At 39.2% G+C, this 429,101-nt stretch overlaps 23 protein-coding genes and 4 long non-coding RNA genes across 39 annotated transcripts; 11 read left to right on the forward strand and 16 right to left on the reverse strand.

The window, feature by feature from the left end:
- Window positions 1-67,792: 67,792 nt before the first annotated feature.
- LOC130429008 (uncharacterized) lies at window positions 67,793-75,305 on the reverse strand. Of its 2 annotated transcripts, none has more exons than XR_008907523.1 (5): window positions 74,853-75,305; window positions 72,559-72,901; window positions 71,070-71,270; window positions 69,621-69,771; window positions 67,793-68,608 (listed from the first exon to the last, which is right to left on the reverse strand). It is a non-coding gene; the product is annotated as an uncharacterized LOC130429008 (long non-coding RNA). The 2 variants fall into 2 exon arrangements; XR_008907522.1 differs by having other exon boundaries at window positions 72,555-72,901.
- A 40,484-nt stretch (window positions 75,306-115,789) lies between these two features.
- On the reverse strand, window positions 115,790-118,764 carry dhrs13a.3 (dehydrogenase/reductase (SDR family) member 13a, duplicate 3). Its single transcript, XM_056756721.1, has 5 exons — window positions 118,576-118,764; window positions 117,298-117,416; window positions 117,084-117,207; window positions 116,667-116,993; window positions 115,790-116,380 (listed from the first exon to the last, which is right to left on the reverse strand). The coding sequence occupies exons 1-5, from the start codon at window positions 118,700-118,702 to the stop codon at window positions 116,121-116,123; spliced, it is 957 nt and encodes a 318-aa protein (XP_056612699.1). The 5' UTR covers window positions 118,703-118,764; the 3' UTR covers window positions 115,790-116,120.
- A 748-nt stretch (window positions 118,765-119,512) lies between these two features.
- cryba1a (crystallin, beta A1a) lies at window positions 119,513-121,000 on the reverse strand. Its single transcript, XM_056756856.1, has 4 exons — window positions 120,886-121,000; window positions 120,559-120,700; window positions 120,215-120,357; window positions 119,513-119,889 (listed from the first exon to the last, which is right to left on the reverse strand). Exons 1-4 carry the CDS (start codon window positions 120,921-120,923, stop codon window positions 119,742-119,744), a joined length of 471 nt encoding a protein of 156 aa, XP_056612834.1. The 5' UTR covers window positions 120,924-121,000; the 3' UTR covers window positions 119,513-119,741.
- A 2,719-nt stretch (window positions 121,001-123,719) lies between these two features.
- Window positions 123,720-125,105, forward strand: crybb1l3 (crystallin, beta B1, like 3). Its single transcript, XM_056756853.1, has 5 exons — window positions 123,720-123,785; window positions 123,922-124,037; window positions 124,285-124,417; window positions 124,517-124,659; window positions 124,788-125,105. Exons 1-5 carry the CDS (start codon window positions 123,720-123,722, stop codon window positions 124,954-124,956), a joined length of 627 nt encoding a protein of 208 aa, XP_056612831.1. The 3' UTR covers window positions 124,957-125,105.
- A 3,216-nt stretch (window positions 125,106-128,321) lies between these two features.
- On the forward strand, window positions 128,322-134,663 carry unc119a (unc-119 homolog a (C. elegans)). The gene is made up of 5 exons (XM_056756854.1): window positions 128,322-128,572; window positions 132,858-132,971; window positions 133,160-133,259; window positions 133,620-133,792; window positions 133,916-134,663. Exons 1-5 carry the CDS (start codon window positions 128,530-128,532, stop codon window positions 134,026-134,028), a joined length of 543 nt encoding a protein of 180 aa, XP_056612832.1. The 5' UTR covers window positions 128,322-128,529; the 3' UTR covers window positions 134,029-134,663.
- A 139-nt stretch (window positions 134,664-134,802) lies between these two features.
- Window positions 134,803-145,903, reverse strand: foxn1 (forkhead box N1). Its single transcript, XM_056756848.1, has 10 exons — window positions 145,693-145,903; window positions 144,160-144,310; window positions 140,140-140,286; window positions 139,235-139,525; window positions 138,899-139,006; window positions 138,357-138,484; window positions 138,128-138,224; window positions 137,307-137,514; window positions 136,310-136,771; window positions 134,803-136,082 (listed from the first exon to the last, which is right to left on the reverse strand). Exons 3-10 carry the CDS (start codon window positions 140,266-140,268, stop codon window positions 135,796-135,798), a joined length of 1,710 nt encoding a protein of 569 aa, XP_056612826.1. The 5' UTR covers window positions 140,269-140,286; window positions 144,160-144,310; window positions 145,693-145,903; the 3' UTR covers window positions 134,803-135,795.
- A 3,391-nt stretch (window positions 145,904-149,294) lies between these two features.
- On the forward strand, window positions 149,295-151,831 carry slc46a1 (solute carrier family 46 member 1). The gene is given in 8 exon segments (XM_056756851.1): window positions 149,295-149,407; window positions 149,410-149,664; window positions 150,021-150,412; window positions 150,537-150,589; window positions 150,592-150,996; window positions 151,274-151,357; window positions 151,446-151,602; window positions 151,736-151,831. Coding segments are annotated over 8 exon segments (1,434 nt in total). The 5' UTR covers window positions 149,295-149,374; the 3' UTR covers window positions 151,791-151,831.
- Window positions 151,832-152,410: 579 nt separating this feature from the next.
- Window positions 152,411-158,448, reverse strand: sarm1 (sterile alpha and TIR motif containing 1). Its single transcript, XM_056756846.1, has 8 exons — window positions 157,304-158,448; window positions 155,319-155,937; window positions 154,978-155,190; window positions 154,771-154,862; window positions 154,370-154,696; window positions 154,019-154,208; window positions 153,739-153,860; window positions 152,411-153,506 (listed from the first exon to the last, which is right to left on the reverse strand). Exons 1-8 carry the CDS (start codon window positions 157,756-157,758, stop codon window positions 153,386-153,388), a joined length of 2,139 nt encoding a protein of 712 aa, XP_056612824.1. The 5' UTR covers window positions 157,759-158,448; the 3' UTR covers window positions 152,411-153,385.
- On the forward strand, window positions 157,572-162,885 carry vtna (vitronectin a). 2 transcript variants are annotated; one of them, XM_056756850.1, is made up of 9 exons: window positions 157,572-157,678; window positions 159,451-159,512; window positions 159,610-159,729; window positions 159,847-160,215; window positions 160,452-160,591; window positions 160,692-160,848; window positions 161,193-161,345; window positions 161,424-161,891; window positions 161,976-162,885. In XM_056756850.1, exons 2-9 carry the CDS (start codon window positions 159,461-159,463, stop codon window positions 162,095-162,097), a joined length of 1,581 nt encoding a protein of 526 aa, XP_056612828.1. In that variant the 5' UTR covers window positions 157,572-157,678; window positions 159,451-159,460; the 3' UTR covers window positions 162,098-162,885. The 2 variants fall into 2 exon arrangements, with proteins under 2 accessions (XP_056612828.1, XP_056612827.1); XM_056756849.1 differs by lacking the exon at window positions 157,572-157,678 and adding an exon at window positions 159,343-159,365.
- On the reverse strand, window positions 162,863-170,951 carry scarf1 (scavenger receptor class F, member 1). The gene is given in 12 exon segments (XM_056756845.1): window positions 162,863-163,353; window positions 163,356-163,934; window positions 165,391-165,519; window positions 165,628-165,752; window positions 165,831-165,939; window positions 166,214-166,317; window positions 166,428-166,556; window positions 166,838-167,056; window positions 167,910-168,441; window positions 169,032-169,133; window positions 169,303-169,361; window positions 169,754-170,951. Coding segments are annotated over 12 exon segments (2,673 nt in total). The 5' UTR covers window positions 169,852-170,951; the 3' UTR covers window positions 162,863-162,865.
- Window positions 170,952-171,080: 129 nt separating this feature from the next.
- Window positions 171,081-177,802, reverse strand: rilp (Rab interacting lysosomal protein). Its single transcript, XM_056756852.1, has 8 exons — window positions 177,080-177,802; window positions 176,516-176,639; window positions 175,740-175,861; window positions 175,177-175,371; window positions 174,479-174,639; window positions 174,272-174,394; window positions 174,093-174,197; window positions 171,081-172,269 (listed from the first exon to the last, which is right to left on the reverse strand). The coding sequence occupies exons 1-8, from the start codon at window positions 177,428-177,430 to the stop codon at window positions 172,125-172,127; spliced, it is 1,326 nt and encodes a 441-aa protein (XP_056612830.1). The 5' UTR covers window positions 177,431-177,802; the 3' UTR covers window positions 171,081-172,124.
- Window positions 177,803-177,954: 152 nt separating this feature from the next.
- Window positions 177,955-190,795, reverse strand: prpf8 (pre-mRNA processing factor 8). Of its 2 annotated transcripts, none has more exons than XM_056756898.1 (42): window positions 190,651-190,795; window positions 189,932-190,063; window positions 189,685-189,853; window positions 189,431-189,595; window positions 189,124-189,342; window positions 188,835-189,047; window positions 188,629-188,754; window positions 188,441-188,546; window positions 188,177-188,367; window positions 187,941-188,060; window positions 187,547-187,856; window positions 187,310-187,444; window positions 187,065-187,194; window positions 186,786-186,982; window positions 186,470-186,676; window positions 186,196-186,359; window positions 185,972-186,098; window positions 185,676-185,868; window positions 185,320-185,507; window positions 184,969-185,207; window positions 184,737-184,883; window positions 184,445-184,655; window positions 184,246-184,362; window positions 183,848-184,095; window positions 183,568-183,747; window positions 183,345-183,480; window positions 183,066-183,235; window positions 182,797-182,926; window positions 182,566-182,712; window positions 182,234-182,394; window positions 181,907-182,098; window positions 181,547-181,784; window positions 181,329-181,457; window positions 180,669-180,782; window positions 180,396-180,569; window positions 180,092-180,285; window positions 179,515-179,754; window positions 179,286-179,427; window positions 179,058-179,198; window positions 178,812-178,951; window positions 178,536-178,738; window positions 177,955-178,455 (listed from the first exon to the last, which is right to left on the reverse strand). In XM_056756898.1, exons 2-42 carry the CDS (start codon window positions 190,050-190,052, stop codon window positions 178,301-178,303), a joined length of 7,029 nt encoding a protein of 2,342 aa, XP_056612876.1. In that variant the 5' UTR covers window positions 190,053-190,063; window positions 190,651-190,795; the 3' UTR covers window positions 177,955-178,300. The 2 variants fall into 2 exon arrangements, with proteins under 2 accessions (XP_056612876.1, XP_056612877.1); XM_056756899.1 differs by having other exon boundaries at window positions 189,932-190,060; window positions 190,651-190,752.
- Window positions 190,796-192,528: 1,733 nt separating this feature from the next.
- Window positions 192,529-231,113, forward strand: myo1cb (myosin Ic, paralog b). 3 transcript variants are annotated; one of them, XM_056756583.1, is made up of 33 exons: window positions 192,529-192,644; window positions 192,748-192,943; window positions 216,034-216,189; window positions 216,278-216,393; window positions 218,027-218,225; window positions 218,674-218,754; window positions 219,016-219,195; window positions 219,752-219,850; window positions 220,131-220,244; window positions 220,404-220,475; window positions 220,688-220,807; window positions 221,305-221,384; window positions 222,099-222,204; window positions 222,541-222,621; window positions 222,702-222,793; window positions 222,931-223,025; window positions 223,168-223,214; window positions 223,339-223,419; window positions 224,833-224,938; window positions 225,519-225,636; window positions 226,328-226,441; window positions 226,700-226,776; window positions 226,885-226,953; window positions 227,036-227,120; window positions 227,229-227,388; window positions 227,467-227,550; window positions 227,644-227,737; window positions 227,819-227,874; window positions 228,030-228,165; window positions 228,242-228,312; window positions 228,998-229,095; window positions 229,247-229,346; window positions 229,438-231,113. In XM_056756583.1, the coding sequence occupies exons 2-33, from the start codon at window positions 192,851-192,853 to the stop codon at window positions 229,462-229,464; spliced, it is 3,207 nt and encodes a 1,068-aa protein (XP_056612561.1). In that variant the 5' UTR covers window positions 192,529-192,644; window positions 192,748-192,850; the 3' UTR covers window positions 229,465-231,113. The 3 variants fall into 3 exon arrangements, with proteins under 3 accessions (XP_056612561.1, XP_056612563.1, XP_056612562.1); XM_056756585.1 differs by lacking the exons at window positions 192,529-192,644; window positions 192,748-192,943 and adding an exon at window positions 194,958-195,280; XM_056756584.1 differs by lacking the exons at window positions 192,529-192,644; window positions 192,748-192,943 and adding an exon at window positions 208,976-209,155.
- Window positions 231,114-232,888: 1,775 nt separating this feature from the next.
- On the forward strand, window positions 232,889-238,511 carry si:dkey-118k5.3 (NLR family CARD domain-containing protein 3). Its single transcript, XM_056757732.1, has 7 exons — window positions 232,889-235,112; window positions 236,005-236,427; window positions 236,500-236,586; window positions 236,666-236,749; window positions 236,844-236,927; window positions 237,029-237,112; window positions 237,196-238,511. Exons 1-7 carry the CDS (start codon window positions 233,314-233,316, stop codon window positions 237,287-237,289), a joined length of 2,655 nt encoding a protein of 884 aa, XP_056613710.1. The 5' UTR covers window positions 232,889-233,313; the 3' UTR covers window positions 237,290-238,511.
- Window positions 238,512-240,471: 1,960 nt separating this feature from the next.
- On the forward strand, window positions 240,472-259,436 carry slc43a2a (solute carrier family 43 member 2a). Of its 3 annotated transcripts, none has more exons than XM_056756514.1 (15): window positions 240,472-240,673; window positions 242,258-242,470; window positions 245,780-245,996; window positions 246,096-246,151; window positions 246,242-246,318; window positions 250,702-250,794; window positions 250,868-251,001; window positions 251,199-251,401; window positions 254,072-254,215; window positions 254,751-254,768; window positions 254,993-255,119; window positions 255,251-255,383; window positions 255,635-255,708; window positions 255,798-255,921; window positions 256,734-259,436. In XM_056756514.1, the coding sequence occupies exons 2-15, from the start codon at window positions 242,311-242,313 to the stop codon at window positions 256,893-256,895; spliced, it is 1,722 nt and encodes a 573-aa protein (XP_056612492.1). In that variant the 5' UTR covers window positions 240,472-240,673; window positions 242,258-242,310; the 3' UTR covers window positions 256,896-259,436. The 3 variants fall into 3 exon arrangements, with proteins under 3 accessions (XP_056612492.1, XP_056612493.1, XP_056612494.1); XM_056756516.1 differs by lacking the exon at window positions 240,472-240,673 and adding an exon at window positions 243,579-243,736 and having other exon boundaries at window positions 242,356-242,470; XM_056756515.1 differs by lacking the exon at window positions 254,751-254,768 and having other exon boundaries at window positions 240,475-240,673.
- A 652-nt stretch (window positions 259,437-260,088) lies between these two features.
- On the forward strand, window positions 260,089-262,807 carry LOC130429256 (phosphatidylinositol transfer protein alpha isoform-like). Its single transcript, XM_056757717.1, has 4 exons — window positions 260,089-260,248; window positions 261,357-261,387; window positions 262,366-262,511; window positions 262,630-262,807. The coding sequence occupies exons 1-4, from the start codon at window positions 260,232-260,234 to the stop codon at window positions 262,790-262,792; spliced, it is 357 nt and encodes a 118-aa protein (XP_056613695.1). The 5' UTR covers window positions 260,089-260,231; the 3' UTR covers window positions 262,793-262,807.
- A 30-nt stretch (window positions 262,808-262,837) lies between these two features.
- On the forward strand, window positions 262,838-265,130 carry LOC130428162 (phosphatidylinositol transfer protein alpha isoform-like; the record flags this gene model as incomplete). Its single annotated transcript, XM_056756024.1, has 8 exons — window positions 262,838-262,885; window positions 262,979-263,053; window positions 263,222-263,305; window positions 263,422-263,499; window positions 263,580-263,690; window positions 263,841-263,963; window positions 264,162-264,226; window positions 264,399-265,130. Coding segments are annotated over 7 exons (567 nt in total), but the record flags the coding sequence as incomplete, so codon positions are not given.
- Window positions 265,131-266,108: 978 nt separating this feature from the next.
- Window positions 266,109-284,316, reverse strand: git1 (G protein-coupled receptor kinase interacting ArfGAP 1). 2 transcript variants are annotated; one of them, XM_056756603.1, is made up of 21 exons: window positions 283,877-284,316; window positions 278,453-278,586; window positions 278,261-278,373; window positions 277,921-278,026; window positions 277,571-277,657; window positions 277,307-277,437; window positions 276,964-277,058; window positions 276,831-276,873; window positions 276,349-276,375; window positions 275,793-275,841; window positions 274,997-275,069; window positions 274,383-274,480; window positions 273,443-273,554; window positions 273,160-273,287; window positions 271,709-271,861; window positions 271,082-271,366; window positions 269,449-269,520; window positions 269,280-269,359; window positions 268,973-269,137; window positions 268,773-268,836; window positions 266,109-268,695 (listed from the first exon to the last, which is right to left on the reverse strand). In XM_056756603.1, the coding sequence occupies exons 1-21, from the start codon at window positions 283,926-283,928 to the stop codon at window positions 268,480-268,482; spliced, it is 2,283 nt and encodes a 760-aa protein (XP_056612581.1). In that variant the 5' UTR covers window positions 283,929-284,316; the 3' UTR covers window positions 266,109-268,479. The 2 variants fall into 2 exon arrangements, with proteins under 2 accessions (XP_056612581.1, XP_056612582.1); XM_056756604.1 differs by lacking the exon at window positions 276,349-276,375.
- A 1,062-nt stretch (window positions 284,317-285,378) lies between these two features.
- Window positions 285,379-304,308, forward strand: ankrd13b (ankyrin repeat domain 13B). Its single transcript, XM_056757728.1, is given in 16 exon segments — window positions 285,379-285,638; window positions 294,035-294,170; window positions 294,248-294,372; window positions 294,817-294,862; window positions 294,994-295,137; window positions 295,921-296,152; window positions 296,386-296,452; window positions 297,303-297,384; window positions 297,678-297,742; window positions 297,862-297,998; window positions 298,223-298,380; window positions 299,036-299,212; window positions 299,495-299,569; window positions 299,572-299,657; window positions 301,511-301,587; window positions 302,061-304,308. Coding segments are annotated over 16 exon segments (1,911 nt in total). The 5' UTR covers window positions 285,379-285,530; the 3' UTR covers window positions 302,257-304,308.
- Window positions 293,064-298,037, reverse strand: LOC130429266 (uncharacterized). Of its 2 annotated transcripts, none has more exons than XR_008907565.1 (4): window positions 297,901-298,037; window positions 297,561-297,752; window positions 296,330-296,379; window positions 293,064-294,141 (listed from the first exon to the last, which is right to left on the reverse strand). It is a non-coding gene; the product is annotated as an uncharacterized LOC130429266 (long non-coding RNA). The 2 variants fall into 2 exon arrangements; XR_008907564.1 differs by lacking the exon at window positions 293,064-294,141 and adding an exon at window positions 296,008-296,143.
- Window positions 299,666-306,234, reverse strand: LOC130429267 (uncharacterized). Its single transcript, XR_008907566.1, has 3 exons — window positions 306,182-306,234; window positions 301,767-301,810; window positions 299,666-301,631 (listed from the first exon to the last, which is right to left on the reverse strand). It is a non-coding gene; the product is annotated as an uncharacterized LOC130429267 (long non-coding RNA).
- Window positions 306,235-309,281: 3,047 nt separating this feature from the next.
- Window positions 309,282-330,441, reverse strand: ssh2a (slingshot protein phosphatase 2a). 2 transcript variants are annotated; one of them, XM_056756732.1, is made up of 15 exons: window positions 330,280-330,441; window positions 327,401-327,444; window positions 317,157-317,269; window positions 316,541-316,605; window positions 316,338-316,459; window positions 316,188-316,253; window positions 316,037-316,102; window positions 315,749-315,943; window positions 314,046-314,139; window positions 313,702-313,830; window positions 313,573-313,619; window positions 313,323-313,469; window positions 312,871-313,071; window positions 311,558-312,416; window positions 309,282-310,988 (listed from the first exon to the last, which is right to left on the reverse strand). In XM_056756732.1, exons 1-15 carry the CDS (start codon window positions 330,340-330,342, stop codon window positions 309,714-309,716), a joined length of 3,486 nt encoding a protein of 1,161 aa, XP_056612710.1. In that variant the 5' UTR covers window positions 330,343-330,441; the 3' UTR covers window positions 309,282-309,713. The 2 variants fall into 2 exon arrangements, with proteins under 2 accessions (XP_056612710.1, XP_056612709.1); XM_056756731.1 differs by lacking the exons at window positions 327,401-327,444; window positions 330,280-330,441 and adding an exon at window positions 321,565-322,205.
- A 2,200-nt stretch (window positions 330,442-332,641) lies between these two features.
- Window positions 332,642-334,524, reverse strand: LOC130428825 (uncharacterized). Its single transcript, XR_008907498.1, has 2 exons — window positions 334,372-334,524; window positions 332,642-334,167 (listed from the first exon to the last, which is right to left on the reverse strand). It is a non-coding gene; the product is annotated as an uncharacterized LOC130428825 (long non-coding RNA).
- Window positions 334,525-337,705: 3,181 nt separating this feature from the next.
- slc6a4a (solute carrier family 6 member 4a) lies at window positions 337,706-348,305 on the reverse strand. Its single transcript, XM_056757109.1, has 14 exons — window positions 348,267-348,305; window positions 345,739-346,316; window positions 344,988-345,122; window positions 344,451-344,673; window positions 343,712-343,850; window positions 343,370-343,504; window positions 343,085-343,188; window positions 342,632-342,759; window positions 342,291-342,403; window positions 341,609-341,740; window positions 341,289-341,388; window positions 340,302-340,402; window positions 339,755-339,922; window positions 337,706-339,359 (listed from the first exon to the last, which is right to left on the reverse strand). The coding sequence occupies exons 2-14, from the start codon at window positions 346,112-346,114 to the stop codon at window positions 339,276-339,278; spliced, it is 1,938 nt and encodes a 645-aa protein (XP_056613087.1). The 5' UTR covers window positions 346,115-346,316; window positions 348,267-348,305; the 3' UTR covers window positions 337,706-339,275.
- Window positions 348,306-353,240: 4,935 nt separating this feature from the next.
- blmh (bleomycin hydrolase) lies at window positions 353,241-369,513 on the reverse strand. Of its 2 annotated transcripts, none has more exons than XM_056757532.1 (13): window positions 369,454-369,513; window positions 368,849-369,022; window positions 367,820-368,017; window positions 367,591-367,700; window positions 367,201-367,342; window positions 367,007-367,095; window positions 364,310-364,402; window positions 359,040-359,195; window positions 358,783-358,941; window positions 357,964-358,031; window positions 357,759-357,876; window positions 357,229-357,298; window positions 353,241-353,527 (listed from the first exon to the last, which is right to left on the reverse strand). In XM_056757532.1, exons 2-13 carry the CDS (start codon window positions 368,856-368,858, stop codon window positions 353,379-353,381), a joined length of 1,362 nt encoding a protein of 453 aa, XP_056613510.1. In that variant the 5' UTR covers window positions 368,859-369,022; window positions 369,454-369,513; the 3' UTR covers window positions 353,241-353,378. The 2 variants fall into 2 exon arrangements, with proteins under 2 accessions (XP_056613510.1, XP_056613511.1); XM_056757533.1 differs by lacking the exon at window positions 369,454-369,513 and adding an exon at window positions 369,273-369,403.
- Window positions 369,514-373,785: 4,272 nt separating this feature from the next.
- On the forward strand, window positions 373,786-421,536 carry nova2 (NOVA alternative splicing regulator 2). 2 transcript variants are annotated; one of them, XM_056756343.1, is made up of 5 exons: window positions 373,786-374,526; window positions 378,585-378,647; window positions 381,863-382,006; window positions 399,985-400,151; window positions 408,829-421,536. In XM_056756343.1, exons 1-5 carry the CDS (start codon window positions 374,370-374,372, stop codon window positions 409,840-409,842), a joined length of 1,545 nt encoding a protein of 514 aa, XP_056612321.1. In that variant the 5' UTR covers window positions 373,786-374,369; the 3' UTR covers window positions 409,843-421,536. The 2 variants fall into 2 exon arrangements, with proteins under 2 accessions (XP_056612321.1, XP_056612322.1); XM_056756344.1 differs by lacking the exon at window positions 378,585-378,647.
- A 5,431-nt stretch (window positions 421,537-426,967) lies between these two features.
- On the reverse strand, window positions 426,968-428,900 carry polr1g (RNA polymerase I subunit G). The gene is given in 3 exon segments (XM_056756113.1): window positions 426,968-427,790; window positions 428,169-428,292; window positions 428,378-428,900. Coding segments are annotated over 3 exon segments (834 nt in total). The 5' UTR covers window positions 428,409-428,900; the 3' UTR covers window positions 426,968-427,111.
- Window positions 428,901-429,101: the final 201 nt, after the last annotated feature.

Consider the following 429,101-nt stretch of genomic DNA (forward strand, 5'->3'; position numbering starts at 1 on the left):
CAAGGTCGAGGATTATGCCACGTCCTGTGACCAAACAGATGCTTCTGACAAAACACATCGCACCAATAGAGACTCCTCCCCTCCTGCTGTGGGGCCGCATTCAGAGCCAAGATGGAGGACAGCAGCCACTCTTTGCAGCTTCTCCCACCTACATCTACACGCACACACATGCACACTCCAATCAATACGGCACATTGATAAAGGCGGGAGAGTAGTCGCCTCAGGCAAGCAACATGAGCCTTAGGGCTGCCATGGGCTATTCCTCAAATACACACACTGATTTAACACACGCATCTAGCTAACTATGTGTACTGAAGTGACAAAAGTGACTTTAGATTAAAAGGAATAGTTCACCAAAAAATGTAAACCTGTTTGGCTTCAGCAATGTACTCGATTTTCAAGAAACATTTTCAAGCTGCTCTTTTTGATACATTGAAAGTGAATTGTGAGCACGGCTGTCAAGCAATATTTATAAAAAATAATGAATTGATTTCCAAATTCGTCCTTACACAAACCTTTATAATAAACACTTCAGAAATTACTTTGAATGAAGTATCTGTATTTATAGTACTTGTATTTTTGGGGGCCTACATGTTGTAAATGTTCTCCAAAATTCTTTGTTTGTTTTACAATAATGTAATTTTGGAAGGGTTTGAATCGACATAAAGATAAATGATGCAAACATAATGTATTCTTTTTGTGTGAACTGGCCGTTAAAGGTGACATGACTTAAAAGAGGAAGACTTAAAGACTTAAAATGGCATAAGAAACACAAGTTAAATCCTTACATAATAACAGATAAAATGTATTTCATATTTAATTACAGGATTAATTTATATAATGTCATATTTTGAGGAAATAGGCTACACTGTTTCCGCAGGGATCTCTGAGGAGATGCAGGCTACAGTGGAGCACGGACAGACCCAGGGGAGGTGTGTAGAGATGGGGTAGGGTGAGAGCAGATGTATAGATGTGGTATACCCAAATGACAAGCCCGCTGGACCCATGGCAAGCCGCAATTAATGACCCATGCACACATTACAGGATGAAAAATGCCCACTGTCCAAGCGGTGCGGCTCTGCTTGGCAGCTGGAATTCTTCATTACTCCAGCTCTACCATGTGCAGGAAGGGCTGGCAGACAAACTGCACCAAACACACAATATGAACTCAATGTAACACATCTAAAGCATAAAACCTCTAAACTATAAACCACTAACAGATCTCCATCTTCAAAGTCAAAGTTGATTCATTGCCATTGATGGGACCCAAAAAACAATGTCTCCGGGTGCCACATGCAGAATGTGTAATTTTCTCTAGCTTCAAAGTGGTCATATATAGTCAGTGAGTCATTTGAGTAATGTGCACTTTATGTTTGGCATCATCCAGGCCATGTTCATGTGGATGGACTACCCTCTCACTATTGCCAATACAAACACTTCTGACCAAGAGAGTAATTATCCAATCGATTAAATTACTGTGAGACCAAATCTTTGACAAATTTCTCTTCTTAATACTCACATTGCATCATACAAAATGCATAGTTTGCAGTGTATTCCACAAAACATGTGACACTTATGTGACTTCAATTTCAAACTAACCTATTTAAAATAAATAAATAGACCCATAATCTTAAAATCTAAATTGAATACAGTGTGAAACTGGATGAAAATTACACTAAAAGAATTTGCCTTATCTTATCAGTCGCATCTCCTATATCAGGAGATTTCACATTATAAAAAGGCACATGCTGAGCTCCAATGTTCCCTGTGAATTTTAAGCCTCTTCAGGAAAACACAGATCACAATCACGTCATCAACAATAAACTTTTAAAAGCCCAGCTGCTCCTGGTGTTAATTGGCATTTATAAAGCTAACAGATCCTATTTTATTAAGTGACCAATTATCTGATTTGATGATAACTTCATCACCAAATTGATAATTTTTTTGCAATTTAAAAAAAAATACTGACCGGGTCCCTTACAACATGATTTAACAGAAATAGATAATTACAAGCAAATTATCTTTAAGGACATGTTTTATTAAAAGTTAAGTAGGGCTCGGTGACAATTATTAAGACCTTAATTAAATATAGATGATTGTTTGGCAACTGAATATATCTCAGGCTTTTACAGTTTTAGTTTCAGCTTTAGCTCCAATGCTTGAGCATTGGACTATCAACATCAAGGTCATGGGATTGGTTCTCAGGAAACCCATGTACTAATTTAACCCTTTCACACAGGCCAATACAGTGCACAGCTATTAAAAAAGACATTTCTTGCATTTACATGGGTTTCAGTGGCATGGTTGCACATCAACCACATGACACGTCTATCACCTCTTTAGATGTCCACTCAAAAAAGTGAAAATAATATTGAGTAAAATTTTTGTTTTTCATGCCCTAAAAGCAATAAAACAAAGTAACTAACCTTGAGTGATGTTATCATAATTAATTTTTTGTATACCTAGAATTCATACAGTGGTGGCCAAAATTATAAGAACACTTGGCATATTTAAGAGGTTTCAGTTGTTTTGCCTGAACAACCTGCCATGGAAAGAATATGCTGGAACTTGGAAAATGATGGATTGGCCCCCTCAAAGTCCGGACCTCAACCCCATCGAGCAAATTTGGGGCAAGTTGGAAAATAAACTGAGCAGATCTATTATACCTTCAAAGCAAAGCCTTTGGCTTGAGATGCAGAAGGCATGAGATAACATCAGTGTTGGATTTCTCATGATATATATGGACAAGATGCCAGAGAGACATGCTATATCTAATTGCTAAAATAGTAAAGTTAAAAGTGGATAAAAACAGTAAGATTCAGTCTATCTGATATTTGCATGTTTCATGAACATTATGATATAAAATAATGTTTTGTATTTTCAGGTGTCATTTTGATCACCACTGTAGAATGCACTGCATATCACATCCTATGCAAGGCTATGTGACCCTTAAACGCTAAAAGCCAACACAACTAAAGTCTACCTCATGCAATCTTGAACAGTCCTTATGCACTAAACTGTTTTCTGAAACTTGTGTGAGTGTGTGATGTCAACGGGTTCACATATAGGGACACAGGTGGCTCAATCTCCCCAGGTCTGAGGAGACAATTTGTCAGGACCCCTTGCCATGATTAACCTCCCTCCACATCAGAGCAGAGGAAAGTGGAAGAAGAGGAGGAAAGGGAGATAGAGGTGACATGGAGAAAGATGAGAAATAGGTGAAAGAAAAAGAAACAAGCAAGAAGAAGAAGATTGAGGAGGGGGCATGGGGGAGGACACCTGAGCGGGAGGACACAGTGTTGCTGCCCCAGCGACTCCGAGCGGGTCGTCTCACGTTCACATTTATCCCATGCGCAAGCACAGAGCTCCTCATCCGGATCCTTTCCCAGGACACGTCCCACAGCTTGCCGCCCGGGAGAATTTCACGAGCACGGCTGAGGAAACCTCCCAACTATGAAGTTCCCAGACGTGTCTCTCTTTATCAGGAGAAAACACATTCATCAAAGCCCTCGTCGAGCATCTGAACGAGCGCTTACCCGAGCGTCCCCTCGCTCAGCCACCAAAGTCGCTCATTCGTTTGTTTACTTCTCAGAGATAGGGGTCCTCCATTGATCAGTAGGGTGCCTCCCTATCTACCCGAGCAATAACCATCAGAAGCTATAAAACCTCAAAATGTAAATGCATATGAGGCACAAAGACAAATATTGGGGGGAGGGAAAGTGGATCTCGAAGTGTTCCAATTCAGTGAGCTTTAAAAAAAACATGTTTAAAATTTGTCAAAAAATATCTTTGCCACTGCACACTTGTTTGCCCTCCTCCCCGTGTTCCCAGTGTCTACCCAGGATATATATGGAGAGTGAGCAGCGTGGATTAGTGCGTCGGTGCACTAGAGCGGAGATGTGTGTTGGGGGAGTGGAAATAGAAAAGACACTGGCCCGGGCCCGTCAGTCCATTAAGCAGGGTGTCTAACATCCCATTTCCCTTGCACTTCCTCCCTCCTAATCCCTTTATGCGAAACTCACTCAAGAGTAAGCATGTGTGAAATTGAGGACTTTCTAATACACATTGCGTGGCCCGGCTCGGCCCCTGCGGCTAGGAGGGCATTGCTGGGGTGCCTTTATAAAACTGTGGCAAGCAGAATTATATCATAATCAACAGTGACTCTTCCCGCCATGACTTTCAGTGGCATTGACATCAACACCCCGGCATATCGGCCAATGCGCATTAAGGCAGGGAGAGCTAAGCGAAGCAAAGACGGGTCAGGCTTGCTGGAGCTTGTCCCTGAAAGTTTCAAACTTCCAGTTTCATCAGTGATGTTCACTAATCAAGCCAATCGAATTAAGTCAGCGTTCTTAAATCAGCATATTAGCCTTGCTTGGTGTTGGATCTTACAGTTTGGCTTCCCGGAACTGCTCCATGGCTCATTCACAACTTATATAGCGATACTCATTACTTCACTATTATTTTCCCTGCAACGGAACTATTGTGGCACAATCCTCATTTACGATTATGTGCGTTTACTTGACCACAGTTCCACTCCCTCGTCGGAGCTTTAATGGTTCTTCGCTCAGCCACTCGACAGCAGCGGAAACCTCCTTTGATATTTGTTCTTCAATCTGTTTCATGAGTGCATGTTATTACTGGATCTCTGCTTTTCACATCTCCAAGTGTTCATAATGCAGGTGCCTCTCCACATGAGGACCATTGCGAGTGCTCTCCATTGTTTGCGGAATACAACATGACTCCCCCTACTGTGTGGTAATATGGCTATTTGCTCAGTCAATTTGCTGTTCCCAGCATCCAAGCACATGCAAATACATCGACCGATGTGCCGGATGACAGCGGCTAGCATTACGACAGCTTGCAAACTATTCCGAACAGTGCTGTTTTTAAAGGGCTACAATAAAAAGCAGATTTCAGAGAGTTCGTCTGCAGTGTGACCTAATGACTGTAAAAGCATGAGGTATAAATGAGGCACTATGCCACCTGGAGGTGTTTTGAAATTGTTTGTCATTTTCCATGCAATTACAATGTGACATGCAGAGCATCACAATCGCAAGCGTTCAATCAACACAAATGGGCGCTAACATGTAAGAATGTACTTACTTGGGTATCACTGAATATGTAGCATGCCAAGCTATACGCTACTCATAATTGAAAGTAGTTAAACCAACAGTCAAGAAACTTTATAAAAAAGCAGTTTGCTATTGTACACTAAATTCCACTTATGTTTGAAATTAGTTTTGTAAGCCGGAATATAAATGTAAAAACATACTTTCAAAAGACCAATTTCAGTCCAGTGTGTCTGTTGAACTTCAACAAAATGACAATTTTACATAAACAAATACCTATAAATAGTAAATTCAGAAAAACTGAACATAATGTTTAAATGGTCTATTATGTATTCTCCCACGGCTGTATTTCTGGAACGAAATCAATGAAGGTAATATGAATATACTGTAATATATGAACATGAATAATATAAAACCACATACTAATAACTAATATAAAATGCCAATATAATTTATAATAGAATAACAACATGATTAATATAAAATTATGAATAACTAAATTCATTTTATTCAAGTATGGTGACAGAATATAAACATAATTAGTGCTGTCACACGATTATTTGTTATTAATCCCATCCAAAATAATAGTTTGTGTTTACATAATATGTCTGTGTTCTCTGCATATAAATTTTAACATGTGTAAACACATAAACATACAAGTATACTTTATGTATTTCTTTATTTACATTTACCAATCATTTAAATTATATACAAATTTTTATGCATTTTTATATTTCTCTTATATATACATGTTTTTAATAATACAAAATTAATATGCACAGTCCACAGACATACATGATGTAAAAACACAAAAAAACACTTTTATTCTGGATGCGATTAATCGCAAATAATCGTTTGACAGCCCTAAACAGAATCAGCTAATACATTTGTGTTAATTAAAACAAAAGAAACACTCCAATAAACTCTATAGTTCAACCCATTGACAACCAAAAATAATCTTTCCTCATCATTTACTCACCCTCATGCCATTCCAAACCTGTATGACTTTCTTTCTTCTTCAGAACATAAAAGGAGATATTTAGAAGAATGCTGATAACTGAACAGCCTCCATTGATGAAGACACTGAGGCATGTTTCTAAATATCTTCTTTTGACATGACATGAGGGTGAATAAATTGATCACGCTGCACTGATTATACTGTTACAGTTACACTTGATTTACCATGAAGCTGAAAAATGTAGTAAAGCCAGCAGTGTCTGTGGTTTCAGTTAGTTACCCCTCAGCACTGCCAGGTGCACATTCCCATAATCTAAATGATACAAGTGACTTTTACAAGATCCATGGCCCATCTTAGTTTTCAATGTCTCTTTCTCTTCCTCTTGCTCTATATCTAGGTGTCGCTCCTGGGCCATAACGGAAATGTGTGCAGGTAGTGGAGCAGAGCGGAAAGACATGAAGGAAATGAAGGCCAGTGGCCTGGAGTCAAACTTCCTGTCAGGACAGCGCGATGTTAAGAGCGAAGCACTCATCTCCTGTGCCAATTACAGTTGTCCTAGACAACGCCACAGGACAACAGTATAAACAACAACTACACCACACTCATGACATATCATCAAAGATATGATAGCAGAAAGACACAGTCCCCACATTAACAGCGGCACGTTCACACATAAACATAACAGCTAGGTAAGACTGGAATCCTAATAGCTGATACGTGAGAAAAATTCTGCAAAACATAAAAGTTATTTTTTTATTTTTGCCTTTTATTACTTATACAATAAATTAACAGGGACAGTAAGAAGCAGGAAATAAAATGGGATGGGGCCAGAAAATAAACTCAAACTCAGCTCCACACACAACATAAAACAGCACATACACACACCATAATTTAAGTCAGATTTATCATGTCCATCAGATACAAAGCCCCCTGCCAATGGAGGTCACTGTCTTCAAATCATCCTTCTCTGCAGAGACCAAGAGGGTTTGATCAGCTCCGGACCAGGCAGTCCCTCAGGACTCAACACAGAGTCAAGACCAGCGATAGCATCAGTACCCCCTGTCCCTCTCCCTGCACATTGCACGTTCTCACTTATACAGCTCCCAGGAGATCAGGGGGATAACAGTGTCGGCCTGTGTCAGCTAACGCACCGGGGCTATACTCCCCTTTGGCCCTGACCCGAGCCGCCTCAACGAGGGGTGGGGTTCCAGCGGCGGGCTCTGTCTGTTTGATACTACTCAACCATGCCTGTTTCAGATAAGCCTCTCCCCCCCCACGCACCCTAAGTCCGACTCCTATATCTCGGCTTCTCAGATGCATCCAAGAAGGAGGCTTTAACCCGTCCCCCACTTCTTCGCCACGCTGCCCCCTGCTGCACAGGTGCCGCTCTACGACAGTTGCTAAGCAACGTGCTTTGCGGACTCCCACCTGCCTTCAGGCTTCAGTGGTCTGAATTTTGTCTTAATTGCAAATTGAGTGGGAGACGAGCGCACGCCCCCTGAATGTGAAATAGACGCATTCTGTCTGCGGATGTCGACGGGCTAATCAAGAGATAGTGACGGCAGGCTGCCACTGTGATGGGCTAACACACACTGTGATGTCATAACCATTACAGAGTCATATCATTTACGCCATCATTCAGGGGGCAATCTTGACTAAAGCAGAACTGAACAAAAAAAACAAGGCTATTAAGGCTAAATATGATGAGGGGAAAGAATAAATCCTCTTTGTCGAGGAAAGGCAATAGATGGGCAACTATACCCATTTCCCATCTCAGCCCAAAAACTCTTCCAGCAAATGCAAGAATCTATTTGCTGAATTCAATTACCAGCTCCTGTACCAAATCCGCAAGAGACTATGTTCCAAAGGATGCTCATTTTAGCTCCTCTCTTGCCAAATCCCACAAGAAATCTCTTTCATTTGAACAATGCACTTTTTCCTATTTAAAAAAAGAAAGAAAATCAATAACTGGTTTCAATATGAGGGGACGGGAATCAATATTGCCAGCCTTTGGGTTTCTTCTCCTCTTGCTTTCCTCTCCTGGCCAGTAAACAGAAACAATGGAATATGGTTATGACAGGGTCAGGGATGGCTCAGCTGATAGAGCCCATGATTAGGTTCTTGTGTTACAATCACCCCAGCACTTTTCTCTACTGATGCCTTTAACCTTTTCATGCCATGCGCAGCTCAAAAAAACTCAATAGTATTGCTCGTTTTTCAATCCCCCCACCCCGTGACCCCCCTGCTTTAGTGTGTATGTCCAATGTGGTGGAAGCCAGGATCATCAGCCAGAGAATGAAGCTTGGATTTGTTACTTTCTTCTCTCTGTAATCCTTTATGAGCAAGAGGCACAATAGGGCCGCTCATTGTCCTGCGCTTCTCAAGCCTCATTGGAAAGGGTTGTTTACCACAGACATGAAATTGGAAGAGTCACCGCGCAGATAAAAATAGTGACTTAGGTTCTTGAAATGCCGTCTCCTTATTTTCTGTGGTGAACCAGTGATGACTTTGAAGGGAAAAATGTGCGGAGTTTAAAAATGCTATTTAGACTAAATGTAATGTAATTTTCGCATTTCCATGCTTTTTAGATTGGCTAAACTAAAACAAACTTTTTTCTTTCCCATGTTGCGACAGGATTATCTTCACTATCTCACGACCCTGTTACTCGTCTCCAAGAACTCAAAAAACATGAAGGCGTTTGTATTAAAGATGCATCTATAGCCGTCAAAAGTACTTTAGCGGGACACGAAGGCAAGGTGGGCACCTGAAGAGGTATTGGAACCAACGGTGTCAATGTCTTCAAAAGAAAGGAATTACTAACAAATTGCTGTGGGCCTGCACATAATTTAGAGGCTGGTGGCAATTTTATGACTTGGTAATGTTCCTAATTACATGCCCGTGAAAGGCTTAATTAATTGAGGGAAGCAGAAAGAGACGAGAAGAACCCGGATCGAGAGCGAAGAAAAAAAACAAGAGCAGCGAGAGGGTGAAAGTGGATGGTGTGTTTGTTATCGTGGTTCCACTGCATTGGGTTTTACTGCCTAAGGAGAATTTAGTGGCTCTTTATTTGCTCAAAGAAAATGCGACTCTCCTGAAAAAAACGACCATCACGATCAACCCCTTGCTGATACCTAATATTCCTTCTCGCACCCTCTATGACTGTTTCCAAAGTGGCTGTAATCATATTATTGTAAATGTTGCCGTAGTTAATTGCATTGAGAGGAAAATAGGTTCCGCTTGGTGGGTTATGGAGAATTTTATAAAGTTTGTTTCCCCATAGGAACATTGAGTCGGTAATAGCGTTTTGGGGGTGGTGGGTGGGGGTTACAGAGGGCGTGAAAACATCCAAATACAAATGTAGGATTCCACCTTCGACTAGATAGAAGAGCTGTGAGATTAAGATTTATTAACACAAATACAATGCAACATTTTGATATCAGTGGACACAATATAAATGAAAAAATATAAATGTGATTTGAACTTACAATTGTACACAATGAGGCTTGTTTTTCAGATCATCTGAATTACGGAGAAGATCACGATGAGCTGCGGTAACATTTATCGGTTGCTTCTTGCTTATCTTCAATGCCATTTCTCTAGATGTCATTTGGAGATGCAACTACTAAACGTTTACCAACAATGAAGGCCTGAGCAACACACACATAGTTTCATAAGCATATTTAATAATGGCTCATTTCACAATTAAACATTTTGTTTAAAATTAAGATGATGTCTATGGGAGGTATAATAGCCTATACATTTCTAACCTAAGCAGTTTCTTTGTTTTCCAAATGTGTACACTCTTCCTCACAATCCAAAAAAGCAAAAGGACTGGATAAGGGGACAACATTCATCCCGTCTGTCAAAGCAGCTATCACACTCACTTCTAATAGTGTCTAGAGCGATATGGTTCCAGCCCGTTATCTTGAAAATTCAACACATGTTCCACATAATTCACACTAAGTGTGACAATCAAGGAAACAGGCAAGTGTGGGCTCCTCACTGTGAGATCAATGGGTCTCATTCTGCATGGTTCTTATTTTTAATTCATTCTTATTTATGGCAGGTGTTTAAAGACAATGAGAGAAAACAGGGACGGGCGTGATATTGTTCGAAGTTGTTCTTCATGGTCTGGTTTAAAGGGGATGATTTGGTCTATTTCTGTCACTATTATATTTTTGTGAAGGTTAATTAAACCCGACTTGGCAATAAATTGTTGCAGAAAAAAATAATATTTTAGAAATTGAATGTCTTCTGTGATGGAAATGAAAAGACGGCTTTAATAAAAATGACACTGATTTAAACATGTTTTTTTTCTATACAGAAACATTGGCAAGATCCTTTATTGTAGTAAGCTATATTATATATACACTGTCAGTAAAATTGTAAGAAAATGTTAATCACTTTGATGGTTCCCTTTAAAAAGCCCCTAATAATAAAAAAACCCCCTAATGCAGATGTGTGGTACCATATATGGGCTCCTCTAAGACACTTAAATGCACTATATGTGGTATATAATGTATAGTTTATATTAATAGTAGTTTATAATTGATTTATCTTATATGAATTGTGTTAAATTACATTAAAACTACTCAACAGTTATTGATTCTTTGCTGAGGTCTACTAGAAGTTTAGTTTGGGCCACGTAATGTTTGTTTATGTTGTTGCTGCTGAAACATCTGTGCAAATGTGCACTTATTTAGGTACTTAAAAAAAATCTGACAGTTTAGTGGGATATTTTAAATATAACTCTATTTATAGGTGAGAATTTTTTAAATAAAGAAAACAAATAAAACCTGTATTCTTTTAAGAAGTGATGGTTTGTCATCTCTGCTGACAGCAGAATCATTACACGCTGCCGTATTAGCTCTCTCTGTTCAGGGAGAATAATGTTGTGTTTCCCGTGTTTGGTCAAGGGGGAGAATGAGAGGTCTGTTTCACAGCAGGAGTGTCAGAGAGAGATCACTGTACCCACCCTGTGGAGAGGGGCACCTTCCATTACTGCAACAAAACGCTGACAGAAGAACTGACTCTCCATATGCCTATCAACCATAACCCCATAACCTCATCTCTCCTCCTATCTCTTTTACCCTCTTCCAAACCTTCCTATCCAGAAGACACTTCATAGCATTTTAAAGGAATAATTCAAATAAAAAATATAAAATTCTCACCCTTCCAAGAAGTAGGTCTTTCTTCTGTGGAACAGAAAGATATGCTAGACTGTTGAAGCCTGACAGATTTCTCAGGCTTAAATGTTGTATGTTAAAAGAAAAGTCACCATTTTTTAATCAAAGAAAAGAAGTTTGGCACAAAATAAGGGTGAATAAATATTTAAAGATTTTTTGGTTTCCCTTCTTGAAAAGTAAATACACATCTACAGTGTAAATAAACATTTTACCTATACGTAAAATACATCATAAAAATGTAAATAAAGTGCACCTACACAATTTAAATGTACCTTCACACATGAAAGACTAAATCAATGTAGACCTAAATCTACATAAAAATCTGTAATGCACATCATGTTAATGAATGTTATCAAATGCTTAATATAAAAAATGTGCCTATGCATAAATACATGTAGAAACCATGAATATGAATATCTCCGCTCGTCCTGGATGGAAGTGATATTAATATGCTTTAGCTGCATGTCTAAGTAAATATCCAGTGTTTATCATGCTGTGCGTGGCTTGGGTGAGAGGATTGGGAAATGAATTGGAAAATGTTGGTGATTAAAGGTATGGAGGTTAAATGAGTGTGCTATATACTTCACACACTATTACCACAGCAGTTTGGAGTAGATGCATTTTCAAAAGCTATCCTCTGGAATATATCTGATTTTGTATTTGTCTACTTAGATTTAAGAAACATGTATATAAATTTGTAGGTCTGGGTTTTTCTCTTAATTTAGTTTATAGTTTAATTTAGTTAAGAGGACAAAAATAAATGTGAAACTATTGGATGGCATAATGGGCTAACTGGACATCATAATGGCAAGTTGATGATGAACCAGAATAAACATCTCATAACATGTGAACTCTCAAATAACAAATTGACAACAAATATACTGACAGAACATTTTATGATTTTATCAGACAAGGGCAAAACAAAGTTAAAGATATACATATAAAAAAACTTGTAAGGGTAAATGATGAGCGAAATGTTAGATAAATTGTTCCATTAAAGTTGCATTACCGGTAGTGAAGGTGGTCCCTGACATTGTATATTGTGTATTTATAGAAAACCTCTTTAAAAATCTTATTTCAGAAAAACCATTACTGAAAATATTTTCAGAAATGCATCAGTTTAATTTACTCACATCTTCAAGATGTTTAAGCTATTTTGGAAGAGATTTGTTTGGATGTTTGTTTATGCTTCAGAGAAGCGCACAACAGATGGGGGAATGTTTTTTCCTGGAGCATTCTAGATTATCAATAACCTCAAAAACTGGGCCATCTATTGTGACCTGGGCAATTCTGTCACACACATACATACACACACAAATTTCAATGGCCAGAACAAGTGGCAGCAATTTTCCATTTTCAATTTGCTGACCACTTGACCATGTGCTCCTGGTAGAGCGCACAAGCTCTCCTCCACTGAGCAGACGCACACCTGCAGCCCCACGTTGATGAGGAAGCCACACTCAAACGCACGCCCCTCTCTGTGTACACACCTTGCATGCTCCTCATTCATGCAGCGGGCTGTGTGTCTAAAATTAAGGGACGAATTTGAGGCTGTAAGTAAAAGTCGCTTACAAATACAGGGAGAAATAACAATGCATTCATCTAGGACAACGAGACCTCGACATAATAATCTGAACATGTGTGTATATGTGTCGGTGTGTGTGCCTCTCCACACAAGTGTGACTGCGTTGCATGCCATTGCCGCTGTTGTTGTCGATGCCAGAGGCAGCTGTTCCACACTATGGTTTTACATCATTGTTCTCATCCTCCTATTCTCTCCTTCTCTTTCTGTTTCAGCGACTTGGCTGTCGTTTTTGGACCACTTGTCTTCTCTCTTTGTCTCTTATTTTCTCCCATTCATCCTGCATTTCCTCTTCTCCATTGCCACAACAACGCCAGCCTCCCAGAGCGTTCCACAGGGCCCTCTCCAGCCGATAAAGTCTTTTCATGTCGAAACCCTCAGGCTTCGAGGTAAATCCTACAACTTGGCAGACCAAGGTGCCAAGTAAGCGTGCCAGGATCTGCCCACATTGCAACACACTCTTTGTGTATTTGTTGCTTTGCCTCAGCGAAATTGTTTTCCAATTTCAAATCTTCATTTTCTGTTTTTCTAATGGGCACATGTGACAGCCAATCTCATTTAGTAACCAGGGTGGTCTATAGTTTCCTGGTAACCAGATTTTGATGATACGGGTGGAATCTTTGATCACGTCTCAGATGAAGAGCACAGCATTCTTTGTAAGTGTTTAATATTCAAGGTGACATCATGTAAAAACCTCCATTAACACATATTCAAAACCGCAGGAGCACGTTCACACATTCACATATCTCATATACCTGTAACTGCATGAGTGTGAGGGTCACCCTATTTTGTCAGTCTGTCCAGGGTGTGGAAGGGAGCTACCCTCACCTTCAGCAGAGGTGACCCTCCACATGTGCCCTCTCCTGGTTCTTATCAACGTGGATGGTATATAAAAGGCCCTGGCACAAAGAGTGATAGCCAAGACACTGCACGCTATGTGGGCTCTTCTCACTGCGGCCCCGTCCTCTAAAGAACGATTTGCATATTGCATAGGCACTGCTGTTTTTTTATTGAGGTCATTTTTTTATCAGTCTGCTATTGCTCAGACTGCAAACAATAAATCCAGCTTACTTCAGGACATGACTGTCCTTTATTTCTTTCTTTATCAAGTTGCCCCTGTGCTTCACCTCTAAGCTGCTCTGATCCCCCCAAAGTCGTACTCTTTTTGTCTACTTGTTTCTTGAAACCTCATAGTCTCCATAATTTTATTATGTTGAAACATTGCGATTTAGTAATGTACAGGAGTAGTTCATGAAAATGAAATTCAGTCATTATTTACTTACACTTATATTTTTTCAAACTCATGTTGTCAGTGTTTTCTTAGCAATCTTCACATTACTCTTACATACAATGATAACGCAGAGTGACCACACAGTTGTCAAGCTCCAAAAGGGGGTGAAATCAATATACATTTTTCCATCAATACAGGAACATACTTAAATGGAAGGTTTGGGTATACAGAAAACAGAAAAAAATTAAGAAAACTGAGGGAAGAATTTAACATAAAAATTATATAAATTGTTATTTTTCAGATCATGCATGAGTTGGTTTTCGGAGCTTAACAGATGTGCTCAACATGAATTTCTATTGTGTGAAAGAACTAAATTTATTTGAATAAATATGAACATATGACGATAAAGTTCTAGTTGTTTAACCTAAGTTAACGTAAACAAACATTGAACAAAACATTAGTAATTAATCATAACAAACAATTATTTTTGTCAAAACTAATATTAAAAACGAAAAGATGCCAAATGCATTAACTAATATAAAATGTAGATGTGTTAGCAAACTATAACCACATTTTCTGGCTGATCTATTATCCTTAACTCACATGTAGATACTGCATTATTTTCTTTATTTCTGATCGATAAAAATGAAGCTTCACTTTTGAACGCTGGATTCTTGGCTCATCTCAGTTTTGCTTACAAGAAATCTACACATCCTCAGCTTTAATTCACTGCTGCTTTCTCATGTGAATTTGGTTATGCACAGATGCACACGAATATTTGCAGAGGCCACATGCAACCCAGACATGCACCTGCAGCTGTCTGTGATCTCTTGCACCACTGATCTGAGTCCTGATCTGGGACAGCTGTTCTGGGGGATTTAGCCTTTTAAAACAAACTATTCCCCAATCTGCTCCACAAGGCCCAGGGCTGGGGTCCAACCCTAAGCCCTGGCAGTATCTCCCTTCTCCCAGAGGAGAGAATCCCCCGAGACCACCCAAAAGACAAAACTAAAATGCTTAGCTAAAATGTGTCGTTGTCAATATAAATCAGCCTCCGGGTGGCTGAAGTGCACCAACATGCAGAGTTAGAGAGTGTGATCGTGGCTTATAATGCAGTGTTCATTTTATTTACGGGTTAATGATGGTTAAAGAAAGGTGAGCATTTGTATTCATTCTGAAAGGGAAAAAGAGATTCTCCTATTCACTTCCTTCCGCTACTCCCAATCACAGCCGACAGGGTCATCGCTGCAGATTAACTTTGAATACTCGATTCCAACCAAGTTGCCATCGACGCATCTATCACGACGAGACACCGGCATGCTAAACGTGTCTATTTGCATCCCCCTTTTAAACAGGAAACAGAAATCCATCTCTCTGGTGTTTGACAGTCCACATTAAAAAAGACTTGTGCGAGGAGAGCACGTTGGAGAGGGAAAACTTGTTTCTCACACTGTTGTGACAGCCAATGCAAATAGCCTTGGTTTCCCCAGAGAGAGATGGAGAAACAAGAGAGATTGAAAGAAACAGAATGGAAAAGGGTCCCAAATAGAAAGAAGTGTGATATAACCAGTGAATGAGAAAGCTGTCGCTACCTCCGCGCCTTTAAAGCAAAAAAAAAACTCTTCTGCTATACCCTCGCAATCTTATATCAATAATTGCTGGAAAAAATTAAACAAGTAAAACAATGAGCTTGCCTGAGGCCTCCATCTCTTCAAATCAGTCTGTGCATTTTAAAAGAAGGTCACTTTTTTTCTCCCCCTTTGGATCGGTGACACGCACACGAAACGAGCAGCTGACCTGGGTTTGAATTTAGAGTGTTCATTAATAGGATATTATGCCATATGCTTCCCTGCACTGTCTTATTTTAATGCTTGGCACTGACTTGAGAATTTGTAATCAGTGGGGGTATAATGAGGGTATCGGAGTGGCTAATACAGGGTGTGGGGAAGGAATAGATGTGTTCACAGCTTTCGTATGAAGCTGCATTTATTTCGGCCAGCCGGAAGTGTCAGAGATTACCATGAATTCAGAAATGGCTACATACAAACTGAGCAAATCAGAGCAAAACAGCACTCCCTTTCCCGCCCCAACATCACACCCACTGTGTCCGCAGAAAACCTAAAACTAACCCGTCATCCCCAACGATCTCCTTAGAGGGTTCTGAAGCACAAACTCAGTTTGCAGATTTCTTCAGGGGCATAAAAATCAGTGTGGAGCCCAGCTTCAAGCACGGCAATCTAAACTAACAAACACATTTTTCAGGACACAGCTGTAAATAACAACACACAACGTACCAACACAGACGCATTATCCTCAAAGAGAGCGTCAGTCAGGAACGCCGCGCAAGGCAGACAATGAAAATGGAATTATGGAGAAGGCGACAAATATAATGGACTACAACCGTTCCAAACAACCCACGCAAGACCGTGAATCATCGCAACCCAATCATAGGGTAGCAGACACTGTAATTCATTGACCGGAATTGTCAAACCACAAAAGACACGTGAATACATCTGAGAGCAGATTTCCACGCTGAGAGGAAAGTCACTCCGCTCCCGACAGCACAGTCTCTGTATACCATTATCATTATGCATCTTTCCCTTCCTTAAAAAAGTCATATTAGTTAGAAAAGTTCTCAAGCAGAGAGGCGAGCGAGCGAAATAAATTCCACTCGCACCCCACACATGACATTGCACATAAATATTCAATAAATTAGCCGCAGCCATTTTATAGATTGATCAGTCATCTCTGGCACTCAGTGACAGGCAATGGTGCGGCTGAAATATTAATGCTGACAAATTAGGGATTTCTGAGTAAATGATGTCACATCGCACGGCTTCACTCAGATTTACTCCTTGGCACGGGGCAAATTCAGTGGCAAAGTAATGCGCTAAAACCCGGGACCCCCCCAACGCTCCGCCCACTCGAGCGACAGCCTCCTTAAAATGACATTCATTATTTTATCGTTAAACAGGAGTCAATCCTTCCCTGTGAAAGAAGAGAAAAAATAAATTAACCTTGTGAAGGCCGCATTTAACATTATTTACAATGCAATGCAGACAACGAGATGTTTGCATCTCTATTTGTGTGTATGGGGTAGGTTGTGTTAAACCCTTAATCCAGGAAACTGGTTATTTCACCACCTTGAAATTATAAGGTCCTAGGAGCAGTTTTGAGACATTGAGCTTCAAAGTTTTTGGAGTCAATTTGACTATATAGAAGCTTTTTCTCTGAAAAGAACTCCCAAATGTACACAACGTAAAAGAAAAACATCAAATTTTGTAATGTAAATAAATTGTCACAGTCTTTTTGAAAATCCCTGTAATTGTATAGAATTTTACTGTTATGTCAAACAGATTTTAAAGCATTTATATATAAATTTAAAGGATTTCTACTATATTTTTAACAGAATTTTAACTATTTTTTCTAAATACGATCAAAAAACGGTCAAATCACAGAAAAAGTCTGCAAATTTACAAGAAAACATGTGATTAGGCAGGAAAACTGTTATTTTTATTTTTACACTCTTGAAAATAAAGTTGCTTTAAAGGTACAGCGATGCCATGTTTAGTTCCACAAAAAAACATTCAGTCAAAGGTTCTTTAAAGAATCATCTCTTTCTTATTATTTTAGAATCTGGAGAACCTTTTTTTGCCACAAAGAACCTTTTATGAAAGAGAAAGGTTCTTCAGATCTTAAAGGTTCTTTATGGAACCAAAAGGTTCTTCTATGGCATCTATTTCAAAGGTGATGGATTATTGTCGCATAAACATGCCATATTCTATGGCCTTTTGTTCGTATCCTTTCTCCTCAATTTCATTTCATAGCAAACATTAAAAAATTGCAGTATTAATTTAGTCTCATCTATTCTTGACCAGTTTACATTTTAAGCATTAGCCCAACTTTCCACACTCTACCTTTATAAGCCTCTGCCCAAATATATTTAGACGCTTGTATCAGAATTAATAAAGTTTTGACTTTAATTTTATTATTATTAAAAATTAGCATTTGTTTTTACATCTTCATTTTTTATGGTAACTCTTGTTATAAAGCTTTAGCAATTTTGGTTTATGCTTTTGTCATTTTATAATTTATTTGTTTATCTTTTGTGTTGCTATAAACTACTAATTAATTTCTCTTTTTCTATTTCCTTTAGTTAAGTTTTTCCAATATTTTTTGGGTCAGTATTTTGTTTGATTTCAATGACCAGAGATGTTTTCAAAGTTTTAATTTTTGTAAACTAAAATAACCTTGGCTTGTATCACATGATGTGGAAAATTGTAGCATGTACACCATGGAGTCTGATAGCATCCCAGGGGAAATACAGACGTGTGTTATAGCTGGAATGGCCCATCAGAGGAAAGGGCGTGAAGGGGGTCCAGGGTCTACAGTCAAGGAAAGGAAAGGAGGTCAATGCACCTGCACCATGAGAAATACAAGAAGTCCTAACAGCACACATTATGTATCACTCATGCGTGGCACAGTGATGATGACCTGAAAACCAGACAAAACATAGAAACATTTCCTCATTTAAAATGATCAATTTCAAGAGACAAAACATTTGTCTGCACTTTAACTGAGCTATACACAAATATGCGGAGATAAAATGTGACTGAGTGTCATATAAATGGTTGAATTAAGCTGGTTAGAATACTAGTCTGTGACACCAGCACACCAGTTTCCCACAACATAACATGCGCTGGTGCTAGTCTGTGAAACATTTATGGATCTGCGGTCCCCGCGCTCATCAATACAGAGTCAATCAGGCCTTTCCAAACCAGCCAAACATTCATTTAAAGCCACACAAGAAATCTGTATTACATAATGATGATGAGGCAGACACAGAGTGCCTTTTAAATATGCAGAGGGCCTGAAATTGACCTGGAGTGGCACTACAAGTAAAGAATGCCTCTGCTCAGCAATAAAGCCAAGTTGATCTGACCATAGTCAGCCTGTAATAGATGAGCCATCTGCAGGAATCAATATTATCGGTGAGGGATCACCCCGTCGGAGGACAGCGAAAGATGAGGCCGCACTCTTCCATCAATACCTGATTTTGAATACTTCGGTCTTTTCCAGATTCTGGACCGGATCAGCATTCAGCTCTCTCTCAGCCCAAAGGGGCTCCAACGAAAATCATCACAAGCTCTGCATCCCGCAGCCAAGATGCACGCCTGATGTCAGTACAGCACTTTTAGAAGAACCTGGTTGGAAGCGATAATGCATGAGATTCGTGTCAACCAGAGCATCATCACATGTTTCTTGAACAGTTATGAGAGGCTGGATGAAAGTGTTTGGAGCTATCTGCACAGGAACATCTGTATGAATTTCTTACCTGGATGATGGAGTAAAGGGGTGCCATCACCTTCTCCTTTGCTGTTTACTGCAGTGAGAATGGAGTGGCATCTTCCGTAAGATCCAAGATCTGACCAAATGCTCGACAGCAGAGGTGCTTCCACCCCGGCTACCTGCTAAAAACCGGTAAAATATACACAATGTCAGAAGGCTCTGACTGTCAGTGGCCCTGATGAGTGGAAATAGACCACTCAGCCCCGCTCTTAATGCAATCACTTCCCCACGACCCCGCTGCCATCTTTGATGCCAGGCGTTTTGTAAATTCGAAACAAATTACTCCGTCAGAACCCGGCGGCGCCTGTCTGTCAACTCTGAAGGGGAGGGTGATGTCCCCAAGACAGGTGACTGACAGGAGGCACCAGGGAAAAACAAGACAGGGAGGAAGCGTGGAAGAGTTGGAGAGAAAAAGAGTAGAAAGTGGAAGGGGGGAAGAGGCAGGAGCTTTTTTACCCAGCGTCCCCTGGGCGTTGCAGTATCAGTCAATCTGAGGGCTAATTCGTGTCAGAGCTTGTATCGTATCTCCTTGAGAGACGAGCAGAAGGTTGCTAAAAATTGAAGTGGAAATGAAGTTGGATGCACAAGAGGATAGGCACAACAATAGTGTGGAGAAATAGGCTTGTATCCCTGATGCTCTTCTCCTCTTCAAGAGGAAACCCCTGACCTTGCGTCTGTCCTTGCCACTCACAACTTATGTGCCTCACCAGATCCAACTGATCTTTTTGTTCTGACCCGGCCCTATATTGTTCCCTATAGTCAGCAAATTTCACTTCATTCGTTTTCTATCTTACTTTGTATCTCTCGCAGAGTGAATTTTGGGGCAAATGCACCAAACAGTATCGCCACTTTTGTATGTGGTACTACAGAACAATCTATCTTAAGCTGTCGCTATCCATTTGGGATAATGCTGAAAAATGCATATTGTCGTTCTTCAAAGTTGTATAACATAACTTCATAAAGATATTTAGAAAAGCAACATCACCAGGCCTAAATATAGACGCATGGTATTTGGTCACAGCATTTAAAGCATTTCAAGATGCATTTTTATTGGCAGTTGTGGAGCGATGCTCTGCAGTCCCAACATGTGCCAGATTCATCAACAATGCAGATGCTAAAACACGGTCAAAATGGATCAAGAATCCTAAAATTTTTTAAAACAACATTTCAAAAATTCTACTTATGTAAGTGGATTTTAAAGATTTGGCAGGTTGGATTTGCTGATTTGCCGTCACTCTACACATAAATTAGACTTAACTAAACATATATGTATGACTATAAATGAAAAAACTAAAATGTAAAAAAAACTGCATTATGTGTATAACTTTAAAAAATATGCATAAATTAAAGAAATTTTGAGAACAACAGCTCGTGGAGGAAAATAACTGTAAAAAGTCAGAGGGTGCGTGGGGGTGCGTTTGAGTAAATGAAATGACTTAGCAGCAAATCCCAAACACGAGTGGAATTAGACCTGCCTCTCCCTGCTAATGACATCAATTAAGCAACAGATTTGTCCTCATTTCGTGTTCGGCTCTTCTCCGTCTTGTTTTCATTCCAGCTTTTGTGGCTTTCTTTGTGAACTGCAGGAAAGCAGGCGATATTTCCTGAGCTCCTCCCTTGCCTTTTCCCGCGTGTGCTCGGAGTTAATGAGATGCTAGTGTATGTGTTATCACGAAGACACCAGCAGCTGCCAACAGGTACGTTTTCGGGCTTTACACAAAACTGGCAGGTGGCGGTTCAGCGGCTGCTTGCAGAAGGCTTAATATCTCTTTCTCTGTCCCGAGCGGCATTACCACGGAATGCTACCGCCGAACTGTGGAGGGAACGACAGAAAATTAAACACTTGAATTTGGATTCGGCCACATGGCCGACAAAACAAGCTTCGAGAAGAAAGAGAGAGCGATAGAGAGGGGGTGTTTCTGAAGAATATTCCAGGGGCTTTGAGGGAACTGCTAGTTTCCTCGGTGATAATAACATTTTGAGGAGAACAACAGAGGAACTATCGAGACATCTGATGACTACACACAACGTGTAGAGGTGTGAGAAAAAGCTTAGGAGGCAAGTGAACAAGCGGGTGATTGATCAAGGACGGTTCATTTAGAATGAACCGTGACCTTTTGTTTGGTCCACCACGGATAACTCCAATTAATCTGTCAATTCAGATCCTCAAATAGACTTTTTAAAATAAACCTTTGCCCCAGACATAGTTCACAATTAACGCTGTCTGTCTTCCTCTCTAAATACAGCTACAAGCTTGACTCTAACACTTAACATGGTCCTGGCTGTCAGTTGTGGAGATTGAAGTAATTTATACAAATGTGTCTATCTATTTCAGTTTTTGCTGTTTGATCTTCTGACCAAAGATATTCATTTATTGCATTAAACACACTTTATACAGACTGTATATTTGTGCATTTATGGTGATTTACAATAAAACATATTGCTGCTGTCCAAAACCTCGTGTCTCCATATATTGTGATTTTTATTTTGTGCCATAAATCATTATTATTAATCCCCTTTATGATTGTCACTGGGTGTGGCAAACATGCTTGTAAACTTTGATCATTTAAAAAGTACGGTGAACCAAAAGGACAGCGACGATATGTTGTTTTTAAAGACACAAAAAGACGAGCTATATAAAAACCCTTAAAGCATAACACACATTTATGGTTAATCACCTTGATATAATTAATTACGAGTTACCTTAAATAGGGTCTATGATTAATTTATAGGTGCTTCAGAGCAGACATGTTGTTTTTCTATTAATAATGAGGGATTAAGAGACTTAACTTTCCCCCTGACTCCCACAACTGGTAAAACAGGGTTGAGGTTGAGCATTCCCTCCTTCCCCCAAACCCCCACTCTCCGGTCTGTAGATGAGGAGCCAGCCCCCTCAAATCATGAATAAGGAGTTGTGGCAAAGCATATTTTAGACCTCCACACTGCTTTTAGTGTCAAGAGACCAAACAAGCATAGAATACATTAGGGAGATGAGGATCGTTGTATTGTTAAGCCTTCAAATATGTTTTATGTGGGGTGTCTGTAAAATGTCTTCGAAATACTTGTATTTTACAAAAAGCTCCGGTTCTCAAATAGAACATTTGAATATTTTTACATAACCGCACCAATGTGGCACAATAATGTCAGTAATTACATAAAAATACAAAGATATGATTTGACATCCTGAACATGGGAGGAGCGTGTCCTATAATTTCAATGAAAATTTTCTGGCCTATTTATTGTCATGGTTCAACTGTTGGAGAAGAGAAGAAAATTATTTTGCAAAGACAGCGATGCCAGATCAAAGGCATATCAGAAAACATCTGCATGCTCGTCTATCTCATGGGAAACTACAGCTGTCCTCTTTCTAAAGGCAGGGATAAACCAAGGACAACCTGCTTGTCCTCTGGTGATCTTTGACCTTGAACACTGTGCTAACACCCTCAGCTGCTAATGTCATGGCCGGTTGGCAGAGGGGCTTTTGTTTCCGTGGCTCTCACCTCTTGCAAAGGCAGATAAATGATTTCTATTTGTCCTCCTCAGCAAAGGAAGAAGTTATCGATACAATCCACAAATGATGTCAGGGATTTGTCAGTGAAGCTTATGAATGACAAAAACATCCCCCACTCCCTCCAAAACACACCTTCTCTTCTGGCCAGAAAGATTGAGAGCCCAAACGCATTATTGATTTCTGTCCCCGTACCTTCTTCTAAATAGAGGCTCAGGCTACAAAAGCGGGAGCAGGGGCTTTGTGTGCTAAAATGTGGCTAAAAGATTTCTCTAAAAAAAAGAAGATAAGGATTATAAAGACCCACGCTATAACATCAAACTGTGGAACCACCAGATGGAGGCTGGGTGGAGGACGCAGGGTTGGCACACTCAGGTTTGGCCCAGTTGTTTGCGGAAAGATTAACGGGACAGCTGACAGATAAATAAACTTTGTGGCGTTAACCAAAAGGGTGTTGGAGGAGATCGAAGATTTCCAGTGAGAATCACCTTGATGTTTGGTACAATGGCACACAGATGCTCCCTCACTGCCAGAGGAGAAGGTACTGCATCCATTAATCTGAGCGACGGTCACCAGAAAACAGAGAACAAACAACCAAGAGGAGATGGAGGTATGAGATCAGTGAGGAAAGTATATTAACTTATGGATAATGTCCGAAGGCCAGAACATAGCCAGCACTTTATTTTAAAAATACAGAGCTCAAGAGAACACTTATATAGCCATAGGCACTTACCTGTGTCTCCCATGCATGCCAGGATCCACCAGTGGAGCTTAAATGGGTTGGCCTGAGGATAGAAAAAAACTTTTTGCTTCTTTAAAATCTTTGTATATTTAAATTGGTTCTGACATTCGACCGGCCCACCGGGGAAAACTCGGGGACTATTCCTGCTGTCGTGCCCCACCTGCACCACAAAGAAAAACACAAGCACTGCCATCTCCAGGAGAGAAAAAGCAGCAGCTCTTTGGCAAACAGACTGCTGATTAAAATAAACAGCGGCGAGCTGCCGGCGGCAGAGACAGAGAGGACAAACAGGCCATCCCCATAGGAAGCACACAGACGGCAGCTACTCTCACTGTGATCGGACTCACACGCTGAGACATGAATCTGCTGAGTCAGAGATAATAAAAAAACCAACACTGCAACCTCTAAAACAGCAATGCAACAAATAATCAACAACTTAATGATGAAAGACTTTTGAACAGCAGAATGAGACCTCTGGATAACAATTGTTTGTAAATAATCAATCCTCTATTTTTATGCTAATAATTAGATGTATTTTCATTTGAATTATAAAATCTAGTTCCAGTTTTTCATATATTTCTCCTCACTCAAGATCCAAAATACTGGAAGTTATGATGTGTTTTAATTATAAATGGCAATAATTTGCTATCTTCTCCTCAGAAATCACATAAACGTAACTATTTAACATTTTGTTAGATCACAATTAGGCTTGAATAATGAAAAAGGAAAACAGAACCAGATATTTGAGGCCATGCAATGAATGACCGTGAGTGATCCTGCACTTTGACCATAATGACACAAGGTTAATCCATATCTCACACATTTCTCCTCTCAGAGACTCAACACCACAGTGTCAATCAAAGCTCATATGTCATAGTTCTGTGAGAACTCGTCCCACAGGACTTTGTGTTGTGGGTCATGGAATGTTGGTTGTTTGAGACAGCTAAATTTCAGTGAAGAATGTCTTAGTCTCCAATTGAAATTAGGCATTATATGCGGCGATGCAGCCTTATAAATATAATTTTGAATTTTGAAATAGGATTAAAGAAATGACAAGTTATGTTATGAAAATTCTTAAATTGTTGAAAGGTAAAAGAACATATGATGATAAGCACCTCCAGGATGCCTATGAACATCACCTCTATCAAGTCTGTCCACATAGTGCACAACAGAGGTACAGAGCTGTATGAACAGAGGACCTAGGACACAAACTCCCCCAGCCGGCTGATGGCTGTCATATGTCTGGACACAGAATGGTTTTAATATCTTGGCTTAAAACTGCAGAGGATCCTGCCAAGATTAAGTATTAGATCTCAAGGCATTCGCGGAGCATGTGAAATCATTCTCGATGGCTTCATCCTCCCCTAATTGAATTAGGAGCTTTCCCACCAAAAGCTGAGCCCAATGACATTTTTTCCTGGAGTAGTACGGCTACGTGCCCGAGGTGTCAGGGCCAAATCCTTCTCCTAAAACCCCATCGTCTCTGCACGCAAGCATCCTGATAAACATCTGATGAGAGGAGGGTCAGCCAGGGTCCTATGACATCACCAGTAATAACAGAGCTGCTCTCAGCCAATCACAGACAGCTGCTGGGGTCTGCTGCATCATTTTCATGATGTCATGTCTGTGGCTTTCCGGACAGACAGGACCAAGTGGCCGGGTGATGCTGGTGTTGATAATTGCTTGAAGTCAAGGTCTGCTTCAAGGTTTCAACCTATACAAAGACAGGAAAATGTAATGAGAAACCAGAACTGATCTAAAAAAAGATATTTATCTGAAAAAAATCGATGCTGCTTAAAGCACGTGCTGAAGAAATTCTACCTTCATTTATAAAAACCTATCAAACTTCTGATTGGATGAGCCCTACAGATAATGAACTGTAAAATGAACTGCATAAATTGAAGATTTTTGATAGTAATTATAACAAATGTAAAAAAATATATGTTTTTTGTGTACTGTTGAAATGATTTCTTGCTTTATTTTAAAACTCTTTTTGTAGAAAGTCACACGTCATAGAAATTTTCATATTCAGCAGTCTCAACCTGAGCTTGAGCTAAATTTCTGTTTCATAGGGTTTGGCCCATGAAGCGCTGTAATTCCAGTCATAGCTCCAGGAATGAGACCTGTGACACCTTCCTTCGCCTTTAATCCTAAAACTGGAAAAAAAATTACACAACTTCTTCCCTTGAGATAGCGAGAGAGAGTTGCCTGACACAAACGCACAGCTGCTTTCTCTATTAACTGTCTGCCCATATTTACATGGGGCTTATAAACAGGTCTCAGTGTTTGGCTGGTGCTTCCAGGAAATACAATCTGTCTAGCACTTATCTGAGAGGATTACTGCGCCGGGGCCAACTACCGCAGATTAAAGACAAAGAAGAAATTAAAGAGGGAGCTATCAACAAACAGAGCGACAACATGGTAGGGAAGTGATCCAATTTCAGTGATAGCCCGGTGACCCTCCGAGGTGAAAAAGATACTGGAGATTTAGACCAATGAGGAACAAACACCCTAGGTTAGGTTAAGGTCATCTGCATAATGATACAAATGAGAAAATAATTTTAGAGAAATATATTTCTCTAACAATAGAAGATAAAATGTGGAACAATGCAGAAGAAAATTATTAGTGTTTTTATTGTATGTACTTACCAATATCTTTATCTGTTGTAGTTTTATGTAGTGCTCTAAAAATGTACCATAATGTTACGTTTCTTACCCGCCATAATCTATCAGTGATAAAAAAGTCTCTCAAACTGCCACACTGTATAGAATTATTTTGTCGAAGTGAATTAGATAATAAAGCTAAATTGTCCCGGAAATGAAAATTCTGTCATCATTTACTTGTCATCATTTCTGCAGAACCCACAAGAAGATATTTTGAAGAGTATTGTTAACCGAATAACAAAACCAATGCACTTCAAGAAGACTCTTCAAAATATCTTATTTTGTGTTCTGCATGAATGTAATTCAGTAGATGATGACAGAATTTTCATTTTTGGGACAATTTAGGTTTTATTATCTAATTTACTTTCACAAAATAATTTTAAATACAGTGTTGCAGTTTGAGAGAAAAAATATTTATCGCTGGTAGATAATAGATGTAAAGAACATTTTGGTACAATTTTAGTGTACTACATAAAAAAACAGATAAACATATTTGTAATTACATAAAATACTAATAATCTCTTATGCATTGTTCCACATTTTATCTGATATTTTTAGAGAAATATATTTCTCTAAAATTCTTATTATTTTGTATCAATATGCAGATGACCTTAATCTAACCTAGGGTGTTTGTTCCTCATTGGTTTTAAATCTCCAGTATCTTTTTCAACTCTGAGGGTTCAATCTCGGTGAACTATCCCTTTAAGACATTTAAAATTGAATCCTTAAAATAATTTCACTGTTTAAATACTCAGAAAACAGGTTGACATTATATTTTTTTAGATTTGTAGTATTATCATCAAAAGGTCAGCTGAGAATCACAGAGTAAAAAATCCATACCGAGAAAAAAGCATTGAAGTAAGTAATTCAAATGTTTAACAGCCTGAATTTAAGTCAGCCACAAAGCCACGACGACAAGGAATGTAAAAAATCAGCATGCACCTAAAAATGCCCTTAACGCTTGCAGGCAGACGGCCACGAACCTCAACTTTACTTTGTCAAATCCTCCCAGAGCTCATTACTGCCCTGTCCCCATTGTGTTAATTGAAGCCACAGAAACGATGCTCCTCGCTCGCTCTATAAAAGAGGAAGTCTTGTCATTTCATCTAACTGGCTCTCCCTCCAGCAACACAGGTAATTGAATTGTGGCAGGGATCTCTGTAAAATGCCTTGTTTTAATAACTTCACTAGATTATGTTTAATAAGTGTGCCTTAAATGGTCTTTAGTGTGGTCAGAGAGGATGAGGAAGGGCAAATGCGATAATAAAAATAAGAAATACTTTCTGCCCGCTTTTGGGCAGATACAATCACAGGCATGTTGGCTGCTTGTCTCGAAGCACAGTTCAACTATAGGACACGGCAGAGACTTAGGCTCTGCACAGCAACTACATAATTCAAATATTAATGTCTATCCCGTTTTAGTGTTTTTTAAAGTTAATCTGGCACATATTTTTACTATTTGGAACTGTGACTTTACACCTGTTCATCTAGCTCTCTCTGATATTTGTTTTAGAAAGGCAGGCCCTCAGCGCAGCAACAGAAAGGGCAACTGTGTTATGTTAGCTTTAGCTGGTTTGGGTGTGTTTACAATCAGCTGTCCTCACAGAGTCAAAGGTGAGAATCAGGGTGTTTCTTTGAAATCAGCACCTTTGAGAGACCACTGAGCAAGTGTCATAATTCCTCATCTGTCCTGTCTTACACTCACACAAACAAAGCAAACGTTAGAAACGTAAGAAAAACATGACAGAATCGATGTTTTTGAGGCGAATCCCAAGAGAAAAGAAAAAATGCATTTAAGATCACTTCTTCAGCAAAGAGATTAAAAAACTGAAAATGGAGACGTATTTCTCTAATAGGAAAAATCCAGTAATCAGACATATCTTTAAGAGTTTGGATAAAATCAAAAGAATGTCTTAAATAATACTCATATTTGCCAAGATATCAAAACTGGCAAAAGAAATTCAGGGATTTTAATAGGAATGCAAGCATTTCTCATCAAATCAGTTCAAATGACAGCAGACTATCCACATTCATTTAATATAGTACATATGTACTATGGTAGCTATTTCATTGATTGTTTTTTTTCTTCTAAAGAATTTCGAAGGAATTTGAAATAAAGCTCACATAAATTCTGTGTAAAAACAATGAACTTCACTGTGACACCATAGAAGAACCATTGGTTCACTAAAACATGTTTTACTTGGTTTAAAAGACTAGCCTGAATTTTAATGATGTTCTATGCTGGTTAGAGTGAAAATTCACAGATGAAAATCCTGTCGTCATTTGCACAGCCTATTGTCATTTTAAACCTGCATTACTTTCTTTCTTCTGCAGAACTCCAAAGAAGATATTTTGAAGAATGTTGGTAACCACCTGCATTGGTTTTGTGTTCATACAATAGTCAATAGAAGTGAATGGGGTCCAGTGCTGTTTGGTTACAAACTTTTTCAAAACATAGTCATGTTCTACAGAAGAAAGAAAATCATAAAGGTTGAAATGACAAGAGAGTGAGTAAATGATGACAGAATTTCATTTTTGGGGGAACACTTAAAAGCTGGTTACTATTCGATCTTGCCGTGTCAACCAATCAGAAAAACAAAAAAAGGTACCAATGCTGGGTTGTTTTACCCATTGTTGGGTCAAACTTTAATATTTTCTGGGTTTATTATACCTCACAGTTGAGTTTGTCCATTTTGACCCAGCGCTGAGTTAAAAGTAACCCAGCATTTTTTTATGTGCATGCTGATCTGTTTTTAACAGGATGTGAAAAGCAGAAAAAAAAATAAAAAAAGTTAAAAGAAGACAGAATGCACAAGACAGAACACATTGATCAGTAAGCAGCTGGGATATTGTATGATGACACTGTGGTACAGACTTCCATCACACAGACACATATTTGCATAATATTGTGTGTTGTCATTTGAGTGACGGCTGGCTCAGGCGGTTATCTGAGGACCACTCGTTTCCCTCACGTCCGGCTCGCCTCTGCTCATCACACCGCCGGACAGGTGGCGTCCCCCAGCCCTCTGATTACTGTGTCAACGTCTTTACATGTCACCCCGAGCATGCCGTACACATCTACATATACATATAAATGTAAATTTGACCCCCGCTAACACACACCTGGGTCGAAATCGCTGAGAGCTGGGATTGATTTGAGGGCCGTCCCCCTTGAGACATCTGAGAAATTAAAGTAACTCGGGGTCTGACTTTCTGAACTGGCCATCAGAGAAATACCTGGAGGACGGAAAGTAAACTTTTGATAATCTCATGTTTTGATATTTCCTTCCACAGAATTATTGACTCGTTGCTTTTTACTTGTTTGTTTGTCTTTTCAGACAAGTGGTCATTAAAATGCCCAATTCAGTCCAGGTCTTTGACGATTTAAATAATAGCAGCGTCCAGGTAAAAACAGTCTCCAGCCAATACTTCAAGCCCCTCCAAATGATTGATTTAGGAATGAAGTGACAGCCATTCTGAGAACATGCTCTACATTGACAAATCAGTAATTGATGTTTTGTTTGTGAGGAACAGCAAGGCACTCTGAGGTCTGAAAGAAAAGACTGTTTACAGCTCTCCTAATCCCCTCACTATGCTCTTTTTTAAGTTTGGGCCCTCACTATGCCAGGGTGCCCCATAGTTTAGCAACTCTCTCTGTGGTTGGGCGTATGTCGCACTTGCCATGTTGTGATTGGCCTGGAAACCAGTGAGGAAGTGATGCTGGCGCCTGCTCCGCTGCGCTGCCGGTAATGACGACCTTCAACCTGCACCTTGTGTGTGATCTCAAACAGTTCCTTCTTCTGAACCTGCAACACCTCCACCTACTGAGCCAACCACCCGTCGAGAGTTCTGCCAGAAGGCGTCACTTTTCACTTCTAAGCCATGAATCAGGCAACAAGGGATCAATATCTGTTCCTGAGAGCAGACGTAATTTGGCAACTGCCCACTTCTATTAGTTTCTGTTCTTGTTATGGTCTAAATATCTATTTAAAAGTTTCAAGAGTCGTGTAAATCCCAAAGCAGGACCTGTCAATATTCGGCTGGAGTCTCATTGCATTAAAAGTGTGTCTCCATTCAAAATAATAAATACAGGTGAAATTACAGACATATACTAAAAAACTACTGGTAAGTATGTTACTTATTAAAAAAAGAACGAAAATTCAATCATTATTTACTCACCCTCTTGTCATTTCAAACCTGTATGACATTATTTTATCTGCAGAAACACAATAGAAGATATTCTGAAGAATGTTGTTAACTGGCACCCATTGACTGTCCATACAATAAAAGTGAATGGGAGTGTAAACAATGGCATCATTTTCATTCAATGACTTGATGCCACTAACCTTGAAACATTTGGCAAATCCAGCGATGTTGTCCCCCTAAAAACTGGTCATTGTGTCAACCAGGTACTTTGTGATCACAGCGTCATTTCCAGAATCACTATGTCACCCCAAGTCTGAACTATTTCCATCAGTATCGTCAGCTACAGTACGTGGGAATGAAAAGAGAAAGATTCCATACTTAAAGCTAGCTAGAACAATGAATGATTATCCCGACCTCAACCTCTACAGGTCAGTGTATGCCATCGATAATGTGAGACAGATGTGGATTTGGTTCGCCCCCTGTCTGCCACCAGCAGAGACCCTCATGTTAGTTCATACGTAATTGCTTTAGAATTGCAGGCTCTTATGAAGTGACACAACAACAGCCATAAAAAGTGTCCCTGGGCTGAACGGCTGAGAGAGCAATGTGAAGCTCACTGGACCCTGGCCTGATTCATGCCATAAGCAAGACAGCCAGGGGCCAAGTCCAACATCAGCCTCAATGACATTGATGTCAAGTCATCGATGGCCATCCACCAGTCAGCCCATGTTGAGAATATTTGCTGCATGATCCTCTAATAAAGCTCTGTGGGGGGCTGATGTTTCAAGAGGGTTGTTGGGGTTGTGTTCCCCCACTTTTTTAGTCTTGGGTCACAACTGTGAACATTCACATTGATGTTTACACCAAAAAAATGAGATTTTACACGATATGGTTTGCATGATCTTTAGGCCTGTATCTAGTTCTGTTCATTTGTGATCGAACTGCCCGAAACAGATCTTAAAATTTGAAGTAAATGTTAACTTTTTTCTCTCTTTCTTTTGCTGTTCTGTTGCTTCTCTAGTAAAGCCCTAGAAGCACTTAATCCTTAGGGCATGTGTAAGTGGCTGCTTTTATGTCAAGAATATGTTTTTGGTAAAGTGTTTTGTGAAACTGCATTTGGAGATCTGAGTGTGAAAAGTTGCTGACAGATATGTCAGTGCTCCTACTCCCCCCAACAGCCCTTCACAGCAAGCGGACCCTGCCTCTTCAGTTTAACGTCACTTCTCCACATGAAAGGATTCACCTTCGAATGAAATGTCAATAATAAAATTACACCTCACAGTGAAATAGCCACTACACTTTTGAATAATGCTATCATGCAGATTTGTTATCCAACGCACAGTACATGACCTCAAAAGGCATGTGGTTTGAAAGCCAAATAAATCCTCCGTAAAATTCAGTCATCATTTACACTCATGGAGTTCGAAACCTGTGAATGACTTTTTCTTATGTCAATCAGATATTTTGAGAAATGTCTGTGGCTTTGTGTCCATACAATGGGGACCAATGTTGTTAGAAAAAATGGGGAGTAAACTAATTTAAAAAAATGTTTTGAGAAAAACTTCACTCTTCCAAAAAAGATGTGTTGAAAATTTTAATAATGGAGGAAAGTTAACAAATAAATAAATAAAGCTCTAATAAAATTATATTTTGATTCTGTTGGGTATATTGCCAAAACAAAAATTGTAACCACATACATTTTTTAACACAAATGCAGTCAGGGACAGAAATATCTGAACCTTTGTAGAATGCCTAGTATTATTTTAAATAGACTAAATGAATAGCACAGACAGAAAGAGGGAATTTGTGATTTGGCCCAATACACTAACAAAAAGCGATGACCCAGCAATGATTGTCCTGCGTATTGACAGCAGATGGGAAATGTCGGTTACGTCACTCTCAGACGCACTCACAAGTGATATTTCATTGGTCCAGGGCCTGCATAGAAAAGTCTAAATTCATACTCCGTCCCATCTTTGATATTCAAAAGGATTACACCTTGTTTTCAAATAGAGGCAGGGGAGAATGAAAAAGAGAAAGGCGACATAAAATGGAATTAGATCCTGCTTAAAGGGATTCTTCATTTATTGTTAACTTCATCCAGTTCATTAAGCCTAATCCTTATTAGGGTGTAAGTAACGCTGGTCTGAATGGACTGGCCCTGGCCAAGGGGACATGTGCATCTATTGTGGCTCTGCAGGGTTAATCCGGCCCCTGAAGCAGGAGGCCGTGCTGGGCAAGGGGAGGGTCCAGTGCTTCACCAAAGGCTTTTGATCCCTCAGGGTCCCGGAAGGTTGGGGTCCCAAAGTCTGCCTGCCCAAATGCACGGTAAAAGCGTGAAGCCGCGTCCTTTGTTAATCAATCTGCCAGTTCAGACTCAGCCGTACACATGCGGGGTCATGTGTGGCGCTGTTAATACAGATGTAAATGCCAATAAGGCTTCGTAATCAGGACACAAGAGGGAAGGATTGACTTTTAGTTGCGAGACATATGGGACCGTTGCCCCCAAAGACCAAATCCCAAAAGAGTTCTATAGAACAGCTTGTCTATATCAAACACGGATCCAAGCTTGATGTATCTCCACAAATCTCTGGAAAAACAACAAAACTCCAACATGTCAACAATCCAAAAATGAGGACTAAAATGTGAACGTTCTTAGTTTAAAAAGAACGTATCCATTTCTAACCATAATTATTTTTGTTAAATATTTAAAATGTATATATTATTTATTGTTCATTTGTCTGTTTTAAAATATGCAGATATGTAGCTAAATCACATCATGCTAAACAGCAGACAGGTTTGAGTAATGAGCTCCTGTAAATTGAGAAGTATCAACAAGGCAACAAGAACAATGGCCTTAGATTAGCAGCCATTAGTCTATTGCATTACTGCCTTGTGCATATTAAGACCATCATTTAGCACCATTTAACAAGACAGAAATCCCAAGTTCTAAATTGGAAATTCATTCCCCCAGGTAATTTTAATATGAGAAACTTGAAATGCATTTGATCTGCCCTAATTTCAATTAATTAGACGGGACGACTGTTTGGGGAGAGCCAGAGGGTCCTTAATGTGGGCTGAGGGGCCAAAAGGAACACATTGGAAAAGTATGAAAGTGCCATCAATAAACTGTTAGGGACTAATTATTCCCCAAATCGGTTTCTCAAAGTCTTGACTCTTTAACACAAGCCTGTATCCTAATTACTGGTCACAGCATCCATTACTGGCTGCCCAACCCACAGTGCTCTTGCCACTCAGAGTATTAATGACTGTTCAGCTCACCGTTATTAGAACCCTGAAATGTGAGTGTGTGCTTCTACAGGATGTGTGTGAACATATCCAGGAGATCTATAATACCTGAAGAAAGCTATCCGTAAGCATCCCCATTTATCACAATGGCTCGTCTGGTATTGCATATTGTTTTGCACTATCTGCCTGGCCGGGTAATTTATTTCATGGAAGTATACAATTTTTAAAAATTCAATTTTAGCTTTTTTAGAACCAGTTGATGTAGTTTTACCATCCTCCAGCAGGGGCTAACTTGTTTTTAATATTCAGGGGCAGTGATAAGTAGTAAAAAGATCACAAAAAACAAAATCACAAAAATCAAAGAAATCTGTGACGACAGAAATTTCATACACATTTTGTCCATCAATATTACCTTAAATTTCCAGTGTGTACTGTTTTGAAGGATCTATTTTCACAAATGCAATATATTATACATAACTATATCTTGGTGTACAAAGACCTGTTATGATGGGTTACGTTTCTCATTACCTTAGACTGACCTATTTTTATTTACATACACTGCAGGTCCCCTTGCATGAAATTCGCCATGTTGTTTCTACAGTAGCCCTAAATGGACAAAAATACTCTACAGAGCGCGTTTCATTAATACGTTATCTCGTTTGCAAAAGCAAAAGAGACAATATCTTAGTTCTGTTTTGTGTCAGGCACCATAGTGCTTCGTAGTGCTTTGTGTGTGGGGTGAATGGTGGATTGAGCCATCGGTTGCAATTTGCAACCTCAGCGCTAGAAGCAGGTACATTTCATACACTGGACCTTTAACAAATAATTTCAACTTTTATGAATTGTAAAAAAAGCCTTAAACAAACTACACCAAGAGTGCTTAACATCAACATCAAGCTCCCAACAACACTTCCAAACTATATTGAACATGTTCCCTGATAAGGATACAGTATACTGCCAAGTGTTACCATGTTACATTACTTTTAAGATATTTTTGTCTGATGACGATTAATCTCTCCGACAACCACTATGCTCCCATTTAGCAACTTTCTAGCATCCACCTTGCTTAAGACATGTATAAACTTTACAAAAAATCGCAAATGAGGTAATACTAATGTGGAAATATCTTAAAATTGACTTAAGCAGAGACCTTATTTCAGGCTTTTAGCTAAAACCTTACGTAAGTGCTACTGCAGCACTCTCTCCATGACCTCTGTGACCCTAAACAAACCCTTGCACATACAAGGCATGCTCAAGTCATGAAGATCAAAAATGTCACGCTAGAAAGAGTAAAGCTTCCCCGACACGCATGGACACAGCTCAGCAAACTCCCACTTGGTCGTTTTCACACCAGCGGCAGGTAAGGACAAAAAAAAACAAGAGTGTGAAAGTAAAAAAGAAAGAGAAGAATAAAGAAATAATGAAAGGATATGAGATGAGAGAATGTGACATGATCAAGCCTCTGATTACCTCCGGCTGGGTGTCTCTCCAGCACCCTGCTGAATGTGCTTAATTGGCAGGCTTGTGTGAATAGACAACTGCCCTGGCCGCTGAGCTCTGAGAGGTTGGCAGAACGCTGGGCGCTATTCTTCTGCACTGAATGACACTCTCCGATCGCCTCTCTGGGACCAGGCCTCAACCGGCACATAAAAACCTATCTAATCACTGCAGATTATCTTCCTCTAATGGTAACCCACGAGTAGGCTTCTTTTGCTCGTTGAACCAAGAGGGAGGGAGAGAAATACAGATCAACAAATAAAGCTGATGGCTTAGCGTAGCAGGGGGTCAGACTGTGGCGACTCCTGAAAGCCAGTTTGGAAATGAATCTGTGCGTCTGACTACGGGATTTCACCGAGAACTGTAAAAGAGCTACAGGCGTATGAAGACTGATTATGCATCTGCTAGACTGAAATATGATTTTTTTTAAGCATAGATATTGCGTTCTGTTTATATGTTGACAGACAAGAGTAGATTTTTGGTGTCATGGTTAATTAAATGAGAAAAATGAGGAGCACGGGGTGATAGGGAAACATTAATCATTGATTGTGAATAAAAAAAGAACAGTTGAAGAGATTTTAGACTGCAGGCTTTTATTCAGATCATTAAACTTGCAGAATCTGTGCAATATTTATCTTCTGTTGTTTGACATAAAAAACAATTATATACATTTTTTAATGTCAAATCGTTTAGTCATGATTAATCGATTCCAAAATAAATGTTTGCGTATATATAATTATATAAAATAAGATGCGGCATGTATATGTATATGACTATATAAATACACAAACATACATGAAAAGTATATTTTATTTTTTATACTAATGTACATTATATTTAAATATTTATACTTTTTATATAATAAAAAATGGTTATATACACACATGTGTATGTGGAAAAATATACATTGTCAACACATACAGTATATTACATAAACAAACGTTTATTTTGAAATCGATTAATCGTGATTCATTGATTCGACAGCTATATAATTTTGTGCACTGCCCTAGAGAAACTGTATACTGTACATATCTGACAAATGACAAAAGTTCCTTTTCAGAAGTGAACATACAGTACCATTGGTTTTTGATACTGTCTGTTAACTGCTTCAGCATCAATGACTGGCTGAACCCTGTTGTAAAACTTTTGTATAATTACATAATTGTTCTGAAGTTAAACCTAAACCTCATATACCATGTGGTCAAAGTTGAAACATGCAGAGAACTTGGAGCATCTTTGTTGAATGACATTCAGTTATTGTTTGTGCAATATATGCAACTGTCTGTTGTTTGAAAGGAATTAGGGCAGATTTTATTAAGGGCAGTAAAATACATCAATAATATGTAATCTAACTAAAAATAACATAGATAAACAAAAAGACCTACCCAATTCTTCAAGAGAAACAGTATGTATTGTAAACATAAGAGCAGAACTGTACATCCATACATACATAAACAAGCAGAACAGCGGCTGGGGTCTCGGAATTGTCATTCATCCTCTCTAATGCCTGGCCCAGGGTCTCGTGGCAGGGCAGGGGAGAAGGCAGCACTCTTTACCTCCCGGGGTTTCCATTATCCCTGCACCATTCTCTAAAATGGAGGTCATATCAGGTGCCATTTTCACAACCTGCTTCTCCAGATGCACCATTTTCCCCTAAAATGACACACACATTATGCTTTAATAGTGAAGCACATCTGAAACCACAGCCCGCGCCTCCACTGGGACTTGAAAGACAGAAAACAAACAATAAAACATGAAAACCATCACAATCTACGAGAATTGTTTCCCTTCTGCACATCATAACCCATAAAGTGAGGGAATTTTCGAAAATGGCGACTCCCCATTGACAGAATCCTGGGCCTGGAGGTGATTTCCTGACAAAGGAACATCAGATGATCTGCATTTGGCCCTCGAAGGCACGTGAAGGTGAAAGACAACATTGAAAAAAACTTTTTTGCTTTGACTATGGTGTTTATAAATGTTTTTTCAGTTCATTCTTTCACAAAAAAATCTGAACATTTTTGAAATGTTGACATGTTGATGAGCTTTCTTTGATGTAAATGACTATATGCCGCCTTACCAGCAAGGTGGTCTTTTCAACAGGGTTGTAAGTAGATCTGATTCTCGCTTCATAAGCACGTGTAACCACTAAAAATAAAATTCTGCAATTGAACATAAAGGTAGTAGGGATTTTTCACCCGTGGCCATATTCGCACCGGCCGTACCGCCTGTTTGGAACAACATTCCAACATCATGATCATAAAAAAATGTCCTGATGAGACAGCATGATGGAAACGCATCAAGCGCATCACAGTTCTTCATATACCCGTGCTCTTCTTTATTGCCAAGTTAACAAGTTAACAGCAACCTACCACCAGTGCGTCCCTCCTGCTCAAACACTACAGCAGATGCCAGTCTCAGCTGCTCAGTAGCTGGTCAGGGAACTGTGCTGCGGTGGAATACCTGCCTTTCAAAGAAAAACAAAGCCAACATCTGTTTATTGCCATGTGCAGACAAAGCACAGCTATGGTTGCACTATAGAAAAAAGAAACGATGAAAAGCAGTTGTCGGCGAGGCTCCCTCTTCCAGCCATCTGGATAATTGATTGTTTGCTATCGTAAAAAGATGGCAAATGTCTCGTAATGGCCCGCTTCTTAAAAACATGTTCATTGGCTCACTACGTCCCTGGCTTGCTTGTTATTTGCGTGCATTCTTGGGACCTGTCATGATGATTATGAAAGACACATTACGAGAGGGATTATGCATCATTTGCAGCACGAGTTGATCAATGGCCTCCTTTATCTGCCATCATAATTTTGTTCAGCAAGCAGGTGTCTACGTCATGGCCATACCCTTGGTATGTCCGTGACAAACACACTCACGCTTGTCAATCAAAAGATGTGGAGTCACCGAACCAGGTCACCTGAGTCGTACATATCCTGAATCATTTACTGTCGCCTCAAAGACATTTGCAGTCATACGACGGCCGTCATTGTCTACAGGAAAGGTCTGATTGCCCCACACTATCTCTCTGATAGCTTTCTCACCCTCTCCCCCTGCATTATGTAGATAACCTGTGACGAAATATATTGCATAGGGGTCACCCAGAGGTTGCAATCACACACTGTGACAGAGATAACCAATCCCGGCATGTCAGCAGCACGGGGGGTGGAGAAGGCCCCCCCAGTAGGGTGTCCTCGTCGTGCCTGCTAGACAATCGTGTCGACCAGGGGGTCGTCGGGATGCGCTTGAGGGAGGACCGGGAAGAGGCCTTTGATCACTGGCAAAGGAAATGAAGGAGGAAGGGAAGAATCAGACACACATACAGGTAGAAAGATAATAATGCACATAAAGAAAAAGGTACAAGATATTTGCTGCATACACAAATTCTCACATGGTTTACATTTAATTAGTTTTAATTTATTGTTTTTGTTGCATGCCCAAAAAATATACATATTTTGCAAATTTGGTATAGTCATTAAAAATAAAAAATATATAGAATATTAATAAATAATTGAATATTAATAATTAATAAAAATGAAATAACTTGAATGTAACTCTACACCCTTGCTTCGTTTACTAAACGTGGAGAGATATTGATCTGCCAAACAGCACGCTGTTGAAATATCGTGTAATACATATACCAAAGTTCAATTGTGCGTGCATATGATATGCCAGTGTTTGCATGCACCTGGGTGGAGTGCAGCCATTTTAAAGCATACATAGGTTTAGAGTTTGGTTAGGGTAGAGCTTATAATATGCACGTACCAACATTGGGTTTATGTTTTGTGTTGAGCTGCAGGATAATAGGATAAATTGGCTTTTAACATGCACGCACACTAAAATTGCTGTATCATATGCACGCAAAAATAGGCGAGTTGTATCGAAGATATTAATGTTGACAAGAGGAATGGCGAGGAATTTAATGCTGAATATGGCCGCTCTAGTAAAGGACTCCTGGGCGGGGCTCTCGTGAGGAGCTTGCCAGCCTACTTGCAGGCGTAGTAGGAGAGGCGGCCTCGAAAAAAGGTGATTTTAGCGCACTTTAAGCTTTGCAAACCGGAAATATGCTGTTTAATTGTGATGTTTTTTAAATATCAATTGCGAACGGGGGAAGGCACATAAGAAATTGTCATTTTACGGCATTATGAATTCATCATCACAGTAAAAAAACTTTTACATTTCCAAGATTTGATTGATAAAATTATTGAATGCAATGTCACTTTCAATGATTAAATAATGTTTGGTCAAAGTTGACAAGCACTTCAATACATTTTATTGGTGTGATATTTGTTAAAAACCATTGACAATCATAAATGGTGACTAATAATAATGATTTATGACAAAAACTATCATGACATATGGAGATTAAATATGGAGTGAAAACAAAAACGAATTGTTCTTTTGAGACCAGAGCAAGAGACACCTGGACACAGAGTACATGAGGTCTGTTGAGCCACAGGAAGCAATATCTGATCCACTGGTCCCAATAAACACCCCACATTCACAGAGAACATCAGGAGACCCAATTACCTTTAGGTGCACACTGCTGGACTAAATGACTGCATGTGCTACTGGAACATGTGAGGGAGCAGAACGTGTGAGATTAAGGAAAGACACAGAGAACTGTATCAGCGACTTCCTCTCAATTCTGTCCAGAGACAAACAGGAACAATGGAGCAGCTAACAACAGGTGGTGTTTCATAAAGGACTGAGACTGAGTGTATACAGAAGAAATGTACCTGTTGAAACACCAGGAAGCAGTAAAGACTTAATGAGAGATCTGTCTAGCTTCACTTAAATATACTACTACAGCTTCAGTAGATGGTGAATACAGGGCTGAATCAAAGAGCCCAAGCCGGCCCCAAGCATTCAAATGACTCTTTTCTCTGGTGATTGTTAGACGTCTTAATTATCAGAGCTGTGGCTGGACAGAAGGGCAGAAGACATCTGCATGCCATGTTCTTTGCTGCCCCTTGTGGCTACAAATGGCATATCAGTCTTGTTGACAACCTGCTCAGACTTCTTGTCAAGGTTTTTTCTTTTAGGGGAACATTTAGACTTTCTCCCTCAGTTTCAACAGAGTAGGGTCCTCTTATTACTTTCCCGATAATTACGTTCATTTGCAAAACAGCGAGACATGGCATGGAAAGGACACAGTGCTGCGGCGAGAAGGAGGGGGTGAAAATTGACAGCAGTAAAGGGCATGCTCAAGTGCAGTAGGGAGGAAGTGAAAAAAAAGTTTAAAGATAGGAAAGTTTACAGGAGAAAATAGTTTTTAAGTCTGTTGGTGGTCGATTTACTTTGATAGATCGTAGCAGGTTTTTTTTGGTAAAATTTCACGATAAGGTTTTGTTTGCTAACTTTATTTAATGCATGAACTAACAAAGAACAACACATTTTCTTTTACAACAATACATTTTATTAATATTTGTTACACAACTGGATTTAACATTTGAAATAAATCTAATAGTGTTTCTTAATAAAGAAAAAAACTCGCATGACTTGCTTTTTCTTCTGTAGATCCCACAAAGAAATATTTTGAAGAACATTAACCATTAACCAAAAAACATTGGCATCACTGACTTTCATTTTATGGACAAAAAGCTACTGAGACGTTTCTCAAAATATCTTCTTTTGTGTTCCATATAATGATATTGATAATGGGAATAAATGTTGACAGAATTCTTATTTTTGGGTTTACTACACTGATCTACATATATGACTGGATTGCTCATGACATCGTTACACTAAAGCCAACGTACCGCTGTGTTGGTATGCCCAAACATCTATTAATTAATATGGAGTGATCCTGTGTTAACAGTGAAACAGTACCTTTCCCTGAACATTTCCGGTGGCTTCACCTCCTGTCGTTGGTTTAACATTATATGCAAAATCACTTAAATGTATGTTTACTAATGTAGCCATCAAATGTATACTAATTGTAACTAATTATAACTTCCCTAAAAACTAATGAACATGGCATATGCAAAAAAATCTAAACATGTTTGAATAAAAGAGGGTGCAAATAATGCACATTTTAAAGAAATTTTTGTTTGGAAGTTTGGAAATAAAATGTGGCATGACACTTTGGATATATACAGTGCCAAATTCAAATAAAGGTCCGACTAAGCATCTCCCTCTTTGATGTCAGATAAACTCTTCCTAACACCGGTTTCCCCCATGTTGAATACATTCAACCTGAGCTGAAGCTATAATGAGGAGGAAATGCGAAGGCCTAATCCAGAATTGGAGAGGAGCGAGCGTGGGGTGGATTTACAGTACTGAGAGCACACAGAATGTCTTGTAATTAGGAAGAGAATTTGTCATGCTCTTCGGCACGGCACGCGGATGAGAGCCGCTGAATAGCAATCTTCCCACTGTTTACCCAGAGAGGGACGGCCGGCACCGTCGCACGGCGCTGTAGCCACACCGAGATTAATATTTGATGCAGAGCGAGGGAATGTGTGCTTGGCTCCTGTTTATTTAGGATATTGTGAGAATATGGGGAAATTTGCAATTTTATTGGCTTTTCCGTACGACACTGCGGGCGCGGGGAAGACAGAGGGGGTATAGAGTGGGGTGTTGACCTGTGACCTCAGATGCTCTGTGGGGCATAAAATGTGAAGATGCACCAGTGTTCGGTTAAACTCAGCTACAATCACATTTCCACTGCCCAAAGTCTTCTAACAGTAGGATTGAACATAAATTCTAATTCATAAATTTAAGAGTCCATCTGACACAGAATAACAGGCTTATATCTACACCTCATATGTGCATTCAGCTGAAGTAGGGAAATGGTTTGAGTTAGAAAATCAAGTGACATAAGCAATAGGGGATGAGAGGTTATTACACCTGTGAATTTGAATTGTCATATTTTTGCACTTCTGAGACTCTACAGAATTTCACACAGTTAAAAGCATTTAAACATGCGAAAATGTAAATAGAAATAAAACAATGTAAAAGGTGTAATACAATCAGGTATAGATCACTCTAATAAGCAGATTTATGATTTATATAAGATTATTTTTAGATAATGGTCTGAACAGACTACTCCAATTTTGTAAAATTGCAGTTTGAACGGAAAAATACATATAAAAGCATTTCTAGATTCTGAAAACAGACTACTCCCATGTTTTAAAGCAGCACTATGGACAGAAAAGTGCATGTAAAAGCTTTTTTAGATCTGAGCTAGACATCAGTCAGCAGGGTTCATTATTCTGTTTATACATTCATTACACCAGCTACGGTTGGCACCGAAACGCAAAAAAGAATTATCCCAAAAAGCCTATGTGTGGTTTCGTTAAAGAGACCAAAATCTGACACTGGTAATTCTGGTGACATCATTGCTTGAAAGATCATGTGAATCAGATAGCCATGGCCATCCTAAGTAAAATAAAGATGGGACAATCAGTTCTAATCTTATTTCTCAGTTGGGTTAAATAAAAGTCAGCCGACGGTGGATGTCTGATGCTTTCCCAAAATGAAACCCCTTAACCAATACGACACTCCGTGTTTCAGCCAAGCATTCTGCTAAAAGACAAATCTCACATGAAAAAAGGATTCATCCAACTGTCTTGACCTGATGTCACCTCTGACTGTTGGTCGCAATGCATGTCTATCATTACTAGTAAACAAAGTCATCTCAACAGAATAAATGTGGTTAAAATCATCTAGATCCTGAAATAATGTGGCTTCAGTCATAGACTGACATCTTTGCTTTTTTCAAACATATTTTCAGTTTTGAGAAGGATTTAAGAAGGGTTGGCTAAAATAACACACATGTAAATGTAGATATATAATAACCTTTATGCCAAATAATTTTAATCATGTCATATGTTTATGGTTTAATTTATCCTGAGGGGGGTTAAAAGCAAATATTGTACAAATATGACTGCCGGATATCACTTCTGTCAATGGTATTTTCAACCACCCCACTACAGTCAGAACATCACTCACTTCAAATATATAGAAGTTGTACACAGGGAGATGGGAAGATGCGGAACGAAGCGCTAAAAACCCCAAATCACAGTGTGATAGAAAAACACAGAGGAAGCATATGCATCTCACCCAGGTGTTATTAGTATTCCGGATACACGGGGGAGGACCGACAGCAGTCATGTGTTTTTTGCAAATATGCATATAATTTATTGTGGGGAACACAATTTACATGGGTAGTCAATGCCTGTTTTATAGCCTCACAAATAGATGTATGAACTGAAGCATATAATGGCTGAAACCAGCAGGCGCAAATACATTCTAAATCTTCCAAATGTGCACCAGGAAAAATGTAACCAAGGTATATAAAACAGATTAATTCGTGCATATTATGTATTGGTTTTTGATTTACAAATCTAATCGGAGAAATTTGCCGGGGAACGTGGCTGGGGTTTGTGAAATGCCACGGAGCCTCGGGGCTGGTGGGTGGACGGCTCATCTCCAGGGCGGACGTCTTGTGGCAATCGCGTGTACATTAAAGATGGTAATTTAGATGCAATATTAGAGAGGGGGTACAAGGATAGTTAAACATGCTATGAAAATGTCTAAAATGATGCTTTTTGTCCTGTGCAGCAGGATGATGAAACTGTTTTTTGCCAACTGTTTTTTCAAACCACAATCCAACACTTGAGGGCAAATTCACGGAGTAGCCTACCTCGTCTTTACAGCCTGGAGAGGGGATGACTGTAGCCTTTACGCTTTATCTTCAACCACAATAGAACCGGCACAAAAGGGTTACGGCCACCTGATGATGACCTCAGCCCCATTCCCTCCAGATAAATTTGAGATAAAATACCTCCTAAACCTCTAGTGTTAACTACTGCAATTGGACGTACAGCTTTTCCCAAGTGTATAGTGATTTCCAGCGAGACTCAATTAATCTGATAACGTTGTGTGTTGGAGTTTTGCCATGGATTTAAAGGGGATGTTGCTAATGCATTAGCTGTTAAAAGTTTACAGCACACATATAAAAACACACCAAACTGAGATTGTGAAATAAATCAGCGCATTCATGATCTGGTACAATGAAGAAAGAACCTGGCTATGTAAGAAAGCCCAATGTGTTAATTGACAGCTTAATGGTCAATAACTTGTGATAGGGTACAACCTCTGTAAGAACTAGTATGCTAATTGTACAATTGAGAATGGCTTCTAAAATGAATCACTGACAACAACAACAAAAAAGAGGTCGAGTGGGCTGCTATGAGGAGAATTGAGGTCATTACATGCGTACATAACCCATAAAACAATGCTTCTCACAATGGCTCAAAGGTGTCAATATGGGTCACGGCCAGAATGCTAAATTCCCTTGGGAAGCGTCATAAAACCAAGAGAAATATGTTTGGAGGGACAAACAGAGAATCCAGTCCTTACAGTAACGGCAGTCTTGACAGAGTAGTTAGCCCATATCTCTATCAAGTGTCAAAGCCAAATCGTGATTAGCATGAAGGGTTTAAAGCGAACACACATGCTCACTTACGCCGAGGTCCAACATCTGCACATTTGAGGACGGTTATGCTGACATGGTCAAAATACATGTTGGTGTCACAGACCAGACCGAGGTCAGCCAAATCAACCGCGGCGCCTTTCCACTAGCTCGTGCTGGATGACTGAGCAAGTGCTCTTTGGGCAGACACATTCATAAAATCAATATCCAGACAGCAAGCGAGCTCATACGGACCTGCATAAACACACACGGCATAAGCAGACGGAATCAGTGCCGGCTCTAACCTTAAAACAATCACAAGCCAGCGGTCTTATTAATCTTTAACAAGGCAATCTCTGCCAACGCCACATCAGCTGAGGCAAAACAAGCGGCGAAAAAAATCATCAAAGTACGTGCATTAAATAATACATTCGGTTGTGATATGAAAGTGAAAATAGAAGCAAAGTTATTTGTTTGCTAAGTGACATGTGCGGTTTCCCTCGAGTGGGTTTGAGGAATCCATTTGCTGGAAGTTTTAAATCGTTCCACTTATTCCAGCTCTTTTTGCGCTTTCCAGCTTTTTAATTAAATTTCTTTAAGTCTTTCATTTGTATCCCAAATTTTAGATCAGCATTTTGCTAAAACATTGTAAAATCACAGCTTTTCATGAAGCTCGCCTTCACAGTAAAAAAACAAGTCCTGAAGTTTCCTTGAAAGCTCATGTCTGCACATGATGGTCCTTCTCCTCTCGAAGCCCTGTGAAACAAACAATTTACCGCATTTTTTTTATTTTTTATTTTATTGATTTGGTGCTCTCTTTTACTTTTCATAATTCACACATAACTCCTAGGAAACAAGTCAAGCATCGGATTAAAGTCTGGTGAACTGGAGCTGGCTCTCAACACACCACAATAGGAAAGTAACAGATGATTTGTGCCCCTGACTACGGCAGGAAGTGTGAGAATAAATAGATAAATCACATGTGAATTCTCTGTCTGGTCTTTAGTAGGTCACTGTTTCTGTCCTCGATCCATTAGGGAATAATATGGGGTGCATTATTAGAAAGTGGGGGGTAAGAGGACGAGAAAGCAGCCCTGCAGGGAGGGAAAACCACGTAATCTGGCATGGACAACCATCTCCAAAATGAAAACAAATGGGGTGTCATCCCAGGAGGAAATATATCCCTTTCTATTTTTAGTTCATTCAGTCACACACAAACACAGTCACACACAAACACATACAGATGCATACATATACACATCTCAAACCCTTTTTGCTAAAAACTTTATCCACCATTCTGTGATATATAAATATTCTTATGGAAAAGTTATAATGTACTTATTAAATGGTTTTTAAGGGGCGCAAATGCGTGTTTTTCTGTGTCTTTGGTGTGTTATAAGTTGTCCATGCATGTATTAGATACGTAAAATTGCAAAAATGAAAGTGTCGGAAAAAAATCTGCATTCTATCTAAAAGCGAATGCTCACCCAGATCTGCCTAAAACGCCTCGTGTAACCACAACCCCAAAAATCTACGTCAGTTCGTGGTATGATTTGACTAAGTAGCTGTCAGTACAATTGCTTTGGAACCTGATGTTCCAAATATAGTACGAGGCATAACAATTCTGTCACCCGCTTGCAGTATTCGACCAATCACTACGCACTGGTTAACTGGCCAATCATAGGACACCTTGCTTTTCAAAGCGATGAGAATAGACACATTGCATTACATCTAAAACAAACAATATTTTCCTAACATATTCCTTTAAATTAACTTTTATGCAACACCAAAGACATTAGGTTCTACTTTAGTACTGGACTCCACACCATTGAGTCAAAGGTTCTTTAAAGACGATTTTTTTACCTTATAATCTGAAGAACCTTTTTTCGCCACAAAGAATCTTTGTGAAACAGAATGAAACCATTTAGACAAAAGAGGTTCTTCTATGGCCTCGTGAAGCACCTTTATTTTGTAGAGTGTGCCTTCTCATTGCAAACTGGGAAGATGGGTCACAAGCAGAAAATGATTTAAATTGTCAGTCTTTTTACTCAAACTTTACCTAGCTAATATTCTAAATGAAATATTATCACTAGGCATAACTGTTTGATTTTTATGAAGTACATTTGATTGCGGAGCTCCAACACCACATTCTCATAGATTATCATTGAAAAACATAAAAAAAAACTCACACCATGGGAAAGAATATGTGAAAATAACCCAAAACATAACTCTTATTTCCATATATTTGTTTTTTATAATATACAAAGTATTTTATTGCTGCCAATTTTCAAGACTCCATATGAAAAGTATCCTTATGATATTTCAGTGGCTTTGCAATATTTATTTTGCATTACAAACAAAGCAGAGTTAATCATATCAAGTAATGTGACTTTTCTAACGTGAATGTGAATAAATCACAACATTATGAGACCTGCAGTTCATGTCAATGTCTTTTAGAGACAGACAGACACAGGCGTGGAGAATGAAGCAGAATGTCTAGTGGTCTTAAAGCACAACACATCCTTGTATTCTCATGCAGAAAACTATAGCGCACCATGATACAATGTAAAACATCTCCATCATTATGGACAGATATGGGGGTAGGTTTCCGTACACATACAACAGAAAATGCTCATCATGCAGCTTCTAATTAATGAACAGCTTAAATGTCATGATACTGGCGGTTGAGGGGATCTTGACAGGGAAGCGGAGCTAAATACAGAATAGCTGAAATAGGGCTGTGTTTCTCTCTGCAGAACCCAGACACCCCAGGGTTCAAACTTAATTCACTATGTAAGGTACTCAATCCTGCCTCTTAACAACCTCTCTGCCAGCCTGGCCCATCTGGAGGCCACGGTGGGAGGCTCCACCCAGACAAACGGCCTCCTCCTATTCTGCCCCCTCTCTTTAGCAGCCCAAATATTACATTAAAAATTAGGGCCTTTTGTCGCCTTGTTAGGGGTCTGCTGAAGGATGGTAATTGAGCCTTTACCTGCTGGGTGGACCAGGCGATTGCTGAACGGAGGGGCAGGTCTTTTGGAGACCACCCTTACCAACCCTGATGTTCTCACACTGAGCTATTTGTTATCTGCTAAAATCTCAACGATGATGTAAATACCTAAACAGATACCATGTTTTTATGTAATATAATATTTAAGGTGAGACATATGTCAGACTATTGAACCATGTAGGTGTGGTTTAATATAACAAAATCTTAGATAAAGATACATCCAAATAGAAAAAGTGTACATGACATATACCTGCAACATAGCACACTGTGAATGTAGTCTACAACAGATCCGTGTGCGAATATGTAAATGCCTTACAATGAATAAATTATCATTCTTAATGCTTGTGCGAACACGGCGGGCCGAGCGAGGGGGACAAGCGGTCGCCCGTATTCAAAGCAGGCTGATTTTCCTCGTCTCCCAGATAAGAGGTTTGAAAAACAGGAACCCAATTCCCATTATCTGCTTCCCTTATTGTCTGCATTAACCTTCCCCATGGTAACTTGTTCTTCGTAATGCTACACTTGTCTAGCCGCAACACATCAGCACAGCAAGCCAATTGTGTCATGCAAATGAATCCAGGCCCTTTTGTAAAGCCTGCGAGAGAGCAACGGTTTATCAGGAACACGTCTGCCTGAGCAGTATAGGATTGTCTGCTTTAACTGGCAGGCTGGGGGGGCTTCTGCTTTATTTACAGCCCATTGGTCATCCTCAGAGCTCAAGAAATACGCACATACACACAGGCTCCAAGATAATGCATACTTCTGCTGTCCAATTTGGTCACTTTCTCTCTTAATTGTAACTGCGGCTTCTATGGGAGAGGGGGAGCGTCCTCATTGTTTTGGACCTTTCAAGATTTTACCCTTTTTTAAACTGTTTTTTGTAAGTGTTGAAAGGATTTTCAAAAAAAGACAGCGCCACCCATTTCAGAAATGGCTCTAATCCACCAGCGCTGTCGAGAGAGATTGTGTGTGTGTGTGTGTGTGTTGTTAGAGAGGAGCTCCACATGACTTTACTTGCTCCCCCTCTGCTTTCAATGGAAATGGCCTGTTGTGGGTGCAATGGTGATTTACAGAAAATACTACATTGGTTAATGTGTGAATGCAAAAATATTTACCTGAAACAAAACATTTGAATATTTATGCCGTTGTTAACTTAACTGTCAGAAAAAATACAAAATTGGACATTTTATTGTGGTTGGGCTGATATCCTTAAGATGCTAGTTCTCCCAAAAATGAAAATTCTTTCATCATTTACTCTCCATCCTGTCATCTTGTCATTCACAAACGTGTATAACTTTCATTTTTCCGCAGGACACAAAAGAAGATATTTTGAAGACCGTTGTTATCCGAACAACACCAGCACCCAACTTGCAAGGGATTTTGTGTCTATACAACTGGAGTGAATGGGTGCCAGTGCAAAATATCTTCTTTTGTGGTCTGCGGAAGACATAAAGTCATAGAGGTTAGAAATGACCCGAGGGTGATGACAGAATTGTCATTTTTGGGTAAACTATCCCTTTAAGGGTTTTAAGTTTTGTACCTCGACAGGTAGACGGAACATAATTTGTTGTAGATTTGTGTTTAATATAACCTCATTGAAAACTGCTCTACTACATACTTACATGAAGAATTACTACATACATAAAAAGATCTATAATTTACAGGTACTGAATGGGCCACAAGTGTCCTAAATAATAACATATGACATCCAAAAAAGAAGGCCTGCGTGATGATATAACGTATGATGATTTTCTTCCAGACGCTTCCTGGGGGATATGCAGATATTAGATGGCACAACCAAACAAGATTCTGCATAATAAGCCTCATAAACTTCTCAGACTGGAGTCTGTCCGGGACCTAACAGAAAAAAACACCCATAACACCATCTCCTAAGAAAGCCTTCAGAACTCACAGCATGCTGTTTTGTGTGTTTGCATCTGTCTACTTTTCATATTCGACGCATCTCATCTTATATGCTGAAAGTGGCCACGGCTGCCGTCCCTCCCGCTTTTTCTTCTACAACAACCTCATTCGTTTCGGTTCTCCAACCTTTTTTTATTCATGGTCTTCTTTTTTTTAATTTATGCTCAGCATACTAAGCACTCAATACCGGCAGTGTCTGCAGTGGCTGAGATAGCTGTTAATGAGAAGAGGTCCCCCCTTTATCTTCTTTATTCTGCCACTATTATCTGTATGCAGTCTATAAGCGCGCAGTTACCTTACTGGTTGATAACACCCAAGAGGCAAACGCAGCTGATGAGCTTTCTATACAGTGGAGCCCGCACAATACCTCTATCGGAGAAGCAGACCTCAGGAATAAAGAGAAGGGGAGAGGGTAGAGCAAAGAGAGAGCGAGGTAAAAAAAAAACCTGAGACCCATGTGATAGACAACCAGGGCCGGCTTGCTCTGAATATCCAGTGAATTTACAACCCGGGTCCCCTTGAAACACGGCTTCTGCGCACCTGATTCTCTCCCGGCCGCTGCAGTTTCTTATCTCCCATTTTCCTCTTCTGCTTAGCCGATAACAGTAATTCTTCTCCACGCTGTATTTTCTACAATCCCCCCTGCAACACACACACACAAGACCCCCAACCCTAACCGCCCTCCACTATTTCTCCAAAACACCCCCAACACCAAAATCAACTCACACCAATCACACCGCCTCACTCCTCGACCAAACCCTGTCAAACAGACAACACACACATAAAACATCATCCACGGGCACTCACACACCAGCGGTGAAACCGTCTTTCTGCTCAGTCAAGATAAAGGGTTAAAGACTACAGTCGGTCTGTCTCTTTGTGAGATGAGGGGAAAGTAAAAAGAAAGAACAGAAGCAAGAGAAAATCAAGTATTCAAGTAGAGATTTTTTTATCAGTTGTATGCCGTATAAAACAGTCATTTTTGCCTCTTTCACTTAGGTTTTTTTCATGAATGTGGCTGGAGCCTGGAGTGTTGAAGCTAGATAAAAGAATTAGTGGTTGCACAGAGGGGCCGGGGCGCTAAGTACAGCCACGAATTAGAATGTCTATCTCTGTCGCTCTTGGCTCATCCTCTCTAGCCAGCCTGGCTCCGAGCTCGTAAACAATTTAATCTTTTCGCTACAGTTTGGGGGAAAACGAAGAATGGCAGAGGAAAAAAAAGCCGTGGACATTACTTTCTCCCCTACCTCTTTCTCTCAGTGGCTTCTCCTTTAAACAAGAAAACTGACGCAAACATTTGTAAGACGCTTGAAGATTGAATCTGATTTCTTTTTTTTTCTTCAAGGCTCCCCCTCCCTCGTTCTCTCTATTTTCATCCCGCTCTTTCTCACCCAGCGTCCTGAAATTCAAGATGTAGTGCTACTTCAGCTCTGGGGCCCATTTTAGAGATGTAATGTAATTCATAGCCTATCATATACCAGGAGCCACTCACAGACGGGCAGTTGTACTGGTCCCTCTGTGCAAGTTTTGCTGCAAAGAGAGCACAATCTTCTATATATCTCAAGCCATAATAACCATCTGAAAAACATCAAACTTCTGTAGTCCAATCGGGTCATCCGGTGCAGCCATTTCCCTCACTTTAATACTGTAATGTAATAAGAGTTGGCAATGCATCCTGGTGTTGACGTGCATACCAATAGGTGGGGATAACATAAATATGTGGGGGACATTCACTTCCTAACCGCATGAAAAATCAAGCTGTAACACTTCCACAAAGCAAAATCCCCCAAAACACCATGACAAAATTGAAGAAATTTTGTTGATTATAAATATATAATCTTTTATATGTGAACCTGGAACACAAAACCAGTCACAAGGTACACGGGTATATTTGTAGTAGAATGGTTAAAAATTATCCATTTTTCTTTGACGCCAAAAATGAACTTCTTAGGATTATGTTCCATGAAGATATGTTGTAAATTTCCTACCGTAAATATATTAAAAAGAAAATTTGGTGGATGCATCAAAATCGCGAACAAAAATATGTCCTGAAACACACCTACAAACTTTGCTCGCTGTTGCCCGCTCTTTGGGAATTAGCTACGCAAGTTTGGCATCTGTGCAAAGGTAGAATTCCTGCTTTCGGGTTCATCTACTCTCCACAACATCATTAGTCCTACCACTCTATAAAGCAATGCAAGTCGCTTTGGATAAAATAGTCTGCCAAATGCATAAATGTAAATGTAAATCATAGCAGCTGTTTCCATCAAAGAGCTGTTTCTCTTCTCTAACCCACATCTAGGGAGAACACCTACTGTAGTAACTGTTACTGTTAATGGTCACCTGACATCAATCATTACAAGGTTAAATTAATCCAGAAGCTGCAGACCACGGACCAGGTCGCTTGCTTCACATCTGATCCCTAACATGACTCATTCGCAGGGAAGATAGCAGTCTACATCACCTCCTGCCAGTTCCATAACTATGAAAATTTGTTTAATTTAGTCATGAAAATAAACAGTGGCCATATATGTTTCACACAGCAGGCTACAGGAGAAAATGCACAGGCCAGAACTACAGGAAGCTATGAAAGGTCTAATAGAGGCGAGTCAGGGGAGGTCAGACTCAGCCAGCAGGCTCTGGACCAGACATGGACACAGGGGCATTATGAGGGGACAGTGGCAGACCGAGGGGCCGAACATCACTGAAACTGGCAGAGAATTTATGATGATGTCCAACTACACTCGCACCCCACAACAACACTGCCTCATGTACACTAAGCAAACTGTGTTATTTTCCTTACCTTGTGTACAGTATTAACGGTTTTGTTTCTTATTTTGTCCCGTCACATATTTATTCCTCCTACTCTTGTTACCGGGAAGAGCAGACGTATTTAGGTCAGCATTGGAAACCACAGAGAATGCGATTTCACCTCCTGCTGGCTGGACATGGAGTGGATGACAAATATGGGGGGGCAAGAGGTTGATCTGGAAATAAGAAGAGCAAAATAACGACATGGTAAGCCGATCATAAAATGCATGTTGGTGCACAGTGTACAGAATGGAGATTTAATTCAGAGTTCATTCAAAAAAATCTACTAGCATAAACAGAGTTCCAAACATAACCTGTGTGGGACTTGACATGTGGGAGCTTATTAAATGGGTAAACAAAACAAAAATATATGAAATATAAATATGTGTATATGTATATTCAACGACATTAACATTCAGCAATAAATCATCTTCATTTCATCCCAAAATGTCTCAAGACAGGTGAATGTGTCTGTCTGAGGTCAAATGATGTCCAGCGAGGGCTCAGAGTGGCCTGCAAATCCAAATGAAGCCAAATCACAGGACCGCTTCACTGTGTGCCGCCCCGGTGCTCAGAGGCGCCGCTGGAGGTGAGAGGTTAACCATGGTAACGGTCTGTGGGCTCTTCACTGGGATAATGAAGCCGGCCAACCGGACTGACTGGCTATAGGAAGGGTGCCGTTAAACCTGCTAAGATTCCATCTCCAAGGTCAGCCCTTTCCACCCAATCCCACTGGTTGCTGATGAAAGCATGATTTAAGGAAAAGTGAGGCCGAGGGGGTGGCGGGTGTGGTGGGGGCACCTCGTCGCCAGACTGGATAAGACTCAATTTGAGAAGCCTGTAGAGGGAAATGACTGTTTTTGGCCCCCATCATGTTATACAGCGAGGGCAGTTTACTGCGCTGTTTTCGGGGGGGTTGCAATTTTACAGGCCTTTCTGCAGCGGGATTTACTGGATGTGAAGTTAATAGTTTATATAGTTGACTCGGAGCAGCAGGGATTAAAGATAGAGGGTTGTTGGTGCAGTGGCACGAGGAAGACATTTATCCACAGAAAGCTCAAGCCTCTAACTGTTCTATCTGCCCCACTGACCTTGGGTCGGGAAACTACTGGTATTCAACAGCCCAGTGGGGACCTTTAAGTCTCAGATTGTCGATGTTTCAGATCGTAAGACTGTGTTGATTATAAAGATCTCTTTGTCTATCATACCCTTCAGTCTTTGTTCTTTTTTTTGTGTCTGATTTCTAACCTATTTTACTGTCCTGCTTTCAGCCCAACCTTCTCAAACAATCACATCACTCGGAAAGCCTCCAGGCTAAACATGAGCATTCTGATTTTGTCTGCAATGATACCTCTGTGTTACTGACCCCTGGCAATGCTGTTTAACTTCACGGCTTGGCTGAAAATTAAACAGAGCCTCCCTGCCCATCTGAAGCCGAGCCCGTTTGCGGGCTTTAGCGGCAGATCTCTGTGTGCCTTTGTGTGCGAACGGCCTACTCACACCCAATCGTCATACCTTTAACATCGCCCCACCAGCTGGACCAAACACAAGCCAGCACTCCTGTCCTCACACACCTGCTCGGAGGCCCTCGCGTCCAGACACGACCTTCACAGAGCTTCTGCACCGCCAACACGCCAACTACAGGCACTTCTCTGTTGGCCAATGAAAATCTCATCAACGTGACAGATATCCGCTTGTTCATGGCAAGTAGCTGATGGGGTAAACAGACTACGGGAGGGGCATCTGTGAGGGTGACTTGAGTGCTGCTCGTCAAAGCTTGAAGACACACTTCACACCATTGCACCGACCCGTTATGGAGTAGAACCTCGCAAAATCAAAGGAAGAGGAATGTGAAGAACATCTGTGCCATAATAAATAGAAGAAAATTCTGTTTATCCTAAAGAGCAGGTGTTTGTTTTTGGAGCTTCTGGGGGTGATATACTGTAAGAGTTAAATGGTCAGTTCAAAGCAGTTGTTCACAACTGAGCAATGACTGATCTGTAACAAAACAGAGGTAGAAACAAGTACAGATAAGATCATATTTTCAAAACTGGAAGTCAAGAAATGAACTTTCAGCAAGGTATGGTTCATAAACCTCTACCGCTTTTATATAAATACATTTTGTATATATTACTATTTATATATAAATAGGTATTCAATGATGCCCAAGACCTGAAAATCGCTAACATTCTTCTGTTTCTTTGTTCAACAGAACAAAGTATTTATATATGTTTGTAACAACTTGAGGGTGAGTAAATAAAGACAGAATTTTCATTTTTGGGTGAACTAACCCTTTACGTGCTTCACAAGCTTCACTCACACTGATGTTTTGATCTGTCAACATCTCACATAAGGTTAAAAAAAGAAAAGCTACTAAAATCAGTTAAGAAAAAGGCAGAAAAATTCATTAAAATCTGCTTATTTGCTTTATGCTTATGACAAAAGTGTGTATGCCAGAAACAGTAGGGGGGGGATTTTTAAGGTGTCATAAGCAGGTTAGATTTAAAGGGTTAAAACTACTCCACTCCTGCAATCGTACAGCTCAGACTGGAGCGCAATTATAACCAACCAACACTCTGAAAGGAATGAGCGGGAGACTACAAAAATTGACCCACTTAAATACAGTCAACAAAAACAAGCTTTTCTACCTTTGTGTTGTTTTGCTTTCTCTCACGCAGCCTGTCTCGCTTTTGTGCAAGAAAGAAAAGGTTAGAGAAAAACGATTGTTGTGTGATGTTTACTGTGGCCAAATGGCAGCCAAAATTATGCTGTCAGGGACACATCCAGCTCGAATGAGGAGGACACAATTTAAAATTTTCACTGCTGAACACCTTTAATGACTCGTAATGCAAAAGGTGTGGCTGTTCCTATTAAATGTGTAGCTGAATCAATAAGAGGCATAATTGGAGTTGTTAGAGCAAATTATAACACAGCTATTATGTATCAGTGCTGTGTTTCTCTGTAAACTGTTATTACGAGAGAAGACGTTTTTTAACGCTAGGATTCAGACGGGGGAGTGTTATTTGCAACAGTTACCACTATCTGCTATAATCATGACTGGCTTTATTGACAAGCGACTTCTCTGTCGTCTCCGTCTTTTGTGTACTCTGTAATTTCCTACACCTTAGCACATCTTGGGATCGCCAGTTCTGTTGTTACTTATGGATATAAATAGGTGGTGGTACTTAACCTAACCTCTACGGCACTTTATTTTTCAATGTTATGTTTTTGAGCCATATTGACTGATATCGTACAAAGTCGACAGAGAGGATCCTTTCCCACTATATTTATTTGGAAGCTCTGCTCTGCGACAGACAAATTGTTCAACCAGCCTGACAGACCCTAATGTACCGAACCCTTGTCGGCTGCTTTAGACGGATAAATATGTGCTTTGGACTTCATATATGACAATGGTAGTGTCAAAGCTACAAACACATAATAAAAACAAATAATAACTCACAAGCGATGACGGGAAGACAATCACCTTGTGGTTCCATCTCTCACAAAGACAAATATGATTCAGATGCACAAAGACTGTTTAAGACAAAAGACAAATAGTGTTTAAACACGCAGTGGTGGATGTATTGTATAAATCATGTTTAAAAGCAGTCTCTCTACCGTATCTCAACACTAGGATCCTTAAGACAAATCTGAGCATAAAAAGCAGAAGTGAGAAATTATAATGCATTTGGTGAAAAAAACGATCGTCTTCTCTGAAAAGTAATAGTTCAAAATGATCCACCGCTATAACTTTTAAAGCAAAAATTTTCCTGCATAAAAAAACAAGTTATTATTTCTGGCAGAATACCCAAGCTGCTTTTTTCAATGAGATTAAGAACATTTCTAAGTAGGACTTTTAATGTTCAATTTGAGTGTGATTTTCATTTGATATATTTTTATATATAATTAAAACATACACATTTAAAAAAAATGTTGTTCTATAACTGTTCAGTGTTTAAAAAGAAATGCTCTTAAATGGCGTCTGATTGAACCAGGAATCATTTGTCGTGTGAGTATCAAAATTCGTACTTTTAATTACATGAATCCGTAGCTGCGCACTGTTGAAAATTTCTTAAGAGTAAAAGAAATTATTAAAAGCACTCTCAGCAGAAAAGCACAAAGCCATGACCATGGACAATCGTGTGAGCGTGTCTTAGAAATGACAGGCTCTGCAGTCTTCGGGCAGAAATGGGAGCCTCTAGGGGAGACTGTGATTGGGGAAATATGTGATGACAGGAATATCAAATATTGTCAAACTAATTAACTTCATAAGATCAGGTAAAATCTCAATTCTTCGCTGTGGAAAAGGGGTGGCGCACAGAATGGGATTACTGCCTTGTACGCTGATGAGATGAAATTGAATGGTCCTGGGGCAGCATGACATGTTCCGTAAGATGTATTTTCACATTAAACAGATAACAGTGACTGTGTTCTAGATTACCTACAATACGCCTTCAACAGGGAGGGGAGTAATGTACATCTGTAATACAGGCTAATTGTGTTGTGTGGCACCCTGTCTCTGTTCATTTAAAAATGCTTTGATAAGAGAAGACAATGACCCCAGGAGCCTTTCAGACAAAAAAAGAAGAGTGAACTTTTCATTTCTGCTTGTTTTTGACAATCAAACTTCACCGTACAAAGCGAAATCCTACCCTGGGGTTATAGAACAGTTAGCAGAGCTGTCACAGACACTTAAGTGTGGAGTTGAGTTTGAGCAATTCTTTCAGTTTGATGGAAAAGTGAAGAAAGTGTTCGTAAGGCATAACTGCTATCAAGATATATTAGCAAAATCTGATGTAGTAAAATGTTTGCAATAGGTCTACGGTGATCACAATGAAATCATACTGAAGGTAGATTTGAACTAACTGTTTCTCACAGCAAGAATAGCCTATATTTCATACATGTCAAAAATCTTGCTGTCATCTTTGTATTGGGGCAAGTTGTCACACACTTTGTTATAGTTTTAAATAATAATTCATTTAAAATATTGCTGAAAATCTTAAATACTCAAGAATGTAATATATTGTAATTTAATATATTTCATTGTGACGCCTTACATATAGTGTGGCAACATAAATCTGCATGCATGAACCTTTTTTCAGGCAATAACAGTGCAACTGTTTATTTGCTCTTTTAGCTAAAATAGAATTAGATATTTAAAAAATCAGCATAGACGTTATTAATTTGAATTAATTAGCACCATCCCTGCATCCTACAGTAAATAGCCTACTATGTGAAAATGGATGTGAAATTATGTGACAATGAGTAGTAGAGTTTTTGAAATAAAATTCTTGTCTACAACTGAGAACGTTTTTTTAACTTCAAAATATAGGTCACATGACAATGAATACATAACAGATTTAGTGTGTCCAAAATCTATATTTCATCCACACATATAAAACACAGAACGTGCAAATTACGGCCAGGTACTTAATTTAAATAAAGTAATACTGTATGTAAATTCTATTTTTGACATGTCTTTCTTATTTGTCCTTCATTGGTAAATGTCCTGTTTTTTACAAAATATTAAATCATAAGACCTCTTAGTGGAAGAGGAGGGTATAGACTGCCGGTCAGAGCAACAGTCAGAACAGATGCAGGGGCTCTAAAGCAAGAGAGAGAGAGAGATAGAGAGAGAGAGAGGTCATGGAGAAGCATGCAGGGTAAAGGGAGGGCGTGTTAGAAAGGAGAGAAAAGGGGGGGAAGGAGAGAAAAAATGGGGTAGGTGGATATGGGAAGAAAAAAGATTGAGAAACAGAAATAGAGGTGCTGAAGAAAAAGGGAAAAGAGAGAGAGTGTGAGAGAGAGAGGTTAATAGCACACAGAAGGCTCAGGGCTGATAGAAATGCAGACCGCGTTCTGTGGCATGGCGCTCGGTGATGGGTTGGAGCCGAGATCTGGCGCATGCTATAAAGGAGCTCATTGAAAATAATTCAGAGTGACGGCTGTGCAGGCCCAGAAACACAAAGAGAGAGAGGGAGAGAGAGAGGGAGAGAGAGAGAGAGAGAGAGAGAGAGAGAGAGTGTGTGTGTATGGAGCAAAATGAACGGTGAAAAGGTGTTTTGAGGAGAAGATAAGATATGAAAGTTTAGAAGCTGTGGGAAAGCTTCATAGGCCTACAGATTAATAAAAAATATATACTATTCCATGTAGTCGTTCAATTATAATATCATCAATATTAGGATATCATACTTGAAAGAATTTGTCAAGTATTTCCTGCAAGCTACTCATTTACATTTTAAAATAAAAGTAACAACATTGCGACAACTGAATTTAAAATCCACACGAACTGCATATGCAAAATTCCTAGAAAACATATATTTTTAAACCAGAGCTTTATGCTTGGTTCCGTCTTATCCTGTTAAACAGAAGAATGTTATGCAGCTTAGCAGAAGAGTCATAGTGTCAAAGCTTCAATCTGCTAGAATTCAGCTCTGACTTGAATGTGTCACCAGTACAGAGATGTGACAGAAGCCCATCACAGGGAATGGCCCCTTTGCCCTCTTCAGCCCCACTGTATTAATGTGGACCTGCAGACCTCTATTAAACTGTGCAAAGCTCATTCGAGGCATGAGGACATCGTTTACGCTAACGTCGACGCTTAAGCACACACTGGCCCCAGTGAGAGGCATCCGGGGGTTAATGGGCCCTGTCTGCGCTCGGGTGCCAGGGAGGGGGCAGGAGGAGGGAGGGCACACGGTTTAAAACAGGACAGAGTCATAAAGCACTGTACAACCCAGCTGAGACCCCGTACCCCCCCATCACCCCCCGCACGCTCGTGCAGGCTCTCAATACCACTACAAACATAAATATGCTACTACAGCCAAAATAACATTAACGCATTCTCCATCAGTCAAGGGGGTGAAATTCGTACCTTACTGCAGGCTGATGTAAATAGGATGGACGTCTGTTTCGCTCAGAGATGCTGTATTTACTTTCCTAGAGCCAGGAGTTGCCTCAATGCATGAAACCCGGGGTTCAGAGCGCAGCGATGAGATATTGAACCGTGCAGTCCGTCACACTGTGATTTATAAGACACTCTCTGTATGACCACCAGATCTATGCGCTTACTGTATTTCATTCACTGAAGAGGAAAAATTCATCAAAATACTTCACCAGGCTTACTTGTGATAGCCAAATTACATCAATTCAAAATAACCGTAACAAATCAAACCCACAGGACTTATTACGAAAATAATAACAATGAAAAATGCAACTCCGTTTACGCTATTTCAGACCGGAATCAAATCCCGGGCGTCTGCCTTTCTATAGCCGATCAATTTAGCGTAGCATAACAGTAAACATCGACAAAGTCATTTTCTGCCATATTAATGTTTACATCCAATCAGGAGAATGTAGGGCAGCCTAATTAACTCAAACAGATGCCGGAATGTGCAGAAAATGAGAAGTTCACCTAGAGACCACAGACACTTGATCACTTCAGACCCCTTCACTCAATTGTTTGTTGACAGCACTTCAGAGGAGCTGAATTAGCAGAGCTACATATGGTGATTAAAAAGCTGTTTCTCCCATCAAAAAGCACAGCATCCTAATTGTCAGAAAATGGAAGAGGTCTACACTAATGGTTACATTATATGCTGCATCACTTGGGGTGGATTACTGGATTTTCTTTCAGAGTGGTCTTAAACAAAAACAAAAGTCTGAGCTTTTAACAGTTGTTAGGTTATAGCCAGTTTATAAAAACGGATGGGTGAGAATTCTCAGGAAATCACATTTCATCCAAAAATCTAACGGACAAAATCAAAAGAAACAAATTACATAAACTACCAAGCATATATTTAAGGATCATTTTTTCAACCATTTTTCTGAGAATTTCAAATGTTTTTTTTATTGTTCTTCGAAATTTTCACTAGATCACTATAATACACAGTATTGTACTGTTTTAAATGATAAAAGATCAAATAAAGCAGTGTCTTCATTTAAATCAACTTAACTAAATACAGGGAAATACTTATAAATCCGCGGAAACCATTCCAAATTTTCACTTGATCAGCATTTCTAGATGTTTGTGATCATTTCAGTCCAGTGTCTGTTGAATTTCAACAATATCAAACCTCAGGAGTGACAAAGCCATCCAACAGCGAAGTTAAAGACTGACAGCAAGACAAAAGATAAAAACTGTGAAAAAATGAAGTTGTCACATAAAAAAAGTTTTCAAACTTTTCCTTCATACAAATACTACCTGTGTATAGCTTCAAAGTGAATATGAACTTGTTTTCAATGCAGTATTTAAGTTGTGAAAAATTCACAGCATTTTTCTCTGTTATTTTGATCTGTTTCTACAGTTTTCATTTTCTGCAAATAAATGCATGTAGAAACAATATTTTTAATTAAGATTTGGGAAAACAATTGTTAGTATTTCACAGAATAAAAATAAAATGATAATTTTCCCTAAACACATATACCTATAAATAGTACATTTTAAAATCATAAAAAATTGTGCAATATTATTGGCAATTGGAGGGTGTCATAAACCTCACTATTTTCTCTATAAAAATATAATATCTGTTTACTTTCTTTTGAATTTGGGGTGAAAAATGAACCAGACATTTTCTTGACAGATTTCCCATTCATATTTTGCTGTTGCTAGGCTGGACTCCTTTTAACTTCAACACAACAACAACAGTATACAAAAGGAGAACAGCCCTCCTAGCTGATATCTCTGGCCACAGTCTTCCTCCCGGAGCATTTCTCTCACCTCTCATTCCCTCTCTTTTTTTCCAAACTAGCCTTGCTCCTCACTTCCCTCCCAGCCTATGAAAAATCAGCAAATAAAAAGTTACATTAACCCCGAGCCAACCTTTCCCACGTAATACACTGCTGCATGATGGGCTGGTGGGGGAGCTTCATCGAAAAGCTGTCACTCTCCAGTATCCCAAGCACTGCCTAGGGAACATTTACCGGATAATTAATATATTAAATGCATGAAAAATAGTTACACAGGGGCCTCTAGTCAGCTCTTCCCCAGCACAAGGGAAAGAGGGATACAGCCTGTGAACCATCAATATACAAGCATTCCCCTTTCAATGGCCCATCATAAAAACTGCTCATAATTTAATGGCTTCATTCACAGCCCTTGCTGTAAAGGAAGGCCATATTTCCTCGTAATTCACTGGATCTCTTCTGGCTTTTATGATTTGGCAGTTTTAAGCTGCCGCCCTCTGCAATTATAAGGTGCTCTTCACTTTTGTGTGAAGGACACGCAGAGGTCAGCGGGCGCTACCGTGACTAAACAAGATGCTACGACTCAAGCCGGGCTAAAAATATAATGCCAGCCCCAGTTCTCACATTCTATATTTTCACGCTTGTCTAGACAGCGGATAGTGTTTCCAATTCTTGTGATCACCAAATGAGAATATTTTGCCGTATGGCACGGATGCCCTGATGTTGTTCATCGCCATCACCACTTACAATCAGATGTTATCAAAATCAATTGCCGAGCAGAAAATTAGAATGAAGAAAATGATCTCTACCCTATAGAGAGGGAGAGAGGGACATCTACATGCAACAGTGAATAGATATTATTTACTGAGATTTGTACCTGCTCACCTTGAAATTTGCTTAGCGCCCGGCGCCTGCGTGACACAAAGTCAAAGCATCTGTATTTCTTCGTCTCAACAAAATATCCTATTTGATTTCAGGAGAGAGAAATTCTGTATGATATATAGTTTAGGGTGAAAAAACAACTTTGCTGGCTTCATTTCTCCTGTAGTCTATAATTAAACTGCTCTTTGCTATTTTCATGGGACATTAAGTTAAAGTCACGTGATCATTATTATCGTCATCCAGACACAGATGAACAAACACATGGAAATGCATGCAGGCAGATATGTGCTCATGGACATAATAAAAGACTAGTGTGTACAATACATAGACTGGCATAATTTCTCTCTCTCCCTCCTTCTCAAACACATAAACACATATAAGACAAATGGCTCTGGACTACGATGAAAGATGGTATTACATTGTGCAGAGCCCCTGCCATAACACAGTGATTTAAAAACACTGAAAGCAACAATACAGAAGCAGACGTATTTGTTATGAGAAAATATAAATACACAGAGCTGGAAGACTGCAGCGTATAACCCGCTCAAAATACAGCACATCCTCCCTCGTAGGACGCATTAAACAATCCGAAACTTAACAATTCCCCCTTCCATACGTAATCTTGTCCGCGCCTAGCCGTTACTGAGAAATATCCCCTCGAGACCCCGCCGTTATTAATAGTCTTATTCATTAAATATTACTCTTTGTCAAAAGGGTAGCATAATACTGGCCTGAAGACAAGAGCCCAGATCCGGGGGTAAGTCGAATTAATTTTCAGGAGCAAACCCTGATTTTGTAAATGGCATTTTGTACCGTTAACATTTTAAATGTGACACAAATGGTACTCGACACAATTTAACCCATATACGCTGAGAGAAAAACAAAGGTTAGTCCTGTTCTATATCCGGCCCGGGTACCTTCCCAGGGCTGTCAATTTCCATAAGAGTGACATACCTGCAATAACATTTACCTCCAGCATACAGAGTACAGCAAAGAGAACTAGTAGTTATTAACATATTTTTGCTCTAAGTATTTTACTAAGATCTTGTCACTGAGTAAATATGAACTACATTAAAAAAGATTTGTGACAAATTGAACCTGGGGGGACACAGTTTTATGACATTTTATCATAAAATGTGTGTAATCAAACGTCTGAGAAATAAGGCTACCAACCATCAGAATTCATTAATAAATTATATAAAGCATTGTATGATTTAATATGATTTTGTGTGATTCAAATTCTAAGATTGAGAGTTTTGTGTAATGAATTGTTTATGAGGGGGGGAAACACTGATAAAAGGGGGCTCGGGATAAAAAGTTTGAGAACCACCAACCTAAATACTAAAGAATAGCATTTTACTTTGACTATTTAAAAAAAAAATCACCCTATAAAAACCTTAATAAAATAAAAATGTAATTGGATAGTTCACCCAAAAATGCCAATTCTGTCATTGTTTTCTCACCCTCATATTGTTCCAAACCTGTATCAATTTCTTTGTTCTGCCAAACACAAAGGAAGATTTTTGGAAGAATGTCAATAACCAAACAGATCTCATTCCTCCTTTAATGCCATAGTATTAGGGACAATATATACTATGGAAGTCAATGGGGGATGAGATCTGTTTGGTTACTGACATTCTTCCAAATGTGTTTGGCAGAACAAAGAAATGTATACAGGTTTGGAACAAACTGAGGTAATGATGACAGAATTTGCATACTTTCACTTTAAGTTTTGTGGCTTTTGGCCAATGTGTGTTTAAGGCAACATTAATGAACTCTTGAAAGTGGACAAATACACTTTTAGCTTGTGGGAATAAGTCTTTTTCTAAAAAAAAAACTGTTGATGATACATTCTGCACTACACAGATATTAGTCTATTTAAATGAACCCCCCAACACCACCTACAATCAACTAACAAATAGAAAATCATACTTATGAGAAAACTAACTATGACATAAAAAAAAAAATTAATGCACAAGCCCTTTTATATACCCTTCCAAATGTCAACAAAAAAATGTGCTTGCGATATAATGCCGATTTCAAAAATACTCATTAAAACTTGAAGTTAAAACTATAAAAGTAATAAAAAAACCTAAAAAAGCTAAATTAATCTATGTGTTTGGCTAGCAGCACATAATACCCCTCAAATTAAAATGGCCTTTTAATCAGGGCTAAATGGAAATATTTATTTGTTTCCGTTTACGCTTTAAATGGCATGTCTAATATACTCAAGCCTAATGTCATTTCAGTCTGGGACGGATTCGCTCCATCACCATTCCAGCCTCATCAGCATCCTGATTCAGCAGAGGAAAAAACGAAAATAACATTCGTGTCGTGGGCCAAACTGGTGAGCTAACATTGTGCGTGTACAATGCGGAGTATAGGTGATCCCGGAGAGCCAGCAATAAGCAGCCCTAATCCTGTTGACTAAGAATGAGCGCAGGGAGCCATGCCAGCATGCAAAAAGCTCAGTCTGTTGAATACACAGGGGAATTGCTCACCATGCCAGGGTGATACTCATTGAGCATATTCTGCTGCCAATGGGCACCGGTGTCAGGCTGGCACGCCCAACGTCGACAACCACTCTTTGCTCCCCCCGAGGCACCCCGTGCCCACCAAGGCCAAATTCCCAGCTAGGATTTGGAATTCAGTCTTTTTTTCAAATGAATACATTAGAATGGAGTTGACAATTGACATCGTGTCTTTTTTTGTTGGTTTTATCTCTGTTTTGGCCTTACAAAATTCCCCATCGTCTAATTACAAGGCCAGAGAGGTCATTACCCAAGCAAACGGGCATTTTCAGCCTGGCTAGGTTTTGGCAGCCCTCAGCAGTCAGTCGACAGCGTACGCCATTCCTTTTGTCATCTCCTGTCAGGTAGCGGCGAAGCACAATAATGAAAAGGCCGGAGAAGCTGTTGAACCTCAGTCACAGAATTAGCACAACATTATGAGGAAGCTGTAGATGATATGACATCTCCACTTTGAGAGACAGCACCTCATTGTTCCTCGGAGTGTACGTGTCATTCTAATACCCTTAACTCTAGACCAGACTAGCAGCTCAGTGTCATACACAGACCCTTTCAATACAGTGCAGCGCTGCACTGACTTAATGTCAAGCCTCCGTGAGCTCTGTAAAGATTTTCTTAAGTCATTACAAGAGTGTCACCAGTTAATGAGATGACGGAGATTATGGCGATCGAAAGAAGGAGCACAAAAGATATCATTATGAAACCCCTCCCCACTTTTCCTCAAACTTTCCATTTTTCTCCACTGCAGGCTCCTCTCGGGCGATTGAATATTAGCTGTTTAATCAGCTCAGCCGCAGGTTACAGGGAACTAAGAGGTGGAACAGCCTCCCGTGTGCTCGCTCGGCCACTGTTATGCTATTAGGACGCAGGGACACGGGCAGGGCGAGGGAGGGTCCTCGGGGGGTCATAAGGAGAGCCGTCCGTCCCCTGTAGCCCCATTAAATCATTACGTCCTCTCCTGCCCGGTCTTTATGAGGTGTGTCTTAATGGCCTAACAGACAGGGTGAGGTGGGCGAGCCATGACACTGATGAAGGATCAAAACGCTAGAAGCAGAGTGTCATGAATACTCATGGTTAGAACCCAATTGCAGGCAGAGGCAGGAACAAACAAGGAGGTGAAGGGGTTAACAGATTTATTTAACAAATAACAAGACTAACCAAACAGGTAAAACAAAACCCACGTGGGGGAAAAAACAGGACAGGTATATATATAACTTTATACAACGAACAAGGACACTAACTAACTAAACTGATAAAACAAACACTTGATACAAAACACTAACACTGACTAAACTACACTTACTTTGACACGGAACAGGAACAGGAAACAGGAACAGCAAATAGCAAATAGCATACGTACAAGCACAAGCAAACGCAATGAACCGCACAAGACAATGAAACAAGAGGACTCTTAAAGGGAGACAATGACAGGATAATTAATAGGGGACAGGTGACACAGATGAAACACTAAGGGGAAGCTAATGACACGAAATGGCGGGAAACACAGACGAGACTCGGGGAGAGTATGGAAGCCCAAAAGGTCCAAAATCTCTCTCCCCACATGAAACAGGGAATTCTGTTTTGGTTCTGCCTCAAGACCAAGAATAAGCCAAACAAGATAGGCAGAACCGTGACACAGAGAAGAGGTTCATTTAAACTTGCTGGGCGAACACGCTTCTTTAAAGGTCCATTGGATGAAATTTGGCGCAACCAACAGTTCACTCCACACCTCCATTTCGAAGGTCTACAGTGGCTGACACAAATCTAAGTCACGTTTTCGTTTCTTTCCAGGAGATAACGTATTTAAGACACGCGCACTGTAGAGCAGTTTGTCAGTTTAAGGCTACTGTAGAAACAACATGGTGAATTCCATGTAAGGGGACCCGTGGTGTATGTAGATAGAAAAAGCTCATTGTAAATGAATAAAAAACATAACACTTCGTTATAGGTCTTTATACACCTTTGAAGACATAGTTATGTATATTATTACACATTTCTGTCAATCAATCCTCCAAAAACTTACACTGGACCTTAAGGTTTGACCAAAAATTTAAATGTGCACTTTATTTGTACTAAGGTGTTTGTTGGTGATATTTCTCTAGTTCATCATGACTGTCCTTGAAAATCTTTTTAAAAAAAACTTGATAATTAACTTGACATTATTTAAATTCACATGTCACCTTCATTGAACTCATTAAAACAACACTACATATCACATTATTCCTTCTGAAACCTTGTATCTCCATATTTCATCTTTTTTATATTTTGCCATAAATCATTATTATTAGTCACCCTTTATGTTTGCCATTGGGTTTTGCAAATATCTAATCCATGAAAAGTTTTCAAAAGTGCTTGTAACCTTTAAGAACACAGTATCAAAATATTTTTTTTTCCCGTTTCCTTCAAATCAGGGAATTTGGACATCCAAGGTTTCGGAAGGACAGCAACAATATGCTGAATGAGCATGTTTGCCTAGGTTCCCAAAGAAGAGAAGTTTGAGGACTTTTATTGTATAAACTAGGGAAAATTACACTGTACCTTTGTCACAAATAAAAAGTGTGTTTTGCTGGATGTCTTGTGCTGGGTTCACCAGAATAGGGAATTCTACCATGTGTGGGGGAGTACGTTTCTCTCTCACTGTTCCAATCCACAGCCTTCACACTAGAGCTCAAATGTCATGGCACACGTTCTAAGAGGATCTGGCAACCTGCGAAGGCAAGCCAGACTGACAAACCTTTTAGCAACTTGTGCGTGTTGATTCTCATTATTCTTAGTCAGTTAAACAAATTCTATAACGCAGTACAGACTTACAACAAACACTGTTAGCAAAACACTTGCCATGATAGGAGCAAATACTAGTGCCACGCTAAAGAGAAGCTACAGTACACAGCAACCATGTTAAAGATGCATGTCAACGAACGGTCTTGTGAATTAAGATCATGTGTGCATGCCAGACAGAATACAGGACCATTCATCAGTCTGAAAATAAAACTTATAGCTGCTCAGACAACACCCAAAAGTCAGATAAAAAGATACACCTGTACTATGCTTTGACCATACTGGTAATGAAGTACACTATAAAAAGGCAGAAAGTACATACTTACTCACTGGGACAGGTTATGAGACAGCTCCATGGTGAACAACTAGTATCATCATGATAACGGCAGTAAGGAAGCCAAGTCCCTCTTAGGCCATATATACAATGAGGCTAAATACGGATGTCAATTTTGAGTGCTTGATCCTACACACAAAATTTGGTTACAATTGATTAATATATTATACATTTTATTGGGTAGAGATTGTGGGGTGGAGGTTTCAAATATTGTTGAAGAGGGCCTTGAAGTCAAAAAGTTGTGACATTATGTACATGTCCAGTCTAAGCAAATAACATGTTCCATACAACATTTGTAAATGCAACTATTTAGACTGATACAAGAATGAGTCCGATTTTAATTTGTGTGTGTGTGTTGGGGAAGCCCGGGGCCCAGCAGATGTGAGCAGATGTCAGAGTAAGTGAGCGGGGACTTGGGAGAGAGAGCGCAATGTGCCGGGCCAACGCTCTAATTTACGCATGAGTGGAGCTGCGCCACCGATATTTACATTTAAATTGATGTTTCAGATACTTAATTAAAGACGAGGACTGGGCTCTTCTGGTCGACGGCAGGTTCTTCCTCATCTTCCTCCTCCTCACCGAAGCCAACAGACCACTCACTGGAACCTAGAGCACTTCCCAAAACCCATATAAATATTTCACTGGAGTCACATTAGCCACAGTGGTCCCAGTCCTCGCTACGGTAATTTGCGAGAACATTACTGAAGACACAATGCCCCCTGGTGGATTCTAATTCAACCCATGCTTCAGCAGCGGCTACATTGTTAATGTAGCTGAAATGCTGGCCTCGGTTTGAATCAGCCATTGTTTTGTAGACTGCCCCGATGAAGACCCGGTACTGAAAAGTCGGGGAGGGGGTGATATTAATGCACCGGGCCTCCAGTCTGATGATGAGGAGGCCCCTGTGGGGCCCGCGCTATAATGCAGTGGCACTCCAACACTGATGAACTGAAGTCCCAGCATGCCTCTCCTGGTCTCCTGCTTCCGCCCACCGAGGGACCCGTGGCTCGGCGCAGGACATCCTCCTCAACCACTTACTCCCCAACAGCCTTTTAATAGAGTTTAAAAGAGGGTTATTAACATTACCTGCTAATTATGTTAAGGACCTAATTAGAGAAAAAGAAAAAAGGGCCTTTTTTGGTCTAATTAGGTTTTCTTTTTAAGTACACTGATAACCAGGGGAATGCCAAGATCTCCGTAGAAATGAGAGTGCAATGAGCCAGTGAGAGGCTCCTTCGGAAGAGAAGTTAACCCTCTCATCAGCCGAGTTGACTCTATTAACGGGGCCCTGGCAGAGTGCAATTACCACCCAAATCGTTTATTTAGGATGTGTTTATCTGGAGTGGACCGCATCATTTAGCGCGTTATAAACTCACTGCCGGCTTCATTAGTGATTACAGTCGGTGGGTGGTAATACCTGCCTGATACAGCCAACTGAAGCCTGATGCTATCAGTGCGCTGCTGAATTACACCGACGGGACTTAATTTTTCACCAGCCGTGAACATTTCCTGCTGCTTCCTCCGCTTGCCGCGAACACGCTCAGCGCTATGCTGCAGGCTCTCCGGCGAGCTTAAGCCAGCGCTCAGCCATTGATTATAGGATCTGGCCTTGAAATCACACAAAAACGATACCACGGCCAAGTAGGTTCTGCAATACCAGATACCTGTAAGCACACGCCAAAACATTTGATATTGTCCTCGTGCACCACGCAAGTAGAGCGCCTTTATCCAGTTCTTCACCGAGAAATGAAACGTCATACTTCAGGAGTGTTTCAAACGCAATTCAAAGCCATTACTGGGGTTCAAGTGCAGCACTCCGTCCGCTTCTGCGTCTGACACCGGTTCCTGAAAACAGTCTGAAGGGAATGAAGACAGAAAACGAGCTACGAGTTGACACGGATTGCCCTGATGGCTGCGCGGAGCCAGAACTTCACAAAGCGCCTCCTTTTGTGATTACATGTTTAATTTACTTCTCATCTCAAAATTGTCCACTATGACAGAGCCAATTTGTCGTGATCCCGCGCAAGTGTCAGCCAAACCGGGGGGGCAGCACACTCTCACCGTCCTAATGGAATCTCAATGAAGCTGGAACAGAGGGTCCACGGGAGCAGACAGCCCTCGCCCATTACGTGAAGGGACCCTCCTTCACCCGGACACCCCTCACTCACTGCTGTTATTATCGCTTCATGCCGCAGGCTAAAGAGCCAGGTGTCTAGGAAAAAAGGCAGAGAAGAAAAGAGGTTACTATTACTTATCGCTGTGTACCTTGACATTTTCTAGATCTGGTTTGGAGGGAAATAGGCAGTCTTCTAAATTGACAGCAGTGGACACTGTGTTTAAAGTGATCTCCGATCGTAGCCTTGCAGTCAGGTCCTATTTTATTTTCAAAGCCGAATCATGAATAGACAGGCAAACTATAGACATTAGGACTACGGGCGTCTCCCGGACTTTCATTTTTGTCTTTTTTAGAGAAACAACCGTAGTTCAGTTTCGAAACAATTTTCCCCGTTTTATATTACTCAAGTTTTACAAATGCCCAATATCATGCAAATTTGCTAAAGTGGGGTTCTACCATGTACTTTGCTGGTGTAAAAGACTGTTGTGTCATCACTTTATGTAAAAAAAATCGAATAAGCTACAAGTGTACATCTGACATTACCTTAGAATGAAACCTGACCAACAAGTCCCATATTTTCTAATACTGATTTAACAACAATTCATTTATCAACACTATTGGATAGATACTGTGCATTGAACAAAATCTTTTAAAAACACAAAATGAAAATAATTTAACAATTATGTTTTTGTATTTAACAAACACACAAATAAATTATATTTATATTTACATTCATTCATTTAGCAGATGCTTTTATCAAACCAACTCCAAATGAGGGAGCATTTAACATTTTGTCAACATTAATAAATGAATGAACAAAGCTCACGATACAATGATACAAAATACAATTAATATGCGATTGTGCAAAAAATGAATAGCATAACCCTGGAGAAATCCTGTGAAAACAGAAGGTTCATGCTATACACACAAAACAATGCTTTAGAATGCTGCAATACCGACAAGAGAATTACTTCACATTTCATTATCATTCAAGAAGTAGTATATATGTGCTTTTGTGTTTCAAACACAAGCACAATAGTGCTCTAAGCAACATTTGTTCAATATCAAACACAAGAATAAGTACTTTTTGTACTTTTTTGGCCCTTGAAGGGCCATTGAGGGACCCCCGGGAGCAGTCTTTGAGAGCAGCATGTTTAATGGGCCAGCGCAGGGAGCATTGCCATGCAAGCTAAAAATGTTTACTGTTTGCTCAGCCAGACCGAAGTCAAGAAAGACAAGACGAATTTGATTGCTAATGCAAAAATAACAGACAATCATAAATCATGGAAGTGGGAGTCGATGACGAGAGTTAATCAATACGAGCCCTGACTTTACCATTGTGCGGAGTGGCACTCCATTTATAACAGAGGAGTTTGAGGAGAAACATTACTCACATTAGGGTATGCATGGAGGAGGGCGAGGGCAAGAGGAGAGGGTGCTTAGTCACCGAAGCTGCAGAACGCTGGGAGAGTGTCTGAACGGCAGCCATCGCCATGGCTCTGCAGGTGCGCAAACATCAATTCCACAGACCCAAGTTTTTGCTTTCCTCCACGCGTTAAGGTGTGGGACACGTTGCAACTCAATTGGCTTGTTTTCTAAAAAAAAAGAAGAAGAGAAGAAAAACAATGTGCATCTCCTGCGACAAATAAACAGAAAAGTTCACTAAATTCCATTATATTCAGCTGAGAGGAATGCTGTCCACAACTGTTGAGTCTCCTTGATTTCCTTTCTGAAAGTCGGGCAGCCTACTCGATTTGAGTGGGTCTAGGATGGAGCTCTCTGGGGAAATTGGGCCCGGGGAGCGCAGGCTGATTTACTCTGGGCTTGACCCGTCTGCACAATGAGCTGAAGGCACAGAGGCGACACAGGGATCTCATCCCCGCAATATTTTCTTACGCACACTAAAGGACAGGCCTAATGCACCACAGCCCGGGCAATGCTTTCTCTCCTTCATCTCCTGGCCTTTCTCATTCCCGGCTATTTTCTCACCCTGCTGTATTTTTTTCTCACCAGTCACCCATCCGGTGATTCCGGGTGGGATGTATGACTTAATTTGAGTTTCATTGGATTCATATTGCTTTGAAACAGGAGAGGACATATCAGATTGATCAAGAGCCAATTTAATTCAGGATTCGTGGAGTCTGCATCATTCAACATGCCAAGTAAAGTGCGTTCAGCGTGGGTTCTATTTGTGAAGCAACAATGTCTTCACAATCCGGAGACAAAGAACAGCCTTCCATGATTAGAAAATACTATAATGGCTTCTCTTGAAATATCTTCCTCACCTATCAATACAGATAAAAGGTAGGGTAAGAAAGAAAGTGCTTAAGGTCCGCACCATTTAGAGTAAACTTATTGATTTTCTAGGATGCTCTTGTCGAGGTGGAGCCAATGATTATTACCGGATGAATAGTAGAATGAATGGTAGACAAATAAAAAATGTTTTAAAGTTTAAAAATATTAGGTGGTGTTATGGGTTACAGCACCCATTGACTAGGCATTGGTTTTGAGTTCATACTATAGAAGTGAATGGGTACCGCTGTTGTTCGGTTACCAACATTCTTCAAAATATCTTCTTTTGTGATCTGCAGAAGAAAGAATTTTCATTTTGGGGTGAACTATCACTTTAAGAGCAACAGTAACATCACTACGTATGAATTTTCATTATAAAAAAGGGTTGTAGTTTAAAACAGTTTTACTCTAGTATTACTCGACCCAACAAGTAAAACCTTCAAAAGACAAAAACAGTCACAGTTGGACAAAACAGTTCAAATTGTATTTGTTTTCCTTTCTGTCACAAAGTTCTATCCCCAACACCCATAACAGGTCACATCAACAAGCTGCTACCCGAGATAACATGCGGGCACACACACACATACCCACTTTTCTCAGCCTCTGCTTCAGTCCACTCGTCCTGACCTCTGGAAACGGTTAGAAATTTCACACAATATCCCAGCACAGCAGTGTCTGTGGCAACACTGGGAGCCAATATGTTTCCATAATTGGGCCTGTAGTGGGGGCAGAGTCCAAGGCAATTAATCCTTTCCTCCTCTGTTGTTTTGCGGCCGGATGGCGGCGACTAGGTACAGAGTAATTGGACGGGAGCGCCCTTGTCCCCTCCGCTTCACATTAATATCCCTCCACCCAAGCTTTAATCCCGGCCAGGCCTCAGCCCGCGTCGCCTGAATTGCTTCCATGTCAAGTGCTTGCAACATCCACGTGGATCCTGCCAGCAGAGAAACGAGGGCAATGATAAATAGGAAAACAGCAATCAAGGAATGCGTTAAGAATGGGCTGATGTTCTAAAAAGTGAACCGGAATCATCCACAGGTGTCACACCTGTCTGCAAATACTTATTTAATTCTTAAGGCCAGGTTTCACAGACAAGGGTTCCCTTAAGCCAGGTCTCCCGCATTCCTTCCAAACTCTGACGGACAATAAAACGGTTACACTTTCCTTGAAGCATGTATGTACCATGCATTATAAAGAGTTATTAAAGGGTAAAATGCATTGTAATTCTTCATATTGTGTGTTGTAATGCATTATCTGTAGTTGTACAGAATTATAACCAAGTTAAAATGTTTAGTGTAACAATGAATTGCTAAGTGTTACAATAGATTAACTGTAATAACAATTATTTATAAGACATTACAATGCATTAAAAGGTGCATTAGTGTTACCAATAAAACATTTAAAACCACTGCGTATTCTTTAATAAAATGAATTTATCTGATATCATTAACATAACTGTAAGGCATAATAAATTGTATCTAACTAGTCACTTCACAAACAATAAATGAAGGAGAAAGGGAGAGAAAACGTATTCTTCAATGTTCATAATTATTTTGGATGATAAGAGATGAGAACTTCTGGCCAGCCATGTGAAAGTCAGGCTAGAGACACAGCCAGCAATCTATAAGTGCAACTGGTTCAAACTGCACTAATGTTTATTGTTTATTATCATAGTTAAAGGCAGGGTGTCCGATTTCAGAACAATGCTTGTTTAGACTAAGTCGGGCCGAGTACCGAAACAACCTTGTAGCCAATCAGCAGTATGGTGCACAGTGCACAGGATGGACATTAGTCGAGCCGAGCGCTGACGAAAGCGAAAGATGGGGGTAGGGGTGTGTCTGTTTTCTATTTGAACATTAACAACGGCTATGAGAAATCGGACATCCCGCCTTTAACTATCAATGTCAATAATAGGCGTTACTTGCAGTCATAAGTGTGACCCAGTGTGTGAAAACTAGGCAAAAAATCTAGTTATCATTAGTGACGAGCATCAGAGTTTGATTTTAACCATTTATTTCAATATGATTTACTGTAAGTCTTAGGCGTGGCCTCAGTCCGTCAAAATCAAACTAAATCAAAATCTAAAGATTAAACTTTCACAGGACATTCTTTACATTTAGTCGGTTGCCAAGCTGAAAAAAATAATAGAACCCTGCTCAAAACACACTAGATGCAGATGGGAATCAATAGAACACCCTTTAATTACGTTTTTTTTTTATTTTGCAATAGAAAAATGTGAGATTCATAATGGTATTTTAAATGGAGCCCACTAGAATTTATGTACCTCAATGTCTAAAAAAAATGAGTAGAGTGGGTTTATGAAGTACATAAAAAATAAATGCCTTTATAACTGGGTTTTCGCCTAGATCACAAATGTGCATTGAAAATTGCCAGCTGATAAAACCTGTGCTTGTATAGCCTATATATACCATCTAAAGCTAGATGTGACTCTTAACTGGCTGAGAGACAGTGATGAACAAAACCAGCAAGTCCCTGCAGCTGTCATTGGCTATTAAAATCTTGCCAGCAATAAATCTTACAGAATGCTCTTGATTACATATAGATGCATACACTATGCATTCGTGAATGTGATGATGCTCATGGGTTGTAGATCTGGGACGGGTGAGTTGGCTGGAGGGGGTGCTCACAACAAAAAAACTGGACTACACCACTGCACTTAATGTGCTTTAGGATCAAAATGTTTTTTATACATGTCTCAATATAATTGCAAAACAAAGGCAGATATTTGTAAAAATGAATCAGAATTATGCAATGGATTGTGAGGTTAAACAGAGGGGTCACTTTGTGGTGAAGGTTCATGAGTCGTTTTCTGAGTCAAAACACCACAGGCACTTCTGGACCCAGCAACAAAAACTGACACTTACTGTAATTCTGGCGCAGATCTGTGAACAAAGCATATTCTTTTCTTTTATTCTGTCTCAGTCTCTGTTCTTCCTTTGTAGGTTCTCTCTCTCTCTCTCTAATCTCCTCCAGCAACTTTTATAAGCCTAGGTGCACCTCAAAAACAAATCAATAGAGGTGTAATAGCACAGAGCGTGCTTTGTAATTTTTATATCATTAGTTTTGTTTTTTCACACATGCTTCTCATGCATCAAAAGGTTGGGTGGGGGTGAGGGGAGGTGGAACATGCAACGGCGTCTCCTCGTAAAGTTTATTTAGTATTCTATGAATATCATATCAGTTATGTTTCCTAATGACTTGGCAGAGGTGACAGTGGACATGGGGAGGGGGTGCAGGTGCTGATAGGGAAGGCAGGGGGGAAAAAAGGGAAAATCAATAGGAGTAGCAGACTTTTCCGCAGCATGCTGGAGAGGGGATCTATTGTGGAGGAATTATGATTTATGTCAGGGGTGGAAGAGCCGTCAGGGTGCGGCATAGACGGAGGTGTGCGCCAATAATGATTAATGCCCCCCCTCTGTCCCCGACACGAGGCAGGCGCGGCCCCTCTCTCGCCCACCCCGCACACCCACCTCAGTAGCTTTTGCATACTCCTCAAAACTGGGTTTCATTCTCCAGCTCTACCAAAGATGCAGCCATTCCTTTCATATCAAACCTGTTTTACACAACAAGCAGAAACAAATGATAAAAATGAATTTTGGAACACTACATTGAGTTAACACAGTATATTGAAATTGGTCAATGTAAAATTAATTGGAGTATGCATCAAATGCACGCAGTGCATTCTCTGTGCTGTTTATACAAAAAGTGTAAAATGGGCCTAACACTATTCAACAGCCTTCTAACTCAATGTGTTGTGCTGCATGTGTGTTTGGCTGGCAGGCTGCAGTTGGCCATGATAGATTCGCAGCTCCCCAGCTGCGCGGCTGCAGGACAGGGCGGTCACTTTTTTAGCTGGACGTTTGCACTCTGTCTTTGCCAGCCGTGTCAGCGCTCCCAGACCGGAGACAGAGTGCAGGGGGAATGGACAGAGAGAGAGATGGACAGAGCAAGAGAGCCACTGATGGAAGCAAATGAAAAGATGGAAGAGGGGCTGATGACAGCAGACAGAAAGAGAAATGAAGGTACTCGGAGAACAGAAGCAGCCAACAGTGTCATAAGTTAAAAAAAAAGGTTTCAAGCATTTCATGGGTGTTGAGACTTTCCAGAAATGTTGCATAACTCTGATTTCACAATCTGGGATTCACAAACTAATTTTAACCTGAAAATAAAGTTTGGGGATTTTTAAATTTCTTTCAAGACACATTATGATATTCAACATTTAGATATGTGTACTGGGTCACCAAAAAGAACATTTGTGCATTTTTCTCTTCCACGGAAACACACAACATTCTCTTTGAATCATTCTTAAATCATGCTGGGATAAAATGAAGTCCATTCCAGCTTGAGGACACGTCATCAATAAAGCAAAAAAGGGACATACCCAATAAAAAAGGCTGGAATTCACACATTTTTTCTAAATAATATTAAAAAGATAATATTTGTTAAAAATGCTACATAAAACATTAGCGTTTTAGACAGCTGGACCCTGCTATAAATACTGTATTTAGCATGCCAACTATCAGTCCAGAGCGTGAGGCCATTTGTTAGCCCATTCAAAAAATAATTGACTTTCCCAGCATAAATGAAATTCATCACTTGTATGTTTTTTCTCTCATTAGATCCCATTCTTATGATGGAATATTCAAAAAGCACAAAAACAGTGACACTTCCAGAACAGTGAGACACAAAAGCATTGATAGTTTCCTGGTAGACCCTCGGTCCACTTAAAGAAATATACCGGGGAAATTGAATTTCAACAAGAAGCACTGCTCACACTGAGGTATATTCATACCCCGATGTGTGCTACTTTGCGAGGAGCAGTGAAGAGGAACCGTCGTGTTGAAAGCATTCTTTGGAACGCCTTTCATTATCACCTGGAAAGCAGGGGCACCCTGTGAACTATTCTAATATGTGGGGAGCTGAATGAGGCTTCCAAGGAGGGAGTCGGAGGCAGCCCATTGTGACCTCGCTCCTGGAGCCGACGCCTCGGCACACTCTGGATGAGGGCGTCTGCGCCGCTGCAGTGATTCGCCTGAGCCCCTAGAGGGCAAACCTAGGTCACTGGAGAAAGGGGAGCTGTATGCAGAAAGAAAACTTTTTAGTAAAACAGAGATGAACGAGATGAAAGCCAGGCAAGCAAATGATCAAGCGCCGATTTGCTTTACGTCAGGTGACGGTACGCGCTCCGATTTCACAGTCACAGACAGCGCCCCGAATGCATGCGGAGGGAGAGAGGGAGCAAAACAAAGGGAGGTGAGAGAGTTGAAAGAATGGAGGTGGAAGGCAAAGAGGGCGCCGGGTACAAAAGCGAGTCTGAGGGGGGAATACGGGAGGGAGTGAGACTGAAAAGCTCATTTCCACCCTCCACTGCTTTCTTCTGCCTAGTGTAAAAGATTACCCTACAGCAGCAAAGTACAGAGGAGCTCTGCACACACACAGGGGCATAGATTCAGACGAAAACACACACATGCACACATAGCACTCTGTTATGTGTTATGTGAACATTCACACCTGCACATCTGAGCAACACTTTTGGCAAGATATCAAAGCAAGATTGGAGCTCCTGAATAGCACAATACTAGAAAATCTAGATAATTATTGTTGTTCTCAAATTCTCATTATAGTTATAACATTTTTAAATATTTTATTTTAACAATAAAGTATTTGGGTAGCTTTAATTCATGCTGAATGTAAAATGCAGAAAGAATTTGTAATTATCACAGAAAATAACAGAACAATATCTTTTTTATTGTCTTACTACAAATACAAATGACATCAATCCTAATTGTAAATATCATTTTCTTCATGCAAAACCACTCTGAAATACAGTCCTTTAGTAAATTACATAATATTTGACCACTGCACGCAAGACGACGAAATTCTAAACAAGGAACCTTCAGGAGCCGCAGGGAATACGAATATGTCAAAATTCTGATTTTGTTTTTCCTTCAAGTCATCTTAGTTTATATCCCCTATGCATTAATCATTTCCCTATTCAGCAAAGTGTGGAGCCAAATAGCCCTGCCAGGGCTCTCTCTCTCCTATCACAGCCGAAAACAATACGGAGGCTGAATTGGGCGTCCGCCCCCTCGCTCTCCGGCCTTCAAATACTGTGCAACAAGGTAATTAAGAGCCAGAGAGTGAAATCACATATGGACAAAATGCTAGTGCCAGCCTTGGACGCTTGGCCTTTGAAATGCCACGTTGTGACTGGCTGAACCCAACCAATCGATACTGAATCAGGTAGACACAAGGTACAGGAGAAGAAAGAAGATAAAGCCAGACAAAAAGAGAATGCTGTTGGATTGCCGTACCACGCTTCTCCTGGCTTTCCCTTCACCCATCCACAGTGAAGACCCTCCGCATAGACACTCTCCTCGCCTTGTGATATCGCTGCTATGGAACACTGGTTGTAGAACCTTTTAACATTGAACTTGGGTTTGATCTGACTGTGCTGTGCTGTGCTTCCACGGTTCTTACGTCTGCTGTTTCGAGGATTGTGTTGAGATTCATAGCACACAGAACATCTCAAGGGATTGTAGCTAAATTCACAAATTTTGACTTGACAGAATTGTATGGTTCCTCAAAGACCTTTTGTCTAAGGTTTATGCACAAATTTAAGCTCTGGCTATGAAATTCTTAAAAAAAAACTGCTATTTACCTAAATTTATTGAATGGGTGATCTTGAAACAGCCTGCATGCTAAATGCTTGAATAATGTATGCAAGATGTGCATTCTTTAAAGAATCTAAAATATCAGACCATTTTAAATGAGCAACTTAGTTACAATGCAGACATGTGTAGTCTCATTGCTGTCAAATGGAAGCAAATGGCTTCGTGTTTGCATGGCTCTGGTGTGGCAGAGCACGATTTGACAATTTGACCCAATTTTTTAGGCCTCCATCAGCGATGGTTGTGCTGCCCCTGTGGGTTGATATGTGGATGGGTTTCATGGCTTCACGCAAAGGTGCAGAGCCACTGAAAATAGAGCACAGGCTCCCAGCGGTACCATTGCAGCTTCAGCATTACAAGGCTATTAACCAGAATTGTAACTTCCAATTAAAAGATGATTCAACGTTGAATTCTGATGGATGAATTTTGATTAAATAGAGACCCCATTTGGAGCGGAGGGAGACGGACTTCGGTGGGCTCGGGGTCTGGTTAAGTGGCAACGGTCTAATAAAGATTTCTGTCTTTTTGGCAAATTAAGGTTAATTACTTTAAATAACGTAGCTGGGAGCGGATAAAAAGAGATGTGCTTTATTCTCAGGACAGTTGTAATGGATACACCAGGTATCCATCCCACTGTTGGATTTCACGGACGGGCACCCACCAGATGTGCATTAAATCTCTCTTACTTATGCCAAGGACACATACATGCACACACACACTGTAAATGAATATGGAGCTATGAGCTCCACGGCAAACAATCCAACAGCACGTTTTATTAGCCGAGGTGTGTGATCATTGACCTCCTGTTCTGTAATCCCAGAACACAGCGTTGAATGACAGCACCATTGAGTAGAACAAGATAAAAGAGTCCACAATATCCTTATTAATTGAAGATCTGACTGCAATATATCTAAGGCAGTATTGTAATGTCTTATTATACTGTATGTGTGTGTGTTAAGCTCAAGGGCTGGTTGGTTATAAAACACTCTTTTTTTTAAACCCTTACTAAATATAATATTTAGGGGGTTAGGGGGTTAGGGGGTTACCTTTGGTTGTCTTACAATGTAAGTAGTCCTTCATAAGTCATACATTTGAACCCCACGGGCAAAAAATGCTGAAAGTTTTCTATGATCTTTAGGTTTAGGGGTAGGGGATAAAATATACAGTTTGTATATTATAAAAATCATTACACCTATGGACTGTCCCCATGGAGATAAAAGTGTGTGTGTGCGTGCGTGTGTGTATCCTGGCAAGTATTGTCACTGAGCTACACTGCTGTGATTACTGATGATGTCTGCCATTGATTAGCCAAACACAGTGGGAAAGGTTGGCACACAGCTGGGACCAACACGGGTCTCCAGGAGTTTATATATTTACACATAAGAGTCCACTATAAACCCTACATCACTCAAGTACAAATGGCTAATGTACACACATCACAGAAAGCCTCAGCTCGTATTCACTAGTGCCTCAAAACACTACAATACATCCCAGCTGCCCAAATCTGCAAGAATCAGTAAAGTTTGTGAAAACATGATCTAGAAAAAAACAGCTTTGAATCCAATGGCCTGGCCTGAGTGTAAAATTGATAAATGTGAGGACAGCCACACAGTACTGAACAAAAGACAGGCCGGCAAAAGGGGTTTGTATACGACCTCATCCTTTCCACACATTACTTTTCAATTTGTAGCTATAGTATAAGTCTCCGTTAGCCTCTCTCTGGCGAAGGCTGCTGTGTAATTGACAATGACAGAGAGCAGTCAGACTTGATTAGTTCAGGCTTGGTAAGCAGTTCATTACTCCCGAGCTGGGGGCGGTGGGGTGGGCCCGAGGTTTTTGAACCCTTAGAAGTCATAAGCGGGAATACAGACTGCGGCCAATTTTTGTTTGTTATATAATTTAGAAAATAACTTTAAACTTACAAATATGGAAGCCATTTTTTCTCTAAATATAATCATATGCGAATATTATGTGGACCGACACCTACAGTACATGTTTTAACTAAACAATGCCCAAATTGGCACAGGTGTCACCAAGCGAAACTTGCTTCAATTATACCATAAACACAAACATGGCAGTATATAAATAACTTTAAATCTCATTGGTTCTTTCGTGTCCCTTGGCGAAACAAGAATAACAAAAAGTTACAAAACATGCGAAAACTAATGAGATACAAAGTTACCACGTTTGAATTGAATGTGTTGATCTGTTTGTTTACATTGATGGCACTGTTCACTACACAAACTCAAAATATGAATTGTTTTCTCTTCTTTGTTTCAGAAGACATTCTTCGAAGTCAGGATTGGTTGGATGTGCTATTTAGATCTTTGACATTTTTAATACCACATAAGATAACATTATAATACAAAGTTAATTGTTTGTGTACAACTGAAGAAAGTGGACTCACCTACTGTAAGATGGCATGATGGTGAGAGAATTTTCTCCTTCAGAGAATATTTTGTTAAACTGTTACTTTAACTACAGCTTGAACCACCTGTATAAAATGCAACATTAAAAGGTATTTGTTATTATAATCAAGTGAGGCATAACTTTGAGGATTGTTTTGTTTATATAAATACATAAAAAACATGGAACAATGTCATTACATTACAAGCACTTTTTTCATTCAATTGAGGATAAAATATGTGAAAGTCTCTGTAAGACATTGTACATGAAATTCCCATCTATAGGCATGCGACCTCTGACCTATAGGATCAGGGCCCAGAATGATTTTGTTCTATCTCATTACATTTATAATATTATATTGTAAAATTATATTCACACATCATTGCTTGCTGAATAGACACATCAGACTAAATGTTTAATGTCTACCTTTCAGTGCCTTGTTTTAGTCTTTAGATTTTAACTATTTCATCAAGTTTTTCGTTGCAATACTATAGGAACACTGTGCATCACTACTACCATTGCTTATACAAGGGTTTCTATGATTCTAAAACATGTTTTTGTGCACATTTTGTTTTGAATATCACTGTGTGCCTTTCAGAGTGACCTTAGATATTCATCATTTCATGCATAGCATCAGGGATGAATATCATGTGGTAATGATCCATCAGTGTTTGAACGCTTTGTTAAGCCTTCTTACATAAAGAACACACAAATGCTTGATTTTGCAGTCAGTAGATATTGAAAGTCCTGACTTCTCCAAAGATATGTAAAAGCTGTGCGGTAGGTTTAATAACAAATCTGTTTTTGACTAGTTAACAAATAAACTGTACCATGTTTTAACGTACCAAATTAGAAAACATGTTTATTTTATATTATTAGTAATTATATTTATAATATAAAGTAGCAAAAGAGAGATTTATCTTCATCGTTAGTTTTTCAAAATTTCCGTTGTCACACCATGAGAAACGTCTATTTGTCAACTACCAATATTCAGTCACTATACGAGTCACAATGTGTGCCAATAAATCAAATCTAAGGACAGAGTATCCTAACCAGTTCATTTTACAGTAAATAAATAAACATAGAATAAAAATGACAAAAAACAGCAGTAAGTGCAATTTTACAAGACCACAAAGCAAAATAACATTGCTGGTACAAAATGTCCAAATAAATTCTGCTTTGAAATACTCAACAACGTTTGACTATGGCGGACGTACGGCAGAAGATTTCACTGTATCACTACAATGTGTTAAACAGGTAAGATAATGAGAAACAGAGATGCATAATAGATGGAAGAAGAGGAAAAGATACAGATGGAAAGAGCTGGAGAGCATTTGTGCCACGGCAGAACACGCTCTGTGAAGAATTGCAAAAGCCTGGGCTTTACAGCAGCTGACAAAAGGCCTGTCCCGAACGATTACATGATCTAAATTCTAATCAAACATCATTTACAGCTTGTTTTATTTGGGCCTCTTGAGAGACTGTCCCTCCTGCCTCTTTGCCATGGCAACCAGTGTCTCATTTCAGAAGTGTCATGCCACATTATCATCTGGCTAGCTCACACACTCCGCTCGACAACTTCGCCCACCCTCTCTTTCTATTTTCTCTTTCTGGCTAACATTTTCTGCATTTTTATATGAGCCTATGTTTAAGGATAATACTGTAATTTATCGCAATACAATATGCCTCTTTGTTTTAGCCTGTGTTGTTGGAACTGAGAAAATGCCAAAGATATGCATAATGTCTTCACGAAACATTTATACTTATTTTACTTATCGTACTTTACAAAAAATACTTTGATAAAAAACAGTCAGCAGGAGTGTAACTACCACTTTGTGCCTCTACATAAACACTAAATGTACCAAAGGGGCTAATTATGATCCATAACATTAGCATAAAGACAACAACTGCGGGACTCTTTATGTTTTACTGGTAATACAGTATGCTATTAATAATCTGCCTAGAATGAAATGGTTGGTGAGGGACACTGATGGTAAAGCAATATATCATGCAGTCATGTGTATAAAGAGGGACGAACTTGTTTCTCCGATGTATTCTGTATTTGATTGGTATGATGCCAACAGCTGGTGGCTTTTCCACGCTGCCGCGATCTGAATCACTCTGCTAATTGTCTAGATGGATTGCCTACACACCGCACAGCGACTATACACTCAAACAGACATCATTTTCCAAAGATAGTTGCCTGTTTAAAGCAAATCAGCCGCCTCTTCTCTCGGTCCCGTGTGTACGCACACCCACCATAAATGGAAGACGATGGCACACTCAAAACCCCAATAAACGCGGCAATTTACCGCAAAATGCAAAGATTCTTAGCCAATTCTAAGTCAAATTTCATCAGAAATAAACTGAGGGTGGCTTTGATTGCACACCGCATCTGTCCTTAAATCAACTAAATTTAAACGTGACAAAATACAGGCGGCCTAGGTGCGGCGGGTCCCGTAAGGGGCCGGAGCCCCGTTCACCGCATGCAATTCAAATTAGAGACCTTTTTAGAGCAAAACCAAAATCACATCCTTGGCTTTTCTAAATAACAAGCCTCATTGCAGGCTCGGGCCTGAAGAGAGAAAGTAATTTGGGAGGATATTTGCTTACATGTGTATAAGCAATTTGGTGCATTAAGACGCCCCCTCCTCCCCGCACGCTCGCGAGCGTGAGGAGTGTGTGCATGAGTGGCACCACGCAGGCACACGCGCCGCCATGCAACGGGGCGGCCGCTGCCTCGGTAACGGTTCCCGCGCCGCTCCGGTCGCCTCCCCCTCCTCCCCTCCGCATACCCGCTCGGTGGGAATTACATTCCCATCATCAGAAGCAGCAATTTGCTCAAAACAATGTGAAATCATACGCCGGCGTGTCTGGACAGCCCCGGCTCCCGAGGCGCACAGCACATATGCAGATTTCTGGATTAATGTCCCCCGCGAGCAGGACGGAGGACAGGGGAAATGAGGGGGGAGGGAGGAACGGGTAAAGAGAGGAAAGTGGGAACAAATAGGCTAACAAGACCAGGGGTCTTTTCCCTATATTGTCTTTTCTGTGCTTGCCTGGGTGAAGCTGAACAGATGCTTTAAATAACTTAACCAACTGCTGCTTAACTCATTGGTAATTCAGATGTAATATAAATATTAAAACAATATTTGGATTAAAGACAAAAAAAACTGTTTATTCAAAATGTCTCATTATTTGCTCAACCTTAACCCAAAATGTAAAATTTTTGTTTGAAAATAGCAGCTTTTTCCAGAGAACACCATGAAATCATCCCATTTCTATTATTTACTAAAATATCATTTTAATATATTTTGTTCAGTATGGAACACCAGTATTAAGTTAACATATCATTTTTGTTTGACGTGGTCTAGAATGAGCTCTGCAAAGATTCTTCCACAATTTGACTTTTATGTTACACCATAACATAACTAGAAAACGCGAGTGAGTAAATAATTTTATTTTAAAGAAAGAACATATCACAAAATACCAGATTTTACTACCTAGGAGCCTCACAAGAACGAGAGCTCTCAGCATCGCAGATGTTTGAGTGTGTAGATTCACTGCATGGTGTGGGAGACTGCCGTTGTTTGTTTGTATACCATGAGGCATGAAGCTGTGGGTATCACACATTTATGCCGTGGTGCAGTATGTGTGTGTGAGCGTGTACGTGCAGGTTCACCCCGGCTGCATAGGTAGATCTGCCTCGCACACTACGGCCTGTGGGGAGTCCAGGCTGTTCCAGGTCCCTGCTGTAATTTTCTGTCAGCCTGGCAGGATTTACCTCGCCTGGGGCAACAGCGGCTGGCTGTGGAGCGTGCCACCAATCAAGGAATGAACCTCTCACCTCACTGGCCGTGTGTGTGTGCACAACACCACCTTCCATCTTTAAATGCGAACGTGTGTGTGCGTGACTGAGTGTGATGGCAAGAATAGAGAAACACTATATGTGTTGTGTCACAATGATGCACTAAAAACCTCTATGACATCAAACACAAAGACAAGGGTATGAAATGTATAAATGAATTGTATCTAAACATTTTTACAGACATTTCCAGATCATATTTCAGCAGATTTCAGCATTGAAGTATTTTAGTATTTAAAACAGCATTACCAGATTTCAAACCAAACCTAATATTAATGGGCATCATTACTAGACTAAAACAATTGAATTGTAACACGCCTGTCTGGAAGAAGGTCAGTTTTGTACCTAAAACACTCATTCTTAATTCCCTTCATCCAGCCCTGGTCACCTTACCCAAGGGTCTGGGTTTTCACAGGCAGATCTGCAGGTCAGCAGCTGAGAAGAAAAGCAGGTACTTGGGAGCAAAGCCTCCACCAAGCCCCCTTTCTTCGTGTTGAGATTGATGAAGTCTTGGCCTCAACACTGCTGTACATACAGTTTACCAACAGCCATGTCAAAACAGAGGTCCAACACTCGCCGACTGACAGCTGTGCTCTCCAAAGCCCCAGTCACACCACCACAGACTTATATATACACACTGACTTACTTTTACAATATCGCACATAACATCAACTGAAGTACTGTATAAGACCACATGCAGCGTAGGGAAATAATACTCTAAACATAAATAAGAGACGCAATCTTGACAAATGAGCAGCTAATGAGAGTTGTATAGCAGCAGCTGTCTTCCCTTTAATCATAGAATCAAACAGAAGCATCTCAAATGATGACACATTTCATGGAAGTAATGATCAAATAAATGAAAGGTCCATATGCAACAGATCCAGATGGAGAAATAAAACCTGCCGTTACATTTAAACAGTATTTCAATTTGCAGTATACTCTAGGAACTGAACATTCTAGGGAAATTCATTTTTTTCTTTTTATGAGTTTTGCTTGGCTCAAGACAAAGTAAAAAAGCAACCATAAAACAGGAACATTTTTAGTACAAAGAGAAGCCATGTTGTGCACCAATTGGCTATGCTACCTTCATTGCCATGCTTTTTAGCAAATCAGGTATGATAACTGGGTGTACTTTGAATTACTTGAAGCCAAAAAATTATTTTTTATACAAGTATAAGGTCAAAAAGGTGAAAAACGTTGGCTTACACATTTACAAATTTAAAACCTAAATTCCTTACAAAATAATAGACATTTTTTAATAACAAGTGGAGGATAGACAATATTGGCAAAACAATACCTTTCCCTCCACTAACCGTGATAAGTATTTAAAATATTTTATACCAAAAGCAATCTATTAACATGGCTTTACCGTGGGCAATAACAAATAGCTTGTGTGCCAAGGAGATAAAGGACTCTTTCAGTACACATCTTTCTGACTTCAGTTTACCTCTAATCCTCCCCAACAAAAAGGGGAAAAAAATGTTGTAAATAAATATCAGTTTCAAAGTAAAGGCACCAAAGCCCTATAGGCAGGTGTACTTATTTCAATCAGGTGACATTTGTTAGCTACACACACCAAGAAGAAGGCAGCCACTGGCTAACCTTTCAGCTGTGAATTATGAGAATTTACCTTCATGCTTCAATGCTTTTGCTGTTCTGCTGCCTTTAGTGTCTAAATCAAAGGCGGGATCTGCCACCTCGGCACTTTTTCTGGCAAGGGCAGCCATTGCACGAACGCTTGACAATCAGTGACATTTACCGTGTCGCCCGGCCCACTACAGCAGACAGCACAGAGCCCTGGAGGCAAACACAAGTCAATTCATGCTAGCAGCCATTTTCCTCCGATTCTGCAACATGGTGGAGTAAGAAAAGCTAACAGTATATTTAGACTGGTGTCTCGGGAATAAATGAACATTTGGACGATATAAATATAATGGTTAATACTTAGGGTAGCTAACAATTTCAGGAAGTTGACTTTTCTACAATGGATCTTAACAATCGAACATCTGAAAGTGACACAGGTAATCCACCGAAAAATGAAAATTCTGCTGTCATTTACTCGCCCTTTTGTAATTTCAAACCTGCATAACTTTCTTTCTTCTGCAGAAGACGAAAGAAGATATTTTGAAGAATGCTGGTAACCAAACAATTTCAGTACCCATTGACTTCAATGGGTACTAAACATTTAAATGTGAGGCAACATGACAATTCTGTCCCTTCAAAAATGCATGTCACAGCATTAAAAATGCTTTAAATGAATTAAAAAAGACATACAATTTCTTCTATAATTTCCATAAAACCCTAACCGCATGTGTCGCTTTTCCCATATGCAGAAGAAGCGCAACAGATGTTCTTAACATTAGCAAGCGACTAAGCTGCAGTTTTGAAAAAGTACAAAAAACTTCAGCTCGAGGCCGTAATGACAAAACTTCAGATTAGATCCAGAGAGCGCAATAGATATTTGCGAACAGTGTATCGCCTCCGGGAGATGAGAGTGGCTCCCAATGTCTAGCTTAGTGAAACTGGGGCCCATCACTCCCCAGACATATCTAATTTATTTAACAGCTCAACAGGTAATTTTCCAGCAAAATGCTGATTTTCCTCACCGGCTTCCTCTTCAGCATGTATTCTAATTACCAGTGGCTCTCTTTGATCTCGGGCACCGCACTTCACACTGCTCAGGCTTCCCGGGATCTCGTTTCATTAGAGGTTCATTTCGTCTTGGCTCACTCCTTATTCCGCTGATACACATTCAGTTAGGGGGGCGAGATACGGCCTGACATATTAACTGAGCGCACTGACAAATACTGTCAAAATACACAGCGACGCTTCTGCCCGCTCCCCGGAGACGGGGCTCAAAAACAAAGTCCGCCGCATTTAAAGAGACGGATAGCGGGATTAGATATGAGTCCAGGTTCTGATTACCTGATTAAAATTTGGAAGCTGGGTTAAAGACAGCAGTATTAAATTAATTTCATCAGCTCCATATCAATCACGGCACTCGGGCTCACGGGGGCAGCGCGTGCTGTGAGTGGTTTTAATCTGAACTTGGCAGTGAAAAGATCAGGAGCCTCTTGATAATGTGTCAGGGTTTCATTGTTACAATATAATGTGACATGACAATACAAAGCTCACTACGTTGCATGGCTTCTGATAGATTTCGAACTAACGCAACTAGTTTCGGTGCAGGTAAACCTTCAATTTGTGATCTACCTTCCACTCGCATAACCACCTGCAGTATAACCACGCAGTTGTAAAAGCCATTCCACACTTCTTGCTCAAAGTGGGTCATTAGACACTGCTGAACAAAGAGAAAAAGATGCCGCATCTCAGAGCAGTGGTGACAGGACACGGAGTACTAAAAGGGGTCTTCAGAATGAGAAGAGCCCAGAAGGTGGCAGTTTTCCGGGAAGGGCCCCCTCATCTCCACCATCTGTCCGTCTGTCTGTCTCCGCAGAGGGTCACTGCGGGGGGTGGGTGGCACACCCCCTCCGATGCCCGGAACGGTGCCACGCCTGCACGGAGCGGCAGCGTAACGCGGACGATGCCCCGTGCCGCCATCGGATGGGCGAGTCTGTCTTACCTGCTGTGATTCCATTACCAGACTGCCTGTTCCTGCGCTCAAGTGTTTCTGTAGCATATTAAACAGATTAATAGAACAATGCTCCAGGGAGCAAGCGGCCTGTCAATCTCGGCTAAAAACACAAAAGCAGAAAATTAAAAAAGCCCATGGCTGAACTCCAGAGCCGATAAAACACGCTGGAATCTGCAGAGGGGGGGGGAGCAACACAGATGGTAAATATTTATTCTCCATCTCGTTGCTTTAGAGACCACACAAACACGCTGGTGCACAAAGACGGGCATTCTTACACATGAACACGCACACACATCGATGCTGTCCTGGCCCTGTGCTTGGCCTATCTGCCCGTCACATGCACAAACAACATAAACATACATTCACAAGCGCTCAAAGGGTCTGTGGCATTTTTGTTTGCCATGCATGGAATTCAAGGTCAGAATGAAAAATCAGTCCCGCTTCATGAAATATACAGTGACAGCAATTAAACCTCTACTATTCACTGCTTTTTTTGGTCGCTTAGTCCAGTACAAAGTGCATAGCAAATATATCGTGGGGATGTTGCTCATCTTATATTGCCCGTGAAAGCAATTTAATGTTTTTGATTTAAAGATCTGAAAGACAAGTCTGACTTGGTCCTAAGAGATTCGGAGTAAATTCACTCTGAGCTGCGTTTTATTTCTCAGAGAGATTCCAGGAGATTCGCTCTGGTCTACAGAGACCACAGAGGCATGCTGGTCTATCTGCTATCTTGATCACAATGCAGCTACCAAGACTGAACCGCTAAAGGTTTGCGGGAACTGATTGCGGGCCGAGTGAGTTTGTCCACACCAAACAGCCATCGCGCTTTTATAAAATATTTCAGTTTCTCTTCAAGACAGCAAAAGCTATTTAAGTCATTTTCGGGGAAACAAACATGTGAATACAAATCCACTTACTTTATTCATCAGACAACGTGTTGGTTTATTACGTGGAATTGGATCTTTGTTCAAATCCAGTGGCTTTTCCTGGTACCTGTGCCGGCTGTGGAAACACTGCGGTGTATAACCAGGTTAATTGCCACAGTTGCAATGGTTAGATCACAGGAGGGGGGAAAGTTTAATTGTGCACTGTCCTGATGGTTAACCTCATAGACAGCTGGCCTGCAATATACAGGAAGTGATGAAGAGCTCATGAACACTTGCTACCCCCAAAAGACATCATGGGATTTCACATTTATGTATATACATTTTAACTATTTCCCTGGCTTTGACAGAAGTTTCTGTCATATATGAATCTGTATGAAAGCCTACCTGCTTGAATGGTTGGAAACTTCTGGCAATCCATCTTTTCATTGTTATGATATAGTGCCAGCTGTTACTCAGAGTATACCATCTACAGATCCTAAATAAGAATATACTCTGATTTCAGTTCAGTCTTTTCAGCCTTTTGTTTAATTGTTTGACTTTCGAAGACACCTACCCACATTAAAGTGTTGATAAAATGAAAAATGAAGATAAAATACGATGTCGTTTTTGCTTTCTGCTTTCATATATATATATATATACATTGTTGTATACATATATTGTCGCTGTCCTTTCGAAACCTTTCCAAATTAACTGTTTTTCAGTAAATGTAAAAAACACGGTACTTTTAAATTGATTAAAAACTGTGTTGTCAATGTTTACAAGCACTTTGTAATACTTAATGTTGGTTAGATATTTGAAAAACCCAGTGACAAACATGAAGGGTGACTAATATAAATGATCTATGGCCAAAAATAAAAATCACAAAATATGTAGATAGAGACAAGGTTTCAGGAGGACAGCAGTGATATGTTTGTATAAAGTAGATATTAAATATTCATTCAATATTCTGCATCAACATTTTGTAAAAACTCTTCAAAAGGCTGATACTGGATCGCAACTTAAAAAAACTGGGGGAAATACTTTCCTGTAGCTCGGTGGTAAGAGCATGGCGCTATCAATGCCAAGGTCGTGGGTTCGATCTCAGGGGATGGCACATACTTAGAAACAAATGTATAGGGTAATGCAATGTAAGTCGCTCCGGATAAAAGCGTCCGCCAAACGCATAAATGTAAATCTTTAAGTGCTTATCTTTATGATAGTTGAAGTCAAATGGCACCAAACATCTTTTTCACAAAATCATTTCAGTTCATTAACAATACACGTGTCAATACAATATTCAAACAACAGAACATTTACAAATGGATCTAAATCTTTAAATATTGATTATATATACTAAAAATATGAAATAGCAACCGCTACTGGTCAAGTATTGTTTAAATCTTGCAAAAATACTTTATTGGCTTACTATTTAAATGCAGGAAAAGGTAAAAACATAGTTTAAATAACTTCTTTTTTTGTTTATTTGCGCAATAAAATGATTTTTGGCACTTCACATTTTTGTGCATTATAAATTTTAGCATTGGGTATAATTGACATTGTTCTAAAAAGTCAACAGGAGCATGGGCTTATGAGCTGCTGTCCAAGGTGCTGAAACCGGTGCCAATAACCATAAAGCTCTACAAACAGTAGTTATATCAAGAAGAAGTTATGACAGATTCACTTCACTCTCTAGTCACACAACCATCCACATCTCAGCGCAGCCTGACCTTCACAGGTGCCCTTTCCTGCTCCGTCGCAGTGCAGCCACCCACCTCTCTCTCTCTCTCTCTCTCTCTCTTTCTCCCCCAGTTTTATTCACTCACCCTCTCTCTCTCTCCCTGCCTATCATCCCATTTCTCTCTTTTCCTCGGCTTGCACCTCTCCCCCTTCACTCGTTTGCATTCCTCTCGGCCCACTCCTGGATCATCTCCACTTGGCAGCCAAGCCGGCCCTGTCTGTTTTCATTCCCCTCCAAGAGGACAAGTAATTTGGGAGAGAGGAGAGCAGATGACCACTGGCTTCTGACCTTTTCTGCCTCAATTTAACTCCTCCGTGTAGCACCGCGAAAGTGGCAATCAGACTAGGCAGAAGTGACACCCTCATCTCAGCGCGCCGGAGCCCCGCACACAATCACAGTGTCACTTTCCATCACAGCACCGCGAGGAGAGGAGGGGTCGGTCTGGACGCCACCGCGGACGTTTCCCTCCGCATGGCTCTTATTAATGTGATGGTGGATTGGCCAATGAGAAAAGCACCATTAACAGGAGCTGGACTGTGGCTTGTTATCAAAATGTGATGACATAGTTGGAATCATCCTTACAGTTTATGTGTCAAGTACTAATAGACTTCGGTAGTGAGTGAGGCAAAACCTAAAGGTGAATGACAAGCACTGTGTGAACATGTTGTTACTTGTAGAAACAGATCTAACAAAACTTGTGAACAGACTTTCATTTTTACACTTTTTTTTGGTTTGTTTTTGTTTTTGTTGGATGGGGTGCAAATTATCTAAAAAAAAAAAGAACAAACTAACATATACATTACATTTTATGCAGCAATGGCTATTTGACTAACAATGTCTGTATTGTCGGTCAAATAAACATTTGGTTAGTGTAATGTAGGCTAGTTTTAAGTTAGTCAGCAAGATGCAATATATCTATTTTCACCTAAATCGTATATTTTGTACTTGACTTATGATCTATTTAGAAAAATGAAATTTAAAAACAATAAACATTTCAGGATGCTGGGGTTAGTTGTTACACTTGATTGAATATTTCTCAGGGTAGATATGTTTCAGAACACATTCGGAACATACCTTAAACTCTTAAAATCTGTGAAACATACTTCTGTTATATTTATAACATGCTATAAACAGATATACAGAGACGTAAAACCCTTGTGATAACTTCCCAAATGGCATCCTGGTGTCCCATAACATTTGTATATATACAGTACTATGCAAAGACATACTGTATGCTACAAGGAATACATACAGTAATGAGCAACAGTTATAAATAAACACCTAAAAATGGTAAGACGTTGTGGTAGGACTTCTGGCACATTACTGTACTTTGTTTAAAATAAACCATATAATTGTAAATGTTACACTACTGTTCAACGATTCAGGCCTGATTCTCGAAATGTCCAGTGGCAGCCAAAAGCTCAGAGACTTCATCAATGCATTCTGAAATGCTGAGGCTGTCGATTTTGTTTGTCTGAGAAGAGCAGGAGGGGGCGGGGAACCGTGTGCGGATGTATGTAAGCCAGTGTGAAATACAATGAGTGCCGTGCTCACAGGCTACACATGTTATGGCAAGAGCAGCCGTGAAATAGAGTCGCTTAAAGGGGATCTGTTACAAAGTGGCATATGCAAAAAACCATCACACGAGCCACAACACACACAGGATAAACGGATTACAGAGTGTTCATGGACTACTTTAGGACCAGAAGACTTAAGGAGCCATGGAGCATTGTAACATGATCAGAAATGCAACCAAACAGATACGATATGTCGCGTTGTTAACTACGGCAGCCAATGCAGTTCAAAAAAAGACTAACTAACATCTTTCTTTTTAACCAGAGGGAGTTTACCTGACTAGAATACAATCATAAATGATGATATGCCTCTAAGGGGGGTAGTATCATTTGAAAAGATCCAGTCATTGTACTCGCTCCTCCCCTCTGTGCTGAAAATGAAATTGTCTGATGTGCAAGATTTACCTTTGCCGCATATGGCCCCGTTCAGCCAAGAGGGTCGCGGCTCCACGTGTCATCTTGTGGCACCATCGCGGTGGCTCCAATTTACACACGGAGCCGTTCTGCATTTCAAAGGGGCACAGCGCGAGCCCTTCTGTTAGCGATCACTATCTGAGCCCCGCGAAGCGAGATTAGGCCAGCTGGAGAAACCGCTCGCTGCTTCCCTCGCATTTACATTTTCATTTTCATATTAGCTTTTTCCTCCATTCCCCCTCCTGGGCTTTAACTAGCCTGTCCGTGTACCTTTCCCTTCCCAGATCTCCTCAGAATAGGGCCGTGGTACAAGCTAAAGCCTGCTGCTCTTTCTCCGACGTCTCTCTCGCTTCTTATGCATCTACGATTAATGGAATAACTAATGAAACTTTTTGATGTAAAAACAAATAATAGAGTTCGTCAGCGAAGAGCCTTTCAAGTATTTCATCTCGAGAAAAAGAGACAACTGTTTTAAAAGGACAGAAATAGATCAAAGAGTTAATAATAAATCCATGCGAGAAACGCAAAAAGCGTTCAAACAATATCAGCTAAAAATTAAACGACTGCGAGATAAAAGGAGGTTCACACGAGGTCCTCGAACATTCTTGTTCTTCTGTGGTTTTGGGCTGTGAATCAGAGATACTGTTCAGAGTGGCCTAGACGTGATTAGATGTTTTTTACCCTTGAAAATCAAACTTCAAAATGCTGACGCTAGAAAGAACAAGACAAGTGAAGTGGGGCCGTATAGTTCTTTAAGAGCTTCGACATGTGTGCATCAGGAGAACATTGAAGCATCAGACCAACAGATATAAACAGTAAGTGAGTTTCTTTCTTCTGCAAGAAGAAAATAAGATATTTCGAAGAACGTTGGGAACCAAACAATTGCCAAACAAAAAGGCCCACTGACCACTGAAAAGCAACCACTGAGACTTCTCTAAGTATCTTCTTTTGTGATTCACAGAAGCAATCAGACATACATCTTTGAATAACATGAGGTGACTATATGATAACAGAATTTGTATTTTTGGGTGAACTGTGCTTTTAATAAATGTCTTATAAAGTTAAACCTATGTGAAAACAACATTATTTAGCACGTTATACTGTAACTTACTTAGCCAAATTACCCTAAAATAAGCACATTTAAAGTGATCGTTCACCCAAAAATAAGATTCTGTCCCTAATTTACTCACCCTCAAGCTGTTAGGAACCTTTATACATTTCTTTGTTCTGATTAACACAAAGAAAGATGTTTGGAAGAATGTTAGTAATTTACAGTTCACTACCATAGTTTTTTATCTGTTGAACACAAAATAAGATTGATATTTTAGGAAACTAAACAGTTCTTGGGCACCTTTGACTTTTATGAAGAATTGAAGTCATAGAACTGAAAATTGCTAACATTCTTCCAAATAGCTTTCTCTGTGTAATTTATACAGGTTTGGAACAACTTGAACGTGAGTAAATGATGACAGAATTTTCATTTTTGGGTGAAGTATTCCTTAAAATTCTACAAACAAATATGTTAACACATCAACAAAATTGCATTTCGTTGTTTCTGGTGTGACAACATGAAACGATCAAGCTTTTTGGAAATTTGGGACCTACATTTGTTTTATTTATTTAAAAAAAACTTTTTGTCCAGCTAAGGAAAGAAAGTTATACATCTGGGATGGTATGACTAACAAGCTATTTGAGAATCTTTGATTTTGGGTCAACTGTCCCTTTAAGTGCTGATATAGTTGTTTCTTTTGGTTAGCACCTCATAGTGTGGCTAAGTTGCTCAACACTTAATTTAAAGTAGTTCATCTACATACAGTAGTAGTTTCTTCATCAATCTACTATTACACCATTGTAAGCATGTGTCCCTTTACTGAGATTTAATACAGAAGGGTTAGTTACATTCTGTCATCGCAGTTTTCAGCACTTTAAATACTTCTGTCTCACAGGCAGATCTCGCTCACTGTGTGAGAGCAGGGGTCTCATTCAAAGTGGCACTCAATGAACTTAAAGGGCCACAGTGGTACAGTGATGCATTGCACACATAAGCACCAATGACTCACCCTGCATATTAAAGGCAGCCAGCCACACACCTATGTATTCTCATCACTTTCCTGAGACCTCAACAAGCAGACAGAAAAACTAAACCAATCTACCAACAGAATGGAGTCACCGCTGAGCTACAGGCTGACAGTGGCCAAACTGGTCAGCCATCAATGTAACTAATGCACATGATGGACAAACCTTTAAGAGGCTAATAAAAGCATGTGGAGTAAAAATCAATAATTGTCTTAGACACCCATATTTTATAAGTGTTTCTTGTTTTTAGAGTAAAAAGAATAAAAAGAGTAAATATAATTGGTTTACAAAAAAAAATGGAAATCTTTAAATTCTTAATTTTCTTACCATGAAGTTTTTCCAAATCTGTATAAATTCTGTTTAAACACAAAGAAAGATATTTGGAAGAATGGTTGTAACAGTTCTTAGCCCCCATTAACTACCATAGCACGAAACAATTCCTTTGTAAATTTCTTGGTTCAGTTGAACACAAATGTATTTTGAGGAATGTAGGAAAGCAAAAAGTTCTGGGGCATTTTTGACAAACATTGTAATTTTTCCTACTATGGAAGTCAATGGTGCCCAGTAACTGTATTCTTCCAAATATTTTTATCAGTGTAAATCAAAACAGAAATGTATACATATTTGGAACAACTTGTGGATGAGTAAAGGGTAACTGGGTTTTTGCCCTTTAAATCCCTTTAAATCACCCGTCCTCATGTTACTCCAAACTTACTTTTCACTGTGGTAGACAAAATAAATTCTTCTGAAAATCTTCTGAAAAAGTGTTTTGAGTGTGTGGAAATATGCTACACAAACATTCTTTACAATAACAATTGTGTACGACACAAAAAAGACAAGACGGGTTTAAAATTGAGTTGAGTGCTACATTGAAGTCCAATTATCTGTAAATATTATATAGTTTTAAAATAACCATCAGGTATTCAATATCCCGTTGTCAGATAAATAAAATCGCTACTACTATGTCAGATAAATTGTCAGATAAATAAAATCAGAATTTGGATTTGTGAATTCTTCCAAAATAATTAAACCAATGTAGATTTTCCATGGCTAGAGAAAGTAAAAATATCCAGTGCAATGTTTACTTAAACGTCTTAAAATGTTTACTCATGCGAGTGACTCAATCTTATCTCCACAGGACAAGGGGGGACTCATTTTACATTTTCTGCATGTTCCTGTTGGCAGACAGCTGACCTTCACTGCAGACATACTTGGGAGGGTTACGGCGTTCAAATTACGTCCGTTCCAAAGGACTACATGAAACGGCCATGGCCCTTTAAAGTTGTTCAATTAGATTATCTTTTTCATTTCTTTCTTCTTGTGCACATTCAAGACGCATGCACGCACGCCTCCAAAATAAAATTATACACACCCTCATACACACATGTGAAGGGACGCACAAACGCAAGCGCACACTCGGAGACGATTGGGAAGCGGGGAGAAAGAGTCAAAGAGGAAGGAGACGTGTGTGAGAAAGAAACAAGAATGACAAGCAAAGCAAACGTGATCTGCAGGCAGATTCTGTGACTGCTGTAACAACAACTCATCCCTGGGATGTAACAGTAAACCGCTGGTTTTAAAAATTTACTTTAACAGCAACGACCACTAAATATTTTTATTCGATTTTAGACCCATAATCGTGACAATCCTTCATTTATAATCATGATTTCATACCTTAAAAATGTCTTTCTAATCTTATTTACTCCATGTATATTATTATATTTACTCTATATAATATATTTATTAGTAAATGTTTTATTAGTGATATTTTTTATTTAATTTACTTTTTTATTTAAATATAATAACTTATTTGGCCTAAAATAAAAAAAAAAATGAAAAGAAGAAGAAGAAATCAAACAAAATAGGGTAGAAATCAAACGAAATTGGAAACTTCTTTTAGAGTTTCATACAGATGAATCTAATGAAGCCCCTGCTTTTCCCCACTTGCTCTCTGATTCACCCCCACCCACACAGCCCATCTTTCTTACTCTCCCACTTTCTCTCCCTTCACTTATTTTCTGCCCCTGCTGTGGTTTTGAATCCCTCGAGCTTGTCAAGAGGACTGGCAGCGCGGACGGCACCGCATCACGCATTACAATTCACCAAAGCCTTGTGTGTGTGTGTGTGAGGCTGTTGGGGGGGTGTATTTTCAGGGGAGTTACCATAATTATATGACAAAATGCAGCAAATCTCACAGGGTGCAGAACACAGGAGCAGGGGTCAGGGGACAGAGCACTTTCAGCGGGGTAATTTGTAAATGTCATTCAGGTGGGCTTCTCTGTCAAAGCCGGCATCCGCGGCAGGCTTTCTCATGCAGATTTCTAGAAGCAAAGCTGTCAATGCTGCTTAATTCTGCTGACCCCCTTGGCACAGCTACCTAGTATTGCTTGTACTATCAGCGTAAATATGTTATGAAAACACACTTAGTGCATTTATGATCAAGATTTTGTTAACCATTACAAAATGTATCGTTTTGGATTGACATGACATTTAACAAGTATGGAGCATTTAAAGATAAATTTAGATATTTGTTTCAATTTAAAGAATAATAGTTGATTAAACTATATGAACTATTTCTCATATTATTGCTATGAATTCATCAATTTATATTACTAATGTAAGCAATACAAAACTACAAATAATACAAAATATTATAAATACAAATAAAATTATAGCATAATTAACCAAATGTATATATCATAAAAATATATCAATAGAAAAATATATGAATGTAAAGAATTTATTTAAATAATTATGAATATAAATAAAAAAGGTATATAAATAAAAGTAGAAAATTGGTATTTTACCTGTATATTATGCATAGACGTTCCATACTACAGAACTGATCTTTGGAGAGCCAAATCATATCCAGAACAGGTAGGGACTGAGACAAAAAAGAATGCATTGCTATGATAAAAGTATTCTGCGTAACCTTTTTTTGAGTGCTTGGCCTCTAAGAGTCAGTCAAGATAGAAACGACATGAGGTGAGACACTGCCTATATGATTAGGTGCTGTTGAAATGACCAAAACGCTGCTTCAGAATGTGTTACGCCAATCTGAATAATCACAAGAGACCATTCCAGACCCAATCGATGCGCTATCACTATTTTCCCTTAAAAGAGCCGCCTCATTTTCCCTCAAGTGGGCTATCAGTGTTGCCTCTAACACATACATTTCAAGGCCTGGCCGAAAGTTTCCATCTCACCCTTTGTGAATTCATTTCAAGGCGGTTTCTCACTGAAGCCTTGCTCACGAGAGCTTGGAGGTTCCTGCAGGACGCTACCGAACATACTTGAGCACCTTCAATACAGGAGATCTGAAGAGACAAACCGAGCCTCAAGAACTGATATATAGTGCAGAATGGACAGTTACACAATAGATGAGCAATTGCGGGCAATGCGAGCCTTTCAGAAGCAGTGCTTTCAAAGATTTTATTTAGGAACAAGATATGTTTGGTGATGTTATTCATTACCTTCATGAGAATCCTTGTGGTTCATTCTTTCTGTCTTTAGTATCATCCTGTAACCTCGGAAGCAAATGTGATTCATGGCCTTGCGTGTGCCGAACTTCATTGCCGAAGCTGAATCGCTGTTTACTAAACATACATTAAACAAAAGCATATGGTTCAAGGTGAATCATTAAGCCTGTGAATGTCACCTCTATATATGAATAGGAGAATTCAAGTAAACTCAGTTGCTTGTAAGAAAAAAGGACTTCACAAAACATCCGAAACATCTCATGGGATCAAGGAAAAAACTCAGTTGAATGAGCCATGTATACTGAAAATGAATGTAAAAAAAACATGTCCTGCTTTGTATACAGTAGCCTGTTTAGAAGGACTATTCTGTCCAACACATGAGAAATGTCTTTCTTTGCACCTGTTATTCATTGGTGACTTTCATATCTTTGAAATGGGATGACAGCCATCATTAGACTATTTCCTTCAGCACATTGACTATAATAGGACTGTGGGTTTTGTACTCAAGAGGCCTTTATACTTATTCTGTCCGAGCGCAGCACATTGCAGCTTCCCATCCGAGCGGCAGTTATTATATCTAAAGCAGATGTAATATTCATTATGAGGAGAAGCCTTGCCTTGACCATTCTGCTCTCACCCAAAGGGACAAAAGACTCCCCTCAATGCCACGCCAACACTCTCACCCTGCGACGGCAATGCAACAAGTCTGTATATATTCTAACCTGTTTAATTACATTAACTGACTGTTAATATCTCTTTTCAACCTTTAACTGCACCACCTTCTCACTTCTTTCAAATACATTTTCAGCACTAAATGAGTACAAAGGTGCTCATTCTGTAACTGAAAACCGTAAGCTAATGAATCCGCTTTTAAATAAATCTTGATGAATTCAAGTTAATGAGATTATTCACACTATAAAAACAGTTTTACATAACACACTTTGAAGAAATATCCAGAACCGTTCGCTCGAAATTGAATCGAGACGTGCAAACAAGGGGCCATTTTTGAGACGTGTCAGATGACAGATTCAGGGTGAGGTTGTTCTTTACTCTGCACACGCCGCAGGTCTGTCCGTAGCCCAGTAGCATAAGAACTTAATGCCATCAGGGACCTGGCTATTTGAATGCTGGGGCTTTTTTATCAGGAGCACAAGTGGTGCAGAAAAAATTGCCTGGGATTAATTTGGGTGGCGGTGAACACGCAGCTGGGATCAGAGCGTGCAGCTTTCTCCGCCCGTGCCGGCGATACGCTGGTGTTGCATGGTCTGTTTATTAACGGTGACTTTCCTCCCTTTCAGGGGCTGTGACTGGGGGGCCGGAGTCAGTGGTGCTGCTTCAAAAGGCATTTAGCCAATGATGACATACACGTACAATACGATAAGAAAATTAAACCTTTTGCTCCTCTCATCTTTGCAGCCACACCAAAAACAGCATTTTTTATCCATATCCAATACACAGCTTGGGTGTATCATCTGGAAACATGCAGGATTCATGTGTTCAAGTGTGTAAATAAGAGAAAGCATAGTACGCCTGTGTTTGAGGATTGAATGGATCCAACCCTATCGGGGAGCTCCGTGAATGTAAATGTCCGCTGTGTTTTATTTCTCAGTCATACCCAACTGTTTCTGCGGGGTGCAGATGGGTATTGTAGTTAATGGACCAGCACTCTGAGGCATGGCTGCGTTTGAATCAGACTGACTGTACTGCTTATCCAGCAGGAGTGGACAGTAGGCTTTGAGCAATGTTTGTGGCGGTGCGTTCGTCCATTTAACAGTTTCTCAGTTCTTATGATAGAGTGCAAACTGAAGAAGAAGCAGATTTGTGGGTACACCCACACAGACTCTTATAATAATCTCCCTCATGTAGCTCAGCCTAGCATTACAGCTAAGTGGGATGATACCCAGTGCTGGTCACAAAGGTAAAAAAACTTGTCTTAAACTTGTAAGAACTACAATAACTAGAGTAAAGCAAGCTAAAAATGATCTAGATTTGTTTTAAATCTATATTTTACTACACTCGAGAGTGTAAAGGTGCTACAATAGGTTTGATAAAAAATGGTAGTGATTCAAAATGGTTCTTTGGATGTTAATGTTTTTTTACAGAGCCATTAATGCAAAGTAGGTTATCCTATATCTTGTGGCACGTTTTTTAATAGTGTAAATGAATAAGATATTAAAATGATTATAGTATCACTGTCCTTCTGAAACCTTCGATGTCCAAATTCACTGTTTTTCAGGAAATGGAAAAAGTTGACAAACACTTTTAAATACTTTTTATTAGTTCGATATTTGCAAACCCCAGTGACAAACATAAAGGGTGACTAATAATAATGATTTATGCCCAAAAATAAAAGTCACAAAATATGGAGATACAAGGTTTTTGAAGGGCAGCTGTGATGTGCACCCAATAATATACTAAACCAAAAACAGCAACACCTATATACCTTGACCTATTTACTAACATTTTTACTGAATCAATTCATTCAAATGGACAATTTGACTAAATTAAATAAAATCATTTCTAAATCACTTCCCAAATCAAGCAAACAAAGTTTCAGAGGCACGTCTCTTTCCTAATGACTTCTCCCGATGATGTCTTGAGAAAACTTAGTGGCCAAATAAAAGCATATTAAAATCATTATGAAATGCAGGGTATTGTCTAATTTTCTGTCGCCGGCAAAGTCATCATGCTTTTTCAATATCACCGAGCGCTAATGAAATACGAAAGTCCAAAAAAAACAAAAAAAAACAACGAAGGCTCACAATCCACACATTTCAAAACATTTTTACCTTAATCTATCTAGCACAGTTTCCAACCAGAACTCCCTGTATGCAGGACACTTAAGCAGGCAGCGACTACTTTCCCCTGAGGCAATGAGAAAGTGAAGGTTTCATTGCAACTATCACTGCAATAACGTGAAAGCGCACTGCGTTAAACCCATTTAGAGAGGTCACGTTCAAATGAGCTTTGCATCAGAAGCTTTGCATCAGCCGAGACACATATGCACACATGCTGTAGATGAGAACCTACAGCAAACAGACAGCGGCTGGTCATCGCCAGTGTGTTATTTCGCAGCATATAACTAACTGACTGATTGCTCAGGTCTAGAAAGACGTGAGAGAAAGATGTAAGGCTACAGAAAGAGTTGGTGAATCTCTTTTATTACACTGCTTGCAGTTTGGTCACCATCTGTCATTTCTTGTAGCAAGAACAGTTCAAAGCATATATACAGTCATACAATTTAAACCCTCAGACTCTGAGCATGCCTCCCGTGCAGCATACAGCAGAAAATAAATCAAACGCACAATAGACCCACAAATGCAAGTGATTTGGAAGAGAAGATCTCTTTTCTGCTATCAGGGCAAGGTGAAAGTTTAACATTCAAAGCGTCTCACGAGAACAGCGACGCATGTAGAAACAGGAAACGTTGCGCGCGTCGAATTTAACAAACGTGTCTGAAAGCAATCAAACAATGTCCGGACCAATACCGGCCTCATCATGATAAGAGGCAGTCGTGAGGCTGAGGGCCTAGCAGGCAGCGCTCTAATCAGAGGCCTGACCGCCGTAATTGCCTGCTACAATCTATCTCTCCCACTGCCGGCTCCATACTTTCCGTCGCATTAGAAGGCTGCCCAGTTCATTTCAATACGCAGCGCGCCGTCAAGTGAAATTGGCAGGGTAAATAGGAACTGCTGTTTATTTCCTGCTTCCTTCTGTCGTACCAGGGCCGAACACAGAGTAAAAGAGAGTGCTATTAGCTCAAGCAGAATCCACACAAACCGCAGAAATTACTGTCAGCAGGCAGCCCTCCGCAAGCCACAAACAATAGACGCCATCCAAATTAAAGCACAATAAATCACAATGCGTTTAGCTGCGCCGAGCCCGCCGGAGTCTCGTCTTTATCATGTGTGTGCGCGCCTTCGTTTTGAGTTTCGAGAAGCAGAGGGCCTGGAGCTCTGCGTGAAGCTGCGGAAAAGCGGTCCGGAGAAATCTTAGGTCATTATCAGGAAGCACATTCTGAAATTCACCTCACACTGCTTTTAAACTCTCTTGAAAATAACATGTGCCAAACCTATGTAATGGCAAACGGAGAAAATAAGAAAATAATAGCGAATGGTTTCAGTTAAACAATGATGTTTTGTTACTCGCGGTCAATTCGGCTCATTTTGTGCTAAAGAACACACTCTCCGTCTGGATATTTGCTTTGTACAAAAATGTTAACTAATAAACTAAAAACAAGCATCACAATTTACTTTAAATATGTCTCATGGTCACTCCATCCAGGGTGTATCCTGCCTTGATGCCCGATGACTCCTGAGATAGGCACAGGCTCCCCGTGACCCGAGGTAGTTCGGATAAGCGGTAGAAAATGGAATGGAATGGAATGTCTCATGGTAGTTTGAGACCCAATCTATAGTACATTAAACAAATGAACCAGTCCACAGAACTGGGTCCAAAAGGTTCAAATCATTTTAATGCGTACACCAAGACTCTGATGTTGAAAACATCTGTAATGAAACAGAATAATAATGTACCGAAACTAAGTGTTGCAGACACCTTCTAGGGTCCAACACAATGACCTATCATGGCCACCACATAGTAGGCAGGAAAGACTAAATCAATAACCCATTGTAAACGACCTCATGAACATGGCCCAATATAAACCGAGAATATTATGAGGCCTGGAAACATCCACAGAGCCCCATAAGAACTCAAGGCAAGTCAGGTATGTATACAGTAAAAAAACAGTTAGGTCATTAAATCATATTCCTGCACCAATAAAATACAAATCTTTTCTGTTTCCTGTAAAGTTACCGTGATGCTCCCGACAGCAAACGTCTGACAGTCTTTTGACAAGACAGACAGGGAATATTTTATATCTGGGTTTTTTCTAGGGTACTTTACTGCTTTTATGAGGTGCTTGTGCTTTTTCAATCAGCCATAACAACAGTATTTGCCGCCTTCCATTCAGCGAGAGCAGCAAACAATAATGTTTGAACCCTGGGTTCAAAAGGCCTGAAAAAATTGTTCAGCCTCACTTTTTCAGTTTTGGATGTTCAGCCTTCAACAATCGAGTCTAAATGGTGGCTTGTTCAAACAGGCTACAGTGCTATTCCTTAAAATGACCTCCAATTACCTAAAAGATATTTTGAGGCTTTTCAAAATTATGACGGGTTCGACGTTGGCCCGCACTCGAGACGTTTTTGCGAGAAAATGGGCAAACGTTTATTGTTCACTTCAGTCTGCCTGAAAGTGTTTTTTACAGGTCGGTTTAGAGGGTTTGAGAATAAACAGTGCTGAGCAGCATCTCTAATTGTAATGTCGGTTGCTAAAGTCTATCTCAAACAGTGTATTCCTCTTTTGTTTTACTTCATGCACAAAATATTTGCACATTTTAAGAGCAGTGGTTAAAAAAAGAACAAGCTTTGTATTATCAACGCATCAAAGTGTCCAAACACATAATAACTGCTGTGTCTTTTCTACTTTGTATTTCTCATTTATCAAACAAATACCCTGAAGTGGTCATTTGTGTTGCATTCAGATTGCTACATTAAGAAGTAAGACCACCACAATCTCCCGTTATCTAGATCTTCTCGGATTAATTATCACAAATGCCTAAGAAAAGGCTCCAGCTTCTAAAGCCTGAAGAACATTACTGACAAGAACCTTGACTAAATCAGATTCTAACTGCTAAATCAATGCCAATTATTCTGAGACAATTGACAGCAATGCATCTCAAATGCGCTTCTACGATATTCGTGCCAGTCTTTAACAGGGACTTGGGAAAAATATAAGACATTGAAATGTTGGTTTTGGTGAACTCTATTGGCGTCCATGACAGAACAACAGTGATTTACAGGAACAGGCTGGTTTTTGTATCTAGTATTCATTCACACTTATTTTCACTGGAGCGCACACAAAACACTGTTATCCAATCAAACAGCTAATCTGTAAACACAATCACTCACTTCAACAAGTGAGGTGATGGAGTCATATTGTGTCATGTGATCAAATACATCATCAAATCATGAACACAATGCAATAGGGCCAATACAACATGCAAATAAACAAATCAACTTCTACAATTTAAGACACTGTCGAAATACAGTGCAGTAGTATTAGACAAATATTAACCACATTTTCAGTCCGTTTCAGACACCTTGTGTCAGATTAAATACTAAATGCATTTCTAATAAAACGAGTTGGTTCGCAAATACTTTAAATTCATTGGCATGTTTTTTACTTTCCGTTTTAACATAGAGGGGGGTTGAATGAGGCTTTTGCAAGGGGGTCTCCAATGCATTGCAGTGACTCTTGGTTTGGACACACCACAAATCACAGCCATACATTAATACTACAAGAGTAATCGATTAATTCTGAATGTTGGGTCTTTCACAGTACGCTCTATTATTTCTAATTACCCAATGGGTCACGGAAGTATGCCTCCGCAATTGCACACTGCCTACCAGGTATATAAAAAAAGAAGAAAAAATAAAAAGAAGTCAATCGAACCCTCCTGTCCACTCTCTCATACACACACGTAAAAACACACACAGCTGCCCTTTACCAAAAGATCACAGCTCCACCTAGTGGAGCAACAAATGCTAACCTGGTAATACTACTTGGACTGGAACATGCTTTGCATTATTTGACAGACAAATGTCTGAGAATTGATTATAATTTTAACAAAGTGATTGTTTTGTTTATTTAATTTAGCTAAATGCATGTTCTTTTTGTGTTTTATCTAATGATTTAAATTAAAAATACATGCAATATAATACACACAGTATAGGTAGTATTGCAGGCACACAGGGCAACTGAACCTGGGTCAGTGAAAACATATTTCTTTGTGCTGTCTTTAGTTCAAAGGCAAATTCAAATGAAACTCATGACACTGGCAAATGAAACATGTTCATGTGTCTCATAGCATACCTACTTACAACACGAGTTGAATTTGACAATTACATGAAATAATAACAATACACCTATTTTTTCAATATGATAGGATAAAAGCAATAACCATCTATTCATAATATTTTGTATTCTTTTTTCAAATAAATGTAGTGAAGGTTAAACGTAAATAAAAACGAAATCTTTAGATATTCAATGCAGTAACCATTACAATATTTTTCTACATATCTTCTGCAAGTTATAGCCTACAGGCGCCGGGTTTGTCTCTTGCCATCTTTTTATCATTTCTCACATTTAGCTGTACTATGCACGGTAGTTAATTTTCATTTGGTTTTAATGGAAAGCCATATGAATAGTATTTATGCATTCATCAACAGATAACGAACACATCTATTTTTGTACTGTCACATCCTGCCTATCCATTGAGCAGACCAAGCTGGAAAATAAGCTCGCCACACACACACACACACGCACGTACACGCACGCACACACACACACACACACACCCTCTTCACCCGCTGAGTTCCACAGTCTGGGCCTGCTGCACCGAGAGGGAATTTACATTTTAATAGGCAGAGCTTCTCGCGCCGACTTCGAATGAGGGTATATGCTCAGCTGAACAGCGGGAAATGCACCCCACAGCAGAAGTTTAGAATGAACCTCAAGACAATTCCTGGTGCACAAAGACAGAAAATGATATATTTTAGCCCATCTCTGTCGTGTATATGGTGAAATATGCATACATATAGAAATAATTTTCTGCCAAACCTCATCCACAAGTCTGCGGGTTTGTGCAACAATTCTACATTTAAGCTTTCAACGCGTCTCGACGCGAGCAGAACCGAGACCTAATGTGTTGTGTGCAGAAAGGCAGAAACAAACAGAGTCCCAGTACCACAGCGCTACTGTCAATATCCTCATTAGACATCAAACATGGCTCAGAGTAGATGACGCATTTTCGTTTGCAAACGCCGGAAGCAAGTTATTATTTGAAGACTTCCGGTTCCATCGCTCCGAAGTCTATGGTGTTTTTTAATTGTTTTTTAGTAAATCGCCTAATATAAGGAATGTAGCTTACAAAACCTCGAACTATTTTCACGTTTTAATCTACGACATAAAACACACCATTTTTAAGCCTCTTGTGATTTTTTACCTATATAGGGTCTTTAAAACGGCGCTTGCTAACAAGTTGCTAAAAGCGACTACTTCATTGGCGGGGACGTTAGACGTCATCGCGCATATAAATCTTACAAATAATGCAATAATCTTTATAGGGGATTCATTCACGAACTTATTGCTGTACCTACCAGGGAACACGTTTTTAGTAAAGTAAAGGCTTGGTGGTGGTGACGTTGATATACAGCGACCATAGTGTCTGTTTATAGCATTGTGTTAGCTTTTTACTTCTTATGATTGTATTGAGGCTTCAAACATATTCAAAATGAGTATCTTGATAGACAAAACGTGTAAACATCATGAACATTTGTTAATCACAAATCTTATTTTTGTGATCTTCCAAAAGTCTATGGGGAAAAAAGGCTTTCAGTCAAGGGAACCAACACAGCGCTTACTTCTAGGTTAGCCTACAAAAATACATCAGGCTGTACTTAGGCTGTATTAATGCTTATCTTAACAATTAGAGTAACTTGTGTAAAAAACTGCTTTGATCTTAAAACTGCTATGGCCATAAGGACAAGTCTGTAGGTACACGTACATGAATTGTTTGTGCTTTTTGAAAAAGCATGAAGAACATTGCTTAAACCTTTTCAATACAGAATCTGGGTAATACTTTACATTAAGGTACCCTTCATGAAGCATTTATAAATTTGTTCATTAATGGTTATGAAAATTTACAAATGCATTATAAAACAGTTATAACTGCATGAATAAAAAGGGAGATTCTATAGAAATACGGCCAAATAATGAGCAGATATAAGAAAAACAACAAAACATCAAGATAATAATGAATCTGCTTTCGAGTCAAATAAATAATGAATAAATACATTTATTAAGCATTTATAACGAGTTAAAAATGGATCACTATTTGGAAGGTATTTCACTAGAATCCCCCTTTTTATTCATGCAGTCATAACTGCTTTATAATCCATTGGTAAATGACTTATTAATCATTAATGAACATATAAATCCTTTATAAAGGGTACCATAATTTAAAGTTTTACCAGAAACTGTAATCTTCTTTAAATTTCTTTGAAATACAGTATCGTTAAAAAGGAATGTTTCCTTTTTGCTGAGTTTATGAAGTAAAGTTTATTATGTTTATGTCTTTATATAGCTTTCAATCTGTTTGTTGGCAAACGTTCTTACTGTCATATGCATCAACATTTATATCTATTGATTTCCTCATTCTTGGAAACAACCATTTTGTTCTCTCATCCTAAACATCTTTTCCTCTTTTTCCATTTCTACGCCATGTCACGACCGAGTGTGAAACACATAAGATGTCACAGCTCCGGGCATGTGACGGCCCCTCCCAGCTCTAATTAATAACTATTGAACACGCTAACAACAATCAACACTAATTAAATACGAGCTTGTTGACAAGAGTGCAAACCTTATCAAAAACACCCCCTTTAAAAAAAAAAGTACTGTGAAGAGGGCGAGGAAGGAGGGTGCTCCTGTTTTCCGTAATTAGCTAAAGAAGAGCCCCGAGCCACTCTTTTGATTCAGGGCCCTGCAAGCCAGTAACAAGTTTTGTCTGACACCCCAAAAGAGGAGGCAGTCGCCCTTAACAGCGGGTCACATGACTAAGCTGAATCTCTGCTCTGGTTATGGGGTCAAGTGAGCGGAGAACAGACGTGCTTTCCATTTTTTGAGGTTTCACAGATGACTAAGAAAGAAATGTTTATATTACTTCTAGATAATCTTCAATATTTTAAGTTGAAAACTTATTAAATTCATCATATTTGTTACATTTTATAGCAAACGTAACGCCTCTTACCATATTTGGAACATCAGGTTCGAAAGCAATTGTACTGACAGGTACGCCCACCTTACTTAGGTATACATTTGGGCGGTCTTAGTCAAATAGTGTTACGAACTGACGTAGATTCGCTGGGGTGTGGTTACATGAGTCGTTTCAGGCAGTTCTGGGTAAGCATTCGCTCTTAATTAAAATACATCCTTTGTTCCGACACTTACATTTTTGCAATTTTACGTGTCTAATACATGCATGGATAACTTATAACACACCAAAGACAAAGAAAAACACGTATTTCCAGCGAATCACCCCTTTAAATAAGAAATGAATATTAAAAGAAGTTTTTTACCATGTTGTTTTATGGCCTGTAAAATATTGTAGCATGGAAATTATATCAATTCACAGTGGCAACAAGTTTCAAGGATTCAAAGCAAAAAGAGCAAAAAAATCTGCACTGCCAAGAAACTCCAATTTAAGATAAAAAAACCCTGCAAAGCCAAAGTGTCTGACACTATAGCAATCTACGAATGACATTAGCTGTCATTAGGGGCAGTCAACTTGAACAAACGAAGCAAATGTCACAAAAGGGCAGATTTGTGTTTTTTTAAAACAAAACAGCTTTCATTTATTCAATGAACAACTGTGGTAGTGCAGAAATTTTCAGAGCTGCTGGCCACACAGGGCGGAGTGGGCAGTCTGGGCAATAGTTTGCCCTCCTGTGCCCCACTAACCTAACTGACAAATGTATGTGCGCATACAACCCCTCGCGCTCTCCAAAACCAGGAGTAATGCTGAGTGACAGCTACCACAGGGTCCGGCCTTTGCATCGACAGCGGCCGTTTGTTTCCATGATCGCTCCCTGATAGGCAATTGAATTTGTCAGTGACCCTAAACAATTGCTCCGATAAGATCCAGCGGGCCTTTCCTTCCCCTGGCCCCAATGCCCATCCTGATCAATACAGCCGATCAATGGCCAGCGGCGACTATTGATAACTCTGTCCCGTCTGCTGACTGCACCACAGAAGCTTGTCCTGAGGAGAGCAGGACCACCGCCCCCCCACCCTCACTTGTTGATCACTGTCTTGCATTGCCTGAACTGATGTCTACATAAGCGTCTACGTTTGTACCGCAACTGTGCACGCAGTCATTCGAGCAGAGATCAATAAGACCCCTGAATCCAATCAGAACATCCCACCTGATCATCATTGAGCCGGAGACACTGTAGCACAACAACAATGTAGCGCTTGTGTGCGGAAGAGCGCTTCTCAGGTTCAATTGCATCCGGTAGGGGGTTTGGAGATCGGGAGAGCCCCAGCTGCGGGGAGCCCGCCGGTTTGTGAGCCCTGTGCAACTGAAGAGCCTAGGGAAGTAGGGAACCGTAATTAAAACCCTACCTGAGCTCCACTCTTGATTCAGAACAGGGAGCGCGCTCCCCATGCGGTTCGTCTATGCCACAAGGCTCCCAAACACGCGGTCACATGTGGTTAAGGATTTTCCACCTTATTAGATAAATTGCCTGAGATTAAAAGCAGTCCCCCCGATTCACATTCGGCCCCTAAAAAAGGCTCTCATGGCCACGCGGGCCCCGCCAAGACACGCTGACCCAAAGACTGAGAGCACAGCAGCTGCAGCAATTAGAAGCCATTATCAGAAAATTAAAACGAAGATGCAGAGAGGCACGAGAAGCACGACTCGCGGTGCGTCTCTCAGAGAAGAGTACGTGGATCTCGCTTTCCGTCCCATTGCCTTGCACATCTGTTTTTGTTTGTTGCTTTGGCATGTTTCTGCCATCGCCTGAGCCAAGAGGAGTTAGTTCACCGTGCTCATTAATTAACAGATTAAGCCCCCCTGAGAAAATGGCTCGAAGGCACCGCTGTCAAAACCCCAATCCCAACGCGTACGAGTCGGCATGATATTTGTCCATTTAATCCTGTTGTCAAAACATTGCATTAACAGACCCTTTTGGAGTCAAAGAGTGTCCAGCTTAAAATGCGATGAAAATATAAAATAGATTAAAATTGTAAACACTGCTTATGTTTTATGCGATGAATGGGATTGAAATAGCACAGCTGATGGCCTTGTTTGATCCAGTCTGGCCATCAAGAGGAGCTTGTTTTTCTTCAGCACAATTAGTATCCAATCAATAATCATGCTTCCTGTAAATTTCTCTATCAATTTTCACACAAAAGGAGCCCTTGAACTGTCAATAAAAGCCGCTTGTTTACCCACAAACCAACATTAAGGTTTGCACCAAGCACTTCAAGCGAAGTCGTTTGCGCATAATTGGAATTCTTTCATCGCCTTCGCGAATCTGGGCAATCCACACCTGACTGGCCGTTTGAAAAGAGAATGTAATGAGCGATTGTGTGACGCATCAAAAACAAAAACGGCTTTTTAAAACTATTCAAAGCGTCACCACTGCATTCTTAAACACATCCAAAAACGTGACTGTGGCACAGGCGATGATTTATACGATCCTAAAGATGCATATTAATTAATGACTGTCATGATTTGACTAAAACCAACTACAATGGATGTACGGTATTTCTTTCTGACTAATTATTAAATGGCCTGCTGTTTGACAACACATTATGTATTCTCAGGAGTATGACAGAATACAACGAGAGTAAATACCACTCATAAATGCTTCAGCCGCGTGTGATTGTGATTAACAGTGACTCTTTACACGCATCTCTTTTTGCACAAACATAAACGCAGGCAAACGGAGAAATATCGATATCATATGTAGCTTCCTTCCCTATGTTGAAAACACCCCATATGACATCAAATTCCACCTGTGGGACAGTGTTAATGTTTTTTGCAAATATCCTGTACTCATTTGAAAATGATTGATCACATGGTAAATCTATGTAATAATGCAAAAAAAGGTGCTTTATTTCAAGGTAGCTAATTGGCAATTAGTATAACAATTGTGGAGCATTGTGGCATCAGTCTAATTGATAGCGTTTAGAAGGCTGGCTTACACAGCAGCATGCTTTCAGAGCTGTGCACAGCAAGCTACATTTCTTCATTAGATTACAGCAAATTGCTAAAACAAGGAAATGGGCTCATTTACCTAAACGGTGTAAATGAATGTATGTTTATGAAGCTTTTATGAAACTAGAAATAACTTGCTTGTCTTTGTTTTAATGCACTCGTGTCTCAAGGCGCAGTCAAAGATCAACGGGGTAATTAAAATGGGCGCTTGACTGGCAAAGTTTTCAACAATATATGACAGATGTTGACTTCATATCCCTACGTTTATTCAGTAGCCTCAACAGAACATAAACCCAAAGGTCAAACTCATACTAAAGCGTTATAATAATTTCAACACCAGCTAGGAGGTTTTAGACACTTAATTTCACGTTATGAAATCACTGTAACGCATCAACTCTTGTGAAAAGCTTACCGCTTTTATAAAAGCAGCAAAAGCAGTATGACACTGGCGACCACAAACAGCCTACAGTTAGTTTGAACTTCAAACAACTTGGTACAGTAATAAAAAAACATACATGGTCAGGCGTCTGCATTTATAGTCATTTAACAACAGCTTGACAAGGTGCTTGACAAGGTGGTTTTAGAAAAAAGGCCATTTAAAAAGGTCCTAATGTGTGCGGTTTAGGTACTTATGTGTATAAATTTGGTACCAATATGTACCTTTTGGTTCTAATGTGCACTTGAGGTGTACTTTTTTTAAGGGGGTACCGACCCAGTTTCAACCTTTATTCTGAGAGTGCGAGTATAAATTAAAAACTAAATTCACATTCAAGATCGAAATTCGCTTGCAAAATACCAAAAAGTTCAAGTTACATATGTGTACATTTGGTACCAATATGAACCTCAATCTGCACTCTTTGGGTGCAAAGGTGTTCATTTTGAAAGGGTACCACCAGCCCAGTGACACCTTTTTCTGACAGTGAGTATAAATTGAAAACTAGTTTCAAATTTCTAAATGGAAATCTAAGTCTCTTTTTAAGGTTTTATATTTTTTGAAAAGTTTGAAGCAAAAAACACCTTTGACAAGGTAAAAGTAATACGAAAAGTTAAAAATCATAAAATAATTTATCAAATCTACTCAATATGCAAACATCATAACGTGATCCCCTCATATAGATTTTAAATCATTACCTTTAAAAGGAAACCATCATATATTTAACGTTTCATTTTTAATGCCAAGTCAGCTTCTATGGCTATGTTCAAGCTGAGAGACATGTTTAATAACAAAAAAAAGCTACAAAGTTGTTTAATACTACTTTTTTCAACAACAAAAAATAAGACTACATTTGGATTAATTTGATTAGAAGAAACCTTTACATTAAAATTTTAAATAAAAATGATCTAAATGTAAACTAAACATTTAGTGGTTTAATTTGAATAAAAATTAAGACTACCAATAACAACAATTTGATTGATATCTGGTAAACTGTACTTTGAAACATTAAAATAAACAGAAATTACATGTCTCAGATTTGAGAGCCATATGCTCATCCACATGTCTACTCCGTTTTTAAGGTTCTGGATCCCTTATGCCACCTCCCACCACAAAATCCATATTACATATCAAAAAGCACAAAAACAGGGTGGAAGACTGACGAGAGCGGAAAAATATGCCAGGAAGGTGTGAGCTGCTATTCTGACACTCTCCGGCATGTGCAGCATATTTGTAAACATCGTTAATCACAGATTAGCAGATGGGAGTGTTAATTGCACCTGTGGAAATAACATGACCCAAAGGATGCTTCTATTTACCGCCTTCAGATGGCATTTCCGTACAGGGAGGGTGAGAAGGAAAAACAGGAAGGCTTTATCCGTGACACAAAGAGGCTGTTTTTGAATGACTCTCCAGAAAGTTGTCTTCCGCCCCTTCTCTAATCTCACACCTCACGTGCTACTCTAAAGTGAGATCCAGCATCACTTTGCCTTTCACTCTCTCTTCAGACACAGATCATAGAGCCATGCTCCCCTGACCACCTGCTACCCACCGCACTGAAAAACCAAACAAAACTCTACACACAAAGAGCAAATTAAATAACCTTTCAGTCATTAAGAAAAGAGACACTACCATTTAGTTTAAAGATACAGTCTGTAACTTTTGACTCTACATCCCCATTTTTGTTTCTTTAAATTTTTGTTTCTTTTTGTTCATACTTTATAGCAGCGTTTCTCAACAGTGGCGGTACCGCCCCCCAGTGGGCGTTCAGAGAACGTCGGGTGGGCCATGGAAGCAAGTTTTTGGAAGGGGGGTGTACAAGCGTTACTTGGGGGCATTCGCAAGTTTGCACCAAATATCCAGGCAAGACAAGATTAAACATTTCCCTGCGTAAGATTACAATCTACATAAGGAGCAGCAAGGGCACAAACTGTTGTTTTAGTATAGTCGTGAATGTTTTTGACCACACAGCACGTGATCACCGCCGCACTATGAGCGCACAGTGCTCGTGACTTGCATAACAACAAAATGAATACAGTGTGGATCAACTTGAGGATGAGTAAATGACCGAACCTTCATTTTGGGGTGAACTTTTCCTGTAATTGATATAAAACTTTTAACTTCCCTATGAAAACGGACTCAGCAGCTTTATTTCACCATTATTATACGCCTACAGTTGGGAATCGTGGTAAAAAGAAGAATTTTAAACACGGATTTTTGATCCTTTTGAATCGAAAAAGTTTCCAGAATTTGTCATTGGTTTATAGATGTTTTAGTAAATCAAGTGATCCGTAAATATCATGTGACAAATCATAATAGACCTGCATGAAAAGGGCAATATTTATTGACTGAGCTGTTATATGTAAAAAAGCCGTGGAAAATAGTACCACCCCAAACTCAAGCTATTGAAGTCTTCAGATGATGTGGCGCTGGCCCAAATTAACTTCCTTTTTCAGTTCTTTAACGCGTCATAAACGTTTGAACAAAATGCAACCAAAAGAATAAATCCAACCACTTTGTAATAATAAGCAAATATCTACAAAATTGAATTATTTATGCAAGATAAAAAAAAAAAATTGGGCTAAATGCTTAATCTCCATTCTATACTTCTAATAAGCATTCTTAGTGTTTAGTATGCGCAAACATGAATAAAATGACACCCATCATCTTTAATGCTCAGTGGGTGACACAGAACCCGTGTCAAGCACTTGGGTATGCATATGTCAGCCTTGCAAGGTCAACAAGGGACGTATGTTTTTATTCTGCTATCATGCAGTGAAATCCGCCCTTTGAACTAATTCAGAAGCAGCTGGCCTTTGCACACTAACACACACACAGCTGCTCACACTCACGTGCCCCAGCATGCCCCGCGCCCAGCCTAGCAGAAGCAGTCTCGATCAATCAGGCTCCTCCCATGCAGTGATCGCTAATTGATGCACTAATCCAGTCGTTAAGTACTGTGCCAAAGAGCTCGGGAGTGCGTCCAAAGTAAACACCTGCCGTCACTCATCAATGTTATTCGCTTCTACAAAACAAATCGAAGGAGACCTTGTACTTACAGACTTACCGTGCATGAGAACCAAGACACAGAGCAGGCAGAGCTATATCCAGTCCTTTTGCCCGGTGTAACAAAGATATCCATTACTCCACATACTCTCTTAATGTGGCATCTGTAATCCTGTGGATACCTGGGGGCTACAAGAGAGAATGGCAGAAACAAAGCGATGTGGGAAGAACTGCATTGGATGAAACCAGCGGTTTCAATTATTACTTTGTAAGCAAGGTTCAGAATGTATTTGAAATCAAAAGACAGTAAATATAACTATACACATTGTCAAACTAGAACTAATGTCTATCAGCAATGTGGGGCTTTCGAAGAAGCGTGGATATGGGTGAAGGTCCATAACATAACAACCACTTGTTTTGGTTGTGCTATCACAATGAATGGCTGGAAATCTGGATGCCCACTTTCATTGAGAGGAAAAGCAAACTCTAATATTACATGAAATTACTTCTCTGTGTAACCCAACCAACTTAATTCTAATGATTGTCATCTTGACAGAGGTCTCTGTAGACACTTCAGGTTGTGACACAACCTGCCAAGTGAACTGCCAAGTGTGGCACGCTACTGCCACCCAGTGAAACGAAAACATACATCAGTCTACCCGAGAAAGCAAAGGCTTCGTTACCATGCATAACAGAAATAAACGTTTTTACATTTTCTTTAGCCAACATTTTTCTTGTACGGATATATTTGACTTAAAATTGTTAAGCACACTGCACAAGTGCATGCATGTTCGTAATGAAATATTTCAGACACAGTTCTTCGGGTGTGCCAATGCATGGCATGTTTTATATGCTCAGGTAGAAAACAGGAAAGTAATGAAAAGCATGACATAACATATAAACCTTTATACAAACATTATAATTCAAAGATTTAGAAAGTGAATGCAAATAGTGTTTTCAATAAATGCAAATGTGTTCGAGTTAGGTACTGCTGTATGAAATAATATGAGTTTTATAGAGATACTAAATGAGTAAATGATTTTTTTGTTGTGAAACAAACAACAATAGTAGTGTGCTTTGTTTAATTTCTGCGAAACAGCTTAGTGTTTGTGTTTCATCTTCAGTTGTTCAGTACCACAAACCTGGATGATCTTGCTCATGACAGGCCACACAACCTCTCACTGACTTCCCACAGCTTCCTTGCCAGGGCATCGTCCCGCCCCAGAGCACTTACATTCTGTAGTCCGCAGGAGGAGAAGTAACGTCCGCTTAAAGGCTCAAGGCCCTCTTGCAAAGCACAGTAAAGTGTGGTCTGTGCTCCAGCCTCAGTGTCCAAGAAAAACAGCTTTGACATGGGAAACGCAAGCAGCCTTTGCCACAGTCCCATGTACCGACCGATCTCAGTGGCTATCACACCTGATGAAACAATAAAGAAAATCTGGTGACACAGTGAACAGGGAATTGGTCACTGAAAGGAATATGTATTTAGCAAAATATTGCTTCAATGAATAGTTCACTAAACGCATAAAGTGTCATAAAATTTTTACAGACTTAACTTTACAACTTGAATTTCAACAAATGTAAACTTATATTAATATACAAGTTTGAAGTGATAGAATCTTCCTTTCTGGGTGAAGTTAAGTCTTCAAAGACCTTTACGACCTCAGTTTATGAGCCAAACAATAACGGAGTCGTCACTGACCCGGATGCAAGCAGTAGCAGGTGACATTGGTCCCCTCCAAGCAGTTTGCGAGCTCTCGCGTAAAGAGCACATTACACAGTTTGCTGTGACAGTAAGCTCTGATTGCGTGCCAGTACGACTGGCCGGTGACCAAATCTTTCTGTGCGTTGAGAAGGTTGAAATCCACGGACCCCAGGCGATGAAGCAGTGCAGACACGTTGACTATACGGCTGTGCTCTGCCTCCTTTAGACGATCCAACAACAATAGGGTGAGCAGAAAATGACCCAAGTGATTGACCCCAAACGCCATGCCAAACCCGTCTTCTGTTTTGCCACATGCGATGAGTCCTAAGAATAACAGTAGATATCAGTTTACAGTACATGAAATACCATCTTTACAAATGCTTGTTTTTTGATGCATGTTAAATAAATAGATACCTGCATTATTGATAAGCAAGTCGAGTCGAGGTTCACTCTTAAGAAAGGTTTCGGCAAAGTTGCGTACAGACTTCAGACTGGCCAAGTCCAAATGCATATACAGCACTTCAGTGTTCCCACTTTCCTGGGGGAGTTAAGATTTTGCACATCTCACTTTTACACTCTTGCAAATAAAAAAATACTGGAATAAAGTGGGCTTCATGGACAAGTTTACCCTTCTAATGTCATACACAGCAGCTTCTGCTTTTTCTTTGGTGCGACAGGCCAAAATAACCCTGGCTCCTCTTCTGGCCAGATCCAACGCAGTGGCTTTGCCAATACCTGTGTTACTCCCTACAAAAGACAGTGCACTGAACTGAAGCCGCTTATTTAATGTTTAAGACTATATTGACTAGTTCAAAAGTTTACTCATTCTTTCTTATACTGAAAAATAAAATAAAGGCCTATATGTAAATTTAATATAGATTCCTACATCTCGGCCTGGGATGTTTATACAACATCAATATTTTGGCATCCTTCATATTATTTGGTCCACGTCACCCATTTCCAAAACATTTTCAACCAAATTTATGACGAAAAAGTTGTCAAAATTATATTTTTCTCTGCATTAACTAAATAAGCCTTATGCTTCAGATCAAAAGTGTTTTTAAGATCATGTAAAGATCGTCCAATGTTTTATTCAAATGACCCTACACTTTTGAACAGTGATGCATGCATTTATGTATATGTGCAATAAGGCATGGGCCTGTATGAGGTTCTGACGGTGCGATAACCTTGAGCAAACCTACCACGGTTTCACGGTATTACTATTATATATCTACAATGTGTTATTTTTTAATAAAAACAAATTTGTTCCACTGAACACAATAAACAGTAAACTTTTCAGATAAATCATTAAAACAAATGTTTGACTTCTTCTTAATTTCAATGAAAAAAATACAGTCTGTTGAGGTTGAAAAAACGAGACCTGTCGTTTCCATAACAACATGCGAGGAACGTGATTGGTCGAGAAAGCCCAAGCTCGAAAAAAATAAATGTAGAAACACAGCACAGTTTTCTATACACAATAAGTTTAATTTTCACTTTCAACAACTTTTGAATGCATTGCTAGCGAGAAGTTAGTATTGTAGGATTTTAAATATGTGATTAATTATTGCAAAGACGCTCTCTCTTTATAATTCAAATAGACGTCCGTTATCTTCGATGCGCACAACCTGAGGGATTCCTTCACTTTCTGTCTTTAAGGACGAATAAAAACGGTATAACGGGAAATTATAGTAGTTTTGAGACCGCGTATATTTTCTAAACCTCGGTAAGCCTTGAAAACGGTAATCGGCCCATGTGCAATGTATAAAAGTAAGATAAAAAAAAATGTGTTTGCGTTTTATTTTGTATTATATGCAACACATAAAAATAAGATGGAAGTGTGTTTGCGTTTCATTTTGTATTATGTTGATATCATATTCAACAAAAGATAATACAAATATCAAACCTGTCACAATTGCCGTCTTCCCTTTTAACGTTGCGCTGCTCTTAAATCTGGATCCTCTGAACAGACTGTAATAAATGAGTATATATGCAAATATTGCAGCTGCCAGCACCGACAACACGACAGACATTTCGGCAAAGTGTGTTCGCTGCAATACAGCAGTTCAGTGTACCAGAGTTTGTTTTCATAACTTTATGCAACTACTTCCGGGTTCTTTTAATTCAAAAACAACGCTAGGTGGCACACTTTCTCTTATATGCCATTTTGAAACATTAAACTTATCGCAATATTAATTCAATACCTGTGTTTGTTCCCTTCCGCCGGATAACATCCTGAGAATCCAACACAAGACCCACAGCGACCATTAAAACCACTTCAATGCCTATACAATCCAATAGAATTTCATAATGTTTTTGTTCCAGCAGGAAAGAAAGGTTTTATTCAGAAAGGATCTCACAATTTTGTCAAGGGGACACCCTTAATCATTATACATTCACAGTAGTAACAATAATATCTATTCTACTATATACTACTACTATATAATATATATTCTTCTATGTACTACCCTATACACTGTCTCTTATATGTTATTATCCCCCATTGTCTTTACAAAAGTCTTTTATTTTAAATATGCATATTTAAGAATCTTTTAGACTCTAAATCTTATTATTTTGTATTGTTATTGTGTTGAATGTCTGTACTTGAAGCTTCCATCACCAAAGAAGATTCCTTGTGTGTGCAAGCACTTGCCAATAAAGCTCTTTTGATAATGGTGTTAAAGATATATAGCCTAGTTAACAACTTGTGTTATTATTTTGGCAGATTTTAAAAGCTACACATATCAAGCACACTCACACAAGTTGTTGTTATCATGCTTGCACCCTTTATTGATGTACTTTGCACAGACTGCATCATGACAGCGATGAGGAGCAAAGCTTGAGTCACATCACTGCGCCGTGCAACCACAGAATCAGTCTGCTTGATTTCTTCCTGACATACTTTTCAGTCGATAAAGGAAGCGCTGTAAATGTCAGCCGAATTCACCAGACGTTCAGCCTGCGCTCGGTCAGGTCTAGCTGGGCATGACGGGATCAGAACGAAGGGGTGGGGGTGAGGAAGAGGTGGAGGAGGATGTGCCGGAGGGAGCAAGGGAGGTGGGCGGGTCGCCCTCACTGCTGAACTCGGCGGAGAGACTGAACTTGGAAGGTCTGAGCGTGGGAGCCCCATTCCCTGTAGTGTTTGTACTCGCCCCCATGGTGGTCACACTCCATGATGTACTGGTAACCACGGTAGCCGGGGTACTGGTAACAAACCCATCTACAGGCAGTGAGAAAAAGGCATACTGAGATTTTCAATTTAAAATTCCCACACCCGAAAATGAACATTCTTTCATTATTCATTCACGTCACTGGAAACGCGTATGACTTCCTTTCTTCTGCAGAACACAAAAGATAGTTTGAAGAACGTTGGTAATCAAACAACACTGCCCCCATTGACTTCCATTGTCTTGAAAACCACTTTCTCAAAAATCTTTGAAGAGTCATTGAATAAATGATGACAGAATGTTTATTTCTGGGTGAACTATGACTTTAAAGCATCTAAAACTAAATGTGTGGAGAAGAGAGACAAGTATGGTACTCACGCCCCACTTTGAACCTGCATTGATCCAATCTCATTGGAGGGCCAGCCCATGGCCTGAAGAGAGGGGTAGTCATCACTCATCTCCCACTGGTGTCCAATAAAGTTCTCCCGCTCAAAAACAGTTATCTTTGACTCCTTGTGGTTCTTCAAATCATAACATTTGGAATTTTGATCATTTGATGGGACAGTCATTGTAATTACAGTGTTTTGGTGGTCAGAAATTACACCTCTGAAAACGTGTATAGAATTTCATATTTTGCTTCAAAATATATATTTTTTCCGGTGATATCAAAACATGAAAAACACAAAATGCCCATGGATCAGCTGATGGCATCTCATACTCACGGCAGAGCAGATTGGTCTGAAGGACATTAGCCTCTCAATGTGATAGGCATTGCTGCCACTCCAAGACTCCCAGCGAGGGTAGTCTCCTCTTTCCAAAATGAATTGCTGCCCACAGAAGCTGGAGTGTTCATAGCCCACCCAGCTGTTCAAAATATACACACAGATAGAAATCATGACAAACAATTTCATCACAACACACTAGCCTCATTTATGTATGTATTGGCTACATGTTCTTATCCTCTGTAATTTATAATCCAATAATGTGAACAGGTTTGTTTGAGGGATGGTGAAATAAAAACAATGGAGGTCAGTGTGTCCGTGACTTACGCTCCACACTCCACTTTCAGAGAGCGAACATTGTCCATGCCACATTCTGTGATATTCTGACAGGCTGAGGTGAACTCCGTGCGCTTCCCTTGGAAATTCTCTTGATCGTAAACTGTGAGCTACAGGAGTTTACAGAAACGACAGTCGACATTGACATGCTCAGTTGAGATCATGTGTCAAGATGTTTTTATTAGTGTTGTTATCAAGCATTTACTTGCCTTCCATGGCCCCATTGGCATGGGATTAATCAGAACCATCCTTGAAGATTTCTCAATATTGATAGACCTGAAGAACATGGGTTTCATCATTCAATTTAATACAATTGTACAAAAAGCTTTAGGCAGTTGTTAGTGCTGCCAAATGTCATTGTTGCTGTAATAAGTTTACTAAAGAAAATAAATCATTAACTCTGTCAACTGATTTACAGGATATCCTTCTAACATAACAATGATACATTGAGTTAATAAAAGAGAAAAGTCAGATGTGTGATAAAAAGGATTAATTTGATAGAAAGCATTGCATGGTCGAAACATGCAAATCTACAAGGTGCACAGATAATATTTATCCCAGAAACTGTTGGACATTAAAATAAGTAATGTTAAAAGCGGTTAGATTTTAAGCATTTTAATCTACTTTATTTTGTTTAACATTTATTTTATAACATTTATTTATCATTTAATTATTCTGTTAATTTCACAAAATAGTCTATTATTGCAGTGTTCAAGATCATATTTTTTAACCAAGATGCTTCCTGTTTGTTATGATCTTTAATGGCTTTCATGTGTTCCTCCTCCATATGTGCGCATCAGTGAGTTGAACATGACTGACTTAAATAAAAGGACTAACACAAAGGGCTTACCTGACCTACCCAAAAAATAGCTGTAACCGCTCAGGGCCTCCACACAACAGTCTCCAGACCTCCAACTAAGGGCTCTATTTATACGTTTCATGACAGAATGGGAAGACTGGCCACAGGGCAGGCAGGAGTCAGCACTTTACCCCAGGCCTCATTGTTTTGGACTGAGCCTTTTGCTTTACCCTGCTCACAATACCATCTGGCGTAGCCAGGGAGGCATGGTGCCTACTGGCATCTGCCGCTGGGGTCCATGCCAGGCACAATGATTTCATGCATAGTTTTACATACTGTATGACATAAGCGAACCACAAAAAAGATGGGATCTTTTTAGCAAAGATGTTGTCAGAGTCAAACAACTATAAAAAAATTGTTTAAATTGTGCAAGGCCCTCAAAAGCTTGAATGTAAACGTTAAATATTCAAGAATGAATGCCATTGGCATAAATATCTGTTACAAAAAAAGTGTACTGCAATGGAAATCTTCTTCTTTCTCTCCTCTCGACATGGTGACAGACGCAGAGTGTTTCAGCTACCCGCTTTCGCCTGCCTTACATTCCCAGCACACAGATGCTGTCCCTCACATATGCATACACATGCAATACACCTTTACAACCACGTCCATTCAACATGCATGTCCTGCCCACTCCTTTGACTTTATGCAAAGCAGGCTGCCGGCAAATGCCTGTTGTGAAGTATAGCTTGAATAAATTTCATTAAGGTTAATAATTAAATAATCATCTTCAATTTGGGGGAATAAGGTTTTGACTACTGGTTTAAAATTGGACTTGGAAACAGACTTTTATACCCACATGGCACTGTGTGAATTAGATGTACAAAGCGGCAGTGTTAAAAAAGGTCAAATGAACACTCATATTTTATTTATAATCCACACTTTGAGAGTGTGGAATATGTATACACTGTGAGTGTTAATAACATACAGTAAATAGTGATACACAGCAAAATCGCCAGTGTTAAAAAATAGAATTAACTCTCACAGTGTATATATAATCAACATTTTTTGAGAGTGTGGATTATAAATACACAGTGTGTTAAAAAATGTCAAATTAACACTCACAATGTTTTGTGGACCAAGACTCACACAAATGTTTAATCAGAAACTTTTCTCCAAGCTAAGACTACGAATTTTGTGAAACCATCGGATGAGCAAAAGTACACCTGTATTCACCCATAAAACTGCTGAAGCGTCATGTAGTGCAACACAACAACAACGAGAATCCCTCTTTCTCCCAATGGAGAGTTCTATGGCAGAACTACTGAAGTCAGCACATTATTGGCCACGCTACAGAAAGTGAATGAGAGAGAATGAAAGACCGGAGAATAGCTGAAGAGACTGAGACCACAGAGTTCTACTCTTTCTGCTGATGGAGGTAGACATCAGACATCCAGCCATGGCCTGGAACAAAGCAATGAGCAAAGTCAGCTGGGTCACACAGATAAGCCTGCACTCCAACCGCCCATCGTTTTTATCCAATCGACTGCCCTCGTTCTGCCCTAGAAGTACAGCTATATATACATGTATATATAAGCCATCCGAAAGTTCATTCGGATCTTGGCATCACTTACTCTGCTAACACACCTCAAAGTTTTGGTAAGATCCGGTATTGGGAAATGGATATTGCAGAGGGTGGTCAAAGGATCAATTTATAGTTAATAAGCATAAAGAAGGTGTCTCTGTTTTAATAATATGAGATCTCCCACCATTTTAACAAGCTGGGGTGAATCCTAATTGTGGGAATGTTAAGAAATTATAGAAACTTTTAAAAACATATATAGGGCAATATAAACATTTACTGTAGTAGAATAAATATAGCTGATTTCTGAATTATATGCTTTGCCTTGTGCCTGATTGATGATTCATGCCTGACTTCAACAATACGACATTCTTGTATCTTAATTCTTTTGTGTGTAGCAAATATTGAATTCTCTCTCATTCTCTCTCTTGGCAAACAGCTTCAGTCATGTCTCACACTGCTCTACAGGGAAGCATGGGGAGTCGCCATACCACAGGAATGAGCTCCTATAGGGTAAATGAATCCCATAATGTTCTTACCTGAACATTGTGCTCATCTAAACATATTCACTATTAAACTTCCATAACAGATTGGTGATATGTAGGATGCACTTAAGTACTTATTATTCATATTTTTACTGTCCGATCAGATATATCTGTTTGAGTTCGAGAATTTCCAAGGGCGCATGATGGAGCTGAGTGGAGAGTGTCGGAATATCTGTGAGCGTCTGAACCGAGTGGGTTCCATCAGAGTGGAGTGTGGGCCGTAAGTAAAGAATGAACATTCGAATCACATACATGTTACACATTAAAGAAAATTAACGATAAACATAAATCAATAAAAATATTTAAAATTGAAATCCTTCGTTTTCAGCGAAATCAAGAACTTTTAAACTGATGCTGTTAATAAAAAACGTAGCATGTAAACAATGTCAAATTATGATGTATGGTATAACATATAGTAGACATGTTTGTAAACAGACCATATACGTATATCCTTCACAATACTGCAGATGGGTGGGTTATGAGCAGCAGAACATGTGTGGTGAGATGTTCATCCTGGAGAAGGGAGAATACCCTCGCTGGGACACTTGGTCCAACAGTTACCGCTGTGACCATTTCATGTCTGTCCGACCAGTTCGAATGGTGGGTAAACATAGCATCACGAGACATAAACATCATGAGACAACTTTTAAAGAGATTCGGAAGACAGCAACAACATGCACAACTCTTTTTTGTCCCTAGGATCCACAAGACCATAAGATCTGTCTATACGACTGCATTAATTTTGATGGTCGTAAGATGGAAGTTTGCGATGAGGATGTCCCAAGTATATGGGGTTTTGGCTTCCAGGACAAAGTAGCAAGCATCCATGTTAATGGTGGAACGTAAGTGATTTCTATACTGAGCAATTGTGTGATTTTGTGTGTTTAATCTTTAAATTTTATTTGGGAAATGAACCCATGACCTGCCGTCATGTTTCTCAAAAGTTTTTCATCATGACTCTAATGCCTAGGTGGGTTGGGTACCAGTACCCTGGTTACCGTGGATACCAGTACCTGTTTGAGTTTGGATCCTATAAGCACTGGAACGAATGGGGTGCCAGTTTTCCCCAGATCCAGTCTGTGCGTAGAATAAGAGACATGCAGATGCAACACAGAGGCTGTTTTGAGATGACACCATAATCACAGACAAACATGTACAGGTGGATGCGGCAAGGTCCTGCAGGAGGAAACTTTTGGAATGTAATCTGTCATATTCAAAGAGCTGCTCATAACAGACATTACCCAGAGGAATGATAAAATCCAATTGCATGTGTTGTGGCCTGCATGGTTGCATGGAAAGTAATTCAATTTCCAATACCATAGATAAAATTGTCAATATCTTATGTGACGTTAATGCGAATTAAGCTTCAATTCATAAATTTTTGAGTTTATTTCTTTTTTAATTATGTTTCTCTTTCATTGACCCCATACTATATTTAAACATTGCTAGTAATTTTCCTTTATTAGACTATATTAATTTCTAATTCTGCCACAAAGGAACTTTATAATACTCACTCATCCACAGCCATCAATCTTTCCATCCTTTTCATCCTCTGAATGCTTGACTGGTATGTTTAGCATTATAAATGGAGTTATGCAAAGTAATCTTAACATGTCAGGCTTGATTGATTGAGAAGAATTGCATTTAGGCATTTAGGCTCTCTCTCCTGGCCATTTCAGACCCTCATTATTTCTAACAATGAGGTTATCCTGTTACACTTTTCTCAGGGATTCTCGCATCTAAGAACACATTTACTACAACCAGAAATAAACTATTTTAAAAGCACAGTTACTGTGAGATATAATTTGCTTTGCTCTACATGTTGTCACATTTTTAACGTGATTTGAACTGATGGTAATTCATTTGAGTGTATTTCGTTTAATGTTTGTGTTAATATTAGGGTTGCCAACTGGTCTGTATTAGATATTAGATATTGACACATGTCATTTAATCACAGACCCTCTGACGCGCATCAGTTTACATAAAGTAGGCCAAAATGCGGCATTGTTTCAGACTCTGCATCAGTCCCTCACACGCTCCCTCAGACCTCCTACACATCACACACACTCTCACCCACAGAGGCGATGACAGAAAAGTTTGTCTGTAGGACATATGGACATAATTTGTTACCCAGACGGACGTAGTCTACTACTTTATACATTTTTGTCTGAAAACAGAAATGGGAAATGTATAAATGAGAACAGCTCTATTGTGCTTTGAGTTGTGCTATAATGTTCAAATACTGTACGGCACTGTATTTCACCATTTAGAGAGTAAACGCAAATATGAAGGAATGACGTCTTGCCCAAGCTAATAAGCACTGCTGCACAGATACAATTTTGTCCCGTATTTGATAGCAACAAAGTTGGCAACCCTAGCTAATATTGTTTTCTAGTGGCGATCTATAACCAGTCATCTACTTTCAAACAGCATCGACTTAGGCTGCGTCCAAATACTCCCACTTGCGGTCTTTGAACTTGACCACTTGACTGACGTATTTCCTGTTTTTGGCCCTAGTGTTCTAGTGGGGCGTCAAGATCCCAACTGAGCATGAAGTATTTTAAACCCCATGAGCGCACTTAGCATTTGCAAACATCTAACGTTAACTAAGGTGGTGTTTCTAATTATGAGATAAAAAGCAGTTTTACAAACTCTGGAGTATTCATCAATAAAATATGTAACACTACTTTTTACTACGAAATTATATGTAATATCTAATTATATGTAAAGTCAACTCAGATTTATTTGTATTGTATCAAAGCAGCTGTACCCAAGAAAACAAAACACATGTTAGCCAAATATAGAATAAATAAAGATATAACCTTAAAAAGTATTATAACATACACTGGAAAGCTTTCCGCCACATTTCGAGAAAGCCGAACAAAAAGTCTCATGATTCGTATCCAGAACATGATCAGTGTTGGGTGTAACTAGTTACTAAGTAATTAGTTACTGTAATTTAATTACTTTTCCCTTGAAAAAGTAAAGTAAGGGATTACTCATATGTTTTCTGTAATTTAATTACAGTTACTTTTGATGTACTTAAACTAAATACTTTGTTAAATATATGCGTGTGCAATAGCGTAATTGACTTCAAAATTCAAAGTCTTACTATAAAATCTGTGCTTTAATGTATAATTCTCACATTTGTAATACTTTGGTCAGTTAATAATATTATTTGAATGAATTCAATAAGCCGTTTCATGTATATTCTTGAATCACTTAACTAATCAAGGTCGATGTAGGATATAGAAAGTAATTAGTAATGAGTAACTAAATACTTTTTGGACAGAGCAATTTGGACAGTAATCTAATTACACTATTGAATATGTAATGAGTAACTAGTAATTAATTACTTTTTCAGAGTAACTTACCCAACACTGAAAATGATGCAGGATGGGATAGGCTTAGCCTTAATACCGCTCCGAAGCTGTATTCAAGCTAGTGTGGGTTTAGTGTGCATTAAGCACACCACCCTTTGGCATTTTTAAGACATTGATTGGACACCCTTGCACTCTTCCTTCATGTCGTGTGGACGCTCTTTCAAGTGGGGGTATTTATGACGGAGCCATACCGTTCCGAAGCGGTATTAAGCTAGTGTGGGTTTAGTATGCTTTAAGCATTCTTCCCTTTGGCATTTTTAGACATTGGACACACTTGCGTTTTTCCTTCCTGTCGCGTGCACGCGCTCTCAATTGGCGAAGACCGCAAGGGGGGGTTATTTGGGCTCTGTCCCAAATGGCGCACACCGGTCTTGTGGACCTCCTCTGAGTCCACACTTGGTGACGTCAGGAAGTGCAGACCTATAGGGCACTAGGCACGACTCCACAAGGCTACAAGGGAGTACATTTTGGGACAGACTTGAGGTCATCACAACGGAAAGAGCAAGCGGTGCTTTCTAATAACTCTCGCAGTACTTTGTTGACATACACTGATCAGTCTGCACAGCACTGCGTGAAGTCGATCACACTTGTGATTTAAGTCCACGAGACCGCAAGTCCGCATGAAGTGCGCCATTTGGGACAGGGCCTTGAACGCAGCCTTAAACTCAAAAAGGAAGTTGGGTAAAAATGTAGGGCGGGGCTTTATTTTGCCCTTTCTTTTTCGATTGGTTTATTGTAAATTGGCCTGCAGGGGAGGGCTTAAAATGGCTTGCCATTGGGCAGTCAATGTAGTCTTATCCTACCTCTTTTTTGTTTGAGATGGAGAGATGGAGAGTAGTTTAAAGTTTATTTAAAGATTACAAGTCCAAATTAATAAAAAATATATAATGGTGTGCACGGATAAATCATTCATAATAATCTCTGCAACACTTTGTAAAACAATTAGAATTTTCCTGTTTGATTGCATAGTGAAACAAAATCATCTGTCCACTTCCTTCGTTCATGCGGATCACCTCTCACAGGTTCTTCACGATTGTTTGTGTTAACATACGCAGGAGGCACTAGAAAGAGTGAGTGAAATTAAGCCTTTATCTTAAGAAGACTGGTTGGGGGAGGCGATTGATCTATTCTTGTAACTGTAGGCTACAGCCTGCGTTAAATACCCAGCAGAAGGGCAACAAACAAACGTCCTACGCCAGAGCTTGGGTGCGAAAACTGACACTCGCGCACAAACGCTTTAAGTCGATCTGAATGCGCGTTTATAGATGAAAGTGAAGCGGCGCAGGTCTCCAGTGTACAACCGAAGAGGATTTATTAAAACATTCAGTAATGACTCCGGAGGATGTGATTGGGCTGCAGAAGATCACAGACAGTAAGTTGAGCTTTATCCGAAAAAGAAATGCAAAACAAATAGTTGCAAACTTAAATAGGCTCACTTACTTGCACATCGTCATATTTTGCCTAAGACAAATGCAGCTCCACCTTTCATGTTTTGTCTCACGCTGTGACGTAACAATAGAAGTTTATATAAAAAAGCTTAAATAGACCTATGCTACGTCATTTGAAATGTATTGTTTATAATATGACGTCTTTATTTATTGTTTTCCTTCTTGGAGAATGACCATTGCTTCGCAAAGTGTTAACCCCTGACTGACGATTATTACGTAATAAATCGACAGATGAATCCTTCAATAATCGATTAAACGATTGCTAGTGACTGATGAGCGAGTTAAATTTGCATTTCGTTTTTTATTGAATATCTCATTTCTTAGTTAAATATATAAATGCTATTATAAAAGACTGCATTTATTGTTCCTCATATCATATAACGTTACTCTATCAACAGGTGTTTATTCATAAAAGCTATAATAAAAGCCATGGTGGTTAAGTAGCCTTGGTCCTTATAGCTTACCACTGTAATATTCATGAAATGTCTGTTTATGTAGTTGTCAATAACTGGCACTAGAACAAAGAGACTCAAAGATCTGTGAAATGCAAATGCCAGATTCAGAGTTCAATTCATTAATATGAGAACTATTTTTCAAAGCTGAAACCGCCACAACTGCTGAAAGAAATTTGCATTACTATTACACTTATCACATGTTTTCTCACATTTTTATGCACAAGTTTATAAAACAATTGATGATACCGTTAGTTTTGAGCAATGTTTCTTCTTAAAGGTGAACTGTGTAAGTAACAGAGACCACTATTGGCGTAGTTTGAAATTGCAACCTAAAGCTCCACCACCATCCTCTCCCTTCTATTAGAGTAGCTACGGTTGCCGTCACAGGACAAAAGGGTTCAATAAATGATAGCGGCCACTATCGGTGGTGTTGATAATTGCAATCTACATCTCACAGGCGAACAACACACTGAAGTTACGGACACAGGACAGAGATGTCGTCGTCTGAGACAGCAGAGAGTAACCTTTGCAAATCAAGTGACGAGGTTTATTTACAAAGAAAAACAAATTAATTAAATTGACTTAATTCATTATTTACTCTAATCGTTATAGTGAAAATTATTGTTACTTGTATAACATTGTGTCAGTGATGTATTCGCTTATTTTGCATAGCATTTTTTGGCACGGTAACTTGGTTCGTAACATACAGCCTATTTAAACCGCTTGCTAATGCTAAAGTAAGGCATCACCCCAATTGATCAATTGTATCTTCTCAAATCTTCGTTGACACTGTATTACTGATAAACTATGCAACGTGGAAGTTTGGATTTTATCCTATCAATTATTAAATTACACATTTGTATGCACAGAAGCTAAGCAGTATTATAATATAGTTTACACCCGATGTATGCAAATTATGATTGTAAAAATGATTTCTAACTTGATTTGCACACGGCCATGCAAAAAGGAATTATAGTACAATAACAAAGTGCTAAAACCAAGAAAAACTCACTTGATGCTCATGCTCATCTATTAGCTAAAGCTATCAAACAAACACTTCACTTATATAGCGGAAATTAGACAAACTTACCGGTCCAGCAGAAAGCTTGCAACTTCGGCGTCGCTTAGCAAACCCTTTTCCTGCTTCAGTGCCCTCCATTTGGGAAATGCCATTCCGATGTTTATTCGGGTTTTCTGCCGTTTTTTGTCTCGACTTCGCCTTGCTGCATCGTATTTTCTCTTTTTTGAACGAACAGATTGACGCTCTAACGGCTCTTGTGCGGAGTATGTGTGGTCCGCCATTAGCGCACATTTTGCTTCTTACTGCAACAAAGAACCGTTTATATTTCTACAAAAAAACACGACAAGTAAATGCTGTTATTGTTCTTCCTCTGCTAATCCTTCTATGTAGTCGCTTTGAAGCTGCCCCAAAAAACAGCCGAAGAAGAAGAACATATTCTCGCGCATCCTTCGTTTTACGAAACGCGCTCAGTTTGTCCGTGTAGTGCTACTATAGAAACATGGCTGTGCACATTAATAAATTACATGTAAGGGTGTGCCCGCGGTGTATATACATAAAATGGCTCATTGTAAGGTAATATAAACATTTCGTTTCATTTTGTAAGGTATTTCTTCACCACTCACAACATAGTTTTGTATTATATATTACATTTAGGTGAATAAATCCTTCAAAATCCTACACATTGTACCTTTAAAGGATGAATTGCAGTTTTGTTTAAATCTTCTCATTAAAGAGATATTTCACCCAAAAATTTAAATGATGTCATCATTCACTCGGGTCATCCCAAATTGAATAGTATTTATTTTCCCTACTATGGCAGTAAATATGGGTATGGGATCTGTTTTGATACTGACATTGTTCCAAATATTTTCTTTCGATTTCAGTAGAACAAAGAAATGTAATAAATCTGGTAAATTAATATTTGATCCTTCATTCAATTGTTATACAAAGCAGTCTCATTTGTTTACCTACAGTAAATCTTACAGGTGATACAGGCTTGAATCTATGTGACCTGATGTTGCTTGTGACAACATTAGATGAACTGTATAAAAGTATACAGTGTACATGTTACTGTATCAAAAGCTACTATGTGATACATGGGCACGTAACATTAACAAACCAGGGTCTGTGTCAGTCAATTTTGGAAAAGAAACATCTCTTCTTGACCTTTCCTTAAATTTTTTTGACCACTTTATTGTCAACATTTTATAAAACTTTTCATTAAATAAACAAAACGTCTGCTATAAAACTTTAGCAGATGTGTGCACTTTGCCTTCTTTTTTTCTGTGCCTAGCACACTATGGATGCTAAAAATAACTGAAGTTATTTGCTAAGCCCAGTTTTGCCCATCTGTTAAAAGGTAGCTTGGGTAGTGAAAAGATGGGATGACTGGCTTGGGTCGATAATGTTAATTTGCTGTGAAACTTATGATTTAGAAGTAAAATGGAAAAATTATTTTAATCTATACTGATAAACTCGCCTCAATGTTATTTTAGCAGAAATCGACATCTCAAAGGTTAAAGCTGTCCTAAATCTCTGTGGCATCTCCCAATCTGTGACATGTAATGGCAAACATTCTAAGCTTCTTAGGATAAATCCAGCACAGGGAGAGGACGGCTGACACAGCTGCTGCCAGCACCTCATTTGTCTCTTCTAGTAGGTTGGCACAAGGAAACAGGAAGACGAACAGGCCAAACTTTTCACCAACTCCTAAAACATTTATATATATATATTAACATTTATGCATTTGGCAGACGCTTTATCCAAAGCGACTTACATTGCATTATCCTAACTTTTGTTTTTTGAGTATGCAGTCCCCTGGGATCGAATCCACGACCTTGGCATATATGCGCCATGCTCTTAGCACTGAGCTATAGGAAAGCTTTTTAAAGTATACATTTCTGTAAGTGATGTCATGTACATATTGTGCCCTGCAATGGGTTGGCACTCCATCCAGGGTGTATCCTGCCTTGATGCCCGATGACTCCTGAGATAGGCGCAGGCTCCCCATGACCCGAGGTAGTTCGGATAAGCGGTAGAAAATGGATGGATGGATGTCATGTACATACAACATCACAAAGGAAGGAAACAATCTCTTTTTGTCCCTTCAGCCTATCACACGAGTCTCTCATCACACAGACCCTGAGGCATGTTTTTGATTGCTCTCCTGGTCCATGTCACATACAGACACATGTTGTAAAAATAAGCTTAGTCAGAGAATCTCACCACTGTTATTGTTCATGCATATTTATTACTTATAAATGCCTCTCAGTGGCTTGTAGGGTCACATGCTAGATTGTATGTATCAATACAAACACAGCTTGCAGAGTAAATGTTTTCATTCATTATTATAGGAGCAATCCATCTGAAGCACACACTGTCTATAAAATGTTATAATTTTTATATCAAGTATTTCTAAAACACTCATAAGTCATAAGTAAACGTCTTTACCTGCAGTATGCCATCAAAGCTACAATACATGAACTTGATGAAGACCTTCTTTTTCAAACTGAATCACAAACTGATTCAGAGCGATTCATTCATGAATCAGTTTTATTGGTTCTTCAGATACTAAACAGTATAATTGTTTTAAGGAAATTGTGTCTCAGTAAAGTCACTCATGGTATGGACAGCATTTGTCATTTTGGAGCTTGACAGACCCAGTTCCTAAACTGGGGTGAACATGTGTCTGGGCACATGCTTACTTGATTTGATTTGGTTTTATTCCCATAGATTACCTTTGTGGTCCAGAGCAGAACACACACAGCATTGACTTCACCAGATTCAGAATCCGAAACATGGAGACCGGCACAGTTCTGTTTGAAATCGCCAAACAATCTGCCATGGGTAATACATGGCCCTGGACTCTCAAAATCGTTCATATTTCGATCATCACTCCTCCTAAATAGACTGTTTATTTAAATGCAAACCTTGTCTTGATTTTTTCCTCTCAAAGCCCTGATTTAGATGCAGTCTGTTTCACGAGAGCTCTTCAAAGACTCTTTCAGTAATCCCAACCTCCTTCTGATTCACAGGGAGTGTGGAGGACACGAAAGACTTTGAACCTAACGCTGGGCGCTTTGTGCGTTACCAGTTCGCCCCCACCTTTCTCCAACTACGCCAGGTTGGTGCCACGTAAGTAAGAAATTCTTTCCAATCAGTAGCATAAGTACACTTGATCCTAAAATAGCCTTAAAATACACATTTGAAGCAGTTTGACTGCTTCAAATTGTGGCAGCATCCTGGCTGAAATCGTCCTGTGTACATGCCATTATCTGTAATATACTATATATTTAATCAAATAAAAATGGGCTCATCCCTTTCTAGGGCCCTGATTTTGATTGGTTCATACACTGTGGAGACTGCTACCGATTGGTCCCTATCTGTTAAGTCCACCCCCACACCCAATTCTATGCAAACTGTAGTAGGGAGTAACAGTGTCATAGTCTCACAGAGAGCCCGATTTTGATGAGACCCTTTTTCCTACATCCACAGGGTGGAGTTCACTATAGGAGATGCTCCCATTAACAATTTCCGTATGATCGAGAGGCATCATTTCCGTGGACAACTGCTGAAAAGCTTTGACTTTGAGTTTGGCTTCTGCATCCCCAGCAGTAAAAACACGTGCGAACATATATACGATTTTCCACCTCTTTCTGAAGAAACAAGTAGGGCGTGTTTACATTTATAATGTTGTATATGTTCATTTATGACTTTCTCAGAAGTCTTGTGGGAATATGCAGGTGTTTGATTGACATATCCGTTGTTGTGTTTCTTGTATCCTTCCACAGTGCATGACATGATCCTTCACCCTTATGAGACGCAATCTGACAGCTTTTGCTTTGTGGACAACAAGCTCGTAATGCACAATAAAGCAGATTATTCCTTTAATGGAGGACCCTAAGAACTCTTTCATCACATGCAAAGTTTGAATGGACTGCTACAGCACTGGAAACAAAATCAAGGCCGTGTTTGTGATGGATTTGGTTAAAGAAATCAAACCAATCTCAGGATGTGTGTGTTTGTGTCCATGTGTGTGCAAGAGAAAATGTCAGAATGGGCCTGTACTCGCGTGCATATTTCGTACACTGATTTTGTAGAACTGTTTGATATTTGGCTTCTTAAGTACTGTGTTTCTCTTTGAGTGTGTAAGCTTGTAGGTAATGTAATAGAATGCCGTTATGAACAAAGATCTGTGTTTTTTTATCCATCAAGTATTACTTATTGGACCTTTATTGTCACAAATAATTCTAAAAAATGAACCTTTATTTACACATTAGCATTGGCAGTCGGACATATACAGTAGTCCTGCATAAAACTCACTTTGTCACAGTTATATACATGATAATACTGGGTCCCAAATGCATATACCATCGCTGGCATAAAGATACAGTACTCCATTTACAGGAATGTGTTCGAAATGTAAGGAAAAACCCTATCGCTTCTGACACGCTGACATTGCACTTTCTCTAGGAAGGATGGGTTCAAAAGTAAATGTTTTTTTTTTACTTTTGAATTTCAATAGTTTGGGCCAGTTATAGCATAATGTAAAATGTTATCATCATCTATTATTTTCATTTTAATATCATCTTTTGTCAAAAACTGGTTACATAGGTTACATGTCAAAAAGAGAAAATGTTCGAAAAATAATGTTTTTTATTTTCTTAAACAATTTTAATGTTTCCTTTATTAATAATGCTACTGCGTAGTGCTGAAATTCAGACAAAATAATACTTACACGTAAACATTTATAGGAATAATATATAACACAACCGGGGAGGAAATAACTTACAATTATATACATTTGCCATATGTTCATATTAGTTCTATTAAAAAAAAATATTGTAATTGACATGTCCACCAGATGGACATACTATATGAATATAATATAAGCCTTAACATTTTTGAATGTTTCCCTAATTAAACATTCTGGTACATAGGATTGTTAACAAGAATAGAAGTATCTTCGATAATACCGTCACATATGCTTGCAAGGAGATAGTAAATATCTGTCAATCAAGAAGTGGCTTTTTATGTGGGAAGACCATTCACATTAAAAATGCTAGGTTGTTGTGACTCCAGCATAGGTTCATTTATATAACCCAATGATAGGTTTTGTCCATATTATACCCAACCATGGGTTGAAAACAACCCAGCATTTTTACTGTAATGAAGACAACCACGCACCCCTGTAGTTGCCATGGCAAATGCAAACACAGAAATCAATACCGACTGTAAAAACAAAACTACTCATTCATCACAGCAAGCCTGAAACGCCTCATTGAAATTTACCAACTGAAACATTGAAAGTGTCAGAAGTATCATAATTGCACAAAAGCAACATTCACAAGCCCACATTGAAGTTACTCATTTAAAAGTGATTTTGAAACATACCAAATCAAAAATTTGTGTCAATTTGACAATTTGTTGTGTGTATTAAACGTTAGAAAATCGAAATAAAGTGGTTTATCACTCCGTTTTCATTTTCACCATTGGAATCACAGTGTGATAAAGTATTTCTGTGTTTTGGACTTACACCTCATTTTACAAGATCTGACTAACTTATTTGCTAACAGCTGAAATTGTTAGATGGTCCCCTTCTTAAAGATCTCTGAGGAGTGGCTCATTTATTGTCTGCATCAGGACTGGATTAATGAAGAGGATTTTATCCTCATAAGAGAGGAATAGGAGTGTTTTCGGGTGTGGAGAGGAGACATGGCATGCTGTCTGCACTGGAAAAAGCAGCCGTGTAAAGCCTATTCAGGTACAGCTCCGAAATGTTGCCTTGCACAATGTTTTCAGTCCCAACCGACCCTAACTCTCCAACAGGGAAGCTGTATAGCTCCACATCAGCTCTTGCTTGAGTGGGACTGAGCCGAGACGGATAGGACAATGTGTCCATGACTGCCAACGAATCTGGAGCGAGGCTTTCATTCCTTAGCTCCTCCCAAAGATTTCCTTCAGAAAACACAGGAAACACTACATCAACTTGTCCTGAATATGGGTGCAAAAATATTTTGAAGAAAGTTGGTAACCGAACAGCACCGGCTCCCAAGTGAATGGGCGCCGGTTAACAACTTTCTTTAAAATATCTTCTTTTGTGTTCTGCTGAAGAAAGAACGTCGTACTGGTTTAAAATGACTAGGGTGAGCAAATGAGAAAACTAAACTCTTTGAGCTTCTTACCATGTAACTGTAGGTCTGTAAGGCTGGGATTTAATGCGTCAACATCATTATTGATTTCCGCCTCCAGCAGAAGGTCCTGCATACCCCCCGCTGTACCATGACCGGCCTGCAGTGTGGTGCTGTAGCTTGGTGGAGTGTGGGCTGGTAATGGAGAATCCAGATTGCCAGTCCTGGGGCTGGGGGGATTCCCAGCGCAGGACAACTGGGAGACAGGCGAGTAGAAGGAGAAAGATGAAGAGTCCGGGGATAAGTATGGGGGAGGTGGGTGGACAGTTTGAGATGGGAGAGGGCTATAAGGAGATTTCTGATGCTCGACACGGGTCTCATGGACAAGTGGCTGTCCATAGGATGGATGCATGCTAACTCTTAAGGGATGGGAATGTGTATGGCTATGTAAACTGAAGTAAGCACCAAGATTCTTTAACTTCTCAGGTCTTTCCCCAAGCAGACGTTCCAACTCCTCTGAACAAATGAGAATAATAAAAATGACATAAAAATGACATTTATAAGAAATATATTTTAAAAAATCTAAAACAATTTTAATCTAATTTTGTTATGATAATAATTGACTGGCTATTCACACTAACAATACATCATATTTATAAAATTATATATATATGATCATATTTATTAAACATAACAATATAGCAATAATAATACATAAATTACAATAATTATATAATTATAATGTATATACATTTAGGCAGATATTTTGCTATCATTGCTTTGACGTTCTACTCACACATAAATTTGAATATTTTAATGTAAAAAATGCACATCTAAAGCGTTTTGATGTTTCAATGTTAATCAAACGTTTTTTCAATCATAATAAATGGGAAATTTATTGCAGACCAACAAGACTGTAATCGTAAGACAACCCAAGCAACATGTTAACATAACACAAACATCAATGTCTTCCCAATTGCCTAGTTTTCTAAACTACCCTCATTTAGCCAAAAATATTAAAAATATTCTCATGAACAGCCCCTTTACACACCTGGTCGGGCCATGCTGCGGCGCACAGTGAGAGGATCTTTACGTCTCCACTTGTGTAGCTCCTCCTGCATTTTTTCCACTTTGGCTGGATTCAGGGCCCACAGGCAGCCCTTACGAGAGGAGTTCCCGTTCTTGTTCTCCACCTTCTCAAAGCATTTGTTCAATGACAGGTTGTGTCGGACAGAGTTCTTCCAACCATCGGGGGCAGTCTAACGAAGTACCAATAAAATACGAGTTTTAGATAGTAATAATAGAGAACAATAGATCTGGATGTTATAAGATATGATTACATGTAGTACAGTATTGTCTTCATAGGACATTTGAATATTTACTGCTTGAAACAGTTTTTACTCTGTTTAACTCATAATGATGTCACATATCAGGCATCAGTGTGGCATGTAACGAACTTGGCTATTTTCCATCACTGTAACAAAAGCTCCATTCATCTTATCATTCTGTTCTTCAACAAAATTGCTTCCTTACATCCCTTCACTCAACTCAATCGAAGGTATGTCGATCTTTACAGTTCAACGTTACCCAATGATGTTCCAACATAGTGTCATAGTGGAAATCAATCTATCAGCCAAGCCCCAGGAGGAGGGTGAATCAAACCATCAGGCATATAGAGATCTTGCCATGACAGGTATATTCCATGATGCCTGAGGATGTGCTGCTTTGGTGCATAACCCTGTTTGCATTTTTCTATTTCTTCAATTAGTCATCCATAAGACATGCTCTCCAGGATATCAATAGTTAATATATAAATGTATATTAAACTGAAATCTGATCATATACATAATAATATATAAAAATAATATATACCTTAAAGTAGGGGAAATGTTCTGTCATGAAGCTGTAGATCTCGCTAACTGGCAGACTGCCTGTTTTGCTGTTCCTTAAAGCCAGGAAGATGAGAATACTACAAAGAAATATTTAATATCCAATAAAAAAGTTGTTGTAGTGTGGTTTTGACGATTAGTTTTGATGGTTTGATTATATTTCTTGACATTAATGATGATATGTTTAATAGGAAAACAATGCATACAGGTACCTATAAGAATAGACAGGTTTAGGGTACAGTGGCGGGGCAGAACTGTCCGGAGATGTTTGTGAAGACAGACTTTGGTTACAGTAATAAGGTACAACGTCTATTCCTCTTGAGGAGTACACACCAGAAAACTGGAGATGGCACATAAAAGTCACGATAAAGATATTAGGACTATTTGCCTTTGATTTACAGCATACAGTGCTTTATTATGCGTATACATTTTTTGAAGGGTTACACTTTATCTACTTCATTGGACATTAGATAACTAACTGTCATTAGTGTTACAGAGACTTATTTTCTTCTGCAGAACACAAAAGAAGATATTTTGAAGAATGTTGTTAACCGAACAACGGCGGTACCCATTCACTACTATTGTATAGACACAAAACCAATGCAAGTCAATGGGTACCGCCCTGGTTCGGATACCGACATTTTAGAAAATATCTTCTTTTGTGTTCTTCAGAGAAAAGAAAAGTCATGGCGGTTTCAAATGACAAAACGGTGATTACATGATGCAGCGAACTATCCCTTTAAATCGGGTTTACCTGCTGTTTTACAGGGCTGAGTGTGCCGTACATCTGATGTGTAACTGATGTGTAGCTGGGAGGTTCCTCAGATCTCGTCTCTGGTTCACTGTAGAGCTGCTGAGTTCCCTGCCACAAGAGCAGACCATGATCTAGTTAGAGCTGACATATCATATGTTAATTCTTCTTTAGAAAGTACAATTAGGCCATCTAGCACATCTGCCTGGCAGATCTCTATGCTTTTATGTCTTTGCCACTGGCAAGTTCGTTTCTTTGTGGCATAAAGGCTAGCTTGGTTTTACATTATTTCTCTTTTTTTCTGTTTATATTTTTTTTAAAGTTTCCCCTTGGTTTTACCATGAAACTGGTGGTGTCCACATCAGAGCTCAATGGAGTCCAAGAGGATTCTTCGTCCACTCCAGCAGCTGCCACCCCGAGACCCCTTAAAGCCTCAGGAACGGCCCCTTCACTGCATTGCCGACTGTATGGATGGAAGTGCCTGTTCTCTGCCATACCGCGTTCCTGGACAGGACCCCCATCTATGCTGTGTCTGCGAAAGCGCTCGGCAATAGCGCTCTTCTGCCAATTGGGAGCGCTTTCTCTTTGAGAGTACGGTGCAAAAACCTCACCAACACTGCCCTCGTGACACTATAGAGTATTAAAAAACAACATATTATAGAAGCAGATTTAATACCTCTGTATAAAACATGGATATTAGCTCACTAATATAAATGAATTAAAAACATATTCCATGTTCCTGTTTTATTCCTACTTAAACACTGTGAAAAGTAAATCATACTTTCCATGAAAATGCAGTGGCATGCACAGATCTTTGATCTACTTGAGTTTATTAAAGCATGTACTGTGACATGCAGCCCTTCCCTGCGGGGCATAATGAATTATTATTTAATCAAATGGATTTTATACATCTATTTCTGCGTCAGGGTCTGTGTCCTTGAATAGTGCCTTGTGCAGGGGTTCATGTACTCATCGAATGGTTATAATTTTGACATGCTGTCATAATGAGAGCAGCTGGCATGCAACAGTTTCTAAGCTGCGGCAACTATAAAATGGTCTAGACTGAAGGTAAAGAAGCAACGCGTCATCAGATTCTTTCATTTAAGATCAGATACAAAAGATTTATTACCTTAAGCATTGTTGAAATTTATTTATCTATCTATCTATCTATCTTTCTCTCTCTCCCTCTCTCTCTCTCTCTCTCTCTCTCTCTCTCTATCTATCTATCCATATTTGTTAAATACCTGTGATTCTGGCATCTGAAAGCCGGGTATCTCTAGGTGGTCAAAGGAGTGTAGATAGCCTGGAGATGGTATTGGTGAGCTTCTGCTGCTTGTGGATGGGAAAGACAGGCCGTGTGGCTCAGAGGACATCGTCCCTGCAGCCTGCCTCTTTAAAAAGAACAAAATTATTTTTTTTCTAATTTATTTTGACCCTAATACAACGACGTAATCAAAACTCAGAAGTTGAAAATGATGCAATGCAATGACTGGTTGATACAATACAAGTGCTGTCAATCACAGGGACGTTATATCCATGAAATCACTTCCTGCTCGAACACACCTGCAAAGACGAATACATCGGGTTCCTATGACTGCCACTAAAGGGTTCAGGACCAACTGTCCATCAACCCACACACAGAGTTTAAAATGCAAATGAGATCCTTATGATACTGTAAAGAAAGCAAATCATTTTCACATGCATGTAAAAACATAGACTTAGACCATCTGAATGCCTCAGGTTTGTTCACCCAATATTGAACCCATTTCTTCTTCCATTCAATGAAAATGAATGGGGCCTGAGGCTGTCAGTCTATTACATTACGCCTAAAATCTCCTTTTGCAGTTTAGGGAAAAAAGTGTATAAATAATGACTAATAATATGAATGAATTCGTATTCCTTTAAAATTAAAAAGTATCCTCATTCATTCACCCATGTCATTCAAAACCTCTACCTGTATTATTTTTATATTTTGAGAAATGTGGTTTTGTGTCCATACAATGGAAGTCAATGAGGGCCAATGTGGTTACCAACATTCTTTAAAATATCTTATTTTGTGTTGTGCGAAGTAAGAAACTCATACAGGTTTGGAGTAATGAACGAATAATCATTTTCAAGTAACCTTTCCCTTTGAATAAATAAATGTAATAAAGTGTAATAAATTTACTTTGAAGTCAATTGCTCTCTTTTGTTATTCAGTCTTGGCCAAACCTACACTTATACTGCATAATTATGCATCAAATTGTAACTAAAATCTTTGTCTATAAACATTTTCAATAAGTGATGTTCCCATCACCCAACTGCAGAAAAAAATTCTGTTATACTTCACTGTCTAATCTGATCTAAACACGTTAAATATAAGGCCACAAGACTATCCAGTACGATCCAGTGTTCATGGAAACTTAAGTAGCTCTCAGCAACTGTCAACAGAATATCTCAGAGCCAAAAACTCATTAAAATCACCAACAAACCATGAAGGAGAAGCATGAAAGTGTTAGTGAAAATGAAATGGAGAAGAGGGAGTTTTGTGCCATCTGAAACATAGAGTGTAATTCAGTATCGGAAGGGAAGTTGATCTGTGACTTAACTGATCCCTCAACCTGTTATGGTCGACATACAAACCATTTCCACTCTTGGGAGAAGAGAAAACTGCTGAGCACAGAAAAGTTAATTTATGGGATTTATGTTTAGAAGTTAATTGGCCGTAATAACCAAGATTGATGTTACATATTAAAGTCTATGACCTGTAGGACACATCACATTTAAATCTTAATATATATTTTTATGTTTAAAATGTTAATTGTCCTTCCTTATGTACCAATTTATTTTGCTTGCATTGAAGATTTATCTGTGAGCAATATGTCAGTAATGAGCAGAATGTCCGTAATGTTTTAGAACATTTTCATCTACAATTCTCATCTAGAAATTGAGGGTGACAGTGTCTGTATATTTTCACTTCAATATATAATATGACATAAATACAAGATTTTTTTTTTAATGAAGTGCCATCTTAAAACAAAAAGCAAATGTAAATGACATTTTACAATAAATTTTATCTGATGCTGAGGATATTGTATTAGATGTCTAAAGTAAAGCCTTGTCTTGACTAAAAAGTGAGCTGGTGTTAAATAAATGATTTATTTTGTCATTGCATTATATTTAGTGACTTAATGCCATTAGACATTTATTTATTTGTAAGTATTCTATGACTGTGTAAATGGCATTTTAGGTAGCCCAGATTTAATTGGTTTCTGTGTTGTCAATTTAATGCACAAATTGTTTTGCTGAATCAAGTAGAACAGACTATGCTGCACTATCCTTTAATACAGATTCAAGAAGTTTTTTTAATATCATATGCAGTCATTTAAAACGAGCTAAACAAAACAAGTATTCAATATATTTAAAAGTAGACCTTACTTTCTTTCTCATCAAAATTTAGCATACCTCTCTCAAGACGCATCTTAAAGCTGATTAACATTCATGACTTTGATCTTGTTTCTTACATGTCTATACATCCACACCCACCCACTGGAACCGTTCTCATCGCACTTGAGTGGCATTTCAAATGAACTGTGCATCTTCCCTATGCATCATCTATCTAGCAATTGGTAGGATTTTTTACCATTTAGAATTGTCATGACTGGGAACAAACTGGCGCTTTAAAAAAAATATATATTTCCTCAAGTGTGATCAGGTTACAAAGTCCTCTTAAAAAAACTGGGACAGAGCCTAAACATTTGCATATTTCAGACACTTCTGAGAACCATGTGTTTTTTTGGAAGGTAGGAAAGCTGTTTGCACATCATTCACTGTTCTTTTGCATGGGGCCACTGTGCACTTGTATTCATAATGGTTTAGTTGTTCATCTGTGTAGATAAAACCAACACTGGTTTAATTGTGTTTCATTTATAAGTCACTATGGATAAAACTGTCTGATAAATGAATAATTGTAAATGTAAAACTAGAATGTAAATGTCAATGTAATGCAATTGAAAGATATGTTATTTATCATAAGTGGAAGGGTAGCCTTTATATAAATAAATAGCATACTGTAACAGCTGTGATTGCCAAACCCAATAACTTTTACACCATGTCAACACCGGACGCGGGATGACGTGATGCAACACAATGGACAATATATGCATTAGAACCCATTATAAATTAAAATTTGTCCACGTTGTATGCGGCGCGAGACGTCAAACCCATTAAAAAGCAAGCCGTTGTTGTGTCGCCTCGGTCGCGTCTAGTGTAGAAACGGTGTACGCCTTGCAGTAGGATATTAACACCTCTGAAAATCGACCTGCCATGTTTGGCTGCATTATCTTTTTAATACAATTATTTGAAGCATTTTCTTTACAATTGATAAAAAAATTAAATTGCTTGATTCAATTTTTCATAAAACAAAGCTGTCATATCTGGTTGTTTTATGCCACATAAAAACCAAATCCATTATTTTGCTGTCATCTCTAAATACAATATATTTTAACTGTACACAGCAACTCTTAACCTCAATTATATTAGTGCTAGTGAACAGACAATATATAAAAAACCTATATCTATAATAAAACATTTATAACAGAACTCTTTCAATAATAAATCATATTTATCATTCCATGACTCATAAACATACATTCAATCTCAGCTCCAAGATCGTGAATTTTTTTAAAGCCTTGGCACCTTTGGCTGTGAGCCAACATGTGGGAGGCAAGACTTGCTAGAACAGGTTTCTGATACACACACACGTGCACAAACACACACTTCTTGCTGAGGTCACTGGCAGCTAAGTGTCTCTCCAAAGTAATGAGAACATTTATCAAATGTTAAATCAAACACAACCCTAACCAGAGGGAATGGGCATCCGGCCTAACTTCGGCACCCAGAGGAAGACGACCCTGCACCTGCCTTGCCCTGCCTTACTCTTCTCTTTTTTTCTTACATTTCAGAGGAGATTTCATCCAGGTGGAGACAAGCCTTACATGAAGCCTGAGGGATATTTCTCCACGACTTATTTATTGATGCCAATTGTAATACAGTAGTACAATAGTTTCTATGAGTGAGAAAGCCGTTTTACAAGTGAGCTCATAGATGTTTATGTGTGTAAGCTTCAATGAATGATGTTCAATGTATGTGTCTTCAAGAATTTAATTTTGCTGTTAGTTTGAAACTCCAGCTAGACGCATATAATATAGCATGGATGTTAAGAGAAATATTTTACACTTGAATGTGTAGTGGACACAATTGCATAGAGTTACATGAAGACTTACCAATGAGTGTGGTGCTTCCAGGCCTGAACAAATGTAAATGTAAGGCAGACGGTTAAAGTCCACAGGTATCTGCAAACTGGCTGCAGATCTCCTCAAAAAGCACTCTCTTCATGAATTGCCACTCTGCTTTATAGTGACTGACTACTGACAACTAAAACAAATGAGACAGGTATTTATAGAGTGAGAGAGAGAGAGAGAGAGAGAGAGAGAGAGAGAGGGAGGGGAAAATGAATGTCAACATAGGTGAATTCTTCCCCTAACACTCTAGTGAACTTGGGAGGTACCAACATGGCTCTCATGAGCTGCTGTTTAAAATCATATTCTAATGAGAAGGGGGATGAACTGGGCGGAGGGAAACGCAAACAGTGATAGTGGAAGAGAATTGAGAAAAGTGCTGATGTTACACTGCTCGGTGGGGCAGCTCAGGGCTTTATCGTGTCAGGTAATCAAAAGAACAAGTGAATGATGAAAGATGTATGTCAGGTCTTTTCACAATCTTCAATCAAAAGGTTCATCACAGTTGTGACGTAAATCACGTGATCCACACGCCCGAAGCATGTGGATTTGTTGTGTCTTCTGTACATTTATGTACTGTATAAATAAAGTCAAGGAGGCAACCACACAACATTTATTTGAAGTTGTACAGTAAAAGGGATATTCAAGAAATGTGGATGTTTTTGATCATTATCTTTTATTTGCATTATCTACAATCAGGTTTGGAACATCAAGGTCTGAGTAAGTAATTACAGCGTATAAACTCCATTGACCATAGAAGTTATGTGCCTCAATAATAACTCAACATTACGCAGAAATGCTTCGACATGCCGTTTTTAATCCATTGCATGTTTCAGCAATACTGTTTCAAAACATTAGATTGCCATATTGTATTTCAAGGTATCCTTCTTTGATTATTCTTGTTTCAATGTTCTTCGCAAAGACACCCCTGGAATAACACGCCTTAAGCTTCGCGATGGCGTAACTGATCATATGGAATAGTTTGGCACCAGAACCTGGCACCTCAAAGCACAATTGACAGAGACTTGGCTGCCTGTCCTCTCCTGATCCCTGGTTTGGCATTTTAACTCAGATTAGCCTTTCCTTCAAAGATTCCTTCAACTGCGGTCTGACTAAACGGGGAAGATTACACGTCTTTGTGCAATATGTGTCAAGATTTAAAAAAACATAAAAAAAATGTATCTGTTGTCACCCATTTGTAGGAATGTCTTATTGGAAAGTGTTCTGACTGTTTCTCGAGAGTGACAACTATAGATGATTTATGTCTCCAAAAATACAATAAAGAAAACATTTACACCACCTGCACTGTTGAGGGTATGTGTTCACTTTGGGCTATACTTAATGGCCATAAAATTTGCATGTATCATGATGACACTTCAACAGCTGCAGTTTCGCCCTTCAGATATGAAGTAAGGGCATTTTCCTAAAAAGCTAAATTTTTAACATTGCATCGCTCTACAAAATACATTCCCAGGTGTGGTTCTACCATCTTTAGAAGAAATCATCATGACGTGTTACCTGTGCACTGTATCTGGATTAGTACCGAAGAGACAGGGTCACGAGGGTTGACACTGATCATAGTTCACCTCCACCCATGTTCTTCATCTACTGATCCTCCAGCTCATCTCCTTGAATGAAAGGATTTGATTTTTGTTTCCATCCACTTGCTCCAAACCAATCAAGGCTTCTGTGCTGTAATCCTGTGGGATGGCATTGGAAAGGACCTTCTGAAGACCTGAATGTACAAAAAGCAAAGTACAGAAAATCAATCAAAATCAATATCTGTCATTTCCTGTTGCTTGTTTATATCATGTGTCTTGCTTTTGCATGCATTTGCAAGCATTTTTGTATAACAAAAACATCTTTTGCTTTTTGTATACCTTTTTTCTTACTGTCAAAGTAATTTATCACTAAAGTAATTTGTGCTCAATAATGTGAGCTGTCAGTGTGACTCATCTGCTCCTTTAATGAAAAATTATCTCATAATTTTCAAAGTTAGTGATTAGATTTTTTCCGCGTGTGAAACTGTAAAATCAACATTATACCGAGTAGTTAGTAGCTGATGTCATAAGAATGGCTTTTTCTGTACCAACAAACCATAATTCATATGTAAGATGATCTTGGCACAGTTCACCCAAAATTCTGTCATCATTTCTGTCATCATTTCACCCTCAAGTCGTTCCAAATCTGTAAACATGTCTTTGTTATGATAAACACAGAGAAAGATATGTTTAAGAATGCTTGTAACCAAACAGTTCTTGGCCACCATTGATTATACCAAAGTATAAAAAATAACAATGGCAGTCAAAAGCTTTTCTGCATTCTTCAAAATATCTTCTTTTGTGTTCAACAGAACAAAAAAATGAATAAAGCTGTTGTTATTGTTGTCAATGGTGGACAAGAACTTGGTTACAGGCATTCTTCCAAATACCTTTCTCTGTGTTTATCGGAAAAAGAAATGTATACAGATTTCGAACAACTTGGGGGTGAGTTAATGAAGACTTGAAGAATTTTGTCTTTTTGGGTGACCTGTTCCTTTAGGTCATGATATTAATCCATGTTGATCGGGAGGTATGTGAATGACACATTATTGAACATCACAAGCCGTTTCCCTTCACCCTGAAGCCAGGACAATAAACAGAGCTTTATCATTACACATAATGGCACATTGTAGTGTTGTCTTTGAGTAATTACAGCATGTTACAACACAATATCATATAAACATTTCTTTACGAACCGAGATGTGAGGATACATTTGATTCCTAATGTGGATATCAGTCATCAATCGGCCCCCGGGGTGTACAGTATGTGCTGGTTAGGGCAGAGCTGGCAGTATAATGCGTGTTCAGGCTCATCCCTCTAGAAAGCCACAGGTTCATCTGCTCTGTCAGAAGTTATTTATTCATTTCCCACCGCATGTGTATTGTACGTTCACCAGAAAGTAAGGTGTCTAACAGGACTGACCACTGTTGCGCAGAACCCTCAGGGTAACATTGAAGGATGATTCTTGTCAAATGCCACAGATAGAAGTGACAGACAAACAGGCACTCTGCACTGGAGGCTGTGATACAATTTGATGATTCCACATTGTAGTTAAAACATGGGGCCTAAAGGTTGACGTTGCTGAAAAGACTTCAATTTCAATTACTTCTTTTTGCACCGTTTCGGGCTTTGACATCTTTAAAATGCAAATATTGCTGATGACATGGGGGGCCTGAGGCTAGCTGTCATTTATTTCTCAGGGAAGGTTTGTGTCTGTTTATGTCTGTCTATGCACAGGTTTAAAGATTAGAGAGGCGTGTCGTCACAATAGGAATGTGCTATTAAATAAACTCAGTTTAAAAAAAATCAATAATCATGTTTTTTACTGTGCATTTCAAGTTATATCAATCAAAATTGGGTTGTTTTGATTAAGTTATAATAACTCAAAAAGAATTACAGCTAACTAAAAAAATAAACACATTAAAAACATGATAATATAATAAAAACATAATTTAGGAAAATGACTTCATACCTGTTATTTGTTTTTTCATAAAACTCTTAAATTGAAGCCAATTAAATACATTTAAGTCTAAATATAAAAGTAAATACAGTTATGAACTTGCAAACAAAAATAAAATTGAAGATTAATAAATATATTTGTAACATATAAAAAGTATCTTCTGTGAAAACATCATAATCACACATAATTTCACACCTAGATAATGTGAGAGTATTTGTTAAAACAGTGCTTTTTCAGGGTAACAGATGAAAGACAGCAAGAAAAATGAGAATGCCTCAGGCATACTTACATTGCCCTTTTCCCACTGTTACAAACTGACAGCATGGGTGGAGCAAAGAGGTGGTGGTGGGGTAGAAGTGAGAGTATTGGTTAAACCTCTTCAAAAAGACAGAATTGGTTGGGAATACACTTTGTGCTGTTTAAATTATGCAAACAATTCCTTTCTATTATCGTAAAAAAATCATAGGACTTGGTGAGTTTTGTGTATTTATGCAGCATATTTACAGTAATGGTGGATCAGGACTTAATGTGATCAAGTCATTTGTTCATTTTAAACTTCAGTGCATTTAAATGTGATATGTTTCATCAGAGTTAAACAGTACAGGTGCAACAGGTGTGGTGAGGTCGACATGGCACATGGTTGTAATTTTTTGTTTCCCCTGAAACATTATGCGGTCGTTTTGTGTATCACTGTCATTATTCAGCAAGATCAATAACGCTGCATGATACAATGTACCACAATGGGTTTTTTCCACAAAAAAATCGTTTCCTAATTATTATAGTTCACATTAAACTGCTTTGAAATTGGATTGCATGAAAAACTATTTATCTTCCTAAATTTTGTGAGCAAGTGAAATTAATGTAAAGCCTTAAATCCCATTAAGATTTTAAACCAAGTACATTCTCTTCAAAATTATTTCCTTTTCAAATCCTATTATTACTTAGTTCATGATGTGGAGTGAATATAAAATGGGCCAAAATCACCACAAATCTCCTGAAATATAGAATTCAGGCTGATTGATTTAAGATTTAGGATCGCAAATACTGTATTTTGCATTTCTGCATACAAACCTACAAACATGTGAAATCCCATTAAAGTGTAACCTAGTTCTGGGGGGAATATGTTAAAGTTGATGTTCACTGCTGGAGTGGAGAAACTCTTTATTACATTTGATATATTACGATTATATGAAGTGGCAAAGCTAAATATTTGCCCTAGTTGTTCTCATTGAATTGAGCACAATGGGTGTTCAGAATATATACATCGCTATGTGCAGGACATGTTTGCCACATTAAAAAGAACAAAATATAATGTAGAATACTTAATATAATATACAGTAGTCGCCAAAAGAATGTTTACATTTGGAAAATTGGCATCTTTGCCCTTTAAGAAATTGTCAAATAAAGTTCAGAGTTTTCTCAGTTTTGCCATACACCTCATATTCTTATGGTTTAAACAATCCTGATGTTAAAAGCAAAGTTTATGCATTTTTGCAGATTTCATACAGATTTTTGGTCATTCCTCAGATCACATGTCAACTTCGTGAGCGTTTCAACAGGGGGCGCTAATGAAACGCGACCATCTTTTCCCCCCTGCCGGCTTCCGTAAATAGCTTTCGGTCAGCTGTTTGTGAAGAGTACTATTCTGTTATGTATCTCTATGATTTGAGTGTTAGGATACGTTGAACGACTCACATTATGGATAGTTCCGACACCAGCGCTATTCTTTCGAGGACCCTTCAGAAACGGATGAATCCAGTAAACTCTGTTGTTGTTTTGAGGTGTCAGCGGGCGCCAGACCTCCGCCGTGCTCGTGCCCGTTTTCTGTGACCGTGGAGCCCGTGATGTTTCTGTCTATGTTCTCCATCGGTCTCCAGATGCCTCTGTACACGCAATACCTGTGGGATCGGATCAGTGAAGATGTAGGTTATAATGGCACAAAGGCAGGAGGCTGTAATGCATCGACTGTTCATGACCCTTTAGAGAAGGTAACTTACCGTTAACTTTCACTTGTTTATGTTTCAGAATCCAATGCACTAAATCCATTTCAAAATTCTCTCAAATCGTGCGTTTTGGAGATTATTCTAGTGGGGTTTAAGGTGATCCCATCGGCCATATAAATCCCACACATAACCAACAGTAGTGGTAAAATCTTTCTGTGGCAGGGGTCCCCAGACCCCTCACTCCTGCCCCGGGACCTGTCACTGTTATTCACCTGCCACTGGTAGATAACTCCCTGTCCAAAAACTCATTAAAACCAATAAATCCAACAGAATTTTGGGGGATGCTTTGTTTTTTTATCAGGGATGCTATTTACATGTTTTACAACTTTATTTCTATCTAGAAAGTCCAGACACTGACTGCCCACTGGAACCTGTACATCAGTTTGGGTGGATTTCTTATTGGCCTGCTTGTGGTTACCTGTCTGGGCCCATGGAGTGACCGCGCAGGTCGGCGTATGATTCTTATCATTCCGTCCTTAGGTTTGGCTGTTCAGGCAGGCGTTTATCTGATTGTGATGTATTTGAAGCTCCCTGTGTTCTGGTTCCTCATTGGACGGATTATTAGTGGCCTCTCTGGTGACTTCAATGCCATTTTGGCGGGTTGCTTTTCTTATGTGGCCGACACGAGTGGCAGGAGCTCACGCACCTTCCGCGTGGCTATACTAGAAGCTTGTCTGGGATTGGCTGGCATGGTTGCGAGTATCATCGGAGGACAGTGGCGTCGGGCGCAGGGGTATGAATAAATATATAACTTAACTTACATTTGTGCATTTGGGAGATACTTTTATCCAAAATAACATTCACTTACATCATTTTATCAGTTATATTGTTTTTTCTGCTTTACTATTTCTCTCCAGGTATATCAACCCTTTCTGGCTGGTATTGGCCACAAATCTAGCAGCGGCCCTCTACGCTACCTCTTTGTGCCTGAATCTGTTACTCGCGATCCAGAGGCAAGACTCTTCTCCACCAGGCACCATCGGGCCGTTTACCGCCTCTACACATCCGATGAACCGCAGGGACGCAGGACTAATCTGTGGCTCTACATATTCTCATTCTTTTTGGTGGTGTCTGTACATTTCGGGTGTAGAGACCTTTATGTGCTCTACGAGTTGAGTGCTCCGCTTTGCTGGGGTCCTGAGCTGATAGGATATGGCTCCGCGGTCCTGCAACTGACGTACCTCACCAGCCTGATAGGTCTCCGGTCCATGCAGTGCTGTCTGGAGGACTCTTGGGTAGCTTTGGTGGCTCTGACCTCGAACATCATTGGCTTGATAGTGATTTCAGTCTCTGACACCACTGCTCTAATGTTCACAGGTGAAGTATCTTCTTATTTCCTAATGACATGTATTAATACTGTCACAATGACTGTTAATACAGTCACAAGTTATTTAGCTGACACAAATATCCAGAGTGTGAATTCATGTTCTACCTTTAGAGTAGATCTACATTACAGGATAAAGGTCAGGACACCTGATATAGTTAAAAAAAAAATGCTGATGAAGCACCACTGTCCTCGAGCAGCTGCACGTGGTAAATACGGAATATGCAGTGCAGAACATTCAGAAACTGCTTCCTTTTTTGTGTTTGTCAGGATATGGACTTTGTTTTCTTTTTATGGCCTGTACTCCAGTGCTGAGATCTAAACTGTCCAAGATGGTGGACCCTTCAGAACAAGGTACTACTGATTTTTAATGGCCAAAACATTAATGTCTGTACACTTTTTAAGGTTTGTATTTGAATTTGTATTTCTTTGCTTTGCTCAGGGACTCTGTTTGCATCAGTGGCTTGTGTTGAAGGTCTGTGCTCACTTGTATCTAGTGGGGTTTTTAACTCCATGTATCCGGCTACCTTACACATTATGAAAGGTTTCCCCTTCGTCTTTGGGGCTTTGATTCTCTTCATTCCAGCTGGAGTTATTGGGTAAGAACCTCTGCATGATCAAATGGAGAAATTAAGTTGATATCAGATTTGTACATAAAGCTAAACAATAAACAATAAAGCTAAAGTCTTTTAAGGGCGGATTATTAAACTATTTTTATTGTGATGTGTAAAGGTGCTTGGGTTACCAGGAGAAGAGGAGAAACAGCGAAAGCTCTGGGATATCCTGATGAAGATTTTACTGTAGGCAGCACAAGACTGTGACCACAGCTGGGATTCTAACAGAATAAAGCTGACGGCCATTAAGGAACACATAAAGCAAACTTCCACATGATATCAATTGAAATTCAACTGTATTTGTGTCTAAATTCATATATTTTTCACATTTTATCCTGTAAAAAACATACATTTATATCTTTTGTATCATAGATTTTTAAATCAAATGCGATGTTGACAGATGTTTCAGAATTAATGCTGTAAATATGTCAAATGGTGTAAAAACGTTTACATTTCCTTCTTTTGAAGGGTAGTTTAATGCTTTTAAATTAAAATGGTGATTATCAAAAATATATTAAACAACATGCAATACTGGACATCAGGTGACCACTTACAGCATCAGCCTGTGATCTTGATTTGCATAGTTCTCTGTGAAGACATTCTGTGTGATTATTAAAAAGCCATGTGTCAAGCTCAGGACGTCACAGGTCATGATTTACATAAGAATTTTGTGAATGTGAATTTTTTTATGCTTCCTGTTTATCTGAAGGTGCCATGAGAAACCTTTTCTGTAAACAAGAATACTAACAACCACTGTAACCTGCACGTTTGAGAGAAATGGAAAATAAAGGGATGTTTTCCAAAAACAAATTTATTGCTGTTTATTTATGAAAAAAGTCATTTTGATTGTTCAATTTGTATTTCACATAAAAAGCCAGAAGAACATCATAAGGCAACAGTAGGGAGCTTTTGAGAATATCTTGAGGTGTTAGTACTGTTAATGTTCAATAGCATCGCTCATTGTTTCATACGTTGCTTCTTCACAGTGAACATGAAAATGAATTAAATTTGCTGCATATTCTGGCAAATCCTAAAAACTAAAAATCCATATGGAGTAATGTTACTATTGTTTTAGAGTATTTTTTAATACTGTATGAGGTGCGTCATGAACATAATATTTCCATGAACTGATGTGGTACATACAGAATCTCTGCAGTTGAAAAAATGAGTTCTTTGACTAGTGGGTGACGCAAATCAGCTACATAATAAAATAACTAACATGTAACAACCGGTGCACCAAACATATGTTCAACTGCTCTACAATTTCCAGACCTCTGCTGCAAATTAATTTCTAAAGAAGCAAAAGCACTACGTATGTCTGAAGTCTTTTAAGGCTTTTCATTTGTGTCCATGTTAAACCAATAATGAAACTGAAGCGAGGATTATCTCATCATTAATATCTAAACATAGGAGATTGACTATGCCCATTACGTTTTTGCATTGACAATTCGGAAATCAAATTCAGCTTCCTGAGTTAAAGAATGTCTCACATAGATTTTGGGGAATGGTCAATAAATAGTATGTGAGGGACACCATCGGTTAATATAGCAAGAAACTTTCCAAGTTATTTACAATTTGTTGTCTATAAACAGCTACAAATGATGCTTACAGACATTAAGAAGTAAATAACACAGAATATTCTTTGGAAAGAACTCCCAAGAAAATTCAGCTACATGCATACGGGGCAGGCTATAGTGTTCTGGTTACACGGCGACCATTACTAAGAACCCCTGTATATTCGGTATTAAGATATATTCATATTAATTTGTCATTTCTTTTGTGGCTCTATTTGATCTGTTTTTGCTGTATCTGGCTGCTCCTGGCTTGGGCCTCCCTTCAGAAAACGCAGAATCTTCTCTATAGTGGCTTCCTGATACTCGTGAGACCACCTGTAACATTGAACCATTTACATAAACTTATTAGATTGCTCCACCTGTTATAAACAAGACTCTTCAAATTAAAATCTCCTGTTGAATATAGTACTAGTATATAAACAACTCCAAGGTACAGAGCAAAAATAAACCTGCATATTGTATGTCAAAAGGCACGTGTCTATAGCAAAGTGCTACAAGACTTTATCAGTCAACAACAGCACATTCATCAAGTTTAGTGTTGACTTACTTAATGCCATTAAATTTGAGAATGGTGCTCATATCCTCTGGCAGACAGGCTGGATCAGGCCACAGAAAGTTATCAGTGACAGGAACAATGTTTTTCTTTCCATTTAGAGCTGAGACGATTTCCTGTGGATAACATTACTCAAGATTTATGTTTCAATACAATAGTTTAGATATATTTAGATCTAAATGTAGGCCATATTTGTACGCATCATTTTGTAAGATGTTATCAGTCGTTGGATTAATCTCTAAGAATAACAATTCTTTTAAAATAGGCATCAAACCTTATGGACCCAATCCTTCATTGCAGAATCCCCCATGCATTTGTCCAATGCATTGGCTGACAGGACCAAGATGAAGTTGCGTGCTCGCTGCACGCTCGTGATCAGCTTCTCCTCGAACCTGCCGGCCTCCAGCTTCTCCACATCAATGAAGACGCTGAATCCACGTAATTGTAGATGCACCTTTAGAAGGCTATATAGAGACAGAACAGCATGGGGTTAGTTACTTTCATTTTCTGCTACGGTTAACTGAAGCATTCAACCTTAAAGACATCTTTTTTTTAAAGCCAGAGTGAAAATACAATCATACTGTCATTAAATGGCCCACTGGCAACCCTGGTTCTGTGGTCTGACCTGGCAAGCTGTGAACCCGTGGTGCGACGGTAACTGATGAACACATCAGGGCCAGCAGGCTGGGAATCAGTTAAGCAGGGTTTGGTGGGACGGCGGGCAGGCGATAGAATCTTGGCGCGATGGATCCCGTTGTCTATGTGACAGTCAGACTGCAGCTGTTGATCTGTGATGTGAGCGATGCTGTTCCGATCGACCCCAGACTGCACTAGTCCGTAGGTGTACTGTCGGAATCGTGGGTCTATGTCGGCCAGCCAGTCAGCGAGGTTATTGGGGTCACACGTGGAGTAGTTGGCATAGGTCTTCAGCACTCGCAGCTCTCTTAAAAACCTGAACAGTGGTAGCCAGAGGTTATGACAAAACATAATGTTAAACACAAATACTCTAAGGTTAAAAGTACCAACCTCTTCCGAGTTAGCCCAGATTTCATGCCTAGGTCATGAATCAGATCCTGTTCTGTGATGTTCAGCAGGAGATCTCCATCAACCTGCAACTCCTGAGACACAGTGAATCTTTCAATTACTGCAAAAAAAGTTTAATTCTGGCATCTAGATATGTTATTAAGTATATTCACTGTGTTGCTGACCAAGAAATGGGAGTTGGGAACAAACCTGAAACTGATCACTGAATGCATTGAAGCCAATCTGATGCAGCCATGTCTGCACCTCTCCCATCTTCCAGTTGGGCACAGATGACAAGACACGTCTCGGTATGCTCTCACCCATCATCCTCAGTGCCCGCTTAGCCAGAGAGCACACAGTGGCATTACTGGAGTACATGACGATTCTTTTAAGACTCTGAACGGCACCGATCTCCTGAAATATCTGAGTACAAATGTGCAGGAAACATCAATATTTATTTCCTTTTATTCAAAGAAACTCACTGTGTTTTCCTTTTTATGAATAAGTTCTGTACAACTGCCATCAGTACTAGAAAGCATTACGTGTTTAACCTTGGTATTACGCTGCCGGCATTTAATACTGGTCTCAACGCAAAGGTAGAACGCTGCAATGCATTTCCCCTCCAGCCGTGTACCGTCCAGCAGGGGTAGCAAGTGTTGCAGGTCTGCAGCTGTGCGGCCCTGCATGTTGTCCGAGCTGTCCAGCAGGTTGCGTGCAAACTCATCAGGGTCTAATGAGGCGATGAAGGGCTCCACCAGCTCCAGAGTGCCCGACTTCACCACCTCGTTCTCAATTTCCCTATTAGCCGCCAAAACAGCCGCGGCAAGACAGGCGTGGAAACGGATCAGCTCGTCCTCTTTAGAGAATGCCAGAGGGAACAGCCATTCAGCTGCCTGTTTCTCTATCATCAGACGCTGACAGCGGTTCCCGCCGTACATGGCACAGTTAGCCAGGGCAACGGAGCAGTGCCGCAGCACGGTTGGGTCCGTTCCACGGCACCAGAACAGAAGCGTGTCCAGGGCGCCGTTACTGATGAGCTGGGCAGATGTATCCTCCGTGTGTTTAAACATGTGCTCAAGAATGCCCGATACGCTGCGTGCCAACTGGGCGTCCTCCTGCTCACGGGTCAGGTTAAGTATGACACCCAGGCCCATACGTGCCACGTAATCCCTGAAGAGGAAAGAAAAGCAATTTCGTAAAAATTCACTGTAGTAGACAAACATAATAAGCAGTTGAGGATATTGACACTTAATGCACAACTTGCATTTTACTTAGATCAAACCAAGAGGCATCAATAGATGATGGTGGACCTTTTATAGTACAAATTCAACTGGAATTATTTTTAGCAAACGGACCCCATGGTTTTATTATAGTAAAAGCGTATTATCACAGTTTCACTACAAATATTATGTTTAAACTATGATGAGAAAAATAATACATTTGTGGTTGCTGTTTTCTTTATTTAAAGGTCAACTGGCATGTGTTATTCATTCTGAAATAACTATAAATATTTACCAATGACTTTGACAATCAAAATATGAACAAATGTTTGCTTTTTTATCGTTTTAAATCAAACAAACTTAAAGTGATAGTTCTACCAAAAAGTTTAATTCTGTCATTTTTAACCTGTATGACATTTTTTGCAGAACACAACATAAGATATTCTGAAGTATGCTTACAATGGTCCCCGTTGACTTCCATTATATGGACACAAAACCACTAAGACATTTTATCAAAATATCTTCTTTTATGTTCCACAGAAAAAAAATTGTAGATGTTTTGAAGGACATGTAGGGGATAATGTACAGGCGATAACAACTGGCTGCTTGTACATTATCTGACTTATTACATGGCTACATGCCGACATGAGAAAAACGAACATGAAATGTGAAGTTAAAGTATTTTATTAGCTTACTTTTACCGAATGCAGACCTTTCGCAGGAAAAAGCTGTTTGAACAACGTTTAAATGTCATGAACAGTCAATTTGGTTCACTCATTTATAAATAAAGCGGCATATATGTTTCTAAAATAAAAATATATATTTAATTTGTAAGAAAAAACCTGTCCAAAGATTTGCTGCATCCGGGTTACCGTGTGTTATTACTTTTGAGCGGTTGTTATCTGGTAATAACGCCATTGCGAAAGAGTCACGTCAACTCCTTTGACTCCAATGAACAGTTTTTTAACAGCAATGGAGCTTCAACAGTTCAAGTAAGTTACTATACACTAGTGTGACGAATAGGTAATTTAATGAATAACAAAGAAATAAATAACGCATTTAAAGAGGAAACATAACTTCCTGGAACTATCTGAAGGCTCCATGAATAACGTGAACCGCGAAAAGTTTGAACTTCCGTCGTCGCGACTGTTTCCAACGGCTACGTGGAAGATCTGAGCCGTTGGGAATAACGAACATGCAAATGTAGCGACTGGCCAATCAGAATCAAGCATTCCAACGAGCGCGTTATAAGACGGTGATCAATGATGATTTTTATTTTTAATTATGAACAACATACTTAAATATAAATGTTTTACCTGTTTTCCGAGACCAGTATCTGTTCCAGGAGCTTTGCAGACTCGTAGGTGATTTCCACAGCAGGCGTCTGTAGCAACAGCAAAAGCAACTCCAATCCTCCATCTAACCTGATTCTGTTGCAGATCTCCTCAGCCACCTGTCGACCCACGGTGGGCAAGATCCAGGCCTCCTCAACCAGCTGGAAACATTCAGCGATGGCGCGACGGGTGTCGTCCACATCGCAGGTGTCTCTGGAAGACTTCAGCGTTTTGATGGCGGAGCGCAGCGCGGGGAGAGAGACGTCCAGCGCGGCCTGTACGTCGGTGCTGTGCCCGGGAGAAACGGCTTTGGGGTCAGAGCTCGTCCTCCGGCTATGCAGTCGACTGACATATTCGGTAACCGTGAGTCTGTCAGAGCTAAACATTGAGAAATACCGGCAAAGCTTACTGATGTAAACGACGGCGGACAAAAACATCTACCGGCTGTTTTTTAAAGATCAGCGGGCCTGTGGTGACAATTCTCTGAATGCAATCGGCTGTCGTGTCCTTGTGTGAATTGTGTTTCTTTGTTTCCTTCAGCCGTCACGAAGACACTGGCCTGCATGCATGCAAACGTGTAGGCCTGTGTTATTTTCCCCAAACAAAGCGTTATTGGCAGATGTATTAACAGCACTCGTTTACTTCCATATCAAAACCAAAAGTAAACATTAGAGCCCTCCCAAAAAAACAGTATTAGTTTATTTAAATACCATATAAATAAAAGCCTTTATGTCTCAGACAAGGCCCGCATCGATTTTGTTTACAAAAACCGTCGTGAAACTAACAAAGAGAGAAGTCGCTGAAACGAGGGATCGTGTAAAAATATAGACAGATAGATTGAATGACATCAACCGGTTTGTATAGCTGCCGCGACGTCTTTGAATTCAGTTTTGCTGAACAAAGTCGATTTCCAGTTTCCTTTTGCTGCCTTCGGTTAAATTTAAGTCACAGTCCTCGAAAGCGTCCCTTAAGGTTATTGTAAAGCGAAGCAATATGATTATATTTCAAATACAACCAATGCTCTCGAGTAAAACAGCATCTTCAAGCATCTTCGTCTAGACCCGCCCAGTTCAGTCACACACACTTGCTGTGGAGCATCACCCTCAGCATCAGTAGCTCTGCGATTCAATGTTCGGCTCCATCTAGTGGAGAAAGATGGTAACGACGTCAAAATACAACATTAATTCATCGAACGTTAGATATCTTTTAGTTTGTTATCTGGGATTATAAATAATAGAAATTCAATTCTCAGGAATAGCTCGTTGGGATCTTTTTGAAGGATTTTACATGTTAGTGTTCTCTGGGATGTTAATAAGGAAAATTAGGCTATAATAATTCAGGTATTTATTCTCTACTCTTTATAATAAAAAAATAAAAATAATAATAATAACTTAGCTCTGTTAGGTTAAATGAGACCAGTGCACTTATGCTTTTTGTTGTCCCAATTGCTTCCATTGCTTACCCCACCTGTAAGTCGGTTGGAAGCATCTGCTAAATGACTAGATGTAAAATGTATTTGATCATAAATATTTGCTTATTGGTTTCATATTAGCTACTATTACAGTAGACTTTGTTTTTAGGGAAAAATATGCTACTATGGTATTTTTTAAATAAAATGTCATATGAAACATTGAAAAGCGACAAAAACTTGAAGGAACTTATTAGTGTAAGTGAAGGGACCAAAGAGTTTGTGGCAGATTGATAACCAGTTGTATTACCATAGTGTTGGTTTAAAAACCATGGTTAAACTATGGTAAGTTATGTTCATTACAATGTTTAGGTAGACTGTTGTGTTAATCATCAACTTTTCACTAAGGTCAACAGTGTTTACTAGAAGCTTAAGCAATGCACTTGCAAAAGACCATTATGGTGGACTACAGATATACAGACTATGTTTTGTTGGAAATTGTAAACGTGCATTAACGGTTGTTAAAACATTTGCATTGATAACATAGATACAGAATAAAGGATAATACATTGAAAAATATAATAGTGTGAATATATAGGCCTACATGTTGCAAACAATTAAAGTAAACATGAGAGGGTAAGCAACCCCCCAGTATTGATTCACAGATCTCTTTGTGTGCTGTTTTCAGTACGTGGTCTCATTTCTCTTGTGTCTTCATCAGAAACATCAGGATGAAGTTAATCTTCCTGCTAGGACTGCTGAGCTTCACATATGCACTTGAAGGTATAGTTTCCTATATTATACATTTCTTTTGATATGTTTTATGCCACCACAAATTATTTCAGTAAGAAATGTGTTTCTTGACAATTCTTTGTGTCAGAGTCGTGTATCGAAAGGTGTGAAAATGGTTTTGACGCCACCAAAACTTGCCAGTGTGACTCAATGTGCTCATACTACCAGACCTGCTGCAAGGATTATGAGTCCATTTGTCGTATTAGAAGTAAGATACTTACTTATTTACTCACTTAAGCACATTAATTGTGTATTTCGAGACCTTCTACTTTCAAAGAATCCCATAAAAACTGAGGAGAAAACTGTTGTTAACGTAAATTCACAGCTCGGGGAGACACCTTCCCTTCATATCCTGAGGATTATGATGAGGACACAAACAGCACCGAGGTTCCTGTCGTGTCCAGTTTAAAGCAAACACTCCTGATCCCTTCTTCAGAAACCTTTGCCGAAATTTCCAGCCTGTTGACACCAACTTTACAAAGCTTAGACAAAACTGATGCAAATCCCACAATCGAAGCTGCTGCAACTACACCATTACCCGATAGACTCAAAGACCCCATCACCACTGCAAGGACACCCACACCTGTAGACCCCAAACCAACAAAAGCCCAAGACCCCGATGCTGAGGTGTGCAGCGGAAGACCTTTTGACTCCTTCATGCAGCTCAAAAATGGCTCTATCTTCGCCTTCAGGGGTGAGTGGTTTTATTAAGGACAAACAGTTAATGTAAAAGTAAACACAGTTGGACTTTTGTGTTTATGTAAATTAATAAAGAATGAAAACTAAAAACCAAAGACATTAAAAAATATTTGTTGTGTGGTATTTGTTGACCATATCAAAGATATATTTTTTAAATTCACAACGTAACCTCTTTCACCCCGATTTGTTTAGAATTATAATTGTGCTTGAATATTGACATGTATTCGGCAGGAAAATACTTTTTTGAGCTGGATGAGAGATCCGTTTTGCCGGGGTACCCAAAGCTCATCCAAGACGTCTGGGGAATTGAAGGTCCGATAGATGCTGCCTTCACTCGCATAAACTGCCAAGGAAAGACTTACATATTCAAAGTATGAATAGACTAAATGAAAAGTGCACATTTGTAATTAAATGTTTCACAGATAATTGTAAGCAGCAATATTGAATTATATTTTATTACATTATTGTCAGGGTAATAAATACTGGAGGTTTGATGATGGTGTTCTAGATGAGGACTTCCCACGAGATATATCTGTGGGATTCGAAAAGATACCAGACCACCTGGATGCTGCCTTTGCCATTCCTGCTCACAGCCATCATGGCAAAGAGAAGGTTTATTTTTTTAAAGGTCAGGCCTAATCTAAAATCAATACAATTATTTAAATGTACTTTCATGTTTGGAAAGTTCACCCCAAAACAAAACTGCATTCACCTGCTTGTCAAGCAAGACATACAAGACTCTTTCTTCTATGGAACACAAAATAAGATATTTTGAGAAATATGTCATTGGTTTTGCATCCACACAATGAAGGTCATTGGCGTCCAGTGTTCTTTGGTTACCAACATTCTTCAAAATATCTTCTTTTGTGTTCTGCAACAGGTATGGAATGACATGAGGATGAGAAAAAGGATAAATCATTTTCCTTTTTGGGTGAACTTTCCCTTTAACTTTACCAACTGAACTGTTTTTAGGAGACGAGTATTACCAGTATGAATTCAAGCACCAGCCAACCCATGAGGAGTGCTTTACAATGTCTTTAAGATCTCCTTCAGCTCTCTTCAGCAGATACACTGATATTTACAACGACCGATGGGTTGAACACTTCAACCAGCTTTTCGGAGGAGGTAAGCAAATTCTGAAGACTGTGAAAGTGGGATTGCTTCTGTTGCACAATCTAAAGCTTTTGGACCACTTTTGTCCAGCTCAAAGTCACCGTGGTGGCCATCGTTTCATAAGCAAAGACTGGAAAGGCATCAAATCTCCTGTTGATGCTGTGCTAGCTGGCAGACTCTACGTTACTCCAAGATGGCCCAGCAGGAGGCAACAGGATAGAAATTACCAGAGGGGATGGACCCAGCAGTGGGACCAGCAATGGAACCAACAAAGGGGGCAGCAGTGGGACCAACAACGAAACCAGCAATGGGGATCCAGGCGAAGGCAGAATAGATCTCCATACTGGGAGACCTTTGCTGAAAGGGGCATCAACATTGGACAGGAGATGGCTCAGAGGTTTGGGCAGGACAGATGGCGAGACCAGGACAGACGCAGGGACTATTATAACAGGCGGAATGACAATGATTATGAATCTAGATACAACCCTTCTGAAGATATAGTCTATGACATACTGCGCAGGAGACAGCCCTTACAAAGCGTCTACTTCTTCACAGGAGGTAATGCATTTGAAATGGTTTTTACAGCTCTAGAATATTTGCTTGCACTATTATATATATAGATGACAACCTTCTTCTTTACAGATAAGTACTACAGAGTGAATCTACAGACCAAGAGAGTTGACACGGCAAACCCTCCATACCCAAGACCTATTGGCAAATACTGGCTCGGCTGTAAAGACACACCTGGAGCAGAAAAGAGATAATTTATACTGTTAATACTGATAATTTCATACAAGAAAAATAAGATGTCTTCGCAAAGGACAATCATTTCATCTCTAATGCCGTATTTCTTTTTATTGTTCAGATTATTTGGAGTACTTTTGTCATGAAATGTAATATACAAGGTGTACACAAAGAATCACTTGGTGTTCTCAGCAGTTCAATATAAAATCTGGGTTCTGAAGTAGAAACAGTTAAAAACTACTGATCTAAATCATCCGATTTCAAATCAATAACTGTTTGGTCTTATCTTGGGAACAGGGCAATGTCTCCGATAGTCAGCAAAATCTGTAGGGACAAAGTTCAACCCCTGATGAACATTCCTGATTGGTGATTTGTAATCTTTCTTTTTTTTGCAGAACACACCAGAAGAAATTTTGAGGAACGCTGGTGACCTAACAATATTAGCTCTTTGACTTCTGTATGAACACAAAACTGCTGACACATTTCTCAAAATATCTCCTTTTGTGTTCACCTTTAGAAAGAGTCAATTGAATGAGATTAAGGTGAATAAATGATGAGAAATGACCGCGTTTGGCAATAGGTATTAAAACCTCTAAATCAAACGCAGTATTTTTTAAAAAGAGGCAAAAGTTACAACAATGGAAATAATGAGAATATATAAACAAAACAATTCCCACGTTTGTCCATTAATGTGTAGTTATGTTTATTAAATTGCAAACCTTACTTGCATACTGTAATCCACCTCCCTTTAATTAGTAAAGAGTCTTTTCAATGCTTTTAAATAAACATTATGAATCTTTTACATAAACATTCTCATAACTAGGTTCAATTTCTGCTTGACCCACAACTGTCTCATTGATAAGAACCTCAGAAGAGGTGGAGACTCCATCCGATGGAGCCACAGTCTCATATTCATGTTCTTCTGGAGCATCTGTTTGACTGTCTTGTTCCAACAAAGACCTACGCACATCACTCTCTGGAACACTTTTTAAAATAGAGGACAGGGGCCTCTTGGGGGCGCTGTTGTCCTGAGGAAAATCTGTAGTCTGGACTATACAGGGAGAGCTGAGGTGCTTCTTGCGACTAGGTTTCCTCATGACCACCTCCGCATTGCCTGACCCGGTGGTTTGCTCCCACGCACTGGCCCGTGCTCCCAGCTTCCTCCTCGGAGGCTTGGCAATGGCTTGTCCCCTGCCTTTGGGCTGGGCGGCCATCTCTTTCTGTCTCTGGAGACTGCCCAGTCTGCGCAGCATAGCCTGCACGGGCCCCTCTGAGCTGGACTCTGTTTTGCCATATTTGGGGTCTTGCCTACAGTCACATACACAGTTGTCAGTCTCTCTGCATCTGAATCTGTTTCTCGTCCCCCGTCAGAGGAGCTTTGAGGGTGGCCGTTTTTTTTTGTGGTGGAAAGGGTTCGCCGCCTCCCACTGGGAACATTAACAGGAGTTCTTAAAGGACCAGAGCTGTATCTTTCCGAGCCTGCTTCTGGTGTCTCAGTGGTAGCTGCTTGCTCCTCAGAGGAGATGTTCTCTTCATTTTTCTCTTCTGCCTTTTTTGCGTCGTCCTCACTGTGGTTTCCTTGACCTCCCTGGAGGGCCGAGAGCATCAGGACCCCCCAAGTTTTGGGTTTTCGGACAGAACCAGGCAGATCCTGGGTGGAGCTGCGGCGCTCCTTAGGGCTGAACTTTGTGCCTTCGGCAAAGGAGACTGAAGGACGTTTGGATTTGGCAATGCTGGAGGTACGTGGGATACCGAAGGCTTGTGACATGTCCTCAGTGCTGAAGTTTGACGGGTCAAGGAAGAAGTTACACTTGGAATTCAGCTCCTGGAGCTCCCCACCGGCCACAGTTAGAATATCTGAGAGGGGAGCAAAGGAAAACATGTATAGTTTATAGGTTATGGTTATTGCTCAGATTTTGTCTGGATTATAAATTCTATGAATGAAGTCACTTATTTTATCAAATCTTGTAACAAAAATATGTTTTTAGATCACAGTGTGACCCACATTTAATTTGACTTTTTATTCTTTTGCAAATCACCTTGATAGTGTGCAATAATAGTTTTTCTTTTAAAAGAAGTATACCGTAATTTAATTTATTTAAGTAAATTCTTTTTTAAGTGTATGTCATGTAGCATGTACTACTACTTATGTTCTATACTATACTAAGCTAATACTAATACCATTTCAATACTTAAAACTAAGAGTCCCACTTTACAGGTATTTTTTTAAAGAATTTTTGATTGTACAGCTAATTTACAACAAGGGGTATAACGATACGGTAAGCTCACGATTCAATATGATACACTGGGTTTACGATTACATCACAATATGTTTTTGGGGAAAAAAAAATGACAGATTTTTCCTCCAAAACATAATTTTGTTTTATTTACTTTTGTTATTTTGTCAATGAATCGACAATATTCAAGGTTTAATTCAACCATTTCTATCTAAACTAAGAAACTGAATAGATCAGTCACTGAGAAATAATAAAATGACATAAAAAATATTATTTAATTTAAAAATATGTTGCCACAGTCTACCACACATATCTTAATAGCTCAACGATACATATTGTAATGTTTTTGTATTACAATATACGATACTTTAATATATTGTTTCACCCCTATCTTTTTCTGAAAATACATAGAAAGTAGATTTAAAGTATATTACATTTTTAAATGTACAATTAGCATACAATAGGGAAAAGCTTTCAATTTTAAGACAAATGTAAAAAAAATTGTATCTTTCAATCTCTGTCTAAAGATGTCTAGAAAATACTTTTCATGTATTAAAGGGATAGTTCAACCAACACTGTATTTTCTGTCATCATTTACTCACCTATCTTGTTGTTACAAACCTGTATGAATTTCTTTGTTCGGTTGAACAAAAATAAAGATATTTGGAAGAATGTTATCGGCAGGTTCTGGGGCATTATTGACCACCATAGGTAGTCAAAGGTGCCCCAGAACTGTTTGCTTTCCTAAATTACTCAAAATATCTTCTTTTGTATTAAACACATCAAAAAATACAATAATTTTCCCAACGATGTTAGTCAATAATGCCCCAGAACTAACATTCTTCCAAATATCTTTCTTTATGTTCAACCGAACAAAGACATTTATAAAGGTTTGGAACAACTTAAGGGTAACTCATGACAGAATTTTTATTTTGGGGTGAACTGATCCCTTTAAAGAGGTATCTTGTGACTTTGGAGAACGACTGACACACAACAGCCGAAACTAAAACTACAACTTGTATGACCACATAAGATCACACCTTAACATAAGCAGAGTTACTAAAAGTTTTGTCTACCTTCTCTAGGGGGTTCACAGTAGATAGCCTCTCCATCATCATCGGTTTCAAACGAATCAATCACCCAACCAGATGATGGCTGTTCAATGAAGCTGTGGTTAAAGGTGAGCTCAGGATCATGATGAGACACTAAAGTAAAAACAGAACAGCACATTTCACTTTCCCATGACTCTGATGCTCGATCACAGTTATGAGTAAGCAACATACACCACCAGAATAAATGACAGCAGACAATACCTGTAACTCTAGGTAGACCAGACGACCACATGGAAATACAAGGCATTGCTGAAGTCATGTTGGCCAGCACGGTGTAAACATGATGCTTCATGCGGACTGCAGGACTCCCATCCCCAACGGCCACACTGGAGGACGGGTTTAGCACAAATTGGTTCATGACATACAGACTTTGTTTCTACATATTTTAAATGACAAATTCATACCCTTCCTTTCCGTCGACTGGCCCTCCACAACAACAGCAGCAGAACAACAAGGCAAGTACTAATATAAGCAGGGGGATCAAAAGCCCGGCTAAGAGGCCTTCTCTGCCACCTAGACCAAAACAAAGACATAGAATTGGATGGGGGGGCAGATATCTGTGTTACTGTTACCTCAGAGTTCAGTTTGTGACATTGCTTCATAGATACATCTGTGTGATTTCTGGGTGTTTTTCTTAGGATAAATATTTGAGACACATGAGATTTAAGTAAAAGTTCCAAGTTCCTATTTAATCTTATTGATATCTAGAAAAAATAAGTGAAAAATAAATCTCATTTGCAATTTTCTCACTTATGTGAACCTTATATAGTGTCTGTATTGTACATACTGTGTGGGCAAGCCCCTGTGCTTGGATGGCAGGCGAGATTCCCACAGTCACACACAGAAGTGCAGTTGACACCGTACTGGTGAACAGGGCACGTATTGTTACAACTACAAACGGGAACAAACAGTGAGCGATGAGCTTTCAAATCAAAGGTAACATTTGAAGGAAATTCATTTCACCAAGAAGAAACAACCTATTAATATCAATGTACCCTCACCTCTCACCATGGAAGCCCGGAAGACACACGCAACTTCCTGTCACATGATCACAGTGGCCGTGATAGCATGTTTTACACAGGAATCGACAACTATCTCCGTAGGTGCCATCTGTGCAGGGTTTGTTACATCTGCAGAGAGGGAAGTCCAGCATGAAATATTTTGTATTTACGAAGTAAAGGTAGTTATTCAGCAGATTCCTTCATCTAATGCATGTTGTTTTATATTTATTTACAGGTATGATCCTGTTGGGGCAACCTAGGGTATTGTCAAAGTGATAAATCATAGTCAAACCATACTCAAGCTTGTTAAAAGACTGCTATGTATTTTGCAACAAAATCCAAGGAAGTGTGCTTTCAAGGAATATGACCAGACAATGACAGGCACCAGCTAGATATTAACAGATCTGTACCTTAGTCCAGTCCAGCCAGGGTCACAGCGTAAGCACACTCCAGTTTCCGGGTTACATGGCTCTTTGTTTCTGCATTGTGGGCAAACCTCCTGACAGTCGTGACCATAATAACCTTCTGGACAGCGTTGGTCACAGCGAGTGCCATTCCATCCTGGTTCACACGCATCACACAGGCCATCCTGTTTAGAACAAGGCCTGCCACCCGCACAGTGTCCACAGCTATACATGTGCATATGAAAACAACATACAAGAGGCAATATGTTTGGTTATACTGAATACTTAAATCCGCAAATAAAAATTATGAAATGTAAATGCTTACACTTTTATACACAAATTGTATCTAATCGCAGTTTTACTGATGTTTAAATCTGCTGTATCAGATAATAAATAAATCACAATTTAATAATACACAAAAATAATAAACGGCATACCCCTTTTTTCAAAAAAAAATATTTTATTTCATTTTTAATTCCTTTTAAGTTGTATTACATTGGATAATTTTGTGTGCATACTATGGCTGAATTACAACCTTGTAAGTCCAAATTCACAGTTTTTCAGGATTTTTGAAAATTTTACTTTTCAAATCATTACATACTGTGTTGTCAAAGTTGACAAGCACTTTTTAACTGTTAGATATTTGCAAAATTCAGTGACAAACATAAAGGGTGACTTATAATAATGATTTATCTTTAATTTTATCTTGAAATATGGAGATATGAGGTTTCAGAAGGACACCATCAAAGTATATATACAATATAGCTATTGTGAATTAAACTAAACAACTAAATAAATAATGTATTTTTTTCTTTTGTGTTCAAGTAAACAGGAAGATGAAAGAAGTTTAATTTTGGGTGAATCTTTAATCAGATTTTTTTTATTGTAATCCTTTATTAAAATTGTTCATATGATTAAAATCCAAAAGTAAATATCTGTTCAAGGGTGACTCATAAAAAAGTGGCAGACCACTTTAATAACAGTTATTTCTATATCATTGCCTTTGAATTCTTTATTGAGTATGTGAACACAATATCTACATTTTAGTATTTTACAGAGAGATTACTCAAACCTTTACCTCTTCTCACATCCTCGTCCATATTTTCCTTCACTACAGGGTTCGTTGCAAAAAGGGCTCTTGTAACCCGGGTGACACCAACAGGTGCCATTCGACGGGAGACAGTCGGCATGGCTTAGATCACAGATGCAGCGGCGGTCGCAGGACGGACCCCACCAACCATTGATGCACTGACATTCCCCAGTGCGCTGCTGGCAAGGAGACACGTAGCAATTGCACCTCAAACTGCACTTTTGGCCCCAGTAGAGCTCATTGCACTGACAGCGGCCTGTGGCTTGGTCACAGGTGGATGTGCCAGCGTGGCACTGACAGGCTTTGGAACATGTTGATGTCCACCATCCCTCGTCACAGGTGCAGTTGCCGTAGACGGGGTCACATTTCCCATGAGGCCAACATTTGCAGATGTTTTTGCACTGGTTGCCCCAGCGGCTAGGAAAGCATGAGCACTTGCCTGTTACTGGGTCGCACAGCCCATGAGGGTGGCAAGGACAGCGTTCCCGACAGTCTGGCCCCCAAAACTCAGAAGGGCATGCTATACAGAAGAAAAATGTATCATAATATAGGAACTTGTAATATACATTCATTGTAATCTACATTAATATATAGCCGCTGTTCGTCCGAAACCTTCCGAAATTCACCAGTTTTCAGAAAACGGAAAAACATCATAATTTTTTAATTACTAAATACTGTGTTGTCAAAAAATGACGAGCACTTTTTAAACACTTTTTATAGGTTAGATATTTGCAAAACCCAGTGACTTACAATAACGATTTAGTGCAAAAATAAAAATTACGAAATATGGAGATAGGTTTCAGAAGGACGGATATATTATATCTATATATGTTTTGGGGATACAGTTACATCCTAAAGAACTGAAGATATTGAAATCATTGGAAGGATCAGACCCCTCAAAATATAATGTTTTTTTCATCATTTATCTCATTACAAACCTGTATTTCATTCTTTAACAGGACACAAAAGAAGATATTTTGAAGAACGCTGATTACCAACATTAACCCCCATTGACTTCCATTGTACATTGACATTTCTCAAAATATCTTAAATAAATGATCACATTTATAATTGTGGGGTGAACTACCCCTTTAAATCAATTTTACTCACTCGTCTTGCACTGGTACCCATAAAATCCAGGTTTGCATCGGCAGAGTCCAGGGTAAACACACACTTCATCCTGTAGACAAGCTCTCTCTCCCTCACAGAGTGCTGAGAAAACAAGACAGAGACCCAGATGACTGAAACCACGGATATTAACATAACAAAACCATTCAAACCTGCTGACCTCAACAGGCCTTCAGAAAAAAAACTGTTTTTTAGCCATCAAAAACAAACAGAAGGCATTTGTATTAACTATCTGTGATGCTTCGACACTCACGGACTGTACATTCATCACCCTGCTGGCTCCATCCAGAACAACATATAGGAGAAGAGTCTCTGTTGAGGAAATATATCATTTAATATATTATGGGATTCAAATGACACTAGGGAAAATGAAATATTCTTATTTAATATATTATTGTATACATTTTGAGTGAAAATTGAATTCAAACATAAATATTAATTGTTTTGGGTATGTTTCCCTTTTACATTAGCTTTAGGGACGGCACTCATTCAAACAACTGACAACGACCACACTACTTAAAATAACTAATAAAAAAACATGTTAAATCTACTCAAACATATCAGTATCATAAAAACATAACATTATCTATTCTCATTATTTCAAGAAACCCGACACTTTCAATGACACACCCAAAAAACTAATTTATGTAATAGCATGTATAAATAAATATCAAACGTACGAAAATGACACGAGATATCAGTACCTGGGATTCAAGCAGACATTCTTCCTCGTTGGTGAGAGTTTCTGAGCTGAGCATTGAACACACAAAAGCATCAGTCCTAATGAGAGAAAGATGTCCATCCCCTGTCACTGTATCAAGGGAGGAACCGAACCAACCAAAACCCCCTTTGACACCACCGCAATAGTACAGTGGTCAGTTCTGTACTTATTTAACAGAACAGACCCGGTTTCTCTTTCTCCAGTGATCTAAGTGGCCTGTAGTAAAATGGGCTCTCCGAAATCCTTTTGTTTCCTCTGCAAGTTTCCTGAGGAAGAAAAGGCAGCTTCCTCTAATTCAACAAGCCACTGGTTGTTTAAAGGCAAAAAAAAATCAAGGCCCAAACTTCAGGGAGGGAGGGGTCGGGTGTTTTTAATGCCAACATGATCTCATCTTTTTTTAATCTCTACACTAGTTATTTTGTTCCCTCATCCCCACATAAATCACAAATATAACCGACAACATTTATTGTGTTGACTGAAAATTGACTTATTTCAGAATGCAGACTAAAAAGAGAACCCTGAGGCCGCCATCACACTGAAACTGAAAGAAACGCTTTGCTTTTTCATCACTTTTTAGTAGCCAACATTCATTTTTCATTCTTAAGGTCCAAAAAATTACTTTATGCACAGACATAACTTCAGAAATACATTACGCCAAAGGACTTTAAAACACACAGGCACCCATTATCTCTGATTTCCTCTGGAGGAAACCCATTCTTCCTCTTTCTCAGGAAACACCTTAAGACTAACACATCTATTACAACTCGACTTAAACCATGTTGCAGGCACGTGCCAACACAGACAGTTAACAGCGCTAATAAAGAAACCTGGGCCAGCATATTTAAAATAGATTTAGAATAGATCACAAGTTTTAACCCTTTTTAAAAGTTAAAGTTCCAGTGTAAACAATTTAGCAGAATCTAGTGGTGAGGTTGTGAATTGCAACCAACTGCTCACTCTTCCCTTTCAAAGCACTACGGAGGCTAACACAGGACTAGGATGTCGTCGCGTATTCGCTTCTTTATCGAAGGAGATAACGTATTTACGGCTACTGTAGAAACAAGATGTAGGAGTATATAGATAGAAATAGCTAATTCTAAGGTAATAAAACATAACACACCATTATCTAATGTCTTCATACACCTCTGGTTATATACCTGTGGTTATATATATTATATTGCATTTCTGTCAATAGATTCACCAAAAAATTATACACGGCACGTTTAAGTGCATTAGACATATACAATCACACTTCAGGCATTTTATTTTTTTCTTACACAGTATATTGGTTTTTACCAACAGGTTGACATTATTTTGGATCAACAAATGGACACAGAGTTCCACAGCAATGATACTGAATTACATTACATGTTGGATACAAATACAGTTGGCCTGTCCAACTATTATTCATTTAAAAAATATATTTTAAACTTTTCTTATTTTTTTTTTAATACGATTATAACACACGTAGGCATGCTTAAAATATATACTCAAACTGGTATAGAATCTTCTTAGGAACAAACAAGGAATAATGTTTTATGTTAGACTAACATGAACGCACAATACTCTAATGCCCCCTTGTGACATAAAAGGTGAATGTGATTATATTTGATAGTCATGTCAGCATCTTTGGTAACAAATCTATGTTAAATAGTTCTCTCTATAAAAATAACTTGCAAAATGTTCTGCTGTTTAAGAGCAAACTAGAAAGTCTACCCAGACATTTGTGGCGTAAAATGGGTGCCTGGGGGAGTATTAGCATCGAAATACTGTAAATCACTCTCATTGCTTATACACACTACCAGTCTGCAGTGTTTTAAGGTAAAGCAATTTGTGTGTCACTGGTTGCAACACCAAGATGTGCAAAATTAGAAAATATTACACCGTGATGCCCATCATCTCCCATCGTTTAGACTAACTAGTTAATTTCCTGCTACCCAGCTTACTACAGTCAGTACCGACTCAAATACACATAATAGGCTTAGACAGATGTTGACATACTGTGCTAATAAAACAAAGCTAACCCCATTATTTACACTATTGGGAAGTCAACTTAAAAATTGCGTACTTATATTTGTCATTCAAGAATATAATGGGAAGTGTGTGATCACGGTCTGACCTGTTTCAGCTTTACGTTGCCTTTCGAGTGACCATCAGTCCAAACTCCTGCCATCAGGGAAGTTAACATAAGCCAAGTGCTTAAATTATTTAACAGTTAAAGTACACCGCACTAACATGTTCTTATAACCAAATACACAAAGAAATGATTTTCTCCGAATACAATCTTCTGATCATTTCTATCATCTCTGCATCTCCACTTTCAAATACAAGGTGAGCAACTTGTGAGGGCTTGTTCAAGATGAATAGACGATCTCGGTCTCCTCTCCATTTTCATGCTCATCTGGATCAAGAATTTCCCATGTGGAGCTGGATGTCGGGTGACTGACAGGCTGAGAACCAGAAGTTTTGGTAATACTGGACCGCGTTAGGAAGCCAAATCTAAAGGGTTGAGACAAAATAATCCACATATATTTAAAAAAAATCACTGCTACAGAGGAAACAAAGTTAAGAGCTTGTTGGTGTTCCTACTAAGGCTGAAAGATATGGATAAGAAATTTTGAACAAAATCTTATAACCGGAGAAAACATTACAAGTATTCGCATTTCTCACTGGTGGATCGTAATTGTTACCAAGTTGCAAGTGCTGCTTCAAAATGCCAAAACAAGAAACAGGAGAAAGAGACGAAAAACTCTCGAGTAGGCAGTTTATTGAACATTTAATTTAAACTCAAACAGGCTGTTCATCAGCTGATCAAAATTTTAAGACCATAGCCCAAAAAATCCCCCAGCAACAGAACTAAAAGTGTCAAAAATGGACTCAGTACTGAGTAGCCCCACCGTTCTTGTTGATCACTTCAAAACACGGCATGCTTGATACGATTGCTCCAGGCCTAATTGTTAAGAGAGTCGGACTCATGACCAGAAGGTTGCCGGTTCGATCCAGGGCCGGCAGGTAACGACTGAGGTGCCCTTGAGCAAGGCACCTTACCCCTACTTGCTGCAGTGATAGCTGCCCACTGCTCCGGGTGTACGTGTGTTCACCACTTACTGTGCGTGTGTTCACTACTCACTGGATGAGTTAAAAGCAGAGGTATGGGTCACCATACCTGGCAAATATGTCACTTTCACTTTCAGCAGGCTGGTGGCAACATTGCTCCATGTTATTTAGTGAGGATGGCTTGCTACATGTCCACATAGCCAGTTGGATGGCCCTGCACAACATGAAGCTCCATTTTCCCATTGAAGGAAAAAGCATACCTGAGCATGACTGAGCCTCCACCTCTGTGCCGAGTATAAAACATCTGCAGTGGGATCTCCTTGTCATGCCAGTAACATTTTAAGCCATCACGAGCGTCCAGGTTAATTTTTTTCTCACCAGGGAATAAAACGTTTTCTACCTGTCGATGTATCATGTTTGGTACTCCCTTGCAAATTCCAGACCGGCAAGTTTGTGGGATGGAAGGACACATGGCTTTTGAAGACGTTTTTTGTTCTTGAAGCCCTTCTCTCTCAGATGCCGTCTTATGGTTATTGGGCTGCAGGCAGCATGGGTAAGGGCCTTAATTTGGGTTGAGTTTCGCCCTGCGTCTTCACAGACAGCATGTCGGATGCTCCGGCTCGGCAGGGATGGCACGGCAATGATGTTTTCAATAAATTGCCTTCACTCAGTTTTTTTGTCTCTTGCTCCTGTTTCCTGTTTTGCAATTTTGAAGCAGAACTTATAACCTGGTTACGATCCAGCGAGAAATGCAAATAATTGTAATGGTTCCAGGTCTCTCGATTTTGTTCAGGAGTGTATATATTTACCGTAAAATGGTCATGATAAACAGTTCTCTGAAACTTTTTATGAAAATGAAAGTCTTATTTAAAGGGAAGTTTAATAAAAAAACATCTCTGCAGAGCAGTTTGTCAGTTTAGGGCTACTGTAAAAACAATGAATACCATGCAAGGGGACCCCCAGTGTATGTAGATAGAAATAGAAAGGTCTTAATACACCTCTGAAGACATAGTTATGTAAATTATATTGCATTTCTCTCAAAAGATCCTCCAAAAAATGACACATTGGACCTTTAACACTTTCATACTATAAAATCCAGTGTTTCAGGATGCACCAACTGTTTAAACTGCATTGAAATCATCAAGCTCTATTAATAATGTTGCTTCATTTTTAATAACCGGTAAATGAATCACAAACATACAGTATGTTAGTATATAGTGCAGCTCTCTGTACTGTTGCATCACAGATATTGGAACTGAACTCACAGGTTTCTGATGCGTGATTCTTGGGGCCTGTTGTCTGTGCTGTCATTGTCACTATCTTTATGTTCCTCTCCGCTCCTCTCAAACAGAGGACCATCCATTTCATCACTGTAAAACACCAAAAGGTAATCTAAACAATGATCACATCTACAGTAACGTAACACTGCAGAATGCTAACTTACGTGCTGCATTCGCTAACAGGTATGCCAAGCATTTTCGCCTTGATGACCGTTCTCTGTTTCTTAATGGCAGAGCGCAAAGCATCAAGTAAAAAGCCTGAACATCTCTCATCATTCAGGATTTCCCTGGGGAACACAAGAGACGTTTTCAAACGGAGTTGTCGTGACAGACCGAACCTATGCCATTAATTGAGTCATTTCCCATCTTACCTTTGGTAATACGCAAGCTCCTCTTTCACTAGAAAGAGATTGGCCTTCAACTCATTCCTCTCAAAAATAATCTCCCGTACTTCCTGCTTGGTAAAACACGGCCGATTTGGATCCTTCAAGTCAACGATCATCTTATCTGTGAGGTCAATGGGTGAACTATTCTGAAAGAGGCAAAGGTGGAATTATATGAGGGTGAGTCAAGCACCATAAATGTCTAAAACGGATATTTTTCAGACGTGATCTAAAATATCACATATGAAATACATATGAACTATTCCACAAATATTACTATGCAGCATAAACGCTGTCATTATGAGTGCCTCCAAAGGCAAATAAAATAACTTATTTAAATACCATCTAGGTTTTTTAAGGTAAATGGAACTAGACAGTCGTGTAAAATCAAATATGTTCTGACAAGATTAAATGTCAAAATTGAATTACACATTAAACATGTTTCTAGGCTAAAAGCGGACGGTGTACAAACATCCATCTCTATACTCTGCAGGCAAACATGACTTTGCTATTTGCATCACTCAACAATGTGGAAATTAGGTATCACCCTACATACAAATACCATCAAGCTTCAAGGAAGTAGAAACACACAAAAAAACAAAATACCAAAAACAAACCCGATTCCAGACTTCAAGCTTGTTAGACTAACAAATAAGCAATCCACACAGATGAAGCAAATGGCTAACCGTGTTAGCTGCAGTGTGCACGGTGGCTTTCTCGAGCTGTGATGTCAGCCGTTCTATCTCCTTTTGCTTCTCGCACAGGTCAGTCTCCACGTCAGCTCTCCTCTCCACTGCAGTCTTGACCTGAGCCTGTAGGATGTTTTGCTTGTGCCTGAGCTCTGCGTTTATCTTCATCAACCTGTCCTGCTGTTCCTGGAGCTGGAGAATAGAACAAGTTCAATGCCAAGCTAAACTGAAAAAAAAAACATTAAGACCGGTGTTCAGGTCTGACTAGTTTCATAACAGTTTCTAAACCACACTACCTTAGGCGCAATTCATGAGTAACACATTGTTGGCTGCGACCGCATAGTTGGGACGTGTCCTTTCAGTTTTGCTTGTTTATTTTGTGTCACAGGTGCAGCGAAAGTGACAAGACAAATTCGACAAGACAACCTTGACGTTGCACAAAGCTAAATAGACAAACAGGCTACTAGAGAGAGACATTTTATGTAAAGGGGTCTGCTTTTTCTAAATAAATTGGAGGGTAAGACTCTCAACACATTTCCAATGTGAAGACAGATTCATACCGCTTCAATCTCATTGGACATGCTGGAAATCTCCTGGACTTTCGCTCGCAGCTCATCGCGCTGCTTATCCACCACTTCCTTCAGCTTCAGCATCACCTCTCGTTCCTGCCGCTGCGTGCGGTCTGGAAAAGAGATGGAGGAAAAAGGCATAGACACAAGTTTAAATAATCACACAAGGAAAGCTTGACACTGTAAGTTACCTTGAAATTAAATTTGGGTGTAATAACTTGCATACCAAGCAAACACAGAACGTTTCCTCAACGTTTTTGGCTGCCTTTAGGTTATTTCTTGTCAACGATAAAATAACGTTATGAATATTCTTTTCAGGTTTTATTTTTTAGCAACCAGAAAAAATGTTCCCAGAACAGGATGTTTTTAAATAACCAAAAAATAACACAGAACATTCTCTGATGGTTTTTCTTTGTTAGTTTGGCAACCAAAAAATAACATTTCAACAACCTTCCATGGTAAACCTAAAAATGATGAAGACATTTTTGCAAGCAAGTTTTGTGAAACAGTGAAAATACAAAAAAAAAACTCATGTTCTGGGAACCCAAAATTGTTACCTGGGTACCAACTGTACGTATAAAACAATATTACAAAGTAGCAATCGTATCTCAGATGTGATGATCCAGTTGCCCACAAAACTATTATGAACAAAAAAGCTGCTTGTTTTGCTCTTACACAATTTGACTAATTTTTACGAGAACTCAATAGTAATGACAATGTTGTTGACGCAATATCTAAATTGTACAAAAGTTATATTTGCTTTTTACCTTCTTTTGAGTGTGTGCATTGTAAGCGGCTCAAAACCTCCTGGTTCTCTTCCTTTAGAAGTTGCATCTGTGCCTGCAACCCATCTACAGTCTCTTTGAGTTTCTCCTCTTTCTGATGCCAGTCCTGACACCACAACAGATCACACAAATTTAGATGGACTACTTGTAAATGAATCACATAATAACACCACAGTCCCACGCAATACTATAAATAGCCAACGTGCTTGTTTATTCGGGCCTTTGTACAGATGGGAAACGATGTTCACTTAATGACATTGATCAATGAGGGGCAGACCGGAAGTGACCCCCTGTTTTCCTCTTATCGAATCAACAGTGCAACTGGTTAAGCGACAATTTAAAGTTGTCTCACAGAAAACAATACGCAATCGCATATTTGAACGATTATTGTACTATTTGAACTACAATCGTTATAGTGTATATGCGTGTTACAATGTATGTATTTATTTTCATACCCTTGATTGAAGCGTCGCGCTTAAGTGCGTCACTACGCGCTTCGCTTGTATGAAGAAACGTTACGCACCGACCATGTTTTCGTGCTCTTACCCGACTGTCACATGTGATGTTCGTCTCGGCGCAATCCTTCACATGTCGTTTCTTCTGCTGTAACTGTAGCGACTCAAATGCTTTCAACAGTTCCTCTTCTTTGCATTTTTGAGCTTGATTTCTCGCCGCGAAACTTTCCAGGAGCTCCAACACTTTCACTATTCGAGACACCAGACCCTCCACGCTAGCTTTGCCATAGCTATCTATAAGCTTCTCCAAATCAAATCCCAAAACTTTAGCGATCTCGTATACATCGTCCACCGTCAGAGACGAAAACGATTTCTCGAAAGATAGATTCGTATGTAAAGTGTCATTTTGGTTTTGATCGACGGCGGTCTCGCAAGTCTCCATGTTGCACGTGAACTCACGGTACAAAACGACAATCGAAAGTCAGTCTGATGCAAGTTATAAATTCAGTGCGTTTCGCTTCGGATTTAAGTGTGTATTTACGACAAAAGGTTGCTTTGTATGGACGCCCAGAACATACATAACTGACATAGATAGCTTCAGCCTTTGTTGAGACGCTTCGGTAAACAGCCGCGAATTATAAAACAGTGATCATCATCCAACGTTAAGCTTTGCGTGTCCTGACTTGATCTGCAGTCTACACCCACGGCATCAAAACGCGAAAAAATCTTCCCAGGGTGTTCGCGTAATGTTCCTTTTAAATTAATGTAAACAGAGGTGTAACTATAACACAATGCTTGTCTCCTCCTATTTTTGACCCACGCAACCCGAGAGCGCGCTCATGTCATCGCGCTCAGTCAAGAGGAACACATGCAGATTGACATTTGTGTTAGCGATTGTCCTTACTTCTCATATTTTTTACATTTATGTTTCATGCAACCAACCTAAATGACGACATCAACCTTAAATTCTTATAAAAGTTGTAACCTTTATTTAAACCCGAACTACAGATGCAGAACATAGCTACAGGGTACAGACAAATGACTCCGGATTTATAAAACACAAGTACAAATCATTATGAAAAAGATTTCAGATATTTTTAGGTGAGAATCAATAGTTCAGGCTCACATTATACAGACAGAAAGCCACGCAAATGTGCGTTTAGCTTTGTGAATGATCAACCCAATTCCAGGCAAGTATTTCAAAGCAAAAAACAGAAGGCTGACATTACTGTAAAACGTATGGAGACTTAATGAAAATACAGCACAAAAGCATTGCTTTAGCCTGTGGGGCGCTGGTATATAGTCTGTGGAATTATCCATACATGTCTTCACGGTCAGCATTGTAGATTTCACCCTCCTGCAGCGAAGCAAAGTTGAGGAAGTGAGACGGTCGGTGGACCTCATGGTAGAACTCTTTCGGGTTTGCCAACTGTAGATCATACTTCATATTGGGATCGTGGCGAACACCTGGAATAATGGTGGAAGGGGTCAGAAAAACACACTTGGCAAACATTCTTCTTAAGAATTTAAAGGAAGGCTTTGTTTACCCATGAAGTTGTAGTTCCATGAACACTGGCCAGGCACCATGAAGAATCCCAGGAAGCGATCGGACAAGAGCATCTGGACTCTCTCGTAATGAGACGGTAGGTAACCCTTGGGGTTATTACCCTTATCTGTATTTTGTCTGCCCCACTCATATCCACTGGGAGTCAACTTGTAGGCCGTCAGAGTACAGGAACCTGGTGTAAAACTAGACAAGCAATCAAGTTTTAATGTGTGTATCAACAAATAACAAAGAAATTTGTTAAGGTGTGCTTTAGTACCTGCAAGTAATAATTATGGTCTTCTCGCCGTCCCAGGATGGGTTGTCAGCCATGACCTTTGCATGTGTGGTGACGTCCTGAGGGGAAAGCTGGGGCGATTCATTGGGTTGGGTATGGACCCATCCAAGGGGCTCCATTTCCTAAGAAAGCAACAAAAGTGATTGGTTGGGACAATGGAAATCCCTAAAGCACAGACCCTGGGATTGTATATTAATGGATGTGTATAAATTTGTTGTATATACTGACCTTTAAGTACTCGTGTTGTGGCAGCTGGTTAGGGAGGTGGACGGTCTGATGTGTACCCCATTGTGGCACCATCACTATGCAGCGAATCTCCTTCACTTGAGGGTTATCTGGAGGGCTGGTTCCGTACAGATACCCTGCAATCTAAAGTGTCAACAAAAGAGGTTAAATTGTGGCAACAATGATACAACAAAATGCATAATTCCGTTTTTTTTTTTAAGGAAGTCTGACCTGAGCACGCAGATCTGAGATACAAATGAACTTCTTCAGAACGTTCTTGGGCAGGATGTAAGTGTAGCCCGTCTCTTTGATGTCATCCGATGACACGTAGATATGGTTGGTACGTAAGTGCAAGTTGGCAGCAGAGATGGCCCTGTGAGATCAAAAAACAAGTTAACCAAAGCCAACTACAGATACGCGCTAGATCTTCTACGTGGTAATCCCGAAAAGCCATCCGTACCTAACTCTCCATTCAGTTTTGGAGGAGAAGGTCTGCGTCTCATAGTTGCTGGTGGTGGAAGTGATGATCTCATCTCCGTGTTTGTTGACTGTGCGAGTCTGTGTGGCCGTTAGCTGAGACTGCTCCTTGGTCTGCTTCTCAATCTCGGCTATCTGCTGCCTTTGCTGGGATGGAGCGGAAATCTCCATACCCAGGATGATATCTCGGATCTCGGACTGAGTCAAGGACGCCACATTTACACTGTGCAGAAAATGTAATTAATTATTTAAAAACAGGAAACCTTCATACATGTATGCAGACTTAATAGCACCATATTCGTGACTAAACATCTGCCCGGTTAACCGAAAATATATATCAAGTGATTTAAGCACAATTTGTGAGTGAAATGCTGCTGCATCTGAAAGCCAGAGGGCGCTCTCGTGCAGAAACTCCAAGTACGCACTGCAGAAGAAGACCATAACATGTAGTTCTAGGCAATGCCTAAGGACATGTTTTTATCACTGTTCCTCAAGCTTCCTCAGGTATTTTCATGATAATAAAGTATGTCTATTCGTGTCTACTCAAAGTCAGAACCTACTTGTTCTTCTTGCCATAGTCGGCCAGGATGAGATCTTTGAGCTGCACTTCAACTTTGATCCATTCTTCATCAGTCAGAGTGGGCCAGATGTGATGAGGCTCTGTGATGGTGGTCTTGTCAGGCTTCAGGATAACTTTGGCTCGGTCGTTGTTCACATGAAGTGCTCTCAGAATCAAGATCAGACGAGAGAAAGCCTAGAAAGTTGAAGATGCTAGTTTAAAACTTTATAGTAATGGCCCTTAGAAGCATCTAAATGTTTAAATGTGATTATGGGGTAAAATAATAGCAAAAGAGCTGCATTTACAGTGTAAGAGGAGATGGTCTTGAGCCAGTCATCATACAAATTGAACAGGACCATCTGAGGCTCTGTGGCTTTCAGAATTAGGTCCCCAAACTTCTCCACCTTCAGACAGGCCTGGAAAGGCAGCTGAAGCTCAGAGCCCTTGATAACAATGTTGGGGAAATCCAGCAAGTGCACCTGAAGAAAAGAACAACAGAAAACATACAAATGTATTACATAACCATACAAAAAGTATAGCACGGTTTGCTTAAGTAACAGTATTCGGGCATTTCTAACCTCAAGTGGATCCAACATTCCCTTCCTTGTTACAATGATCTGCTTGGGCTGCTCTTCAACAGGCAGCGATCTGATAAGCGCAGCCACTTCTTCAGCAGTCTTCCATTTAGCCAGCTATTAAAAATACAAACAAGTCAAGTTAATTTACATAGTGCTTTTTTACAATGTTGCATTGTTTCAAAGCAGCTTTACATGAAAAAGAAAACGCAAGAGAGGAACATCAGTGTAAAGAGTACAAATAGAGAGCACCGTCCTAATAAAAGCAATGTTAATGCAATTTGCACGAGTTAATCTGTTATCTGCAGTCTCCCAGTGAGCAAGCCAACGGTGGCAAGAAACCAAAACTAGTTAGTAAATGGAGAAAAAAAACTAGGCAGAAACCAGTCTCCTCTGACGCATTAGAGCTCCAGTCAGTGACTTTTTTAAGTATATAGTTCCAAAGTAAATAGTTTATGATTAACAGGGAGTAAATAAGTATATGCTTACGGATTATATATTTTAACATGTAGAGCCTATCAGTATTGTTTTTAATGAATTAGATTCGTTTAAAATTTACATTTTTACCAGAGAAAACGTTCAATTTAGGGAACCAAAAAACATGTATATGACGTGTATATACAAATAACTGCACGATGGGGGAAAATACAAGTTCAGACCAACCTGTCCAAGACGCTTTTGTCCTGCCCATACAGATGTGTGGATAATCTTTAAGAAAAGCTGTCCAGTTCTGGGGTTGAAGATGAAAATGGCTCCATTGATCGGTTTCGTGGTCAAGTTGCCTTCAAAGGTCTAAAAACAAGAAATAAACCTTTGTAAATATCAATCTAGAATAGGCACACAACAATATCAACGGACATCTTGATGATGCATTCACTTGCCTTGTGGATGGTGACTCTGTACACATTGGTGTCATCCACGAACCAAATGATCTGGTTGGAGAAGAGCTCTCCATAGTTCTGCGAGGACAAGTAAGGCTCAGTGGGCTCTGAAGAGTAGAGTTGGAGACCCTTGCGGATACGCTCTCTCAGCACATACAGAGCCGGATTGGCCTTCATTATCTTCGCCATGGCCTGTTGGATCAGAGGTTTGCCTCCAGGGAACCAATTTCCATAGGCACTGCCATGAGAGTGAAACAAGTCATCAAATACAGTAATGTAAAAAAAGTTGTACTCTCATCCAAGATTATGTGATCTTCAATCTACGCAAGAACAGTAGTCACAACCTGATAAAACACTAACCTGTGCAGGTTGTATGCCAGATCTAAGGCAATCAGGACACCGGTGGGTGATGGGTAAATACTCATGTTGTCCGTGGTGTAATCCAGAAACTTGGCCCTGGCATATCTCTCGATGTCATGAGAGTCATAATCACCCCATCTGAGCTGAATGTCAATCCAGTACTTCTGTGTGGTGGTGCTGTCCATAACATCCCTATGGTAAAGAACAAGAACTCAATCATATCGTATGACGCGATTTAGATATCTTCAATAAGATAAGTCATAAAATTCTTTCAAGTGTATAAACTCTAAGATTCCAAGTGACTTTCATGTATTCTTTTTGACATACTTTGAGTCTGCCAGAAGTGAAGGACGAGAGACATTCCACTTGTAGGAAGCGAACAACAGAATGTCAGCACAGGAGGAATTCATTTTGTACGACTTCCTGGGATGGATGGTCTCTTTCTGGACAGTCTCTATTTCCAGGGCATCCAGCTCTTGGTCAAACACCTGCATACAGCAAACAGAAGCTTATTGACGGCACAACAGTTTATCCTTACATGTGAAACAATAGGAACACATCAGCTTGGAACTGATTTTTGGTTAAACAAAAACAGCTTTTTTGGTTGATTTTTGGTTAAACAGCTTGTAATTCTTCATTAAATATGGACATATGCATACCTGACAGAGATCCATGACAACACTCTCGTGAATCTTCTGCCACAAGTGAGCTCTGAAGATCTGGATCAGAGAGATCTTGAGGGTTGGAATTTTACCATGCATGAAGATTCCAGTAAGGTCCAGCTGCACTTGGAAACCCACATATACCTTAAGAGAGACAAAAAAATTGTGAGTAATAGGAAACACTGGATTTATTCATTGACTAAACCCAAGTGCATCAGGCACACATACATTAGCTCTGTTGATCGTAGGAGACCACCACAGAGTAAATCGTCGGTTAGGAATTTGGTTCAGACCAGATCTCTGAGCGTTGGTGAGTTTCTTCCATTTCATGGACTCCTCAAAACCACTGGCCTTCTCCCTAAAGAAGATTAAAACATGGTTTGGGGAAATAAAAAAACAAGCTCATTCAGACTGGATATGTTATTGATAAAGGTTTAGTTGATAAGACTTCCAGAGATTGTACCTTACATAGTACACAAGAGATTAAAAATGTTTACCAGAAGAGACCCTCCCAAGTGGGAAAATAGGTTCCCTTGAACAGAGTGTGCTCCAGAATGCCCTCCACTCCTCCAAGTGCTTGAATCATATCTGTGCGGTAGTTGTTCAGATTCCACAGTTTTCCGTCATGCCGTTGGTGAGTCCACCAGAAAGGATTTTGCTTCAGCACCTAAACAAAACACATTAAAAACTTTGAACACAACATACAGATATATTGAAAAGTCTCTAGTATTGCTTTGACATGCGAAGATGGATTTCTATGCAAGAAAGACAATTACCTGGTACTGCTTGAAATCTGTTCGGACTCTCCAGCCCTTGTCATAGGCCAAAGTGTGTCTGTCCTTCTGGAAGAGGGTGTTAATACGAGGAATACCTCTGTCCCAAGAGTCCTCCAGATCCTCTAGTGTCAAACGTCTGGGTAATAAAAAAATACACATTTATAAGGCTATGTGTACTTTGCACAAACATAATCTTGTTTGTGTTTGGTTGTGAGGACAGTACCTGTTTTGAGCAATGGCTTCTTGACGCTTGAGTGCGTATTCGGCCCAAACTCTTTGGGAGTCGATGAACTCGCTTTCCCATGGCTGGATGTATCGGTACAGATTAGGAATCAACTGATCTTCTTCATGACTCATACCAGAGCGGAAATGAGTGATGCCCACATCAGTCTGTTTGGACCATCTAAGTGAACACAGAAGAACTTTAATGCGCATTCCAAATTCAGGTAATTAAATTATTAACTTTTGATAAATCTAAATTAAAAGTAAAACCAGTTACGCACCTCAGGTCAGACTGTGGAATCAGTACATGTCCCATTGAAAGCATTCCCAGTCCTCCCAACTCTTTAGGGGTGTAAAACACCACAGGAGGGAAACGACTAGGCATTTTGGAGTTCAGCCCGATCTTGATACGAGTTTGGATTTTGTTCTCACACTTCACCAAAAGGTCCAGAAGCTCCTGTGTGTTGACCACTGCTTCACGGAAGTAGGTCATCAGACCAATCAGAGCGGTGTTCCACTTGTTCACAATCTGAGAAGAGAGATTTTATTAAAAGCCATGCACAAAATAGGGTACACAGGTATGTGATATGACAATCTCATACAACGCTTTATCGAAACATATTTAACAAAACAACAGTTCTTGAATGTTTGACATGTTGTTTAGAAGTTAAGGTTTTACCTTAGTGAAAGTTGTGGACCCAGAGGCCATAAGAATTTGCCGAACTCTGTTGTGGAACCTCTGCATCGACTCATCATCCACACGCAGGAAACACTGCGCTGTCCTCTCTTTTGTTACCTAAAAACCAACACATAAACAGTTATCCATAACTCATTTAGAAAAAGTGTGGGCACCGTTTCAAGGTTGTAATCTTATTTACCTCATTCTGCAAATTCCAGACACCATCTTTGTGCGTGAACTCCTCATAGCTGGTGCGGCACTTGGGCAAAATGCGACACTCAAAGCCACACATGTTGAAAAGCAGGTTAGGGTTGTCCTTACTGTAAACTGACACAAAGCTGTTCTCCCACTGAACTGTGGTTACAGAACGGGGAAGGCGATTCTTGATGTCCCAGAACACAGCACGGCCCCTTTGAGATGTAAATTAGGTGTTAGTCCATCACTTTCTAAAATGAAGGTTTTAAATCAGAACAAATATCTAAAGTGCTTACAAATTCACATCATGTTTCATCAGCCTCATTCTAGCATCTCGCGGCCAGCATTTCTTATTGTTATAGCCCACAATGTTTTCATTGTTGGGGTCGGGATGCTCAGTCAGGTACCTCTGGATTAAATCTCTTGCCTCATCAGCAGAGAACCTGAGTTTAAGGAAACCAAAAGGTCAAAAAACATGAAAACAAATGTTTCAACAAAAACACAACAGAGCACCTTTGCAGTTGTGACCTGAAAAAGATGTGAATACGATCTATGTATCTGCAGTAAAGTCGAATGGGATGGGCACTCTCGGTTACAGTGTCCTGGAAGCTGAGGAAATCATTGGGCATCTGCGGAGGTCCAGCCATCTCACTGGCTCTGTGCAGACCCAGCACCAGTAGGTCCATGACAAGCCCGTAGTACTGCACGATGAAAGAGGCGAATTGCAGCCCGCGGATGATACCGTAAGAGTTGGTGTGATTCATGTCCTGTAAACACAAAGAGTATCACGCTAAATCCAACAGTGCAGTGTATAGTTTTAAATGAACAAGAATAACCATAAAATAAATGTTTATTGTTTTAAGTGTGTAGGAAGCGGACCTTATAATTGATGACAACATTGTTTTTGGCTGTCATGTAATCAGCAATGTTGTGATCCACAATGAGACGCAGAAGCCTGTTCAGCAGTGTCAAGTCAATCTTCTCATACATCTTCTCATAGCGAGATTCCAACATGACGTTACACTCTCCTTCTGTCGTCTCCCACACATCCTGCAAGTTGTTGATACCTGGAATAAACAATCAAAATCCTGTTATAGTAAATTCTAAGCCTGTTTAAACAAACCAGCCACAGCAATACCCCTACCAATCTGTGCTGAATCTACATTTAGAGCAAATTTCATTATTTGACCTTTATAATGTAAAACAATAGAAAGCAGTGTAGAGTGTTCACTCACCTTGGCACCATTTGTATACTAGTAGTGGAGGAGGCTCAGTGTCAGCTGGTTTGATCCAGGGTGGGAAAAGTCTGCGCTTGTCTGCTTCATACCACAGGTACTGATCCAAGTATGCATCAGTGATCTTCTCCAGTGGTTCAACGTCATAAACCGGTACCAAGTGACTGTATAGGTCCATGAACTCAATACCCACCTACCAAAAAGGCATAATTTTAGATGCAAGCTAGTACCAGCAACAGACAAAGAGGGCGCTTATATGTAAATAAAGTGCACTGCAAAGATGCATGTGTGCTAACCTCTTTGAAGGCTCTCTGAGTGAGGAGGTGACGTTTGATTCTGGACAAGGCCTCGTGAGGGTTGTCGTAGGCCTGCTCGATCAGACCCAACTCCTCACGCTGTGACTGGTTCAGCCTCGACTTCACACTAAAACAAGAAACAAAGCAAGGTGAGCAATGCAAAGTCAAACTCTTGTACCTCCACTGAACTCGACATGGTCACACTGATACACAGATGGCCTGACCTGTAAGCTTCTTTCAGTCTCTCCAGAGCCAGGATAAGCAGTTTAGTATCGTGTTTATATGAGAGAGGAGGAAAGGGGATTGGAGAGAACCGCCGACTCTCCAGCCAGTGCACTGTGGTGGTGTAGATGGCCACGGCCTCCTCAGCAGTGATGTAGGGACCATCCTACAAGACAAAGAGGATGACAACTTTTCAATGTCTTTTTGCATAAACATTAACCTAAATAACACAACTTGAAGCATTAGGAACTTATGTTCCTTAAAAAAAAAAAGTACCTTCAGGTAGTTATGTTGCCTCTCTTGCTCTGCTTTGAGGTAGAGTCGAGTGAGACGTCCCAAGTTCTTCTTGCACACTGTCTTATCCACAGTGGCTCCTCGCCTGATTCTCTCACGGTTGTAGTGAGCCGTGTTGGTCCACCAGTCAGCTTTAGCCTTCACGTAGCGGAGGATCATGTTCTCGATAGGGGTTGGAAGTCCCGGAACCTGAAATGAGAAATAATTTATCCTTTTTGTCCGTAAAGATTTCTGTTAATGTTGTTTGTTTTCTTTCTCTAGTTAATATCGTGTGTCACATGTGAATAAGTTCACATACCTTCCAAGGGATGTTGGCCTTCCAGCACCTCCATGACTCACTGAGATGCTGCAGGATGGTCCTGGCTTTGTTCTGTTTGATGCCTTCAGGCATCATGTCCAGGATGTCGTGCATCACAGCAGCTCTCAATTCTAAGTCAAAGTGAGACTCAACACGCTGTTTGGTCACAGTCTTGGCAACACCCTTGGAATGTCGACCTGAGTGATGTGTTACAAGTTATTTCTTGACATCTTTCACCTGCAACTAAATCTTTGTTAACATTTTTTGCATAATATTTACCCTCAAATTGCCTGGCCAGAAGGTTGCCAAGCCACCTCTCCAGAAGAGGGGTGATGCCTCTCATGAAGAACAGCCAGACTCTCCATCCTGGAGCCCAGAAGCCACATCCTGGACCTTTCCCAACTGGTCCCTATAAACACAAAAAGCAACCTTGAATACAAGATATAGCACCCATTCTAACACAGTAACACACTATGGAGATTCACTGTTCAGTCTGACATGTGAAAAGATGGGAGGTTACTCACTGTGTTGAAGCGGTAGTAGATGAGATGCTTCAAGTCTTTGCACATTCTGATCTGCCTCATCAGCTTGTACTTGTAGCGGTACATGCCGGTCAGCTGACCCACATGGGCGAAAATGTACTGCAGCCCATCAGACAACTGCAGAAAATTTTAATAACATAGGGTTTTACGAACGGAACCTTTAGACTTCCTCATAGGTTAAACAGAATTCGTTCTCTACTCTTTACACAAATATTATACCTGAAAAGCATCGACGTTGCCAAGTCTGTACTGCACATGGCTGTCCACCACAAGCTTGCTCAACCGAAGAACTTCACGGCACAAATGGAACGCATTTCCGAATCTGGACTTTTTACGTTCCTTTGTTGTGAGGGTCTTGACAGGCTTCAAGTTGAAGTTGTAGTCCAAGTGGAGGTAGTTCAGGTTCTTTCTGTGAATCAGCAGGTTCAGCATGTTGTAGCCCTGCCGGCACACCTGGAGGCCAACCTCTACCCAGTCCAGCTTTGTAGACTGGAAGAATTTGGTGGCCTTGAAAGAACGGAACAGGTATCTACAAAAAATAAACAAACATCCATTGTTAGAGTCATTGTATACAGCTACTAACCTAAAACAGGTCATATATGCCATTTTTCACCTCTTCTTCTGTGCCTTAGGGGGTCTGTGTTTCAAAGCGTTAAGCACGTAGTACTTCAGAAGCTTCTGGTAGGACACACGCACCTTCACAGGCTGGCCTGCAGGGCAGTGCTCACGATACCTGAAAACATAAAAAAACTCCTCTAGACACTACAGAGACTTATTGTTCAGTCAGCTAAACTAAAATAACTCTTACACCGGTTACATAGCAAAATGTGATGCATCTATAACACCAACCAGTTTTTGATGAGAGGAACATCAATGGCTCGTCTGGTTCTTCCTGATCTAAGATTAAATGGACGAGGCGCCCACAGCAATGCAATGCCATTAGCTGTGTTGTCAGTGTAGAGTGGCGTCTCCTTCAAGAATGGCTCAAGATACTCCGGTAGCTCGAACTCCTCATCGTCATCTGGCAATGGCTCTTGGCTCTGCACACAAGCAACTCAATTGGTATGGTTGGAAAGATGGACATTATAAATAGTAACTTTGTCTTATACTAACTTTGACAGAGTGTCTGTGAGAGATGGGGTTGATCAGAGGGTCAAAGTAGAATGCGGGCAGATCAGGATCCTCAGTTTTGATGAATACCACGTTGGGTGTGTGGTACCTATGAAGGAGAAATCAATAGATAAGCACAACCAGCAACTCAACTGAATGAAACTTAAACTGATGATGAAAATGTAACATACCATGTGAGGTGCACATGATGTGGCAGGTTGTTGTACAGGTAAGGGAATGCAATTTTGTACTCTGTCCTGACTGGCTGCCTGATGATGATTTTGTTGATGTCATTGAATTCATTCCAGTCTTCATCCCTGTAACCAGATGACATGTTAAACCTCTGGAGCACAGAAAACAACATAGTTCGGTAACGGAATGAATAGACAATACATACTGGAGGTTAATGTCTCTGACAAGCGGCTCAAACTTGGGACCACCAGGAATGGCCATGTTTAAAGCTTTCGAGGTGAAAAAAGCCTTCAAGTCAAACAAGTAGAAGTAGTTGTCATCCACCAAATCTGTCATCAGCTGATTGGCCAAGCGGTACAGAGTGGACATCATTGGCAAAGTGAACTGCCAACGTCTGTATGTGGTCCCGTTCACGTATCTGTGAAAGAAAAATGTAAACGATGAGCAAAGGGAGGAATAGGGGACGTACTTCTATACTTGTCACCAAAACTTACTTGTTAGAATCTTTCAGGGGTTTATGCTCATACAACCACTCTGCAACAGAAGAGTCCTCCTCGTTGTCCAGTTCCATCTGGATTGCTTCTAGAGGCTCCACATCCAGAATGTTGTCTGCGTAGTCCAACGGAGGTTCTTCATCATCGAATGGAGGGAAACGCATGCGTTTGAAGTGTCGCCTGTCTCTTTTCTCTCGACGCATCATGATCCACATTGAGCTGGTGAAAAAAAAATTCAGCCTCCGGTATAAAAATCAATAAGAGATATTACAGATTACATTATAAAAAGGATTTAGCAATCACCTACCCCCACTGAGCAATGTACACTGGCTCTATAATCCATGGGATTTCATTTACAAAGGAAATGGCGCCTGTAATGTGGTAAAGGACAGGAACGTCTCTGATTTGCTCCCATGGCATGGGCATGTTCTCCAGCAGTTTGAGCACAGCATGTGGCATATATTTCAGTGCACTGCAAAAGATACATACAAATGTTAATGGAACCTAAAATAAATTCAAATCATGCATTTATAGTGCGATCGTAAAAGTGTGGTTGCTTACCCGAGGTAGACCCTCTTGTCATGACGGAATTTCCTGTTCGTCATGTCACCATGATCCCTGATGATCTTGCGAACATGCTCAGGTGGCATGTCCTCTTTCTGGGTGTCTACAAAGCCAAATTTCCTCTTCTCCGAGTAGCGCTTTGCCTGCAGCTGCTGCCATTTGCGGGCTACACAAGAAAGGCATCATCAAACAACCAAAACACAACTGTGATGAAACAAAATGCAACGAAGGCATACACACTCACCTTTCTCTTGCAGTTTCTCCTCCGTCATATAATCTGGTATTGGAGCAGCAGCAGGAGGTGGTGGAGGAACACCTGGAGGCATTGTTCCAGGAACACCTCTGTATGGGAATGCAGCTGCCATGGCAGCGTCTACTGAAAAAGCAAAATAAGAAATGTACAAAATATAAGAGGTCAAGGGGCAAATCGTTAACATACACAAGAGTATGTTGAATTATAAACGGCCTTTAAGTGCAAATAAAGGCTTGGGGACAACAAGCCTGTTTGTTATTTTCAGACAAAAATAAAACGTAAATTAAAACAAGCACCCACAACTGAATTAATAGCTACGAAATACACTCGTTTTCAACAAGTGGCATCTGTACCAAGTTAAGACATAAACTACAACAAATCCCTGACTTGACCATGGCGCCTGAAATGTTTCCCTTGTGCAGTCGTGCAAGTCTCACATTTTTTCACAAGTGACCGTAAAGTTGGCAACTTTCACCACCGTTAAACAAACTTTTAGATATTTCACAGACCAACTGAATAAATAATTGAGCACATTGTACGATTTAACCATGTACCGTTAAAGGATGAAACAAAGCATGAATTAGCTTAGCTTAGCCTAGCATACGTTACACAACAAGTTAACTTGTCTTGCAAACAAACATTTGCGGAAATAAAACGTTGGCTTGTAAATCTGGCAAATGAGAACACCAATCTCTTGTAAAGTAAAATACCTTAGTTTGTTTAAAAACAGTATCAATCCAGTGAATGGGCTTCTCTGCTGAGTAGGATCTGCGGAATGGCGCACAAGTAAACGACAGTGCACGTTGTGCGTAAACTCTTTCGATTCACAGATGCGTTTTACGTTTCTTTACGATTCAGCCTTAGCGGAAGTGACTGTCGTTACGACACAGAACGTACGCAAAAGCGCAGCGGGAAGTTCCCGGATATAACACCGGAATTGAAAAGCGTTCATATTTTTCTATTCTTTTAAAAGTCTGAATGTTATGTAAACATTTTAGCAAAGTAAATTATCATTATTAATAAATAATCATTTATTAGCAAACGTACATAGAGCTATGTTAAAATGAATGATGTAAGAAAACAAAACAATTCTTATAAATTTGCGATTTATTTTTTCATGATCCCTAACAAAGATATAAATAATTTGATTAAACAATTATTTATTGGCAAACATATTAAGAGCTGATGTAAAAGTTGCTTATGGTCGAAGAAATCAAAACAGTCCTGTTTTAATTTGAAACTGAGATTTTAAAAGGAAAATTATAATACATAACATTTTTTGTTTTTATTGTTATTAATAATATTGAGTACTTGTACAAATTACACACTAAACAAAATATCCCGGCCAGCAGGTGGTGCTGTGGACAAGAGAACAAGTTATCAATGTTAAAGGGATAATTCAACCAAAAATTCTGCCATTATCTTTTACTCACACTCAGGTTGTTCCAAATCTGTACACATTTCTTTGTTCTTTTGAACACAAAGGGCGATATTTGGAAGAATGTCAGTAACCTAACAGATCTCATCCCCCATTTACTGCCATAGTAGGGAAAAAATACTCAATAGGGAGTCAATAGGGGTTGAGATCTGTTTGGTAGGATAGTATCATAATTAAAGCAACAATAGAAGTTGTTAAGGACACAGTTATACGGAATACAGACACAGAGGAAGGATGTCTCTGAATATCTGATGCTTCCTCTTTTTCAGTCGCTTCCATTTGAGATATGTGTAAGACAGCTATTCTAAAGGGCCTCTTGCTATTTTGGTAGTTTACTGGGTCTAAAAAGCCAATGATTTATCATATCACGTTTGTTCTGTTTTTCACCCAGTATCCTACCACACACCCATGCCTCCACATTCCATGAATTGCCTCTCTTACAAACAGGATACTGTTACTCCATTCATCACAGTTTTACAGTCTGTCATCAGATAAAATCTTCATGGATCAATTTTGAGGTTCTCAGTAAAGGATGCGATATGCTGCTTAAGCCAAATTTAGACCATGTTGTGCAATGGGATGCCAAGGCCACTTTATCCTGTTGATGCCCAGAAATCATGAATGTCTCAGCTAATGCCACAGGTCAGAGGATATGTGTCTGTGTCATTTCCTCTTCAGCAAGCTTTATTTTACAGGCACATTTAGCATTGACAATCATATTTCTGGCAATCGTATATTCAAATGAATAGCACGGGTAAAGTAAATGTGCATAAAACGTAAAACAATCCCCAAATGTCTTGAGCTTATCCTCTATATAGAGTTTAATATTTATATCAATATTTTATTAATGTTAATATTTTCCCATTTATTCACTCTTAAGAAGGAGTCTATCTGTACTTAACCTTACTAATGGTGTGCCTATTGTACGTGGCCTTAAGGATGTGTTAAGGTCAAAGGGTTCACACACATTGGCATCATCAAAATTCAAAGAAACTTCACAGTTTTTTTAATAGTATTACAACATATATCAAAAACATGTGTCGGCATCTAGTGTGCGCAGGATAAATGAAGTGGGCTCCTCCGGCTTTTATCCTGGGAATGTCGAAGACAGGATGCTGAACCATAGAGGAAACCCTGACGGCAAACTCTCAGTGCTTAGAGCAGCCAAGCGACAGGGAACATCAATTATAACACAAGTCTGGCTGTGGAAAGAAACCTCTACGTCCCTTACATAACAACTTGAATTTGCTCTTGCTCCTGCAACAGGTAATTCCACAACAATCTTCCTTTTGATATCACAATTTAAATTTTGTTGTTAATTAATCCTGTTTCATGGATGCTCATGAATTCTTTCTCATGCATCCCACAGAGCAGAAGCACCAGTGAGGGTTGAGACTTCCCTCAACAACAGTCACTGCGAGTAAGAAAAGACACTCGCAGAACTCAAAGAGACACTGGGACACACAGGCAACATGATGGAGCTGAAGATCCAGCTGATACCTACTGGGGAAATCATATTTCCTCCCGGGAAAAATGGAGAGGTTTACTGTCAAAGCTGCACCAAAGTAAGAACATACTCTGTTTTTAGTCTATTTTTTGTAAACTAACTGTAGTGTTAGGGTGTTGATAAAATGTTTTTATGCTCTCCAATTTGTAAGTCTCTTTGGATAAAAGCGTCAATAAATGTTAATGTAAATGTACTTCATTTTCGATTGCTAATTGGGATAGCTGTTAACTTATTTTGTGCTTAAACATGCAGAAGGTTTGCATGTCCTTTAAGGTTCATTAGAATGTATCGTGTTGTAAGCGACATATTGACTGTCAACACATCCTTGTTTATAATAAAAACGACAGTTGCAAAGCAGAGTATATTGAGAATCCAGGGTGTTTACAGTAAAATAACCTGTTGGAGGAATATCAAACTACCATTATGTGCTGGGGAATAATGAAAACCAGAAAACAATCAGAGGGAATGATATCCATATACCAAATTCTAAATGTTATATTTACATATATAACAATAACAATTTATTATTGATTTATTCTTCATAATAAGAATAATAAGACTTTAGAACGTTATATGTAAAAAAGTAGTATTCATTTTTACATCATAATTAAATGCGACAATTTATGTTAACTTGAAGAACTTTATTGTAAATTATAACCCATCCATGTCTGGTTGGAATAAAGGTAAAGGTTGGCTGTCTTCCAGTGTCACACCCCTTTAAGTCAACTATGCTTTGTGCTGTGTTCTTATTTAATTCAAAAGCAGTTCTCCATGATTTGTTTGCTGTTTAAACTTTACATTTCACGGGTCATGTCAATTAAACCAACAGTTTAACTGTCTGCTTGAGAACTACTTGAGTTTACTCTCCATTTCATGTTGGATTGAATGGAATGTTACTTGGATGAGGAAATGACACCAACATTCCGGAACGGCATAGTTTTCCTGACTTTCTGCCAAGGTCACATCACCCTTAGCGAGTGTTTGTGGGTTTTAGGGAATAGCCTAGATGAGGGAATAAAAGAGAAAAGCGCCGTACTATTCCTAAATCACTGATAAAGACAGGAACAATAGCTGTAATGCCAATTTCCACCCAACCAGTGACAGGAGACATAGACACACCCTTAATGCAGTCTGTCCTACTTTGCCCTGTCAACAGGATACAACCTTTCCTCCCTGTTCAGCTGGTCGGCAAAAATGTGATTGTGCTTTACGCTTGTCCAGAGTTTCTAATCACGAGAGAAGAATCGATCACCCACCAACCACCAGCCCCCCCCCCCCCCCCCCCCGTCCGGCTACCACACACACCAGGCCACCTTCACATAGATTTAGTTTAGACAAGGCTACCCTCACATGATATATTTTACATAATATTTGTGTATTGTGAAAACTGAGTCGTTAAGAATAATTTGCAGTAACCCCATGCTTTACTTCACAATCAATTGACAGCCTGTGACATAATATACATTTCCTATCTCTCCAGTGGGAAACGAATGGTTGAAAAATGGCAGAAGGTTCAAGTTAAAATCAGTAGTAGACCTAAAATAGATTTAGAAATGACTCAAGCATTTCCATGTCAATGCACTAATGTACATTCATTTACGCTGCTGCTATTATCGGATAAGGCAGAAGTGCAGTACCCGACTACTGTCTGTAGAGGGCGAGGTAACCCCTGCGTACCTATGTTACGCATACAATACCATGCATTTGGATTTTAATATAGGGTAACTATTTCAAAATCCAATGGCATGGCTTTGTACCTTAGTTAAAGATGACACAAAGTTATATAAACATACATACTCGCAACAGCAATATCGTTTTTTCTAAGCCCTTGTAAAATAGGACAGCCACGCAAATAATTATTTTACAAAATACACTAGTAAATATTTTTACCTTTTTAAATGACTACTTCATTTCCCCAAAATGTTCACACATCGTCACATTTTCAATGCGTAAAGAGAAACTTCAAGACACACATTTTATTTTATTAGTCGTGGGATCGGTCGGGAACTTCCTGGTACAATCTCTCTCGAGTGAGTGAGTGAGTGAGTGAGTGAGCGAGAGAGACGGAGGGAGGGAGGGAATATTTCTAACATTTGCCTCAACCTATTACTCAGTGTATCATGGCATATATGACCATACACTAGAGCAATACCGGCATAGATGATCATTTAAGGTCGATTCTTTCCGCGTAGAATTAGATGAGTGAGCGATTGGACGCCGAGACTTCAGCGTTGTGTTCTGGCCGATGAGTTTCAGAAACGAGAGAAAGGTCCAGATTACAGCTCAACGACGGAAAGTTTCTTTAAATTGCTTTTCCCTGCAATGAATTCAATATTACAGTAAGAATCTGCGTGTGGACGTATTGCGGGATTTCCAGTCGCTTTTTTAAATCAAGGTAAGTGTTTGACGCCGCGTCATTCATTCCGTTTTAGAATAAAAGCACATGTCAGTTTACCCTTTATGACGTATGACCTCAGAATTCACACGTGTGTTGTTAACTGTCAGCGTGCTGACTCTCTGTACGTGTTACAAAATAGTTTTGAGGGTTGTGTGGATTTAGTCTCAAAGCCCTGTGAGATCCCTATCCAAACACAATTTCTAGGGTAAAATGCACAATTTAATGTTACGTTACATTCGCTAGCGTTAGAACCAAACCTAAAGTTCTTAACACGAGAACCTCAATCCTTTTCATTCAATGGTATAACTAACGTGACAGCTTCAGCTCTTAATTCAAATGAATGGTGGCTATATAAACAAACCCTCATATTAACGAGCTCCATTTGTTTGGAAGTCATCTGAGTGACTTCAGACCACATTTTTTCCAGTTCACCCAAAGAGAGTGGCAGGGGGAGTTGAAGGAGACCAGCTGTCATTCCATACTAACCTCCCTCGATTCTATCAGTTTTGAGATTCCACTGGGTGTATGCTGTCTTGTGCAATTCAGAAAATGCGTTGGGTGCATGTTAAAGCACACGGTGTGTGGTTGAGCTGAACTGGTGACATCTTAAGGTCTTTGACTTGTGTCCTTAAAGATCCTTGTGAGACATGTTATGTCTCATGTGTTCCAAAACAATGAAGATATGATTGTGAAATTATATGGAATGCCGCCAAGAGGAGTCTGCTCATTTATTTAAGTGTAATGCTGGGTTGTGGTGTAAGAACAGTAATTGACAACACTTTGGCTTCCAGTTGAGTAGGCTTCTATTGAAGGCGGATCTCCTGGTGGAGTTATTACTATAAACAGTCAAGCTTTGAGTGGCTTGTGTTTTACACTTTCAAGAACTATAGGAAAACAATGTGCTTAATATAAACGTATGGGTTTGCGGTCAGGAGTTCACGAAGACTAGTGAGTGTTTTTAAAGTTGTATTGTTTGTATCATTTACTCACCCTTGTGTCGATTCAAACCTGTATGACTTTCTTCTGCAGAACACAAAAATAGTGAAACTGAACAACAGCGGCACCCATTCACTTCTATTGGATGGATACAAAACCAGTACAAGTCAATGGGTACTACCATTATTCGGATACCAATTCTTCAAAACACCTTCCGTCTTTTGTGTCGACAGGAGAAAGAAAGTCATACAGGTTTGAAATGACAAGAAAGTTAGGAAATGATGACCGAATTCATTTTTGGGTGAACTGTCCCTTTAAGTACATAGAATAATGCAGCGGTCACACTTGACTTTTCACTCCATTGACTTCCATTCACACGCAGGCGAATGGGACAGACCGGAAACGCATGCCCGTATGAAGATATTTTGCATTTCGCAGTGTTGCAAAGTTCAAATTTGGTGAACGTTCAGCGTGACCTCTCGGTACAGAAATGTAAAAGATGGAGGAATTATTCCGGCCATTTTCGCAGCTCCGTCCAAACAAATTTTGCATGCTCAAACTGTAGTCTGAACGCGGCATAAGGCTAGGAACTGATACAGGGTTAAAGGGAAATACTTTGGGGTACAGCTTCATAAACAGTATATTTCAAGAGGGACCACTCCATATATCAGTTTCAAACAATCTCCAAATCCAGCGTTATATCCACAGTTTATATAACTTTCAACACCTAAATTCAGTGAACAAACAAACACCTGAACATCGCGAACATATGCTCTCTCTCCTGCACATAAGTGAAAGTGACGTCTGCGCATGCTCTTTCTCCTGCTCTCCATGCTGCTGTGTGGGCGTGCCGCATGCTTTTCTGGGAGAATTGTCCAATAAGGGACTAAGAAAAATTGTTACAAAACAGTTATATGTTCGAAAAAAACTTTCCGAAAACTGTACGATCGCTGAGGGGGTTTATGGAGCACATAAATACTACGTAATAAGCCCAACTTGTTTTTTGACAAGTTGACTACGTAGGTTAAGCATGAGAAGACAGCACGTTTAACATTGTAAAGAAGTCAGAATGCATGACACATCGTTGCAGCTCCCCTTTAATTCATTTTCCAGCCGTCCCAACTTTCTGCTCAGTTTTATGTGTCAGCCATGTACAGTAAGCGTGCATGGGTAGATTTCCATCCAGCAAGGAGACGTACTTGGCGTCGTACCGACTGCAGCCACTTCTTGTTTAGTCGGTTTCATTATCGTCCAATCAATCCGTGTTCTTCATGTGTTTATGGTTGCGAGGATGAGAAATGAGATTACCGCCGAACATTTGGTTCAGGGTGGGAGGGCTGGTGACATTTGTGGCTGTAACATTTGTGCGTTTGTGTGCACCAGCCCTTCCCTTAGTGCTGGTCTGTCAACCAGACAGCTGTCATCGTGTCCCGTAGAGATCTCAAAAGGGGATACACCTGTGTTTGTGAGACTCGGAACAGGAAGTTCTCAGGGCTAACCAACCGCGATCTCTTTACACTCACTTAGACTTGACTGATAGAATTGTGCATTTGTTGTAGATAAGATTGGTTGCTTCAAATTTGTTTTTTTTTTATTCACCTGGCATACAGAGTGAAGTTTTTTTACATTGTCAATTAAATTTTTTTATCAATTTTTGTATGTTCTGCAATGTTTTTTATGTTAAATATGGCAAAAACATTGCCTTACTTGTAAATTGAGTGACACAATTTGATGTTGAGATTAAACATTAAGTCTCAACAAATATATTAAAGCACCACGTAATTCTGTGGTGTTGAATGTTTGCATACAGAGGAACAAAGTAGATCCATGCAGTTTATGAGTGCTGTTAACCATGATATTTGCTTACAGTATGAACAGCAAAGCACATCTTTGCTCTTGTTTTACTTTGTGAACGGGAGGATGGGGGGACACAAAGAAACCCTGAGAATGTGGACTTGTGTATGTAAATGTCTTTCTACCCTGTGGTGAGTCATGAGCTCATTGTAGGAACTGCACTTTTCTTAATTTAGCTGTGGCTTTTCCACTTAAATTTTCCCATCGAGGGCCCTGCCCTAGACTCCTTTCTGCTCCATATCAGGAAAAAACTGCAAGAGTGAGGACTTATATCTGCAGCTCTACAGTTTCCCTTACTAATAATATGACGCTAATAGCATATGATAAAACATTGATGTACCTTGGAATTTTGATATTTACATAGTACTTCAGGTTATTCAAAGTGCTGCCACGATGCTTATTCATTGTAGCCATTAGTACATTGATACAAGTGTTATCACGAAGGAAACAGACATTTTTGCTTTCATCGTAAATTCAGTAAAATAAGTGAACAAACTTTTGTTTAGAGGAAGAGACTCTGTCAAACACGTTATTAGATTTTCAAAGTTACCATCATTTGAGATTTTTCCTGCTCTCTTGTTTTTTGCTGACAAGTTGTAATAGGAGCTTTGCCCTGCTCAGAGACACACACACACAAATACTTCCATAACTACTGATTAACCTGATGGTGTTAGATGTTCTGTAAGCCATCTGAGATCCTTTGACACAGGCTTAAACTGTGCCCTTATTGACACGGGTCGACGCTGGGGCTGCAGTCGTGGGATTAAAACTGGCGGCTGAGGTTACATTCCTTTTTCCAGAGGTTTTCCGTGGAAAAAAGCACACCGATGAAATTACATCTTTTTGCTCGTAGCACCGTGGAATTTCACGTCAGTTTATTCATTCTTGTTCGCCTGATTAAACTTAATGTTTGCGCTTTGTGTTTGGGCTTCCTGGCGTGACTGGCACATCTGATAGTGGCTTCACTTTAACTAGATGTACATGTAACGACTTGAATATGTCAGCTTGTACAGTAAGACAAACATGTGTTCTTGATGTAACCCTGTACCTATGCTGCACATCTGTACTTGGATGCTCATGGTACCATCCTTCACAGGTACACGTGATGTGTTTAGATAAATCAAGACTGAGTTCAGCAGTGGTCTATATCAAAGACCTTTGAAGTGAAACCTTTATGAGCTGATACTGGTTCTTCTCACAATCGGAATATTGGGATCTGGAGGGTGTGGGTTAATCTTTAACAAGACTCTCCGGCATGTAGATAAGTCCTGCAATCCAAGCCAGGTGTGTCCTTGCACCCACGCCACAGATATGAAACAGGGAGGGTATAAGATAATATTCATATGGAGCCAGGCCTGTTGACTAGTGTTTATTGCCTCAATGTTAAGGGATGAGGCATAAAGTTGATGCATTGTTTGCATTGGTATGGGAAGAAAGTCCTGATGATGGTACCATTCCTGTTGAGGCCTGTTACTTGGTGGCCGATTTGTTTTTAGATAGGGATGCATCAAAATGAAAATTCTAGGGCGAAGCCGAATGAAAATGAAACACTTGGCCGAAGACCGAACGTTTTTTATTTAGCCAATCTTTCACTATTGCGTAAACTGAATGGTCAAAATTTGCTTTTTAAATTTTGTCTTGCTATTCAATATATTACAATATAACAAAATAAAATTGGTCAAAACAAGTAGGCTAAATAAAAAAAACGGAGCCCTCTCCCTTCTTGAATAGCCTATATGAGGCCTATAACGGACTGCTGAAAGAATGTACTGTAATGTACAAACACAAACACTTAATTAAAAAGTGTCATTCAACATTATAAGCTAATAATATGAATAAACGAAAACTGTTGAGTTAATATAGGATGCACTGCAAAGTGATTTAAAGAAAAAAACATCCATGCAAGCAATTGTGACTGACAACCATTTCAGTTCACGTCACCAAACTCTGCCCACAAAAGGTGTTTTCTCTCAGAAGATCTACTAGTGGCCGGGATGCACAAATTAAAAATACTTTGACAAGTTGTTGAGTACAGGAAACTGTGCACACTGTATGATGTCAAAGGACTCGCGAGCATCGTGGCTACTGTCTGACTGCCTTCTCCAGTCTGAAGTACACAAGTTACTGACCGATAAAGACGCTTTCAATCAGAAATTTTCTACAGCGTTGCAAGTTCCATGCTGTGTCTTTCTCAGACACGTAAAAAGGCTCAACATACTGCCGACATGTTTGCTGCATTATTAAAGCGTGCATCGCTCTCTCTCTCTTTCTAGTTTATCTCTTGACCTCGGCCTTATTGAGACAGACAAGTGTAATGCATGACTCTGTGTGATTATGTAATATTGTGACCACAGTCTCCAATACTAAAAGCTTAGATCTACTTCAGAGATCATTTCACTTCTATCAGGAACCTTTAGGAAAAGATCCAAAAAAGATATCAGTATGCACATTTCCTTGATTCAGCTGCATATTTTATTCTTAAACAGATATGACGGCGGATATTGTTAGTGTTGTAAACATAGGCTGTCCATGACACATGTCTGTCTCTGTACTTCAAAGGGGGACCATAGTATGTCTTGGTCGTCCCTCGTGAAAAAGCGAAAGCGTGTTTAGGAATGCGATCATGATATCATTGTTGAGATAAGCCCTCCTGGCATGTTTCATCAGGTTTGACATACCTACTGCTGGACCTCATTTCCCAGAAGTGCATCAAGTTGTGAAGTGACTCCTTGAGAAAAACAAGTGATTTACTATGTGAGACATAATCTCCATTAATTTTTTATAATGCAACTACACTTGATTTTCTGCAATAGTTTCTAGTCAAAGAGATGAGCTCATATATTCTACCGCAATTCACCATGGCTAATTGAGTCATCCGTATGAGTGTGACTATGAATCCTCCTGCATCAGCTTTATTGCTGTTTTAAGGGTGGTTGTCTTGTTGCCCTTCCCTAATGGAACTACTGGTATCTTATTATTATGGCTGTTACGTGTGGAATGAATGGGTGTGGTAACTCTCTAGACCCAGTGCTTGACATTGTCATGGTTGCCGCCGGTTGCACCAACTGAGCGTCTGTTCACCAGCTGTGTGTCATGCCACATGGTCTGCCATTGAATGATCTGTGTGTGGTATTGGCGTCCACAGTGATACATTATGTCAACCTCACCCCATGACTTATATTTGAGCCGCCCCGATGGTGTCATCTCGGGGCCAGTCATAGCTGAGATGTTGGAATGGGATGTTGAAATAAATACTTCAGTGTTTTCCCCATAGGGAAAGATTTTCACAATGGGATTCCTAAATGTTTGCTTCATCCCGTGGCTCGTGTTCTGATGAAAGGTCAGGTTTCAAGTTGGGATGGAGGAAAAAAGCAGTTTGTGATATTTTACATGGTGTTACTATATCAGTATTTTTATACTAGGAATGTATTCGAGTGTGTGAGAACGTATGCACTGCACCTTATAGCCAACAAACAGATATTGCTGTTTGAATTAAATACCTAGAATGAGCTAAGAATATATAACCAAAGAACAGAAATTCAGTGCAGGTAAAAGAGACGTAAGTGAGTAAAATGTCAACACATCACAGTTACGAATAAGTATAAACATACACAAATATTGTGTATATCACTAGTTCCCTGTTTAAGATTTTGAAGATTAATACTTAACGTTCAGATGATCCCAGCTACAGGACAAGCCTGCTTTGTAAATTGATGTACGTCATACTTGCTTTAATGCCAGGTGACCTAGTTTCCTCTATCAGCAGCCATGATGACCTGCCTCTGTATCTTTGTGATTCATCCAGCAGTGGATTTTAGCTCTCTCAACCATATTCAGTGGTTGTTGAAAACATTGGACTGTTCAATTTAATGTGAACGTCTTGGGTAAGAAGGACAAATGTGGGCCGTTGGCCATTGAAATCTGTATTTTTTGCGTTTTGAGAAAGCACAAATTGTTGGTGATCACAGGCTCCCGAATCGAAAAAACAACAAATGGGAAGGTCTATCGTGCCATATTCTGGCAGCAACTCCAAGGATTGTTATGCATCCTATTTCCAGTGGATGTGGCGTTGAAAATGAAATTTCATCATGTCAAAATGACCACTGATAGCTCGACAGCCTTGGCTTTTCAGTGGAGGAAGAGATCTTAGCTACAGTTTCTGTCACTGCTCTGAGGCAATTGGGTTTCATAAACAAATACTCAAGGCTAGTTTATGCTGCTCTTTGGATCAGTTGATTTTAATAGGGAGGATACGCCAAGGATGCAAAATATGTATGTTTTAAATTGATGTCCAAATGTGCAACCTTAAGGGAAACTCCTTCCAAAAATGAAAATGTTTTATTTCTGTCATAAATTACTCCCTCCAAGTTGTTCCAACTTTTATTCTGTTGAATACAAAGAAAGATATTTGGAAAAAATGCCACTGATATTTCAGGTACATCATTGACGACTAGCATAGTAGGAAAAAGGCCAGTCAAAGGTGCCCTAGAACTGTTTGCTTTCCTAAATTCTTAAAAATATCTCATTTTGTGTTCAACAGACTAAAGACATTTTCACAGGTTTGGAACAACTTGAGGTGAGAGTAGGTAAATGATGAAAGAATTTTCATTTTTGGTTTGAGTTTTCCTTTAAGAATTGAAACGTTTGCTGCAATGCACTCTGTGTTAGATATCCGTTAATCAATACACTTTAGGAGAGTCTGGTATAGTTTTTTATGACTTATGCTGTGTTTCAAGTGATCCAGCTCTGTCCACGCCCTCAGACACAGCCTATGCAATACTATCCATTAAATGCCCCACTGCAGCTTTTGTTAGCTTGTGGGTGCCCAACGTTATAAACACAGCTTGTTAGAGGCCAGAGATAGAATGAGGGAAGGAGGAAGTGGCTGTGTCATCTGTGTTCCAGCCTCCATCTGCTCAGCATTGGATAGACACGGGAACTCTTGTGGGAACCCCTTGTCCCAGCTGAGAAGCATAACCTGCCCTTATAAGGCATTGTGGGTATTCTAAGCTCTGGGAGGAGGAGACATGGCCACAACATTGCCTACCCATCTGCGAGTATATGAAAGCAATGGGAGTTCCAGCTGGCTTTAGGCAGTGGCGTTGTGCTGTATACCCAGACCGGCCCTGGAAAAAGGAGCACCGGTTGGGGGGTGGGTACAGGACCGCTGGATGAGTAGGATGGTTGGAGTTCCTGTACAAGTACAGTCTTGTCCCCTGAACATTACACGTTTAACTTTGTTTTTGTCAGGGATGAGAAAAATGGGTGCTTTGATGAGGTAATATTTGTCTTTTTTTACCCCTCCCAATTGACTTGTTTGTTGGTGCAGAAGTGGGCGTGGCTCCATGTGTGTGCATACACCAATGTGACCCTGGACGACAAACCAGTTTTATGGGTAAATTTTTCGAAATTGAGATTTGTACATCATCTGAAAGCTGACAAAATTAGGTTTCTATTGATATATGGTTTGTTAGGGTAGGACACTATCTGGCGGAACATCAACTGTTTTATCAAGCTGGAATCTGAGGATGCAATAAAAGCTAATATTGAGAAAATCGTCTTAGAAGTTGTTAATCTGAGGGACCGTAGAGGCCATACACTCCCAAAAGTTTTTTATACATTTACAGTAAGAAATGTATAGAATATCCTCATGGAACATGATCTTTACTTAATATCCTAATGATCTTTTGCATAAAAGAAAAATCTGTAATTTTTACCCATACCTTGAATTTTTGGGGATTATTAAAAATATGTTTTTTATGTGCAACTTAAGACTGGTTTTGTTGTCCAGGGTCACAAATGTGTTGCTCCACCCAGAGACATGTGTGGCGTGAAAAGTGAAACATCATTGATGTTCTTAAAATAAAGATTTCTACCCTCGAACAGCATTGCGGCTTTGTTACGGGGCATTAGCCCTTAAGGAAATGCCAGCGTCTGCCTGTGTGGAAAAATAGTGAAATTGAGTATGTGGAAAACATGCTTGTGTGCATCGTCGACAAACACCAAATCCATAAATTCTGGATACAAACTCACCCTCGTGACACTGCGAACCTATATAACTTTCTTTTGCAGAACACAAAATATAATTTGACTTCCATTGTATTGACAAAACCACTTAGACATTTCTCAAAATATCTTATTTATCTTATGGAGTCATAAGTGTCTTTTTTTATCCACATTTAATAGATATCAGAGCCTAGCACAACAAGTCCTGCTCAGTGGAAGCAAGCCAGGCAGGCACTAACACAATCTTGACAAGTTGCTGTATGACTCAGAAAGCCCCGAGATGAAGAGTCAACGTAAGAGCTCAAACTCTCTTTTTTTGTCAGTCAACATACAACTTCCTGAACTGCACGTTACCACAGTGACCATGTATAGTTATGTCACAACATTTGAGTAAGATGCTCTGATAACTACATAGTGTTGAAAATGCAGTGGGTTTCCCCTCTCTGTCGCTGTACCTAGTACTGTGTCGGCTGTTAAACACCCACAAGTATTTCATTTTTCTGTTCTAACGTCACAAAACCCTCTCCCCCCCCAAGAAAAAATCATATTCATCACGTCTTACATCCAGCCCCTTGTTATCTTCTTCATACCTCTCAAATTCCCTCTGCAAGTCTTAGCCTATACATTTTTAGTTCTTTCTCTCACCTTAGCAGTTCACCTATGTCCCCCTCCTTTCCCATGATGCTTTGAGCTGTTCTTCCCATATCATGCATTTCTCACCACTCCCATTGCTCAAGGCCGCGACACATTAGTACACAATGAAGGATTTATTATCATTGTGTTGTGTTTGCTCTGTAACCACATTCTCAGGGACCGTCTTAAAAAGTCATGAACAAAGAGAGTAAGGGAAAGAAAAACGGGATTAAAGGGTAGTGACCTTTTTGTATGTTTAAAGTGTTTATTCATTTTCTGCTGTATGTAGTGCTGAGTTAGGGGTCAGCCTAAACGGAGAGGAAGTTTGTCATGAGCTCAGAACCAAACTTAGTGGGGTTACGAAGTTCAAACATCAGTTTCATAATTAATTTCTTCTTAAAGCAAAATTATTTACTTATCATTATTTCATACCAAACCGGTATGACTTACTTTCTTTCATGAAACACAAAAGGAGGATTTTATTAAAATGGGATGGGAAACCAACCACCATAAAAGCGTTAAAAACTAGGCCATAAACTATATTGCTGTTGATATAGTGCTGTATTCAAGCTGTCTAAAGGCGTACGATAGCTTTCTCTTTGGCATGTTAATGATAGAGAGAAGTAACATTGAACAATTCATAAACATTGTTCTTTTAATAATCTTTTAAATAAATATATGTTTTAATAAATTGATGCAGTTGACAAACTTTTCTGAATTATTAGTTCAACTTGCAGACTCAAGTACATTTTTCACTAAGTCTTGTAGGCAACAGTCCACTTTGTTTTTATTTCATAGAAAATGTTATTTTACAAAGTTTTGCAGCAAAAAGAAAGTGAAACAAGTTTGGAATGATTGTCGGGTACGTTAAAAACAGCTTTCCTTTTTAGGTGAAGTATACTTTCAACAATGCGGTGGATCTGACGGCCCGTGGTTGTAACAGTGGTTTTAGTTTCACGTTTGGGAGTTTACTGAAATTGATCTTGCATCTCTCAGTGTGAATGTGTTCACGGCACGACAGTTTCTACAAATAGACCTGTTCTGGTTTGAGAGTATAAATAGGCTCGTGGCAAAGTGGGCGGAGAGAAGATGGGAGGGGCAGCGATAGAAGAAAGGAGGAGGACTGGGGTATTGAGAAATACAACCAAACATTTTCATGTGTCACCACACAATATTTGAATTAAAATGCCTCTCACACACACACTATCATTGCATATTATTGATGACAGTCCATTTTCAAATACACTCATGTGGACAGATGAAATGATTGTGGTCGGGGACAAAGAAATTGATGCCTATAGAGAGTCAGAGGTAAAATTCAACATAAAATGAACATAAATTCAACCATTGAGCTTGAGCCGAGAAGCGTGCGCATAAATTACATACCGAATTTGAATATTTTTTAATTATCTAAAATAAAGTTCATCAAGAACTTGGCTTCACAAATTCATTGCTGTATTCAATATTTTCGAGGTTTAAAGTATAGTTTGAGTACTTTTGTTCAAAGTTTGAAGAGAGATTTTAATGACCCCGCTGCGATTGCTGGCATGTTAGAGATACTAAGCTATTGTGAATGTTTTTTTTAGCATTTATGCTTATATGTTTAAAAAGCTTGCTTATGGCTTCTACGTGCAATCCTAAGATTTTATTGATTGCTAACTTGCTAGACAGTCTAGTTGCTAGTGAATGTCCCATTTTTTTCTGTTTTTAGTACTGATTTTATATGCTACCCATAATAGATGCTTTTCAACTAATGTCAAGCCTTCAAGCACAAACCTTTAGTAGTTTTGTGGCTTACCTGGTAAAGCATTTTGTTTGCAGCTCAAAGGTCATGGGTTCAAAACATCAAACCCCAGGGACACATAAACTGACGAGAAATTGTAGCTTGAATTCATTGTATAAATCTTAAAGTATCTACCAAACGAATACATGTAAATGTAATATACAAATTCGAATGAAAGAAAGAAAAACCATGAGATGCGACCCAAGAGTGGCCAATGTGGTTTGTATTACTGGGGTGAGAACACAACAAGCGTGGAGGGAAAAGAGCCAGAGTTTCCATTAGTGCTTTCCCACGGATATCATTTGACTATTCTAAGGAATGGAGCCCTTCACATAACAAACAAAACTTCAGAGTGTTTGTTTCTCTGCCAGAAGACCATGTGAGGATGTGTCCCAGCAGTCTCGGATTGACCCGCGGGTGTCTTTCAGTCCAGAGAGTCTGGCACACGCGAGCTGATTGCTGGAAAACTTTACTTAACAACAGGTTCAAGGGGTGATTCACTGGATGTGATGTTGATGACACCATCTCTTAAAGAAACGATCACCCAAAAATAACCATTCTGCAATCACTCGCTTTTCCAAAATTCCATGCCTTTCAACAAAACAAAAGCATATAGTGATCGGGGACTGCAAGGTTCGAAAAACTACCAAAAAAGCATAATAAACTACCATAAAGCAAGCTTCGGTTGTTTTGAGATTATTTGCGATTATTTAGAGATTTAAAAAAAAAATTGAGTTTCAGTAAAATTCTCTTTTTCTCTATCAGGAGTTATTTTTTAACTACAGCAAAGTGGAACATTAACACGTTTTATTATAACAGATCAAAGGCTATGGTTGAATGACATAATCAAAGCTACACGGGAGATCAAACAATAGGATTATATGATAACCTTTGTTTGTTTATCCTGTTTCAAGGATGACCATTGTAATCCACTGACGGCAGCCGCTCATCATATATTCATAAAGCAAATATCACTGTAAATTTGTAAAGCAAATGGGTAATTGCGACGTAGCTGTTCCTCATCCTGTTCCCCTGCGCTCTGGTTCTATAATGTTAATGTTCCCAGAAGCAGAGGGCAGCTCACGCCGTCTGGAAAATATTACTCGGATTCCAGCAGGCGGGGTCTCCATTATGTTGGCATATGTGTGAGAGGGTGAGGGAGAGAGAGAGAGAGAGAGGGAGAGAGAGAGTGAAAGATTGATAGGACGGACCAAAGGAGGGAGAACTTGTTAGCATTCAGAACTGGAAGAACTTGTATCTTGTCTTAATGATCAGGGATGTGAAATGCACTTAATGTTGAGTCATTTGGAGTCCAGTAGGGGGTGCAGCTCAGTGTACGGAGTAGTAATGACCATAGATTTATCTGGAAACATGTCTTGTGTTACTTGGTGAAGAAGAGAATATGGGGTGCGTCTCGTCTAACTTCATTTAAAGGAATTGTTCACCCCAAAATGAAAATTGTATTAAGTACTTTCTTTCATGTCATTTCAAACCTGTATGATTTTCTGTCTTCCACAGGACACAGAAGAAGATATTTTGAAGAATGTCTTTAACCGAACAGCGACTGCACCCATTCCCTTGCACTGGTTTTGTGACCATACAATAGAAGCAAATGCATCCCGCTGTTGTTCGGTTATCAACATTCTTCAAAATATCTTCTTCTGTGTCTTGCTGAAGAAAGAAAGCCATACAGATTTGAAATGAAATGACAAAAGGGCTTTTACCAAACAACTCACTGACTTGCAAAACCATGAAGACATTTCTCAAAATATCATCTTTTGTGTTCCACAGAAGAAAGAGTCATTTTTATTGTTTTTGAATGATATCGATACTTAAATCGGAAGACTTCATTTTAATAGTGCAGAAGACAAATTATTGTTCTGTGGATGGTTTGCAAAGATCTTTTGTAAGGCCCACCACACTTATCTTAGCAGTTTCGATCTTTATCTTATCTGTTTCTTATCATTCTATTCAATCTGTTTATCATATAGATGCCTAGATATAAATCACTGTTGCCTAGGCTGCGCTTTTTAAATGATGTTGCTATGAAATCAAGCTGTAAACTTAAAGCCGCCATTACATATAACCTGCAGGTACGCTTGGCCTGTTTTTTGACTCGAGTCTGTGCACATCAGTCTTGCTTTCCTTACTGTTCCCTATCTGAAATCTGCCTCAAATCCGCTTCAGCATGCACTAGGGAGGGAGGGGGCAAGACTGGGTGGGCTAAGAAAATAAGAGCAAAAAATGCATCATCAATGGTCGAATTTCTTTCAACACCAAACGCTAGTTGTGCACATTTCTACAGGGCTTTCGATCCTGTTTATATTGCTGGTACAGGGGGGATTTTACCTTAAACCCTATTGCAGAAAAACTGAACGAATGAGCTTAAGGGAGGTAGAGAGGGGGAGTGTGTCATTTTTCAGAAGGACTGACTCGTGCCTCTGTAGGCAGTGAGGGGGTAGTGTGGGGGAAAGGAGGGAGAGAAGCAGGGAAGAGAAAAGTTAAAGTTGAAGAAATGGCAGCTGAGGAGCTCCCGCACATGGAATCAAAGAAGTTAAAATAACAAACTCCGAACACTTTCTCTAACAAGGGCTGTTGCGTTGGAAGTACAAATAATTCATATCACTGAAGCAACAAGGACGATGAAGTATCGAGGCCTGGTAAGAACACAGCATGCTTTCTGCTAAACAAAAACAGCTGGAACATTCTGCTGTGTCAGTGTGGGGCTTATTGACACTAAAATATGTGCTTCTAGGCAAAGTTTAGAAAAGTCTTATTGTTTGATTTATTTTGTGTTTAGAGTTTTCATTTCAGATAAACAGCATGTGGAATGTAAAGTTAGCAGTAGACCGAAATGGATTTTAAAAATTGTCAGACATTGCTGAATGACTAGGCTGTTGGTAGAGTCGGGCACTATTATATAATTTAAAGCAAACATATAAATTCTGTCATTGTTTACTCTGCCTTATGTCATTCCACACCTGCGTGACTTTCGTTCTTCGATGTAACACAAAAGAAAATATTTTGAAGAATGTTGTACCCCACTGACTTCCATTGTATGGACACTATTTGAGACATTTTTTTAAATCTCTTCTTTAATGTTGTGCAGAAGAATGAGTCATAGTTTTTCAATGGCACGAGAGTAAAAAAATCATGACAGAAATTGTATATTTGTTTCCATTCTGTTGTCATCACCCAAGTATCCAATTATAAATTTACATCTACAGTGTTGATCATCATGATCAAAACTTATCTGGAGATTCTCTTTTATGTTGGACATATTGACTATCAGTGTCTGTGTTTACTCCATAGTCTCTGACGATCACAGTAATGAAATCTCTGGCCTAGAACCAGCAGATTCTGTTGAATTCCTAGCTTGAAGGAGAGCAGGATAGATAATGAAAATGCTGCCTGTCATCGGGCCATTCCACCCCGCTACATTTCTTCCTGTCTGTGTCATCATCGACCTTCTGCTGATAGCCACAGTGACTCAAAACAAGCAAACAAGACTGAGACCTCAGCTAGCATACATGCATTGAATTCTGGGGTTTTCTCAGGCCTGTCACCCACTCTGTGATGTCCTGTTGTGATACTCCACGAGTCAGCATTCTATTGCATTAGTACGGATACACCCTACGGTCAGCAACACGTTAGTCGTGTCTGAGTTTCACATCAGCTTTGAAAAACATTTGAATGTGTGCGAATAACATTAGAGGTTTGATGAATGTCTTGCATCAGAGTTCTGGTATCTGTTGAAGAGAGATTGCCGCATGTCTTTGTGTTCTTCGGACAGTTTCACCCGAGATTCAGTGGATTGCTTTAGGGCCACATTCCTTACAGGAAGATCTCAGGCACAGAAAATGAAGCTAACATTGTGACATGTTGCTCTTGACTGCTGAGGAGAGATGTGATGTGTTTCGAGCACTGAGATAAGGAAGACTGAGAATGCTGAGTGTGCTGAGAAGAAATATAGGCAAATATTAGCTATTTTGAAGAAGGTTGAAGATAGTTTTGGTTTGTTTAGTATTTCATTCGTCAGCAAATAATTCCATTTTGTATTACTATTTTAAATTGTGCAAAACCGTAAAAAAGTGTGAACATTTTTAAGGTTGAGTAAGCAGTTTGTAAGTCGCCATTTCTCGTGCCCTTCAAACATCCTCTGGACATGAATGCCATGCATTGTCTGGCAGGCCCGACTGAAGGACAGTCTGTCACTTTCCAAGTCAAAAGGCAGTGGTGTGAGGTGTGTTTTGAGAGTTTATCTTGTGGATGGATTAGAACATGTTTTGTAACACTTTTCGCCTGTTTAGAGTTTATCTTTAAAGCCAGTCACACCTGTCTGTCAACTGTCCACCGCTGTCTGACACCCACCAGCTGACTTTCCAAACTTACACGGCCCCTTTAACAAAAGGGCAGCCAGCGAGTCAGCAGTTTCATGTAAATTGCAACGCCGCCCATGGCATTTCTAACCGCCCGAGTTGCAATTAAAGGAGCACTACGGATATCTTATTTGAAGATTTATTGACGACGGTGGTTTAATAAAGGATGTTATGATATGGGAGGTGTTTAGTAAAGGCGGTGCCAGTGTCTTTGCTTTGTAGTGTATATTGAGGAAGTCTGTAAGTTTACATTTCTGTTCTTCTTAAATTTGCATGACCCCTTGGAAATATGCAATACGAAATGTACTTTCTTTGCTCATGGTGGCATCATGAACTTTGCACCCAGACGTATTGAGCTAAAATTAATTGACTTGTTATCACTGTTGCTGGTAACATTTTGCAAACAAACTGGACCGTGGTAAAACATCTGTCATAATATTTGGAATTGGCTATCCTGTGACTCAGTGGTTAAAGCATGGCGCTAGCCACGCCAAGGTCATGGGTTCGATCCCATGGATTTCACATACTTGGAAACAAATAATAATATAATGTGATGTAAGTCACTTTGGATAAAAGCGTCTGCCAAGTGCGTAAATGTAACTATGTAAATATATGACTGCAGAATACACGACAAGCAAAACAGGGGAAATGATGATTTCTTAAAATAAAAAAAACTTTGGTGACACTTTGGTATTTGTTTGCTTTCCTGACCATCTGCAGAAATCTCAACAGCAGGCGTCTGACCTTTTTACACTTCGTGTGAAAAAAGGAGTAAACAGAACTGAGAAACCCTGAGGCCTGCTTTACACTCGTCATCGGTGTATAATGTTGTTTAATGCATTATTGCAGTATTATGTTGATTATTTCTTCATTATGTATTCTAAAACAACTTTGACCTTGGAAAAATTGCTATATTAAAAGATGTATAAATCTAGCTGTGGCTCTCCACAGCGGCGTGTGTCTCCACCCCTTGTTCTTTCCTGCTGAGGTATCGAGCGAGCCAAATGATTGAATCAGGATGGAAATTGTTGGTAACCTTAATAGCTTAAAATCATAAGCAAACAAGATTTGTTTTTCTTTTCCACCATTCTCCCCATTCTTGCCGTGAACGGGGGTGCTCATAACTTTGCTCTAGATATCTAGGAATGTGGCCTTTATCTTCATTAAATATGGAAAAATCCATGATACATTTTCTTCTCGCGAGTCATTCATCCTTCAGCTCTGTTCAGGGTCTAAAACATGAGTGAATGTGTTTATTTGATCATTGAATCATTTGTGTTTATGAACCACACAAACGAAGCGATTCACCAAAATGATTCAGATTTCTCAGTGCTATAACAGTGTTTTAGTTCACATTATTGTTGTTAAAAAAACAACTATTTACAAAAAGGACTGAATTACTTGAACAAGTTTACAGCGTGACTTCTTTAGGTTAATAAATATCTAGCAATGACCTCCATTTAAATCGGGACCTGTTAGCTGTCCTTGATACAGAAAGACTTCGAGAAATCAAACGCTTGAGACTTCATTCTGTGTTTCATTCTCCTTTTTGTAGAAAGTAGAAATCTTTGTAATTGTAGCTTAGCTTTGGTGTCTGTTCATCCGTTTCCGACGACCGCTAATGTCTTTTTGCAATCTGAGAAGTGCTGACTGAGGGGCTTGACTCTGCAGATCCTCCTGACACAGATTTTTCGTTACAATTAATAGGTGGGATGTTGGAAGGGCAAGCAGAAAGCAATTATGGTTAAATTCCTCTCGGTTCTTTCGGCCTGTACAAGCAAAGACCTCCTTCGTTCTAATGGGTTTCACAAAAACAACCTGCCTGCGGACCTCTCTCAGAGCCTTTCTGTGCTTTTTTCCCAAAGCTGGATTTGGAAAATGTGAGCACATGGCAAAGGCGTGTAGTTTTGCCTCATAGACCAGCATGTATGGGGAAGAGGACCAGGGTGGGTGCAGGAAGGAAAAATCCATAAAGCCCCCAGAAGAACAATGCTGTAACCGAGGCTGAAAGTTAAGAAGGGGAAGGGACTCCTTTTCGGTCACAACATATTTATTATTTTAAATGTCTACGTTTTAATGGCTTTTGGGCCAATATATGAGTTGTACATCTATGTAATGTCCAGATAATGTTTGTAAACAACCACACAGATATGAGTCATAGTACACACATCATGTTTAATTTGTCAAGGACAAAATCTGGGCTCTGTGAGATATTAGTCATTTCAGTGTTGTTTACCTAGATGACGGTCATCCACCTGACAAAACATTGCATGTATTTGCGCCCATGTTCGTGAGTTTTAGTTTTGATTACGTCTCCTGTCACAGTTTACACATAATGTCTGTTTATTAGCAAACCTCAGATTATGTAAGCCGGCAGTCATTGTGGTTGCAAAAAACATCACATGTAATTGACGGACATGACAGAACATCCTTATTTATGTGTAAATGGGCAGGTAGGCAAACAAATGAAAAACAAATATGTATTATGTAAGTCTTGTCTCATATTTTGTGGTCCCAATGAAAATGATCTTTCAAATCGTTGGACAAACTCTATGGTTGAGTTAGGCAGCAAATGATGTCACGGTCTATCTGAACTGTCGGTTTAGTTTTGAATATGTCTCCATCATCAGTGTTTACTGTGGGTTCTGTGTTATTGCTGTTGATTATGAAATATGACAAGTGTATTGTAAGTGAGTCAGTGCACTGCACGCTAGTTTTATTTGCTTTTAATTCATTTCAATTCAATTTTATTTATAATTTATTTAGTGCTTTTTACAGTAAATGGCATTTTAGAATAAGTAAGAGCATTCAATGTTAATGGAATTCAGAGAACCCTTAGCTAACCTAATAACAGCAGTCTTCCGGTGAGCAAGCCAGCAGCGAACCAAAACTTCAATGATGAATAAATGGAGAAAACCCTTGGAAGAACCCAGACTCAGCCAGGAGGGCCAGTTCTCCTATGACGGATTACAGCGCCACTCAGTAATTTTAATCAAAAACATTTACTCAGTCACTTTTAATCAATGAGGAGAACTTTTTAGTATCGATTTATTAAGTTTGTTTGAAGCTGTTTAAGTCAAGTTTTGTTGAAGAGGAATGTTTAGGCATGGATAGACATGATGTAGCTGAGTGCAGCTATAACTTTAAACTGCTGTCATACAGAAAGAGAAACTAAATAGAGGTCGACCGATAGGTCTTTTTTCAGGGCCGATATCGATTATTTCAGGTCAAGTAGACCGATTGCCGATATTTTGAACAGATATATTAGTTAGGTGTAAAAAAACAAATATGTTCAAAATTAACAATAACAAAAACCTCATCAACAATGGTTACTACACGTTTACTATAGTAACACTATGGTGAACATTACTCTAGGCAAAAGACTCACTAAATCCTTGGCTGCATCAGAGCCAAATGGCGCATTTCAAAATTAAATTAATTTATCGTCAAATTGGCTTTTAAAATGACAGATGTCGATAATCAGAAAAATGCTTGATATCGGCGTTGATTATCAGCCAGTTCGATAATCGCTTGACCCCTAAAATGAAATATTGTAAACACTGTTTAGCAATAAAGTAACAGAGTATACTTTTGTTAATAAAGTCTGTTTTTAGTCAGTTTTTTTACTTGTAAATGAAGTCAAATATGTGACATCAAATGACACAAAAACATTTGAATAGTGGTTTCATTTTGGTTGAAAACATACATATATAATGCATTTAAATCTAGTTAAGATCCGATTTGTAAAAAACGGATTTTATGTGTTTTTCTTTTGAGTTGTCATTGAAGCTCTGTTGTACTGGTCAGCAGGCTGATGGTCCTGTAGTGAAGTCACATCCTGGCACTACACTTGGTCCCTCTCACCAGTTGTATTTTATCTGCTTGCTCCTGTCTCCCGCCATAGTCCCCTCTCTCGGTTCTGTCGTACGGTATCAGCCGCTGGCCTTTTTAGGTTTGCCGTACATCACTTTAATTAAAGTAGTTGCTCAGGTGTGCTGTATCTATCCCTCTCTTTCCCTCCAGGGGACGGGCGCTGCTGTGTCAATAGCAAAACAACAGCCGTGGCAGCTGGTGCATTCACACAATGTGTCTGTGTGTATTTCAATGCATAATCACGCATTTGTTCATCCAAGTTTGTTTGTGTGGCAATGAGTGTGTGTGTGCGTATCTAGATATTTCTGCCGAAGCAAGGAAGCGGTACCCATAGTCCTCTATGATCGGGATTACAGATACACCTTTGATGTTTTTGTGCCCTGCTTGTTTATGCCCAAGCATCTGTGGATAGGTACCAGTGGCTGAGGTAGTTTTGGAAACATGGATTTTTCTAACCTCGGGGATCTAATGAGAAAAACCCAGGCCTCCATTTTGGAGCGGGGGATAATTTTTAAGGACAATGAGCCGGTGAAGGATGTGAGTATGAATGGGTTTAACTTGCGCACACCACTTTAGCTGGTGACAGTGGTAATGTACAACACATGGTCAAGTTATACAGTTTACCTTGCATTGCCAAGTTCTTGGGTTCGATCCCAGGGGATTGCACGTAGTCAGAAACAAATGTTTAGGATAATGCAATGTAAGTCGCTTTTGGATAAAAGCGTCTCCCAAATGCGTAAATGATATGTGCAAAAAATGGTTTTACCTTTGCAATGAGCAAAAACATGGTAATACCATTCATGATTCTACAAAAATGGCACCATACATCTGTTCTTTTTTGTACTTTGTGTAGTGTTTTGGACTTTTTTAGTTGACGCATAAATAGTTAATGTTGTTGTGTTTTATGCATTCAGCACTGTTAGGGTTGGTTTGAAAGCCGGGGGTAAGATGTGAAATATCAAAAATGTTCTGCAGCTTTAAGATGTTATCCTTTCCCTAACATGTGTGACTTAATATGTGAGAAATATTTTATCAGTGTGCTTCAAAATTCAACTGAGCAAACCATCCAGAACAAACATTAACAGGGTTTAGAATGAGCTGAACTCTTGTGTGTGATATGAAATGGGAGGGGCAGTGTTTTTGAGAGGTTTTTTTTCCCTCGGGGTCCTCTGAGGGCCCTTATATTCTGTGTGTGTTTACATCACTTTACATTGCTCTGCCTCTAGAGGGTATAGGTGTGATTTTTTTTTTTAAATGTCAAATTTCTCTCTTTCTTGCTCTGTTAGGCTGTGGGCAGTGACGGAATTCGGGTGACAATGGAGAGCGCCCTGACTGCCAGGGACCGGGTGGGCGTGCAGGACTTTGTCCTGCTGGAGAACCACACCAGCGAGGTGGCGTTCATCGAGAATCTTCGCAAGCGCTTCAAGGAGAACCTCATTTATGTGAGAATTGTTGATTCACTGAGATCAGGGTGTGTTATTGTTCATTTGTCATCTGGGTGTTGATGTTCTCATGTGTTTTCACACACAGACGTACATTGGTTCAGTGCTGGTGTCCGTGAACCCCTACAAGGACCTGGAGATCTACACTAAGCAGCACATGGAACGATACAGGGGCGTCAATTTCTATGAAGTCTCACCTCACATGTAAGTTATCATTGCCCACAATTCTGCACCACAATGTCTGAAACGTTGATTTATGTTATTAAATACTTTGGCCTCAAACACATAAAACCCTTAAAATGCAACAAATTACTCTTTATGTACAACATATACGTTCTTTTTTTAACCAGGAGAGCGAACTTTACTACTAGTTTGTGTGAGGAAGTTAAATGTAAAGTGTATACTTCTCAGTTGTCAGTTAAGATATTAAGAAGGGTCGAGGTGATGGCTCCTCTCACACTGACAGAAGACTGGATGTGATGGGGGGTTATTTCAGCTGTCATATCGGCTGAAATAACACAGACCCTCTCTGGTGTCGTCCTGCTTTACTCTAATGAAAGACATTTTCGCGCTGGTCTTTTCCACCAATTATGCAACAGTGTTGTTTCTTAAAAGCCATTTAAGCTCTGCAGAAGCAATGGGTTATTTTCAATTTGCCAGGAATATTTTTATAAGAAACAATTTTTGTATCTTTTCAAAATAAAACAAAGATGATATTAATAGGAGAGAAGCAATACACTCACGATTCGATACACTACATAATACTGTGGTTATGATACAATAGTGCAAAATATTATCACAGTATTTTGGGCAAAATTTTTAATGAATCTGAATTTCAAATAACTATTTTGAAAAGATTCACAAGGACATTTTTGTTATGGAATTGCCAACATTCACTGTTTATTTGAATCTTTTGTGTGTAGCCCAATTAATAATGAATAATAATAATAATAAACTGAATTTAGCATTAAATCAAAACAAAGAAAGGAATTAAAGGGATACTTCACCAAAAAATGACAATTCTGTCATCATTTACTCGCCTTCAAGTTGTTACACATCTATATACATTTCTTTGTTGTGATGAACACAGAGAAAGATATTTGGAAGAATGATTATAACCAGCCAGATTTTCCTCCCATTGAAATTATACAATGAAAAATACAATGGTAGTCAAATGTTCCCCAGAACGGTTTGCTTTTCTACATTCTTAGAAATATCTTCTTTCGTGTTCAACAGCGCAATAAAAATGATAAAGTAATTTTTCCTACTATGGGAGTCCAAATCTTTCCGGTTATAAGCATTCTTCCACATATCTTGTGTGTTTATCAGAACAAAGAAATGAATACCCTTAATTATAAGTAATATTTAGATTTACAATTTCTTAATGAATTTTTTATGAATAGTTTTTTGAATAATATTAAAGAATATGTTCATTTGGTTCCTGTATTTCTAATATTCATTATTAATTTGACTTAAAGTCAAGATAGCGTTGCGGACAGCTGCCGCGGTTTGTAGCTCCTTGGTACTGTTATTGTTTGTTTGTCCTTTCTTAAACATTTTTTTTCCGATCAGTTTTACTAGAAACGAACAAGACATCAGAAAAAACACTCGAAATAACTTTTTGCCAACATTAGAGCATTCAGACGTTTTACTGCACATGTTTATTAGTTAATTATTTATCATTTGAAATATTCTAATTACTCAATATTTACCTTATTAACAATGAATTCATTGAAATGTTAAATGACAATATGCTATTAATATTTCAGCTGTGAAAATATTGGGTTACTCTTAGTCATGTAGTTATTTGGTAAACATTGACTTATTCTCCATACAGTTACGCTGTGGGCGATAATGCCTACCGCTCCATGCGGACGGAGAGACGAGACCAGTGCATCCTGATCTCAGGTGAGAGCGGAGCCGGCAAGACAGAAGCCTCCAAAAAGGTCCTGCAGTACTATGCCGTCACCTGTCCCGCCAACGAGCACGTGCAAACCGTTAAAGACCGCCTGCTACAGTCCAACCCTGTGCTGGAGGTAAACATTACACATGAACCGCAAATCTAATATAGCAGGAAGATAAGTATGGCCTGTAGCTGTTGTCCTGGGCTGCTGTCACAGCAGAAACACGCTACTAATTACTCTCAGCAATGCCAAGAAAAGAGCCGTGTTTATTCTGAGCTCTGAGTAATCCTGCTTGAAGTATAAACCTCAGCCGTAATTATATGACACTGTTATGATCCGACCGATAAGATTGGGACGTGCATGAAGGGCATCTCAAAATGGGAAGGCCAACGGAAGCTGCGCATAAGACTGTACTGCCAGATGTTTTGCAGATGTGGTTATTTCCTGTGTTCCTGTAATCTTACAGTGTGCGTGCAGCTGGTTGAGGTTTATTTTGTGCAAAGCAAACAACTTGTTTTTGGGCATGCCAGTTTGAATTAGATTTTGCTTTCTGATTATTTATCTTTCTTTCTTTTCTCAGGCCTTTGGAAATGCAAAAACTCTACGAAACGACAACTCCAGTCGCTTTGGGAAGTATATGGACATTCAGTTTGACTTCAAGGTGAGTCTTTTGGGATCCATTTTCGGTTTGGTATACACTTCCAAAAGTCTTGTTGTCACATTATCATCCAACAATCGTTATCACCGTGATTCATCAACATTGTGCTTTTGTTGATATACCTTCACCTCCACAATGCTCTCCTTGGGTTGGGTATATGGCTGCATCCACCTGCATGTTTGTCCTCGCGTGTTATGCATGTTTGCTTGTCAGAAACTCGTTATTGTCCCCTCTGCTTCTCGCTCCGGGTGTCCCCGTTGGCAGGGTGCTCCTGTAGGAGGTCACATCCTGAACTACCTGCTGGAAAAGTCTCGCGTCGTGCATCAGAGCAACGGCGAGAGGAACTTCCACATCTTTTATCAACTCATCGAGGGAGGAGAAGAGGACCTGCTGAGGAGACTGGGGCTGGAGAAGAACGCCCAACAGTACCAGTATCTGGTGAAAGTGAGAGATCGTACACTAAAAACTATAAAAACATGCATTTTAACTAAGATTATTATAAAAAGTATTTATTAAAACATTTCTTTTAGTTGAAATCAAATAAGATCTTGCCCTAAATATTATTTAAAAAATTAAATGAAATTTCTTTTTGCCATAGGAATAAACTGAAAAATAATAAGAACTCAAAATAATTTTTAAATATGAATAATACAAAAATAAAACTGAAAGCAAAGCTGTAATAACTGTAATAATGTGTAGTGGGGCATTATACACAACAAGAACAGAAACTACTTGCATTAGAAACGTTAATAGGGTCAGTCTTGGTTTCATAATGACTAAAATAAAGTTTATAGTTTCCTTCAGCACATTGCATTGATGTTAGGCTTGTGGGAAAACCACTTTTGATGTGCACTTGTAAACAAATATGCAGGAATCTCTTGAATCTTGTGTTCCCTAGCTCTCTTCCCTGGTGTTTAATAGAGGAAGTCAGGAGGAGCCCCCCTCCCTGTTTCCTCTGTTTTGCTGAGTGAGCGTATGTCTCTGTCTGTGCACTTCTTAGGGTAACTGTCCCAAAGTGAGCTCCATCAACGACCGCAATGAATGGAAGCTGGTGAGGAAAGCTCTGAGTGTCATCGGTTTCTCAGATGATGAAGTGGAGGTATGACCAATCGGCCGACCTATCACTACACACACACACACACACACACACAGAAAATGAGTGAATGATGTCAAGTAAACAGAAAGAGAAAGTTTTTCCTCTATATCTGGGTGCAGTGCCTGAACAAATTCTCACATCCCGTTGTGTATGCTTGTGTGCTTCTTTATGAAAGATGCATATTTTTTAAATACTCAAAAGATGCAGATTTTTCCTGTCATGACTTAATTTTAAAATGCTTCCTATACATATTAAAATATATATATTCTCTTTGTCTCTGCAGGAGCTTTTGAACATTATTGCCAGTGTTCTGCACTTGGGGAATGTTCAGTATGGGGGAGAGGACGGTGGAAATGCTTATATCACTACAGAAACACAGATTAAATACTTAGCCAGGGTATGAAGCCAGTTATTTTATGTAATGAGCATGTGGCCGCATTTGCATGTTTAAACTTGTAATGATGTGATGTATTTCTTTTTCTTGAAATGACATATGTGGCAGGGAAACTAAAGACATATTTTGATGGTGTTTGTGTGTGTATTTCTGATACTGCAGTTGTTAGGTGTGGATGGCACTGTTCTTAAAGAGGCCCTAACAAATAAAAAGATCATTGCCAAAGGAGAAGAGGTATGACTCCAACTATTTAAACAAAGATATTGATATTGTGCTTACTGTAGTTTTATCACTTTTACTATGTGGTATCCTAGCAACCCTATAGAAATGTCCAGGCAACTGCTGCAAAAAGTAAATCAGTTTAACACACTGGGTCTAATGTTTACAGTATGTAATAATTGTTTTGACTGTTTCCCATGATTCCACTGTCTGTGTTTGTGTTGCAGCTGATCAGCCCCTTAAATCAAGAGCAGGCAGCCTCAGCACGAGACGCTTTATCTAAAGCTATATACGGACGCACTTTTACCTGGCTTGTGAACAAAATTAATGACTCTCTGGAGTACAAGGTATGATAGTCTGATGTTAAGTGAAGTAATATCGCCGCTAAAAAAAACGAAAAAGAAATTTGAATGGTGGCTATTACAAACACAATAATATCCCATCAGCCATTTACCTCTAAAGCAAAATTCCATTATGACGTGTGTTTTGGGCCTTATTCCGGTAGGATTTATTGGTACTCTATTGGTTCCCATCCACCAGATAACAAAACATTACCCAAAGAGTCCTACAGAGACCATTAAAGTCCATTGTGACCAATACAATTCCTGTTGTAATCATTAAATCCATCAGAATGTCTGTGATGGTTTTTCAGCCGGGTAACATGTAAATATCTGGCGCCCCCTCGTGGTGTGTATGTAGAGGTGACACACAGTCTGACTGCTTTAGTTTCTGAAAGCTGTTATTGGAACACATTCTGGCTGTATGATGTTACAGTCTGTGTATGTTTAGTCTAGTCTGCCTGCCACAGCTGTTGTTGAACATTTTTGTGGTTTTTATATCACAGGAGGAGACGTTTAACAGTAAAAATGCCTCTGTCATTGGTCTGTTGGATATATACGGATTTGAAGTCTTTCAGAACAACAGGTAGAGTTGATATTATTTAATATTTTTAGGATAAAATGAGGAAGATTATATAAGAAAAGTTGAGAAACTGAGAAAACTCAGTTTTTAAACATTTTTTTTTTATGTTAACATGTTTTTATTGTGTTTAATTGAGTTAGCTAGCTGTATTTGTTTTATTTATTATGGCTTAAATCATAACAATCAAACTGCAGTTTGATTGACATTAATTGGAATGCACAATAAATATTATTTTGGAACCAAACTCTTCATATTTAATTGATTAGCAAAATATAATTACTGACTTTATCTTGTTTAAAGGGATAGTTCACCCGAAAATGAAAATGCAGTCATCATTCATTTACACAAAAGAAGATATTTAGTAGAATGTTGTTAACTGGCACCAATTCTGGTCCTTACAAGTGAAGTGAATAGGGGCCAGTTCTGCTCTGTTACCATCATTCTTCAAAATATCTTCTTTATTGTTCTACAAAAGAACGAAAGTCATACAGGTTTGAAATGACAATAGGTTAATTAAATAATAGGAGAGTTTTCATTTTGGGGTGAATTATCCCTTTAACTTTGAATGGAATATTACATTTAAAGACGGGAAGTTTTACTGACAATGTAGTTGTCTCTCTCTTTTTATGTCTCTCTGTCTGTCTTATCCGTTTGATTGACTGTCTTGTCTGTTTATCTCTTTTCTTGTGGCTGATTTCTGTCTGCCTGCCTGTATAGTTTCGAGCAGTTTTGTATCAACTATTGTAATGAGAAGCTACAGCAGCTCTTCATCGAACTGACTCTGAAGTCAGAGCAAGATGAATATGAGGCTGAGGGAATCACGGTAAGACCCCTCCCACACTCATACACACACATACGCAGTTGGGTTTATGTGACTCATGAGCGAGATGATGAAATAGAGTCTTACCCAAAGCTGAAAGGAGACATTATTGGCCAACGTGGGATTTTTGTGCTGTTAATATGATAATGCTGCCCTCTGAAATGTGTCATTAAAATATTATGATGCACACACAGTTAAAGAAAGCCCGTTTGTGACCATGACTCATGGGTGGGCTTGGAATGCTCTTTATTTTGAATTCCTTGAATATTATAGGAAAAATAACACCACAAATCTTGAATATTTTCCACTTGTTTGAGACAAATGTTTTTTCTTTTTCAGTGGGAGCCTGTGCAATATTTTAACAACAAGATCATTTGTGATCTTGTGGAGGAGAAGTTCAAAGGAATCATTTCAATCTTGGTGAGAATCTCTGATATCTCTTCTCCGCAACACCACAGTCCAGTTTAACCTGCTTAAACGTCACATCTGTCTTTCTGCAGGATGAAGAGTGTCTCAGGCCTGGAGATGCGAGTGACATCACGTTCCTGGAAAAGCTCGAGAACACTGTCGGCGGCCATCCCCATTTCCTCACGTCAGTGACACTAACTTACCTTTTGCGCTTATGAAAATCATTTGTGACAGGGTTGAACTATTACTTTTAGATCATATTCTGAGATTCCGTTTGGTGTGATATTAATGCACCTTCGTTCATGTATGCATTATATACAGTCATAAGCTGGCTGATGGAAAAACAAGGAAGGTGATGGGTCGGGAGGAGTTCAGACTGAATCATTACGCAGGAGAAGTCAACTACAATGTGAACGGTGAGTTATTCGATAAAGGGCAGGGAAAAACAAAGAATCTGAGAAAGCTGGTCTTCGAACAAGAGCGAGTTCTTATATTTTCCCACATATTTTCCCCATGCTGAGCCTTGACTGACGTCATTGTGTATTTTCAAATTTTTAGGTTTCTTGGACAAGAACAATGATCTCCTTTTCAGAAACATGAAGGAGGTGAGAGAGGAGGCCCAAAAAATACCTCGCATAAAAACAACACCAACACTTTATTATGATTGTAAACATTTATGTTAATCACTCAAGTCTGTATCTGTCTGATTATATGGATATGTTTGTCTAGGTTATGTGTATGTCTGAAAACAAAATACTCACTCAGTGTTTCGACCGAGAAGAGCTTACAGACAGGAAACGACCAGAAACGGTAATCCATTGCATATCTATATTGGCTTTAGTAAACAGTCTATCCTTCATCTTTTCTTCTTTTTTTATGCAGTTTTGTATTAGATTATGAGAATCTCTAGTGCAAGCCTCAGGAATTTAGATTCAGTTTCAATACTCCAAATCCGTGTTTCATAGACTTTCTGATTGGCTAAATGTGACCCTGGACGACAAAACCAGTCTTAAGGGTCAAATTGAGATTTTTACATCATCTGAAAGCTGAAGAAATAGCTTTCTATTGATATATGGTTTGTTAGGATAGGACAATATCTGGCGGAACAACAACTGTTTACAAAACTGGAATCTGAGGGTGCAAAAAAAGCTAAATATTGCTAAACCTTTGAAGTTGTTAATCTGAGGCACTGTGGCAGGCCATCCACTCCAAAAAGAAAGTTTTTATACATTTACAGTAGGAAATTTATGAAATATCTTCATGGAACATGATCTTTACTTAATATCCTAATGATTTTTGGCATAAAAGAATAATCTGTAATTTTTACCCATACCCTGTATTTTTGGCCATTACTAAAAATGTTCCCGTGCTTCTTAAGACTGCTTTTGTTGTCCAGGGTCACGTATAGAATACATAATGGATCAAAATTTAGGGTAACTTGCTAATAATTTTTTAATATTCGCTTTATATTTCATGTATAATTTTAAAATGATGTTCATTATTTTTATTTATTTATTTTACTACGGCATTTTATATACCATTTTTTTAAATAGTATTGTCTATTTTTCCCATCTATTTTGGGCTCTTATTTGCTTCTTTATTTAATAAACATTAATAAATAGTATTTATAAGAGTTTTGTAATAAAAGAGTTTTATCATTAAAGCAATGTATTTATATGTTGGCACAATTATATTAGTTGTCTATAAATTAATTATAAAAAAGTAATGCATATGTCTTCAGATCGAAATTTTTTTGATAGATTTCAGTTAGGTTGCCCTAAACTTTTGAACATTACTGTAGGTTCGGTCAAGTTATTGAAATGGTTTTGAATCAATTCAAAATATTGTTTTTGTAAATCAACCATCTCTATTCTGTATTTCTACTAGTACTGTATTTAAATACAAACCTCAGAAACTTGGCCTCTATCCATGAGACTGAGAATCTCTGCTTGTCACCCACACTGTAAGGAATGCCCTGATACTGTGGTACCCGATTATGATTGCGTAAATCCAGCATCCCCCCGATGCCCACTCTTCGGCTCCTCATTGGCTGAGTGTGGGTGGGCTGCTGTTGTTGAGTTGTTTGCTTGCATTGTTGACCACTGGTCTCTTCCACATTGTCACTGCCTGGCTGGAGTTGCACACTGGGACTTGTGTTCTCACTCATTTCTCACCCCTCGTCTCTTCTCTCGTTCCCTCACTCCGCTGGCTCGCTGCAACCAGGCGGCAACACAGTTCAAAACCAGTCTGGCGAAGTTGATGGAAATCCTGATGTCTAAGGATCCGTCATATGTGCGCTGCATCAAACCTAATGATGCCAAGCAAGCAGGTTTGTGAACAAGTTTCTGTATTTTGGTGTTTTGTTCTGAATGTTTGTTATATAAGAACTATCCGCATTACAGTGATGCTATGAGGAGGTGATACCATTTTACAACAGGGTGCTACATGATTATTACATGAATTTACTGTATTGTTTATTTGGTAGTCCAAGGTACTTTTATAAAGATGGTTTTACTTTTTTTTTACATTTTTTTCATCATCAGCAGAAGTATAAAGAATAAAAAAAAGAAAAAAAGAGTAAAAAGTAAAGTGAAGTATAGTATGACGTGTTTAATTCTTAAAAGTATTATAAATGTAATATTTTTATATTGTAAAAAATATATAATATATTAATCTTGATAATCTTGAGTCCAGTGATTTATCCCTCACACTGACTCTCTATTCTGTCATCAGCTTATGTCATTTGTTTCCCTCTTTGTGTTGATGTTTGTTTCTTTACTTTGTTAATAAATTTTCTATGAAATACATTGTGCGTTCACAATTTTGATTCTACAAATCTTCATTACAGAAACATAAGTTTTATGGAAAGATATCTTTGCACACTCACTGTACCTCTCGCTTTCTCTCAGGGCGTTTTGATGAAGTCCTCATCAGGCATCAAGTGAAATATCTTGGTCTGATGGAGAACCTTCGAGTCAGAAGAGCAGGCTTTGCATACCGCCGTCGCTACGAGACATTCCTGCAGAGGTAACGCCACTATTTGGAATAGCTCAAATGTACTTTTATCTATTTGTTTGACATGCCCAGTACTGAATGGTCTAGAACTGGCACAATCTGGTTACACTGGTTGCTATTATAGTGGAGCAGCTTGGCTAGTGTGGTCATGCTGGTTGACCGGTCAAAAGCATTACAGGGACTTGCTGGTAACCAGCATTACATTTCCACTGTTTTTAGGGAGCAATCACCCAAAAGTTCATTGTTTACTCACCCTCATGTCACTCTTAACCTGTATGACCTGAATAACACAAAAGAAGATATCACAACATTGGCCCCCATTGATTTTCAGTGTATGGACAGAAAACCACTGAGACATTTCTCAAAATATATTGTTTTGTGTTCCATAGAGAAAAGTGTCATATACAGGTTTTGAGTGACATGAGGGTAAATAAAAGATGACATTTTTGGGGTCAGTTGTCACTTGTACTAATCATTTTAAATAGGCTCAAGGTGAATTCGCTTTTTTCCATCTGGGTTCTCACTAATATTTTGCTAACGTTTGGCCCATTTCATACTTTCTCTTCTTCTTTTGTAAGTCCGGCACTTCCTGTGAGTTTTAATTTTTTTAAAAGGGGTCAAAGTGAACAAGCAGTCACTGTTGCATCAGCTTTTTATCATTTTACAGTATGGTTAAGTGTTGTGTGTTTGCTGGTATTTTCAGGTATAAATCTCTGTGTCCTGACACCTGGCCAAACTGGGACGGCCGTCTGGTGGACGGAGTATCTGCTCTTGTTAAGCACCTTGGCTACAAGCCTGAGGAGTACAAACTCGGCAGGTGGGTGATTCAAATTGGGGTTGGCACTGTCATGGAAAACCTGGAAATAATTGAGAATTAAAAAAAGTAATTTCTGTGCCTGTACTTATTATAGTAAATATTATAACTGGGTAATAACTATGTACTCAACCTGAACCTATCCTTAAACCTTACCTTATCCTATGTAGTTACTTTAAATGACCCAGTTCTTTCTTAAGTACACTATAGATACACACACTGTAAATTAAAAAGCAACCCAATAGTATTTTTCTTTTATAGGACCAAAATCTTCATCCGTTTCCCCAAAACCTTGTTTGCAACCGAAGATGCTCTAGAAGTCAGAAAACACAGCCTTGGTATGAGCCATGTGTTAAAAAAAATTGTAATTTTTTTATGAAGTAATCCAAGATATTGTGAAAGAAATACCTGTGTTAATATTCAATGAATGGTTTCCCTTAATCCAGCAACCAAACTTCAAGCATCCTGGAAGGCCTACACTCAAAAAAACAAATACCAAAAAATGCGAAAATCTGGTAAGTCAAAATTGTATATAGGTTTTATTTGAATAAAAAATAGCTTCATTAAATACTTAACTGTTTTCGACTTTGTCCACAGCTATCAAGATCCAAGCCTGGTGGAAGGGCATTCTTGCCCGCAGGGAAGCTAAGCGCAGAAGAGATGCTGCCAACACCATCCGCAGGTCTGTTGCGCATGATGTGACGAAAAAACCAAGCAAACTTTCTTTTGAATGATTCTGCAAGAGATGATAGCTTTCGTTGTTTGCTTCCGTCTGTCGACATCATTTTAGGTTCATCAAAGGCTTCATCTATCGCCACCAACCACGCTGCCCAGAGAACGAGTTCTTCCTGGACTATGTTCGTTACTCATTCCTAATGAATCTGCACAGAAACCTACCTAAAACCGTTCAGGATAAGAGCTGGCCTACACCTCCTCCTGCCCTAATCGAGGTAGAACTTGATTCACGAGTCAGCCGAATGAACATGCGTTTCTTAAGACCTGAACTGAGATATGCCTTTCATTCATAGGCTTCAGAGCAACTTCGCAAACTGTCCATGCAGAACATGGTGTGGAAGTACTGTAAGAACATCAACCCAGAATGGAAACACCAGGTATCACATTTTACTTCAAACTTAAATGCAAGTGCATTTTACTGATTCACATTTGGGTTGCTGGAAGTTAAGTGTTGTTATCCGCTATTGCAGTTAGAGCAGAAGATGGTTGCAAGTGAAATCTTTAAGGACAAGAAGGACAACTACCCGCAAAGTGTCTCCAAACTTTTTGTTGGCACAAGGCTCAGTGAGTTTCCAGCTACATTTTTAGCCATAATACTCATTGAGTTCTATTGTTGTTATTCTGATGTTTTCTGTGTGTGTGCAGATGGAGAAGACCTTAACCCTAAAGTTCTTCAGGCTCTGGGGAATGAGAAGATGAAGGTGGGTTTTTCTTCTTTTGGTTTTGAAAAATCTTATTTTTTTTACAGTTTGTACCATAAAATGCTGAAACAAAAGAGATATTCTTAATCCGAGTGAATGTAGTGGACTCATGGCACCGATGTTGTGATCTAGAGCTTGTGTGTTCTTCACCACAGTACGCGGTTCCAGTGACTAAATATGACAGGAACGGATATAAAGCTCGCAACCGACAGCTCCTTCTAATGTGTGACAGCGCCATCATTGCGGAGGATGCCAAGCTGAAACAGCGAATCGATTACAGCGCACTGAAAGGTGGGGAAGGAGAAAGAGCTTATAATTATTAAGAGCTTATAAAAAATATAATTGACTTTCTCTGTTTTATTTGTAGGGATTTCTGTAAGCTCTATGAGTGATGGATTATTTGTTCTCCATGTTGCCTCTGAAGGCAGTAAGCAGAAAGTAAGTGTGGAGATCAATTTACTTCATTATTGATCATGGTTGTACAGTCTTTTATTTGTTTTGTTTGTTTTTGTTATATATGGTATTATTTGTTCACTTTGTTTATTTTGTTAGACATCAATTTATTTGTTTTTTGTTAGATTTTTTTATTTTGTTTTTTGAAAAAATAATTTGTTCTGTTTTTATTTTGTTAAAGTTTATTTTATTAGCATTGTTTGTTTGTTTTATTATATATATTTTTTGTTGTTGTTCTGTTTGTTTATTTTTTTAAACATTATTTTATTTATTTTTATTTTTATTAATTTTTTTACTTATTTTGTTTTTTTGAAAATAAAAATTGTTGTTAAAATTTATTTTATTAGCTTTGTTTTTTTAAATATATTTTTATTTGTTCTGTTTGTTTATTTTGTTAAACATTTTATTTGTTTTGTTCGTTTGTGTTGTTCGAAATTGTTTTATTTTGTTATTATAATTTTTTTAAACCTCATTATATTAGTTTTTGTTGGATATTATTATAATTTTTCTGTTTATTTATTTTGTAAAACATAATTGTATTTTATTTGTTTGTTTGTAAAACACAGTGTTTCTTTTCACCGAACTAAATGCTTTAAAGTATGAGAATCTTTGTAAACTGATGTGAATTTTCTTTGAGAGTGACTCAAATTATATTTCTTTTGTGTCGCAGGGTGATGTTGTGCTTCAGACCGATCATGTCATTGAGACGTTGACCAAAGTGGCTATCTGTGCTGAGAAGATCAACACCGTTAACATTAACCAGGGAAGGTAAGTTGCAAAGAGCTTTTTCATTTGATAAATTATGACTAAGATTTTATGGATGTTACCAGTTTATCTATAATAATTATTTTTTTTATATATTTTTTTAACTAAGACACCTTCACTAATAATTGACTCATGCCCTTTGTCTACTGAACAGTATAAAATTCGATTTGGCACAAGGAAAAGAAGGGATCATAGATTTTACATCTGGATCAGAGCTGCTGGTTGCCAAGGCTAAGAATGGACACCTTTCAGTGGTGAATATCTTTCTGTCCGTCTGTCTGTCTCTGTCTATCAGACCGACATATATGTTGAGAATACTAAGATACGCTGTATATTATTTTTCAGACTGCACCTCGGCTCAACTCAAGATGATAGACCGGTCACGACCAAGCACTTCCTGTTCCTCCTCCTTAATTCATCAATCACATGACTTCAGGCAGAGCTTCTCTCTGCCAATCAGATGCCAGCCAGCTGCACCAAAGGGCCTCTGCTTATGGTTGTGAAAATCCAGCAAATTTATTTATGTGTCGGGGGATTAATACAGTTTTTATGATTTTATATTTTGAAGCCAAGAAATAACAATATATGTGCATTTTTCCTGCACTCTTGTCTAGGTTTCTAGCTAGTTTGTATGGGGAATATTGATTTGTTGGTGGAGAAGATGACCTCAGAGATGTTAATGAGGAAAATCAGGGTTTATAATGACTAGTTATTAGCTTCTAGGTTCTATTTCCGTTCACCTGTGATTTATGTCTATGGCTCATGACTTAGCGTCTGTGTAACACAAGCAATACTTACTTCTATAAAGCTCAGTTTTATATATGTTCATAGGAAAGGTGTTATTTACTTCTTGTTGCTTAGAAAGAAACCCTATCAATCAAAAAGGAAAGCTGAACTTGTTCCACTCATTAGCTGTGCTTCATCATTTCGGCCACAAGTCTAATAGTTATTGTTGTTGATGGATTGTATTGTTCTGGAGCTTGTAAAACGAAGCGTGAGTTTTAGAGAGCGTGCGGCGAGTGCATTGAGGGTGCGTGTCATTTACAAAAAGATTGTAATGTTGATGGAAAGAGTGAGCATTTTGCATTCAGTGATAGGAGGTTAATGAACCAGCCCATCCACATAATCTTAGCCATTCGTCATTTATTTAGCTGTATATGGTTGAACCAATGCAGACTTGAATAAATGTAGCAAGTGAGACTAGAGATCTACAAACATCTCATTGCTGAATCCCAAATATGTGCCTCAAAATGTTAATGTTTTTTGTAGATTACATTTGACATTCGGTTTAAAAGGAAGAAGAGGGAAGGGGGAACGTCGACAGAAGTTTGAACTTTATGGTCTCACACAGTGATGAATATATGCATTGTCCTCCAAATAGAATGGGCATAGTAATGTCTTTATTAAAGCCTTTTTCCCACATTAGCACTGCTTGAACCTTATGGCAAAGCAGTAGGACATACAAATAGCAAATTCAATATTGTAAGAGATTAGCCTTTATATTTTTGGAAATTGTGTGTTATCTTCAAAAACAATATGTAACTTGGCAGGTTTGTGTATATGTAGATAAAAATGTATCGGGACGCTACTGTTCACAAACCAAAGGTAAATGTTAGTTCAGGTAAGATTTGTCATACTCTTTTCTTGCACTATAGGATTTCATGCACCTCAACATCTCACAGTACAATTATTACATGTTTCCTTGATGCCAATATTAAAAAAAAAGATGACTTGAGCATGTGCCTTCCCTAGTCTCATAACAGAAGGTTTATGCTTTAAACTGAAACACTGTAAGATTCCATCTGTTAAATGCTGTAGCATTTAATTTACTTAGAACAAATGTATATTTGTGCGTTTTCCACACAAACTCTTGACCCATCTCTTTCTATCACATTTAGATGTAATTCAAACGTTGCGATTTTGTTTTATACAGTTTGTTTAATGTAAGTACTTGGACAAAATCTGTTATTTGGAAGCAAACTGACAATGTATCTGAGCATATTAAAGCTGATTAAAAGTTCTGTCTTTTGCAAGTTATTCGCAAGCATCAGTGCATAAGCTTCTTGTTATTATCTGTGTTTTGCTGACTAGGTCTTTCTAGTGCATGGATTTCATAAATTCAGTAACATGCTTGGGAAGCAGTTGAAGTGTTTAGTGAAAATATGTTGTTTGTGAAATGATACTGAGAAGGGGAAGCACGAGTCCCTGAAAGAGGTCAAGTATTATTATGACATGAAGGAAAGTTAAGATATCTAAAAAAAAAATGTACCAAAGAAAATATATAGGCCTGTGAAATATACAGTGCTGTGAAAAAGTATTTGACCCTTCCTGATTTTTTGTTTTTTTGCATATTTGCTTAAATGATTCAGATCATCAGACTATTTTTTGTATTACTCAAAGAAAACCAGAGTACATACAAAATGCAGTTAAATTATCTTTTATTTATTAAGGGGAAAAAATCCAAACATTTCTGATCCTGTCTGAGAAAGTAATTGCCCCCCTTGGTAAATCATGAATAAAGTTAAATTTCACTAGCCACACTCAAGCCTCATTACTGCCAGACCTGTTGAATCAAGAATCATTTAAGTAGAACCTGTCTGACAAACTGAAGTAGTCCAAAAAATCTCAAATAGCAACACATCATGTCCCGAAAACAAAGTAATTGAAATGTATCAGTCTAGAAAGAGTTATAAAGCCATTTCTAAGTCTTTGGGACTCTAGCGAACCACAGTTAGAGCCATTATCCACAAATGGAGAAAGCATGGAACAGTGGTAAACCGTCCCAGAAGTGGCCGGCCTACCAAAATTACTCCAAGAACACAACGACGACTCGTCCAGGAGGACGTAAAAATCCTAGAAGAGAATATCCGGCCATCGGTTTGTGACCTCAAGCTTAAAAGCACTCGGGTCATGCAGCCGGTGAATAATCCAAAATACACCAGCACTCCACCTCTCAATGGCTAAAAAAAAAGAAATAAAGGTTTTGGAGTGGCCTAGTCAAAGTCCGGACTTAAATCCAATTGAAATGCTGTGGCATGACCTTAAAAAGGCTATTCATGCTCGAAGACCCTCCAATGTGACTGAATTAAAACAATTCTGCAAATAAGAGTCGGCCAAAATACATCCACAGCGATGTATTGTCTATTCCCCTGATAAGTAAAACCATTTAAAAACTGCATTTTCTATTAACTCTTTTCTGTAATATAAAAAATTTGATGATCTGCATCATTTAAGCATGACAAATATGCAAAAAAAATTAAAATCCGGAATGGGGTAAATACTTTTTCACACCACTATATATATATATATATATATAAAACATAACTGGTGAATACAATGGTATTTGTAATGGTTTCCATTACAACTACAATTTTGAACCATGAAATTGTTAGAAAATTTCCTTATGTTGTGTCTTGGGGTTTATCCTGTTGAACAAAGCAGCATATGTTGGTTTGGTGTGTTTTGATGCTGGTTTAAGCTGGTCCATAGTCTTATTTAAACTGGTAAACCAGCATCAAAACCTACCTAACACAGCACATGCTGCTTTTTCATATTCTAGACAGATGTATTGATCCGTCGGATAACACCCCACCAACACAACCCAAAGCATCACAAGTAGAGTCCCAAAGAGATCACACTAGTGTCCATTATTATGACATTAAATACCATTGTAATTTGTTACGGTTACTGTATCTGATATGTCACCTAAACGTTTGAACTTGTAGGGAGAAGTGTGTGTATTTATGAGGGGGTTGATCCCGACCTCGCAGTTGTAAACAGAAACCAGTTACAATAAAGAAGAATATTCAGAGAACTGGGCGGGGATACTTATTTTTGTTTCTTCTATTGCCCAACAAAGTCAAGTGACTCGAGAAGATCGCACAGCCGCCGATCTCTTCGACCATTTGTTACACAGCAGGTATGCTTCAATAGGTTAACTGTTACATACACGCGTACTTCAAATACATTCGTTGCTACTTTATGAATGTTGAATGTCAAAATGATGTTTGTATTCTGCTTTTGAGTAAAAGTTTAGTTTAGTTTGTGATAGTTTCACTTTCGCTGGCATTGAATCAATGGAACTCTACGGAAGTGTGGGAATGGAGCATGTGACTCTCTATGGGAATAAGTAGTTTATCTACGCAATTTCGGTCCTTGTCCGGAACAATCGATACACACATCAAGTAAAAGCGAAAGATTTGAAGGATCGTGTGTTCAGTGATGGCTGATGGGCCATGTAGCTCTGAGATTCAACGGCGACGCGTGGAGCTGGTGGAGAACTGCAGCAAACACCTGACGCGTCTGCTGGACGTGCTTTTTAACGTCGGGGCGATCACTGAGGAAGACGTCAGTCTGGTCGAAGGGTCAGCTCACGGGGGAGAGAGAGAGTGTATGAGAGCCCTTCTTGACGTCCTAAATGGCAGAGGAGAAGAATCATGCCGCGCGTTTCTATACGTGCTTCCATACGTACTGGAAGAAACTCGATTTTTGGGAAAGCCGGGTCAGGCCGAACATATCAAGAAGCATAAGGAAATCCTGGCCAGGCAGAACTGCCTGGTGGATTATCTGACCATCAGAGGTCAAGATTCGGACGAGGAAGAGTGCGGGTGCTTGACCGACATCACATTCTCGAGACAGGCCGGTTATGCCATGCCCTTTCAATACAGGCATGAGGCAGCCGGCGTCGGCGACGGTTTCAGGTCACGTGGGGAAGATGTGGGTAGACAGGATCAGATTTGTGTATTCAGGGATGTGTACAACAATCTGCTGTCAAGCTCGGTGAGTGGTGTGAACATGCTGTCGGGGGTCGCCGGTAGCGGGAAAACCACGGTCGTGAGGCGTCTGGTTCGTGAATGGGCCGCCGAACCCGACTCGACCAAGGTTGTCTTTTCTTTGTCCTTTCGGGAGCTGAACCTCATTAGCCAAGAGCAAAGTTTGGAGGAGATGCTGTCAGACCACTACAGTCACCTAAAACCCATTCTCCACGGGTTGCTGACCTCCGACCCGGCTCAGGTTTTGCTCATCTTAGATGGGCTGGATGAATTCTGTCACCCTCTTAATTTTGAAAACACCCCCAAGTGCTCAGACCCGGAGCGGGTGCAGCCTATACAAGCCATTGTGGTGAATTTAATCAAGGGCAATCTGCTACCGGGCGTATCCATTTTCCTCACCTCCAGGCCTCATGCCGTGTCCAAAGTACCTCCTGTGCTGGTCAGCCAGTTCTACAGTCTGCTGGGTTTCTCGGTAGCTCAACAAAAGCAATACTTTGAGCAGAATTGCAGTTCTCCGGAAGCCGCTGCGGCGGTGTGGGCGTCCGTGTCATCGCATAAGCCCCTTCTCCTTATGTGCCACATTCCTGCGTTCTGTTGGATCGTGTCCACCGCGTTACACGATGGCATCTCGTGTCTTTATAGTGACACCGTGATGCCTGATGTCAGGTCACCAGACAGCTCTCAGAGAATCTCGAAACCGGTCACAGTCACTGAAATATACTGCTGTTTTGTCAAATCCATCTTGCTCTTCCATGTGCAAGGCCGCACTGAGTCCTCCCATCTCACCAGGCTCCAGCACGCCCCTCACGTCCTGTGCGAAACGCAGCCTGTGCTTAAAAGCTTGGGAGCTATGGCCTTCACAAGCCTGCTGGAAAGACGGTTTATCTTTAACAGCTCCGATTTGAGCTCTTTTGATCTGGATAGCACCAAGCTCTCACAGGCATTCCTCATAGAGACATTTAAAGAAGACAGAGCCTCCCTCACTTTTGAAAAGGGCTTCCATTTTGTCCACACCAGTGTGCAAGAGTTCCTCGCTGCCCTCTATTATGTTTTCCAGTCACTCTCAGGTTCAGACCCATTCGCATGCCTCAAAACAAGCACCGGACCCTATTTAACATCAGCGTGTAAGCAAATGGCATCAGCAGCTAGTAAGCTCAGCAGACCACAGCATCTTTTCCGCAGACGTATTAAGAAGGCGCTTCACTGTGGCGAACGGCATCAGTCTGGACACATGGATCTCTTCAGCAGGTACTTAGTACAACTGCACTTTGACTTTTGCATTACAAGTTATGGGTTTTTTTCTGATGCTGAAATACTTTTTTATGCCAGCCTATTGTGCTAGGACAAATGAAAGTAGTCTGATTCCCCAAAAAGTGAACAGTTGGGGTATTATTAAAAAATGAAATGTGCTTTTGTGCATGCCAGTATTCACAAAACCAATGATATGAGGAAGAGACCGTTTTGATATGTAATGGCACAGAGTTACACATTTCGCCTGTACCTACATTCTCACATAGAGTGTCACTATATACTGATACTGACGATAACCATGATATAAAAAATCATGATTAATCATGTTTAAACTACATGTATGATTATATCATAAATAATTCAGTACACATTTCAAATTTAACATTAAGAGTCACAATGTATACAAACTGTCTCTCTGCAACTTTCTCAAACACTTTTGAGTGTGATTCTTCGGTCAAAAAGAGAAAACACAAAATAAAAAATGAATTTGACTGATAGCAGTATTTTTTTAACTTATAGACAAATTTGGTAATTATAAACAACATTGATCCAACGTTGGTCAGGACTGTCCTGTTTCAGTTTTTTAACGCTAGACAAACGTTACCAAAATACAACCAACACTGCATTTACAACTGAATCAAAATGTCAAACGAATATCTCAAAGATTTAATTATATGTAATTTTAAAAATGTTATAACCAAAAGTGCTTTTGGGCCAGTGTTTACATCTTGTAAAATGGTCTATAGATATTGCAATATCATTATCATGAATTCTGTTCATTATAGCCATGTAGTGAAAATCTGATATTCTTATAAACAGGCTTCAATTTTAATAAAATATTCTTTTTATTTCACATTTCATAAATTACATTTTATTTCCGCTCGTGCAGGTTTGTATGTGGCCTATTGGTTCCCACAACACGCTCAATCCTAAACGGATTCTTCCCTGACGAGCCCCGAACGCAACTGCTCCGCTGTCAACCCTCTCTAGACCAGACTCCTGTTTTTCTTCTCCATCTGTTACAAACCCAGCTCCGGAGCACAACCCTCACACCGGAGAGGCAGGTGAATACTTGCCACTGTCTTTATGAGGCCCAAGACCCCGGTTTATCACAACGGCTACAGGGCTGGATGAAAGTCCTTTCACAGCAGACCTCAGATCAGTCGGAGGTGGTAAACAAAGACTGGAGCGAGTTGGCTTTCCTGTTACAGCTGAGCCCAGACCTGCAGGTTCTGAATTTGGACGCTCAGGGTCTCAATGCAGATGGACTATGCAGGCTCCTACCGGTTCTTCCTCTTTTCTCAACAGTCAGGTATGTGCTGTAAATCTGAAGTTAGAATTAACTGTGATTTTGGGATGTTTACTTTGTCTTTTGTATGTATAGCGTGGGACAGAATCCTCTGGGCCCAGAAGGGGCGGCTGTCTTATCCCACGCTCTGAGAAGCCCAGACTGTTGCATTCAGAACTTGTGGTAAGTTTTAATAAAAAAGGAAAAAGTGAGATAGTAAAGATACTACATGCAAAAACTTTTCTTTATTTTTTTATCACAGGGTGGTTAAAACGGCTCTCGGTTGTGAGGGCCTGAAGATCCTTGTAGAAGCGCTGAAAGAAAATCATACTGTGATCGATCTAAGGTGACCTGTAAAAAATAACATCCGATTAATTGAACACAGTACTATTTCTATATCATGCTCCGTGTTTACTCATTTTTTGAACATCTTCTCTTAGAATTGCCATCAATAACATTGGAGATGTTGGAGCTGGACATCTTGCAGAGCTGCTGAGGACAAACCAAACACTGAGAGATATCAGGTGATAAAGACTTGTATTCAACTTAATTGTCTCTGTCATAAGAGCCTATGTAAGGATGATGTAAATTAAGCCTATCAAATCCTTTATTCTCTGTTTTATAGACTGCGTGATAACCTGGTGACTGACAAAGGGGCAGAACTTCTTATGGCAGCCCTTAATGAAAACACTACATTACAGTATCTGTGGTATGAAGCATTATGAATGTATTCAGGTTTCTTCACACAATTATGTACAGTGGGTGCCTTAATGTGTTCTTTTTTTATCACAGGATGTTCGACAACAAGTTTTCCAGAGATGGTGTAAAGAAGCTTCAAGAATTTACAAGAAAGAGACCCAATCTTGAAATTAAAGCTTGTATCTGACAACGGACCAGTAATATTGCGGGATACACTGTCCTTGAAATGTGCTCATTTTAAAATGATTGCGTTGATGAACTTATACCTTCAACATTTTAATGTATACATCATTTTATTGAATCATTGAAAGAGCCATGATACTGCCTTCTAATGGACTACTTATTTGGAAGATTTGTTTACTTTTTACTCTATATGTTTTCAGTAAATATAGGCTTACTGAGAACTGTCTGTGATAGACAGTGGTATTTCCAGCACTTTATACAAATTTTGTTTTTTAATTTTATATAAAAGAGACTGGATAGCATTTATTTTGTAGAAGATGAATGCCAGTGGTTTAGCAAATATGTTACTTCATAACTTCATTACTTCACACATTAGTTTCAAGGTCCCTAAAATGGCTTCCTTATTTCTACAATTCTTGTCTTCTTTCCCTTTTCTGCCATAGTGCCAATATGGCACACTCAAGCTCTGTCATAGTTTATTGCCCATTTTTGAGGGTTATTGCTTCTTTGAAGTAAAAATGTATGTGTAAAATACACAAAAGCAGAGTTTTACATTTTGTTGTAAAACTTTTTCAAACAGTGTGTAAGTGATTCACATGATCAAATCACAGTATGTTTTATTAAATTTAAAGTCCAGTGTGTAATTTTTTGGAGGATCTATTGGCAAAAATGGAATATTATATACATAACTATGTCTTCAGATGTGTAAAAAGACCTTACATAATGAAGCGTTACGTTTTTATTAACTAAGAATCAGCTATTTCTATCTACATACACCACGGATCCCCGTACTTGAAAGTCACCATGTTGTTTCTACAGTAGCCGTAAATGGACAAACTGCTCTACAAAGCGCGTTCCATAAATATGTCGCCTATTTCGACAAAGAAACGAAAACTTGACAACATCTTATTCCTGTGTCAGCCACTGCAGTGCTTCGAAAGGAAGGGGAGGAGAGAGCCGTTGGTTGCAATTCGCAACCTCGCCACTAGATGTCGCTAAATTTCACACACTGGACCTTTAACGGATAAATGTTGTATGTTAATCCTATGTATTTTTTCTCTTTTCTTTTTGTAATTTTACAATAAGCCAAAAAACTGTCTTAAACTGTTACTTTTATAAGTTGAAAAAAAACAATCATCTGTGATATTTGCTAAGTTCAATAAATTTGTAACATAATTTAAACACATTAAATAGCCAATTGTTGTTTAACATTTTTGCAATACATAATGCAAGTCTTCCATTTTGCTTTGGTAATGGAATCTGTTGAATGTCATCCCTGTGCATATGCCTTTTGTCCATTACAGACACCCACTGCCTTAAGGGGAAATACTTCCACTACATATTTGTTCTTATTACGTCTATTATTACGCTTCCAATGTAGAAATCTTGAAAATGTAAGATATTATTGTGAAAGCGTGATTTGTATTATTGCACAATATAGCAAACTGAAAAGAATCATTCTACACTGTGTGAAAAGAGGATAGAAAGTACAACAACGACGGTTTACTGTATAGAGAAGGACCTTCATTGATATCTGCCTCTGCCATCATTCCCTGTTATGCATTTCCCAGTGTGACAGATTTGCAGTTACCCAGTCAGACCAGCAGATGTCGACGTGATGTTTTATGACTCATCAAGAATCCAATGTTGAGTAGACTACAAGGTTTGCAAACTGAAGTCGTATATGCTGGTACACATTATTTATCAGTAAATGAATTATTCTTTATTCCTTTAGTTTTATCTTTTTGAGAAGATCTTCAAAGTTTAAAAAATGATAACTCATAGTTATGTGCTCAAAATTGAAAGAGAAATCGCCATTAAAATTGTTTATGTTACATAACATTTTATCTTTGCCTTAATGTTGTTGTAGTTGCAATGGACACAATAACAAATTATTTTTATTAGCTAATAAATTATATAAAAATGTTTTTATTCCGTATTTTATTTCACAGTTTCGTGTTACCATTCAATGGTCCCACACAAACGGATTACCTGTTCCACATTTGATTTATTGGATGGTGGTCACACTAGTTGTAGATGAAGATACAGATCCGAGACAATAAAATGTGCAATTCCAGCGTTATGGACGTGACATAAAAATGTTCAGAGAATGAATTTGTTACGATTATATTGTAACATCTGTTTATATTTTACTGAACCCTTGTTGAGAGGCTCTAAACATAAAAATGTCAGTCTATGAAAAAATCTATTAAATAAAAGGGAAATAAACAAGAGTTATGGATGTGAAAAAAAAACTTTGTAGGATTTCTGTCAAATAAAATGCACAATCCTGAAGCAATAATACCTTTTGAATAAAGGAGTGATGCCTCTTAATAGAAGATAAAAGAGTAACTTTATATTCATTTTCATGTGTCCATTTATGAGGAATATGTAGCGTTATGGATGTGACAATCCTAAAAATGGTACTTACCTGACTATTATGAAAAATCATTCACAAAAAATAAAACAAATGCTTGACAAATTTGAAGAGAGATCTCACATGGGTATTTGAACCACCACATGTTAAAATCTGTGCTGTTACCATAGCAAAAAACTACTTAAAACCCAACTCTTCTGTGAATACCTGACAGACAAATAATAATAATAAAAACACTAACCCTTTCTCTCAACATGTAGTGGTCTAGCTTTAGTTAAAACCAGTAACTTTGTATTTACACCTATGTATTATGGCTCCTGTATGACATATCGACTGTTGCTCCCTAACTCTTTGTAAGTCGCTTTGGATAAAAGCGTCTGCTAAATGACTAAATGTAAATGTAAAAACCGCTGGTAAAAACTTACTTTTTTCATGGTAAGGTTGACATTTTCACGGATTGCCCAAATGATCTTTTACTCATGTTAACATCACATGGCACGAGAAATTGCATTTGTGATTTATATTCCTCACATGTTAAAGTATGTTTTGGTTAATGTGTCTGGCCCACATCATCAGAGATGTTGAAATCAAGTATGTGTAAGATTCTTTGAATAAGCAAGAATAGGAGATCAGATACTGTAACTTCTAGCCATATTGCACAGCCAACGCACAACGCAGCTCAGATGTTTTGAACATTTGCGACTTATCTTTGCAATGCACTGAGGAAATTTATGAAAACACAATGAGAAATCTTTATATATACTGTATTCGCCTAGCGGTTCTCTGATTGGTGCTCTCATCTCTAGCTCAGGAAGCAGCCAATGGGGAAGTTGGCTTGTTTTTGTGAAGCAAGCGGTGCAAATATAAAATCAGGAATAAGCGATGTTGGAAAATAAATTGATGTATGAACATAAACCAACGAGTGAAATCGGCATCAGGTTGTTCATACCTTACCTGACGTTACTCTGAACGAGCCGAAGCGACGATCTAGAGAAGGATTCTGATAAACAGGTACGTCTTAATAAAAAGGATGCTCTTTTGTAAGTTTACGTGGAAGGCTGTTGATCGTGTATCACCTCAAATGAACAAATGATAAGGAAGCAATCATTTAGTTTGTTGTCAATTTTACACCAACAAATATTATGTTGTTGGTGTAATTGCTGATTAAATTCTTCCCTAATAGACAATATTTTCATCGTTCTTAAATAACTGCATTTTATCATTTCAATACATGTTTTGTTCATTTGAAACCCGAGGCTCAGGGATTCTATATATTGGAGCGAAAGAGCTTTATGCCGCAACTTTGTTTGGTGTCTGTGCGGTGACGTTAAACAGAGCTATAGCAAAATGACAAGATGCAAACAGTACTGTGTTTTTAAATATAAAATATATATCTCGAATAATGACTTTCGTATAAAACATTACGTCTAATCGGATGCTTGCCATTGTTTAACCGGCTCGTATATAACCGTGTTTGGCAGGTTTATATAATGAACAGGGAACAACGTGTACCTTTAATGTAAGGGCTGAATTCATATTGTACTATGGCTAAGTATAGGACAACAGTGTGGATTAGCCTATAACCAGGAAGTGCAGTGATCGCGTCTGTTATTCAGCTCGCAGATCCCTTGCGAACATGTTGTGTACATACAGAACAGCTGAGGAAGGTGGAGGAAGAAGAGGGGCTGCACACACTCCGATCATGCCTGCCTGTCCAGTTCAGACCAGTTTAAGGGCTGCTCGTTTTCCGCAGGATACGGCTTATAATTGACACTTTGGACGGGATGCAAAACCGGGAAATAAAACCCAACGTGCAACAATGCGGCGCGTCTACGTCCAACGCAAACTGTTATATGAAGCCACTGTGAGCTACGGTGTCTTGATTATAAGCAATACATGCAAGATTTTATATTTCATAAAGCAGCAGATTAAATATGATCGTCAATCATGAAAATGATGTCAAATGTCCCCGTTGAATGTCAACCCTGTCTATACGCCCGCTTTCTTAAGGGGAAATACTTGCGTTTATTAGTCTATAACACTTCCAAAGTGGAAATCTTGAAAATGTAAGATATTGCGTAAGCGTTCTTTGTATTGTTGTGTGATTTATTACATCACCGTTGTCAAAAGATTTTTCAATAAGATAATGTAACACAAAACGACTCGCGCCGCGCTGGTTCGAACCGGCTGGATCTTGGTCTCACGTGGAGCGGCGCGCAAAAAACTGTGTAGCGCGGAGCCAATGGAGGAGAAAGCGAGCGTTCGGCAGCCAATGGGAATATAGTGGGCGGGACTAGATTCTGTGAACAACATCCTCTGGGTTTTGTTTATGAGAGGTTATGTTGCAAAGTGAGACAAAGGAAGAAGGTTTGAATGATGTAGGGAGGATTAAAACAATTCGCCTTATGATGTGAAAAAAGTTTGGGTCATGATGTATACAAATATGTTAAATATATTATCCCATGTTTATGTTATACGTGCACATATGTATTGAGTAAATGATATGGACTCATAACCAAATAGTGTTATTAAGTATTCTGCATGAAATGATAATGATCCCTATTACTAATCTCTTCTGTATGATCACTTTTACAGGGTTTACCAAAGTTTAGGGGGATTTCCTCTATTTTAGCAGATCTCCTGCAGTTATGGCTCCCTCGCTGGCCACTGCCTTCTCCAGGCGCTGGTGGATGGCAATTACTGCGGTTATTGAAAGCCTGCTGTTTTCTGCTGTGCTTCTCGGATGGGGCTCGCTGCTCATTATGCTGAAATCAGAGGGCTTCTACTCCTTCCTCTGCATAGAGCCAGGTAAACACAGAGAACCAAAGAAAGATTTATAGAAAATCGCGGAGAAAATAAATACACTACCGGAATCAGATGGTGTGAATAATTGCTTGAGAAAATCAAAGTCGCAGTTTACATGGTCTGGATAATAAAAGTTTGGAATGAGCACGCACATGTCATGTTTCCTCTCAGCTTTTAATAGCCAATGTTTGGCAGCTTGAATCGAATTAAACCCTGACAAAACATGCCCTAAATGTATCATGGAATCCTGATTTGACAAGTCGCCAAATTCGACCTGGAAAATCTCCCTTTCGCAATAGAGGGTGCACTTGGTAACCTCAAAAAGTCCAAAGCAACATGGTTGTTAAATGTTATTGTCTAGCAACTGCGTGATATAATCCACAGCATTTATAAGATTCTGGAACCCCTCACGGACGTGGTGCAGGAATACAGAATCTCATATTAATCATTGAGAGTCACAGCACCTTATTTGGAAACCCTCCTGCCTTGTGTTGCCATTTGCAATTACAAACAGCATCTACAGGATGCTTGGCATCGTAACCGGGGCTTGGGAACTTTGGCAAAAGCGGTCTAGATAATTTAAGGCCTCACCACACATTTGATCTAGAGATAAACAGACCAGATCCGTTTGCAAAGCTTACATAATACGTTAAGGTAACTGCAGCTGTATGTGCTCAACCAGATGTCTTTGTTTTAGCATTGTTTCAATTGAATCGAATAATTGGAAACATTTAAAAGGCAGTGGTACCATATTCATTGTTTAGAAATATATAGCTTCCTGTACATACCTACGAATGCACATTCAATGATACATGCTACTGAGGTTTTTAAAATGTAAAATGATGTTTTTCACCAGCATGTTTTTCAAGTAGGCCTATGTAAATTTCAATGCCAAAGCAGCTTAAAAAAAGACAGGACATCTTCAGGATATATTGTTCACTGAGAAAAGATTGAGATCATGTGTGGCTGTGGGCCATGTATAACATCAGGTTTATGCAAAATACATTTATGTTCAGTATTTGTCTAAATTCAAAATTCAGAGCCTACAATTATGTTGCGTCCTGTCAAGGGGCTGCTGGGAATCTAATGTAGTTGCTAATTTTTATAACAGATACTTGTTGACACTATTTTGAAGTGCCTTTTTCTGGAACGATTCCGCACGTCTTTGGGAAAACACATTTTCTGAAACTGCCAGGCTCCTGACATCTTATGACCCCACCGACATTGGCACAGTGGATACAAGTAAACATCATCGCAGTGATTTAAAGGGTACGTCTGTATGTCCTTCATCAACAGTGTTTGGGACTTTGTGGTCTACACAACAATGTGTGAAGTCTACAATCCAAACACATTGAAATATGTGTTCTCCCCTCACCAAACTTAGTGATAAATTCAGTGGCAACTAGTACAGTATTTTTGGCTTTTTTTCCAATTTTTGTTGATAGGATAGTATGAAGATAGAGTAGAGAGTACACTGCTCCAGCAGTCTTTTACTTCTGCACTTGTCCCCATTTCAGCTGTTGTCAGCATTTAATCAGAGATTCTAGACAAAAGGCTATACATGTCTCATGACAAGAGGATGTAAATGTGGCTCAAGTGTTTGCCCAATGCAGATATGAGAATACTGCACCCTTTCCTCACCTCTTGCTCTATTTTTTTCCCCTGGTCTCAGCTTTCCACATCACATTATCAAGCGGCTGGTTCTCTTTATTCTGCAGGCATGAGGAAACAACGATCAGGAAAATGCTTGTGGGGCAAAATGCTTGGCCTCAAAACATCTGACAAAATTATGACAACTTTGTTCTTCAGTCACGTATTCACTTGTCTTTCCATCCCTCTCTCACTTCTCCATATCTCGAGGAAATGTGAAATCTGGCCTGTGTTATCGACGTTTTTTGTTGTTGAAGACATTTCCGTGTGAGCTTCACCCAGCCTGATCTCAAAGAAATTTGAAATTAGAATTTGGATGATTTGCATGAAATGGAGAAAATGTAGGGCGAGACTTGATTTCCCACATTGAGAACTTATTGGATCTTTTGAAGATGGGCGGTTTTTAACAAAATGGAGCGTGCCATGAAGAAAGCGCCAACCTCGCACCATTCCTAGTGAACGGAAGTAATGAAAAGTCGTTTCGAGTGGGGGAGGAGCTTAACAATTTTGATTAAAATGTATGTGGGCACATGAATTTTTCAAAATAATGAAGTGCACAGATAAGTCACTTATAGAAAAACGCTGCAATATACGATAAAAAATAAGATATATAAATAAATTTTGATTTTATGACGTCTTTAAAATGTATGAATTAGATCAAATGCACATTGGTAATGCATACAAATTTGCCATGAGATTGTGTTGGATTTTCCTTTAAAACTGGGAAAATCCTGAATTTACATGACAAACTATAACTACTACATTAGCTTCGTGAAGATTAGTAAAAGCTGAGGTATGTTTGTATCGGTGTGTAACCTGTAACTTGAGCAAGCCATGAAACCTGTCTGTATTGTCTCAGAATAGCTCCTCCTCAGTTACTCAGCAAAAACATGTGCATCCCTGCAGATGTCTTCTATCTAATAATCAATAAATTTCCTGTATCCCATTCCTTTCAATCTGCTCAGGCCAGCTATGCTTCTCAAACATACTCTTTTGTTTGTTTACTTACATTTGAAAAGAAACAAACAAACAAACCCTTATCCAAAGGCACCACCCTGTCACGGTCAAAACAGCTTCCTCCATATGTCGTAATCTGTACCCACCCCCTATGTTCCCAGCTCAGAACAAGCTATTCAAGAACATGTTCAAGGCTGTTGACTGATATCTTTGAAGTCTCTAAAGAACTGTAGATAAACAACTTTCTTGTATCTTCGAGAAGTGTGACTGGGCTAGTCAAAATAACCATGTCACCTTGGGTAAAACAACAGGGTTAGATGTTAATAGAGCTGCTCGTGCCTCCGTTGTCGGTTCCTTTTTTGGTGCTCCACACTCTTTTGCTATTTTTGCTCGTTGTTTACAAGCCAGTCTGTTTATTTGACCTTTAGCCCAGCTTCCTTACTGATCAGACTGGCTGGAGGTGGTGCTGGCCAATCTGTCTCTCAAAACTCTATCCTGTTTCACTTCCTGGGGTGTCATAATTTGTTTCCTTATTCAGAGCCCTGATCAGTTCATGGGGTTTGTCACAGATAACAATCCGTATCAGGAATATGTGAATTCAGATATTGGCCCTTTTTTTGGTCAGTCATTTGCCTACACATATCTATGGCCCTGATATTTTCATAGACCTAACAGTTGACGTTTCCTTTCTTTCCCAACCTCCAGGTAACAGTACAGGGCAGAATGCATCTGACAATGAAAATAGTACAACAAGCCCGTCAGAGGAGTTTCTTCGGATGAAAGGCTGGCCCATCTGCAAAGAACAAGACGAGATGCTGAACCTGGCGTTCACCATCGGCTCCTTCCTCCTCAGCGCCATAACGCTGCCTCTTGGCATAATCATGGACAAATACGGCCCACGCAAATTGCGTCTGCTCGGCAGGTTAGAGGAACATTGATTTCCTAATACGCTTAATAAAAACGTACTGTAAAGTTTATAGGCACTGCCTCGTAAAAATAACATAAAATCATCTCTTCGTAGTGCCTCCTTTGCTCTCTCCTGCATCCTGATTGCATACGGAGCCAGCAATCCAGGAAGTATGTGAGCACATCTTCTCTAGACCACTATTACAGTTAGGACCAGCCTGACTATGCTCACTAAGACCCCCTTGTAATTCAATTCTTCAGGTCTCTCCATCCTGATCTTTTTCGCCCTGGCGCTGAATGGGTTCGGAGGCATGTGCATGACCTTCACCTCGCTCACGGTAAGCGCTCATGTCCGTCACGGGTGTGATGTCAGAGGTTGAACGGGCCGGTGGGTGTCCCCTGTTATATTTTGAGCAAAAGCCATCTCATGTCGCTGAGCTCAATGCGGTTGAATAATGCAGCTGTGTTCTGCTCTAAAAGACACCACATCATCATTAATTCATCTTCAGAGAGTCTTTATTCATAGTGGCCATTTATAGTATGATGGGTGTGATTTGAATGTCCATTTACCAATATTAAAAAACATATAATAAACCCATTCATACATAAGTGGTATGAATCGACAGAATGATATTGCAATGATATTTGTTTAATTTGCGTTTGATAAAGTCTCACATTGTCAAAACCACCAAACCTTGTTCCAGTTCATTGGGTTCATATTGTGAGTCATCTTCATTGGTGGTTGTGAAAGAGCAGACAGGCAAGACTGAAGTAAACAGGAAGTTGTGCTCATTGGTAGTTCTTCTGTTCTCCTGCTCTGATGTCACAAAAACACCTTGCCAGCATCTAGAGTTCATATATTGAAGAACAGCCATAATCACAACCAGTTCCTTCACTTGTTGATGTTTTCTATGTCAGGTTTTACCTTTACCACATGTTTCGGCCTGTCTGTCCACCCTATGTGTTCTTGCTCCATCCGTTACAAACACTCAAATAAAGAGATAGAGAGAGATAGAGTAGGACAGAAAGAGTGAGAGGACACTGACTTGTGTGCACTGCGGAACAGTACAGACTGTTATCTCAGCTGTTGTGCTCTTATAACCTTTTTCTCAGCTGTTCTGTGTAACTGTGTGTTTTACTCTACTGTTTGACACAGCGAGAGGTTGAACTTATGGTTCTTTCTGTTTGTCATCAATCATGTAGCTTTCCTGCAATAATCTGCGTGCAATTTTTTGTTATAGACATGAAAGACAACTTAAATCATGTGTCTTGTTTAGAAAATGTGCGCTGCAAATTTCGAAAAAGAAGTGGATTTATGATTTTCACCTGGTGGACATAGTGTTCTTACTTCTCTCTCTCTCTCTCTCTCTCTCTCTCTCTCTCTCTCTCTCTTCTCTCTTTCTCTCCCCCATTCTATCTGCATAGTCAGCAGTTCACAGACCAACTGCTAAAAGCGAGTGCTTGAGAGCTTGTGTTTCCCACAACACGCCTTTAATATTTGTCCGGTTAACTGACTCAGCTCTTGCTTTAATGGCTGTGCTGTCCCCAACATCCCCCTCCCATACAACACAAGCAGCATCTCTGCCTCTGATTCACTGACCTCAATCCCTCATCTGTCCATTTCTGCTGTTTTCCTACTCTACCATTTTATCTTGGTCTCACGCTGCGCTCAGATTTGTAAATCTGCAATAAGAGGTCAACAGGTTCAATATGAACTCAAATATGACTCGTCAAACACTGCAACGAAAAAATAAATGAGATTTTTTTAATAGATGCTATGTTGAATAGTACGTATTTCGTTTTTATTTTATTTTTTGAGGTGCAAAATTGCGTGAGATAATATGACTTGTTTACAGAGAATACATTGAAAATTTACCCCATTGGCTCTTTTTTTGTTTGAACCATAAACTAATTACATTTAACGAAACAAAAATATTTTGACGTTAGGGAAATACTGAATAAAACGATTTATGCAGTGAGTTCTTCCAAGACTTGGCCATGCTATGCAATCCACTTTTTTTACAAAATGCCAACACTTCAAGAGAAATGTCAAAGACAAAGTTAGCAATAATATGAAACATAATTGAAAACATAGTTAGATCTCTTGAGCCATTAAAGCTGTAAATATCATGTTCCTCCATTATGCCTGGATCCTCTTTCCCTGTCTCTCTCTCTCTCTCTCTCTCTCTGATACACTAATGCTTTCCTTCCATTTGTTCTTTCAATCCATTTATATCTTTAGGATGCTGAGTCACATGAAGAACGCTATAAAGCAGATGATGATGGTAGAGACAGAGTTTAGACAGTAGTCAGGCATGTTATCTTTATCTGAGAGATGCTTTCGCTTGTCATTCACAATGCTGTGTGTTTTGAAGGTCATTTTAATGCAATCCATACTCCAGTCATTTTATGACCGAACATTTATGTGCGTCAGGGTACGTACGCACCAGCAGTTAATGATCCTGTGGTAACCATGTTTGGAGTTTGCAGTGTCAGGATCCGTCCAGTCTTTGCTAGCTTTGAGCGACTTTCACTTCTGTTTCCTCATGTTCATTTCCTCTTCTCATTGTCGTGCAATCTCCACAGACACACATCAGTGATTCAGTGTGTTTCCTCCCTGGAAAAATGATTTGACAGCTTTCTTTGGTCATATGTTCCTCGAGAAGGCATGAGATAGCAAGACATTTATAATAATAATGGGGTGATTCTTCAGTTATGTCTTTATTTATTTGTTTTCCCAAAACTCCTTATTGACCCAGATCCAGACAGTATCACGTCTGTCAGTCTATCACTATTTGTCGCCAACCTTTAATATTTTTAGCACAAACAGATGAAGGTATATGTGTCATGTGTTATAGGGGAAACTATCTGGTTTAGAGGTTTCTCTATCATAGCTCACAAGATTTCATGAAGTTCTCAGTTGTGTTTTATTTTAAAAGTCCAATGTGTAATTTTTGGGAGGATCTATTGACAGAAATGCAATATAATACACATAAGTATGTCTTCAGAGGTGTGTAAAGACCTATGAAGCGTTGTGTTTTTATGACCTTAGAATGAGCTATTTCTATCTACATACACCGCGGGTCCCCTTACCTGGAATTCAACATTCTACAGTAGCTCTAAACGGACAAACTGCTCTACAGAGCGTGTTTCGAAAATACATTATCTCCTGCGGCTAAGAAGCGAAAGCGTGACTACATCTTAGGGCTGTGTCAATTCACAATCTTACAGGTAGATGTCTCTAATTTTTGACACCGGACCTTTCAGTTTGGGGTTGTAAAACGAATGTAGTTTGACTTCAAATTGAAATCCTCAATAGTATTGATTTAAGATTACAGATTTGGAAAACTTGTTCAGTTTGTGGGGTTTTTGAGATTTCTTAAAAAACTTGAATGGAGAGATTTAGGGATTCTTGGAAACTTGATTTGAAGTCTTTTTCTTTGGCATTTCTTTGCAGAAGAATTTGCTCTCAATGACATCTAAAATAAATAATAAAATATCCTTTTCAAGGATAAACTAAATATATTGATTTTGTATATCTGTGAAAATGCTTGTGTTACACCTTGTCACGTGACCTCGGCCATTCTGCCGAGTGAAGAACACAATGTTGTTGAAACACAGTCTGTACGTCCTGTTACTCAGTTCTGGGAAAGAGCCATTACTCTCCAGTCTGCCCCTCTGACAGCCCATCACATATGTGTAGCTGTGTTCTACCACTGGATCTCTTCTACACTCCATTAGCCAACGTTCTTCCCGAGGCTCTTCAGCCACATGCTTCTGAATGTGGGAGTTATTGTGTGGGTCTTCAGGGATGTTTTGTTTCTGGAATGAACTTTGCTCCAATTAGAAGCAGTGAATGACGTCTGGGTTGCCTTGCCTAAGGAAGGGGCTTCTTTCATTTCTGTCTGTAACAGGCTTTAGTTCTGTTTCCGCGAGACGTTCAGAGGATTCTTGGAAAAATGATGTTCACGGTTTGGGTTTGATTTGTTGAGGAAATGCAATACGGAGGCACTCTAAACTGTCGCAACATACAAGTGGGATTTGTAGAAAATGGAAAATAAGTCCTTTTTAGGTTCAATGAGCTCCAGTGTTAGATAAAAACATTTATTGAAATTAAAACTTATACATTCACTACTCCAAAAATATTTAAATAAATGCATGCATTTTTACATAAAATGATAAAATTTAAGATCAAAGAATGCATAAATGAACATTCAAAACACCCCATTGTACTCTGTGAAACTATAGATACTTTTTTATCCCCTTAGATTGTCTTGTGTTTTCTATCTTTTGGGTTGCCTTCCTGCTGTTGAGTCTCTCTGTGTCTTCTGACAGTTGTTTACTCTGTAAGTATAGTTGAGAACAGCCCGTGCTGTTCCTCCGCCCCTCTGAAGGAAAACGGCATTATGCAAGCGCATCCAGTCTCCCTCACACTTTCTCTTATTGCTAAAAATATTCACAGCATGCAGATGCATTTACAAATGAGCCCCCCTCACCTCCTACATGTTGCTCCCACCGGAGAATATCACTGTTCCCTGATGTAATGTTTACTTTCATACCCTCATCTACATCCGACAGGTCATGTTCATCCGACAGGTCATGTTATTTGTGTTTGTTTATGAGACATTCTGTTCAAAGTTTAAAGAACTGGGTTGTGATATGTACTGCTGAAAGGAATACATTCAATGTACTTGAAATATTGTTTTTATTCTCTTCCTTAGCTTCCCAACATGTTTGGGGATCTCCGATCGACTTTTATTGCACTCATGATTGGCTCGTACGCCTCATCAGCAGTCACCTTCCCTGGAATAAAGGTAAAGATCTGCCCTGTGTTCAACTTTAGGCTGAATTTAAAAATGGGATATTGATAACTGATTGTTTTGACAGGTGATCTATGATCTTGGTATTGACTTTATCACGATCCTGCTGGTGTGGGCTAGCTGTGCCGGTCTGGTCTTCATCAATTGCTTCTTCAACTGGCCGCTCGAACCCTTTCCTGGACCAGAGGACATGGATTACACGTATGTACAGTAATTCTGTGTTTCTGCATACAGGTTCAAATGACACCTGAGATCTTTTGGCCAGCTATGTAATGTCTTTGTGTTGCTTTGTTAACTAAAAATAATCAGAATATGTCTATGTAATTTAAGAATGAGGTTTTGTTATGTTGCACCTTAATTCACCTTATTGTCCATCTTTCACATCGCCCCTCCAACAGCGTGAAGATCAAGTTCAGCTGGCTGGGCTTTGACCATAAGATCACAGGGAAACAGTTCTACAGGCAGGTGACCACGGTGGGTCGGAGGTTGAGTGTGGGCAATTCCATGAAAAACCAACCTAAACAGCTGGCCACGCAGGAGGGCAATAAACTCTGCCTATCCACCCTTGATCTAGAGGTCCAGTGCAAACCAGAAGAGGAATGTGAGTGTCATACTTTCCCTTTTTACATTAAACATGCACATTTTACGAACCATCTGAACAGTGGAGGGTCACAGATTAATATTCAGGACTAAACCAATGCAATCAAGGGAAAGATCATGCAATAAATATTGTTTAACATTCTGAAGTTTATAATTCTGAAAACCAGTGATAATGGAGGGTTGCACGGTCATGAGTTCCCAGGAAATGCATAGGTTGAAAACCTTGAATGCAAATGAAAACAGGTGTACCGTACAGCATCACATTAAATCATACTTGAAGACAATGACCTGTAGTTTCTTTCAAAGGAATGGCAATAGGTTAGAGAGGATTTCAGACAGTGAAATTTTCCTATTGTAGATGGAATTCACTGAAGGCAGCATGATTCTGCTCTTTAATATCCGTTCCAGGTTCATATCATAGTCTGAGATACAGAACCAGACAGTTATGAATGTTCTAAAGATAATCTGATTATCGGTTTGGAATGGATTAGACTACTGAATGTCATCAGTAGTTTATTGAGGTGATTATAGACAGTATACTGTTTTCTGAAAATCTCAGACCGCATCAAAAAAATATAATTAAACAAAGACATTAACCTAAAGGATCAAATATGAGTATTTGTATAAACCTGTGGCACTTTAAATGCACGCTGTTATTAAAGAAATCACAAATATTACGATTAATAATTATACGTTTTTTCAATGACCATTCACTCTTGACTTTCGTACCGATGACTTTTAGCTTCTGTTTAAATGAGAGAATTATGCCACCTAATGTTTTGAAGGCACTGAGAAGGTCCAGTGTGTATTTTTGTGGCGGATGTATAGACAGAAATGCAATATAATATACATAACTATGTCTTCATAGGTGTATAAAGACCTTACAAAATGAAGCGTTATGATTTTATTACCTTACAATGAGCAATATTTCTATATACATACACAAATACTTGCATGGCAGTAGCCCTAAACAGACAAACTGCTCTACAGAGCGTGTTTCGTAAATACGTTATCTCCTTAGGCAAAGGAATGATAGCGTAACGAGATCTTAGTCTTATGTCAGCCACCGTTCTGTTTCGAAAGGGAGAGGTGGAGTGAGCCCCTGGTTGCAATTCGCAACCTCACCCCTAGATGCCGCTAAATGTCATACACTGGACCTTTAAATTCGAGAGACTTAAATAATCATGCATATTTTGGAAAGAGCAGAACACAGAGATACTTTGCTCTTGCCAATGTACAAAATCATCCCCCTCGCTGCGCACCCCAGGCATCCAGACATGCAGGGAATATACAGTCTGACACAAGAGTGTCTTAATGAACTATTCTAATGAAAAAATCCTTTAATGTGCTTGGGGATTCCTTCATTAGCTTTAGTCAGCAGGGATCCCCCGGTTCTGAGTTTGGGAATGTATGGCCTCTGTACACTCACACATGCTGTTTGCACTTTGCCTCTACTAACCCAAATCTGTGCCGAGCAATTATTCCAAATTCGTCTCAAACATGTCAGAATAATGATGGGGGCCCACTGGCCCTTTTTAGGGTTCCGTCACTCTCAGTGGGGTATCCCCATCATCCGCTTTTATAGCCACCGAAGCGTGCAATCGGATCAGACCGTGTTCCTAAAAGACCCACGGCACCGGGGTACATCCGTAGCTAAAAACAGTCGGGGCAAAAGAGGTGGCCGTGGAGGGGGCGGATAGCACTGTGGGGCAGCTTAAGAGACGCAGCTGGAGTTGAAGCGGTGTGTTGTGGGAGGTTTGTGAAAGAAAGTTTGATGCTCATCTCTTCTAACTGTCTTACAGGGTGCTAATGCCTTTACCACTACATGCTTCCATTACCATAGTAATGTCAAGCGGTGAGTGGTTTGAATTGGAATAATTAGGTCTGTTTGTGCCCGTGCATGTTCTTATAAGGATGTCAGATGTATTGAGGTCAGATTCTTGAAGTACCAGGTAATAAACACTGAGTACAGCTGGAATGGTCACCATAAAGAACTTTCCGGTGCTGGTTGGTGGACGACCGTGTGTATTTACTGCATCAGGATTAGTGGATCATTAACAAATCCGGACCCGGAGTTACTTTGCCTAGCATTGACTCGTTGCCTGGCCATTCAAGCATGTGTCGAATATTTTCCATTTGAACAGGTACCGGTTCTTAAGTGCTATCGCTCATGCAGGTGTTTTAAGGATGTGGGTTTGCTGTGATTTTCCATGAAAGATTTGTTAGGAATTGCCACTTTAAAGCACTTTTTAGTTGGAAGCAGTCCTTTTAAGGATAGTTCACTCATCATTATGTACTCAACCCTTATTTCAGTCCAAACCTGTACGACTTTCTTCTGCAGAACACAAGAGAAATATTTGAAGAATGTTGGTAACCGAACAACACTAGCCGCCATTAGTTTTCATGGTATTGGAACAAGACCAAGTAGACATTTCTTAAAATATCTTCATTTGTGTTCCACTAAAGAAAGAGTCATATATACAGGTTTTGAAGAGAGTGAGTAAATTATGACAGAAATGTTATATTTGGGTGACCAGCTGTTAATACAGCTATTTGCATTCACGCCCACTCAATGACAAAATCAATTGAGAAATTTAATTTCTGAGCAAATAAGCCCCACCCATATGACAAATACTGTTTAAAATAATGTGCTTTTGTTGTCTCTCTTCAGCCCAGTCCTTCATGAAGAGCATCTTCAGCCCCATATTCATGCTCAGCCTCATCACAATGTGCGTGACTCAGCTCAGACTCATCTTCTACATGGGGGCCATGAACAATATCCTAGAATCTCTTGCTGGTGGAGACCTAAACAAAGGTGTGTACCTCACTCAACATTTCTGTATGTACTCTATATGTGGGCTATAGGTTGTACAAATGTATAGAAAGGATTCTCGAAATGCCACCAAACAGGAAGTCTAATGCTATGGGCCTCGAGCTTGAAAATACACTGCAATTGTCTTTTGCTGTGTTGCTTATTGTCACCAATATGGAATTCCTCTTATGAGATTTTATAGACAGTTTCAGTGGCAACAACAGAAACGTTATGTGGCACAAAATTAATTTCCGGTAGACCTCCGCAAAGAATCAATAACTGTTTAGTATTCTTAATTGAATTGAATACAGTTAATATACAATAAAATATTAACATCAATCAATATTAATGTACATTTTATAAAAAATAAAAAGTAACATTATAAGCAAACCCAGACCGGAAGTTAACATCGTGCCAGACGCGTGCGTCAGATGAAACTGTCTATAATGACTCTATAAGATGTCAAACGCTGTGATTGGCTGCCTAACTTAATCATTTGCCTCCTGTCTGTTTTTCCTGCTGCTTGGTGTCTTTTCAGTGGAGAGAATGGAAATGGGTAAGACCGTTGGCAAAATACGATGCATTCTTGTATCCTCTTTCACCTTCACTTGACATTGATTCTTGTTGTCTCGTAAAAGCATGAGCCGAGCACTGGGTGCCCTGAGATCGCGTGATGCATCAAAGTCAGCGCGCAGCATCGTATCCATCTAATAATTCACCCGTCCACCTCTGCTTGGATACTTGTCGAAACGATGTTTAAACTCGACATTTTTCTTCCAGTGAGCACGTACACATCTATCTTCGGGGTGCTGCAGTTACTCTGCCTCATGACGGCCCCTGTGATTGGTTGCATTATGGACTGGAGGCTCAAAGAGTGCGAGGACGGTAATGAGAAACACGTGGCGAAGTGAGTCTAATCATAAGCTTGATACATCATGTTGGCACTTAGCGCAAAACAATCCACCCTGTAATTATAATCTGATGATCAGCCTGATGTGGCGTTACATCATCGTGATGCGTTCATGACTCATTCTTTAGGGAACCTGCTCAACCAAAGACACGTGACAAACAGATCCAGAAGATCACCAATGCCACCCGTGCGTTCATCTTCACTAACCTGCTGATGGTCGGCTTTGGGGTGACCTGCCTGGTGCCCAACCTTCCTCTACAGGTAACTTAGAGCTATCCGCAGAACGACATTCTGCCTAATGGAGAAAGTGGTGCATAGCCGCTCACATGTTACTGCAGATGGGATTTTGAGCTGTAGCGCAGCAGTGCCCCACTGTGGTACGATCACGACATTATTTCAAAGCCAGTTATTCATTATTTATTCTTTACAAAGAGCATGTAGTCTAGACTCTAGAGGAACATGTTTTGCTTCAGTAAAACTGTATTATAGTGCATTTCTTGTTTTCCTTCTAGATTTTGTCATTTGTGCTGCACACCATCGTGAGAGGGTTTATTCACTCTGCAGTAGGAGGGTTGTACGCTGCAGTGTAAGTGTAATTTATTATTTATCATGGAGTTTTAATATTTGGTGTTGTTATGAGTCAGGATTAAAGAAATTTGTTCTTTATGGGCGCAGATACCCCTCCTCTCAGTTTGGCAGTCTGACGGGAATGCAGTCTCTTATTAGTGCACTTTTCGCATTACTGCAGCAGCCTCTGTTCATGGCCATGATGGGGCCGCTGGATGGAGATCCACTTTGGGTGAGGACACACACAAACACGCACACACACACACACACACACACACACAAACACGCACACACACACTGGTTCAATTGAAATGTGTTTGTAATTTATAGTAGTTCAACCAGAAATGATAAAGGTTGTTTACGTGTTCTACAACAGCATGGCTTTCATTCTTCCATGAACACAAAGTCAATATTTTTATTGCATTCATCCATGCAGCAAAAGCCTATAGTGACCAGGAGCTGTCAAGCTTCAATAAGGACAAGACGTCCCGTAATGCTGTGTGCTTTTCTGTAGGCATATGATAACTTTGCATGATCAAAAGATAAACAAACTTAAGTTACATGGGTGTGGACCAACATCAAAGTAGCCAAAATTGATGTCCTACTTTGGACAATTGACATCTACGCTCTTTATTGAAATATATTATTTAAGATGTTGTGTTAATGTTTCATTCGTGTGTTTGCAGTATAAAATAAAACTTAGGAAAAAAATACACACAACACAAAGTTTATATTGACATTACCCGATTTGTTTAAATATTTAAGATTTTTTTTATTGAATTTAGATTTTCAAACAATAGAACATATAAAATAATTATATAACTGAATGCATTTTTATTTAATTATTATTTATAATTGTATTTTAATTTATATTTTCAAACAATAGAACTCAGTAGTGTTTTTGTCTATGCGTCCATGCATCTCATATGTTAATGGTTTAATCTACCCTAAATTAACCATTAAAAGCAAATATTGTGCAATGTGCCCCTCCGGATATCACTCTTGGTCACTGTATTTATACATTCAATGTGTCTTTTTGTGTAGGTGAACGTGGGCTTACTGGTCCTGAGCATGTTGGGATTCTGCCTGCCCAGCTATCTTCTGTGCTTTGGCAGGCAGCTGCGCAGACAGAAGAAGGAACGCGAAGAAGACCCCAAGATCTACGTCCAGATCAACAACAGCGCCAACGCAGAGGCCTTCGTCTGAATCTGATGCGCAGACGACAGCAGTCCGCTACAGAGAGCAGGAGGAAGGGGGGAAGAAGGGAGAGAGGACTTAAAGTCACTAGAGGAGTGAGAATATCTCCCTGTTTCCTCTATCCGACTCCAAGCACGACACTTGCATTGACACACACACATCTTCAACAGGCACAGTAACAGCCAAAGCGACCCAGAGTTTCACACCGTGCCACAAAAACACACGTTTACTTCCTAGAAATGGATTGAAGGAACACTGTGAAGGCTAGCAAGACACGCCCTCTTTTATCTCATGCAGACGGCACACCAATGAAAACAATGCCCTTGTGTTGAAAACAGACAAAGATAACATCTAGACTTGATGTACTGCCTGACAAGAAAAGAAAAGGGGGACATTACCCTTATCCTTTTCATGGTGATATTTTCTTACTTTTTTGTTGTTGTAGAAAGGTGATACAAAAGACAAAGCATTCAAATCATCAGGTGTGAGGTCATCCTGACTGTTCTTCAGCACGGTATTACATATGTATCACTAGTGTTAGCTTTATGGCCAGTATTCAAGCTTATTTCTAACAAAGAATTATGCACCCAAATTTAAATGAACTCATATATTTAGTCAGTATGAGGACTCACAATGCATCTGAAATGGAAGATGAAAGCATCTCGTTTTCTTTTCTTTCATCAGATGAGCTCAACACTAATAAGTGCAAACCCCAGCAGACAGTGACAAGCGTCTGTAAGAATTAACTCAACCTTCAAACAGAAAACTCTGCACATTTTCTTAAGTGTAGAGGGCTGTGTTAAAATTTCTGGGAAGGTCATGGAGGGACCTTAGTAGACCCCCTACATCACGGATCTCCAAACAGATTTCCTGGTTGTCTCATTGCATGTGTGCAGTCTGCAATGAGAGACTGCCCCGTAGACACAGATTCATTGATGTGAATGCCCGAACGCCAGATTTCACATCTTAATCTCATATGCCAGCATGGGCATGAACATGCAGCTTTTTCTAAAGTGGGCTGACTTTCAAAACATGGCTATTAATAAACACAATTGTTCTTTGAGATTTTGATATCTTTTGCTTGGCATGTGACGCTTGATTCAGTAGAAAGATATTGAACATTTCAGTCCATTCAGAATGTTACAGAAGTCTTGTGGGTCTAGATAAAGACTGGATTTGGGATACGCATCTCATTTAGTTCGCAAGTGACGGATCTTCACCAGCAATTGATCATACCATTTACCCGAAAGTGTTTCCTATTCTAGTTACCTATACTGTACAACTGGCTGGGCTTCACTCAAACACAAAACAGTGTGTCCGTATAACGTTGAATGACTTTCTTTGTTTCAATTCAAACAATCAGGGTGTTCCTTAAAAGTATTGATTCGTTTAAGATTCCTTCAACAAGTAGAGAAAGAGATTAGGGTAAATCATAAATGCCATTTTCTTATTTATCTTGCACTATAGTAAATATGGATTTACAGTTATAGGTGCTTACGTTTGCCATTACAGTGTTTTCTGTTTCAACCTCATGCACACACAAAACAGTATTTTAGCCATACCATGTACGCGATTGTTGTGTATGATCTCAATAGTTCTGGTGTGATTACAGTTTATTTAAGGTGCTTAAGCATCAGGAAAACAACAGTTTTCTGTATTGCTCAAGGCAAGCAGTGGCCGTTTAGTTGCCCCATAACTGTACTGTAGATGATGAAAAGAGCTTGAATTTAATTGATAAAGGGAGATTTTTGAGACATGCTCTCTTTGGGTAATCCATGTTCTTGTAGCTAATGATGGATATTTGCAGTCAGCGTTGTGTACATCACAAAATATATTTTTAGCAAATTCATTTCATGGAAACAAAAAAGCATTCCGGAAAGTTTGTATTCGGAGGCATACCAAGTCTTCTTTTTTATATATACAAGCACCAACAAACGCACAGTTGCTATTGTCGCCATCAAGAGGAACACCTGCCCTCTTTGTTTCAGTTTGTGTGAATATTTTGTCAGAGCTGAAGCTTGAGGTGTCCTGGATGGACTGCATTGGCTTTAACATGAAATTGCAAGTGAATACCACTCAGATGCAGTACTGTATTACGCATAATGAATGTTTGCCCTCCGAATGAGAGAAGTAGCACTTTTTTTCTCACTGCCATACCTTAAATTTTCATTTATTTCAATACTACCATGTTTTTTTGTTTTTATTCCCCATTGTATGTTTATTATTGAGGATACTGTCTATACAGAGATGAGTGCAGGAGTCTGGTGCAAAGATCAGATGCAACGCAAATGCTTTCTCACTGAATTTTATTGTATCACTTATTGTTGACTATTTTGTTGATTTTTCTTTTTGAACACATGTTTTCTTGTTATATGTATTACTTTTTCACTTTCGTGAGTGTTTAAATATTGTATTTCACTTTTGGGTTACTTTTATCGCTCTATAGCAACTGATGACTTTTTTTTTATTTGAACAATTGTACCAATAATTACAGGTAGGGGCCTATCAGATATGTGAAAATGAAATAAAATCAGATTCATTTGTATGAAATGTTAGTTTGTGCATTTTTAGTCCACGATAAAACAATATAGTTAATGGTAGTACACAAATCAAGATGACAGTTCACCTGATGGCGTATAATGAATTTCGGTTACGTTTTTTTGTTGGCTAAACACTACTAGATTGGAATTTGAAATTTTAAGATGCATTATTTAACTGTACGGCAGTGTGACTTTATTTTCAGAACAAGGTCTAAGACTTAAAAGCCAGAAGATAATGTGATTTTTTTATGGAAAATATAATCATCAAAATAACGCAGAACAGAACATTCCAAGGACACAAAGAATGATATTACAGCACACGTACAGAAAACTATTTAGACAGAAACGAGAAATAGATATCTGTAAATTTGTCCTGATAGACTGACTGGAAAGTCAGGTTTGGGTTAGACAGGTTAGGATTCAAACTGAAAAACAACCCCACCCTTTACTTCCAAATGGCCCTAAACAAGATCAACCTTTAAATACTGACACACAGGCTAACCAAGTTCTTTAACTCCCTCTCTACAATATAAAGCATTTGTGAGAGGCAAATATCAAGGCAGGGTGTGGCATCAAAAGCCAAGAGCGCTATGTGCCACTTTTGACCAATAGGAATCGCTCCAGCGCCGGTGGGTGTGGTTGCCGTGACGACGCGGCGCTCCCGTGGACATTTTTCAGGAAATGAATTTTAAGAAATGAGAAATCGAGGAAGTTGAAGTGAAACGAGTCGGTGTGGGGAGCGTTAGAGAATTAAGTTTATTTTAACTGGTTTGAATGATTGACACGAGGTGACGCGGGAGACAACATGTTAATAAAGGAGTTGTAAGTAATGTTGGGTTATTGTATGAACTTTTTGACTTTGTTTGCTCGTTTTTTGCCGTGTTCTGTCGGCTCTCGTGAAGTGAACTTCTGTCATTTTTCATTCAATACTTATGACTTGTGGACATATTAATAATCGTTATTTTTGATTGGCATGTGGGAGTTTGTATACCGTTACTCCACTTTAAAGTCTTACATGATAGTTGTAGTCAGCTCTATGTTGCTTTGAGCTTATATTCATTGATAACGATTGTCATTATTTGCTTGGCAAATCAATACAAATTCTTATCTTTCCCTGTCGGGTTTATTTTAAATATGGTATAAATGTGATTGTCACATGTTGTCTTACGCCAGTCACGCGTCGTAACGCACAGGTTTAACTTACACGTCACTGCACCTTGAGACTAAGAGACCATATATACACCGTTAAAGCAACTGTACCGCGTGTATATGACAAACATCTATCTGACTGTATTATATCCATAACGTACTGATCATAACAAAGGTGTATAAAACGGGTCGAGTTATAGCATTTAGGGTTACGTCATTCTGATGAAGTCATGACTTGACTGACGCTTGATGAAGACGTCGAATTGCATATGTTTGTAACCGTGAAGGTTCCTTTTATTTATCTCATAAATCATATACACTATTCTTAATCAAAAGTTTAGGGTCACTTGGCTAAAATGTTTAGCATGTTTTTTTAGTCTTTTCATATTAATTTGTTTGTGTGCCAACACAAAAACCACAATAAATAATAGTTAGAGCCCAGCATAAATGTAAACTTGAGAATGGATATAGTCACAACATAACATCATTTTAATTGGTTAACTAATGTTCTAAAATGTAGAAAAATATAAAGAATGAGTAAGAGATACTAAACTTTGAAAAGTAGTTTATATATAACGTATTCAAATGTGAAAGCACCCAGTGTTTTATATGCTGGAGTGCTTATTTACATATTTTATACATGCATGTACATACAGTATCAACATTTGTTGTGCAGATGTGAGAGCAAAAAGGTGTCTGGTGACTGAATGAAAAGAGGTCAAAGGTTACTAGATATGTTACTCATGAAAAAAGGCTAAACGGCGTTCTTCTTTTCTTTCAGCCGAATCGTTCTGCCCATTTCTGTCGAGGAGGTATGTACTGTTCTTTACCCTTTCTGAAATCTCACACATATCTTTGTTACTCCAGTTTTTTAGGCATCACCCTTTATTGATGGTCAGGACAGTGGCACATACAAAAAAGCATTTTAAATGCCTTGTTTGAATATAAGACCTCTGGTTCATGGGAATGCGTGCCTGTGTAATAGCATTCAAGGGCAACGCGACAAATTACAACCCAGGACTGGGCTTATCAGACTTTATCAAGTGTAAATCACCGCTCCAGCTTACTAAGAAAAGGGTGCACTTGTAGTATTTGTTTATGCAGGCGAGTGTGTGCTCACAATGGATACCTCAACGCCAAAGACCATTTTGCAGCGTTTGTGTTGTTTAAGCTTACGCACATTAAATAAATGTCGTCTAAGCGGCAGGTTTAACATGTGTAGTTGCATTCCATTCCCTTCGCCTATACAGAAGGACACAATAATACCGAATATGCAAGAATGATGTCGAATTAATCAACCTGACCAGTTAAAACAGGAACCGCACAGAGGATGTTACATTGTGGAAGTGGGCTTTGTAGTCATTGGCAGTTTAGGTGCAGCAGACTCATTTCTATACGGCACTGGTTTTTATGAACGTTACGGTTTTGATGAACAGAAGCAGTAAAATAAACCAGCCGTTCAGTGGCTTGATATTTGATGTGTTTGTCCTATTTAGATCCTCTTGAGATCTGGCATGCCATGGTAATCTAACAGTCTTTTAGTTTCTTTATCTTTTCCATCACCTGATTTTAAGGGTTGAGAACCACACAGCAGTTTCTCTGTAAATATGACCGTTTGTTTATGACAAGCCAGTCCATATATGGCCATTTATCTTGGTTGTGATTTAATCTTTAATCCACATCTCATATCGCACGGCAATGCATTGACCGAATACATATACTGTCAATATGTTTTGTGGTGTAGATCTGCATATAGCTAAGTAAACATTACTGTGTTTCTTTGACTCCAGTACCAGGTGGGTCAGCTGTACTCGGTGGCAGAGGCCAGTAAGAAGGAAACGGGGGGAGGAGAAGGAGTGGAGGTTTTGAAAAATGAACCCTACGAGAAGGAAGGAGAGAAAGGACAGTACACGCACAAGATCTACCACCTGCAGAGGTTCGATTTGATAAAATCTAATTTTGTAGTATTTTTGTGTACCACCATGTACCATCTGATCCCATTACTGTCTTTTAAACATGTATATAAACAAGGTCACAATCTAATTGTTTTGTAGTAAAGTGCCATCATTTGTACGGTTGCTGGCACCATCATCTGCCCTCAGTATCCACGAGGAGGCCTGGAATGCTTACCCATACTGCCGCACAGGTACCATCCACAGCATGAATATACAACTATATCAAGCTATGAGCTGCATGGATATTTTAACTGGTGTTTGATGAATTCAGTGTTCATATAATGCAGAAATTTATAACAATGGTTTTCTTCTCCTTGTGTCCCCCACATCCTCAAACATCATTCCAGTTCTCACGGTGAGTCACGTGTGTTGCATAACCACAGATTAAAGGCACATCCATGTTTAGAAATGAACATCAGTTGTGTGTGTTTCTCCGTCTCGCCTGTAGAACGAGTACATGAAGGACAATTTTCTAATCATGATCGAGACCTGGCACAAACCTGACCTCGGCGAACTGGACAATGTGAGTATCCAGACACAATAACGATGTTAAACGCCGATTAACTGTGATAATGTGTTAAAATGAATTTGATTTGCTACGCCAAACTACATAATCGGGATATCGATGGGCAGTTTGGACACCTGAAAAAAACGTCTCTATGCTTTCTGTTTTTCATTTGTTTTTCCGAAGGTCCATAAGCTTGGCCCAGAACAGTGGAAGAAGGTCGAGGTAGTTCACATTGACATTGCCAACAGATCTCAGGTGGACACCAAAGTAAGAACGATTGAGTTTTTACTTCAGATGCGATCATGTGGAGATGTATACGAATCAGATTTGTGTTTTGATCAAATTGCGACGTAAACCTAACTTCTCGTGAACTTCCCTAACAGGACTACAAACCAGATGAGGATCCGGCCACATTTAAATCGGAGAAGACAGGAAGAGGGCCATTAGGAGCTAACTGGAAGGTGTGACTCGACTTGAAGCAACAGTGATTTTGTGTTGTCCTGGAGTTGAATGTTAAAGATTTGTTCCTGTGTCTTTGCAGAAAGAACTTCCTCAGAAGACAGACTGCCCTCACATGTGCGCTTATAAACTAGTCACAGTCAAATTCAAATGGTTTGGATTGCAGAACAAAGTAGAGAGTTTCATCCACAAGGTATTGAACTATTAGAAAAAGTTTGGGTTTCGATGCAGGTGTGGTGTGGAAAGATGTAGTTTGTATATTTGCTAGAAGGGTGTGGCTTTGTCCAGCTTTTCACTCAATATCTAGATACAAACATTTTATGAGTCATAACTTGTATTACAGCAAGAGAAGCGTCTATTCACCAACTTCCACAGGGAGCTCTTCTGCTGGATAGACAAATGGATCAACCTGACGATGGACGACATTCGTCGGATGGAGGAGGAGACACAGAAGGAACTTGACGATGTGAGTTTACTCTTTTTCTGTAGTTACGTGACACGATCGAACAGATCAGTTAATAACAATGTAACTAGGTTTTAAGTTATGATGCTGAGTAGATTATGTATATGATTTAATGTATGCAAACAACTGAAATAATATAGAAAAAGACAAAATTTTGAATGAAACTAATTTAATGCTTTGTATTTTTTTTATTGCCTATAGATGCGAGAGAAGGATCCAGTTAAAGGGATGTCTGCTGCCGATGAATAGATGCTGCAGCCGGGACAGTGAGTACAGCTTTGTGTGCAAATTAATATTCTGCCGCAAACACCCTGTAAACATTATTCAGATGTCTTTGTAATATTTTGCTCATTACAGGGAGTTCCTGTACATGTAGTAGATTGCCTTTCTGTGGTATCTTCACATTCTTTCTCTTGTTTTTTGTCACTGTATGTTTAGAGGACATCCAAACGACAGGAATTTGGTCATGTCCTTGTTTGGGAAAGAGACTCCGCAGTATGATCGGCGACTCTCGCTCACTCTCCTCAAGCTCCACGCCAGTATATATTCTCTTTTCTCCACACCTGCAAACAGCGGGAACTCATCCAGAGATGTTTCTTACACTAAAAATGATAAATGTATTCTGTTAAGTTTATTGGTTTGTCTCCAAATATTCCTGTTTACTTTTATCTTTTGTGTTGATCATGTTGACCAACAGCACTTATGTGCCTAAACAGTCCTCACTACTTGTATTACCAGCTTGTTTACATGTTTTTCTAGCAGATATTAACAGATTTGAACGTGACCAAGATGCCTCGGTTACATGCTAGTAACCATGAGATTATTATACAGCTTGGTCTGACCTGACCCATTGTTATCCATAGACCCCAATTCTCAGGTAATTTTGTACATTGAAAAGAATCTTTATATTGTTAGGATGTTTATGATATTAAAACAAGTTTACACTTGTAATATTGTCAACCTGGTTTTGTTTGAATTAGTTAACACACAAGGTAAATATGTTGGGTAATCATTATCGGTTTGGCCATCGTGAACTGTATTCGTGCACTCATTTATTCGAGGCTTGTTGCACCTTCCCATCGGAATAATAAAACATTTTGTGGTTGCTGGATTTGGATCAAATGTAATACTTGATGAAACAAATGATATTAAAAAGAGGTTGTATTATGATTTGCAGATCTGTTATTGTGCCAGTTTTATTAATAAGTGAAGTTTTCACATGTATGGTTGTTTAATGACTAATTTAACTTTAAATTACTGTAAATAATTTATATTGAGATATGCCAAATACAGCAAGGACATGCTGTGGTATTGACAGCCTGGATTTCTTTATTTTGGGGAGGTAGCAAGATCATGCTACAGTTCTTGTATGCAGTTGTTGTTCTTTATATAAGCAGTTGTATATTCATGCAGGTCTGTTTCGCGACATCAGAAACAGTTTTTTGTACATTGATGCGCTCTTCTATTAAGCAATGAAATGAGCGATCAAAATCATTCAGTCCTGTATTGCAACTAAACTTAAAATGTCGATGTGCATTAGTGGTTACTAAATAGCTCATGTTGCTTTAGAAAGGCTAAATAATATACATATTTCCCACCAGACAAAGTATTTTATATTAGTTATTCTGTTTAAAAGACTCTTGAGACGCATAAACATTTTGCTGTTTCTGCAGGCGTGTGCAAACTTCTGCGCTCAGCGTTACTCTACATAATGTCTACATATCATTTGTAATGCAAGTTAGGGTTTCTATTTATTGTGTTACACTTTGAAAATGAAACTACATCTACAACTATTCAGTTGCATATGAAACTAAAGAAGGGTTGGTGTTGACATTAGACCAATATAAATACTTTGTGTATTAGTCAAATATTTGTCAGTTTGGTCCAGATCCGCACCTCCCCAGATAAGTACTTGAAGGCTTATACAGAGATGTTATCAAAACCATTCTTTCATTTGTTATTCAATCCATTAAGTAAAACCCAGTAAAATGCCATGGAGATAATACACAACTCCATATAAGCTTATGTGAGTTGCTCTAGACTCTAGAGTCTGACGCCTATTAATTCCATCAAACGTATAAAACTGAACACACTGCAAGTCACTTTAAAAAAAAGCATCAACCAGATGCATGAAACAACAACACAAAACAATGAAAATTTTCATTTATTTATTTATTACAAATAGACAGCTTATGAGTCTTTATGATGATTTAAATGGTTTGGCTTAGTCTTTTATTTAATTTCTATTTCACTTTTACAAGTAGCATCTGCTGAACAAATTTCTCCCATCATCAATCACTCATGTAAGAGTTGTGTGATACAGAACAGTCATAACAAGTACAGTGCAACTAGCATGACTGAATCACAGAAAGGCATTCCTGTATGTGTGCATAAAATAAATGAATTTGCCGGTGCATTGTGTGGTTAATGTCTGCATTTGCAGCAGAACCAACATTTATAATTCACTCCAAAACAAGATTTAGAGTTGGACAAGTAGTGTATGCGTGCAATGAGCCCCTGTCTCAGCTACAGTATCTTTCTGAATGTAGTGCTTATTAAAAATGGCCAAAGGTCTTTCTCCCAATATCAAATCGTTAAGTAAACTATCACCTAGTGACCACATTTAGTGGAAAACAATATCTGGAAAAATATAGCAACACTTAATGCATACAATATGCTTCTACTCACCATGTGCTTCTAGTGTGGAAGAGAGAGAAGTCATTCACATAATTACTGTGTTATAAAGAAACAGCAAATATTCTAGAGTCAGTCTAGCAGATGTGCAAAGGCAATAAAAACAGATTTTCAGACAATCTTTTTGACACGTTTCCGGGGACGATAATATCCCATTCCCCATATAGAAAAATGTTAAAGATACAGAAAAAGCAAGAGCAAAACAAATGGCTTAAATAAAAAGGCTGGGGAGGTGGGAGGATTTAAGGCTCATAGCATGAAATCTAAAATGCAACGTAACTGCACAACAAATACTTGATTTGATGAGACTTGAAATCACATCGAGCCTCACGTTGAAGAAATGTGTGCGTACGTTCTGGAAGCTCCAGTTACAACTCCCCTCGTATCGACATCAAAGGGGGTGATGCTCATTCTGTCAATGAATTCTACATCACTGGTCCTGAAACACCAGTCGGACATCTTCGCTAAAGCGACTCACTGTATCTGAAATGTTAGTGATGAGAACGCTGACACTGGTCATCTTCAACATTCACATGCTTGTAGCTTATAGAACAAAACGGTCTTCTTACATTAATAAACATTAATAATATGCTTACCGATAAAAATCACAAACAACAAAATAATAATATAAAGAAATAGGCATGAATAGTCTGGATATCAAATATTCTCCCAAAAATAAAAACAGGGGGATATGGTCCTGGAAGTCCTACAAAAATCTGCTAAGCTGATGAAGAAGGCCATTAGAATAATAATCAATTAAGTATACGTGCAGAAAATGTAGATTTCTTAGAAATGCTGTCTTTTTTCCCCAAACAAATAAGCTGGAGAGGAAAAAGAATGTGGCGATTGTGCTATCACATTTGCATTGTACTGATAACAAACCCACAAATGTAGGGACTGAGATGAGATGAGGAACCGGGGCTGTTTGTCTCTCTCGCTGACCAGGCGAGCGTTTCCAGTACATCAACCCCGACCGCTGTCTTTGTGCTCGACGAAAAGAGGGATCCGTAACTGTAGCATTATCACTCGCCTCTGCTCCTTTGGCTAGTATTTCGACAAAAAACATTAGTATACAACAAACACTGAGTGAACACTTTTGCGAACAGGAGTGTTCATTTTCACAGGTTGTTCTTCCCCCATTTCTATTCTTGAAGCTCCGTGTGACTTTCAATTAAACAGAATAGATTACCAAACAAATTCAATCAAAATCAAATGAAACATTGCTAATTGTAACAACAATACAAAACATAATCATTAAAATAACTCCAGTGTTGTTTGCTTTGTTTCGTCAGTACATTTGTCCCAAGAGAAACAGGCCAATGGAGCGACACTTAAAAAACAAAAGGGTTCAAAAGAAAAGAAAACGAAACGGGAGGAAAGTTTCGGGTTCTCTGAATGAGGTTAGGAGTGCATGTGTATTGACAACAACAAAAAACAGACGAATAACTCAAACAGCACTGAATTGTTGGACTGTAAGAGTGTGTCGAGTCAGTATTGTCATATGTAGAAGAGAGAAATCCTCCTGAAACAGAAGAAAGATAAACAGGAGTGTAACAAAAAGAAGATCGCTCCATTTGGCTTCTCCCAAAAACCTCTGCGTCTTGGTGGCCACAGCTGCATGGATTTCCCTCGCTGTCTGTTCCCATAACTCCTTTTCATTCTCAATCACTAAACCAACCGTTCTTTAAACCATTCGGACCTTTATTTGTCACATCCTTTTCTCCCTCATTCCACGGTTTTGACCCCCAATCGCAGCTGTCTGTTTCTCCACTCTCTCATTTAGTCTATTATCCCCTGCACCGAGGACCCCGATGCGCTGGGACGGTCACTGTTTTTTCTCCCGGGTGGTGATGGTCACCAGCTGCTTGGCAGCTTTGGCGATGTCATAAGCGCACTGGATGACCTGCTGGGTCAGTAGCTGGTAGTCCACCGTGCTGGTCGAAGAGTCCGAGGGTGCTGCTTTACGACACTCGACCTGTAGACGTGAGGCGCTGGCAGCCAGGAGCTTCAAAGAGGAGCGAACGGCATCCAGTGCAGGCCTCTGAAGAACAGAGACAGCAAAGTGAGATGTAGCGCTCTGGATAGGGATCTTTGAAAGTTTTAAATGCAGAGTTTTACCTTTGGAAAGAGAGAGGCCATTTCTGTCACAGCTAAGTGGATCTTCTCCGAGCATGGAACAAAACTGTAAACAAAGACACAGTATACTTTTACAGCTGTGTAAGTTTCAGATGTAATTCCTCTGATTGGCCGGCATAAGGACGGTTTTGCTATCACGTTTTGTTATACTGCATTATAGACAGCTGGTTGGCTTGCCATACCTGTCGTGTTTAAACTCCTGTGCAGCTCTCAGAAGCTCTTGAATGTTCTTCGTGACCTGCTCGGTCTTCATGATGACGTCTTCTGTGCACGGCAGCGTGGGGTCAGGATCACCATCAGCCTCTTCCACATCCCCCCTGCTGTCCTCCTCACTGCTGCGGCCCATCCTACCCACAAATACAAGCATTGTTAAACACATTCAGCGACAAGCGAAACACTTAACAGAGTACAGCGATTGAGTTCAAACCTTTTAAGGAGCATTTAAACATTGTAAACATTGTGAAGAATGGAACATTGACCGGCACTCACCCAAGAGAGGCGTCGTACGTTTGAGAGTTGTCATAGTCACTGTCTGTCCCACTCCCGTACTTCTCGAATGATTTTGAAGGCTGGATAAGACAAACACACGTCTGTTAGACATCAGGGCTCGTGCTTACTCACGAAATGAGTGCAGATATAGATGAATACTGCCACTCACATGGTATCGTCCTTCGGTGGAGGCGGACAGGTGCGGTCCTCCGTAAGGGGTGGGTCCTGCCCCCTTTCGCACCTGAACATGAGCAGAATTAGGATGAAGCAAATCCGAACGGACAGTCGAGCAGAAAATTAAAGAAAAGAGATAAGCCTTGATAGACATTCAAGCACTGTTAGATGAAAGGAAATCAACAGCAAAATCGTATTATTCTGCTGAACAGAAGTAACTTAGTGGAGAAGTTTCAGATATTGCAGCAGCCGAACGGGAAGCTTACAGCTAAACTCATGAAAACTAATGAAAACTCTTCTCTCTAAACTAATGAAGATCTAAAAATAGACACAGATAAATTGGGAAAAGAAGAGCGTGGTTGAAAAGCAAGCACCAAGGTACATCCCACATACATTCCCCCGAGCTAATAAAATACAGAATACACCACACTGTCAGCAAAGACCCAAAAATAGGATTGCATAACCAAAACATTACATATTTGCATAATTGCAAAAGCAATTAAAGCAAATACAAAAATTCAACATCCCCGTAATTGTCCACAGAGGACAACTTCTTTTCACATTTTACTTCCTATAAGAAAATGATTTCATGCATTTCCACTGAGTGAAGTTACATTAACCAAGTAAACAGTCTCCCCCCAAAAATCTAATCTCTGAACGTTCCAGTCTCATCAAAGACAAACTTTCTTGGCACATCACCATTTCCAAAAGAATAAAATGCAATTCATGCCACTTCAATCAACCTACAGTGGAAAAGACATACAATAATGGTGTATTATTGTATCAATACACAATCAAGTGAGCTGCCTACCTAGGCTGCATTTTTTGGGCACTTGGAGCACTAATATTTGCTCTTATATAAGCTTTGGAGGATGAGCTTTGTGTCAAGGCAGATAGCCGTTTACACCGTGTTTAGGTTTGTCACAAATGCACCTTTTGATTTTAACATCACAAAAAGTTTTATACCTCATTTAGACCACAACCTAAAGTGATAGTTTACCTAAAATAAATTCTGTCATCATTTATTCACTGTCATGTTGTTCTAAACCCGTGTAAAAACAAAAAATTCTCTGCTGAACAAAATATATTTGGAAGACTGTTTGTAAGCAAACAGTTCTGTGGAATTGTTGACTTTCATAGTAGGAAAGAAAAGTACTATAGTACTCAATGGTGCCCCAGAACGGTTTAGTTTCCCACATTCTTCAAAATATCTTCCGTGGTGTTTAACATAACAAAGAATTTGATACAGTGTTGGAACAACTCGAGGGTGAATAAATAACAGAATTTTAATTTTGGATGAACTGTTCCATTAACACACTACATATATTCAAGCTATTAATATCAAACAAAACCTTCATATTGTTAAAAATGAAATCTTGTAGGCAGTTCACTTGCTTTTGTCACAACAATTACATAGAAAATGTTTTCAGAGCAAGTCGTGTTCTGACTGGCCATAAGGTGGCGATAAAGAGCAGTGAGTGTGAGTGAGTGACAAATAGACTTCAAAGCAGAGTGCTACAGGCAGAAGCATCACACCAATCTGGATTCAGGTTAGCACAGGAAGAAGAGCCCGACAGGAAAAGGGAGTTCAATAAAAGGTCAAGCCGGACGCCAATGCTCACACTTACGGTGGGGCTGAGAGGCTGCAGGCGGCCGGTAAGGGGGTCCAGGGCTGGGGTGAGAGCTCTGGGGGTGTTGCCCACAGGCTCATACATAGAATAAGCTTGTCTGTCCCGGCGGAGGGGGGCGGAGGATAGGATGGTCAGGCCAGAGTCTCCGCCTGCTCCTCTGCCACTTCCCGTACCCCTCACCCCGCCGGGCCATAGTCCTGGGGCGCCACCCCCGGTCAGGGAGCCCCCGGTCCCAGCCTGGGCCCCCCGCAGCACGCTGTTGTCCGTCTGCATCCGCGTGATCTACAGGGATGGAGGGGAGTCACACACACGTCCACAAACACATAACCAAAACACAATAGCTGCAAAGGGGAACGTTTCATCATGCTGGGGGCTAAAACGGGGCATTCTGATGGACTGAAAGTTTAAGGTTGGATATTCAAGGAGGGGCATCATTCCCAGTGGATGGCATATGGAATATGACAGTTAAATAATACAGCTCTGTGCGTGCTCTGATTGGTCAGTTTGTAATAGTGGGCTGTGTCACACTTCATCACATTAGTCTTCTATCTATGCATGTGAAATTTTCACATTTCAAAACAAGCACATAGTTCAACACTAAAGAAGAAACGGGGGGAAGTGTACCTCCTTCTGAAGCCTCTGTAACTCCTCACTCAGGTTGTTGTTGACCTTCATGAGCTGTTGAACTTTGGCTTCTGAGGAAGCCAGGGCTTTCTTCACCTCCAGATACTCCTGTAGTGTGATGGGTCCATCTGACAGGTCGGACGAATCCATGCTCTAATGCACACAACACAAAACACATCAAATCACACTATACCATTAAAGGCAAAATTATTCATTTTTAACAAATGTGTAGCCTTGGTTAAAGGTCCAGTGTATTAAATTTAGCGGTCTCTAGGGGTGAGGTTGTGAATTGCAACCTGCGGCCACCTCTACCACTCCCCCCTCCCTTTCTAAGCAATCTGGTGGCTGACACAGAACTAAGATGTTGTCACGTTTTATCCTCTTTGCTGAAGGAGATAATGTATTAAAAAAAATGCTCTGTAAAGTAGTTTGTCTGTTAAGGGCTACTGTAGAAACAACATGGCAAATTCCATTTCCAAGGGGACCCGCGGTGTATGTAAAAAGAAATAGCGATTCTCAGCTAATAAAAACAACGCTTCATTATGTAAGATCTCAATGTAAGTCGTGTTGGATAAAAGCGTCTGTCAAATGCACAAATATAATACACCTCTGAAGACATAGTTATGTATATTAAATTGTATTCCTGTCAATAGATCCTCCAAAAAAATACACACTGGAGCTTTAAAATACTAATTTTAGACATTTATGAAAAGTAGTACACAAATGAACAAAAATATATAAATATATAATAATATGGATTTTTGACGCAAAATAATGCAACTTTAATGTATATTTAAAAAGACACAAAATGTAAAAACACATTTAAATATTTAATTTTTGAAATATATTTGCTCCGGGAAAAAAACATTTCTATTTAATGTTTTAATTAAAGCTATTACAAAAAATTAAAAGAATTTTTTTATTGAAATTTGACACAGCACAGCGCTACTTCAGCAGCCGTACAGTGAAGAAGAGCTATTTTCTGCTCTCCCACTTCATATATGTAGACTGAGCATGCTCAGACACAACTTCCTGAGTTCAGCTGCAGAACAACAGCCTCCACTGATCACAGCCCTCACACGGGGGTGATGTCATTCTTCAAGTATGAGGCAGGGCTGTTCCTTGTTCACCAGTGCATGCTGGGACATGACAACTGGCTTCTGTGCTACTGCAAACACCAAGTTGCTGGACTCGCAAATCCTTCAAAATTAACTAGAAAGACCAAACCTAGAGACAAATAGGTTCAACCTCTCCCAAGAATCTAGATCATTTGAACTCGTTTCTCTTAAAAACGTTCTGCCACTCATCCATGTTGTTTCATCAATAAGAATAATAAATAATCTGAAAATAATCTTAATAAATATGACATCAATCTGTGACAATTTTCACATTGAAAACACCTACTAATGTCGATTAAGAGAAACGAGAGAAAAAGGTTTAGTCGTGCTCACCTTGGCTCGGTTGTTGCGCTGTGTGTTGTTGTTATTCTGTGCAGTCAGCTCGCTGTCTGTGTCTTCATCTGATGCTACGCTGTCATAATCGTGTTGGTCATCGTCTGCCTGGCTCAGTTCCAGAAGGTCTGATAAACAAACAAACAAACAAAACCACATCAAGTTAGTCAGATACTCGACTGCATCTAAAGATCACTTTTCTTCATATTCCTCTCTCTATTGAAGATGTATTAATAATATCATCTTTAAATGTCTTTGTTATAAAGTAATGTGTGTGTGTTACCTGTAGGGCTTGTAAGTCCTTTTCCATGTTGCCGTCGCTTGGCGTCACTAAGGATGTCGATGATGAGGGTGGCAAATTCACGTGCGTTAAAACGGGCCAATTTCTGCCGTCCCTAAAGACCAAAAACAAATAATTAAAATCAGATATTCATGATTCTAAAGTAAAATGAACACTTTCACATTTTAAAAATGTGTTCTTCAAAATGAAATATTTGTTTGAGCTACTTATGCAAAATGGACTATAGTATCATTTACTTAGTAACATGTCAATCACTGAATCAACTGATTGTTGCATTCTCCTATGCCGACCACTATGTATTTCTCTCTGGGTTTTTGAACTACAACTAAAGTTTTATGAGCACTTTGTTGCTCTGTGAGACACATTATAAAGAACAGTCCAGCTTGGCAGAGAGCGACCGAGACATTTTAAAGACTGGAAATACCGCCTACTGGAACACTGCACTGGTGATGTGGCAATGCGGACTGCTCTTGACCACTGGACTCGTATGTGTTCCTCCTACCATCATCTCTCTCTTTCCATTTTTCAAACCCTCATTTAAACGCAAGAGCAGGAAACTCTCAGTCCGTCCAATCAGCTTGCAGGAAACATGCCCTGAGTAACGGCACTTAGCGGTCTCGCAGTATAAAAGAACTATTTAAAGCGGCGGGTCGAGCGAGGATGCCAGTAGAAAGGCTGAGGGAGTCGTCGCACGTCTGCGCAGCTGGAACACATCTATTTGTTAGTTTTGCTAGCCAGAGCTGAACGCCAGTCGTCCTAACGACAACAAACTCTATTTTAAGAATTGTGCTTTCATCCTCTCTCCTCCAGTCCAGATATCATCTCTTCTATCCTTGTGTTTTTATGCGTGTGCCCATATGTATGGATCACAGGCTACATTTCAAGTGCTGGGCTCATTCTCTTTGTGTCTTGCGTGTTTTACCTGGTTGCGTGTTGCTGAGTATTCAGGGTTGACGGGTAGAAAGGGGACAGCGCTCCTTTCCGTCACGAGCGTACTGTGGTTCTGAGTGGTCAGCCACACTGAGAGAAACAGAAAAAAGTTTTTTTTAAAAACATGATGGTACCACACACAACAAAACTATAGATTCTGAGAATGTCTCTCCCATCTACAGACTTTAAGGTTTTCCATCTTTAGAGAACGCACACTATCTACAGTTTGAGTGTGCATGTGTGTGTACATCCCGGTCTCGCACGCGGTATCGCTTACCAACAGAGCCTCAGTCTGGCACCCCGGCATGCCACCTCTTCTGTCTCTATGACCAAGAACGAGAAAGCAGAGAGAGGGAGAGGAGGAGAGAATTCCTGCGGCACTCCCTCGCTCTCGCTCCCTTCTCTCCCTCCCTTCTGCATAAGCTGCCTGCTAAAGTCCTTCTATAGTCAGTGTTTATACAACACTGATCACTGTCTCATGAGACACAGCTACAACTGTCCCCGCGCCTCCGGATTGTTCCTTAAACGCATTATTGGAGAGCTAGAAAGTATGGAAAGGAAGGAAAGAAGGAACAAAGAACAACCGGGAGAAGAGTTGAATCTTACCTGCATCGTTCTCTCTACGGTCCACTTCATCGTACACATCCATAGCCAGCTCCTCGAACAAGTGGTTATTTAACTGTTTCCACACACACACATCAGTATGTGATGTTAAATTCGCAGCACAACAAAAACATTTACGAACAAATGTCAACCGAACATAAGGGAACAGACAAACAAAAGCACTACAGTGCGGCAATATAAGCAGATTGTGAGCTAGCTAGGGAGTTGTTTCCAACACTGAGAGCATCTGCTGAAATTATATAATGATTCTTAAGCACTTAACATGTTTAGCGAATATATTTGTCTCAAAACTACTAAGAAAATAAGTAAATGTCGGTCTAACCTTAAATTTAAACACTGCAAAATGCAACACAAACACAGCGTATGTAAAGTTAACATGCATGTAAAGCAAGGAATCGAAAAGATTAAAGTTAAAGTGATAGTCCAGCCAAAAATGAAAATTCTGTTGTGTACTCACTTGTCATTTCAAACCTCTAGGACTTTTTCTTCTGAACAACATAAAAGAACCAATGTTGTTCGGTTACCAAGATTTTATTAAACATCTTCTTTTGTGTTCTGCATAAACCCATCCAGTTACGAAATGACAAGAGGGTGATTCAATTACGACGGAATCTTCATTTTTGAGTGAACTATCCCTTTAACTGTGGGTGGAGCTTAGCACAATACACCATAAAACAAAACGTATTAACTTGCTCCTGAAGTAGAAAAGTTCTTGTTTTGTTACGTGATGCTACATAAAAACTCGAGCAAATGTAGGGCCACGACGTGCATTACTCACCGCCTGAAGCTTCTTCTTGGCTGCCTTGGCCAGTTCAGAGAGGTCCAGGCTACGCGGAGACAAAGACACAGGAGTAAAAGGATGCCGGAGACATGCGGACAGAGAAAGATGAGGAGGGAAAAGCAGAGAGGTGTGAATGGATAGGTGGATGAACGGATGGATGAAATGTGGTGGAAGGGGAGGAATTTGGGCAGTCGGAAGAGATGAGTCAGGAAAACACTGATGTGCTGCAGTTATACAGAATGGCCAGACTATTTATAAAACACGGTGTTTGCACTTAAAAGTCATGGTCCATAACGCCATGGTGTTACTGCTTTTAGCATAATTAGCAATAGACATGAAATGTTAATAATAACGTAATATGTAAAACAAAAGTAATTTGAAACAAAATATTGTAACAAAAAATAAATTACTAAATATAATTAGTCTTAAGTCTTACATGTGTTTTCCAACTCCTGCCTCACCCCTCCAAACACCCTCGCCCATATGAAAGCCATGTGAGAAAGACAGTGAGCAGGGTTAATAGAGAGGTGGCTGAAAAGAAAGAGAGAGATACCTCTGCGTCGGGCACTTAGGGCGAGCTCTGCCTCCAAAAGCGCAGCGAGATGGAGAGAACAGAGAACGAGTGAGCGAGGCCGAGAAGTGAGCAGGAGACAGACAGAGAAAGAAAAGGGACAGACCCCATATCAACACTCCTATCAGGTAGGTCAGTAATGTAAAAGATTGGTTTCATTCAGCTGCGGTGCGTTTGAGGCAGTGGTGAGTCATTGGCGACGGCACTGTCTGCCATCCTAATGCAAACAGGCAGACCACGTGGCGCAACCTGCTGGCCAGTGCGCTCAAATACACCCGCTGCCAAGTATACAGTATACAGAGTCTACCCTGTGCGGGCAGCACTGAAGACTTTAAATGAGATTATCATGCATAGCATTAAAAAACGACAAAGAACATTACTCAAAACATTTTGAATATAGACATATGCATGTAATCGTTGGCAAAATACCTTTATTTACACACAGATGCTAACATACAATGTACCTGTCTGCCATCTGAGGAATAATATAATGTCCATTCTTGTGATCTGCAAAACAACAATATTGCTTATAGTCCTATGAGCATAAAATGCTCACTATAAATGCTTTTAAATTGCGCTTATAAACTCTAAACTCACCTGGGCGACGTCCACACAGGTAGAAAGCAAGTCTGTCTGTGAGCTCATACTGACACTCCACCAATCGCTCAGCGAGCTCCACGTGACCTGCTTGCCTGCAAGAGCACGTTCACACATGAAACACGCGCACTTCACACCGAACTTCCAAAATTCAATTCACACGCTACATCATTGTAGCATTTATCAATTTATGTTGAATGTTTGTCATTCTACTGTACATGGTAGAAATAATGACATGAATCGCTTGGTTCGTGATCCCCAGGCCCCGCCTCAATGGATTTATTGCCCCTATAATGACATCGTACAGTCCCGAAACCTTGGTGTGAATTTGGTGAGCATGTACCGAGCATAATCTATAGGTGTGCGGCCATTGATATCCGGAGCCCCTGGGTCCGCCCCGTACACCACCAGCAGTTCGGCCTGTAGAACCTGCCCCGCCTTAGCTGCCACATGCAGAGGGATCGTACCCTTTTCCTGTAGAGGAGAGGTCAGATGTTTGACCAGCAAAGCTTACACACAGAACCTGTTCGCACTGCACATCACTCTGTTATCAAAAATTATACAAACCGAGTCTGGTATATAAAGAATTGTGCGAGACTGATCTTACCGGGTGAAAGAAGTTTGCTTGTGCCCCCAGAGACAGCAGTCGTAAACAAGTCTCTAGACTTCCCGTCCGCACACTTGAGTGCAGTTGCTGCGGGCAAGAACAAGAAAGAGTGAGTATATGCGACAGAGAACGATGGCAGACCTCCTGTGAATCTATACATTAGGGGCGCTAAATAGCACCGAGAACACATTTATTCACTAGCGGGGTGTCATTTTAAGGGCCCACCCTCATGGGGACAGGTAGGGGCGAGAGAACCGGGGTGGGGAGATGGAATGAGACAGAGAGAGGGACGAGAACGACAGACTGAGATAGAGACAGAGTGAGCGATGTGATGTTTCGGGGACATGCACCTTGCTGAGGTCCTTGGTGGTGACCCCGTCATCGTCTCGGCAGGGAAGCTTGTGTACGAAGGCTAACATCTGGTACTTGGCGCGAATGAACTCAGACTTAGTTGGACTGTGGGGTGACAAATAGCACTGAAGTTAACATCAAAATAAATCAATATGAAATGAGAGCCTTTGTTGCTTTAATGCAAAATTTTGGCCTGAAGCCTTGATATGCTATTGCATTTAGCTTCTCAAACAAATGGAAAATAATACGCCACAAACCAATAAAACAAAACTTATAGTCCCAGCCTTTTTTTTTACGACATTCTGGTACGAAGCATGAATGTCTGATGAGACGACTTACTGGACTTTGTCTTGAGGGTTTGGTTTCCTCCGCCCACTCTGAACCTGCGCTGGATCCAGCAGTGAGTGTTCCCAGATTGAGTTAGCGCCGTTACTGGCCAGAGTCTGTACCATCTGAGACAAAGCAACACTTATTGAGCTTGATTTTGAGAGAAGCATCAGAGATTGTCAATGTTAGGCTTTTGTAAGCTACCTGCAGTAAAGATGGAGGCCAACCGCTGTGCCGAAGGTGTTTAACAATGGAGATGTGTCGGCCGAGACTCCGATGAACAGAACAGCACTCATCACAGATCAGAACCCCTCGGTTTATACTGCTCCAGCCTGGGTCTGAAAACACAGTCACAGGACGGACTTCGTCAGTAAAAGTATCTAAAAAAAAACCTCACAAAACTAGTGTCTGTTTTTATACGCTGAAGACGCACATAGGGCAGGACATGGAAGGACTTGTTTTGTTTAGATTGACCACAAAGACGGTTTTGGATTCTTGGTGGGGCTGTGCAATGAATGGAAAATGAATCGTAACAGTCAATTTTGGCCTTCAACAAATACTTAAACAAAATAATCGAGGTAAAACGATTGCTGCGGGCGGGTAGCAATACATTTAGCGAGGATCCTATCTTTTCTTGTGGTATAAATCCACAGTGCACCATTTTCCTTTACAGTGGTTCAGCTGTGCTGTTTCTTCACATTTACCTAAAGTTGAATTCACAGTTTAAAAGACAAGTTTAAATTTTTCTATGTCGTTTTAAAAGTTAGTGAGAATCGTATTAAATAATCGGGATTCTCAATATTGGTAAAAATAATCGTGTTTATAATTTCTGTCATAATCGCGTAGCCCTAATTCTTGGTCATGCAGATTTAGACATCATCTATAAGTAAAGCAACAGTTGAACATTATGCAGGTAAAAAACAATGTGAATTCCTGGGACAATACAGTATGTCTTGATCCCACCAATGTATGGTCATTCCAGCACTTGACAGGAGAGAATGACCCAAAAGGCCGGGCCCAGAGCGAGTTAAGGTCAGTTGATGAGATAAAAAGTCAGAAAGTTTTAAATCAAACGTCACTTTGCCTTTTTTATGGTTAGGACAGAAAATACGGACAAACCAAGTACAAATCTGCACTAACTGTCTAAGCATGTAAAACATATTGCTTTGCATGAAGCACAGCAACAGGCTCTCCTCAAATCATTGTTCTACGTCTCCTGAACTCAAGGTCCACAACATCGCCAAGGGACGAGTGTAGGTCAGGGTTAAGATGACATTTAGTAAACGTAAAGGTGACTAAGTCACAATGAGAAAGAAATGCGCATATGGCACATTAATTTCCCTTCATTAGAGCGTGATTGTAGGCTACTAACTAGCACTATTAGTCGCTAACTAAAGCGACTAGCGACTATTTGGATAAACCTTAACTTTCAGTGAGTGGAAAAGAAGCAGCACATTCATGACCAAACCGCAGCTTGTGAGTGAGTGAGTATAAAACACCATTAACAAGCACCTGTCATTGTTACGGACTAGACATATTAACATAAACATTTGTCTGTAATTATTATTTTATGTCTGACAACAGAAACATTAAATATATAAATTAATATACTGCTTTCCTGTACCTCAGTGGTAAGAGCATTGCATTAACAACGCAAGGTTATGGGTTCGATCCCATGCGATTGCACATACCTATGAATAAATGTATAGGTTAATGGAATGTAAGTTGCTTTGGATAAAAATGTCTGCCAAATGCTTTATTGGGCATTCAGTTGTATAAAATGCAGCAAATTCCGAGAGTAAACGCAAGTACAGCGTGATGACATCACGTTAATGCTAAATACTGCGTAACGCCACCTTGCACCATAGTGACGGGCAATAATAGATTATTATTCATTTTTTCGAGTCCATCAATGTCCATCAAAAGGCCATTTCAGTCGTATTTGCATGACATTTTGAATGAAGTGACATTTTAGTCATAGCAATAAACTGTTTTTAAGTGTAATGGACCGCAACAGCCATGTGACCTTCCCCAAATGACAGTTTGGAAACCAGATACTGTGAGAGCTGGAGTCGAAAAGCAGAGTAGCCGATGTGGACCGACCACCCACTAAATATGAAAAATATTCAGAAACAGATTACAGAAACCAATTATTAGAGTATTGTTTTTGATGTCTTTATCCCCCAACTTTTCAAAACAAAGAATTGGCTGCGTCTGAAAACAACGCACAAAACTAAGCATTTAACAGCCCCCCTTGGTACATCAATAATAACCAATAAGCTTAGTTTATGATGCTTTCCTATACGTTGTGCATGATACGGTGCCAAATTAATGTTTTCTTTAAAAAAAAAACGTCACTTTTCTGTGCTCCTAAGTTTTGGACTTTGCTCCTAACATCGGCTTCATTGTGTGCAGGACACAGAGCTCAGTTTTCCAGCAGAGGGGACAAACTTGGGTTCCTGCGACATTACAAAAAGCTAAACGTGTGCTTCAGTTTGCTGTATTTTTATTTATTCGTTTATTTACAAATTGCCTTACAGTCTGATTTTAAAATACTGAACAATTTTGTTTTTGAAGAGAATACTATTTCAATTTAAAGGCTATTTTTGCGGTCTGATCCAGAGAAAAAAGGTTTCACTATATGTCCATAGGCTATTTATTTTTTGCTCTATTATTTTACTTTGCTGTTTTGGATCGTAAGTCTAAAATGTATATTTATTCCATCTTTTTTACAATTTTCACTAGTGAAGTTTTATATCGAAACGTATGATCATAACTTTAGCGGGTGCGGCAGCCGATTTTATTATGTGTGCACTTGAGCAATGAAGTTATATTTTGAAAAGGCTCATTATAATGGTTGTGTATTACTCTGTAATTTAGAACAATATTAGCAATGTTACATAAAACATATTTTTCATACATTCCCCATGTATATTTAAATATTGAAATGAATATCATAACCGTGCGATTAGTCGACTAATGGCCTCAACGATCGACTACCAGTCGACTAGAAAAATCTCTCTACACTTCCACCTGCGAAACCAACACTCATCCCTCTCATAAGTGCTCAAAACCATTAGCGGGTCATAAAGGATCATCTCAAACACTTCTGTACCAAATTAAATTTCACATGTACATAGGGCTGTCACGGTAATGAAATTTTGCTGCGATGAATTGTATAAATAATTGTGATTATGGCGATTAATTGTCTGTTTTAAGTCTTTGACAATGTAACTATACATTTTCTTGAAGAGTGAAGAAGAAACTATTTTTTTTTTAAATGTGAAAATTTGCTATAGAGTGACCATAACAGAGAATACTCTCTTAAAAATAGATATGAGGGTCTTGCTGTGTAGTATATGGAGCAAGTCTGGAAACAAAACAGATCAACAAAAAGCTGTTACAACTCAAGTGATGGAGAAATGTCATTTGAATGTAGATCAAGTACGATGGATGTAAAATGCAGCAGATGCTGCAGATAACCCTTGTTTTCTAAAGATTCACAATAATAAATGTTGTCAAATAATTGCGATGAGATTGTTATTTAATAATTGTGACAGCCCTACATGTACACACTCTGAGTTTAACATGCGCTCAAAGACAAGGATCAAATATTCAGCCCTCTACAGCCCTGCGATTGACAATCTTCCACATGTTCATTCATTCCCATAACACATTTACCAGAATGCTTCCGTCTGTCTGCGCACCGCCCCTCCTCCTCTACACCTCTCTCCGTCATCATATCCTTCCCTTCCAACACACTCACCATTATCTACATTCCTCTAACATGTCCAACATGAAAATGACAAGCTCTCTCAGCATCAGGACGGGCTGACAAAGGAACTCGGTGCACACAGGACGTCCCCGCTGAATAGCTGGAAGACAGACAGGCGCACAGATATGGTGCAGTCAGCCAGGGGCAGTGGTGACAAGCTTAGAACAAGACTGCAGGTAGCCGGGGAGGTCAACCAGAAATGAATTGTTGTAGTAAAAAGATGCTGGGTAAAGCCAGGAGATGAGATGACACAGTCACATACACATACATTCCCGAACAGAGAGCAGCTGTGGATAAGGGAGCAGCTGTCATGCACCAAGTCGCATCTCTTGGTCACCTCATGGGGATGGTTGGGCAAGGCCAAGGGTTTGGACTAATGGCACAGCTGAGTGTCATTAAAAATGTTTTATGTACTGCGTTGCCTAAATGCGTGATTTTATCTTTAGGGGTGTTGTGAATTGGGTGTAATATTATTATGTGATGCATTTTGGGACAAATGGCTGAGAAACAACTAGAACGAAAGGCCAAGTGAGTAAAAAAAGACACTGGGTTCTATTCAAAACATGTTTAAAGATAACCGTGAGATCCGTCTTGTCTTCTTGAAGCATTTGGAAAATAATACCTTGTGAAAAGAGACACATACTGTATGTGATGGGACCAGACCAGATGAATTATACAAAAACCAAATTCTTGCCTTTTGCAAACTTTTGCATTTGGTGCAAAGCCATGCACATCTAAGACAGAACAATATATTATCTCTAAAACTAGTTAATGCTCTGATGACGGTCCTAAATAGTGAAATTATACTACCCACATCATTTTATTATATTGTACAGGAGCAGACTTTTACAGAAATTGTATATGAATAAGTTATTTAAGGCCCAACAAAGTAGGACAGTCACACTTCATTTAGAACAAACAAGATAACCCCCTGAATTCTCAAACTTTAAAGTGTCCGTCCACAAACACCATGTACATTTTAGCAAGACACTAAGTAACTCTAAGATCTATTTTATATCATCTGCATTGTTTCTCTAGAAACATCTACACCCAAACAATTATTTAAACTGTGCATAAACACTGATTTAACTTAAAGATTGAGCACGTCAGTTTAATGTGCCGTCAACCTGCTAACTAAGCTAACTATTCTCAAACCAATTTCAGACTAACTACTATTGGGATAAAACAGTAGTGTCAACATTGAACTTGTCCCTTTAAAAGCCAAAATACATTTACTGTATGTTAACGGTGTTTGTTATCTATATAAATTATTGCAAGCGATCTAGGCGTCGATCCGCAGGCTACTAGAAACTAAGCTAACTGTCAGTTAGCATCATCTGGATACAGAATCCGTTTCTAGCATAAGACTTATTTAAAAATAAAAACGTACTTATAACTGAATGATGTGCTTGTACGTATGACGTTATTATGCTCACAGATGTGTTCGTTCATTGATAAAGTACATGTTACAGTGTTATTAATTGATAGCAACTCGCGAGCTCGTCTTAAGTAAGGTTACTAGAAAAAGTTGAGCTACATTAGCTAGGCTGCAATAAATTCACATTCCGGAATTATTCTGAAAACACATCTATGACTCTATATTATGGGATATACATTCACTGTCGTATTTCTAACGGACGACAAATGCGCCATCAGATTAAAAGTGAGTTTGAGGGTGAAGACTCGTTAGGCCCAAGTAAGAGCCTAGATTTTCGGGGAATTTCCTAATTCGTCTGACCGAGCAGCGGGGCGCGAACGCGGGCTCCCCATTCAGCCGCCTCCCGCCGCGTTTACCAGAGTCCCAAACGGCAATGGCTCGCAACAGCGCCTCGATCCATAAATCTCAGCCTTACCTGGTGCACTGCAGTCGGCGCACACCTCGCTTCTTTGCAGTTTCCTGGACATCGCAGAAACAAAATCCAACGCTCTTTAATAGCTTCCAGATATTACGGCCCGATCTTTGCACTTGTTTTTTTGTCCCAGCAGCGACGTGTCCGCGATTTTAATGCCGCCCCGAATGTCCGGAAGCCGGCGATGAGCTCTCCAGCGCTCCCGGTCCTTACACCTCTCTCTCCTTCCTTTTCTGCTGTGTCTTTTTTTCCAGAAGGCCCTTTAGCAGTTCATTTAATTTCCGAGCTGAAAACAAAGTATCTTATCCCCCAACCATCATCCAAACCCCGTGTCTGTATTGGACAAAGAGGGAGTGGGAGTACGAAAGTATGAAACGCGGTTTATTTACATCCACTGCCCTATACACTTTCATATGGCAAGCTGCATAGTCTCGCTCTCTGACGTCTGTCTCTCTCTTTCTCTCTTGCCCCACTCGTCATTAGTGCACAGGCGGGGGCAGACTGAGCTACACAGAGGATCGTGCAGTTATCCACTAATGTAGACGAATTCTATTCTATACATTTATAAACATACAATATCGGAAATAAATCAACGAATAAATTGATATTTTAGTTTTTAATTTAAATTGCTTTTAATTGGATTGCACCTGTATTTCTCTGCAATCTGTATTTATTAAAACGGCCTGTATGTATTTGCTTTGTACAGTCATTTGGATTGATCTGGTCTCATGTTTGGTTTCCATGTTTTATGGGGACCATAGATATTAGATATTATGGGGACATACCCTATATATATCCTATAAACTGTATTCTATGTCTCAACTATTTACAATTTTTTCGTGTATTAAAAGCTGTCTTCCTCATGGGGACAAAAAAATTTTATGTAGAGAATTAAAGAATATATAGTGTTCTACAGTATTATAATAAAACATTATAGAATATAGTTTACATTTTAGAAATAGAACAGAGTCCAGAAGCAATTACAAAACATACATATTTAATAGAACTGTAATTGATGATTATTATATTATTATTCAGATTACTTCAGCATAATATTACATAAAAAGTATATTTCATTATGTTACTGTAACAGATAATAAATAAGAACGTGGGCTATTCTATTCGATTCTATTCTGCGTGTAAAGCCAGTTTTTATATAAAGGCTGATGAGGAATAAAATGTTTGATTTTGTGCAAGAATAAGAAATATCAACACACATTGAAGGCAGAATGAGATTCTCTCTTCCATGTAGTGAGCGGCAAGCATGACAGAAATAACTGTTCTAAGACTAAAGTTCAGTCTAAAGTGTGCGTGTGTGTGTATGAGTGAGTGAGTTGACTTCATGGTCGGGAGCGCCCTGTCTTACCAAACGTGAGTGTGTGTGTATGAGAGAGAGAGAGAGAGAGAGAGAGAGAGGAGGAGGAGGAAAGAGGACATCAGTAGAGAGAGAACTGACACACATGCGTTAGATTTAAATTGCATTTCACCACTTAAACAAGCGCCAATGCAAAGGGAATGCTGCTTAAGAAGATGGAGAGAAATGCCTTTATCGATAGTCGCGGCAAAAATATAGCACGCGCCCTTTACAAAAGTAAGTGACATCGCACAAAAGCGGAGAAACGGAACGTGGGAGTGAGGAGCGAACTATGCACCGAGGATGATTTCTGCCAGAAAAACTCCGGAGAAGAGTCGCTTCCACCTCCATTATTTGGTGTGGCATAACAAACACCGGCAGCTTGAGAAAGAGCTCTCGGCGCGCGAGCAGGTAAGATGCGTTCCGTTCCGCGTGTCAGTCTCGCGGGCGGATGATGAGAGGAGCGGGCCGTGGGTTGACTGTGGGAACCGATCTAGGTGTGATCCACAATGGGATAGTGATCGTTAAAATGGTGCAATTCAGAATGTATGTGAATTAAATTGTAAAGCTCAAATTAAGGTGTTTGTCATGTATTGCAAATCCGTGCGCTCACGACTATTGTTCTTAATGCGGGTCGTAATATATGATGCAAAGGCAAAAAGTGTATTCTTTATTGTATAGTTTATTTAATTGGAATGTCATATGCGTATAAAAGAAAATCCCACCCTGGATGTATCTTAAATCTTTAAAGATGTCTACCTTGGTATTTTGGACATCATTATAAACGTTTACGCGTCTCTGATGGAAAAAAGAAATGCAGACTGAGTAGGAAGCTCACTAGGTTTTCAGACAAACCCCCTGTTTCTCTAAACCACTCATGTTTCACGTCTGTCATTTTACTGCGGGTGGTTAATAGGGTGAGTGGTGTATCAAAGATGCAGTTCAGTTTTATTTCGTTCTGAGAGCCTGTTTAAAATACAGAGGGACTGCAGGACACCTGGGTATCGGACACAGTGTGGGTGAATAATGCACGCAGAGTCAACCTACGTTCACCACTCAGTTTCTGTGGATAGATGGTGTGTAAAAAGAGGGTGTGTTTGTCTTTCTGATCAGTCAAGAATGAATGCAATATCTGAAATAATCCACAGATAAGTGATGATAGTCTGTCATGCAATCATTTAAATACCCATATTGTGGAATTCATTGCAGATATAATTACAGATGAGAACATATAAAACGGTATAAATAAAGAATAGATTTTTTTTATTTCAGATAAAGATAGATTAACATTTCACAATTAATATGAGCAAGACATGATAAACTACAGCTGCATCTAAAAGTGTTTCATTGTAACTGGAGGAAGTTTATGCACAATTAATTTAAGAAGTTCAGAATTAAACATCCACCATCAAAGCCTGTTTGCTCAGTTTCACTATTGTCACTCTTCAGTATTATAATACACCATTATGGATTATGTTGAACAAAGTCTTCCCTTTTAATTATCGAGCCGTTCAATGATTTTATCTTTCGAAAACCTAAACTGTAACTCATACAAATATCAGCCATCTTGTTCTCCTGCGGGACTTTATGACTCAGGCTAACCGTAATAATTCAGCCCCTAACCCCGTTGATGACTACTGCGATACAAAGCACTCCCAAGTTTATATGATTTACGGTCCGATGAGAGCATAATCTAACCACACTTGGCATGGTGTGCAAAATTATGGACATTGAGGATTGCGCTGGGGGGTGTTGCTGGATAAGTCAAATCAGGCTCCTTTGCGACGGGACGGGGCACAAAGACGGAGGTCAATACCGTCACGATCATTTCTTTTGGTGAGATTGGATGAATGAAGCATCCTGACAAGGGGAAAAGTTGCTGCGCCAGCAAACAGGATTATGGGATAGATTTTAGGTGTCAGTTTAGAAAGAAGGGTGGGGGAACTGGAGGGAGATCTAAGGACGTGAATAGCAAAGAGATGAATTCGGGACATCGGGGAAAAAGCAGTTAGTGGAGGGAAAGAGGCTCAATTTGCAGTTTGCCTTGACAGTGCCATAAAACAGTCACGGGGAGGAAGTGGACCGATGACAGCGCAGAGGAGAAAGAGTGAGAAAATTGAGAAAGTGGATGGATAGAGAGGGGGATTGAATGAGGAAGCTGGAGAAGAGCATTGCCGGGTGATGTATCTACAGAACGGCGAGCCCAAAGGGCAGAGGAATTGTTGAGCAGAATGTCGATTTTTTTTATTTTTATATTTGGGAATTCAGCAGTGCCTCAGCAAATACGCATCAACAGGGCTGCAGTTGCTTTACCCGTGCCTCTCCATCAGCACATTTTCTGTTTCCCTCACATCTGCTCAGTTTCTGTTTGATATACTATCTCTATTCTTCAATGGCCCACCCTTCTGTTACACCGTAACCCAACACTAATTGAAGCAGAGTGTTGTCATTGGGGATGGGCAGCGGGGAGGGGGGTGCTGACATTTGGTTAAAGTGACAGTTCACCCAATTAAATTCTGTCTTCATTTACTCACCATCCTCACTCACCCCATCGTCAGGGCTGGGTGTGTTCATATTTTTGTTTAAAAAAAGAAAACCATAACCATTTCACACTTTGAATGATACAAATGACGGTAAACGATTAGAGAATTTTCATTTTTGGTGAACTATTAAGGAAAGAGTCTTGAGGATTGAGGACATGTCTGTGTGTGCAGTGACACCGTGGGTCGACCCATTGAAAATAACAAAATAAAAGAGACTTTGAGGATCATATCTGATTTCATTATAGCTTATGGTTCGAATTCACCATCAAATGATGCATAAGTACATGAGCAAACATACAAGTATAACAAAAAAACACCCTCATCCATTGAAAATAACCTGAGCGTAGGCGATAATACAGTGCTACATTTGCCTATACAGGGGAATACTACAAAGTGTTGATTCATCAGCACCACTCATCTCCCTGATTTACATAAATGTTTGTTTTTCCAATAAACATGTTCCCCTATTCTTATTTGGCTATGCAAAAATAGTGTTACGCAATATCCTAAGGAAACCATTATAGAACACTGCTATATTCCAGAGTTTTCCTTTTAATTATGGAAAGACCGACCTCGCTCGCTTCCTTTTCCTATAATCTCTACCCACCAGTTCTGTGAAAAGAACTTAGAAGTCATCATCAGCATGGTCAGGATGAGATCCGGGAATGGCTCTGAATGAAGCTACATCTTAAACAATTTGGGGTTTTTAAAATAAGGTTAATTTGCACTTATAGATCTAGCGTTTTTAGCGAGAGGTGGATAAAAATCCTGTTCTACCATGCAAAGCTATACAGACATTACAATTTACGCCACTGGAGTCGCTGTTTGAAGTGCATTAGTTCTTACACTTTCTCTATTCCAATCACATTTTGGTGGGCGGAGTTAGTGCAAATAGTCTCTGCCTAAAAGGTGGGGTATTTAGTCTTGTAAAAATAATGCATTTCTTTTATTTAAGCTCTTACCAAAAGGTAAGATGCCATGAGGTGACATTTTTAATGTGCGTTCCTGACACCCATAGAAATCAATGTATATACACAGCCCTTGAAAAATGTAGGGACCATTTCAAAATTATTTTCTGAATTTACTATTTAAAGGTACAGTATGTGTTTAGGTAAAATTAGCATTTTTTGTACCATTCTGTGAACTACTAGCAAAATTTCTCCCAAATTTCAAATAAAAATATTGTTTCTATTTGCATATAAATGCAGAAAAAAAACCTGGAGAAACAGGTCAAAATAACAGGAAACGTTCTGTATTTTTTCACACCTCAAATACTGCAAAAATAAAACAAGTTATATAAGCAATACAACTGTAATATTTGTACATTTATGTAGGAAAAGAGTTTAGGTTTTATGTGACTTATGTGAAAATCTTGATTTTTATCTCAGTTTGTTGTCATGCTGTCAATCTGGAATGGCAATGGCCACAATACATAGCTGGTTAAATGAAAATTTTGAATGGTCTCTTAATTTTTTCCCGCAGCTGTATGTGGATACATACAGTGGAGGTTAATTCCTACATCACAAGTATATGTGTAAAAAAACACGTTCTCCATATAAAATATGTTTGTAACAAATAGTGGAATTGGAAATCTACACATACGTAAGCTATTTCTGTAATGTTGAAGGTTTATTTGAGTGGCATCTCACTAGGTTTAGCAACAAAGCTGAATCCTCGCTGTATTGATGTTTCTACCGTCCTTTAATTAGATGGTCACACACTTACTATTACATTTAGTGCAAATTTAATAACTTTGATATTTCTTAGTCAATACAGTATTTCTTAGTCTGAATTTTGGTGTCCGCATAGAACAAGCTCTCTTGGTTTCTGCCTTCCACACTAAGAGGTGGAAAACTCAGTCCTTATAGCTGAACCCTGGAGGCCAATCTTAAGAATACGATTGGCACTGTGGGTGTTTGTCAGACTTCTGCGACACAATAGCAGCGCAAAGTCAGAAAAGGCCCATATTTCTTCCAATAACAGCATATTTTTCTGCCTGTAGACTGATTTAAAGAAAAGTACTTTTCATTGCTCTCCTGTGTTCTCCCCTAGTCTCTGCAATTCATTTAATTCTTCGGGTACATCATAGTGTTTAAGAGCCTTTGTAGCCTGTTTTTTTCTTTCAAATTAATGGACACCCATGATCCATTTATATTAAAAACAAATGTTTAAATATATGTATATGTGTACTGAATGTTCTCAATATAAATGGATGATGTGTATTTGTGCGTTTATTTAAAGATACATGTTAGTTTATGCACACGCACGCACACACACAGAACCCTTTTTAAGTACATTCAAATTATTTATGTAGCGCTTTACATATAATTTTTGCATTGTTGCCAAGCTGCTTTACAATTGAAATTAAAAAGCACACGTAACACATACAATCCCCGGGATGCTGCGATATGCATCCCCCTCACTCCACACACACATATGATTTTCTTTTACCTGCCTCCCACATGCACAGTTTGGACTTCCAATGAAAGATTGATGCTAGTTTAAGTAGCTGCCAAAGGAGATTAGCCAAGGCAGGGAGAGTGCAGGAGCAGATGCACCAGCCAGAGATGACTATCAATAATGCAGTCTCCAGCAGGCACAATACTGAGAGAGAGAGAGAGAGAGAGAGAGAGAGAGAGGGAGAGACAGAATGGATGAGCATGTGCAAGTAACACAACAATGTGGGGAAGACCATGGGATTATGTAATCAATCTTGATATGATGAGGCAAAATTAGTCAATGTGAGTGAGTGTGTCAGATAAATTGCCTGCATGTTGTCATGTTACTTTGTAACTGGATGAGATGCAGTGTAGGAGGGTTAGACAAATGCTGGTCATTTAGAAGAAGCTAGCTGTAATGTGTAGGCGATACAGGTAGAATTATTAACAATATTACACATATTTCTGAAACACTTGATTCTTATTGGTCGATCGTCACATTCTGTGATCAGATAATTTTGAATAATGATAGTATGATGTTTCTGAATGATATATGTTTTATGTATAAAAAGGCTTGAATGGTCCCAAGCTGTCACCGGGATGGCACCCTTTAAAAAAGAACCTATTAGGAACAGATAAAGCAGCAGATATACTCTGTATATTTGGTACCAATATGTACCTTTGAGGTACAAATATACACTCTTTAGGTGCAAATGTGTACTTTTTGACCTCCCCAGTAAAAACTTGGGTCCATTTTTTCTGACAGTGTAGTTGTGCTCATCATGGTATCTACAAGTAAGCGAATGAAATAATTACCGGCAAATCAATATTTCATATCCATTTACTGTTTGTATTTTTTAAGCAGCAAGATAGTGTCCAGTTCTATTATATTATTATCTTAATGCACATTGCTTATCTCAAAATAATCAGAGATAGCTTGATTTTTACTTTTTTGTAAGTAGCAAAGAATGGTTATACCAGGAATGGCCTTTTAGGCAATACGTAATTATTCAGCAAGTTCTGTATTTTTAGCGTGTGTGCTTAGAGAAATGATTGTCTGTGTGTTAATGTGCATAACCTAGAATGTTCCAAAGGGGTATATGAAGCAGCATTTCAGTTCTCAAGGCCAGTCTGTAACAGCTTATGTTCCCCAAATCACTGTCCACCCATCTCATGCCCGCTAATCTGTCATAGTACTACCAGGTTTCGCAATTCTCTTATCCCTCAATCACTCACTCCTTTACCGGCTAAAGCACGTACACCTCCTGACAGTTTTCCTGCTCTCTCTCTTTCTCTTTGTCAGTTATCTGAGTGGGCTTGATCTCTCTAGTGTTAGCCTGAGGGCTGATCTGAGACCCCCCAGGACTGACAGGACAGCCATCATTCACTACTCTTGTTTACCCTCCATCAATGTACGTCCCCATCCAGCATCCCCTCTCCATTCTCCTCATCCCGGGGATACCATAGCAACCCCTCCCCCGACACCTCCACCCCATCCACACCCTTTTCTTCGTGAAACCTCAGCTGTCTCATTTTACCCTAGGGAGCAGCCGGGTGTTTTTCTAGACAGAGGCCCTCAGGGGCTGCCGGTGCCTCAGTTGTTGCCGGCGAGTGTCGTTGTGATGTTACAGAAGGGGCCGGCTAATTACAAAGCTGTGGGACATACGCACACATATATACAGTACTCTAAACAGGGACGAGCTTGAAACAACAACAACATGATGACTGCGCCGTATTTTGTTGTATCATACATATAGCACACTAAACAATGTGCAATATGACTGAACTAGAGATTTTTATTTTCAGAAGAAATGTGAGTGAAGCTCATGTGAAAGTCTTTTCTGGAGATCATGGAGTGGTTCCTTAAAACCTTTTTGAGCCTACACATGAAAACACATGTTGGAACTAAAATGGCGGTAACTCAAGGATTCTTTGGAAAACAGACTTACGGTTGGTCTCGTTTGAAAAAAGAAAAGTAGCTGATTATTGCTAAAATGAAAACACACACACACAAATTAAAGCTATGTTGTTAGGTTTATTGTAAAAAATAAATAAAAAAGTTAATGTTTTTCTTACAAAAAAAATACGGGTCTCAAAAGGATAACAAAAAATCTAAGGACAATCTTTATAAAAAGAACCAATTACTCTACCTACATAAATTATAAAAAAACACCAAAGAAATCAGTATTCTAGAGTCTTAGACCTTTCCAATGATATATAGTTTGTCATGATTCGATAAAAAAATTATATGCACAATATTGACGAAAACGTAGGTGTCCCGTATACGGAACGGATGACAGTTAACAGGCTACGTCAATTGAACACACTCAAATCTTTGAAATTCCGGTCCTGTAGTTCCTCAAAGAAATGTTTATAGGATTTATTTACCGATTTTATCTCCAACAAGAATCTGTGGCACTAGTGCGAAGGGTTTGTTTATTAGCAACAGTTATCGTCATGCATAATGCAATAGTCGTGGAAAAATGGCGCACTACAAAGCAGATCTCACAACACACATGAAACCCTCGGGTAATATGTTTCCATTACCATGTGCCCATCCCCAAGCGATAAGTTAAAAACATCAAACTAAGATATCGCTAAATAAAGCTGTCCTAACTCTCATTCCTGCTCTACATACATCACGCACCATCTGCCCTGACCTTGTTTATGTAGGGCTTGCTTATAAATATGGACACGAGCATAGGCAGCCATCTCATCAAATAATGTTTAATGGCTCATGCTGCTTTTATAAACACAAGCAGATTTACTAAAATGCATGTTTGTATTTGAAGAACAGCTAAGAGATGATTCCTATAAAATATTGTTCTGTAGGATATTCGCAATCGGTTGTTTTTGTGACTGTAGTCACATTGTCTGTGATGGAAAGACGGAGATATTGGATGAGAACGCCACAGTGCTGTTTCTCAAATGTGGGGAATTGCAGAGTGCTTATTGGTTATCAGTTTGAATGTGGAAGTATTTCTCACAGTGGCTGTTGGGCGGCGTGTGAAAGCGCTCTGTGTCATGTTCTGGTGCGATGCCTTAATTATCACCTGTCACTTCTCTTTTCCATCGAAGTCTTTTACTTCGGCCTTTTTACCCATATACCTGCTTTTCTTTTTATGTTGCAAACAGGCGAAATGATGCAGTTTTAGTTCTCTCCTGAGAGCTTTCTCAAGCGTGTTAAATCTGAAGTGAGAATAAAACAGTTTTCTCAAATATTCTGTAGTTCTGTGCGTCTCCATTTTTCTCTTCCTTTTTCCATTTTCTGGTCTGCATGTGAAATACAGTGTGTGAGCTACAACGTTGGCTAAAATGTTAAATAACAATAATACTCATATTGTGCACAATACACTGCATTTCGCAGATATGGTTTACCAACCATACACTTTCAAGAAACAAGTCATTTGCGCTATGCGCTGTGACGCAACATTTTTAATGATTAATAAACAGTTATGTGAAGTGGGATTTGGGATGTTATTTCATTCCAAACCTGTGTGATTTTCTTTTTTCTGCAGAACACAAAAGAAGATATTTTGAAGAATGTCGGTACCAAAATGACACCGCCTCCTATTGACTTTCATTGTATGGACACACCTTTCTCAAAATATCTTCATGAGTTTTCAACTGAAGAAAGCATTAAATACAGGCTTCGAAAAACATGAGAGTAAATAAATGAAAACAGAATTTATATTTTTCGTCGAACATTGCTCTAATTGAGAAAAAGGCATACATGAAATGATTTGAGTAGAAAATGAATTAGATTTAAACGGGAATATTTGACGATATTTGTTTAGCATCATGTGAAATCTCTTTAATCCAACAGGTGGATTTAGAAGTATTAGACCCACGGGGTCGGACTCCTTTGCACCTGGCTTTGACGCTAGGCCACCTGGACTGTGCCCGTCTGTTACTCCAACATGGCGCTGATGTCTGCAAAGAAAACAGAAATGGATGGACAGGTACTACTGTGAGAAAATATCATATCTCACATTCCGGGATCGCGTTTAATCTTTCCCTTAAACTTTACATCTATCAGTGTTACAGGAAGCCATCAGCACACGTGACCCCGAACTGATTCGCCTGGCGCTGGGTTACCGTGACTACCAGCGCACCACTAAGCGACTGGCAGGGATCCCCCGGCTGCTGGAGAGACTCCGACAGGTCAGCCCCAGATGTGGCTTAATAATTAGCGGTTTAATGACGAAGCAACAAACCATGAGCTCACCCACCAGCTTAACAAACAGGATCTTAACAATCACCTGCTGCCGCCACACCTGAGCCCTTCATTCCAATAGACACATGTATACAGAAACACAAACAAGATGTTCACACTATAACTCACACTTATAGGCCAAGAGCGCTCTTTTTTTAGCCAGACCTCTGTGTTTCTTTCTCTGCTTGCTTTCCACAACCTCAGGTGAACTTTTGACCCTCTTCCTTATGTTTATGATGGATGTCCAATCTCCCTGTTTCTCCACGGTCCTCATCTCTCGGGGAGTTTTATTATTCATGCCTTTCCCTGCAGCGTGATCCTTCTCTCTCGACCTCCCACTGTATGCTCACATTAACTCTAACCTCTTCTCTCTCACCCTCTCTGTCTTTCAGACACAGGATTTTTATGTGGAGATGAAATGGGAGTTTACAAGCTGGGGTAGGTTGGAAGTGCTGTAAACATGTGTAAATTAGAGTTCATGGTATGTTTGGACAGCCACTTCCCTTTTCCAATTCCTCACTTAAGTCCCTCTTTGTAATGACCATTATTGAAGTCTTTCTCTCTTTTAGTTCCACTAGTGTCTCGTATCTGTCCGAGTGACACATACCGTGTATGGAAGAGTGGTCAGTGCCTGCGGGTGGACACGACACTTATGGGATTTGAACAAATGACCTGGCAAAGAGGCAATCGCAGTTTCATATTTAAGGGTCAAGGTGTGTGTGACGGCCAGACAAAATCAGGATTTTATGCTTAAAAAAATATCTGCTATTGGGGTAAGAAAAATAACATTATATTAAGTACTTTATAAATAGGTCAAACTTAATTCAAGTTTATTTTTCTTATCCATTTTGTAGATATTTTTCTATTTTTGGGCATAAACTCACCTAATCTTTAATGAACTCACAAGACTATAAAAGACATCTTTTCGCTTTAAGTGTATCTTAATTTTTGTTCTTTATATGTTGTACTGGAAAGCAAGACCAAAATACAATGTAATACATTTATTTTTTGAACACTAAAGGTCAAGTTTTGAAAATTGTTTATGCTACTCTTTATCAAATAAAAGTGGATGTGGACTAGGGGCTTTCACAGTTCAAAATCAACAAAAAACATTATAATAGTTGTCAAAAGAAATTCATTTTTGGTTTTCTGTTCCTTTAAATAGACCTGACAAAACCCCACTTTTTTATAGCTCAAAGCATCAAATTAAATTATCTTAAATATTAAAATAACTTAATAAAAGAGAGTGGTTGAGGATATTTTGGTGAATAATACGCCTCCCATTGTACCTAAATATGCAGAGCTTTCTGCAGGTTCCTGCGTGTGCAGTTTCTTGCCTATGGCATTTAAATCAGATCCGGGTTTGATCTCCACTTTAGTTCTCGATGCCACCTCTCACTCAATGCTCTTTCAAAAGTCTTTAACCTCACTCCCACTTTCCCTCGGTGTCTTATTGGCTTCCCTCCATTCTGTCTCTCTCTCCACCTGTCACTCAGACTCCAGTGCAACAGTTATGGAAGTGGATCATGACAGACAGCTGGTGTTTTGCGAGACACTGCCATGCCTGTCGTCCTCCTCTTCCTCTCCAGCCTCCCCTTCCTCCAGACTCTGCACTAACGCTCTGAGCCTTCTGGGGGCGCCGCAGCCCAGCGACGAACAGGTGGCGGCCCGTCTATCTGCACCCGTGGTGGCCACGCAGCTAGACACCAAGAACATCTCCTTTGAGAGGTGAGGGCATAATAACATTGGCAAGTCATTGTCGCCAATGGAAAGTTTTGCAAAACTCCAACTAGGGCATTGTGACCCCTCAATGGGGCTTCATCACACCGTGGGAAACGAAGTCATGAGTGTGACCCAGCACTTTCAGGCTAAGTTTCATCATAAAATGTGTGAAATTGGACTCACCTCTGTTTTCACGACACATGGGCGTCCTTGTAATCGTACCTGTTTTGTGTCTGCAGGAATAAAACAGGGATTCTTAGCTGGCGGAGTGAGAAAACAGAGACTGTGAATGGGTACGAATCAAAGGTAATGCCTGAGTGAGGATATAAGATTAGTTTATGAAATCATTTAATCATTGTTAAACGAAGAACTGCTTCCATGCATAGTAGAAAATGTAAACATAGAGTGCCAAGCGCAAAGTAAAGATACAGTTAATTCCCCCTCCATTTAAAGGGATAGTTCACTCAAAAATGAAGATTCTGTCATTATTTATTCACCCTCTTGTCATTTCAAACCTGTATGACCTGTATGTCTTTCTTCTCCAGAAAACAAAAGAAGATATTTTGAAGAATGTTGGTAACCGAACAAAGGCAGTACCCGTTGATTTGCATTGGTTTTGTGTCAGTACAATAGAAGTGAATGACTATTGCAATTGTTTGAATACCAACATTTTTCAAATTTTCTTCTTTTCTGTTCTGAAGAATATAAAAGTCATACAGGTTTGAAGAGGATGAGCAAATGATGTTGCGACATATAAATAATATAACAGTAAAACATAGAACATTGCATACCCTAGCTTTAATATGAGCAACAAACAAGTAAGTATATACATTTTTGTTATCTTTATAGTTATCTTTGGCTAAGACGGAGAAGCGTGCACTTATCAGCTAGCAAAATCACAAACTGTATCTACCGTGCTCGAAGGTTTGGCTCTTGAATATTATTATGGTACTTGACTGGTTGCTCCCCGAAGGTTACCAAGCGACGTCTCCATGACCCTATTAATATTCAAGCAATGCCTTAATTTTGCATTATGTTACACAGTTGCAAACGTTTGCATGGTTCTATTGACCTGAATGAAAAGGAATGGAACAAAGACAATTAAGATACCCAAATTAATGACTGTTTCCTGTTGTTGTCAATATCTTTGCTTCAGGTTTATTGTGCCTCTAATGTAGAGTTAATCACGCGCACACGTACTGACCATCTCACCGACCAGCACAAAACAAAAGCCAAAGGTACGTTTAATACTGAAGTTCAGTTTCTTACATCAAAAATGTTTACATTTATATTGAATAATTTTACTGAATTTCAAGCCATTAAATCACATTTTATGTTTTTTTCATATGACATGTGTGCTCTGTGAGGCATTTCATAATGAATATGACGATTCATGATTTCTCTGCCCACTCACATTATTCCCGAACAAACAGTGTCTGTCTTCCTGCCGTTGTGCTGATGTAATACAGATCTTTGGTTTTCTGCGACTCTGCTGTGCTGTGACCCGCTGTGTGTTGTGTTTTTGAATTAGGCGGTAAGACACCTCTGCAGTCATTCCTGGGTATCGCTGAACAGCACGTGGGGCCAAACAATGGCGTGAGTGAACCTGTTTTCACCATTAAGAATTTGATTGTGAGAAAAGAAGCTTTTAGATATCTTTACAGCACAATGATATTTCCGTATCCTCAACATGTGTTTGTTTGTGTGTTTTACAGAACACTATGGTGACTCAGATATCGTGCCCTGATACGAACCCTTCGGCCTTGACAGCTGAGGAATACTTTAATCCCAGTCTGAGTCACAGTCCGAGAGACATCGGCCAGCCCTGTCATCTCACCACCAAAACACAAAGGTTGTGCTCTAAAACCATTGCTTTTTTTGTGGGGTTCACAAACTATTTTAACACAATATATAGCTCTATGTTTACATGTGTGAACCTGTTGTGAGTTGTCGCCAGGGTGTTGGTATGCAGTTGATAAGATGATCTGGGTGGTAGTTTACTGGTTTCTTTTTTAATGTAGCTCTATGGGATATTTTTTAATCAAATAAATGTATTGTTTGTGTGTGTTCACGTAGATTCAAAGCTAAGCTCTGGTTGTGTGAATCGCACCCTCTATCTCTGGCGGAGCAGGTTGCTCCTATCATTGACCTCATGGCCATCTCCAACGCCTTGTTTGCTAAGCTTCGGGACTTTATCACCTTACGCCTGCCCCCGGGATTCCCTGTCAAGATAGGTGAGAGAGAGAGAGAGAGAGAGAGAGAGAGAGAGAATGGAGAGAGAAATGACTGTTAGATGATTGAATACTTAGGTAGTCCCGTCTCAAAGTGGTTAACAATACAGAAACATACATTTCAGAAAAGTCTACATATGAAAGACAAGTTTCTGTCTTTGCAGAAACTATAAATAAAACGTCATTTTTTATCTATTACATTAATAAAAATAAATATTACATTAGCCTCTAAATATACCTCTTTAAATACATATATTATTTAAAAAAAATGCTTTAAACCAAATTCCTATAATTTATATAAATAATAAATTTATCCTATAAACAATATAAAATATATAACTATGTCTTCAGAGGTGCATAAAGAGCTTACACAATGAAGCGTTATGTTTTTATTACCTTACAATAAAACGTCTAGATACACCGCGGGTCCCCTTGCATATAATCCGCCATGTTCTGTCAGCCGTCGTAGTGTTTCGAATGGGAGGGGTGGAGTGTGCACTTGGTGCAATACGCAACCTTGCCACTAGATTTCACTGACTGGACCTTTAAAAGTAAATGTTACATTAAATTTTTACTTCCAATTTTTAGCAAATTTGTCCACATGTTAAAACACGCTTGTTATTTCAAGCTAATGCACCACTAACATTTATTTACACAGAAATTCCCATTTATCACATCCTGAATGCACGCATCACCTTCGGGAACCTGAACGGCTGTGAGGATGGTGGATTGCCCCGGGTGGATGGTGAGGGGGACGGACAGAAGGAGAGTCCCAGGACTGAGACACCATCTCCAGGCAGCGATTCCTCCAGCGTGTCCAGCTCCAGTTCCACAAGTAAGAACCCTACTTTTACAAATGTGATCATAACATAGCATTTAAGATAACAACAAATAGAAATACTCAGTGTTACAAAGTAATGCACGTTGAGGCAAAGCACTTGCTATTTTTAATGGCGAGGGACCAATTCATTGAATAAATGTTTAATGATTGCTTACCCGATTTTACTGCCTAAAATACCGACGTAACCTTTTTAATCTGTTTGTCGATATCTTTGAGTCCATAAATCTGCACAAGTGCACCAGGCATCATTCGCTTTGTGTGCGGTTCATGCTTTAGATTCATGTCGTGGAGGGGAGATTCCAGCATGTGTGTTTGAAGCTCCGCGGGGATACAGCATGTTAGGAGGAAACCAGAGCAGAACATAAGAGAGGAAGAAGATGACCTGCTGCAGTACGCCATCCAGCAAAGTCTGATAGAAGCTGGATCAGAGTTTGACCAGGTCTGACATGTGCACACAAGCTTCCGCACGTTAACAGATGGGCATGTCAACATACTCCAGAAATATATGTTACATGAACACTGTGTCCGATCACACGTCAGGTGCAATGTATCAAGTAACATTTCCGTCCTTCATGAGGGGAAAATGCTAAGCTAAGTGACAAGATCACAGGCAGTCAGAAAAAAGTTGAGGTTTAAAGCAAAAAATTGTAAGTTTTTTGTAAAAAATAAACAAAAATAAGTTACTGAGGACGTAAATAAAAAAATCTACCTACCTCAGATTAACAACAGTTATCTATAATAATGATTTATAGGTTGAGCTGTTGGGTACATTTTATTGCGGGAAACACTTGAGTTGACAGATGTCAGTTTAAGACCTTGTGTGGTGAATTTTTTTGTTTTAGATGAAAATCATTGATAAATATTGCAGTTTGTCAGTCTCAAAAACGCCACCCATTTTTTACGTCACACAGTGGAGGGGATAAGGTGGTCCGAGCTGGTGTGTTTGAGTGGAGACGGAGAGCAATTTGCATATTCATTAATCACCATATACTTAATAAAGGGAGGATGTAGAGTACCATTAAAGCTATTTTAGAGCATACTAAAATTCTGAACAAATTTCCCATTTTCTCGTTTCACTCAGAACGACATTCAATCTAATGTATTTCAATAGGAAGTATCTTTCATATCTTTCATATTTTCAACACAATCTGACATGAATTCGTACTTATTTACAAGGTGACCGTATAATATTAGTTTTTATATTTTGTAGTATGATTTGACTTGAGGCATGTAACATTGGGGTTAGGTGCAGGCCGGGTGGGTCTTTATCATTGCTTTGCCACCTCGTAAAATGTGTGCATTTTAGCAAAATATAGATCCCTATATATACAAACGATATATTGAAAGTCATGTTGGGCGACACAAAAAAGGTTGTGCTGACGGTCATGAAAAAAGTGGAAAAATCAATAGATTCTGATTTTTTTCACGTATGTCACAAGTTGCCGTGAGACTGTTGTTCAGAGGGGGCGATAGAGAGGCTAAAGTTATGTATTGTACTATAATATACATATTTGAACGTTTTTTTTACCAGTAAGAGTTCACCGTGATTGGGGATTTACAGTGTGATTTGACATAAATAGAGTTAACTCTGCGGTCATCTTGGCAACGTCCCCTGGAGGCTATGTTCTGTGTAATAGTCAAATAAGTAGAGCTCCTGTCTGCTTGAATGGAAAAGGACTGAAAACTCAATCTGTCATTTGCATCACAACTCACAATAGAAAACAAAGGTGTCATAAATGTAGCTTCTTTATCTCATATGTGACCCTGAACAACTAAACCAGTTTTATGGGTCAATTTTTCGAAATTGAGTTTTTTTACATAATCTGAAAGAATAAAGCTTTCTATTGATGTATGAGTTGTTAGGATATGACAATATCTGACAGAGATACAACCGTTTAAAACTCAGAAATCTGAGAGTGCGAAAAAATCGAAATATTTAGAAAATTGCCTTTTAAGTTATTAATCATTGGCGCTGTTGCAAGCCATCCACTCACAAAAATAAAGTTTTTATATATTTAAGGTTGGAAATTTACTAAATATCTTCATGGAACATGATCTTTACTTAATATCCTGTTGATTTTTAGAATAAAAGAAAAATCGATAATTTTGACCCATACAATGTATTTTTGGCTTTTACTAAAAATGTCCACGCGCTACTTAGAGGACTGGTTTTGTCATCCAGGGTCACATATTATGTTAGGATTAGAGTTAGGATTTATCGTGTCTCATCCAGTCCGGACACCTGATGGTTTAAAACCGTCTCACACACCTGATTCATCTCCATTCTCACAGGTGACCATCTGGGAGGCTTTGACCAACAGTAAACCAGGAACACACAATCTGTCGAGTGACCCGAGCCGCCTCGAAAGGTCTGCAGTCAGTATTTCCCTTCTACTGTCTCCTGTTGACACATCTCACCCACAACAGACAGCGACAGAATCACACACCCATCACATTAACTGGAGATATTGACACGGGCCCTACAGTCAATACAGTACAGTGTGAAGCTCATAGATATTCACTGAGGTTTACAGCTCTTTCTCCTCACCTCTGTTTGCTCGTCCTGGAGCTGAGTTGCCTTGCTTGCAGCAGCTGTGTTGAATGAGAAACAGACTCTTGTGTCATTTATCTTTAAGGTTTCAGCTTTAGACATGTATTTCATTTATAATACGTTTTTGAATACTTTAAAATGTTCAAAGTGTCATTTAATTTAATTACGGCACAAATGCTGTCAAATTTCTACCATATTTGTTTATACAAATAACGCTTTATGTGTTGTTGAAAAGAAAACCTTCAGTTAACAGAAGTCTCCGTCACAACACTCTTCTTTTCTATTTCCCAGAACCCCACAGCACAAACCCAGTTCCGCAGAGTGCCCTCGCGGCACACCGACCAATAAGCCACCACGCAGCTACAACGAGCAGCTGCGATTTGCCATGGAGCTGTCCGCCCGCGAACAGGAAGAGGCGGAGCTTCGACAAAGACAAGAGGAAGAGGAACTGCAACGTATCATACAGCTCTCACTTATGGAAAAGTGACGAAACTCGGGGGCTGGCGGGAACCGAAGGGTGGGAGGAGCATGCCTGGGGATATATAACCAACGTGAGCAGCGGTTGATTGATTGGTTCAAATGCCCCGCCCTCTTCTTCCACTGAGCTGCAAACTGGGAAACGGCCCTCTGGGCCAGAAACGCAGAGAAACCTCTGTCCTCACTTTGCAAGTTTACACCCACAAGCAACTTATCTGGTTATCCACTGACTAGCACCTATCCGGTGCTCTACTATAGTTTGAATCTGCATTTATGATAAGGACAGCAGGGCTGCGTTGTTGTTGAAAGCTATCATCCGTGCACTCAGCCAGAGGCTCTCAGACTAGCTAGTAAATGGGGATTTCTGAGGCAATGTTTAATTTAGTAACTTTTTTATTTGACATGCATTTTGGTTTTAAAGGGGTAAAAAATTGGCTGCTCTTGAAAGGGGGATGGAGGAGACAGGATGTGTAATAATAGAACGTTAAGGTTGCTTGCATACTAATGTTTGTGATGTACACACACGCATCGATTATCAATAGGGAAAATGTGTCTCAATGATGTCGATTAAAACACAAGTTTGTAAAAGATGTTTGATGCAAACACCCCTAACCTCCCTAAATCCCAGTTCTAGGAGTGAACAGGGCATTTAAGGGGTACTCCACCCAAAAATAATAATGATGTCATGAATTAACCCCCCCTGCCTACGTTGTTGCAAACCTCTATACATTTCTTCGTTCTGTTGAACACAAAGAAAGATATTTGGGAAAATGTTAGCAGCTGACATAGTAGGGAAAATTTTAAATGGTAGTCAAATGTACCCTAGAGCTGTTTGCTTTCCAAAGCTCTTCAAAATATCTCATTTTGTTTTCAATAGAAATAATACAATAATGTCCCAGAATGTCAATGGCTAACATTTTTAGAATATGCTTATTTGTGTTCATCAGAACAAAGAAATGTATAGGTTTGGAACCATTTGAGGGTGTTTATATCATGACAGAATTTTCCTTTTTGGTAGGTGTATTCCTTTAAGGGCTTACCTGAAAGCCAATTGGGCAGCTACATTTTATGTTCTATGTCAAGCGCATGTTTTTATTATTATTATTTAGCCAGATTGATAATTTTAAGAATTCTAAAATAATTCTGAGAATAACTGTAATGATATGACATGAAATAACAGGTAATAATCTGAAAATACTGAAAGAAAAAGCCATTGTTAGGTACATAAATTATTATTTTGAATCTGAATAAGATCCTTGCGGCAATATTAATTTGTTTCCATGCAATTTACAACAAACGCATCACACAACTACAACGGTGTATGCACTCAACTTAAAATGGTGCTAAAGTTATCTTTCTTATCAACTCTTGGGTACAGTCATCGGTTTCATTGTAAGGGTTTGTCTGTCAACAACAAACAAAACAAATCCTCATTTTGTTTAAGTTTCCTTCAGTGCTTCCTTCAACACCATTAAAGCTCATTGCACTGAATAGATTGCTCTTGGGATTGGAACACCTGCAGTAGTTCGTCAAAAATCTAATTGTGCTTTCATAAGAGCTGCCAGATCCGGAATAATACATGAAAGAAGCGATCGCTCACCGAGAGATAAAGCCCTGAGCTAAAACCAAACACGTTTTATTGGAGAATCTCAAAATAGATGTTTCTCCGAAGTTGCATGTATTTTTAGGCCCGAGTGAGGTGCCTTCAGGGTTTGATGTATCAGTCAAACCTTAAAAAAAACTAGTTTGGAAACACGGCCATACTTTATTCCTGAGAAGCACAAGAAGCACATCAGAAGATTCGGTGGAAGAGTTCGAAACAAATTTTGGAGAGAATCGAGATAGTTACCTGTGAATGGCAGGGTTCAGTCATTGGGAAATGTTGGATATGAATCAACAGTTTATTAGAACATATTAGAAGAGCATTATTTATATTAGACTTTTTTTATTTGGTTGACACAGTGGTTTGTGTGGAGTGCTCCTATAGTGTTTGTATGTGACTAAATAATATTGTTCACATTTGTAACATAAAGGAACTCTAAATAAAGGAGAAATAAATGAACATGAATCTCAAATGCTGTGAATGAATTTGTCGTCAACGGTTTCCAGAATAAACCAACAGTCCAGAGGAAGCTTTGGGCGTATGTTAACCTCAATATAAAACACTAATCTGTGTCAGAGGAGAACATTAAAGCAAAAGGCTCTGGTGCCAGATGGATTCGTAAATGACTCTAAAATTATTGAATACATTAAACACCACATTACCATAGTTTCTCTACCATTACTGTTGCAAATGCAAAATGAATAGAAATAAAAAGGCTTTAAGGGTATATATGCTAATTGATAACAAGTTATTTTAAAGGCTTTTTAACCCAGTTATACAGCTATGGCTCTGCAATATTAATCTCTACTCTATTTAAATCAAATGCACTTAAATTTCATTGAAGAATATGAATAAATATTACATCAAAGTGCTTTGAGCTTAAATGTGGCACTCCGGCGGCCTATCTCACGATGCGAGGTGACAAACACTGAGTTGTACAGTGTTTTGAGTTACTCTGCATGAAACATATCACACTGTGCATGTTATGTTTGGATATTTCATAACAAAATTCTTATATATTGTGGCTTTAACTGTCACAAATATGAAAATACAGCTATTCCTTGCATTTAAGTATTAATTCATTTATTATTTTGGATATATGGTTTACTGCATGCTTACATTCATTAATTAAGCGAAGAATATTTTATTTAATTTGATTAATGCAGTGTAGAGTCACTAAACTCCGCCCTTTCGTGGTGAATTTTGGGTTATATTAGCTGTCAAGTGCCCTTGGATTCACACTTCGAATTTTCACCGGAAACAGTAGACCATCAGGGTGCTTTGAGAATACTCATTCCAAAATCGCATAATGAGTATGTTCTCAATTTCAGTAAGTAGGACCTACATACTGTTTTCCCTGAATGTTTTTATATAATCAATAGGGTAAATTACAAAATGTAATACTACAAAATTGCTTAATGAAAATAACCCCAAAAATCCCACATCAGTTATACATCTAAAACATTAAGAATTTTATGAAATAGCCGAGTTGTCATAACAGCTTTGCTATTTTTTCGTAATAATATTAAAGAATCATAAAGAATCTATATATCTGTGGAAAACAATCTACCATTTGGTACAATTGACAAACACTTTGCTTTATGTATATGGTATTTTCCGAGCAGAATAATAATTTTAATTACAAGTCATTACAAGGATAATATCTGTATATTATTTTAAAGTGAGTTTCTTTGACTTTATTCGGGATTACGTATTTATTGATATCCGACCACATATTATGAAAAGAGAGGGAAGAATAATCATGTTTCAATTTCACCAAAGCATTAGGGAGAAACAAATGTATCTTTAGTTATTATTCTTCTGATGTAAAGGTTGGAAAATCTTTTATCCATAATAGAAATGCCCCCAACAGTAAGATTTTAGAAGAACTAGAATTGTATATCTTTTCATTTTTGATAAGATAAAGAAGTTGGGAACGGAATGGGTTAAGTACTGTATGAACTCGATCGGCCGTTGTCCGCCATATTGATGATCTTCTTTTCCTTTTTAATGGCGGGGAGCAAATTACGTTTGTGGTGCACATCCGCCACCTACTGTACTGGAGTGTACATGGGCCAGAGATTAACCACGCGAAGTAATAACAAGCGCAACAATTTAAGTTATTAGAGGCAGGTGAATTAACATCAGTAATGCTAACTTACCTTACACGAGTTTTCCCAGCAATTGCAACATGTGAGGAGAGCACTGCTGATTTTATTGTCAAGGAATATAAGTATTATTGCTTATAAATTAAGTGTACCCTAGAAGTTCATTGCTAGCCCACACCTACACTTGTGCACAATATTATTGATAAGTGCTGACCAATACTTACTTTTTTTTCCCAGAAAACGATATATTGTGTTAAAGTAGGCCACCAAATTCCATCTGTGCATTAATACAGACAAAATATGAATGCATACGTTTTCAATGAAGCAATGATTTAAAGCTCCAGTATGTAATAATTTTGTAATAAAATTTCAGAAAATAACTTGCACAGTGTGATATATTTCCTCCAGTTGTGTACTTACAATATTTCAAAAGTCTCTAAAGATTTTTTATTTCAGAGAAATTTCGATTTTAAATAACTGGCCGTCCCGGAAAAGAAATGTCGCCTCTCAGTGACGCAATGTCCGCTCTATACTTTGTTCCGGTGTAGACCAGAATATCACATGGTCAAATGCGGAAGTGGTTGTTATGGATTACGATTACTCTTTGGCGAGTATTGAAGTGCCAGTAAAACGGAAGCGTCAATATTAGGATACACTCAGACTGTGTGACAAACGGAGGAATAAAACCAGGATAAATATCGGCCAGGCGTTTTCGAGATGGAGAGAGCTGCGCGACAATCTTGGACTTGACAGAGACTCTGCTCTCGCGAGTGTATTGATAGACAGGTAAGCAAATCAATTATTTATTTTAGAACGATTGGTTTGAGCACGTTAAACAACACGGCATTAACCATAAACACGTAACACTGCACAACATTAACCCAACAAATCATTTAACAAATAGCTGTAAGTTGTAACGGGATAATATAGCATAACATTTCACGTTCCTTGCAGTTCATTAATTATGATGACATAAAATAATACGATCAGATATACAGGTAATACAAAAACAAATAAATTACCTCATCCGTGATCATGATTCGTTTATCCAATTTAGATACATCGCTATGGCGAAAACGCATTTAAAACGACATCTCCCATCGTCACCTGCTTCATAGCGTCATCAAGCTTCGCCTTTGTTATTGTTGGAAATGCGCCCTCTTGTGGTCAAATACCAAGGTTACATACTGCAGCTTTAATGCATGAAGTAATGAAATATGTTTTATTTACAGAAAACTATAGAATATACATGAATAAAAAATACGTAAGAAATCTTAAATTTGATGTAAGAAAATAAATGACTTTAATCATTATTAATGCATATACAAGTAAACATCACATAAATCAAGGTCTGTTTTTAATTTATTGCTGTAACAAATTATCCTGTATCTACAGGTGTTGAACACCATATCCTCCTTCCATCTCGCAGCTTCATGCTTTTAACAAGTGTGCTCTGTAACAGTCATACAAGATTCAAGTTACCTCTGTGATTTGTGCATTATACTGCATTAAAATGTAGAGGTAGTTGCACATGTGTTAACTCGCTGTTTATTCGACTCAAATTTTGCTTAATTCATGAACACTACTAATGCAAAATGACAAATATCCTTTACTATGTAGCATCTTACAGGTTAACTTTACGCTCCAGCACTTTAACAAATGCGACTGCAACGCAAAGAAATGCATTGTTGGCTCTACAGTTCATAATTTAGGTCGAAAAAGTGCATCATCACTTACAGTGCACTTATTTTTTGAGGATTTTCAATGAGAAATCACTACTCACACTATTCATACTACAACATGGCGTGGAATAGTGCATGAGCTATTGCGCAATAAGTTTCGGACATACTTTTCGTTCGCCTACTATATAGTAGGGAAGTATGCGATTTCGGATTCAGCCTATGATTTGGTACATACTTATTCTATTTTCGCATACTATTTAGGATAGGCGACTTGGTACGCAGCATTATATTAGCTAGTGACTGAAACGTGCAATAGTTTAAATGAATCGGTTCAAATGAGTCATTCGTGTGGGAGTCGTTCTGAACGCTATGTGCGTTCATACAGGCGAACTCGCGGTGTACTCGTTAGATTCAACGATCTAACTGCACAGCTTAAGACATTACAATAATGTACGTCATGTTAATTTAATACATTTCAAGAAATGAAACGTGCTTGGATGCAAAACGAATAGCCTTAAAACACACACAAGCTCTTGTTCTGCAACTCTTTTTAGCGCCTCAGTGTGCTGAAAAGGAAACAGCGCCACTACTGTGGCGTAATGCCGCAACTGCAGTTACAAATGACAGTCTGTTAAACGCACGCAGCATTTCTTGTGAAGACACCCGACAATATTTAGAGAGAGTCTGACATTTGAAGAAGGCGGCCGCCTCCAATTTATCTATGCAGGAAAAAGCTTGATATAATAATGATATGAATGTGTTTTGAATTGTATTAAATAAATGCAGATATACAAAACAAATGAATAAAATAAAGCAAAATATTTTCCCTCTAACAGTATACCCAAACTAAACGTGAATTTACCTGGGTAAAACCCAAACCAGCTTTATGATACTGCCCTCCATGAGCAAACCAGCAGTTATCATACAGCTGCTCTTCACCACACTGGGGTGCTATTGTTCAAACACAGAAGCACAGCTCAGCTGCAGACAGATAAATGACAATTTCTCGTTTCATGCACTTTGTACTAATTCTTGCAGGTTTAAGATAGCGCTAATTTGCATATTAAAGATATTCAAGTCCAAATTTTTAGTCTTTTCTGTGAATTTCATTTTGTTGATGAAATATGGCCAGGCTTAAGCCAGGACTCTCTATCTTAACTCAAAAAATGAACAGTGACATTACGTGAAACAATTTACACCCATTTTTTTTAAAGCCAAGTAAATTTTAAAGCTGTAAAATCAACCGAATATACTGTTTAAATTGTGTACATATCGGTAAAAAAATTAAGTAAATCTGAATAACTCAAATTTTCTATTCAATTAGACTTAACCAAAAATATGATGCGTTTATTAAAAATGTTATATATTAATTACACATTTTATTGAAAAACGAACAGTTGCTTTTTAATAAAAAAAAAATTATGTTCCACTGAAAAAATCTGCTAAATTAAAAAAAAAAATTCATTAAGTTAATATAACAGTTTATTTTTGTCATATTTACTAAGCCACATAAATGATCTAGTTAAATTAGGACATTTAAGTTGCTTTTATTAAAAAAAATCATCATAAGTATTTACATTTATTGAATACGTGGAGACTTTAGGAATGAGATTATGTTAACAAAAAGGAATGACAATATTCGTTAAAATAGTGCAGTTTTATTATTTATAATAGTCACAGATAAAGCACAGGATAAAAAAGTTATTATCAAGTTTACCTTGGTTTCAAACAGACTCCTGACTCCACATGCTATCCGACATCCAGTCAAATCTACCATTCAAACAGTGCAAAAATATCAAAATAAAAATGCTATCTAAAAAAGAAATTCACAAATAAAACAATAAAAAAAGGAGAAAAACAAGAGAATAAAGTGCATGTTTTAAGAAAACAACTCCCTTGTTTGCATTGCTACCTGAAAGATCCTGAACACAATCAGATATACACTCGCCCACGACAACCTCATTCACACCTACAGTAGCAGATTGCTGCAAACTTAGCTTACACTTCACTGAATGAATCTTTGAAAGAAACTTTTAATGCAGTCTGGGACAGTCAACACGGTAAACAGTTATGGTCACATTGTGTTGTACAAAACGGTCACTGTCTTTTTCTTGTCCATTGCCTTGCGGAAACGGCGAATGTGGCGAGTCTTTGCATGCTGTCGTGTCGACATGGAAACGATAGGCTGGATGGTGCTGGGTTCACAAGGTCCGGACCCACCCTCCTGACTCTGCTCTGGGCATGAGGGTGAAAGGTGGGCGGAGTCTTCAGTCCAGCTTTTCTCCGTTACCTGGACAGCAGACTCAGGAGGAGGGGGACCCTGAGGTAGAACGCGTTGCTTCTTGTGGACATCATCAACGCTGTGAGTGAGTGGCAGAGAGTCACATGTGGATAAAAAACAAGAGGTCTGAGAAAAGCCTGCTGCTAAAGGCTGGAAGTCCCAGTCGCTCAGATCATGAGTAGAGAGCTCCAGCCGGTCCAGTTTAGCGAGCGATGCGGAGCGTTTCATGAGCGATGGAGGAGTGAGACCGGCCTGTCTGATGCGGGCCTCGATTTCCATGGCTCTTTGCCACACCGCAGATGCTTTGGGATCTAAAGCTCGCTGCTCTCCTTGTATACAGTTTCTCTGACCCAGAGGTATCTGCTTGTCTTCAGAATGTCCTACGCAGTCCCCCAGTCCACCGGCCTCGTATAAAAAAGCCTGGAGCTCTCGGAGTGTCTCCTGGATCATCTCCAAGTCCTCATTGCTACATGCCAGTCGACCAGGAGGCTTTAACTTGTCATCAACGTCCGTTTCCAACTCGGTCACACCCTCCAGCCACAAAAGAGAAGAAGAGGCAGAACTGGGATTTATGGTTATCGAGTCTGCTTTCACAGAAACGCTGCCTTCCAGATACACAGAGAATGAAGGATCGTGAATTATACCGGAATCCTCATCATCAAGCACTTTGGTGCTGTATTTCCCGTCTGCAGGCTTTTGGTGCTCAGAGCAGGTTGACTCCACACTGTCCTCTGGTGGGCTGGAGTGGGACTGGGGCTCTGGAGAGTCCAAACATGGGGAGGGAAGAGTGGAGCGAGGAAGGTCTTGACCCTGACGCAGTAAAAGTTCCAGCTGCTCGGTAGCACGCCGCACAGATCCTGAGGGCCTGTCGGAGGGTGAATGAGGAACTGAAGCGGCTTCCTTATCCTCCTCTGGTGTTGCGGTTAGATGAGGGTTTAGTGATGGTGGCGGGCTGCATGTGTGCGATATGGATTCTAGTTCAGTAACTATATGTCGCACAGACAAGGTGTTGTCATGGTGAGGAGGCTGGGGCTCTGCATCACTATTCGTCTCAGAGTGGGCGTGGCACTAGAAACAAAGAGAACAAAGAACCCTTATGAAAGAGAATATTTTCTTAAAGGAGCCAGTCTTTTGCTGTTTAACAATGTTCATGTTTCTAATATCAGAAAACGCTTTATATTTCATATTTCAAGTCTATTGTTCACTTCTGTCCCTCTTCGTCAACTTCACTTCATCAGTTAAAAACATGCAGATCGATCGAAGGGGAATAGAGGTCTATTAGTGAATCTGCAAACGTCAATCAAACGTCAACAAGATTTAACAAATTCAACTTTAACATGCTTAAAAAAAAATATCTGAGCGCTACAGAGACGAGTTTTGTCTGAATGGCCCCTTATGGATTTAAAACAAAATGAGGGTAAATGTCAGATTAAAAAAATATTCCACTACTACTTGCAATTCTAGTCTAAATCAAAAGGTGGCAGTATTGCAATGACATCACTTGCCCACGCTTAATCTCCCAATATGTATGGTTCCTTTTAAGGAGTCATTCCCATTAATGTTTATAATACAAATTTATCTTTCATGAACAACTGAAATAATACAGACATGTATTTGAAGCGTTTGCCAAATCTTACCTCATCAGCTTCCACACTGAGGTCTTCCAAGGGTGGAGTGCATCTGGAGTGAAGTGGCCGCACATCGGTCGGTTCAGAGAGCGAGCGAGGCTGACCGTCATGCGACAGATACAGGAACTTCTCTCTGGCACTAAAGAAGTCGATGCTATCTGTGCTGAGGTTAGACGCAGCAGCATTCTCCGAGCTATCTGCAACGTTCGGGTTATTGTTATCGTCGTTGGAGCTGACTTCGAGCACCGAGGGGGCTTCTGAGCGGCTGTCAGCCTCCAGACACAGTTCTAATTTTTGCGGCATAGTGGATTCCGTCAAATGATAAGAGTCGTTTTGATCGGCTGTGTCTGGGGACAGCTCAACACAATCTGTTTTTGGCTCAGGTACATGGTGAGACGACTCGATGCTGAGGTCTGGATTGATTCCGCCCTCCTCTTGAGGTGAAGGGGCGAGGATACGAAGAGAGGGTGGGGGGTGAGGACATGTGACAGGATCAGGCACTTCATCTCTTGATCGAGAGTTCTTTGCGATATTTTGCTCAGGCACCACCGTGGCTGCCCGCTGTCTGCGACGAGGCGGGAGAAAGGGGTCCTCGTGAGCCAACTCAGAGGGTAGATGGTTTCCCTTGGACGTTTCATCTGTGGTAAGGTGTGGAGATTTAGGGTGCGTGTTGTCCATGACAGGCTGTGGGTTGGTAAAGGACTCTTGCACAATAATGCCCAGCATCTGCTGGAGTGAAGGAGCACGGTTGTTGTTGTTATGAGAGTCAGAGCGGTCCAGCGGTCGTGGTGCCTTGCAGAGCATCACGTGACCTTCTGACAAATCGCTTTCTGAGTGAGAACGCCACAGCTTATTATGCCTCTGCTTGCTGAAGGAATAAACAAACATAAAAACAAGAGGATGAGAGGAGAGCCATGGAAACATTAAGTTTGGGTGAATGGCTTAGCGTGGTGACCTATCTTTCGTCAAAAGCACATAGAGCTTGGGGTGTGTGAACTAGAATACAGTCATGAAAGCATTGTATGACAGTGAAAGCTGCGCAACAAAAGGAATGCGGAGAGACAGCTAGTCTGACGTAACATGCATCGGATCACAATAGCGATGCAACGCAATGCCATTGTATTGAAATTCAGAAGCATTTACACAGTGGAAACTCCAACCACAGTCTCTGTTGACCTTTTTTTAAGAGCACAGGTATTACACGTAATCCAGAGTCAATATGTGTCGGTAGGGCTATTCTACGACTCTTTATTCAAGAGGACTTGGTGTGTGGGATAAAGAGACAGTTTCATAACCCTTGTGACTCAATGTTGGGTCTGTACCTGGCCAGTAGGATACCCTGGTACTCCTCCAGCTGTTTCATGAAAGACGGGTTGGGTTTGGTGACGGTGCGCCGCTCTTTCACATGGTCGAAGGCACGCTCTAGATCCCAGCCGTACTCCTTCATGGCGTACGCGATCACGGTGGAGGCAGAACGGCTCACTCCCATCTTACAGTGAACTAGACACTTGACTCCAGCTTTTCTGCAGCACAACAGTTTCATAAACCGCCGTTAAAGCACATTTTGTACATGAAATAAGGTTTGGCACCAAGAATAATACAATTATTCGATATACTTATATTTTAAGCAAAACGTAAAGACTAATGATTTAAAGCGAGTCGTTCTTATATTGACCTTAGTAAAATTATTTATTTTTTGGAATTTGAAATCAATATAGCAAGTCAAATTCACAGGTATTGGTATCAACTGATAATTTTGGCATCTATTACTTACTTGGCTTTAGAAATGAACTTATAAGTATCGTTCCAGTTCTCCAAGAGATTTGTGGCCTCCTCGTCATATACTCGGATGTTACGGTATTCAAAAAGCCCAGGGAAGAAATTGTCAATCTCCCGTGTAACATTCAGGATGTAACGTACACTGAGGAAATGGAGGAGTGGTCAAATTAACAATGACTGCATGCAGCTGAGCGGATGTATTCATTTAAAGAAAGAGAGAAGCCTGGAATATCGGTGACGCTTACCCACTGCTTTGAAGCTCCTCAAGGTTAGAGGCATTCCATTCTGAACCCTTGAAAGAAACAACCATCCCAGTTAATACCGAAGCAGATTCTACAGTTCTTGTAAAATCACAAGTGTCATGGAAGACTGACCAGATAAACATGATCGAAGATCTCAGTAGGGCTGTCCATCTGTCCCAGGATGACGATCATCTCATTATCGATAAACTCCTTGAACTCCCGCAGGTTGCAGACCATCTGCATCTCCAGCTCTGTGCGGATCTGAATACAAACATTATTATCTAACAGCTGCTTCTTAAGGATATGATATTAGATGTGAATGTTTTTCTCCATGTCAACAGTGATTAAATCCCGGTCTGATACCACTTTTCCAGTTAAAGAATCTGCTTGTACACATTTAGATTTAATGTGTTGAACTGAAAATTCCTTCAGTGACTTAATATTGTACACACAGTGTGCACAATGGATGTTTGTACCTCTTTCGAAGTGATGTTTTCCAGGTCCTTCTGCATCATAATCTCTCTCAGACGTGTCTTTATGAGCCTCTCTGTCCGCTCCCTCTCGGTTGGCCTGTACACATTAAATCCAAAATTATTTACTTTTTCTCTTTCTTCCTTTAAAGCTGCTTTGAAACAATTCAACATTGTAAAAAGCGCTATATAAATAAAATTGACACACGATTATGGCCCGAAGTTAACTTCCGGTCTGTATTTGTTTAACGGTCTGGTTAAAACAGAAATAGTTTCTCAGAAATAATCTAAAGGGACAGTTTTCTTTGCAAATGTGTAGGTTTGGGTCACAAAAGTGCACATGCGCAATAATGTTTCTTTATGTTGTTGCTTTGAAATCATCTATAGCTTGCCTGTAGCTCAACTAGTACAACATGCTTCTAGCATCTGCAAGGTCATGGGTTCAATTCCCAGAGAATGCACATTTACAAAAATGTAGAGCTTGAATATAGTCACTTTGTACAAAAGCATCTTGCAAATGGATAAATTTCAATTTAGTTAGATGTCAATGAGAGGTGTAGCCTCCTTTTACAGGATTCTTTGCATGTCTTTTGTCCGAGCAGAATCTTGCATAAACCAAAGAACAAAGCCCCTGCTTTATTAAAACAAACAATTTGAGAAGTCCAATCCCAGAAAAGCCACAGCACATCTGAATGGTAATGGTAAATTGCGTCATCCCCTGGCCTCCTCAGATAGGTTGGGACAAGTGTCTCTTCACTGATAGCAACACAAGCTCTGATTGGCCCCCAGAGGACCGTCTCTTTATCACTACCAGCAACCTTAAAAACACAGCTAAATGTAGGTCAACACCCTCAGCTGCAGGCCGCGTGTGTGGGGGTGATGTGTTTAACAATAAACAATCTCCATTAAGGCCAGAATGTTTGTGAAACATCATAGAGGAAAGTAAGGACAAATAAACAATGATCGAATAGTGATTTAAATTCTCTTCCATCCAAATTTGCTTAACCGGTTACTCAGGGAAGCTGCCAATGGGCACCCATTCACACGATATGCAAATAGATCTTCACCAAGTATCTCTCTACAGGGTCACTCGGTCCAGTGTCTACAACAAGCAGTCTCCTCCTTGACCTTGCTTTTTCGAGCCACCTGTCTCCATCTATCTACCACTCCGTCTCGCCCATTTTTCCAACTGTAAATCAACTCATCTCAGCATAGGGCTATTTAAAGTAACCGGCTGCAGCCATGCCTGTTAAAAGACAAAAACACACGCACGTGGTAACGTCTCCGACTGTGGGAAATTCCCCCCACATAAAAAAAGTTTCGGAAGCACAGCATCATCTGACCGTGTATCCATGAAAAACTTGAGGAGTTAGTCGTATCTAGTTGATTTGGCAACAACAAGCAGATCTATTATTGGAATCCATGTTCTTTATGTTACCATTCGCTCCTTGACCTATGGTATTGATCCTTGACCTTGCATCACACAGATTAGATGTTTATGTGTACGTGCATGTCCAACTTTTTCCAAAAACAAGGACTGATTTATAACACAAACACTGGAGTTCACCCCTATTGACTGTAAGCTTCAAAAACAACTATCAGCTTGGACCTTATGCAAAAAGCGCAATAACAAAACCCACTGTCATACCGATGCAAGAAACAAAGAAGTGAGAACAAGTTCGACCTGTATGTGGATGTGCGGTACTTACATGTCAGTGAAGAGCACGGGCGAGTCTGCCCGGTAAGACTGCACGTCTTGCATGGCGTTCCACTCATTAACATAATGCTGGTCAGATGTCACACGGGTCTGATAGTAACTGACCCAGGTGAGGAAGAGACTGCCTGGATAGTAGTTATGACATCGGGCCACTTCACACACCTTATGCAGGGATTGCAAGGCTGACCTGCGAGAATGCATTACATTAAAAGGCATGACAAACACAGTTTTCGTTCCTGTGTTTACTTAAGACTTCCACATTAAAAATGTGGACACTTACCACATGGCCTGCACTGAAACCGGTTTGAAGACGTGAACTCTGTTAACAGTGGACACACTGAAGCCCCTGTTGCGAAAGAATAGCAACCTTTAAGACGCGCAAGATCATTTTAAAAGAAGGAAATAGTTCATGTGTGAGATTTATGCCTCACCCATCTCCATCCAAGTGTATAAGCGTATCGCTCCACAAGGGTAAGACCAGCCCAAATGTGCACTTGCTGCAGGAAACACATAATCGCAAGTTATGAGCACCGAAGTCTACACCAAAAAATCTTTCCTACTAAATCATCTGCGATACTGACTGGTCTGAATCGCTGAAGTCCATCCCCAGCACTACGCTCTCTTCGGTGTCCTGTTTCCCGTTGGTGGAGACGATCACCATGTAGCGGGTACGCTGGAGGTATGCGCTCTCCAACCGGACAGCCTGCGAGGAAAAAAGAAACATTCAAATTCTGCTTTCCAATCAACAGTAGTTTGATTTAAAGGTCTTATTGATGATGGTTACCAGGCGGATGGTGTCTTCAGGGCGTAGCAGGGTGAACATGGTCTGCAGATGCTGCTGAAGGTCACCTAAAGAGGAACCAGAAGCATCCATAAACCTCTAGTGTGTGACATTTGCATACAACAGCTGAGACGGAGTCACTCTCGCTTCCTCTAAAATAGGTTCCGTCGTGTCTGGTCTGTTTGATTAGCCTGTGGTTTATAAATCATGAACAGAAACATTAAACCAGATGGAGTTTATGGGTCAACTATCCCTTTAATGTATTCATTTTATTGCATGCAAAATATAGCACCTGCATAAAAACAATGCTAGACCTTTTCTCAGAACAAACTTCCTTTTTCTTTTTATTCATTTTTACACTTTTGTAATACCCTTACGCAATGCTACGATGCATCTCACTAATGGACCTTCCAATAAAATCAATGCCGTCTGTGTGCAAGAATAGCCGTATGCCTATCAACAAGCATGTGCATGCGCATACACAGCATTCTTTAACATGATCAATGTCCTTCAGCTCAAGGACAGGCCCCTGCATTGCCGTATGCAATAGCTCAATGCTATAAAACACAACACTGAGCATTGCAGCTTTTCTCACATTTGGTGTGTGTGTGTTCTGTACCTGTGTGTTTGTTAAGCCGCTGTGTGATTGGGGGTACCGAAGAAGGGGAGGAGCCATTTCCCCGTGGGAGAAAGAGGGCGGCGCCTTTCACAGTTAGGAAGTTCTCGCTGATGCTGAGGAAAACAACAGTGAAAGTGAGACTGTTATCCTACGCATCTCAAACCTTAGGTTCATTGCCCCCAAAATTAAAAACAGATGTACTTTCTGACTGCAGGTTTGAAGTTTGCGTATTGATGCAAACCTTACACTATCAGTACATAAAGAGGCTCCAAGATACGCTGTTATCTGAGTTATGGGCCTCGGGCTAGAACACGTAAGTGTGTGAGACACTGTTTACAGACATCACCATAGAGACACCGTTATTAAGCCTCTGCTGGGCAGAGGCCACGGCCATTCTGATAAACAAAGCTGGGAAATGTGTGACCTGTTACAGCTGGTGCTTCAACACATTACCTTCAATTCCCCACTTTCTGCAACGGACAGTTTTTCTGATCTAAACCACCGGTTAATACATATTATGGCACAGACATTGCGCTTATAACTCCGAAAATCACTCTGGCTGAGGAATCAGGGTAATTCTGTGGAAATGCGAGCCCTCCGTCCCCCTCTGGCCCCGGAGCTTTGGGAAAGGAAGGATTGCGGAATTTAAGGGAACGCAAGAAGCCCGGGATCGTCTCGCCCCCAAAAAGTGAAAAGAAAGCAAAAACACTTTGTTCAGCTGATCTCATTTCCCAAAACCCGGTCACCCCCTGACCCAACCGTTCCCTCTCCGTTTTAGTCTCTCCCTCTCATTTGACTCCATTTATCTCATTCTCTCTCGCTTTTATATGCCTGACGGATGGTTTGAGAGGTGCTTTTCTGGAAATGTTTAACAGATATGAAGTGCTATACGAAATTCGCAAATGCTTCTGCATTGACCCCTCACCTATCAGTACATGAGAAGATATGAGCAGGAGGCTGATGCAGGGTTGCAACTAATTTTACACTTCTAAAAATAAACAGCCGGGTGTGTGAATGCAGATTGCTGACGGACTTTTACAGTGTTAGGAGTTACTGTATAACATCTCATATGACCGCATGTCAGCTGGATGAGTTTTAAAAGAGAACAAAGCATGGAAACTGCTTGATTTCAAGGTTGCAATATTCAAAGAATTTGCATTTGGTGCTGGGTTGTTGCAAAAAACAATCACCTTTATTTTTAATCATCAGATTTTAACTCACTTTTTCAGTGCATATGTCAACTTTCGCATAGTTTCATAAAGACACACGCACAACCGACTGGAATTAGTATAAAATGCCGTCTGCCAAGCGTCGAAAGATTTTGCATCGTGGGTGCAGACACCATTTCAATCATGTGCTATGAATATGACCCGGAGGCCAATGCAGGCTGGATGTACCACAAGCAGCGCAGTGTCTGTAGAAGGAGCAACCAGAGGGCTCAAGGACTGCATGGCACAATTTCCACCCACTGGCATTTCACTGAAGCAGATATTGTAAAGGCTTACACATACACACTACGACAAAAACTGATGGGTCACAGAGAGAGAGCAGGAAGGTGGGTGGGTCATCTTTTGGCATGCGGCACTGGACAGTACTTGATAGGGCACAGACACAATCATCACTATGTAAGGCACCTTTAAGAGCCGCGCACCAAGCCCAAAGCTGCCTGACCCCCACTTGTCCCTGGCCATATTAGTCAGTCTCTCACTAGGGAAGGGATAAATATAGGTCCGGGCTGAAGGCCTTATGAGTTCAGGCCTGATATGCAGAGAGAGAGAGGGAGATGGGATTATGTCACCTGTCACCTACAAATTAGGCCCCTTGCTGTTTCTACAAAACATACAGGTACAAACTTAACAGAAACAAAAAAGCAGAAGATGGAGAAACAGGTTTGGAAACAATGGAAAAAAATAAAAGATATAAAACTGACTCTGTGGTCTTAACAAAGGTCTTCTGAAGTGAATCGAAGCGTTTGTTTAAGAGGAATATCCATATTGACAACGCTATGTAACGTTGATTAGACCAAGGAGCCGTGTCGAACCATTCTTTGATCCATGGATGCACTTATTTGAGCTTTTAAAAATTGCCCCCCTATTCTTCAAGAAGAAAGTCATATTCAGTTAGGATGCCTTGAGAGGGAGTAAAACATGTGAAAATTTAGTTTTGCCTGTGAAATAACCCTTGATCCTGGATAGGCTCTATTCTGGCTCACGAACTATCCTGCATTCTTATTGGTCCACACACATGACCAATTACAGCCAATACTGACTGTACTTAAGTCTGGATTCTGTTAAAAGGAAGATCCAGAATGTAAATATCCGGCCATCAAACTCTTTAAAACATTAATCAGAAAAAAACATATATTTAAACAAACACGTAAGGGCCGGGTTTCACAGACAATGCTTAGGTTAAGCCAGGACAATGCCTCAGTTAAATTAAGATATTTATCTTGCTTTTATAAAAATACCTTATATATTAAGATATTTCGGGGCTAGTTATATTCAGTTAACAGTTATTCAGTTTAGTCTGGGACTAGCCTTAAGCCTTGTCTGTGAAACCGGGCCAAGAAGTGTTTAGACACTAAACAAAGCTTAAAACTCTCGACAATCTGTTTTCCTTTTTTACAGACGGTCAAGGAAAGATCCTTAGTTTGATAATTCACTAAAGGAATTATGTTTCACAAGTGCGGGTTTTCCCTCATCTCTCAAGACTATCAGGATGTGCATATACAACTTCACCTGGTATCTGTGGCCAAAACACGTGCTTGGCCGTTAAAAAACAAAGGGCAGTGACGCTGAAGGTTTCAACAAAACACATTACTTCCTTCTGGTAGCTCACACCTGCAATTTTCCAGGTTAATGATTAAAGCTTGCAGACAAACACAGATCTTACTCACTCTGTTTGCCTTTTGGCAGTGTTAACAGAATAATAAAAGTTGGTACAGTACATTGTGAGATATCATCATGGGGTTTCCCATCAGGTTTAGTTTAAATCTATCAAATGTTTCGATTTTAATCTATCAAAAATAAAAGCTGAGTAACACCTCACTGGAAACCTGTTGTTGATATTGTGGGCCTGTGTCAGGTGCTACTATAAGAGAAATCCGTCCTCGTGATCAAGTCTTTCCTAATTGAAGTCTACAATGCGTGTGAATAAACACACACATTCCTCTACATGTGTAAGAAAAAACGGATGATGATGATGATGTAACAGTCCTGCTAGTGTCAGGTGAACGCTTACTCAGACTTAAAACAGAGGTGTACATGTGTACACCACCATTCTGTGCACTCAAACATAAAATAAATGCAGTCGAATGCCTAAACCTAAAGATTTCACACTCTGCTGAGATGTACAGTAATCGTATTTGGTACATATCATTCAGAGACATGCAAAATCTGTGGCTGAAACCAAAAGCGCACACAAACATGAGTGAAAATTTCAGACTGGCTTTAATAAAATGACAAACAATACAAGTTTCATAAGACCTTAGCAAATAAGTCCAACTGAGTATAAACTCGAATAACTTTAATAAATAAGACTTGGCATAAGTATAAAAGTGGAGCTGAATCTTTCTAATTCAAGTTTTCATATTGACCAATTCAATATTAAGCAAGTTAGGCCTAAAGAAAAACTAAAAGTCTCATTTTGCACACAAATAAGCTATCACATCATGGCTAGAGAGAATGATAAATAATAGCATATTATTCATAAATGTACAAGTAACGATATTCACAGTGTTTCAGTGTCAAACACTTTGCTTTGGGTGCTTGACAAAGCCACTGTATAGAAAACAGCAATGTTAACTTTCTGCCAATTAAAACAAAAAAACTAAAGTTTTTGTTCAAATAAACCACTTCTTCAAGAAACAGAATTAGTATCATTTCACAAAACACAAGCAAATACACTTAAACAAAAGGCATCACCCAACATATTCACCAAAAACAACAAAAGTTTCTAAGTCACTTGGTTTACACATAAGTTAGGTAAACCCCATCACAGTGTTTACATGACTTTATATGGTTATGGCTGAAAAGTTGGGGTAAGGTTGATCTTACTCATCGGTTAAATCGTGGACAGGTTGGTGAATCACGTCTCTCTCCTGTCCTGTCCTCTTTCACAACAATCAGTGTTACGTCAAGAAGGCTTGAGAAACATCCACTTCTGCTGACGGTAATGTGTTTCGCTGTGCATTTTACCGTCACTAACTACGTTCAGTTCCCCTTAAATAACCCAATAAACACTTGTTAAAACTTCAAGAGTCCCAGTAATGTTTCAATACAGTTGATAAACAATCCGAAAGAACAAAACTAACGTTGGCTATGTAACGTGCATATAAGAAAGAGTGAAATGCATGACGGCTTTCCTCATAAACAACGTATCAACACAATAAACGGAGATTTTCACTTACAGCTGGTTGATCTGGTTTTGAGAAGCGACGGCGTTGTCGGAGAAGTACGGCATGATTTTTGCCCCGCAACAAGAGCAGTATCCCCGGGTAGAGGAGCTCTCCGATACCGCTACACTTTCCAGGGTCATGACGGAGGATCAGAGAACCGGTCAATGCGGTAGGATATCCTCGACTAGACCGCACGCTCCTCCACATCCATGGTGCCTCCCCCCGATGAATAAAAGACAACGAACGGGGGTGACGCTTACAAACTCGGGCTCGGTTTCCCGACGCAGGCTAAAAAATGTTGATTTTAAATCAATATACTCCGAGACTTTAAACGACCCCAACGTGCCCTCAAAATAGCGTTATAGTTAAGGTACGCTGAGAATTAAGTGAATAAAACATACAAACAAAAAGGCAAAAACGTACATAAAATGTAATTATATTATGTAAAAGAACATTTTTCTTTTAAATTTGATCTATGCATCGGCCGCAACCCTCTCGAAACTCCCACAACCGGGCTTGATTCACACGCCTGAGGAGCGGAGCGGCGCACTCATGCTTGAACGGAGGGAAGGCGGAGCATCAGACATGTGCTTCAGGAAGAGGAATCACTGCAGGGCTTTGCCGACGGACGACTCTTCAGACACCAGCGCAGCGACACCAAAAACGACCGCGGAATGAAACATCGCCGCGCGAATCACGGTCTGCAACCACGCGTGCACTTTAGCGCAGAGAAAAGACTGCTGTTTCCATGGTAAGTCTAGAGCAGCTATGAATAGAGGCTTAAAAATAACATCTGGACTAGGTTAAAAAAATATATTTAGAAAGCAAGGTTTAGAACAGCTGGTGTACTGAATATCATGAAAACATGTCCACGTCAATCTTAACATCAAAACTGAAAGAGAATACAACATATAAATTGTAACATTAAAAACATAATCACCATAAAGGCACTACAACATGTAAATATTAAAATTTTAATTACTATAAACTTGTTTTGCATTACCGTAAAGAGAATGTGTTCTTAATAGTCATGTTATTTATAAAACGTTCTGTGATCCTAAATGTTTTCTCTATGCAAAGTATAATTTCTGATATACTTCTGTGTTGTTTTAAGACCCGCATGAGATGTTTCGTAATCAAAGCCCTCTGTCAATGGAGGCCTGAGTGACAGACTTCCCAGGGTGGAGGGACATTGATTACACAGACTTTGCACAGCTGTAAAGAAAGTCTGTAACAAACCAAACAAAACAATGCGTTTGTTGTAACGCACAAACACACAGGTTTTGAAGCATCAGTAGCTTCATATGGACTCATAAGAAGGAAAACGTGAAAGGGTTTAATACTAAAGCCACAAACAATAGAAAAGGGGGACACAGGATGGCATTTTTACTTAAAGGTATCCATTAAAAAATAACTAGCGTTCTTATGCAAATCCAAGCATATTACTTTGCTTGCGACCAAAACTTTTTGACAAAAAGTAAATAGACACTTAAAATAGATAATTATTAACGTTTAAAAATTATAAACAGGTCCATCCTGATGTGCTTATTTTTTTGCTGCATGGGTATGACCTGATCCAGCCCTTTGGGGCAAATACACTGGGACATGCTATACCACAAAAGCTGCACTTTCTGACTTTTTAATGTAACACAAGAATTTTTAATGAAAAATACTACTTTTTATTATTCTCAGGCACAGTTAAAGATTGTCATGACAGTGGCCAATGGTAAAGATTGTGGCAACTGCACCTGTGAGCAGAAAAACATGAGGGTGAATAAATGATGAATATTTTCAATTTCCAATGGGATGAATTCTCTCTTTTACACAGACACATGAAGGTCAGACATTCAAGTCTTCTCAAGCCTGAATAAATTCATAACTTCAGCAAGACATTTGCTCCATGACTTGACAAAGGACGTTTATCTGCATACTCTGCCACAGTGCAGTGATTGACATGATGTCGGTGTTTGATGGATAAGCATCAGTCAGTGCGGTTAACAACCGCAGCTCAACTATGTAAAACAGCAGGGGGTCAATAGTGAGAAATTGGTGGATGGCTCACATTATCCTATTTAAGCAGTTTGTTTAGAGATTCCTCAACATAGGCAAAATCAGCTGTTTTTAAAAATTAAGCAAAACGTGTTTCATTTAATCTAGAAGGACAGATCTGCTACACATGTGAACGCATGATGTTCTCTCACTACAAAATGTTTATGTTCCAAGACATCACATGCCGCGTTCCTCTCCGTGCATGCTTCTAACGCTGCAAACCATCTGAAGCCTTATCAGAAACACATCCAGCTAGTTAGCACACAAGGTTGTGTAAGCTACTTTGTGTTTATATCTGAGTTTTCCCCATTAAGACCTTTTGACTTGGCTGGTAATTTGAGCTGTTGTCATGTTGTTTACAAAAACGTTAGTCCTTGTTGTGCAATGGCTGCCGTCTTGCATGCGATGTCCTGGAAAAGGTCACTAGTATTTTATGGATGCTCCCTTCATTACCCCCATTTCACAACCAAACTGTTCTAAAAGGCCAGCTGTTTCCTATACTTAGAGCTGGGAATGTGTCGGATAGCCATTCTTTCCAACATCATTAAAATTAACCGGTCACACGACAAACTCTGTCCTGTGATAGGATGGGCGCTAAGATCAAAATTGTATACTGCAGTTTGAGTCACATTTGTTGGAAATTTACATCCAACATTTTTATATATTGCAAAACCACCAAGCAGTAGCCCATTTATACTACCCAATGAAGTAAGTACATAACCAAAGTTTCTAACTTGATCATTTTTATTTAAAGGTCTGACGAACTGTGCTTGTTTATTGTTTTATACTGTTATATGAGGTCTACTTATGAAGTTTGTGTGGTTTTTACATCCAAAAACATAAAAAGTAATAGTCTACTTTCTACCCAGGTTTTCAGGCCAGCTCTGCAAACGCGCGGTTTTAGTGGGCGTGCCGCAATGAAGACACTTGGAAGTAAACGCCCACCGCTTTGATTGGATAGTAGTTTGCGTAGTTGGAGCCTTCTGTGAATTTTGTTCGAGATGCAACATTAGGTTACACATAAGCACCATTCACAGTTTTGGCACAGCATTAGTATTATCTGAAGACCTCCTGTGATTTATAAATTACCTCCCCACATCAGTATTGGGAGGGGTGATTTTACTCAAATTTACTGATTAATTTCCCGGATGCGTTGGTAAGGCTTTGCGTATAGTTTGTATAGCCTATACTTGTATTGTGTTTAATGATACATGACCATACCTGTCAGCATCGCGGGTCTCAAATGTTAGGAGAGTTTCCATGATAAACAAACAAACGGGACCCAGCTCCAAAAATAATACCAAAACACTTCAAAGCAGCCTCCATTATTTGGAAACGGTGTAAAAAACCTTGAAAAATTATATATGAGCCCGCCAAATTACAGAGATGGTGAGGTCCCCGGGTAATACTAATCTCGAGTGAACAGTGCTCAGGGCACATCAAGTGATCTCTAACAAAGCAATAGCCTAGTGATGCATAGTCTTATAGTATTACTCACATAAGAGTGCTGCGCCAATCCTATCGGATCCAATTGAAGGCACAGTACTGCTTTTTAATTTTAAACCCTCAACAAATCAGTGTTGACCTATGCCTTTTTCACGAAGGAATCCTCAGAGAAATGAAACGGACAAATGCTTAATGTTTTTCCACATGAGCTGGAACATCTTTAAAAATAAACTTTAACCCCGCATTCCTAATATCGGAATCCGAAGTAAGGTTATGCAGCGACTGTATTCTTCCACAACCAGGGATGGCACAATTTTTAGCTATCTTAAACGGCATGTTTGTTTATTGCTTGCTCGCTCTATCTGGTTCCGCGCCACTGGTTCTGTCATGCGCGGACCAGTGGGCGGGGCTTGAGAAGTAGGCGTTAATATTTTTCTGTGGAGGCAGTGTTCAACCTATCAATGTCGGCATAGATAGTTGCATTCCAGACTCTGGCGTTCGCTGGGCCTGGTGTCAATTACAGATGGAATCTCAGTAACAAGGGCGTTTTCAGTTCTGACGCTTACATGATGTTCGCGTGAATACGATTCTCTCTTATATAACAAAAGCTTGGGTTAAAATTGTGATTTTAATTCATGCTGCCTTTAACTGATATTGATAGACACAAGCCAAACAAGCCCAAAAAGTGTTCATAACAAAAGATAATAGGTTAGGTATGTTTGGCTTTTGCAAAAATTCATTGTTATACAAATTATTCATTAAATAAGTTACATACCAAATAAATACATTTGTACATTTTAAACAGTAAGAAAATATTTTAAAGAATGTTTATAACTGAACAACAGCGGTACAGAATCACTTCTGTTGTATGGACACAAAACAACTCTTCCATTGTTCGGTTACCAGCATACCTCAAAAATATCTTCTTTTGTGTTCTGCAGAAGAAAGAAAGCCATTTGGTTTGAAATGACAACAGTTTTGGGCTTAACTATCCCTTTAATATACTGTAGGAATAAAAACTGATTGAGCACCTAACGTGTAATAAAACGATACAAAATAAGAAACTCTGGCGTGCACCGGCTTGCTTTCACCAAGCCCTGCGAGAAACCGGCTCCCAACGTTATCCACATTCATACACATACACACAAAGTAAATAGGACAATATCTCTGTATGTACTCCAGAATAACCTGCTCAGCCACACAGCTGTGCATAGGAGGACATTATTATTTTATGCTGGATCTTTTATTCTCGTTCTATTTTTGGTGCTTGTATTTCCTGCTCTCTCCTGTAACCGTCACTTTCTTCAGCTCCAAGACTAATTTGAGCTGTTGGAACAAGGCCATAAAGCAAATGCATTGCATGTGAGCTAAGAACGACTAGTCTCATAAAAAAACACAATAAATGCACTGCAGGCCTGCTATGGCTTAATAAACTCAATAAACACAAACAACGATGATCACGGTAGGTTTGGTTCACGGTCCTACGACAGACAGATCTGAATCTTTTCAGTATCTGCAGATTCTGCTGTAAGTGGTCATGCACGGACTAATACCTGTTTAATTTAGCCCAAACGTTACGTAATCCAGGGTCAGGTTGTGCAATGGGAGTAAAGAGTAAAAGAAAAACACACACGAAGAAAAGTGTGACATCATAAAAAAAATAACATCATAGTCGCTATGAGATTACCTAACATGCCCTATAATGAAGGCCATGTGTGGCAAGGCATTCTGAGCGCCAACTTCTGCGGTGCCTTGTAAGCGCGACCTGAAGGTTTTACTTTTTGTCTTGGATACTGCCAAAAGAAAAGCCTGACATCATGCAAGACCCTCGAAGAGGTTCCAACTCAAGTTAGACCGCAGTGTGAACTCTTTCTAGATCCTGAAAATCAAATCCATCCGCTGTCAACCGTCTGCTGCAAAACTTCATATGCTTCTCTTATATTTAGCATTTTCTGATTTGTAGGGTAAAAATTTAGCCAGATATGACCAAATTGCCAAGTGGAACGGACAGTACTTGACATGCATGACAGTAGCGAAAGCATAAACTATACAACATAAATGTGACGATTGGATGGAACGTGTTCATGACAGAAATGTTGAGATCAAATCAGTCAATCCAAAACAAAACAAACAAGTCACTACATGCATATATTCTAATGTTTCATTCTTTACGTAAGATAAAAGTACTATGGTCAAATAAAACAGTTACCCATTCTGAGCTTGAAACAACCATGTTCAAAAACATTTAAACTCTGGATGAGTTCAGATTCAGTCATTTACTGTTCCGAAAACTCCCTCTTGTGGTTGATATACACATTAAAATGTAAATCGGAGTTTTTTCTTATGGACGTACCTCCTGGGCTGAGAGCGCCGATCATCTTCAGCACTGCCCTCCTCCTAAAGAAAGAAAATTGAAACAAGGTGGTAAGAATTTACAGTAACATTATTTCATGTATTTGCAACTGAAATCCTAGAACGGAACAAGTGATAACAAGTGACAGCAAAATACTTGATCTCATCACTACAATCTTATCTTTCAAATACACAATTGTATACATACATTAAACTCTTTTCAGATCTTTTCTACGACATCTAAAAAAATTATAAACAAGCTACGATTAAAATACAAATTAATCTGACTGCGAAAACAAATGACATTGGTAAAGACACAAGGATGAGGATAGACTGGACACTTAATACACATCATCAGTCAATAAAATAGACAGGGATGTTTAATCAAAACACCTTCTCCATCTGCAGTCTCATTATAGAAGAGGATATTTAGTCTTTTTACTGATGATGTGTCAAGCCTGCTTATCTTTAAAGGACTGCAGGCGGCACATATATCATCCAATGTCTGCTATCTTGATTATGGACCTTTTTCACATTTCCGGGTTTCTCTGCAGCGGAAGTTATCAAAGTTGGGTTAACTTCTATAGTGGTGAATGGGAGACTACCACAAATAGTTTTTTTGCATTCTCATTGGCTCAGAGAGCAAAAGAAAAACTCAACGATAGTGTTTTCACTACTAGTCTGATAACGGCAGTCAAAAAAAAGAATGATGCCATATTTACTATGACTTCCATATAGACGCTGTATAAGAAACAACCTCACATTAGAGGTACAATTTTTTTGTAATTTGATGCAAATGTAATATAATACAAAGCATTGTATAGTGTTATAAACGTACATTCATTAAAAAAAACAAATGTCACAGGCTTGTGAAAAAAGTCATCCTCACTCATATTTTAAAGCTATATTCAAGCCAAATATTCACAGACATACACAACAAAAACAATAATAATGAACAAAGAGATGTTTTTTCTCTGCCCATTGACTTCATCAATGTTTAATCCATTTAATGCGGCGTGGTGTGTATGACAAAGTATTCTACTTAAGGGACTTGACAATATTCACTCTCACTCACTCTCAAGTCATTCCAAACCTGTATGACTTTCTTTCTCCAGCAGAACACAAAAGAAGATATTTTGAAGAATGTTGGCAATGGCAACTAAACAACATTGGACCCCATTGACTTCCATTGTGTGAACACAAAACCATTTCCAAAAATATCTTATGTGATTCACAGAAGAAAGCGTCCAAACCGGTAGGCTCACAAGATGGCTCACATGGGCCTCAGTGGTGTCACATGACAAGCAGCTTGTTAAAGGGTGAAAAAACACATTTTATTTAAATAATCTGATTTTCAAATTGGTTACGGTTCTTAAAAGGTCAATGCGGGTCTGAGACTTATGCTGATAAAACAATGCTTACATTCTCCTGTATGGTGCATGTTTTAAATGTTTTGCAACCCTTAACATAAATTTCAGTGTAACAAGGCGTGCGCTGAAAAACAATGAATTTGTCATGGGGTTTGACCATCAGCTGGGAGTTATGTTTGGAATAACATACTTCAATCCTAATAAAGTGAATTTAAATGCACCGGATGACCCGATCTGCCAAGGCGTGCAGTACACATTCTACACAACAGCACACACTGTACATCATGAAATAATGTCAACAATGCAATGTGCATGGCTTGATCATACATTTCGAGAGAAACAAACATCAGTTTTATTTCCAAATGGTGAATATGGCGGCACTCACTTAATATGTAACTAAGCACATAAACCTATATGTGAATGTGAACCCAAACACAGAGAGTTCCACTGAGATTTCCAAAAGTTCCCAATATAAGAATTTGGAGGGTGTCTTACTGTCACTAACAATTCTTTACAAGACATGACAAAATATGACGTTGGCTTTATGGAATTAACCTACTTGTCACACACCATCTCCATCATCATCAAATGTATTTAGGTGAACAATCTGGACCAATAAAGTTGACTCAAAGCATTAATATATTATGTTATTTAATTTGTTTAAAATGTTTACTGTTACGAACTACCGTCTGGTTTACCACCAGCTATTTTATAAAACAGGCAATATTCAGTATAGGCTGGTGTCCTATTCACAAAGTAGGAATGTTTTTATTATTTTTCATTTCTGATGAGATGTGAAAGATTGTGACAGTTTATGGTCTGCCTGCCTAACAGAGACCCACATTGTGTGAGATACAAGCAGTCTTGATAAAACTTGATAGTCTTGATAAAACTGAGGCATTTCTCAGGAACAAGGAAGTGGTGTGAACACATAGGCTTTCCTTATCAAATGTGACTATTGATGCAGTTGAAACAATAAGGACGAACAGGACAGACCATCCACATGAATGAAAATATGTCCAGTTAAATATGTTTTGAGTTACAATAGAGGAAGTTGACAAGCGTACAAGCCTTAAACATCCTATTTTTTGCTTGTTGGGATAGCAAGAAATATCTAATTCTGCTGTATTATTACAATCTATATTAATCAAATAAAACAACAAAATAACGCAGCAGTGCAGCACTTGTACTGAAGGTGCTAGCAACTAGCAACTAGCATGCATGCAAGCAACTCTTTCAAAACGGCTAAATGACTTATTATTCCAGACAGATTTTCACAATGTAACGTCATAGTGGGGAACATCACATTTATACACATTAAACATGAAAGTATGTACTTATTTAACTACGATCAAAGGTAACCGGCTAGTTCTGATAAACTGCATGTCTATCATTGATAAGCTCAGTATGGGTCTGCGCATGCGCAAACAGAAAGAACACCCGAACCGCTGCCGCCGTTACAATTATTTAATAACTACACTCAAACTGTTACAACAATAAAGGAACCTACCGATACACATGGGCTGGAGGTTGTACTTGGTGTCGGCGACCGTTGTACGGTGACCAGCGCCATTCACAGTCCAGGAAGAAAAGATGAAAGGGCTGAAAGAAACTACTCACATAATTTAGAGCGATAGGTCAGAGAAGATGTGCATCGTCTTCGATGTCGCTCACTTCTCCTGTAAGCTCTGCGCATGCGCGATGCCTCCCAGCTGTCGAACCGTAGATAATAACTTTTTAAAAAGGGATGAAGCATCTTTGCTTGTTAGTATTTTGATCAGTCGATAATTTATTTTAAACGACGCGTTGGACTGGCCATAGTGTCATAGCTGCACATGAGCTGAACGTTTTTTAACTATCAACCAAATATTTTTCTCACACAGGGCTTATGAGGCAAGATGTTTTGAGGCTCATGTTCCTAATGTTAAAGTTCACTTGATGGACTGATGCAATTAAATGATAGGCATTTATTTTGAACACTTCTTTAAATTTATACATTTGGCAGACGCTTTTATCCAAAGTGACTAACGTTGCATTTTATTGTACATTTGTTTTTGACTATGTCCAATCCCTTGAATCGAACCCTTGACCTTGGCATTGATAGTGTCATGCTCTAACCGCTGAGCCACAGAACCTGATCTATATGTGATAACATCATTATTATACGAAGCTGTATTCAAGGAGACAGTAAACAATCCACACCCACAATGACTAAGGTTAAGGTCATGTTTCAATGGGAGTTGTGATCTCTCCCTAACCTCTCTCATTAACACATGTAATCTGTTCCCCAGTCACAACAACTGCAATTATAAACCTGACAACAACACAACAACAATTGTGTGTTGCTGAATGACGAGAAAGTTTCCTAAGCTCTGAACATAGAGACAAAGCCTGACAAAAAATACAAATAAAGCATTTGCTATGACTTTGGATAATTGTGTTTCATGTTTACCATAGGATGTAGCCAAAAGACAAGCAAATTGCAAGTTTATAGGTTTTAACAATTTTAAGTGTTTAAAAGTGTAAATTGACTTAATGTATTCTAGGTCATTGGTAATAAAATATTTTGTCAAAATACATTGTGATTATTTGTGTTTTTATTTCTCAGTATTATTGCACATGGTCGGCCTAAATGTGCTCTATAAATACACGAACTTGATACACGCATCTTGCAAAAATAATATTAATGTCTAAGCAATAACATTATTGTTACATCAACAAATTTAATTCACATTTATTTATATCTCGATTTTTCACAATATGATTTCAAAGGTACTTTTCAAAGAAAATGCGTGTTTCTACATTTTTAAACCAGAAGTAGTAGTAACAGTAACAGTTATGGTGTGATCTTCTGCACTCTCAAAAAAGTGTTTTAGAAGGTTCTTCTTAGTGGAACCAAAAATGGTTCTTCTATGGCATAACTGTGAAGAACTTTTTAAGAAACCGGCATCATAAGCCGTCAAACATAATGGATTTAATCTTAGTTTTGTGTTTGCACTTTTCATAGATCTTCTATAAACCAGTATGTCCTGCATAAATTGAAAAAGTACAATAGCAAAACAGTAAATATAGGATAAAAAATGAGTAAGAAGTTCAACATAAATAAAGATGAAATCTTAGGATTGAACAATATTATGAAAATGGTGACATTTTTTGAACCCCTGTTTAAAATGGGCAGAGCTTTCCACAGATGAGCCCTTTCACCTACTGTATCAGTCACGATTGTGTACAAATATATCATGTAAAGAGGGTGACGTTTCCAGATAATAAACAGGAAAGTTGTCATAAAGCTCATCGCTTCATCTACTGCTTTTTTCTTTTTATATATAATTTATTATATATCTTATTATATAATAATTTAATGTAAGTATGCAAAATGCATCTTCAAAGATGAGACGTTGGAAATCATTATAAGGGATGCTCCGAAACCTTTTTTTAACTACAAGTACCAATATTTTCCTAGTACTAGCCGATACTGATACCAATGATGATGCTTGAAAGATTTCTTTTTTGGTGAGCTGGCAATTTTCCAAGCACAGCACACTGAAACTAACAACTCTGCCTCAAAACACATTATGAAACATGAGTATGAGTACATGAGCTTGGTATCGGGGCCCGATAATATTGATCAAATCTTTTAAACAGTTTCCCAACTTAAGTCCACAGCCTTCCATCAATGCAGATTCAGTCTAGTCTGCCAGAGAGAAGCAGCAATCGTAACAAAATTTTATGTACATTGATTAGACATGAAACATAACAGATTGTTGTGTGTGTGTTAGGGGTACAAATAATAAATGATTTATCCTTTTGAAAGTGATTGATGTATTCATCACTCAACCTTATTAATTGGTTATTGATTATTTAACGCACCATCGCAGATCTTTTTTTATTTTAGGGGAAATATTACAGATATGCACGCAAAATTCACAGCAACACAAAACACATGAAAAAGTCATTGTTTCAGACTCTTATGTTAAAGCACATTGCACAGACAGTGAAAGGATGGTGGTGATGGAGTAGGAAAAATCACTCCTTGGGGATTTACAAAATCATAATTCCCTCTCAGACAATTTAAAGCAAAATACATTATATAAAAATGGAAAATCAGATTAATGTCCACCTGACAGCTATTTTGCATACATTAGATACAGTGTGTATAATATTACTTGAGCGAAAGTCAGCACCTGGCTCATTGTTTTTGTAACAGTTATGTTAATCAGTCCCACTAGTGTTAAATCTCATCCCACTGGTGGATGGTGAGGAGAGAACCCTCTCATATGATTCTAAAGCGCTTTGGGTGTACAGCAATACACAATAAAGCGCAATATAAATGCCTCATTCATTCAATCATTCATTCATATAATCTCATTTGAGACCAGAGATCTGGTCTTCCATGTTAAAGTGACATAGCAACATGTCTTGATTAAGAAAACTCAAGAATAACTACATTATAAAGCAACTGTGAAAAATAAAAAATGTGTTAACAACAAAAAAATATGCTCTCACAGTAGTGTGTATCCTTCAGGTCTCATCCTCATTCACGGTGCACTAGTCCACCTAATGGTTTTTTCTGGAATCACAACATTGGGGTTAAAGTGATAGTTTTACTCACATCATTTATTGACCCTCTTGTCGTTTTAAGACTGCATGACTGTACTTCTTCAGCAGAACACAAAATAAGATATTTTAAAGAATGTTGTTAACTAGCCCCCATTCACTTGCATGTGTCCATAAAATAACTGAATGCGGGCAAGTGGTGTTCGTTTACTTTCTTCGAAATATCTTATTTTGTGTTTTGTGGAAGAAATAGTCATACAGATTTAAAATGACAAGGCCGGGTGATTAAATGATGACTGAATTTTTTAGTTTTGGGTTTACTGTCACTATGTATACGCATAAAAATATTTAATTTCCTACTGCTAATAACTTCTCTAATGCACGTAAAAGTCCACATTAAGGACATCATTATTGAATGAGCATCCACTGGAGGATTTTGTAAAGCACAGTCCGTTCTGCCAGCATATTATGAGCAAAGCAAATTGGAGTTGCCAAGGTCCCGGGGTGAAACACATCCGGAAGTCATTTATATGAAACCATTATCTTAAAGGGCACACATTCTGCTCTTTAAGTTTGTGGTTTAATGTTCCGTAAATGAACTCTGGCAGTGCCGAAGGTAAACAGCACCATATTTAAAAGGATAATTCGACAGCAGAAGTATTTGTTTTAAGTTTAAACTACACAAAGACTTGTCAGGAAATTCTGTTGTCAGTCAGCGAGAGGTGTTCTTCAGTCCGGTTTCTTCTCAAGCATCGTGCCGTAGCGCCCGGAGGCGTGTAAACAACCGCCGCAAGAACGACGATCAAAACGACGATCAACAAACTCACGCCCACCGTCAGACCTGTGAATGCATATAGACGTACATTAAAGCTGAAAGTTCAACTTTATTTGAAAGTTAGCTCGAGTTTGAATGGTGGGGTGAAGTGAGAGTTGAATGTTTCAGCGCGAGTGATACGCGACAAGCCTTCGTGATGACTACGTCATAGTCGTCTAATAACAGAAATATTTCAGATTTATGGATCAAAGCACGTCCGCTTTTCTTTACCCTTTTGTTGTTGGCCAATGACACTCGCGAACCGATCCATGATCTCGAAGAGAAATCCAGATTTGCTGTTAATGGATTCTGTGAAGATCAGCAGACTAGAGTTCCGTCTGTCGGGCGTCATGACGTGACATTACGTGACGTTCAGATAATAGAAAAGTTCCAAGTGACCGGAAACAGAATTTTAAAGTGACCATAATAATATTTTGAGTGTTGAATAATGTTGTTTTATATCCTTTTAAATTTTTTAGTTGTTTTCTTTTACAATGTTTTCAGTGTACCATGTATCAAAGTCTATAGCCGATAGATGGCACTAATGTACAATAAAAGGACACTTTTCCATACAAGAATGTCCCATTAAGCTTTAAATAAATTGTGCTCTCTTCCACCACCATAACACAATAGATCATTGAGAACAGTATATTTCACTATTTTCATGTATGTTCATATTTAGATCTCACAGACTGATATCTTTGCAAGAAAATGCGCAGCGCAGTTTCCATCGTCTCCGTTAGATGGCGCCACTGCACAACACAGATGATGACGTTGTAATGGCCAGTAAATACAGTACACTATCATAATTAAATATTTGTAGTCTATGCACAAACTCATAAATGTATTCCCATGTATCAAGACACAACGTGTGTGCGGTATAAAAATATATATATTTATATAAATAGTTTGACTGGTCAGGAATGAATCCCACTATTGAGTCAATATCAGTTTGCAAAGGTGAGTTAAAGTTATAGTGGGTGGAAGTTTTGTGCCTTATGAAAGCAATTTTACTAACAGTAAAAGGAGCGGGAAAGGAGATGGAAGGGTTTGTGTGTGTATGTTTGTTGAGATAAGGAGGCATTCTATGTGCACAAAATGAGTTCATTAGGCAGTGGGCTGCGATGAAGGAACCCGGTTGTGCTTGATAAAGGGCCTGCAACTGAGGAGGAATGAAAGGTTTCATTTCCTGTCTTCGCAATGCAACATATCGCCCAGATCAGAAAGTGGCAGGGCAAAGCTAGGGAGGCTGGGTGACAGACAGGAGAACAGAGTAAGAGGAGGAGGAGAGAAATGCCAGGATTCAAAGAGCTATTATATACAGGTAGTTAAGAATACAAACCAGCAAATAGACATTTACGCAAAATCTGCTCACAGGTGTGGGTCCAAATCATAATAAACAGTGAAGAATAAGTCTGTACAACATTAAGATGGATAGTAATCGGTTACAATCACCAAAGCGCAGGCTTGATTTATTTTGTAACATTCATCTTCGGCTAAAAACATTCTCTGATGATGTCTTTCTGATTTTCCTCCATCACATGCTGCCTGCACCTTTTATGAGTTGTGTAATCCTTCCCAATTACGTAAAATTCCTATGCACCTTCAGCTTTCATATTCTGCCAACATTTTGTAGGATCACGAATCACAAATGAGAATTCTGCTTGTTTTCAATGCAACTTAAAATTAGGTCCATAAGCTCCTTTTGAAATAACGTGTTCTTTCATTCCGCATTTACAAGATGAGGGTATTCACTGGCCCTTCACTGGATTTTCTGTGTAAACAGTGTTTTTTCTTGAGCCCAACATCTGAGCCAAGCATTTAAAAACCACTGCTTCAGAATACATGGAAAAAAGTGAATAAAAATAAAGTGGACATTAGTTATTCTGAGCTAATGTCAGTGTGAAAGTACAAAGCGACAGGCAAAGACACCAAACAAAAAGAGGAAAATATGAGGAAAATGTGATCTGGGGGATAAAGTGAGAGCAGAGAGCAGATAAAGAGATGGTGCGATGCACGGACAAGGAAAGAGATGCGACGGGGTATTTAATATAGATCCTTCAGTGTGATAAAACTGACAGGAGGTTCCATCCCCAGAGATGCATGAGGCTCATAGGAAATTGCAAGAATGAGGAACAGAATACATTGTTTTCTTTTTCTTCTCGAGATATTATGTTTCTGATTTAGAAGTATTCAAATATTGGTTTGGTCCAAATAGTCTTTTGATCAGTCTGTGCAAGTCAATTATTGTAACATTTTGAGTAAAAATGAGAGACCTTCTGTTACTGTTCGCATTGTGAAAAAACGTAAACTCAACCCTGTGTGTATCTGTGTTCAGTCTGAGTAAGCGCTGAGCAGTGTTTGCTCAGTCTGTAGATTCTACGGTGGGTTCTCATACGATGTATTAGTCCCTGATGACAGTTTAACCTCTTTGTGCACGCCTGAATTTGAGATACGTGTTACTCTCGTTTAAAACATCAGGAATTAAATAAATACTTGGTCGAAGGTTATCAAAAGCAATTAATCACAATTTATTTAATCATTTACAAGTCTGGCAAAGGAGCCACTTTCTGAATAAAATAATATCTCATCGAACGTAATTTATTAATAAATGACAATTGCGTCTAGAGTATCTTAAATACTACTGCTTTTTGCAATATCTGTGATAGCCAAAAGTAAAGACTTATAGATTTTTTTATTTCAAGTTCACTAAAGTGTCTCTCTGGGGAAAGTGAAGAGGAACATTACTGAAAGCTTATGTTAATACTGTGAGGTGAAGCTCAGACTCCTCTTTGACTGCCGGAGAGCATTACGGTGTGTGTGTGCTTCTTTGAGGAAGTAGTTCTCACATCTGTGAAGACCTCATTTGTAAGACTTACCTGATAAGAGGTCTTTAGAGAGAAAGGTTGATCAAATGTGTTTTTAAAGATGGACTAAATGAATTAGGTAAATGGATAGATTGAGGTGACTCAGCTGTTATCAAAATAAATCAAATACGTATTGAGATTGAGAATAATTGTAGAATTTTAAAGGTATTTCAAAATGTTATTTAATTTAAAATATATATATTTTTAATAAAAAAATCATAAAATTGAATTTACTTAATTTTTTAATCAATATAATTCTTTAAAGTATACTGTAAACCTTTGCTGTTATTTTGCAGCAGGTTTGCCAGAAGCTTACAATTTTGTTTTAAACTAACTTACTTAGTTCTTATATTTTCTTTTATAAAACAAGACTAAATAGCTTGGGTCACTTTTCTTGTTATGTTAATGTTTCGTAATTTAAGAAGTTTTATATATTTTTACCGGAAGACAAATAAAAAATGCTTGGGAAGAATGTCATTTTTTTGCAGGGCACTGTAAAGAAATCCTGTAAAAAACGGTAATATTCCTGCAGCTTAGGTGTAAAATTTAAAATAAAGTCCATGCTCTTTTTGCATTTTATTTGTGTAATTTAGTAGTTTTAACCACATTTTCGAAAATTACAGGTCTTTTTAGTGTATATGTTCAGTGTAAGAACTAAATGCCACATGCGTCAGTGCCACAGAAAAAACACACATTAATTAATAATACATTTATGTTTATTTTATATCTCTAATAATTCATATATGACTTTGTACTATACATGTTTTCTCTTAACGGTCTTTGAGACATAGATAGATCATAGTTAGACTTTATAAAGTACAATAGATTTTCAATACTTTGATAGACAGAATAATAAATTCTGTTGAGAAGGGAAAGATTGATTGGTTTGAAGCACATGCACACACACACATACAGACACAGTCACACAGACACACACACACACACAGCTGCACAATATAGACTCGTGTCTACGAGATGCACACACACTGACAGAACTGACCATTGATGTACAGAACGCCGGACCACATGAATAGCAAAACTCACGAAATACACATGCACATACCTAGAAGTCCAGTCACGTCTTATGAAAAAATGTATGGAGGATTAAAGCATTTGGAACAAGAACATACTTTAAGTATTTGGTTTCTGCTACATTGTGTAACACACAAAAGAAAAATGTAAAAATAAATGTTCAGGTCTGTAACCTTTACATACAAGGGAAGAAAACATGTTTCCCCAGTTTTCTGGTTAGCAGAATGTAAATTTGGATTTTTCATTGAGCGGTTTTACATTTTATCCCGTCATCCTCAACATTTGGTAACATTCTTGTAAATGGTGTGGGTCAACAAAGTCCAGTTGTCAATAATAAAAAAGCAAATAAATATGCAAAACAGCTGGAAAACCCCTGCAACAGGCTAAACACTTTATAACTGTCCATTTAAAGCTTGCTGATCTCAAACACACACATGCTCACTCACAAACACACCTGTGCAAAAACACAAGCACATCTGCATGGACGTCCAAAACTCAACTAATTTGAAGCCTTGCCTCTCTCATAAAAATATTTACCTTTTCCAACCCCCATAGTCCACATTCGAACCATAAAAGAAAACTATAAAATAATATGTGTATACACGTAAAACACTGTACCAACATTTAGTGATGGAATCAGTTTCTAAACCACAAACAGCTTATTCGAAGCCCTGTAACAACAATAAAGATGTCAACAAATGATTTTTCGCTTTTTTAAGAATACATGTAAAACATACCTGAAATTGGTCACAAATATAAAACTATAATATAATAATCTTTATAAAGTATAATGTTCTATATAATAACCAAATGATCAAAAACACTCTAAAGTTTATATCTACATAAAATAAACTGAACCAATCTGTGCGTGTTCCCATTCTCATCACAAACTCTGCTTAACAGATATACATACAGTCGTGATTTCATGCCATAGTCATTAATAAATGGGCTATGGTGATCCTAAAACTGACACGGAACAAAAGGACAAAACCACAAACTCGATAATCTCTTGAACCTGCCACAGCGAACCCACCGCAGTCAACGAACATATGACAGTGGTCACATAAAACAAATGGCATAGAAAGAAAACGATTTCTGTATTCAGAGGGCTGACCATAACACAGTACTCAGACTCCTCTGGGGTGAGGTGTGAAGTGAGGTCAGCTGGGGCCCTTACAGGGGTCACGGGGTCCCCTGCGTTTGTGCTACATGTCCAGCAGGCGAAATGACTTAGCGTCACACAGCGTTGGTAACAACGATTGTGTCTCCGGGATGGCCGCTGTTCCCCGGAGGCTCAGGAGTGATGCTCTTGAGCAGGCGCTGTGGGAGTAAACAGTGAGATGTGTGCAGAGGGTTGAAAATGTGGAAATGTACTAGATTTAAGCTCATAATGTGTGTCTAATAGCTTTAACCTCAAAGAGATATACCGCAGCTGTTTTGCATCTTTCTGCACCTGGCAAACAGAGCTAACAGACACAGAGTTCCTGCATAGATGAAGACGCTTTATTGACTGAAAGCCATGTGCTCTGGCGACCTTTGATGTCTATCTTCACGTCTCAAACAAAGAGATTGCAACGTGACCAGCTTCATGTATCGCAGTTTGTGTAAGAGTAATTATGTTGTGTTTACATCCGTGTGTCATTCACACGCCTGCCACGCTTGTTAACCATGTTAAGATAGAAAGTGTTTCGATGGGTTGGTCTGTTTAAGCTCACCTGTTTCAAGGTCCCTTTGGTGGTGAGCAGAAGGTAGACCATGTAAGAAGGCACACAGATGAAGGAAGACAACCCGATGCAGTAGCCCAGCACCGTGGTCCAGAAAGGGTACAGGTAGTCAAACAGTCTTACCTCTGGAGGGAATGCCAGGAAACTCCCAATGATATACTAAAGGCGTGAGACAAATGAAAACAAATACAATACAATTACTTAACCTAGACAGGGTGAGCAGGAACCCTTTGACTGTTCAATGCTTGTAAACGACCAATGAAAACAGTCCATGTCATTTTAAACAGTATGGCTTTCTTTCTTTTGCAGAACACAAAAAAGATATTTTGAAGAATGCTGGTAACCGGATAACATTGACCCCCATTTATTTCCATTGTACAGAAATAAATGCTGTGACATTTCTCGAAATATCTTCTTTTGTGTTCAACAGAAGAAATAATCATTTACAGGTTTTGAGCGACATGAGGGTAAATAAATGATCGTTTTTGGGTGAACTATCCCTTTAAGTGTACATGCATGTGAATGCATTTGGACTGACCAACAGGAAGCAGGGACAGATGGCTATCCAGCAGACCCTCCAGAACAGACCAGGGGAAAAGCCAATCATCAGTTTCACGTCATTGCAAAAACGTGTCGTCCCTGCATGCATTTGCAAACACACTTAGTACACATTACCTGAAGGAACTTACCAGATTTAGAAGGTCTGTACTGTTGAGTATTTTACACATGCTCTAGTACATTATATACTACATAGATGAAATAGAAGAGATGGACAGTTAAGTGATCTAGTTTACATTGATCTAGATTGTAAACGATATACGCCGTAAACTATAACTTTAACTAGTCAGCTTTGCTAAACTTTTATTTGGGTATTATTTGGGTAAATTACCCTTACAAAACGTTAATTGAAGTGTGGCACTACTATAAAGTAAAAAATAAATAAAGACAAAAACATTTTCTGTATTTCTCAGATATGTACTTTATGTACTTCTCAGAAAAAAGTAGTTGTATACTGAAGTTGTGCTACACTTAAAGTATACTTAAAAGTACACTTAAAAAGTGGGCAAATTTCATCCCATGTAGTACTAAAAAGTCCACTTACAAGAATACTAGTATGTACTACATGAACTATACTTAAAAATATACAGTGCATATTGTTACTTAATAAAATGAACTTTGAGTATACTTCTTTTTTTAAGGGTAGCCTTTTCACATTCCAAAAACAAGCAATATAAATGAAATATCCCAGCAGGTTTAATGCTAATGCAGGAAATGTTTCTGTTGAAGTCTGTGGAATTTTGAGAAACTAAAGGGGACATTTGCGCATAATTTGTGAGACATATGAGTAATGGTCTCGGGCAGTATTCCAAACTTCTGGTTCCAGGCCAAATCATTTCATCTAGAAAAATCTTGTTCTTTGGAAAACTTTCTCAACCCAACACGGGTTAAGATAGAACAGATAAGCTAGATTTAAGTAAATACAATAAAATCAATATTTTGACTTTGTCAAATAAATAGCACATACCATAGAACCAGGAAACAGCGATGACCTCCAAGAAGACTACAGTGATAACAGCGGGGCCTGTGGCATACTCCTCAAATAGTTTAACCACAAATGCCCCTCCCTAGAAACATATTACCTCACTGTTAAAATGAACACATAGTGTAAGCACTACAAACCACAACATTTTGGAAAACGGAGAGTTATTTTGGTGACATTCCAAGTTTGATCTGTAAACAACGTTTAAGGCCACTATGGCGGGCACAAATTGCTCTTGGCCACACTTAAGTGGAAAAGCCTTCAACATAAAACAAGTTTATATTTAGAGGTACTGATAGACTTACATAGGTGAGAGTGGACAGGGCACCCAAGTAACAGACACACACCAGGCCCAGAACAAACCATTCTCTCCTCTTGGCCAACAGGTGAGGAAACTCGTCCAACATGGCGGTAATTACCCCTTCCAGACCTGCAAACTGCAATTCACAAAACACACAAGAGAGTCCGGGGATATCAGAAAAGTAGCTCAAGGACCCATTAAACCTGTGCAAGCATTACTCCTAATAATGCCCCTTATGGTAAATATGGCACGGACTATATGGCTTTTGACAGTGACAAACAGAAAACGGCCAAATATAGACGCCTGGTTATCTCATTGGCAGAATGTAATAGGTCATGCCTTACATACTTTCATTCTGTATGATTACCATAGGAACGGATGTGAGTGGTCTAAAAGAAGACGTTCATACTGAAGGCAGATGATGGGTTAACGGACACTAAAGACCTAATGTAATAAAGCACTGTTGACAATACATCATGCTATATTCAGCGCTAATATGATGGGTAAACAAAAGCACAAAACAACTCCAAGAGTTCATTAAGAGGGGAAAATTTAATTGGCTGCTATTTAAAGAAGGAAAGAGAAAGAGAGAGAAAGAAAGCATATACATATCTTTTGACATATTTATATGTTTGTAAGTGTTTTAATGTATGTGTGTGCTACTCAGGAGATGGATAAAGACTGACCGTGCTGTCCAGCCCCAGCATAATTATCATGAGGAAGAATATAATGGCAAAGAACGTGGCAGCCGGCATATTGGCGATGGCCTCTGCGTAGATGATGAACAGCAGACTGGGACCTTAGAACAGATGCATCCAATCAACACAGGTAAATCAAATGTAATTTCAGTGTAAACATAGTCACAACTCACGCCACATGGCATGGCTCCTCAAGAACTTTATACTTCGTTGATGTAGCCTACTAGATGTTGTTGTTTAAAAGCCATTCAAAGACTGTTTTATTCAGTACTCAATTATAAAGTAAAACATACATAATTGTACAAATGAGCTAGAAATGTGGTACTCACCCGCATCCTTAGCTACAGCTTCCACACCTAGCTGACGCATCTCAGCCATGTAGCCCAGCACTGTGAAGATCACGAAGCCTGACAAGAAACTGGTCAAACAGTTGACAGTGCTGATCACCAAAGCGTCTCTGCCACATAAAAAGATAGAAAGAGATGTGAATAAAACATAAATCTTGCTATGGTGGTTGGGGTGGTTGCTAAGGGGTTGTTTGGGTGTTCTGGATGGCCGCCACAATCCAATGAACCCATGCTTAAACTTTAGCAAAACCTTAGCAAGCACCACAAATAATCAAATACTTCTATTTTTCACTAAGGTGGATATCTACAAGTTTGAAATAAGGAAAGTTCAAACCTGCGTAGAAATGCATGCAAAAAATAATGTTAAAGAGGTCGAATTTGAACCTCAGTGTATAAAACAACATGAGACAGTTTGTAAATGTGATCCAGGTGTACTTGTAGCAGTTGTTATGAAATGGATTGTAGCTGGCGAAGGCTAGAAGTACACCAAAGCCTGGACCCAGAGAGAAGAAGATCTGTGCAGCTGCGTCAAGCCAAACCTGAAACAACACACAGATTGGTCTGATATATGATTTGAAGATTCTCATTCAAGCAAATCATCACAGAGTGTAGCCATAGTTTGTTCATACAAGGAAATAACTCTGCATAAAAGAGGCATAGCAAACCTCAAAATATACAAACGTTGTGCAATATCTGGGGATTGTGTACAGGTCCACTTACTGTAGTGCTTAGAAGTTTGCTCCAGTCAGGTTTCAGGTAGTAGACAACTCCTCTCCAGGCTCCGGGCAGGGTGGCTCCTCTTACTAACAGGATCAGCAACACCAGGTAAGGGAAGGTAGCCGTCACCCATACTACCTACAAAACATTTTTTGGAATTAAGTTTACAAAGAGCGTAACTTTATTTCTTTTTTAAAGTACCAACATTGAAACATTGTTTCTCTATCAATATCAATGTTACTTTCTTTTTTTCCATGCCTTTAGCTCAAGACTTCTACTAGCAGTCTAGAAGCCTGGGCCTGAGCCGTAACCCATCTTTAAGAGAGAGATTACTGTATATCTGACCTTGCCTGAGGTCTTGACCCCCTTCCAGATGCTGAAATAGACAATGGTGAAGATGAAAAGTAGACAGAGGGCCAGCTGCCAGCTCACATAGCCCAGTTGATGAAGACCAGGGGACAGATGTACCTGCAACACCTGCCGTCTGCAGACGTGTGTGAGAGAGACAGAGAGAGAGAGAGCGACAGGATGTTATTGGGTAAAACTGCAACAAGGACAGGTTTGAAGACCTGTAGATATATCTATTGGAGGTAAATGTCAATATTTATTTAGCAAAATAGTTAAACATGGGTGGAATTAAAATTTCTTTGTTTGATAAAAGTGATGAGGGTATAAAATCAAATAAATCACATAAGCATCCAGGATAGCAAAGATAATTGATTTATTGTTGAATCAATGTTGAGAATAACGTTGAATTAACGTTAAATAAATGATGTTTGCAATCTAGTCAACATGTAAGTAGAAAACAGGAAATTCCGAAACAACCAGACGGGTCAATAGACTAGATAAACCCTTCAGGATCTCTCCAAGGCAGCGGACACACACACACATACACACATAAACAGACTCTTAAGCACAACAAAATGTAATTCAGAAACAGACCCAATCAACCCCAGCATCTTGATTCTTCATTCACAAGAATCTTTCTACAAGAAGTCTCATTAAGTCAAAGTCTATCCCTTTTCCACAATCCCTCCCATCCTGGACTTTCCTTCTGTCCTTACACACACTTACATGCACTTACACATAGAACTCCTCAGCGGGAGATATGGAGCTGTTGGTCCATGAGATGTTTAAGTCAGTGGACAGGTATCGGGTGCAGTTGGGTGTGTTCCACAAATTGTTGCAGGTGGTCCAGGGCAACGTGGAGCGAAAGGAGGACAGGAGGTAGTAGAGAGCCCAGGCCATGATGGTGTTGTAGTAGAAGGCAATGTATAGTGCAATGATGCAGATGGCAAAGCCAATACCTGCAAAAGAACATCAAAACCGATTTCAAGTCAGTCCACTCATCATGCAAATGCCTTGCTGTTTCAAGTCCCTTGTACTACACTGAGTGACATTTAGGACACAGTTCCATTTACATACAATCAAGTTCTTAAGCAGTTGGCATTTTAAGAGGTAAATGTGACAATTTCCATAACAGAGTCCTATTTGTACTGACTATCAACAAACAGACTTTACGTACAATCATTCCAGCACGGGTCGGTTTGGCTGATATCGTTCCGACCCTTAACCCGAAACCTTCGTCTAAGAAGATCGAGCCCTGTGAAGCCAGCCTTACCCTTGAAGATGGGGCAGATATGTTTCCAAATGGAGATACACCCGCTGCGATGAAACTGGCCCAGTGCCAGCTCCATGTAGAAGAGAGGCACGCCACCGAACACGGCCATCAACAGGTACGGCAGAAGAAAAGCCCCTGAAGTCAAACGGATTTAGACAGGAAGTTAAACTTCACGCTTGCATTGGTTTGATCGCATTCTAAAAGCACAATGTGAATTTCAGACCATACTTGGGGCTATTCAACTATAAAAACGCTCAAAAGACACTAAAGTACACAGAAAAAGCTCTTGTTCAGACAAGCCCCCATCCTGGATGAAAGCTTTATAAGTGAGCTTTTGATGCAAAACCTAAGATAACTGTTGATTGAGCAGCACTGAGCCAGATTATTAAACAATATGAGAATGATTGAAGTCCCACCCATCACAACCACAATTAAAGCTGTTGGTTATAACGTCTGTGTGTATCTCTCTTTCCTCAATCTCTCATGCACTTCCCTTGCATGGCGAAACAGGAAATTACAAAGATTGTATTACTTCGAATTCAAAAGAAGACCAAAGGCTGTTTGTACCGATGAAGCGAGCTGTATCGCACATAGAACGGAGACGACAACAGAACTCTCCATTGTCTATTTGTTCTTTTAAAACAAACCGCACATAGTTGATCTTGATCTATCTAATATTTGTTTAACTCAGTCTCCGGTTTGTATAGACCACATCGCATCACACTATCTGTTTTTAATGTTTTCAACTCACCCCCTCCGTTTTGGTAGCAGATGTATGGAAAGCGCCACACGTTCCCCAGGTCCACCGCGTACCCAATAACTGACAGCATGAAGTCCATCTTTTTGCTCCAGGTCTCCCTAGGTGGATCCAGACTGGTCTGCTGGACCACCAGAGTCCTGAATGTTCCAGCCGCGCTCCCTCTGTCCATCCCGGCACCCGCACCTTCCCTCGGGCTTTGTGGGGATGTGCTCGGGTAACCGTTGGAGACTTGCCCAGACCCTGAGACTGACTTCTGTTCCTTCTCCGGAACACTGTCCGCAACCAGTCGGCCGATCTCTTGTGACTCCTGTTCTTTCTCCTGCTCCTCATGGTCTCGATTCATCATTACTGGTTGTTTCATCTCCATGCTGAGGACTGCTGTTAGGGTTGAGACGGTGGTCCTCTTACACTGGCTGATATCGCGCCCATGAGGGGATTGAGAGCTCGGAGGAGAAGGGTCCGGTGTGGAACAGAGCGGGCCGGGATGGAGAAAACAATGAGGGTTCAAACGGTTCTTAACCGGTAGGTTTTAACAAGCAGAAAACTGACAAGAATCTGCTCAGGCCCAGCTGCAAAATAAAAAGACAGGGATTTTACGTGATGCTGGGGGGAGTTTCACATGGATTTAACACTATTCATTCATTAGTCTGAAGAACTGACACATCCTCTTTTGGTTAAGTTGTATTGCAAGAGATCTGCTGATGACTTTTAAGTTTGGGGTCAACATGAGGTTAAAGTTGTTAAAAGCTACTTAGTGAACTCTACACATGCCACTTCAACATTCAGCAAGAGAGCTGCCAAGACACAATTATTTATTTTCATTTTCCTTGACATTGATGTGACTGAACTTAAAAGATTGACACAAATTTATGTGAGCCAGAATTTACCCATATGAAGATTATAACAGGAGATCCTATTGATACATTTATGTTTAAACAACATTTTCTTTTTTTTAAACAGTGCAACATGCAAGAGGAAAATAATACTAGCAAGTGTTACACAATTTCATGTTAATAGAAACAGAGGACTATTTTCAACTAGGTTATTTTATAAGACTATAACTTTTTATTTCAAAAGGACACTTTTGACAAAAACAAAGGTTAGTTTATCAGTTTAAAGGTGACTATAACAGCCTATGCTGATCAATATATTAAACAACGCAAATAAGTTTTATTTACATGGGCCAAACAAGCACTATAAAAGAAAACAGGTAAGTTCATCCAGAAACGACTTTGCACTCTGCTTTTCTTGCAGTAAACGCTGTTTTTAATGAATAGTTGGAGATGAGAGACTGTGAGCTGTTTAGATTTTAACTAACCGCACAACATCGTCATCTTAATAATGTCAAATGTAATGAAGAAAATGAAAACGGCATTTTCCTTTACTTGCACTTTCTTCTAGGCTACAACAATGAACAGCGAACGCATTTATAAAGATTGCTTTCAGTCAAAAAAAATATTCATTCGACGTCAATAATTTGTTCCTCTAAAACACGTTTGGGGAAAAAAATACAATACAATTAATGGTTTTACGGCAGCTGTGAAGGTGCGTTTCTCACTACCAAAAAAAGACAGAAAGTTCACCCGTGCATCCAGCATGGCAAGCATCAATGCAATTTAATTGGACGTATGAGTTGCATTGTCAAACATCATTGCATGTAAGGAAAATAACATACACAATAAGAGAACATCCCTTTTTCTAAGAATAAATAAATAAAAGTAGAAAGCATTGCAACACTTTTTTGAATTAACATATTATTATGTCTGCACTGATTTCTCTCATCTAAGAGCAAATAAAAACCTACAAGGTTTACTAGGATGGTTTCCAGTGAATTGTCTCTGTGATAGTGTTATTGGCAGATTGTCTTATAAGTTAACCTGAAGCAAGCCAAAAAATGATTCATTCTCTCTCTCACACACATGTTAAATTAGCTCTCTTAATACATCTTGGCTCAATTTTGTCTAGTCATAGATAACGATAAGGTCAAGATTACAAAGTATGGTTAAGAAAAAAGTTACTAAGTGCACAAATAGGTCTGGACAGGTTTGTGTCTCAAATAAGCCAATTTTCCACAATTTTTATTATTACACATCTAACAAAAACAAGTCTCGTAAATTAAAGAAAAGGAGAAACTGAACAGTTCTTTATAGCAAGAAGATAGTAAAAGAAATCCCTTTTCATCATTATAGCATCAATATCCAAAGTTGAGTTTTTCTTTCCAACATCACATCCACTACAGAACCAGAAAGTAGCACATTTAATAACCTTACAAAAGTCCATTAAACTACAAGCTAAGGATCTGAAACAAGTTTCATAACCCTATAATTAGCACAATGAATCAGCATGTCAATGAATCAACTGTTGACTTATTAAAGAATCAATGGCATGCAGAAAAACATTTAAAAAGCCTCCTGTTACACATGCAGACGTGTACAGACAGACACAAGCAATGACTTGTCATCCAAAATCGTCCATTAACACACATATAGCCACAAACATCATGCACCATGCAACCCTACCGTGCTGCGGTTGAGCAGTTCTGTGGGGGTCTGTGTTAGGGTGGGGACCAACACTGTCCCTGAGAGCCCGCCGTCCAAGACACACCTCCTTCACACTTGCTCTCCCTCTCTTTCTCTCTCTCTCTCTCTCCCTCACTCAATCTTTCTCTCCTTTGGTAAACCACATAAACTCACTCAAAAATCCTGACACTTTGTTCTCTTCCATTCAATGTATTTCAAAGTTCCTCCAAGGATGTTTGATTTTCTATTTTAATGTGAATTAAAACAGGTTTTACTGATCCTTTTCATTTCCTCTAGCCCTCATAAAACCTGCTCATATCATGTTTCCCAGTTTGTCTCATAATTTTTATATGAGTTTATTTGTTGAGGATGCTTTATGGCTGTAGTCTCAAAAGTACTTGTGCCCTCGAGGCACTTCATATGTAACCACATACAACAATGCTCATAGATATAATTATTACCCCGCCACACACCTGTTCATGCAAAACAGAGACATGAATGGCGAATTCCTGCACTTCACATGGGCATCTATCCACGGTTTTTTGTGGCAGTGGAGGCCTCACCTACATTCTCAAAATCCCACTTATATTATAAGATAAGATATTCCACTTACCTTCAGCATCTTTATACATCAGGTTTAAGTGGAGCTGGCCATTACTTTGATAATACTGCTGATACCTCTGTTTGTGTTACTGTGGCCGAACACTGATTTTAAGTAAATGTTTTCCACGTTGCAGAATAATAATAAAGTCATCATAGATGGAAAAGCACAAATGTAAAACAAATCACTGGCCTCTTCTAAAATCTTGTGTCTCTGTATTCTGTAATTTTTATTTTTTGCTGTAAATAATAATTATCAGTCACATTTTAAGCATGTTTGCCACTGGATTTTGCGAATATATAACCAATAAAGCGTATTAAAATGTGCTTGTCAACTTCAAGAACACAGTATTTAATCATTTGAAAGGTACCGTTTTTTATTTCCTGAAAAACTGTGATTTGAACATCCGAGGTTTCAGAGGGACAACGACGAGATATACAAAATAGCATATTTTAAAGCTTTTTTATGTCAAAAATAAATGTTTAATTTTTATTGAATTAAAATGACACTCTTTCACAGCGATGCTATAGAAGATCCATTTTGGTGCAACAAAGAACCATTAAGTCAAAGCTTCTTTAAAGAACCATCTCTTAATTTCATAATCTGAAGAACCATTTTTCACCACAAAGAACCTTTTTTGAAACAAAAAGGTTCTTCTATGGCATGATCAAAGATCCTTTTAAAGCACCTTTTTTTAAGAGTGTACATTTAGCTTTTAAAAACAAACTCTAGCAAACATATACCCGTATACAAACCTAAAGCCTCTCTCCATAAGCCTTTAAACATACACAGGGGATTTTTATTTATTAATTGTATTTCTAAATATTTTTTTTAGATTTCTTTATCTGATATTGCACTGTATACTGTACATATGCAAACAGTGATCTGATCGGGCACAGTAGCTCACTGTATAAGCAGAAAAGCAGTCACATATAATATCAAATATATAATTGTAAAAAGCTTTTACATGCTTGTCATCATCTGATTTCCATGGCAAAAGTGTGAATATGCACACAGGGACCTAACTGTAAACAAGATTTCAGTGACACAATTAAAAGGCAAATGCAGACTTTTCGTCTAAATCTGAACCAAGAGGGAAATACTATAAATGCATAAACCATTTGTTTTTCACAACAAAGAATAATGCTTGTTACCTGTTACCATCAAAACACTAAACTGGTTGGGCGCAATACAGCTTCATTAGTCTAAACATATTTATACTTTAAACATTGTTATCTTATAACATTTCATCAAAGATTGATCGACATGCCTCGGTTAAATTGAATATGAGCCAGCACACCTCAAGGCTTCTCATGTCAAAACATCAAACACAGAAATGAAAGCTGATTTGCATTTTGGGACAAAGCAAAAGTGTAGGTTACAGGAAATGAAATGCAAAAAAGCCACACAAATACTGTAGGTATACATTTGGCACAAATATGTACTGTACATCTGAGGTGTTCATATGCACACTTAAGGTGCAGGTGTACTTCTTAAAAGTGCAGTGACAGCTTGGGCACATTTATTTCTGACAGTGTAATAAATAAAGTAATCTTTCTATTAGGTTATTTTGGCTCGACCTGATTTTTCCGAGTGGTTGAAGTCCTCAGGACAACATATTTATAAATTAAACCTAAACCCCACCCCTAACCATAACTTACACCCAAAATCAGAAGGAAATGATAAGTGAAAAACAATGGTCTAGAAGCCCCTAATCCTGGTTTGAAGATGAAACTTAAATGAGCTGTAAACTTATTTCTGAAATCTGATCGGTTGATTTAAATGTTGTCCCAGAGTCAACATGATGTTGTAATAAGGATATCAACCCCTAGGCAAAAACAGGAGAGCCGTTATTTTGAGTGTGCCTGTTTCACTGTCTATAAAGACAGGTAGAGGGTAAGATTGGATAGAGTTCAGTTGAGGCTGAGGTGTCCTGGCAAACGGATGCCGGTACAAATGGGCCTAGAGAGACAGAAGGTGTAATCTGTATAATGACCCCAACTGTCGTGAACCACGTCACATGTCTATGTCTTTTCACCTCCCTTTGACCTTAATGCTTCTTTAACTTCCCACTCTTATATTTTACATATTTGGGAGGGACAGTGCCCTCTATAGAGAAGCAAGGAACTGCAGCCAAATAGTGGTTTAAATAGGTTTATGAGACTAAATTAATAAAACTTAATGAACTAATATTACAAATGTCTCATTAGCAGTTTATGCATGATGCTCAAAAGACTGAAAATGACTTTTTTTTTTTAAACAATTATTCATTTTACATATTAGTATAGTAACATGGAAAACATTTGCCTAGATGGAGAAAGATGTGACTTACCTTACGGACGTGAAGACAAATTCTAAAGTTCATCTTTAAACAATCAACATATTCCCATGCAGTATCCCTCCAAAGCCCACGTGGGAGATGATCTTACACAAAACGTTTTGCACTTTTTTATGTAGAATCCCACAAATTTACAAGCACACACAAAAACAACGCAAGGCACCAAGAAAGCAAGCAAGAATCAGTGGCATTCAGTTTTCTCACCGACGTCTGAAAGAGGCTGTCCCACTGATTACCATGTTTTTGTCTTAGACGTCTGTGTGTATCTTAGAGCAAGACATAGTAGATGCTACAAACCTGTTTTAAATCCCAAAAGAAAAACACACAAGGCCGACAAGATATTGCTCTCGGTTGTCCCGCACATTAATGCTCACAACGGTTGATCTTCTAGCGACTCTCACAATAATTCACTTTTCTGCCGACATACAAACACACATTCAGTTCAGAGAGCAGCAAGTCTTTTCAATCCGTCTGAGCTAGTAGGTTAATCCGCAACAAGTCCAATAAACAGAGTCAGGCTGGGGCAGTAAACTAGGTGAAACAGATTTTTAAGGAGGGAGAAAGAAGCTATTGACAACTCTATTTTCACTTCGCTAATGACACTCGACAAATTGCCATAAAACAGAGTTTCTGAAATTACCTTCCTGAAACCATGAACCAACAAAAAGGTAGAGAGGTCAGAAGAGTTCCTGAAACCACTTTGTGAGATGAGGACTCAGAGGTTGTATTGTTCAATGATCGGCCAGAAAAAAAGTATTTGAGTACCCATCCAAATGTTTTAATCTTATGTGGGGCCCTGGTGCTTCCCATGACCCCAGTCCCTTTAAAGTTCAGTTAGATTAGTATTGCTGAGGCTATGGAAAAATAAAGCGATAAATCCATGAAAAACATAGTTTGATAATATAATTGTATAAAAGTTCTGGAGGTGGTTCAGTGCAGGTCTGAAAAGGAATAGTTCACCCAAAAGTTGAAATTCTTTGATAATTTACTCATCCTCACTTCATTCCAAATCTGTATGATTTACTTTCTTCTGGAAAAATATATGAATAAGAATGTTTTTAACCATATAACCCCTTTATTGACTTTCAATGTATGGATGCATATCCACAAACACATTTCTCAAAATATCTCCTTTTGTGTTCCACAGAAAAAGTTATATTCAGGTTTTTGAAAGACATGAGGGTAAATAAATGATGTCCTGCGTTATATTTTTGGGTGAACTATCCAACAGCATCAGATTTAAATGATCAAATTTATTTAAGACATTTCTTGGCAAAGATGTACAGTTATCAGCTAGCTGACTATAAATAGCAAACGGCCAAAACACTACTAGTGATTAGACCAAACAGAGTTTCGAGCCACTTGAGAATGAACAGACCTTTTCCACTCTGGCTGCTGAAAAGTGAAACATCAATAATTCTTTAAATATTGTGATAAAAACAACCAGTACACACAACACAGATGTGTATAGAATATGTTGCGTGTTTGGAATCAATAGTTTGTTATTCTAAACTTCAAAAGTGTCAACAGTTGTTTTATATCCTCTTTTCTTGTGGATGTAATTAAGAGGAATACACTCTTGTTAGTTAGATTAAACATACAGGTTAAGCCAGCTCAATTTAAGTTATCTTTGTTCAAATCCGATTATATTTGTGTTGCTTAAAACAACCCGCTGTGAGATATAGGAATTCATTGTGCGGCAAGTACGCAACCCCCAAATTGTACAAAAAATAGATAAAGTGAATGTCTAGCCACATATAAATATCAGTTTGTGACACTTTCTTCTGTGGAACACAAAAGAAGATATTCAAAAAAATGTCTCAATGGTTTTGTGTCCATGCAATGGAAGTCAATGGGGGCTAGTGTCGTTGGTCACTAACGTACTTCAAAATATCTTCTTTTGTTTTCAGCAGAAGAAACAAACTCATTCAAAATGACATAAGGATAAATAAATGCTGCAAAAACATATTTCTGGGTGAACTGTCCCATTTTAAATGCAACCTCATTACCTAAAATGAATTCACACACAGTCAAGTGATATTAAAAAAAGAAACAAAAAAGTTTATTTTTCAATCTAGAACAGTATTTTGTGGGGGTTGATTGAGGGGTAAAACCAGCTCAGGAGGAGTCAATGAAAAACGGGCTGAGATTGGAAAGGTTCTTCGAGCGTGGGCTATGCAAGAGCTCCCATGGGGTCCCAAGCCGGGAGGACGATGGGGTCCTGCTGCATGACCTCTAGCACTTCAGCAGTGAGAAAACTCTTATCCACAACCACCTCGTACACATACTCGGAGAACCACTCATCTGTCATGATCAGATATCCTGCATGAGAGAGAGAGAGAGAGAGAGAGGCAGAGATGAGGCTCGGACAAGATAAACGGCTGAAATGAGAGATGAGCCAAGGAGAGATATTGGATTGGAGGGGGTTTAATTTGCTGCGCGGTATCCAACAGAAGCTCTTTCGAGACCTTTATTATCTACACAAAACCATTTACTACCGCTGGTCTTACGGTACCAATATCATGTATACATGAGACTTTAGCTCCAACCTTTAATACTAGAAAGAATATTGCGGAATTCTAGTCGTGCTGCAGACGTAAATGTTTTTCTTTTAAGATACAATGTTGTGGTCAAACTGCAAGTAAGCTCACTTTGTTTTTATAAAACAGTTCACATAACTAAACCTGTAATGATATAATATTTAAAGTGTAAAGTCTAGCCCTAGGAGATGACCAGTTTAGTACCCGACTCGAGACGGGATTTTCGTCACACGGGGAAAGCCGATTAGGAATTGTTAGACTTTAACAGCAAACAGTGTTAGAGCTGCCAAATCTGATGTTAAACTGGGCTGTGCTATTAACAGAGTATTCTCCATTGTTCTACAGGGATGGCCTCACCCTGCTTGCATCGCACGTCTGTTCTCACCTCTTTAACTTCATCTCCCCTAACTTAACTAATTGTACTTATAAAAATACACAACTGGCCATTTTAATGTAAGTTTTCATCTAGGGTGTGCCTGGGGTTTGTGTCCAACACTACGTCCTGACAAGGCTCCTGTTCCTCTCCTAATCTCTTCTACTGTTATTTAGGCTTACTGTTATTTTCATAAGGAAATACTTGAAATCGGGAGAATTTCAGGGATTTAAAGCAGGAAGCAGATGATGATAAGGTCCAGCAGAAGAGTGGTAGGAACACATAATTCTTTCACCTTTGGCTTGTAAAGAACCAATGAAACAGTGCTTAAAGTCAGAAATCCTGATCAAACAAGCCTGTCCTCAACAGGAAACATTTTATTAAATGTCAACATACGTATGTTTATTCTGTGGGTATTTGTACACGTTACATATAGAAAGATACAAATAGCACATTTGAATCTAATTTCTTATTGTCTTTAAAAGGTTTTTATCTGAATATGAATGTTTTAATGTCTGAAATTAGTTTTATACACAAAAATAGAATTGCCCAAATATAAACCTTTTTCAGTATAAATGAATACCATTTTATTTAATAAAACAAATCTGAAATGGATGACTTTGACCAAATTATGAAATAGACCAGCCATTAAGAGCACAGAATAGATGTGAACTGCTTCAATATTGTTTAAAAAGCTGTTTGAGAAAATTACAAGAATTTTTTTTGTTGCAAATTTTGGCAAAAGGTGACTACATTGAAGATGCTAAATTAGAACAAGCTTTATGTTTTGTCTAGATTTTTTTGTCAAAACATAATTCTCATTGTTCGCTTTGTGTTTTTCTACAGTTTTGAGGAGCCTACTATTCGAACCTGAGGCTTGTTCTTCCCGAAAATGACGCATGCGTGTAAGTTCGGGTGACGAATGCAGCCTTTTTCGTTTTGATCCAATAGACTACCATCATCTCTGCACGGGAGCTTTCGTCACTGTCGTTTGTCGGAAATACCAGCCTCAGGTTTACGTACAGTCGCAGTACAACGAAAGCAAAACTTCAACATTAATAGCGCTGTCAAACTCAATATGGATATTTCTCTTCAACAAACACATAGATTCGCTTCAGAAGACCTCTGTTAAGACCACGGCACCGTGTCGAGGAGTTCTTTGATGAGTGGATGCACTTTTTGGAGCTTCAAAAAGTCGACGCCCATTCACTCCCATTCAACCTATTTGAAAGTAAAAGGATACGTGGGATTATAACTTTGACAACATTATTCTTCAGGAAGGAAACCATATTCAGTTACTGTGTGAATAAATTGCGCTATTCGCGCGTAGTTGGACGCTTGAACATTTTGAGTTTACTTGCTTCATTCCTCGTCACTCACTTTCTTTCAAGCAAGATCCTGTTTATTTCTGTTTCGATAAAAGTAAGATGTCTCGTACAGATCCAGGTATGCACATACAGCGACGATAACTTTGTCCTCCATTGTTGTTTGGGAACAAACACTCAAATCAGGAAGTTTTTGATCATAGTCGTTGTTTTTTTTAGTTTCACACAAAAAGTACTTTTTTTACGATGTCTTTAAACACTTTCAGTGCTTTGAAAATTGGTTGCGTTGCAATCTAAGGAGGAGTCAGAAAGCTTCCAAAACTACCTTAATTTGCATTTTGGGGACCTATAGATGTTAAAGTACTTGAGGGTGAGTAATAATGGCATAATTTTCACTTAAAGGTTCCCCTTTAAGTGTAGCATTTCTGATGTGAACGGGATTTCATCCTCCTTAGATGCCATTAGACGTTTAATGAGGCAAACCCTGTTCTAAATTTGTCTTGAAAATGTCTTGATTTCTGCTTCAAAACATCTCAAATATTTACAAAAGCATTAAGCCCTGGAAGCAGACTTTGATTGCGTACGTAATGAAAATCATTCATTCCTGAGGGACAAGAAACGTCGGCATATTTACATCTCTGTTCATTCTGACGGTCCTAAAATTTACAAGCTACAATGGCCACTAGTTAACTTCTTACAGCACTATAAATACTCTGTCAAAATCAGTTTCACAATACCCCCCCAGCCTCTCATTTGAACCACAATATCGAAAGATAGAACAGGCAGGAATGAGGCAGAAATAATCAATCTTAGAGGTCTAAAGCGTTCACTCTTCCAAGAAACTTCAACCTAACATATCTCTAACATAACTGTTATGACCAATTTGAGAGCCATTAACCCAGTTGACCTTAATTGTACATTTTTTTACTCTCTGCACTGATAAATCGGCTGTCTTCCCTCTACTAGCTGTCAAACAAGCATGCTCGCAGGCGCAGATTTATATGCAGGCTGTCATTTGTTTTGAACTCATATACAGATGTGGTTGGATGTGTTGAGTAATTTACCTAGAAATGAACCCATGTCACAAGAAGTCTGATTTTTTTTACTTTCATCTCAAGAACACAAAAAGATATTTTAAAGAATGTTTGTAACCAAACAAAATGTAACCCTATTTGAGTTCCATTGGATGTACACAAAACCACAGAGACATTTCTCAAAATATCTTCTTTTGTGTTTCACAGAAGCGTCACATACAGGTTTTGAATGTCATGATGGTGAATAAACGACTGAGTTTCTATTTTAGGCTAAACTATACCTTTAAGTCATGCATATGGAACAGTTTGGGATGATTAACCCACCAAAGTTGAATCGTTTTTAACACACACACTCAACATTTTTAAGACACAGATTCACGAAAGTCAAAATGACTAAATCTGCTGAAGAATGCAGTTCAAATGAATAAATGTACAAACACATTCTCTCTCCAGGCATCCGAAGGTAATTAAACAGGCCCTCATTGTAACTTCTGTTTTAAATAAGATACTGGTTATGGACATGAGGACCAGCTGCGAGCAAATCTACAGATGTGCCCATCTAACTAGAAAACACAGAATCTGTAGGGGCCCAGCTCAGATCGCGTACTAAATCAAATATCCGACTGGGACAAAAGTTAATAATGAAGTCACTGGATAGAGGCCCCAGAGGTAATCCTGCTACAAATTGAATTATTCAATGCGAAAAGCGAAAATTGTGTGTGTGAGTGGTGGACCGCCTGTGACCTCTCACCTTTATTCCCACGGTCGTCTCCCCACGAGTTCTCCACACGCCACTTCTCATAACATTCCTCCTTCCCGTCCTGAGGAAGACAGTTATGCAAGATCATGCTTAGACATAATTTGCCCGTAACATTTTGAAAATGTACATAGATATGCAATGTGGTGTGTCAAGGTGTTCAACGTAGATTTTTTTGTGTGGTGCTATAGAGTTACAAGGGGGTTGATTACCCACCAAAATGAAATTCCACCCTATTCCTCCATGCATTAAGTAATATGCATAAGAATAAAATGGCAGGATGTGGTCACTTACGGGTGGAAATGTACAGTCAGTTATATCTTAAAATGCTGGTTAAAAGAAACAGGATGTAGTCAGCAGAACGAGAAATATAAAATAAACGGGAGAGCCGTTAATGAGCAGACACGGGTCGTGAGTCATGGGGTCAGAATTCCAATGTGCATAATGTGATACGTTGACAATTTAATCTGTTGAATATTGCACAACTTCCTGTATTATCCAAGCCTGTGTTGTGCTTTCTGTACCTTGTCAGTGACGGCTGTCAGGATCATGGCGTGTGTCATCAGGGAATCGCCGTAAATTAATCTTTCAGCCTTAGATAAGTTTTTCACAGTGACGCCAAACACCAGCTCATGGTTAAACCTACATACAAATGCACAAATCCTTAGTATCAAAAGCGCCCTCACAGAACCAGGAACTTATTTTCACATGGAAAATGGCAATACTCACACTTTCATGTCGTTGATGCCCAGTTTGCTATGGAAATGTTTGCCTACATCACAGCCGAACCACACAGCCTGATAACATAGATACAGATGTGCCAGATCGGTAATAATAGTCATTACTGAAGTGTTTGGAAGAAACACACTGATAACTTTGAAAACTTTGAATCTCATGACCCGTCACATCTAGTTTTCTTTAGGTTTCTCTCACGTACCTATTATTTCACTTTAGAAGACATTTATGAACCCACTGGAGTAATTTAGATTACTTTTATGGTGGATGCATGTGTTTCTTGAAGCTTTGACATTTTTGATTTTTTTATGAAAAGATAACATTTGTGTAAGGAAGTTATGTGGGTCAATGATGTAAGCACATTTTTTGTGTCCATATGGTTTAAATAAATGTAACATTTCAAAATAAATTTACAAATGACTTTTCAGAGGACCAAGTCTAAAACTTATGGTTTTAATTCATATCCGTAAAAACGTGATACCAAAGACATGATCTTCAAAAAAAAGGTAAAAGTCTCAATAATACACAATTGGCATAATCTTACATTAGAACTAGTTATCAGAGAAAAAAAACTTAATGGAAAATCATTATTCTTAATATTAAGTAACTGAATATATAGTTTTTTGGGGAATCATGTGAGTCCAGTCGAATTCATGAAGTGTCAACGTGGTATAACGACCATTCAAAGAGCCATTTTGTTAATATTGTACAAGACGGCAGGTGATTCAAGTGCTTCTCTTTAAACATCATTTTTTTCAAATTTGACATCTGAACATTATCGGGTGGATAATACCCTAAACACATGGATTCTACCTCTCCATTCTTGATGGAATCGGCAGCAGCTTTCTTCAGCAGCTCGATGGACTGGTTGTTATACAGCGTCCTGCCCCCTCTCACCATGTTACCCAGGAACTCCACACTGTACAGCTTCCCATATGCGTTCTGAGGCCGAGGGTCATTAACCAAACAAACCTACACAACCACATTACACAACGTGAGAAAGTGCACAAACTTAACCGATAAGGAGGGACTCTGAGAAGACAACTGAGGGAAGGATGTGTCACATGTACCTTGTCCTGAAGATTGTAAAGGGGCTTGACGTGTTTTGTGTAGAACTCCAGAGGTGTCAGAGGGTCCAAACGATGGAAGTTCTTTTCTTTATCCCGGTATTCCCAACAGATGGTTTCTGGAGGACTGCCTAGACACACACAAACCACTCGAAACACCTGAAAATGTGAAATAAAAGAAAACAAGATTTACATTTATGCATTTGGCAGAAACTTCCAAAGCATCGTGTAATGATGCATAAACATTGTTCATTTACATATAGGACTGACATCCGTAACAATCATTTTAATGTTCACTATTGCCTCTTACATAAAGGAAGCTCACAAGCAAAATGGCCCCGAACCAGAATCTAATGTTCAAACCCGTTTGATTGAAAGCTTGAGGGTAAGTGTGTGAACTCCACAAAGACGGATGACATAAGAATTGTGATATCTCAAATACACAGGAATAACTAACCACATTTGAGAAATCCTTTGCTTTGACAGGGTGTAGCTCAGATGAGTGGTTAGAACACAAACATTGCGTCCAAGCGTCCCATGTTTGACTGGTCTCTGGTGGTCTCGGTTACACTCGTCTAAACTCAAACTGTTTTTAGTTCTCAGAACTGAGCCTTTATAACTCCAAAAGAGCAATCTCAGGCATTTCCTGCCCTCTCCTGACAGTGGCCTCAGCTTTAAATATTGGAACGCGGATTTCTGGTAGCCAAGATTAACTTGACCTTGATGATGCACGCTGGTCGAACCCAAACACGCACAGACAGGAAAGCAGAAAACCGGACAGATAAGATGCTTTTGTCCTTTTTTGGCCAAAGGCTAGTAAGTGGATGAGTGAAGATAAAAACTGAATATTTGTGGTTGACTGTTTTGGTTTCCTACGAGATTTTATTTATCTGAATGTGAATACAGACACATGACTTTATTGTTTAGCTTGTTTTGTGGTTTAAGGAATAGTTAATTCACAAAAAATATTGTAGTATATCAAACAAGCTTCTACATAACATCTAATTTAACAACAAAACTGAAAGTACAAATCACCAGAAAACAGTATATCTCACATTTGGCAAAACACCTCCATTGCTTCCACAGAAGAATTTAAAACAGGTTTGGAATGACACGAAGGCAAACAAATGATGACAGACCTTATATTTTTGGATGAACTGACCCACAGGCCATATGTTTCCTGTGACCACTTACAGATTTCACTACTTTACTGTAATAATCAGATGCACTTCAAATGTTACCAGTCTCATTATTCCAGCCCTATCCCGGAAAAAGAACCATTCGGCCTTTCAGTTTGTTTTCTCTATTCAGTCTCCCCAGAGGGCGAGTAAATACCAGCAGCTCCGGCCGTTTTCCTCCCCGTTGACCCAGATGCTGTACCCGCACAAACAGCCTCTGCATCGCACGCTCTCACATCCTCCCTCTTCCTTGGCAGGTTAGATAAACGTGCGGGCCATCCAAACAACGTTTTTTCGCCTGTTGAAAGTCCCGCCCGAGCAAAACAATGGGCGAGACTGGATGACGTCAGCATGGAGCCAGAGTCAATATTGAAGCACCTGTAAGTGGCTGGGTGGCCGCAGGGAAGCTGGAGGAGCGTTTGGCTCACGGGCTGGGAAGATGAGCACACCACCGAGCAATGTAAATCCTTCGCTTTGGCAAAACAAAACGTGCCCTCCAAAAGAAGTAAATCTCAGCTCCTCTGGCTGTTCCGTCACGCCTTGACTCTGAATCGTATTGACTTACGTATGCTGTCCGAGAACCTCGCTTAACAAGACCAAGGTGTACGGACGAAATGTTTGAATTATCCTGCAATGGTTGTTGTTTGTTTCTGTGTGGCCAAGGGCTGACGGTCTATTGTACAAAGAAAGGTACAACTGATGTAAGAATAACTGCTTTTGTGTGAAATGCACAAAAGGCACCAAATCTCAAAAACGATGAAAGTCGAGGCAGATTGTAATGAATTTTGACAAGGAAAATATTTACATTCATTTCCAGAGAGCCAATACAAATTTTATTGGACCAATAATCATGACCATCTAATCTATTGTCACAACCCTACACGATGGCTACATTTTTCTCGCTCTCATAGAATCAGCATAAGAAACATACAGTCAAAGTCATGGGAAGAAGACGTGTCTCACCTCTCAGACATATCATTTTTGTGGCCTTAAATTTTGTCTCTTACTTGACCATAAACACCTGCTCCTAGTTAAATAACATGCCCTCATGTGGACCGGACACAATGTGCACTGTGCAGCAGATATGAAAGCATCCCATAGGTTGGGTAACTGTAAACACTATACAGTCCTTAGCAAAGATACACTGCGTCTTACATCAGAATAACCCAAAGTGTGGGCAATCACCCTTGCAGCAGGCTGGACCTACAAAGCCGCAAAGAGGCGCCAGTCCAGCAGCCTGCGTCGGGTACATGGCTGTCGAGATGGTCTTTACCATAAACAACTAGCAGGCACCGTTATCGAAACCACGGCGGGTGAATCGGACGTTTTTGTTTGTTTGTATCCGTTTCCCAAAACACAGCTTTACAAGGGAAAAGGTTCAACGCCAGACGTCATGTGAATAACTTGCCAAACCGTTTGCCGTTCTGCTTTCATTATGTGGGTGATAAAACACAAAGCCAAAAATAAATTTATAGCACAACTATCAAAGCCTAAGAGCCAGAGTACAGCCGACAAGTGCACTTGATTATCATGAACTTCTGCTGTAAACATCAAACACATGCCGCCATTATAGACAAACTCAAGGAGGGAATTTCAGTATGTGACTTTGTTTGTTTGCAAAAACATACAAACATGATTTCAGTGACATCACAACTAAGATTATGTTATCAAATGTCCGCCCACTTTTACATATCAACAATGCATATCTGTCATTTAGGAACTTGGCCTCACCAATCATTGGGCTGTTTTGTGTTTTATAATGAAATCAGACACATCAGAGGTTTCTTCTAAAATCTGAATCTGTTTAGCATGAACGTATTACAGGGAGTTGATGCATGCTTGACCTGCTTTCATGCATGTTCTGCAACACTGAGACCTGTCAGATGTAGTTTAAAGTGAAACTCTCCAGTCCAGGGACTGCCATCCCACAAATCACTCTGGTTAAGAGCGCCTTTGATCCTGTCTGTGGTTCTTGAAAAACAAAACCATACACATGGAGGAACATCTAGTGTGTGCATATCATCCATGTTACAAAAGGCAGAAAAGCTATGTTTGCATACAGGAAACGTAAAGTATATTTAAGAATGATGCAGGGAATACACAAACGCCTCCCATTTTATCTCCATCTATGCTAGACTTACATCCTGAACTTACTATTTAAACCATCATTATGAACAAGCCTGTAAATGTGATTTTTGAAAGCAACGATTCCTCCAATAAATACACAAACACACAAGTGCTCACACGCTTCCTTACAGCTCCTCTACAACTGAAGTGTTACAGAAAAACAAACCAACACCAGGTGGGCAAACAAACATCCTGTCAAAAAACAGGAAAACGGCGAGCATAAGCGTGCTCAAATGAGTTCACCACCAGATAAACAGGGAAGCAGATCTTGCTCTGCATGGTGTTTATCCTGGGAGAGACGATATTCTTCTAGCAATATTAACTTAGATGCGTGTGCCCGAGTCCCTCTGTAGATGGTGGAGGTATAGTAATATTGGTAGTGAGATTGCCTTTGCCCCTCAACGACAGACAGCGGGCGATAAAGATCATGTTTGTGGAACATTCTGTCATCAACTCTTGGAGGCGCTTGCTCTCTCACACACACACATACACAAACAAAAGCAAACATATAAAAAATATACTCAAATAAACATACACAGATATTCCTGAAACCAGGGTAGTTTTTCTTTGTGCGCAGCTTGGTTCACAGGTGGTGGTCATTGTTATTGCTCAGCTAGTTGTGAAATGCCCCTTTTATTATTGATGTGCATTTTTCATAACAACAAGCTGTAATTATATCTATAACATGTCAGTACATAGTTGAATGTGCAACATACAACAAGGCACAAAAAGTCTGATATACAATAAAGTTTTCTGATATACAAAAATATAGTTTCCTGTCACGTTGATCTTTGAACCCCGCCGCAAATGTATTGTAAGGTATTTGCTAATATTTTAAACTATTTAAACAGACATAACATGTATATTTTTATAATTAATTAAAAAATATGAATTTTGAATTTGATAAGCAAATAATGAAGATAAAGCAGTCAATAAGAGACCGGCATTAATGGGAACTCCATTAATACGGTTTAAAAATAAACCCAGGCTGAGACCTTAAGAACCTTTTAGGCGACATTGATGAAGTTAGAATATAACAGTTATGATTTAACTTGGATTTTTGTTGTTTTGTTTGTTGTTGTTTTGTTGTTGGTCACAACATCATTCCCATTTCACTTTTCATTCCATTGTTTTGATGAGCTTACTATTGTTATAAAATAGGACTGCATAGTTCATCAGGACTAATGTGTATAATAGTTATGTATATATAAAATTCAATTTTATATAATTTGAATTATTTAAAACTATGAATATTTAATATATATAAATATATTTTTCTTAAAATTATACATGCTGTTGTATATATATATATATACTGTATATACATAATATATTATACACAGCACATTTATTATGTAAACAAAAACTTTTATTCTGCAAACAATTAGTAGCGATTAATCGTTATGCAGCACTATTATAAAATGTGGTAAAAACATGCACAAAAAAAACCAAAACTTTTTAACTGTAGAACATACATTTATATATCTTCTTTATTCATTCAATCTTTTTTTAAGTTAAATGGATCTAAATAAAGACCTTTACAAAACTGAAGTTGGCATCAATTTAAGAGATTAAATTAAGGCAGTGATCATGCTGTCATGCCTTTGTTGATTGTGGAGACGCTATGGAAAGCTTTCACGTCTCTTTGAGAGCTGATACGGTGAGCACAGTTTTTCAATGCTGGCAACTGCCGATAAGGAACAGACAGTTGCAAATCCCGTCGTTATGAAAAGTGATGTTGGTGAAGTAAGGCTGACAGCTTATCGTTTTCTATGTTTATAGGAAATTTGCAAGACTTTGCATTATACTGAAGCGGGAAAAAGCCTGTGACAGATAAGCTCTAAATATTGTCAATCACTTGTGGTCTCAAAAGCGATCATACAGTGCCCTCATCTGGCTCAAGTGAGTGAATGCACTCTGTTGAAAGAATACAGTTAGGTCACACCAGTCGAAAAATAAACAACTCACCTCCTCAATCATGGTGTCTATACTGTCAGACAGCTCGAGTTTAGTGGCTCCACTGGCCACCATGTTCCTAAGCTTTAGACAATACTCTCTCAACTGAAACACAAACAAAACAAATGCAAAATTACAGATAACTCACAATGTTTTATAAAACCCCAGACAAACATCAAATTGTAAACATGCCTTTTTTTAGGGGTGTGACGAGATACTTATCCACCGAGACGGGACACGATAATGAGTTTCATGAGAACGAGACAAGATTTTTAAAAAAATTTATGAAATCCTGAATGATGAAATATATAGGGAAAATGAGTCTCTTACTCACCTTAAAAACACAAAATGGAAAAATGGAGATATTATAAAATCAACTTGTGCTTAATGAAACAAACTAAACTTCTATTTCAAGTAATAACATTATGGAGTAATAAACAATATGTAAACACTGCAAAATGTTTTGTCACAAACTCAACTTATGAAAATTATGCTTTGCTTTCGTAACAGGTGCAGCTTTTAGTTAAGTGCTTTGGGTGTTTTCTCTATATGCTTTTTGCATAGTGTTAGCAGAGGTGCGATCATATCACGCTGTCATCCTCCTTCCTCCCCTGACTGAACCCTCACAGTCTTCAGAGAGACAGTTCAAACTACATAAACACATCATGTCTATGCAAACATTGCACATATGTAAGAGACAGGTAACCGTTTTTAAAGAGGTTTGCCTGTGTGATGTGTTTAAAATAAAGTAATGTGAAATTGCAACTGCCATAGTATTCTTGTGGTCCCAAAGCTCTGCTGGCAGTGCAAACCAGCGTAAACACTAGTGCTCAATGCATAAGGCGCTGCGAATGTTGAAACCGTCATCTAGCGCATGTTAACATAGAGAAACAGTGGGAAAGTTGCGCTGTGGGATGTTTAATCACATTGTCTTCATGAATGGTCGGGCCGGTCACTGTAGCTCACAGCCTGCACATACTTTGTGCAGTTATTAACGTGTTCTGTACAGTAATGAAAACAGGTCGCACCACAACAAGATGTGCACTAATGTTTAATGATTACTCTAATGTGTTCTCACGACACCAATCTAATCTCGTCACACCCCTACCTTGTAGACAAGACTCAGTCCGAACTGAGTTGTTTAAATCGGAACACCGCTACACCACTACACCGGACCACGCGCTGGATCCAGTGTGGACAAAATGTTCAATTACAATTGGTTTTGATGGGTTCTAAGGTCTTTATTCGCATTGCATCCGGTGTAGACAAGGTGTAATGGTTTTACTCTTTTGAGACTGAAGTAGTGGTCGACCGATTATCGAATTGGCCGATTATCGGCGTCGATATTAAGGATTTAGCCGATAATCGATATCGATCATTTTCAAAGCCGATTTGCCGATAAAGTCATTTAATTTTGAAATGCGCTATTTGGCTCTGACGCAGCCAAGGATTTAGCGAGAGCAGTCGGAACACGTCACTCTAGGGGTTTGCCTAGAGTAATGCCCGCCCACTGCCCCTCTGATTTGTTTGGCTAAGGAGGCAGGAGGCTGCGGAACAAAAAGATAATTTCACTCTCACACCAAAAGCGCTGCTTCAGGTTCATGCTCTCTGAGGTAAGGCAGCATCAGACGTAGAAATAAATCACAATCCACTACACTGAAGATGCAAAACACTTCAATATAATTAGTGCCTGGATTTCGGAGCAGCTTTGCAGGTTTCCTGCAGGTTCCGCGGGATTTACGCATTATTATCATGTAGATATAATTCACATCCTCAGTATAACAATGATTTTGCTGGAGCAGCACACTGCACCCATTTCTTGTAATTGATCGAGCTGGGGTTTTGCACGTCATTTTAAGTGACGCCATTTCAAAAATACAAGACATTTTAAAGCATAAAGAACTTGAATCGTCGATCGTCGGTCTTATTTTGCAACTGATTTATACACATAAATGTTCAGAGACACACACGGGTGTGATTAAATGCCCGTCTTGCCGACAATTCAATCAAGGAATAGGCTTATGTACTAACTAAGTGTGTCTAAAATATGCTTTTAATGTTATAGCTTCATGAAAATAATTCAATTATTTACACTTATTATATAAATTCAAATTGTGCTAGTTAATCCAATGATGATCTATATGATTAATTGAATAGTATTGTATGCAATGTTAAAGTCATCAGAACATATTTTTTTTCCATTAATAAATATAATTTGTTACATTCGATTCATTTTTTCATTTGTTGCTTGTTGTTTTTTACTGTGTTGCTTGTGGTTCACAAAATGTTCACAGAATTCTGCTGGGTGCTCCCTTTTTTCTTTTGTTATTATTAATATGAGTTTTACGATTAAGATTTCTTAGTCAGAATTAAAAATGTTTCAAATGTTTCAGAGCCTGTGTTCTTAATTTCTATATAAATTTACGTTTTTACACCATATTGGTTCAAAATATCGGTTATCGGTCTAATTCGCATGGAAATAATCGGTATCGGCTTGAAAAACGCACATCGGTCGACCTCTAGATTGAAGTTCTCCTTTTGGTCTAATTTACAAGCACATTATGTCACATTTATTCAGTTCATCATTAAATGTCATGTGCACTGCTATTCAGCACATTGACAAGAGAAAGGAAGTCCAAATTGTTTCCTCTTTGCTCGTCCTATGACTGAAAAAGTTACCACTATCACAAAACAAGGAAATCCACCGACCTTGTGATTGAGGATATCGTTCATTCTACGGGACGCCTCAGAGCTGTGAGATTCAGGGAAACTCTTCTTTGGAATGACACCATATTTTTCTATAAAAAAAGATTTGTGCTATTAAAAAAAATAATGGGCATACAATTTGTGAAATAGTTCACTGTGAAATATGTAAAACGAAGCTGCAATTTTACAATACTGACCAATAAGGTTAACCAGCATATCCCACTGTCCACCATCATTGGTAGGATTTGATAACAGAAACTGAACCAATCTGCCATCTACTGGTTCCTTCCGCTGAGCTGTCTCAACACAGGCATGAAGAAAGTAGTAACACCTCTCCACCTGTGAGACAAAATAAGAGTGAATCAAAGAGACAACGGGGTGAGTGTCAAACCGGTGGGCCGCAAACCCAATAGGTCACAAACAAATGAGGTTTTGCTGAACGTTTACCAATAATACAATGAGACCAACTAAAAGGCTGTAAAACCAACACAGTTGCTTACAGTTTTAGTTGGACACATTATGGTTATTATACAAAAAAAGTCAAAACATTATTATAACGCTAAAGGTGAATGGCCATCTGGACTTACCTTATCCCAGAAAAATAGATACGACTGGCTGAATTCAAATTCTTCAATGTTAAACTTCTTCATAAATGGAAGACGCATGACATTGAGGCATGAGAAAATCCAACATCTCCCTGATAGAAAACAACGACAGCAGACAGTGAAGTAGGAGCAAACTTAATTTTACTTTCCAAGTCTTCCTTTCAGCCACATTATGGTGTCTTGATAGTGTGTCAGCTGTCCAATAAGGTACCTGAGTTTTTCTGGTTGGTGACAGGTTTGCCTTCTGTAGGGATACTGTGTTGGAAGATGTGCACCGTGTCCTGAACCGTCTGCCGGTGCAGGCACACTTCTAACGGGTCGATGCAGGTCGAGACATTCTGGGCCAGCAGATATCGAGGTTCCGATCGGAAACGCTTGACAAAACCAGATACTTTCTCATGACTCAGGCCTGGGCAGCAAAGGACACAAAACAAACTCTGCGATATTGTTCTTTTACATACATTTATTTAGCATTTTATCAAACCGACTCACTATAAAGGCTTCTCTAAGGCGGCTTTTAAACTTGTAATGTCACATTGCTTAGTCGAGTGTCTTGGATGTGTTGGGTGTGGTGTGCATGATTTTACAACAACAATTCTTTACACAGGAAAAGATACTTCAGTGAAGAGTATTTTTAGCGACACCATTGTATTTCCGTGCCAAAAGATTATATAACAGTTTATATCAATTGACCATTTCTTTACTTTTAAAAATTACACGAAGCACAACGTGACAAATGAACAGCGAAGACAAGAAAGGAACAATTAATCATGGCATTAAGCTTTTAATAGCTTCAAGATTCAACTTCATTGTAAAGTTTAGAAAACAAACTAATCTGGCATATTTGCATTGTGATGGTTTAGGTTAAAAGATAAATGTAACACAAACGGAGTGATTGACAGTCGCTGTTACGTCAGTTTGAACCCATTCATTGTTGTGGGGGTTTGCTAACATGGAGCCGGTGTTTCGCTTATTTTTGACTTTCAAATCATTTGTTTTTCAAACAATTAAGCTTTATCGTCCGATTTTACGTATTTCGAACTTCACTCATTTGACTTAACTGAAATATCAGCGATCAAGTGTTAAATGTTGATCTCACACCTTTGCTTAGTCACTTTCAGTACCCGTAAAAAGCTCTAGCTAGTTAGCCGCACATGCTACTGTATTCACATCAACATAACTGTAGATCTGAGCCCTCAGACAGCACCGATACGTGACAAAAGATATTATTTATACATACCGGTGTCCATGTTTGCAGGTAAAGAGAGGAGGTGTTGAAGTCTGATTAGTACGTCTTTGTTTATATCATTCGCCGACAGCCAGTCGGTCCGTGCGGAATTCCGGAAACAGGAAATACAATGAAATCGCGTCTCTTACGGTCGAGGTAGACATATCTGTGGGAAACTCCCCCCAACTGTGGGAATAGGAATAATATGATTGCCCTTCTGTTTAATCCCCTTCTCTTTGAACACTCATACAGCCACACAAAGCATACTATATTAATATGGCACAAATTGTCATATACTATATAGTATACTAATATTAAATCCGTACAGCGCATACATTCACCGCTTGCAGCCTTTTTAATAATATAATATAATAATAATATGCGTTGTTGTAGCAGTAACGTATACACGGAGAACGCATTAGTTACAGAATCGTACATCAACGTTGCCGCCATCTTGGATCGGGCAAGACCACCCAATATTTATATTTATAAGTATTTCAAAATGTGTACTCTCGCCGATAAACAGGGAACTACATTCGTCATTATTAAACAATAAAAATAATCAAAATGCTCGACAATTGTGAGTTTTCATAATTCTTCGTAACGGTTAATTTTACCAGGCTCTCGAAATGGATTGTTTGGTTGTGAGCGCGAAGACAACACACTGCCCCGCAGTGCTCCGGCGGGGCATGACATCGGACGGATCATGAAATCCGAAGGTGAATTTCTTAGGAAATTGCAGGTGTGGCAAGAGAATCGAGTCAGAATTGAAGACGTCCATTCAATATGAATAAGTTACGAACATCAGTGCTTCAACCTAAAATATTTTATTTATTTTACTTTGTTATGAGCACTATTTCATTAATTTTTTTTACTTCTAGCCCTCCAATAAACTGCATACAATAGTTATAACGTCATTCTCGCAAAACAGACCTTGATCAGGTTTGTTAATCATTCGTTACTTTACCAAATGTTTAACCAAAAGCAAGGTTAAAGTCCATCCTGATGTAGCATTTACAACAGGTAGGCCTACGCGCAGTAGATTCTTAAATCATGAAAGGGATAGTTCTACCTAAAACTCAAAATTGTTATTTTTACTCAACCACACGACGTTCGACATGTTTTAAGATATCCAAGCCTCTTTGGAAAACAACTAAAGATATTTAAGGGACATCCGAGAGATTTCAAGGCCTCTTAGAGATGGTCATAGAGTTGCTGCTAGTTGTTGTCTAGGTCCAGAAAAGTATTTAAGACATCGTTTAATTGATCCATCCGATCATAGTGGCTCAATTGATTTTTTTTAAAGACGAGAATTGTTTATTTGCGAAAAACAAACCCAAATAATGACCTAATTCGACATATTCTTCTGTTTTTTCAGTCTATGGTGCGCGTTCACGAGAGCAATTAGATGCATGCGCATTCGGTTTGTGGGCCGAATGCACCATTTGGCGCATCCTAGGAGATTGGAGAACAAATCGATGTCTTAAGTTTATGTTTTTTGCACATAAAGTATTCTCGTCGCTTCAAAAAAAGTTAAAATGAGCCACTATGACGGGATGTACTTTTCTGGACCATGACAACAACTACAACCATGATGTCTATGAGGAGGCCTTGAAATCACTCTGATATCCCTAAAATATCTTTATTAGAGTTCCGAAGACACTCCGGTTTCCTCCCCTGGTCCAAAGACATGCATGGTAGGTTGATTGGCATCTCTGGAAAAATTGTCCGTAGGGTGTGAGTGCGTGAGTGAATGAGTGAGTGTGTGTGCCCTGCGATGGGTTGGCACTCCATCCAGGGTGTATCCTGCCTTGATGCCCGATGACTCCTGAGCTAGGCGCAGGCTCCCCGTGACCCGAGTTAGTTCGGATAAGCGGTAGAAAATGGAATGGAAAATGGAATGGAATGGAGTGGAGTTCCGAAGACCCCGGGAGGTCTTAAAGCATGTCGAACGTCATGTGGGTGAGTAAAAAATAACAACAGTTTGAGGTGAACTATTCTTTTAAACCAAGATGTTTTCACAAAGGACCAAAGTTGATTCGTGTGAACTGAAATAGGCTTCACAGTGGCTTATACCCATAATTACCCAAAATGTACATAAGTATGAAAAAGTAAATAAAAATGGATATTGAATGAATGGCTTCGTAGATATGTATTGTAATCACACAAAATTAGCATTACTGTCATAATCTCAAAGGATAGAAAATACATGGAAGCTCTGAGGTGAAAACATCGGATAGGCAAATGTATTCAGTCCCTAGCTGTGAGACTACTGCCCTCTGGTGTCATTCATTTTTACTTCGATACAATTACTCTAATGCGACTCTAACATACTTCCACAAGAGGACAGTAGCAACCTCCACTGCTTTAATGCCTCACGTACAGTAAATAAAACGTTTCTTAATTGTTTTTATATCCAAGCTTCTATTAGTTTTTTAAGTTGCTAAATAAATTCGTGCTAATTTACTAATATAATATATGTATATTATAAATGTTAAATGCATAATGTTTATTATGCTAATAATGTATTTCATGTTGTACATCATTTAACTTTAAATACCGATATTTAAAAACATCTTAATGAAAATATCAATAGTGAAATCTGTATTTAGGGTTTCAGGGATTTAGGGAACAAAACAAAACAAAATCCAAAATCTTTCTAGTCTACACTGAGCCTTTATAGGGAACAAAGAACCTGGTTTTCGGGACCAGCTCACTTTCTGACTGTTTCCACGATTCACCCACAAGATTTGTCCTATGGCTTTTGGCTTAATAATTCTGATATTTTATAACTATAAAATATAGAGGAAGACAGCCAATGCATGCTCCAGAATACCTAAGTGTGTAAGTATGGTTATTGAAATACAAATGTGTACGGTCACATAACAGATATGTGCAGCCATTGTACATTTAATTGAAAACTAATAAGACACGTTAAAAGGAAATGCTTAAAAAAGTACCTATTTAAAGGGATTAATCATTCCATATTTATTATTCTGTTTAAGACAAGCATGTTTGGGAAAGCATTTTCACTGTGTTTATTGCTGGTGTTTGTAACAACAACTTGATAATTTTTCCAAACACAGCCAGTTTATGCCAGACAAATTATCAAATACCTAAGTCTCCTTAAAAACCTGCACGCTGCCGTGTTGTTGCTCGTAAGTAGATGTGAAATTGAAAGCCAGATGTTGTGCAGTCCAGCTAGTTCTTAAGGTTTTTCTCTGCGAGGTGCAGAAACAATAGTGTGGGTGCTCATATAGAGAAGGGGGCAGATGGGGTCCCCTCTTCAAACAATGTGCATAGCGTGGGGGAGGGTGTTATGCATTGAAAGTCATCCACGACGAGATATCACCCTTTCAGCACTGTGACAGAGGGGGGAAAACTGCACGGGTTTATGTGAAAGCTCAAAAACCCATATTGCTGTAATGGAGAGGTTTGGCTACAGCCATCTGTCCAAAATTTACATTTGCGTGAAATGTTTTACCAGTAAACAGAATGTGATTGTGTGTGGTATATATAGGCTTCCCTGGTGCAAAAATATGGATTTATAAAACATAATCAGTTTTTGTAATCATTTTGTACTTGTCTTGTATATAATTACGCAAAATGTATTTGCTTTATGCATCTATCTATGCTCCTCAATGTACTATATATGCTTTAGATGTGTTTTTTTTCTCCATGGCAACTACCTGCAACCATTTTCCTCTGTAATTGCAGATTTCGGATGAGTGTTTATGAACACGCTGTTAAACACTAGTCTGTTTATGCCAATCCCCAATACCACCACGTCAACCCTAAATTGTGGAACCATGGAAGTGCACAACGCAGTGACCTTTCACAGCCAGTGTTAAGCCTTTGTTAGTTTAAATACAATAATCACACCATTTATTGAAGGAGTAACAGCTTCACTACAATGTTTGATAGAATAAACAAAGCAACTTTAGTTTTCACATTGAAAAGATTTCATGGACGGCTAGACTTAAATTAACTGTTTTATGGTATCTCATGTTGTTCTTTTACTCTCAGTAAATAAAAGCCAAATGTTTCAGTAGTACTGAATCAGGACTATTTTGGCAGACAGATACCTACACACGCTGAGCATGGGTATATGTATTTCAGAAGATGCTGGCTAACTGCTGATTTTTTTCATAAAAATGTAAAAATCGTGTGAGGTGGCTCTTTGTGCGCAGCCGGGTGCAGATTGATGCGAATCTGAAATAAAAATAAGAGAAGTGCTTTTCTCTGGGTCTGTGTTGACACCATTGTGTGTCAGTGTTTTTGGAGTATATTCCTTAAAGGAACAATAGGGAAAGAGCATGTTTTGTCTCTACCATTTTGTTGCAGGTGCATGGTTCAAGGAGGTCATTTGTTGTTGTAGCCTATATCTAAAATTGCATAAACTTCAGATATCATATTTCAGGTTTAAGAACTGTTCAATAGAATAAAAAGGAGTTCAATTAATTACGAACTAGATAAGAAAAACAAAACGATAAAACCAAAATAAATTAAAAACGTAATAATAATAAAAACGGTTTAAATTAATTGAAATTACATGCGAATTTCTAAACACGACTTTTAATTACGCATACCTGCGATTATTTTACAATCATGCCCTCACCTCCTCCTGCATTCTCTTGTGATACACAGGATTAATAGGCTTGTTCGACTTGATGCGGCGCCGCAGGTTCCGACAGGGGATGACTTCAAAGTACCGCGAGAGCGATTCGAGAGCAAACTTTTAATGGTTTTTCGAATCGCTCTCGCGGTACTGTGATGTCATCCGCTTGTAGGATCCTGCGGCGCCGCATCAAGTCGAACAAGCCTTTATACTTGGCATTGCATGAGAAAAATCAAATATCGTCCAATCACAGTTCGAGGTGGGCGTGTACGTTTCTTGCATTTGACAGCCGTAGATTGAGCACCACATGACGTCACCCGCCGCTCTGCGCTCCAGCAGTAACGCGCAAAGATGCTCTGAAAGCAAGATTGCAGCATCTCCGAGTCAGAGCCTACAAAAAACATTGCATCTCCAGTCATTGCACTTCTCTCCCTGGACTCTATTCAACACCATCTTCACTTTCTAACTGCAAGGTTTATCCACCTGCATGCGTGATCCGTGGATCCGATTGAACGCTGTTTTTTCGTTCACCTCTTCTATATTTTCACGTCATTATTTATTATTCGCGTAAGTTTCACATTTTTAGTACTGAATCTTTTTAGTTTTGCCGACCATTGAGGTCATAAGTCATTTTCACGAGGAGAGCGCCATCAAAGAGCGCTGCTTGATATTTAAAGGGAATAACTCGCCACGAGTGAGGACGTTTAACACATCGTTTGAAAGTATCAGTACGTCCTGAACGTAATCGAGGCACTGGATATCGATGCGTCTTTAATTCTGTATCTGCGCTACTGCGGAGGATCGCAACCACATCGACGCACCCCACACATCAACATCATCGTGGTTTCGCATTTTGAAACACCATATCTGATACGCATCGTGCATAGGAGAAACGTCTAAAGCTTCTTTATAAAAATGATGGCCGGTGGGGCAGTGCAGCAAAACGGGATTTTCTCCAATCCGCATCATCACAATCAACAGCCGCACATGGAGTCCGATCCCCCCGATTCCCGCAAAAGACCCCTGGAGACCCCGACGGAGGCCAGCAGCACAAAACGCACAAACACAGGAGGTAAGGCTATTTCGGGCATTATCAAACACGCTTATGCCTCCCCAAAAACGATATAAATGGTCGCATGAGACATCTGAAACATAAGGATACGATTCTTCTAAACATGCAACCGTATGTGAAGGATATATACAAGTTGAGGATAAAATCTGGCTGTCAACGGCAGGTCAATTTTTCTTCTAACGCAGCATCTCACCGTGAGCCAAACATGACCATGTTGATCTAGAGTAGAATCGAATGTGGCTATGGCTTCCCACTAGGCTATCTCAGAGCTTGTAAAACATCAAAGAATATATAATTATTCATAATAATAAAAAAATATATTCTTCGTCCATTTTAAGATGCCCTTAATTGATGCCCGTGACCGCCTGTTTGTTTACGGATGTAAGTTAGCACAACAGCGAAAGTCGTTTGTAAGAGACACATCCACAGTCTTCTTAAGTTAAAGACTTACAAGTATGGGATAGAGGGGTCGTTTATTGTTAAATTAGTATAGCGTGCACGTACTCAATGGTCGGAAAACATGGCTCGTGCGATCATACGCATCCTTGCCATCGCCGCAAATGACCTTGCGTTTTGGTCCGGTGACTTTATTTTATTTTGAAATTTGGTCTTAAACGTTATTGTTTTGAATAATAAATGAAAAATTTAACATTAATGGGATATCTGTATTTTAGGGATCATTATAAAATTCCAGTTTTAATGTTAAATACAGGCTACTCAGTAATTGTTAAAAAAGCATGGCCTAGACGTGTTGACACATTTGCATGCGTACTCCGCAAATCACCTGTGTTCACTATCAGCATCCCACATTTCATTGCATTGAATTATTAGTCTCATCCATATTTAAGTGCTTATATTTTGTTTCCATCAGATGCAATAGAAACGAGCCTGCCACCAAAGCAGTTTTTGTTTATTTTACTACCATTCATCAAATAAAAAGCAATTACATTTATTTCCTATCCTATAATAACGGTCCATAAATGAAGTGATTGGTAGATGTTTACATGTAAAAGAATCAATGCAGAAAGCCTTATGAATTGTCAGGAGGAAGAAGCATGCTGGACCCGTGGGAGGCATAACTTGCACTTCATCCATTTGCTCAAATGAAATGACTTTGCTACAGAGATCTAGAGTAGCCTTCACCGGAATTCATTTACAGAGCAGTTAAAAGTGTTGAAATGGATTATTTATTTGATATAATCTGTATATTTACAGTACTGTGCGTTTTAATATTAGTCAACTGTTTGACTTTCTTTTTATCATACTGTATGAACTATGATTGTTCTACTTAACTAGCATTAACACAAAATTATGGTTTAATCGAGTGTTGTGAAAAGTAGTAATCTACTATATTCATCAACAGATGCTTTTTTCGAAAACAACACTGCTAAAGTAACACAGGAAGGTACTTTTTGTTTTTGTGCTTTATATTTAGACACTAGCCGGTAGAAATAGAAAGCATTGATCCGGTTTATATGAATCTGTAAAAAAGATTGTTAAATGATGAAAAGATTTAGTATACACAAAACTAATCCTATATAGAATATGGGTCCATGATTTAAACAATAACATGCCAATTAGTTTAATTATAATATTTATAAAATAACTGATTTGCTGTTTATACATTTATTAGTTCTCCCTATTTACTGAGAGTCAGAATGTGTTGACGACAAATAGCGTCTAAAAAACAAAGTTTTGGAAAGAATGATGAAAGCCAGTTGAGTCGAAAACCAGAAATATTTTCCTGTCAGTTGATCATTAAGGCTGCACCCTATTTCTACTTTTACGAAAAAGGCCCCTCTCTGCTTTATTTAGCTGTCTCGTAAGATGCAATGTTTTAATTTTGTAAATGGATGGACTGGCACGGAACCCCTCATCCATTTACAGATATCTTTTAGGTTGTTTTAAGAGATACAGATGTCCTAGCCGGATGGGGTGAAGGGACTGCGACCCTCTTAAGGCAGCAAGAAAACATCAACGTGTTTGTAGAATCCTGTGTTTTTTCACTGTGCCGTGACATTTTTGGATGCTGAATTTTCATGTGTCCATTTATGAGGAATATGTAGCGTTATGGATGTGACAATCCTGAAAATGGCACTTACCTGACTATGAAAAATCATGCACTAAAAATAAAACAAATGCTTTACAAATTTGAAGAGAGATCTCACATGAGTATTTGAACCCCAAAATGTTAAAGTCTGTGCTATTACCAGAGTAAAAACTGCTAATAAAAAATTTGTGATAAGGTGAAGATTTTCATGGAATTGCCCTGTTTATCACCCAAAAAGCTTTATTTTTAAGATGCACTTGCTGTAGCATGCACAATGAGAGAATAGGCTCAGGATCTGTCTTAGAAGGGGATGTTACATAAACATGATCTGCCAGCTGTGTTTGAAGTTTCACCTCCACCCTCTCAGACAGTAAATGGGGACAAATAACTGATTTGATGCTGTGGCCCACCACGATCAGTCACATCCCACAATGCACTACTCCCACAAGCTTCATATTGAGCGAAAATTTCAATATGGTTGTTTTCATAGGCTCAAAAGAATTATGTTAACAGTGCTATGCGTTCTACCCCGTAGTTTGTTGCACCTATAATTGTAGCTCTCGGTCGGGTGATCATTTCTTCTCCACCCCCATCTCTGTCATCGATTGATCGATTGATTATCCATTCATCCCATGTTGATTTCCGTTCGATCGGTTCAAAACGGCGGGGGCGCTGCTTCGTTTTCTTCTTTAAAGCACTGCGTCAAAGAAAAAAAGTCTCACGCAGAATGGCGGGGTTGTAGGAGGGCGGTGTGTGAAAGGCGGCCCCACATTGGATAATTTGCTTGCCTGTCTCGTCTGCCATGGAATGGAGGATGGGAGCTTCGATGAATATGGATGAGATGAATGGGGAGCAAAAACCGATACGAAAAGGAAAGACCTAACCTCCTCTTCAAGCCTTCACGCTTATTAGAACAAAGCACGCCACACGCTGTGAATTGCTCACGCGGCGGAAATCGCGAATTGAATCCTAGTACACTGTTTATATCGGAAGCCATTTTGGTCAGGCAGTTGCTTGGACAGCCGAACGGAGAAAGTGGTCCTTTCATCACTTCACTAAAATTAGATGCTTGTGTGTTATGCCTAAGCACAAAGGCTCTCTGAACCAATGATGAGTCCCAAATCTAATGCAGTATAAGTCCGGTGTGAGTGACGGATACAAAAGCAAATGAAGAAGTCTCTTTCCTCACTCACGCTCTTATCCAGATTAAGGGTGCTATATTTGCCTTTATTGCTTTTTTGGCTATAGTCTAGTTTGTTAGCCCATAACCCCCCCCAACAAATACTCTCAGGATTTGAAGCTTCAATCCTCATGCTGATGTTGCTTTTTCTGGACCAATGCTCTCTCGGGAGCCTCTAGCAACCAATGATTTTGTTTATACCCACAGGTTTATTATAAGTAATACCCATTTGAACTTTCAATTAATTACTCTGACTTCTCAGTGAGTTTAGTACAAAGACATATAATACATGCATACTCATATAAGCCAGGCAAGACTTATGCGATGTTATGGTCCTGGAGGGAAAATACAAGCGTACCAACGTGTTCTTGTTTTGTTCTCTCTATAGCTCGATGGGAGTGGTAGGTTGGGCCCGTTTCCCTCAAAGGCACCGTTACGGATACACATGCAGCGTAATCCACAAATTTTTTCAGCCAGGGCTTTGTGTCGACAAGTGACAGGAAAAAGGTTGATCCACACTTGGGCTGTAGATACGTTGTGCTTTTCAAAGAAACGCAGCATTTCTGTGTTAACAAGAAAAACCTTTAAATGTCTAACAGTGCAAGAAATAAAAGTCTATCACATAAATTCATACTGTTTCTCCAGTATCTTTATCCATGACGTCAAAGGAAGCTGGTCAGCATTTACAAATATGTTCTTGATTAGAGCAGGAAGTTTAAAGCACGACTCTGTAATTGTTCTGTTGCAGGCGTGAGCTGTGCTTCACATTGTTTTGTTTATATTCCTGACTTTCCACAAAAAGTAATTTTGTCATTCACATTCTTTTAGAGAGATGCAACCATGCGGCCATCCATGATCCTCCATTTTCATCAGATTTTGTCGGATTTCACGGTAATTTGTTTAATTCTCTGTCCAATCACATACAGATCTTGTTATCAGCAAACAAGAGTCTACCTTTAACTCTGATCCTTCTTTCCTCCTTTCTTTATTATTTTGATTTAAAATGGTTTTAACTCATGAAACAGCCATACTTCTCTCATATCATACAATGTTTTGTAAAATGGTAAAGACTGTTCTCCCCGTAATTAAATTTGATCAAATCTTTAATGTTATGAAAATGAGATGCTTGACAAAATGTGTTATACAAATGATTGTATGGAACACTGTCAATTACAAAAAAAGACTCGTCTCATCCCCTCATCTAATTTACAGTATGTCCAGTTTATGTTAGATGCCTATGAAGAGAGAATACTTATGTATGCATGATACACATTATTTATGTAGTCGCACCATATTAATCAAGGTTAAATTTAGACGCATCCGAATCAAAAGGAGGACAGTCTTAGCTCGGCGAGAAATCTGGGTCATTGCAGGAAGGCGTGGATCTGTAGTACTCAGTAGACCCAGTTTAATACCGACTGTTTATAATGTGTGAATGCAATGACAATTTTTAGCATGTGATTGAAAATCAGGGCTTTTCATTTAGAAGTGTGAGTGAGTTCTTAATTTATGACCCAATAATTTCAGTCTAGTTTCTTGTGCACAAACGGCTTAACCTGGTGGTATTGAGTGTAGTCGGAGATCTTCTTCATTACGCTTCCAGATCCATTGCCTGCTATTGTAATGAGATTAGCAGAAGAAGATTGGCTTGTTAAAACGCTGTTAAACTTATACTAAAGCTCAATATTAACCTGCAGTTTATCCGCAGTGTTTTAATATTTAGAGACTTAGTCAGCATTAGAACTGGGGGAGACGTTTAAAGCACCGTTTAGAGAAACTCGTGTCACCCCTTAACACACCAAATCGCTTTTTGTGAAATTACGAAAATGATTATTGAAATTGTAAATTGTACCTAGCTGCAATAAACAATGACCAACAGTTCAAGTGGACTGAACAAACTCGCAGGCAGAAGCAGTTATTCTACCATGGCAAGCGCCTACCTGGCTTTTAAGAACCCAGAACAATTGGTTGAACAGGACAACACCTGATTCACATTAATGAGTCAAGCCAATAACCTTCCTACACCCTTTTATTACTAACCCTCTCATTGATTTCCTGTTCTAAATAATTCGCTTTGTGATGGCCATCTTGTTAACAGTACAGTGACACTATTCTTAATTTGGCTCGCATGTAACGAAAGACCTGTCATTACTTTGTCAGTGACACAGTTAAACGGGGCCTTCGACCAAATCATGCCATACATCCTCGCTGTCATTTCCATTGTCGGCCCGGTGTTGTTTTTTCAGCTGCTCGCTATAATTAATACTCCACGCAGCCTCGCTTTCATTTCACAGTATCTCTTTTTACAGTACCATCGGCATCAGACTGCAGACGCGTGTACTTTAGCTTAGCCTGACAAGATAAACTGCTCCTCCAGAATAACAGTCTAATCTAAAGCGCCCATCTTCTGGGAGCCGACACAGATTAATTGCGGCGGAATATTAAGCACGTACCCAAGCGGCCCAGGCGGAGGGATACAATGTCATGTTAAAGTCGTGGTGCAGGGGCCATGAGTGCTGTGCTTCTGCTGACCTGGATATGCAGCAGACAGGTAGAGCACAACTAAAGATAAAGCACTGTAATGTCCCACCGCTGCTCCACTTTTAGCGAAACCTTCGTTGACCTTCCTCAATAGGGACGTTAAATCGGGATGTCTTGTACTATATTATATACAGCATGCAATATCTGCTGATTGTAAAATCTATTATAAATTAGAATAGACAACTAAATGTTTACATTCAAATTGAGTCTTATGTATTCTTAAAATTGAGCACTTTGATTGATGTGTATAACAAAATGTACCCTCATTCTTGACTTTTCCTGCTTACGTAACACTTCTCTCTCATTAACCTGCTTTAGCGTTTTGTTTTGCCCTCGACTGCTTTATTTAACTTCAGTTTTTGTGATTCAGTGTTCATTTTAATAGTCAACCGTTTTTGTTATGTTGGTATTGTAGTTCTTTGCTGTTATTTTAACACTAGTTTGCTCTATAGCGTTTGTTTGTATAGCTATTGATTGATACTTTGACAATATGTGCATTTTCTTGTGCATTTAGCATTAAAGCTACCAAGTTATTGTTAATCTACAGTCTGTACAGGAAGGCTGACATTATTTTACCTCCTAGACATTTATTATAATGCAGCGTTTGCCTTCATTGCCCCAAAAAAGAGGTTGTGATAAGTATTTAAACTAGTGCTTTTTTTACCCTGCTTACTATCAGTAGTATAGCTATATATATCCTTTATACACTGCTATTTATAAATCTAAATACCTATTTACATGAAAAGTAAAACGTTTGGATACACCTATAATCTTTGTTACTTTATTCTAGAATAACAAGAATATCCTGAAAACTGAAAAATGTTAAAATTTTTAGCAAAATGTGTTGTGACTAGAACATACATTTGATATTCTTCAAGTCTGGATTACTGCTCAGCACACTGGGCATTCTCTCAACAAACTTCCCGAGGTGCCACCTTGTCTTGTAGGAGTTTCCATGTTGTCTTTCACCATGGCTAACTATTCATTAGAAAAAATCTATTAAAATATTAGTTTTTCAAAGAAATTCATACGTCGATATAATACAAGATAAATAAGATATATTATATTTGACTCCAAAACAAACATTTAAGGTTCTTGCTTTAGGCTGGATGATTGTAAGGTCACATTAAAGCATTTAAACATTGTTTTAGTCATTTGTCCAAACCTATGACTGACATAATTGTAGTTATTATTTTCTGTTTCCTTATCCAAATAAAACACACACATTTGTGTATGTGCTTATATGTATTTACATATCGTCACTGTCCTTCCGAAACCTTGGATGTCACAATTCACTGTTTTTCAGGAATTGAAAACATTGTACTTGTTAAATGTTTAAATACTATCGACAAGCACTTTTTAATACTTTGTATTGTTAAGACATTTGCCAAAACGCATTGAAAATCATAAAGGGTGTAGTATTGATTTATAAAAATAACGAACTATGGAGATTTCAGAAGGACAGCAGCGATATGCAAGATGACAGGTGACTGATATATTTTTTTCTGTGGATGCCTTTTACATTTTTTGTCTTGTTTAAAAATGTCCTCTTTTTCTATCTCCAGAGGAAGGTGAATATTTCTTAAAGGTGCTGATTCCAAGCTACGCCGCAGGCTCCATTATTGGCAAGGGTGGTCAGACCATTGTCCAGCTGCAGAAAGAAACAGGGGCCACCATCAAGCTGTCCAAATCCAAAGACTTCTACCCAGGTAAACCTCTTACTTCCAGACAGCCTTAAACAGAACCTATAGAAAACTCTTCTTGTTTACTGCACAGCTCCACCATGCTCAGCTTGTGAGGTCACCGTGAAACAGCAAACAATTAATAGCACATGTAGTTACTTTGTAGAATAATTAATCCGTGTATTTAGTCCTCAGTAATACATAAGAAAGGGTCCTCCTTATATCAGTCATTGTGATGTGTTCCTAATGGGAATCAAATGGGAAACTGTCACCTTTGGGCGTGTGGCCACACCATATGGCCTTTATCAGAGCTCAGGTTGCACAGCGTGGCAAATCAAGTGAGGAAAAGCGAGCCGAACACTTGCAAGCAAGCATGTTGGTCAAAGAGTGAAGCGTTGAAATGACAATGTCAAAGTCACGATTCACAGGCAATGCATGAACTGATTGACACTTATAAGTGTCTTCGAAATGCATGAATGTATGTGTAGAATTCAGAGATGATAATATTAATATAATTCTGAATAGATACTGATCAAAGCTTGAAATCAATCTTTCAGTAACGTTTATCCTGGATAAGGCTGAGAGATCATTTTTGTGTACTGTGTTGGAATTCTTTCAAATGTTTTTAGGAACAGGGTAAGGAAGCGAGAAGGGGTTGGGGGCCTTATGGGCTCTTACTTAAAAGAGCTTTGTGTGTATGCTCATCCTCCCATGGCTGGCACGTCCAACAGGGCACCTCTGTCTCTTTCCGCTTGGGACAGAGCATAGAGCGATGGGCAACCGCAGATGCCAAATGAGAGACACCTCCTACCCACCCCCTTTCATTAGTTTTGGCAACCTTGTGTGCTCCAATGTCTAGAGCGGTTGCTTGAGAAGGCTACTGCATTACGGGTGAGGAGAAACAGTGAGAGAGTGAGATTTTTTCCAAGACACAGAGGAGGATTTTGGGGAAGAGAGTAGATGCCGTTGGTTTTGTAGGTTGTTTGGCCGCTTAATGGGGGGGTCTTCCTTTCCAGTCAAGGGGGCATCTGTATGGAAATTAGCTTGAGCTTTTTATGGGGTGCAAGTGAAAAGTTCCACCTGCTGTGCTTCTCTCACGGTGAGGAAGGGGGGGACTTTTGGGTGTCTGGTATATCCAAACATCTAAACTGTTTTAGGGGTCCATATCACATATCCAAACAGATCGTCTCTGATAAATATGAGATAAAAAGCCACACTGGCTTTTAATTATGGACAAAGCAGAACTGCCCCGAGACAGTGTAGCATCCATTATTTCAACAGACAGGATTTATTAGTTGTCTTTTCTCTCAAAATAGCTCCTCCAGCATTTATTGGGAAGCATTTTATATTGTACAACGACCTTGAATCTGTCACTGCTCAATCTTAAAGAGACCATCATAAGAAGTCAGATTCAGTGTCTGTCTGTGGACTGTAAAAATCGGTTAGGATGAGCCTTAAATGCTTGTTTTTTTATTTATTTAATTTTTGGAGTTTTGAATTATATTCAACAGAAATAGAAATCGGCTGAAGAAGAAATTGGTTGAGTAGAAAGACTTAATTTCTATGTTTAATCTTCACAGATTCGTTCTGAATGGTGATAAATCTCCTTTCGTCAAAATATTTGTGTGAAAATGTTATTTTAAAGACAAAATACTCATTATATTATTAAAAGTTAAATTACTGTTTCATTAAAGGCATAGTTCCTCTTTTCTCATCATTTTTTTAACCTCATGCTATTCAAGAAATATGACTTCCTAATTTTACATAAATATGTCATATCCATTTGTCATATCCATTTGTCATGTACATTTGGAATGGCATGAGGGTGAGAATAATTTGGTGGACTATTCCTTTAATATTGACTAAACGAAACACGAAAAGTGTCTGCTGAAGAGTCTCGTAATTATGATCATTTCAATCCAGAAAGTAATTGTCAAGAAACAACAGCACCAAAGAAAAGCTAGCTGGCTTTTCTCACAACATTTAGGAGTCTAGAGAGTTTCATCATCCTCTCTTTGTAATTAGCCAGCAGTCTTCCTCTCACATTCCCTGTTCGTTCTGACATTTCCCTGTCCAAACCACTGATCCTCATCCAGCCTCATGGTTTTCGAGAGCAGAATGTAGCAGAATATTAAAGCGTTCACCTAATCCTGCACCATGATTGCAGTTTTCAGAGTTTAATACCCAGAGGGCAAAGCGTCCCTCCCCCCACACACATTATCAACATTACTGATTCCTCTGCTGTGTAATCTTCTTAAGGCTTAAGCTTTCTGGCCCAAAGATGAAAAGTCACAATATTAAATATCTAACTGAGGGCAAAAAATTAGTTTGCTGTTTTTTATTGTGTTTTTGGTTATTGTACTCATTCAGGTTCACATTCAGTTTTATTGGTAATGGAAAATAATAAGATAATTGTGTGTTTTCAAATTCAAAGTGTTAGCTCATCTTGCTTATTTTATGTAAAGACACCTTTTAGAGTTAACCTAACAAAACATGATGCCGTTACTGTGTTTTTGGACATGGCACCATTGTAATATTTATTTGTAGAGATGGAAAAAAATCTGAACTTTAAATTACAAAAAAATTCAGATTCATATATTTTTGGGAAAGAGGCAAGTCTGTAAAAAGATACAAAATGTACCGCGGAAAGAAAGAATGAAATTGCAGATGCAATGATATACAATGTATAGAACATGAACAGTGAGTTTAAGATTTCAGTGTAGTGCAGTTTCGAATAACTATGAATAACACTAAACAAAAAAATCTGAAAATCATATTGGTATCTGTAAAAAAATACAGCATCAATATAGAAATACATTTTGGCATTTGAACCATGTGAATACCATGTTACATCTGATACCATGGTACCATCCTGGTATTTTTTTGTGAGAATTCTTAAAGGAACAGTTCACCCAAAAAATTGAAATATTGTATTCATTTACACACTGTTTTTTTTTCCAAATCTGTTTAAATTTCTTTGTTCTGATGAACACAGAGAAAGATATTTGGAAAAATGCTTGTAACCAAACAGTTCTTGACCCCCATTGACTACCATTGCATGAAACATTTCTTTATAAATTTCTTTGGTCTGTTGAACACAAAAGAAGATATTTTGAAGAATGTAGGGAAGGAAACAGTTCTGGGGCACTTTCGACTTCCATTGTAATTTTTTCTACTATGTAGTCAATGATTTGGAACAACTCATTTACATAACGTTAACGCATTTGGCAGACGCTTTTATCCAAAGCAACTTACATTGCATTATACTATACATTATTTGATTATAAGTATGTGTAATCCCTGGGATCGGACCCATGACCTTTGCGTTACTAGCGCCATGCTCTAACCACCGAGTTAGTTACCACCCAGATCAAGAGTGCGCAAATTAGTTTTTGAGGTTTGGGCATGTTATCAGTTTTGTAAATGACAGTTTCGGACTATTTTTGTCATGTGTTTGTTTGTGGCTTGTGTTGGGTATGTGATAAAACTGCCTGAAAAATTCACACTTACGGAGTGTAATGTACAAAAGGGGAAGGTTGATTGTTCAGCATCAAAAAGCTGCTAAAAAGTCAATATGTCTTTATTCTTGTTATTAAGCTTTGTCTGTGAACTCCATTAATGAAGCGGTATCCGTAGCATGCATGCTAACTCCTCTAGCATGTAAAAGCTTTATTGTCTCGGTCAGCATCTGTGCTGTGGATAAGTGTCTGGCGATAAGGTCGCTGGAGGAGAGACAAGGTACCCTTAATCCCTGTGGCTTTGTTTACTTTTTCAGACGTGTGTCGTCATTCTTCGTGGCGGCTAATGCTCGGTGCCAGCCAGTGCCAGAGTCTCACACAACCATTTCATACAAAAGAACCTCGTTTTCCACGGCGTCTCTGACCCGAGAGTCATCATAGACAGAGCGATATAGAGAGAATCACTTAGTGAGGGCGATGATGGGACAGTGATCTCGAAAATGAAGATGCTAGAGTACATTCATGATATAATTAGCACTTTGCGTGCTGACGCAGAAGCCGGCAGCTTCCATTTATGCGTGACTAAACCTTTCTCATCATCAAAATCTTTATAACGTGGCATCATACCCATATCTGAGCTTGCATCTTTCTTTCTCTCTGTCTCCTATTAACTCCCCCCTCGGTCCTTTTGCCTCTCGGGTGCTGCACTTTTGCTGCCGTTATGCGAGGCTTTTTCGTCAGCTGTAATGAAAAGCCTCAGAGGGACCTCCCATTAATAGAACACTGCAAATTTATTTCAGGGATCAATTTTGGACAATGGGAGTGGTGCCTAGTCCTCAACCCCCCCCCCCCCTAGTTCCCGCCGTCCGACCACCATCTCAAATGCATCTCTACAAGGCTTCAGTATAAACACTATTGATCAGCCGTGCCACTGCATAGGGAGCTCGTTTCTTTAATCGAACGCTGGATAAAATGCTCTACGAATTTGGATGCAGCATAAATGAGACTGAAAATAGCCGACAGACTCTTGCACCCCATCTCTTTCCCTAAGACAAGCACTGACATACTGTATTTCTTATCAAACACAATACCTTCGGAACGGTTTTAATAGTTTCTTATGGAAACTGTGAAAACAATTCAGTGGATGTCAGCCTTTAGAGCTGTCGCCAGATATGAGAATATTCTCTACCCATTAAACTGTTTTGCAGATTTGATAGCCTTTAATCCAGCATTCCTGTAGGGTCCGAGCAGCGTGGTCTGTCTGTCATCTATCAGACTTTGCATCATTAGATCAGGCACCAAGTGGGCGAGAGCTTTTAGGCAAAAGGCTTAGAACTTCAATAACCATGCCACGCTTGACGGATGTGGGCATAGAGGATTCAGATAAGGAGGGTCTTGGATTTGAGAGCTAAAAATATCCTGTTTGACCCAGCTGGGTCTCTCCTTAGGTCTGTGTAACCAGCTCTGTAGGATCCTGAGCATTACTCATACCACTGGCATCACACATATTAGGCTGTTAGTTGTGTGTGTTTATCTCTGTCTCAGAATTTAAGATACGTATGACAATGCAGTTATGGCTGTTCACGTCCTTAGAGGTAGAAAAAAAACAGTTTCGACCAGGATTTCCATGGTGATCCAGACTGGTTTATGGTGGTAATATCTGGTATTGCTGTTTTTCTGATGACACCTTCTGAGGTGGTTAAATTAGTTAAGAACCCCGTTAGGTCCACCAGCATCCCATCCAAAACACAACGTGCTGGTCCAGAAACATTTGGACAATAACATTAAGGTAATGGAAGGAAGTTAACAGGAGGAGGGCTTGGGGGGAAGAGTGATTAAATGTTCAGTTGTTTGAATGACCAGCGATTGGGTCTGAACTGTCTTGGACAATGAGAAGTGGTGGGCCACTCTTAATGACAATAGAAGCTTTTGACATTGTTGATGGCATAGCTCAAGAGTGGGGGGAGGTGCAGACAGACTGGTCTCCCATCTGCCCGAGGAGGTGTTGGTGGGTGTGTGTTTGTGTGTGGAAGAAGACAAAAACAAGAGTGGATGAAAATGGTGAACAGTGAAAGTGAGTGCACCTTGTAAATCCAAATTCAGTCTGACTTTCTTCTGCCGAAGACAAAAGATGTTTTGAAGAATGTTTTAACCAAACAACATTGGCCCCTATTGGCTTCCTTTCTATGGACACAAAACCACTGAGACATTTCTTAAAATCGTATCTTTTGTGTTCCCCGGAAGTAAGAGTCATATAGACTTTCATCGGACGAACATGCCTTGCTCGAAGTTAACTTCCAGTCCGTGTTTGTTCATCGGTCTGGCTAGTAGCTTAAAATATAACTATGTATACTTTATTTAATTTTTGTTGATATTAATTAATATTAATATTTTATTGTATAATAAATGGATTATGGAATTTGGATTATGGAATTTGTTCAGTTTCATTGTATATACATTTTATTTAATAAACAATTTGTTGAATGGGTTGCGTAACTTTGTCGCATTTAAGTTTAGCCAAGTAATGGTTTTACTGGAAACTCAAAATAATACTGGCTATACATACTTTTAATAATGACAGAATTATTTTTAGTGAACTGTCCCTTTAACTGGTTTTATTGAAGGGAAGATATTATGGATTTTTTGTCCTCAATAAGTTGTAAATGTACAGTAATCAATCACAGTTGTGGATCACCTGCTCAGTCTTTAGTGTTATTTTAAAATAGTTGCAAATTTGCCAATAAAAAAACAAGTACTTTAGCATCTTTAAAGTGGCTTCCTTTGTCTGGAATATGCGTTATTTTAGCCTTATTTCAGCCGGCTTTGCGAGTTCCCATTTTTGCTGGGCGATTATTGGATGCTTTCTCTTTATTATTTGGTACACACAATATCCATATTTTTTTTTGTTTTACTTCATAATGATAGAAATTATTATGATGACGCAATTACATTTTGGTCTACACACTAACATTTCAATCAAGTGACCCCAATCTTTTGACCTATAGAGTATCTATACCTACAGTATAACATCAGTATATAATTTCAGGATTCATACACACATCTTTTTAAACATCAGCAACAACTTTTGACTTGATCTCTAGTGCTAATGCTATAAATGTAGAATTCCAGTGCTTTTCAAATGATGTTGTCCATGATGAAGAGAGAGATTGCTGATATGTTACATAAGTGAGCCTGTCTCTGTGCTTTTGTCTGTGTCTGCCAGTGAGGTAGAGATGATGAATGTGTCAGTGGGAGACAGCTATTCTCATCTCTCACTGCGCTCACTGTCATCTGCTGCACATCTTATGATGAGCTCATCAATAAACCCCACCCCCTCCACGCTGTTCAGACTAAGCTCAGCAATTTAGAGCTTGACAGATTTTATCCATTTGTACGGATGTTTACGTAGTTATGGCAGTTGGAGCTTGTGCTAAGCATCTGCTAAATGAATAATGCGTGACATTTCAAAGAGCGATTTTGTATCAGCACAGATTTGCTATCAATCTCACATGTTTGTTTTGTTAATTTCATCTAACCTTTACATTTTTGGGGGCTGAAATGGTGTTAGATTTGCTAACCTTGTCTGTAGTGTGTGGTGCGACTTCAGCGTCCTATTTCTATACTTCTCAGTAGTCGCAAGGTGAGCAGGATCTGTCCCACAAAGGTGGCATCTCTCCTGGGGTTTGGTGCAAAGCTGGTTGGGGTGATGCACCCCCTCCCCTTTTCGCAAAGACACGCCTTCTTCCCTCAGTTTCTCACTCCCCCCTTTGAGACAAAGCATGCTTTGTTAGTCGTCTACACTCGGTTGCCCCAGAGATGGAAATTAAAGTGACAGCTCCAGAAGCAAGAGTTTTCCCTCAACCACCATCATTATAGAGGTCTCTCTCGTTTGCCGCAGATCCACCAGACAGGTAGATTGGCGACAAAGATGTCTCTCGCCTCGGTGTTGACATCTGCCTCTGGGCTCAGGGTAGACAGATGCGTGGTCTGAGAGGTAGAGTTAGCCGCAGTGAGGATGTATACTCTTGCAGTCAGGTCACGTAGTGGAGCAACAGCCAATCACAAAGCATCAGCTATGCCTCCATTTTGAAGTTCCCGCGGAGGAGAAAAAGCAGCAGATGTCCTTGTCCTCTATCTGTCTATTAAAACAGAGCACAATCAAAACTGTAGCAAAAAGAGAAATATATATACATGCACATATATATGAAGTGTTTGGTTCCAAAATAAAATAATATCCAATTAATATCAATCAAACTACAGTTTTTATTTATTTAAGCCATAATAACTAAACAAAAATACATCTAACTAACACAATGAAACATAATAAAAATCTTGATTTTTGAAATATGTTATGTCTCATTTATGAACCAAACTCTTCATATGTACATATATATGCCTGTGTGTGTGTGTAAATTTAGGTGTTTAAAGACATTTATAATTCATAAAATATAAAATATAATAAAATTTATTATAAAATAAAAAGTTTGAAAGAAGTAGATAATTTAGCAAGAAACGTAAAATTAAATATATTATTAAATAAAATATTATATTATTATATTATATTATATAAAAAATTGGTATGTATGAAAAAATAAAAATGATAGAAAATCATTATCAAAATATAAGAAAATAAAAAATATATTTTATTGTTTTAAATACTGAATAATTATGCAACAATGAAGCCAAAACAATGCCAGGACACCAATGCTTTACAACACCATAATGACACCTGGCTTGTCGGGTTGCTTTGGTGATCCCTCCCATTGCATAATGAGGTTATAAGTGCAAAATTATTGAATGCCTGTGTATTGGGGCAATTTAGCATTTGCACTGAGACATTTGGAGCTTAAATAAGAAAAGCCCCTTACATAAGATTGGACAATGGAGAGCTGCATTGTGTCGAACGGGGGCACCTTAACTCTAAGACGGAAGGTGGTGAAAGATGACAAAGAAGAGTATTCAATGTTGGCGGTGGGTTTCTTTTTGGAGAGGATCCAGCCTCCTTGCAGAGGGGACAAAGCTCCCCCTCTGAGCTTCAACAGAGACTCTAAAGGCTGGTTCCACAGCTGCCTCCAGCTCCGCCCATTTGCCTCCCATAATCCCCACTGAATGACCCCCCAAAACCCCTTTGCCTCTCGCACGCTGGCCGGTACGCCACCTTGAGCCCCCTAGACTCTCATGATTCATTTCTCTTTTAGTCTACAAAGCCGTCAGCTGTCGAAACGTTCCCTTCAACACGCCGGCTGTAGGCTGATATTAATTGCAACAGATCGTCCGCAGCTAATTATCTGTGACCCTTCTAGCCATGTAGGAGTAGCATGTGTCCATGCATCAACTATGGGTTTACATGTGGGAATATACATGTACGATGATTCAAACCCAGGACATTTATTTGATACTTTCCGATTAGATATATCCAGAATTATTATAATGTTTGTTTGATTCGGTGGAACCAGTCATGATACCATGGCCTTCTAGAATTATGTAGAGTGAGTACAGGGCGAGGGGTGTGGCCCGTTGACCTTCACCGATAGTTTCTTTGGTACACGTTGCTCTTGAAGATACAGATTTACTGTACAGCTGGATATTATAAATCATGTCATATCATTAGTAGCAAACCAAAATTTCCATCAAGCTGAGTTCAAGCGATAGGTCACTTTCTTCAGTGGAAAACAAAAGAAGATATTTTGAGAAATGGCTTATGGGTTTAATGTCCACACAATGGAAGCTTTACTGTAGCTCAATGGTTTGAGCATGGGCCCAGCAACGCCAAGGTCATGGGTTCGATCCCAGGGATTGCACATACTTGGATACAAAAATGTGTGGAATAATGCAATGTAGGTTGCTTTGGATAAAAGAGTCTGCCAAATACATAAATGTCAATGGTGGGCAATTTTGTTTGCTTACCAAGAATCTTCCAAATCTCTTATTTCGTGTTCTACAGAAAAAAGAAAGTCATACTGATTTGGAATAATGTTAGGGTGAGAAAATGATGACAGAATTTTCATTTTTGGGTGAACTATCCCCCAAAGTAAATGCCTTGGAATACTATGTGATATTATTGTATGTAACTATGATAATCATTTAGTACAGTGATATATTTACATTTACATTGAGGCATTTGGCAGACGCCTTTATCCAAAGCGACTTACATTGCTTTTTCCTATACATTTTACAAAGGTATTTGCAATCCCCTAGGATCGAACCCACAACCTGGGTTGTCAACGCAATGCTCTTACCACTGAGCTACAGGAAAGCTGTATATAAAAGAACCATTTTATAATCATTTGATTCCATATCTGTACCATTCTACTGCCATAATATCTTTCATTAGGATTAAAAATGTGGAACATTGGAGCATAATTGTAAGACTTTTAGGACTAAATTCTTTAGATCATTTGGTATTTTTGGATTGGAAATGCTGATCATGGTCTCCCTTCTCAGTCACATGAAACCTTCGACCGCAGACACAAAAGACATTGCTAATTGCTATTTTGCTGATTGCTAATTGCTATTTGCTTCTCAGCTTTCGGCAAGTCCAAACGTTCCCAAAAACGTTTAGCTCTTATGCAATTTGGGCTTCACCCAAAAAAAGAGCCAGTAAATGTGTGTTGAACTGAATGAAACCTTATTCCTGCCTTAATTTCATTACTAACACCTCAGTCTTCATACTAAAGTTCGAAGATGGGGAAGATAAGCGGGCAACAAATGCTCTGAAGACTTCACAATCAGCGCTTTCAACTTTCGGATCCAATGTTTCATCTCCCTCACCCACGCAGGGCAGGTGCAAACAGAACGGGCAGCGTTTCAGAAGCTGCGTTGTGGTAAAATGTTAGTACTTTACTCTCTCGGGACAATGGGACAAATGCCAAGTCGATTGTGAAGACACCCAGACCCCTGAAGCGCAGAGATGCTTCTCTGTTCCTAACTTGATTATTTTTTATTCCGTTTGGTAACTCCTTCAGCAGACCTGGATAATAGCTACGGTTACGTATGCATCTTGGCTGACGGTGCCGAATGAGAGACGGTGCTGATTGCAACTTATTATAGATGAGATGTTTACTTCAAATGGCCGAAAGTGGCTTGGAGTTGGACCCTAATTGTAAAGCAAGACTCTTTTGTGTCTATATACCTCCCAATTGCCAAAGGGTTAGAGAAATGACATGAGCACAGTTCTAGAACAGCCAGCTGTATATTACACACAAACGCCTGTGTCTGCAGACTTCGCACATCTGTGTGCACACGCAAAATCGGTTCTCTTGTGGGTATTTGTACATATTGTATGTTCATTTCAAACACTCTGTATTTCTTTGAGTCTTGACAGTATGTTCTTCTGGTGTTGAGAGCCTTAAAAGGGGGTGTCTCATTTTTAGGTTGAGTTCTTCGGCCTTGCTTGGCTCCTCAACCCCATTGCCTCACTCAAATTCCAGCTGTACGAAATGGGGAACAGATTGCGTGCATGATGTAAAACGGCAGGCATTCTCTCGTTTCCATGGATAAGGTCATCCGTCGAGTAAACTCCGAGCAGATTAATACACATTATGAAAACTAGAAAAACGAAAACAACAGCAGCCACATGGGACGAGCAATAAAAATCTGCTGCACACAAAAAAATACTTTTCCGGTGGTCCCCGAAAAGTGGGGGGAAAGTGAAAGAAGCGATAAGGAGTGGGCTGGAGATTGAAACTTGGCTCTGGGTTACGAGAATCTGCAAGGTTGTGATAAAGAACCAGAGCAAAGATCTGGCCCCGAATCGCCGGGCTGGACGCTTCAGGCAGCTCAGAGCAGATGACTCACCGGCCAGAGGAGGAAGAGGAGGAGGCCCGGGCTGGAGAGGACTCGTAGGAATTAGAAGTGCCTGGAAATGATGGAGCGTTGGGGAAAGCGGGAGCAGGTTTGGATGGTCTAGTAGGGCGTTCGGGGCGTTCGGGGCAGCTGTGCCAGCTGACACAATCTCCCTATCTTTCAGACGGGTAGTGTTTAGACATCTTTGACGGACAGCAGGCAAGCAAAGACAGGTGTGTTGGGCTCGAGCACTTGTGTGGAACTCAATACCTCCTCAGGGAGATGCTCTCAACGAGTCGAGGACAGGGAGTATGTGAACGGGAAAAGTATTTAGATTGGAGAAAAATGCTTTAAGGTCGTAGTTATGGTTTGTTATGCTAGCATGCGTTATGCTATTAAAGTCATTACGTTTTGCAGGTGCTTGACAATACTGTATCTATTTTTTTTACTTATTTGTCTAAAGTTATTTTTCCCGGTGTGCATTGTGGCAAAGCAGCTTTACAGAAAACGTTTTAGAACAGGAAATGTTTTAGAATAGAAATATGCAAAACATTATGCAAAATATCCCATCTAGAAAAAACTTGGGATATAAAACAAACTGATGAAATAAAACATACATTAGTTGCGAACTCAATGAGGTCTCTTCAGCTAAGCTAATGCTTTCCACAGGTTTCACAGACATCCACCAAGCGGCCTTAAAGTTTCACCCTGGTTAAGAGGCAGAGTGAAAATGCTGAGGACGGAGAAATCTTAACACAACTTCTCTTTCAACTTTCTCCTCTCTCCGTCTTTCTGTTGCATTATTTATACTATAAAATGGAATACAAAGGAAAGTGTGAGGTGGAGAATGATCTTAATTGGATTGTCTGAACTACACGGTCACAGATGCATGGCCAGTAGGTTATTCCCCCAATTCTCCATAGCCTAATGTAGATGACCATCATTCACTGTTAGAATCATTTGTGCGAGCCTGGAATTCACACCAGCTCCGGTTACTACACAAGCCCATTGGAGATTGCAAACACACTATGAGCCGATACACAAGTGTGTGTGCCATTGAGGTTTTGCCCTTGTAGCATAATGCAAGCATGTTTTAAAGAGAATTAATACACAAGGAATTAGGAAGGTGCAAGGGAATTGGTGTACACAATTCTGAACATGAGGGTACATGAGGGAATGCATTGTGTTGGGGTGCACTCTCTGTGACAGGTTGAAGCGTCTAAAAGCTCAGACTGAAATTGTGGTCTGTGCAACACTCGAAATCATTTCAGCAGTAAATTCATTGGCTGTAAAGCATGGCCGACTCTAACAAGGAGCAAACGCTAAAGCATCTATGGATTTTACACCTTCTCTCTGTTCCTCTGCAAGGCAAAGGCGACTGGTATATTTAAACGACAGCAGTCATAAATCACAGACTGTATAATAATAAAAATATCAAAAGGTAAATCTTTATTCAAGACATAACTCACTCATCGTAATGCAAACGCCAAGTGTTATGTGATGTGCCAGTAAGGCTACCGTGTTGTGGTTTCTGTCTGTGAATTTAATCCACTTGAAGAGATTTCTCCAGGAACATCACCACATTCTCGCTTGACTAACAGTATTGCATGTAGCAGATTTACGAGCGTAAATAACAGAATGGCTGGTAGTGATCTGGAGAGCTTTTTAGGATTACAGACTTCGAAAGTGTCTTTGTCATGTCCTGTTTTGGCATGGAGGTCCTGTTTCTTTCTTCTGTCTCTTGAGATTCGCAAATCCAGTTCCCCCTTCTGAAATCTGCACAGCACCCCCTTTAAGTAGGTCTTGGCTGCCTCATGAGTCATATCCTCATCAAAGCCAGTCACAAGCCCAAAGACCCTATATTTAGTTTAAGGTCTATGTGTAGTGCTCTAAAATGCAAATATTGAATATTTATGCAAAATTTATTAATACATTTTTTGCTGTTTTCAGACATATTGATGAACATCTTTTGATTTATTTGGAAGAACGTCACATGTATTTAGACAGCTTCAAGGGAGAGTAAATTATGATAAAACTTTACATTTTTGTGAACTACCCCAGAGAAAGTGTTTCTGCAAACACAGCTCCCAAGAGCCTTTGAAACAGTGTTATGCACCTGGCAGGCAAGTTAAAAGCCCCTCCTACCTCTTATTCTTCATCTTTCTGAAGAGTTTAGTTTCTCTCTGAGTAATGTCAAACCCACTTCTCGGTGGGTTGGATATACAGAATAAAGAATCTCTTTTCTCACTCTCTCTCTCTCTCTCGTTCACTCTCACTGCCTGTTTGTATCTCTCGCTCTCTTTTTGTCCCTCTGTGAGGTCTTCGAGGGGTGCACAGGAAGGTCTTGAGAGGGTGAGAGAGAACATGAGGGAAAAGATGAGGACGGCTTCCCAGTCCAGGCATCCCTTCAGCTGTTTGCACGGCATGGTCCCCGTAACCATGGCAGTGTCACTATAGATGTGGGGGGATGAGGGCGGCTTAGGTCAAACTGAGGAAAAGGGGTGGTCAAACCCAGCACTTCTCAATAGGAGTTACATCACTGAAGAGGAATTCACTCTTTCTTCCAGATCCTTTTGTTATTCTTTGGAGACTTTTCTATTCCTTTACACTGCTTTTTTCAAAAGCTTGTACTGTGAGAGCAAAGCTGAGATTGTTACCCTCTTTAAAAAAGGGAAATTACTCAAATGCTTTATGTGGCATCTGCCCTAGAGTGGCTGCTTACATGAGTTACTTCAGGTTTGGATTTGAAATATTCATCCACACTAGATCACTGTTTCTCAAAAATTTCCGAATAGCTTTCTGTATATAATTTCATTTAGCATTATCATTAATATTATCAGTCACTTAAATACTGAGGGTGTCCCACAGATAACAGTCGCATTGGGAATCACTTTACAAGACTATAAAATACGGTGTCGGACTTCGGGAGAAACAGTGTCCAAATTTCTTTCCTTGTCGACCCCCTTCCACTTCACTGTTCGTCATTACATAAGCACACGCAACACCCCGCCGCTGCCTCTCTGTTTTAAAATAAAAAACACATGACATCATCGGCAGCTGCCCCACAATATTTTCAGTGTCCGTCAGTTGCTGTGGTGATGTCTTATGTCATGTGCCTAAGCTGGCCCCCTCCAAAACGTTCATGTATACACAACATAATGAAGCGCACGGACACCAATAGGACCCAGGTGTCCCCTGCTTTGATTTCCCCGTCCCCCAGTCCACACTTCATCGCCATGCCGAAAGAATGACCCGTGCGCTCCTGTGGGACTCGTCCATGTGGAGACGGCAATCAAAAGTCCTTTGATGGGTGGACAGGAAAATACGAGTCACCGTGGAAGGGAGATGGCTGTTTTTTTTATTCAACCCCCCACCTCATTCTTCTCCCCTCTCACTCTCTCTCTCTTTCTCTCTTTAGGTCTCCCGTCCTTTTTTCTCTTTCTCTCAACACTAAAGCCAGGAAACATCTGTAACCTCGTGTACGGGCAGGGTCTGTACAGTTTAGAGAATTTGGGGGCTATCAGACTCTTTGGATAGACAGGAAACTCACAAACTGGTCAGGTTGGATACAATGTAGAGTACATTTTTTGGGGAGGCATGCTTTGTTTTTTAAGAGATTCTCCATGTATCCCAGCATGACACGTTGGTTTCTTTTGTTATGGGGCTTGCAGCTGTTTAATTGGCTATTGAGTTTGCTGTGGTCATCTCTATAGGTTAAGAGTCCTGTCAATCAATGCATCAATCCATCTCTCGGCTTTGGTCTCGTGGGACTTGTGATCATCATTTGTGATCTACATGACTCAGCAGTTTCCCCCCACAGTACAAGCCCTGAGCATCTGGTTTAGGAAACATGTTTATGTGCCACGCATGCTTATTTTGTACACTAGCATTGGCTCGGATCAATAATTTAAGACAAATATAAAGATAAAATACAGTTCCCCAGTGATAACAATAACAATGTGTTCTTAATAGCTAAATCACCACAGAGGGGCTTCATATAGCAACAAGATTAAGGAATGTATGACTCATCTACTTTATAACTGTACAAAAACTATTTAGTACAACAGTGAACAGAGCCAAGGCAGCATTCCCCAGCCAACTTTGTAAAACACCTCCACACTGCCTTATAGCTTTGGTTGTTTTAGCATAAAGGATGCATTCAAAAGTATAAATAAGTGATTCATAATGTTTAAATATGAAGTTATTAAAGGGATAGTTTACCCCAAAAACATTTTTAAAATGTCTTTGTGTTTTTGTGTCCATCCATACAATGGAAGTCAATGGGGACCAGTGTTGTTTGGTTGCCAATATTTAAAAAAATATCTTCTTTTGCTTCCTGCAGAAGTAAGAAAGTCATACAGGTTTGGAATTTCATTTTGATGAACTTTCCCTTAATGTTTTTAAGAAACAGTACAAAAGACTATTATTATTATGGTATAACTTTTGATATATGTACACTATTGCTCACTTCGCGAGTCAGCCGAAGTGCAGAGTTTCCCTTTCATTCTTAATGTTGATGTATGTATGTGTACGTATGTGCGTGGGGGGTTAATATGTGTTTGGATGGGTGGTAAAGAACACTTCCCATCATGCTCAATGAGTTTCCCCCCTATGGGCAGAAACTTAAACATGTGCCAGAATGTTGCACAGAGGAAGAAAGAAGACCCTGAGTGACCTCTTTCTTTCCCTCTCCTCATCTCCTGCTGACTATCTCACAACAGAGATCACAGCCTCTACAGGACCCCTTTCAACAGGCACTCAACATATCAACTCTGTCTGTTCACATGCTAAATACCATTTGGTATTTAGCATGTGGAGTTAATGGTTATTGTTTTGAAAGCTACAGTTATTTAGTTATAATTAAGTTCAGTTCCAGTTTCATACATCATCTCTGCCATTTGTATGACCGGTGTTTCTATACCCCCCATCTCTCTAACAAAACAATGGTGATCTCTGCTCTCATAATCTACCGTTTGATTGGTCCGTCACAGATTACTGTTGGGCCGCCAGCTGTCGGGAGCTCAGCTTTTTTCTTTTTTTTGAAAGAGACTCGGCGAGATTCTGAGATTCTTCAATCTGACTGTATTAACAGGCCTTCATATAGCTGTCTTGGACCTAAGCCAATTATTTTTATGCTTGTAAACAATAGAAGGTTAGAGGAAACCGGAAAGCACTACTGCGCCGTACCGATAAGGCCCGATTCGCTTCCCGCCCTCTCGGGAGCCAAGAGCTCCTGGCTTCGAATCAGTCTAGTGCTTTTTCGCCCCCATCTAGTTCAAGCGGATTTTGTTTTTACTCCAGAATCTGAAGGGCCACGTTTGACTGCCACACTGTGGTATGATTTTTTGTGGTTTCTGTAGGACACATGTCCCACAAGCCTCCTTTCATGCGAGATGTAATAGCGTAGAAGGATTAGTAACCAATCAGAGCCCGGCAGTCATTTAAATCCTTCTGAGCCCGTATTGAAACAATAGCAGTTGTGTGTGTGTGTGGCTTTAACCTTTTTATATACTGTAGGAGAGACAACGTAATTGAAGCCAATCGCCAATATTGTATCAGAATTAATTGAAAGTGGAGACTCTGCGTCTAATGAAAGATTTTCTGTGAATAGACTGACGAAAATAGTAGCATTGCCAGGCGACTGTTATTGCAGCTGCTCCCATAACTTGAGTCCGCATGTATGTAGATCATGGTATTTACATGGCTCAGATGCTGGTTGTTTGTCTTCAAACACAATGTCTGTAGCCTTTGGTATAATGTGATTGATTACCAAATGATTGATGGATTCAGTCTTTGTTAACGCATTCAATAGTTATAAGCTTTGTATTTGCTGTCATACAGACAATGCTCTGTAGTCTTGTTTGACTCAGTTGAGTAAAAAGAGAAAATAAGCCCTCTGTTATGAGGGATTCCTACTGGTGTCAGCCGATGATATTATATGTTGCTTGTATGCGAGACGAAAGCATTCCATTACCTTGTTTAGTTCCAGACACCATCAATCTTAAGAACTTGTACAACATGCAGAAGTTGTAAAAAACTCTTGGGTTACTGAAGGTTTGTGTGAAGTATGCTTTTAGAAAACAAGACAAGCTGCTGTTATGCTTTTATCCTCCAGGCTTGTGTTATTGTTGTCTGGAAGCTTAAAACCAGTTGCATCTAATAAAACGGATTTTACATTAAATGAAAAAAAAATGAAATTGATCATTTACACACACTCATGTGCCATTTCAAACCTGTGTGACTGACTTTCCTCTGCAGAACACAAAAGATGATATTTTAAAGAGTGTTGTTAACCAAACAACAGCGGTACCCATTGACTTGCATTGGTTTTGTGTTTATACTGTACACAATAGAGGTTAATCTGTACCAACCAGAAAAATCATACAGGTTTGAAATAATAAGATGATGACGGAATTTTTATTTTTGTATGAACTATCACTTTAAGTCAATGAATGTATGAATCATGAATAAATCAATCTGACTTTACTAGGTTACTAACAAAAGTCAATTTTAAGGGTTGCCTTAAATAAAAAAGCTCCTTAAGGTAACAATGGCACATATTCAGTTCTTTACAGTGTGGTCTTTTTCAGTGGGGGTATTTTTTCAGAAACCTCTTATATTGCATTATACAGAAAATGTACTCCATTTTTCAAAATGTGCCGTCCTCTAGCTGTTCTGTCCAATTCTGGGTTTTGCAGTGTGCTTCAGACTACATTATAAAACAGGTGTTAAACTGAGAATCTCTTTGTTTCACTCCTTTAGGAACAACAGAGCGTGTTTGCTTGATTCAGGGCACCGTAGAGGCACTCAACAGCGTCCATGATTTCATTGCGGAGAAAGTACGGGAGATGCCGCAGAGCGCTCAAAAATCAGAGCCGGTCAGCATACTTCAGCCACAGACCACCGTCAACCCCGACCGTGTCAAACAGGTGAGGCCTCACTTCCCCTGCCAAGCCCTATTTCCTGTTTCACCCCTTTCCTGTTTCCTCTCCATCCTTGTAATGGAATACATGAAAGAGAATGTGAAACCTTTCTGTTTATATTTGACTTGTTTACTTTGAGGGTGAAGTTTGGTATCAGTACCGCATCATTTACTCAGTTATTTTTGATCTAATACTTATGTAGTACATTTGGGAGATGCTTTTATCACTGCGAAGTGACATTCAAGGAATTCACACTATACATGTGTTTCCTAATAGGGATAGTTTCCCCACAAAGGAAAATTCTGTCATCTTTTATAACCCCTCTTGTCATGTCAAACCTGTACTACTTTCTTTCTTTTGCAAAACATACTAGATATCTTGAAGATTGTTGGTAGCAAACATTGAGAGACCCTATCCAGTTTTATTGTATGGACACAAAACCAATGATAGTCAATGGGTCCCAAATTTGTTCGGTTACCAACATTCTTCAAAATATCTTCTTTTGTGTTCTCACAAGTTTGAAATGACAATAGGTTGAGTAAATGAGCGAATTTTTTATTTCTGGGTGAACTATCCTTTTAAAGTGGAAGCCCAGCCCCATCAGAAATACTTTCAGTCTAAACCCACAAGACGAAATAAACTGTTGGTAGAGATACATTGATGGTATCATCCTTTTTAATAAACACAGTTAACTCAGTCGAACAGGTCACAGTTGATTTGGCATTTACGTTAAACAGCAAAAAAACTCTCTGAGTCTGAGTGCGTTTCAATTAGACAAGCCATTGATTGCGTACCGGCTATCTATTTAAGAGATTATCGCCACCGGTCACTCCATTGTTACGGTCCATTGATCTGCCAGGCCCCTGCATTGTTGTCATCCACAGCAGTGATTTTTTTCCTTTGTTTATTCTTTACTTAATCAAACCGCCCTGAGGACAAAGAGAGAGTGGGCTTTTTTCTTGCATAATGTACAACATGCTGCCTATTCAGATGCTTTAAATTTTAGTTAAGCTTGTCCATTAAGAAAATGTCCTCTATGTGCTTAATGAGAAGTCTCTGTGAAGACAGGGCCGTAACCTGAATTCCTGGAACATAAGTCCGAGACGTTCACCCCTGCAGAGTCGCCGACCTAATTATCTATGCATGTAATTATGGGTCTTATTAACGCCGCAACACATCTCACTTCAGTCCACACTATTGTCCCTGCTAGAACAACACCACTGCGAGTTCTTTCTGCATTCTGCAGCAGTGTGTACTTTGGCGATCAATATTATGTACGGTGATGCGGAAAGATTTGAGAGTGGAGTTTTTTTTATAGTGATATACAATTAATAATCTAAAATCTAAACATACATTCACTACAATCCAACATGGTGGGGTCATATGATTTCGCCTTATATGTCACCACATGTGCAGCTGTTGTGCAATGTATCTCATTGCAGTACACATCAGGGAACAGGCAGAGAGTAAGATTTTGAGTAATATTACGCAGCAGCTGCCGATTTCGGGTACGACAACCGCTGAGCCTGTAACTCGGAACGGGAGCATTGCTAACGCCTAACTTAATCCAAGATCTGCTCCTCCACGCCCACCCACAACACAACACAGGAAAGCTGATCATCTGTATGGCTCATTGTTTCAGACAGTGTTTTACCGTACCTGAATTTTTAGGTGCCAGCCTGCCATGGCTTCCTTTAGTCAGCACGAGTTTCCTCTGAACTTTTCCTCTGCGCAGCACTGCCTGCTTCCCATATCCTGTTTTTCCCCATCCACACAGGAAATGACCTGTTAATGCACAGAAGGGCAAGAGTCTCTTATTTTGTCTATAGGCGTGCACAGGAATATACTGTTTGTTTGCGTTTTTGTGACTGAGGGATGCAGTTGTATGTGAGCAAACAAAGCACTTCATTGAATAACAATTTTTATGTAATTTATCCAACTGAAAATCTATAGGCATGCTGCACTGGCAATAAAGATTAAAGACAGCTTTCATTCAAAATTACATCAGCTATAAAACAACACGTTACTTTGCGTTTTTTTTAGATGGTTTATTTGGACACACAATCCTGGCCTGAAGTTAACTTCCGGTCTGTGTTTAGCTATAATGTATTTTTTTTAAAAATATTTTATTTATATTAATATTAATATTTGATTGTATGAAATTAATGAAAACTATTCAATAGTTATTGATTCCTACAGGAAGTTACGTTTGGGCCACATAACATGTTTATGCTGTTGCTGGTGAAACCTTCTAGGAAAATATTAAACCAATTTTTGTAATCATTTACTCACCCTATTGTCATTTCACACCTGTATGATTTTCTTCCTCTAAATGCAAAGCAGATATTTTGAAGAAAATTGGTAACCATGCCGGCACCCATTCACTTTTATTGTATGGACACAAAACCGATGTAAGTGAATGGGTGCCAGTTATCAACATTCTTTATTCATATTTGGGTGAACTGTCACTTAAAAGTTTATGATTATCTACACTCTTTAAAAAAGGTGCCACAAAAAGTTATTTCCACTGATGCCATTGAGAACATAAAGGTTTTTACTTTTTATGGTCTAAAGAACCTTTTTGTTTAGAAAGTTAAAGGTATGGATTTGTTGATCCATAAATGGTTCTATGGCATAGTGTAGCATCTTTTTATAAGTGTAGATTAATCACTGCAACATTATAAACGGCTCATCATGCCTTGCTTATGACTTTAAAAAGTGGAACAATTTCCCTCTAATCTCTATTCTTCAGCATCAAAAAGAACAGAATGATTTTCTCTATGCATGGCTGGTCTTTCCTGTAATAACCCACAGCTTCACTTCTATTATATTGATGAGTGAGATTGCCTTAAGTGGCTGCGCTGTTTCAAACCAACCTTTCCCTTCACGACACCACCAAACCCAGCCTATTTAATTATCCTGCATGGTGAATCTAATAAAAGTTCTCACTGGAGCACTACACACACGCACACAAAAACAGCCAAGCGAAACACTACTGTGTGTTCCCTGCTTGTCTTCTAAATTAAAAGTGACATCAGGAAAATTGCTATAACGTCTGAAATTGGAAAAAAAATCCCTCAAAAGCCCCCTTCCCGCCCCTCACTTCTCCCAGGAGAGACGGCGATTGGCTAAACTATTTTATGCCTTTTTTAACCTTCAAATCCATCAGCCGGCCAGAAAAGGTCACTGTCTCTCTACGGAGTATCGATCTCATTTCCAGAGGATCCAATGGAGACGATACTTACACCACATTGGTTGTTGTACAAGGAAGTACATGTTTTAATCCCAAGCTTTAATCTCTTTCGGGAGAAAGAAAGGACAGATACAGTTTGTGTTGTGTGTGTCTTTAGTATTTGTACAGTGACAATTTTGTTGGTTGTTTTGTTTATACAGTCTTATGACATATTGCTGGACCGAAAAATTTGGTTTGTCTTTTTCTGCGCACCTTTGTGTCTATCAGCGTTCGCTGTTTATATCATTTTCACTTTTTGAAACATCAAGCCAAGAAATATCCAATGGATGATACAAGAGGATATTAATAAATCAGAATGTTGAGCATTATTATCAGGGATTATACTGGGCATTTCAGAAGAATTGACATGTCTATATCAAGTCTCACAGTCTGTGTCGATCCTTAAAGCAAGTTGTCCCATTGATATTGGACTCTTGTGATCTCATGTTGTGTTTGTGCGACGGGGATGTACTCTATCCAAAGCTCGTACATCTCTAATCCCGAGCCAAACCCCTGGGGATACGAGTTGTAACATTATTTGATGGATGCGGGACTCGAGCTGTCTAAAATGGCATAGAAATCAATAATAAATCAGGTCTTTATGAAATATGCATTTGTAAGGCGCATACTTTATTTAGTGTTGCTCTGTGTTTGGGTTCTGAAGAGATCTGTGATGTCAAGGCTAGCAGTTCAAGGCTTGGGTTGTTCAGATCGTACGTGAAGATCTGGGGATCTAAGACTGTCAGTTTATTGCGTCATCTTTTTGGGGGGTTGTTGATGTACTGGGTTGATTTAATTTGATAAAAAATATATATAAAGAAATGTTTGAAAAATTATTTAATTATGCTGCCTGACTGTGGGGCGGTTGAAATCCTAATGGGATTTTCTTCATAGAGAAGCAATTCAAATTTGAAGTCTGCAGTCACAAGGTCTTGAAACGTTTTTTAAGTTAAACTGTGTGGTGTAGCGTGACACGTTCACTTTAAACAGTCCAAAGGGATACATCCACATGTGCACAAAGATCAACATTTCAAAAAATAGCACAAACGTCAACCCGGGACAACTTTCCAAAATGGATTGCTAAAGACCGTGGTGGGCTTTTGTTCGTGAAATGGGTTAAAATATTTTCTTCTAATAGCAGATTTTATTGTTTTATTCAATGCTGTTCTCACCTGCCACAACAATGCTTTACATGTGTTGTCATTGTCATTTTTCATTTGAGGTATTTTCTAAGCAGATATACAGTAGTGTGATATACATATTCACGTTTTTAGTTATAATGAAATGTCAGATAGATTTTATAATGTGAGAATATTTCCTCCAGATTGATGATTTTGGATATTTTTTTATACCACTAAATGATATATGAGTTTGATATGAGATTCCAATGACAGAATGTTTATGTCACTTTATGACTACGCGGCACATACACCGTAAGGTGGTCTGGCTATTAGGAAGACCCTATTTTTGAAATGCCATGCGCTCGGTCATTACAGGACAGACTATTTTTGGGTGCGTCACCACTTGTGACTTGAGCTGAGGGTTAAGACTATTGTTTTTGGAGAGAAAATGTTATAATTCTTACTGTCATAAATTCATTTAATAATTGATTTGTTTGGAACAATTTTTGTTTGCACCATTTGTTGCTGTTTTACTATTAAGTAAAAAAAATCAGTTTGGTTGTGCATCATCATGTGACAGGGTGAAAAAATTAATTTTTGTAAGGTTTTTCACTCTCCTCAAGCAGTGTAAACTAAGTCCCTCACACGTTACATCTTGCTCCAGCGCTCCAAATAAAAAAAGGCAGCGATGAAAATCAGCAGCAGTCCGAATGGCTTTTCTGCTTCCTGCGTTTGAGTCTGCCAGAAGGAATTACACAGGGTGAGAATTGAGACTTCCTCAGCTGCGACCTCTCACATAGGGCCTTGCAAGCAAACAGCAACCTCTCACAACAGTCACAAGACCAAGGTGATGAGGAGGAGGAGGACCGGCCGTTATTTTTAACTCGTGTGTAGCTTTTTACTTTATTGGTGCCAGCAGCAAGAGCACACGGGCACAGGCAGATGCTGTGTAGAGATGTGCGACTAAGCCCGGGATCAGGAGACAGGCGATTAACCCAAAGGCAAGCGCTTAAGACTTCAAAGTGCAAACAGCTACGGCTCTAGAGTCAGGCACTGTTTCGGGGACAGGGGCGGGGAGGGTTGTAACAGTTGCTCTGTGCCCAGGCCTTATGGGATGCGCCAGGGGTCATTGTTCAAGACCTTTGCCACTGGTTGGAATAGCGACCTTGTTTTTTCCCTCCGTTTCGAGTACATAAAAATTTGAACAATATTCTGTGTTCAGTCTGAGTGCAGACAGATTTGCTGCTACGAAGACTCAGGGGGTCCCATCTGCCTGTTCAGCAAAACCCACACAAATAGAAAATATATCCTTATATTCATTTGTGCAAGCTGCTTATTATTATAGTTTTTTTAACTTAATAAAAGGAAGTTATACGGTCTACATAGAGAATGCATACAGCACACATGTCCTTCACGGCTGACCAGTCTTTCATTGCCCATTACCCACAACCCCCTGCAGCATCCTCCCGACAATTCATCAAAGACTTTGAGTCCCAGAGAACTGGTGGCGCAGCAGCAGACGTCTCACGCTCTCTGTCTCCTTCGCACACTTATTTCACTGCCTCATCCTCCCTCTTTCATTCACTCTTATAGATGGAGTGCAGAGACATCCACCTACTCTAGCTCAGCACTTGGATGCATTCAGTGAAATGAGTCTGCATATATTTCGACTTCGTTCGATTTTGACCCAAGAGTCTCAGTTTTATCAGCACTTCTAAAGGCAAATACGATCGTCAAAGATTAAAGTGTCATAAAGAACAAGACCGAAGAAAAATAAGATGATGCTAATAGTAGTTTTATATTAAGAAATATCTTACAAATAAATATAATATAATGTATAATTATAATATATTGGATATAATTTCTGTTTTTGTTAAGATTCTATTATCAATTTCACAGTGTGAGTATTTAGTGTAAATGTAAAACAACATTGAACATGTACAAGACCACGTTTAACCACTACGACAAAAATTATGCATGCTGGGCCAATTATTTTGTTTGTTTAAAATGGTTTACTTTAAAAAAAAGGTGCAAAATTTTGCATAAAAATGACCAATACTTGGTCACAATACAATACTCTTATTACAGTTTATTTTGTAATACATATTTGATTGTAGTTATTATAATTTTATGGTTAATTTATATTTTATTTTATGTCTTTTATTTATTTCATATTTAATGTATATTACATTTAAATATGATTTTATTTATTTATATAATAATATACAAATGGGAGATGGCATACATTAGGGTGTGGACTTTCCATTTTTATTTTAAATTCATTGATATTTTTACAGTGTTTTAATCATATTTTTTTTCTGTACTTTATCCAACACGATTAATTACTCAAAATGTTCCACTCTTCTGTTAATTCCAGCAAGGTAACAAGTTTTATATTCTATATGGTTTTTCATTTCTATGCTAACAGAGTTGAGCTGAATGAGTGTTGGAGCTACAGTAGCAAGGCTAAACAGCTTTTGTGAAGAAATATTTGTGGGCAGCAAGCTACATCCTTGAGGGATAGAAAGAAAAGAACGTAACACCTTACAAAAGAATCAAACGAAAGGCTGAGCTGTTCAAAACCCCCAACCTCTCGCTCTGCTTTTCTCTGCTCGCTTTCGCTTTGTTCGTATACAACCGTACAAACACGCACCCCCACAGACACACATCCTCCTTCACTGCACACACACATCTACCCACTCCTCTTGGCTACACTGTTTTCATCTCTCTATCTGTCAATTTTAATTGTAGAAATATATAGAATTTGCAATTGTCAAAATGCTAGTGGAAGGCTGGAGCTTTTTCCTCATAAAGAATAATTAACTGTCAAACCACAATTTATGTGTAGCTTTCTTACAAAGCTCAGATTTATCTGACAATGATCATAGAGATCAATCGCTAATTGTCGACTCATTAATGAGTGAACATTTCAAGTAAGACGAATGAAACTAATCTGATCTTTATCTCTTCAGAAGCAGCCCATCCTTAAACAGTGCTTTGTATGTGTTTGTAGACGTGCGGTATAATAACTAAATGGTGGATTTAAGTGAATGGTTGAGAACATATAAGAAGGGGGGTGGGAGGGTGGTTGCTTGGTTGCTATGCATCATTCCGACTCCCTTTCAGTCCCCTTTGAATGCTGGAGTTGAGTTTCCATGGAAACACTGACCCCTGGGAGTCGATGCTTTTCAGGAGGAGCCTATTTTACCTAGTGATTCACAGCTCAGAAAGTACAAGAACAAAACACACAAACATCTTTATATTTTTTGTGTAATGTAAATGTTAAGCGCTGTAGTATATTTCTCTTAACAACATACAATGTTGTTTTTAATATTATTAATAATTTTGTTATTATTATATTGCATGTTTTTGTTTGCTTTGTCTACATTGTTGTCTAAAATGTACTCTTTTTGCTGTGTCTATGTTTGTTCCAAAATAATAGTAACTTTTCTTACAGTATGTATTTAGCTAAACTGAATTCGATTGTTGGTTTCATTGCTTCAACATATATTTCACCCCAAAATTCAGAAAATTAAGTTACCATTTACCTCCTGTCATTTCAAGCATGTATGACTTCCTTCTTCGGAACACACAAAAAAATATAATTTGGAGAACCAAACCGACTTTTGTGTTTTTGTCAATACAATAGAAGTAAAACATTGCAACAGCTCAAACATATACTTTGCTTTAAACATACACTAATTTAAATATAAAATCGTGATGTTGACAAAAGTTAAAGAAAGCCTGGGTGAATAAATGTGGGCGAAATCTTTAAGAGTGCTTTTAGCAACATTTTAACAAGATCAGTGTGTTCTTGTGTGTGAAGCTTTGGTCAAAAGTACCAGCGTGAGTCACTGTATTTCAGAGAGCGAGTCTTTCTGACTTAGGGATAAAACTATGGTAACCACTGTTTACTCTTTTCCCTCTTTCAAAAGGATATTGTTTTTTTTCACAGACATTGTCCGAAAGTTACTCACTGAGAACACTGTGTAGCTGTTGCACCAGATTAAATTACCAGATTAAACTCATTTTTCATGTTGAAGCTCAAGTGGAATTATGCGTTAATGAGACGGAAATTTAAAAGTAATTACCTTAAAGTCTGAAAGCTATGAGAGTCTTGAAAACATTTGGTTGATACAATTGTAAATTTGTTTTTGTTTAAAGCAAGCACTCACAGGCTTCCAAGTGCCTGAAAGCACTCGTTCTACTTTTAAATCCTAAAAACGGAGAAATGTCTCTTGCTAAACTAGCATGAGTAATGGAACGGGTGGTTTACAATGACTCATTAACCGATGCCTGAATTGAGCTTCTCTGTTTATGTTCTCTTTAGGCCAAGCTTATAGTGCCCAACAGCACGGCAGGACTGATCATCGGCAAAGGCGGGGCCACGGTGAAAGCTGTCATGGAGCAGTCTGGTGCCTGGGTGCAGCTCTCGCAGAAACCAGAAGGCATCAACCTGCAGGAGCGCGTGGTCACCATCAGCGGGGAACCTGAGCAGAACCGGAAAGCCGTGGAGATCATTGTGCAGAAGATCCAGGAAGACCCACAGAGCAGCAGCTGTCTCAACATCAGTTACTCCAACATCTCCGGCCCAGTGGCCAACTCCAACCCCACCGGTTCCCCCTACGCCAATTCGGCAGAGGTGATGCCGTCCGCTGCCGCAGCGGCCGCGGCCACAGCCTCCAGTCTCCTGGGTCAGGCGAGTCTGGCAGGAGTGGGCGCTTTCCCCACCACTATGTCCAGCTTCTCAGGGAACGACCTGCTGACTATCACGTCCGCACTGAACACGTTAGCCAGCTATGGATACAATACCAATTCCCTGGGTCTGGGGCTCAACCCTGCGGCTGCCTCAGGAGTCCTCGCTGCTGTGGCTGCTAGCGCTAACCCCGCTGCAGCTGCAGCCGCCAACCTGCTAGCCTCCTACGCCAACGATGCGTCCACCAGTGTCGGCCATCCGGCCAGTTTGGGAGGCTTCACGTTAGGATCGCTAGCCGCTGGAGCCACCAACGGCTATCTGAGCGCTGCTTCCCCACTGGTAGCAAGTTCTCTATTGGCCACTGAGAAGCTAAATGAAGGGGCCAAAGATGTGGTGGAGATTGCCGTGCCAGAGAACTTGGTGGGTGCCATTTTGGGGAAGGGAGGCAAAACGCTTGTGGAGTACCAAGAACTGACAGGAGCCCGCATTCAGATCTCCAAAAAGGGAGAATTCGTTCCCGGCACCAGAAACCGTAAAGTTACCATTACCGGATCGCCAGCCGCAACACAGGCAGCCCAATATCTTATCAGCCAGCGAATTACGTACGAGCAGGGTGTGAGGGCCACCAATCCGCAGAAGGTGGGCTAAATACAGGGAGTATGAAAAAGGAGAGAAAGAGTGGGGGATGGGGAAGATACAGAGGAAGAGATGGAGGGCACGTATAATGAAGAAAATCAACCACATGATATGTGGAAATCTCAGTATTAAAAAAGATGAAAAATCAAGAAAAAATGTGTAAAATGTAAATATGGGGTTATTTCTTAAGTTTTGATCTTTTGGGATTTTTATTTGTAGATTTTTGTTTTGTTTTGTTTTATTTTTGTGCATTTTTCTGGACAGCAGTGAATGGCATTTCAACCTGGCATGCTGCCGCGCTGCAGTTCCCAGCAGGTGGGCAAGGGCAATCGGAGGTCCAAACACCCTGGAATCAGCCCTTTCCCCACCCCCATCCCCTCCTAGCTGACAGATTTTGTTCTTTACTTTTTAGCCCTTAGATTAATTCTCTAACCCTTTCACCCATGCCCCCTTTTCAAGAGGGTCTGGGACCGAAAACACCCAACCCCTCCCCAATTCTGTGACACCCCATATCCCCCCTTGCCCCAGCCCCCCAATTCCAGCCAGCCCACCCCTGCCTCTGAAGATGGGGCAGGATAGGGAAGGGGATGTGAGGCTGCTACAGGGTCTCTCAGCGTCACTAGACATTGACCTGGGGTACCAGTTTGACCAGGTGCATGCCTCGCGATGCTACTGCAGATGTTGTTAGCATAAGGAAAGCTTGTCGTTCACATTGCGGGACGTAGGCCAGGATGCAAAATGCACCTGCTTTGGTCAGAATTATTAGTACCAGAGATTGAGGCATTTTCTCAATGGGATCTGAATTCTGGTGTTTATACAAATACTATTATCATTCTTCTTACTACTACTATTATTATCATCAACATCATCGTTATTTATTAATATGATTTCACCCATAAGGACTGAGGTATCTTCTTTTTTGTTTTTCTTAATCTGTGAATTCAGGTTGACATGAATGTAAAGACAATATTTTGGATTTAGTTTTTTATTTAAGTAGATTGACTCGTGTGTCCATGTAATATATGTCTTATTTAACGTCCAATGATAACCGCACCGTAGAGAGAAAAAGGGGCAGATGTGCTGTACAGTCATATCAATACAGTTAAAAAAACCTCACACGGCCAAACACACACACTCAGCAGATGTTTGCCACATAAAGTGCTGAAAATGCAACTAAATGGCAGACTTGAAATCACAACGGGACTAGACAATTTATTTACAAATCTAGTGAATGAGAATGTAGGTCTTTGCACAAGTCCAAGGGAGTTATCAAAATATTATAAAAATAACGAAATATCGAATTAAAAAGAAATGTTCCTTCGCAAAAAAGACTCCCCCCTCCTGTTTAGATCTGCAGTGCTAAAGCCATTGTGCACTTAGAGCCGCTGCAGTGAAATGCACACATTTTCTGTTCAGAAAATTTGCATAGACATCAAATAATTTATGAACTCATACTACTGAACAACCACAGCCACGAACAAATTCATGCTCTGATCAGCACAGGCTAGTTAGTAACATGGCCTGCCCTGGAAATCCTCAGTTTTGTTGAAGCACCAGGTTGGCTGCTCTATTGTGGCTGATATAAATTGCCAGTGAATCTTTGACTGTGTAATGTTTACCATATATTTTCATATTAGAGGATCTCTTTCAGTATGTTCTTACAAACTGAACGGACGGCCCATGTATACAACTTCCTGTGCAGGTTAGAACTACCCATATGCGATGTATGTGCTGCTAAGATCCTTTTTCGTTTTTTTTTATCGGAGTACACTGAATTTTGTCTTAATGCACTGTGAAGTGTGGAGGCCATGATGGTAGGCCAAAAAGTCAGGGTTCTGTATTGTTAATGCATTGATGTATCATTGAATGTACTCATGCGGAGCTATTTAAACCAACGTCCATGGAGTCAATCCATCGTTCATCGTAGGGTAGAAGGGATCAGAGAATCAGGACTGAATGATTTGTTAGGCGGCGGTCAGAGTTTTTGGCATCAATCTGCAGTATCCAATTATTCGTTTTCAAGATGTGCACAAAGTTACGATCAAATCCCAATAACTAACCCCAAGCTGCGGCTATATATTGTGAAGGGGCAGAGGATGGTATATTCTCTAATTTCTTGTCCTCCGAAAAGGCTAATACAAAAAGATATATTTATTCATTTCTCTGTCTTTTTTAACACATCAAGGGTGTTTTGTAATTTTCTAAATGCATACATTAGAACAGAGAGAACTTCCAAACAGATTGGATGGCGTACAGGCATACAGAATTAGACAGCGCTGTGCTGTCTCTCCCCCGACTAAAGTTATGATTCTTTCCTCTCCTTTTGCTATTGGAGTACCAAGGAGAGTAAATCTGAACCAATTGGTAAGGAGGCTTCTTTATTATCATCAACAAAAACCATCACCTCCCCTCACCTCTTCTCAACCCCTTTTTACCTCCGTGCACTCCCATTCTGAAACACATCAACCCAGAGAACCCTCTCTGTCACATCTCTCCATGGGTGGCGATGTCTGGTGTAACAGTGCATGTGTGCTTGCCCTTTCACGTGACAATGACGATACAAAAGGGAAGATGTTTCTATAGAGTAGAAAAAAGAGGCTTGCACTCGGTCACAGTCAACCACATCACACCTGAGTTTGTCACATCTGGGCCGCTTTTTAAAAAGGGAATTTGCACAAAGCCACCAATGTGTTTGTATGGTGAGTGTGTGTGTGTATAGCAAGCTCGCAATCATAAGTTCGGATAGAAGTGTCCAGATGGAACTATTAGCAGTTGTGCCCTAAGTGGGGATGTCTAACAAGCGAAGTAAAGAAAAGATTGTGTTGTGAAACAACAATGACTCCAGGTACTAAGGAAGCTAGTTGCCCATTTATGAGATAATGTTTTCCAAATAAAGGCACATCGTAGTTAGACACCGTATTTTTAAGGGAGAGCTAAAAAGATCAAGATGGCAATTGAGCGCCTCCGCATTTTAGAGTGCATCTGTGCATTCGTTTTTTCCCATGATGCAGTACTTTATCAGATACTTCGGAGCATGTGGAAGCAGTTAGGTTTCAGTCTCATTAGATCCCCCAGATACGCATATAGACACACACAAACAAACACTGACAACGTTTTTTTTTACTATTTCAATTGATTAACACAAAAAGCAAGATATTACTGTGACAATTCAATGTGAAAACAAAAAAAAGGTGCCAACGAAGTGTCAAGGAGCAGCTTTCTGTTTTTATTTTTAGAGGGTTTTGTATTCAGTACTGAAAGTACATATGGGGGGTGTCTGTTTTTTTATTTGTTCGTAACTGGGAAAATAGATCAAATGTGAGTACTGAAAGCAATATACGTAGTAGCATGTCGTCACGTCTTGTCCTTTTGTTCTATCTGTGTAGGAGCTTTGGATTTACTTAGATGTTGAGTAGATTTGCATATACAATTTTTTAAGTTGTGAAGATGCTGCTATTGAATAAGTGATGTACTAAAATTTAAGATGAAAAACATATCTTGTCAGTCATTTAGCAGGATTGGTAGTTATATGAGGTGTAATGCTACATTGATAATGAAATTGCTATATCACTGGATTAAATAAACCTGTGCCAAAATAGACCTTTACAGATTTAAATGTGATTTAAACATCATTAGTTAAGAGCAGACATACTTTTGTAATGAAAAAATGTGAAAGTGCCAAACAAGTTACGATAGAACTAATGGGGGATAAAAGTGACTAGCAAAAGCAAAACATAGAAATTTAGCACTGTAAGAGTTTTCTGCCCCCTTAATAACTAGTGTTTATGTGAAAAAATAGGGAGGGATTTATCAGTTAGGCCAAACAAAAGCAGGGTGCCATGTGGCCATTAACAAACATCCCTGGGGCTAGAAGACTGCCGAGTTAGCTTAGCATGGTTAAAGTTTTATAAGTTATCAGCATTCTTAAGTCAGCCTTTTATAGTTCTGAAAATGTATTTTGTGAAGATAGATGTTATCTTTTTTGCACGTTGATATTGCATGCTACCAAGTGAAGCGTGGATTTAAATACTGAGGACACACACACAAAAAATCATACAAAAAGAAAAAAAAAACAATTAGGCAATGTGCATTCATTTTTAAGAAATCTTTGCATGGTAATAACAGTTAGAGCTATTAAATTAGCTTTTCCACGTTTTTAAGTTGTGCTAAAACCAAGCTGGGAGATTTTGTTGTCCATTAAAACTATAGGCCACAGCAACCAACATCTTTCAAAATCATTATCATATTCAGCGTCATATTTAGAGCACTCATTTTGTAAACGTTATCAGCACATTGTGATATTTTGGGGAAAAAAGGGAAGCTGGGATTGAAAGGTTAATTTAATCTATATTCTTGTGAACATTACAACAGTTCATGATTTTGAATGTATTCACCACTACATAAGTTTGCATATCACTATGTTGATCACATTTTTAGGGCTTGTGTTTGCTGTAAATTTTGTGTCAGTACTAACATCATTAGGCTATATTTCTGTTGTTTAGCTTGTTCGGCCATCAATGTACATGAAGCTTGATTCATCCTTGTGATAATATGCACTTTATACTTCTCTTTTATTTCACGCCACCCCAGTAAAAACAGCCCTATTTCCAAATGAGAGCAATGCTGTGACACTGCTTAACCACTTGAATCCTTTACCTCATACTGTATCTCCACCAATAAAGAAACAGCAGAACTATTAAGTGGGCAGATTATCGAAGCTGACCAAAATGGCAGAATAGTTTTTGAGCTGCAAAATTTGGAAATGTTGCTATTTTGATAATGTTTTGTTTTTGATACAAGGTGCAAAAAGGCATGTCTGATATCATAAATGTTTTTTTTAGGGCCATGCTGAGACTGTGCTTAGTTCATGGTTGCTAAATCAGGCGTATTTTGCGCATACAGAGGATGAGTGAGCTCTGTTGCTCAGTTGGAATAAGGGATTTTTGTGTTTTGCATTGAGCAGTTTTGTGTGTGTATGACATGCTGTGCAACTCATGTCAGTGTACCCACACAAGCAAGGCTTATATTTTCTTTCCCAGGTTACTGGATTTAGCTTTGTCACATGCCGTCAAGTCAAGATAAATGCAAACTTATGGTTTTGCTGATGTTGAGAAGGTCATTGCTTTTATGTGGGCACATGGCTAGAGCTTGTTGCTCTTCCAAAACCCCACACACTCCCAGTCCAACCCCACCCCAACCTCGCCTTGGGTCCCCCACCATCAGAAAATAAAAACCCGGGGTCACTCTTGAGCTTGTACCCATTGAAGCACCAGCAATGTTAGAATACATTTGTCATATCACTGTTTTGTTCTCTCTTTTTTATTTTCCTGTTTTTATTTGTATGACACTCTAACCTAGACCAAGTTATAACAAATGTCATTCACATGTATCCTGTTTACTCTCCCTTTTTCTCCCTTTTGCACTTTTCACTGCTCCCCTTTTTTTCCAACCACTCCCCACTCTTCTGCCGACCTCCCCCTCACACCCTCCCAGACTTTCTCCTGAGTGCCAAACAAAAACAGTACCATTCCAAACTTTTTGAGTTCTCTTGTATGTCGGACATCCATCGGAAGCACCCATGAAGCCAGCATGTTTCTCCATAACATGATGTCAGTCATGACGCCTCAACATTACCCAAAAAGCAAGCAGTAAAAGCGAGACCTGGATTAACACGGTAAAAAGGCTGGCTACCTCTCATAAACTGCTTTTCCTAATTCTCTGTCATCTCTTCAACCTCCAGGACATCACTGATTATGTGCCATATTGTTGGGGGGGCGCTGTCACTCTCCTCACCCGTCAAGTCTCTCCATTTGATTTTTCGATGGAAATCATTAAACGCAAACAAAGAAAAATCCATGTTAATGGCAGGTTTTTTTCTTTAACATAAACATGCTCAAAAAAAAGCTGAGGAGTGTAAACGTCAGCTGTGCAGCCATCTTCTGTCTTCTGAACTTTGAACTTCTCACCCCTCATGAACTTTATTGACCTTCTTCCTACCCTTCTATGTTCATCAACTGTTTGGACTTAAAATCTCCATTCCATCTCCAAACCTTTTTGAGACTGTGCAATTCTAGTTGAGATGATTGGATTTCTTTCTTTTTTAAGACATCATTGGGGACGATTCTCAGAGATACAAAAAATAAAAACGAACAAACAAACAAAAAATATTAATAAGATCCAAACTGTTTCTCCACAATTTCATTATTTTTTCTCATTGTAAATATTTGTCAGATTTTGTTGAACTGTAACCAGAAACGTGTTCAACGTAAAGGGGCTGGCAGCATAAAATCGGTTTTGTGGAGTGCTCATAGGAGCCAGTGATGGAGAATCTAAAGTACAGATGGTTTCATTTTGGTCTGCCGAACTTAAGCAGCTCCTATTAGAAGCAAAAAAAAGAAATGACCACTTTGGTTAAGGGAAGATGACAAGGTGGAACAGTGCATTTCTAGAAATGGGTGTCAATGCAACATGATTTGATTTTACATTTTAGACGAGACTTAGAAACAAGTACTGTGCTCCATGTAACATGTACACTTGATTATTGAATATTGGGTAAAGATCCATCACTGAGCCACAAACACAATTCTGCGATTGTCAGGTGATCAAAGTGCTAAGCTGCCAGTAATGTTCTTTAACACTAGTTCGTTCACATCCAACCATTTACGCCCCTCAAAATGCATAATCACTACTAACCATTAAGGTAGTCAAGTAGAATAGGTTTCATACTTGAATTGATGGTAGATGCTAATCTCATTGTACATATCAGATATGTCGAGTGTAAATTGTGATAAGTGTTGATTAGATGTCTTGATCATTGCATCTGTTCATGAGATCATAGATGAAAATGTTTCTTTTGATTAAGAAAGCTCGATCATTCTCATACGTCTCAACCATGCTTTGAGCTCCACATCTAATGTTTCTATGCTGCCAGCTTTATTTTCTGATAACCCTTCATGAGCTTATTTATTTTAAAACTACTATACACTATTAATAAATGGCATCAAGAACTAGAAAAAGGGAATGACTGGAAAGATGAATTACTGTTTTGTTTTTAGTATTTTAGTGGTTTCTTTTAACATCATCCATTAACTGACTTAAAAAGTATTAAATATTTAATGTAACTGTAGCATTGTGTTTGTAAAAAATAGTGAGTTGTGTTTCTTGACTTGTGGATTACCAGTGAAGTCAGCGATTTAGTGCTAATATCTATTAAGTCGTTTTTTCTTTTTTATTTAAGGGTTATTATTTTCCGACAGCAACAGCAGTCATTATAAATGTTCATTTTACCATCACCTGTCTTCTGTTGTCTTATTCTTCACCTCCCACTACACTCAGTTTCATCAAATAACACATTGCAAGTTCGTGCCTGAAATCATGTGCTCGGTTAGGGGGAGGGGCCATGCTGCGTGAGTGATGCGTGTGATGCGAACGAATGCGACTGCTGAAAGAAGCTTGGGGGGGTGGGTGTTATGTCTTCTGTCCACCAAAGCTAAAACCTGTTGGGTTTCCATTTACCAATGAAACCTGCTGATGTTATAGCTCAATCCCATCATGTAAGCCTAGTTGATTTTGATCGTCCATAACTACCTCCCGTTTCCCAACCACTTTCACTACTACCTCCCCTCCCCTTACGAGCCATTCCCTCGCCACGCACCCCCACACCATTTGATGTGCTTCATGATAACATACTACTCGACCAGACCAACATTAACTCTGTCCTCATAACTGCAGAGGAGGCGGCTGCCAGTCAACTCACCCTTCGCTCATGATTCGCCACCATCCCTTACCGGCTGCCGGGGCCACACCCAACTCAAAATATTCATCATTTTTTTAAACTGTAAAAAGAATAAAATACATTCAAGTGACTCTCAGGGTGTTTACGTAATCTACCTTATTCTGTGAATTCACAGAGCCGTGATCCAGCTGTCCGTCAAGCTATTTGAGAAGCCCAAAGACAATATACCATGTATTGCTTATCAAGTCTTCGAAAAAAACAAAGAATGATATGCACCCAATTAAAGAAGCAAAATGCTGTAATGTTTACAACCTTAATGAGACCAACGCTGTTGAAATAATGTGTAGGAGTTTAAAGACAATTCTTCAATAATAGGTTATTTAAAACAGAGTTCATTTTTAATGATAATTTCTATGTGACATGAGGTTATGTGTTAATGAGGCATTTTTGAAACATTGCATGTTACTATTTTTTGCAATGACTTACATTTTTTAAATGTCAGAATGGCTGGTACCGTGTTACACTAAAGCTACATTTAGTTGCTAATAATAAAATACATTGATGTCAGTGTTCATCTCGCGTATCTAAAGGTACCGGACTTCAGTCCGCAAAAAAATGTGATTGAATTACTGTATAGAATTTGTTCATATTTGTACATGGTGACAGTGAAAATAAAGGATGTACTGGAGGAATCAGGGAGAAATTGGTAGAGTTTGAAGGGCCAGGGGGTCACCCACAACACGGACTTTTATTCACAAGGGCAAGTCAGTCAAACACAACACAGACAGAGCTCAGCCTGTGACTTTAACAGCACAAGAGGTAAGTTACATTGAAGAAAAAAAGTATTTTTAATATGTGCAATGTTAAATTAACATGAATTTGGGATTTTTAATGACATCATACATTAATTTATATAAATATGATTATGGTTTAAGAAACTGATGAAATTCTATTTCATAGGCAGAAATAAGACAATCCAATGGCGATTTAACTCTAACTGAACTGGTCTCAACATATCGACAAGAAAATTGGCAGCAAGAAACATGATTTCACATTTTTAACAGAGGATCAATGACAAAAAGATGAAAGACTGCAGAAAATATTTGTACCGGTGTCACGCTTGTGACTGATATGAATATGCAGTGTGTGTGATGTAACAAAATGTAATATGCCATTACATGCTTGAATAGAGCACGGCAACCAGTCGTTTTACACCAGTTTGGAAGACTCAAAATGATTTCAGTAACATCAAGAGGTCTTTCTCTTGATCATTGTCATCCACCCACTTTCTCTGTGCACTAATTCATCCAACCTGCAAAAACCACCTTCACGTTCACAACATCAGCTAAAAGCACTGTGAAGAATACCATAACAGCCATTGGTCAATGGGCTAGACCCGTATTACGCTTCATTGATCTAAGATGAATTCTCCAGGGAAATTAACATTCACATGGTTTTTAACCTGCCTCACCAAACCCACCATAAAGAAGTATCTCCAGTGTTCAGAAAATCATCTATTTAATGGTCTTTTTATGATTGCATATTAAAAGGTAGACTCACTGAACTAGCCAGCGATTCTAATAAGATACATTGCAAAACTTTGGTTTTGAGAATTTGTAGACGTCCTAAACAAATATGTCGAGTCGTTCCGATAAAAATAAAAATCAACACCACCCCAAAATGAGGATTTCACAATGGCTGTAATTCTGTGATATCTTCATCAGGCCCAATGCTTCCTTTAAGACATGAATAATTAGACCTCTTGACAAGAGTAATCTCTATCCATCTCCACTGGGATTGGTGGGCTTGTGTAGCTGGGGAAAGTTGGAGCTCTATCATTTCAAATGTATCTAATCTCGCTAATTGTGCACCTTTATAAGCCTCGGGCCACAATTGATTTTTTCCCTCCCCTGCACAGCTCCTACCCCTCGCATCAGTTCTCATCCAAGACCCTGCAGACTTTCCCTCCTTTCAGCCCAGCTGTTCCAGAAAGCAAGCCTAACTGTTTCGGCCTGCCTCTCCTCAGAGGGGGTGTAAAAGGAGCGAGAGTGTGCAAGAAGCAGACAAGAATATGCTCTCAGCCCTCATAAATCCCTAGAGTTGGAAAGCAGACCTATGGAACATGTGCAAAGATCTCCAGTCCTTCGTCCAACACTTATTTAGGGAGAACACACAGTACTCTGTTCGGATCAGCTTGGGCTACAAGTTAGGACTTATTAGATATATTATCCCCAGAAGTATTTGGACACTTAAGTCACTGGAAAGGCATTGCATTAGATACAACTTTTCTTAGAAATTTGTTTATTTCTTAGCCTATTGATGCAAGTTCCTCTTCAGACCAAACAGTTGTCCTATAGCACAGTGACTACCACATGAACATGTTCTACTAAAACCAGACAACCTTATATACTGTATCTCCAATTAAAAATTTACGAATGTTTTTAAAATGCTTGAAAACCGTTAAAAAAGATATTTTCATATTTATTGCAGCAATATTTGTACATTTTAGGTGTTATTTAGGTGCCCAAATACTTTTTGGGGTTGTGGTATATTGTTTACGGATTTGTATGGAATCATGCTAACTATTCTATAGAAGAATAAGCTACTGTAAAATAAACCGTGTGCTGGAAAAATGAAAGATTAAAATGAACAAAACAGACACTTGTCTCTACAAATTTGCAAGAGGAAATAATTTTGCTTCGCAGTTTGCAAATCAGCTTTCAGTCTGTATCGCTGGCTCCCTCTTGTTTTCCTTGTTTAACAAATGTGCAACGTTGCTAAAGTGAACAGCATGAATTCAGCATGAAATCTGTACATGTTCTTGGGCTGACTCCTTAAAAATTGCTAGAATACAAAATCACTCAGTGTGACGCAGTCTAATCGATTTAAAGCCAGTGCATCTCTCAGCTACATAAAGGGTTGTGCTGATAAAGAAAGTAGCTGTCACATTTAAGCGAGGTAGAATGGTCCACCCGAAGAGAATAAAACAAAAGTCAGCAATCTGATCCTTAAAGCAGAAAAAATACTTGGTCCTTGTTTGCCCCACAAGTATTATTTGATACTTATTTTATACTTAAATATATATGTCTATTGGTAGTCATTGTAGAAATTTGACCTTAAAAACTGTTTTAAGACCAAACCAAATCAGTTAGTAATAAACTAATGGTGGTCTTTAAGAATATGGCCTTTAATCAGCAATAATGTGTAAAACTTTATAAGCTGTCTTTTTAAAGCTTTGATATATTTATTTGAATTTGCAGCGTTACAATGTGTCCACTGTATTCTGACAAACCAGAAACCTACAAATTTCAAAAAAATAATTGATAGGTTGAATCCCTCTTAGGTATTTATGTGTATTTTAAATTATATTTTTTCAGTTATTTGATTTATTTCTGCTCTACTGTAAGTGCAATTTTACAAGCAGACTGTAATATGCTGTACCAGGATAATGCTGTCTAAATCTACTGTGAAAAAATATGCTTCCAAGAAGATAATATTGACCTTTAAAATGATTAAATGCACTCTCTTTAGTGTTGTAAACTCTCTTAGGTGGGAATGGCTAGATTATAAAAATCCAGTCAGTTAAATTCTATTAAATCTCCATTTTATTCTATTAAATCTCTGGTTGCATCGGTCACTACGGAAACACTGAAAATAATTGTAATAATTTTGTATGCTTTTTTCTTGCTGTTGTAATATTTCTAACAAACGAAGCGGAAAAATGATCTTAGAGTTCATACATATTATAAAAATAACTTTTAACATAAGTGTTTTATGAGTATATGTACATAAGACAAAGAAAGATAAATTAAGAAAGTTGCAATGCAAAGCTGTGATTTTAAAGCACTGTAGCGTGTACAGTGATATGTTTTTATCAATTTTATGGTACATATGATATGTTCTGCATTTATGCAGTTTTTTTTCTTTATGTTCATGAGCATATGCTTTAATAAATATCTTTTTACAGTATATTTGTAAGGCCTAACCCATTCTTGAGAAGAAGCTATTTTTATTACACTGACGAACAGGAGTAAGCGTATACAAACCTCATATAGGTCAAACTTTCCATGTCTTTCTATTGTCTGTGTTTTCAATTATCCTCAGTAAGGATTCAGGATAAAGCTTGCTTCAATCTGCATTTACATTTGGAAATCTAGTTGAAAGGTCTTTCATATGTGATGCATGTTGGTGTTGTTGAACACTGCTAGGCAAATGAGCAATATAAATGCCTCTAAAATATGTCAGAGCTCGCATGCACAGCTGAAACTTCACACTACTGATGTATTCTACTGAGGGGGCCTAATTGGGTCACTGGCTGCCACAGATATGACTAGAGCACAATTAAGACAGAATATGCTCCCAAGACACAAGATAAAACAGAAAGTTACTTCTTGTATAAATTTCCCTAGACTTTCTGTGTAGGCTGACAGTGTGAGACACTCAATATACCAAAAAAAAGTAGTGTGGATGGCCTCCGGGTAAAAGATTTACATGAATAGCTAGACAGAAAATTCAAATGCCAAAATTCAAATACACATCCAAGGAAATGGGTCGATGACAAATAAGAATGTCTGAGATAATACAACGTATTGGGATTATCTTACTGCCTTTTTTGAACCTTACAATTATAACAGTTATTTTGTTATGATATTCAAATTCATCTTAAGAGAACTTTAGGTAAGCCATGTGAATGTGAAGCTGACGTCACGCCGCATGTCGCATGTTGCAGAGGCGCCGCCATCTTGGGAGGCTCATACTCCGCTCCTATAATTGTTTTGATATGTACCGTTACTTGTTTTGTTTGATATATGGAGAAATAGAAAGTGATAGAACCAGGGGCAGTTTTTAACACAGCTAAACCAACCTACCACAGTTATATTTCCTAAACAAGAAAAACAAAACACTGCATTGGACACAACATTCAACACGACTTAACAAGCTCTATAGACTGCCTATGCCAAACTTTTTTTGACACTACTAAAAATTCTTATGTTTCGTTGCAATAAAAAATATTTTAGTTATCAGCTGCAAAAACTAAGCCAAAACTATTTTAAAAACTTAAAATTAAACCAAATAAGTGTATGAAAATAGAGCCTACAGAGCAACAAATATAGCAATATTTTCTTAATCACCATAGAAACTGGTAGACCTTTGCTAATGGAGCACAATAGCCTATGTGCTTTAATGATAAACTCTTCTTTCGGACACTCAATTCTCTGGTTAACACGATTGGGGTTTAGCCATGAAACATTGAAACGCTAAAAGCTTACTAAACGTTAGTATTAAGCTTACTAACACCTAATCTAAATACCCTTAAAATGATCTTTGAACATATAGAGAATGTGAAGCCGTGTTGAATGTTGTGCCATCTTGCCATGTTAAAAAAATCCAATAGCATTACGCAGAGTCATTCAGGAAAAGCCCTTGGTTCTAACACTTTCGATTTCTCCAGATATCAAACAAAGCAAGAAACGGTACATATCAAAACAATCATATCAGTGAAGTATGATCCTCCCAAGATGGCGGCGTCACTGCAACATAGGGCGTGAGGCCAGCTTCACATTCTCTAGTCTATAGGCATACACTGTACAGTCCGATGGTAAGTGTCTTTTCAGTTTCAACCGTAGACTTGTCTGAAGAACTGTAATAGGCTACAGCTATGATCTCTGTTCTTTTTCCTCAACCTATACATATGGCTATTACATAATTGCGCGTATTTAGAATTATTTCCATAGCCTTTTATAAGTTACTAATGTAATTTATCATGTCATAAAAGTGTCTCACCTCAGAAAAGCTGGCCTCCTGTCACTCTTCCCACCGCTCAAGTCAGTTTAACAGCTTTTGCGCTATTAAGACATTTATGTCTCATGAGCTTATTGACAAAGTGCTTTCCATTAAAAATTAGGAAAATTATGACTAATTACAATTTACCTTAGTAAAATGAGGGGCAGCTGTGGTGATTCGAATTGCACCGTTGCTGCACATATTTTAAAGGCAGTTTTTATTTTGAAAGTAAGGTTTTTAAAATGATATTCATCGCTTTTGAAAAACCAAATGAAAATTATATTTGTATTTTCATCATTTACAACATTTTCTACAGTGATGTTATCTTATCTTATCGCAAATAATAAAACAACGTTGTGCAGTGAAAAATTAAGACTTTTTTTTCTGCAGGGTTTAACTATATTTTTACTTGCATTTGATATGGATGCGATGGATGAGTAGCGAGGAATGCAAGCTGCATCGAGATTTTATGAAAGCTTTTGTCAAAGCATCCAAGATGAAATGCTCTTCAAAAGACGTTAAGCTGTCAAAGTGACACACAGGACAGGACAAATGCCAAAGGAAGCCATTTATCTCTTTTACTCAGTCACATGGGGAAGAAATACACATCTTTTGACCTTTCCAAGCAACTCACCTCAGCCATCTGAAGGACCATAAGGAAAGTTTTATGGTTTATAGTTAAAACAGGGATTTTGCTAGGTAGCCTACTTTTGTGCGACCTTGAATGGTGTTCTGTAGTGTTTGGCTTCAAATGATTTTAGTGCCTAAAATCACGTTGTAACCTAAGGCCTCTCACATTAAATCAAATTTTTGTTGAATTTTGTTAATAAATATGTTTGTCTTATACATAATTCACCAATGCAGCTTATTAAAAAAAAGAAAAACAAGAAACGTTTGTCTTCAACTGTCCATTGAAATGTACTAACCCTCTCCATCTGAATTGACTTTGCTTTGCAGGTGGCATCGTCTGCAATTTGTTCATGGTGCCAAGGGTCAAAGCACAAAATTGCGAATCTTTTGAACGCACATTCAAGCACTATAGGCTACTGTTCATAACCAAAGATCAGCAATAAGTCACTACAGAGAAAGGGAAACCCTTCCCCAATTTCTTCTAAATCAAAGACTCCAATTAACCTACTTTACCATAAATCTTCCACCCCTTTTTTTCCACATTTTAGCAACAGTAGCAAACACCTGAAGGTTAAATCCAACAACAATTCCATGAGGTTATAAAAAGCTCCAGTGACCTACTTTCCATCTGCACTCCCTCTTTTATCTCCACAAGCTATAAAAAAGAGGGAGAAATGAAGAATATGTCAGTGTTGCGCTGAGGGAAATATGCGTTTGGCACTGCGTAAGTGACCCTTGGACAGATGGAAGCCCAGCATGTCTGGCAGAGATAGTGTCGGCCTACCCTAATGGTTCATGCAGTCTAACTCTGTCATCATGAACCCTGGTCCCAAACAAAACAGTTGACAGAATTCGGGGGCATAGAAAAAAGACTGCATATTTTCAACAGATATGGTGAGAAACTATAAATAATAATGGAGAACTTCTTACTTACAACAAAGCCAAAGTGCAATTGTTTAAATAAGGAGTTTCTATTTAAAAAAACACATGCTAGTTATTCCTACCTAAAAATTGTAAACTGGAAAGATATTATGTAGAATATATGACATATTAGTAATATATTATGTGGAAATCAACAAACAAAACAAGTTGTTAAAATCTATTTTTTGTAGGGCACACCAAGCACTGGCATCTGTTGAGTTTGGCCAGCCTCCACTCGTTTGTTTAATCTCAGCCAAAAGTTGTTTTGAAGGTCTGTTTATTTATTTATTATTATTATTTTGTTCTAGTCTTCTTTAAAATATGCACAATCATATTTTAGAAACACAGTTTTTGGCCAGTAACAGGAAGACCTCACCCCATCGGCATTCTCATAACACAATGACATTCGTAGAGGTGCGTAACAATGACCGTGAAACATGGCATTGCGGTTGTCATGGAAACCAGCTGAAAGACCTGCTGCTTTTATAACATATGTCTGACATGATTTGTGTGTGCATAGCAACAGTAACATCAGAATGATCATTTTACGCCACGCAGGAGTCAAATCATCCATCCTCACAGGGCTGAAAGAATAATCCTTATTTTACCCCTGCCGAAATGAAATGGAAAATTGCCGAAATGAAAATGGTCGAGATGAAAACGGACAAGCGGCTTAAATCAATGGCATCCACTTTTCCTAAATGCTCCCAGAATACTATGTGCAGATTATAGGCATATTTCAAGTTGTGGAAGACATTTTTACGTGTGATATGCCAACTGCTTAGTATGCGATAAGCTTTCTGGTGCAGCAATTCATCCCAACAAGCACCAGAAATATTTCAATCTTTCAAAATATTGCCCATTAGGATTTTACGAGAATGAAAGAAAGACAAGGTCATGTGTCTATAGCTCGCTCTTTGTGTCTCATTGTGGCAAGGATAGAACCTATCGATGTGTGCCGTACCCCATTCCAAGCGGCGTGCAGCTCCAAAGTCCTTGGTAAATCTGCGTTGCCATGGTAACCCCCCAATACTGCAGGCCGCAAGGAGCACGCTGAAGAGGAACGAACGAGTGAGTGAGATCACCACGGTGGTGAAAGGCGAGCATTGCTGCAGTGAAAGGGGGAGGGTGGGCGCAATCGAGATTGGCTCAAAAAAATTCATTACTCCCCCTCCAAACCTTATCACTTGCATCAGTTTAGGGCGCACAGGGCCTGTGGCTACTTTGCAGTCTGGGCACGTTGCTTGCAAACTTCAGACTGAATTCAATTATTTATCCGCCTCACCAGCCACCCAACACTGTTTTGGCATCGCGTAGCGCCTATGGCATACCATGATAGCATTATTGATTGATTTGTATGGAAAAAATAAATACAAGGCAAACAGGTTCGTCTCACTGGTTTGATTACAGTCCCCGCCTCGGTGATAAAATCCCAGGTGGTGGCAAATCACTTGAGTTTCTATGACTCAAACAGAAATTAAATGGCAAAAGATGCTCAGTGTGGGTGTTGTTAGAACGATGCACATCCACAGATGCTGTCATGGAGTGGAGAGGCTAGTTGATGGGTTAAGTAAGGCTTGAGAAAAGTTTTTTTACACGTATTCAACACTGTTGCATTACCATCAGGTATGCATACAGCTGCGTGGGTTTGATCAGTTTTTGTTTATTAAGAATAATTATTCTCAACGCAATATGAGCTTTTTACTTATTGAAAGAATCAGCGAGAGCATTGAAAAGATAAATCTAGGAGTGATATGCAGCTCATGTAAAATTCAAATTCTGATCCCATTGGACTCTGTGATGCTCAATGTTACCTGCATGTACGCAGTGGGAGGGGCTGAGAAACAGAATTTGCAGGCTACGAACGTGCTGGGTGCTCATTAGAAAACATGACCATACCCCAGTGCAGAACAAGAGACAGATCATCACTGGTCGGGGAGATATATCGCCACCTATATGTGAACTTCAAACACTGCAGAACTGCAGTATTTAATGCCTGCATTACAATGCCATTCTCAGAACACTTATCATAATATGGCAGTGCAGAAAAAACGACAACCAAAAAAGTGATTTGAAGTAACAGATTCTTTAAAAATCAACATTTCTGGGTTAATATACGGTGTTGTACATAATCTTTGAATTTCCTTTTGACAGCTAAATGTTACAAGCCTGTGCGAAAATGACGGTATATTCCATAAAACAAGTTTAAGTCTACTCATTTCGAGACTTCTTCTTTTTCTTTTTCACAGGAGTGTCAAACTCAGGATAAGAAGGATCCAGTGGTTCAGTTTTGTATGTTGAACTAGAATCAACCGTCTCTTCACTCCTTTTTCTCTCTCTCTTTATCTTTTTCTTTTTCCTCCTTTCCTCAGCTGGCACTTCCTGCTAAGGAACATCAGGCAATTCTATCTGATGAGACTCAGTTTGCATCTGTTCTTGCTTAATATGATCTTCCCGATTAGCTTCTACCTCGTTCCGCTTGTCTTTCTTTTTCTTCTTTTTCCTTCGTTCCCTACTAACATCAGGGTCCAGTGGTCTTTCGGGTGACGTGGAAGAAACCGCGGCGACTTGCTTATCACCATGAGCTGGAACAGAACCACCGAAAGGCTGGAAGCGTTGCTTGAGGCCGGGAGGGATACATGGAGCTGGAGCTGCTGGGATGGCGATCGGGCCCTGGTTCTCACTGCAGTTTCCATAACTCTCGGAGATATTGAGGACACCAGAGAAACCAGAGGCAGAGAGGGAAGTGGTCTGGTTACCCCTATCGGCAATGAGCAAATGAAGGTCAGATGGGGCTGTCCTGCTGTTTAGAACACTGAACACTTGAGGCGTTGTACCGCTTGATCGGACCATTTCAAAGCCTGATAAAGGAACTTTGAGGTTTGCAAAGCTGTGGACGACAAGGAACAATGATCGATCAAAAATAAAAACACTCTTTTCTGCTTTATTACAAACAGTTTCAATGTACAGACTTTGATTTTCATGACTTTGCCCACCTATGACATTGGAGTTATTTCTGGATAAGCTATTTCACAATTTGTATGTATTAGCACTTGGAAAAATTGATTTTAACCATTAAAAAAGAAAAAAAACAGTTGATAAAATTGACAACTAAACAAAATGTTTAATACTTTGATATTGATGCATTGACAGATGATTTATTTCAATCTAAACGATATATTTCAGTTCAAAGCATACTTAGAAAAGTACATTTACTTCAGACATATCCAACGTGAATGTATTCGGATTCTTTAAAATGAATATTTACCATTTTGGATCAAAACGAGCTGGAGCTTTGATGAGCCATAACTCCTTGTGTTCATCCGATAATACACTTGTTGAGAGATCATACGAAAAGGGCACGAAATCCGCCGGGGGTTGATAATTAACATCTGAGAAAACAGCAAGTAAAATATCACTCATTTTACATATTGTGGTAGGTTAACACTAAACAGTAAAATCTATTTTAACACTTACTTCTTGACGATTCATCTTTACCGGACGACATATCTGAATACTGTTTTCACGACAACTTTATATAATAATATGCATTCATAAGCTAGTGATGCTTATATAATAATCCGAGAAGATGTAGATGTAAACACGTGAATAACATGTGGATGGAAGGGAATCAGATTTGACCCGGAAACAGTTTTACGCAATGGCAACGAAAGAACGTTTGTCTGTAATATCTCACATTAACCAGCAGAGGGCGCGCGTATAAAGCGTTTGCATTGACCACTAAAACACTTTGGGATGGTTTCCGGGACAGAGATTAGTTTAAATCAGGACCAGGCCTTAGTTAAATTGGGATATTTAAGTAGTTCTAAAAACATACCAAACAAAATACATTATTGGTGTGCATCTCGACACAAAACAATGGCAATGATCTTATTCAGTCAGTGTATGTCAGGTTAAATTGTTTTTGATCAAGACACCTTTGATATTAAAGTTAGTCTGGGACTAGTCTTCAACTATTGAGAGTAAATTACCTGCTATTGTTAGACCTAAACTTATATAAATGTTTGACTTTATTTTTAAATATTCTTATTTTTTTTCCTAAACGCTTGCTGTTTCGTTCATTTGTGCTTCTGGTTTAGTTGTTCAAAGATTTCTCATCAAATGTTTAATGTTTTAACAGATTGTGAGAAAAGCTCACATCAAATCACAAAATGTCAGCATGTGTTTAATCTATCTCTGC

This window comes from Triplophysa dalaica, chromosome 9 (assembly GCF_015846415.1).
Source record: "Triplophysa dalaica isolate WHDGS20190420 chromosome 9, ASM1584641v1, whole genome shotgun sequence".
In the NCBI taxonomy this organism is placed as follows: Eukaryota; Metazoa; Chordata; class Actinopteri; order Cypriniformes; family Nemacheilidae; genus Triplophysa; species Triplophysa dalaica.

Bases quoted from the DNA above. Each gene is read 5' to 3' on its own strand.
- dhrs13a.3 (XM_056756721.1), bottom strand. From the start codon at position 118,702: ATGTCTGTCGTGTTGTCGGTGCTGGCAGCTGCAATATTTGCATATATA. The intron at 117,208-117,297 runs GTAAACTTGTCC...TAACTCCCCCAG, and splicing joins CTGTGTATGACATTAGAAGG to GAAAGTGGGAACACTGAAGT. The intron at 116,381-116,666 runs GTCAGTGACGAC...TTGTTTCATCAG, and splicing joins CTGCTACTGCTTGCATCCGG to GTGTGATAGCCACTGAGATC.
- cryba1a (XM_056756856.1), bottom strand. From the start codon at position 120,923: ATGGACAATGTTCGCTCTCTGAAAGTGGAGTGTGGAGC. The intron at 120,358-120,558 runs GTGAGTATGAGA...TATGATTTGAAG, and splicing joins TCAGACCAATCTGCTCTGCC to AACCACAAGGAGTCAAAGAT. The intron at 119,890-120,214 runs GTGAGTACCATA...CACTGCCTGTAG, and splicing joins ATGCAGGTTCAAAGTGGGGC to ATGGGTTTGTTACCAGTACC.
- crybb1l3 (XM_056756853.1), top strand. From the start codon at position 123,720: ATGTCTCACACTGCTCTACAGGGAAGCATGGGGAGTCGCCATACCACA. The intron at 124,038-124,284 runs GTAAGTAAAGAA...ACAATACTGCAG, and splicing joins ATCAGAGTGGAGTGTGGGCC to ATGGGTGGGTTATGAGCAGC. The intron at 124,418-124,516 runs GTGGGTAAACAT...TTTTGTCCCTAG, and splicing joins CTGTCCGACCAGTTCGAATG to GATCCACAAGACCATAAGAT.
- unc119a (XM_056756854.1), top strand. From the start codon at position 128,530: ATGACTCCGGAGGATGTGATTGGGCTGCAGAAGATCACAGACA. The intron at 132,972-133,159 runs GTAATACATGGC...TCTGATTCACAG, and splicing joins CGCCAAACAATCTGCCATGG to GGAGTGTGGAGGACACGAAA. The intron at 133,260-133,619 runs GTAAGTAAGAAA...CTACATCCACAG, and splicing joins CTACGCCAGGTTGGTGCCAC to GGTGGAGTTCACTATAGGAG.
- foxn1 (XM_056756848.1), bottom strand. From the start codon at position 140,268: ATGTCCTCTGAGCCACACGGCCTGTCTTTCCCATCCACAAGCAGCAGA. The intron at 139,526-140,139 runs GTATTTAACAAA...AATACTCTATAG, and splicing joins TTCAGATGCCAGAATCACAG to TGTCACGAGGGCAGTGTTGG. The intron at 136,083-136,309 runs GTAAGAAGCTCA...TGTTTTCTGAAG, and splicing joins TACAGACCTACAGTTACATG to GAAATCTTTGGGAGGAGCTA.
- sarm1 (XM_056756846.1), bottom strand. From the start codon at position 157,758: ATGTTTTTGTCCGCCGTCGTTTACATCAGTAAGCTTTGCCGGTATTTC. The intron at 154,697-154,770 runs GTTGGTACTTTT...ACCACTGTTCAG, and splicing joins TCTGGGCTAACTCGGAAGAG to GTTTTTAAGAGAGCTGCGAG. The intron at 153,861-154,018 runs GTTTGATGCCTA...TGTTATCCACAG, and splicing joins TGAAGGATTGGGTCCATAAG to GAAATCGTCTCAGCTCTAAA.
- vtna (XM_056756849.1), top strand. The intron at 160,592-160,691 runs GTATGAATAGAC...CATTATTGTCAG, and splicing joins GAAAGACTTACATATTCAAA to GGTAATAAATACTGGAGGTT. The intron at 161,892-161,975 runs GTAATGCATTTG...TCTTCTTTACAG, and splicing joins CGTCTACTTCTTCACAGGAG to ATAAGTACTACAGAGTGAAT.
- rilp (XM_056756852.1), bottom strand. From the start codon at position 177,430: ATGGAGACTTGCGAGACCGCCGTCGATCAAAACCAAAATGACACTTTA. The intron at 176,640-177,079 runs GTAAGAGCACGA...TTGTGGTGTCAG, and splicing joins ACATCACATGTGACAGTCGG to GACTGGCATCAGAAAGAGGA. The intron at 174,640-175,176 runs GTTAGCCATTTG...TGCCTCTTTCAG, and splicing joins TGCACACTGCAGCTAACACG to AATAGTTCACCCATTGACCT.
- prpf8 (XM_056756898.1), bottom strand. From the start codon at position 190,052: ATGGCAGCTGCATTCCCATACAGAGGTGTTCCTGGAACAATGCCTCCA. The intron at 189,596-189,684 runs GTAAGCAACCAC...TATCTTTTGCAG, and splicing joins GACAAGAGGGTCTACCTCGG to TGCACTGAAATATATGCCAC. The intron at 181,458-181,546 runs GCAAGTGAATGC...TCTTGTTTTTAG, and splicing joins ACAGAGTCACCATCCACAAG to ACCTTTGAAGGCAACTTGAC.
- myo1cb (XM_056756583.1), top strand. From the start codon at position 192,851: ATGATGGAGCTGAAGATCCAGCTGATACCTACTGGGGAAATCATATTT. The intron at 220,245-220,403 runs GTATGAAGCCAG...CTGATACTGCAG, and splicing joins AGATTAAATACTTAGCCAGG to TTGTTAGGTGTGGATGGCAC. The intron at 220,476-220,687 runs GTATGACTCCAA...TTTGTGTTGCAG, and splicing joins TCATTGCCAAAGGAGAAGAG to CTGATCAGCCCCTTAAATCA.
- si:dkey-118k5.3 (XM_056757732.1), top strand. From the start codon at position 233,314: ATGGCTGATGGGCCATGTAGCTCTGAGATTCAACGGCGACGCGTGGAG. The intron at 235,113-236,004 runs GTACTTAGTACA...CCGCTCGTGCAG, and splicing joins CACATGGATCTCTTCAGCAG to GTTTGTATGTGGCCTATTGG. The intron at 237,113-237,195 runs GTATGAAGCATT...TTTTTATCACAG, and splicing joins ACTACATTACAGTATCTGTG to GATGTTCGACAACAAGTTTT.
- slc43a2a (XM_056756514.1), top strand. From the start codon at position 242,311: ATGGCTCCCTCGCTGGCCACTGCCTTCTCCAGGCGCTGGTGGATGGCA. The intron at 245,997-246,095 runs GTTAGAGGAACA...ATCTCTTCGTAG, and splicing joins AAATTGCGTCTGCTCGGCAG to TGCCTCCTTTGCTCTCTCCT. The intron at 246,152-246,241 runs GTATGTGAGCAC...TCAATTCTTCAG, and splicing joins CGGAGCCAGCAATCCAGGAA to GTCTCTCCATCCTGATCTTT.
- LOC130429256 (XM_056757717.1), top strand. The intron at 261,388-262,365 runs GTATGTACTGTT...CTTTGACTCCAG, and splicing joins TGCCCATTTCTGTCGAGGAG to TACCAGGTGGGTCAGCTGTA. The intron at 262,512-262,629 runs GTTCGATTTGAT...ATTGTTTTGTAG, and splicing joins AAGATCTACCACCTGCAGAG to TAAAGTGCCATCATTTGTAC.
- git1 (XM_056756603.1), bottom strand. From the start codon at position 283,928: ATGTCCAGGAAACTGCAAAGAAGCGAGGTGTGCGCCGACTGCAGTGCA. The intron at 278,027-278,260 runs GTAAGTCGTCTC...GTCACCCCACAG, and splicing joins AACCCTCAAGACAAAGTCCA to TCCAACTAAGTCTGAGTTCA. The intron at 274,481-274,996 runs GTAAGATTCAAC...TGTTTCTCTCAG, and splicing joins CCGTAGAGAGAACGATGCAG to TGTGGCTGACCACTCAGAAC.
- ssh2a (XM_056756731.1), bottom strand. From the start codon at position 321,692: ATGACCCTGGAAAGTGTAGCGGTATCGGAGAGCTCCTCTACCCGGGGA. The intron at 316,103-316,187 runs GTGAGGCATAAA...CTTTCGCAACAG, and splicing joins ATACACTTGGATGGAGATGG to GGGCTTCAGTGTGTCCACTG. The intron at 313,620-313,701 runs GTCAGTCTTCCA...GTTTCTTTCAAG, and splicing joins TCTTCGATCATGTTTATCTG to GGTTCAGAATGGAATGCCTC.
- slc6a4a (XM_056757109.1), bottom strand. From the start codon at position 346,114: ATGGAGATGAAACAACCAGTAATGATGAATCGAGACCATGAGGAGCAG. The intron at 343,189-343,369 runs GTAAGTGGACCT...GTGTTGTTTCAG, and splicing joins GCAAACTTCTAAGCACTACA to GTTTGGCTTGACGCAGCTGC. The intron at 339,360-339,754 runs GTGAGCTTAAAC...TTACTCCCACAG, and splicing joins CCAAAGGGACCTTGAAACAG to CGCCTGCTCAAGAGCATCAC.
- blmh (XM_056757532.1), bottom strand. The intron at 367,096-367,200 runs GTCAGTATTGTA...CTTTTTTTATAG, and splicing joins TATGCTGGTTAACCTTATTG to AAAAATATGGTGTCATTCCA. The intron at 359,196-364,309 runs GTGAGTTGTTTA...TCACATTTTCAG, and splicing joins TAGACACCATGATTGAGGAG to GTGTTTCGAGTGGTTTGTGT.
- nova2 (XM_056756343.1), top strand. From the start codon at position 374,370: ATGATGGCCGGTGGGGCAGTGCAGCAAAACGGGATTTTCTCCAATCCG. The intron at 382,007-399,984 runs GTAAACCTCTTA...TCACTCCTTTAG, and splicing joins ATCCAAAGACTTCTACCCAG to GAACAACAGAGCGTGTTTGC. The intron at 400,152-408,828 runs GTGAGGCCTCAC...TGTTCTCTTTAG, and splicing joins ACCCCGACCGTGTCAAACAG to GCCAAGCTTATAGTGCCCAA.